The 528108-nt window shown below is 40.8% G+C and overlaps 10 protein-coding genes and 11 non-coding genes across 35 annotated transcripts; 7 read left to right on the forward strand and 14 right to left on the reverse strand.

Annotated features, from left to right (window-relative positions):
• Window positions 1-389: 389 nt before the first annotated feature.
• Window positions 390-3488, forward strand: LOC127368621 (syntaxin-11). Its single transcript, XM_051409613.1, has 2 exons — window positions 390-543; window positions 2279-3488. The coding sequence occupies exon 2, from the start codon at window positions 2284-2286 to the stop codon at window positions 3184-3186; it is 903 nt and encodes a 300-aa protein (XP_051265573.1). The 5' UTR covers window positions 390-543; window positions 2279-2283; the 3' UTR covers window positions 3187-3488.
• Window positions 3489-5202: 1714 nt separating this feature from the next.
• On the forward strand, window positions 5203-5285 carry trnal-uaa (transfer RNA leucine (anticodon UAA)). Its single transcript has one exon. It is a non-coding gene; the product is annotated as a tRNA-Leu (tRNA).
• Window positions 5286-8263: 2978 nt separating this feature from the next.
• Window positions 8264-180988, forward strand: utrn (utrophin). 11 transcript variants are annotated; one of them, XM_051407937.1, is made up of 79 exons: window positions 8264-8411; window positions 10795-10972; window positions 25897-25958; window positions 26375-26467; window positions 27730-27807; window positions 30073-30165; window positions 30714-30886; window positions 32162-32277; window positions 32932-33098; window positions 36831-37061; window positions 38610-38791; window positions 39693-39843; window positions 40133-40252; window positions 40552-40653; window positions 41120-41227; window positions 41371-41550; window positions 41748-41911; window positions 42023-42146; window positions 42241-42328; window positions 43076-43320; window positions 44068-44236; window positions 45538-45665; window positions 47805-47942; window positions 48037-48150; window positions 48378-48533; window positions 48728-48898; window positions 49062-49253; window positions 50012-50146; window positions 51792-51941; window positions 52534-52695; window positions 52976-53107; window positions 53476-53649; window positions 53879-54034; window positions 54178-54348; window positions 55031-55210; window positions 55931-56059; window positions 56871-57041; window positions 57196-57252; window positions 57518-57679; window positions 59004-59141; window positions 59281-59376; window positions 59576-59746; window positions 60326-60498; window positions 62098-62248; window positions 63224-63399; window positions 63722-63857; window positions 64369-64518; window positions 64673-64825; window positions 64931-65032; window positions 65239-65359; window positions 65869-66086; window positions 66189-66306; window positions 66524-66729; window positions 67676-67830; window positions 67972-68161; window positions 112503-112675; window positions 114421-114577; window positions 123059-123188; window positions 125090-125358; window positions 126468-126614; window positions 129347-129425; window positions 130832-130892; window positions 137118-137179; window positions 138473-138547; window positions 141711-141912; window positions 142677-142762; window positions 144218-144375; window positions 147918-148084; window positions 150258-150369; window positions 154075-154211; window positions 159591-159629; window positions 160120-160185; window positions 162460-162525; window positions 170658-170819; window positions 172649-172886; window positions 176277-176352; window positions 176634-176717; window positions 178410-178435; window positions 179542-180988. In XM_051407937.1, exons 2-79 carry the CDS (start codon window positions 10900-10902, stop codon window positions 179548-179550), a joined length of 10632 nt encoding a protein of 3543 aa, XP_051263897.1. In that variant the 5' UTR covers window positions 8264-8411; window positions 10795-10899; the 3' UTR covers window positions 179551-180988. The 11 variants fall into 11 exon arrangements, with proteins under 11 accessions (XP_051263897.1, XP_051263895.1, XP_051263901.1 ...); XM_051407935.1 differs by having other exon boundaries at window positions 8265-8740; XM_051407934.1 differs by lacking the exons at window positions 8264-8411; window positions 10795-10972 and adding an exon at window positions 17780-17961.
• A 41105-nt stretch (window positions 180989-222093) lies between these two features.
• epm2a (EPM2A glucan phosphatase, laforin) lies at window positions 222094-237138 on the reverse strand. The gene is made up of 4 exons (XM_051409619.1): window positions 236766-237138; window positions 235759-235933; window positions 231938-232182; window positions 222094-231034 (listed from the first exon to the last, which is right to left on the reverse strand). The coding sequence occupies exons 1-4, from the start codon at window positions 237022-237024 to the stop codon at window positions 230751-230753; spliced, it is 963 nt and encodes a 320-aa protein (XP_051265579.1). The 5' UTR covers window positions 237025-237138; the 3' UTR covers window positions 222094-230750.
• Window positions 237139-237903: 765 nt separating this feature from the next.
• On the reverse strand, window positions 237904-244278 carry LOC127368618 (hydroperoxide isomerase ALOXE3). Its single transcript, XM_051409609.1, has 15 exons — window positions 244191-244278; window positions 243941-244105; window positions 243272-243476; window positions 243065-243146; window positions 242841-242963; window positions 242606-242709; window positions 241972-242144; window positions 241389-241532; window positions 240685-240888; window positions 240273-240359; window positions 239949-240115; window positions 239724-239845; window positions 239489-239589; window positions 238844-239014; window positions 237904-238732 (listed from the first exon to the last, which is right to left on the reverse strand). Exons 2-15 carry the CDS (start codon window positions 244091-244093, stop codon window positions 238553-238555), a joined length of 2016 nt encoding a protein of 671 aa, XP_051265569.1. The 5' UTR covers window positions 244094-244105; window positions 244191-244278; the 3' UTR covers window positions 237904-238552.
• A 1233-nt stretch (window positions 244279-245511) lies between these two features.
• Window positions 245512-250174, reverse strand: LOC127368619 (polyunsaturated fatty acid lipoxygenase ALOX8-like). Its single transcript, XM_051409610.1, has 14 exons — window positions 249904-250174; window positions 249497-249701; window positions 249230-249311; window positions 249004-249126; window positions 248778-248881; window positions 248519-248691; window positions 248283-248426; window positions 247988-248191; window positions 247760-247846; window positions 247343-247509; window positions 247104-247225; window positions 246627-246727; window positions 245917-246087; window positions 245512-245797 (listed from the first exon to the last, which is right to left on the reverse strand). The coding sequence occupies exons 1-14, from the start codon at window positions 250048-250050 to the stop codon at window positions 245618-245620; spliced, it is 2010 nt and encodes a 669-aa protein (XP_051265570.1). The 5' UTR covers window positions 250051-250174; the 3' UTR covers window positions 245512-245617.
• A 1322-nt stretch (window positions 250175-251496) lies between these two features.
• On the reverse strand, window positions 251497-251568 carry trnae-uuc (transfer RNA glutamic acid (anticodon UUC)). The gene has a single exon. It is a non-coding gene; the product is annotated as a tRNA-Glu (tRNA).
• A 481-nt stretch (window positions 251569-252049) lies between these two features.
• Window positions 252050-252121, reverse strand: trnae-uuc (transfer RNA glutamic acid (anticodon UUC)). Its single transcript has one exon. It is a non-coding gene; the product is annotated as a tRNA-Glu (tRNA).
• A 523-nt stretch (window positions 252122-252644) lies between these two features.
• Window positions 252645-252716, reverse strand: trnae-uuc (transfer RNA glutamic acid (anticodon UUC)). Its single transcript has one exon. It is a non-coding gene; the product is annotated as a tRNA-Glu (tRNA).
• A 467-nt stretch (window positions 252717-253183) lies between these two features.
• trnae-uuc (transfer RNA glutamic acid (anticodon UUC)) lies at window positions 253184-253255 on the reverse strand. Its single transcript has one exon. It is a non-coding gene; the product is annotated as a tRNA-Glu (tRNA).
• A 1046-nt stretch (window positions 253256-254301) lies between these two features.
• trnae-uuc (transfer RNA glutamic acid (anticodon UUC)) lies at window positions 254302-254373 on the reverse strand. Its single transcript has one exon. It is a non-coding gene; the product is annotated as a tRNA-Glu (tRNA).
• A 661-nt stretch (window positions 254374-255034) lies between these two features.
• On the reverse strand, window positions 255035-255106 carry trnae-uuc (transfer RNA glutamic acid (anticodon UUC)). The gene has a single exon. It is a non-coding gene; the product is annotated as a tRNA-Glu (tRNA).
• Window positions 255107-255577: 471 nt separating this feature from the next.
• trnae-uuc (transfer RNA glutamic acid (anticodon UUC)) lies at window positions 255578-255649 on the reverse strand. Its single transcript has one exon. It is a non-coding gene; the product is annotated as a tRNA-Glu (tRNA).
• Window positions 255650-256943: 1294 nt separating this feature from the next.
• Window positions 256944-257015, reverse strand: trnae-uuc (transfer RNA glutamic acid (anticodon UUC)). Its single transcript has one exon. It is a non-coding gene; the product is annotated as a tRNA-Glu (tRNA).
• A 528-nt stretch (window positions 257016-257543) lies between these two features.
• On the reverse strand, window positions 257544-257615 carry trnae-uuc (transfer RNA glutamic acid (anticodon UUC)). Its single transcript has one exon. It is a non-coding gene; the product is annotated as a tRNA-Glu (tRNA).
• A 548-nt stretch (window positions 257616-258163) lies between these two features.
• On the reverse strand, window positions 258164-258235 carry trnae-uuc (transfer RNA glutamic acid (anticodon UUC)). Its single transcript has one exon. It is a non-coding gene; the product is annotated as a tRNA-Glu (tRNA).
• Window positions 258236-259276: 1041 nt separating this feature from the next.
• On the reverse strand, window positions 259277-265249 carry LOC127368074 (F-box only protein 30). Of its 2 annotated transcripts, XM_051408517.1 has the most exons (5): window positions 265096-265249; window positions 264038-264129; window positions 263296-263432; window positions 260789-262904; window positions 259277-260081 (listed from the first exon to the last, which is right to left on the reverse strand). In XM_051408517.1, exons 4-5 carry the CDS (start codon window positions 262841-262843, stop codon window positions 259887-259889), a joined length of 2250 nt encoding a protein of 749 aa, XP_051264477.1. In that variant the 5' UTR covers window positions 262844-262904; window positions 263296-263432; window positions 264038-264129; window positions 265096-265249; the 3' UTR covers window positions 259277-259886. The 2 variants fall into 2 exon arrangements, with proteins under 2 accessions (XP_051264477.1, XP_051264476.1); XM_051408516.1 differs by lacking the exon at window positions 263296-263432.
• A 4113-nt stretch (window positions 265250-269362) lies between these two features.
• On the forward strand, window positions 269363-302151 carry grm1a (glutamate receptor, metabotropic 1a). 2 transcript variants are annotated; one of them, XM_051408514.1, is made up of 9 exons: window positions 269363-269458; window positions 270338-271181; window positions 274227-274476; window positions 290609-290844; window positions 292240-292486; window positions 293132-293309; window positions 295173-295299; window positions 296993-297926; window positions 299638-302151. In XM_051408514.1, exons 2-9 carry the CDS (start codon window positions 270452-270454, stop codon window positions 300470-300472), a joined length of 3537 nt encoding a protein of 1178 aa, XP_051264474.1. In that variant the 5' UTR covers window positions 269363-269458; window positions 270338-270451; the 3' UTR covers window positions 300473-302151. The 2 variants fall into 2 exon arrangements, with proteins under 2 accessions (XP_051264474.1, XP_051264475.1); XM_051408515.1 differs by having other exon boundaries at window positions 299673-299876.
• Window positions 302152-303249: 1098 nt separating this feature from the next.
• Window positions 303250-318101, forward strand: rab32a (RAB32a, member RAS oncogene family). The gene is made up of 3 exons (XM_051408518.1): window positions 303250-303630; window positions 313585-313862; window positions 316812-318101. The coding sequence occupies exons 1-3, from the start codon at window positions 303417-303419 to the stop codon at window positions 316959-316961; spliced, it is 642 nt and encodes a 213-aa protein (XP_051264478.1). The 5' UTR covers window positions 303250-303416; the 3' UTR covers window positions 316962-318101.
• Window positions 318102-319500: 1399 nt separating this feature from the next.
• Window positions 319501-360480, forward strand: adgb (androglobin). The gene is made up of 35 exons (XM_051409343.1): window positions 319501-319686; window positions 320226-320382; window positions 320546-320638; window positions 321978-322049; window positions 322333-322509; window positions 325279-325418; window positions 327250-327336; window positions 329115-329287; window positions 331032-331108; window positions 331879-332053; window positions 332465-332558; window positions 333094-333247; window positions 335840-335885; window positions 336945-337056; window positions 337202-337265; window positions 337429-337533; window positions 339117-339225; window positions 339505-339643; window positions 341505-341619; window positions 342635-342796; window positions 343665-343803; window positions 344111-344245; window positions 346324-346417; window positions 347110-347241; window positions 347551-347704; window positions 347935-348122; window positions 348425-348591; window positions 350266-350429; window positions 351976-352087; window positions 354370-354527; window positions 355633-355788; window positions 356015-356105; window positions 356268-356364; window positions 358718-358901; window positions 359088-360480. Exons 1-35 carry the CDS (start codon window positions 319616-319618, stop codon window positions 359289-359291), a joined length of 4497 nt encoding a protein of 1498 aa, XP_051265303.1. The 5' UTR covers window positions 319501-319615; the 3' UTR covers window positions 359292-360480.
• A 10104-nt stretch (window positions 360481-370584) lies between these two features.
• Window positions 370585-460192, forward strand: stxbp5a (syntaxin binding protein 5a (tomosyn)). Of its 3 annotated transcripts, XM_051408692.1 has the most exons (28): window positions 370585-370896; window positions 371078-371213; window positions 373440-373537; window positions 406433-406514; window positions 407974-408074; window positions 417193-417327; window positions 424788-424851; window positions 425721-425804; window positions 433573-433696; window positions 435735-435813; window positions 437042-437196; window positions 439052-439124; window positions 439290-439437; window positions 441279-441346; window positions 442617-442657; window positions 442878-443098; window positions 444666-444847; window positions 445201-445326; window positions 445709-445860; window positions 447504-447566; window positions 449519-449572; window positions 451688-451737; window positions 452858-453140; window positions 453340-453709; window positions 455094-455259; window positions 455473-455584; window positions 455694-455914; window positions 457164-460192. In XM_051408692.1, exons 2-28 carry the CDS (start codon window positions 371085-371087, stop codon window positions 457203-457205), a joined length of 3423 nt encoding a protein of 1140 aa, XP_051264652.1. In that variant the 5' UTR covers window positions 370585-370896; window positions 371078-371084; the 3' UTR covers window positions 457206-460192. The 3 variants fall into 3 exon arrangements, with proteins under 3 accessions (XP_051264652.1, XP_051264653.1, XP_051264654.1); XM_051408693.1 differs by lacking the exon at window positions 449519-449572; XM_051408694.1 differs by lacking the exons at window positions 449519-449572; window positions 451688-451737 and having other exon boundaries at window positions 370586-370896; window positions 452901-453140.
• Window positions 460193-528108: the final 67916 nt, after the last annotated feature.

Raw genomic sequence — 528108 nt, forward strand, 5'->3', positions numbered from 1 at the left:
AATTACTATATATATGTAAATTATTAAATGATGATGGTGGTTTGATAGTAACTAACTCTAAGATTAAAAAAACTAAAACAATCTCACATACCCCCTGCAGTACTCCAAAGTACCCCTAGTACAGATACCCACATTGGAGAAACACTGCACTAACACACAGGTGTCATCACTATACAAACAAATGGCAGCTTGCGTTACAGCAGTTCACTGTCAAACACTTATTTCCTCAATACAGGTCTCATGAACATTGGTCCATTGGAAAACTGTCTTACTTAATCAATAAGTCTCCTGCTTCCCGAAGTGAAAAGAAAGCTGCTAAAATACCCATCTCCCTTCAAGGAAGTGTTTTTGTGTTGCAGTGGGAAGGCCCATGTCTGTCACCGAGGAAGGGGCGGCATTCACACACACAATGAACACACGGCAGACAACTTCCTTCAGAATAAAAAGATGTGTTTCTCAAGCGCCTTGGACCAAATGTATCAGAGTGAGACATATTGAAGGGATTTACTTGCTTTCTGCTTTAGTGGGAGCCATTTACAAGAGGTAAGACACTAAGCATTGATAGCTGAATGATATGTCATGAATTTTCTGCAGCTGGGGACAAGTGGATAATTGGTGGGAGTTAATTAGTGCGATACTGCCCGAGCTGCTTGGAAAGACTGAAACTAGGCTGATTCAGTGGTCATCAAGAAACAAGACATTTAATTGTTGTATTATACGCAGTGACAGCTTTTTAACAATTTTCTATGGTATGAGGAAATGGATTTTCTATGTGCAGACTGAGACTGTGTGAAACAATCAGTGGCAGAGATTTAGGCAAGCACCACAGTCTTAAAAGTTTAGAGCAGGATGAGTTTGACCAAATGAATGTACTTCTTAACGTACTTCTTACAAACATACTGTGCAACAATGCCATACCAAAAGCACATTCAAAGCAAATGTTTGTTTTTTCAGTAAGATGGTGTCTTCCTTGTTCCTGGTTTAAATGAACACATTCCAACAAGCCTTTGAGCTGTGACTGCTGTCATTGCCACAGACTGAAACTACAGATAAACTGACCAGTCATTGTATCACTAGTTAAACAATACTGATATATTAGCTTTTGGATATCAGCATATCCCTCCAATTGGCATTACTGTCACCATATGCTAATTCCCAGCTCTATATTTTTATTCTCAGACTCCATTAAAATACTGTTTAATCCTATTTTATACTGGCCCTTCATGCAGCCTGTCAGTTCATCCTTTATCTGAAGCCATTTTGTCTTCTGTCTCTTTAAGGCTGCCCTGTGTTTCTGGGGGAGAGGTCTCACTAATTAGTGTACAAAAACACAATGGTTTCGGTAAAACTGCATCTCATTTTATGGAGATAATATATTCTGTTTTTTCCCATTGATGGAAAGATAACTTCACTTGTTGTTTGTGGCTTAAGTAGCTGCTAAAAAATAACAGTTGGCTTCACTTGTTGCTTCAACGATTGCTAACTGTTCATCAGGAAAAGTCTGTAATGTTAAATCACCAAGAGTTGTGGCAGAGCAGCTGAGGACATTAGAGGGAAAACCAGAAACCTGGGAAGCTGTACAATGGTATGATGATGCCTATATTGACTTCCTGACATCCAACAATTGTGCAGATTTTCCTTGACAATTTTGTCTTGTAGCTTGCTGGCTCAGCAATGGAATGACTGCTTAGTGTTGTTTTGTTAATAAAGTTAAAACACAAGAGGAACAGAGTGTATGCAAAAAGTATTCAGGTGGAATACAAACAAATATCACTCCGGGGCACTCCTTTGTGCCCTAATGAAGTTAAAACAACAACCAAAAAACAGGTTGAGGGTGACAATAATCACAACTTTGCTGTTGTTGTCTGTTGGCTGGTTTAAACTACTTTTACAGTATTTATATAGCACCTAGACCTGTTTCATAATTATAAAATACATCAAATTTCACTTTCTACAATATAGGACCTTTTTAATATCATTAATATTATAGTATTTAATATTTATGGGGAGCCCTATGAGGGCTTACCATAATGAGGTTGGACTTAAGATCCAATGGACATATGTCCGCGTGGGTTCGAACCCCACTCCTGGTATAGCATTTTAGTTACGTCTCTATCTGCGTCTTTGAATTACCTCGATATAAATAATAAACTCATGTATAAACTCGTGTATAATGCACGTGATAATAACTTTGTATTATGAATTTAATGTATTTGATCATCATGAAAATCTACCTGAAACTGATTGACCAACATCTTGCTCAACTCTGGTCTCTCAGGCAGGATGCGGGACATGCTGGAGAGGCTACAGACCATTAGCGAGGAGGAGGAGGACTATGAGCCAGAGTTTTATGGACCTGAATATGATGTAGACAAAGTGACTCTGTCTCAACAGGCAGTGTTGTTTGAGAACACCTCAGCTATTGACAACATCCTGAAGGAAGCCCACTCCATACGTAAGGAGATCTCCTTGCTCCACCTAGAGGTGGAGCGCTTGAGCATCCATAATGAACGCTTTGGCACCTCTGTGCGGCGCCTCACCCTTCTCAAAAAGGACTCTGACTCCATTGCCAGAGGGATCCAGCAACGTGGGGAGGCCCTGTACGCCCGCCTTAAGACCCTGGGTGAAGAGAGCCGCGAGCTGGAGGTGAAAGAAGGTCCCAACTCTGCTGCTAGTCGCATTGCCCGAGTTCAGTATGACACACTGACCCGCACCTTCCACGCTGCCATGAGTGACTACAATAAGGCAGAGGAGATGCAGAGGAAAACGTGTCGGGGGAGGATCCAGAGGCAGGCCTCCATACTGGGGACTGAAATCACTGATGACCAGCTGGATGGGATGGTGGACAAAGGTGGTGAGGGATGGACTGAGCTTTCCCAGAGCCTGCAGACCCAAGGCGGACGCTCGTCCCGTTGGGCGATGTGTGAGATTAAAGGCAGACACAAGGAGCTGGTGGAGCTGGAGGCCAGACTGAAGGAGGTCCATGACCTGTTCATGCAGATGGCCATGCTGGTGGAAGAGCAGGGATCCATGGTCAATAACATTGAGGCCAATGTGTGTAAGACTGTGGAGTACGTCGACAAAATCAATGTTGACATCAAGAGGGCCCTACAGTACAAGAGGAAAAACCCTTTTCAACAATGTTGCCCCTGTCTACCCTGTTGGAGACACAACCAAACTTTTTAAGGGCTTATTTTTGACTTTATGCAATGTTATGGATGATTAAAAATAAATATTTACTTGTGTAAAAAGTTATGGACAGCTGAAAAGAAATGTTATGTAATGTATTGTAATTCATGGTAAGTCAGCAGATGTAAGACCAGCAGTCTAAATTTGATTTACACAGAAATATCTGTTCCTGTTATTTGGATCAGATAATTAATTTAAAAGCGAGTGTGCGTGAGAGAAATATATACGTTTTAATTTAAGTTGAATCAGCTAAGCAGATCCCTGACGTGCAAAATAAATGCTGTTGTAGTAAATTAAAATTGGTTTGTTGTGCTTGGCAGAACATCAACATAGTAAGTTGAATCATGGGGATAAGGTCTTTTAGAAAAGTGGAAGAATTGGAGTCATGAGAGTGATGGTGGTGCAGTTAGTGGTGACAGATGAGATCCATTTAGAAGAGGGAACAGGATTACGGTAAATTATCGAAGTCACCATCACTACGTGGTTGTACTTCAGGAGAAATACCTTGGTCTTATGTAAGTGGGAGGAGATTCAGATACACAGAAATTAAATAAACACTAAAAGAAAGTGAAACTCTAAAGTGACAAAGACGATGAGATGACGAGAGACGTTTCATTCTGATGACCAAAAGGTACGTTTGGTTTAAAATGCTATGTTGATGTGGGTTTTGAAGCAGGTATAAAAGTCAGAAATGGCTCTACAGTCAGCCAAAGAATGGGGAAGAGAGAGAGAGAGAGAGCTGCTCTTCCAGATTCTTCTTCACTCAGACTGGACAAGAGACATGTCACATGATCCCATGACACAATCTATTTTTTGAGTGTAAAATGAGAGAGCTGTAGCCTTTAGCTGTCAGCCTGTGTGGTCCTATATGAAGACAAATTATGTTAACAAGATGGTTAGTCCAGTAGTTTATGTTAGGCTACAGCTTATGTCTTGTTATTGAAAAATAAGTAACCTTAACATGAGCAAGCAGCATAGCTAAATTTAACCAGCTTGGGGGGTTCGGGACAAACATGAGCTGTGTGTGTGTGTGTGTGTGTGTGTGTGTGTGTGTTATCCATGGTATGTTACAAGGCTCCAGGCCTGTTGTGTGGTAATTTGATTAAAAATAAATTAACTTAGCAGGCCCAGTGTCATCTGAAATATTATGTCAGGAACTAATCCCAGATTTTGACACAGGGACTGTCAGGTACTAATGTAATGTAATCAGTTCATATAGTGCTTTAGTGGTTTATATTATTTCCATATCCCAGAACAAAGTTACATTTGATCATATTAAAACCAACCAGTTGCCACACAGAAGCCTTTAACTGTACAATTAAACAGATTTCATTAAACAAAATGAAACCCTTGGTTGTTCGTACACTGTACCAATGTCAGAAATAACCACTGAAAGTCATTTTGCAATTTATAAATAAAGTAAAAATAAAACTATATTGTCTCATACAGAAGAGAGAAGTGTAAATATGTGTTGTAAAATGGGAAATACAAAGCCAACACATGATAGGCGACTCGTCCGTGCGTGTCCGGTTTCAGTGCCGCGGTCAGCCCGTAGTAGCCGTCACTGTCACTTCAAGTCTCCTACCGACTCCGGTAACTTCTCCTGCACGGATCCGTGAATGCCTCCAGAGGTCTTTTCTGTTTGGGGTTTTGCTTTTCCTTCGCACCCTCATTTTTGTGGCGTGGCACCATTTCTGTTGGTAACGATAACAGGGATTCAAGCAATACAATAAGCTGACATTATTATGTCTGGTAGTGCTTTTGAACACTTAAATCTAACCACATTTTGTCTTAAAAGCTGTGTTGCGTCAGTCTGCCTCTACAAGTTAGCTGCTAGAGGCTAACACAGCGCTAGCATCGTGGTTAATCCCTACATGAGGCGTTTGGTAATGCGGGGAGCCGTTGTAACAATCGTGTGCGTTTCAAACTCCATGGTTATTTGGAAATTATTATTATTATATTATTATTATATATAGTTTTTCTAGTGGAAATGTGGCGGGATGCGGTGTATACACCAGGATGGCCGAGTGGTTAAGGCGTTGGACTTAAGATCCAATGGACATATGTCCGCGTGGGTTCGAACCCCACTCCTGGTATAGCCTTTTAGTTACGTCTCCATCTGCGTCTTTGAATTACCTCGATATAAATAATAAACTTGTCCGCTAAAACAAAAGCCCTGGATGATGGGATAGAAACAGCACGTCTCTATGCGAGGTAGTCAGACGCAGTCATTACACTCTTGCTGTGAATGGTAGGCTTCTTTTCATCTAATGCACCAAAGAAAAATACAACATTGGCCTCCGTAAGTAGTGGTAACGTGACAAAAGCGAAGACATTCACAAGAAAGACGTGGTATTAAGTGTTAATTCTTTACGTGTATCAACTAACGGCACCTAAAGACAGTGTAAAGTGTTTAAATACATTTTTGTACAATTAATCTGTAGCTCATTTGGTCATGATTGACAACAATGTGGTATTGTAAAACAAAATAAACTCTTTTAGATTGATGAAGATTTTTACAGTACAAGCCCACCTCCTGCTGGCACATACAGTATTTATGCATTTGCTATATTTGATGAATGTGCCCATGAGATGATACCCATAATTACTTTCAACTAGGTTGATTGTGGAGAACATATTTATAAGTGCATAAATATATGTCTTTAACGCTGTATTTATTTAGTGTATTTAGTGAAGTCCTCCAGGTTTCCGTGGTCTATTTTCAGAGAGTAGTTGCACCATTGAGGCAGAAGAGGGCACTGTAAGCCCTCGCTGTAGTCTCTGGTCTGTGGTGTAACACAGGCCCTAGTGGAGGCCTACACACTCTCACCCCTATAATTTAACTGCAAGGGCGATGCCTTAGATTCATGGATACCCAGTCATCTGCATCTGCCGCAGGAAAACAGCTGTAACTCTTCTTAAGTTGTATTCAGAAGTTTGCTGCACTGTTACATGGGTCCAAGAAACATGAATGTGAAATGAGTATTGTGAAACTTTCTCAACCCACTGAGATTTTTATATAGGTCTTTTGCACTGTAGTGTTGAATGAATGTAAACAATCAGCAGTACCTGCGTGTAACTGTGCCTGTGTGGAGCCTTGATATTTAAGATGTCCCCATTTTACATAAGAGTCTACGTAAATATGTCAGTGAAGCATTTCTTCCTGTCCCTTTACTCCATCTATACCCGCCACCAAATAAATATGCTGTCACTTGATAGGTGTCCGGGGCCTAAGAGAGCACTAATTTGTGAAATTGAGCTTCTTCTTTCAGCTGTGCGAGGAAGCATCCACAAAAGAGCCCTGACAACTGAGAAGAGGGAGGGAGAAGCATGAGGGCTTACAATGGAAGATCAACATCTCTGCATCCCCAAAGCCTCGGAGACTCTTTCGAATGGGCCTTAATCTATTATTCAGTCCCCTCAGGTACTGGAAAAGTTGTTTCTTTTCAGGCCAACACATCACGCAGTATAATAAAATGATACCTGATCCAAGAGGTAGTGGAAGGGTTTATGGTAATGATAATGGCTTTTGTTGTTATTATTATGGTTATTTATATTGTTAATGTTATTTTTAAATGTTCACATTTTAACTGTCTGATCTGCTTGTTTCTTTGTTAGCATTTAATGTATGAAAGGTGCTCTATAAATAAAGTTTATTATTATTGAATTAAATGTTTTATGTTCCCTGAATTTGTCCAATAATTTGCAGGTGTTTGTTATGAGCGGGGGGGCTCCAATGAAAAGTTAAGCAATCAGTGGTGGAATGTAGCTATGTACATTTACTAGAACTGAAACCATAAACACATATTGTACTAATTGTACATTTTATTTGATGAAACTAGTTGATTTTCATAATAGCTTCAATAAAAACACATGTACAGTCAGTAAAATGATTCTGTGTTATAGATTAAACTGAATAAAGTAGTTTGTATGTAGTAACTTGTTCTGGCTCAGCATTTAAATGTTATAATAATACAGTATAATATATAATAAAATACTGACGGTACATTATTGATGCTTTTATTACATTTTACTGACAATACCTCTGGTTTTAGATACAGGAGTTTAACTCATAATAGAGTTTGTTTATCAGATCAGATCAGAAATACTTTAATAATCCCAGGGGGAAACTATTTTCGTTACAACACTCCAGATATACAAACGACATATTATACAAACAACATATATATATATACAACATTCAGCACAAAAAATATAAATATATATATAACTATATATAACTATATATAACTATATATATATATATATATATATACAAGATCAATGTACAGTATTAATGTGCAAAAAGTGCAAAAGAATGATTGTCTATGTTTTGAGTCAGAATTACAGAGGGTTTACAGTTTATAATGTAATATAGCCACTTTTACTAAAACACAAGATCTGTAAACTGTAATAGTTTTCATAATCCAAGTAAATACAGTTATATTTCTCACATTACACACATATTACAATAAAACACTGAAAATGGATCAAATGGCTTCGTCCTCGGTGCCTTTGCTAAGGGAAAGTTTCAAAGACCCTTGGCCTACTAAACCTTCCAGTTTTTTTTTTTATTTTTTTTTATTCCATCCCATTAAAGTTCCTGGTGCAGCTTTGTGTTTTCCACTGGGAATCACTGGTTTCGTTGGTGCTACGTCACGTGACGCCCACCCCGCGCCATGTTTCCATCTCCGCGTCAGGAAAACTTTTACAGCCAGAGGGAACGGCTCGAGACCCAGCGTGAAGCTGTCCTCAGTGAACACGGTGCTTCCGCTCTGGACCTTCAAAATAAATCTCACTTCTGCGCTGGGGAAGGAGTAAGCTCCCTTAAAATGGTCATAGCCGTGGAGTAAAACTAGAAACAGAAGCAAATGTCATTCTTTAAATCATACATAATGTCTCAAAAGCTATTTCACATAGTATAAATGTAATATATGGAGTGGCATTATGTTGTAAGCCCTGACATAAAAAACCTATGCACCCGTCTTTTACGCCCTTTTACTTTGAAGGCCCCCCCTGTTGTAGTAGCATTTCCGTTATGTTTCTCTATCTCCGTGTAGCTTAACATCGGCGTAAGCGGCAGGGAGAAAGAGTCAAGTAAGCAACAGGAACAAAGTTGTGGGACCTGAGTCCAGAGTACTGCGGCGTTCACCCGTGAAATGTAACAACCATCTCTCCGTTTCCCAAGAGACAGCCCCGCCGTGTGGCTCTCCGAGACTACGGTACTTTGTGTTTTCCGTTGCAGCAAAAAGGCGTCTCTTTTTTTTTTTTTCTTCTTTTTTGTTGTTGTTGTTAAGGAGGCACATTGTGGAGACTGGATGCGCGTTTGAGGACGGTTCCCTTTAAGTTAGCTTGTTAGTTAAGAAGAGTGCCTCGTGGGGGGAAAGAAATGCCTTAAATCAATTGGATTTATGCACTTTTTTTTATTTTTTTATTTTATTTTAAAACTTTTAAATAGATTTTTCTACTTGTGTTTGTCTGCCCATACTGTACACGCTTTTTGGACTTGTTTTGAGGGAGCACGTCTCCTGACTCCTTGGTGACAGCAGAGGTGAGTGTGTGTGTGTGTGTGTGTGTGTGTGTGTGTGTAAGAGAGAGAGTGTGTGTGTGTATAAGTGTGTGTGTGTGTGTGTGTGTGTGTGTGTGTGTGATTTTGTGGGACCTGCAACGTTAACCGTCATTGTATCAACGGTTTTAAAAAAACAATTCATTTTAAAATGTTTTAAAATAAGTCCTCAAACAACACGTTTTTTTAAATTTTTTAGAATTTTTTATGTTTTACTTCTTTAACTTGAGGTCTTGCACGTAGCTTAGCAGCTGGGGGTTGTACACATGGCAGATATGGCTTGATTTAAAAAAAACAAAAAGCCCCAAATACCGCAGTCATACCTAAGAGATAAAACATTAACTACCACAAGGCCACCACAGATTTTAGAGTTAAAGTCCCCTTTTCATGTGTTTTGTCGCCGTATCATTGTGTGTTTTTTTTTTTATCAGGAAGACAGCAAAATCTCCTTCAGTTTTCATGAAGTTTGCTTTTCATTCAAATGAACCAAAAAAACTACAAAGTACCGAACTACAACCAGGCTTGTTTTTAAAATGTACACTTATAGTTTAAATAGTTTGTATTATTAACCTGGCTGATTGTATCTCTTCTGTTGTTTTGCCTCGGTTGTCCAAGCTACTCCCCTCAGCAGTGGAGAGGAACCGAAATTGTAAAGACACCAGCAAGATAGATGGGGGCTGTCTTTTCCTTGAGTTTACATTTGTTATTTTTGGGTCTTGCATCATCCCTGAAGAACTGTAACTCACCAAGCACTGCTAGATAAAAAAAAACAAAACAAAACTGCACATTAACTCCTTTCATGGTCAACACAAGCTATTTTGAGAGTGGACATGGTTGAGTGTTTTAATGAACGGACACCCTGAATTAAAACAGACCTCATGCACAAGCGTTAACCTTACACAGACACACACACACACACACAAATAAAAGGTCTCAAAAAGCTGCATCAAGACTGAGAGAAATAACAAGAGAAGCAGATTCACGAGTCCAAGTCGAAACAGTTTGGAGATTTTGTGATAAATGGTGTTTCATTTTTGGAGGTACTGAAAGTTGAGCACACATGACAGCGTCCTTTGTGAAACCGATGACTCACAGATAGAAAACAGTGCTATTTGCATGGAAAATTAGCACATTAAATGAGACGTAACTGCAATGTAGTATTTCACAAACCCCGTAGAGGAAATTCTCATCACTTCTAAGAAATCATAGTCCAGGTTTAGCTGCTCTTCTGGTTTTGTTAACCTTTGAGCCTGAAAAACTTAATTGATCCAATGAAAGAATCATTTGGTTGCACAATGACAGACCTTATCCACTGCGTGCAGTCATGCTCTGCCATACCATCCAGTGAAATTATTGTCAGGGACCGAACTTGAACTAGTGACTAAATGAAAATCAATTAAATATAATTAGAATGTGCATTTATGGAAGTCTTACAACTTATACAGTGGAAAAACTGCTTCAGCGTGAAGTTCAGGACTGAATACTAGGAGGAAACATTACATTTGACTGCATATGATGGTTAGTAGGCGCCACCCAATGCAAAATAAGCCCACTAAAACACGTCAAAGATCAATTTGACCTCTGCTTGATGCTTTGTGGCTGCTTCAAACACTTTGATTATTGGCTAGTTTGTTCTTGAGCTGAGTCTACAACATGATTGTCCATTATTACAGGATCAATTACTAGCTGTTTTACACATACATCAGCGCTCAGATAGTCAGCCTAAGGACATTGTGTGACACCAGTTTGTTTCTTCCTCAGCCCCGTCGAACAGACACTGAGGTGAGGTCTCAAACAGGTGTTAGTGCTTAACGACCTACGGTGTTCCTCGTGAAGTGCCAGGGCTTCCTGTGTGCTATGTGACCATGTTTGAATGTTTTTGTGTGTGTAACTCCCATGCATGTGACACCTCCACTCTCCAGGCCTCCCTGTGAGATTATTTCCACTGCTTAAAGTCACATTAAAGCCAAAAGGAGCTAAAGAACTGGAAGCAACTGAGCCACAGTGAATGTGAGTTTTAAGCTTTCTTTCATTTACAGGTGCAGAAAGAGGGCTGTTACACTGTGTGTCAAGAGGCCTGGTACCAGAATTATCACAGTACTGCACAATTTCGACCTATAAAGGCATTGAATTCATTGGCTACCATGGCATCGCACAGTGACATCGCAGAGGGAGGAGCCAATGAAGAGTTCAACGACATCATCAAGTGGAGATCTGGTATGTTTTTTTTAATAGCTTTTGCCGTTATTGAGATTGTTATCATGAGGTTGTGGTTAATGTTTGCTGCTCTATATCGCCTGGAGAGCGCGTAAGCATGTTTGTAGAACCAAATGCTGTCAGATCAGTGAGGGGTCTTCAGTAAAATGACTGGGTTCTCTCACAGATGCACAGAAAGAACATTTTGTTGTACGTGCCATAAGAGCGGTCGCTGAGAGGAAACTCTGACAGAGCCAGAAATCCTGTTGTTCATGGTTAACCTCAGTTCCCATGGAGGCAGAAGGGACAGAGGCAAAGCAATCAACAGAAGGCACGAAGAGAACAGGAGATGGTTGATTGTAACACGTTTGCTGGGAGAAAGAGAAAGTCACAGGAACAGTGACCAATGGCAGCAGAGAAATGGAGAAGACAAGAATGCAGGGATGGGTTTGGAGGGCCGCACCCTGTGATCCCTTTCACCGTGGATCATTCCATAGGTTAATCTTTTGTAGACGCCACCCCCGGAGAGAGACAGACACACAAACAAGTTGTTACTCTAGCAGAAGGAGTGCTTTAGTTGAGGAAGAGCAGTGCAATATCTAGAATATTACTGTGTCCATCTCTGCTGAAAGGTGGAATTTTTTAATTTAACATTAAGTGATGTTGAGGGAGACAGAAGAAGAAAGAGAAACTGTGACCTCCAGAAGCCTAGTGTGTATTTCACATTAAATTAATATATTAATACTTGTATATAAGGCTGAAAAGGTTGGCAAACTATTCCACATTTAAAATTCTGTGTAAAGTGACATTGGTAGATAATGTAAGTTTGTAATATTGATAATAATTGTGAATTATGGAATAAACACTTCACTTCAAAAGTGGTACCCGGCCCACATCCTGAGTTTGAGCAAGACTCAGGATATCTCCATCTATGCTGTCTCTGTCTCTTTCTCTCTCTCTCTCTCTCTCTTTCTCTCTCTGTACTGTAAACTGTGAAATACAAAAAGTAATCATCAAAAGAGAAGTGGTCAGATTTATCCATCCTGTCTAGTCCAAGTGCCAGCTTTCTCCACCCGCCCAGCCTCAGTATGCTGGCGGATTCTGTGCCAGGAATTCCACCGTGCCGATGGAGTTTGTAATTTACAGCACTTGTGTTCAGACCGCAGTGCTTTTTCTTACAAAGATTCAGGTTTCCCTAGCAACACCAAAAGTAATGTTTTCTTTTATGGCAAGGAGGGGGGGAATTTAGCACGTAGCTTAGCTGCACACAACCCACAAAATATATCAGGGCACATGTGTGTCGAGGTCACCTGCAAGCAGTATCCTGACTGTTTTATCTTCACCTTGTGGACTTTTTTTTTTGTGGTGTGTGTGTGTATGTGTGTGTCGGCGGTGGGTTTACAGAACTATAGCTGAAATCAGGTGTTCTGTTTTATTATTAAGAGTGTGTAAACTCTCTGAAACCAGGTTAAACCAAGAGGAAACAGCTGCAAGCTTCACAATGAGAAATTCTTATTTTTCACCAGAACACATGTAATATGTATATAGCTCCTTTCCTCACATGCTCTGTCGTCACACACATTTTTTTAAGGCGCTAAGCCTGTTCAAAACTATACAGACTGATTATTAACATTGATCTTGTGACAGCCTTACAAACCTGGGGTTGTCTACTGCGGTGTCTAGTGTCGGTGTCAATTGAGACTGGATAATAGATGGTGAGAAAGAGAGAAATTTGTAGCCTACATGGGGCTGAAACATGGGCTTCGAGAGGTGATTGACAAGCAGGTGAGTGTGTGTGTGTGTGTGTGTGTGTGGGCAGGTGAAAGGATGTTTTCACAGCTGAGACGAGACTCGTGAGAAACGCATTACTGTACTTTGTTCACGTGATCTCCAGCCGGCCACCATGGGGGTGTGTTTGAATGGTTGAGGAATTTCCTCAAACAACATGCACACACACACATTCCTCTTTTTCTTTTTGTCATCATTACTGATTGACCGACAGTTCTGATCTTGTGGAGCGTCTGAGCAGATTCTGTGATTCTGAAGCTTTGGTTTAGTTATTTCAGCTGGTGTCTGTTCCATTTCTAAACTAGTACTACAGTGGGATCACCACTACAGTGTGTGTGTGTGTGTGTGTCGCTCTGCCTCCTATGACGGAGTTCAGGAAGCTAGACAGTCCCTTTGACAGACATATGCACACTCATGCCTCTTGAGGGGCGTGGGGGGTTGCTCATGTTTTCCTGCGTGTCAGCTTGTTATGCAAGCTCGCAGTGGACCAGAACGAGAGACAAAAAAAATGTTCAGTATAGAACAAATGAAAAGAGGATGCAGGGTAGAACTGTGTGATGCTGGAGAAAGTATCAGACCTAAACTTTAGATATTTTGGAACTTGTGATGGGCATTTTTGTCTCCCATTTAATAGACTAAAAGATTAAACAATAAGTCTAAAGAAATCCTCTACAGACAACCTATAATGAAAGAAATCCTCACCTGTAGGGCCTAAAATTGACCTAATGGGCTGAACTCTGTTGAGAACCAGATGTGTGTGTGGTTGACCACATGGCACAGCAGTTCTAAATGAGTTGAAAACAGATGTTAAGAAGTGCTTCCAGACATTTTTTTGACAAAGTTCTGGTTGGATTACCCTATAACCTCCTGAAGCCCTATCTACCTATCCTACCAGTGCACTTCCCCTCCCCCCCTGCTCATTCCAGAGTGCAGACAAATGTGAAAGGTCAAATATCATCCACAGGATGGAGGGGTTGTTGTTTAACAGCCGTTACACAATAATGGACACTCAACGGACCCTTTTTTCCTCTCTGTTTATTTGTCACTTGCTGTGGAAGAGCCTCCTCATACAGCTCTGCTTACCCCACCTGTTCTTCTTCTTCCATCTTTTCTCTTCTGTTTTATGCCTTAAATTCCCCTATCTTATTACTTTCTCCTATAGTTCAGTGTCTGTGCAAATGTAAATGTGAGAATAACAGCATTTGAATTTATAGATTTGGTAGGTGCCCTGCAGCTCCTTGAGTGTATACAGCTTTGAAATTGGTTGCCTTTGTATAATTGTAACTCCTAACCCTCTTAGCGTTACCTTTTGAGATACACAGAAAACCATCTGCTTACACTTTACATCTGGGCGTGACGTGCAGCCTAATGAAAGAATTATGGTTGTATCTGAGAACAGGATTGCGATTGTCACCAAACGGAGGGTGTGTGGAGGGTGTGTGGAGGGTGTGTGGAGGGTGTGGAAAGCAGATTTGTCACCATACTAGCTCAACTACATGTCATGGATCCTTAATTCTAGCCTTGGCCTCTTGTAGCAGGGTGGAAATGTTTCAGCTAGTGTCTGTGTGTGTTTGTGTGGAAAGAGATTGTATTGCTTATTCAGAAATAATTGGTTGTAACATTAAAGTTATCTGGAGTGTCGCCACCTAGCTATGACAGCAAGAGCCGGTACCTAACTGTCAGGGAGTGCAGTGGTATGCAGTGTTATGCAAATACATAATAATGGGTGTGCATCTGCATGTGTGGGTAGCATGGAACACAAATCAAAACAAAGGAGCTTTCACTGTGGCCGCCCCTTCGTTCTGAGATGTCATGACCTGAATTTTTTATTTTTCTTCCTCTTTGCCTCTGGTGTTTTTTGTGCTTCGTTTTCTTGTATGGGTCTACGGTCAGTGAGAGTTCTCATAGTGTGTTTTGACTTTGAGGAAGCAGAGCGTCCACAGGGAATGTAGCTGGATGGGTCTTCAGCAGCAATATTTAGACACACGTGTGTGTTTGTGTTAGTCTCTTTGCTTGTTGCTGAATCTGGCTGCCTGGGAAGTGGGAGGAAACCAGCTCTGCAAAATCCTGGCTGGAAATTTGGGAATGGAAGCACTGGCCAAAACATCTCCCCTGGGTGCGGTTGTCTATGGGGACTCTGCCTCTTTGGTCCATGTGCATGTGAATGTGTGTGCGTCCAGCAGTGTACAAACACCCCGCCCAGCCCAGATGACATTTCAGCTCTGCAAGAGAAGGCTGGAAATGGCAGAAAATGATCAGTCTTGAATGTTCCTGTGGTTGTTACACACATACAAACGGGTCTCCTCTTTCTGTGAATCTCCCTTTCCCAAAGAAAGCCCTTCCAGTGTAAATCCCCCTCTCTGCCCCCTTTCCCTTGCTCATTAGGGCTACAAAGCCACGTTGCCCAATCTACCTTCTGACCCCTCGCATGACAGGATTTACTAAAACAAAAAACAGGCTGAGGCCCAGAGAGAGTTTAGATTAACCATTTAAAGCTACAGTGGTATTTCCCTACTAAGTAAATAACTTGAAGGGATTGAATCCCATTATTGAAATTCCCACTTTCTCATAGTGCTGAAGGTGTTTTACTTGTCCCTTTGGTTGTTCACAAGTTTGTGTTACTTGTTCTAGTACTAATGGCGCTAAAATTAGCTGCATAGTGCAAACAGTTTAAAGCTTTTTGACACTGTGTAAAAAGTGGTGTTGATAAAACTCTATAGTTGGGGCTTTTCACTACCTATCCTGGAGATAGTTTCGAATATTACGGATCCATCACAACCCATTGTGTTTGTGTTCTTCAGCGTTGCACAGAGTGGTCAGTAGAGACAGACAGGATAGACAGGCTAGAGACAGGAATTGACACGCCAAATGGTCTCAGGTCAGACTTAAACCAAGGAAGCTGTGGTTATATGTAACCTCTACAAAGAGACTGAGGATTCAGACATGGGAATCTACTTTTTCCAAGGGAGGAGCCCTGTGGCATTGTGGGAGATTTTGAATTTTCCATCTCTTGAATGTTGGTTGGACCACTGACTCATCTACTCTGTATGTGTGTGAGAAGCACAGCAATTACCACAGCCACTCCTGAAAGGTATTTTATTAAAGAAAAACCCTAAAATGTATGTAAAAGCAGCCATTTTCAACATACCCTGCATTTCTTGGTCTTGTTAACTGCTATATGTTTGAAAATTAAAACTAATCTTAATAATCATTAAGGGGAAATGCTTTGTAAAAGAAGTGGAAGTGGCAGAATTTCCTCTAACAGTAGCCTCTAATGGCTGTAATGGGTGGAGATCACAAATTGATATCAAAGATGACAATCAGGGCGGGAGGCTGAGAGAAAGATGGTGCAGTTAATTACATTATTTAATCACAAGGACATTGAACATCAAAAAGTGGAACGAATATTTTCTGTCAGTAGAGGATGGGTGTTAATAGTGAAGCCTACTGTACTAGTACAACTAGAAGGCGTGTGCATGTGATTATCATTGATTGTACATTATTTATTTATTATGTAGATAAGGTCTTGTGTGGTTTCCTGGGCTTCTGAGAGAGGTGGCTTTGATGGACCCTCGTAGCTTGACCTAACCTATGATTAATTTTATTTTAATAACGTTGTATGATAAGGATGAGTTATTTCATTGATCCATCAACAGTAATTGAATTATACCTTCTACTTTCTTAAGGAATTATCTTACTAATTATTCATGTTAAGGTAGCAAACATCCAGTAAGCAAACAGCTCTGAACTCACAGCATTTCTTCCAGCCAATAGTCAGACATGGGAGTTGGATTTGAAGAACTACCATAAGTAAATTAATTGTGAGAGAGAGAGACAGACAGACAGACAGAAAGACAGAGGGAGATGTTTATGCCAGTGCATATGCACTCGCACGGCTTCATTCAAGCAGCTCGATGATGGATGCTCTCGGGGTGGTGTGCGAAGACGGAATGACAGAGGGGGACGCCTGTCTCTGGGTTCATGACTGATGCAGTGCAGTGGAAAGTCCCTTTCGGTCTCTTATTCCTTTAGTCACTGCCAAGGCCAGCCTCACCCAGCCCAACTCATTCCTCTGAGTTGCGACCAGACCAGCTGCTGCAACTCTCTATGGAAGGAAGTAGATTTAATTTAATCACTCTGGAAGTTGGTCACGGGTGGACCGGGGCCGGTATTCCTCCTCTACTTCCTTTTTGTGAAGGAAAGGAAAAGAGAAAACAAAGTACAGGAAAATTAACTTTCTCTCTCTGTTTTCACCCCCTCCTCCCCTCTGGTCTCACTCCAATCTCTCTGTACTTCACCATCTCTGTGGGAATCGAGCTGTTTGCTCAGTTGCCCCTCATTCACTAAATATGTCAATGGGCAAATGGACTCAGGCCTTTGCCCTGTTCCCTGTTCCACTGCGCTGGCTCACAGACCTGCATTCAATGTCAGGAGCTGTGTCACTGTTTTGACCCTATGTCCTGCGTTTATTTATTCAGTTAGTCATCTTTCCTTTAATCGTCAAAGGTTTCACTTTCATATAAACAGTAGTAAAGGAAGTGGCTGTCGTAGCCCAGAGTGTCAGCATGTTTTAGGGTTAAGTCACTCTGGATGATATTTATCTGCTGTTACTCACTGCGGCGTGGGAGAATGACGTTTGTCGTCCCCGTCAGTACTTTGTGTTTTATAGGGGAGAATCAGCAGTCAGTAAAAGCAATGCATGTGGCACAAACACACACACACACACACACACACACACACACACACACACACACACACACACACACACACACACACACACACACACACCTATATGTTACCTGTCACTTACCTTTTAATTGACAAGCTGAAGCCGTCCCTGCGCTTGTCACTCACTTTTCTCACCCTCCTGTTGAGTGTGTGTGTGTGTGTGTGTGTGTGTGTGTGTGTGTGTGTTTGAGCATTTGTGTGACGTCACATGCAACCCGGCCCAGCACCCCAAATAAATAGACCCAGCGAACTTGATAAATGCACTCGCACCGCTACTTCCTCTTTCTCTTTTCTCACATTCTCCACCCTCCACCACCACCGCCACCACCTTGTCTTCCTGTTCCGGATTTATTTTTGTTTCTTTCTCCTTCTTTTTCTCTTTTTTTTGTTGTAAAAAGTCTTGTATTCCGTCATGAATTTAAGTAAGTGGATGTCTTGGAGGAAGCGCAACTTTTTCAGGAGGAAAAGGAAGCCTGAGAATAGTCTTTATCTAGGTAAGTAAATATGTAGTTCAGTGGATTCAAACAAGCATTACAGGAAACTGAGCTGTTTATCCACTTAACTCACAAAGTGATTAGCCACTTTATCTGTTTCACTCGCTGAAAGGGCTGTTAAACCAAACCGAATGCCCCAGTTTTTCATACCCACAGCAGCACAATGTCCTTGGTTAAATTCAGATTTAACATTATCTGTGACATCTTTTCTTCCAGTGACTTTTATCTTTAGCTCTTCTTTGTTTTTGCAAGAACTAATTATGCATCTGTGTGTGGCTTAACCATCAACATCTGCTTACTTTTGTGATGGACTGCATTTCATGTGTTTGAAATGAAATGTAGAGATTGCTCACTGTCATCATGTAGAAAGAGGGTTTGTATGTTGGATTATAATAATAATACAATAAAGCCAGAACATGAAGATGAAATATGTGAAAGTAAAATAAGGGTGAATGTTCCGGTTATAAGACTATGGTTCTATGGTCCTGTTTCACATTTTTCACGTTGCATCAGATTTAAATTTGACATAAATGATGCCCAGTTATTTGTTAAGGTGCAGGCCTTTTTCTATACCACTGGTCTATTCACCTTGGCAACACCCACTACTTCTTAGGAAGCCTTGAGCCAAGAGCGCAAACCTTTCCACATTCACTGCAGTTATTTTATGACTCAGTATATTAAATTGCTCACATTCATGCTCCTGCGTGTTGTGTGACAGCTACATTGGTTATGATGTTAAAAGTCTCCGCTTAAGGATATGTGTAATATAATCTATATATATTGAGGGCGGGGGGGTGGTTGGATCAGATTGTGGTGGGTGTGTGTTGAGATTTCCGGCAAATGCAGATCAAAAAAGTTGATGCCTTGCTTTGCCCCACCACATTGCCTCTCTACCATTGTGTTGTGTCTGTGTTTGTGCGCTGATCTCTGGCTGATATGCGCTTCTTTGTCTCTTTCTCCCATCTTGTCACGTCACTTGCATTCTGTCCGGTTGCACGCAGAGATGGTGCAGAACAGTGTTTCTGTGTTTATCTGCGTTCATCCCCTATCCCACGATGCATTATGGCTCCCACCCTTGGCTTGCCCCGTCCTGTTCTGCTCTGCCCCCAATCTGTTTCCCTTTCATTGACAATGTCCCTCTTTCCCTCCCTTCTTTCTTTGCTGTGGCATTCTTCAGATTTTTTTCCCCTCCCTTGCTGGTCAAGGAGTGACAGAGCCAGAGGAGAGAGGAGGAGAGTGAGGCAGGAATGTCAGATACTGTCTTGCGCTGATTCTCTTGGACTATTCCTTCATACACTTTTTAAAACTTTTTTTTTTTTTCTTTTGCTGCTTTTCGGCTCAGCGTAAAAGATGGCAGAGTATGGACTCAAACTCAGAGGTATGAACTTTTGACAGGTGTGTGACACATGGCTTGTTGGCAGATAGGTGTGCCACAGGTGGAGCAGCTAGGTGGGGTAGACCAAGGTGACAGTTGCTGTATATTTTTAGTAGTTTCCTGCAATCTGATCAAGGTGTATGCAAGCTTGCTATGAAAGCAAGATAATCGTTTTTCAAGTAAAACAGAGTTGTAACAACATTTCTAGTGTACTTTCTCCTCCTCTTCGGCAAACACACTTAAGATCCTGCAGGTTTTACGATTATATCAGTTTTAAGGAGACGTATACAAATATATATATTTGTATACATATATATTTATATTGTATACATATGCAAGAAATGTCTGTCTTAATATCAGAATCTGAAAAAGTAGTGGCATAAATGTTGTATACTATATTAGGTTTCCAACACGTGACGCTTAAAATGTATTTGATTGGATTGTGATAAATGTAGTTGGTAGCTGAAGCCAGTCAGACTCAGCTTAACGGTTTAATTTTCCCTGACTTTGCTTATTTCACTCTCATTTTAGCAGTTGCAGCAGTGATTTACAGTTTATATCACTGACTTGGCTTCCTGCTTACAGATCATCAGCCTGCTCTGACTTCACTAAATTGCAGTTCCCCTCACCTCACCATTCTTGTTCACCCCTAATTACACCAAATCGTGCACCTATGCACACCGCAGAGGTGTTTTTAAAGCTGCTAAGTGGGGATATGGGGTAATCTTTCTGGACGTTCGAAGTGTTTTGCTTACAAATTCCCAGATCTTGGCGAGGGAAGAGTGTCAACAAGGCTGTGCCGGCTGGGACAAGCTTAGACAAGTGACCACTGGAGGGAGGAGGGAGGAATGCAGGGGAAATTATAGGAATTCTATGCATTCCTTTCAACCTATAGAGTCAAAATAAAATGCATCTCTGCAATCAAACGAATAGGAGTGAGTTTTTACATCCACTTTTGTGTCTGCATATGTGGGGAAAGGAGAACATTTGTAAGAGTAAGTTAAGTGATGAACAATGGTTGACTTGAAAGCCTAACAGTGTGATTGTTGTAGGACTATGTGTGTGTCCTGTGTAAGGATTAGTGCCCCCCAATAGGCTGTGGGTGGTGCTGTGCTGAAAGACAGTAGAGCCAACAGCTGAGCCCCCTTCCTGGCTCACTTCAAGGTGAAGTTCACCCTGGGGAAACTTTTTTTTGCTTCTTTTTACGAGTGCAGCCTCTGCTTGACAGTTGTTTCACAGCCAAGACACAAGCTTTCCTTCATTTTTCATCACCAGTGACCCAAGTAAAGTGTGCACTTTGCATCCAATTTCACACACAAAAAAATAACTTTTGGTACAGTGACTTTGAACAAGGTGACAGCTTTCAAACACACATCCCAGTTGGTTTTCTGCCAATTAAACTTTCAGTCACTTCAGCTGACACTGGAGCTAAATGTATGGTTACTCAGTTAACTGTGGTTCATTCAGTGGCCACACATGTATTTTAAAGTTTTGCCAACATAGCGACTAGGGAAATCTAAGTTCTACCTCTGAAGAATAACTTGGCTGAAGGTAATTGCTGCTCAGTGGTGCGGTTAAACTTTGTAAATATCTCGATTTGTCTAAGCTCCGCTCTCTCATGTTTACTATGTGATGCTGCCGTGGAAACCCTGATGGTTTGTTTGATTTTCACCTCAGTGCCTCCCACCATTTGCCCCTTGTCCCTGCTGTGTGGTCACAGGCTCTCTCCACCTGTGAGAGGGAGGGAGCGTTAATAGACTGGGGTTGTATATTTTATGTGTCTGCTCTGTGTTTCCAGCTGGCTGCCTTGAGGAACGTGTGTTTCTGTGAATTTCTTTTTCTTGCCCAGTTATGTCATGTTTTGAGGTTCATTTTTCTCAATCTTCTCAGTGCTGTCAAGTCTTGCTTATGTAATGTTGGTCAACACTGGGTGAAGGAGATTGGAGCAGCCTGGAAATTAGATTTGGAATAAACTTTTTTTGGTTATGCAGAATGTATTAACTTGTTTTTTTTTTTTTTTTGCATTCATACATCTTTTTAACTGAAGCCCTTGTCTTAAAAAGAGCTCCACAAACAGGCTGTGAACATTAGAGAATTGGTCTGTAGTCTTCATGCTGTGGTGTGAGCGTGTGCAAGCGTGTACATAACAATATATTGGGAGCATGTGTGTACTCAGTGAGCTGTGAGAAGACAGCAGTGGGATTACTCTTCCTGATGTAATCACTACTTCCTGTTCAGCTGTTGAGGAATAGAAACAATTGTTTCTCAGCAAATCTACTGTACATGACAATGCACTATGTGCAGAGTGTGTATCTGTGGCTGCATCCCTCTGCTTACAGTAGTGTGTGTGTGTGTGTGTGTGTGTGTGTGTGTGTGTGTGTGTGTGTGTGTGTGTGTGTGTGTGTGTGTGTGTGTGTGTGTGTGTGTGTGTGTGTGTGTGTGTGTGTGTGTGTGTGTGTGTGTGTGTGTGTGTGTGGCTTATGTGAAATATGATGACTGTGACTATTATTTGAAAAGAGTTGACTATTTGTTCTGCAAACAAATGTGCATGTGACTCTGTTGCTTCACTGTGTTGGTACAGTTGGCTGATATCTTTATCGTATGACCGAGTGACCCACAAAGACTGCTCTGCAGTAAAAGCTTTTTTAGACTGTTGCCAGTTGTTGGGAATATGATCAGGCAAACATTTTGCTTTTTAATATTAGCAGGACTCAAATTCAGTGATTGTTCTGAACAGCCATCTTTTCTGTTTGAGGATTAACAGACAACATTTATATATTTATAGCTTCTCTGTACACAATAAGACCATGCTTAACTGATTTCCTTGGTAATAATTAACCTAACTAGATAAACACTTATTTATCTTCAAAGAAACACACCATTCGATATGTCCAATGCTTATATGGATTCCTTTTTTGGTTTAAATGTAAATCAGGCAGAGATGACATGTTGACAGGCTTCAATTAACAGCAGCAGTGGATTAGATTATAGGTTTAACTCTCTTCATAGCAAAGGATCACAAAGGGACAAGAGAGTCGAGTTGTAGGAAACAGTTTGTGTATTTCTCTTTTTTGTGCAAACTTGACACAAGAAGTTGTTGCGTGTGTTCTTTTTCTAATTAGACTAATTAGGCCTTTTACTTATAGATATTGGACTTGGACACTAAATTAATTGTGTTTGTTTCAAGCTGGAACCTTTTTAACTTCATCAGCTTTAAAGCTTTAAGACTCGGTTGAAGATGAACATGCCTCAGGTTAGGTCTCGCTGAACTGAAAGCATGCCACTTGCCATTCACATGGGGAAAAAAAATTGAAGACCACAGCTGATTTGACAGTTTGTTTACAACTCACTGTAAGTGTGCCTATGTCTTTTTCCTATCATAAATGTCAGAATGTAAGTGGTATGTACTACATCCACGGCTGAAGTACTTGTGTGGGCAGATGTAAACACTCATAAGTAAATTGACTGAAGTGGACGTGTGTAATTAATGTTGTATATACAGACGCCCCTTGGTACGGGTATTTTTTCTCTCGTGCTCACACACATGCACTTGAACACACTTGCTGCTTTGATCCGTCCAGCAGTAAGACATTCCTGTGCTGTGGTGAGTAGGAGCAGCAGACAGATTGAGGGGGGGAGCAGTGTTTATGAATCGAGCGTATTGTCCTGTCAAGGTGGTAAGGTGGAGAGCCCAGGAGACCTGAGCCCACAGAGACCCTCTCCCCAGGGGCCTCGGAGGCCCTACACAGGGTGCCGATAAGGCTGTAAGGACAGGAGCCCTACGTAGGGCTTTTTATAAAAGGAAAATTGATACTGTGTTGAAAGCATACCTGTACTATACCTGTGCCGCTGCTCATGCTCCTCATGAGTTGTTTTTTTTTTAAATGTTCTTGCCAGCATTTTTCTCTCCCTCTGGCTGCCTCTCTAGGTCTTTCTGGCCCTCTTTAACCTGTAAGTTATCCACTGTGATTGATTCCCGTCAGTTACTGGTCACCTAACCCATGCTGTTGTTTTACTTTTCATCAAGACCCCTTCTTTGTCCCCTGTACCCCTTTTCTCCATCATCCCCATTCATCACCTCCTTCAGACATCACCTCTTTGTCTTCTTCACCTCTTAAGAAAGAATCTTTTAGGTGCTATTGTTGCTGCCAGAGATTTATAGAAAAATGGGTCAACGTACTCTCAGGAGGGCCTTTTTTACAGTGTTACTGTTCAAAGCACTTTAAAGACAATGGCGCAGAGAAGAGGACACAGTGCAAGTGTTTACCAATCTAGGCAACTAGCCGGTTTTGCTTCTGTCCCCACCTCAAAATCTTACCTTTCCAGTTGTCTTAGCTCCAGTTAGCTTCTACTCCAGTCTTCGTGACATTTCAGAAACATTTAGGTGACAAAGAAATCATGTTTGCCTTGTTCCTACTGTGAATGGCATACAGAAACCAGAAACATTTAAGATTATTCTGTCCTCACACACACATTTATACATATTTCTGCCTACTGTTACTCTGGATAATAATACTTGGAATCAGTGAAAGCAACTTTTGCTGCGTCCAAAATGTTTGACAACTAAAACGTTTTCAAATTCAGTCAGTAAATTATTGTCTACCAAGACTATGAAATTTCAAGATAAAATGGAAAATGTAGAAACCATGTCTTGTCGTCTTTCCAATTCTTTTAAGTCAAGTCATTTTCTTGTATAGCTCAAATCACAAATTTCCCTCAAAGGGCTTTACAGTGTGTATAGCACAAGGTCCCCTCAATACTTAGACCCTCCATTTGGTTATAAAAGAAGTCCCAAAAAACTCCTCTCTTCTACCACCATTTATCTCATCCTCTCACCTTTTCACCTCTCTCGCTCCCAGCTCTGGCCTCCCCTTGCAGTAAAATCTTGTTTTTATGCCCCTTCTCACCCTGCCAGCCACTGCGCACATACACACAACATACACTCCACACACCCCAAACAAAGAAGCTGACTAGTGCTGGGGCTGGTGATCATAACCTTTGACCCTTTGTTCAGTTCATGGTGCTTTACACAGCGGCTAGTTGAATGACAGTGGCAGTTTAACGCACGTACGCTTTTACCTCTCCTATACCCCTAGATTACAGTCTTAGACCTCATTCACGGTGCTTAGAAGCAGACGTGAATGTATTTCTTTTTTGACCCATACCCTCAGGTGTACAATTCTAACACAGACTGATAACTGGTTATTTAGGAGGGTGCAGTCAGAGGAGGGCAATAAACTAACTTTGCAGAACAGGGCAGGCTCCTTGCATCACTTAACGGAAGCATTGATGTGTCTGAGATGTAGATTATCGGATACTATAACAGATAACAGCCATTCCCTCAGGTGTACAATCCTGTTATTGATGCTGTTTCTGTATTTGGCTGTGGGAGTTCACTGCTACTGAACCTGCGATGATTTGATGTACTGGTCTGGAGTTTAATACTCCACCACTCTGCATCCTGTCATTGTTGATCTTAAGTGCAAGATAAAGTCTCTCAAAGGCTTCTATTGGCATGTCCTGTTTTATTTTGTTTGACTGGAAATAATCAGCACAACAACATTAGCTCACCAGAGCAAATTAAAGGAGTTTAGAAGAAAATAGAAAAGTATTTAATGTTTATCAGTCACATCTGGCCAATATAATTTACGCCCTGGCCTGCAAATCTTGTTCTTCAGATGTTAGAAAAGATGTTTGTTTGTACAGAGCAGACCAGATGTCACATCATTATGATTTTACTAGTTTGTTTTCAGTGAAAATGAAGATTTTGATGCAAAAATGATCATTCCCACTAATCGTGAATCATATCGTAATCGTAATAGCTGTCGAAATAATCACAATATGACTTTTTAACCATATCGTGCAGCCGTTATTCCTTCATTATTAAGTGATGACTTGAAATTATAAAGATATATTCCTAATTATTGAAATGGATTATTTTCCTCCATATCCTTTTAAGTGTGAGCCAAAGTACAAAAATAACTTTCTAAGTCAAGTCCAAGGCTTTGTATGAGCTACTCTGATCCATTACAGGAACCAGGCACATCAAAGGATCTGACCCTCTGCCTGACACACAATGAGGCCTTATTAGAGAGCCATGTTGGAGAGAATAACGAAGGAGCAGGGAGGGAGGGAGTCAAGCGGGAAGAGAATGTGAAATATTTGATTGTATTCGGAGACCAGAGGAACACTATAAATGGGCATGGGCGTGTGCACACATTTGGGACAACGTGGTGTGTTACCTTTACCTCTGACATGGCACACCTTTTGACATTTTGCACACATTTATCTGAATAGCCCTCTCTTACCTACATTTTGTTCAGCCACATTGATCACAATGCTTTTAAGCTGTGACGCCTGCAGCTACAATCACCATTTACCATCATGTTGTTGTTGTGTGAGAGTAAATTTGGCCAGTTCCTGAAATAAACTAATGGAAATGGACTTTGAGTGTTAACTATGTTCTTTGCTGTCTTCATAAGGCTAACTGTACCTACTGCCAATGTTTGATTTCTGATACACCCGTTCACCTTTCTAATCCCTTTCGTTCTGTTCCACAGATGAGCATGACGCCGTACAGCAGAAAACATTCACCAAATGGATTAATGCACAGTTCTCCAAGGTAATGGAAAGATTGTACACCAGTTCAAACAAATGCCAAACCTTTACTACACTACTGAATAAGGTGACAGGCCTGTTGCTTGCAGGGGAGTAGACTAAATGGTGGAAATGTTTAGACCAATGAAGTTTGTGTGTGTGGTCCTGTTTTTATATATCATAAACACACCATTCACAGAGTTGTGGTAAATGTTTAGTTGATTTTTCTAACTGGATTTTGTTTAAACATTCGCACTCCTCAGACAACAAACTCTGAAGCTCTTAATTGCTCTTAGTTTCACTCTCGATCTTGAATTTCTGTTGCTACATAGGCCTGCGTTGGCTTGTTTGTGGATTGCTTACTGCAATGACATCTGGATGATTGTTTCTGGGCTGCCGCTGTGTAGACTAGTAGTCAGTTGTGCTGTTTTGTCTAATCAGACGGGGAAGACGCCCATCAAGGATATGTTCTCTGACCTGAAGGATGGGAGGAAGCTGCTGGACCTGCTGGAGGGTCTCACCGGCACTGTCCTGGTAAGTTTGCATGTGTGCATTAAGGTTTGCACAACAAATTATGAAGAACTAAGTCATCTGACCCTAAAATCTCTGAGATTTTGTTTTATCTTCACTACTATTGGTTTATCTTATCAGTACTCAGTCTTTATCAGTACACTCTTGCCAAAGTTTGACTTCATTTGGAACTTCGGCTACGGCACGAAAAACACGTTTACCGCATACGTGCGTTTTATCAAGCTTGGCAACACTGATGTCAAGCAAAGGTGATAGCAGCACAGAAATGCTTTGTTTTTTTGGCAAAGCATGCAATGAAATGACAGGAGTGTTCTGTTTTTATAAAGATGTGACTACTCCACTCAAGCTGGGACTAGCACATGTATCACTTCATGTAAACTCAAATGTTAAACCTAATGTAAACACTGGCGCCACACGGGGGGCCTAAGCAGATGTATTTAGGATCCTGGAATAGAACGAGCTAAATTATGAACAGATGTTTTGCAAACACACTATAGCCCCCATTTTATCATTTGTAGATGAATAGATGTTATTTATTTATATTATTTGAATTTCAGCATTTTCTGCACTTATGTTATTTTCAGCAAGACATTTCAGTTTTTCATCCACACAGACTTCGCTCACCAAACACTCTCAAAAAGGAGTTGGTGAAGAACCAGATAAAATGTGTATTTTTGAGAATAATTCTTCTAAATGAATTATTCCTCGTTTTTTAATCAGTGTCACCTTGCTGTCACCCCTTCAGCAGCATATCTACTTTCTAGCACCTGCAGCTGTACTAAGTGCCAACTGTCTCTATGCCACACACACACACACACACACACACACACACACACACACACACACACACACACACACACACACACACACACACACACTTCTCTCTATGTGATACCAGGATACTAATTCTATAATTGGGTGCTAATGAGTGGTTGAGGTATGTGAAGACTTTAAAAGGATTTGCAGTTGGCAGCTATTCACCCTGCCATTCTTTCCATAAGTTGGACTGTTGACACTGCTGATAGGCTAATGGGTGTGATGAATGTATGGTGAAAAACACTCTGCTGAATGATGGCACAGATTTTCTTAGTGTAATGCCTGCCATTGTACATTTTAGTACTCAGTATTATTTTTACTATCATGCATGTCCATTCACCATCCATTGGACAAGAGCTCAAATGGTTGATTTATGTAGATCCCTGCAGACTTACGATTGGCTAGTGAACTGTAAACATGCTGATTTTACTGTGTTTCCTGTTCCTCAGACCAAAGAGAGAGGTTCCACCAGAGTGCACGCTCTCAACAACGTCAACAAAGTACTTCAAGTTCTGCATCAAAATAATGTGAGTATCTGGTGTTTTCTGGTGTTGTTGGTGCTATTGTTGCATCATCTGCTATTTGGGAGATGCTTTTAGCCAGATCACGTGTAGCATAGTGGTTCTTATGCAGCTTCCATTAAGAATCTGCATGATTTCATTTTAGCCACATAGTACAACACAGTACAGCCAGAAAGAGGGAACCATAATGAATTGTAAAATTAGCTACTGTTGTGTTTTGTTGAAGTAAAACCACATAAACTCTTTGGCTATAATACATTTGATATATCCTACACTACACTGTAAGAGATGTGTAGAGTTACAGTCGAGGTAATGCTTGATTCAAACCAGTTACTTCCTGTAACTATACCAGACTACATGTTCTCCTTTGGCCTTTTATCTGAATGTGTAATTTTGTCTACATTGTCTTCTGTATTTTTCTTTGTCTGTCTGCCTCCCTCCCTCCTTCGCTCCCTCATCTCTCCTCCTCCTCTCTGCGTAATAGTTGGTCTTAAATGCCTTGAATTTATCAGTGAGAGATAATGGGCAGGGCACGCTCATGGGAAGTAGCAGAGGCTGGAGTTTGCATGCAACCCCTGCTGGTGTCCCTGCTGCCAGAGACTGTCAGCTGGCAGTGAAGGCCAGAGTTCCCACGGGCCCTTTTAAGTCTGCTGAGTGAAGAAAATGAAATTAGGCCTTAGAAGTTTTTGAAAATAAATAGATATCATAAATACTTGATGTTTGTAATAGAAGTTTAGAAACCACATTTATCATTTAAATGCGCTTGACTTTGATGTCCTCTACTAGCCATGGAAAAACTTGACTTGAACATTTATCATGAGTCCAAAGCTATACCCAAAAACCAGCAGTGGCTACAGCATTGAAAAATGTATTAGTAGTCACAGTGTTGAAGTGCAAAAAGCAAGTTTTTCTAAATGTTTTTGGTTCCAACTCGGCTTAAAACTTGTAAAGAAAGCATCCTGACTGGAAACATTACAAATTGGCATGGGATGCACACGGCCCAGGACAGGAGGGCTCTGTAGTGGGTGCACCAGTGATATTCGTGAGGTGCTTGTGCAGAGCCCAAAGAATACTAAAAGACAAAACCCACCCCAGCAACAGCGTGTTTACCCTGCTACCATCTGACAAGCGATATAGAAGTATCTGCTGCCATACCACCAGACTACAGAACAGCTTCTTTCCTCAGGCTGTGAGACTGCTTAATTTATCCTATGCAGACCATAAATTATATAAATTATAGTGTTTTGTTTTTTGTAGTATAAAGGGAGTACAGCTTGCATTTTGTTGGACAACCCTCTGTTGTGGTATGATAGATAAATTAACCTCGAACCTTAGGCAATCAAAACACACATGAATAAGATGTGTGAAGCCTTTCCACTGTCAACTGCAATATGCACAACACTCATCATAATTGTCCTCTGCAATAATGCGGACCTAGACCGCTGTCTAATGACCAGAGGTTAGAGGGAGCGCTGCTGGATGATTCTTGTTGCTTCAAAAGTTTCACAGAGCAGAATATCGTAGTTTACTATAGGTTGGGGATGGAAACATACACACAGATGCAGAGGTATGATTTGCTGTATATCTGAGCTCCTGTGTGTGTGTGTGTGTGTGTGTGTGTGTGTGTGTATGTGTGTGTGTATGTGTGTGTGTGAGAGAGAGAGAGAGAGACAGAAAGAAAGAGCGGGAGAGAAGTGATGGTTTGGCAGGATGGAGCTAATTGGGACTAGACATGGGTCAGAGGTCACTTTTTAGTTTGACCAGACACTTGATCTCATGTTCCACTTGGTGCCTTGATCCTCTGAAAAATATTTATATGTAATCAGTCTGCACTTGGCCTCACCTCGTATGGTAAGTGCTGGACAAGGCTGCAGACATACTTTATAGGTAGCATTGGAAGGCTGTAATGAGGGCGGTATAATCCACAGTGTGGTGCAGAAGTGGTTTAGAAGTATTCAACTGTAACACTGTGGACACTCATTAAGATTTGAAGCAATATTATTTGCTCCACTGCGTAAAGACCTTCAGATCAGAGTTGTTACTTTATGGGTGCTAAGTGTTGTAACGGTTATTAACAGCTTAATTTTGAAAGGATATTATGATTACAGCAAACAAAAGAGATTTTACATTGTGTGCAACTGTGTCGCCTTTCCAATCACTCTGATCAAAACAGGAAGCATTCCTACTTTAATAGACAGCTGTGCACCATTGCTTGTGTTATTAATTATTTAATTTTAACTTTTAAGTCTCATTATCTTTTATATCTTTTAGGTTGATTTGGTAAACATAGGAGGCACCGATATCGTGGATGGGAACCACAAGCTGACCTTGGGCCTCATCTGGAGTATTATTCTTCACTGGCAGGTGAGCACACACATATTCACATACATGTGCTGTTCCTTTCTTTCCACCCACCTCCAGCACATAAAGACTGATTAATGTTTGCTCTGACAGTGAACTCACAATTCACAGATGTTACAAGAGGGATCAAAAATACAACTGATGGAAAATCTGTATTGTTGTGCACAAATGCGTTCATCCATGTAAACATGCTCATCCATTGCTTTGTGTGAGTCTGAGTTGCTGACATTTAAAACGGCCATGTGAAGAAAAACAGTTAATTAAGAGATTTAATTAAAGTGGTTTGAACACTGCCAGTCTTCTACTATAGTTTTTCATTACTCCATTATTATTAGGTTACGTTAATGTCACTATTGTCACCATGTGTGCATGATATGTTGTTGTTATCATAGCAAACCTGTTAATGTGATGGGAAAAATAAATAATGTTATCTTTATAATGTATTATAATGTGAATCCTTGTAAAGAAAGGAAATAAAATGTGCAAAATTGAATGTTTTTACTGTTGTTTATTCTCCAATATTAATGTGTGTTTTTTCCATGTTAATGCAGGTGAAAGACATAATGAAGGATATTATGTCCAACCTGCAGCAGACCAACAGTGAAAAGATCTTACTGAGTTGGGTACGCCAGTGCACCCGCTCATACCCAGAAGTCAATGTGCTGAACTTCACCACTAGCTGGGCTGACGGCCTGGCACTCAACAGCATCCTACACCACTTCAGGTGAGGAGGGATCATAGACTCTGTGGTTGCGGGAGCACAAAATGTGGACATGGTAACAAACATTTTTACTGCAGTGGTCTCAGGAAAAAACATGTTTTCAAGTTGTTGCATGCCATTTTGTGAGACAGCATTTTCGGTACTTTTCCCTCCCTGCCACCCTCTTGTTGTGCTGCGTTGTGAAATGTGTTGCTGTGAGATGAATGTTCTGCTTTAAGTTGACATTGCATATTTGACATATGCCCTTTGACTCTGAATGTAAATCACACTGAGCACGAACCAAGACCTTCAAATGCCGACAAGGAACCAAGGCCTGGAATTTAGAGATGGCAATGTGTAGGACCCTTTCTTTGTGTGTTTGTATGTGTGTAAGTGGCGGGAGGGCAGGTTGACAGGTCAGCGCCTGCTGGGTGTGTGTACACGGCTTGACTTACTCTGTTTACGCCTACCATGTCACTGTTTGCACACGCTTGGTGTGTGTGTGTGTGTGTGTGTGTGTGTGTGTGTGTGTGTGTGTGTGTGTGTGTGTGTGTGTGTGTGTGTGTGTGTGTGTGTGTGTGTGTGTGTTGTGTGTGTGTGTGTGTGTGTGTGTGTGTGTGTGTGTGTGTGTGTGTGTGTGTGTGTGTGTGTGTGTGCGTCACTAGTAAGGGGTAAACAAGGGGTAACAGAGAGGGGGGACAACACCCATACCGCTTCTGTAGCTCTCTTTCTTTCACACACAGCAGCGCACACACACGCACACACGCACTCACGCACACGCACACACAGGCCTGTGAGCTGTGAGAAAGGGCAGTGTTGGTTTAGACCTGGGCCAGGGTTTAGGTGGATCACTGAACACACACATTCCACACCCAACTGGCCTCAACACAAGTCTCCCCTGCACCACAAAAGAAAGAGTCATTAATTTTTTTTCTACACAAGGAATATGCTCAGGTAAATATATTTTATTGCCCCAAAAGTATCTAAAAAACCTCCTCCCCTTGAGTCATCACATTGTAGTACAGAACACATTTTTTACAAATGTGCAAAACAGAAGCGGTGATGTTAAAAATCAAAGAGAGAGAAAATATTCTCAATTCAGGTAACAAGTTTACTCTTTTAGCAGTGTTTAAGATTTACCTATCACTCCAACAGCACCAGCACTTTGAGAAATTCACACATTTAAGCAGATATATGTGGATTCTGAATGATCTGAGACTGTAACCTTAATACTGGGAATCCTGAATACTATTGCCTCCATGTTGCCACTCTGATTGCCTACATTCTGTGTGTTTTTAGGCCGAATGCATTCAGCTGGGATCAGGTTGTCAGACTGAGCCCAGTGGAGAGACTGGACCATGCCTTCACTGTAGCCAAAGACCAGCTGTCTATTGAGAGGCTACTGGATCCCGAAGGTACTGGCATTCTTTCACCACTTTCCCACATTGGGTCACCTGTATTTTCTTGAACAAGAATAACTGTTTTTATTTAAATTGAAAGAAAGGAGAGGAGAAGAAAAGGCACCTATCAAATACCTTTTTATAGCAGTAAAAGTTGGATATGGAATGACATACCTTAAACTGTCCAAAATTCCCACATATTAAAACAGTCTGTGTTCACAAAGTTCTACTTTCATGTTCTGCCAGCAGTTGGATAAACTCATGGTGGAGTAAATACCTCGATGTTGTCTTTGGCTGAAGATTTGTAAGAAAGCTGTGTTTGCTCAGAATGTTTTTCCAGTTCATGTAGCACCTGTAGATGCTCGGTGTACGTACTGGCTGTCTGTATTCACACAGACATTTGTTATGTCAGAACCGAGGGCCAGTCACACCTGACCTGTGTCAAAGCCAGCTTTAGTCAATATAACTCGTCTCAACCTGCCCCTTTTCTCTCCCCTCTCACCTTCCTTCCAATCTCCTTCTGTCACCCTTAACTGCTATGTCACTCCCATCTTCCATGCTGCTTTTCTCCTCATGCAATTTTCACCTCTCCCTCCTGCTTCACATACTTAATTTATCTTTCTGCCCCATGTCTCACCTCCTTCCCACCATCTTGCCCCCCCACCCCAGACGTGGCGGTACAGTTACCAGATAAGAAGTCCATCATCATGTACGTGACGTCACTGTTCGCTGTGCTGCCCAAAGACGTGAGCATGGAGGCTATCAGAGAAGTTGAGACCCTGCCTCGCAAATACAAAGTGGAGTCTGAGGACTCTGGTCCAGGCGTCAGTGCTCAGGTAAAGTGCACAATACAGTAGGTTGCAGTTTGTACTCCATGTGATATCATACGGGAGGAAACAATGTGGCAGAGAAACTGTTCAGACTTCTCTGAATTGTGGTTTTGGGGCTAAGTGGGAAGGACACATGGGTCTAGACTAAGAGGAGGCTTTTGCTCACACAAAAGGTGCTTACTGGAGTCCATAGCTACATCTGTTTTTCAAGGAATCCAAGGTGTTCTTTTATGTGCAAAAATCCACAGCTGGTAACCAGCAAAGGTCCACAAAAGCACAGTCCAAACTTCAGGAATTTATATCTGGAATCAAAAAGTGTGTTTCTTAACAAATATCTGGTTCTAAGAATTTGGAATCTGATACAGTTCATAACTCATTCTTGAGAGAAAGAAACATAATTTTGCATGCAAAAATTAAGGCACAAAAAAATGTTTCATTGGTCAGTAAGCAATCTAAAAGAAAAAAAGGGAATATGAAAGCACTGCTCGAACTTAATTACAAAACATTGAACACGTGCGTATGAAGAACTTAACAGCATATATATAACTGCATTTTGTATGTATATTTATGTGCTATATCCACAGAGACAAAGACTATTACATTGTTTGTTATTCCTTGGGACTGTTCTGAATCTGCAGAAAAGGACTTCACCTCACACTGTTTTAGTTCTTTTGCAATAGTTCAACAGGACACTTAAATGATTTAGGAAGGTTTTTCTAACTGTGCTTTGTCATCTGTGTTTGCCAAAAGCTAACTACATTTTATATAAGCTGGATTAACGTTGCTAGCATACGTCAGCAAAAAGCCAACAGCTGACACCCTCCCCAAACTTTGCATTTGGATTTGAAGTTCTGAATTTATGTTCTGCCTATGTCAATATATTTAGGCTGCAAACAGATTGTACTATACTAGACTGTGACCATTCGGTTCATAGGGCATACAGAAAGAAGTTTCGGACAAATATGTGTTCCAACAGACCCCTAAATACAAACCGTGTAATACAACCTCCTTAATCCCAGTGGTGCTTCAGACCAGCAGATATATCTCCCTCAGTGGCTCCCTGTCTGAACCCCCTCTGTCTCTGTCGGTGTAAACAAACCATTATCTCTTCCCATGAACGGAGAGATGACAGTTCAGCTCCTGGACTTCAACAACTGAAAGTCCAAGAAAAAAAAAAAAAGAATATTAAACCCATAACTGCTTCAACTTTTGCTTCTGCGTTGTGTTTCTGATAACATTCAGTCTGAAGGCCACAGACTCCGTTATGTACAGGCATAAGGAATATTGTGAAGTGTCTCATTGTGTGTTGCCAGATAGAATGAGTCACTCCCACTCTGAAAAAGCCATCTCCTTCATTCTCTCCAGCACTGCTCATGAAAAGCACAGCAGGCACAGGCAAATAGGGAGGAGAGCCATGACTCACCCCTCTGACATTAGCCAACAGACTGAGCTGCGTGCTGCTGGAAACACAGAGCTTTAAAGGAATGGAAGGATATTAGGGAATAATTTTGTGGGAATGGGGGTGTGTGCAGAGAGTCGACAGGGAAAGTTATCCGAGCATTAAAGATGTCTGTGTGCTGGTGGGCAGGTGGCTGACATGCATATACCGACACGGCTCAATGTTTAACATCTGTGAGCATTTCAGGGTGTCTTATTTGACTAACTCGATTCAGTTGGACTCCCCTGCCTATTCACTGCCTTGAGATCTCCTTCTTACTCTGAACATATATTTTATAGTAACTACCACAGGCCAAGCTGCAGCGCCCTCCCAAAATGAAATTTGTTCTGTCCCTTTCAGCCCACTGTGCTCTTTGCTTTCAATCACATACATCACTGGGGCAGCTCGTTTCAGTCAGAAGTCAGAAAATCCCAAAACCACCTCTTAAGGTTTTATTGCCCATGGGCACATACTTCACACGTCCTGGAACGACTGCTGGAAAAGTCTTTTTAAATAGTGCTCTGATTGGTCCAACAAGGGGTTTACTTTCCTGGCACATTTCTCCTCCTCATAGGAAGTGATGCGTAATGCTGCTGGTAGTGAGACTGAGTGGAGGAAAAATAAAGGCTCTTTGTTTTTGATGACTCCCCTCTTAGTTATAGATTCATAATATTGGTTCATGATATTGTTGTGGCGTTCTCAACCTTGATTTCAGATAATGATTGTTTTAGATATTGACTAGTACTTCATCTTGAGATGAAATTTAATTTTATCGCATCTTTAAAGTTGGAATATCACTGATGGTAAGGGCACTGATGTATGCATGATGATGCATTACATGCTCCAGATTCACATCTCAAAAGTGATGAATGCAGGGATTGAGTTGAGCAAATCATCTGGTGATAATAAAGTGTTCTGTTGAGCCAGACCACAGCTATTTTACAGCCATTCAAGTCAATAAATAGACCAAGGCTGCAGTTTTCTCTCTCACTCTCTCCCTTTCTCTCTCCCATCTCCTTCTTTCTCTGTTACTTTGTCTCTGCCAGCCTACACTGGTCCAACATAAGGGCTTACAGTATTTTTATTACTTATTTGCAAAATATCCAAAAGGTCACTGAATATTTTCAGCAGGTGACCTTTTCCTGAGTTTGCTACACAGACATTACTGCTGTGTAATTTCAGCCTGGAAAACAAAGGTCCATTTGACTTGTTACTGTACCAGACCCAACACACCCATTAGCATTTCTGTCATCTTTGACTTGGCACGGTTGCTGCTGCAAAGATTTTATCTCCTGTTCATTTCAGCTACAGACACATTTGTTGAGCTCCGTTGAGCTTTTTCCTACATTTCTTTCAGAAAAATAAAAACCTGGAACAGTTAATATAATAAGTTAATGTTGTTGTCTACAAAGGGCATCACATGTTTATGTAGTGTTTAAGAACTCAGTATTTAAGGGAATTTATAATTGAGATTGTGTTTGAAAAATAATTCAGCCTCCTCTTTTATGGTGTTGATTTAGGAATTATTCCGAGAAATAGTTGAAGGATACCACACTGCCAAGGCTACTGTCATTACACAGCAAAGTTATCTTTCCGCTTACATCTAAAGCGTTAATTTTAAATTTCAATAAGTGTGTGTCCAATTTTCAAGCTGTTTCTTCTTTTAAGGCTGCACTCAACCATCTCTGACTGCACACCCAACTTTACCCAGGATTACCACTGTGTCTCAAACTTACTGCTATTCCTAGAATGAGGATTGACCTGCCCAGCATGCCAGGGGCACCTCCCAGCATCCCATAATAGGCCTGCAGTTGTTTTGTTTTTTTCTTAACTGAGCAGGGCAGGTCGCTCTGCATGCTCCAGAGCAGCACAGGCCTCTCCTAGATGTCTGGTTCTATTTTAAAACTCACCAACTGATGTGCACACATGAAAATCAGAGGAAAGGACAAATGGAGGCTTTTGGGCACGGCTGTGTTTTATAGACATCGTCGGTCTGAAAGCTTTCAATTTTTTGTTTTATGTTTGAGTTTTAATGTGGCCATGTGAATGTGACATGTGGGAAGTAAAAATCTTTCTTGATTTCTTTCCAGTTTTAAGACTGTAAACTTGACCTTGTATAATGGCATTAAAATAAATCACTACATTACTCTTGTTCCATGCTATCTGTCAGTGCTAGTCCTAGTATATTACTTACTTTAAATCATATTTCACTTTAAATACAGTAATGAAAACCCCTATGTAAACATATTGTCTGTAATTTGGTCAACCTGTACCATTATCCCTTGCCTCATGTTTCTCAGAATGTGCAGGTGGAGAAGGCAGGCAGCAGCCCCCAGCCGGAGACCCCCAGCACCCTGACAGAGACAGAGGGGGAGATGGAAGGCAGCCTGCTGGAAGTAGACCTGGATAGCTACCAGACGACGCTGGAGGAGGTACTGACCTGGCTACTGTCAGCCGAGGATGCCCTACAGATTCAGGACGAGGTGTCGAACGATGTGGAGGAAGTCAAAGAACAGTTTCACACACACGAGGTAGGAGGAGACCTGCAGGTTGGCCTGAAGCTTGCAGAGATGGAAACATGCATACACATGTAGACAAGGGTGCAAACAACTGTTATTTATTTCTTTATGTTAATGTATTGTCATAAAGTCCATAAGTGTCTAAACCCCCTTAAAACTAGATGCTTAATTAACCTTTTTCTAAATGGATATATATATATATGTATAGGAATGTGACATCATATTGAGAGACCAGATCACATAACACAAGCATGACCTGTCAGCCAGAGCATCTCTGTAGCACCGCAGTATTTTTATAATACTGTTTAGTCACCTTTTTATCAAAAAATTGCAGCTACTGTGATTTGGATATGTTATGATTTCGATTAATTGTGAAGCCCTTACACAATACGGTATGTTATCTGTCTGACTGCCACACCAGTTTTTTGTCTACGAACTGTCACACCATTGTTGAGACTGAAGATAGTGTCCCAGAGATAGAGGCCTCCCACAACCAATAGTACATGCTCCGTACATGTTGGGAATGCCAGGAATTCTGCTGAGAACAGAGGTGCACAGCACCCCATGGTGCCCTGGCCCAGAGCTTACTTGCTTGCTTGAGAAGGCGTAGTTGCAGGGTTTGTGTCTGTGCATGTGTGTAAAGGGGTTTTGGCAGGATTCCCTTGGCTGTAATGTGAATATTTGTAAAGTCTAATGTCTGGAATCCAGGTCAAAGCAGAAAGCTGGTAGTGAGACTGAGAGCAACAAGACCCAAAGCCTCTTTAACAGCCAGGCTTTTCAGGAGCTCTAAAAAAATCAATCCAGTTTGTTTCAGCCTTGTTGTTCACATACTTACTCCAGCTTCTCCAGCAAAGCCTAATCAAAAACAATGTGCTCAGAGGTGCAGACAAAAATGCTTACTCATCCAGAGAGCTCACGGAAAATAGACAATAACTCAATTCATTGGTCTTCATATTGCTCCCTACAAGAACCAGCAAAAAGCAGCCCCTTTGAGGAGCAACCAAACTCCCTCAAAGCTGCTCTTGTATTTCTCCTTGAAGCATTTTCTCCTTCCTCTTTTGTTTTGCGATTGGCCTCAGTTGGCTACTTGACAGAGTCTGCCCTGCAGTTTGTGCTCACAAGCTTGTCTGACTGTTGCTACAGCAACACTTGCAAATACAAGGTTGCATAGGTGATGCCCAGTGCTTCTGCAGGGCGTTATTAAGTGTTATACCAAGTGAAGTTTGAAGGTGGGGAGAGAAACATATCCAGATGTCAGTATGTGGGTGCCAAGTGCCAGTATGGAGCCTGTTGATTATATAAGCAATGTTGGCCTCCACGTTAAACTGAATCTGGATAATTTTAAGGTTATGAAGTTATATACCGACTCCCTTAATTTAACATAGTATATGTAGAGATAGAGGGTATTTTTCTTGAAGTTTGTCATTCCATAATTTATCCCAGGGCTGTTTTGTCTCTAGTACATAGATTGTCTGGAAGACCAACATTTCAAACTGTTTCAGATTCAGAGATTTTCAGTAAAGTTTTTATAATAACTGTTTACCCCTCCTCCCCCAACAGGCCTTTATGATGGAGCTGACAGCGCACCAGAGCAGTGTGGGTAATGTGCTCCAAGCAGGTAACCAACTGATTGCCCAGGGCAACCTGACAGAGGAGGAAGAAGATGAAATCCGCGAGCAGATGAGCCTCCTCAACTCGCGCTGGGAGAGCCTCCGAGTAGCCAGCATGGACCGTCAAGCCAGGTAGACGTGCATACATATTTTTGTTTATTTTTGCAGGGACAACACAGTTAAAAGTAATTGCATGAGAGCTAGCTAACAGCTAATTTGCATCTATGGCCCCTGGGCAGGTAGGAGAAATAAAACAGCACAATACATAAAAATCCATCATAGCCATCCATAGCCATACACCTGCTCTTGTAGAGGTATTGAAATACATTATGCAGTTGTTTATTTGCAAATGACAAATATCAGATGATTTATTTATTTTAAACTTGTTAAATGCAGGTTTGATAAAAAGAGAAAATAAGGCTTTAAACTCAAACATATAATATATTTTATCCGGTGTAGTGTGCATTGCCATCACATCATGAGCCACAAATTGCACAGTGGAGGTCATTTCTCTCTGTGTCACTGTTGACCTCACATCTTTATGAGTTGTTCCTGTGAAGAATGTACAAGGCTGCAAGCTGTGTGAAGGTGACACCTGATAAGCCTTGAGCCCTCCAAGGTCTAACAAGTCTGAGGCTCAATCTGTGTTACCAAGGTTTATGATACTTTAGATACAGGCGCACACACACACACACACACACACACACACACACACACACACACACACACACACACACACACACACACACACACACACACACACACACAGAGTTGTTCATAAATCGTATTCATGATGTCCACTAGAGCATTTATTGACCATGATTTTAAAGTATATAATAGTATATATGTCCCATGACACATTATCCATCCGTCTGTACACAACATTGTCACTCATTCTAGTGTTTGTGCTACTGTGAGGCAGCTAAATGACCAGCTGAACAAACCTTAAAGTTTATTAAACTAATAGCTTTCATTTCCTGTCTACCTCTACATGCTGTTTTCCTGTCCTTACTTTCTCCCTCTTCCTCTGCAGGCTCCATGAAGTCCTGATGGATCTACAGCAGCAGCAGTTACAGCAGCTTTCTGATTGGCTGACACAGACAGAGGAACGAATCAGAAAGATAGAGACAGATCCAACAGCTAAAGACCTGGAGCTCTACAAAGAACAGATAGAGCAACACAAAGTAAATACAGTTTCTGAATCTAGTCAATGAAGAGCAGGTCAATTATGATAATAAAAACTGCATGTTTCTCAAGTTTATCCAAATTGATGTGATAGAACGTATTTGTATGAATTTAAGTGTCACACTCTCACTGCACTTGACCTAAAAAAGACAAGTCTTGTGACTGTGTTGTCACATGTTTGATCCTGCACTGTCTATTCTGGCCCCCCTGGTGTTACCATAAAGCTGCCAGCTCTGTTAATGGGTAATGTGTGAGCGTGCTGAATTCACTGTTTGCGTTTCAACCCAGGAGCTTCAGAACGACCTGGAGGCGGAGCAGGTGAAGGTCAACTCTTTAACACACATGGTGGTCGTGGTAGATGAGAACAGCGGTGAGAGTGCCACTGCTGCCCTGGAGGAGCAACTACAAGTAAGCTGTCAGCTTGATAGTCTGTGTGATTTTGTTTCACTAATATCCTTTGACAGCACAAGGAGGAGAGTCTCCCTCCAGTAGATGCAATGCAGTATGTCTGCCTTTTAAAGCTATTTAGGAATAATACCTACTGCTACCTTATGTATATGTAGGTGTTAATACATAACTTCTGTAAGTATTGTACTCAGCTTATTGATTTTAGAACTTAATCCACAAAAACTGGCAGTCTGCCTTAGATTGTGTTTCTGAAGAACATTAATGTTTGTATTAATGTTTGGCTTTATCCTGCATTCAAGTCTTTGGGTGAGCGCTGGGCGGCTGTGTGTCGCTGGACAGAGGAGAGGTGGCACAAGCTGCAGGAGGTCTTCATGGTGTGGCAACAGCTTCAGTCAGACCAGGTAGGACATTTAGCATGTTCTCCCTCTCCACATAAAGGTGCACAGGCACATACATGCACACTGTCTTCCACCCCTCATTCTAATTAAATAATTAATTATAATAGACACACCCATTAAGCTATATTGAGATGCACAGGAAAGCCTCACAATTATTCCTCATTCATTTAAATCTTCAAAACTGCTTAGTTTTTGCAAGGGAATGCCACTGTCATGAAGCTAACTCAAGTCCTTTCAGTGCACAAAGAAATCTTTTAGTTTTACATAGAAACTTAATATTCTTCATCCTGCAATTGTTAAATAACCCTGAACACACTGTTGTTTGAGTTGGAAATGTGGTTTGAAATTCTAGTTTTGAGTTGCTGAATTTAAAACTTAAAATGTTAACTATGCTCCCGGACACCAAGACTCTGTTTGTAATGTTTGCTAAGTAATTTAAGTTAATGTTATTTTCCCACCTCTTCTGCAGAGTTTGTTTAGAGCGTGGTTGGCAGAGAAAGAGGAGGCCTTGAGTGAAGTACAGACAAGCAACTTCAAGGACCCAAGTGAAATGAATACTAATGTGCGCCGATTAGCAGTAAGTAGTCTGCTAAGTGTTTGTAGTTGACATGCTGCCACACAAGATACTTACAACTAAATACCTTTAATTTGTGAACTTTTTTCAATAAGGTTTGAATGTTGAGTGAAGCCTTTGATTTGTTTTTGTTGTTCAACCTGCAGATTTTAAAGGAAGACATGGAAAAGAAGAGGAGGACTCTCGACCAGCTGTCTGATGCAGGACAGGATGTGATATCGCTACTGCGGAGCCCTGAGGCCGGAGCCAAGATTGAGGCAGACACAGAGGAGCTGGCACATAGGTGGGACAACCTGGTGCAGAAGCTGGAGGACTACTCCTTTCAGGTGTGTGTTTTCACCTAGTCTTTTTGTAATGTAACTTCACTCAGAAAGGCTTTTGTCTTCCTTCTTACTGTGCTTGACAAATGCCACAGTGGGTAGCACAACTAAGCTGACAGAGATACAAGGATACTATGACTTTATTTGGTTTTGTGTGGTTGATTTCTGTCCCATCCTCACTTATGCTCTAACTCGCTGCCAAGGTAATGGAAGCTGTGACGGATGCTGGGATGACTCAGATGGAAGAGCAAGTTGTTGTGGATACAGTCACTGTAGCTGCGGCTTCATCGATCACTGACCAGGAGTTGGCCCCACCTGCTCCCCCTAAGAAACGACTTGTGGAGACAGATGCAGAAGTCAGACGAATGTAAGAACTGGGACACATGGACAGACAACGTACCGTTCATGCCAGTTAAGTGTAAGAATAAAAAGGCAATGCAAACACACCAATGCACACACTGTGTTCTGTGTTCTGCAGGTTTGAAAATAAGCTTTCTGACCTCCTGAGCTGGATTAAAACATGGAAGATGTCCACTCAGAGACTGGCGTCCACACACCCTGAGAGCACAACTGACACACCAGACTTGCAGGACAAACTAAAGGTAAACTGGCAGAGGACACGGCATAGAATTTCAAATAGATAGAGCGTATGTTTTGAAAAGCACACCTTGAATATGTGTTGACCAATCACTGTAGGATTTGGAGTTGGACCTCAAGGCAAAGGAAGCCACAGTTGGTCAAGTGATCCAGGAGGGACGGGGCTTGATGGACCAGTTGGAGAGAGGTATGAAGGAGAGAGGCGATTGTCCTTTCTCATTAACACTGAAATGGTACAATATTAAACACAAAAAAGTCATTATTTTAAACAAATCCATCCAAGTTTGGTCAAAAAGTGTGCTAAGATACTGCTTCATATTTACCGTTTCTCAGAGGCTCACGACTACTGGCTCTAAGAGAAATCTTCCATTTCCCTGTTAAATTTTGTTCATCTCGTAAGATTTTACTACTTTTCCACAGCTGCTTGGTATTTTCTGGGTATTTACAAGCCTAAATTTTTTATTGTCATTCGGTTTTAGATGCCAGTAATCGGAATGTGTGTGTGTGTGTTTGTGGACAGAGTGGTAAAAATCTGTCAGCCTGCAGGGTCGCTGACTTCATATAACTGCTCAATGAAATGAAGAGGCACTCAGGATTTTTATGTGTTTACACTTTTGTGTAGGCACTGAGGGGTAGTGGAGCAGCACTGCTAAGTTGGAGTAGATTTGTTAAACACCAAACTTTCCATTGAACTCAACTTGTTTTATTCCCTCATATCCGCTGTTCTCTCATCTATAAGGCCTCTTTTACAATTTTATATCCACCTAGTGCTCTGACTCTCGCTAGAGTCTTTCTCCAGCCAAAAACTCCCACATAGGCTGTTACACATTCAGACTAAATTATGTAAAAATCTATTTAAAGTCTACTTATTCATTCGTTTAGTGCTTTTGATCTGAGCCTGTATATCGGTTGGCTTCTGTGTTTCTCTCTGTAGAGGGAGTGTGTGTGGACTCAGTGAGGGCAGACATAGACCTGATCCAAACCGAGTGGGATGTTTGTGCGAGGGAGCTGCAGGCAGCCAGTGAGCGAGTTCACACTCGGAGCCGGGTCAGAGCGGTGTCTGCAGACCTCGCAGACCTGGACCAAGCCTTGGAGGAACAGGACCGGTGGCTGGACTCGACCTCGGCTGTAGAAAAGTCCGAAGAGGCCAAGCTTGGAAGCCTGAGTGGAGAATGTCAGGTAAGAATCATTGTCTCCGTCCACATTAACCCTGATCTGAATTTCACCCACTAAAATTCAGCTTATTTTATATATAAAATATAATATATAAATATTTCAGTTTTCACAGCAGAGCTGAACCGCTCTAAAGGACAGTCATAGATCAAAACAACCACGGGGGCAAAATAGGAAAAGGATGAGAAAGTAAATAGAAAAGAAGTTATGAGGTGCCTCAGATTCTTGTAAACTCAGTGAAAGGTGTACAGAGTAAAACCCTCCCTGGTGTTTCCTGAAGTGTGGACTTAAGAATTTGAGACTAATTCACTTTGAGCAGGGAGGGTAAACCTGTCAGTGTAAAGCACGTCTCCATCCAGGAACCTGTGAATTTCTCTCCAGACTAACTTAATGTTGCAGTGTGTTGTTGCAGGTTTCCCTAATTTCTATACAGAAAAAAATGATAAAAGCTTTTAGAGGACAGTGAATGAATAAAATACAAGCAAAATGAACTGCTGAAACACACACTTACCATCTTGTTTCATCATTCTGCATCCTGATAAAACAGGTGTTGTCAGTGTGATTTTCAAGAAAACCACTAATTATAGAAGCTGTAACTTTCTGTTGCGTCAAGGGTTGTTTTTGTGTGGATGTACACAAACTGCAACAATTTTCTTTGTTAAACTATCCTTGAACAATTCTCCATGTGGATTAAAAGTAACTCCTTTTTTCATACAAATAAGTGAACCTTTGTCTTCCTCTTGCGTTCTTCAGGCCCGACTTGTCCAGGTCACTGCCTTGAGTCCACGTTTGGAGCAGCTTTCTGCAGAGGTGGGGTCACTGGGAGCCGTACCCTCTCTGAAAGACAACATAGTGGTGGTGTCGGCACATCACGCCTCCACACTGCAGCAGCTACAGAGCCGACAGCAGGAGGTCAACCAAGGTACGTTTGCTGAACTATATCAGAATAATTTTGTTAAATTAGTGCAGAGGGAACCTGTTTCAAAACTTCGAGCAGACTCATTGGTATTAACAGTACCATATGCTTTTCAAGGGACCTGACAGCCTTAAGGCATCCTCCTATTTCAGAGAGCTGCAGGACAAGAGATTTAAGCCTTCCTTAAAACAAAGACCCATTTCTCCCTCGCTGCTCTTGGCTCAAAGCTTTCAGGTTTATAGACTGAAAGAGTGATAGCTAAGATCAGCGGAGCTCAGTCCCACAGGGGTTGTGTAAATTGACATCAGTTTTTATTTGAATCTTTGGCCAGCCGCAAGTAATAGATGATGCCCTTATATGGCCTCCAAAAATTCACAGATGTGTGTGTGTGTGTGTGTGTGTGTGTATACGTGAGCGATTGAGAGTAAGATCATACCTCTGTGCAAGCTCCATCCCTACCTGAGGACGTGACTTGGACCTGGAGCAGTCCTGAAAATCAGTCACCGTTTTACCTCTGGAATTTACGTGCGCTCCTCTTGGCCAAAAAACGAGTCTGTAAAGGGAGACTTCTTCTCCGCTCCTGACCATAGGTGTGTGTGTGTATATGTGTGCGTCTGTCTGTCTTGGGCTTTTATGACTGTGAGGATTTGGATGAGAGCCAAGGAAAACCATTTTGTTTCTGCTTGAGGGCAGTTTGCCTCTCGCTGGGGCCTCTCTCTATTTCTCTCCCCCCTTCTCCCAGTTACGCTCTATCTCTGCTCTTTGTTTATATAAACATAGCCAGGTTTATGTATGCATTAAATCACCTGGTAATTAAAACGCTGACAGAGAAGGAGAGAAGAAGAGAGACGGTCGAGGAGAAGAAGAAGAAGAAGAACAGAAAGAAACTGAAGCTTTCATTTCAAATGAGTTTGAAGCAGTCACAAATGGGCACTAGGAAACTTTAATTATTCATCTAATCACCTTTGCAATAGGGGGAGTTTGCAGGTTAGTTATTTAATAGTGGGTTTTTAACATTATTGTGGCATGTTGACATGTATGATACATGTATGTGTCAGTTAGAAGAGCACAACTAAACATACTTCAAGAAACACGCTGTCAAACATCTGGGATTTTCTTGCAGCATGGAGAACACACACATACACAGATGGGGAAATCCCAAACCAGCTCACTGCCCCCTTGTGGTTGAAAACATGATCCTTAAGACCTGATGCAAAAGTTTTGATTCCTTAACTAAATGTGCTGTTTTTTTCTTTTATTATTGTTTATTATTCACACATCTCCTCCTAATCCTTGTCTTACTCCAGCTTTGACCAGCCTTGTGGCTAACCAGATGCTCCCGAGCCCCGTGGAGGGTCTGGAGGCCAGGCTGGCCACTCTGAGAGAAGGAATATCCGACATCCCTTCTGCTGAGGGGGCAGTAGAGCGGGCACAGGTGAGTGGTCTTGATAAATGAAGACATGGCTCTCTCTGAAAACCAAGGTCAACTTTCTACCAAACATCATTTAAATCTGTGAAGTACACATATCATGATAACTACCAGACCAACCAAACACATAACACATAAACTAGGTTGAGGGTACCAAAGTATAATAACAAAGTCTCATTATTTAAAGTTTAATACTATCAGAATAATCATATTTATTTTATGGTTTTGAATTATTATCACTCAGCCAGTTTTATTTGACTTTCAGAATACGAATTGCCGTCCAACAAAGAGTAACTTGTATTTCTTATTGGAAAATGTATTACATATTTAGTGTTATGTTGTTAGTCTTATTGTAACTTATTGTTAGTTCATGTAAAATAAATGACACCCTGAAAGCTCACCTGGTAGAGCTGGTGCCCAAGGAACCAAGGCTGAATGTGTTCAACCTGTGGCCCTTTGCTGCATGCCATCCCCTTTCTCTCTCCCATTTTCCTGTCCATCCCGAGCCCTCCTATCAAATAAGGGCTACCCCTCCCATTTTACATACTCAGATCTTGGATAGAAAAAATTAAATATTAGTTATTTTGAATTGTTGTTGGTTTATCTGGAGCCTTTAGCTGATAACACAGAGGCCCTCTGACCTCTAAGCTAAATGGATTTCATTCTCAACAGTTGCTTTGTTTGTGTCTGTGCTTGTATGTATATCAGTGTTAATCTCTGTCTGCTGTCAGTTTTTCTTTTTTCAGCACACAATAGGCCCCTTTATCAGCCAGTCACTTCCCTCTGCACTGTATCAAACCTCTGTGTGAAGTGTGTGTGTGTTTTGGTCTGTAGTTTTGTGATATATATGCGTTGTTGTGTTTTGTGTGTGTTACTGTGTGTGTGTGTGTGTGTGTGTGTGTGTGTGTGTGTGTGTTGCTCTCCTCCTCCATCCTTCGGTGGAATGTCCGAGCCCTTGTTATCGTGTCAGATAGGGCATGGTGCCGGGGAGGGGGGCGGGCACATGGCACATTCTGGGCAGCGTGCCCATGCGTGCAACATGGAGCTCCAAACAGCTCCGTGTGGAGCCGCTCAACCAGTCAGTCAGCCTGACAACCACCATATACAATCCCATGACAGCATATCTGAGTCGGACTAGCAATTAGCCTAATGATAGAATGTGATAGTCATTTGATTGGCTCAGTATTGTCTCTTCATGTTTAAATGGATTCATTAGTGACAAATGTGAATTGTTTATGCATGATTAATAATGAATAAATTAATTAATCCTAGAAACGTAGGTAGCACTTTAATCACCAGTGCGTAACTTGTGTTCAATGAAGTTTGCAGTTTTAATTGCAAATTGCAGGTTTATTTGTTCTACATTGTTGTCAGACCCCTGCACACCATGTACATTATGCATGGGGATTTTTTAAATTACATAATTAATGGTATCTCGTGGAGATTTGGGCCACTACAAGTGCCGGGCTTCACTCTATTTCACTGATTGACAGTGGCAAAACAGACTCATTTTTTATGCTGCATTCATTTTAGTCGTTGTAATACGTTTTAAAAAGTTTTTCACGTGTCACAAGTTGTAATTACAATTGGGGAAACAGTTTTTTTGTGGAAAGCTTCAGTATTTATTTCACTTGGCTCATAATAACATGGAACTTCCTGAACAAACATGGATGCCTCATGTCTGCCAAAATCCATCGTTCAAGATCATGAATCTGAATATGAATATAATGGTGTAAACTGTCTCTGTTTACAAAAAAGTCTACAGTGTATTTGTATTCAGATATTAAATTAAATGTTGCTGTTATCATGAAAATACTTTAGATTACATAACATTAGATCAAATTAACTGTCAGAATTAACATTTTAATGGACCTGACAGCCACAAATGTTTACCTAACTTTTTTATTTAATAGTGAAGCCTCAGTTCAAGGTTGGGGACCTCCTTATCTTCTTCTCACCAAGGGGACGACTCACTGTTAAACATTGTTATTGTTAATGTTACGGCGTAATTTTCTCATGGAAAAAATTCCTTCAGGCTTAAAATGACATGTACACATAATAGGCAGCCATGGGAAGAGTTTCCATGGTTGCCCCTTACGTGTACACACAACTGTCATTTTAAGCCTGAACTCTTGTTCACCTCAGGGCCTGTGTCTAGAGATTGAGCAAACACAGCAAGCCTCCGATCCAGCAGAACTACAAAGATGGAGTCAACTCTCCTCCAGGGCCCGTGAGGAGCTGGCCACACTGCAGTGCATCCTGGGTAGCATGAAGGACAATCAGGTAGGTAGAATAGCTGCCATTAGTGATATAGAAGGCCTATAAGTGTAAAGCTGAATGACTGTTTTTGATACATTGGTTATAATGCTGTTGTTAGGTGCGTTTGGTGGAAGTGGAACGTTGGTTGGACGCGGTTCAGGAGCTGTTGTCTCGTGATGCCACGGGGTTGGGCGACAAGGAGAATCTACAGGAAGAGCTTAACCAGTGCAAGGTTGGAGGACAATTCAAAAAATTCAAGAATTGGTTGATATAATTATTTAAAACAGATTTCTAAATTGTAAACACATCATGACTTAAAAGTTACTTTTACTGAAGATTGCAGTCATTTTACTATTACTCTACTTACTTACTTTGCATTTTTCACTTGACCTGAATTGTATTTTAATATCTACAAAGTATTGTTCTTTATCTTTATTTCTTTCTGTGTCTCCTATCAAGGAGTATGTGAATGAGATGGAGTCAGTGGAAGGTTCATTGAAACAGATGGGAGAGAATGTGAGCGCTATACAGGGGACTACCGTACCAGGACTGACCAAGTGGGGGCAGGATAAATTGGACGAGTGCCAGGGCAGATGGGACACGCTCAGCAAACAGGTGAGGCCAGACGTTCCTCTGTTGGAATTGTGTGCTGTTATTTTCTGCAATTCATGTATGAGAAAAAATATGGCTCCTTATTTTGTGTATATACAGTATGCCTGTATTCATTCTTATACATATTTACAGCAAAATTTTAGGCAAAAAAACAGTTTGTTTCACTTCCAACCCTGATGTCAAATGTCTCCCTCCAGCTGCTGAGCCATCAGGAGCGCGTGGCAGAGAGTCGGGAGAGGCAGGTGAATCTGAGGAAGGACTTGGCGGAGATGCAGGAGTGGATGACCCAAGTCGATGAGGAGTTTCTAATGAGGGACTTTGAATACAAGAGTCCTGAGGAGCTGGAATCGTCGCTGGAGGAGATGAAGGTGGGAGTGGAGGCGTAGGAAGACTTAATATCAAACATTTGAGAACTTTGTGGAGATATGGTGGTTCTCTGATAAACAAAGGGAGTTTGACTGCTGTGTGCTTTATTTGTGTGTGTGGGTCTAACTCTCTTTCTCTGTTGCTGTCGCCCTCATATCGTACCAGAGGGCTAAAGAGGATGTGCTACAGAAGGAGGTGAAGGTAAAGATCCTGAAAGACAACATCAACTTGCTGGTGTCCAGAACATCGCCACCTGGTGGAGGCAGTGGACATGAGTTGACCTCAGAGCTGGAGGGGGTACTAGCCAACTACCACAAGCTCTGTGACCGCTTCAAGAGCAAGTGTCACACTCTAGAGGTAATGTGTGTGGTTGTGAGTCCTTCTGTGTTAAAAGATGAAGTTTTTTGTTTGTTTGTGAATGAAAATATTGGTTGACAAATGAATTGCACTGGGTTTGGGTAAAAATAACCTGGTTATAGTGGATTTAAGTTGGCTTTTAGTCTAAGGTTGAAGTCTTTTTTCTGATGTGTAACGCATTCATATTAATATAATTCATAATTTAATGCATGAATGCCTCAATTTGTCCGTGAACTTGCAGCTCCCATGGTTCAGTAATGGGAATGACATGATGGTTTATGAGATGTGTCATTTCGTGGGCTCCCTTTTTGTTAATTTTCATGCGAAGAACAGGAGAAGCTGGAAGGGCACTGGTGATCCTGGTTTTTAAAGCTAATCTGTGAGTGTAAAGTCATAGTTTGGGGCACTGTTTTTGATTATCATCCCCCAGACTTTGCATGGTAAAGGTCAGACACATCACTGAGTTGTGCTTATGCTCATGTATACTCTTTGCCTGTAGTGCATTAGTCACCACCCCCTCTTTGTCCTTAGAGTTTTGAAGTTTAATTTGAGCATACTGAAGGTTTTTTATTCGTAAAAATGCCTCGCGGTGAAATGTTTTTTCACATTGTCCTTTTAAGATTGTAAGCGAGGGCATACTTAATAGAGCTGTCACTTCATAGTAACGTAATTTATGTTTCTCTGGCTGTGCGCAACTGTAAATGTTTTTAAATGTTTTTGACTGGGTGTTTTTGTGTGTGCTGGGGCGTGCTCTGCAGGAGGTTTGGTCCTGTTGGATGGAGTTGCTTCAGTACCTGGACATGGAGCAGACTTGGCTCAACACTCTGGGGGAGAAAGTCCAAGCCACTGACAACCTACCAGAAAGCACTGAGGCCGTAAATGAAGCTCTGGAGGTATAAATGCAAACACACACATACTAACCCTAATACTAACCCTAACCCTTGTGAATTTCCCCTTGGGGATGAGTAAAGTATCTAGCTAATCTAATCGAATCTAATACACACACACACCTACTGTAACACATTTGATTAACCCGTCATCATACTTGACTGTTTTTCTTCCCCTCTTTCTCTCCTGAGTATTTTTCCGACTCACTTATTTTTTTCTTTACATTGTCCAGTAGTTTTTATTTACATATAAGGCCAAATAATTTACCCATGCCATATGTGATTACAAGGCACTGCTATGTACCAAATATAGCAAGGTACTGTACATACATAGAAAATGCTACTACATTTAAATGACTGGGATACCTTTGTAACATCTGTTTGGAAAATGCACATATTCATTCTCCATGGCTGCAGGCGCATGTCAACAGGAGTACTGTCTAGACCTGCTCTGTATGAAAAGTGTCCTGAGATAACTTATGATTTGGCACTATACAAATATCATTGAATTGAATTGAATATATTGTTTGTTCTTACTTATTATGGAAATGAGTCACTTCATGGAAAACATCTTTGAATATGTTCAGAATTGTATTTATTCTGTACTTGTTTCTGTACCTATATTGTATTTGAGATAAACTGCTACTTGAAGAATTTAAAAATCAATTTAAATCAACACGCTTTCAAACAGCATGTAGACACATATAAAAGGTGTCCATTAATGTCTGAGACCAGATAAGTAGGAAAAATAGTAAATTTCATATACCAGACCATCCATTTAATATTCTAACTCTTTTAATAACCTCACTGTCTTTGACTTTGTCTTCCAAATTTCTTCTGCTTTGTCTTGTTCTGTTGCTATATCTGTAGACCGCCTGCAGCATGACTGTCAAACTCACTTTAATCACAGTGCTCCTTCTGTAACATTGCATAGTGATGAAGGAAATTGAAGACCCTTGAAGACAACCCTTCTCCTCTTTGTCCTTATGTGTTTTTGGCTGTTTTTTTTTCTCTCCTCCACCCACTCTCTCTCTCTCTCTCTCTCTCTCTCTCTCTCTCTCCCCCCCTTCCATTCTTCTAAACCTCCCTCTGTCACCACTCACCCTTCCCATTCTCCCAGTTTCCTAATCAGACTCACCCCTCTGGGGGGGGGGGGTGCCATCGCTCTGTCTCTCTCTGTCCATTACCTCGGGGAAGGAAAAGCAACATTTAATGACCCCCACATAAACAGTGACTGTTGGATCTAAACAAGTGCCGTCACTCGACAAGCTTCTCTCTCACTTGTCTCTCATTTCTCGTTCAGTTATCATCTTTTTACGGGTTGCCTCCATCTGACACACCCAGCGTAGCATCTGCACTCTATCTGTTTGCTCAGCTACTTGGTTCTTTCTCAATCTTTCACACATACACACACTTGCACTTTGCGTTTCTCACTAATTCACTGGATTGTTTTTGCTGTTTTTCTAGTTTCTGTGGCAACTTTTTTCAACTGTGAAGCAGTTTATCTTTTATTTTTATTGTGGCTTTGTCAAAGGACTGTTTTATTGTTGCCACCCTCATGCTCACTTCCTTTCCTTCCATTATTTGCTTGATTTTTTTGATTCATTGTTCATAAATTTACCTTTTTCTCCATCTCTCCATTCATCACCAGTCTTTGGAGAATGCGCTTCGCCACCCGGGGGACAACCGCACACAAATCAGAGAGCTGGGTCAGACGCTGATAGATGGGGGCATATTGGATGAACTCATTAGCGAAAAACTAGAGGCCTTCAATTCCCTTTACGAGCAGCTCAACCACCAGGTCAGGACCTTGTCTTTGTGTGTAAACAAATGTGGGATGTGTGTGTGTGCATGTTGGTTTCTGTTGGAAAAAGGCATCAATTATGTATTATATTTGGATTTCCTATGCGTTGTATTTTATTTTAGGAATTTGCATCTGATTATATCCCTTACAAATATAAATAATATTTAATATCATTTTCCCCAAACATATCGATGGGCTGTCATCAGTTAATGTATTTACAATTATATTGATAATGATACCACATATATGTTTTATCATATTAATATTAAAATGTTTACTATGTGTTACACTATATAAGCACAAAATGTGTATTATTTTGCACTTATTTTTTATTATGACCATCTTTAAGCATTTGGTGTTCTTTTTGCATTATCACATCAAGTAAAATACAACGGAGAAGATTGGTGTTTCTATACATTACATGTTTCTATAGTATAATTGTTAACTGAACATACCAGCTGTTACATTTAGTCTTTTCCATCAACAGTTTTAGGACATGAACTTCCCCTTAGTTACTTTTATCTGGAATATCCAAACATTGACATCCTTGACTGTGAAATATTTAAACCCATGGCTTGATGTCCTCCAGGCGGTGAACAGGCAGATCAGCCTTGAGCAACAGCTGCAGACCCTGAAGGAGAACGAACAGGCGCTCCAAACACTGCAGGAGTCTCTGAGCCAGCTGGACCACACACTCACCTCCTACCTCACTGACCGCATCGACGCCTTCCAGCTCCCGCAGGAAGCACAGGTACATTACACATGTGCACAACGCACCATCACGCCCAGAGGAGTTAACAGACAAGACGTGACACCAAAATTTGATGGATGTTACTACACGCAGTATCCTCTTACTTGTCTGAAGATCGTCCCTTCACCTAGAGGCTCATGGAACTGTAGTGAAATATAACTCTTACATATAAAATTCCAAAAAGACCCAAATAAATGCATAAGCATAGTAGGTGTAATCTGATTTGTCTGTACATACAGTATATTCATGATGCTTGTATTAATTCCCCCTTTTCCTACAGACCATTGGGACAGAGATTGCAGCCCACGAGTTGACAGTGGAGGAGATGAGGAGGAGGAATGTGGCCAACTTGCCTCCCCCCACCTCTGATGGCAAAACAGCTCGAGGTGGGACCATGCTGGACCAGCTACAGGTAACACTGACTCCTACTGGAGAACATCAGGAACTGCAGTAAACTAATGTTAGACCAGCACACTGATCTTTCTTCTGTAAAGCATTACTAAGAGGTGTCAGACTCATTTTACTGATGGATAATGGATCATTTATCATACTTAATGAAGGTTTCTTATCTAGTTGTTTAGCAATTTCTGAAATCCAAGATTCTCATGAGACGCATCTTATTCTTAAATTACCGTTATGTTGTTTAGACATTGTATTTTGCGTTTAAAACAGTGGGAAAAAATACCAAATCACTGCAGCATGGTAAGAGAACTGTGTGTGTGTATTTGTGTTGTGATACAGATTTATAACTTTACAAATCTCTCCCTTCACTCCCTGCAGAGGAAGCTGAGGGAGATTTCCACAAAGTACCAGCTGTTCCAGAAGCCAGCAAACTTTGAGCAGCGCATGTTGGACTGTAAGAGGGTCTTGGACGGTGCCAAGGCTGAGCTGCACATTCTGGATGTTGGGGATGTGGACCCGGAAAAAATCCAATCTCATCTCAGTGGTTGCATGGTGGGTGGTCACTTTTTCAGTTTCTCTTTTAGACAAGCACAAATGGTTTATTTGTTGCTGGTTGCATGAACTGTTCTGTGTGCACATTACAGATGTTCAACCAGGTATACAATTATTTAAGCATATATAAATAAAATAGCCGAATTACATTTTTATGCAGACTCAAACAAAAAAAGTATATCTCACACCCAACCATAGGCTCATTTTCTTTTACTTTTTTGTTTTTTAGAAACTATACAAGTTGCTAAGTGAGGTGAAGCTGGAGGTGGAGACAGTGATAAAGACTGGTCGACAGATTGTGCAGAAACAGCAGACGGAGAACCCCAAGGCCATGGATGAACAGCTCACTGCTCTCAAACTACTCTACAATGACCTGGGGGCACAGGTAACTTATTTTTTGGGAGCTTTTAAAGGAAATTAATTCTCCTTGGTCTATATAACGCAGCTTGTGTTGTGTCTGTGTTAATAGGTTCTATTGAATAGCTCCTAGGCCATTTTAAAATGCCTTAATGTTCCTTCTTTTTACAGGTTACGGAGGGCAAGCAGGACCTGGAAAAGGCTTTGTCTCTGTCTCAAAAGTTCCAGAAGGAGAGCGCCGCCCTGCAGGAGTGGCTGACAATCAATGAGGCTCAGCTCCAGCAGAAGAACAGCTGTGGAGACATGCCTGCTGACATTGATGCTGAGATTGCATGGGCTAATGTGAGTAACTGTTACTGTCACTGTAACTGTTTTCAGCAAGTGCAAAGAAGTGCTTCTGCTTCTGACCAGCAGGTGGAGCAGAGAGACAGTAAGATGTTCCTGAAAACACTTCAGCTGTATCAGTCTTATGAAAAGAGGACAGCTGCAGGACAACTGGGAATGCTTCAGTGTTAAAAAGTGTTGATTAAATCCATATCCACCCTTTTAATGGGTGTCATTGGCACTACCCTCTTTCTGAGATCCCAATTCAGTGAAAAGGACTGAAACTTTTATAGGTTCTCGCCCAATGAACCAACCCCCGCTTTGACCCCTTCACACTAAAGACTCAGCAACAGTATTAAATTTGTAACAGTATGAATTTTAAATAAGTCTCAGGCTCACACTAAGTCTTCAACAGCACTACAGTATATAAAGGTGTGTAGAAGGTAAATGTGTACTTACTTTTTAAGTTTTAAGATGTATATGCAGTTGAATATATATTGACTTCATTTTGGAATATAAATTAATATTATTTTTGGTTTATATTGTCTGAAATTAATGCGTTATTTTGGTGTGCATGCACTGTACAATCCTAACAACATCTAGGTGATAGGGTAATACATTACTGACACATGGAGGACATCACATGTTTAATATACTGTATATTACACTGCATATGTGTGTGTGTGTGTGTCTCCACCAGGGCCTGCTTAAAGAATCAGAGCGTCGTAAGGTGGAGCTGTCCAGCCTCATGGAGACCAGCGCTGGTCTGCAGACTCTGGTGGAGGGCAGCGAGGCTCAGCTGGAAGACAAACTCTGTGGCCTGAATGAAGCCTGGGGCCGTGTCCGCACCTGGACAGAGGACTGGCTCAGTGCTGTGCTGGTGAGTGCAAATATTTTATACAGTAAGGCTTAATAAATAAAGGGTTGCTGTGTTGTTTATTTTATGTTCTCTGAGTAAGTAGATTCTCCCACCTGCTTTAAATTTTAAAAAAGAGTTATTTGCTTAAACAAGACTTTTACTTGTCATCATTTGCAAGGGAACAAAGGTGAATAAATTGATTTTATGTCTTAGCTGTGCCTTTTAGCATGCAGTTTTTCTGGGTAATGAGAATTATTTCAATTATTGCTATATGCTTTTATAAGACATATCAAATACGATGGAATAATTTAAATTTAAAAAGGTCATTGAATTTGCAAGTTGTTTTTCCCAACCTTGGAACGATAAAAAAGGCATTACAAGGTTATGTCTTTGAACGTTTTACAACCCAAATAAAACTGGCTGTGTAAGTCAAGTGATTGCAGTAGCTAGACAAATGGATAAACTTCAAATCAAGAACAAAACAAGGACATGCAAATCACCTCCTTAATAAAAATATATTTACCTTTTGATCAAAAGACTAAGAAGTGTTCCTACTTGTATTTGTGCACTGCAGCAAGTCATGTAAAGGTTATGGAAAACTCAGAGAATCATTAAAAGTCTTTGTTTTAGATGTATAAGTATAAAAAATAGGGAAAAACACAGGGGGGCCTTTTTAACAGTAATTCATGTTTTTCCTAATGGGGAAACACTGAGCCTTTGTTTTCTGTTGTATGCGTGCAGAGTCACCAGAATGAAGTGGAAATCTTTGATGAGAACTTGGCTCACATCAGCACCTGGCTCTACCAGACCCAAATCCACCTGGACGAGGCTGAGCGGCTCGCCCCGACAGAGAGGGAAAAGGTGGTCAAGGTAAGGCAGGGGGAGTTGTTACATTGTGAGAGAATGAGAATGGCCCTAAGGTGCAGATACCCCTGGAATATAAGGGGTAGTAACTTTTTTCATATTATCATTATAAAGTTATTAGTGTATACTGATTTACAGTTACCCTGAAAATATGTAAGAACTGGCAGAGCTTATACCATGACATGCCTAGACGTATCTAATAGTAGTTTAAAATCTCTTTATGGAAATCAGTGCTTCTGGCATGGAAATGCATTCTGCTAGAATCCATCAGGGAAATTCCCTCCTGTTACCTTGCAGTATAGAGCAATTTGAATGCTAAATGTCCACTGTTGCAGCAGAAACCTTTTATGCTTGGTTAAGTTAAGAACTTTAAAGAAGCACACATTTTTGGACACTAGTTGGACTTTTTTTTTGTCTAGTTCTTAATAATAATTACCCAACCTCCCCATACATCAGAAATGGAGTAAAAAAAGAGTGAGAGTTAGTTGTCGTTGGGACAAGAGAGAGGTTTGTTGAAGTATTGGAAATAAGGAGGCTAAATGAGGAAAGAGAAGAAGCTGAGTCTTTTTATTGTGTCAAATAATTTATCTTGAAGTTATATTAAATTCTTAACCCTTCCCTTCCTCTTGCCATGATAACTGAAGGTCTCCACTACATATCAACTGGTGCCTGGGCCTGCTAACCTTGATCAGTACATGCTGTGCTAAGCTTTGTGGTCTGAACCAAGGCTGCACTGCCATCCAGTCTGAGAGAGCACGACTGATAGCATAAACCGATATATTAATAGCTTATCGGCTACTCTGTGGTCTGTCCTCAGCGCATGCTGGAGGAGTTGGAGGACATCAGTCTGCGTGTGGACAACGTGAAGGACCAGGCCATCATCCTGATGACCAGCAGGGGGCCTGCATGCAGAGATGTGGTGGAGCCCAAACTGGCTGAGCTCAACTGCAACTTCGACAAAGTCTCCCAACACATCAAAACTGCCCAGGTACAAAAGCACAAACTGTATGTAAACAACTGCATCAAACACGTCAACATTCATTATCATCTTCATTAATGAAGATAATGTGTTGACACAAATGTATATCATGTGGTGGAGTCTGTACAGTCACTACATCTGTTTGTTGTCTTTTGGCCTTTAGATGATGACCAGTCTGGAGTCAGGTGGTGTTGACTTAAACCAGCACACAACTCAGCAGGTACAAGAAACAGTAGTACAAGCTGTGAGGACAATTAAATCACATCTTGATGCAAAATCAGTTCACCAGCAACTACTTTACCTGTGACAAAGCACATCATTTTATCCAAACTACATTATAATAGATATCAGGAGTTTTTAGAGAAAATACTACAAGGCTCTATTTGGATCCTGTGTATTATCACAGCTGAACACTCTCTTTGAGGGTGCAGTCAGATAATACAATTTATTTTGACCTGAGGTGTGTTTTTGTTCTTTCTCATCAGGTCGTTCACAGCCAGGAGATCCGAGCGGAGAGTCAGAGTCGTCCTACTGAGGCTCTGGTCAGTGAGGTGAAGGACCTTCAGGCAGAGCTCCAGGAGACACTGAGGTCTCTGCAGCAGCAGCAGCAACACCAGGATCCAGCACATGTCCTGGATGATGACAAGGTCACCTTTCAATTTCTTTCTTTTGTTGTATTTTCGGTTAATTCTTTCAAAAAACTTTCAAAGAAACCGTATGATGATTAGGGCTGACCTTGAAAACTCGACCATTCAAATCATCAGTCAAGAAGAGCCCGAGTCGACTTGGATTTTGTCAGTCAAATCTCTGCCCTTTTGTTTTTTTAGCTGTGTCATTGTACACAGAGCAGTGCTGGAGCAACAATATGATTGGTTTACAAAACGAGTCTCAAAATGACCACAAAAATAACTGTGATGGACGCTGAGAAGAGTGATAGTTAACAGAGGATATCATGCAGCAGGGCAGCTGCTGCTCTGACTGTCAGTGAAGTTGGATAAGCCTCTTTTAACCAGACGGTGGTACAACCTCCTCTACTGCCGTCCACTGTGAATAACTCTTTGGCTGACTATGCTGTGAGTAGCCTGGGAGGAGAGGTGTGAGGAGATTTTACAACTGAACTACTCTCACTTTTTGTGTCTGTGTGTAAATCGGATGCTTTCACATCACAGATGACGAAGAAAGGCATAAAAACACGAGGTAGGCTAAAACATGAGACTCATGTAGCTGCGTTTTCACTGCAGGAGCTGCTGATATCGGAGTTTAGTGTGGCACTGAACTGGAAAAAAAGAGGAACAAATCGTCGAGTGTTCGTATTAAACAGCCGAATCTGATTCGACTGACAAAATTCTGAGTCCGGTACAGCCCAATGATGATTGATAATTATAGCAATATTATGAGATATGTACACACAGAGAAGGTATGAGCAGCAAAGTAGGAATTGCTTAGTAGAGTCCCAAATGTTGTATTCCAGATTGCAGAGGGGAAATAGACACACCACTGTCCTTTGTTTGGTTTCCATTAAGGTTAGCCATCTCTAGCAATTTTCCAGAAAATATTAAAAACCCACACAGAAAATTGCCCCGGGTTGCCCATTATTCTCTTTCTGAAGTTTCATGAGATTTGTATGCCAGGTCACAGGCTATATAAAGCTGCCACCTGATAAGACAAGCTTTGATTTGGCATTTCAAGGCCTAACAAGTGTGGAATTCAAGCTGCGTTATCAAGGTTTATGACGCTAAAAACACTGCCTGAACAAACCTGACCAGTCCAAAGCCAAGGTCAGGCTGCCTGTCAGGAAGTTTTAAACAGTTTTTTCCCTGAGAAGTGTCTACAGCTTTTCCACTCTCAGCAACTTGTTGCTTGTTTAGCAAAAGAGCAACTTCCAGCTTATGTCGGTTCCTGGTGTAAGCTGTTATTTTTCTTTGCCAACTGAAGTGGTCTCTTCGTTTAACCCATCTGTCTCTGCTCCAGATGGATGAGGAGAAAGCCAGCGTGGAAGACTTGCTTAGAAGAGGAGAGGAACTGCTGCAGCAAACTTCAGACGAGGGCCAGAGGGAGGAGTTGAGACTTCTGCTGCTCCGGCTGCAGAGCCAATATTCTGCTCACAGGGTGAGATGCAATAAAAAAATATGTTGTGTCTTTGTTTTAGGCTTATGTGAGATTTTTTTTTTATCTTAAGAAAACGTATCTACCTGTCATGTGGTGTTTGCCTGTGCACTGCTTACGCGTGTGTGTTTGCGTGCTGTAGGAGTTAAGGGTGCTAAGAATCAGGCAGGTTGAAGTCTCTGTGGAGTCGACGTCTTCTCACACCTTCCTAGAGCAGACGAGAGAGTTTTCTGTTGAGGTGAGGGATTCACACATGCATAAGCACGTTCTGTACACATAAACTAGGATGTCACTTTAAGTTCTTCATGTATTGCCTGTAGTGTTAGTTCAGCACAGTGTGACATGCTGTATTATCATGTGGCACAATAGGTGTTAGTACAGTTTTACTCTCTCACTTTTTCTGCCCTGTATTCTTCTCCTGCTCCCGTGTGGTGTAGGAAATGTCTTCAGTGGAGCGCAGCAGTGCTCCTTCACTGAGTCCCTCCGACTATCTGCTGGACATCAACAAAGTACTCCTCGCCATGGCTGACAACGAGTTGCTTCTAAACTCCTCTGAGCTCAGCGGGGGGCTCTACGAAGACTTTTCTAGCCAGGAGGACACACTGAGGGTGGGTCATCACTGATATACCCAACCTGTTAAGTTAAAAATTGTCATTGTAAACCAGCATGTCACAAAAATGATAGGTGATATTGCTCTGTATTTGCTTTTGTATAGCAGTTTTTTTTTTTACAAAGTTAAACAAAAAAAACACAGAAAATTTAAAGTTAATGAACATTTGTTTGTAGTCAAAATAGAAGAAATTATTTGAACCACTATGTCTGCACCTTAAGGAAGCCTTTCCAAAGCAAAGTGTTCCACATCCAAGGCCTTAAATCTGGAGTTAAAATTGATTAGAAGCGTTTTTTCTTTAGGAATTTAAGGTCTTATTCAGCACCATAAAGGATTAAGCTCAAGAAGACCGAGGGTCAAATCTGACCTTTATTTTTGAAGTGATCAGCAAAATATTAAAGTCAGTCTGTCTCAGATAAATCACCTGCCACAACTGAAGTGATGTGATTTTATTCTCTTTGCGCCAATTAATTACTTGCTGTGTGAACCTTTGAGCCGCTATTTAATTTCATCATCTCCCCCTCCCTCTCTCACCTCACCGTCCCTTTTACTTCATCTTGCATTTGTCTTTTTATAGAATATCAAAGAGAATCTAGAGCGTCTCAGTGAGCACGTCACAGGGATCCATGAGCGGCAGCCCGATGCCATTCGGGATGCTTCGCCTGCTGAGGTAGCCCAGATCGGAGACGCCCTCACGCAGCTCAACGCCGAGTGGGACCGCCTCAACCGCATGTACAACCACCGCAAGGGGTGTGTGCACCAACTTCACACGCACAGATTACACTGTAGTACTATAAGGAGTTGAATAAGTGATTCACAGAAAATGTTGTAACAGTGGAGAGAAGGGAACACTGCTATTTTCAGATGTGTATGTGTCAGGATGTGTGGTCAAAGTTGCAGGGACATTAAATGCCAGCTGTCTGCTAGTCAGGAGACAGCAGGAGCAGATAAAGAGAGGGCTCACAATCCAGCACCCTACACACACACAGTGACCTTGATTACTATCAAAACAATTCCTTGGGCATAAACAATCTCATGCCTATTCACATATTCACTCACTCACTCATTCACTGACTGACACACACACACACACACACACACACACACACACACACACACACACACACACACACACACACACACACACACACACAGTAGGTGACCTTGACTACCATCAGCACAATTCCTTGGGCATAAACAGTCTGCATTTGCTGAGCACAGTGTGTGCACATGCTAGAATAAACTAGTAAGCTAATTTTGAAGATTGCACACAAATGCGGTAGTTGCTGTCTGTAATCACAATAACCTCTGGGCATCATTAAAAATCAAAAGAATGGAGTATATTTTGTAAAATTGCTCATCCAAAGATAATTTCCTCACCTTGTCTCTCTGATCAGATTTGCTGTGCTCCAAGCGATGCTCTAGGAGGGAATAGCCCTCATGCAGACCATCAATGCGATAAAAGATCTGTTTTTTTTTTTTGTATTAGGCATTTCAAGTAATCAGCCTCTCAGTCTATGTGGATTTATTCAATAGCATCTCTGTGAACTTTCCAGTGTTGTCAGAGGTTCCTGATTGTTATGACATTTTCTTGTGTTTAACAGAGGTCAGCTGTGCCATTTTTTTTCTTATCATAAACTGTTGAATTTCCCAGTCGGTGTACTCGGTTGTACCTTAAGAGGCCAGAATTCATCCGGCTCTATACCAAGCCCACTCCACCTTAAACAAGAGCAAAGAAGTAAAGAAAATATTTGTAATAAGTCATTAAGGAGCAATCAAAGCCAGAATGCATTGTTAAATTCAAATCAAGAACTCTACAAAATGAACTGAGCTTTAGGTTTAAGAAGAAAAAAGATTCTTATATTCTGCTGGGTAATTGTCTGCTTTAGTATCTGTTTCACTTTATAAAGGAAATTGATCTCCACTTGATATTAACTTCCACAGTGTGGAGATTTGCATTTGTGTGTTTGATGTTTAGTCAGACTAAGGAAAATATGTCCTATGCACAATAAGAAAGAAAGAAAACTTAAATAAAAAAAAGCACATACAACATCACAATCATTAATCAGAGTGTACTGTGACACACACACACACACAGACCGGCATACACTACTTCTCTTCTGCAGGTGTTGTTTATACCCTGGCAGAAAGGTTTGAATGACAAATACTAAAGTAACTAAATACATGTTTGTGGTATATGTAGTTAAATTATAGGTTTATTTTTTAGTCTGTCTTAAAACGACAGTCAGGCGCCCATATGAACATCGAAACTGGTTTGCTTGCTGTAATCATTCCTTCTGTCAATACTGGCCAGTGAAGGAACCCTTCCTGATTAACCTTCTGCTGCAGGAGTTTTGACCGTGCCGTAGAGGAGTGGCGGCAGTTCCACTGTGACACCAATGACCTCAGCCAGTGGCTGACTGATACGGAGACGCTGCTGTCCGAGAGCATTGGCCCTGATGGACAGCTGGACCTGGACTCTGCACGACAAAACCAAGAGGTCAGTGGAAGGTGAACGAGCACGTGGAGGTCTGAATATGTGTTCTGTATAAGTGTGTGTGACTGCCATGTATACTGGAGTATTTCACATGATTTTTATATGCATGTTTGGTCACACCACCACAGAGACGTTTGTAGGACTCATTAAGTACAGAATGTATTGATTTGCATTTTAAAATATTTTATGACTAATAAAACACTAATTAGTCAATATCTCATATGTTTACAAGCTCAAAGCAATATTATTACCTTCCCAGAATGCAGTTGTAATATGTTTGAAATAGAAGCAGCTAGATGGTTGGAGATGTTAGACAGGAGATAATTGCATTTTGGTCCCCAAGGAAAACAATTGGTGCTATACTGTCCCTAATAAACAAACACATTTGCACATCTAGTTGTTCATTATGCAGAGTGCGAAATGGAGAGAAAAAAACTGAGTAGTAAGATGAGAAGGGGCCCCGGATTTTGCTTTGCTTGATTACGAAAGCGGTAATTTCATTTCGAAGGGGAATTTAATTTTCTGAAGCTGCTGCATTATTGCTGACAATGCCATTGCCATTAACACCTTCATAAGTGTGATGTGCAAGGTTTGAGCTGCACTCCATCTGTCTAGCTCTTTTACATGTTTTCACAGTTGCTGAGAATGAGATGAGGGATCAAGTGGAAGGGAATTGAGAGATCAATTAGCTGACTCACCCTTTAGCGGACTTTACAATCACTCACCCTACTTTACGGATCTGTCTTGGCAAGTTAAATCTCTCTTAGTCGAAGTAGAGATTTGGCTGCTTAAATCTTCATGTGCCACATGCCAATGTGTCAATCAGAGATTTGCTTTGAGAGATGGACTTTAGCAGGAGATTTTGCCCTGAGTGATTTGGCTTATGTTGTTTGATTGATCCCAGATTTCACCTTTTTTGGTGTGTTTTTCCTCCTTTTCTGTCCCCTGTGCTCTCATTCTTTCCTTTACGTATTTTAGGAGCTGGAAGAAGGTCTTGCCAGCCACAAGTCCGTCCTGGCCGTACTGACCCGCACTGGGAAGCAGATAATTGGGCAGCTGTCATCCCCTGACGGGTCCCTGCTTGAGGGAAAGCTTGACACCCTCAGTCAGCGTTGGAGAGCTGTCAAACGCCAGGTCCTTGAGAGACAGCGCAGGTAATATATCCTCGGAAACACACGGGATGTTATGTCATATATGGTTTTAAAAGATTAAAGGGAATGTGGTTAATACGACACATATTGCTGTGTCTTAAGCATATAATATTTGGGTTTACAGTATAATGTAGCACCGAGGATAGTGCTCCCGCTCCATCACTGACAGTCTTTGTTTCTTTATCAGTGTTTGGCAGGTTAACATTATCAGTGTGGTCAATCAGTCTATAACAGTAATTTAAATGTAAATTTAGGCCTGCAACCCCCAGGAAATGGAGATCCTAATCTCAGGACATTATGTATGTGTTTGTGTGGATGTGTGCAGGCTGGCTGGAGGAGACTCGGCCCTGTCAGACCTGGTGAGGAGACGCGAGGAGCTGGCTGTATGGCTGGAGCAGGCAGAAAATGCTGTCAGCTCCTTACCCGTCACTGCTACTGACAAAAACCTCAAAGAACTCAAGGTACAGCAAGGCTCAAAACATGCTCAAGTTAGTGCGATCCATGGGAGTGCAGAGATTTCTATTTCTGCTCCAGAACTTGGTAGTGATTTTTATGGTCAGCTCCAACTGTGTTGTATTTTCCTTTGTTGTTTTTTTCCCTGTTTGCTTCCAAGTTGCTCCCTGTATCTCAATCACAAGGAAAAACCTGTCAAATCCAGCAAACCTACAAAGAGAGAACCTAACTCTCACTTCTTTTATTTTGAACAATGGAGAGGAAACACAATCACTCAATGTTTTCTGTTTTCATTCCTTCCTCATTCCTTCCTGACCACCACCTCAGACTTTTCCTTTGCGGAGACAAATTGTGAAAGAAGTACGAAGAATGATGTTCATTACATATGGCTGTATGGAATAACTCTGTGTTCTGCTGCTGACCTTCACAGTATTACTTCTTGATTTCCCTTTACAGATTGTACTTTCATTTGTTATTACACCATCAAATAGATCCATCTTTGTGAAAATTTGCTTGCAGGCCATTGCAGAGGAAATGGATGCACAAAATGAACATCTCGGATGGATTAACAAACATGCCCCTCAAATCCTGGCCAGTCAGAGTGTGAGCCCTCAGAGCAGAGACCAGCACGTTGGCAAACTCAGAGCAATCAACCTCAACTGGAGCAAGGTGAGAGTCCACATCCAAGCACATATTTACCGTGTTTTACAACATCTCGTGCCCTCCATGTTTTTCTCATCTGCTCTTTGACTCCTTCTCTGCTATCCCTCCTCCTTCCCCCCTCTTTGTTCTACTAATTTTATACACCTACGTTCCTCTGCAGGTGACCCATGAGTTGTTGGACAAAGTGGGGGAGGTGGAGGCCAACCTGCAAAGTCACGCCCAGTTCCAGGACAGGATGAACAGACTCACTGACTGGGTCGTCGTCACGCACCAGACGATCATGACTAGAGGCTTGAGCCCGGGCCAAGCACAGGTAGATTATCTTAATACATCACAAAAACCAACATGCCACCCCACTGAAAATGTTTTCATCACAGACACAAATGAGGTGCTTAAAATGGGTTCTTACCTGTTGCAGGCTCTGGAGGCCTCCATGAAGGACAGGAAAAAGGACTTGGAGGACCTGTTGGCTCATTCTATAGAGCTACAGAGACGTCAGCAGCTATTGCCTCAGGAAAAGGTCCCAGTTTCCATAGTAATATGATTTAATAAAGAAATACTACTAATAGTAGCATATAATTATACTTTTGCACCGTTAAAGCGCTGGTTAATTTTATTTCCTACAATTTATTTAAGTTTAATTGGCCATTTTATTAAAAGCTGAATAAATTTTTTCCTGTTGCTAATATTTTGTACTCAAAAAATATGTATGTTCCATGTGTATAGAGTAAGGTAGAGCAGCTGGCAGCTGATTGGAAAGCTCTGGATGGTCGATTGAGGGAATCTCTCCAGCCACCCGTCTCTCCATGGACACAGCACCAACATGTCGTCCAGCACCAGCAGCTTGGTAAGTATATCTAGGAATGCACTTATTTAAATTCCTTATTATTATTCTCTCTTTTCTGTATCAATAGCTCTATATTTATAATACATCAATGGTGTGGGGATGAAAAGTCTCGGCCCCAATGAAGCATTAAGCCTTTAATGAGATGGAGAAAATTAGATATTGGATCATTAACAGAAAACGACAAACATAGAAATATGGACTTGTTTTAGAGGTAATAAGTACTCAGGTGGCAGATTTGAAATTCCTTATTGGCTTGGCTTAATCTAGAGCATGAAAATGCGTGATAAAATAACAAATAAGAGGTGAGCTACCAAGTCCTGGTTGTGTAACACTAAAACAAGCCCCTCAACATGCCTCATTCATCATAATTTAATATGAGAGCTATTTGACAGCACCTCCTCCCTAACTTTAACATATTTAATGTTCATAGCATAATTTCCTCTTAAAAAAGCCCTATTTGTCAACATTACTTGCCTTGAGTTCCCTGCCTTTTTTCGCCCCGGCTCCAGTGTCTGCGGTCCCCTCAGCCGTGCAGATGGCCAGCCTGGTGAGCGAGGACCCCCACCACCAAACCCCACACACACCAGACACCGTGGCGCCCACTGACCTCAATGAGACAGCCACCGAACTGGCGGACTGGCTTCTCCTCATCACACAGATGCTAAAGTCAAATATTGTCACTGTGGGGGACACAGAGGAGATCAGGACCACTATGGGACGTCTTCAGGTGAGAAATGGGGAGCAGATGGGATAGATGGGAGAGAAGATGTGGATTTTTTTAACACACTATCTGAATGTCTCTGTGTGTATTTGTGCTTCGTCCTGGCAGGTGACCAAGAGTGACCTAGAACAGCGTCACCCCCAGCTAGAGGACATTTTCACCCTTGCACAGAACATCAAAAACAAGACCTCTAATCTGGATGTTCGCACATCCATCACTGAGAAACGTATGTAGAAAGCAGGATGATTATACTAGAAAAATAATTTTTTGTAGATTTATTCTAAGGATTTTTTAAATTTGACAGTTTTTATTTGTAATTGGTTGGATTTTATCTACCAGCATTTGTATTTATGGCTATCATCACTTAACAGTGTCTTGTTTTTAAAAGTATCATCATTACTTTCTATTTGTTCTCTTCCTGTTGAATGTGCATCTGTCTGTAGTGGAGAGGGTACGCAGCCAGTGGGACAGCACTCAGCATGGTGTCGAGGCAAGACTCCAGCAACTGGACAACATGATTGGCCACAGCAACCAGTGGGAGGAGCAGAGGAAGGAGGTGAAAGCTCTTATTGGGCACAACGAAGGACGTTTCCACAACCTTCTTCAGCAGTCCAGAGATCCCCTGACTAATCAGCTTGCTGACAACAAGGTTAGGGAAAAGTTTCACTGCTAAACTTTCTCTCTGTCTCCTCTGGGTGTCTTATTCTCGTCCTTACTCAGGTCATATACTGTGATTCTGGATCCTTGTCATTACAGTAGACTAGAAATGTACTCCAGGGAATTTGTCGGCTCACTTTCCTAATAGAGAGAAAAATCTTAGACCAAACCAAACTTTACTTTATAAAGTATTAGAGGTCCTTTATACAGCTGTATAAGCCCGTACAAGGTGGGAATGAATAAATCACCTCTCTGCAGTATCACTTTGAACCTTAATAACATTCGTAAACCCACATCATCCATCATTTTAATTTGAGATGATGACTTGGCCGAGAGTTTTCTGGGAACAAATTCTGCCTCCTGAGTTCGTCTAACGCATTACAAGAACCAAACACTAGAGGGCAACTGAGTTTAAGAATGAGAGCACACAGTTATCTGCTCCTGGTTTGTGTGGTCTTGTAATGATGAGTAATTGTCCATTTAAAATAGTGAAGTGGACCTTTTTGTTATAAGAACAGGAACCTGGGGGTCATATATGGATGACTTATTTGCTAATGCTGAATTTAAAATAATAATCTGGCCTCATGAAACAGTGGGGTCTTATGTAACCTGCTTGATTAAGTAGAGGTTAAAATAACAATGTCAGATGGCTGAGCTGTAGAATGACAGATTTCTTTTGTGTTTTTAGTGCTGAAGTTTAATTCAATTTTCATTAAGTTTGCATAATAGGTCATTAATATTCTTGCCTAGAAGTTTGTCTAACAAAAGTAGACGCCAAGCCATAACAATACATCGACAATACATAGTGCATGCAAATAAATACTATTAAAAAAGTAGTGCCAACAGGGCCCCTCTACAGTGACACATAAGGGCTGTCACATCTGTTACATTTTCAGTGTCACACTGATCCTAATGCCTCTGTGTTGATTGTTTTACAGGCGTTCCTCCAAGACCTGGGCCGAGGCCAAGCTACAGTCACGGCCTTCAATGAGCTGTCCAATCATCTTTTGCAGGAGTATTCGACTGATGACACCAGGAGGATCAAAGAGGTCACAGATAAACACAACGCTGCCTGGAACAGCATCAACAATAGGTGTTTACCTGTGCATACAGTTTGCGTCACATGAGGGGCTGATATTGCAGCCAGTATTGAATCATGCTGCCACAGTTGTTAAACTCACAAATGTTTTGCATGTATAGTCACGTATTTGACTCATTGTCAATTGATTGGCAGGGCGGGTGACCGACACGCCCAGCTGGACAGTGAACTGAAGGGCCTGCAGATGTCTCTCAGGGAGCTGGAGTCCTTCCTCAAATGGCTCCAGGAGGCAGAGACTACGGTCAACGTTCTGGCTGACGCCTCCCAGAGGGAAGACCTGTCGCAGGACTCCGCCCATGTGAAGGAGCTGAGGCAACAACTGGAGGTAGGGCTAAAGAGGATACACTCTGTGTGTGTGTGTGTGTGTGTGTGTGTGTGTGTGTGTGAATCTATGCACAGGTGCTAGCCTATTATCTCGGTGTCATCCTTCATTAACGCATCCTTCACCAATGGAACTGAGGCAGGGGTGTATGTGGGTGCATCCATGTGTAAGATGCTGGTTTTATAGTGTGTAAATGAGAGGGCGCACAAAGGGCGCGTGAGTGCTTGTATGCATTGAGTGAGACTCATTGATCCTCTTGTCCTATGCTGCTTAGGAATTCTGTGTGAGAGAGAGAGTGTGTGTGTGTATGTGTGTGTGTTTCTGCTTCTTCTCACTAGCTTGTCATTTACCCAGACCTTCCCTCAGGGATCTGTTGACACACATCATCTTATGCTTTATGTAACATTTGAATCCCAAAATCACTTCACCTCACCCTTTCAGCATATGAAATGGGAACTAATTTCTTTTTTTACATCCTAGTAAAGTTTAAAGATCTTTTTCTCTTTTTTTTTAAAATGCTGAGCCTGTCGGTCTTGTCCTCATCTCGTTTGGATTATACATTAAGTGGCCTTCATTCGCACAACCTCCTGTTTTTCAGCCACGGTCGGTGATTTGATGTATATATGTGTATCCGAGTTTCCTATTGCTCTTGTGATGACCTTGTCCCTGTGAAAATGCTGCAATGTTGTGTATCTTTCAGAACAAAAAGCTTAAGTCCAATAATAACATTCTGGTTTTGTCGTCTTGAATGCTACAGTATCACTCTCATTTCCAGTGTTCAGTTATTTTTAAAACAGGCCAAGCTTATAGAGAAAAATGACACTGAGTCACTGCATGAATGGCCGCAGAGATTTCTTAGGATTAATTTACTTGGTTTTGAAGCTCTTTGTGGAGGCCTGGCTGGATTTGGTCTTGGTCATTCAATTCAGATTTTTGGGCATAAACGGATATTATTTTCAATGATCTGTATTTGTTGTATTGAACGTAATCCATCATTATAAACTCTTTCAAACCTCCAAAGGACACTTACTGTATACTATTGGATTTTACTCCTAAAATGTCTGTCAGAGTCATCTCAAAGGTTAAGTGTGTGATAAATGTTGTAAAACAGTAACTGAGTAACAGAAATTTAATTGGAGTATCAGTCAGAGGCTAATATATCGAGAAATACTGGCGCAAAGACATATGAGTGCATCTTTCTGAAATGGTCATCGCCCACTGTCTTTAATTTCTTTTTTCCCCTCTAATTTCCATCTCTCTGTCTCAGTTGGAGTCAAGATTGATGAATAGCACTCATGTCTAGAAAGTAGGGTAATGAAATTTCAAGCCTTAGAGGATGTGTGTTGACATAAAGAGTTGTCTTCCTAACTCTTTTATTAACTCACAGTGACTGTGCTGCCACTGTTGTGTGTGGGGTCACTTCAATCATAGTTTTTGGCCACCAGCCATTGTCATTCTGACTGCTGTTTTCATATTAAGACCACAGTTGGTGAGTGGTTAGGAGCAGTGACAAATAAAAATGTCACACATTAACCAACATTTCCTGCAACCGTAGAGGCTGAATTGATTATGAACAAAACTCAGCTGAGGTTCTGGCACATGTTGCGCTAATCATAGATTTACCAACTCTACTTAACGTTAAAAAGAAATTGTGGTGGCGTCAAATGAATAGTTTGACATATTGGGAAATACAGTTATTTACTTTCTTGCAGAGGGTGAGATGAGTATTGATACCGCTCTGATCTCTGTCTGTTAAATCTGAAGCTATAGCCAGGAGGCAATTGGCTTAACTAGCTTAAGCATAAAGACTGGAAAAAGGGGGGGGAAAGCTAGTTCTGTCCAGAATTACGCCTCATTAATTAGCACCTGCATCTCTATAGATGAGAAGATGGATACCACTCTTTTTTTAATGGAAGCCAGAGGCAGGAGGTGATTGCCTGTTTAGCATAATGTAAAGAACAGCGGTTGGGAGCAGCAAACTCCTGTTCATCAAGAAACAGCACAGAGCTCTCTGTAAAACCACAAATTCTTGTAGAGAATTGTATGTCCTTCTTGCCTACTGGAATGTGTGCCACACACGTGCACACATGTTTGAAGGTATAGCAATAATGGCATCAAGTAGAAAAGCTGGAGCACACAGCTGGATGAGCTGCTTTTATCCAGCTCAGAGTGTTTAGCTGTGGGCATTATTATTTGTGCCTGTGTGTGTGTGTGTGTGTGTTGACCATACCAATGTGAGCTGCAGAGCCATACATGCCTCCTACAACCTCTTAGTTGAGACCCGGTACTGTCAGTGCCATTAAGAGTGAGCCAACAAAACACTCAGTCTCCCTCGTAATTCCCTGTGAAGCAGAGTCGATACTCAGTGGAATGACTGAAATGGACACTGTAGCCAGTTAAACCTTGTCTAAACAGAGCTCTTTCACTAAGCTCATCATGATCCCTTCTCCTACTGACTGCGTGTGTATCGGTGCACGAGCCTGTTGGTAAATGATGATCTGGCTGCGTTAGGTAAGCTGGGTGTTGGTTTAAAGGAATTTACCTCTGTCCATGTGTTTAGATTCATTTCTCCTCTCTGCCTTCATCTTTAAAAAGAGACGGGACAAGCGGGGACCTAGTGCTGTAATGCATCCCGTAGTGCTACACTGAACCATTTGTGTACAGTTTGTGTGTCAGTTTGTGCTCATTTTAAATGTATGAGTCACAGTTACGGGGGAACCGTCGGTGTGAAGCGTGCTGCTCTCGGGCGATGCAGAGGTTTTCATCCTCACTTCAAATAAATGCCTCTTGTAGTGTTTGGGAGAAGAGTGTTTTTCAGCAGCACTTCAAATAAAAGTCAACAGAGTCCTAGACAACACGAATAGGTTTAAAATACCCACCTGTGCGTAATACTATTGCTTTATAATGACCTTTGCTGTTTGTGCAGTGCACCCATCTCTGCTTTTACTTGACTCTTTTTCTTCTCCCACCTTTTTGTCTCTTGATGTCACCTTTTCGGTACTCTTGCGCTCCCAACAGATTCATTCTCTAAAGATTTAGCTGTTTTCTGCATCGATAAAAGATGCTTAAAAGCCTTTTATCTCCTCCTGACCTTTCCCTCCTACCTTCTTCCCCTGCTCTACATTCCTCCTACTTTTTCTCTTTCGTCATCTTTTATCTGCATTTTTCCAGTAAGGCCTGCGTCTTCTCAGTTAATCTTTTTAAAGCTACATTTGGGCCACACCAACACAACACATAATAAACATGTCCTATCTCTTTCACACACACTCACTCACTCACACACACACACACACACACACACACACACACACACACACACACACACACACACACACACACACACACACTATGCAGTAGGAGGAGCTGCTGGTGTCTGAAATATTTTTCTCCACTCTAAATTTCCATTTTTAATGATATCCTCAGTATTTCTGAAGATATAGAGACACATGAACACCGGGATCAAATGGAGAGGAGGTCAGTCACAGGCTCGTATCTGAGCTGTAGAGAATTAAAAATACTTTGTCCAATCCAAAATTGACCCTTAAACCAAACTGATGCACGCTGTAGTGATGGATTTCTACAAAGCATAATATTTAGTTTGGCTCTGCATAAGTGACACAGGCATCAGAAAAGGCTCCTTATTATTCATTCATCTACCTAAGTACCCACTGACGTTTATCAAATAAACAGATATTTTCTAATGCAATTAGTGGACTTTTGTACTCTTGATTCAACCAGGCGAGTCTCATGTCCATCCAAGCCGTGGAAGTCCAGCTGTCAGTCACTAACATTGCCAAGGCAGAAAATGAATGGGGCATTTAATTCCAGGAGCTCTGGACCCCTGAAATAACTCCTCCCACTTCGTAACTCTATTGTGTGTGTGCATCTCATTTGTGCAGTTCTCGCACAGTCCCTCTCTCTCTCACTGCTGCTCTCTCTCTCTCTCTCTCTCTCTCTCTCTCTCTCTCTCTCTCTCTCTCTCTCTCTCTCCTCTCTCTCTCATGCTCTTTCTCTCACTCGCTCTCTCTTTTGCTGTCTCTTTTTGTCTGTCTCTCACTCATTGATCTGTTGGTTGCCTTGCGTAATGTCATTCTCCCTTCACGGCAGAGGCAGTGTTCTTCGTCCCTTACTCTGCTGCTTTTGATCCGTCTTTCTCCTTCTATTCTCCTCCGCTCTCTCTCTCTCTCTCTCTCTCTCTCTCTCACTCTCTGGTCCAGAAGGAGTACTCAGTCTCCCTCTCCCTCTCTTTCTCTCACTCATTCCCTCTCTTTCTCTCTCTGGATCGGATCAGTGGCAGTAAAAAGTGAACGCCGTATGTACGACCAGCTTCTCCTCTCGTCCAGTGCAACTCGTGCCTTCCTCTCTCCTTTCCTCCCTGCTTGCCGGCACTTTCCATTCTTCTCTCCTCGTTGATTTTTCTTCTTCTTCTTCTTCTTCTTCTTCTCCTTCTTCTTCTTCTTCATTTCCTTTTTCTTCATCACCCTCTTCTGACTCTGCAGGGTGCCGTCACAAGTGATTTGTTTGATTCTCTTCTGGCTCTGCAGTCGGGGTGCGCGTGTGAATGTCCGCGTGGAGGAGAAAGTGAGTGTCTCGTCTTGTCCTGCTCGCCTGCATCATCGTGTGTGTGTGTGTGGGAGAGTGTGTGTGTGCATGCTGAGAGCTGTGTGAGAGTGACTGTTTCTAAAGAGAGAGAGAGAGAGAGAGAGAGAGAGAGAGAGAGATAACTGAGGCTGCACTCACTGTTTGTAGCGTGTGTGTATATGTGACGAAACATGGGGGCATGCTGAGCTGAGTACGCTTGCCAGTGTGTGTGTGTTTTTTTTCTTCTCTCTCTCTTTCTGTGTGCATGTGTGTGTGTGTGTGTGTGTGTGCGCATCACGTCAGCTTGGCTGGGGTCTGGTCGGCTGGCTAGGGAGAGGGAGAGGGAGAACAATATGAGCGGGGTAGGGCAGTGCTAGCATGCGGACCAGGAGCAGGCTGCTACAGACTTGTAGCAGTCTTAAGATGATGGCCATGGTCCGGACCTCCCTCCAGAAAGTGGTGGTCTTCCTACACAGGCTCCAGAGGATGGCCATCTCCTCGCCGCGCTACCAGAAACTCTGCAAGGTACGTGGACTCTAGAAGAGAGAGAGCTGGGCTAGAGGACTGAGAGTTTCTGTTTTTTTTTGTTTTTTTTTTACTAAATTGATTTGTTGTAAACTTGTATATGTGTGAGTCTGCTTGAGGCTTTTTGATTTGTTTTTGAGACTATTGTTACTCATGTTAAGGCTGTTGTGTTTGTGTGTGATGCCAATCAGCTTATAGCCACAAAGTTTTGCGAGGTATGTGTATTTTTTCTCCAGTGTAATTAGTGGCTCCCCAAGTAGTCTATCTTTGCCTCATCCATGTTTTTCTTCTATTTTTGGGTCTTTTTATTCATGAGTCATTTGGTTGTCAAGACATTCTGTTCCAGCCGATGGTGTTTTGAGGACTCTGTCACCTCCACAGTATGTCGTTTATATATATATATATATATATATATATATTGTGTGCGTGTACCACACTGACTTTAGGACTTTTGGCACTTTTTCTGCATAACAAATAATGATTCCAACTGTGCATTCCTGTTGTGGTGTGTGTGTGTGTGTGTGTGTGTGTGTGTGTGCCCGAATGTGTGTATTTTTGTCTGCATACTGCCAGTTTTGAAGTGAGTTTTGACTCTATAGTGGTGCAGGCATAAACAAACTAACAAGGCAGAGAAGAGTATGTGTTGTATTGTTTTTGAGTGAATACATATAGGTTTTTTTTTGTGGTTTATGTTTGTGAGAGGCATGCTGATGGGATATATTGTGTTAGTGGAAGAAGAGTTGAGTTCCTCTGTGGTTCAAGGATTGATGGGAGTGAGCAATGGACAATTAAGTCTCTTAGTTACAAGTTATAAGGTCATTAACTGAGTTTGTTATGAAGTCATTTAAATCCTGAAATTACACACAGCTGATTTTACTGCCACACATATTAATTTGAAAAGAGTTTAAGAGACCGTGTTCTTGATGTTTAATAGAAGAACAAAGTCAGTTGTGACGTTCTGTAAGCTGTTACAGCCGCTTGTCATCTCTTATCGATTTCACCTTTGAGGAAACAACGACTGGTGTGTGGGGGGACTTGGTGTCATTTTGTACCACTGTTGATCATTATTGATCGCTGATCTTCATTGCTGTCTCTCTTGCGTTGCACAACATTGACCCACTCTCAGTCAGAGGGCAGAGGGAGACCAGCTGTTGAGATTTGACAGTGCGAGAGACTAGTACATCGGACTAGTTTCTGATTGCTTGCCAGCTCCAATCATGCCTCAACAAACATGTGGTGGTTAAACTTAATCCATCTTTAATCCACAAATCCATTACTCTGTAGTGCTCCGCCCTTTTTTCTACTGCGTATGTTTGGTAGTTTGTCAGTGTTTCTTTGTATGTTCGGTAAAGTGTGATTATGGGTAAAGTCTGTTTGCTGTATTTTACAGGTTTTGTTTACCTCTCTAGTCTAGAAAATAGAAGAAAAAACATAGAGAATAATAGTTGGCACAAGGATGAGCCTAAATGAAAAATGAGAGTGTGAAAGACAGCGATAAACCGAGCATTAGGCATTGATAATTTTCCTGCTCTTTCTCAGTTATTTATCTTGTGGGTGGTGTACTAGCTTCTGCTTGTTCAACCAGTTCTGGGGAAAATAAGTGAAATCAGATCCTTCCTGCATGTACTGTATGTGAACAGTATCTTCAAAATCAACACTTGCTCTTTCTTTCAGTCTTTCAACTTATCCAACTCCAGAGTTGAATTGCTCATTTGGCTCCGTTCAGCATCCTTAGAGGCCAGAACTTCCTGGATTGTGTCCCTACCGGCGGGAGGCATCAGTCATTCCACACTCGATTACCCTCCCCTGGGTTGAATCAGTCATTCTAGCTTCGTTTGGCCTTCCCTTCGGGGAATCAGTGATGCCGGGCTTGTCCTGCATCCCTGGGGTGCGTTCACTGACTGCCAGACTGGAACAGTGACTTCTCGATGATGGATTTGCTCGGGGCTCAACCTCTGGGGTCCGGCCATTCTTTTTGCTTCAGGACAGCACTGGTCCTAAAACAGTCCACATGGCTATTGTCTGATTCAGGATAATAAGTATATTTGTATTGATTAATACTAAATGTAACCACTGCAATTACTGGAAGTGAGGGAAATACTCTGGAAAGTTATGAAAAAAACAACAACATATAAATAATATTCAGCTGATCTGACTGACCTGGTCAACATTATTCTTTTCATCAGGCTTGGGTTCACATGAAGGCTGTATATTACATGCAGGCTGTATTTTACTCTTGGCAGTCCAATTAAGCTGCAAAGCCAAGCTTATCTTCAAAACCATATTGACCTCCATCACATTGGTCCTCACTATGTCTGAACAGTGGCAGGATAGAGCATGGTGACCGCCGTGCCAGCTCACCAAGCTATGAATGATGGGAAGTTTATAAAATCTACTGAGTCATAACCTTCTAGTCATCTTTTTCTGTTAATCGTGCTTTGCTGGTAGCTTTTTGTTGTATGTGTGTGTGAGTGCCCCTTGAACGGCTCTCATTATGTTGATGTATAATACTGAGCTTTGCAGTGTTTGCAAGCAGAATTCATTTAACTTGCACAGTTTTTAGAACTGCATCTATTATTTGGTGTGTAAATTGTTTTCTTCTCCCACTTTCCCAATTCAAAGCAATAATGTTTAATGAGGTTGTACACTATTAGGGAAATTTTACATCTATACAGTATTCCCTAAGGCTTTGATTATGTGTATGGTCTTACAGTGTATTCATCCCACTCACAGAATCACACTCACTCCCATTAAAGATGTCAGCTTAACGCCTTAGATATAAATATGAGGTTCTCTGAATCATTGTAACTCCCTAAACGCATATTTTCAGCTTCTATCCTTGTGTCCTTGCTCTCTAGTGTCCTCGCAGCTTCTTTGCTCGCATGCTTGCGACATGAGTAATCTACTAGTAAAGAGTGTTTCTGAGTAGCATGCCTGGTTAGTTTGTACTGAGGCATACAGAGTTCATTTTATCTCCGCACTTTTGCACTGTTCTGTCTCTCTGTGTGTAATCACTAGCTGAGAATTGGCTGAAGGGGCCCCCCTCTCTCCTGAGGAGTGTCCTCCTACTCTCATTACTGTGGCATTGGCTCCTACTGTGTATGTGTGTGTGTGTGTCGAGCCAAAACCCACTTTAGAAGCAGCCCTAAAGCACTGACAATGTGGAGTCATGGCTCGTCTTTCCTATTGTTTATCTCGCAAATACTTTGGCCTTTGGGCTCCACACTCTATCTACCTTTGCTTGCGGCTCACTGCAACCCCAGGCCATGTGACTCAGGGATGGGCATGGAGCCCAGCTGTCTGACCTCTGCGTCCTTGCGCTCCATCGGGGTCCTCTGGGTTATTAGCAAGTGTTAGCATTAGCAGTTGGAGCCTCAGGTGCAGGCAGATAACCCCCCCCACCTCCCCACCCGGTAACCTGGCTCACACTCAAATCACAGATATTTTCTTTCACGCATGCTTAGACACATTTAGTTTACAGACACACATGGTCCACAATGCATTCTGTTCTCTGTTCTCTGTTCTCGCATTTAAAAACACACACAAGCATGCACACACTTACTACACATACACACTCACTTGCTCCGCAGCTAGCCTGAGTGATGAGTCACAGAAGGGAGAATTATGTGGAAACAGATTCATAAATGCAGATCATTTAAATTAATCAAGATGTTATTGGGAGAGAACAGAAACAATAAAAGAAAATGTAGACGGGATTCTGCTCCCAATCAACATTACATGTAAATCACTGCAGATGGACTTCCTATTGGCAGTAGTGGTTATTTGAAATAGCACTTAAATCACTGATACAGCTCGGAGTTAAGCAGCTCTCCTGTTCTCAATTGCTGTTACTGCAGCAAGTGACCGTTCAGTTAGGTGGAGATGAGGTGAAACCGGCTGTGTGATTGACAAATGCCATCCTGGCACCAGATGAAATATGTAATAAACTACATTTTATATTATTAGATGTAAATATAAATGGAGCCGCCTCTCATCTCTCCCTTCTCTCTCTCTCTACTCTTTGTTTCTCCCACATCCACATCCAGTAAACCCATTTATTAGGCCATTAATATGTGTGTGTTGGTGTTTCTGTGCACTACACCGATGGATTTTGTGCGCACACTTCCATTAGTGGCTTTCAGGCAGTTCCCGACAGCAAGCTAAACCCGCTAATGTCTGTGTGGTTTATCATCAGACAGACTTTATGGTGCTGGAAAGCTCTGTAACCACCCAGCCTCTCAACATGTGATGGTCAGGGTAAACAGTTTGTAGCCAGGAAGCAAACGCACGCAAAGCTACCAGTGGAGAATTACATGTGTATTTATATTATGGTTGCATTAATACTGGTTAAAAGACAATCACAGTTGTCTGTATTAATGTAAGTATTTAAATATTCTTTTGGGTTTTGGTTTCTTTGCCCACCAAGCAAACACTTTTTTTTAATATATTGGTTAGTAACCATTGACTATTTTAGTATGATGAGTCATTTTTGAAAAAGTGTGGGCTACTGCATTCAGTTGTTTGGCAAGTAGAGCTGGACTTTTACTGGAAATGTTTCAATACTGGGGTCAGTGAGTGATCTGGGTTTAGCTTAACTGGAAGCAGGGTGAAACAGATAGCCTAGCTCCTTCCCAAATTTAAAAAAATCCCTTATCAGCACTTCCAAAGTTCACAAATTAACTGGTTATATCTTGTTTGTTTAATCCGTATATAGACAGAAATGTAAAAACACATACAACGCATAAAGTTGTTAAAGATATAACTTAAATAAGGACGTCTCTGATCAAATAATATATAAACAAGACAAGACAAAGCAATTAATGCTAACTTTCAGACCAGTACTTAAAGCACTTTATACTTGATGCCACAGACTCACTACTGAGGTTCAATACCCAGCTGTACTGGGAGACTTGTTTGTTTTCAGACAGCAGACTCAACCAGAACTCTCTGACTCACCTGACATCATGATCTATGGCCAGTCCAGACTTCCCCCACCAGATTACACTGAGTAGAGATTGCGATGTCCTGCAGGCTCAGTGGACAAAAGGCACATACCCCGTAGTCATGCATTTAACTCCATCTCAAGATTTTTGACCTCCTTCCTTCTCTCGTCCCCATGTCATGATCATGTCTCCGTTTAGAGCAGAATTGCTAAAACAAATGAATGTTCAAAGTTTCTAGAGAACATAGAAAGAGAGAGAAAAGGTGGCCACATTGGCCTGTAGGCAATAAGAGGCGGGAGGCAGTGATTTTTTTGTTGTCAGCTTGAAGTCGCCCTGACCTTCCAGCTCTCTCTCACCCTCCCTTCACTGTCATCACACTGAGTCAGGGGCGATCAAGGGTCGACCTAAGTGGGGGGAAATAAAATGAGGGGTGCAATCATTTTTCTTTTGCTGCTCCTTCTATTCTTGGCCTGACAATCAATCTGTGGGGGCACAAGGCCTGAGCTCTGCATCCTTCCAGTGTCCCACCCTGCCAATATCTATGATAAGCACACAAACACAGTGCTGACTCACAGTCCATATTGTGTTTTCTCTGTGTGTCTATACATCTGTGGCACTGACAAATATGACAAATTCACATTGCAGGAGAGATTACTGTGTGTAATTCACGCTCCAACACTTATTGGCCCTCATTCAATCAGCGTTTCAGACAAAATCGATAGCATTAGCCCAGAATAATGATCAAAAGAGAGTTGACCCAATTATTATTTGAGATTTGAACTAGAAATCATATTGGTTTGTCCTCTTCTCACTGCTACTTCTTGTGACTTCTCTCCTCTTTTCTCCTTGAGTTGTCTTGCCTGTCTGTGTACCCACCTTGACTTTAATGCTCATCCATTTCTCCTTTGTGATCTTCTACCTCTGGCCATTTTTTTCTTCTCCTGTCAAGGGTAATTAATTCTTTTAAAAGAAGTGGCACATTTGTTGGAAGATAATATCTGCTCCTGCTACGTCTCAGTGTTTTGGTGTTTTATATCCATGGTGCACTGAGCCCAAACAATTTTGTATTTCTTCTCTTTTGTGGAAGACGCAGTGCACATCTTCACTGATTTATCACTCCTCAAATCTCTTATTCACATTTGAGTGAATGTCTTTGTTTGTCATTTTGTTTCTGAATGTTGCCCTTTCTGTAGAGACAAGCATGTATTTGTTCAATTAACGAACCTTGAAGACAATCACACCAAAGAAGAAAAAAACTTTTTTTTAGCTGCGAAGTATGAAGCCACGTTCTTCTTCTCTTACAGTACCTGTCTTCCTCTTCTGTTATCGCTCCTCTTAGTGCCAATTTCCCTAATACCACCCCTCAGTAAGCCAGTAAGTTAGCATATGCTCTGGCTCATATCCTCCTCTTTCTATTTATGCCTTCATCTGCTCTTCGCATGCCACTCTTAAATCATTCATGCTCTCCCTCTTTTCCTCCCGTCCTGCTAAAACCTTCTGCCCATCTTTTCCTCAAGTCTCAGACAGATGGCTTACATGCTACTTGAGCCCGCCTTGAAGCCACACTTACGAAGCAGATCGTTACATGCTGCTAAAACATTGATCAAATACTTTCTCTGACACGGCAACATCTAATTATGCAGGGTCCGATCCTTCCATCACCCAAACTACACACTACTCACATACCATATGTGGTTGGCCTTCACAGCTTTTGTGTGTGTGTGTGTGTGTGTGTGTGTGTGTGTGTGTGTGTGTGTGTGTGTGTGTGTGTGTGTGTGTGTGTGTGTGTGTGTGTGTGTGTGTGTGTGTGTGTGTTTTGATTCTACAGAGCTTTTTTTGTGAGTCTATGTATTTTACAGTAAGTAAAATATGCATGTTGCCTGGCAGCCTATAATGAAATGAAGGAATCATCTGAATACCTTGATAAAAACTTAGTTACACTTTCAATTTACATGTTTTGTGTGATCAAACAATCACAAAAGAAGAGAAAGGAAGAGAAAAAAATGATATCATGGTGATGGTGGTTGGGGGGATGAAGGAAATAGCAGTATGTCTTGGTTAAAGGAAGATGATAGTGCACTGAGCATGCCCTCAGAGGTAAACACTGTGGTGCGGCAAAAACAAAGAGCAACTGAAAATGGTTTCCGCTGTTATATCACAGGGAGATTAAAGATAAATCGTGCTATATATAGTCTGTAATCTGCAGGAGAGTACAGCCGGAATCAAATGCCTCAGTAACTACAACTAAGTAAAATCGTGTGGAAAAAGCGTTTGATCAGTATGGATGGGTGGTCAGAATCACTTCATGGAAATATTGAGCAGAATTTGTTTAAAATCATAACTTTGACAAAAGGAGCCCTTGCTGTTGACTTGTTTCTACGCTGAGCAGCTTTTGGTAAAACAAAAAAAACAAATCTGAAATGTCCTTTTCACACAACGTGGTTAAAAGATTAGCCACGAGACAGCTCCTTCAAATGTATGATATTCAAGAGAGAGATCAGAGATGACAGGAGAGGATCAGCGTGAGCTATGAAAATGTTTGTGAAAGATGGTCCAACATAAGCTTTAACTCCACTTGAGTGGTACCTTCACACGTCCGACCATAGACATCAAAGGAAATTCAGAGCTGTTAGACGCGACAAGGAATCAAATTAGATTTACTACAGTGCTGCAAGTGTGGGTGTTCATTGGTTCAGCATATTTCATAGTTATCACCCAAATGTCTGAAAAGAGGGACATTTTCACTCATCATCCCCGAGGAGATGAGTCTGGCTTCCCAGAAAGGGAAGCAAAGAGAATGACGCAAAAGATAGAAGAGAAAGAAAAACACTTCATGACAGATAGGAAAATGGCTGCCCCTGTATGCATGTGTGTGTTCTTTTAATGTAAACATGACAGTGTGGATAGATAGAAAATAAAAAAAGAGGCATATTGAGGTGAGAATAAGTGGGAATTAGACATGGAGAGGTGGTGGAAAAGATGGGGAGAAAGAGGTTGAAGCGTTGGAGACACGGGAACCCTGACTCAGGAACAAAAGAGAAGAAATGGTCGATAGAAATTTCCAATTGCTTTTTCCACCTTTGAGGTTTGCACGGCTTATTTGAGGGTCACTGAAGAGACAACCCCACACACACACACACACACACACACACACACGGTACAGAATTGATCCAAGTGCTCATTTTCAGTCTAAAGGATATTCTCAGATTGGGCATGGGGTGAAAATTCATTTATTGCTTCAGTACATGAACGACTTCATTTTCACCGCCTGCTTTGCTTTCCCACTGTGGACAAAAGAGAAATACCAACAAAGCCTATTACACATTTGTCCAGTTTACAGCCCGGTAGGTCTTGTTGAATGTCTCCCTCTTTTAGTCTGTCACCTCTTCAGTGAATGTGTGTGTATGTGCCAATTCATGGCTGCTAAATATCGTTGGGATTAGCGCCGGGGGCTTAATTAAAAAGCAATTACCTTTGGTCGCTGTGGGCGATGCTTGGCGAAGAGTAGCTCAACTAATCTGGTGAACAGTGCGAGGGACCCTCTGTGTGCAACACACACACAAACACGCACACAAATTGTGCAATTGTCTGCAGAATTAAAGGAGGATTAAAACAATTGTTAATTAGTGAAGAGGGGTGGAGGCTCAAAAGGTAGAGAAGGGGCTCTAGGGCCAGACCATGCATTCCCCTCTGCCTCTCATAGTCTCTGTGTGTTTATTTATGAGGTTAAAGGGGCAAATGATATACCCAGAACCAAATTCATTTTTTTGTGATGGGCTAGTGAGCATGCTCTCTCTGTCCAGCTCTCTCTCTCTCCTCTCTCTCTCTCTCTCTCTCTCTCTCTCTCTAATATTTCATCTTGCCTTCTTTCTTTCTTGCTCTGTCAAACCTTAAAATAGGTTAGCACAGTTAGCGCCACAGCTAATCTTTTAATTTTAAAGTTCCAATTAGATGTTGCTAATGACAGTAATTAGATCATCTCTCTGAGACTCACAGCGAAGTGTCCTTGAAAAACCCTGTATGTGTGAGACACAAGAGAGGAATCTGCTAAAAGTGTGTGTGTGTGTGTGTGTGTGTGTGTGTGTATGTGGGTCATTTCCTTTACTGTAACGCTGACAAGCCTTTCTGAATACAAAGGAAGCTCCGTGTTCTCTTGTAAAACTTAAGATTTATGTGTGAGGGTGTTGAGAATTTGGCCTACGGTGAAGTTTGGGTAAAGAGTTACATTACGTTGGTTGAAGCTAAAGGATAGGAATTATAAATCACTCCAGGGCCCGAACCCGGCCCTGCGCCTTTTCAGACCCGACCTGACTGAACCCACCTGGTACGGTAAATCTAATACGTGAACCTGACCGGAGACAGAGCCTGTATTTTTGTTACTTCTCAAAGTTATATCATGCTTTGCAAAGGTTTTTTCATGTATAAGAAATAACTCCACCGTAGGTTTTTATTGGCGGCCTCTTCTGGTCATTGGCAATTCTCTGTCTCTCTCTCCCCACTTCCCAGTGTGCCTTGCGTATCTACTTGCAACACGTTACGCTATCGTTATCATCTCAAAAGAATCCAACCCGAGTCCAAAGCTTCACGCAGCAGAACAGCCCGAAACCATGACCCGTCACACAACCTTTTGTCGGGATCGGCCAGGTTGCTGAACTCTGCTCTGAGATGAGGGGGTCTGTGGTCAGTCTGTGTATGTGTATGTATGTCCTGTGTTTGGGAGGACTGTTCTCACAGCAATCGTCACATCAACATCCTCCAAACTGAGATCATTCGAGTTGAAGTGTGTACTATTTCCTGGTTTGGGGTCACATTTAACAAGTGAGTCAAGGTTAGGGTTAATTCTAGGATTTGTGGTTGGAACAATAAGGTTTAAGGCATGACTATGTTTTCGGTCCTCACCGAGACAGAGCTGCAAATCGTGTGTGTGTTTGTGTGTGTATTCTGTTTGCCCTCAGGTTCGTCGATTTGTGGTAGTTCATCAAGATTTAATTCTGGATTGATGTTTTCCATCCCGGAGAGAGACCATTAATTACCACTAACCACTCTGGGAGAAAATAAACAGGCCCACACTCAGGAGCACACACACACACACACACACACGCTCACACACACTCAGGAACACACCTCTACCCCTGGCTGATATATCATAATTGTCCTCTGTCCTTTTTCCATCCCACTTTGCTCTATTTATAGCACCATTTTAGGCCCCTCCCTGCCAGACGGTGCCATGGCAACTAAATGATTGACAGGCCAATCGACAAACCCTCTCGATCCATCTGGCGCTCTCCTTCCTCTTGTTGACCTTCCCTCTGACATCACCAGTGTCTGACTGTCTAGTTTCAGTCCGTACTGTCTGTGTGTGTGATCATAACTCAGTGTGGATGGCCTTACACCCCACTGCTAAATGTCCCCTCTCACACTGAGATAGAGTACCCAGCTCACAGAGGGGATGTGGGTCATAAAACACACACTCAGTCAAACACACACACTACCTACCTTTACTGTACTTTTGTATCAATTACTTACCCTTTAACTCCAGCTTGGGGCCTTCCTAAAAAGCACTATCCGCGAGACCCCTTGCATGCATCGTTGCTCTCAGTATCGAGTTGTGCTTATTGGCTAATCGTGACACCGGAAATCTGAGAAGCAATGTGAGGAAGCATTTTGGATTCAGATGTAGAAATTATGGATAAGGATGTTTGCTGACATTGTAAAATGTCTTTTGTGATGGTTCCACTCGGATGAAGCAACAACGGGACAACGAATGAAAGAAACAATGTCAATTATACGACATAGTTTAGGATGAGGCAACATGGGTTGCATCCAAATGAATTCAAATTGATTTTGTGTTTGTTCCAATTAGTTTGAACCTGTTTTTTTTGTGACAGCATATATCAATGCTGCAGATATATTTTTAAGAGGAAATATGCTCTGACATTTTCCCTTTGTCAAGAACAAGACAACAAGAAGCAGTCAAGTTATGTCAAACTCGTAAAAGTTTAGCGGTTCTGTCCACACACAGGAGACCATTTGCAACCGTGTTTTGTTCATAATAAAGGGAATTTAGGAGTAACGGTAAAATAAGCAGAAATAGCCAGACTTTCCAAGAAAAGAGCACCACTTACAGAAACATAAACTTTATCAGATCTCTAAGAACATTTTTTTTTCTTTTCTCACAAGCCCAAACTCCACTCCAAAGTTTAATTCTCACCTGTACAGCAAAAACAGACCAGATACTAAAAACAGCTCAAAGTCTAATGCTTGTTATTTTTTTGTCACTGTGGCTTCACGTCTTTTGTGTCTGTCTTCCTCTCTGTTTGTCAGGAAGATGCATCAGTATCCTGGAGTAGCTGTACTCACTACTAACTCTCCAGCAATGGTACCACTCAGTCTCCTGTTAGCAAGATATCGATTCTTAACTTTATAAAGGCTGTTGACAGCATGGGGAGCTTACTGTCTCAAGATCAGCATAAGTATCATTCTGACAGTGTGACAAATTTTGATTTGGCGTCACGACTATCTGAAAGTACGTGCTTTGGGATTTTTTTTGTCTGTGCTCAGCTGCATCTCTTTGTGCCTATCAACTGAATAATTATCATTCTTACCCCCCTATCTTATTCACCAGCTCAATTTCAGAGCTTTACTGACTTCCCTACTGGTTTCTTAAGTATTAGTTCTGCTCTTCTACGTGCTTGAGTGGTTTTAGTAAAGGCTTTTTTAAAAATTTGTTTTGCACATAAGTGTTTAGAATACTTTTTATAATGGAAAGGCATCTATCTGTCCATTCACCCATGGCAGCAAACTGTGTGTGTGGAGTGGCTCTAGTGTGTCCCCAGCTATGTCCTTCAGCTCCTCCTGAGGGATCCTTAGCTGTTCCCAGGCCAGATGGGATACTTTTATGTAATCCTTCCAACATGTTCTGGGTCTGCCTTAGGTCTCCTCCCAGTTGGAAGTGCCCGCTGAAATAGTAGTAGACGTCCGGGAGGAATCAAAATCAGTTGCTCAGACTGACTCAGCACAAAGAAATACTTTTTCCTGTTTAACTGAGGTCCTTACCCTAGTGACCAAGAAAACCCTGTGAAGGGTGGCTGCTTGTAGCTGTGATATTTTTGCTTCAGCCCAAACTTGTGACTGTAGTTGAACAGTTTGAATGTATGTTTGAATGTATGTTTTATATCCGTTAAGCTTTCTTGGCAGATTCTGAGCATTTGGGGTTGCAAGAGGTCGTTTACCAACAGGGCACACCAACATCTGGACATCCTCTTCAAGGTGTGATTGGCGACCATATGACAATTTAGGACAACGTATAATTTACATATTTGTACCTATATGCCTTATCGTTTAGCCTACATTTTCTATTATTGTTGGTATGTGGCTTACCATCGCCTTGGCAGTCTCAAAGGCTGACTGAGCCCTCAAACTTGTCTTGTGCTCTCTTAAATCATTTATCATCAATATGCTTCTGTACTCTAAAGACCTGTGCCATTAAGCTCAGGTACCTCTTCCCCAGAATAGTCTGGTTCAGCATCCATGTGACTGTGGACGCTGTAAAAGTATTTGTGTCGACCTCATGCTCAAGTCATCTTATTCGACCTAAGAGCAAAATCCAAACTCATTCACTGGAGACGGCAACTCAATCCAAAGAGGGGTCAGTACCTTTCCATGGCAATACCTGTCATGTTTGTATAAAAAGAGTGAGAGCATTAACAAGGTGTGGGCTTCATTGTGTATGGGTTACAGTACTTTACAGCTAGCATTTACTGATGCCGGTTGCCATGACAGTGTCAGTGGCTCCCTGTTGGAAGAGAAAAAGGACCAGCAGAGCAGGCAGGCGAGAGGAAATGAAACGGAAAAATAATGAAGGAATAAGAAATGTCATCTTACCCTACACATGAAGCAAAGATACTTTGCTCACAGCTAAGGAAGTGGAAGTGCCAGAGCCAGTTTGCTTAAAGGTTGCAGTTACATAACAGCAAACAGGGACTAAGACTGACTACACAAAAGAGTCCTGACACAACTGGTCAACTGGTCCTGAGGAGGAGAGACAGAGGCTAATCAGAAGTACCTATAAGTCAGGAGACAGGGTGCAGAAACTCAGGAAACAAGTGACCTGAGTGTATGAAACCAATCCAAGTTAAGTCTAGCTATTATAGGAAAGTTTCAATTTTATGACAATTGTCAGTCAAGCTAAAAAAAAAAAAAAAAGCCAAATTGCCAGTAAAGTGTTTTAAAAGGAAGAACATTCATGCTCATTCATACTTCAAGAGGCTGTTCATTGGTAATTCCCAGCCATTCAAATCTCTGGTACAGATATTTTAATGGCTTCAATTATGATAAAACTGTCTTGCAGTAAATGGCATGCATTAGAGTAATTGTATCTGGCTTCACTAGTTGTTTAGTATTTGCCTGCTAACCTTTTCTGAGTGTATGATCTTTGGTTTCTTATTACAAACGAGACAGTGTGGAACTATCAGAAGTTTCCAAACACAAGAACACTTACCGCTGGTTATCATTGTTTGTACACACACTAAGCAGATGATGTTTGACCAGGCCAACTTGTGATTTGCAAGATGAATACTCAAACACTGCCCAGGGTTCGTCTTTGATGGAAATGAATGAGGCAGCTCTGCGCTGCTGTTATAAAAATGCAATAATACAAAAAGTTATAAAACAAAAAACCCATAGCTGTGCGAGATGTAATGCACTTAGTACTTGGATGTGAATTCACACTGAATCGTAATGTCCTGCCAAAGCTCTCTTGGGCATTGCAGGTTATATCGCTGCCACAATGCCATTTCATCATATGAAACAGTTGTAAGTGTGATTGGATGGCTCCCAAACCCCAGAATTGTATATTCCCAGTAGTATGAAGGATATTGGGTTGATGTGCTGTGTTGCTGAATTGCTTCTGGAGACTGCATGTATAAAGGGACTGAATTGGAGGGGACAAATAGTCACTGTAATGGAAGATGGCCGTAGGCACTGTCTGTGATATGACTCAGTTTCCCAGGCTATTGTGGGTTTTATTCACTTCTATTCTCCAATTTTAGTGCCAAGTTATCATACACATTACTGCAGTTTTGCTTTATTTCATCTCTGCCTACTTTTTTCATTTTTTTTCCGAGGTTTTTCGGTGAATGGCCTGATGTGCCCCAGTGACTTAAACATTAGTATGAGATTAAACTTTAAAGTTTCTTTTCTTTTTTTTTTTACACTTGCACTGACAGGCCTGGGCCATAAGCAGGTGGTAAACCAATTTAGGCCTCCAACTTTTTCCATAGACATGTCACTCATCACCTAATAGCTCAGTTCACTAGTACTTAAATTAACTAGCGCGCATACTCAGGCGCCTGCACGCGGCTGCTGTGTCGCTCTTTCTAGTTTGTCTAGCTTGATAAATGGCTTTAACCCTGGAGGTGCTGACTGGTGTTAGTTAATCTAACACTGATTGGCTGCACAGTTAGGACGTCACACACACTCTGTCTCTAACTACCTATTTCCATCGCTTTTCTCTTTCCTGCCTGTACCTCACCCTCTGTACAGAGTGTACTGGGTGCCTTGTTAATGCTCGACTGACATTTATAAGTGGCTGCTTCCCTTATAATGATTAAGTAGTCTGAGGCCATGAATTGTATTCTAAGCATCAGACGCATTAATGGATTCCTACAATGGGTTGTCTTTTTTTCCTTTTTTAGTAAGATATGTATTAAGAAGTTTAAAAAAAAAAAAGTCAATCTTGTTATACTTGATTATTAACTTTAAGTATATTTTAAGAAAATAAACATGCTGTAGTTTGTCAGAGAAGTCAGCACATGCATACTAATGGAACTTTATGCTTACTTTCTATCCATGAGGGCTCTGTTTCAGTGATAAAAAATTGTGTTCTTTGGAAACTCTTGTGATTAAATTTGACTTACAAGTGTGATTTAAATGTTGTCAGCAGCATCTCAGATGTTTCCCTCTTCATGGGTGCATGTGTCGGGAAAAAAATTTCAGATTGCTTTATATTTCACAGAAAATCCATTTGGAAAGAAAGAAAACACCCACAGCTACACTGCCAGCACTAACAAGAAAGTTAGCTGGAGGAAAGCTGTTTTTGTATATTTAGCCAAATCTTCATGGTCCAAAATTGCTTTGATCTCCCAAAATAGACCCATTTGTAGCAATATGTTTGTGAAAGAAAGTCACTGTTTAGAAAAAACTTTTAGATTTTAGAGTTTAGCTAATTTTAGTGTATTAGAGATAGTATGTGTCGTTTCTTCATTTTGGCAATAAAATAGGGCTCACTGATGAGGCAATGACTCACTGATGGCTCATTGTCCACTCCTATGACAGAATGTGTACATGGCACATTTACAGACTGTATAAAGACTATAGCACACGGACTAAAAACCCATTTTCCTGCTACAGATTATAGTTTTATTCCTTCTCTGCAGTTGGCTGTGCTCACATTTTGTGCTCTCTAACTCAAGGACTCACCTTCCACCCCCTCATCCCCTCTCTAAGTAGAGATTTTGTGTTGTAATTATTGTATCAATGAGAAGGAATCTGAATTGATTTGATATTATTTTTCATTTCTGCCTGCAGTATCCCATATTTTTCATTGATGCTGAAGGTTGAGTCAGATGAGATTGTTTGTCATGCTGCCTTTCTGTGGCATTTTGTTTTATTGATGCAGTCTAGTTTTATGGGATGACCTTTATGATAATATTATGTGCTGCATATTTCTGTTGGCAGGTGACTTGCTAACTTGCTGATTTTCATATTTTCAGATCAGTTGAACGATCACCGGCTTGCTCGTCTGTACAATGAGAAAATTCTCTAATCTTTGATTTGTGGAATCCTTTCTATTGTGATTGAATAAGATTAGAAACCTGACCATCAAGCTACAAACAAGGCAACTGATTCTTGAAAAGCTGACATTTTCACCATAGAATTTTATCTGACTGAAAGACTACGGAAAACATTCATCAATGTAAGAATAGATGTAGAAAGCATTTTATATGAGATAAAGAAAACATGATTATGACTTCTGACTCAAACCCAATGGACTCTACATTCTCTAACCTGTCTATGAACTTACTGTTTCTTGATATATGCCAAAGCTGCAACTTAGGGAAACTATAACCGTTTTAAAGTACATTACAAAAATCAACAAGAAATCTACTCCCTCCCCCTAACAAGTTAACATTTCCTGAAATTGTTTAAGTGTATATATGTGGCAGACTTAATAAATCAAGTCCCTTTTTATGCAAAATAAAACTCAAGCTCAGTGAATTAAAACATTAACACATCAAAGAAAGAAGAGTTTATGGTTTCAGAAGGTAAAAGTCGATCAAACAATATACGGCCTCTCACAGTAGTTTATAAGATCAGAACCAATCTGGGGTTTCTATCTATTCTGGGGTTTTTACACAAGCCGTAGCTGGCACAGATGTTATGCCTTCGGTCATGAGACTGGCATATGCCTTGTGTCTGTACCACAGTGCTGTGAAAACTAGCCCTACTTTGATCCCAGGGATGTACTCATTTCTCCAGTCACAGCTTGGCCAATTACAGTAGATACACATTTCTACACCATGAAGGGGTCACCTGAGTAAGACTCATGCACACGTGGAGGAGAAATTTCCCACTAAGCTCTATCTTTTAAATTGTGTCATTGTGCTGCTACCAAAGATACAGATGACTCGCTGTTCTTTTCCCACTTATCTTCCTCACTGAATCCATCAAAAGAGTCACCTTAATTTGCTTTTTCAGCCAGTGTTGTCATTAGGCCATAGTCTCTTTGTCTCCCTTCACCTCCCTGTCACAAACAGCGTTCAAAAAATATATACATTTGCACAAATAAACCGACACGTCTGAATGTGCTTTAAGCCCATGTAAGTAGAAGAAAATCACTCATGGAAACTAGTGGGTCACATCAGATCATCTCTGTTTGTCTTTTCCATGTGCAGGTCTTTCATCCATTTTTACATTTGCTTTTCATATTTTACTTTTCTCTGTGCCATGCCCTTGTCTCTTGTGCCAGGCAGTTTGGAGGTCGTTGCAAAGTAGCACGCATTGCTAATAGTCTATTTTTCCTTTCTGCCTGTCAACGTTACAGAGTCATCAATTCTTGCTTAATTTTCATAGATTGATGGTAGAGACTCCAACAAATGTAAAAGTCAACTCAGCCAGCATCAGTCAGACTAATGATTACATTACACATAGTAGACATTTCCAGAGAACAGTACATACCCTGTCGGTGTATTTTTGCTGTAATTTGGCAACATTGTGCTGCAATGCTGAATCTTGGCCTCTGCAGGACCACGATGTTTAAAAACTGTAAAAACAACTAGTAAGTGGAGAGAAAGATGAGCCTCACAGCACTTGTCCTAAAGCTTTTAAAGCACCTCTTTTGAGTTTGAATCAATACTGGCTGCCCTGGAAGAGAAGCTCTGTAATGCTGACCATTACTCTGGACCATTGCGTTTAGTACATTTACTCCGTTTGAAATGTGCTTGTATGTTTGTTATTTGTGTGTGATGGACAAAGAGCCCCTCAGCATGGGCTGCTATTAGTGTTGTGTCAGGTTTGAAACCTTGGAACATCCTAATGTGTCTAAAGAGTGCTGTATCAGGGAAAGTGGTCAAAGCGAGTAACATAAACGTTAGAAGATATACGTGAAGACTGTGAGTCAGTGTGTGCGTGCGTATGGCTGTGAGTTTACTTGCAACGTGATTTAGAGATTGGGCTTTAAGTCAAGCCAATTACTGCATCACAGCTCTCCCAGTCAGGGTTAAGTGGACTAACAGAGAAGCATGAGGCGTAAATCACATCCTGCCGTCAGACTCCAAGTGGGTCTGATGACAGTCATGGTGGGGGGGGGAGAATAATGGAAAAAATAAGTGCAGAGTTGGAACCTTAAATTTGGTTATAAAAATATAATCCAGTAATGTTCTTTCTTTGAAGTTTCACTCAGTCAGATTGTTGAGTGTAGATAGCTCCGACGTCAGCGGTAACTCAGTCGTTCTTTTCACTTACTCTGTTTTTTGTGTCCACTGCTCTTTCTGCTTTAAACTGACGTGGTTTAAGGCCATCACCCAGTTAATACAAGCGTGTTTGTTGGAAGATTCGTGGTGGTAAACATCTATCACCAGGATGTCCTGGATTCTTCAAAGCATGTTATTATTTTATTATTTTTTTTAGCCTGGAAAAATAGGATCTCAGCCACATACTAGGTTCAATTACAGAGGCTGCTATCATCAGGCAGGATGGCTCAGCAGTTCAGGCTTCATTAAAAAAAGGGGAACTGTATTATTATTTTTTTAAGCACTGCCAGTCAGAAACATGCATATGCTAATATACAGTACACTGTGTACTGCTGCTGTGACCCTTTTTTTTGCTCAGCAATAGTAGATTGTGGCAGGACAGACCTCACACAGATGACTAATCACCTCATATTACTCAGTATTTCTGGACTTGAGGCATTTCTGACTTTTTAATTCTCTCTACCTTACACCTCACTGATTATGTGTGTGATAAAATTAGTTTTAAAGGTCTCATGGTGCAGCCACTGCAGCCTCAGTGCTTTATACTTTTACTTTGTTGTCGGTTTCATTCTGTTTTACAGTATGTGTGTTGGCACTATAAAGTTATTTGTTCCCACCGTGCCTACGGCTGGCTTCTGTTGTCTCCAGTCTTCTGTTGCAGACTGCTGAATCTGTCAAGTCAACAAACAAAAATCTAAATGTTTTTTTCAGTTTGAATCAGTCGTGGTCTTCTGATTTCTTTTTCTCAATACAGCGTTTAAGGGTACAGCGAGGTCAGAGGAGGGTTAATTGGGTATCAAAAGGTGAGCAGCTGCTGACACCGCTCAAACCCGCAACCACTAAATAGATGCAAATCAGAGGCATGAAAATGGATCTTGGCGGTCATCTTGCACTTACTCCAGATGGATATTACTGCCACTTAAAAGGATCTGCATTAAACATTCAGATGCTTTTCTTAGTGTGTTCTACATTAAAGAGCTCATCATTGCTGTTAAAAATGATGATATGACATAAACGGTTATTTCATCTATGGTGTTTTACCCATTGGAAGGAGCACTCAGTAGATGAGCTTAAGCCTCGAGTGTAACCAATAGTTGGGCAGTTTAATTTTTATTGTGGGTTTTTAGCTACGCTAGCAATATGGCACCAGGGATATCAATATCCCTCCCGAGGACTTCAGTCTGAAATATCTCAACAGCTAATGCATGGATTGCCATGAAACTCTGAACAGACATTTGTGCTCCCAAGAGCATGAATCCTACGGACTTTGGTAATCCCCTAACTTATCCTCTGCTACCACCATTGAGTAGAAAGTTTAATATGTCCCCTACTTTGCTTTATAACCACAGTACCTGCAAAAATAAGGATTCCCATCAGCCTCAGCTGTAATTTGTGTATGGTACTAGCTACCAAATGTTTTCATGCCAACACACTACTAAACTAAGATGATAAACATTATTATGCCTGCCAAATATCAGCATGTTAACATTGTTATTGTTAGCATGTTAGCATGTTAACATTAGCATTTAGTTCACCATATCCTTAGCCTTGCTTGAGACTTTTGTTGCACGACAGATGCTTTTTTATGTGCGATTTACAGTAAAAATAACAAGTAGAATTACTTCTGTTAAAATGATTTGTTATCCTTTGAAAACAGGGCTGTTTCAGTTGTCATTGGCAAGTCAGCTTTTTGCTCTATTTAAAGCATCTCCATGTTACAGCTGTAATAGCAGAAGCCTCAGTGATTAGACAAGCCTTTGAAACAAACCATGAAATTGATGACAAGCCAACAAGTAATCCACAGAATCCATTTAAACGAAGAACAATCCATTGAAATTGAGCATAAAAGTGATGCCATGCTGACAGTAGAAAGTTAACTATTTACAGTACACTAAAAAGAAGTTGATTGTATTTCTTTTTTCCCCTCAGTATTTGTAAGAAGCTCTGTGGGTGTATGTTCATATTGCTTAGAGTGTGCTGGTAAGGTATTGTATAGTGGGATGGGATATGGTTGAGTGTAACCAGTGAGATTAGAGAGTAAGAATAGGATTATGGTTTCTGTGACGATGAGCGACATATATTTGCGTTTATATTATATTAGGATATATATATGATATATTATAGTATGTCCAAAGTGCTGTCAGTAAGCTATAATCTTTTTGGCCTTTTTGATAGTGACAGCTGTAGAGAGACAGGAAAGGTGGGTGGAGAGAGAGGGGATGACACGCAGCAAAGGGCCGCAGGTCGCATTCGAACCTGGGCCGCTACAGACGCTCCGTATATGGGTCGCCAGCTCTACCAACTGGACTAACCGGGCGCCGTGTTTTTCTTCACACTCAAAATGTTCCGTATTAATGATGTGTCAGTCTATGCCGTCTGTAGGCATTTGAATGATTAACACGATTAATTTATGTATTCGTAACGATTTTAACTTCTGCGTTGCTGTAAATGTGTTGCCGTACGGACGCAGCGTATCAAACTAATGTGTACAAGTGTTTATGAACAACTGCATATTTTAGGGATCGCTTTAGTTCACCATAATTGGACAGGCCTTTCATCTCTCGCTCTTGCTGCTTTTGAATCTGTGTTTCCTCATCGAGGCAGATCAAAGGCACCACTTACAGATTAAAAAGAAGACAGTATAAATATGTGTGTGAGCGTGATACATTCATGCGTGTGTGTCTGTGAATACTCATCATAAAAAGAACATCTGAGGGAACACTGATATCAGCCCCCTCTTTTCTGTGTTTATCACTTTTTATCTGTTTGTCCTAATCCTTATCTAACTTAACTGCACAGCATCCATCTCGAATTGTGACGAATCTGAAACACTAATTGTAAAGTAGAAAATCCTACTTTGGCTTTTGGGTCTTTAAAACTGCATGAAGTGATATTGACCACTAGGGTGCAGAAAGTAGCAACGGTCCCTGATATACTGCTTTAACTTCATGTTCATAACATGTTAGCAAACCCAACATTACTTACACTACAGCAGCACAACAGCAACACAGATTTCCCATTGGAGTCTTAATTGAATTGAATTTTATTTTCGTTGCTTATGGTGCCCGAAAAAAAATAATTGTCTCTTTGGCTTTGGCTCATATTTTCTTTTAGGGGCTGCATGATATCTTAAAAATTGTTGTTTTTTTTTTACACATTTTACCTTTTTATTAACCTCTTACCATTTATGTAAAATTACCTAAAAACAACATACCCAAAGTAAATTAAAAGCTGTGCTTCAACCATTTGCAGTATATGCATAGTTTTGGTCTCATTTAAAAGATATATAGATATATAGACAGCTGTTCATGGGCATTTATCTATGTGCTCATATAGATGGACAGTAAATCTTACTGGAGTGGATATATTGGAGCTTTGGCAATAAAACAGGACTGTTTTTGTTGGATTATTACTGATTCCAGGATTACAATGAGGCTTCTTGGGTGAGTTGGCTCAATTTTATGATCGCTTGCTTGCTAGTTTGAGGCGCCGATTGTGCCTGCTGTTGTGATTGTATCCCCAAAGTGTTTTGATCAATAAATAGATGAGATTCTAAGCTTTCCAATGATGTATGGCATGGGTACTAAATCCAACATGGCGGAATGTAAACAACACAGGGGCGAGATTATAAGAAAAGGTTAAAGAATTGCAGATTTGCATATGCACTTGGCCATATTGCAAATTTCACTTAAGACTTTTCTTTCAATCAGCACATGTAGACATGCTTCATTGACTGAAAGCTGCATTCACAGCTTTCTTTACATTTTCATTGAAAAAAACCCATTGCAGTGTATTTCTAATGTTGTGAAAAAGTATTGGGTCTTTCACAGTAACAGATTTGATTAATGACAGGGTGAGTGGAAAGAAAGAAAGTGAGTGGAAACTCTCAATGGCAGTGATTCGGGTTGCTCGGTAACAGAGCTGGACAGTTTGTTCCCGCTTGTTAATGAATAGACGTGACCGCACTAATGTGAAGCCAGTTAGCAGAAGCAGGTAAAGTCAATGGGTACAAAAATGATTTAAAAAACTGGTTCTAAGGTAAGAAGTGCATTGAAACATTTACCACATTTAAATACAGGGATCATTTCAAGGGTTTTGGGATATTTAATAATAAACTTGCTCCTAATCCCAAATGTCTAGTCCTTTTGTATTTACTTGTTTGCAGTAGTTGCCGGTCAATCTGCTTTCTTGTCAACTCTCACAAGATGTTTGACAAGCCAGCAATAACAGAAAATCAATATTTAATTCGGTTGCAATAACGATCTAAACGTTCCTGCTGGTGCATCTACTAATGGAATATTCCCTTCTTCTGGGGAACTGACCAAGAACATTGGCCCAAAGTGGTGAGTAATGGTCAGAAGTGTGCCTGTGAAACATGTTAATGTTATATTTTTCATTAAAAAGAACTTGGCTGGGCAGTGAGTCAGATGTTATTGTAGACTCATTAGATGCAATATCCGTCTCTCCTTTTTCTAGCTTCATTTTTTTCTATACTTGGTCATGTATTGAATTTACCGAGACTGGTTTGTAATTTTGTACATTTATTCTCTTATCAATTCAAATGTCATATGGCCTGATTGTATGACTCACACAAGTATGCAGAAAAGTGTTTAGCATGTATTTTCGCATTCATCTGTGGCTTTGAAGTCACAAGGCATACTTACGTAACATTTGTGTCTCCTTCAGTGCTGTCTGAGAAGTGTGTGGCATAGTCTCCACGGGGCTGGCCCAGTCTGTGTGTGTTTGCCACTGTTCTCACCCTACCTACCCCCGGCTCATCTTCATTTGAGGTACTGAGCCGTGGCAGACAGCCGAGGCCCAGATGAGCACAAGCAGTGCTCCTTTCCTTTTCTCCTCATCTTTCTCATTTTCCTCCCACTCCTCGTGCTCCTGCTCCTCGGCGTTGGAAGCAGCTGTTGTTTGTTCATTAACTTCTTTTAGGTAGCACACATATCCCACAGTGTTTAAGTGGTGCGCTTACACAATCACACACTCCCAGAGATTGAAGCTCACACAGACAACTGCCACATTCGCATACACACAAACACCTTGTTTTCCTTTTAGAACACTTCTCCTCTCAATCTTGCTTTTACACACTCATTGTTTGTGTCTATCCGTCTAATTAGTCTAATTGAGTTTTCTTTGCTCTGAAGAGTCTAACTCGTCTTACGACACAACTCCTGAGACCGTGGCTTTTGTTTGATTAGTCAGAAAGTCTAAGGAAGAGAAAAGGCTCATACAGATCAAACTGGGGGATGTGTGTATTTTTGTACGGGCTCAAAACGATTTCCCTCTGTGTGAATCAAGGCGAAAAGGAAATGTCATTCTTTTCAGACCACACGCACATTGTCTCTCTGATCTTTACGTCTCTCTCACCACCTTGTCCCTCTTGCAGATTCATTTGAATAACCCTCTGGTGTACTTGTAAGTACAAGTTCAAAGCTGTGTCACCATGTCCTCGCCTCATGCATTGGATTGAAGGCGGATTGCATTTGCCCTGATTTCCACAGTGAGGTCATTTTAGTTTAATGCATACAGAAACACTTGGATGGGGTTACTTTTTCATCCGTTTCCGTCTGTGTGTTCTTATAATGTCTTATAATCTGCACAAACTTTGTCAGGACGGGGAAGGAGTGAACTTTTCTCAATGATCAAAGGGCTGTGTGACTTCTGAGTAAAAGACATGTAACTTTAAAACAGATTTGTGTTACACCATCAATCTTTCTGTGCTTATACACAACAGAGGCAAATCCTCTGTAATTGGCCCTGTCAAACAACGTGTGGCCCCTAGAGATCTCATTTACAGCCTGTCAGTGTTTCTAAAATTTGATACTGTACTCTGGTTCAAAACTGCCCTATCAGTAATGCATATTTGTCAAATATGTACTGATTGGGCATGTGCTGTTGTAAAAAAAAAAAAAAAAAAAAAAGCACCCATAATTTGTGGGTAGATTTAAATGAAATTAGATGTGTGCAACATTTGACAATAGACATTATAATAATGCTCATGCAACTTCACTTTTTTCAAGGGACCATTAAGAGCAATATTGTCTGGCACTTTTGGGTTTCAACTAACACAAATCCTGTTTTCCTAACACTCCATGGTCATATCCAGGTGTCTGTAATTTATTTTAAAAAAATCTATTTTTAAAGTAGTATTTTTGAACCTTGAGCTCCTGAAAGGTCACCCCTCTCTGTTTTGTTCTACCACAAACATTTAGTGGAAATGCACTGAATTTTGGAAACCTTCAAAATGTAATTTCCTCAGGATTTCAACTATGAAAAATGGCTGTGAAGACACCCATATAACAGATGACAGATGACATTGTTCCAGAATAGATGCATTTTGCATCCCAGCTATTCATTTGAATGAGTTGGGTTGTTGAAAGTATACATGCTCCCATATTGATCTGACTTCTGTTATTTGTGTATCTGCACCCTCGCTTGTCCTAGACTGACCCGGTCCCCACAGGAAAGAATGAACGAATAAAAGAAGAGGAAAGAAAATGATTGAGTTTTATCTTGAAAACTGATAACACCTACTGTGCCGTCACTACGTGATAAACTGTCTGGTGCATGTGCGTCATTGAAAGTAATGATGGCAGTGCACACAATAGTGTGTGACGCCTATATATTCTGTAAGTTGAGTTCAAAGAGCAGCAGAGATAAACGATTTTCAATTATATTACCCCCCCAAAACAACCTCACATAAACATACCACACCAAGAGACAACCATTTTACCCATTAAAAGTTAACAATAAACGTAAATCTATAGCGAGGCAGACTGTCTGACATGATACCTAGTGCCTGTCTACAGTATGTCACTATTCAACTTTCACATTGAGATTTAGTTTCCCAACTGTTGTGTCCCACTGAGTTAATGGGATCCAAAATAATTGGTTGTCAGATTAATGATACCCTGTCTCACCCTCCCATTTTTTGGGACCGAGCCCTTGAATTATCTCAGTGCCCCTTGATGACCTGCAATAGACCAAATCAGTGAGTTTTATTCTCATCCTTTTGATTAGAGTACGTAGGCGGTCACATTTTTTCTGGGGACATCAAGCAGGACAACAAACTAATGTTGGGAGTTATTCCAGCCCAATGAATCTTCAGACCTCAGTTTTCGCCTCAGTTAACGTCTGACAGAATATGTCTCATTAGTAGCAGGAACAAGTTGTGTGTAATGAATAATTGCTCGAATTTAATGTTAAGGGTTGTGTGAAGTGAGCATATCAACGGCAGGCAGATAATCTCTGCATGAAATCTACATTTCATAACATCTGCATCACCCTACCTCTCAGTCAGACCGAAGAATGTTGTGCAGCCGAGTTTACTTTGATCTCTTCAGGAGAGCTGCAGTATTATTACGTTTAATAAATAGAACACACCTCAGTAATTGGCCAACCAGTGTAACCATCAGCTTTGGAGAGCTTTACTCATAGTTTTGAACATTTTCTGAAAAATGTTTTTGCTTGTTGGTAGCTGTCAGTGTTGAGAGCTCAGGAAAACTGCTGAATGCTGCTAGTGACAGCAGAGCCGGAGGCAGCGTGTGTTGGAGGTTGACTCCTCTCAAACTCCAGTGGAGGTGTGCAAGCTGAAAAGTGAAAAAAGTGCTTTCAAGTTGTCCTGATTCCTCCTCTGGAGGGAGTAGTAGCACAGGCAAGTTTGGAGGAGTTTGCTGTCCTAACTTCAGAGTTTACAATTATAGAGCGGGATCTGATCTCTGGAGAGAAACCTGATAAGGCCATGAAGACACAGAATATTACCTTGGCTGACGTTATTCTCCTGTATTCTATCCGGAAGTCAACAGGGAACGACCAAGATCTGTGTTAGTGAGAATGGAGAAAAATGTGCAAAGGTGATTCATTTAAGAATAGGATTTTTTTTTTGGTGATGACTGGAGAACATTGGTTTTACCAGTGATGAAAGGAAGACATGTGTCTCTAGAGATGAAGAGCTTTGAAAGAGAAACCATAGGGTCCACAGGACACACTCTCTCCTTTCAATTTTCTTATTTTCACCTTATGCCCAGTGGAGTGAAAAAAACCTGTCTCAGTGCTCGTCCATAGGAAGAAAATTGAGCTGCGCTGGAGTCCATATCATGTGCTAAGTTGTTGCACTGTGCAAACCATCTTCGGGGAGTAGAGTGGTGCTGCACGCTGATGACATTCATCAAAACTTGTAATGGAGTCACAGTGGGAGACTGAATATGAAAATCCAGGCATGTACATAAGAAGAATTGAGGCAGTTTTTGACCAGGGTAAAAATCCTCTCCTGCTGAGACGACGCCGAGTCAAATCTATTCTAAATCTGATGGGTACACTGGTTATCAGGGTGCTGGAGATTACACACCATAAAATTAGTAATTTCACTCAAGAATAACAAATAGTTTCTAGCTTGTGGTCTGAAACAACAGCATGCAGTGAATGTAGAAGAGGGATGTTAAGGGAAGCCGTGGATAAAAAAGGGAGGAGGACAAGTAAAGACATAAACTCCAACTAGAGTCGTGCGTGAGTGATAGGTGATGTAATTTAGCACAGCACGACAGAAAATACCATGATGGTATAGACCAGCTCTCCTACATTCCAGGAAGTAATAAGCCAACCGTCAGCCAGTTGTTGCGGTGATGGGAGAGGGGGGGGTGAACTCAGAGGGAGGGAGCGACCTGTGGAGGTTAGATATCTCACTCACCTTCCCTGAGCAATAAACTAACTGGGAGGAGACGAGAGAGAGAAAAAAAAAGATGAGTAGGATGAAATAGAGGTGCTGAAAGCGAGAGATAGAGGAGGAGGAGGAAGAGGAGGAGGAAGAGGGAGAAGGGAGAGGGGAAGAAAGAGGAGTTGGAGTTAACAGGAGCAGTGGAGGAAGACGAATATGACTAAGAGAAGGGATGAAACGTTTATATGAGGGGGTAGGATGGAGGAGCAGGGGTGTGGAGGGAGCGCATATAACCAGAAAACTTGCACTGCAATAAAAAGAACTCATCATACACTTATGCGCCCACTATGTCAGTGTCATCCTCAACAGAGGTATTCCAAACTCTGTCTTATTGTGTATTCACTGAACACCGCAGGCTTTGTTTTTGTTTGGCACCTTGGCATGGGTCTAATAGTGTTTTGCAAAGAATTCTTAGTGTTTGTTTGAATCTCCCTGGGGTTTGACTCCAATACACCTAGGAGGTAGTCACAGCGAGGCATTGGAAGAGAAAGGAAGGTTTGCCATGTTTTCCATGATATTCAGCAGGTATTACGACATACTCATGTGACTCAGTTGCCCAACAGGGGATGTGTTAAATGTTTTTATTCTCATTTTCATCTTGAGCTTCTGTAGCCTCCTCTCTGGAGTTTGGGTTAAATTGTTTTTACAAAAATATCATCAATATCAACCTTTTCTAAAGCCATACTTAAAAATGTACATCAAAATACGCTGATTGAAACACAGCTACTGTCACAGCGTTGGGGTTGACGGTTGGAAACTCCAGGGTCTAATCTTTCCAGTGAACCGCTGCGCTTTTGTGAGTCCCACCCAGTGGTTCATCCTCGTGGGGCCAGGCAGGAACTCTGTTTGTAGCACATTGGCAGTCACACACACACACACACACACACACACACACACACACACACACACACACACACACACACACACACACACACACACCCTTACGCTGTGTGATTGTGGCTCATGGAAATATGCATCTATCTTCAGATCAGTTCTGCTTGTTCCCTGTATGCCGTTTGAGTGGTTCATTACAGTGACGTAGTATTTTTCATTAAACCGAGGCAGACACAGCACGGGGTTGGGATGTGGGTTGTGGACATCGATCCAAACAAGGTTCAATCAACGGGAACAGTGTTATTTATAGATTTTTAACTGTAATGAAGCTCTAATTCTCATTCAGATGTCATCTTAAAATCCCAGCTGAGCTATCTGTAAGATCGATGGAACAGTTATTTGAGGGTGCACGGAAACTGTCAGATTATTTCATCGCTGCACGCTCAAAGCTGAACCCAAACCAGCAGGGCCTCTCCGACTGTGAAACTCTTCCCCTCCATTGAACTCTCAATAAATTGTCTCAGAGACAGAGGGAAAGTAAATGTCACACCAGAGCTGAACAGCATGTCTCAAACTTCAATAAAAGGCAGTTGTAAACAATATGTGAAGAGCAGGTCAGTCTTTTACAAGTTCACAGTGCGCAGAGTTTTTAAGGTCATCCTTTTGTACGTCTGAATTATGTTTTTGTTTTTGTTTGCAAGGATAATGTTGGATGTTGAGGGCGAAATGCAGGGCAGAGTTAATATTTATGAAGCAAATGTATCCACAAATAGTAATCTTATTTTTAAACCCATGTTGAATTGATATAAGAGGGGAATATTAAAGGCAACGTGTGGGTGGAAGTGGCGATGTTGTTAACTGGAAACTATATGATTACCGGGTGGATTTTGGGGTTGTTATCAAGACTTGAGTGGAATGTTTTTTTGGGGGGAGATGGGAGGCAGAGGAGGATTTTAATACACCCTTTCCCACGCTACCTGTTTTTCATCTGTTTTCACTGGTCCTGAAAAAAACTATTAAAACGATTGAAAAATAACCCATGGTTATCCTGTTATGCCTTCGTAACTAAACGCTTCACTTTCTCCACATTTGTCTTTACTGTTGCTCTTTTGAGGGTACTCCAATGATACCATCTGTTCTTTTGCTTTTATTGCTGTCTCTCTCACTTTTTCAGATTTTTTTTCTGCTTCATTCACTTAGGCGTGTACTAATTCATCATCATTTCCTTCCACCCATCAATTTTTCTCGTCTTGTCTCTTGCTCCAGGCCATCTCACATACCATGGTCATCTGCTGGTTTTATGGTGTGATGACAGTCATTTTCTTAGTTTTCTTCGAAGCTGTGTGTTTGAGTGTGACTTTCTTTTTTGAGCGACATATTGACATATTGTTATTGTTTTAGCTTTTCTATCGTCACTCATCTTTCACCTCCAACTGGGAACTCTTAGTTACGATGTGCGATGGCACATTATTTTGACATCAGCGCCTTAACTCCACAGGACAATCCTCAGAGTTTTTGCTCACACAGTAGTCTTCTACAGCGGGAAACAACACTTCATTAGCACAACAGTCTAATTGGTGCAGCCACCTAACCTTTTGAGGCCCCCGTTCCTCCCCACTAAACACAGCAGGTGTCGGGCTCCCGCGGTAATTGTAGCTCTAACTCGGCCTGTGGTGGAGGCGACAGCGGCTTCAGAAGCGATCACGTCACAGTGAGGTTGTTCTGTTTTTTTCCCCTGATTGTACAGTACTGCGGCTACGTGCTGACAGACCACCCACCACGGTCAACTATCCTCAGTTCCCGGGAGGCAAAGCACTTCAAATAGTTGTGAGGAGTTGAGAGAAAGTGGAAGAGATTCCCCCTGAAGGAAAGCAGTGATAAAAGGAAAGAGGGAGGGGCAGAAGTCTTTGAATTCCAGAGAAGAGCAGGTTGAATTTAGAGGCCCTCAGCAGGCCTCTGGTTTTAAAATCCAGTCAATTCAGCAAGTAGATTTTCCTCAAAATTCAATGACTGGAAATCTTTTTGCTTTAAAAAGTCTGCTATCCAGGAACTAATTATTTCCTGTAGAATTAGAGACCTCAGTTTCAGTATTGAATAATGTTTGAATCCTTAACATAACTATATACCGTAGTAGTTTTCATTATTAGTGGCATGGTTCGCCATTCCCTGGTGGGATTTAAATTGACTATGTATGCAGCATGCAGTATGCAGTCAGAAATTATTCATTTATGTAATCCTGTATTACTGGTTTTAATCTTATCTCAGGGATATCAGCCTCACTGGTTCTTTTTCACTTTCACTACAGATGTATTTGAGCTGTATTAAGTTTCTGCTATTGCAAAACTAAAATTTTTTACTGCTGCTAATTCACATTAAAATCATTAAACTGGCGAAACAATGGGTGGTTTTTAGTGTTTAACAGTAACAGTCTAATGTATTTCTTATCACTGACCGCTGATAACCCCAAAGCCACTGTGTTCATCTCAAGCACAAGGATGAGCATCTAAGGGCGTCTGTAAATCTTAAGGTCATCTCCAAAGTGTCTTGTAGACACTCAAAAACACAAAAAGCCCACCAGAATCAATAACTGATTATCAGACAACAGCACACAGCGCTCCAATCAATTTCAATTTCCCTGTTGAGGAGCTTACATATGAATTTTGGATATGGATGTTCATTTTCTTGCTTATGATTGCAAGGATGTGACTCGTGGTCCATTATTGGATCCCTGGAATAAGTTATTGGTGATTCGCGTGACCTTTGACTCCAGTTGTCTTCTCTAATAGCAGCTTTGTCACATCAGTAGAGGTCGTATGTCAGTTGAGTAGCGGACTGGCTTTCTAATGTGCACATTAGGAGTTCACAGATTCAGGGACATGTTTTATTGCTTTGACTTTGCTGTTCGTGTTCTGCTTATTTCCATCACGCTCAACTCGCTCTACGTCTTTTTTTTTATAGAGTTATCTTGGTTTTGATCTAGAGTTGTGTGGTAAGATTTAAAGAGAAACTAGATTAGTTGGACAGTCACTAGAAGTAGGTGGACAGTCTTTGTCAAGTAGATCCTCCAGGCAGTGTGAGACCTGAGCTCAGAGACGTGAAGGAAACAATTTGCTTGCTTCGTGCAATACTTCTGTCCTGTCAGCAAACATATATATTGTACATATAACTTACGTGCACGTGGTCCAGAACAGGTATGTCAGATAATTGTTATATTTTTTGAGACGGAAACATGCTATCGACCACCACGTCAGTGCTTTTCTATTAATTTACCAACTATTTCTCTCCATTCATCCATCTACCCAAAAATCAAACTGGGAGCTGCACTAACCTTGTGTAGACAAAAGTAAAGCATGCACAGGATGTGACGGCTAAAGCCACTCTTTACTTTGTACCGGTATTTTCAAAGATAATAAAGGCTTACATTATTGAGCCTTTGAGTGACGCTCCACTGAACGACCTTCAATTGTAAAGCAGTACTACCTCAGCACAGCAACACATTTTATTAAATGTAGGTGTACATACATTTAATGCAGAACTCTGTAACATACAGGGAGAGCCCTCTTATCTCTACACCCACTACAACCTCAGTTTAGCATGTTTGTTGTACTGCCAAATGATCAGTAAAGAAGAACTATTCGGTTTGCCAGTTACACACACAACACACACACACACAACATACACACACACGCACACAGAATCAGCGCCCTAATCTCCCCAGAAGGGTGCTGCCCTCCTAACAGGAAGAGGAGTGTCAGTGATAACCTGTGGCACAGGAAGGGACCTCATTGGATGTGGTCTATTTGTGAGGCTGAGAATTATAGTGGAATGCAGCAGCTACATTGATTTTTGTCTGACATTGTACATTGTAGAAGCAGAAAGTCTGGATTAGATGGGATTGGATGAATTTTGAGTGATCCGACTGGGGAGTATCTGCTGAGCTTATACCGTGGCAGATGGGTCTGCTTGTGAGATTTGGCTCTGGGTGTATTTGTGTATCTGTGTTTGCGTGGCCATGTTTGTGTTAGTTCACTCTGGTGATCATTTGCTCTGTTTGGTATCCTGCTATATGGTTGCCCAACTTTATTTAGACTGTATGGCCTCTGCTCCCTCTTGACATCATCCGAGACAGCAAAACTGTTCGGCTTTTGCCTCCTCCTCTCTTACAGCTGGTGCTCTTTGACTCTTTCACATTTTCCCTTTTGGCAGCCTTCTCTCTATTTAAAAGCCAAACTGTTTTATAGTGGACAAGGTTAGCTGCATTTGTTAGAAGATTTTAACAGATGCATTTAAGATTTTGTATTCCTGCTGCTCCCTTGGTTCTCTCTTTTGTCCAAATTGTTCTCTTTGAGTAGTGTCACTCCTGTTTCTGTTTCTGTTAGGCAAAGAATAAAATACTCGTTCTCATGCAATTGGCCAGGATGAGTAAGAAAAGAGAAATAATTACTAACAGAATTGCCTGTGCTTGTTTGCTTGTTTATGAATGGATTGTGTGAATTCATCATTTTATTCTTTGTACACTGAAGTGATCTAAAGCTGCTCAACATAGTTGCCTCAACCTTCCTGGCTTCCCCTTTTCATAATTTTCTTTAGCACAAAGACACCATGCTGAATTTTTTGTCAAAGATATCTCTACTTAAATCAGCCATAAATCATTTTCAGCCACTTAGGGGCAGCAAATCAAGCTTTACCCAGAACACTGACATATTAACATATTAACATTGGCATTCATTTGGAGTCCTGTTTCTAGCCACATAGCAAATGTAAGCCCCATATTCACTTTCCTTTTAGCTCTGTTTTTGTTTCCACCAGCTCCTGAGGGAAATATCTGGCTCTTTAGCTGATAAATGCTCCACTATGTTCACCAGCTCTTTAACTTACTGACTGTTGTTTGATGGTGGACAGGTAGCTTACAGTGCGTTTATGAAGAGCTTTTTTTCACTGAAAACTAAAAATGGCTGCCTGCTGTGACTGGAAATGAGGTTGATGAGAGCAATGAGAGTAAAAAACGGGAAAGTTTAAGGCCATAAAATCAAAACAGTGAACTAAAAGATGCTAAAAATTCTCTGTGGCTTTGTCAGTATGAGTGACACCCTTTCACATTGCACAGACGTTATTTGATCCACTGCTAGTGTAAGGATATTGATTGGTGGAGCTGTAAAGGTTTGGGTAAAAAAAACAAAACAACCTCTTTGTTCGATTTTAAGGCCAGGAAGGCTGAGTCAGTTACAGTAATACTGCCGCAAACAATTAGCCTCTGCAGCCAGAAAAGTAGACCAGCAAAAGCCATGATGGAGAGGACTGAGAGAAAAGGTGTTTCACTCAGTTGACCTGTACATGATGTCATGCCCTGATGTTTCCCTTCACGTTGTGTTATCCTGATTTTACACTGTATAAATCTTTCCAATTATAAATAACTCGACCTTTTCTTTCCTCTCCTTCTCACTCTCCTGCCAGAGCCTCTCTTCTTCCTCACACTGTTTCTCATGTTTTCTTCTCTCCTCTGATGACTTTTGTTATTTATTTTTCATGTTTTTCCCTCCTGTCCTCCTCTTCGGAGTGATACTCCTCAGTTCTTGTCGTCGCCGCCTCTCTCTTCTCAATCCATCAATTTTACCTTTCTCTCCTCCTCTTTTTGCCCGAGGGATCAGAAGCGTTACATTCTTACCCCTGTAATGGTCCTAATCCGCTTAGCTTAGTAATGTAGCCCAACATTAACCCCTACATCTCCTGCCTTAAGCTCCATATGTGTGTGTGTGTGTTTGCATTCTTAATAAATGTCTGTTTTTTTGTGAATGACAGTTGCTTGCTCAAAGTTATCAAACCCATTGGGGGGTCAAAGTTGTTAAAACACATGTGGCAAAAAGGTTGTTTCATCTCTTTTTTCCCCCTTTAATCTCAGCTTCCTCTCATTGTTGAATTAGTTATGCTTGTCAAATGTGCCAATTTTACATCCTACACTGGAACGCCCTCATATAGTGGATATTTGTCGGCATACATCAAAATTGCTGTTTAAGGGCCTCAAGTATGCAAATATTTTTAATTAGCTAAGCTCACTTCAAAGTCTTTCTCTTATGAATATGCAGCGTTGCATTGTATTTTTTGTTTTTTTCTCACTTGACGACCATCTGTCAGCGTGTCTTTGATGCACACCACATGTCTACCCTGCTGTTCAAAATGCCAATACACCCTCACACACACACACACACACACACCAACAGTCACACAAACACTTCCACATGCAAGTTTAATATATGGAATGCATTTAAATGTAATACTTGGACCTTTTTAACATATCCCTACAGACCACAGCCTCTACCCAAAGCTCTCCAAACATTTTATATCCCATATTTATAAACCCTTTTTGCCATAGCGCTATAGTAGGAATGACAAGGCTCACATAATGCAGTCCTCTGGTACAGTATTCGAACTGAGTGTCCTGAACTGTTAAAGGCTTCAGTCGTTCAGTCGTTGTAGGAGATTTAAATAGAGTTTATCAAGGAAGGGTGTTGTTCATTGATTAAAGTGCATGAAGAATGTTCTCTGTATAGAAGATTATATCTGCCCTGTCCTGACACCAAAACCCCTGTGTTCTGTTTAAGAAAAAAATACTTTTAACAAAACAGCCGTGTTTTCATCAATCTGAGCCAGGCAGGTAGAAAGTTCCACCAGTGAAGCTCTGTTCACTTGGCCCTCTGCCCTCACTTTCTTTCTTTTAACCCTCCCAGACATCATTTTTATTCCTCTGTTTCATCTTCATCTGTCATCTTGCCTTTGCACTGTGCCCACTTTCTCTTTTCCATCTTTTAGTCATTCTTGCTTTTGAATACAAATTTCGCTGCTGAATTTAACATAAAATTCTTACTTTCCTTTGAAACTCTCCTCTCTCTCTCTCTCTCTATCATGCTCTCTGCCCATACAGGCCTCAGGAAGTGGGTGTGTGGTGTGTTGAGTTAGTTTAGGGGGGAGAGAGAGAGAGAGAGAGAGGAGAGAGAGGTAGAGAGAGGAGGGGAAAGGGAGGATACTGATCAAAATAATAAACAGCTGTGTGAAAGAGTGGGGGCTAGTGGCCAGAGAGAACGAGCGCAACAGAGGGAGAAGAGAGCGGGACGTGGACACCAGCCTGGGAGTTCGTGAGACCCCCGAGGGAACAGAAAGCCAGAGAAGAAACGTAACTTTTTCTGAAGTTTCCTTGTCCCAGGGGGAAGAACTGGATGACAAACAGATCGACCTTTTCTCCTTCTCAAGAGACAAAGAGATAATCTGCAGAGCTTCAACTCAAACAGGCCGACGAGTCAGACTCCCTGCCCAGGACCTTGGAGTCTTGAGGCAGCTCCTTGCGAACACGTGGCTCCAGAAAAAGAAGAAGGCATTCTTTGACTAAGTGGCCCGGTCATGGCAGTGATTAGGAGGGTGTGATAGAGCGAGACCAGAGCGGGGCTGGAGACCCAGGGGCGGGTAGTAAGGCAGACACTGAGGTGACTCTGTCTCCTTGAGCCTGTTACCTTTACTCAGGGGAACGAGAGGGCAAACCATGTGCCTCTTTGTGCAGCCGTCTATCCTCTTGAAGTGTATAGGCTTGTGTGACTGGCAGGGATAGAGTGCTTTTTATCAGAGTAATTGAGAACAAATGCCCCAGCCCTGCCCTGGGTTGGACTGCCGGACATCGTGTAAACAGCTCCCCTCATGCCCAGAGGGGAAGTGGAGGAAGGGAAGCATAGCAAAGTTAAAGGGGGAAAAAAACAGATCCGTCCTCAGCCACTCTGAGGTGTACATCAGCCTGCCCGTCTCAAAAAGACACAAACCGTTATCTCCACATTGCAGACCTCCACCCACGATTTGTTGGATTTTATTCCCAGTTTCACTGCCCAATTCCTGGTCAGAGGAACTCCGTTGTCAGCCTCCAGCTTCTACTTTGTCAAACCTCCAGTGGCACCAGTCGTCCTATTAATCCCAGTCCTAGCACAGAAGCATGACTGCAGGGTAGCTGTCACCCCCCGTGTTCAACTTGGCTGCCTTTCGCAAGAGGATGCTACGAACATGTGGTGGGATTGGGCGAGCACACACAGTGGCACGCACGCACAAGTGCTGCCAAGGGGTGTGTGAAGTGTGTAAATTGCTTGTTTTGGGACTGCGACCCGGATTTGACCCACTCAGGCTTCTCTGTGGTTGGACTCAAGATTGTTCATACTTTGGATTTGCTATTGATCGAAGCCCTGACCGTGACAGTTTCTGTTTTGACTTTAACCACGGGAGAACTTTCCTACTTGTGCTGACTCCTTACCAACCCTTCACCTGTATGACAGTAGAGAAGATGTAGGCACTGAAGGGAGTGGGAGGAGTCTGTTCACACACTCCAACATGATTGGCTTGAATTTCAGCTTGCAGGAGCTGCTCAGAAAGCTTGAACAGGTATATATCTCCTGATATTAGGATGCATTTTTTTTTATGACAGCTCGGTCTTGGTCTCACAGTGGCTTTTGAATGCAGTCTTCAGCGGCATGAATACAAACACAGTCACCATTCATTCTCCATCTCCCCCTGTGTTTGTAGTTGTGGACCTAATTTGGGCCGCTTTATGAGGTCTGAGCAGTCATTATTGGACTCATTAAAATGGAATAATCGGTTCTGGTCTGCTTTGCTGGTTATTAGAAAGTGCTACCATGCAGAGAGAGAATTAGTATAGAATGAGACCCAGAGCATTGAATTAAGCCTAATTTGTCAAAGCAAACCTTTACAATAATTGTGTTAAGGGCTAAAGACAAACATGGCTTAGCCCAGTAAAGGTCATTGTTGTTTGTCAAATACTTATTTTGGGCAAACTCATCATCAAAAGGACAGCGTGTTTGTGTGTTTTTTACTTCAGCCACAGCTTAACTGTGTGTTTTATGCTTTTATCCTTCATAAAACTCTAAGTAGCAGTTGTAAGTTCAGTTTCCATGGGAGACTCTGTCACATCCTATCTGCGCTCCAACCAGCCCACGGCCAAGAACTCTCTATCACTCATTAAAGTGTGCATGAGATCCAGAACCCATTAACATTTCTGCTGCTTTTCTACCCACACTGTGTGTGTGTGTGTGTGTGTGTGTGTGTGTGTGTGTGTGTGTGTGTGTGTGTGTGTGTGTGTGTGTGTGTGTGTGTGTGTGTGTGTGTGTGTGTGTGTGTGTGTGTGTGTGTGTGTGTGTGTGTGTGTGTGTGTGTGTGTGTGTGTGTGGTAGCAGGTCAGAGAAGTAGTGGTTCAGTTGAGTCATTAGCTGTCTGTTTGTGTTATGTATTTGTGTGTGCTTCCTTATATGTTTGCATATCTGTTGTGCTCACAAATGTGTGCCACTTGCTTCCATGCATTTTCACTGTCTTCATTATGTTCACAATTAGCCCAAAGCTAAAGGCTTACTTGTTTGTTTGTGTGAGTGTGTGCATGTAGGTGTAAATTAAAGAGATACATTTAATATCCTTCGCCAGGACTGAAAAGCCCAAATTGAGTTTGTTTCAATCAATAATCCATAAATAAAACATTGAATAGTGGCAGAAAGGGATTTTGCAGCTGACAGGATGACCTTTGTTTGTTTTTGTTGTTGTTGTTTTTGAAGTGTTTGTCCGTGTGTTAAAGAGCAAGAGAAAGAAAGTGATCCGTCACCACAGTAAACACCTCAGGATACATGTTGACATACATAAACCACTCAAAGTAGTCTTTCAGTGGAAGAAATGGAATTTAAAGGGGGTTTTGCAAATGAATTTATGTGTCTCATATACCGACAGAGTCGGTGCCTTCTGTGCTGTGTGTGTGCCGTAAGTGTTACCTTCAGTGGAAGTAGAAGTGCTAAAGAAAAAGAAAAGGGAAGCACTCGGGTAATGACTTGAAACACAGCCAGCTGGCTTAGTGACAGACTGACTTGCTGTCTTTCACTCTTTGTCTCTCCTTATGTCTTTCTTTTTCTATCTGTCTTTGTCTTTCCCTCTTTTTCTCTTTCTATCTTTTTGTCTTTCTGCCTGTCTGTCTGTCTGTCTGTCTGTCTGTCTCTCTCTCTCTCTCACTTTCTCTCTTATGACCTTTAAGAGCCATTTGATTTATGTCAAAAAGCCAGCGGGTGATTATCCTTTCAGATCACAGTGGAGGGATTTGCTTCAGCCTTTGTGAAATGTCTATTGGCATTCAGTAAATTACAGCCCTGTGCTACGGATGACTGTGGTAATTGATAGTAGTTTTCTGTGTAGTCTGGCTCTACAGTAGCTCGACTGAATTTTGTCCACACAGTTTCCAGACTTCCATAAATTGTCATGTTTATCTGACACATATCCACTGTGTGTTGTCCCACATCTTCTATCCCTGTGAACATGTGTGATAATGGGGTTTCCTTTATAGTATTTTCCCTCTATTGTTATATTGTTTCCCTCTATTATTGTCTATTTAAGTGATTTGGCTGGTGATAAACACTTTTTCTAGGCACATTGGATATACTGTCCAATATAAAAAATTTAATTTTAGAATAATTTAATTTAATTTGCAGATTTGTGAAAGCTATCTTTTGCTAACTGTTAATAACCTTTTTTATAACTGTTAATTTACTTTAATAATGCAGGGACTACAATAAAACAGTGCAGCAGCATTAATTGCATTTTCCTAGATAAGGCAGTTTCGAAGTAATTGTAAAATGAAACTTTGTTGACTGCATAATTTTCAATCTGTTACGCCACAGTGGGAAAGATACACAAGCAACCACTTAAGGCTCTGAAGCTCAGTCATTTCACACACAATGACCAAAATACTTTTTTTTTTTATTACTTTACTGAACTAAAGGTCTCATTACACTTCTCTTATCTACATTAATTTTGTCCCATTTGTGAATCTGCCTCATTGCTGCAGGCAGTGTTACACTCATCCATATGGTATTGGAGTCTTTTCTTTATCTGCAGTTCAAATGGGTTGAACTGAGGGGAGTCCCAGTAGAGACAGAGAGAGAAGAAAATGGAGCAGTTTTACACATCTAAAAATAAAACATTTGACAGGATCCTCTGCTTGCGTCAGCCCCCCTTGTGGTTCAACCCTCACACACAAACACTCACACATACCCTTTGAGATGTGGTTGTGTAATAGAGCTGCCTTGTTAAGGACACTCACACACAGACGTGAAAAAACGTGCTTTGTCACAGTATTGAATGTAGTAGCCTCTTCCAGCCACATACACACACACACGCACACGCACACGCACACACACACAAATACACAGCATTTTAGAATAGCACTATAATATATTGAGTGTATCATACTGTATCCCAGCCTAACATTAGCAAAGCTTGCTTTGGTGTTGCCATTTTACAACCTAAAGCAGCATCAGTACAGAGGCAGACGTTGCTTAGGGACCTACTTCTGGATGGGGTGGGCTTTCGAAGTCAGTGAAAGGGTAGAAGTTAAAATCGTTTTAGTCAAACGGTGAAAAAGTACCTTCAGGACATTCCATGAAAAAATAAACTTCTCTGCCCTGTGGAAACATTATGTGCAGCACGCTGTGAACTCCCTCAAGACTAGTCCTCATGACAAAATCCATCGTTATTTTCGGTTCATGAATAATCAACCGTGACAGCCTAGAAGACTGTGACGTCCAATTTTGGGTGATTTTGACGTGAACTTGCTTTAAGCTTCCTTTAGAATCTCTAGTTTCCCAGAAGAGATGGTCACTTGTGACAATTTTTCTTTGTCTGTGTATTTGTAGGACATCCAGGCCGAGATCGATGCCCACAATGACATCTACAAGAGTGTGGACGGGAACAAGTCGAAGATGGTCAAGGCTCTGGGCAGCTCAGAGGAAGCTGTGTTCCTCCAACACAGACTGGATGACATGAACCAACGCTGGAGCGACCTGAAGGCCAAATCAGCCAACATCCGGTTAGTCAACCTTCATCCAATGTGTTTATGGTCATGCAGCTCAGATTGCAGTTTTGTGCTCTTTTGCTGCTCTCAACTCTGGAAAGAAAAAAAAAAAACATCTTGGCAGAAGGTCTCAATTGTGGCAGTGTTTCAAGTAGGTCTCTGCCCCAGTTTAGTGTTTTAATCATCCACTGAATCAGACATTGCAGAAGAGAGTTTAATTCTCGAATGTCAAATAAGAAAGCAAAACAACAAAACAGAAACCTCAAGAACTCAAGGTTGTAAACACTGAATCCCAAGAAGCAAAAACTATTTCTAGAAAGGACATATTCTTCAGTTTTCTCACCACTGTGCAAAAGTACATAAAGCACAAATCAGCCCTTCCTCAGAATATGTCTTTCCTACTGTTGACTGGACCATTCATTCATCTCAGCTCATGAAAAGAAAACATAGTCCTATTCATGATTGAACATGACTCACATCTCTTGGATTCTTGGGAAACCACATGTGACGTACAGCACGTTGTGGAATACTTATGTGGGTTGTTGTGTTTCCTAGCAGCTGCACGTGTATACAGAACCCTGTCTGTTCCCTGTGTCCGCCATGAAGCACATGGATGAAATACAGCTCCAGACGGGCCTGAAAGCCCACCACAGTGGCACATAAAGTTCTGAGGACACAGACAGTGCTGCGTCAGCCACAACCTTGGCATAAATAAATAAGATTGGCGATGGGTGGAAATGTACAGGGTGAAGAAAGTGAAGGTGGAAGTGAAGTTGACAGGGACAGATGGAGATGTTCAAAGACAAAGAGGAAGAGGAAGGATGGAGAGAAGCAGCACAGGAGCACAATAAAGCCACAGGGGCAGGGGGAAAGGTTAAAGAGTCTGAAGAGAAACTGGGGGCAATTTAAAAAAAAAAAAAAAAAAAAAGTGCAAGGAAAGATTCTGTGTCGTAAAGAGTTCGGTTTGAGCGGAAGAGAATAAATGGGAGTGAGTCGAGGTCAAGCAGAGCAGACATAATAGGCTGGACTTGTTCCACAGAGAAGAGAGGAGAAGCAAGTGAAAAATAGACAGGAAGAGATCAGTGTGTGTGTGTGTGTTTGTGGTTCGGGGGGGTACCGTGTGTGTGTTGATTTTATACAGCCCATTATGCCTTAATTGCACTACATGTGTAATTATGGCTAACTCGGTGAGCGGCAATAGGAGGTCTCTGTACACAGTGTTCAGATACATTATGCCTAGAGGAGAGGAGAAAAACAAAAGTGCTTATCAACACATATTGTGTGCATGCTACCACCCACACAATTAGCAGCCAACTGTGTTCCCTTTTAACGAATGACATCTACTTCAGAAGGGCAGCAACCTCTCTAGTGTGGTCAGTGATCGGGGTTTTACTGGGGTTTTGTAGCAATGAAGGCTTTTTAGTAGTAATTTCATATGTTTTTATAAGCTTAAAACCTTTCATATACTCAGTTTTGTAAAAAAAAAAAAGCATATGTGGCTTTACTTCTGTGTAAATCCACCTTTGATATATGCCTAATAAGTCTACTATACACTCATGTTACTGCAACCTTGCATATATATATATATATATATATATATATATATATATATATATATATAATATATATATATATATAAAAAAGAAAGAAGCAATGCTACAGTAGAGGTTTGATTTTTCTGTACAAGACTATATATACTTTAACAGTGAGTGCTGAACATGCCTAGAATCTAATTAAAAGTGAATGGTGTATGTTGGCAGAGCTCATCTGGAGGCGAGTGCTGAGCGCTGGTCTCGTCTTCTGGGCCTCCTGGAGGAGCTGTGGAGGTGGATCTGCATGAAAGATGAGGAGCTGGCCAAGCAGATGCCCATCGGAGGAGATGTCCCCACCCTGCTGCAACAGCAGAACCACTGCACGGTGTGTACTGTCGCCACAGGCAATGTTCTTGCCACGCTTTACAAAATTTATCATACACCCTTATTGTTTTCTTAAAGTTAGAGTTTTTGAGTATCGTGCAGAAGAGTATGTGTTTCTGTTATTTCTTAACTCTACTTTAAGCTCTACACATTAAACATTAAGCATGCTATAATTAGAAGTATTATAGGCCCTACATTAATGCACTAATATGTGGATTTTCACTTATTTTGCCTCATGACTGGGTGTAAGTATAGACTGTGTTTGACTCCTGGCCACTTTTATTATCTTATATCATTCCAACCTAAACAGAGGTCTCATTAGCCAGAGTAAACGAAAACACCCGAGTGGCTGCGGAGGCCCTTTAAGTCACCCCATGAAGATACTGTTCTAGTAAAGTAGAAACTGTAATCACTCTGATGATTAAACATCAAGCTGGTCAGCACAGTGGCTACAGTACAGCCGAACTACAGATTGCAGCAGTGAGGAATAATCACAGCGGATGTTTTATGTCTCTATGGTTAATAATCAGCATTGTTATTATGGTCACTCAGAAGTCACTATGCACAAAACGTGTATCAGTGCAAGGCCAATATCAAACTACTACACAATCAGTGCTGTTATTTCTTCTATTTCATTGTGAGAATTGTTGTTATTTGTCACACTTATACCACACTGTATCATTTATTCTAACAAGCGATCAATACCTATATTGCGCCAACCCATTCACACCTTTGTCATCACTGCTATTTGTCACCTCCCCACTGTATTATTTATTGTAACCACTGGTTATTGTGATAGTGCATTGGCGTGTAATTGCTTTGAGATAGATCACTCACCCTGTGGCTACTGTTTACTCCCAGTCCGCTGGCCGCCACTACTGTTGATGTTGCTCTTGACATCATAATGCGTTTCTCCGTAGCCCGTTCCCCACACTGTTATTTTCTTCTCTAAAACGCCTTGGGAGTAAACACATGTGCCGTCATGCATGGGCGCAGGATCACAGACACATTGAGAGAGATCAACAGACTCTGGGACACACACAGTAACACATGTGTTAGGATGTATATGACGCTTTTTTTAAACAGAAGCACATTTCTATATGTGTGTGCACACAGTATGCATCTACTTTAAGAATTGGGTAAAGTTTTGTTACAGTTCTTACATTTGGGTTGATACGATACTATCAAGTGTAATCAAGCAATCATGCACATGGAGACATAATCAGTTTCCAAAAATGCTGAAATGAGATATGTCTTCACTTATAAGGAGGTGAATCCAACACACCTCAGTACTGTTACATAGAAGGAGAAGAAACAGTTTTGAGATGGAAAGATAAATGAAAAAAAAGTATTTATACATTTAATAAAACAACAGGAAACTAAGGCTTCAACAAAAAAAAATTACTATAGAGCTAGAGTGGGGCTCTTTGCATTAGCAGACAATCAATTTAATGGCTGCTGTAGTGGCTGCTAAGTATAGTCTTTTTTAAGGATTTAATGAAGAATCATCATTCAAAAGCAGAACAGATTATGAATAGTTTCCCCAAATCAGTAAAAAATGTAACATACAATGTGCAACCCCATGGGAGCATTTCAGAAACAGAGCCCGATACTGTTGACTTGCTCCCATTTTGTTGATTCGGTTTACCCTTGATTTTTGTGCTTCTGCCATGTGTTTTTTTTTGTCTATTTTCACTATCAGGAGTCTGCACAGGGTGTTTTATTTTGAAAATTGACCGGATTCTCTATGCCATTGCTAAAAAATAGACCAGCTGTATATTCTCCACAGAGCAGAATGGTTAGCTGCTTCTGTGACGCTTCTGGCACCATAGTACTGTGGCACATCTGGTGGAACCACAAGCATTGTCTGGAAAGGCAGTGATCAGCTCCGGCAGCCGCGTTTCAGCCAAAAACGCGATGCAGCCGTGCCCGGAGGAATCAAGCAGTTAGTTTCAGTCAGGTCTGCATTTTGAGCCGTGAGACAATGAACAACTGTCCAGGTTAATCAGAATTTTTCCTCTGAGGTTTGAGATGATGTTCTCTGTGTCTGACAGAGAACAGATACATGCTTCAACCCAGCGTATCAGACAAGGTCCATTAGATAAGGAATGGGGACTGAGTGAACACAATAACGGCAGGAGAATGCAATCTTCCTGCATCTCCACTCTCACCTTCCTTTTCCCATTACCCTCTCTCAGTTCTTCCATCTCGTTTTCTTCTCTGTGGAGCCTGTTCTGCTGCTGGTCACCCTCACCTTTGCATCTCCTTTCTTTACACTCTGTCCTTCTTCCTTGTCATCACACAATATTTCCCGCTGTATCCTCTCTCCTTTCCCTTTCTCATCTCTAGGTCTTCAGCTTTAAGATGCTGAAATAGGAAATAAAGGAACAAGGGAGTGGAAGGCTGACTTTTCATTTTGACTAGGTTATATTTTTCCCTTCACTTCCCTCTCCTCTGTATTCTTAATACTTTGGCCTGGAGGTCTTGCCGACCCTGAGAGGGATGAAGGGGCTGAGCAGCACAAAAAGCTGGGTCTTTGAAGACGTCATGCCCTATTACTATACACAAGTCCCTTGTGCTCATGCATACATATACTTTAGTCACTCAGTGATAACGCACACACCAGCTGCTCTGTCAGTGTGATGGGGGGGGGTGTATATAGATATATGGAAATTGTTATCTATGAGGTAGGGAGGACTTACAAGGGCTCTGTTGAAAAAAATGTCTCTTTTCTCCCTCCTTTTTGTCTGGGAGACTTGAAGAGATAAAGAGGAAGGCTAAGCCACTTAGCCCAACAGAGAGCAACTGATATTGCTGTTATTAAAGAATCAGAGGGAGGAAAAATATGAGAGAGCAGTGGCTGGAACGGAGAATAAAGTGATGGACAGGAGGCGCCAAACAGAAGCAAAATTAGCTCAAGAGGAAATAGGAACAAAGAGATTTAATTGTGGAAGAATGGAGCTTAGTAGAAATAGAAAAAGACAAGTGTGGTTCACTTTCTCTTGTTTGTTTTTAGGATATTAAGTTTCTAACACAACTGTTGCATTAGATTCTGCCTGAAAGCAGCTTTTCATTTGGCAGCTCCCACGATGAATTTAGAGAGAGGGAGAGAGAGAGAGAGAGAGAGAGAGAGAGAGAGAGAGAGAGAGAGAGAAATTGTCCTGTCTTACTTGAGTGACTTCTTGCTCCCTCCACTGTGTATTGATCTCTGTCTGTGTTCTTCCTTGCTAAAATGGCCCTAATAGCATTTATTAATCGCACATTCAATTATCCAATGAAAGGCCTTTGTCAGCATCCAGGTGATTAAACTCATCAATCTGCTATATTAAATTAACAGCTCTTAGATCAAGGAGTGGGAAGGAGTGCTTGTGGGCATTTTTAACAACTCTTATCTTTCAGCAACAGTTGGCTTTTTGTCTACATTGTTAGTCCAGTCTGATCTTTTCAAACACTCCTCCAAGTGTTTCAGAATGAATAAATATGAAGACAAACAAAGTGTGATTTAAATTTATTTAACTTGGCAGTTAAATAAGTCTCAATATACTTAAGCAGCACACAATTACCCTGTCTAAAGTGAGGGGGGGGGTTTAATAATCTGTTACAGAACCCATCTTAATCATGGTGCCTGCATGATTGATTAGCACCATTTGCTCCTGAATGGACAGGTAGTAAAGGAGAATGAAATGGATTAAACTGCTGTGCTGGACTTTACCTTATCGCTTAGGAAAGGAAGGACTCGCAATTTCCTCGCTTTGAGTCATTTTTAATTGTTTTTGTCTGCTTCCTTTGTTGGAAGCCAGTTTGTGATGTTTTTGTTGGACTGTCTTGAAAGTTTGTATAAAACATTGAAACATTAAAGCAGCTATAATCAATAGTTTTTTATTGGCTCCAATTACATGTATGTGAAAGGTGTCAATTGCAATGATGAACCCCACAGATAAATATCTTGAAGTTCACTTTAGCTGTAAGTGTTTTAGGGTCTTTCAGCTTATTGTTTTTGTTCACTGTCGCTGCTCTTATCAATGTCATTTTCAGTTGTCAAAACCAGCTGTACACTACCTGCCCATCCCCCAATGGCAGACAGACCACATAGTGGAGCATACAGCAGATAGAGAGACAGCCATTTCCCTCAAATATTTATGTAGACCAAGAAACAGAGCTAAAAAGAAAGTGAATATTAAACTTGTAGTACATTCATCAGGTGGACAGAAACATGACGCTAAATGAATTCTAATATTGATCTGTGTTTGCTGGATGTGTAAATACCATAAGCAGCTGTTTGCTAACAAGTTCTCCATATCAACTTAAAAGGTAATAATATGTCAGCGTTGTGTTTGCAGCTTGTTTGCACTTAAGTAACCAAAACATCAGTAAATGTGCATAATGATACACAACTTTAGACACAACATACAAATACATCAACAAAGACTTGAATGAATAAGTGGTCGTAGTAGTAGTGATTAGTTATAATGAAGGGAACATAAATACAATTTTCTCCATGATTTCATGTTGTACATTTGCACTGACAATGAAAGAATTAGCTTTTTTTTGCTAAAACCTTCAGAAAATGTTGATGTTTAAATCCATGTAAGTCACTGCAGTGACAGCAACACAGCATTATAAAATAAACATATCTAATACATATTTAATAGAAAATAATAAAATAACTATGTCACTGAAGAAACCTATGTGTGCATTATTATTTAATGCCTGACTATTTTAGTAGCTGTGAAGCAGTCACAGGGTGATAAATGACACATAAGGGTACGTGGGTATTTTACTTATAAATGGCCTAAGCTGGAAGCAGTAGATTAGTAAAGCATAGCAGAGAGTCTGATTTCAAACAACTACCACCCATCTGTAGCTTTTAGCTATTTCAAGAGAACAGTGGATGTTAAGGGCAAAGGAGCAATTAAGATTTCAGGCTGAGTCACTCTGAGGCTTCTTTGTGAGCTGTGTAACTGAATGCAGTAGCAAGATATAATTTGGCTCAGACAACAGAAGTTCAAACATTTGACTTCAATACAAATACCTAAAAATACTCACTTTCTTCTATTATTATTTTCTTTAATTGTTAGAGAAAAATAAGAAGTCATCAGTTTCTTGACAATTTGTAATTTCTTTTGGGCGTGCGTGAGCTCTTATTGTGAAGGCTCCCTGAGTCTCTGTCAGGTGCTTTTCTGATGTTGAGAGCTGGTTTATTGTAGTGGTCCTTTCAGGAGCCTTATTTTTTTTCCTGGAAGAAGATGAGGGGGTGTGCTAGAATTGCGGAGAGGCTGAGATAGCAGGGTTTTGAGAGCGGGAAGAGGGATGTTTGGCAGGGCTCTAAAAGTAGCTGTGTTGTGATGCTATCTTATCGCCACCGCAGCACAGGGCATACAGTGATAAGAGTATGCTGTGCTACTGCGGCCACACACCCATAAAGACACAACAAGGTCACTCATAGCTACAAGATAGATGTCAAAAGTATTGTCACTTTTTTTTCAAATCCCAGGAGACCAGACCGTATTCTGAATTGCCAGTGCTGAAAACTATTTAAAAAAAAAAAAAAAAAGAGTGTAGACCCACTCCTTTTTATCTTTGACATAGACAGCCATGTCTTATCACTCATACGCCAGCTGGGATTTATGGGAAGAAAAAAAAAAAAAGCCTTTTTTCTTAACCTGAAAGCTGTACATGTGTTTGATATTTACCTCTCATGCTCCCTTTGAAAAGTGTGTCCCTGTGTGACACTATGATAATGTGAGCGTGTTGAGGTTTCACTAAAAAGAGTTGTTTGAGTGTTGGGGAAAGGTCTTTGGTCGTCTGTCTGAACTGAAGGCTGTTTCTAACAGCGGGAATTACCTGGCACTACTTGTGTTGCCATTGTTACAACCTTCTACTATTTTGTCAGTGTCTCCTTGGAACCGAGATTGCACTAGATATTTTGGGGAAAACTACCGTCATATATGTAAAACGTTTATTGTGTTGGACGAGTAATACAGTTACATTAAGCAAGATATGTGATATTAATATTTAGTTCTTCTTCGCTCTGTTTTTATATCATTATAAATTGAATCTTGTTAGATTCAATCTTTTAAGTTTTCTTTTGGTGCGACAAAACAAATGATATATTTATGTCATTTTGGGTTCAGGTCATTTGTGATTGTTCAAATTTCTTTAACATTTTATAGCCTAACAAATAATCGATTAATTAGTAAACTTAGCTGATAATGAAAATGACAGATGATACTTAATTAGCAACCAGGTCAGAAAATGTGCTGTATACTGTATGTAATCCATAAATCAGCAGTATTAAATACAAAGTCTTCATCAGTCTCATGAAGTTTAATCCATTGTGATGGATAATTTGCACATCTTCAGGCAACTAAAACAATGCAAACAACTTGCTGGTTTGAAATATATGTAAATATTTATTCCTTTTGCCTTTTGCTATCAGACTTTACTCGACCAGGGATGTTTCCACCAGGATGCTATTTGTGCTCACGCTGAGCTGCTATCTGTGATTTGCAGGAATGAATTCTTTGGGATGTTACAAAACTCATATCAGAATATTTGACTTGCTTAACTAAAACAACCTCTTCACACTCAATTCAATCCCTTCTAAAGCCTGTTTTTAAGCCACCAACAAATCCAAGTAAGTGCAAAACAAAAAAAAACAAGGATGAAAAGGAAAGAAGTTGTTTTTTACTGGTAGTTGTCCTCACCGCTTAGCTCCTCTCTCTCCTTTTCTTATCTCTGCTCTCCATACACACCTCTCCTCCTCTTCCTCAATCACCTCTCATTTAGTTTCTATCTCTCAAGGTCCCCTCTCTGAGCTACCTGCCTATTATGTTTCCTCCATCTGAGCTGGGAGGAAATCATTGGAACGGAGCAAACCATTTATTAGCAGGGGTGATTTAATTTGTGTTCAGCAGGATGCTCCATTTCAGCATGAGGGTACATTTGTCCACAGGAGGCTGTGTGAAATTGTCATTGCAGCGGGCTAAACTTAACTTTTACAGAAACTCGCTCTCTGTAATGGACTTTTTTTTATTTTGAAACTAGAACAAGACAGGAGTGTGTACGTCTTAAGGCCTGTGAGCAGACTGTTACTTCCCATCCTCCTACCCTGCTTTTCTTTCCCTTCTCTTCTGTTCATCTTCTCTTCTCATCTCTTCAGATGCTGCTGTATGTACGATCCCACTGAACCCAGCATGCTGTCATCTGCCACTCAGCCAGTGTTGTTGGCACGAATAAAAAAACATTTGGCACCTCGTTTCTGCTGCGCTCGTCTGTTTGATGAGTCTGATAAGTGTGAGAAAAGCGAGTCGTCCCATCTAATCAACTTGCCTCACGGCATCTTAAACTACATCGCCTCCTCACAAAGCAATCACACACTCCGATAGGCAACAGAGTCCCTAGGGGTCACACTTTTATTAAACAAGAATAATTATACTGCTACATGCCATGCTCACTCCCTCTGTTTAGTTTTATCAGCCTGCTGTGAGCTGTGACGAGGCTGACCTCGTTGACACAAAGGTTAAGAAAAGTGTCCATCAAATCGGTTTGTGGTCTTATACAGTAGTATCTGTTTTTCTGCTCTGGAGTGTGTGTGTGTGGATGAGCATATTCTTGTGTGTGTGTCTATCGCAGTGTAAGCTGCTGTGTAGGAAGATGAGCAGGATACGTGACATTGCTAGCCTGCACTGTAATGATAATTCCTGCAGGGTTTTTGCCCCAGCAACTCACTTCATTCCGCGGATCACTCGGCTAATTTCACACCGACCTCAAGGAAATGCCCAGTTTGACCCCGTGCTCTTGCCTTCAATCGCTGCCCGGTTCTCAAAGCTCTCACACCCGCTGACACTCCTAACAAAGCTGCTCTCTCACTCTTACCTCTCGCTTTTCCCCTTAATAAGGAAAGACTGGGCAGAGAAAGTGTTTTGTTATGCAGCACTCACCTAATTAGCCGTTGAGAGTGCTGTTTATCTCATCCATAAGCTGAACATCAACATCTGCTCCTGTTCTTGGGTCGTATATGTGCATGCGTGAATTAATCATAAGTGCCTCTTTTGTAACGTAATGAAAGTCAGAGCTGATTTAAACAGTACTTGTTGATTAGTAGACATTTCTGTGGGGGGAGCAGCAATCTGGATACATCACCTAGTTCACAATACACCTGGTTCATTTGGAGTTCATTGGTGCAGACTAGATCAGAAGACAGGAGTTGGGAACATGCACATACCTGCAGAGGAAATGAATTAATTACCCCTTTTTTGCTTACATTTAAACCTGCTTACATATGCACCCTTTCTTATTGAGGTAGCTTTCTCTGTTTTAAAGTCAGTGGAAAATCTTTACTGTCTTTTTCCACATGCATCTATTAGGCTCATCAGAGTTAAATTGAATTCTAATGACTGCTTTCTAAGAGAGCAATTTGTCCCATCGTGTATTACAGACTGAATCCCCTTTAACCCACATTTTTGCGTTTCTCCTGCAGGCGCTACGGTCAGAACTGAAGGAACGTGAGCACTTGGTGGTCAGTACCTTGGATCAAGCCAGGATGTTTCTCGCTGACCAGCCCATCGAGGGTCCTGGAGAGCCACGCAAGAACCTGCAGCCAAAGACTGGTACATTTGCACTCTCCATAAAAACCTTCCGTATATTTATATTTAAGTCTGGAAAAAGAAATAGAAGAGTATTATCATTTTGCATTAGAGAGCAAGCACAGCTTCACACTAAGCTCTAACATAATGTGAAAATGTTACCAAAGCTGCCATTGCAGTGCCACTTATCGTCCATATTAACCACTTTTCCTGATTTTCTGCTTCCTAATACAGCAATTTTTAGTAGACTATGAGCTCATATTAACTATCAGGTGGTCTGATGTTGCAGTAGTACAGTAAGTCTTTTGGTGTTTAGTCAAAGGCAAGTGGAGTTTTTTAAGAATACAGCAAGACTAATTTATTGGATAGGATACAGTAGAGAGCTTACAGCTGTAGTCTTATACCCCTAGGTCACCAGAATGCCTTCGTACACTCCTTTTTAATGAATTTGGACTATCAGATCATTAAGGTGTCTCATTCAGTACATTCTGCACCAAAAAGCACTCAGACATCCACATCAAGCCTGTCTGGTTGTCTTTTAACTAAATATAAGGACTTCTTTAGCCCAATTTTGAGGTTAAGTGCCCTTGAAACTCCATTCACTAAAATCTGAGCTGGTGGTAATACAATTATCTAACAGACCACCCCAAAATTAAATATGCACCGACTCATTCAGCATTCCTTCTCTCTGTCTCTGTTGGATGCGGCAGGGAAGTCTTGGTTAAGTCAGCATATTTCCCTTCAAACTAAAGCCCTACTGTGTAAATAATTAAACCAACCCAAGGGGCTGTGTAGGGGTGTGGCACGACTTCAGAGTGCATTCCGATAGGCTTGTTGTCTGTGATCTTTGATACCGATATCAAAGCGTCGACTCATTGTATAAATAGATAAGAAGCTGGTTTAAGATCAGAGGCTGTACTTGTTGTTTAATCAGTGAAAGATGGGATTTCTCAAAGTGACTGCAGTAAAGTCTTAACAACTACAACGTTCTGTCTCTCAGGTTTTTTTTGTATTTTTTGCTGCTAAATTGTTTATTTTTTTATTGTTTTGTTTGCACCTTGCATTCCTCATTATAAAAGACAGACGGCATCACATTGTGATGATTTGCATGATGTGTGCTACCTGCAGTTTGCCTCACAGATGTCTGTATGCACGTAATAGAGGGAGGGAGAGAGGAGAGAGGGAAAAAGAGAGAGACTACAGAAGGGCAACAGGTGAAGATGGTGATCCAGTTAATACCCTGGAGATGAGACCTTAGGACTCATAAAAGCTGCTCATCTTTTTTTGTAGTTAAAATGGGTATTTGGGGAGCAGTTTTCACTCCTGCCCTCTTTCTTCTTTCCTCTCTGTCTGCATCCTCTGATATGTCACAATTATCCTGTTCTCTCACCTTTCCTGCCTTCTTCATTCCCTAGATCCTCTGTGTCTCTCACCCTTTTTTCTTCTTTTGGTCACTTTCATCTTTTCTTGACTGCCTTCAGATCTACCCTCCTGATTTTCTTAATGACCCGTTGTCCTCCTCTTCTCCCTCCCCATCTTCAGTTTTACTTATTTTTCAAAGTTGAAATCAAACAAAGGAGGGAAAAAAACCTAAGAAAGGTTACATCAGTACCTTTCTTAGCTGTAAAAATATATGCAGATTATGTCTGAAGACATGAAACACAACACACAGCTCCATAAATTAGGACCCCTATAACATGACAAATATAAATAAACTTGAATCTGAGATGAGATTATCTGGACATTTATTCTCTGTCTTCTCTGAATTGTAAGTTGTATATAAAAGTACATAATTGGAAAACATTTATATCACTCTATTGAAGAAGTTCCCGCTTCTGGGATATAAAAAGAGCCACTTGGGTGCAATAATTTGAATGGGTTGGATTTCCAATGTTTCTCTTTCAACCTTCCTTCTCTTCCTCCAGACCTCACTCCAGAGGAGAAGGCCCGAGGCTTAGCCCGGGCCATCCGCAAGCAGACAGGCGAGGTGAGGGAGCGATGGGAGCGTCTGAAAGGACACATGGGCGGCTGGCAGAGTCAGGTGGAGCAGGCCTTGGAGCGACTCCAGGAGCTGCAGAGCTCCATGGATCAGCTCGACCTGCGGCTGACTCAGGCAGAGGAGGCCAAAGCTACCTGGCAGCCTGTGGGGGATCTGCTGATCGACTCTCTGCAGGACCACATCGACAAGACCATGGTGAGTCAGAGAGAAAGTCATCAAGACATCCAGTCAGGAGTTAGTCACCCCACCCCTCTGTACACCATTGCAGCATGCAGCACTATATCACCTTGAACAAATCTTATCTTCTCTTTAACTCGCCGGTTCTTAAAAGTTTAACCATGAAGTGTCTGTTTAACTTGCAATTCACTGATTTAACAGTAGAGTCGGTGCTGCCAATTGTGATTTGATTCAGTAAGTATTATACAAAACACATCCATGAAATAAGTGCGTGCTAAAATGGGAGTGAGACTTGGCTGTGAATTCTCACTATTCCCTTCTCCTTTCTGTTTTTATATTCAGAACAAAATGCTACTTGATTTGATCATGTTCTCGGTGTGATGATTGTGTCTTGTTTGTTTTGCAAATGCTACTCATCAAATTTGAGTATGTCTTTTTCCTCAAGGAGATCTGGCCAAGAAACGAGCAACACATTTAGTTAACAAGCTGAAAAATGACAGCACTTCCTAATAAACAAAAAACAATACATGAAAAAGTCACAAAGGAGAAATAGAGGACAGAGGAGAGAAAAAACTGGCACCAAAAATAGTCACGTAACGGTTCACACAGGTTGCATGAGCAAAGGCAACTCCTCTACTGTTTGCATTCATTTGGCTGTCTGTTACACCACCTCACATCTTAATGCTTGCCTCCCCATGGTAGGGACAGTCTGGCCAATTAATCCTCTCAATAGCCACGTCATGTAGGCATCCACTTTGAATCCTTATTAATAGATTTTGCTACAACAGTGGAAACACTCCTCGCCAGTATGTGACACATGCAAAGTATGCAGCCATTAGGATTCTATTGAGAGCCGCAAGTAGATACTTCAAATACAAATTATAGCTCAACAAAATTCAATTTAAAACTTGATTTATCTCAATCAATTAGAGATTATGAGGTCAACAGAGTAAACAAGAAAAAGATAAATAACAATTAAGTTGAAATGGAGGATAACTGACAGGAAGTTATTGTTTGTGAAAGCTGTAACTTCACGATTATGTAATTAGTAAGCCTAAGTTAATAATTATAATAAAGTTACAATATCCATTTTTTGACACTGCAACAATATAAAACTTTCTGTTCAGGCCTTCAGAGAGGAGATCGCACCGCTACGTCAGGATGTGAGAATTGTCAATGAGCTTTCTGCGGAGCTGACGCCGCTGGACATCCAGCTGTCCTCCACCGCCTCCAGACAACTGGACCAACTCAACATGAGATGGAAACTGCTACAGGTAGTTTAAATCCTCCTGAATCATCTGCGGATCTTAGAGCAGAGAAACATGCTCTGTCTTGCTTTGTCTTCAGTTCTCTGCCACATTTCTTCTCACAGCATTTTGTCCACACTTGCCTAAATTAATGCTGTCTTCAATGTATCTTGAACCTCTTTCTTCCTGTTCCCTCATTCTCCTCCTGCCTGTCTGTTGTAATCTCTTCTGTCTGTGTTTCTCCCCCTCAGCTTTTCCCCTCACCGCGAGCATGCTGATTTCACTTTGTGTCAGTCGAACACACATGGGACCGAGAGTTGTCCCTCTACCTGTGTACCTGTTTTATTTGAACACGGCTCTGTTCTCACTGCAACACTTTGTCACTAAACATCAATGGACACTTCTCACAGAGCAGCAGTCACATTCTTGGCTCTCTATGCGCTTGAATGTCTTGGTCTGATCCGCCAAGGGACTCGCTGAGTGTTTCTCAGAGAGGAGCGTGTCTCAGCCCTAGAGGGAAAGTCGTGGAGGAGTCTCTTTGCAAGTCATCACAAGGAAAGAGAAGAGGAGTGATGTTGGTTGTGAATTAGGGAGTGAAATCTGCTGTGTTCAGTTTGTATGAACACAAGAGCACACAGTGTACAATTCAAATCAGTTAATGTGTCTGTTCTTTCAGATGTCTTCTCTTTATCAAGCAAGGTCAATTATCCTATTTCTTTTTTTTTTTTTTCTACACTGCGTCCTCATGAGGTCTTGAGACTACTAAACATTCACTCTCTTTTTCTTTCACTGATTCTTTTCACTGATTGCCAGTTGCTCATCCTTTCTCCATCTATATCGACTGTACATGTTTTGATCATGACGGAGTATAGCCAGAGATAGGTGCAGAGAAATGTGATGTCAAAGTATTTTTGTTCTTAATGACCGACTCTTTGAGCCTCTGAGATCCTTGACCAAGATGCCGGTGATGCCTGTGGTGCCCAGTGGTAGGAGGAAGGAACACAGGTTAGGCTGCCCAGCTCTGATGGGATCAAAGACACTGTCCTTTCTGCTGACTTCATTTGAAGTTTTCTTGTATACAGTCACATTGTTGTTGTAGAAGAAGGCGTGTGGGCAGAAAAAGGCAGGAAAGGGAGTTATGTGTTGAGAAAGAAGTCTTGGAACCTAAAGTCATTCCTTTTTAAGTGTGACACTGCCGCAGAGGGAAACTGGGAAGCTGGGCTAATTTGTAGCCTTGTGATATTTCCCATGTACTGTACAGACACCCGCTTAATAGTCTGTCTGCCTGGAGAATGATCATAACTCAAATACTGAGTCAGAGGAGGGCAGCGTTTCAGTGGACTGCACACTTTGTCTCTCTGTTGTCCGCTCGTTTTATTTCTTTCAGCCTGCAGGATGGCGACAGCTTCACTAATAAGCCAGATCTGACTGTGTAGTTTGATGATGTGGTTTTCATATGCAGACAGCTCCCATCTTCCTCTCAGTGGGACAATGACCATAATAGCCATTAGTGGCCAGAAAGAAACTGAGCTATTGGCCTTTCTGTGCCCATTTCCAGGATCCCTGTGTGGACAGCTGTTATCTGGCTGCCATAACGCCTGAGGTGTGTGTGTGTGTGTGTGTGTGTGTGTGTGTGAGTGTGTGTGTGTGTGTGTGTGTGTGTGTGTGTGTGTGTGTGTGTGTGTCTCTCAATATTACAGACTGCCAATACTGACCTGCTAGTCAGTCCAATAGAGCAAAGCAACCCCACAGCTACGTCCAGCACAGGTGCACTGCCTGAGAGGTCAATGCACAGCTTTAGCTGGGATGCAGGAGTGCGTGCGTGCGTGCGTGCGTGCGTGCGTGCGTGCGTGCGTGCGTGCGTGCGTGCGTGCGTGCGTGCGTGCGTGCGTGATTGATTGATAACTCCAAGCTGTATGAAGCTTCGCCTTTCACTGAGTACACTCCATGAAAGGTTGGAACAGTTCAGATCTAGCATTATTTATAAGGAAGCTGTTTTTATATACAGTTTTGTAATAATATAGGCAATATGGAGTACAAGAGCAAAATGAAATCAATACAATTTGATTTAATTTACGATGAGACAATATATATTTGTCTACTGTGTGGGATTTTTGCTATTCCATTTATACATTGAGCTATATTTTGTTGTTGTCTATACTGTAAATCACTGAGACTGTTTAATAGCAATACTTGCTTTTTATGTACATCAATGCATCAATGTGATGAAGTACCTTGATTCGTCAGTTTTATTTCATTTAAAAAAGTTTCTATTTCACAGAAAAATGACAGTATGTTGCAATATATACAGTAAGAGTGATAAAGGGCAGGGGTCAGGAATCTAGATATGGTGTTTACATGCCACAGTATCCCAGTTTCTATAAGAGTGCTCAAACTGGGATTGGGTCAAATTCTCCTTGGATCAATCAGTTCAATTACATTTGATTTTACCTGTGCTATATCAAAATTTAAAGTATCAGTGAACTACCATACAGTGGTAAATGACATAGCATATATTAACTCTATACTCATTCAAGATAAGACACTATATGTATTTATAACTCTAAAAGAAAAAAAAGTTTCTTGAGCTTGGGGTTTTACAGCAAATCCACCTCCAACTTAATTGCACTGAAATTGAATTCATTCCAACCATGACGCCATGTCCAGCCACTGTAAAGTTCGGTTTCGCTGAGTGCAACTTTGAGGCCTACAGCTGACTGTCTTCTCCCGTCTGTGTGTCTGTGTGTGTCATCGTGCAGGTGGCGGTGGAGGACAGACTGAAGCTTCTTCAGGAAGCCCACCGAGACTTCGGCCCCTCCTCCCAACATTTCCTCTCCAGTGAGTACAGAGCCAATTACCTCTCATAGGAAATTAGAAAATTTTTGGGGGTGACTTGGTTTGATTCCACTCCGCACTGTTTTACATCCCCCTAATTTTTTTTCAGCTGTACGCTTCATTCATGCATGCTCAGTGAATATGTTGGTACACGCGCATACACACGCACACGCACACACACACACAGTTTGCAGACGAGGCACTTTACTCTTGAATAATTCAAGGCTTAATTACAGCTCTCCACCGACTCCCTCCTCTTCCACCCTCTTTAGAATGGTCATTAGCAGAGAGAGAGAGAGAGGAACAGAAAGACAAAGCTGGAGAGAAAAGACAAATGCACGAGTGTGAACATTGAACAAAGCAGCCGGTCTCTCGCTCCCTGTCTCTCTCTCTCTCTCTCTCTCTCTCTCTCTCTCTCTCTCTCTCCCTCTCTCTCTCTCGTCATTTTCTATAATCATACAGCCATTAGTGTTCTTTCTGCTCCACCTGATTTGCTTTGCTGGCTGTCAGACACAGAGACAAAATGGACGGTGTGTGTGATTCAGAGCAGGTGGTGAGCCCTGCCGCTGTGCCGTGTCACCAATAGACATGAGTTTACCTTGTGAGTCCTACTGAGAGCTCAGCAACCGCACCAGACAAAACAGCACTCTGTCTCTCCTTTCATCTTCCTGGCACTATGACACTATCTACTCCATCACACATTCACTCTCATTACACTAGTAGCTTAATATTCCCTCAGGGATCAATAAAGTACTGCGTCCTTATCTTGCCCTATCTATCTCGTATATCTCCCAATCTCGCTTAATCTCTTTCTCTTACTGTCTTTTCATCTCTCTATCAGAGCGTAGAGTTGTGTCAAGGAGGAGGGAAAGTGGGAGGGCGATAAATCAGGCAACATTTCGGCTCCATATTGCTCTTGAGAGCTTCTCAAGTCTTATATTTGGTTGGTTTTAACACCGCTTGTCATTTTTTAAATTTCCTTGGTCTGTCAGTATTTAATGTCTTCTTTTGTATTCCATAAAGATTATCATAAACCCGGGCACGTGGCACCTTTTCTCAAAAGTAATTTTCTCTCAATTTATACATTTCTTTTTCTCTTTCATGCCGTATTATCTCCCTCCTCCCTCCAAGAAAACAATACCCATTTACTGTTTTTTCCCCCTCACAATTTCATGCACTGTAAGAGACTTCCCTCCATGGCTAGACTATGTTATTATGGAAGTGTTAGATGTGAAAATTATTTCAAGTCAAGCCCCAAACACTAAATGGATTACTGTACTGCATGGTAAAATTGTGCAATGTTTATTAAGATTGTGTCGATTTTGACTGCTCAACTTTCTCTCCATCTCTCCTTTTTCTTTATCTCTCTCGCTCTCTCTCGCTCTCTCTCTCTCTCTCCCTGTTTGTAGCTTCTGTACAGCTTCCCTGGCAACGTGCAGTTTCTCCGAATAAGGTTCCATATTACATCAAGTAAGTGGCGAGAAATTAATTTGATAGCCGTGTGTCTGTATAAATTGTATCCATTTGTGTTTGTGTGTGTTGATGATTATTGTACACTGGCAGGCATTCATCACATAGCAGTCAGGATATCGTCTGTAAAAATGCTCTTTTTTAAATTTTTTATTACCATCTCCTTTATTAACGCCTTCTAGTTAGTTTTGTGTGTGACCCCTTCATACAATGCTACAAGTTTGTGAGTTGAATAACGATTTTCGCATCTCAGGCTGTTTTATTTGACTTATTTTTAGAGGCCTTAAGAGGTCAAACTATGCAGTATTTAACCAAAAGGTTAAAGGAAAGTCTAAAAAATGAACAAAACATGAATAGAACTCATTAGATTCATTTTGGGACCACTGTGGGGGTCTTGATACCCAGTTTGGGAGCCACTGTCCTAGAATTGAGATGCAGTCTGCTGTAGATTGTGCAGGTTTGTAAAAATATCCTTCTTGAATATGCCTCATCTAGGTCAGGTTAATGTAATCAGACCAAATATGCCGTCTAGTCAGATTGTCGTATGATCTTCGAAGACTTAAATTGGCATCTTTGGAAGGAAAATGGACGGCTACTCTATGTAGGTTTCCAGCTGTAATATCCTTCTTAAGGTTGACCCAAATGTGGGCAGCGTGGTGCAGATGGAGCTGAATTTATGTTTGTGATTCTGCAGTTGAACAACGTTCATCGTGGACTGTGAAATAGCTAATTATCTAATTCTTAAGACTTTTCAACCTTTTCACATTAAATCACTGACCTCTAGCAACCTCTCACATACATCATCCGCAAATGGTCAGGTAGCTATTGTACCATGTTTATTCTGTGCACGCACATCATTTATTTTACTCCCAATTAGGAGCTTCTTCCTGCCGATTTGTTCCTGTGTGTGTATTAAAATTCAAGCTGTTTCACCTGCACATTTCTCATTCAGACCAGCATTAGCACCTCCTTTTGAATAGATAACACCTGGCTGAATCCCAGGACAGCTTCCCACACTGTTCTTATAGTGACTATAACAACTTTAGCTTGACGTCTTGCTTCCCATTCTAATTATTGTCTAATCTGGCCAAACAGCAGGTTTTTATTTAAACAGGTAGAGAGGTTGTCTGTGTCGGTAGCGAACAAGATAGCTTCTCTACTGTTCAGGAAATGTCTGTTCTTAAACTTTGACGGACCTCATTACCCAGAAATCATGTAACCATATGTCAGTGAACTGCTGACTAACCAAACTCCTATTTTTGGCTGGTAGTTAGAAAAATCGTTGTGTAGCAGTTTCAGCTATCATTTGTCAGTCCTGCTTTCTTTGTTTCACTCTCTCTCTCTTCTGTTGGCACACTGTTACAGCCTGACTTTGTGATTTAGGATGATAAAATGGGTGTAATTTTTAGGGCTGGCCCCTTAAATCGCCTTGTGCTCTGAGCCGAAATGTCACTGTGTCAGTTTGTCAAATAGCCATTTTTCAAAAATTCCCCATGCACCATTGTCCACAAAACAACTGATAATAAAAGCCTCAGCTACGGAGATTTACACTTGTAGTGTTGTCTCAGTGATAGGTTAAACTACAAAAAGTTTGGTGCAACGTTAAACCAGAAAGTCAAAACCGTTGATTCCGTTTATTGAATCATATTGATCATTTAATTTGGCAGGGGGGCAAGATGAAACGTTTTCAGAGGGACAATAAAGACACAGACAGAGATGGAGAAAAATAGGATTCAGGCAAGGAGAGAGAGGGGGAGGGACACCTGCGCGGAGTTTGGGCCTTGCAGCTTGGCACCTGAGGGGGATCAGAGATGAAAGCCAGAGACAGGCAATGACTCGGAGGACAGGCTTATAACTTTAGAGTCAACAACAGCCTGTGATCACAGATGTGCCCAGCCAATGAACCTGCGTCCGCCCACTCACACAAACAAAACACATGTGCACAAGGGCATTTGGGAAAAAAACACATGCATTCAGACAAATAGAGATGCGCATCCTCATGCTGGCAAGGGAATGCTTACACGCGCCCAAAGATGCATATGAACTCCAACTGGAACCGAGCTCAAACTAACCAAACGCACACAGACCCATTGTGAGCACACACACCATATGTTCTGTCCATGCCTCTAGGTTGGTTGGACCACGTTTATGCTTCTCCACGGCCGCTTCCATGTTATCCCTGAATTGCCTTTCAGAAATGGGAAGAAAAGAATCAATCCTCCTTCAACTTTAACCTCAGTGTGTGGCTTTTTTTTCCTCCTTCATTTTAAAAGGATGATTGTCTGCTGGTACACACAAATATACATGCAGGCTGATGCACACTCATACATTTCGACTTAATTTGCAGCTTGGAAACCGAACTCCAAATCCGTCTACAGGACTAATCACAGGTCGCTTTCAGTGCCATGACATCCTTGGGACACCCGCATCAGTCTTTGACACATTCATTTCCCCAAACCCCTCCTCGTCTCCTCTTCCATCTCCTCTCATACTCTGCCTCTTTTCTTTGTGCTGACAAAGGGCCCCTGATTAAAACTGCGCCTTGTCCACCCCCTGTAGTGAGGAGTTCAAACGACATATTGGAGGATAATCAAATGGCTTCACACAAGTTCTGTGCCTGTCGCCTCATGCTGGCAACCTCACATGCTGTCCCATTTCACCCATTCTTGCCTTGAGAGGAAATATAGCAAGACTGCATCTCTGACAAAGATTAGAGAAAGTCTCCTCTATTTTCTGGATGTACTGTCTGTGTTTTTGTCAGGAAACATGTTGGGTATCCCTAACAGAACAGACAGGCTTTGTATACATGAGTGGACTTAATGCATCCCCTTCTCAGGGTGCCTTTGTTATGTTGGAAAAATTTGGTTGAATGTAGTTTTAAGAAGAATCCAAAGTTATCTAAACTGCATTTCCAAATCAGAATACTGATAACTTTTGGGAGGGAGGGGGTTAATATTTTAAGAGCAGAAAAGAGGCAGAGGAGGAGAGGTGAAAGCTAGAGAAAGAAGATGTCAGATGGTGAATGCAGGCACTTATCACCTGTCAGAGACACTTCTTGATAAGTCTGGCAGGTTGCTGTCACCAAAAATAAAAAAAAATCCTGAAATCTTCTTCTTGCCTACTCAGATTTTTGACTAATTCTGTCTCTTCGGATACCCAGATACGCAAGTAATCATTCATCTGCACACTCATGATTATTCAGGACGCGCTCTCAGTGTGTGACAGTGACAAACTCCCAGCAGCAGACTGTTGTGCAGAAGTGTTGGCTGGTCTGCAGCCAACAGTTTGATGGAATACGTCCGCACCTTGCCCTATTGTCCATCCTTGACCATGGGGCAGGTGGGTGAATCCCAGAGGAATTGTGTTATTGACATTTTCTGATCTTTTACTGTCCCTTCGTAGGAAAGACACGCATAGTCACTGGGAGTGGGAAATTGTGGTTATGATCAGTTATGAAACAGCAGAGAAGAAGTGAGTAATTAGCAAAACAACTTTAACCTTCTGCTGGACTCTAGCAACTGGAAATGCCAATGCTACACAGAAAACGGCAAAGGAAATAGCAATTATTTTTGATAAGCTTAATTGTTATCATGGTGATCTGTTAGTCTGAGCGGGTCAGAACGTGCACGTCTGTCAGAGGGCTTTAGTGGCCTACTTCCCCCGTTCGCTGAGACAGAAATCTCATCTTGTAGAAGGTTATTTTTTCTTTCAACCCCACAGTGCCCTAGTGACTACATAAATGTCATCCTTCCTCCGCCTGCTACAGTATCCCCGTCCGTGACCCCATTTGATTTGTTGTGGCTTACACTGACATGTCATTTAATGATGTTTATGAAGGAATTGTCACATGCATTGCACAAGAGCCAAGCGGCTTCATCCCCGGCTCTCACGCTCTCGCTCACCGTTTACCCAAGAAGAGTAAAAAACGAGCGCTCGTTGTCGGTTATCTTGTCAAATACAGTACGGACACAGAAGTGGTTTCACGGCAATCAATAATTATTGTCCTTATCGATTCTTCTTTGTGTTTGTTTAATCCATAAAGTCAGAAAAGCAGCAAACCATTACTTTTAAAAAGCTGCAAACATAGAATGTAAATATGACTTTAACCAAAAGTAATCATCTTACTTCTTGTTGATTATTTTCTAGTGACTGATCAGTGAGTTAATAATTTTTTGAAAACGTGTCCCTCGATTTGTTTACGGTGGGAAAGCAGGAAGGCTCATACGTGATCTGTATAAGCAATGTATATATTAAGTTATTATAATATATGATATATGACTTCAATCTTCCAGCTATTGATTTATTTGTAAAACAGCCAATATGAAACCAAATTAGAGGTGCGAAGACCTCATACTGGGTTAAGGTTCACCAAGAATGTACTTCTGTATGTATCTCCAACAAGCTTTCAAATATCTGCCAAGAAATCCCTGTTTTTGTCCCCTGCTCTTTAATATTCTCTGATGCCTCTCCTCTCGCCTATGAATGTTTCCTGCTGTGTTATCTAAACTCTAGCACCTTTGTTGTAAATGTGTCACCAGTTTGCTTTTTTTTGGCTCACATAGGACAACAAAAACATTGCTTAGGCATTACAAAGGGAATGTGTTGAAGGGAAAGCTTTGTGGACAGTTGAACCTGACAACTCAGTCGCCCTCATTCTGGCATTCATGAGCTCTGGCACAAGCTTCTTAATTTTTTTTTGTTAATGGAAATGCTGCCTGCAAGATTCTTTAGTGTAGTGAGTTGATTGTGTGTCCCATCATTGCATCAGCTCTATCTTGTCTCTGATGTACTCTTCTACATTTTAATGACAAAAATGTTTTCTGACAGTTACTGTCGGGAGATGTTTGGCCTTGAGAGCCAGTGTTCTTCCTCGTAGTTGTTTGTTTGTGAGGAGCAAATATCAGCAATTCCCCTGACTTGTGTTCATGGAAACCCTTTTGTCAATTCAGTCAAGCTCTTTGTATCCCCTCTAAATAAAACAGAAGCTTGTGCTTAGCGCAGGGAGGTCCAGGCATAAGCGCTGCCTGTGCAGGTGTGAATGGGGTCATCAAGCTACACGGCGATTGAATAGTGAGGCACACCTGTGTACGAGGAGGGCTCCCGTCGTCCACTCCGCCACCTCCGTTCACCGTCGGCACTCGACTTCACTTCCTGCTGCCTCTCAGCGGAGAGCAAGTCGTCGCAGTAACCACAGGGGAGTCTGTTCTTTCAAAAACAGACTTTTACTTCAAAAACCGTCCTCTGGAAATCTTCTCAAACATTCCACGCAGATCTGAGTAAGGCTTCTGACAGTCAGGTGCCATCTTGATGCACTCACTCACGCACGCGCACACACACACACACACACACACAGAGACACACACACACACACACATCACAGCAGAGCTCATAGATGCGCTGATTGGCAGCTGCAACTTGTGAAAATCAGGTTCTTTGCTGTCGCCAGTGTGTGTGAAGGCAACCATGTTTGATCAGTTTTTGCATGGGTCTTATTTTATTTATTTTTGTAGTGTTGGTTTCTTAGTAGATTGGTGGTTGGTTTGTTCGTGTTGTTCTGTGTGTGTGTGTGTGTGTGTGTGTGTGTGTGTGTGTGTGTGTGTGTGTGTGTGTGTGTGTGTGTGTGTGTGTGTGTGTGTGTGTGTGTGTGTGTGTGTGAGGGCTCCTGTCTGAAGCAGAGATGTAAACAGGGAGTTGAGACTTGGTCCCCTTATATTTATGTCCCCATGGTGCTATGAAAGGAATATACTGTTGTGATGAGAGACAGTATTCGTCTGTGTGTCTGTGTGTGTGCGCGTGTGTGCGCGTGTGTGTGTGTGTTATGTATGATTTGTGGAGGGATCTGTAGCCTCTGTCCCCAATTTGCTGTGATAACAAAAGAGTTTTCCAATAAAGCCATCAATGTTTGCACACGTCAAATGATGATGAAAATAGTGATGTTAGCTTGTGTACAATTCCAAGTGTGTATTCATTTTTGCCAGAGTCTTCTGTGTACTTGTGCTATTTTGTGTGTATATTTGTGTGTATATTTGGTGTACTGTAGCTTTCAAAGTAGTTTTGTCTGTCATTATGTTTTTTTTTTCCTTTTCTGATAGGCCTTGAAAGTGTTTGTCACTATCTGTATGTGTGTGTTTAGACGTCAGTGGCTCCCGTTCTGTTTGTGTGTCAGCTTATGTGTTTTTTGTGTTTCTCAGTTTAATGGTTCTCCTCTATTGTCTTCGTATTCAGTCACCAGACACAGACAACATGCTGGGACCATCCAAAGATGACAGAGCTCTACCAGTCACTGGGTAAGAAACACAAACAATCTTACAGAGACTTTGTTTAAGGGTCAGTTTAGCTTTTACAAAAAACACACTGTCTTAGTTACCTCTATTGATTATCGAGTTTTCTTGGCCGATGTTGAAAGAGTTGTCTGAGATGTTTGCCTTCACCCCCAAAACAATGGAGGTGAATTTTATTTGTGGTCCTCCAAGTATTAAAAAATGTTATTAAAAATATTCAACAGAAATATTTCTGTCCAGAAACCATGTCGCTCATCCAAAGAATTCACTCAAGTTGTTTTATAGCTTTGTTGGTAAAACATTGCAATAAAATGTTTCACAGTGCGTTTTCCTGAGTTATGGGGCTGCTGATTCTGAGAAATGATGCCACAAACAAAATTCCTTTCACTGCCCTTGTATTGGGATGAAGGCAAACATTTCAGAGAAAGATATTTCGGAACATGGGCAAATAAAGTCAAAACTATCTACATGGCCAGATACCACTACAGGTACATCCATAAATTTTTTTTTTCTGTAATTTGGTTGACCAGACCCTTTAATAAAATCAATAAAGGCCATTTTATAGCAGTGTGCTGGTCTTTTAACGGACTAGCGGTGACTCACACACAGATCATAAATGGTTGCAGCTTCGTGTTTCCAATTGCAGAAACGTTTGTGACTACTACCGCGTTCTAGCATGATCATGCATTGGTCAGACTTTTAATGTGATTCATGACAAGTAACCACGAGAGGAAAACTCTCGTGTTGCAAATTGCAGCTTGGACGTTGTACATTTTATGAAACAGGCCAGTAGTCTTTTGAAGGTTGTTTCCTGATGAGGGATCAACACAATCTTGCATACCTATTTCTCTCTTGTCTAGTTAGTTTTCCCTTTACATTTAACTTGGAAATTGCACCCTGATCTTTTTACTCTCTCTCCTGCTCCCTGTTAATATCCATATGCATGTCTCCGTCCCTGTGAGGCGGCCAGTATGACTGTTTTTTAATGAGCAGCGAGAAAAGTAATAAGCTGTGAAACTTTGGGAGCGTTTGCTGTAGGCCAGCAGCTCAACAAATAGAACCAGCCCCCACTGAGACAGAACTCACTAACCTAATTACACTGTCCACATTAACCACCCCTCCCCTCAGTCATCTCCATAGACAATAACTAACAAAAATCTGTCTTTCATTGAAGACAAGAGGTCCTGCTTGTGTTGCCCAGTGGGCAGATTTCTGTTGCACTTTGTTTTCTGATTTTCTGCCTCTGTTTTCTTTTTGTCCATCTACCTTTCATCTCTCTGTCTCTATCCCCGCCTGTAGCGGACCTGAACAATGTGAGATTCTCAGCGTACCGAACAGCCATGAAGATCCGCAGACTACAGAAAGCACTGTGCTGTAAGTAAGACGCGCACACACTCATACACACCTTAATACCTACAGTCGTGGTCTGCGTCTTTTGAAGTCTGGGTGCAACGAGGGGATGCAGTAATGATTTGAAGCATTGCCAGACGCTGTGCCAGACCAACGCAGGAGCCAAGGATATTTTGGCTTTAAAATGATACGCACTTGATCAGTGTGTGTGTGTATGTGCATGGTTCTGTCCGTGCACGGTCACAGCTGGTGCTTGTGTTAAGCCTGTTGAGCATAGCCTCATTTGGTGTGCACAGGTGGGAATCTTTATGGGCTTTGATTTCTTTTTTTTTTTTTTTTTTTTTTTTTAGACATGAGGGCTGCCGTTTTTTGTTTTTTTATTTGTTTTTTTTGTTTATAATGGAAGCTTTGAGAACGATGGCTATTATCTGCAGTCTCAGGTGGCTATCAACTCAATCTACACACATACTCACACACACTGCAGGTGCATGCAGATTCCCTCTTTGTGAGGTTTCAACGAGCATGGCAGCAGCTACTTGGGCTCAGCACAGTGCAATGGTAATGGTGACAAATGTTAAATGTTATACAGCTGTTCACATTATTATAGCAACACACACTGCGAGCCCACACTGCTCGTTTACGTCCTGCTGTTTGCCAGAAGTTTGTGTGCATGTGTGAAACAAATGCCTCACGTACGCAGGTATATGTGCAGCTTGGGCCCGTGTACCTGACTAATCGTGGGTATCAAAGTGTGTTATTGTGTTTGTTGGTTGTTAATGAGTTTGAATGATTTGAGCGTTTTAGTTTGCTATCTCGTATTGCATCTCTGATCGCATGCGTGTGTTTGTGACGGGAATGCATTAGTCTGAGTGATTTCGACTTGGGGCACTGCAATTCAATTTCATCCATTAGATTAGAACAGCCACAGCACAGAACCCGCACACACACACACACACACACACACACACACACACACACAGCAGAAGGATCAGTAGTTATTAGTTATTAGCCTGAATTCATGTGGAATCTGTGCTTGGAGACCTGTGTGTGCCAATACGAATGTTTGCAAGTGTGTGTTTGTGTGTGTTTGTGTGTCCCAACACACATGACAAGGATACTATAAAATGGCTAATTGGGTTAAGTCTGTGCCAGGGGGCTGAAGAAGCACAAATGAGCTTGCATGGCATCCCGCTAATGTGCCACAGCCTCTCAGCTTCATCTCTGCGTGTGGAGTGAGAAAGCTCAAGAGAAGTAAAGTTTTGCTTTCTGACAGCATGGCCGCCCTGCTGTGCCCACTACACGCTGATACACCCCAGTAATTAGTGCTGTCTTGGGAACGGGGGGTAACATAAGGCAAGGAAAGCCATGGAGGGGTTGACGAGGAGCGTGCATCGGGGCAAATGAGGAGACTTAAGTGAGGAGGTGAGAGGGATGAGGTTTGTAGAAGAAGGGGGCAGAGTTTAAATGGTTTCTGGAGAAGTGCTAGAGGGTCGGAGGAGGAGATGCATACAGAACTATGGAGGGTTCAGAACCTTTTATCCATTGTTGCACTAACTTGTTCTCAAAAGTTTTTAAGCCTCCTGTGTTTTAGTATTTTTTTTAGATAAATCTGAAGCAATATGCTGTAATCAATACCCTGAAAATAGAAATGCACATAAGTGGACGGATCTAAATAAGTTGAGAAATGTTTGTGAGGTTTATTTTGTGCCAATGATCGATCTCTACACTCCCCGTGATGGCCTTCATTTTTGTTATGCTAATTAACCACCTGTAGCAGAGACACACTGTGAATGTGTTTTACCACCTAGCAGTGTTAACACAGAGATGGCATTAAACTGGTTGACCTTTTCAGTGGACCTTGAATAAAAGCACCAATTAGGAGTCCCAATTGAGATGAAATAGCTCAACATTTTGGGAAATACTCTTATTTGCTTTCTCGCCCACAAAAACAAACGAGATGTAATGTGTTAATTAGTGAGGTTTAGAGATGTGGGTAGGCGGATTTGTTGAGCTTTGAACAGTCAGGCTAACTGTTTCCAGTGTTTGTGTTAAGCTAAGCTAAGCTAAATGGCTGCTAGGTCCATTATTACTCGTCAGTACATCAATACAAGACAGAATTAGGCAGAACAATGCTACTCTTTTAGCAGTTTGTATACAAAACTTTAGCAAGTACCATTTTATACTTAGATGCAACTTAAGAAAGCTATCACAGATTAACTTCAAATGGACTTTTAAATGTTTTTCCTTTTTAATTTAATTAATTTAATTCTAATTTTTTGTGTTTCAAGATTTTTTTTTGCCTTACACTGTGATCAAATATCGACCATATTTATTATACATGCTGTATTTCACACTTTTCTATACACGGTACACACTCAAATGTAGAATTAAATTAATTAACAAAATAATACTCAGTAATAGAAAAACTGATTGTTATTGGTCATCAATATCTGTTTTGTGTGTGTGTGTGCGTGTGTGTGTGTGAGTGTGAGTGTGACTGGCTACTTTGTTTAATGTTGTCAAATCACTCAATTAACTGGTTTTGTTCAGTTTCATCCCTCTGTTTTCCCACTCTCTTACATTAGAGATACATAAGTGATAGCTACAGTAGAATGAAGCTATAATTGAGACATTGATATAAATACAGTATGTAGCCAACAAATTGAATTAGAAGAAACTAGACGGCTCTCAGTCTGACTCTTTTACATTTGTCTTCTTCCGTTCAGATTTCTCTCTGATATTAATATTTCACCACAATGATCTGTCTGTTCTCTGTCTGTACTCCCGGCAGACTCTCGAACTTGGTTGTTTTGAACTATTTTGGACAAAACATCAGTCAAGTCTGCAGTTTTGAAGTGCCTCTATGAATAGTCTGCCATTTTCAGCTCCTCATCCTGCTCAGATATGTTGGCATTTGTAGAAAAGTCTGAGTCACTTCTGAAAGCCCAATGAAGGAGTCTGAAAGGTTACTAATGGTTCTGACTTGCTTTTTTTTCTTTTCATCCCGTCACCCTTTGTGTGAATACGTTAAAAAAAAAAAAAAAAGTTCTTGTTCTTTGTTCCTTCTCTCTGTTCTTGTTAACCTTCCTCTGATCTTCTCCCCTTTTCACTTTCACTTATTTCTCCCAATCGTCCTCGTTTTTGTCTCCTTAATGTTTCTCTCCTACTCTGTCTTCTATTTTTGCAGTGGACCTGTTGGACCTCAGCGTGGCCCAGAACACCTTTGAGCAGCACAAGCTCACCAACAACAACCAGCTGCTGTCCGTTCCCGACGTCATTAACTGCCTGACGTCCATCTATGACGGCCTGGAGCAGGAGCACAAAGACCTGGTCAACGTGCCACTCTGTGTTGACATGTGTCTCAACTGGCTGCTCAACGTTTACGACACGTGGGTTTTGTGCCATCTGTTTTGCATTTAGGAAGATTAGGAATTAGCCTCCGTTTGTTTTCTGAATTTGTCACTGGTTTCGACAAAACCCTGGAATCCTGCATGTTGCCACCTGCATCCTATAAAATTTGTTTCTTTGAGTTCCACCAAATACAGCGTGTAAAATGTCTTATATCAGACTGGATGAACGTGGCAGAACTGATGCATCTCATCCCTCTGCTCATGCATTTTTTATACTCTTCATTTCTGTCGTCTGTGCATAATGATTGTTATACATATTTACAGACTCATGTGCTCTCTCCATATGCACCAGAAAGGGTCTCAATTTGTATGCTCGTGGCTGTTACACACAGGCTGTTTGTTTGAGACCAGACATGCATGTACACATGTTCAAATACACGCTGTGCGGGCCTAAAGGGCATGGATATGCTGAATAATCACGGGTTGACATGCTGTGAACCCACATGGTTACCGGTCAAAACATTGTTTGCGGGTACACAGAAAATGCATTAACATTTTCACCAGCTCTCTCCCACAATTAAAGAAGCACAAGAGCACACACACACACACACACACTTGAAGATTCTTCTCTTTCCAGGCACATAATGATTTTCTGTCACTGCTGTTGCATATAATTCAGATCTGAACTGAAGTGAACACACAAACATACTGTTTATACACAAACATACACCCACAATAAATATAACTGAGTCATTGCCACTGAATCTGATGTGTGGGGGTGTGTGTGTGTGTGGTCCCTGCAGTGGTCGCAGTGGGAAGATCCGTGTCCTGTCCATGAAGATCGGTTTGCTCTCTCTCTGCAAGGGACACCTGGAGGAGAAATACAAATGTAAGTGCCAAAGAGTAGGTAAGATATCTGCTGATGCACACATGGACTTAAACACAATGCTGTCCCGCCCCCTTTGTACAGGCCAGTCTGCGGCGAGTCCATCCCATACTGCTCTAGCATGGCTGCAATCCCAGCAGTATTAATCAAACTCACAGACAGTGTGAGAGAGAGAGAGAGAGAGAGAGAGAGAGAGGAGACAGAGGAGACAGAGAACGGGTCTCTAATTGGATGAGAGACCTCCTACGCGTTCCCCCTGTTCTTTTATTTAATTTTCTTTTCTGATTTATTTTTGAGGATTAGGGAGCGTGAATATAGGCTTTCTGCACTGGGAGGAGACTGTCATTTTGGCTTCCTGCTCTTTGTTTCTGCCGCTTTATCTCTGTCTATCTTCCTCTGCTGTCACTGCTCACACACCATTGTTCATCCATCCAACAGTGCCACTTTGTCTTCTGTCCTATCTTACTTACTCTTGCTTCCCTTCTTTTCTCCATCCTTCCCCTCTTCCTTTTTCTCTCCCCCATTCTCTTGCCATGGCATGCCTGAGCCTATTCGTTCCACTGGCAGTTTCTATTAGCCTGAGAAGGGTATCAAGCACGCCTGATTGCATCCTTCCTCCTTTACTCTTTTAGAGTCTCATTGGCTGTCAATCCCATGCATATAGCTACACTGCAACACACACACCTAACCAGGCATGCTGCCATTTGACACTCTTTTTGTGACACTTGCGTGTGTCAAATGTAATCTTGTAGCGGAAAGTCGTGAGTCAGAGACGTGGGTAGTTGATCAGTCAGATGACACAAGAGGTGTGTGTGTTGGAATGGGGTCACGAACACACATCATTTGCTCGTGTATCACACGCGCGCACATGCATAACATGAGTTGGCATCGGGGGCCAAGCCTCACACAGAGATCAAAGTCAACGGCAAGCGGAGCAGAAAGACATGTCATGCCCTTCGTTTCTCCCTCTCCTTCCCCCTCATTCTCCGTGTTACCCTCTCTGCTATCTTTGCTCAGTTTTATGCATGAACTCTGGAAATGTTTCATAGCTTCATCTAAAAATATAACGCTGTCAATGTGTTAACTGGCCGAGCCTTCGTGCCACTGGGCAGGCGTCCATATCCAGTACAGCTTTTGTCAGTCTCCGGGAGAATGTGTTGCAGAGTTGGAGGCACAGAGAGAGATTAGAGGAGAAAGAGCAAGGCATGTTAGAAGTAAGACAGAAAGATGAAAAATGCATCTTTTCCCTGATTTCTTCTGTGTCCTCCCACCCACATATACACCTGCTTTCCCTCCCACTCCGGGCTATACCGTCACACTTTCTCCTTCTACATCTATTTATACTTATATCTTTTTCTTTTTTTTTCAAACATCACCCACATGCTTTGACTTGTTTTTTATTTTTCCTCATTTCCTATCTCTACCTCATCCACCTCCACCCCACTCTCCCCCGCTCAGACCTCTTCAGCCAGGTAGCGTCAGCAGGTGACACATGTGACCAGAGGCAGCTTGGTCTGCTGCTTCACGAAGCCATCCAGATCCCGAAGCAGCTCGGGGAGGTGGCCGCCTTCGGAGGCTCCAACATCGAACCCAGCGTCCGCAGCTGCTTCCAGCACGTATGTTCACATGCAAACACACACCAGCATGCATTTCACCGTACTGATACACACATCGTATACTTTATAAGCTTCTAAGCTAAGGATTGAGTAAACCCGTAATGCTCTTAAAACCAGATGGATTATAGGCATGGGGAAGAAATCTTTTTTTGTAATGCCATTTTGGCCGTGTGTTAACACTAGTTGTATTAAAAAAAAACAATAGACATCAAAATCCATGTTTTTCGTTTCGATTGCAACCTACGGCTGTTTGTTGCATGTCACCTTGGGCTCTGGGAAATTGCAGTGGACATTTTGTCACTTTTTCATGATATTGTATAGCCCTAAGGCAGTCAGCAGTCGGAACAACTGCATAAACCAAAACGACTCAACTCAAAATGGACTAAAGATTGCTGTTTTCCGTAATATCCAGTCATTCTTGTTTTAAAGACTAACATATTCACATATTCTGGGGGAGTCAGGTGTTAAATCTGTTGGTGATACACCCTCTCTAGGCAGTTGGCATCAAATTTCTTTCTTTCTTCCACTGCATGAAGTCACAATATGTTATTATATTAGCTAATAAAAAAATAAAATTAATTAGGCATGACGTTCCCAGGGAGTAATCGATTCCATTCCTTATGTCTATCTCCACAACCCAACCAAACATGTCATGCTTATTTCTGTCAGGGTCTATTATATTATTGTATTTTGTATCTGCTCCAAACAAAGAGAAGATTCTTGTAAAAACTCCACTTTCATCCGAAGGAGATTTCTTACGTGGACGCTATATGCGCCAGTTTGTGACACGAATCAGCACCTATCTGATAAAGTGTTCAAAAAGCTGAACATCATGAGCTTCAAATAGATGGGTTTTTTTTGTTGGTCTGTTCCCCTGCTTTGTAACAGAGCTGAGACTGTCTCTGCCAACATTTGTGCAATGGCCTCTAAATTTACCCATGGGTTTGTCTAGCTCTGTTTACATGTGAAGGTTTCAGAGTCAGAGTAACCAAAGGTTGGTCAAAAATGGTTGTTGGCAAGTGATCAGTACTGTAGGAGATTAAGCTTTGATGCATCCTCCCAAAGCTAATTGTCATTAAGCACCTCAGTTTCCTCCATGTTTTGCAGCTATCTAACACCTGCCTCTCTCAATCCTGTAAAATTGCTTCAATATTTAAGCTCTGCTGACCAACCATGAAGCTTCAAATAGGCTCCAGTCTTCTGCTGGCTGTCCTTTAGTGTTTTACTGTGGCCAGCTAACCACTTTCCCCGGGTTTATCTCTGGACGTTACTAGCATTTAATGATGTCTTCATCCCCCGGGATCACTGTTTCATTTTTCTCACTCCTTTTCCCCTGGCTCGTGCTTCGGCAGTCATAAATGGGAGCCAAACATTAAAATTAGGAAGCTATAAATTTCACTGATTTCCTGCCCTGCGCCTCTCAAAATAGCCCAGTGAGGCAGTTTTGAACCTTACCTCTCTCCATATTTTCTTCTCAAAATAATGCAAACACCTTGCCTACAATTCACTCTCTTGATGACATATTAATACACACATGCACACGAGAGAGGTGAGCATGCACAAATTGCCCACAGACGTGATCATGAATTGCTGTGCCAGCTGTAGTCCAGTTGCTCATTAATCATTCAATCATCAAACCAAGTTGGCAGGTAGAAACTGACACACACACACACACACACACACACACACACACACACACACACACAAAAGCAAAGCCATGTGCCACCTGTGTGTCTGTCTGCCCCGCCAGTGACAGTGCAGTCACCCAGTCCATTTGGTTTAATGGACCAGTGATGAACGAGTTGCGCCGCCATAAATATGGCCTCTTGCACTGTTCCTTTCAGTCTCCTTCATTTACCCATCCATCCGTCTATCTAGCCATCCTCTCAGCCATCTCCTCTCTGCAGTAATTAATCTGTAAGTGCTATAAATCTGCCATTAGGTGGCACAGAGGAGGGAAGGCTAAAATGAGATGAGTGTATGGGAAAGGAGAGGCTGAGAGGTTCTCCAATTGTTGAGGGGAAGGTCAAATGGAAGGGTGAAGGATTTAAAGATGGTTTGAGATGTCATCCGCCGGAAAGTTTCATTGGCAGTCTTCTCACTTGTTAACCAGTAACTACAAGAAGCCTTCTTATGCACTTAATGAACCACACTTAATTACCATTTTAGAGTGTTTAAGTATTTGTAATGGACATAAAAATATTGTAATTTACATTGCATGAAATGTGTTTACCCAGGTGATCATTTTAGGAATATATGAACTGATCTTAAAAACGTTCACTGTTGTCTAAACGTAGGCCGCTGTACAAGAACTTGCCTCATGAAATAGTCTGTAGTTGGCACATTTTTTATTAGAAACCTTTCATGACTACAAATCTGAGTAAATCCTGGATGCCAGTTTTTGGTACTTAACCTTTTTTGATATTTGGCGCTATGAATAGATGTACCATTTAACCTTATCACACACCAAAGCTCATCTGTTAAAGTTGTTTCTGAGAACTGACTGCAAATATTGATTAAAAGGCCAATCCGTGATTCCAATTTTAAGGGTAGAATGTGTTTCTTTTAAGTACGTTTTTTGCATTCATTTATTTTCAGAAGGATATGCTAATAAAATTGAGACATTCTACAGTCGTGCACACCATAAGCCTTTGGAAGGGATCAGGGGAACACACACCTACGCACACACACTTACTCTATTCCTTTTGATTATTCGCTCCTCTTATTTTCAAATGTATTCAGCCCTTTGCTGCATTTGCTGCCCTTTTTGTGTGTCAGGGTTGATGGAAAGGTCGTCTTTGATTTGTTTAGCGGTAACAAAAGCCATGTCAAAGCTTCTCACTCTGTGTAGGCTTTTCCAATGGGCTCATTATAATCTGCAGTCGGACAAAGATTCTCCTGAAATATATTTTGTGAATGTTTTACGTGTCCTTTTAATATCGTCATGTTGGTTTTTAAAAGGGACTCACTGTTGTAAGCCTAGACATCGTTTCACTTTCAGAGTATTTAAACAATAGACCCAGCACTGTGCCAGTAAAGCTTACATAAACAATTACACCTCCAAAAGTTTAGAGTAGCAGTTAAGAGTAGGAGCTTGTGGGTGTTTTTCATAGCTACTTGCACGGAGCAATATGGCTGTTAGCTAACCGCAAAGCTATGGGCGTGTAGGACAAGGGCATTGAGGGTGTTAAAATCAATCAATGTTTATTGTTAGATATTTCAACCAGTAAACATGAATAAGGAGCTCGTAAAAGTTATTTAGTCTCGGTACGCAATTCAAGGCCATAATGCGCCTGAGGGAATCATCTCTTTAATATGTATGGTCATCTTAAATTTGTCTGCATCTTTATTTGGCTTTTGGTAAAGAGACAGAGAGTTACAGCCTGTAATTCAATTCTGCGAATGATATTGTGCATGTTTCTCTATCATGTACAGTTTATCAGCAGTTTGTTGAACTTTTATAGAAACTGTAAACTTCACATGGTTCCTAAACTTTTGATTTAAAGGCTCCTAACTCTTGGCACTGCCTCCTTTGTGCCCAGGTGACCAATAAGGTGGAGCTGGAGCCCAGGCAGTTTGTTGATTGGATGCGTCTGGAGCCCCAGTCTATGGTTTGGCTTCCTGTCCTGCACAGAGTGGCTGCTGCAGAGACGGCGAAACATCAGGCCAAGTGCAACATCTGCAAGGAGTGTCCTATTGTTGGCTTCAGGTAAAACACACACACACACATGCTTAAATTCAGCATTAAATTCACAATTTCTGAAGCACACATACAAAATATAGAGACTGCAACATGTAACAGGACACACAAATACCAAATGTGGCGGCGTTCTAGGTTGTTTTCTCCTGGTTGAGAATAAAGGGCAGATCTGCTCTGGAGGGCAGGCATTTATCTAAATGTCAACAGCTGATACACCACTGACTAAATACCATCCGGAGGTTTGCAATGAAACATACACACAAACGCAACCACCAGCTTCTACACACATACATACAGAGCACGGCCACGTTCGCAAAGTTCACAGAGAGCCGATTGGCTGGCAAACAATCCATAACAGACCACCCTCTGATACTGTGCAGGACTGACAATCACACACAAACACATACACATAGCTGCCTTTGTTTCACTTTGTTCCTGATCTTATCTTATCTTACACTTTACAGTAACAACAGGTAATGAAAGATGCATGTTGCTGTTCAACAGCTGTAGTCAATTTATCATATAATTCAGTTTATCACCGACAGTTTTTAGTTTAGCAGGGTAACGCTTTTTCTGTGGCTTGAGATATGTGTAACACCACACCAAGCGAAGTGGGTTGGTAGGATTGTCCCCTTCAGATCCCTTGCTTTGCCAGCAGAAAGAGAAATGGACTCAGACATTTGATGAAGCACATATCTCCCAAGTTCTGTCATTGATCGATGAGAGGGAGCGATGGAGGGAGGGAAAGGCACAGAGCGAGTGAGAAAGAGGAAGGAAAATGCATAGCAGGCATTTTCTTGTAAGTAGCAGTAGTTTTTTTTTTTTTCAAACAGGCATGGTAACATGGGATCGTTCAAACACTCAAACAGAAGTAGAACTCAAACATGTATTAGCAGACGTGTTTACATTTGATAAATGTCAATTTAACTGCAACAGTGGGAGACTTAACACGCCACCAAACATGCACCATTTCCTGTGCATTCAAGCAAACTTGTCCTGACCATCCGTTACATTTACATATTACCTGCAATGCTGGACCTGCCAGCAATGATTTAAGCTTTCTGCTACAAAATACTAGATATATATATATGTGTATATGTGTGTATCGTCACAATAACAGGCTACTGTACCAGCTACAATGGGACTGCAAAGTACATACATAGTCCACCAGCCTGAGTCAGTGTAACACCTCAGCACCATGTGTTACCACTAAAAACAAAAATGAATGGACAGTTGAAATGAATGGATAACAGGTTAAATAGTTTGGAAGAAGTAATAAACAGTTGAAGTAGATAGCTAAAAGTAATGCAAACAGCACAAATATACAAAGTATAATGTTATATTTTACCTATTTACTTCATGTCATCTCGACTGTTATTTTTACTGTTTGCATTGATGCTTCTATTGTCAACCATATTTTCCAATTTTAGTCACAGCTTGAACTGAACTAAAGTTGATACTTTCTCCATAAAGAAAATGATCTCGGATCTTGCACAAAAGGTGCTTCATAAAAAGTGTTTTTGAACAGATTAGAGGATGTCACCTGAGGGGACCAGACAGTACAGGTTCCATAATTAGTGGATAAACTCAGGGCCCTCTCAGCCCCTCCCGCTCTGAAGGTGAATTAACGCCCCCTCCTCATAGTAATATGGTGTGTGTCAGTACGTAATGGCGCATTTGACTTGGTGGTGTCGTGTGCACTGTTGCATCCTTTGATATATGGCACTCTCTTGTAGCTCATCAGTCAGCTAACCTTGGGAGAGCTGGAGAGGAGAGAAAGATAAAAGACTTAAGCTATTATGTCTGAATGGCTCCTGTCTCAATTTAGCTGTTAAATGGCCTTCTGGCTACAGCTGCTGCTGAGGACAACATCCTTGACAGTTGTTGTCACGTTGTTGTGTTTTGGTGGAAATCCAACTGTCTGTCACACTGTCAGCATATTGAGAAGGGTTTGAGTGTGTGAGTGTGAAAGTGCATGTGGAGGATGTGTGACAGTGGAAATCGACAGCTCTCCAGGAGGCCCCAGTGTAGCCTTGATCTCTCTCTCGCATGCGCACATACACACACACGCACACACGCACACACCCTGAGGACTTAAAAGTGACATCTACACACTCTACTTCCCAACTCAACTTATCTCACTTTTCACCTCCCTTTCTCTCCCCCCTCTCTCTCTTTCTAGGTATCGCAGTCTGAAGCATTTCAACTACGATGTGTGTCAGAGCTGCTTCTTTTCTGGGCGCACCGCCAAGGGCCACAAGCTCAACTACCCCATGGTGGAGTACTGCACACCGGTGAGAGACTAACACACACACACATACACACACACACATATAGACACACACGTTGTTCAGCAGCTCGTCTCATATCTCTTTTCCACGCTCTCGCACACTCTGCTCATCCATTTAATGGAAGCACACACATTCACACTCACAGACTTCGGTTATTACGGCAACGCATTTATACTGATTTTCAATTGGAATTTATTACCTTGCACGGAGCCCATACTGATGTTTTAATTTCTGAATATTTAGTAGTACTATGGTTTAAGTCTTGATAATTTCACAGCCTCCAACAACATAGCCCCCCTATTTTCGGACTGAACGCACACCAAGGCCTTGCTCACAGTCTGCATTCCAATTTATTCTAAAGGTCAGGGCTCTGAAATCAAATGTGGTTGTTCCTCCACACCAAATATAGAAAAAAAACACCTCTTTATGGATGTTTTTTTGTGCATGTTGAAACAGGAATGGGTCTTTCCCAAATAGTATTGTATGTAGCATTAAGATTCCCCAAACCATGAAAAACAGACTAAAAGTACACAAAAGTATGTGGAAATGGTTGTCAAAAGATAAAATCCAAATCAAAAGTTACACTTACAAACTTACCCCACCTTTAAGCATAACCAGTGCATTTTGCTTCCAACCCCTGCACCAGTTCCTATCTTAGCTTAACCATAAAACAAGCCCTAATATGTAATGGTTTACCTTGTGGGGGCTCCACAGCTGGGAAATGAGTTCCAATTATGTGACCGTGTAAACAGATTTTTTTATCCCCTCACTGTGATTAATACAAGTTGACATTACTCCTGCCCCTTGCCTCTACGTACCACTTCCCATTCAGTTGATTTCTCCAACTTATTCCACAATCAACCCTCCCGACAGACTTCTGGCTTGATTTGAATTTACATGAACAAATGGTAAAATACTCATGGCTCTCTGAGGTCTGTTTTATCATTTCTGCCAGAAAGCAATATTTCACTTTACTACTACGCAGAGAGAAGAATATTAGAAAAGGGAGAGCTTGGCGAAATTGAACATTGCTCTCTTTCTCAATTAGAATCGCACACTTGTGAGCCAACTCGTTTCGATATTGCTTAACGTCAAACTTTGAGTGACTCGAGCGGAGACGTTTCTCATTTCTGTCTTTTAATTTGCTTTTTCAATTTTGCAAATGGGATAGATATTGACTTTGCAGGAGCAGCTGTAGGGAGAAGTGATCATTCTTCCCTGAGTTAAGATGCCCAGCAGCTGCCTGCCACGACTTTGAAAAAACATTATCTTATTTTCAGCTTTGCTGCAGTGACAAACACTTAAAACGTTGGTTAAAGATTATTACGCAGCTATAGGGAACGTTAATCACTCAAGAGTTTGCTGATCATCAACTTTAGTGACAGTGACTTCAGAGAGGATTCAAAATTCCCCTTTTACTTTTTCTCCCTGAGATGTCTGCACAACTTGACCCACTCTGCGGCCAGTTTAATTGATTAAATGTGTTTTTTAAATCATTTGTGTACATTTACATTGTATCTACACTATTAGGGACACCATAAGGACATTATTAGACTCTCTCAGAGGTTGTAGCCCAACGACTTGAGTAGACTGCGGTTAGATGAGATCATAAACGTAAGGACCTCGCTGATGAAACGGCTACAATGGCAGATCTCGCTAGAAGGGACAATAATCAGTGCGACAGAAATCCGGTGTGTTTGGCAAAAAAGAGAGGCTCTTGACAGCTGCCTGGAAGCTGCAAAATGGCCCATGAAAGACTGAAAGCAGAAGACAAAAGATTGTATGCACTGATTAAATGAATATTTGAACTTATCAGCTGTAATGTTAAGCTCTGCATCTGCCAGAAAAGCAGTCACGACTTATCACCATCAGTACTTTGAAGAATGGCTGAGACAGCAGCAGACTGTCCGCAGGCTTTTCAGCACAAACAATCGGAAAATGTGTGAGGATACAGAAAACAGTAAATGGAGCCAAATACAAGCAAATTATTGAGGGCCGCCTGCTTTGCAGTGCCAAACACCTTTGACTGGTGCAACGACTCGAACAATGACCTTAACCATACAGTACAGCGAGATCAATACTGGAATGGCTATAGAAAAAACAAAAGTAAGAAAAACCCTGAAAAGCTTTGACTTAAATCTGGCTGAAAAGCTTTGATATTTTGTGAAATTTGATGTTGATAAACACTGCATATCCAGCTGAACAGAGCTTTATGGAACTGCGAGATACTGTAGACTGGTAGGAGATCACTCAAATCTTGCAGATCCAGGCTGTTAGATGTATCCAAGACCCAAATATGTAATTCCTGCCAGAGGGAAATCAAATGAAAACCCATGAATCAACTTATTGTGTCATTTTAAATCCTGTAGTCCATCTCAACTTTATAAGACACCTTTGAAGTTTTTCCCTCTTAAAACATCAGTATCATACATAATTATATTTACCCTTCTCCCTATGCTCAAACCAAATTGTGTTTCAGTTTTATACCTTAGAAAATATCAAGTCTATACTGAATAATGATGCCCCCAAAAAACGGATTTTGCAGAGAGTTAAAGATTGGTAGTGGCTTTTGTGAGACTCAGTGCGGCCATTAAATAAGATTTGTTCTTTCATCTTTGTCGTGTTGTTTATTTTATGGCCACAATATTGCTTCTTTTTTTTCCCATTAGGTTTCATTTTTATGGGAGTGGCATTTTCATAGTTCCCGTGGGCTTTTTTGACAGTGATTTTTAAGAAGCCAAATTTGGTGCTCTGCTGTATTGATTGCTGTTATTTCAATGTTTTTACTTTTCCTAAGTGAAGATGTTTTTTGGGTTAGACTATGACTTGGGCCTCTAGTGTCATTTTGTTGTCACGGTTATAAGGGGTTGTCCTTTTGGCCTATTGGTTATGAAGCACTCGCTATGACTTCACCAATTTGATTCCAGCTAGGGACCTTTATTGCATGTCATAACCCCCATTTTCTCTCTCTCCAGTTGTTATCGGTCTCTATCCACATTGTTACCATCTAATTAAGGCAAAATAACTGAAAAAAAAACTGTCTGTTAAGCCACAGAGGAAAGAGCTTACACACACGCACAAACTTGCACAAATTCTCCTGCAGCTTTAGTATAATTGTTCTGTAATTGCTGTTGGTTTGCTCAAGCTACCATCTTAAATTGCGTGGATTAGTCAATAAGCCAAGTGAACTCAATAGAGTCTGTTCATTTATGCATATCTGTCAACTGTGGGAGTGGTATATTTGTGTGTGTGTGTGTGTGTGTGTGTGTGTGTGTGTGTGTGTGTGTGTGTGTGTGTGTGTGTGTGTGTGTGTGTGTGTGTGTGTGTGTGTGTGTGTGTGTGTGTGTGTGTGTGTGTGTGTGTGTGTGTGTGTGTGTGTGTGTGTGTGTGTGTGTGTGTGTGTGTGTGTTCAGCAGTGGTTGTCTGAATCCCCTGCAAAGGGATTTTCTCCCCCTCTGGTCAGACTGTTGTGGTAATTTGTTGTTTGCTTACAAGGCATAAACCACTTCTGCAGGAGGAACACCTTTGCTAAGTATCTAATTAACAGAACACATTCTCTTCCACGCAAATGCTTTTGCTGCTTATGTGTGCACAAGAGACTGTGGAAATGCATAAACTCTCTCACACACACACACACACACACACACACACACTGCAATAAATAGCACACAAACGTTGTCTGTCTCTTTGTCTTTCTCTTTCTCGTAGACGACATCAGGTGAGGACATGCGTGATTTCACCAAAGTGCTGAAGAACAAGTTCCGATCGAAGAAGTACTTCGCCAAACATCCTCGGCTAGGTTACCTACCAGTCCAGACGGTTCTAGAGGGCGACAACATGGAAACGTAAGTAACACTTGAATGTTAGCTTAGATACATTAAAAACTCTTCACAAAAAACAGAATGAACATTTTATGTCAGTCATGCATCACGGTGTCTTTAAGTTCTCTTAAAGTCACTTAAAGTCACAGTAAAAGGGAAAGTCTTTAGCTTTCATTACTTGTAACTGACATGTTTGTGAGGGCCTCCACCCACTCTTATCTGACTTGCAATGTTAGATCAGGAGGAATAGGGAGAGGGAGAAATTAGTAAATTAGAGAATAATCACCCTCTATTGGAAATGTAAACAAAGTTTTTAAAAGCTGACATCCTCCTACTGCTCTACTAGCTGCTACAAACCTCAGGCTAATGGTGAAGTGTTGTTTCATATTATGGGCAGGGTTAGCTAATCGCCCCAAATCACATTTGATTGGATGAATTTATGTTCACAACCCCTAGTTCAAGATGAATCATCAAATAAATGTTTTACAGTAAGAGAGAAGAGCGGGAGTTTGCTATATAAATACTCCAAAATAGTTTTTCACAAGTTTTTTTGGCATATTAGAGATAACTGAATATTTAACACAGGGAGACAGAATTGGAAATCTATTTTTTATTTGACTGTCTTTAAAAGCAAGGCTGCTTGTGGCAAAATGCTTAAAATCAGTTTTGAAGTGGCACTTCAGTGATTTAGAATTGTGGGAGACGGATTCAAATAAGAATGGTCAAAATCAATGTGGCAGAGGCTGAGATATCCTGACTCAAGCTCCAAAAGCCTTGGATCTACACTTGCCAAATCAAACTTCTTTCATTAGAACCCCCTGCTCGGTAAAGCCAGGTCTCATCATACAACAGTTTTCATGAGTAGTACTCCCTATGACTGACTTTGACATGTAAAATTGATGGAGTGCCCCCTTTTAAATGTACCTTATTGTCAAATCTTTCACTCTCATAAATATCCTTAGGTCACAGGTTATAAAAAAGCCTCATGCCTGAGACTCACGCACACAGTCCCCTGCGCTACAGTGTGTGGGTGGTGTTAATTTCCCACTCAGTTTATGTGTTTATTTACCCGTCGGTCCAGTCTTTACCAGGAGTTGCACTGCAGATCTTCTGTCTGCAGCACCTGGACCGGTGACTACGTCTGATTTATGTCTCTGCTCCTGCCAGCCGTAAATCCCCCTGGAGAGTCATTTAACTTGGCCCACATTATGCAGACGCCCCAGGCAGGCTCCTCATCCTCCCCGCTGGAGTGTGCGTCTCAGTTGTGGCCTTTTTCAAATACCAGCCCACTTGCACCGTGTGCTTCTAGACTGTTGCTTTTTGTGACTCATTTCTTTGTGTTTTCCTCTACATTTTTTCAATCTATCTATTGTCTTCTTTTCTCTGCCTGTCAGTATTTTTGTATTTAGTGGAATATGCCGTCACTCGATATATTACATTTTGACATATCCCCGCTCATGCCTCTCCTACTTTTGAACAGTGTAGTTTTGCATCCTGTAAGAACCAGAAATTCTCAAAGACGTCCATGCGTGCACTCACAGGGACTCACCTGGACGCTTGCGATAGATTTTCTCCGACATCCAGTTGCACGCAGTCACCTCTCAGATGGATTGTGCTCCCTCTTTCATCCCTCCCATCCTTTCCCGTCCTCCTCCTCACCCCCCGCCACGCTCCACTCTCACTTCCTTCCTCTCTGAAAAATTGCTCCTGCAGAAATGCCTGCCTGATAAATGCCCCTAAAAGGCAGAGGGATTGTGGCGAAACGCAGAAGTCTTTTCAAAATATGGCAGACGGGAATGGAGACTTTAGGATTATTTCATGGTCATCATTTTCCCGTCTCTTTTACTGCATTAGGTCTCTCCTGTGTGCTGCGGACTATCCACATGTTGCCACAGGCTTGAGGACACTATAAACAGCTTTATGTGCAGAAATAAGCCTAAATGGGCATTTTTTTTGCTTTTAGACTGTCTATAAGATGTGGCTCAAACATATGCTCAGTGTTATAAAATGCTCAGCATTCCACATTCATTTTAGACCTATATTTTCACAGTTCAGTGGCTTTTGCCATCTCCATGTCACTGAAATGAACACTGTGACCTAAATTGAAATGGATTTTTTTCTGTAATTGGAATGAGGTCTAGATCCCTGCTTTAAAAGAGGAATTATACAGATTAGGTGCACATCATAACATTTGCTACCGTTTGGTGTAATAAAAATATGATTGCTCCCAATTTTTCAACTTCGAAATATAGAATATGTAACATGTTTTATTTGCATTTAATACAAATGTTATAAGTTCACTCCTGAATATCATGCTTGAGGCTTGTATAACTTTCCACAATATTAGGAGATTTCTTTTTTAAATATCCCCCCCCAGACCTTTTTAATGCCTTGTCAGTTTGCACTGGTTGTCTTAACAAAGCAAACTTCTAAGAAGTAGTAATTTTTAAAGTACTGTAGCAGCAGAAGAGAAAATTAGATCGTCTGCTGTATAATTGCCCTCCCTAATGCACTCACTCGCTGTCTCTCTCCTTTTTACTTTTGTATCATCATTCCTCTTTTTTAATTCCACCCACTGTTTCTTTCCACCTTGAGAGAGCAAAACACCACCTACTCTCTCACCTCCTACTTGTATCTTTGCTTCATTTCACGGCAGATAGGATTTTTGATTCGTCATAGCTATATTCGATAATGTGAAAGAACGCTTGTAATGGTTTCTCACTTAGTGTTGTTTTTGTTTTGCTTTTTACCCTACGTAGCCAGATAGAGTAGACTCTGCTGCATTAGGCTTTGCAGAGGGGCTTATGGTTTTGAATGTGGATTTATAAGTAAGCAGCTAAATTTTTTAATATTTTTTTTCTCCTCAAAATCCAGTCTTGATCCAGTCTTGACCATGGCAAAAAATAGTTTTGGGAAATCAAAATGTTCAACAAAAGGGTCCCCTGAAGCCTTCTGTGCATTCTGTGAGTAGCCCAAATAAATTAGTCTAAGGTGAATAAAACTGAAAAGTGTAAGTTAACATGACATTTTGTAATAAATACCATTCCTCCTAGGTGTCAGGTACATTACATGATGCGTGATTCTTTTCCTCCAAATTGTCCTCTTTAACATCCAGTCACACATAACATCTACAGAATTTTTACATATATGCACATATGCACACACAAAAGCTCTTATGCATTTACTTTAATACCCATGCCAAAGATAAAATTTCTTAAAACTGTACCTTTGTTTCCCTTCCCAGCCCTGTAGCTGTCTTCCAACAGACAGGCAGCGGTGTCAGCATGCGCAGATGGTCTTTTACCCCTGACAGAGTAAACAGAGGACAGGGAGAGCAGAGAGAAGCGGTGCTAAATGTGACAGAGTGACTACCACAGCATGATGGACTAAATAGATTTTTAGAAACCTTTTAGGCCATTGACCAAAAAAAACCTCTGAAAACAGTGAAACATGCTGTATGTTTTTTAACAAATGCATCAAGAAACGATAAAAGACAGTAGCTCTTTTCGCAGTTCCTCCAGTTTTTTCTCAGAGCCGTTCCAAGTTTTGGGAAGCACAGCACTCCTAGTCCTAAGTTTTAGCTTCTTCCAAAAACTTGCCCTTCTGTGTGGGTTTTACAGCTTGTGAGTGGGTGTTTATTGCTTAACCAAGGTCCATTAACATTTGCCTACTCCAGGCTTGACACACACCCTACTGGCTTTTTAAACTTTTTGTTATGTCACCACCTTTATGCTGATGGTATGTTTGGATTTCTTTGTCTAATCAAGTTTGACTTACCCTGTGTGGGCTCATTCAGATAAGTGCAGAAGGACAACCTTGCTTTCTAGTATGATTAACATGCTCTCAGATTTAATGAAATAATCCACATTCTCACTGAAAAATTATTTTTTTTTACATTGAGGCAATATTTTGATTGACTGACGGGGATCTTTTATGAATACTGGTACTCATGCATTTTGACCGCAGCTCAGCCTGTTATCGTGCTTCAATAGGCACAAGCCTTCCATTCAAACACAGTCTTTATAGCAGCCACATTTGTCAGACCCCAAATACTCCCAAGGTCTCTGCTGTCATGTTTCTTCTCTCCCTCTCTTTACTCTAGTCACCTTTCCTTCACTCATTTTTTTTCTCATGCTCGATTTCCAATATACTCTCTCCCCTTACCTATTGCAATAACGTGTGTTTCAGTCTTCACTACAAACTACTTCTTTTCATGTGCACCCATCTGAAGGTCAGAAAGTTTTGTCAATGTATGCAGATCAGAAATATTTGGTTAAGAAGGAAAACCATCTACACTCCATGAAGCTATCAAATTTTTTGGCAAAGATGAAAACAGACATCTCTCTCCTCGAAAACAAAATGATCACACTTCCTTCTCTCTCTCTTCCGTATGAATCCCCCGCTACATTTCTGATTCTCCTCGCAGCTACAAAAGTGTGACTACACCGGCTGCCCCGCTGTGAGAAGTATAACCAGCATGCGGCACGTCTCCTTCTGAATTTCCCTCCTTTAATGTGCGAACAAAAGCGCGAGGTGAAAGAATGTCAACCTCACCAATTTCTAGCCAGACTCCTCCGTGAAAGCAACACTTTTCTTTGTGTTTTTGAGATAAGAAGGTATCCTATTAGTTTACAAATAACAATTTAAGCTCTGCATTTCTAAGAATAGCTGAATTTATCACAAACTAGAAACCAGAAGACTTAAAGACATACGCCTTCAACATCCTGGTTTGTCACGTTTTATTTCCAAAAACTCTAATGATGCTTCATTTGCTGGACTCTGGACACCTTTAGCCCCCTAGTATATTTTTATAACATAATGTGCTCAATAGCAGATTAACTAGAGAATAAGTTCTGTATATGTTTGCATGCCATCTCAGTAAATCCTGCTGGAAATAAATGAGAATAAGGAACAAATTTGGGCCATATCATTCTGTATGCAGAAGGATTTGTGAAAAACCAATTAAATGAAATGTGTGTGACAACGGTGAAGTGAACTGACATAACAAACCCTTTCATACAAGCTTTCATACATACAACCTGGGTATATTACAATGTGCTGACCGGTCCATTTGCCCATCCCGTCCCTTTCAAAACTGACTGTCAACACCACTATTTTTTGTGTCGTGAGTCTATTTAGAGGCAGGTTTTAGATCATGTCGGGGGGATAATCATGACCACATGTGGCGTATATATTGGTGTATATATTGGTGTATATACCGGTGACTGTATTATGTGCCTTCCTTCTGTGTTGATCGAGCCACTCAGCTGTTGGACAGACTTTCCTTCCACTCCTCCACCTGCTGTGTTTTTGTTTCTGACCCACTGAGTGGTTTTGACCCTGTAATGTTTTGTGGTACCTTAACTTCCCCTCCCTTCCTCCCTCCCTCCGATTCTTTTACAGTCCCGTCACCCTCATCAGCATGTGTCCGGAGCAGTACGAGTGAGTATCAACGCCACCAGAAACACCTCGCCTGCAGACTGGAATGCCTTTTAACGACACCTCCTTTACTCCCTTCTCTCCTCACTCACCTCACCCTCTAAAGTTCTCACTCCAACTAAGCCATGATCGCACTGCATGTTGCCTGCCTGCCTGCCTGACCCACTGGCTAAACATGCAACCCCAAAAAAAATCTCACCCACTGTCTCTTTACCATCACCTTCTTCTCCTCTCTAAAGCATCCAACTAGCATTCAGTTGCTCATCCCAGCAGCGGCTGTCAAAAACCATCCAAACGCTCCGTAGATCATCCTGCTCTCCTATTTCTCTTTCTAGGATCATCAGATTTGTTTTCTAGGTGATGTTGTGAAGGGCCATTAGGTTGTGTGTGTGTGTGATTGAGCGTGTGCATGTGCCTGTGAATCTCAGTGTGTTAATGAGGTTGTGTGAGCATGCTGAATCTCATTCATCTCCATTACCCCATTCATTTCCAGGCTGTCCCAGTCACCTCAGCTCTCTCATGATGACACCCACTCCAGGATAGAGCAGTATGCCAGCAGGTATGCATTGCATTCTCCAATCATCATCATCTCATCATCTCAGATGCCACAAAGCACACACATAAAAGATGTTGCACATTTAAAAAGCTTCACTGTAGAATAAGAAATCTTTTTAAAGAACCTGAACAGAGGCATTTTTACACGTTCTGCTCGCCTGCAGTCTTGGTACTTACAATGTGTTACAATAAAAAAACGAGAATCTTTCTTTGGATGGATTCAATAAATTCAGACATGATGTTGATGCTCAAACAACTAAAATCTTTATACAATGATTTTGAAGTTGTGAGATAAAAGGAAGCCTGGAAGTGAAGGAAGTCATGTAGAAACCAAAAAAAACTGTATGTACTGCAATGTTTTCAGAAAGCATTTAAATATTGTTGAACTGTTAATAACACCTCAGGCTGTACAGACTGCTCACAGGCAGTCACATAAATCTGAACGTTGTTGCTTCTGTGCTTTTTGAAGAGGAGACATTTTTTGTAGAAAACTGCCTTTTTTACTTCTGCGATTTGTTCTCATTACATTATGACATTTTTAGGTCAGAATCAAACAAAGCACGTTCTGCCAATATCAGTGAGAGAGTCCTGTTTCTTATTTCGGGAATATGAACTTGCTCTATTGAGCTGGGAAATTACAAAGACAGAAAGAAGAAGATGTTTACCACTAAATGTGAGAAAGAACTAAGCATTTTGCTGTCATTTATGTTCTAAAACAAACAATTATGAAACCTGTTTCACATGCAATTGTAGTCAAATTCTGCAGTTTTCCCCCCAGACAGCACCAGAGCTGACAGAACCGATAAACACAGTCAACAATGTCTGGAGTTTGTACAAATGAACACTCCAAAAAAAGTTTTAATTTTTTAATCATGGAATCATTAATGTCAACCAGAACTTTTTAATAACTTTTAATATACACAGTGGAAAACACTTTATCTCCAGAAATATCTCTCTATATAATACATATTAAACCTTCAGTGCTGTGGAAATATTCTTTAATGGCATTAGAAGTCTAATTATGTTTGGTAGCCTATTGCATTTTTTTATTGTTTGTTGTCTGGGAAGTTACAAACAACAACAGTCATAAAATCCACTTTGAAGATTGTGCATCTGCTTTTCATTTTGTGGCATTCGCATACATTTAAATTCAGACGACTGTCAAAATGTGCTCTGTGAGTGAACCCAGAAAACATGTAGCCACCCACCTCTTTGGCTGGTGACATTATGGATTTGCTGCTGAGATCAGAGTAGCAGCAGACCGGCCCGATGGCTGTTTTCAGCCGCCCACTTCAAATGATCCTGCTGCGTGGATCGACACACACACACACACACACACACATATACACAGCGAGTGATCAACACGCACAAACTAATGTTCTCCTGCACTGAGATTGAAAACCTGTCATGTTTGATTTTAAGATAAGTCTGAATATTACTACCCCACACTTGCACAAATCCCATCCTGCGCCTTGGATGAATCTCTAATCAGCCCGAAGCTTATCTTCTCTAAAGCGGACAAAGGTTGCTCGTGTCAAAACAGCACCCAGCGTGTCCTTCCACACATAGTTTTAATCACGAATGGTCTTCTGATTCAGCGCTGCTCAGTCTGGCCTATAGCCTTCTATTGGTCACACACCATTAACCTTCGCTCAGCGTTTCCGGCAGCATTGTTTTATCAGCAATGACACAGACACAAGCCCTGCGAATTACAATTTTAACTGTAATATAGACGCTGACATTGTAGATTATAGTGGAGCTTATAGATTTGCATGGAAAAATGCACACAATGATGAGATTTCATCAGGGGATTTCTAACTTTAAATATCTCCCTCCCTGCATATTCTGTCACAGTTCAATTTCATCGTAAAGTTGAGTGTGTGTGGATCATGTTCATAATTTGCTGGACAGCCATGCTGCTTCTCTGCTGCAGAGTTCAGTAAATACAGACTTTGATCTGGGGAACTGGCCTCATTAGCATCGCTGCTTTGTCAATATTTGACCAGAAAAAATTCAGATGTTTTCCCCACAGCTACACGCACAATCACGCATCTCTACTGTATTTGGTGATAATTCAGGTCATTTGTCCCCCTTGGGTTAAATGACATTACATTCTTTGAATTTTAATTGGCGTGCTACTGTGGTGTTGAGATCCTCATTTGTTGTTGTTGTTGTTTGATCTGAGTTCTGCATGTTGATGAGACGTTGACAGCGTTTAAATGCTTCAGTTTTAACTGGTAATTAAAGTTTCAGTCACTGATGAGGGTTTCTTTCTCAGGTTGGCCCAGATGGAGCGCTCCAACGGCTCTCTGCCCACAGACAGCAGCTCCGCCACAGGAAGCATGTAAGTCATGTTTCTACTTTTTCTTCAACGTGACTACACGTTTCCATCAAACATTGTTTCACAGATTGTCTTTTTCCAGTTGCTCTACATATTCACACAAACATCTCTTTTGCATCCCAACAACAGCAACGTTTGGTCCAAAAGTCAAGTAAAATGGTGTTCATGATTTGTTGATACTTCATTTATTTCATTTTAACACTTCACCAGCATCTTCCCATGCTCTGTTTACCTGTCAGGGTAGCCCAAAAACGTACCTCTCCTGTTTTCAGTGCAAAGAAATAACAAGGTGGCTTCCCACATTCCTCCAGAGAGACCAAGAGAGAGTGTGTGAGAGAATTGAGAATGGTTTTTAGGGAGCAAAAGAAGTGTGGAGTGAGGGGAAAGAGACAATGGGATGTGGCTGAATACAGCGGGAAGGACAGGACTGTAATGGGTTAGAGTGCCAACAATGAGAAGTGAGAGCGATTGGTTTCAGGATCTCTGATAATGACCAGTTATCTTTGATCAGAGGAGACGAGAACATGGCAAACTTGAAAAAGAAGAAATCACAAAAAAGAAAGGTGGGGGCGGAAGCTGGTGGGGGCGGAAGCTGATGAGGAGCACAAGTGCTGGATTTTCTGATAGTGTGTGTGTGTGTGTGTTGTGTGTGTGTGTGTGTGTGTGTGTGTGTATGTGAGTGAAGGCATGTGTATGTCTTTGGCAGGCCATTCGAGTTGAAGGGCGCATTTGTCCCTTTCCCCAAATGAGATCCTAATCGGTGGAATGAGCTCTTGTGGTTTAAACGCCCTTTGAGCTCATGGACACTCCAACCAGTCCTTCCAGAAAAATGCCGAGTTTTTTTGTCATTGTTGGAGGCAAAAATCCTTGATTATGCGGCACATTTTCTTAAAAAATGCGATGGAATATGCAGGATATTTATGCAATTTTATGCAATGAAATTGGGAACAAAAATTTTTCAAAAGGTTTGAAAAACACCCTCACTAGGCTGGAACTTCTGAGTGCTCCGTAATACAAACAATATAATAAACGGGTGCTCGCATAATTACGTCCAAACGTTATGGCACAAGGCAATGGCTGCTCTGGTACGCAACATTTTAACTTCAAGATATAGTACTTTTTGCAACAAAAATGCATGGATTATGAAATCATGCAAGCTCCGCATATTTTGCCAGCAAATCTTTGCGGCGAAATTGCAGCATATTTGAAGAAATGCGTCCCCGCATAAATATACGCGGACTTTGGCTGATTATGCATCGAATCATGCGATCGCATAATCCCGTTTTTCTGGAGGGACTGTCCAACATGTGTGCTCAAACACACACACACACACACACACACACACAGGCACACACTGTGTTCTTGTCTCTGAGGGAATTACTTTTCGTTATGATCACCTGATTTGATAAGACACTTGTAGATCTCAAGATTTCTCAGATCATATCATCATCATAGATATGGGAATTAGCAATGTGTGTGTATGCATGTGTGAAATTAAATTTGTGCAGAAGATGTTTTTATCTCAACAACAATTTCAAGTAGCACAAAGCCAAAAACTGTTTTCAGAAGTGTTGAAAAGTGTGCACCTGGAGAGCTAACAGATTTCCTGTATGGCACAGAAAGGAAAGGAGAAAGAAGTTTTGGGATTTTTAAGCAGAAAATTCTTAGAAAATGAGTATTACAATACAACAGCAAAAAGGCAGACTCTTGGGAAGACGGTTAAACCTTTGAGAATCTCGAGTGAAGATCATCAAGAGCATCAAGCTTCGTTCTGTTGCAGGTTGCATCCCCCTGTTGATGTGCATGCATCACATGGACCGCTGTTCCTACACTTCACCTTCATCCGAACTCGCCGCATAGAGCACTGGTTTTAGAAACAGGAGGTTCGATTGAAAAATTCCCAAAAGCCCTCTCTGCTATTCAGCTGATCAATAGGAAGACAGAACAATAGAAAGACAAAAAAGTGTTGGTGAGCTGGAGAAGGTGGAAACAACAGAGGTGGATTTATTTTCCTCTCAGAGCTTTCGTAATGTGGGACAAACACATTATCCCCCACTCCTCCTTACTCTTTTGTGCTTTGTACTCGGGCTTATTTAAGAGAAGAAGCCATTATCTTTGCCAGCTCTGAAACAACACTGATGCTCGTACACAGTACTATGTGGAGCGCTAATGAGGTGAGGAAGATGATGGCTAGATGAAGGCTAATGGGTTTAACAGCAGAGGGAAAAACACCCACTAAGGCACATTTAGAACATAATCATAGTTTGTGTGCTTTCACTCACTTTAATATCAGTGTCATTACTGTGAGATTTGCATTCAGATTTGCTGCAAGACGACGACAGCCACAGTATACCTGAGGAAGAATAATGCACAATCCTCTAAGAAAATTTAAATGCCAATCACATACGATACCAGAATTTGTGCTTTTTGCCAGTACACATTTTTCACCAGAATGACTTTGTAATTATCAGCATGGAGCACAATATAGCATCTGTGTGCACAGTGCATACTTTACATTTCGAGGAGAAAAAAAAAATCATTTTTTGATGTACATTTGTTGCAATGCAAAGCCAGATTTTGTTATTCAACGTAAAATGAATAACCAAGCTCTCAATGGGGGAACATAAACTTTTATTTACTGCAGTCTGAACAATACCACTAATTAGGAAGAATAATGAACTACATCCAATTTCTCTGCCGTTGAAAATTATTATTGGTAGTTTTGTGGAGGATAATTAACTTATTTGAATGGATTTCCCACATATTGGCTCTTAATTTTGACTAAGAGCTAAATAATGTTGAGATCTTTGTGATGAAAATTGGTGCTTGGGAAAACAGTCATCATTACAGCCGGCTTAATTTCCTAAAAAAGCTGTCTTATTTTTTTTATGCAAGTCTACTGTGTCAATGTGATAACGTTCATTTAAATGTTACTGTGCTGCAATAAAATGTCATTCACATTATTTTTGTATGAGCTGTTTTTAAAAGGCCAGAAACAGCCAGTAGCCCTGTTTCGATACAGCAATGTGTCCCTCAAGCCCTACTTTTAAGGAGAAAGTAACTTTGAAATCCTTTGGTTAAAAATAGGGGTATTGTGCTTTATAGATACCACTTAAGTTAAACAGCGTAGTCAGCCATATTTGTTCTCAAAAGAGTAAGCTGTACATTGTGTTGTCAGACTTCACAGCTACGAATTAACTCTCCTTCCCCATTCCTTTTTTAATGTCTTTTGTTCAGAGTGGTTGCTTGTCTTTTCTCTCTTTTTGCAAGATTTATTCTTTTTCACCTACAGCTGATTTCACCCAAGCCTCTGTGTCGATCACAACACACCCATCTGGTTGTTTGTGAAGACACACAGACCCAGAAATGATCCCTGTGCTTGATATGACAGTAGAAGGTGCCTCCTTGGCAGCGTTTGAGCTTATGAAAACATGCATAGTGTAACATGGATGACTGCGTTTGCCAATTACATGCATGTTTGGCTTTTGGCTTGTATTTTCTGATCGTTCAAAGCTAGCAAACACTGATTTGGACTCGCTGCCAGCTGTGCAGTGATATCAGTAATTAGTATGTGTGTGTGTGTGTGAGAGAGGGCTCTAGAGATAAAGTGTGTGTATGTGCATGTGGCTTCAGTTAATTTTTTGTCCTGCATTGCTTTTATCTAAAAGGGAGTCCTTAATTAGGAAGTCGGTGTTGCCTGTTTTCTCTGACCTCCAGCCAAAGCACAATATTGTCATCGATACCTCGGTACGTCACAGAGGAGCGAGAATCCCCGCTTTCCTTTTTTCTCCTGGCTTTTTTGTTTGGTTTATCGCTCGCTTTCCAGTCTTTCCCCCAGTGCTGCCCTTTATTCCTGTCCCTCTCCCTTTAATTTCTCTGGCCCCTTTTCTTTTTAAACCTCCTTTCATCATACCCCGTCCTCCCCTCTTTCTCTTCTCTTCCTTTCATCATTTTTAGTTGTAGTCTAATCATGTTTTACCTTTGGGCCCTGGCAACCTTCAGATTCAACACTGAGCACAGAGGTAAACATTGAAATACTTTTTTTGAATCCATGCATCACAAACAATACACTTACTCCAGTAAATAAAATCGCTTGACTTTACTTCAATCGGTCCCAAAATGTAGAAGTCCCACAGAAAGCAAGGTTTCTGACATCTCACCACGGGTCAGGAATAAAAGTAACTTGTAACCTCTTTCCCTTTTTATCTAAATTTTTGTGTAAATATTTCTCCTGTTTCCCTCCGTCTTTATCACTGACAGTTTCTCTCTGAGCTCAGTCTAGGCAGCTGATAGCGTCATTCAGCTCTCGAGGAGCTGCTTGCTTTGTGATATGTTAGCTAGGCATCCGGCCCAGAGACTATTGTTGTTGGGTAAAGACCATAAAAGTCCCCTCAGCCGTGTCCTTGCTCGCCCTCACCAAGCACAAAACTCATATTCACAATGCATCGCAGCTAATAACCTCGGCATTCATCGCCGTTATTCACATTTCGTTCTCCTCCCACACTGATGCTCTCGTCCTCTCTCATCTCTTCTCTGTGTTCCTTCCTCTTCATCCAGGGCCACATTGCTACTGCCTGAGCATTCCTTTCATTGCACTTCCTCATTCTCCCAATATTCCAGAGCAGGTGGTCTGTGAGACAGCTCTACCCCCTGTAGTCCCCATATCCACATGTAATGATCCCCTCCCTGCTGTCCTCTGGGCTCCCCCTGCCAGCCATAATGTCCTGCTGCAGCTTACTGTCGCCAGGGACTTGCCTAATTGGTCACTCAGTTTGTGCTGGACCCCCGTCCCCTAACCCCAGCAGACAACACTGCCACCAATTTCCAAGTTTCTCTACAGGAACTAAGATATTCTTTATCATCCCTGCCCCCCTTGTGACAGCATACCTATATTTCAAAGAGAAACTTGTGTGTGTGTTCGTATTTTGCTGCATGAAATTTGACTTCTTGTCTGTGCCAGCTTTCTCTACGTCATTTATCAGTAACTCAGCATGGCTTCAGTCTCCATGTTAGAGGGAAATTGATGAATAACTATATACGTGTGCATGCATATGATAAAAGCTCTAAGATTTTCAGAAAGATTAGAAACGTAATTCATGTAAAAAAGTAAAGACTGCATGAAGATTGTTGTTGTAAAAGTAAGGCAAGGAAGTGCTACTGCTTACAGGAGAAGCTTCAGAACATGTTGAGTTCCCTTTCTTGAAAGTTATTTGATGCCTCTTTTATAATTGGTATCTTTCTTTTTAGCAAAATATGACACGGTTGAACTTGATTTAAGTGTCATTCTTAAAAATCACTCTAAACTTGTGCTTCAATTCTCTTTGGCATGCAGTGAAGGCTACTGCCTCAGCATATTGTTCCTTTTATGTGAAAAGAGGTGAAAGTCTGTATACCTTTCATTAGCTATCCGCTCAGCCGGTCCTTGATCTTAAAATAGTATAATTCATTGTCTTAACTGAGAAAGAAAAAGCTTCCTATTCATAACTTCTCTTATTGTGCATGTGGTGATAATGGCATTCAGAGCATTTCCTGAATTGCCATGTTTGTCACCTATGGTGAAATTCAAGGGTATCTTATGTAAAACCTGAGACGTTTCAGTTAGCCAGCTTGCTCCCTAGAGTGTATTTGATTAACTTACTCATTATAGCCAAGGATTATGCACTCAGTTATGGTCTGGCCCTGATAAGAGTGTGTGAACCAAGTTAATAGCAAGTAACCGCATATTTCAAAAAGGTGCCAAGAGTACCTGCCAGGATACCACTGATGGGTTGTGGGTTAACGCACAGCACATTCAGCTCACAGAGGTCAATTCAGTATTCTGTCCCTTGGTTGTTGCTATATGCTGATATAAAGGAAGTTGCACCTACCTAAACTAACCTGCCTTTTGTTTTATTAAATGGTTAACAGGCGGATTTAAATACAGTATCTATTAATTAAAGGCTATAACACTGTATTACAACCTGGATGTTATTTTTGTTGTTCTGGCCACTCACTAAGTTAATTGCTATGATCCGAGTAGCAACGTTGCTAAAAAAAAACAACACAAGCAGTCATGCCATCAGACCAGTTTGAACAAGACTCAAGGTTGAAGGCGAACAGTAACATTATTACCAAAACTGTTAATATCCTCAACAGTTTACAGATCGGCTTTGTGGTTCAGCCCAACTCATCATGATTGGTTTGTTTACCACCCCCCGTTTTCTTTCCACTTTTTTACCAATGTCCCAGATCTCAGCAGTTAATATGGTGATTAAAATGTTGACATAATCAATAGAAACAATGGCCAATTCTGCAAAAATAAATGTTAAAAGGAAGATTAATTTAAAATCTATAGTATATTTTGTATTGTAAGACCATTTGTTTATAGTAATATTCTTGTTCTTATAGTCCAGGTATATTCTTTTTAAGGTTATATAACTGAAGGATAATAACGTCACAGAATGACAGCACTGCTTGAAATTCGGACAAGCTGAAACCATGAAAAAAATACCAAAATAGTCAGTAGTGGATAAAAAGCCACACATGGAGCCACCACACCACTAAACTTTCTCAGCCAAACTCTATTTCAAGCTGTCAAACTAGCTCTGGAATTGACAGTCAGTTTAGCAATGGAAAGGACTTTTAAATAACAGTGCCATATTTTTTTATATTTTTTTTTGTATGTGTGTGGTTGTCAGGTTTTAGTCTTCAAGGCTCAGGTTGTGTTTCAGAAGGAAGGTGACAGCTGGGCTTTGGCAAGACCTGCCACCCCCTTTCAGATCACTCAGATAGCACATAAAGAGATGGACACCTACACACGCATACAGATGCACAACACCAGACACCAGCAGCCATCTCTCCTTCCCTTCCGCCATATCTTTCCATCTGTCTGTCAGGCTCCTTCTCCTCTCTGCTCCCTCCATCTCCTCACAGCCCTCCCTTACTCCAGTTATCACATCGTAGAGACTGACACATCGGTGTTCCACCAGGGATTGTGGAGCTTACAGCGCAGCAGACCGACAATAGCTGGAGATCTTATATATATCATGGCAGCTACCACAATCTTTGTTAAGATTAGGTGCTTGGATGCTGTAGTTTTTGCTTGTATCTACAGAAAGTTGGCTTTGGCAGTTCCTGGTGTGTGCAAAGTGCATCTGTTACCACCTTATGCTATTCGATGTCCCCTGATATAGAATCATGAAAGAAGACAATGGAACGCTGCAGTGGTTTCAGTTCAGCAACTTTACTGGCCCCATGACATTGTGCTAACCTTCATTTAATTCATCTGCAGCTCTGTTCAAATATATCATTATATATAGATCCTGCCATATAAAGCCAAAAGGAATCAGCCACATATTGGGTCAGAACGGACTTAAGACCAGAATCTTTTTTGTCATAGTCAGACCGACTAGTAGACAGCTAATGCTAAAGCAGTAGAGATATATCAAGTGAAAGCTAGCAGGGGAGATAGCCACTAACTAAACTAAATTTACTAGTTAAAAAAACCCAAATTTGATGAAACATAATTTTGATAATTCACTTTGTTAATGAACATAACTACACGAGGCAGTAGCTAAACACCTTAGCAGAGTAGCAGTAATGGGAATTTATTAAATTTGGTTGTATTCAGTATATTCAAATAAAGATGAATTCATTATTGATTTTAGTATAATGTTATTAGTAGTAGACGGACGAACACTAGCCAAACAGATATTTAATCCTTATAATTAGGGACTGTAAATAATGTCTATTCAATAACTGTTTTGAATAGACAAGATTTTTTGCAGATACTGTTTCCAGTATCTTCATTTTTTACTGTTTGTCCTATGTAGTTTCTGTGGCAGTTATGTAGTTTCTTAATTAGCCTAAACAGGTATGAAATTACAAATCTTTCTGTTCTCAGTATCACAGCTTCTGTAGCTACTGCTCTTTGCCTTTGTAGAGCACTACTATGTTATATTGTAATTTCTTTGCATCCATTCATTCCATTTTCAAAATGATTTGCTGTATGTAGTTACCATAATACTCCAAAACGTCTTTCATCTGCTGAAAAAGCTCAGGCTCAAATGAGCAGAAGGTGAATTAAAGTGGCTGACGGGGACAAGATGTCTGGGCTCTTCACTCTTCATATGACGCTGTACTCTCAACCCCCACAGGGACGACGAGCATGCCCTGATCCTGCAGTACTGTCAGACGCTGGGAGGGGAGGGCTCCCCCTGCAGTCAGCCCCAGAGTCCTGCCCAGATCCTACAGGCCGTGGAGAGGGAGGAACGGGGTGAGCTGGAGCGGATCATAGCCCGTCTGGAGGAGGAGCAGAGGTGAGGCATTAGAAATGTCCACTAAATGAACTTGAGAGGATTCAGTGTGGAAAGATTCTGGATAAAATATAGACAAATATGTTTTGACTTCTTAAGACAGACATCACGTCTCAGTTTACTTTTTATCTAGTTTGAAATCAAATACAATCTCTCTTTATCTTTTTCTCACGTTAACTCACTCACGCATCTTGGTGTCATTTGAGTACACATGCTCATTGTCACACTCCAGAGCACAATACATAAACATACACACACACTTCCCGTACTCCCCCAGTTTGTTTCGCACGCCAAGTCCTTATTCAGTTTGATTAGTAAATGGAGACGGCTTAGAGACAGAGTCACCGTACGATCTATTGTGTATAGGTGCTTTTTGCACAGCCAGAGGCTCAACTGGAGTGATTTAACACTGATTACACAAACACACACACACACACACACACACACACACACACACACACACACACACACACAGGCGCTACAGGAGAGCGAGGAGGAAAGAGAGAGAGCTTTACTAGCAGGCTCATAAATGCCAACTTAAGTAAAGCACGGCAGCTTATGGTTCTGCACTGAGCAAGATGGAGAGAGAAGGAGAGAGAGAGAGGAGGGAGCCTTTATGTTTGTCTATCCACTTCAAATAGGATTTCACTGAGAAAGCAGAAAGCAGAGGTAAACATAACTGTGGTATTTTTGTGTGGCACCCCACTGTGGGGGTTTATGAAGGAGCTTTTGAATGCTCTCTTTGAGTCTTTCAGTCATAATAATGATAATATTTAACCATATTTGTTTGTTTTTTTTAATAATTATTTAATAGAAAGTATCACACAAGAGAGAAGCCCCCTCAAGGGTTAGCAGTTGAAGCATGACAAACAAAAGCACATCACTGATATGTGATACTGTATATTAAACATGGCAAAGATATGTAATAGTAACAATACAGCCGAGCTCTCCGGATCACAAGTTCTCCAATCTATGTATACAAGGCTCCCAGGAGTACAACACTCTCAAACTAATGGTTACACATGACCACAAGTCCTACTACTAAATAAATATGTGAAATATTCAAAATATTAAAAGAGTACCCTTTAATATAGTATCATAAAAAATAAAACAATAAAAGATACATAAGCATGTATGTATTTGTGCATACACAGTATGCCTGTGTGTATACATTATATAGTGTACATAGATAAGAATACATGCACAGATGTACAGATTGTACATACAGTACAGTTACAGAAGCATTAGCATATACATACTTTATAGTTCATACATGGATAACATATTAAAGCAAAAACCAACAGAAATTGTTTCAGGTTTTGGGCCACTACGAGTCTGAAGAACAGCTTCAGTGATCCTCAGCAGAGTCTCAAAGTCTCTACTGGAGGGATTGTACATCATACATTGATTGTACAAACTAAATTATTAAATATGTGGTGTATAGATAGATGTGACCAGTGGTGGAAAGTACCAAGTACATTTACTGTACTTAACTTTTTACTCCATCATATTTATCTGACAGCCCGAGTTAATAGTCACTTAAGATTTGACGCACAAAACATCTTATTAAATATTTATGGTAACTACCCAGCAGTACTTAACATTTGCTCCACACCGAACAGCTAAAACAGTGAAATACTATGTACACATTAATGCATCATCAGTAATAATCCAATGATATAATATATAATAGTATGTCAGGGCAGAATAAGTACTTTTACTTTTGATATTTTAAGTACATTTAGCTTATAATACTAATGGAGTATTTTGGAGTATTGCTACTGTTACCGAGCTAAATGACTGGATGTTGTGTTTTAACTCTTCTTCCCCAGGACCCTGCAGAGGGAGTATGAGCAGCTAAAGGAGCAGCATGGCCAGCGAGTAGCCCCTGCTGGAAGCCCCTGGGAGTCGGATGGTTCTTTCCCCCATCCTGATGAGGCCGATCTTCTAGCCGAGGCCAAGCTGCTACGACAACACAAGGGCCGGCTGGAGGCCCGCATGCACATCCTGGAGGAACACAACAAACAACTGGAGTCTCAGCTCCATCGCCTCCGACAGCTACTGCACCAGGTGACATAACACTTACACCAATTTGTTGGGCTTATTTCATCCCAAGACGGCGCAGGTTAAGGCTGAGTGGAGACTGAGATATATATTCATAGGCTCCAACATTACAAGAACTGTCAGAAAAAATAATTTGGATTGTCTCTTTGTTGTTGTGGGCTTTTCCCTGACAACTGCTAAGTGGACTTGTTTGAAATAGATTCAGATTGTTGCTGTGAAGAGGCCATTTTCAGAAAGAATGGCCGTTGTTTTGGTGCTTAGCAAACAGAAAACGACATAGCTGTTATAAATTGTCTACTAAGAACTTAAAACCTGAAGTAGCTTAATCACAATTACGTGATATGAAGGAAATAAAGAAGCATTTGTGAGCTTTATGTGAGCTTTTAAAGTACCACGAGACAACTAACATTGTTTTTCCAATATACAGTAACACAGCAAATATATACAGCAAATGGGTGGCTGACAGTCACTTAATGGCAACCTAATATGAGCACTCTCTTCAAAAGATACATTAAATTAAATACATTATGATTTCCACAGCCTTAAAGTCTGAAGCATAGCACCCACACCGCTGTGATTAGAAGTTTATTCCTTCCATAAGTTGTCTTCTCTTTTAGTTCATTAGGCTTGTTGTTGGGAAGCAGCAGGGCAGTAATCACAGTTCACAGACTCACTCACACACACCAGCTGGCAGGGCTGTTTCAGTGCAACTCGTAAAATAAAATAAAAACTGCAATGCTCATATAGAATACTTTCAATAAATTAAAGGATTCTTTCAAAGTCATTCAAATAAATCAGCAACATAAATATGTACCTGTGCACTTACTAACCACCGCATAGACATCCATACATGTCTCTATGTAAACTAACCTGTTCTGTTCTGTATCCATACTCTTTTTGTGCCTTTGAATAACAAAACCTGCTCATCAATGCTCAGATTAGATCCTAATCACATCATTACCATTCCATCCAGGAGTCCTGCATTCATCTCCAGTCCCTCTATCAATAACTTCCAGATTTGTTTATGCCCGGCCTAATTGCTCACTGAGGTTGGATTGTTTGTGCCAAGTGAGAAATGCACAACCCTCAAGCCAAACAAACAGCAATCCCGACAAATCAGACTGAGCAAACACAGGGGCAGGTATTGGCTCTCTGGAAGCTCTGGAGCTGGAAGCACTGTAATAACTCACAACAAATACGGCCTGGGGAAGGCAACCGACGTGACTCGGCAGATTTTTAACGGATGAAGATTAACATTTTGACAGTAAAAAAAATTTTTTTTTTGTGTACCCATCCTTCACCATATTAGAGATTTTCCTCCATTTTTAGACAGTAGATGTATTGTTGTTGACATACTGATTTATATATGCAGTATGCAACTTAAGGCTATGATATGTAACATTTCCGCTTTAGAAGGACTATAATAATGTCCAAACCCAGATATATCTGTCTTATTTTATTCAGGTAACGGTGCAATTCACCGGTCGCCTGTCAGTGGCATCATATCATCCTTTGCACATACGTCAGCGTTGTGGTTGTCTGCCAGAATAAATCCAAGTCATAAATTGACTTTTTATTCAGTTTTAAGCCACATTTTTATTATACACTTTTTGGGTCTTGGTTGTTTTTTGCTACTTCCTGAGGCCACTCCATTATAGTTTTGATGTGAGAGACCCCCTAGTGACAGAAATTACATATCGTACATTTAAAAGTCTTCAATCTTGAATCTTGAAATATAAAAGTACCTATTATGCAGCAGAATGGTCAGGTTTATATTACTGGATTATTATTATTACTGATATATCAACATTTAAGCAGCATTCTGTTGTTGTAGCTGCATCAATGTTAAACTAATTAAACTACTTCATACAGTATACTGTTATCATTTATTAAACAATTATTTGTTTTTTTATATAAATTCTTAATCTGATTAGTAACTAGTGGCTTTAACTGTCAAATACATTAAGTGGAAATATTTCAGTATTATTCTTAGTTACAGTACTGTGTGTTCTACCACTTATTAATGGAGGTTTTTTTAACAGTAAAGGAAGTCAAAAGTAAATTTCTTGTGCTGTACCTTAGTTTCCCTGCATGCATTGATTTTAGCATGAGATTGCACCGATGTCATCACCTCCTGGGGGTTTATTGTTTTCATGAAGCAACCTGATTCTGATGCTGATTCTGAAAAATGGAAAAAATAAAATGCAAACGTAATGGCATGCACGACTACCTGTATGCAAACAAACACCCCCACGCTAAATAAGAACTTCTGCTTCCTGACATTTAAGTCCCCAGCGTCCTGACAATATGTCAACATGTCTTTCCATCAAACATCAGCGTTACTGCCAAGCTGCAGAATAATAAACCCAGCCAGCTTGATGGCACGCATTAAATTCAAACTCCTGAAGGCTGACCGGAGCCCCGACCCCAGCTATTCTAAGACAAGCCTCGAGACACTGGCTGTGCTCCAGAGACGATTCCAACATGTTAGCCTTTACCGGCACCAGGGGCAGCAGCAGATGAAGGAGACGAAGAGGGGTGACAAGGGAGGCGACATTGATTTGATTTCTTGCAGTTGAAAAGCTAAAGGGAGTGTGGGACTGTGGGTAATTGTCACCAGACATCAAGCGTTCGCTCCTGTGCATCGTAGCATGTTTTCACCAATTGATCGACTGTCCACAGTGATAAAGTTACACAATCCTAATCTCTTCTTGATCGATTACGATACTGTTACTGCTGTGTTTTGGTGTACCTGGGCTTTTTTTACTGTCATTATCTTCTCTTTTGGTTAAGTTGGACACATTACTGTCATTATCTTCTCTTTTGGTTAAGTTGGACACATTTCTTGTTTCTTGACCTCTTTTATTATCCACTGACTCTAAATCTGAGGTATTTAATTTTGTTCATTTTGTGGATAGCAAGGCAAGACATACACACCTTTTCTACGTCAGTGAAGGAACTTTCATGTTGTCGCTTAAAACGTGGACACAGCATGTATTATTGTGATCAATTTAGTTTCAGTTGTTCATGTTGGCAGTTCAGGACTTTCTTCTGTTGCACTCAATAAAATAACTCTGTGTGCAACAATTGGCTAGAACACTAGAAATCTAACTATGCGCATCCTTTGGGGTCTTTGAATGTGATTGATACTGTAGAAACTCAAGTCGGGACGTAGGCAGAGTTGTTTATGAGAAATGTTTCTGCACACATAACAACAGCCTCATTGTGCCGCCCTCTGGTATTCCCTTGTCTCCGCCTGTCACTGTGAAGCACGGCTAATTTTGAAGTTGTCAAGCGGATGCCAAGCAGAATAATTATGTTATAATAATGGAGTTTTCTTTTTTTTGCTTTCCTCTCTGTGTGCGTGTCTCTCTCTCTCTCTCTCTCTCCTCTCAGCCGGAAGTTGAATCAAGGGTAAATGGAGTGTCCTCTCCCACTGTGCAAGACCAAGGGCCACTTACAGAAAACTCAGGTGAGACACTCAAGACTTGCACACTCAGACTCAGACACTGCCATTGATCTTTGTGTATGAAGATTGGTCCTCGGAATCCAGTCACTGTGGTCGGAGCTACATTTAGCAGCATTTAGCAGGAACACTGAACATTTGCTCACAACATAGAAAATGTTTGTACTGTTTCTCTCCGCAAATGGAAACTTGTTGCTCACTGTGGTGTGGTGTCATATCAAAGCGTGTCTGTGGGAACTGAAATTCAACCTCTGTCTGTGCTTGTGTGTGTGTGTTTGTGTGTTCAGATGAGCTGCTGGACTCCCACAACAGCAGCTCTGACCTGGCAGATGTAATGGAGCAGATTAACAACTCCTTCCCTGCATGCAGTCGTAAGTTTCCCACTCTTCCTCCTCCTCCTCCTCCTCCTCCTCCTCCTCCTCCTCCTCTTCTCTCCCACCGTGTCCTCCCAGTCTCTGAAGGCAGATTTGCCACAAGGACTCTGGTCAGCAGAAAAATAGTGCACGTCACTCCGTTTAAGTGTTCATACTTCATCCCTCACAGAGAAGATTCCTGTGTAGCGTACCAGATGTGTGAATTAGGAAAGTTTGTACCCTCCTCTGCAGATTTTTTTTCTCAGTTAATAGTTTTTCCCATAATCCAACATGACAGCTTCAAAGTACTTGTTTTTTTCCTATCAACAGTCCAAAACCAACCAAAATATTCAGTCAACTGTCACATATGACAAAGAAAAGCAGCAAATCCTCACAAGACTGAGTCAATTATTTAATTATCAAAGCAATTAATTTTGTTTCAGCTTAAAGTGCTTGCCGTTTTAGGCTTAAATCTTCACCACTGTTATCTTACATGTTGTTGTTATTATTACAACAGTATTAAACAGTATTAAATATGTAGCTGTGTTAGTTTGTGCAGAGCCCAACATATACTATATGAAACAGTTTCAAAAGTACTTTTTACCCATTAAAACACAACAGTTCATTTTGTTTGTCCATATTCGTACTTTTTATGTCTATGACCTCTCCTACAAGATTCACCATGCCGAGGCCGTTGCAAGGGGAGAAACTGCGGTGCTTCCTTGATTCAATCAATATAACAGTCATCGTCCACCTTCTAATTGTCTCTTTTACTCCCTCTCACTGCTTTTGTTGATCCTTCTGTCTTCCTCTCTCACCACCTCACACACTCCTGCTCTGCATCTGTCTTTTGTTGTTTTTTTTGCCTCATACTGCCATTCGGCTTTCTGTGTGTGTGTGTGTGTGTGTGTGTGTGTGTGTGTGTGTGTGTGTGTGTGTGTGTGTGTGTGTGTGTGTGTGTGTGTGTGTGTGTGTGTGTGTGTGTGTGTGTGTGTGTGTGTGTGTGTGTGTGTGTGTGTGTGTGTGTGCACACTCTGTGAAGTGTCATGTATAAATGATAGCAGCCGCAGCAGCTGTGCACTGGTCTGTATTCATAAATTCAAAAGGTCTTGTCCTGTATTTCAAGGAAGAGTTGTGTATACATTGTGCTTATTCAGAAAGTGTAAACATGGTTTCTGTTCTGCATGCAGACTCCTCCGAATAGTGACTTTGAGGTTTTGAGTGATGAAATGATTTCTCAAACACGTGGATTTGAAACACAGCCTTTGGATTTTTAATATTATCATTTAAATTTGACGTTTGATATGATCAGGAAAAAACCTTACACCTTCATTACTCTTTATAGCAGAATTTGAAGGAATAGCCACCTTTGAGGATATTAATCAAATAGGAAAATAAATAAAAATGTTCGAATAGCGAGTGAGAGCTCACTGACTTTAAATTGCATTTGAAATTTTAGAGTCTAAACTCCTATGGGGGTTTTAGATAAAAATCCATTCTAATCTGGCAGACGCTCAAGCGTTATTAGCATTTGGATACTGCAGGGCTCCGAGGCACCGGGACTAAACAACGCAGAGCGGAGTGTGTGCATGAATACGTGGGAGGAAACCAGAGGCTGATAATTTAGTGTAGACGTACAAAAAGAGAGATGAACTGGGGGAGTTCAAGTGTTAAACTGCTCTATTGTCTCTTTGTTTTTGTCTCCCGCAGCCTCGAGCCTCTCCTCAAGGCCACAGGTAAGGCGAAGTTCTTCCACACTTTTACAGTTCTAGCAATCAGTCCTGTGTATTTCGTAGTTTGTTCGTAAGCTCCTGTTTTTCTTCCTTTTCTGCTTTATCGTGTGTGTGTGTTTTTTTTGGGTCACTATTTTAGTAACTGGCAAAAGGTGAGAGAAGTTTGAACAGAGCAACACAGGTAATTACAGCTGCTGCCGCAAAAAGTGGCCTTCACCTGCCTCAGACCTCCACATTTGGTGGCCTGTGAGAAAGAGACGGCTAATGGATGTCTGGGGAGTGCCATTAGCTGCTCATTTCATTCCACCGGTCTGAGGCCAAAGTGCATTCTGGGACAGAGGTGTTGTAAAAGCTGTTGCCACTGACCTTGCTGTCATTTTTTACCCCCGCTCCGGTGCCCTTCCGGTCACTCCATTCTCCCCTTTCTGTCCGCTGTCCTTTTTTAAACTGCTCGGCTCATCTCTTCACACGCAGTTAATACCTTCTACACTCCAGTTAAACTGCTTATTTGCTGTGAATCCATTTGTGGCTGACCGGTGCATTTCTGCGTACCGCTTTCAGCCTTTTACACCTTTTTACATTTAACTGAAGTCACATGAAGTTTATCAGGACGCTCTGTAATGGCTTTTTACATCTCCTCAGTCTCCTTTTAGTCCATTTCTTTCCATTGTCCTTGGCAAACACCGTTCCATAGACTTTCTGTTGGTTTTCACGCAACGACACGGGTGAATAGGTTTGAGTGCCTAATTCCATTTCTAAGTGGACAGCTATGTTTTGTGAAATCTCCCCTGCATCATCCACGCCCACCTCCTCCCTTTTCCTCCACACCGAGCTCCTAATGGACTGTAACTGCCTTGAGGGACTGCAGTCCATTTACCAGCTTTCAAACCCGATTACTTTGCTCGAACCGCTGATATTTCCACACTGATGTCTTGATGAAGAGAAATGAGCCGGGGTTCACCTGCCGCACTTGAACTAAGACAAGAGTGCTAACTTTCGGTGCCTCTAATCAAACCCAGACACGCACCACTGTTTTTTTTAAAGGGTGTCATTCCTGCTCTCCGATCCCAACGTGATGATTTCAAGTTTGTTTTCTCTGTTTTTTGCAGGTGATGTGATGACAGTCGCCACAGAGGATGGCGTGTGTTTGAGTGCGCACACATGTGAGTGTACCTACGCAGCAAGTGTTGGAAGAGACAGAACCATTCCCAAACAAACAATCTCCCCGACCCAACATCCCAAAGACGCACAGGACCAGACAACTTAACTACTTTTACCACCTTGTCTTGTACTATGCAAACTGTACATTTTATGAACTGTAGATTGTACCTGAACTTGGTTCAACATTTGTCAGTGATTTGTTTAGATATGCAGATGAGTATACGGACACGGGGCTTTGTATAGTAAAATGTGCTTTTTTTTTTGTTGTTGTTGTTGTTTTTCAGAGGGAGGTTTGAGATTTGTGTTTTGTTCTTGTTAAGTTTTGCCTTCACTGGGAATCCAACTGTTACAGTTTTTTTTTGTTGTCATTCCACTGCTTTGTTCCCTCCAGCCCCCAGTTTCAATTACTTGTCAATGGAAGTAGCCACAGGTTTTGTTCCATGTTTGGGAGCACGCACAGTTCCTGAGTAAATAACATCCAGTGGCTGAAAGGATTATTTTAAAGATGCAGAGACCGTCACTTCTCGAAAGCATCTCTTTTGTTTTGAAGATCTATCTTGTAGCATGCTTGATGTCAAGTTCCCCTTTAAAGCGTTGATATGCCGGCAGACTTTGTGTCGACTGCGATTTGTTAATGTAAACTTTACCCCTTTTGTGCCTATACAGTTTGTCATTCCACGTGTGGAAGACAGAGATTAGAGTTGATGAATTAAAGTGGGATTGTGTATAAAGAGAGAGGTTTTGGAAAATAAAGATTTAAATCTAAAGTCGATCCGAATTTGGGTTTGTAAGAGGCCCGCCGTCATTATGTAGAATAGTTGTTTTTTTTTTAAAAAGATATATGTTGAGAAATCAGAGGAAAGCCATGATTGCCTTGCTACCTCAGACTCATAGACACAGTTTTGTTTTCGTGGTTTGTAAACTTGTTTAAAACACTTGTGATCATTTACAGGACAAGAACAACCTGGTTTAGCATTCTAAGCTTTAGCTTACTGTATTGGTGTACACTGCAACAAGGAGATACCAAGTAAAAAAAAAAATTACTATTACTGTACCACAATGGGTCTGTGGCCTGCTGAAGCTAGCCGCCCGTTATGATGAGTATTACTTTTATCTGTTGTTGGTTTTTCCACTGGCCTTCTAGCACTGGTCCCTCACTGCGTTGTGTTGTTGTGCTATATGCTATCCTGTAAAACTTGTGAGACTGAACAACACTACTATAACCTCCTCTGACTGTAGACTAATGATGTTGGTGATGATTTTAATGATTCCAATCATGATGAACCGTACCATGGCAGAACTGTGTCGCTTCTCCTGAGGTATGTAAAATAGATTGACCACACTACGTGTAATATGGCTACGTTGTTTTATTCTAAATAAAATTTTTATAACAAGTGTGCATCTCCCTCTGCTGTTTTATTCGTACTGCTGACTGTCACACCCGTACAGTGATGACTGTAAATATTTAAAGGTGACATAGATGAATCACTAGACAAGAATTTCATAAACCCTCATCAAAAATTCATCCCACAGCTTGAAGTGTTTTCATATGCCGCACTTGACCCGCATTTTAAAGCACCATCTTACTGCTTACACCCACACCTGGTTTGAAGAATATAAGGCCTCATTACTGCCAACTCATCATCAGTGTCATCCCTGTAGCATTATTATCAAAGGAATTGATCACGCAGTCAGGGGTTGTATCATTATTGCGTGTTTTGTGGTGAGAGCATGCTGAGCTGTAACGGAGAACTCCAAATGAATGATGAAAGGTAATTAGCCTCTTCGACTTGTACTCCAGCCCCTTCAAACACTTTTTTCTCTCCCACTCACTTGTGGCCACACCGCGCTGATCATTCTTAAAGATTGGGTGATGTGTTCGATTAAAGATATTTACCTTGGTCTTGCTTGGCAGTGCTGCTGCCTGTTGCTGGTTATAAATCAAATCTGACCGCACAGGTCATTTCACAGTGTAAAATCGGCTCATTTTAGCAACCTGTCAGATTAAATTATGTCCCAACAACAGATTGTCTGTACTCTTAACGCTGCAGTTAATAGACCACCCTAAACTCAAAACAGCTTGTTTAATCCTTCCTCTAACTTCTTCCTGACCTTACAGTATTTGTTTTATTCTTTCTTTCTTGTTAAGAGGCAAGTCTTCGGTCTATAACCATGTCCTCTCCAGTACAAAATACAAATTATGACTGACGTATCAATCCCAATGTTGTGTGATATGTGCAAATTCGGCATAAATTTCAAGTTTTATTTTACCAATGCTGGACAAGTTTTGTCTCTTAATAGCACTTCCTATCATCTACGGTTCAAGCCGCTCCATAACACGCTTCAATAATGCAACAGTAGCCAAGCGGTAGTGCACCCTAATTGGATCTGGGTATACTGTACGTATTCTGACTCCTTATAGACAGCATGCTCACATCCTCTGGGCTCCCACGAGGGGCTTTAATTAGTCCACCAGTCCCGTTTCTGTAATGTACTGCAGGATTCAGCTTGTTTGTAAAGGCAAAGAAGTTTGTAAGTAACAAACAAGCATACACGAGGGAGAATGTAGTATTCATTCCTTTACTGGATCCCATTACAATAAGACGTGTACTGGTATTGTGTTATTAATATTAATGTGACAATTAAACTAGATGTGAAGGTGGATTTGGTTTAATTACTGTAACAATCTAATATGCTCATATGAAACTTAGTTAGAATAAGATTGCATGAGTGATCAGCAGTCTTTCCAAAGTGTTTTAATCCTGCTCAGACGCAGCTCTCTGTGACTTGGTGCATTAGGCTGTCGAGCTCCAGTGAGGTGGAGTCTGCTTGCTAGACTGAGCAAAGATAAGCATTCTTCAGTGCAACACAAACAACTCATTTAGTGGATGTTCTGTATGATAACAATGTGAGTGAAAGTCTCCAGTCCTCCAAATGGAGGTCAAAGGTCGGGCTCAGCTACAGGCACAGCGCAGCCCCCGACAGATGCTCGCTTACACAGAAGATTTCAACCTTGGGAACTCTAATCAACGGCATCCTGCGAGCCATGTCCTCAATCTTAATCATCACAGCAAGACTAAAGGTCTTGTGGCTGTAATGCTCATTACACACCAACAAGCAAAAAAGTGTTGAATGGATGAAAACGATGAGATGACTTTACTGAGGGGAAATAAATGCACTGGAGTTTTAATCCTTCACTTTCACTCAGCGACTGAAATGATTTGATTTTTACAGCAAAATGAATTAAATGAACTAGAAGTGAAAGCAGAGGGAGTCTTTGTGAGGTCAAGGAGAAATAGGTGGAGGAAATTAAGCAAAACACTGCCTGTTTCTTCCAATTAGAAAGATCTCATAGGAAACCCATTTCTATTCAGGAACTCATTATCAGTGGTGTTATTTCTGATGATCCCCATATGATTCTACCAAAATCACATATTACTAAATCTAAATTATCCAATCATAAACAGTTTATTGATTTTTTTTAAGCTTAAATTAAATCAACAAAAAAAAAAATCACATTACTTAAATAAATAAATAAATAAATAATAAATAAATAAATAAATAAATAAATAAATAAACGTATAAATAAAAAAAACTATCCGAAGCTAATGTACAACTATTGTCTGTGTACGCTAATCGGTAACCACGGTAACCAGCGCCATCTTGGATTTTGTAGCTAGCATACGACTTTCAAGTAGCATTAAATATGTTTTTGTTGTTGTTATTGTACACCTACCAGACTTTTTTGTTTGGTAACTTGTACCATTTTGTTATAACAAGGTGTGCAACCCGGCTGTTTACTTATTTATTTTAAGAGTTTTTCTTTTTAAGTATTTGAACTCCCCCTTTACTCTTTAATGTGATGGTTGTTGTGTGTCAGCTGGTGGGTCTAACTTTACCTTTTGGTCCAGACTGAAATATCCCAGCAACTTTTATGATGGATTGAAGTAAAATGTTGTAAATAGATGTATTGACAGCTCAGTATTACATTAAATACAATAAGGGCACAGCTCAGACCTTTGCTGAGAAGAGTTATGCATGCTGAAGCCCAGTGTCTGAAAAGTTAATGTATTTTAATTTAGATTGAAGACGACCAGCTGGCAAGACAAACAACTTCAAACAACACAGGTTTTGCTGCAAGGAGTTTAAGACCAACTGCACGTGCACGCAAAAGTAAGTAACTGAGCAAGAAACCTCGTGGGTGTCTGTAAAGGACACAGCCAGAAAATATGGGGCACCTCCGAAGACTTTAACAAAACATCTGACACAGTGAATATGTTAAAATCCCTCTTTTCTCTGTTGTTTGAACACCCTGAATCGTCTTTGGTTGTCCTACAGTTGCCCCTGGCGCCTCCTTTTCAGTATAAGTGACCTCATTGGCAATCACACCTTTACCCTGGCCTTGTCAGTACTGCTCTGCTCTACATGCAGAGTAAAACTACACAATTTCTTTCTTGTCTTGTGTATATGAGCCTCTCACAGGATAACAGACAATATCTTATCTATTTAATTTCCTCGTCCTCTTGTCTGGATACTCTTCTGAGCATCACCATCTGTGATCTGCTAATTCTCTTTGCTCTGGGTAAAAACAGTCTGCGATGATTCCTCCAGGCTTTGGCTGTATGGCCTCAGCTGTCCACCAACTAACCAACTCATTTTTCTGGATGGGACCGTGGTGCTGATGGTGCTGGATGTTTGTTTTTTTCCCTTTCCTCAGCCCATTTCTCATTCATGCAGCAGCGCTGGCTGGCATGCAGATCCGTTCGACAGCTGTCCCCTTTGATCAGGTGCTTGGCAGGCAGGGGCAGAGCTGGTGGTATGGGTGTCTTGGCGGGTAGCTGCCCCTGGCACAAGGCGAGGACGGGGAACAGATGTTTAGGAGGGGGGAGGCAGGACACTGCAGGACCTGTGTGGGAATACGGGATATACAGTCTGGACCCCAGAGAGATGGAGTCAGGGAAAGAGAGGGAGGGATAAGTACAAGCAACCTAGAGGGGAGAAGCAAAACCAGATTCTGTTTTCATTACCGTTATTATGTCAGCAGTTGAATCTCTGTTGTGCTTACACAGGGCTCCTCTATGTAAATGTTCCAGCTCACACAAATTTGAGTTAAACTTGTCTCCTAATGAACCTCCCAGCTTTAACAGTTCCCTTGCAGTACTTATCTACTAAAGTTTATTGTCCTCAGTGCACTTCAGATCTCCAGAATATGCTGAGTGCACATGGTGAGTTAGCATTAGCACCATATTAGCTCTCTCTTTGACAATTAATTTTAAGAAGCTAACTGCACTGGACCTTTTTCTGGCAGGGTATTGACCTAGGGTTTTCATTTGGGATGCTTTGGGGAATATTCTGGGCATCTGTCCCGTATCAGCATTTTCTTCTGTGGGCTTTAAAAAAAAAAAAGAAATAGAGAGTGTAACCTGATATATCAAGTATACTTTCTTATATCACTTTTATGTACTTCATTAAGAGCCAGCCTTAGTGTGGTGTAGTGCATCCAGAACGTTTATGTTAACTTTTTATAATTCTTTCAAATTTATATCCTAAGATTAATTTTCACTCTTTCCTACCCTCTTGTCTTAAGGGTAATTTCATCCTTATGCCATCAGTTGCCTGCTGCTTTTATACTCATATTTAAATAAATCTTAGCACCAACTTATTCACTAACATTCATCATCCTTCTCTACACTTTTAGGGCTATAACAGATACACAAACAGACTCTATACACAAGCACTTGTATTGTTGCAGTGCACCTTTTTTTTTACCTGCTTTTCTCTCCAAAACCAAGACTACTGTAACAAGCTGTCTAAGACTATATGTCCCACACCTCTTTGTAACAGGGTTTTTCATGATGCCTGGTCAGGGCCAAGGACTAATGAAGGGAGACAAACTGAAATCGGTTTGTCTGAAATTAGAGCAGTGGGAGGCGTGCAGGGAATCAGTCAGTATCTTCCCAGTTTCATTACAGCATGGACCATTAGCTGCAGGCAGGTCATTGACATTCCTGCTCACGATGTTTAGAGCCCCGCTGCCACAACGCCAGTATGAACCAATCAGGCCACTTGTAAACACAGAACACAGGCTCTAATGAAATTTGATGGGCATTTTGTATTGACTGTAGAGAGGTCGCTGAGAGATCTCTGGAAAATAAGAACTGGACATTTTTCTGTATAGGTAAAGGAAATAATAACCACTATACCCACCTCTATTATTAAAGAGAGCAATTACCATTTGATTTGCGAGTCGGAAAGTTGGGAGTTGGCAAAATATCTTGGGTGCTTTTCCTCACACCCTTTTATTTTCATAACAAACCATTTCCAAGAGGCAAATGTATTGCTCATCACACCTCTGTGGCTGTCAGGCTGTGGTTGATGCACCATAACACTTTGCCACAATCCTGCAGATTGTGAAAAGCACTCTGAATTATTAAAAGATTGCTCTTGGCCGCGGTGCTCAGAGCCCAGTTGCCACAACACCAGCATGTTGATGAGAAGACTATACCGAATGAAGTATCCACCAAGTTGTAGTAGAAATGGTTTAGTTTGAGATTAGTCACTGAAGATATGACTCATATTTTGAAATTAGAGAAGAGCGGAAAAGTTTCTGATACTGCAGGTGCAGTGATTTTTAATCAGTTTTGCATAATGATAGTTTGCTATGCACACGATGTTCTGATGTTGAAATGAGGCTGAACTTTTGGCATGCCAACTGTGCTTGCAGGTGTTTTGCTCATTGTCACTTTCATATAATATCCCAAACAAGAGTGACTGAAACCCTGGCTGTACACAGTGTATTTCATGCTTATAAAAGGAAATGCGCCTGCTTGTTGCAAATCCAATGATGATAACACTTCTGTGTTAGACAGGTTCAGTTTACAAGCTCCAAATTAGCCCGAGGATGTGTAATGTATATGAATGACATCTTGTTTGTCTCCTTAATGGTTCTCTGTGAACCCACGTTGTCAAGTGTATTCATAAACCCACCACACGTACTGCATATATATAGTACAGCTTTTGCCTCACAGGAAACAAATGGGAAAAGTGGATATGAAACGCAAAGAAAAGCCTGAGGAAAGACATAGAGGTTAGGCTGGGGCCATCGTCTGTATTTTCAGATCATCCTACCATCAGTGTGTTTGATTGCTGTTACCTGAGTTGATTGGGCTGTGGGGGTTCACCTGTGGTCTCAGTGCACCACCACCTGAGTCATTTTTTAGAGGGGACATCTTGGCAAATCGTGGTAGAATAAGCACAGGTGTATAAATAATAAAATGACTGATGGCTGAATTCCATTCAGCTGCTTTTGTCTCAGGGTCCTGGTAATGCACCTGCTGACTCACTGTCACACTCACTGTCTTGCTGGGAAACTTGAATAAATGTTATTAGTAACACCTGTGCTTTTCCTACTCTGATAAGTCAAAATGTCGGCCGTGAAAAATTGTATTTTGTGCATGCAGTAATATTTAATTATCTGAATGTAAACATTTCCATAACATTGACTTTCCTCGCAGCGCACAGTGTGAAGCTTTTGTCAGAAAAACAGGATAGTCTGTTTCTATCATATTGCACATAGTTCACGTGGCGGCACTAATTAAGTCAACAAACGCAGTGGTTCGAGCTCATTTACATCATGAGTTTATTCATGCCTAGTTAACAGTCCCCTTCCTGAAACATGACTTTTCAGCAGTTTGTAAGAGTAGTGAGCAGATAGCAACCGCTGGAGGAGCCATCTGTCCCACAGAAAATACACTGGAAGGAGCCGAGCGCTTTTTATTCTGTCACAGGTGATTATATTCTAGTTTTAAATGTAATAAGGAGAGCGGATTATACATAAATGTAATTTGCCTCATTGCTCAAAAAATAAATGAATCAACAGGGATACCTGCAATTGACAATTGTCTTCAAACATTCATAGGCGATGTGATCATAAATCTGCAAAAGCTTAATGATGACATAGTCCAATAAGCAAGAATGGGCCTACATGTCTTTGCATTCACATTTGCAGTATGTCTGAAAGTTAATGGGCAACACCGCCCTACTTCGAGTGTACTTATAGTGCTTTATCTGGTTCCCCATCAAGAGCAGAAACTTTGGATACAGCTGTTCCCCCAGTTCCTTTTAGAATATGCATATTCTTTTTGACAAATGGGTTTCTAATGATCAAAACACAACTCACAGAGGTCTTTAAAGAAGCTGTCAAATTCAGCAGGCAGGTTGATGGGAGGAAGGGGGGTTGTCATGTGTCAAAAGAACAGGTAACTCTGCTACCAGAAAGGGAGAAGATGTCAGTGAATAATGTAGGTGGGAGTTTTGTATGAGTGGTTTGATATGCTCATTTAACTTGTTACTGAAGAGTGTGTATGGCAGTGTGCATGCCTGTTTGAAAACCTGAAAGCTGCAATTTTTTTTTTTTTTCTTGTTTTAACGTCATCTTTAATACTCAATGATTCTCAGTGAGCTAAACTTAGAAATGCATCGGGGCCTTCTAAAAACAAGGCTGAGTGACTTTTTCACTGGAAAGCTACAGCAAAGAAAGAATAGGAACTAAACTGAAGCCAAAACTGTGCAAAACTGAAGAAAACACAAAATTCAAGAAGCAATGACTCTACATTATAAGCAGAAATAGTAAAGTAGCCACAGAGACAGAGACAGGAAAGGTAAGTAGAGAATCAAGTTGACAGCTGGTGGCAGCCACTTCAGATTCAGCCCGTCTTAATCACTTCTATTGTGAATAACTGAATACTGAATCACTTGTGATTCATATTCCTAACTCATACTCTTGGCTTTGTAATACAGTATGTGAGCTGAGACAGACAGTCTTCTGCTTGAATTTTTGATAATAATTGAAGGAGTACTGCTTTCAATTATCCACCAGTGAGTACAGGAGCTATCCATCATTGGCCTTCGTTGTTTTCATTTTCTCTAATTGGCATTTCCAGTGTCTGCCAGTTAGAAGCAAACTGAAGTGTTAAACCTCTTGCTTTTCTGTGATTCTTCATGTTGTTCCATTCTTCTCTCTCCTTCTTCCTATCGATGTTTCCAAGCTTTCTGTTTTGCTCTCAGTTAAAATGAAGCCTCACGCTCTACTCCAAGTCAACTTGCGTCTTCCATATAGCACCTAGATCAGGGGTCAGCAACGTTTTTCCACTGATAGGTAGTCACACTATTATTGGAATAATAATAATAATAATAATAATAATAATAATAATAATAATAATAATAATAATAATTACCAACTGCAGTCTAGAGGAGAAGTGAGATGTTGAGAGATGTGAAAACCCCAATATTTTGTCGGGTTTTCTTCACAATTCTCTAACACAACTACAATTAACAGGTTTCAACCCTTAATCTGTACTAATTACCAAACAGCCCAGACACCTGCCGCCTAGGTGGACGAGTACTGTGTGTTGTGTCTTATTTAACTTAAAGGGTTACGGGGCATTCCTGTGATACTTTCAGCAGCACACATTCCTCTGAACGGTCTGTTGTCAGTGGCGTCCACCTTCATCCACTGCCACACTGAACACAGGTGCATTTGTCAGTGCAACAGTTTTCTGTAATGCCCCTCATTGGTCACAGAGACAAGTCTTTATGTCTGTCTTTATTCAGCAGTTCATCAAACAAAACCTCAATTGGGAAAAGCCTCATATATATTTTCTGTGTTATGATTGATTTCCCATGTTTAGTGATCCACTTTTCATATTATGTATTTATTTTATAGCTGCCCTCTGTAGCCTGTCTTAAACATGCTACTTTGCTGTCAATATTCTGACTGAGCCCTTTGGATTCACTCAGCTTAATCAGATCATCTTTTAAGTGTTTTCCGTGCTTAGTTTTCAAAATGACCCTGTACACTTCAGCACACACATCACATTTTCACAGCAAAATGCACTATTGCTCGGCCTCCTGTTGCAGCGAAACTCTGTTGCTCAATGTGCAAATTGGTGTGGTGTGGTCTCCTCTTTGCCAGGTAGTTAAATTGTGGGCTATGTTTTTGTAAATGCAGAATTGTCATATTATCATGTCAGTTATAATTCATCATGCTGGTTTCATATCTTTGATAACAAACCTAATTTAGCAACTTGTAATTATGGGACCATACTACTGTAATCTTTAACAGAGTAGTGATGTAGGTGTATGTCAATATTGTAGTCTGGTTTTTGCTTTTTCACGTTCCACTGAATCTCTCTTACTCTCTATTTCCCAGTATCACTTCTTGATGAGGTGGCTGACCTACATCACATCATATAAATCCACTATACTGAAGTTCCCCTTGTAGCAAACCAGCAGAATTCAGCTGTCAGATATTTGTTGTCCATCAGGTGTGACATTGTACTCTAAACCACAACAGTGTGCCTTTTAGCAATAGTATGATACAAAATTGGCTGACCAGGGATCAGGGTACATTTACCAGTTCGAAGTAGCATTTACATGAATTGATTTTGTTCAAATAAACTGAACTAAAATTACTCTACAGTATGTTTTTTTGTTTTTCATCTAATGAAGAGAAGCAAAGGAGATGCAGCAGGATGACAGCCTTAAAACTAAAATGAAAATCTCATGGCTGGAATCTCAGTCTTGCTCCTTCTACATGTCTGTATTTCATTATTCATGGATGACAAGAGTTGCCGGGGAAAGTGTTGCCCCACTTTTCCCCCCTCTCAAAATGCGTTGAAGTAAAGCTGAAACCAATCCGGCTTAAGGCCCTCTATGTGTTTCCTCATAGCCCCCTTCCCAGTGCTGTAGTCTTAGTGAGAATTAGTTGGGAATCAGTCTTCTGTGTGTGATACAGATGGCAGTTGGAAAGCAGGTTATCCTTTCACTGGAAAAGGCCTGGGATGACACGGCACAACACCTTGTTTTTGTTCCCAAATCCGCAGGTGAACAAAAGGAGCACTGTGCACTGGCATCAGCTGAACCAGAGCTGCCAGGGCTTGTCTTCTCTGCATACTCTCTTCTCTGCTGACGAGGGACAAACCCAAGTGCAAAAGTGGAGCAGACATCTAAAAATAACAAAAACCTGTTTACTGCCCCATGATCAGCAGTGTGCCCCCGTGTGCATGCATTTACATTATGCCCTGCTGTGAGTGAGTGCGTGTTTGTATTTTTACTTGGATTAATACGAACGTGAATGCAGTTGCATTAGCTTATATGGTGTGAGCTGTGATTTGACGCAGAGCTTTGTTTAGGTGTATTGCAAATCTATCGCTTTGGGGTTTGGTGAGTTTCTTCTCTGGGAAATATGTGTTCAGTCTTTCCATTAACTATTGAAAACAACATCTGCTTTGGAGAATTCCTTGTCAAGCTATGCATCTTTAAATAACCATTTAATATGGGCTTCTGGTGCGACTGAACAGTCACAATGCACAACTTTTGGCATTGGGAATTTTAGAAATGACAAATACTGACGGCCAAGAGGTTTGCTTGACATGTTTTGGGGCGCCAGGAGATTTTTCAGACAAAAGTTTGAACTGACAAATTCTTAAACCCCATTTTAACTCCAGCTAAACTTTCTTTGTTGCTAGTAGCAAACTAAGACAAAACGTGTGGATGGATTCAATTTGCACATTAGCTGATAGTATTCAAGGGAGAGCTTAGATATGGATTTCTAGGGAGGGCTCTCGGAACATGATTTCAGCTTTGTAATTAAAATTTCATCAAGTAATGAAGCGAACCAGAGGCTAAATGAGCATAAAGGTTAATCATCTGTTCAATAGCTAGAAGGTCAGACTTTGTGTACTTTGGATTATGTGAATTATTAAGTGTGTGCTGGCCGCTAATATCAACTGTGCGCTGACATGAAACTAATGGACATGTTAAGTGTGAGCTCTGACAAGCATTGTCAATTAAAGGTTAATTGTTAATTATCCCAACACGTGGAAGAAACACCAATAGTACAGCAGGAAGGAAACAAAAATTGTTAATGACCTTGAGACAGCGTGAGAGTGAGTTTGTGCGAGAGACAGAAAAAGAGAAAGTGTCTGCACTATGTTATCTCTGTGTGCACGCATGTGTTTCTGCATGTATTCAGCAGAGAGACCGTCTTATTTCCGCTGCATGCTGATTACCATGCGGCCTTTGTGCCTGTGTACTGTAGGGTAAATGATTGCAGGTGAATTAGCCAGCCCTGAGAGTCTTATTGGGAAACATTGCTGCAATCACCTAATGGTCCATATCCATCCCCTGCATTAATGAATCTCTCTCCTTTTCTCTTCCCTATTCGTTTTCCTCCACTACCTTCCATGCTCACATATCTTCAGCTGAAATTGTGTTAATCCCTCTCCCACATTTTCTCTAACTCTCTTGCAGAGTCCTTTGCTTTCCCCCTTTCCTGTCTTTTCTCCTGCTGCCTCTCTTTCCTGCTCTCACTTGCTCCTCTTGGCTTCAGCTTTCTTTTCCATGCATGATCAAAATGCTGAAGAGAGGATCTCAGTGTGTTTGTTTAAGGACATCCTTACATACAAAGTATGTGCTGCTTTCTGTGATTCAGTTGGAAAATTAACAACCGGTAGATGCATCCAGTGCTCCAAGCCTCCACACTGTGAGCCAAAGAAATCATAATGTTTCTATGATAGTCTGTAGCTATTAAATGTGTGCCCTGTAAATGTCTTTACAACCGCTCGCAGTACTCATTTCCTGAAATTATGCTCAATTTCCGTACAACCCCAACAAAAAACCAAACCAATCAAGTCCAAAGTGCTCTGGCCGAAAGCTAGAACAGAACGTGCATCACATAATCACACAATAAAAAACAACCGACTAAAACTAGGCCTATAAATTTAGCTTTGTCCTCTGATAATAGAAACAATCTAATATGTGCACTGCTGAGTATCATAACAAGTGAGAGCATTAAATTCTTGCAGTTATCTACGTAGGTGTTATTTGTGTTGGTGTCCTTGTATCAGCTCCAAGAAACTTTTCTTTGCTTCCCTAGTCTTCCTTTATGTTATCTTTGTTCATCTTTCTAGTGCCAAAGGGTGATTGAGCAGTGCGTTGTTGCTGCGTCACATGTAAGAAAAAAAGCCACCATATATGGACTTCTACTCTTGCCATGCACAAGAAGCAATCTTGATTGACATGTTCATCGATTAGTTAGCTTGACGTGTGAGAATGTCGACTTGCCGACAGGACTTTAGTGTTGAGTAAATGAGGGGAGTATTTTGTCACTAGATGCCTGACAAAAAGCTAGACTGCATGCATTAGCTGGACATTTTTTACTGGCACATTAAAAGCCTAATTATAGCTTTCATTTTTGAGATACTCGTGAATAAAGACAAGTGAAACTACACGTTGTGTTTAATGCTGGAATATGTGAGACAGAGTGTGGTCTTCTGTTAGGTAACCTCAATTTTTCCACAGTAATCCACAGATTTACCTCTGCATCCTGAAAGCTCTTCCCCTTGATTTCAAAACAAAACCTGGGTGAACGCACTGGAACAGCTCTCCGAGGTAGATGCCAGTTGCCATAGCATGCTCACAGTGTGGGGTCATTATTGATTTAGACTAATCCCCCCCTATGTACAGGATTATCTCAGTCTGAGACTGCACAAACCACTGTTTACAAAAGACAGCACAATGTATCAGAAAGCCGGTTGAATTCACTCTGACCAGCAGCTAACACTGATCTGAGCTAATCCGGCCAATGACAGGGTCTGTCAGAGCAGGTTGTCATGGTGACACCTGATGTTCTGGGATGTAAAGGATAGCTTTTGTTGAATAAATGTTCCTGTGTAAAGATAACGGTTTTAGGTCTTCTTTGTAATCTATCCTGTATTTTACTGAAAAATGAATATGTTCTGTAATGCTTCGGATATAAACTGGGGAATAAAATGTACGCATATATATATATATGTTCACTGTCAGAAAAATAACACAAATACAGAAATACAACACACAATTTTATCTTATATAGTACCTCTCCAGTTTCCCTCTTTCCAGCCACCATTAAATCACAATTTTTCCCCCCGATTCACTCCCGAGTGAAGTACACTTCAGGTGCTGTCTTTGCCCGTGTGTTTACATGGAGCATTGTGCAGAGCGTTGGTGTATACCTGCACAACCCTGTCTTAGTGTGCTCTTTTTGATATCCGGCCAAGTTGTGGAGTAGCGCGGGACGAAGCCCAGTGTGTGGTGTGTGCTGGGAAGCTGGGAACCCGCTGCTTTGTCTTGTTGTTTTTGTCCACAACTGTTTCATGCTAATGTGATGGGCTCAGACCTCCTCACTGCCCATTTCAGTGGGAAAAGATAAATTGATGTTACACACACCCCCCACAAGCCTCATTCCTCTCCAGCAGAAGGATGTAAACTAATTAGTCATTGTTGAGTTTTTTCTCTTTCTCTGTGAGTGTGGGTGTAGGTCTTTACCACACAAGTGGGTGGATGTATGCTATGAATGTACTCTTACGTGCTTTGTGGTTATGTGTATATGGAGTGCTGAAGGCCAAGGAAAATGATGAAAATAATAGCGATGTTTTTCCTCTTGCATCATTTGCTAACCAGGTAAATTAGTGTTCTTGTTTGTGTGGGAGCAAATATGCTGCACACTGAGGTCTATTCTTCATAATAATATCATATTGTGACTATTTAATCATGTGGAAGATGGGTCTAAGCTAACTCCAGCTTCATCTGCCTGCTCAAGAAAAGAATTAATAGTGAATTGATTTTGATTCGGAAGAGAAAATCAATCAAATGTTGGCATTAAGGTTGTGTTGTGAGACATGGAGACTATATAAAGTATAATTAAGTCCCCCCTCATTGGGGGCACTATGTTATAAGCTGATGCCAATATTTCGATTGTCTCTGTGCAAACCCGTGTTTTGTGTACAGTAGTTTTTTACGGTCTTTTTTAACTGTTGCAGCATTTCTTGTTTAATATTTGCCAGATGAGATTTTCCCCAAGAGAGTTTAACTTTGCTGTAGGTGGAATTACAAAGGTGTTCAATCTGGGATTGAAATTAGCTAAATAAACATTTTGAAATGAAATGTAAAGTATATAGAAGGCTTTTATGAACAGTATTATAGTATAAGACTATTAGGGTTGTGAGTATTGAGTTTATTTTTAGAGTATAACATTTGCAGCACAAGATTCTTTGTTATGTGCAAATCCTCTTCCCTGCCTGGGGTTTTTCATTGCAGGTTGATGTCGATGTGTTTGAGGTTCTCCAGACTGAGCAAGGCCTTTGGGTCCTCCACACACCAACATGACCAAATCACACACCAACGTGACCAAATCCATTTCTCATCTTCATATTTACACACACCAAGACTCAAGGTAGAGACATATTGAATGCCCTTTTCTTTGCTCTCCCAAGATTACCTGTCAGACTTGTCATGGTTGGCTGATGTGAACATTGTTTCAATTCTTTCTTTCTATGTGGTGTGTGTGTGTGTGTGTGTGTGTGTGTGTGTGTGTGTGTGTGTGTGTGTGTGTGTGTGTGTGTGTGTGTGTGTGTGTTTGCAGTCGCTTCAGTAATCATGGCTATGTGACATTCTTTATCTACATCTTTAGACAAGTAGCTTGGAGCTCCCTTGGTTACAGACCACAAATAGATCCCACCACAGTAAGTCCTAGCTTTGTAGCATTGCACAGCAACAGAGATCTCTTGAGGCTGGTGGGCTGTATAAATGATGGTATTCTGATGCTGTTTATTCCTGAAACAAGACTCTATCCATCTCACGCCTGAATGCACTAGGAACACGCAAAACCACTTAAACAGAGGAAGGTTAAATATTCTGCATGAAGAAAAGATGTGATGGCTTTAGTCACATACCAGTTTCAGTTTCCTGAGGCACTTCATCACTCAAGCCAAAGAAATCTGGAAAAAAAAACGTCTTTTCTTTTTCCTATCTGAGGAGGAATTCTGTTTCACACCACTTCCATAGGAAAACAAGATATCAAGATGTTTAGTTGATATTGTTTCCAAACTATTATCTGGATAGCCACAATATAACAAATCATCCATTTTTGAGAGCCTCAATACAAGCGTGGATGGCAGAGGCAGCTTTGTAGATTGGAGAGAGAGCCCAAGGCACTGGCTTTCCTTAACAATCCAATTTACTTCCATGGGAGAGGGCCAAAATACATCATTGCCACTCATTGCCTTTTCTGTATGTATCTTTTTTGGATTCCCCCAGCTCTCTCCTTTAATGAACAATTTATCTGCAAGGTAGTAGTTTCAGGCTTTGTTGATCCTGGGCTACTATTTCATATAAAAAAAATCAATCCAAATTACATTCTTCTTTGCAATGGTCCTTTATTTAATAATTAGGTATTTTACTTGTAGTTGGCATGCAGTGTCAATGAAAGAGAAGTGGCCTTAATCACAGTATCATTCAAAATGATGTTCTTGCCTGAAAACTGTTTTGCTATTTCAAACATTGTAATAACTTCAGGTACAAAATGTAATGATTTCACTGGCCTTAATATATCTGGCAGCTGGATAGCGAACCAATAATTTAAAGAGTAACCACACCCAAAAATCATTTATTGAGTCGTAAACTTCTACTTATTGCTAAACACAGACAAAACTAGAAGATTGAACTCAGAGTGCAGATTTTGGCCAAGTGTGTCCCAGCTGCGTTTGATTTAGTGAATAATAACATATCAGGTATGGAATTACTCTGCAGATGCTCTGGTTCAAGCTGAGACAAAACTGTTGTCAGGTTTTGAGGCCAAAATGTAGTCTGCAACAGAAAACCTTGTTTTTACCCTCGGCAAAATGGTGAAGACTGTGCACCTACCAGCCGGTTAAGATGAGTAGTCAGCAGTCAATGGCGGTATAAAACAGAAAAATCAATAAAATAGGGTTTTTTTTAAAATTGTGAATCACAGCAACCACAAGAGCATAAAGTAATACATGTAAACAAATGATATTAGACTGATGGGTCCAGTAGTATGTGAGATTAGATGTGGACAGATACAGTACACACACAACCAAATGCATGATCCCCTCTGAGCTCACGCCTTGCAAAATAATAAAACAGTAGTAGCCATGGCAAGAGGTGAGTGCAGGTGCATGCATGTGTGTGTACTCACCCCAAAAACTCTGTTTCAATGAGCTACCTAATAAATGAAACCAGCAGAGAGATGCTTCAGGTGTGCAAGAATAATTGGACTAAGCAGGAGAGTTGTTCTATGAGTTATAGCCTATAGTTTTAGTAATTTGTGGTATTTTCTAATAATCATTTTTGAGTGGCTTTTATCCTATTGCCTTTATAGAAATGTGGCTCTGAAAAGTAGTCATTAGAACTCGGATTTTAAGCTAATTTAGCCTTGCTCTTTGCTGGAATTATTAACAAGCCTTCACTCACTCCAGCAGAGAAAGGCTGTATATGAACAAGAGATTTATTTCTTTTCTGTGGCAGTAAACAGAACACATGAGCCCATCGACAACTGTGCTACAGTTTCCTGAGATTTTCTAGACATTTAAGGCTGACTGACAGGAACTCACCATCTCTAATAAGCATGTGTTTTAAATTGGCACAGAGAGATACTCGAAACTTCACACTTGTATTGTACTGTGCAAACTCTTTACTATTAATGGGACGAAAGCACTACATTTTATTGCAGGTAAATAATGCACTAGGCAATTTGCACATTCAGTCTTTGTGACATTTTCATCCTCTAAAACAAGAAAAACGTATTTCTGTTATTTTATGCAATCATTCAGCGTAAAGGCTGTTTTGCAACTAAAATAGCTGCAATTGTTGTTTTCCTGTCATTTCTGTTGATAATGCCACTGCCTGTTATAAAAAGGCTTGCTAAAACAGGTTGTAAGTAATTGTGAACAAAAAGCCACCATGAATTGTATACACTCTAAGAAACTACTCAAAGCTTTCTTACCTACTTAAAAGTTTGAAACATTGAAAAATAAACAACACAACATAAAAACTAGCGGATCTATAAGTAAGCATAACAAGATGGGTCTAATACAGTAGTGACTTTGTAAAAAGCTTGGAAGCTTTATGCATTCCTGTAACAATCCTCAACAGCCATTTTTTACCCACTTAAGAGTTAGATAGATTGCTTCCATTAAATGTCATGAATAAGTAATTGGAATCTCTGCTGTCGTGATGGGGAAATTATGAGGAAATTGAATTTATACGAGCACACACACACACACACACACACACAGTGGCACACATGCAAACGCACACACTTTTTAAATAGCGTCTGTTATATGTCTTAGTCGTCCAACTCCTCCTATGCCACGACAGGCCAGACAGTAATATAATGTGATAGGTCTCTTGTCTCTGTCCAACACGTCCAGCCCTGTGAAGACAGGAAGGAAGTGATAATTACAATGACTTTTGTGTACTCACTTCAGACATTAGTGTGACCAGTAATGGCATTCCTCAAACCCCTAACAGCCGTTCTGAGAGCTGGATGCAAACACCAGCCAGCATTCACCCCGTCAACAGCCAGAAATAGGTTCCTGATGCCACTTTTGGACAATTTAATGACATTTTCTAAGAATGGCCCAAACATGGCCAACCACGACCACTCCACCCCACTTCATTTGGTGTCTGTGCCGAGATAAAGCAGGTGGGAGAAATAATGGCTGGTAAAGGTTTTACAAATAGCACGAAACATTTTCACGTCAACTGGAGCCAGCCATTTGCAAGAGCGAGAATAAATTACAATGCCAAAGTCTGTTCTAATAAAGTACTCTCATCCTCACAGATGTCCTTTTCTCCCTCCATCTCTAAATAAAGTCAGCTCAACCTACCGTGTGAATCATTTTAGGGACACTTTCACACTCACTGATCCATATCGTGCTGAAACAGTCTTCAGAGAAATGATGCGAGAGGAACACAAAATGCCAGCAAGTGGTCGGTACAGCTCCCCAAAGTGGCTGAGTCAATGATGAACTAAGCTGCTACATGTGAACAAAACAACTGTGAAACTATGCTCTCTTTTTTTGTGATGAAGTTGTTCTGAGGAAGTTTTGGAAAAGTAGATCTAGCATGAACTTAAAAACTAAAGCAAGTGATAGAAATTATGTGAGAGTGACAATTATTTGGCAGTCCAACATTGCTCCAATCCTTGGGGTGGAACCTAAGGGTTTTGAACAATAGGCTGCTGTGCCTCTGGCATGAGACTGTACTGAGGCAATTTATCACGAGTTTACTGTACAGGGTTGATTTCTTCGACTTAATTAGTTTAGTACCAGTGCTCAGTTGTCTCAGTTACTGACAAAACTAATAAAAACTCAAAACCCATTTATATTTTACATGAACAAAAAATAAATTATTTTGGCCAATGCTAGTGGCTAGTTCTGTCACCACCTATTTTGTCATAATATCATGTAAATTCTCCAAACCTCTACAGTATGTGTGACTCTTCTAAAAATCTGTATACATATTTTGGCACATTGGTTAACCTGTGCCTAACCAGCTGGCATCTTAGATATTGCTTCCAACCAAACATTATGTAAACATTTATGTAAATTTATGTGAATGTGTGGGTGTGTGTGGTGTACATACATACATACATGAATGTTTGATTTTGACTCACTTTTACTAAATTTTTAAAGTAACTCTTTTTGCATTGGTTATTCGTTAAAAACAATAGCAGCAGCATTTTTTTTCCACAATATGATTAAAAACAGCCCATTTAAAGGTTTTGATTTCATTACCGAATGGGATAATTGTCTATTATGTACACAATTCTTACCTACTGTCAATCCTAATCTGAAATTTAACTGAGCCCACTAGAGTATTTCTATGGGCTGATTTCTGTGTCTGTAGAAACTGAATTTGAATCGTTTAGAACTGAATCTTGTGGGTTGAAATTGAATTTAGAGGACTGAATTTGAATTGAGAGAACTGAAAGTGAAAGTACATAAAAAGTTGAATTTCTAGTGAGGCTCAAATACAGTTTCAGTTGCAAGTGAATTCAGATTCATAATATTATATTCAGTTTCAAGTTTATTGGAATTCAGTTTCAAACTAATAAATTCAAATTCAAATTATGCTATTCAGATTCAGTTTTTCAATACAGTTATTCAAGTTAAACAATACAAATTCAAATTATGCACTTCAAATTCAGTTTTTTAATGCAATTATTCAACTTGAGCAATTCAGATTCAGTTCTAAATTATTCAAATTCAGTTTCTAGTGACACAAAATCAGCCCATATATTTCCTCCATCTTTGCAATCTATCAGCTCTAAGAAATTCAAACAAGAATCTTGAAACCAAATTTATCATGCTTAGATCGAGGGTTATGGAAGTGCACTTCTCCTGTCCCTGGAGTCCAACCAGGACAAAGCATGTGCCAATTTTGAGTGGCAACTCGTATTAGAGACCAGGACCTATAGCTTACCAGCCCAAGAAATGGAAGGTTTTACATTATTTTGGTCCACAGAGTAGCATCGTGTATGTGTATGTGTGCGCGCGTGCACATTGTGTTCAGGCCCGGCTGCACAGAAATTGTTTCCGGTGCCCTGAGTTCATGTTTACCTGCAGGGTAGAAGTAAACTTAAAGTTAAACTTTAACTTAAAGTTTAAGTTTGCATCATTGCGACTGACTGGATGAATTGCTTATCCTTCTCTGGCCTGAAAAAAGGAATGTATTTATTGTAAAGGTCATTTACTAGCAGCATATCTATTGAATTTCGCTGAACCTTGCCCTTTTTATTTTCCTCTCAGCACTCAACGCAACAAAATACACACATACATATTGCTCAGACACATGTTGTCCACTGTGGTCATATCTGTGTCCACACAGATGTCTGCGAGGGAAATGTCATGTTGTTAGAAGGTACTAGAACAACAACATTAGCCTGGCCCTTCTGCTGATGAATATAGAAACGGATTGCATGAGATGGGAAGAGGGCAGATACAATTGAAGGCGTAAACTCTGGCGAGCACAAAATTAGAAATTGGGGAAAACATTTCAGACAGAAAGTGGCCAGAGGGGCTGATTATACAGGAGAGAGGAGCTCTTATGTCTCTGTCACTGCATCAGGTTTGGACAGTAAAGGACTAAAGGGACTGCAAAGAATGTTTCTTCATGACTGCACTTCCTGTCTGTCCCTGCCTGTTCTTGCTCTCTGTACTACATTGGATGTCTGACTCACGGCTTGTCTTGTCACAGTAAATCCCAGTGTATCTCTCAGCAAACGCTCATAAACATGTTACAAATGTTAACAACGAGTGAAAGAGAAGAGAAACTACTCATACACTCACAGAAAGTTGTCTCAGATTTGCCACCCACTCAACACCTAAGACGGATATGTGAAAGGGATAACCTCTGCACTATCGGTTAACCTTTTTTCTGGAGCTTATCTGCTCTTAATGAACACAGCTACCCGTTAAATCCTGACGAATGGACACTAGGTCGCCTAACGAGCACAGAGCCACATCTATTACCAGCTACACATATTCACCTAGCTAATGATAATGGCAAGAAGGCTTTAATGAGGGTCGTCTTGACGTCTTACAGAATGTTCTACTGAATCTGCTGCCTGCTGTAGAATTCATAATTAGGCTCATGTTTCACCTGCACACTTTCTATGTTCCCATCGATGGTATTTATGATAAAAATAGTGCACCACCTTTTTCAACGTTCTCTCCTCTGCCTACTATGAGTTGCATGTCTGCTTGAGTAATGTTAAATGGCCCATGCTAATGTAACAGGTTCAATTACTGCATGAGGTGCCCAAACTGAATACTGAAAAGACAGCTTATTCACGAGCTGAGTGAGAAATACTTTGCAAAAAAGGAAAAATCAATGTATGTAATTTATATCCAGACCAAGACCCTATCTGCCATATACAGCATTTCTAAATGAACCAATTTACTCAAATGCTTGAAACTGAAGTCAAACCAGCATGTCGAGCCATTTTCAAACTGTGCGTCTCCACACAGGGCTTTGACCTGCACAATTATTCAAGGTGGAATGGATTCAAATAGCCCTCTAAGCAAAGTGGCACAGGCTTTAAGCAGAGGGGGCAATCATAGGCACAGAATGAGAAACTCAAGTAGGGCAGCAGCTGGCTGCAAAGAGAAGAGGATCCAAGCGGAATAAAGAGATCCTTGCTCAGGGCGAGAGCAGAGCTACTATCCTGTAACAGAGGGGCGCTATCAGGACACTGGCACACTGACTTCTGCTTTCATTACTCCATGGGTAGAAAGAGGGTCAGTGCACATGGACATGCAGACACCTATGGGATAATTAACAGCATCCTTCAGTCTTTTAATATTACTGTCTCCACCGGTCTGCCCTTACTGCACCCCAGGTGGCTTTTTTTCCCTTCTCCTGCTCCGGGCCCAAACTGCAGAATAATTGCTGCAACTTCCAAACTCTAAAGTGATGCTAAAGAGAAGGCACCTGTTAGGCAGCAGTCTCTCATTTCAGATCTTTTTTTTGAGCCATACATTTACATTACATCAAACTAATGTGTTATGCCTGAAATATTGAGCAGAGCATTGGTTGTGTGTAAGTGTTGTGTGTTGGTGAAAACTGCTACTTTAAAACTACTTATTCTGACCTTCCCACAGCCTCTGACTGCCTTCTCTTTCACTATTCATTTAATTTATTGTGAGCAGTTAAGTCACTGTGTTTCACTCCCATCCCATCTTCAAATAAGCAACAGTTTTCCAAGGAGAGCCGGGCATTTAAAAATATCTCATGTTTTTGGGCGCCTGGTTAGCTCTGTCAGTAGAGGTGGCGACCCATGTGCCGAGTCCTTCCTGCAGCGGCCCAAGGTTCGAATCCGACCTGCAGCCCTTTGCTGTGTGTCATCCCCCCTCTCTGCCCCCCTTTCCTGTCTGTCTTCAGCTGTATCTATCAAATAAAGGCAAAAAGCCCCCAAAAAATAACTTTAAATAAAAATAAAATATCTGATGTTTGTGGAGAGAGTTTTGAAAGACTTTTGAGCTTTCCTAATCTTCAGTTCAGCCAATTGACACAAGATAAGGACGACATGCTGAACCTTAGTACAAAATGGACCAGTGCCAGAGTTACGTCAAAGTTTTGAGACATAGCCTCAGACTAAAAGGGGGTAAATCAATATTCTCTCTGTTTGTTTGACATGTTTGAAATAATTTATAAACCCAACTCAGAGTCGCTGCCTGATTTTGCAGGCATCATGGCTACTGTACATGTGCAAATAAACAAAACTATCACTGTTAAGGACAATTGAGGCCTTCAAACTTGACTTGACTTTAAAGTTAGAATGGCTAGTTCCCCCTTGGTCAGACAGTGAGATTCAGAACAGGTTGGTCTTGGATGAGGTTGTAAATTTAACATGGACAAATACACCGTTTAACAGCGGTTTTACTCTCAGTATTTACATTAAAAAAGGAGAAATGAGGGTAGATGGCAAAAGGCAGCGATTGATTCCTGGGAGTAATCCCATTTTGTCTTTCTGTAGTCAAAGGCCATACATTGTCTTTACACTGGAGGATAGATAGTTAATGGAGTCAATGAAAATGAGTTGTAAAATATTGGATCAGATTGTTCTGAAAAAATTCCCCATGGCAGTGAATTGAGTGCACTGAGTTTCCCGGGCTTGCTGATTTAGGTTTTAATTAAAGTTTAGAATCGAGAGTGGTACAGCACAGATATCATGGGCTCATATTGTACATCTCTGATAGTGATAAACTCCTTATTGACTCAGTGATTTTATGAGATAAATATGGCTCTCATAAATTACCCTCAGTGGACAGTAATGATGATCGGCCATTACTTAAGCTTCACAATTGCCAGATCAATGGTGACTTGGCATCAAATTCCTGGTGTTATAATTGTTTGCATTCACTATAGTGCACGAGTTGCTGTCCTCTTATTAAAAAGAGAGATGTGGTGGGTCTACTGCCAATAGGGCCGTCTATTATTCAGCAGCATCCAACATCAATTCCTGGGGCATTTTTCAGAATTGGGACTGATTTCCTCCCTGGAAACCATAAAATATGATTTCCCATATCTATTTTTTTTTACCTCCCACCCTGGTCGCTGCAGAACATGATTGAGTATTTAAGGAGCCTGGGGATAAACAACAGGCTTCACAAAGACATCAGGAATATGCATTGCTGCAGAACGATAGGATGCACCAGGGGGGTGATTTGTCGTGGATCCCAAGATTAGGACTGTGTGCCAAAACAAATGCCTTTGTCATAACCTTCAGTGGCATGTAAAAAGTACTGAAACAATAATGTTGGCTGCATATTTTCACATTCCGTACAGCTTCTTAGCAACAAGGATTTTTAGCAGTTAATTTGGTATTTTATGAAGTTTGAATTTACAGAGATTAAAAGCTTTCTTTTGAAATATTCTTTCCTAAAGACGTTGTTGAATCCTTTTCTTCCTCTCCAAGGTTTGGCTGTTTTATAGACTCAATTATTGTTCACCCACCGTGGCCCGACCTCATCCTCCCTGCACAGCCATTCATGACATCCACATTGTGGCTGGGACTTCATCGAGGGTGTATTCAGCTGTTGGCACCAGCTCGGATAAAGAAACAAAGTGTCATTTTTGTATGTTTTTTTTTCCACTGTCATACCAGGATGGCTTTGTTTTTCCTAATCTTTCTCTCTTTTTTCTATTTCTACAATATTTAATTGAATATTCCTTTTGGACTTGATTTAGCAGCTTAGGAGAGTATGGGCTAAGGTGATCTTTGGCATTTTACTTTTGGCCTGTAGAACACTTACACTAGCCAACTATAAGAAGTAACAGCCAAGAGAAAATAAAAAATTAGAAGGATGCTTAACAAAATAGTTTATGGTGACACTTCACAGTCCTGTTTATGTGCTTCTTAGTGTAAATCACGAACTCTGATGCTTGTTTGTGTGCACCTGTATGAGCTTGCCTGTCTGTGTGTGTGTTTAAGGTCACTCCAGTAATAAGCAAACTGTCTCCCTGCTCACCCTGCTTGTTCTTGGGTCTTTCTCCACAGCCTGTTTAGTTGCACCCAGCTCTGAGCACCTAAATGGAAGAACTTACCAAAGCCAAGTGTGTTCATCTCGTGTCTTTGCCCCTGTGTACTATATATGAAAATATGTGTTCTTGTGTGAGAGAGAAACAGAGATAGAGAGAGAGAGAGAGGAAGATAAGTTGAGTAATTGACTTTACTCTTGCTGAAACGAAAACACACTTCACACACTCACATGCTGTATTTTACTCTGAACCTGTGCCAAAGGTGTGCAGTATTATGGTGACCTTCCTTAAAGCAACAGATAAGGTGAAAGGATTATAGAATGGATTTCTACTTTTCCTCTGCTTTTTTTTTTTTCCTGGCATGAAGACACGTAGAGAAATTATTATAACAAGCATTGCCCAAAGCAAACCCCATTTTTAGATCCCAGTCAAAATAATGAGCTTCAAGCTTTATATGTTGTTTCCCAGCATGTGCACATGCAGAACCGAACAACAACAACAACAACAACAACAACAACAACAACAACAACAACAACAACAACAACAACAATTCCCTGTTCTCTCCTGCCTCTAATTTTGTGTGAAATTAAGTCTTTGAATTGTGTTACAATGTATACTTTTATTTGATTTCTGTATTATTATGCAAAACAGCAGATGGAATTAAGTTTCAGGAGCTTCAACCAACCAAATCTTTTTTCCTATACTTACTTTTCGAAGTCATCTGCCCGGCCAGAGAAATTAAGTGGGTTATGCATGTTTTACAATCTTGTCTATAAGTGTTATTTAGTGGAGACAAATTGTGCTATACACAAATCTGTGTTTTAATATACTAATGATTCATTTACATTAATTTACGGTTGTATTTCTCTCTCATTGTGTGAAGCAATCTATTGTGCCTCAATTAGAATAATTACTGATGCAACAATTGTTCAAAATTGAGATCATAGTTTACATACACAGCTTATAAAGCAAGACATAATAGTGATATGGCTCTATTTGATAGTACATTTACAGCTGTGGCACACACATACACATACACACATACACACACACACACACACACACACACACACACACACACACACACACACACACACACACACACACACTGCTACAGGCTCTGGAGATTACCCAGACACCCAAAATATCACTGCTGTAGCAGGAACAAGCTACAATAGAATTGGTAGACCATGGAGGGAGTATTGAAAATTGGCACTGCACTGAGGGAATGAACAACCTCAGCCTGTACTGTAGCTATTTCCTTATATATCAGTAGTGTGGACCTGCAAGCTGTTCATTTTGAAGACACTGTAATATAGCAATAATATACATAATTTAGTTTTAGTCCACAGTGTTTCTTCCAGGTATTTTTTATGTTATTTTACGATTTGTAATTTAGAAATATTGAGAGTGAAGATGGAACCAGCACCAATCACGTATATTATAACACCAGTTGCATGCTGAAAAGAAAGCCATCTATCACTTCAAAGATTTCATTAAGCACAATTTCCCTTCCTCCACACTAAAATGCTTTATTTGGTTCTTGTCAGGGCCACAAGCTGCTGAAGTCTAACTGCTAAATCCCAGGCCATTCATCACTTAATGAACACATTATCTAGCAGAAGATGTCACTATTGCTGCTCATGTTTGCTCTACATGAGTTTGTTCTGATATATCCACTCTAAAAAGTGCAATCCTAAAGCAGATATCATGAAGTTTCAGATAATTATTCAATTAAGTCTGAGTAAGACACTGAAGTTTAATCTTCATATTATATATTTTTAACTACTCAAACGTTTCAGTGTTACTGAAGACTAGATATATCCATGGGACAGACACCTTGGCCATCATAGGGCTCACAGCAATAGACATTATTACACATAATATCCAATATTTCTGGCTTTAATGTCTGTGGATGGTGGGAGGAAACAACTAGAGTTGCACATGCAACTCATAAAAACAGTTCAGGTCCTGAACAACCACAATTCTTACCTATAGAGCATATTGTTAGCAGCATTATCTAGACATCGTAATACATTGGCATGCGGCATTGTGGGTATTTGTGTATGAAGTCAGTGACATTATAACACTGGGTCACCAGCTGCTCTGCTACACAGACTGACTGTGATGTATCACCAGTATTACTGTGCCATTGTGTTTTTTGATACACATAGCCTCAGCTCTGGTGCCTGTCGGCTCATTTCTCTCATAAAACCCTAAAAAATGTCCCTTCTGCTCACAGGCACACACACACACACACACACACACACACACACACACACACACACACACACACACACACACACACACACACACACACACACACACACACACACACACACTTACACTCAATAGGGGAATTTGGGGAATTGTTTTGAGCGTGTGTCCAATGTGCTGCACTGGTTACTGGGCCTGGGTGTTGACACGTGGGTGGTAAATGTCGACAGATGCTTCCCTTCTCTGCACATTCAATATCCTCTTTCTTTCACCCATTGTGTTGTGTCCATGAAAACAACCACCAGACAGATATTAAAACCTGATGCAATCACAGAGAGCCTTGGCCATCACACCCTCAGAGAGCTGAAAACAGAATGACACAGATGGAAAGGATAATAAAGAACTGGAAAAATAGAGCAACATCAAAGTTGTGCAGTTGTTACTGATGAAGCTTACTGTGACTGGCTTATTTGTTAATGAAAGAGACTCATTAAAATATGCCCCGACTGTTGCATGCATGTGGGCAGTATGGGACCAACATCTTCACCACATTGAGTCAGTTTGTTCATTATTTAATTTCAAAATCTTTACTTAAAACAACAACAAAAGTTAAAAAAGAGAGATTTCACCTGTTTCTAATAAATCAGTATGTAATCTCATTTCAAGATAATTGGACACTGGGAACAAGTAATATTTTCACTCATCATTTTCTTTTCTAAAGAAAAACAAGACTTAGGGCTAAATTTGTGACTAAATAGTGTGATTAAAAATCAACAATTTACTCATTGGTATCATATGTTGTAGAGATTGTAAAGCCCCCCTGAGTAATATATGAATATAAGTAACTTGACATCAGTACAGTGGCACACGAAGGCCGGGTCAAGCATACCAAAAATGACCATTGTTACGGCAGCAGCTGAAAAAGTCTTTTTCATAGCTCATATTAAACAGCTCCTTTACCAGATTCCTGCTTAAATCTGTAGAGAGAAGAGTTTCATCGTGTTCTCACTCTTAGCCTTTATAACCACATTTATTTCACTTTTTTTATTTTAAAACTTCTGCTCATCAGTCAGTCATCAGTATCTTCACTTAGATAAAATTGGCTGACAGCACCGGGACCAAGCCCAATCACTTGTTCAAAATCAGCCCTCTTTTCTCGTTCTTCCATATCTTCATTTCCTCCCCTCGCTCTTTTGTCTCCATTCCTCCTGGCAATCACAGCCTAACATCGTCCCTGCCCCAAAATTACAGAACTCAATCAGAGGCACTTTTCTGGTGAACTCCTGGGTGGATCTCTCTTTTCAAACACCACGCAAATGGATAAAAACCAATCTCACACTCACCACCATGATACAAGTTGTTTGATTCTCCATTTCATCTGCGTGGTGACTATCATTTTCTAATCACTCTGAAGTACATTGTAGTTGATAAATTGTGTCTGATAGCTGTCTCTGTCTTCTAAGATCAGCTCTAGCTGCATCTTATCGTTCATCCAGATTTTCTTGCAGCTTTTTGTCCTCTAATGTCCTCTCTCTTGCTCCAGCATGGGAAACGTTTGAAGCACATGATCAACCTCATGTCCAAAGTTGTGGTTAATGGTTCTTGATTTACGAATCAAGTTTACATCATCCAATCTCTTCATTTTATGTAGCCATGATTTTTCTTGAATCACTTTAAGTTCTCATTAATTTTCTGTCAGTAAGGAATGTGTTTGCAGATTTCCTGTGGCAATTATTTTCTCCACCCCTCACACAATTAGCAATAGTCAACCATTAATCACCTCTTTCAAATTAAACTCCTGTAGTTACTCTGAAAACAGTGTCCTAAAACGGCCAGTGCAGACACAACTGAAATCCACACAGAAACCCACAATCACTTATGGTGAAACAAGAAAACATTCAAATTTTTAAAAAAATCATGTTTTACAGAAGTAGCAAAAGAGGCAAAACTAGTGGACCGACAACATCCTCCATCCTGTACAATGGGAGAGGGCTCCAGAATAACTATCTGATGACTGAGGTTAACAATTACAGTAGCAGCTGGCGAGTTGGATTATATACATTAGTGATGTGCAGATCACAGCTGTAACCGCAGTGCCTGTGGTTAATCTGGGCTGGGCCATAAAAATGAACGTTCTAATTAATAGCAGATGGGTGAAATGAGGTGAAGCCTCTCCCCATTTAAGGTCCGGTGTGTATCATTTAGGAGGATCTATTGGCAGAAATGGTATATAATATTCATAATCATGTTTTCATTAGTGTATAATCACCTGAATATAAGAATCATTATGTTTTTATTACCTAAGAATGAGGGTTTTATATCTACAGTCGCAGCAGGTCGCCGTCCATAGAGTCCACCATGTTGGACTGCCATGTTTCTACGGAGCTCATAGGGGAGGAACTGCACTGAGGAATTGATTATCTAAATCTCCAGACGTGCCAACAGGATTGGTCAGGATCTAATATTAATTAATGTTGTGTGTTCTTCTACACATCCCAAAGGTGTGTAGAAGAACACCCAGACAGTATAGGTTTTTTATAGGGGAGTTTCTTCTGTCCTGTCAAGTTAATAACAACAGTTTTTTTGTTAGTTTTCCTGCTTAACTGTCCCACAATATTTGCTGGAGTGACATTGCTGCGCGTATGGAAACGTTTAAGATTACTTAAAGCAGCCTCTCTAATCAGTCAAGTAAATCGTTAAAGAAAACACTCATACAACACAGAATAAAGTCATCACATGGAAAGCCCACGTTGCTCGACATAATTTAAAAGGTATTATTGCCTACTGGGACCAGTAGAGGTGGAGTGAAACGTCCATGCAGGTCTGTAAATCGGAGAAAATAATTCCTTTAGGTGCGTGGTGGATTAATGTGTACATACGAATTTGTGTGAACTCCATAATATACATATATATAAAGTATGAAACCCTCATCCCTCTGCTACTACAGAAATGGTTAGAGACTGATGTAAATTAATTTAGATTCATATAGCGTCTTAATTCATTCCAAAATGCGTCATTCTCAATCTGGTTTTTATTTTGCTTGAAGCGCAAAAGGATGTTCAGTTCTGATTAATGACCACCCTCACTTCCCAAAACAGCTCCCTGTTGTTCTTTGAGAATACGAGAAGTACAGCTACTTAGGGAAATTCGTTCAATGTACTATGCTGCCTGCAGGATATTTTCAGTGCTGCCACACCAGTCTGTTTATTAAATGAAGCACAGGGCTGTTGAGAATCGTTACGTAAGAGCCTTTTGCTATTGAGCTGCTGTTTACATGCCCAAAGTGATAAAAACTTCTGCATCTCACAGTGGTGGGATTGTGACATTGTCCTGCAAATAGATCTCGCTTGTGCTGCCTCCTGGTTCCTACAACTGACAGCAGGGAATTGAACGGGACTGCTCTTGCATGGACTCGGACACAAACAGCTAAAGGACAGACACACACGCACACACACACACACACACACACACACACACACACACACACACACACACACACACACACACACGGTCGTAACTCAGGACAAGTTATAGCATCATGACATAGGTGTAAAGACCATATATAAACACTTCAGCCCCCTGCACACCCTCATCTATCTCTCATTCTATTGAGCCAAAGATCTTCCTTCCTGAAGGTAGAAGAGAAGCTGTTGAAGTGGGGGGGAATATTTGGCAGTGGGCGACAAGCAAGTGCAGAGGCGGACATGACAGATCAGCATGAGTGCTGAAGTAGCAAAGCCACCCTTCACAGTGGGCCAAGGAAATGGCTGTTAGTGAGAGTGAGTGCTCGGGCCAAGAGTCCTGACAGCTCAGCTCGTGTGCTGGAGTTTATGGTGGGATTTTAAAGTCTACCCACCCAACATGATGCCCTGGAGTCCCCACAGTGATAGATGCTCTGTAGCCAGTTGGATTTCATCAGCACTGGTAGTTGTCTAGAATACACACCTGCTTCTTTTTTCAGAGCGGGATACATCATCAAAATCAGGCTGAGGATGTTTTATTCTGTTGTGTGCAAATGAAAGCGTACGGTGAGCAGTTTTGAAACGCAAGTGCTTTGGGAGGAGGTTTTGTTTTATGCCTTGAGAGTTTGAAATACAGTATAAAACCTTGGTGTGTGACAAGTGTTCTGAGAAATGACAACCATGCCTAAAACAAATACTGTCTATTGTTTTTACGTGTCAAGGAGTATCAAAATGATGGTTGGTTTCTCAAACATAGGCCAGGCTTTTGTTGAGAGAAGTAAAATATACCCATAAATCTGCTGTTCACTCAGTTTCATTTGTTGTGTAATAATGTTTTTCTCACTCCACTGCATATTGATACCCCATTTCACACACAAATTCACTGGAAGGTTTATTTTTAGACCCCAGAACACACACTCTAGAGTTCTGCATCTGCCTTTGTCCTTCTTTTTTTCCTGCATGGGTATTGCAATGTAGGTTGCAGCCATTGTTTTGAAGGCATTAAATCCAGTCCTTATTCTCCATTAATTGTGCCTCAATTTAATAATTGTCTAGTCCTTCACACTAGTGAGCAAATTCAAAACATATCTGTTTTTCTTGGGGAAATTAGATTGCGAATGCCATGGCCACCTTTAGATGGCCAAGAGTAAAATGCTTGAATGTTGTCTATAATAAGTAAATAAATAAGTGTGTGTGTGTGTGTGTGTGTGTGTGTGTATGTGTGTGTGTGTGTATGTAAAAAGTTCTGCTCGTGTGTAAGGATGCACTTATTTACACCCAAACATTTTCCAATTTTGTACCCGTGAAGATACCAAACTAAATTAGCAGCAGACACAAAACAATGAGACAGTGTCATCAACCCTGGCAGTAAGTGAGGCACCCACCGGTTTTGTGTTCCCCATTGAGTCTTAGAAGATATAACTTTTTAAATGATGTTACCAGCTAAGAAATACAGTGGTATAATGTCTACTAAGGATAGAGAATCATCTTACTGATTGTTGTTGTTGTATTACTGTGTTCTGTTTTATGTACAGGAAACATTGTTGTGTTTTTGAAAAAAATGTTCTGGTCTGTACTTTTGTTATTTTTTATCTTGTGCCCCCGGACTGCAAGTCAAGTTTCCCATCTGGGATAATAAAATGACTGATACTGATACTGAACAGAACTGGCTGACTCGAAAGCATAAGATGTGTGAGGGAAAAAAAGTGAAAGTATAGCAGATGAGGAAAAAAGAATGATGAGACGCACTGAGAGTAGTGCAAGAATAAGGGATGGAGAAAGGCACAGGAGGAGAGAGAGAATGTGAGCGTGGTAGAATAGAGGATGAGGTTCATTGTCAGGCAGGCGGTAGAGGGACGAGATTAGATCACAAACTACGCTGCTTTACCTGGGCAATTTGCAAAAAGACCAGAGAAAGAGACTGAGAATAGGAATTGGGAGCAGGGTGTCTAGGGTGTTAGTGGAAACTAAAAATAATGGAGTTTTATGCAGAGACCAAAGGGCAAAACAAGAGTTGAGAAAGTGGATAAAGCTGATGCAACCCTGTTTCATATAAGTGACATATACAGCAGTTCTCTTTCAGCGATTGACAGCTTACAGTGCAAATACAGGTAGCAGAACAGCATTGATATAGCTCAGCAAAAACAAAGCGTCAGCCTGTAAAGAGTCCATGTTCCATCTGACACTAATGGGACACTAGAAAAGTATTTTTCAGTACATGTTGATTGGTTGTCGGTTTTCCCTTATAGCTTTCTTTTCCTATCCAGCGCTGAATAATAACACATCTGCTGCTTCCTTCTTCACACAGTAACATCGGTATCATTATCCAGGATGACTGGTAGAGGGACAATCTACAGAGATCATTATTTGTAATCAGCCTCAATTTTCCTGTGTTGTTACAGACAGCTTTGAAACTACTACTTGCTTTGATTGTCCCCTGTAAGTAGTTTCCCAATGAGCTGGCTTTGTTTTACAGTATGTGCAGGTTTTGGACGCAAACTAATAGAGGCTTTGGTGTTGCACTGTTTTTAGGCATTTTTTGGGTATGTGAAAGAAGTTGCAAAAATAGTTGAGTTTTTTTTTTTTTTGTATAATTCATTAAAAATTGAAGGCAACTTATTCCAGTGAGAATTAAGGAAGAGAGTGTAGTGAGAGTAAAGGATCTAAATACTTTTTCCACCATTGACACACATACACACACACCATCCGGCAAGCATGCCTCTGTGATTACTACTCGAACATTTCCACCAACCATGCATATTTAATCAAACTCACCTTCATTCTTTACTAACTAGAAAATAAATCTATAATATTTGTGGGTGTTCCAAAACAACATTGCATGCTGTGCAAAAACAGTTTACCTCCACATCAAGGAATTGCCTTACACGTTCTTTAGCGGTTACTTTTGTTGGTAAAGACGTATGCATCGCACATGCATCTTCACAACTAGAAACGAGTGAGTTTGGGCTCAGAGTTTTGTACCGGGGACTGCTACGGCTAAGGAAACTTACGGTAAATTACAGTTGGTCAGATTTATGGAAGAGTTGCAGTGATTTTATCAAAATTGCTTGAATTGGTTAAAACTTGTGTTAATTGTTACAATCGCAACCTCCTGGAAGGACTGTGTCATCTGAGTGTCACAAAGAGTTACCAGAGGTTGACAGAGGTAAAATTCATTCTGTCCTATTAGAGGAAACAAGTGCAAGAATGTGTGCTTTGTTATTGATGCTACTAATAGTGTATTAGAAGTCAATAATGAGACTAGGGAGCCAGTGAGACCAATATTCAGAGAAACAAGCAATTTCCATTTACGTATGCAAATGTATGAATGTGGAAAAATCGCAAATACCTCTCAGAAATAACACACTGAACCATTTCTGGGAAATGTGGGGGGAAGTAGAGTATTTGAAGACGGTGCGCTATGACTTTGCCTTTTCTGTCGCTGTGGGCTGTAGGCTATTATCTGTCCAAAGAGACATCAGTCTGCTGGAAATGTGACATGAAATTACCCACAATCCCCTTCTGCCCTCCCATCAACTTGGCAGTTTCACAGGCCCCCAGAGTTGCAGGATAATTTAGGTAGGGATTTCAAGTGAAATTGTGTGCGCTTGTGTGTGCATCTGCATGTGAGTGTGTATATGTGAGAAGGAATGAGAAAGAGATAGCTCGTAGACTCAGGTTGAAAGATTGACATTGAATGGAATGAAACTTTCTCTCTGAAGATAAAGACAGATAGGTGAAGTCCAACAGCATAAACTTCTTCCCGTTACTGCTTCATTTGCAAAGTCATTACAGACCGGTCTTACTGCAAGTGATTTGACAGTGAAGGTAAACTCTTCAAGTGCCTCATTAACTACTTCTTCCCTTAATATGTCAGCTTTCTTAACAGTATATGACAACTTGTGGTATAATATTAGCCTGCTTTGCAAGACTAATTTGCCTTTGAATATTGCCTCAAGGCTTTGCAATCATATTCAGGCTCACCAATCAGATACTGAAGCCTCTAAGGCACTGCCTAAGGCTCTTACTAATGTCTTTCGGGACTTGATCATACCAATATATTCCTGAAGTAAGTTTCGAACACCTGGCATAGTCCCCAGACTAAAGACAGGCCTCATCTCCTTTCCATCTGTCTGGCTTTGGGGCCCAGATGTGCTGACAAGGAACAGTAATGAAGGCAAGCTAGAGAGAGCAGAAAGAGTGAGCAAAATGCACCGAGTGGCGTACAAGCTAAACCTCTCATAGCTACATTTATATGAAAATAAAGATGTTTCAGTCAGGACCACTTTCGTCAAAATATCTTATATTCCAAGCATAATTACATTTGGCGGATGGCTCTGTTCTGGGACCTCCTTGTCCTTCCGCGTGCCTACGTGGAAAACCTTAAGGCAGGAGAGCACACCTCCCTGCCCTTCCATGTGCATACATGGAAAAGTTTAAGACAAGGAGAGCGGCAGCAGAGACCCCCGGGTACAGAACAGAGCAGCATCAATGGCAATCAGAAAATGACATTGATTAATTAGAAACAACATAAAAGGAGGAGCTGGGGTGGAGGTGGGTGCAAAGGCTTGTAGAGGGAGCAGCAGAGATAGGCAGGCAGGCTAAAGCAGCTTAAATAAGGCGCCATGCATGATGTTTGCCAATTGATGCTTGAGGAAATCAGGTGAGCTGTCAGCTGACTGTGTATGGTATCCAATGGGAAGCTTAGAGGAATCAGCTGATGTATGTTTATGACTAGCTGTGCTCGTATGATATAGCTGTAACTGAAAGCTAAGCCTGACTCGTGCCCTGCCTGAACTAACGCTATGCTCAATTTCAGTCAGGACCACTTTCGTCAAAATATCTTATATTCCAAGCATAATTACATTTGGCGGTATGGCTCTGTTCTGGGACCTCCTTGTCCTTCCGCGTGCCTACGTGGAAAACCTTAAGGCAGGGAGAGCACACCTCCCTGCCCTTCCATGTGCATACATGGAAAAGTTTAAGACAAGGAGAGCGGCAGCAGAGACCCCCAAAGAACCATACCAGGCAACCTCCCTTCCATGAGCTACATGGAAGTGCCATTAAGAGGAGCCAGCAGCACAAATTTTTTTGTAAGAAATAAATAACAGTAATAAAGCCAATAACTTATGCAGATACTAGTTTAAGTAACTTGGCTGAGAATTAATAAAGAGATCCCAAAAAAGTTATGCTAGAAGAATATTTAAATTAAGCCAGCAAAACATATTTCCCAAACAGTGTGTTATATTTAGTGGTGTGGCTCTGTATGGGACCTCCTTGTCCTTCCACATGCCTACGTGGAAAACCTTAAGGCAGGGAGCACACTCCCTGCCCTTCCATGTGCATTCACGGAAAAGTTTAAGACAAGGAGAGCGGCAGCAGAGACCCCCAAAGAACCACACCAGGCAACCTCCCTTCCATGAGCTACATGGAAGTGCCAGTAAGAGGAGCCAGCAGGACTATAAACCAATACGTCTAAGCAGACACTAGTTGAAGTACATGGCTAAGTATGCTAGAGATATCCCCAGAAATTGCTATACATTAATGAATTTAAGCCGGAATTACAGGGCACTCATTGCTTTCTGAGCATCAAGAATTGCTTGCCCTCAGGCCGGAGATATCGTTCGTAAGCAGATAATGAACATTACCCATAGCCTTAGCATCGAGACAGGAGCTACGGATGCTGCATTGTTGCTGCTCCTATGCGAATTGAATGGAGGAGTTATTTAATGTAGATTAGCTAAGCCAGATCGCATATACTGAGCAGTAGATAGCCTGTAGGATTGCATGGTTGTGTTTAGTCTAACACGGTTTGAGAAAATGGGGGCAAGTCAGGCTGGATGGCACTGCCTCCGGGCACAGCTGGTGAAATTCTGCAATTCAAACCAGGCCAAAATCAGCAATTGTTATCCAAGCATGGAATATGAGCTGCTCTAATAATGAATTTACCCAACATAGATAACCAAGTGAGGCGCCTTACAAATCTATTAATGAATGGAACTGAAGAACGCCCTTGTAAATGATGTTGGCAGTTGCCTCATGTGTCACAAAAACATGATTGTTACCTTGACCAGTGTTTTCCCCACAGAAACATGAAACAACAATTGGGTACATTCATTAAAAAGGTAGTAGAGGCATAGCTGGCAAGGATGACAGTATTTTAGCCATATGTCTGTGAACCACTGATTATTAAAATACCCCCCCAAACCTACAGAAGGGTGGTTATCATACAGGTCAATCATGCCACTCTACTGTATGTTTGAATTAATTATATCTCCATTATGTCTGTACACAACACCGAAAACTGTGGATCCATTGCTCTTCCCTAAATGCCCCTCATGTCTGCTCCCTATCTTCTAAGCTCAGCAAAGCTGTTCATTAGTGATCTAGTAGATCATAGCAGTCACACTATTAGACCTTGCTGTTGACATAAAGCTCCCAGGGTGAACTGGCACACAGTGTTCGATTTATTTATATGTACTCAATATGCTGCGTCTTTATAATTAATGGCAAATGATGATTCTAGCTGCTCATTGTAAAATAAGGAGATGCCATACCATTATCACACAGAAGAGATCAGGACTGGGGCTCGGATCTGCAGCCCTTCTCCAAGCTCACCATATCATGGAGTGCTCTATAAATCGGAGAGGTCCAGAAGCCTGGATACAAGGGAACTTCCCTGGGGAATAACACACATGCCAATTTAAGATGTCTAAGCAAGGAAAGCAGTTCTCTTTTGGAAATACTACTGCCTGCTGCTTTCATTACCTCTCTGATGCGATTTGCATCAGTACACTATCTAGAGTGAAGCCTAGAACTCTAGCTTTACAGGGTCTGATGTTTCTCCTTGGAAAGCGGAAGACCTAATGTTTAAAAGGTATATTTAAGAGCAAAAATGCATGGTCTGATTTTGAATTGATAGTCAACTAACAGAAAACCGTCTACGAGATGGAGCACGAAAGCAGTTGCAGTTATTAAAAGAATCCAGCAGAGAGCCTCTGACAAGTGTCAAATATGTGGGGCTGCTGTAACAACTAAAGGTGAGCCTAACTGAGAAGTAAATTTCTCTTCATTTAAACCGAACAGATACCAATGTGAAGGTGTAATACATGACTTAAATGCATCTGTGACATCTGCCTTGGCTAGCCATGTGCCTCTACATGCTTCTTTAATCAACTGATGGCATTGTAGATTATAGCATAAAATAAGGAAAAAGTGCCAGAGGATTTAAACTATTTATACCTTAGTTTCACTTGCAAGAGCAGATAAATTAATAATTATGTTTATTTATTTTCCCTGAATATCCTGGTAGCTATACCTTAATGCTTGTTGAGAAGGCGATTTATGAATGGACCAATATGAACCTTGTTAACCTTTCTTCAGTAAAGCATCGACTATGTCAGCTCTTCAAAGCAGATTGTAGGTTTGCAACCAAGTCAGCCCAGCAAGGAACCATGAACCAGCCCTATAACAGAATGCTTTCTTAGCGCCTTCCCCAGCTCAGGGACGTTTACTGGGGTTGAAGGTTTATCTCTCATGCCCCCTTTTTGAGAGGCAGCACGTTCTTCCCTATGGTGATTGGGACTCCACTTCCCAGCATTCTCGGCGGAAATGTGACGCCGTCAAAACAAGCTGCTGTGACGTCATCGTCAAGCGCTGCACCTGTGGGACCACGCGCTCTACCTGCAGACAGCGAGGAGGGAAACAGGCCAACTGCGGACGAAGACTGGCCGGCCTGACGTGCCGAACCGAACCCTGGACCCTTGAACCAATGACGGCAAGCGACAACCGGATGTTGGACAGAGCTGACAAGCAAGACAGGTGGAGCCGGCCGCTGCGCCTGGGACCCGCGCCCCCTGGAAGGCAGCGCAGCGCAGCGCAGCGCCGGAGCCGGGACCGGGACCGCAGCGGAGCCGCAGGAGCAATTCCTCCCCCCTTCTGCGGACCCTCCAGACCAGAGCAGCCGGACACAACTGCGGATGTTGTTCAAAGCGACACTCTCCCCAACAGCCGAGATCGCTGCTGAGACTTCACAATGCAATCGACCCGCCATCATACTCACCGCAGACAGGACAAGTAGAAACAACCGACAAACCACAAGTAACGCACACAACATCCTGGCAAAAGGCTTGTAGAGGGAGCAGCAGAGATAGGCAGGCAGGCTAAAGCAGCTTAAATAAGGCGCCATGCATGATGTTTGCCAATTGGATGCTTGAGGAAATCAGGTGAGCTGTCAGCTGACTGTGTATGGTATCCAATGGGAAGCTTAGAGGAATCAGCTGATGTATGTTTATGACTAGCTGTGCTCGTATGATATAGCTGTAACTGAAAGCTAAGCCTGACTTCGTGCCCTGCCTGAACTAACGCTATGCTCAATTTTTGAGGCCGTTTTGTACAAAGTTTTAATTCGTGGTTGTTTCGGGGCCGCTGTAGCTAAATACATTTTTTGTCTTGGTCTTCACTTATTCATGCTTAGACACTGGCCCATGAAATTCATGTTGAACTCAAATTTTCTTGTAAATACAAGTCCTACCATCACTTCACAGAGTTGATATAGAGATGGGCAAACCAATCTTTTTCTGATAGGCCTGCATTCATTATCAGTTGTCACTGCTGATTTATGAGTCTGGCGGCCTGGGGTACTGGCAGCCATATGTCTGCTCATCCCTACACACACAGGACCGTCTTATTAATGATGTTCAGATTCATCATCCAAAGACACAATAAACACACTGAATTAACTTTTAATGGTATCGACAGCACTGGAGCTTTTCCTCTTTTCAACTCCCGGCTCTGCTAAACAAGCATAACACAAAGACTTCGATTTGGGAAAGAAAAAGCTCCATAAAGCAGTTTTGGGTGGTGTTGTTGCCAAACACGGACAGAGAAATTACCCTGTTCCAATTGTCCATCAGCCAGCGTGGTATTAGGTTGAAAGAGAGAAAATCACATTAAGTTCAAAGATGTCCATTAGCTACTGGGTAATCTATGCAATTGTGTTGAGTGACTCATTATCTGGTTTGCGCTAATACCATGTAAATGATAAGATGTACATCATCAGCTTTCAGCGCCGTGAATACCCCAGTTGTATGTAATACATTTGCCTTGTAAATGTTTATCTTGGAGGTTTGGTCAGTTGAGAGCGCTTCCTTAAATAATTAGAGAGGACTAATTAGGTAGAGAATTTTTTTTAATAATGAATTGAATATCCACAGTGGTGAAAAGAGGTCAGGGGCAGTGTGTGTGTGTGTGTGTGTGTGTGTGTGTGTGTGTGTTGGACTGTGGTCCATCTGTGCTGGGTTGTTCCCTGCTCTGTAGTTAATCTTATCTGTTCTGGCAGGGAGTCCATGTCAAATAGTGTGAGGGTGACGAGGGTGACGAAGTGGGTTGGAGTCACGCTCTGTCCCTTGTCAACCCACTTCAGGTCTCCCCCTGTCCGCCAGTGGCCTGCTGGGTCTCTGTGATCATGGACAACTCAGGCATGGTACATCAGATGGGATCAGGGCAGCCATCTTGGTTTTTGTAAGTGAAATAGCAGCCCCCTCTGGGATTAATTATTGGACAAGGATATTCAGAGACGTGGTTTATGTTTTAAAGTGTACAGTGTCCTTGCACATAAGGTGTCAGAAGAAGTGTTCACAGAGATTAAGTAGATTGTATTCCAAAGATAAAATGGGAGTAGATCTTGTTGTCCTTGTACCTTTTTGGTATTTGCTGTTATATTATCAATTTGTTGCTACATCTTTAACTAACAAAGACCACGCCAATGGAATTCCACGTATGGAATTAGAAAGGTTTATTGCACATAATGGATAAATGTGAACCAATATGATGAACTGTTTGAGGGATGAATGGATCAGGAAAGGGTTGAGGGACATATGCATGAGGGTAGAGGGATTAGGGGTAAGGGTCGAGGGTTGAGGGAAGAACGGATGGAGGAGACTGAGTGGGGGAGCCGTCTCTTCTTATCTCTTCTTTAGAGCCCCGGTGGTTCCTGTATTTGAATAAGAAAGGGATGGGGAGGGATGTGAAAACTGAGTTTGAGGAGAGAGTGAACGGATAAGGTCTGCTTAAGTACGTTTTGAGCGGAAATGAGATGAGTGCGAGGCGTGGTCTTTGCTCCCGAACCTAGTTATAAAACTTAATTTATGCAGGAGCGGTTCCATTGTGAGCCAGAGGACTGCATTTATAAACAAACAAAAGTTAATGTTAAAAAATTCAGAGTAAACCACTGATACGTATCACAACCTTTTCCCTGCAGAGACATGCTAAAATGATGGACACGTCTTTCATTGGCTCATTTAGCGCTCATTGATCTCATGATTACCATGTTAACTGAGCTGTCAGCTTTGGCATCTGGCATCACTGATTCAGGCAGGGGGAAAGAAACTAGGGAGGCAGGCCCACTTATCATGCATGGCCACACAATCTCTGTCGTCTTTCTCTGAAGGCTAGCTGGCTTAATTACGTGCTAAAAACGCCTTCAAACGAGCTCCCTTCACAAGGTAATGTATACCTGTCCAGTCCTGTTTAGTTCAAGCAGGATGACAAATATGAACACTAACAGTTTGTACAGACACCCACAAACAGCACACATATATTTCAGATAGAGAGATCTCATTTATTTCTTTACGTGTCACCGCTGTTGTTTACTGCAAAACAATATGATGGATTAGTGGATCAGGAGAGGATTTACAAAAATGAACTGAAAGAAAAAAGCATTAGACATGATTTGGAGAGCGTAGACAACTGAGTGATTGTTTTGTCAAACTGTCAAACATGCCTATCCACCTTCAGAACCAGACAGAGTGACTGCCGTGAATGTGACCACCAACAACGGTTTAATGATACTATTTTGGGCAATCTGAGGCTCAGATTTATTATGCTGTAAATCTGCAGCGCAGCAAAGAAAAAAGCTCTGCATCTTCCTTCCTCGCACACAAAAAGCTTGCATCGTAAATCATTTAGGCAAAAATATTTTCAGGGGTCCCAATTTTGATTAATATTCTAATCAAAAGCCTTTTAGTTTGATTAGAACACAGAAAAACAACGCAGGTATGGTATTGGTTTAACAAATCAAAACTTGAACACACTCAATTTGAGGAGCTGCCACATGGCTTATTTTTGGAGTTCATTGGAGTGTGCTTTAGTGTACTTGAAAAGTAGTTTTAAAAATTGTTCTTGTCCACAACAATAACACAACTTTAACAACAGTATGAGGCCATTAAAAAGTTTGCTGTCATGGACATTAAGTAGAAGTTTGTGGTTAATGAGCCATAACATACAGAACTGCTGTTATGGTCCTTTAATACTGTCCCATTTGTCCTTGTTAAATTAACATTTTAAACAGAATTCAGTAGACTCAGGTAATTTCTTTATAGCTTTTTGTGGAGAGGTAATAATTGAACAAATATAGATTTAATCAAATAGAGTAAAGTCGGTTTATTAGTGACTATAGTTTCCAGCTAACAATCAGTATAACAGCTTAACTAATCAAAAATAATTAATACGGCAGCTCTTCAAATGTTCTTCATCCTCTATGTGACACAAGATCTTGGCTTAATTTCTTACTTGATAAATGAGCTGTAGTAGGAGAGTGAGATACAGCGAGGGACTGTGTGCACAGACCCAGAGCAGAGCCCCAGGTAACAGATGGAATTTATTGATTTGGGATATATCTCTATTAGCCAAGTCCAAAGTCACTGAACCTAGCATCTACCTGTGAAGTGTTGTCAGTCTGTGCAGAGCATGATAAATGACATCCTATCCATACAGACCTGCAGAATTTAATACACTGTAGTAACATGTCACAACAGAGTATACATAAAGACATCAGTATTTGATCAGGGATTGTGCACAACACACAATCCTTACACTCCCCCCCCATGACACACAAACACTTGTTATACGCTATGGCACAACAGCTTTGTATCCCCCACCCTTGTTCATATCAGAATCTTTCTTGCTGACACCGATCAATGTCAGTGGCAACGTGGAAGATGGAGAGAACAACAGCGGTATTGACAGCAAGAATGGGTTTTACAGGAGGCCAGTCTGTACATGGGCACAGTGACTGACTGTGGTGGGGGCTTGTCAAAGGAAATGACTTACTTCATCCATTTCTTGTTTTCCCTCACCCACCACTCTTCCTTTCTCTGTGATGAACAGTAATGTGCTTAAATTGAGTGCAGTGCTTGAGTATCATAAATGGAGGCAATCATTACAACCACCAACAATCATCTATATTGCATGGAGTTGTGTGGTGAAATTAAAAGATCTTTTTGCAGTCCAGCAACAGTAAACAACAGTCTGGTGCCATTACTTTAAATAACTTCAGACATGCATGTAATGAGAGCGTAAGCAATCAAGATTAGTCTTGTCACAACTCGTGCACAGGATTCACAGACTTTTGGCTACATTTATCAGCCCAAAAAATCCAGCTAAGCAAACCCTTTCATCCACAGAGAATATGTTTTAGATCAAATACAGGTATTATGAGAAATCTGGAAGAGGCAGACAACCTCAGGTGATTGAAAACTGAACCATTAAGGAAATAAACTGTCAAGTTGATTGTTATTAGATTATTTGGGTCCACTGTTCACAGTCTGACAGGATATTCATATACAATAGAATCAATAGGTAAGTCCTTTTTAATATTAATTCAAATAAAAACAAACATGCCAGTCATTTCCCTTTCTTTCATGTTGCTGTTTGCTTTGTAGCATGACACCTGGTATATGCCTACACTCACTAGATTACTAATGAGCAAAAGTTTAGATGAATATGAATAGGTAATGTGTGACAAATTCCACCTATTGCAGTTATTTAAAGAAGTTTGTGGTATAATATATCTGTAAAAAAGGGAAATTCCTCCCCAGGTAAAGGCAAAAGCCCACCAAGGGTTTATTAATTGAGTGCATAGTATTTGTGTTATAGCAGTAAACAATATTCTGATTGTATTCACACAGTCTGCATGAGAAATATCAAGTCCGCATATATCAGCCCAGTTATTGTTATGGTGCCCCAGGGACAAAGGCTGAATATTATTGAATATCAGTAGGGCACTGCCTGAGAATGACTCAGGCTGCAAATAATGCATTAAAGTTCACTTGGCCAATAGACCAGCTTAGTAGATGTTGGCTGCTTAAATTATCCCCCAAACTAGTGGATACTATATTTTGACGGCTCCCTCTCATCTTGTCTGTACTTTGACTTACTGATTTCAAATCCTTACATATCAATATTAGTGAAACTACCCAGCTAACAGAATGCTTGCAAATATATGACTGAAAACTGCAAGAAACCTGATTGAGGTCTCTTAATGCTTAAGAGGACTTTTCTCGTAACTTATAACATTTCCACCAGACTGTTTGAAGTTTGCTATCACCTCAGCTTGGATCACATTTATAAAATTAAGTTGCTTGACACTGTCTGGCGTCTGCAAAAGCATTCTGCTGAACTACTACAGTGTGGTGAGGTATGTAGATTATTTTCCAACAAGCAAAACCTGTTGGAAAATGCTGCAGTTAAGTGTCTACACAGAATAGAGTGCTGCAGGGATTATGTATATTTGGAATCATTTTAATAAGCAAACATTCAGTCAAGTTAAGCTTTCCACAACTGAAAACTTCAGTTGTCCGAACTTCTGGATGAAGTCTGCCTGAGCCTGGACTAAAGCCTCCTCATCTATGTACACTGCCGGCCTCCTGGCTGTAACAAAGTACTGCACCTTCCTCAGGCTCCAGCCGAGGACATACATGAGCAGGCCACACACAGCTGCTGTCCACCTCCCTACTCTAGCGTTACAGTGAACATTGACTGCTCTCCAAGAGACCATGAAGCAAGAATACAGCCCAAAAAGCATCCTGATCTGACCTGCAGAAAAAGACAATAACACACAGTACACTTAAAGGAGAAGGCTGCAGATATTCTATATTGTTATACCAAAACCAACAATGTTTTAGTTGTTTTTGTTAGTTGTTTAAGCCTAGTGTATTAAAATCTTAGAATAATGTTAATGCTATAAACAAACTACACCATGGTGGGATCACTTCAAGGTAACAACCATGAAACGTCCAACTTGTACTTAAAGGGTCAGTGTGTAGGATTTAGTGGCATCTTCCAAGCGTGTAGGAGAAACTACAGTGGCAAAAAATGCAAAAGGTTCTATCTAGAGCCAGTGTTTGATTTGTCTTTTCTAGGCTACTGTAGAAACATGGTGGTTCCACATAATGGACTATGTAGATAAAAACAGCCAACAACATTTCCATGTGATTATACAAAAAAATACCTATGAATATTATATTCTATTTCTGGCAAAAGATCTCCCTAAATGTTACACACTGGACCTTTTAAATCTTTAATCACTTTCAGCCAGTTGTTAGCAACCACCTTTTTTAAGACGCGTAAAACCTTCAGAATTCATGGGTGGGGTACTTACTGGCATATTGGAGGCAGGGAGCATCTTGAAATCTCTGATTTATTTATTTTATTTTTTAATATCTTATATTTTTCATTCCCTTTAATCGATAGTGACAGCTGTAGAGAGACAGGAAAGGGGGAGAAAGATAGAGAGGACGACCTGGATATACTCTTTGAAAACTCTCCTGCAACGTCTTATGTTGGACAGCGGGTGATGATCTTCTTGATTTTGTTCAACAATTTGTCAAGTATCTGAAGAGGTTACTCCTGTTACTGCTGTGTGACACTTTCAGGTGAAAAGTAGCACCACACCACTCTATATTTCCTTTCTGTCATTCTCCTTTCTCCCTTTTGTTTGTGGCTACGCACTCGGTTCTCACGTCTCATAGGTTTCCACAGCCACGTGACACATACTGTCAGGGCTGTTTTGGCACAATCATTAAAATAATGAATGATTTATATGCCGGTAATTGTACCATCAATGATTTATAAAAGGAATCGATACCAAATGAGTAGCTTGTGACTATTGAAGCATCGACCCCCTAGGATCGATCCGCCCATCCCTAACCCATGGGCCCTGCAGCGAGGACTCAGCCGTGGTACATGGGGCGCCAGCTCTACCAGGTGAGCTACCTGGGCGCCCCGCTCTCTCAGATTTATTTAACAATGTAACACTGCGCCTCCCAGATTTATTGACATTTTTTACTGTATTTCCAACTGTCTGGCATTACTCATATCTGGTCTTATTGCACAGAATGCCTCACTGTCAGATGTTTTTTAACTGCATAGATAAACCTCCCTCATGTCCTCTGGCTGCTGGTGCAAGCTACTGAAACACACATGGTGGAATAAGCCTGTAAATCTGGAGCTATTTGGTCAAACTGCATCTCTTCACTTTTCCTTTCACAGTCAGAACCTGCCAGGGTGGCTGGAGTTCTGCCCGGGAGCAAAGTCACAAGCAATGTCTTCATTGCTGGATTTTTCTTAAGCACACAGTGAGCCTAGACCATGCAAATGGTATGGCTGGAATCTATTAAGTAAATTGACCAGGGGTGCCTAGACTTGCGTGATGAATATAAATCATTTGTGGCTCTTTGAATGTGTGACTTGTGGGATTGTATGTGCAGGTGAGAAGGCTTTACTCCTCTCTATGATGAATGAATGCCCAGTGCAGACTGGTCAAGCTAATAGAACTGCATGGAAGATGAATAGTAAACGATTCAAAGGGCAGAGTTCATGTTTAAAATATCATGCATCTTAGAGGACCAAAAGCTTATTGGACAAAAACACAATTCACTCTCTGGAATAGACTGTCTGGCTGTGTTTAGATGATAATATATCTAATACAGAAAGTAAACAAATAATGTCTTGTTGTGAGTGTGCCTTGCTGACTTTAAATAGCTGTGCTCATCCATCTTACAGATATGCAAAATAAAGCAGAGGGACGTTAATGAGCCTTTGCGAGATGTGGACTGAGAGTCTAGCTTGTTACTGAAAGCAGCTTTGTTACTGAACTATCGGATGAAATGAAGCAACGGGTGAGATATAGCCATAAAATATGAAATATTAAAAACCAATTTTTAGATGCAATTTGTAGACGCATTCTCGCTTGAATGATTATGTATCGATGCAGAAAACTCAATAAAAGGAAATTTGGACTTCCCCCCCACACTTTTGCTTTTAAGAGTAACAAGGAGTCACACAGTGAGAAATTAATCATGTATCAAAAACCTTTATGCATCAAGATGCATCAATAATTCCAGCACCATAGGTGGGATTATAAAACAATTATGAGGTATCTAGAGATTCCCATCCCTACTTTTAATGTAGAGTGATATACACAGTTTGACTTGTGTTTTCCTACTTGCACTATAAATGTCTGTTCAGGAGCAGCTTTCTAATGTTGATGGTTTTGATTATTTTATAGTTCATAAGCAAATGTCCTGTGAAGAATGTATTGCAATATATGGTGCACCAGTCAGCTTGCTCTATTCTCTTTAATAGGTATGTGTTCACCTTGCGGGGCAGCCTGACTCGCAAGATCGTGAAATCAGATCAAGCGTGAATCCATCTTGTCAGGCTTCGAGCTGTGCGCTCTTGTCAAAACCAACTGGACCAAACAGCGTCCTATGGGGAACTACTTTATAATTAAAAATGGATGTGGTCTCTGAGCTGCTGTAAAGCTCAAAGTGTGGTCAGCCCTGGCCGTCGCCATCTTGGCACTCCTGACTCCATTGCCTTCTGGCTAATCCAAAAATGAGCAAATACGTGGACACACGTGATGGCGCCCACTAGTTACTCAGAGCGGCCATGCCCTTAATTATAGATAACATTAGGCCTGAATTGAAAGGGGTAAGTCATATAACAATTCAGCCCCCTTACAGTTGTCATCAACAGGGAATTTAGCTATAGATACCAAAATTAAAGAGGTTAGCATAGATGCTGCTAGCATCAGTTATATCAAAACTGGAGAGTATTTCTTCATTGAAAGGAGCAAAGAATGGCACTGAAGGCTTTACTTAATAGAAAATATGTTTTTGTTCTTCTTCCGACTGGCTTCAGTAAGAGGTTGACTACATTATATGGTTTGTTGATCTGATTGATTGAAGTTTGCCCATGATAGATGGTGATTGACAAATGGTACATCCCATCACCAGTATTTTTTACGTGTCTGCCCTTTTCAATGATGACTTCCCAGATGTTTCAGTCAGGTTAGAATGGTTTTACTGTCTCAGTGTAACTATACTACATGAATATGCGGATATCATGGTGGATATTTGACCAGAATAAAATGTTTCTGCACTGCACACATTCATCTTTATCGTCACAATGATACGCAAGCAACACCAGCATTATCTTTTAGCAGGCTATGACTTGAATATATATATATGTGTAGTTATCACATATCAAATATAACACAGACAATGGAGAGTACATATTTTTATGTTATGGACTGTCTCTTTTCCCTTGTGACTTTATTTTCCAGCAGTGGCATGAGTCTGCTCAGGTGGATCTTTTATAACATTCTGCACCTGCGTGTCACAGCTGCAGTCACAAATGCTGATCCTGAGGCATCCAGGGATGCATGGGGCTGTCTGGGGTACTTGCCCTCTTTGATACAGCGACAGAAATGATCCCCACTGCTAACAATGAAGGGATACAATCTTCACAGCAAGCGAGATTTGCCATTTCAGACATTCTGTAGATGTTATTGAGCAAGTTTGGCAGTAAATCCCGGGAACAGCTCTGGTATTTTGCTTTCATCTTGGTTGGCATCTCTGTACGGATATCAGGCTCTGGCAAAGTCATGAACTTGTACTGATTTGAATTCACTACCTGTAACTGACACTGGTGCACAGAATTTGAAACAACATAGCATGTGTGGAAAATCAGTATTGTCTGTTAAAATCAATGAAATACCATGTGTTCCTGTTAGTTTTAATATAAGTCCCTCTGCCCACCTGCCTGCTGTGCTCTGGCTGTGGGAGTATCCTTCACAGCCCAGCAAGGATTTAAGATTCTTCTCTAACCTGACCCATCCTTATGATTATTATTCACACTATAACTGAAGCAGTTTTAATGGCCGAAGTCATGAAATCACTAAGTTATTATATCTTTAATCTTAGTCTATTTTGCAAGTTCCTAATGTTTTATACCCTAAAAATAAAAATAAAAGGTGACGTAAATCTTTAACATCGCTGTAGTAATTTCATTGTAATCTGCACATAATTCACCATCTTATGTTGTTTATTTGGGTGCTTACTGGACATGCATACTGAGGACTATACAAAGCATTTCTTTGTTAAATGATAATCCTCACCTTTGGGCATTAATGAATATTCAGATACTGTGAGAATGATTGATTTTTTCTGTCCACCTATCATACAAAGGCATTATTATCATCAAGCCTTTCTGCTTAGATGGTGTGATTTACACCATAAAAGGTTGGTCATCTTAAAGGTCCATTATGTGACATTGTGTATCAAGGCTCTATTGGCAGAAATTGAATAAAATATGCATAACTATGTTTTCATTTGTATATAATTACCTGGATATATAGGAATTGTTGTTACCTGAGAATGAGCAGTTTTTATCTACAGACACCATAGTTCGCTGTCCATGGAGTCCACCATTTTGAACCACCGTATCTCTACTGCAGCCCAGAAGGGACAAACAAACACTGGCTCTAGGTTTCATGCATTTTGCAGCCACCATAGTTTCTCCTTTGCACATAGAAGGGGAGGGTGAAGCGAAGGAGCTGTGATCTGAAACTACACAGCTAGAAAACCCTACACTCTGTTTATTTCATTTCATTATTGTTTTCAGTTTTTTTTATTTTACAGGAGAAAAAAAGGTCTGTCCCAGTTGATGGATCCATTTAAGGATAAAAGAGACGGTGTGCTGTAGAAGCAAATTTAAGAAATGGGTCTGTGACGCTTTAAATCAGCAGAATGAACATGTCTGTAAAAGAAGGAGCAGAGGGAATAAATACAAGCCGATGGCTTGCAGGGAGATTGCAAACCAAAACAACAGGTACAACACAGGTAGACTGTGTGTCCTCTCTGCACATTAAATGGGAATACATATTATTTATGGATTCCTTGTGGAATAAATGTTCTACACCATAAAAAGTCATCTCTTTAACAGTTGCAAGAGCTCTGTAATTCTTACTCTAATTTGAATGTGACAATCTGGGGGAACTGGTGTAGGTGATTGGCAGATCCTGGAAACCATGCGGACTACAAACACTATAACATCAATCAGTGACAATAACTCAGTGGAATAAATGCAACATGTTTACCAATTATATTGCCATCCATTTAGTGACAAACCCAAGAGCCCATGCACATACAGCACTGTATACACAGACATAATTCTCCTCAAACCAGTACACACTCTGCTTCTTCAAAAAAAAAAAAGAAGAAAAGCTTTTCACTCATTTCATGTTCAGTTTTTGTGCGTATTTTTAGAACGTTTGGAAATCCACGATGATTCTGCTAGCACACGGTTTCAATCCACCCACCCATCCCCGCTGACACCCTCATAAGGTGCTGTTTTCTGCAGGGACTCAGTGAAAAGTAATGAGAAGGTATATGACTGGTGCTTGAGGAGAAACCCAGTAACTTTTTGAAATCAGGGACAGGTGATAAAAACCCTGTATCTTAATATAGCAATATATTCTCAATAGAAGTCTAGGCAGAAACTCAAAATTGACAACAAACAGTATTCCAATAATGTCTTATTATGTATGCATTAAAATGGGCTGGCAGGGATGTTGTTTTTGTTATGGATTGGAATAGCATCTGTCAGATAAATAAATAAAGATGAAATGCTATCGAGCTGAGAAAGACTGGGCGGAGCTGTAGTCTTCAATGTCTGGGAGCTGAATCCCTCTCTGTCATTATTTTGGTTTTAGGAATTGATATGTTGCTTTGGAAAGGAGTGCAGCATTAAAACCTCTCTCCAAAAAAATAATCGGAAACCTTCTGAAATCAAAAAAGGGATTCTCTAAATTGATACACAATCATACAAGAGCAACTGTGGAATAACCCTTTGCTTCCTTCTCATCTTGAAGTGAGAAATCTCACCCTTTATAAAAAATCTGATTTCACTTTTTAGTATGTTAGTTTTTCTGCGTGTTCCTGTTAATAATTGCTGTGCAATACATCAACTAAAACTTCCCTTCTTGAAATGTCAACAGCATTCATTGATCATTACAAAAAAGGCTTTATAAAAAGGGTCTTTCCAAACAGCCCTGCAGACATTTACTGAAAACTACTCGTAGCATCCTCAGCTGACTCCCAGTGCACAATTTGCATCTGTATGTGCTAAACGGAAGAGTAATTCCTGAAGTTAAAAGCTAACACATCGCAGTAGGATTAACTGCTTGCAACATCTATGCTGGCAGCCAGCAGAACCTGCTCCAGATACTTGGGGATCAACCAGATTTCAAAAGCCACTCAGCTGAAGTGGGTCATTACGTGCATTAGATTTAAGTGGAAAGAAGTTAATTTCCTCGCTATAGGTTATTTCACCTTCTGGCACCCTTCATGCCGACTGTATAATATGTTTTTTTCCACACGACAGGAATAGTTTTAGTTCAGTGAAGCTTTGCACAACTGTAAATTCTGATTCAGATTTGAAGAGTTCGGTTTAAGGACACCCGACTCTTACGTCTCTGGGTAAGAGATGGATGAATGCAGTTGTCCGAACTTCTGGATGAAGTCTGCCTGAGCCTGGACTAAAGCCTCCTCATCTATGTACACTGCCGGCCTCCTGGCTGTAACAAAGTACTGCACCTTCCTCAGGCTCCAGCCGAGGACATACATGAGCAGGCCACACACAGCTGCCGTCGACCTGCCTACTCCAGCGTTACAGTGGACATAGACAGTGTGACCGTTCTCCAGGAGACCATGAAGCAAGAATACAGCCTGGGGAAGCATCCTGATCCGACCTGCAGAAGAAAGACAATAACACATAGTACACTTAAAGGAGAAGTTGGCACTATTCTGTATTTTTCTCTCAATAAATCCCACGAAAAGACCAAAGTCAACAATGTGTTAAACACACATTCCAGCCTATTTATGGAACTCGGAGGGTGTATGTGGGATTGACTCAGGATGAAGAAATGTGCCATCTCATGTGGTAGTGTGACTCACTGATGTGTTTTTCATAATTTTTGGTCAACATTGGAGTTGTATGGGACTGGAGAATAATATGGTTTTGGTATTTTCATGGGATTGGTTCACAAGAAGAAATAAAGACTATGACCAGACTTATCCTTTTACATACTGGGACTTGCTTAGAGTGTTAAATTACCCAACACTATTTTGGGATTGCACTTCTTTTCTTTATTTCACAGTGGAAGTATAAACAGCACTTTGTTTGAGACTGACACAACACATAAGATATTGTACTGTATGATTAATTCTTCACATTCCGGTTAAAAGAAACTTGATTTATGATGATTTATGGTAATGACTGGCTTCAATCACAGATCCTTCTGATTTGCTTATTTCTTACATTCATGTAATTCTAGGAACTGTTACTAAAAGCATTCATCCTGGCTGATTTTCTGATCTTTGAAATATTTAAATGGAGCCTTCAATTAGCTTTATGGTGAAAAGGTAAAAAATCACAGTGCGGTGAATGTAGGCAGAGTGAGTGAGTTTAGAGCCTTTCAGCCAGATTACCCAGACTCATGACTGTACTGTACTTTATATGTACTGCCAAAGTGTCTTGAGTATGATGTTGAGTCCCTAATAGCTCAAAGCAGTGTCCGTCCTCTCACTCTGACTTAACTAAATACTATTATTAGGAACTTATTTATTCTTTTATGTCCAAAAATCCTCCTTACCCTCAGTGCTCATGTCAGGTGTGGGTATCCACACATACACCAGGCCACAGTCCTTGTACAAATGCATCATGGTCTCCGGGGTCATGGATTCCCCAGCGTTGCGCCTGCAGCCATAGGAGTTGTTCACCACATCCCACTCCGTCTGGAAGTTCATTACTGCAGTAATTCCCAGTTCATACTTCATCTTTACAGTCACATGTTCCACTTGCCGAGGGCAGCTGCCCAGCCAAACACGAGGCAGCACCCTGGGGGCAGTAAACCAGAATGCATTAATTATTTATTTGTGTGTTTAAGTTCTTATTATATGTAGCACATGCCAAATTTGTGAGGTTCAGGCAATGACTGACTAACTAAGAAATGTGCAAGCTATTGTACAGGTGAATATTGTCAGGGTTTCATGAGTGGAGTTTACATTGAGATAGAAAGGATGCAAAGTGCAGATACAGAATAAAGAAATGTGATGATGTATTGTAGGATAATATAAAGTGCATGAAGAGAGACCAAAAGACATTGGTAGGGGGAGAGAGAGAGAGAGAGAGAGAGAGAGAGAGAGAGAGAGAGAGAGAGAGAGAGAGACTGCTGGACAGGGGTAATAATAGGTAGGAGCACAGCATTTAGTTACTCCTGAAGAAAATTACAAATCTATAATGAAAGTTGTTTTTTGAAAACTGTCTTACAGAGAGATTTGGGAAAAGTTGAGCTTAGTAGGTAAGCAAAAGATTTCAACCCTCTCCCTTCCTCCCTCGCTCCCTCATACCAATGATGTTTTATTGACCTATAGATGCTCTGATTTTCTTCCTGACCACTATAATGGCCTGAGGCAGACTCCATTTAGTGCTCATTAGCATGCATGAAGTCAACAACCAGAAGAGGGGACACACGTAAAAGAAAGGACATTGTTGATCTGTGATGTCCCAGTGAAAGTCTCGACTGTTATCAGATGACCTCTGTTTTCTCCCTGCAAAACGACTTTGTTGTCAGTGACTTTTTTTGCCACTGAAGAATACACACCTGTTTTTTCTTACTCTCAGAGAATCAATATGTAACAAGTTGACTATAAAAATGAAAAAATTAACTTGTGCAAGCTGTGTAAAAACAATTTTCTCATTTTCCTGTATGACAAGCAGTTTCGATGGTTTTATTATTTTCCATTTTCATTTTCTTTTGGTAAACTGTCACATACTGTAATAATGAAGGATTATATGTTTGAAGATTATGTCTTTTTTTGTTTCTAGTGTTTAGTTTTTCAAAGTTGATTTTATAAATTAATTCCTAACTGAAAAACAAACATTTCATCATGTTGAAATACCACACTTGTTCAGTTCAACAGTAATAAAAACACATTACAAAAAAGGGCTTTATAGCCCTCAGGCCTCCTCCTCGAAATATGAGCATGAGAGACGAGGCACCTGGCAGACAGTGAGTTAAAGTCCCTTTGAATCATATAATGAGTTACTGCAGAGGTGAGTGTGTATGATACTTGGGGCTACACGGATGCAAGGTCTGAGGGACTAATTTAAAAAGCTATTAATAGGCGAGATACAAGGGCAAAGTGCTTCCTACTGAACACAGGTCCTTGACATAAGCCTTGTAAGGTCTTTGGGCACAAATTAAAACCTGATGGCACCAGCCAAGCCCGCTCATTCTTATGCAAGTTATGTGCTCACTGCCTTAGGGTTCCTGGGCAAATTTTGGCTGTGCTTGGTATAGCACTGAGTATGTGCCTTACAGAAGGAGGGCACACTTTGGTAGGTTGGTTGGAGTGTATGCTGGATGTTGTGTGTGCAACTGCTCATCAATGTAAACATGCATCCTCAAATGTTTTTGGTGCAGTTAACCCCAGATATTAAGAATATGACATCTAGTCATCTAAAGCTGTCTATTAATCCTAAAGATTACGTCACAGGCGAGTGTTGTGAGTCAGGGTAGTGTAACAATGCATAAAACAGTCAAACATGGTGGTGGACTGTTGTTTATTTCACGCAGTGGATGACTGACTGTCATCCTCTGGGCACCTTGGATATCTGTACTAATAGTAAACTAGTAAATGTAATAGTTAAATTGGAAAAAAGTCAAGAGATCACCAAAGTCAGTTGGATTTGTCCTCTGGGACTTTGTACAGAATTTGAAGGCTATCCATGTAATAGTTGTTGAAATATTTCAGTCTAGACCAAAGTGGTGGACTGACCCTAGATCCCATCCCTAGAGCCACAACGCTGGCTAAAACGTGTAGCAAAGGATTCAGTTTTAGCAGGACAAGAATCCTAAACATGTACCCAAGGAAGAGAAAAGAGTCGTGGCTTTCCCAAGTGTACATTTCTCTGAACATTTAAAAAGAGAAAAGGGCAAAGCACACACACTTTTGGGTTCTCTAAGAGGGGGCTGAAATGGTGCTGGATTTAAAAAAAAACCTACAGAAAACGTGTATCAGTGACAGGCAGATTGCAACACGTATAAAGTGCAACAGAGTACATGCAAACTAGTGACTTTCAGCAACTTCTTTGACAAATTCATTTGCATTTATTTATGATAAATAATGAAACAACCTGTATCTTTTAAGGATCCGTCTGTAAATTCTGTGATAAAAATGTAGCTCTCTTTTGACTAGAGCATAGAGTGACTGGTTTTAATGCATCTGTTTAATCTGGGAGCTGTAAATGACTAAATTTAGCCTGTCATTGAAATGTGATGAGCAAACACAAATAAATCACTGTGTCTTCCTAATAGACTTGCGAATATATTATAAAACTAAAACAAACGCCAAGGAGCACAATGCAGGGTGCCTCCATTGACACAGTAACTACCCATCACTCACCATATAAGTTGCCTTCAAAATAAAAGTGAATTCTGACTGATGCCCTCTCCTTTCCACTGTGATCACCAACAAGGTTGAGGAGGTGATAATACAACTGCTAGTGGTGTACTTTTTGAAAGGGGAGTCATTTTCAAGACAGACAGCATTAATAACTAAACGGGAGAGAGCAAGGTTGAAAAAGAAAAGAGTGAGCAGACATGAAAGGGTGACTGAGGCTTTGTCTGCCCTGTAAGAGAGGAGAGTTTCATCAAGACAAGACAATGTGACACGGCTGCCCTGCCTCTCTTTGCAGGGCAATGAATACTGATGAAGACTTTTTTTTTTTTTTAAATCAGGATGAAGCAGAATTGAAACTTGCATTGAGAATATAAGATTAACACACAAGCCTTTCTAAAGAAGATTGGCTGTATTTGAAAAGGAAGAGAAGAACAGAGGCGCTGATGAGATCCTCAGTGTTATTCAAGAAACTTCAGCAGAAAACCCTCAAAAGGAAAGTTTCAGCATTGTGGAAATCTGCTTTATTTGCTTACTTGCAGAGAGCTGAGAAAATCTACACAATTCTCATGTCTGTACAGTAATCGTGACCCAGTAAGCTTAGCTTGAAGACAAAGAGCCTGACTCCGTCCAAGGGTGACAAAATCCACCTACAAGCACCTCTAAATCTCACCAATTAACAAGTTGTATCTTGTTTGTTGCTCCAGTACAAAAGCCAGAGAGTGAAAATGACAAGTTGGGAGTACTCCTTGGCCGGGAACAGTCACCTAATGGCACTTCATTGTTCATAAATGCACTTGATTTCAAGTGTTTGAACTATAACTATTCACCTTCCTACTGTGAGAAGCACACCTCAGCAGAGTTCACATCCAGATTGCAAGACTTTCCATATAATGCCACCCACGCTGTCCACCTCTGAATTCAGCCTGCCTTTAAGCTGAAACTGACATGTTTTACTTGCTTCATGAAATTTACAACATCATGCAGACGGCTTTTTATTGCACTGTGTTACCTGGAGAAATGTATTGCCTTCTGACCGGCCACACTGAAGTAAAAGTTAGTGGTGTGTTTCATCTCATCTGTGTGTCCCGTTTCCTCTATCCAGTGACCAATCGGGTGGCAGTACACTCCGTCCACCATGTTCCTGACATCATACGAACAGCATCTGTCATGGCTCGGGCTGCTGCCTGGTGACAAAGAGGACAACCTTTCTGCAGGTTAGTGATCAAATACCCGTTATAGGACGTGGTGGGACACAGAAGGATGTTACTTTCCTTAACAAATACAGACAGATGTTGCCTATATATTTTTTTTTTCTTTGAGAAAGGAAACCTCAAGCATCAAATACAGAAGTGACAGTGGAGAAACAAAATTACATTTACTTCTGATATACTTGTCAGTATTTCCACTTTCTGCTACTTAAACTACACAAAACTTCTGAGGGAAATATTTTCTTCCACTACATTGATGTGACAGGTGAAGTAACATTGCAGATTTTTTATTAAATACAAATAATATAATCTATATTAAATATGATGCATTACAAACCAGCCAACAGTATATAAAGTAGTTAAAATAAGCTCCACCTCGACCAGCTACAACATTACAGGTTAATGCAGCATTAATTATAATTATTTACTCTTTTTACTGCTGATATTTTACCTACATTTTGAACAAAGGTATAATTTTGAATGCAAGACTTGCTGCTCTTGCCAAAAAGTCTCAGTACCTCTTCTACCACTGATAAAACACATTCCTAATTAAGTATACAGGTGCACTGAAATCCATGAGCCAGTGAGCGTTTAGTAAAATGACAGGTGTCACTTTACCGCCATCACGTGGCGGTAAGGGTACATTACACTACATGAACCAAACATGGCGGAGGTATTTTTCTTTCTCCACCTGAAACCGTTAACTTCGATGGGAATTACATTAAATATGTGTGTCGTTTCCAATGCCCCCCCCTTATGTATTAAAGCTGATGCACAGTCAGATGTGTTGCACAGTGCTGATGGGTACCTTCCCAGATGTAAGTGCCTCTGACTCTTTTGACGAACTTGAACCACAGTGTGTCTTTGACCGGCTCTGCCAGCTGCACGTCGCCGATCCACAGACACGGTTCGTGCGGGGACAGGAGCTTCTGTGAGGGTCTCATCTGGACCGCTCTGCCCGGGTCCCAGTGGCCCATTTCCGCACGCGAACCCGAGACGAACACCTCCAGGTCCGAAGAGTCCGGAGTGAGAATGACACCGAATCTGAATAATACTGTCGCACCCATGATTCAGTGATAGATCCTCGTGTTAGTGTGGCGGGCTTTGGTTATCATACAGCTCTTTGTGTGAAGACCGTGTTGGCCTGTGGACTGTGTGAAGTCTATAAATAATCGGCTCGTGTTGTGGATCGTGCAGCAAAGAGAGGTAGAAACAATGATGTCCCACTCTGTCAGAGTTACTGGACACCATATATCAGCCAAATAGTGAAGCTGCAAGAAATTTGCGTAAAATTGCGTAAAACAAGTGATTTGGATGAATTTTCAGCAGATTATTTCCTGTTTAGGGAACTTTTTATACAATTCTCTGTCTGTATTGTGTATTTTTTTCAAAATTTTCAACAATCATACAGACTTAAAAGGCTTTTCTTACTTGACAATTTACTTTAACATTACTTTTCTTTACATAAGTTAACCAGATGCTGAGATGTAGGTCTATTGTGTATATTTTTAAGTTTTCTTACACCCCTTAAAATCAACCCCCAGTAAAGCTTTGGCAACCCCTAGTGGGGGTCCTGACCCCCAGGTTGGGAATCACTGTTCTACACCATGGACGGTGCAAGGGAGCCCCAAATGTTTCCTCAGAAGCCCTGAATGTTTTAGATTAAATGAACTAAAACCTTGTAGGTCTATCATTTCCCTTTAGTCTCTCTGATTGGATTGGAAAAGTTCTATTACTGGAGAAATATAATAATCTTGATACAATAAACAGTTGATTGACACTAAAAGTGTATGAAGTTTATTTCTCTGCACTCCAAACTTAGGCAGGAAAGGGAGGTGGATTAATTTATTGAACTTTAGCTTCCAGAAACAACTGACTTGCTTGTGATTAGAATTACTAATGAAGTAACCACATGAAACTATAATAAGTATGCAGCACAAGCTGAATGTCGTTTCACATGCCAATTTTATTTGAACTGCAAACAAAGGAAATTAATAGATAGTGTATTAAAAGTTCTTACTAGTGACCCTGAATAAGTATATAAGCAGTCATATATCACCATATTCACCCTATGTTCTGTACTCACATCATTAAAAAGTAAAAAGAAATTGAATACACAGCACACATATAAAGAACTTCAGTAACTGTAAAATCCTCTAACAGAAAATAAGCTCCCATATTCTTCGTCTTACTTGCAGATAAATGCTGAGGTACCTTGTCTCATGTGAGATAATTTCCTGTAAAGAGTACCAAACAGTTAATTTTATGTCATCACTCAAACATACATATCATCAAAGTCCAAAGTGGTGCTTCAGCATTTGCTTCCCAAAACTGCTCATTTAAGTTATTACTCAACATGTAATACATAATTCACACAACGATACAGGTGCCCTGCCGTACCCCCGCTTGATACGACAGTCTTCTTCCCCCAGCATGCAACACCTCACTAACTGTCTCTATCATCTCACTTAATGTATGGACCAAAGTTAAAGTTGGTAAAGTTGGTAAAACACACAGCCCAAGCAAGAAGGTTGTTAAGAAAGGGATTGATATTGTTAATAATGCAGAAAGAGTAAATGACTTTATGGGATTCAGTTAAATAGTTATACTGTTCTCCATCTGAGCAGGGTTCAGATACGTGTAGGGAACTTCAAGCTGGGAGTTTCTTTCTGTAATTGCTTCACTGAGGCAGGACAGCTCTGCTTGAAATTCCTTAATTATCTGCTTAGGGGCAGACTCATCAAATCGTTCTTCGGGGTATGTACCCAGGGGAACCTGACAAAATGAAACAGTAAATCAGACTGATGCAGGTTTTTTGTTCTGCCATTTTTGCACTTTCCAAATGTGGTTGGGTTTTTAATGAGCGTTCATTATCACCAAACTTACCACATCAGTGTACACGTCTGAAAGTATCCACGACATTGCTGCAAAACTGACCGTCTGTCCAACATTTGGGAGGGTCTCCAGAATTGTCTTCATGCTCGACTGCCCCTTAGTGGTTGGAGGAGGTTTGCGCAGCAGGAGCGAGCCATTGGGCGCCCAGGAGTGATAGTCGAACTACATCATGAAAGAAGTTTCAATTAGTAATTATTTTTTGTAAAAGTTTCCATTCACTCAAAGATGTATTTTGCTGATTGTTACTTCACGGTCCAATAAACACAAGTGCGATGTGGGAACTTCAAACCTCCTGCCCAAATAAACTGAGAATAGACTTGTTTGTGAAGCAGGAGACAACTTTTGAAATAGAAATATTTGCACATTCATAGATTTTGGATTTGATGTAGAAAGAATGTATGTAATTTCCAAAAAGTATTTTTTGTGGAAAAAACACAGCAAACATTTTAGTCTTTATTTTTTTTTGGTCAATTTTAGTATTTTTTCCACCAATTATTTTGGGGTCATGTGCCCATTTTTCATGGAAAACTATTATAAAGAAATGCATATATTAACCATCACATAAAACGATTATTCCAGATTTGCCATTTGTTCCATACAGGTGTTTGATCAATTATCAAGTTTATTTTGGCTCACCTGTCCATTATTGACTGCGGCATGTTGACCTGTCACCGTGAAAATCACCATGGTGATGAACTTGATCACTTCCTCAACAGTATTAAAGCATGCTGGAAACCCTGTTGGCAGCACAATCATTATCACTTAATCTTTGGCATTTACTATTTGCATGGGACAAAACGCTTACTACCATAATACTACACAAATGGTATAGGTTGTGTTTACAAATAACTTTCGAACATGAGTTTAATACCTGAGGCTTTGTGTCCTAAGAAGCCATGTGTGAATATCTCACTGATCCATTCCTGCAGCTCTGTGTCTTTACAGACTTCACTGTCTGAGGGATAGTAGTACTCCACTACTGCCTTCACAAAGCTGGTGAACACAAAACAGTTTTATCATTTTTAAGATTTAATGCAGCCATTTAATTACATCTGTGCTTGACACACTCAATACGGTCACTCTGCAACTGTCTAACCTGTTGATGATGTTCCACAGCTTCAGGCCATCATCTCTGTAGTAGAAGTTGGGGATCGACTCCAGCCCTCGTGCAGTGATGTTATCCGGCAGGCAGAGGGAGCTGTAGGTCAGTTCCGAGAAAGCCCTTCTCATGAGCTCTGTCATCCCATCGTATCCAAGTGAACTCTAATAATCATAATCACAAATAATAAGGATCAGACTAGTTCATGGGTCTTAAACAACAAAATAAATAAAAAAGTACTGAAGGTAGATGTAGTTTACACAATACTGTGAAAGTTTCACTATCTAACTATATAGAAATCTACATTTTAAAGATCCTTACTCTACTTAAAATCCCGGCAGGTGCAAAAATAGATTTGCGGGCCATAGTATTTATTTGGAGAGTGTAACGGACGTGAGGGACCAACAGCTGTAAAGAAAGAGAAGGTAGAATATTAAATTAAAATGTCAACACCAAAATCAATAAACATAATCATATCTATTAATCAATCAGCAAATAACAGGAAGCACATCCTGAGTGTGTTCCCATTGTCAAAGCAGGCTACAACCAGACAAACCCGCAACAAGTTAAATTTTTTTCTCTGGAAGAAAAACATGTCTGACATTATAACTCCTGATGGTTACAAAGCCAAACGTGTCTCTCTGATTTCAGACAACGTACACGTTTTTCAATGTTATTTTTACAAAAACATCGAACAAGCACCAGCTCTGTGACTGCGACTCTGTAATTATACCTTGTAGAGGGGATGTATCACAGGGAAGCTGCGGAGGGTGGCGACAGTAAAGACTTCTGCCAAATAGTGAGTGTTCATGAAGTGATAGACTGACTGATGCAGCATGAAATCTGCATTTTTAATAAACATCTTGGCTAGCAGCCAGTCCGTCTCCGAGTCACTGGGCAGAAAGATGGGATTCTCCTCAGAAGGTGTTTGATGCAACTGGAATGTGAGAAAAACACAACACTTTTTTATGTTTAAAACACACTGATGCACTTTAAATGCAAATACAAATGTATTACTATTTCACACTAGAAAACTTTCTGTAGAGCCACTGCGTATGAAGCACCATTCTCGCTTTACCGTCTCCTCATGCAGTACCTGATGCAAAAGCATGTAAACTAGCTGCCACTGTGTTAGGTGCTTTTTGGCCATTCAGTGTTAATTTCAAACAAAAATGTGTAGTGAAGTGTTCTTTATCCATTAACCTCTGAACAATCTGAATGCAGTGTGATGTGACCTCAAATCCCAAGCTCTTTCAGCTACAATAACCTACACATAGCCGTGTGTAGGCTGAATGCCCACTACTAATAACACATTATGGGGACTCCACAAGTATAATACTGTATCATCTAAAATGGTCTCTGAACATACCAATGATTCTACAACTTCCCATATGCAATATAAATATTGTCACTAATTTACTCTTGTTAGTATAATACCTGTATTGCAATTGGCAGTAACTTGTTCTCTGGGTTTATGTAGAACAAACAAAGACCAGCAGTCACACGTGGAGATTCACCATCGTACGCCTTAGCAGGCAGTCCATCCATCCTCTTGAAGTCACAGAGAAATATATTGCCTTTCTGTATGGGAGGGAAAGATAGAGAAAAGAATTGTGGCAGGGAGAGGTTGCACAGATTTGGACATTAAACAAAACAAAAACTTTTTTATATGAATAAATCAAGATAATATGATGAGGTCAAATTGTTGTCCAGTGTTTTAGACCTAGACATGTTGAATAACTTTTCACTGCTTTACAAGTAAACTTTCCTTTTGCACTACTGCCATTTGCACAGCTCTATTACATAACCCAAACATACACTACCTCATTCAATTCAAGTTTCAGTTGTACAAATGTTATGTTTGTGTCTTTATCCATATTTAATTTATGCCATGTATGTCCCTATGTGCCCCGCACCCACCCATGTTTGCACCTTCTCTGTTTATGTAGGTTCCTGCACATTGTGTTAATGACAATAAAGTTGAATTGAATTGAATTAGCCAGTCATCTTTTTTCTATACCTCCATTTCTTTCTGCAGAGAGCTTCCCTTTTTCAGGAACGGCTTCACCATCTCCCCTGTGACTGGAAAGTTTGGGGGAAGCTCAGAGCACCTCTTGATCACATTGGGGTTGATTGAGTTCAGAAACTGGAATCCATAAAAGTCGTCTTCCTTCCAGTGTTCTGTAACAAACTCTGGAAGAATAGCAATTGGCAAATATAATCTGTCTCGCATAGTATCCAGGAGCCACTATGTGAAGCATTGAGTGTTAAATACTGAAGTTAATTTGCATATTTAATAGAGCCCCTACTTTTTAAACTACTGAAAAGATATCCATCTTTTAGTTAAGAGTGAGCCAACCATCATGTATTCAATTCAGTTCATTGTTATTTGTATAGCGCCAAATCATCACAGAAGTTATCTCAGGACACTTTTCATATAGAGCCGGTCTTGACCGTACTGACAGAGACCCAATAGTTACCTTTACAACGTAGCATATAAATCTTTATTTCATGTTTCTTCTTTCTACTGAAGGCCTATGCTGCTGAGTTTACGTATAGCATTTATACATGTATGCATAGTCGCCTGTTGTTATATATGATACCATAAGAATGACATTGTTGAGGTGAGTTGAGAAGCAGAATTAGAGCTCTACCTGACACTGGTGTCCTTTTGGACCAGAAGATTTTTTTGATGTCCTCAGTGTTCTCCCATTGTTCAGTAGATCCAACCAGCCCCTTAAACATGAGTTCAGCACCACTGAAAAAAGCATGGGTAAATATAAAGCCAAGCAAAATACAGACAATTAAACGATATACTAACATTAATGCTTCACAATAACTCTCTGCCTTACAAATAACCCATGAAAAATAATGGAATCGCTGACTCACGTTATTCTTTTTGTATAAATCATTTCCATTGATTTGGACATGGAGAAGCAGACTTCAGCTGGGAGGTCAGACATTTGTTTGAAATGACTCATGTGTGGTAGCATTTCATCAATAATCTCCCATCTAAAAAAGGAAAAGCAAAAAGCACATCACAAACATTTGTCCAGAGAAGCTTCTGAGATCAGCTGCAGCTGCAGGGGCATATTGTGCACATGAAAACTTACTTGTACAAACTCTTTTTAAGTATCAGCTCTTTTTCCCGATGCTCAATCAACAGTGGATGTTCGTCCTCAAAAACCTTTATGGCTGAGACATAAAAAGAACATAACATCAGTAACATTTTAAGTGACATAACTAACAAAGAATATTTGTTCAAAAAACAGAAGTAGTATCCTATAATTTTCTAATTATTTGGGTAATTTGGAGCAGACCTCTTCCTCCTCTCAGCTCCACCAGTTCTCCCCTGGAGAGCCATCTGTAACAGGGGAAAAGAATAACATCTCCTTCTGGAGTCGTCACTACTATTTTGGAGCAGTACCACTCATCCTCTGGGAGAAAAAATAAAGCATCTTTCTCCACCTTGATTAGCAGAAGTTTCCCCAGAGACAGTCTGGTTTTCACAGTGTAAATCGCTGTCTGGGGAAAAAAAGGATTCAGATACATTATACCTAATGTCTGTGACAAAGTAGGATCATAAGAATGACATCAGAACAAAGCAAACGCAACACCACTTGTTCAAAGAACTTGTTTTTGCTGATACTGAGCGCTGTAAACACTGGATGTCACAGCCTTTTATCAGTATATGTTAAAACTAAGACTATGCAGACTCCAACAATACCCCTATACTGTTTTTTCTCTCAGTTAAATGCATTAACACTTCCTATTGCCATCATCTCAAATATGTCTCTGCATGGTAACATCAAACAGCATAAGAAGGAAAAACTATGTAAAACAGGCCGACTTTGATTTAATCCTATATCATATAACCATAATTGCAGTGGAGTAAAATAAGTGCAGTAAGATAAGCACTCATGAAGCCACAAAAACAGACGTTATTTGAGACATATATGAGCAACGGTTAACAATTGGATTCAACTTACCGTACCACTTTTAAAATCTACACCAAAGTTGTCCAACTCGGTTCGCTCACTCTTCCCTTCAGTTCCAATTAAGGTAACATGTATGTAGTCCAATGTTCCTGCATTTGTCATGTTACCTGTTGTCACTTCCAGCTTGTACTCAGCCATGATCATTCAGTAGCAATTCTGTGTGGATTGGAATAAATTCAATGTCTAAACTCGGTGACAAATGTCAGTAATATTGTTTAAGCAAAATCCCTGCATCACCTACCTTTTGGCTTTATTTGGTTGCTGCTATTCTCAGTTTTGCTCCTTTTTTATATCTCCTCGTCTTGTGCTCCTCCCACTTTTGATTTAACAATAACAGATCATTTAGTTATGATTTGTAAAGATTCAAACTGTTAGAGAAGGTTCATTCGAGTCATTTCAATAATACATTTGCAAATCTACATGCAAATAATACCTTCCACCAAAGTGCTGTGATCCAGCAGGCAGTTACTGATTCCTGGGAACCTGATAGCACAGACAAATCGTTACGAAATCACTATACACAATTCACTATATATAAATATATGAACAATTTCATTCTTTACAATAAGATCAAGTCTTGTATTTATGACTAAGAGGCCCAGATCCATGAGCAAAGCATTGAGCAGATTATAATTCAGATATGTAAATTATAACCTCTCCAAGTGTCTGTTGGAAGAGGGGTTTGCCAATGTGCTAACATTAGGGGAGGAATACTGAACTGTTTGAGGTTTTTTATGTAGACACCGATAACTGTGGACTACAGATAATCTGCATACTAAAGATTATACATCGAGAAAGCAATATACTGAATAAGAACGTCCTTATTATGCAGCTTCCTAAATATACTACTGGTATATACACATGAAATCTAGTAATTTACATATTTCTTTCTAATGCAGGCATGGAAAAAAAAAAAGGTAGTTAATGAGAATGCCATTAATTTTGTAGGTATTTAGTAAAGAACCAAAGTATTGGACAAATTTTGATCTGACTTGTGCTAAATGACACATCGGGGATTACAGTTTGTCCTTTGTGGACAATGAATGTTTGTACCAAAATTCTCTGCAATTCATTCTGCAAGTAGTTGAAATATGTCAATAATAATTTAAAAAAAAAAAAAAACAGATGTCAACCTCACTGTGGCACTAGAAAAAGCTATTAGAGGAAAAGTATCACCTAAATCATTAAAATGTATCCAGGGACATTGACCTAGAGAAAGGTTGGGGAGTCAACAAAAGTCATTAGAAGTCATTGTCTGGCGACCATGGATGTCTGTACAAAAGCTCATTGGAATCCATCCAATAGTTGTTGAAATATCTGAGTCTGGATCAAAGTGACAGATCACCTAACTAATCCCTAGTGCAAGGTCGCTAGCATGGATCAATACTTAGTTACTGAACACAATCCCTGGTACAGATGGTTATCACTTCAACTAAAAATATTAATGTTAATGCACAGTGTGACTTGGTATATACACAGAACATAACACACCTAAAGGAACAAAGTACATCACTCATAAAAAAGGTATTTTTACTTTTACTTTATTTCAGGATATGATACCAGCGTCAGTTACAGTATATGAATTACTCTCAGATACACAATATTTGCACTACACTGGACAAAAAAGCTACGATAGCTTGTTTACCACTGTTGAAAATACGATCTTGGTCAAATAGCGACACTGTTTTCGATTTCTTTAGGGTTCAAGTAACTATAAGGCAGCTCAAGCTCCGAGTTTCTTTTGGTAATAGCCACACTGAGGGAAGACAGCTCTGCTTGAAAATCCTTGATCATCTGTAAGGCTGCAGGCTCGTCAAAGCGTTGGTCGGGATAAGTACCCAGAGGTACCTGAAAGACAAAACCAAAATGTCATGTTACGGAATGGGCAAGCTACAAAAGCGGAGATTGACAGTCCTTCACATGTGGCAGTTTTGATTGGAAAAACTAGGCCTATAAATCAAACTTACAAAGTCATCATGCTTCCAGCTGAGCTGCCACCAAATCGACATAATAAATCCTGCACTTGATTTATCTGGCATAGTTTCCAAGATGGTCTCTTTCCTCGACTGTCCTTTTGTGGTTGGTGGAGCTTGGAGCAGCAACACTGGACCATTAGGAATCCAACCTAGAAAATCAAACTTTGGAAGACAAACAGCAGCCATTAACACAAGCATTACTGGAGTTGTACAATTACATGAAGAGTTTAACATTTTGAGAAATTATTATATTTAGCCCCCCGACACTGGGCTCAGAACTGTGGAAGTCCAGTCCTCACAGTTCACACACCATCCAACTCTAAGCAAACTTGGCTTATTTATGAATATGCTGTGCTAAGCTAGCCAGCAGCTTTATATTTACTGTACAAACAACTGTATCAATCTTCTATTCAGACTCTCAGCAAGAAAGCAAACAGGCATATTTTGGTGCATTTTTAAAAATGTATCTTCGGTTTAAAGTAAATATATCATTTAAAATGTACAACTCACCGGAACTTTAAAAAAAAAAGGTAGAAACATTGATACATTTATGAAATATTAATTTATTATAAATGTAAACGTTTAATAAAAGGCAAAAGAGATGGAAGGAATCATTTAAATTAAAATTTTTTGCATTAGTGGCCATGTGTTCTCAGAAATCATACAACGGGAGTCAATTCTCAGTATTACAAAATGTTTACCTGTGAACTGGCAACTGCCGCATGCTTAACTGATGACGTAAAGATCACCATCGTGACAAACTTGATGAGTTCTTCCACAGTTTGAAAGCTTGAAGGGATTCCTGTCAGGAATGTTCTTGTTAGTAAAAATATACTTCAAAAAAGAGAATATTCTTAAAGCATCTCATGCCCTTTTTGTGTACAGTTATGCTATTAAGTATGCTTGTGCTTTTTAGCAGTCATATAAAGCATAGCCTACATAATTTGTGGTAAATTGGCTACCAGTGAAAACTTGAATCCTTTAATATCTCTTCAGTCTATCCCCTCCCTTCAGGACAAAAGATTATGTAATTACCAAGAACAAATAAAGAGGATGATATACAGATCAGGTTAGACATAAGATAAAAGGGACTTGTGCAACCGTTTTACATACTAAATATTTATGCAGCCAGTTTTGAGGATGAGAATGTAATGGACTACTAGCTACAAGTGAGATACCTGAGTCACCATTTCCCAGAAATCCATAGTAGAAGATCTCATTGACCCATCCCTGGAGCTCAGAATCTTCAGACACGTCACTGTCAGATGGATAATAATACGCCACCATTGCCTTGACAAAGCTAAGGACAATAATAAAAAAGGACCTCAGAATGCTGAATGCATTTCTAAGTTGAATTGTGATTTACAATATGAAAGCTTTACAAAATGTTGAGACTGGTTGACACAATGTGCCACACCTGTTGATGATGTTCCACAGCCTCAGTGCATCATCTCTGAAATAAAAGTTGGGGATGGACTCTAGTCCTCTTGCTACAATGTCTTCAGGCAGGCAGAGGGAGGTGTAGGTCATCTGGGACAGCCCCCTTCTCAATAGTTCTGTTTGTCCATCTGCTCCAAGTGACGACTATTCAGTATAAATAACACTAATGTAAAATGTCAGTTTCTTTCTTCATAAATTGCACATAGTGGTATATCATGTTACTGGTGATTATCATCATATTTAAATAATTTATCATGCCAAGGACATTTAATTGTTAAAATGCATAATGTCTATCTTTTTCCTGAAAGTAACTACAAGCTTTGAAACATACAAATATGGTTAATCTCAGGTTTTCAACTGAAAGTATGCTAGAGAAAGAGTGTATAAGTCATACATTTCCAAAAGTTCTACCGGGGCCATAAAGAAGAGCACGAGCGAGGATGTTGATATTGAGGGTATATCGATGATGGGGGATAAGCAGCTACGGAGAAGGAAAGAGAGGAGACACTAGTGACCATCATGAATTAAACATCTGCTGAGTTACAGACATTTACACAATTCTCATTTTGCCTGCAGCACTGCACTTTAAATTAGGGAAAACATTTAAATGAAAAGAACCTACCTTGTGCAGGGGATGAATCCCCGGGAGGTTGCGAAGTGTTGCGATTGTAAAAACTTCTGCCAAAAGATGATTGTCCAGTAAATGAACGACCAATGTGGCATAAAGGGAATCTGCATGCCTCACAAATATCTTGGCCAGAAGCCAGTCAGACTCTGAGTCACTTGGCAGAAAAATGGGGTTCTCCTCTGAAGGCTGCTGACCGAGCTGCGGGGAGAAGGCATGTTTAACTTTGGAAGAAGCTGGTCAAAAACAAATGCAAGAGGTCAGAAATGATTCACTAGAATATAAGCGAAACCTGAATTGCGATGGGCAGTAGTTTCTTCTCTGGATTCACATACAGTAGGCAGAGGGGAGCAGTCAGAGGCACCGGTTTACCATCAATAACTCTTGTAGGCAGACCTTCCATGATCTTGTAATCACTAAGGAATATATTGCCCTTCTGTAGAACATAAATTACTATCATGAGGTACGAGGGACAATAATGTTTAAAACAAATAAAAAAAATATGAGTAAATGCACTTTTTTCCATACCGCCATCTCCACAGTCAAAGAGCTTCCATTGGCCAGAAAAGGTTTCACCATTTCCTCTGTTACAGGGAAGTTCGAGGGAAGCTTTGAGCAACGGTGGATCATGTAGGGGTTTAATCCATTTAGAAACTGGTGTCCAAAAAAGTAGTCTTCTTTCCAGTGCTGCGACACATACTCTGGGACATAAATTATATATTTTTTTATTATATTATGTTTTACAGAGAGTAAACCACAAAACACACTATACTAAGCTCCTACCTACCTAAGAGCGGGGAGCTTTTGAACCAGGAGAACCCCTTAAGGGCCTCTAAGGATTCCCAGAGCTCAGTAGAATTTATCAGACCTTTCTGTTTGAGCTCAGCTAATCTGGATAAATAGATATTAAAAAAAAAATGTTTTTAAATGTTTAACTTTCTTTAATCCACTAGTTATTTGTGTTAAATTGTCCAGAATTGCTTTTTAGAATAATAGTAGGTTATAGCCCTTACGCTGCTTTTTTTATGTATGCAAATTGAAAGGCTTTTGAGAATGAGAAGCCAATTTCTGCAGGAACAGCTTTTGGATCGTTGATGTTTAAGATGTATGCCATTCCATCTGCATACTCCTCCCATCTGCGATGGAGAACAGGGAATAAAAGAAATCAAAAGAAGTTTTAAATAAGAAACTCATGTTTATAGAGGTGCAGCTTGTTAAACTTATAGATGGAACACTTACTTGTACATTAATTGTTTTCTGACCAATTCTTTTTTCCGTTGCTCTACTAGTCGAGGATGGAGATCTTCAGAAGGTTTTGTAGCTGTGGATCACAGCCCAGGGATAGATTAAAAAAATAACATTATAACAGATTGAATGAAATATTTCATATAAACATGATCTAAAAGCAATATTGCATCAGCTTTAGCCTTCACATAGCCCCTTTGACACGACAAATGCTTAAAAACGTACACGATGCAAGCTCTTTAAAGTTAGGAAAATATTAACCTTTCCCCCCTCTCAACAATGCAAATTCTCCCCTGGATAGCCATCTGTGACAGGGGAAGAGAATTTCATCCTCTTCTGGCGTCTTCACCACTATCTTTGAGCAAAACCAATCCTTTTCTGGGGACTCATGGAAAGGATCTCTCTCCAACTTGAGTAGGAGAAGACATCCTAAAGAAAAAAGCGTAGTCACAGAATACGTTCCCACCTACGGTTGAAGAAGATGACACAATCAGGAGTATTACCATAGACCAAATGGCTCAAAATAGTGACAATGCATAGATTTCCAAAACCAAACACCTTCTTTTATACGCAATTTTCATCAAGCAACCAAAAAAAAAACACCCAGCAAAAATCTAAATTTTCTAAAGTTCTAAAAGGTTGCATGTATTGTAGTTTTCATAACGTACCTTTCTGGTTTTATCATCCTGTTCAAAACTGGTCAGCAGAGTGTGCTCAGATTGCCTCTCAGTACCGATCAAGGTAACATACAAGTTATCAGGTGTGCCTGCACGCAGCATGCTTCCTGTAGTCACTTCCAGAGTGTACTCTGCCATAACGTCTGGCTAGCTACAACAACTGAGACATACAAAAGTAAAAAAACCCAACACTCATTATATAAAGTAAATAGCTTTGTTCAACCCCAAAACTATCAAATATGATGGCATCATAAAATTTTTACTCTTGGTATACAGATGAAGCCCTTTGGACAGACAACACACCTTTTAATTTGAACCTCTAAACAAGATCAGCAGGGATCCCAAAACCACTGGAGCAATTTAACAGCAATCACAGGTGTTGGACGTTTCCTGATTACAGGAATGAGATCTCAGAGTGACTTGTCCATCAAAAGGGCTCTGAGCAAAACTTTGGTCTTAAATCTGTCTAAAAATTAAATTTGTAAAAATAATTATTTTTTGTCCATATTCTCACAATTAATAAGTCATTCGTTAATTTTCCTGGGTGTTAAGATTCAGTCTAAGCCCCCAAATTATTTCAGTGAGCTCCAGGGGTTTCCTTAGTCAGTTAGGAGTGACCAGCAGAGGCAGCATCTACACACTTTCCATATTTTGGAAACGTAAGGTGATAGATTTTAAATGAAACCCCTCTGTCATCAAAGAACTGGGGTTTTGTTTCAGTAACCTAAAGTTAATTTAAGTCCTTCCTCTTGAAAAAAATAACAAGAATACATTTGCTCATGGAAATTATACCTTCAGGTCCTTTGAGATGCTAATATGCTGTACCTGGTAGCTACAGCTTTCTGGAAACCTGACAGCACAGACAAATGTTTACTCAACATGAGTAAAGCTCAAGATCAATTGTTTTTTTTAATCTTTTTTTGGCCATCTTTGCTTTTAGTAGAAAGTGGTAGTAGAGATGTGAAAGAAAATGAGGGAGAGAAGGAAAGGTCCCCAGTTAGATTCAAACCAGGGATGTTGCAGTTCATGGTAAGAATCTTGACCCCTAGCCACATGGGCACCCTGAGAGTTATTAAATTTAAGTGGTAGGAAGGGATGTTGCACCTTCTCTTATATAAATCCTGAATCCTGATCACTCGGATTCCTACTCTTACTGTTTTTATACAGTTTTTTTCTCTATCCACTTTGATGCTGTAACATTGGAATTTCCCCATTGTAGGACAAATAAAGGAATATCTTATCTTATCTTATCTTATCTTAGACCAAGTGGGAGCTGTAAAAAAAAAAAAAAATTGTTGGAATTTTAGACTAATTATTTTATGGTAACCATCTATTGCTGTTTGGTCCCATATGATCTAGCGGTCAGGATTCCAGGTTTTCACCCAGGCAGCCCGGGTTCAACTCCCGGTATGCAAAATTAATTATTCCAGAGGTATTAATGCTCTGTATACTAAACTGATGCACTCAAAAACTCAACTCATGCTTAATGTCATAATATTAGATCTAATTTCCTTCACCAGTAGTTGAACAGAGAGATACCAAATAACAACTATGCATTATTATTAACAGCTCTGCTCTATTAATTTCCCATACCGGGAGTTGAACCCGGGCCACCTGGGTGAAAACCAGGAATCCTGACCGCTAGACCATATGGGACCATATGGATGAGCAATATTGGTAATAATAACTTGAAATAACAGGACTGACAATTAGAGTTACTATCAGCTACTTTTGTAGTTCTTTGAGTGGACACTCTTAACCTGGGTCATGGATTTTGGAGACAGAATAGGACAGAGCTTTGATGAGATGTCTTCAGACACCGGAGAGCAGTGTTAAGGTTGCAGGAACCTTTTAAGAGCTATTATATCTAAACAACAGGATCTTAGTATTATGTAGCACTGATCCTTAACTGGAGTGAAAAAGTAATCTAATCTAATGGTCAGGATTCCTGATGTTCCCCTGGTGAACTGGGTTTAAGTCCTGGTGTGGGAAATTAAATGTCTGTGATCAATTATGACATATGTTTTTTTGATTCAATACATACACCCATGATTGCATTCACTATATGATATATGGAGCAACACTCATTCAGTTAACAACTGTCATTATTTACAAGCTTGGAATTATAACGATTACTTTCCCATACCGGGAGTTGAACCCGGGCCACCTGGGTGAAAACCAGGAATCCTGACCGCTAGACCATATGGGACCATATGAATGTGCAAAAAATGGTAATCACTGCTGACAAAGTATAGTTAAACCATTGTCAGTCCTGTTATTTCAAGTTATATAATATCTTGAAATGATAGGACTGACAATTAAAGATACTATCAGCTACTTTTGTAGTCCTTTGAATGGACGACCTGGCTCATGGATTTTGGAGACAGAATAGGACAGAGCTTTGTATGAGATGTCTCACACCAGTAGAGCAGTGGTGTTAAGGTTGCAGATACTTTTTAAGAGCTATTATCTCTAAACAACATGATCTTAGTATTATGTAGCAATGATCCCCCCTTAACTTGAGTGAAAACCGATTTGGTCTAGTGATCTGGGGGGTCTGGGTTTAAGTCCTGGTGCGGGAAATTAAATGTCTCTGATCAATTATGACCTTACAGATGTTTCTTTTTATTCAATACACACACCCATGACTGCATTCAGTATATGATATATGGAGCAATAGTCAATCAGTTCACAACTCTCATTCTTTACAGCTCTGTATTATAATTATTAATTTCCCATACCGGGAGTTGAACCCGGGCCGCCTGGGTGAAAACCAGGAATCCTGACCGCTAGACCATATGGGACCATATGAAGGTACAATAATGGTAGTTAGTGCTCACAAAGTGTAGTTAAATTGTTCAGAAGTTATTATTCAAGAGTTATTAATGATGGCACAGAGCTATTATTTGGTGTTGCTCTGTATACTCAACTCATGCTTAATTGACGAGATATTAGATTTAATTTCCCTCACCGGTAGTTGAACCTGGTTGAGTTGAACAGAGAAACACCAAATAATAGACAAGAAGTGGCATGCATCATATAATATATTTCTTGTCAAAGCGTAGAGACTGTTTTCTTTGATAATTGGCAAAGCCTCAAGACACTATATGGGGATGTACTTGGTTCTTCATGTGGACGGAGCATCATGGCATAGGTTGGCATTTTTGTTATGTAACCACACCCCCAAGCTGAAACATGATGTTCTTTCACTTCCTTGACAGAACCACTGTGAATGCCTGGCACCTCCACAGAATGTCTTGAATGAATAACTTTCCCATACCGGGAGTTGAACCCGGGCCACCTGGGTGAAAACCAGGAATCCTGACCGCTAGACCATATGGGACCATATGGATGAGCAATATTGGTAATAATAACTTGAAATAACAGGACTGACAATTAGAGCTACTATCAGCTACTTTTGTAGTTCTTTGAGTGGACACTCTTAACCTGGGTCATGGATTTTGGAGACAGAATAGGACAGAGCTTTGATGAGATGTCTTCAGACACCGGGAGAGCAGTGTTAAGGTTGCAGAAACCTTTTAAGAGCTATTATATCTAAACAACAGGATCTTAGTATTATGTAGCACTGATCCTTAACTGGAGTGAAAATGTAATCTAATCTAATGGTCAGGATTCCTGATGTTCCCCTGGTGAACTGGGTTTAAGTCCTGGTGTGGGAAATTAAATGTCTGTGATCAATTATGACATATGTTTTTTTTTATTCAATACATACACCCATGATTGCATTCAGTATATGATATATGGAGCAACACTCATTCAGTTAACAACTGTCATTATTTACAAGCTTGGTATTATAACTATTAACTTCCCATACCGGGAGTTGAACCCCAGCCACCTGGGTGAAAACCAGGAATCCTGACCGCTAGACCATATGGGACCATATGAATGTGCAAAAAATGGTAATCACTGCTGACAAAGTATAGTTAAACCATTGTCAGTCCTGTTATTTCAAGTTATATAATATCTTGAAATGATAGGACTGACAATTAAAGATACTATCAGCTACTTTTGTAGTCCTTTGAATGGACGACCTGGCTCATGGATTTTGGAGACAGAATAGGACAGAGCTTTGTATGAGATGTCTCACACCAGTAGAGCAGTGGTGTTAAGGTTGCAGAAAATTTTTCAAGAGCTATTATCTCTAAACAACATGATCTTAGTATTATGTAGCAATGATCCCCCCTTAACTTGAGTGAAAACCGATTTGGTCTGGGTTTAAGTCCTGGTGCGGGAAATTAAATGTCTCTGATCAATTATGACCTTATTCAATACACACACCCATGACTGCATTCAGTATATGATATATGGAGCAATATTCATTCAGTTCATAACTCTCATTCTTTAGAGCTCTGGATTATAAGTACTGATTTCCCATACCGGGAGTTGAACCCGGGCCGCCTGGGTGAAAACCAGGAATCCTGACCGCTAGACCATATGGGACAATATGAAGATATGATAATGGTAGTTACTGCTCACAAAGTGTAGTTAAATTGTTCAGAAGTTATTATTCCGGAGTTATTAATGATGGCACAGAGTTATTATTTGGTGTTGCTCTGTATACTCAACTCATGCTTAATTGACCAGATATTAGATTTAATTTCCCTCACCGGTAGTTGAACCTGGTTGAGTTGAACAGAGAAACACCAAATAATAGACAAGAAGTGGCATGCATCATATAATATATCAGCTACTTTTGTAGTCCTTTGAATGGACGACCTGGCTCATGGATTTTGGAGACAGAATAGGACAGAGCTTTGTCTCCACACACCAGTAGAGCAGTGGTGTTAAGGTTGCAGATACTTTTTAAGAGCTATTATCTGTAAACAACATGATCTTAGTATTATGTAGCAATGATGCCCCCTTAACTGGAGTGCAAACCCATATGGTCTAATGGTTAGGATTCCTGATATTACCCCAGTGGTCTGGGTTTAAGTCCTTGTGTGGGAAATTAAATGTCTCTGATCAATTATGATATGAGAGATATTTTTTATTTTTATTCAATACATAGACCGATGAGTGCATTCAGTATATGATATACTGAGCAATACCTCATTCAATTGACAAGTGTAATTATTTACAGCTCTCTATTATAACTATTAATTTCCCATACCGGGAGTTGAACCCGGGCCACCTGGGTGAAAACCAGGAATCCTGACCGCTAGACCATATGGGACAACATGAAGATGCGATAATGGTAGTTACTGGTCACAAAGTGTAGTTAAATTGTTCAGAAGTTATTATTCAAGAGTTATTAATGATGGCACAGAGTTATTATTTGGTGTTGCTCTGTATACTCAACTCATGCTTAATTGACCAGATATTAGATTTAATTTCCCTCACCGGTAGTTGAACCTGGTTGAGTTGAACAGAGAAACACCAAATAATAGACAAGAAGTGGCATGCATCATATAATATATTTCTTGTCAAAGCGCAGAGACTTTTTTTGATAATTGGCAAAGCCTCAAGACACTATATGGGGATGTACTTGGTTCTTCATGTGGACGGAGCATCATGGCATAGGTTGGCATTTTTGTTATGTGACCACACCCCCCAGCTGAAACATGATAGATGATGTTCTTTCACTTCCTTGACAGGACCACTGTGAATGCCTGGCACCTCCACAGAATGTCTTGAATGAATAAGTTTCCCATACCGGGAGTTGAACCCGGGCCACCTGGGTGAAAACCAGGAATCCTGACCGCTAGACCATATGGGAACATGTAGTCTAAAACCATGGTAGTCACTGCTGAGAAAGTATAGTTAAATTATGTTCAGAAGGACCAGACTCTGTTTCTCCATCCACCCTGAAGCACTGTGCTGACCAGCTGTCTCCGGTGTTCACTCACATCTTCAACACCTCACTGGAGACATGTCATGTGCCAACCTGCTTCAAAGCCTCCACCATCATCCCTGTCCCCAAAAACCAAGGACTCAATTACTACAGACCTGTCGCCCTCACCTCTGTGGTCATGGAGTCTTTTGAGTGTCTTGTGCTTTCCCACCCCAGAGCCATAACGGACCCACTCCTGGACCCCCTGCAGTTCGCCTACAGAGCCAACAGGTCTGTAGACGATGCAGTAAACATTGCCCTGCACTTCGGACCTCCAGCATCTGGAATCCCCAGGAACCTATGCCAGGATCCTGTTTGTGGCTTTCAATACCATCATCCCAGCTCTGTTACAGAACAAGCTCTACTAGCTCACTGTGCCTGACTCCACCTGCAGGTGGATCACAGACTTCCTGTCTGACCGGAAACAGCATGTGAAGCTGGGGAAAATGTCTCTGACTCTCAGACCATCAACACCGGATCCCCCCATCAAGGCTGCGTTGTTTCTCGTTTGCTTTTCTCCCTGTACACCAACAGCTGCACCTCCAGTCACCAGTTTGTCAGGCTTCTGAAGTTCGCGGATGACACCACCCTCATTGTCCGCCTACAGATGGGAGATTGACCATCTGGTGACTTAGTGCAGCCAGAACAACTTGGAGCTAAACGCTCTAAAAACAGTGTAGATTGGTTGTGGATTCAGGAAGAACCCAGCCCCACCCGCCCCGTCATCCTGTGTGACTCCACAGTCTACTCTGTGGGGTCCTTCCGCTTCCTGAGTACCATCATTACCCAGGACCACAAGTGGGAGCTGAACATCAGATCCCTCACCAAGAAAGCTCAGCAGAGGATGTACTTCCTACGGCAGCTCTTTATTTATTTATATTTTAAAAAGTATTTTATTTTTTTGTGATTTTTATGCACCAACGCACCAAGGCAAATTCTTGTACGTGTAAAAACTTACTTGGCAATAAACCCAATTCCAAATCTGATTCTGATACTCCCCCGGTGGGCTGGGTTTAATTCGTGGTGTAGGAAATTAAATGTCTGTGATCAATTATGACAGATTTTTTTATTTTTATTCAATACATACACCCATGAGTGCATTGAGTATATGATATACTGAGCAACACCTCATTCAATTAACAAGTGTAATTATTTACAGCTCTCTATAATAACTATTAATTTCCCATACCGGGAGTTGAACCCGGGCCACCTGGGTGAAAACCAGGAATCCTGACCGCTAGACCATATGGGACCATATGAATGTGCAAAAATGGTAATCACTGCTGACAAAGTATAGTTAAACCATTGTCAGTACTGTTATTTCAAGTTATATATTATCCTGAAATAATAGGACTGACAATTAAAGATACTATCAACTACTTTTGTAGGCCTTTGAATGGACGACCTGGCTCGTGGATTTCGGAGACAGAATAGGACAGAGCTTTGTCTCCACACACCGGTAGAGCAGTGGTGTTAAGGTTGCAGATACTTTTTAAGAGCTATTATCTCTAAACAACATGATCTTAGTATTATGTAGCAATGATCCCCCCTTAACTGTGCAAACCCATATGGTCTAATGGTCAGGATTCCTGATATTCCCCCAGTGGTCTGGGTTTAAGTCCTTGTGAGGGAAATTAAATGTCTCTGATTAATTATGACATGACAGATATTTTTATTCAATACATACACCCATGAGTGCATTCAGTATATGATATACTGAGCAACATCTCATTCAATTAACAAGTGTAATTATGTACAGCTCTCTATAATAACTATTAATTTCCCATACCGGGAGTTGAACCCGGGCCGCCTGGGTGAAAACCAGGAATCCTGACCGCTAGACCATATGGGACCATATGAATGTGCAAAAATGGTAATCACTGCTCACAAAGTATAGTTAAACCATTGTCAGTACTGTTATTTCAAGTTATATATTATCTTGAAATAATAGGACTGACAATTAAAGATACTATCAGCTACTTTTGTAGTCCTTTGAATGGACGACCTGGCTCATGGATTTTGGAGACAGAATAGGAAAGAGCTTTGTATGAGATGTCTCACACCGGTAGAGCAGTGGTGTTAAGGTTGCAGATACTTTTTAAGAGCTATTATTATCTGTAAACAACATGATCTTAGTATTATGTAGCAATGATCCCCCCTTAACTGTGCAAACCCATATGGTCTAATGGTCAGGATTCCTGATATTCCCCCAGTGGTCTGGGTTTAAGTCCTTGTGTGGGAAATTAAATGTCTCTGATCAATTATGACATGACAGATATTTTTTATTTTTATTCAATTTTTACATACACAACCAAGTGCATTCAGTATATGATATACTGAGCAATACCTCATTCGATTAACAAGTGTAATTATTTACAGCTCTCTATTATAACTATTCATTTCCCATACCGGGAGTTGAACCCGGGCCGCCTGGGTGAAAACCAGGAATCCTGACCGCTAGACCATATGGGACTATATGAATGTGCAAAAATGGTAATCACTGCTCACAAAGTATAGTTAAACCATTGTCAGTACTGTTATTTCAAGTTATATATTATCTTGAAATAACAGGACTGGCAATGAAAGCTACTATCAGCTACTTTTGTAGTTCTTTGAGTGGACACTACAGACGTATTTTTTTATTCAATACATGAGATAATGTGAAACACACATTTAGTTAACAACTGTCATTATTAATACCTCTGTATGCCAATTATTAATTTCCCATACCGGGAGTTGAAACCGGGCCACCTCGGTGAAAACCAGGAATCCTGAGCACTAGACCATATGGGACACATGAAGACCTGTTAAGGGTAGTGACTGCTGCCGAAGTATAGTCAAATTATGTTCCTAAGACATATGATTCCCTACTTAAAGCCTGGGAAGGACAGCTACCACAAAATAATTAGGTCATAATCTCAACATAATGTTCACAATCTCAATCTAAAAGTATGTATACTATAAGATATCAAAGGCAGACACTGAACATAACATTTAAAAAAGAAAACCTCGCAGGTTGAACTTACTGTATGTAAAAGACTTACAATTCTGAGCAAGTTATAGATGAATAGTTATTGAACTGATCTCATGAGCTGTGTCCCACATCCAGCTATGAAGAACATTTTGCAGATCAGAATTCAAATATGTAAATTATAACTGCTCCAGGAGAAACTAACTCCATCAGCGATTAGCCATACAAATTGCCATCCCCCAGACAGTGAACAAGTTTCTGTTGAAAGGCGGGTTTGCTCTGAGAACTGGTGCCCATAGCTCTTAATGGAGCTACACTGCTTAAATAAAGGCTTAAAAACCAGGGAGGTGTTTCTAATATTTTGTCCAGCACATTTATATTAGTAAGAGTTCGATGGTAGTAATAAAATGAAGGAGTTAATCCTTCTACCTTATCATCAAATGTGCATTACTTTTTCAGTTTTAGGTAATGCATGTTGAGCCCTGCTGGCATTAACAGGCACTTTGAAGAGACAGGGAGAGCTTTAAAGACAAACAAATATATAAAAGGCTGTAAAGACTTTATTGAATGGTAGCAAATCACATGCATTATCGGGCTATATGAATCTGACGTCCTACAAACCAAGACAACAGACACCCTCTATAGGGATGAGAAAGATTAGATCATTTAGAGTCACGTATTAACATAAGAAGGTATAGCAAATCTTGTGTAAAGTGCTGGCATGAGTTCTGTCACACAGACATAGTGCAATATAACCAACAATCGGCTTTTCGCATGGCTACTACTCAAAGGCAAGATAGTGAAAACATTTAAATTCCATTTTCTCATATACATTTCTCATATCATATAGAATAATATAAATCTACTGTGCATATTTGCATTCAAGAAAATATACTTTATCTTACCAGTATAAGGGTGTATTTTCAGCACAAATCCATGCAAAGCTGTTTTTTTTTTTCTCCACAGAGACCAACCACAATGACAGAACTTCACTGTGTTAAGTAAGGTGTTATTTCATTAAGGCTTCTTCATAATGTAGTGTAATACAGGAAGAGTTAATGGTTTTCAAGACAGTAAATCTTTTTAATTGCAGCATCCACATAATACCGCTGTGACACTCTCGTGTGGCTACAAGAGGTCAGCCTTGTTTGGTCAGGTGTTGATGTGACGCAGGACACGACGCAGCGACTGTCCATCTCGTGCGGTACACATGGCAGGAAGGGGTACAGGCTCTGTCTTGTGCTCCACCACGTTGAAGTGGCACTTCTTCAGATGGTCTGACATGCTGGGGAGGTCAGTGAAACCCCAGGACAACACAGGGCTGAAGGCAGTGCTGAACCTCCACACCTGCAACAGTAAAGATAAAAGTTGGAATGAAGAGCGGATTGCATGTCAAAAATACTTTTAAATGCAATTTCCATACAATCCTCATGTAAATCTACACTCCCTGGTTTTGTTACAGCACAGCACAATCCCTCTAGCTCACAGTTAACACTTAACACACTTTGGGAAATGCACTTATTTGCCTCCTTTAATTTCTGGCTGTTTTACGTGGCATTATGTGCTGGAGTATTTATTGGCCGGGACCAGTTGCCAGACAACGACTCCAGGAAGTTACTGCTCCCAGCCAAGAAATAGTCAAATTGTGTTAGTTTTTTGTATGGATTATACAACCAAAATAGAAACTGTTAATTAGTGGCTTTAAAGGTTGGACAGAATCAGACTAGCTGTGTCTCCCCTCCAGTGTAGAGTGGTATTAATCTTCTCATCTTAACTCTTGGCAAGAAATCAAATAATGGCGTTTCCAAAGTGTCAAACTATTCCTATAAAACTTTCAATCTATACTGAAAACATACATTTTAATATTTGGGGCCACTACTCCGCAAAATCAATCCTCATTAAAACAGCTTTGTTATTTTTATTCCATGTAAGTCATGTGTATTTCATGTATTCCATTTAATGTAGAGCTGCAGTGGGACATGAGCTACTTGGAATGGTGCCTCTTACAAAAACACTGACATACAGTAAGTTTACAATACAGATTTTCTACTCACCCTATTTTTGATCTGCCATGACACAGTGCCAGGAGCACCAGGGAAAGGTCGTCGCTCCCACTGCAGGTCTACAATGCCCCTGGACTGGAGGAGACTGGCACACACCTCTCTCATAGTCCGTGACACCAACGACAGCTGGCACAGGCTGAAACTGTCCAGGAACCCAGCTATGTGCCACAGTATCTCAATGGGAAGACCACTAAATTGGTCAGACTGAGAGTCACTTGGAAGTTTTCCCCTTGGGCAAGGCTGAACCCCGAAGGACCTGAGGTGCCTGTCATGAACCACCTTGGACCCTTGGGTGGATGGGTAAAACCTCCTCTGGGAAAACGTGCAGCCGTAATATGCCAGGGGGCAGCGATGCTCCATCCAACCATTGAGACCAGCATGGATGTCACCATGGACATTTGTGAAATGGGAAGAAAACTGGTCCCGGCGGAATGACTGACCACAGACAAAGGGGAACATGTGCTGGTAGCGTGGGTTGGGAGGGAGGTAGCGGTTATGTGGGACTGCCTCAACCTCCAGAGCTTCCAGGACAAGGCCAAGGCGGAGAGTGCGGAAAGGGCTGGGGTAGGAGAGCTGGGGGGCAGCATGGTCACAGGCAGATGCGGAGGCCATGTCACCCACTCTTGTGTTGGTTACTAAGATTGCTGCAGGGAAAGTGAAAGTCTGTGTGCCGAAGTCAACATGGTAGCCATCAACATAGACTGTATCAGAGATCCTTCGACACTCTCTGGACTCCTCTAAACAGAAAAGCAGGGCTGCTGTGATCAGATCGATCTCTCCCAAACCCATGGGGTCCTCATCCTGCTCCAGGTCCGAGGTATCCACTGCCTTGTCCTCCATTTTGGGTCGCACTCTATACAGTGACCTGTCTGGGATGAAACCTATCCGTCCGTTAAGTAATGAACATTGGCCCTGGCTCCTAAAAAACTGGTAGTTGTGGTATTTGCGCTCCGTCCCATGGTTTTCTAAAAGAACTAGCCCCCTGTCCTCCAAGACCACATGACCAGCCCTTTGTGTCACACCCTGGCTGACATGCACTGGAGATGCCATTGGAGGGGTGACTGGCTCCTGAGAAACCCCAGCTTTCATGTCATCTTGCTCCACAACAGAACGGGCCGTCTCCAGACTGGCCTCCATTGCCCCAGAGAGTGGCCCATTTGTAGTGTTTAAGATCTTTTTATCTGTTCCTTTCAGAGCCCCGTTTCCTTTCAAACAGCTAGAACAAACACTTTGCTCCTCCATCTCGCTTTTATTCAAACTTTCAGCAGCTACAGGTGTTTTGTCTTCCAGTCCATTCTGAAGGTCTCCATTGCGGCTCACACGCTCTGTGCTGCTGTCAACAGAACTGGCACTGCTAGCAAATTCTAAAGCAGCGACTAAGCTTCTTGCAGTCTCAACTGTGGCCTCGTACAGTTTACTGAAGTGCTCCTCGTTCAAGCCATTAATTCCACTGATGATTTTCTCTTTTGCCGAGCCTGGTGGGGGAGGTTGTGGCTGACGTGAGGGTGATGACTGTGAAGGTGGCTCAATAAAGGTGGAAGCCTCAGTGGCCGATGTAAGCAAACCTGAGTCTGTTGCCCTGTTGTCCTTACTAACAGGGACAAGTGGCTCTCCCTCTGTGGTAGGTGCCATGGCGATCACCTTGAGGGACTCCAGTAGTGTACGCTGGTCCTGAAGGGCAAGTGCCATGTCCAGCTGCTCCACCTCCTCCACACCACGGCTCAGGCTCTCATAGGAAGTATAGTCCAGGCAGCTAATAGGCCATCTGTTCCACTCCATAGTGCAACACACCACTCCAGCTGGACACACTTCGAGGTGTGCATACATTTGGTTGCGCACCAGAGTGGCAGGGCAGCCATAGCCACTGTTTAGGCAGGGAACCCTCACCAGTGGGCACATGAGGTGGTGCTCATCAACTTTGCAGGTGTGAAATACAGCCCCACACACTAGAGGACAGGTGATAAGGTCACAAGAAATGCCTAGTTGAGGTTTGACCATGCATCGCTGGTTAACACAGGACATACAGTGAACATGGTCCCCCTCCATCTTCAGTGCGGAAGGGGTGGAAAGCTTCTGAGGGTGACTGTGTAAGAAGATCCACTGTGTCCTGCCAAATAAGAGGAAAGAGCAAATGCCGTGTCAGAGCTTGTGTCACATGACGACTATCACATGACTGGTGAGCAAACGTTTTAAAAGTTTTGCTACTAAACTATATACTCAGCTGATATATACTGTAACATTGGTAAAATAAGAAAAGAGGAGAATACTAGAAAAATTAACTAGAAAGACATGATCATAACTACAAAACATTTCGACCTAGAGTAATAACATTTAGTAACAGTATCATTGTCTAGTCACACCACATTACATAGCCAGCCCGATGAATAAATGTTACTTATTTTTATTTATTTTTTTTTTACATAAAAAAAGGGAAAAAAAGAAGCATTCTTAGACTTGCGCACATTTAAGATTGAAACTATGAAATCAGCATGATGTACCAGAGCTTTGGCCCAGTCTTGAATAGCTGCTATAATTAGTGACAACCACCAGATGTCACTGTGCTTGCTGAGATCCAAAGCTTCAAATCTTTTTAGATACAGACAGGAAGATACTCCCAAACATTAAAAGGCTGCATCTAACAAAAAAAAACAAAAGAGACAAATGTAAAAATACAATAAGTGTAAATAAAGTCCAATAAACTTTAAATGTATGGCTAATGGCCAAACATGTATTGTCATATTGCACCTGATGCTGGGATAAATAATGGAATAGATAGCGGAGATTTCTATGCTGCATAAAATCATCTGGATTTATAAAAACAAACAAACAAAAAAAAAAACAGATTAATTTTAACAGATAAGAGAAATAGATTAACCCTTTTTCAAATATTATAAAAGAGCAATGTCATCAAACATCATCCACATACATAAATTACATTACAGTGATTTATATTTAACACTCAACTTGGTATAACTATAATATTTTGTCAATCTTAGTTAATATAGTGAGATATTAACACAACAGGCTTCTTATGAAAATACTTAACAAAGTCAATGAAACAGGACTCCCAAACAAACTGAATGACTAAGCAAACCTAAATTGTCTGAGGTGCTGCTATTTTGGCTCTTTCCATGTCTACAGCCTGCACACAGAGACTGTGAAACAGCGCCCCCACTCCACCGCATGTGGAAGTCCACTGGAGTCACGTAATGCAAGTAAAAAACTGTCTCATACAAGTACCTTATTAGGAAGATTCCCAGCTCAAGAACAAGAAGGTCAAAACCTTTCCTTCCTTAAATATGGAACATATCCAGGACAGCTCCAGAAAGACCCTATTAAATCAAATAATTCATTATTAAACCTTTGGAAAGTACATTTTGCTTTATCTTAGTGAAGTAACACTGGCTGTGTGATTAGTTAAAGTTTGATTAATGTCTGTATAATTGCCTGTTTGTACAAAAGTATGATGATTTATTGTACGAGTATACCAGCTGCAAAAACAATATTCTATAAATAAATAAAAGATTAGTGTACATAGAGGATGCATACTATATATGCTATTAATATACAGTATAAAATGTGGACAATGTGGTGATAGAGAGGAGTATTTCTTTTAATACATCCAACACGGTTGCCATACAATTATATATAATTTAATGTGTAGACTGAGCACTGAGAAAGTCACTATGCCCTGCAGCTGAGGTTTCATAACAACCACCAGTGTTTAAACAATGTATGAATACATGTGAATGTTAACTAAATAAACAGGATTAAAGTCCCCTGTAAGTCTTCAGCTAGGATTATAAATGCAGCTTGCATTGACATCAGTAGCTTCACCGTGTATCACATAACAACACTGAGCCATACAGTCATATATTTAATCAGAACTACAACTGGGGGGGTGAATATCTACCACAGCAGCCTTGCTTACATTTGTTTTTTTAGCCGGCAGTCAGTCAGGTTGGCTCACTTCACTTAAAACAAATGCCCCAAATGAGGCTATAACTAAAGCTAACACAGTGCTGCAGCTAGTTAACGATGCTGAACACTTTAAGTTTACTCACAACAACAACAACAACAGCCTGCAGCTGAGACAGATAACAATAAAAGCTTCTGCTACAGTGTGCAAATAGCTCGTATTAAAACCACCCCAGCTCATGTTTTGCTATTAAACCAACTTGTTTTTACAACAATGGCCAAGCCAGCCGGCTAACAACAGCTAAGGCAAGCTCGGAAGTTCACATCAAGCAAACTTAAGCAAACATAACGTCGGGTTGGCATTGCGAGTAGCTCCTCACCTTATCGTTGTGTTGGCAGAAAGACGTGTGGTAAGGTGTGTTTGGTTTGTTATAAATATATAACGTCGTGTATAAATACAACTGGCTGTTAGTTTAGTTGCCTCTGTGGAGAAACTGCTAATGATAGCTAGCTTCAATTCTTCTCACTCAACCTCCCTGGTTTTTTTTTTTTTTTTTTTTTCTGTTCAAAACTTTATTGAACAGATTATAGCTCACTTTTACATTAATTATTAGTAAAGTGTTTATATGGCCTCCTGGATATTAAAAAAACAACAACAAAACGACCAGGACAATAAAGAAAAAATAGAAGAATAAAAAAAAATAATATTAATATAGATACTCATTTGTAAATTTAGCAAAAATGTTAAGTCTGAAAGGAAAGTTATAAATAAATAAAAGGAACTCTACACTGTTAACAGGTATTTACCCATAAAATGAAATAATTTATTTTTATTTTAAAATGTTGAAATTGTACTTTTATGTTATGAAAATGAGAAACAAATCTGACCAGTTAAATTGGGCTTTGGCAAAAAAAAAAAATTGTGCGTTTTCTACAATTAATTTCTAATATGTTTATTATCTGTGATATCTATTACCCCTATTAATTATAATCAAGCCACCAGAAATAGCTTTGCAAACAGGCTCTCTTCAGTTTATATAGATGACAGGGAAGTTATGACACATTCATGGCATGATAGTTTTAAGAGAATATATACTCACATATATTGTACAGCATATATTATCAATAAATAAATCAAACATAAAGCTCCCAATTAGCCCTACGTTTCCAGACAAATCTTTTTTTGTTTGTTTGTTTGTTTTTTTTTGGTTTATTTTAGTAACATGCAGTAACCATTAACAAACAGGAGAGGTCCCTGTTGCACCATTTTTGCGGCCTCCTTACTGGTAGTGGTCAGACCAAGCCTCATGGTTCATGGTTTAAACTGAAGGAGAAGCCACGTTTCGAGGTCGGGGTCTCCTACACAACAGCACCCCTGCAGCTGGAGGAGCTGCCTCATGGATACAACAGCAGGACAGTGCTTAGTGGTTCTGAATACACTTTTCATGAGATGCTGAAACACACTAATTCAGTCGGTCACCGTCATTACATCATATAACATCTATATACAGTATATAGTATTGTTATTATTTTATTCTATCTTGATACTTACAGACACACACAGCTGTTATATTTAGGCTATATCTCAGTCCTTGTAGACAATCCAAACTCAACTAAAATTTCTAAATGATTAATACTGTACACACATAAGCCTGTAATGGTTACATATTCTCAAATTGGGGACCACCAGGTCCTTAAGGAGGTTCCATCAAATAGTTATTTTATGGGCTAAAAGTTAGCCCATAACATTATGACCACCTGGGTACACTGGTGGTCATAATGTTATGCAGCCCCATACGCAACAAATTGTGTGTTCTGACACCTTTTTATCAGAACCAGCATTAACTGTTTCAGCAGTTTGAGCTACAGCAGCTCGTCTGTTGGTTCGGACCACACGGGCCAGCCTTCACTTCCCCACGTACATCAATAAGCCTTGGCCGCCCATGATGACCCTGTTGCCAGTTCACTTCTTTTCCTTCCTTGGAGCACTTTTGATAGGTACTGACCGCTACAGACCCAGGAACACACCACAAGAGCTGCAGTGTTGGAGATGCTCTGACCCAGTCGTCTAGCCATCACAATGTGGCCCTTGTCAAAGTCGCTCAGATCCTCATGCTGCCCATTTTTCCTGCTTCTAACACATCAACTTTGAGGACAAAATGTTCACTTGTTGCCTAATGATAACAAGATAATCAGTGTTGTTCACTTCAACCTGTCAGTGGTCATGATGTTATGGCAGATCGGTGTATTCTGTTCATAGGTTTCACTTTCTTCACTTTTAATCTGCAGTATAGACCGTTATAGACTAACTGGATCCCTGAGACTACATCTTATCAAGTACGGGTCTGCGTAGGTCCTTGACACTAAAAAGGTTGATAACTACTGACATAAACAGACAGCGTTGGGGTAACTTGTAGCTAACTAGTAAAGCTTTTGCAAGTTACCAATTACTTCATACTGGAAGAAATTGAACTATAGCAGATCTACCTATAGGGAGAAATCTAGTTTGGTAAACTAAAGCTACTTAAAAAAATGTTCAAACTACTTTGTCAAAAATTGCAAGCATAGCTCACAGGTATAAATGTAGGTTTTGTCAGTTGAGGTGGTCAGTGTCATGTATTTACTTAAGTATGACCATGGTGAATCTTCCTCTGTGTTAAATGTTAAGGCCTGCACTAAAAATTAGAGAGAAAACCAAAAGGTCTGCCATAACAAGACCATGATCCGGACTCACACATGTCACACACACACACACACACACACACAGGCTGTAGATGTCTTGTCAACCAACCCATGTGATAGATATATTAATAAAGACAATGAAGGGTGAATGGGTGGATCTTTAACTTCACCATGAATGGTGCTGGGTGCTGAAAACTCTTGCTTTCCTCTGCACGTCTTTGGGTGGTTTATAGACAACAAACCAATTATTTAGGTAGGCTAATATCCTTGTGCTGTTGTCTGTAAGCTGTCGCTTTTGTAATATATGCTATCAATCCCACCTTGATGGAAAAGGACAAATGTTGCTGAGTAAGTGCCAACTTTGTGCCAAGCAAGGCCTAACATGAGAAATAGTCCTGCCAACAGACTGACTGATGGGGTTTAGAAATGTTTGTTTATTGTTTAGATCATCCAATTTTTCACAACCATAAGCAACGACAGCCACATCAATTTTACTTAAAGAACACACCAAATTACAATATAGGCTACCTAGTCTTTAAGAGATAATTGATTGATCTCTCTGGACCAATACTGCATGATCTAAATAATAATCCTGCTTAAGGCATCACTGGAAAGCCTTGCGGTCAACCCACGCAGACCGCAGTCCTCGAATAAACCGCCGTCGCCCTTTGCCCTCAAGTGTGGCTGCAGCATCCAAGTAGTCTCTCCTTCCAAACATGTCACTTTTATTCAGGTTCAATATCAGATGCTCGCTCCCGAAGCCCGGGGCACCAGCAGTGGCAGTGTCAAAGCGACTCCTTTATAAGTTTATTTGTGATTTATACCGCCTGGCGTGAGTCACGACACGACCCTACCGCGTAAAACTGCGAGCCCCTCCGGGAGTGGGCATGTGTCTGTGCGCGGGGTGAAGTGAAGCCGTTCACTCAACGTCTTCATCACTGAGGGGCGGAGATGTTTCAGAAGTTGTGTTCGGTGACAGTAGCCTGCTGGAGTTGGTGATCCTCAACAACAATCACTGATATAAACTAAATATATACTTTATAGTCTAATGAAAACTTTGGATTCTGTAATGCAGACAAAATGTTTACCTCAAGCTGAAGAAGTGAGTAAAGCTTTATTATAGGTTGAAGAGATCATCTGAACTGAGATCTCTGATTGGCCTCCGTAGACCTAATGACTGAAATGTTATTGATGACCTTCAACCAGACGCTAGGTGGCGCGATGCAAACAGTAGACTGCTGTCCGTGGTGCTGATATCATCCACCGTATCCTTTTTCATGTTTTAGAAGCCAGAGGCCTTAAAGTAAACTCAAGGAGTAAACACATGAGATATATACCCTGAAGGACAACTTCTTATCTGCTTGTTTGTGAGCATCCTATAAACTCCCTACAGTTGTTGTTGAGTTGTCATATGATTCAAATGGTGGTTAATCAACACTCCATCTCATTTCCTCTCTCCCTCTCAAAATAACTGTCAAAACGAAAGAATTACTGTATTAAGAATCCGGATGAAGTAGCTGCACATATTTATGGGATAGTAATAATGGGACGCCTTTCATACACAATAACACAAATAAACACAGTTTTGCGAAAACATTTTTTTCCCTGCAAAAACTGACAAATTCCTATATTCATGCATGAGATAATATTAATGGGAATGCAATAATTCAGCGTAGGTAACCAACTACTTTTGCACAGAAGCTCAAATGATCCACTGTTTTTTTTTTTTAAATAATGCATTAAACGTGACAGCAGATTTAAATTTCTTTGCTGTCATCTTAGCTGTGATTAAAAAAAAAAAAAAACATTGCAGGTGCTCCCTCTAATAATGCATGTTTCTAAAGACCTGCAGACACAAGTGGTAAATACTGTAGAGAGGCGACGGTTGTTGGGGGGAGGCGGGGGTCTTCGTGTTCGAGTTGAGGGAGAGAGAGAGCGAGAGAGAGAGAGAGAGGGAGGGAGGGAGGGAGGGAGAGGGAGAGAGCGAGACTCAAGTGATACAGCCGAGGACCACGCGCTACAGAAGAGGACGAAGGCACGCGACATGTCTCAAGGATTCAGGTAAGTTTTGATGCGATAGAAACAGAAACAAACTGTGTATGACATGTATGCTGTAAGGAGGACAGTGAGAGAGATGGATGGATGAAAGGTAATATAGGCTGTTCAGGACAGATCAATTATGTTAAGCTTAGTCCTGCTGGAATATATGTGTGTTTTATATATTTTATTATTATCAACTGATGCTTCCTTCTGCTGCACAAAAGACAAGAAGAAGGGTGTAAGGGTGCGTTTAAAACATAAGCAGCCAAGGGTATCTTCTATTCATCCTCATGCAGAATTCAAATAGGAGTCTGCTGAGGGCGGGGGGGGGGTTGTAGTTTCTCTGCTTTATTGGAAACTAGCTGAGTGAAATGGAGAAGAATGTGTGTGTGTGTGAGAGGAGGACGAGCCCAGGCAACAGTCCCGAAGACGTCCTTGTAACGTGTTTGGAAAAGCGCGCTGTCCACGGTGCTGAAATCTGGTTTCCGCCTGATTTTCTCAATGGGCAGCGAGCTCAGTACTTTCAGCTCCCCCCCAACCCGGTGCACAGTGCTTACTGATTGTAATGAAACACCAGTATTTTAGAGAGAGACATGTTAAAAGTACCTGGCTGCTCCCTTCAGAGAGCCAGCCACCTGCACGGTTGGGCAAAATCCCAGTGGAGTGCAATCCTGTGCAGCTACCACTGCCCACTGATCAGTCAGGTGTGCCTTGCTCAGAGGCACCTCGATAATATAAGAGAGGTACGGGGGACTGTTGCAGCGACAGGGATGTAAATCAGGGCGTTGATGAGAAGGAGCATGCGTGTTTAGTCGACTCTCTCTACAAAACCCTAAGCACATCTGGCCTGGTTTCTCCCAGCTTACATGTCACAGCAGCGTGTCTTTATTTCTTCTGCAGGTGTGCGCGGATATGCCCCGGGTGTCGTGCTCACAGATCGTGGTCGCTGGGATAAACGTGGATGTATTGACAGACAGCGGATAGTATGCCTGCACAGTTGGCACGGCTCACGCGATGTGGCACACCATGGCACGCGTAAAGATGGGTCTCTTCGCTCTCCTGTGTCTCCACGCGTTTTTCTTCGGCGTCCTCGTGCTCTCCCACAGCAGCAGCATCTATGAGCGGTCGGCGGTCCCTCGCGCCGTGTCCCGCTCCGTGGCTCGCATGGACGGAGACGTGATCATCGGCGCGCTTTTCTCCGTCCACCACCAGCCGTCCGCGGAGAAAGTGGCAGAGCGGAAGTGCGGGGACGTCCGCGAGCAGTACGGCATCCAAAGGGTGGAGGCCATGTTCCACACGTTGGACCGGATCAACGCCGACCCTAACCTGCTCCCAAACATCAGCCTGGGCTGTGAGATCCGGGACTCATGCTGGCACTCCTCTGTCGCCCTGGAGCAGAGCATAGAGTTCATCCGGGACTCTCTCATCTCCATCCGGGATGATAAGGACGGGTCCAAATGGTGCATTGACGGCACCCCGTCCCACCAGCCTCCACCTTCCAAGAAGCCCATCGCCGGAGTGATCGGACCGGGATCCAGCTCTGTGGCCATTCAGGTGCAGAACCTCCTGCAGCTCTTCAACATCCCGCAGATCGCCTACTCTGCTACCAGCATCGACCTGAGTGACAAGACTCTGTTCAAGTACTTCCTGAGGGTCGTGCCCTCAGACACCCTCCAGGCCCGGGCCATACTGGACATTGTCAAGCGGTACAACTGGACTTATGTGTCTGCAGTGCACACTGAGGGTGAGATCCCGTCATTCACCTCTCTTACCCTCTCTGGTAGTTGGTGTATAGTGACCTCATCGTTCATTATGGTGTTTGTAATTACCCACTGTCACTGCAATGTTCCCATTCATACACTTTCTGGGAGAAAAACACAAATTTGCTGTGATAATTCATTCTGAAAATATTTAAAAGAGTCTATTTTTCAAGAGATAATAGAGATTCCGGGCATTGGATGGAGAGATTTCAAGCTGAAATATATTGAGGAGCCTGAAGAAATAATAACACATTTATGTGAAACCGCTGGCTTATTAAATAATTTCCTCAAATGCAGAGACCAACTAAATATGAGATTTGGGCCTCCATCCATAAACAGCTGCACTTTTACAATTTTATGTTAATAGTCTTTGAGTGCAACTTTCCAGGTTCTATCTTTGCCTGTTAAGAGCAACTTAGACTTCACTTCACTCTGAGGCTCTCTAGAGCAGGTAGTTACATCCGCACATATGCATTTGTAGGTGTATCTTCATTACGATTTATATGCCGTTGTCTGGAGTTTAGGGTTGTGTCGACATTACTTCAAACATCTTCCCACACATCCTGTGCATCATTGTACGGCTGTGTGAGTGCAGTTACTGACTAACCTGCACTGGGTTATGGACTGTAGAGTGTATGTAAACATTGGGTCGTCTCTCCTTTTGTTTCTCTGAGAAATATATGTACTGCTGCTCTTTCCTCCTGGCACTTTGTTATAGTTATGTTTTAGTGTGTGGAAACAAAGCTGGAGGTTTTTGTCTGTGCTATCAGAGTCACCACAGCAAGTTTTTAAAAAGTCAGTATCTAGGCAAACGCATGAGGGACCCTTTTAGCATTAACAATTTAGGTGTTAATTTGGAAATGTTAAATGAATTCCATGGTTAGGTCAGGAGGATGATGAAAAATGGCATCACTGTTTCATCAGATACATAACAATTAAACGTCTTATCTCCTCAGAAACCCTGGCGATAATAGTTTTCAGGAATTCATACCATGATGGGCTTTCTTTTTGAGAACTATTTTGGTAATTTGGTCATCTGAACAGCACAACTGTGTATTATGGTGGAGACAGGAGGTAAAAGGGAGATAGGGGTTGGGTAGACAGAGTAATTACCGAGAAGTGAATTATGGCCGTAGCTTTTCATTAAAGTCTTAGTGAAACACAGTCAGTGATGTGCACCCAAATTATGACTGACAGGCTACATTACCCAGGATCCCCCCTGAGGAGCTGTGGACTCACAGGGAGTGTAAAACTTATTTGGAAAGTCCTATTATAGTCGTGTGTTGGGGAGGGGCTTTGTCACAGGTTGCTATTAGATAGATGAAGAGAGGGAGTTAGGGAGCTGTAGTACCTGGAGGAATAACTAGGTGGCGTCAGCTGTCTGACCTTCAACATACCTACAAGAGGATCCTCTTGGGACTGAAGTCATAATTTAAGAGTAATGAAAGACCAGTCAGGGGAAGGATGGATTTGATTGCAGGCAACATCATTTACCCAACAGGCTACAGTGAGCGTTAAAAATAGGATACTTTCCAAAAAAATAAATTCAAGTCAAAACTAGTTTATTTTTTTTTATTTTTTTACATATTTCGTGAATATAAACCCTGACACTGACTATAAGTTCAGTTTTGTCAGAGACAACAGCTGAGAAGTTTGGAGCCATAGTAAATATATAGAGAGCTTTCTTATCATAATTTGTCTGATGCAGCCTTTACCCTGACCTTTGAAGAGTCATATGTAAATCAACTTGTTTGTTTTGCTCTATCTTTAGTTATCTCTGAAATGATGGTCACGACTGGCTTAAGCCTATGAGTTTTCCCTCTCCACCACCTTATACAAGTTATAAATGCAGCTTGTTCCCGTAGCAACAGCAAGGGCTGTGAAATTGCATAAATTACCTGTCCCGATTATCATCAGTCTGGTAGGAATACTCAAAGCATTTTTTTTTGGCGGTCATTGTCAAATGGGCTGTCAACTAATGCACCACCACCCACCTGTCTCACAGCCTAGATGGAAAGAGTAAAATAATTGGATATCATTATTTCCATTTAGCAGTGGGAGAATGAAATGAGGCAACTGAAAATATCATCAAAGGACTATTGGAAAACCAACACATGGGCCCATTGTGTGCCAGTGTAAATGCATTACTGTGATGCCTATTTCAGCTGCTGTCCTCCTTGCTCTATGGAGCCAAGCCATGCACAGACAGAGTGTCCATTCTTCATCACCAATATAAGGGGAAGGTTGCTCGGAGGCCCTCAGGAACCTGGCCTTCCATCAAGGCAATTGCACAACAAATGTTTCCAGATTTTTACGGATTGGCGCTGTTAATTTCCTTTTGACAACATGCACACAGACACATGTTCAAGCATGCACAAGTGATTGGATGTCTGTGTAATCCAGCCTCTCGTGCTAAAGAGCCGTGGGGCTTTCACAATCCAGATCATGACACATTAGTCAATCACTGCGGTCCGAATGGAAATAGAAGATTTAGACTCAAACAGATTTGCAGGGCTCTTGATTGGGATGGTGTGCAGTTAGACAAGAATAGCCATCTTCACCCCCTTCTGGCTTTGATTGCAATCAGTTGCCAGTAAACTCTCTGACACTCATCAGCGGCTCAGCGCTTCAGATCAGTCTGGACTTCACACACTGAACAACGGCTGAGGGGTGCGCTTTAAGCATAACATTGAATATCCATCAGTGATGTTATTAGGAATGTATGGCTGAAAGCAATTTCTCGCGCTGTTTAATAATGTCAATGTGTTTTTTCAAGTAACGAGGCATGTAATGCTTTTCCATCACTGAAACATTTATCATGTCACTAACAATGAGAGAACAATGCTCCATGTCTTCAGCTCACAGCCAATGCATTATCCATATCCACAAAGGCTAATTGAAGAAATGGGATTACCAGACAGTGAAAATACATTGCAGAAGGAAATTGTTTTATTGTTTAATTTCACTAAGGACAGAATCTTGTCTGAGTTCTCAGTATTTAATAACAGTCTATTTTCTATCACCTTTAGGAAACTATGGGGAGAGTGGCATGGAGGCTTTCAAGGAGCTGGCCTCTCAGGAAGGCTTATGCATTGCCCACTCGGACAAGATCTACAGTAATGCGGGGGAGAAGCACTACGATCGCCTTTTGAGGAAACTACGGGAACGTCTTCCCAAAGCTCGCGTAGTGGTGTGTTTCTGCGAGGGCATGACTGTCCGAGGTCTCCTGATGGCCATGAGGAGACTGGGCGTGTTTGGGGAGTTTCTACTCATTGGCAGGTATGGATGTATTTTTTTATTTTTATTATTACCTTTTGATTCACAGTTGAGAGCCTCTCTCTGGATGGCAGGAAATCAGTTAACAGGCTGGAACACCGTGAGATGCTGCGTTGTCTTCCTGATGTGCATGTCACCAAGGCAACCAAGAAGAATTAGACCACATACCAACAGCACTGAATAGAAATGTTCTCCAGCAATGAATAATTGGTATTTCTGTCACAGACACAGAACTAGAGAGGGAAACAATGCCTCCAGCCCATTCTCTTCTTTTTTCGGATGTCTCTTATTTGGTTTTTCAAGGCAATGGTAGTTATTTTGCATTTAGCAATCAATAAGAAACACACACATATATTTGACCACACAAAGACCATATCAAATCCATATGAATCTCTCTTTTTGGGATTACACCTTCTTTCTAGATATTCACTTCATTTTTTCTCTCCATTTTCTCCTCTTCCTCTCTTTCTCTGTCTGTTAGTCAGTGTTGAGTGACAGTGACTGACTGTAGCTGTAATCTTAGTCATTAGAAAAGGGCAAGTAGAGTCGTCTCACACACTTTTACAACAGCACATTACACCATGAAATAGCCCTCGGGGAACATTCACACTTGTCAGTAAAAGCCACAGCAACCTTGATGCTACTTTTCAGTTCATTCATGCAATATCTTTGCCCCATCATTTCAGAGAGGGAGGAGGTTTCTGGCATAGGTCTGTTGTAGGGTGGTTGTCAGCCGTAGGTTACAGGAAGAGGACATTAATAAGACAGCTACGGATGGCAGAAGCTTGTAGCCTAGCTTAGCAGTATTCGTTGGAGATTTGCTGAACACTGCATGAGTGCAGCTCAAATTCAGAGCCATCATCTTCTAACAGGAAGAGCCTGAGGGACACAATACAGGACAGTCACTTCCATCTTTATTGTGTTTGTGCATATTGAATTGTTCACATTTTAGCTTGCATTACTCTGAATGTCCAAAGGTTAGGATGTGTACCTTTTTACATAAAAAATGGTAAAATCAGGTTCCAATGTCAATTGCATGCAAGAAGTAATTTGTTTTTGTTGGGCCCTTGGTAGATGCTACCATATTGAAGAATTGACAATGCACAATCTGGAGACATATTTACAATACACAGAAGATGCTCTGTATATTAAAGATGTTCATAATTCATTAAGTTTAATGAAATTTCTCTGATTGTGAATAACAAATTTCTGGTGTCGGTCTCTTTAGTAGTTGGATTACAAATATTTTGAAGAGGTGTAATGTTATCACCACTTTTTTTTTGTTGTTGTTGTTTTTTTTCTTATTGCCAATAAATCCCATAAAAAGACCAAAACCTACTAAGAAGTCTTGCATGTGTAGCCAAAGCCTTGTTTAGTTTCCAAATGTATATTAATCCTCAGATGAAAAAAAAGTCCCCAAGAAATGTGCTATCTACACTAGTTCCCAGGAAATTACCAGCCTAGAAAAAGAGACTATATATTTTTGGCAACTTCAGTATGAAACAAGCTGAGAACCACAAAAGCGAGGAGAAGTGGGAGAGCATTGTGATACGGATTAACACAGTGTCGGTTTTGGTCTTTTTAAGAAATTTGTTGACAGTAAGAAAAAGAAAAAACACAGAAAAACATCAAATTGACTACACAGCTACAGTATCTACTTCATGTGGAGTACAGCACCTTTTTGCCAGGTACACACGTACCTAAAATTCTCCTGTGTAATAGACACCCTTCTATTGGCAGGCACTGAGGGATTTGTTTCTTGTCATTGCCATTATCCTTGAAGAAGCATTTCCTATTTCCTGTAATATCTCCCAGTGGTAGAAATGAAGAGAAGGCAAGTGCTGCTCTTAACAGCCCGTGTTTATGTTGTATGTGTTATATTCAATGCATACGTGCATATTTAACTTCTTGGCAAGGGAAGGCTTTTCAGATGCAGAACATGCCTTTTAAATTATCCATCATAATGACACTCTCGGGTTGCATTCATTCCCATATCTCTACCTTTCTCTTGCCTCCATAGGAGATGGGAAAGTGGGTCTTTTTTTAGCTTTTGTGGAAGTCTCCATGGGCAGAAGAAATGCTTCTGGGTCAGAGAGAGAGATAGGGAGAAGGATATAGAGAGACAGACTGTGTAAAAATGATAGAGTAAGTCTGGGCCAACACAGATGCCAAGCCATGTGTGTGTTTCCTGGCATGTAGTGGACAAGTGAATGAAGCTGGCAAACAGGTATTAGCTCAACAAAGGGGAGCTTGTATTCTTAATTTGTGTTTTCACTTCTAAAGAATCCTCTTGTATGAAGTGTGTTTGTGTGAGAGTTGGAAGAATGTAAGAGACACAAAGACAAAGAGATCAATCTGTCATTCTTACATTGAACATCTAACACACTTGCAGTCTCTCTTTTATTACTGACAAAAAGGCACAGTGGACAGAAGTTCAAAAATATGCAACTGAAGTCTTTTTGACATTTAAGGTGCTATAATCAATATTTTTTATATTAATAATGCATGAAATGACTGCATGTTTGTGAAAAGGTTCACTTTTAGTGATGAACCCAACTCTGCAGTTCCTCTCTGCTCTACCAAGCTTTTTAATGTCTTCCAGCTAACTGTTTTGGGTTATGGCCTGCAACTTTTACTGTTCTGGTTCACCCTCACTGCTCTCATCAGCATTGTTTGCAGATGCAGGAGGCAGCTGTTTTTAGTGAAAAGGCTCTAAAAACCCACTGCATACTATCTGCACAGCATCAAACAGCAGATATAGTTAGTAACTATAGTGGAGCATTGTTCATTGGGTGGCCAGAAACAAATTAATGCTATGAATGTTCTCTGCGTCTGTCAAATGTATAATGTCAGTGTTGTGTTTACAGCTAGTTTCCACTGCACCGGAGTTAAAAACCAGTAAACAGATTTAAACAATTAACTGGTGCTGCCTCTTGCTTGCATATTAAAATTTGATTTTGAAACACATTCATATTTAATGGCAAAAACATAATTCTTGTTGCTTTTAAACAAAAAATACATCACTTACTGTGTAGCTTTACAATGTCACTATTTCAGTGTACTGTCTTATATCACAACAAATCACAAAAGCCAACTGAGTAAGTCTTAATTCAAGCTAAATGTTTCATAACACTACAAACTGATAAAAATGAAAAGTTGATGATTTACCCTGAAAAATGTAAGCACATGCATCTTTAAAATCACCAACTAATGACTGAAATGGTGACAGAACAAACAAATGTATGAAGAACATTATCATTATCAGTCCAAATTTCTTCTTCAGCAAATCCCATCATTCCACTTAGTGTAATAATTTAAATGTCAAAGCACCGCACCAAAATGCATCACACCTCATCACAGTCTGCTAGCTCACAATACTGTGCCCTATTACAATGCTCCATTTGAGGATATTAGTGTGTTAATTATAGCACTAAGTCATCATAGTCAGTATAATTCAGTCCCTTGGCACTTGTTGTTTGGTGACATATGGTTGAACGCCAGGGACTGCTATCATTGGCGTAACTCGTGGGAAACTACAGTGATTGGTCAAATCCGTGGTGATTGGACAAAATTGCACGGTTACACAGAATTCCCAAGGATTGATTGAATTGTTGCGATCGCGACATCCTGGAGGGACTTTGTAAAGATAACAAGGTTTTTGCAGAAGGTTCCATCAAAATCACTAAAGCAGTGAGACGGTTATTGCCTTATATGTCTCCTTGACCTTTTGTATCTCCCCCATTTTAATGCACTTGGCTCACACAAACAGAACTGCATAAGATTTGGCAGTATTGTGGTTTTTCCACCACATCTCATGTGGAGATGATCATAGAACACCACAGAGGCAGGCAAAAGCTCTACACAGCAGTGGCTACATAAACTACAAGTAGACATGCAGAGAGTTTTGAATCGGAGAGCTTTGTTTTTGCCGCTCGACTAACCTGCTCTTCAGACAAGAGCCAGGTGTGGCAGCGTGCTCGACCCACTTTATCCCTGACCTGCAGACTCTACTCTGCATCACTTCAACACCCACTCTGCTGTGCTATTGTCAGTCAGAGGGGCTCGTGCCTTTCTCGCTCTGTGTGATGTCAATCATGGTTTTGCCAATCAGCTGCCTCCATTACTCTACGACTGCACACGCACACACATAAAGAGACAACATTTATTCCATGCGTACACCCTGGCGCAAAATACAGACACACGTTCCCGACATAGATTATCCACTTCATTCCAATCAAGACATCGATGTCCGCCTTCTTGTTTTGTTCAAGCACATTTCGAAATGATTCTTTGAGATGAGAAACGCACTCTGCTTAGACAGAAGCAGGAAGCACAGGAAATGTATTCATATAACCTTACTTCACTTTTAAAAACAGAAATTATTGTATGAGCAGGAAGCTGGATGGTGAAAGATGAGGCGAGTCAGTCAGTTCTGCAGTAGGTTGGTTGAAGATAGGTGGGTGTAGACTTTGGCTGTGGAGTCCACAGATTAAGGTGGAGAACCCACCACGAGAGTGTAAACGAAAGAGTGAGACAGCGGGAGAAAGGGAGGAGATACGAGAGTATGGTTTGAAATAGAGTGTTTGTTTATCATCACTGATCTGGTGAATGTTTGTAGATAAGTTGAAGGATGTGATGCTCATAAAACAAGACAATGCTCACAGGAAAAATGACCCTCAAATGTCTAATTTAATATGTGTTTATGTTAACTGGACAAGATTCTGAGGTACAGTAGAAATAGTGCAATGTAGTTCACAAGGAGAAGTGTGGGGTGGATATATGGGTCAATAAAGCATGTGACTTTGAAGCACACTTTGTTGATCTTAAAGCTGCACTGTTGAATATTTTTCTATTAACATTGGATAAAATGACTATGTGTAATGTGAAGGGTGTAGCTTGTAGTTATGAAGCAACCTAATTTCCAGCAACAGTTGTTTTCAGCGAAAAAAGCTAGAGTCTAAAGAGCCAAGTATTTCCCTCTGGAGTTGGTAGAGACCAAAAAGGAAACAGAGAGAGAATATTGGACCAGAAACACAACCTCAAATGCATGCTAATGTTGCTCTGTATCCGCTGGATGCGTAAATAATGTAAAGTATGTCAATAAATATGTCAGTGGTGTGTTTAAAGCTTGTTGTGCTGTCAAGTGGGCAATAAAAAACTGTTACAAAGTAGGCAAATCTTAACCATAGTGGTAGCAGATCAGAAAAAAAGGTTATCTGAGTCATTTTTGTAATCATCATATGTAATTGGAGCCCGTTGTTCTCCGGCGTCAACGTCGCTGATTATCATATCTTCATTCAAACTTGATGAGCATTTCACCCTTACCTTGTTTAATGATAATTGATAATGTCACTGCTTGTATTGCATGCGATGGATGAAACCTGCTCAAATTCAACATCGCTTTCGTAAGCCTTGCAAATAACTTCAGCCTTAAAATGAATTTTCAAAGTTTTGCTTTACCTTTCATAAACTATCCAAGACCAAATTCAGCATGTGATAGTTGGCATGACAAAATGAATTAGCACATCAAGCCTCAAAATTTTTTCTCAAAGCCTCTTTGAAGTTGGTATAGCTTTTCAGTGGAAGAATTTAGGACATAACTCAGAAATCAGTCTCACCATAGGGAGGAATAATTTTGTCCATCCAAGAGCAAGCGACAGCTACAGATGAACATAATAGACATTATGAGTGCAGCCACAAAACTGGTAGAGGGGAGTTATTAAGCTACACTGGGGAGACCAGGAAGTTGTTTGACTTTATCTTAGTGTTCAAACCACTCTTAAATTTATTTATCACTGTGAGGGAACATGAGGGAACACTGTGTGCTACACACAGTAGAGTGCACTTGATGCTGTGAAATGGCCAGATTCCTTGCCTGTTATTTGACAACAGAGAGCTGTACACACAATGGTTCCCAGGAGATGGCTGCCCATATTATTACAGATCCACCACCACCACCATGTTACTGTCAGTGTGCTTCGGCCCATGCTTGCAACCAAGTCTTTTTGTCGATGTTGCTCCATTTAGAGATTATGTTTGTCAAAATCCTTTACTTTATCACCAGAATAATTTTAATATATATATATATAGTCTTTCAGGTACTTCAGTTTACTTACAAAGAAACATGCTTATAAAACCAATATATTTGCGTTTTATAACTGTATAACCAATTACTTAACAGGGACACTTGACAGGAATGAAATGTACCAGCTATCTGATCTGTTGGCACAAAGAAGTTTTCTCTCTCCTAATTTGACAACAATTCAATGCATAGCATACCCATTCTGAACAGGAAGAATTTAGAATTTGGGCACACACCCAAAAGTAACTCAGCTGTCTGCCTCACCTTGCACATTCATGGTTTAACAATGAGGAATCACTGAGTCAGTGCTGGTTCTGAAATAAAAAGAGGGGATACATGCAGATACCTGTATTCTTTCTTGAGTCATAAGAGGATCAACAGCTGCACAGAAAACAATCATCAGTACATCTAAAAAATGTGGTTTCTCTGACATTTGTGAGGTACACCAAACGCGACTGCTTGCAAAACTAAAATTTGCAAATCTTTGTGAATTGCAGCTGTGACCTTTTGGAGGAAATACTCAAGACAATTTTTTGCAAAAATGCCACAGAAAAGTGTCCACCAATTCTTGAAGGCCCCAAGGTCATGCTAACTCGGAAAAGTGAGGGTGACACACACCATTACTGCTGCAGCAGAGAGAGCCATGTTAGATATTTTTCAAAGAGCAGTGAAATAAGAAGTTTCAATGATTCATAAACTGGATTTTCACATTCTTCATAGCGTGATAGAACATGTCTTTGAGCTGACACAAATGAACATATCTGGCAGCGAGCGTGTGTTTTTAACTAAGGTTTTCTCTGAGGCGAATGCCATTAAACTCTCTCTCAGTTAAAGTATTACAGTAAATCTCTGAATCCTGACTGAATTTCCACCTACTCAGTTATATAAAGAAATTGCCATGAAATCATTTTTGCAGCTTTGAACACTAGATATACATCTACTGTACAGTGTCGTCGTGTTGTCATTGCCTCTCTGCCTGTTTCCCAGCACCGCGCCTAGTTTCTGAATGGCAGCATGGAGTGAACCCACCTACCCATTTGCCCGCCTGCTTGCTCACTTGCAATTAGCAGCGTTCATTTTCTCTCTCCCTCTAATGCTGCTTGAATGCTGTTATTACTAAACATCATTTGCATAAGCTGCTTTTCCACATGTAACACTCATTTCTGCCTCAGCCTTACACACACCAATTTTGGTCTGGGTCTCATTTTGAATGCTTGATTGTTTGGTTTTTGTTTTAATTTTGATTCCTGACAAAATGGACACTGAGACAGGAATGCGGATGTTCTGCCTCTGTAATGTCTTGGCACAAGTCATTAACAGGGTATGACTGTGTCTTTTGAGACTGCGCTGAGGTGCAAAGCTGTGAACCCGTATTGTGTGTGTCACATGCATTTCTGCATTTGGCTGTCCTGTTTGATTTTCTGCAACAAGGGGACTCAGGTTTTGCTCTGAGCTTGAATAAATGAAACGTTTAGGGAGCCAGAGAGAGAGAGAGAAAGAGGAGTTGTGGCGCGACACATTTAGCTGCCTTTTTCCTGTCATCTCTAAGGCTTTCATCTCCTACCCATCGCAGGAAGGAGAAGCGCGGAGGATGTGGAATACTGCCTATTGACTTCTTCTTGCAAGTAATTTGGCAAATAGCGGGGCATGAGCAAAAAGAGACCTCATCTCTGGCAACAGCACCGGCAACAGCGCCAAAATAAATTAGTATCTTTCTCATCCAGAATTGTGGATGTACAAGGGGTTAAAACAAAATGTTTGTTGCTATGCTTTGGAGTAATCCATCCTTCAAAAATTCTTCTGAATCAAATGTTTTAAAATATATTCAGATTTCTGAAAATTGTTTGGATAACAAGATCAAGGAAATTTAAGACTGCAGAAAATGATGATGAAGATAAACACTGTTTCCGCTTAAATAAAAAGAAGGGATGATTGCTTTACTTGCTTTTATTTCAGGACTGCTTAGCCTAAAATGACAAGCAGGTTTTTCTGCTTATCTATAATTCCCCTTGAGATGTGTGTGGCATGATAGCCACGCCCGACAACGTGCTGCACCCTTACGCTAAGCTCACTTTGCAGAAGCATCATTAGGCTTCCAGTTGGAGCACAATAGCAACTGTTACATTAGCAATGAATGTATAGATTCAGAGAGCGGGTGGTGGAGGGGCTGCCCTTTTGACCCTGTGCGAAGAACTCTACATGTAAGTTTAGCAAAGGTTTACTGGGGCACATCATGCAGAAATCAGACTCAATATCATTTTTGTTAGCAGGACAGGATTTACTGTACCACTGGAATAAAAGGCTCTGTGTGCTGCTTGTGCTACAGTCGCCATGGAGATTTTGTTTGGGCTCATGACAGAGTTGGTGTGATCGTCTCACTGCAGATCTGTCATTCAGTCTGTCAGCAGGGCTCCAAACACAATAGTCCCTTCTTGGAAAATATGGCTGACATCTGAAAAATTCCTCCCAGAAACAACAGCAACAAAGATTGTAATTATAAGATAAAGACACACTGTCTATGTTCATTCAGTAATGGAGCCCCGCTTGCGTTACTCGCGCACATGCAGTGGAGAGTATATTCAAGTTGAGTCAGGATTCGTGATTGCATCTGTTTGTGTTCTACTGAGCAATGGAGCACAATGAGCTGCATCTGAATATTTATAACACGCCTCTGATGTTAATTGAAAGCAGCCACACATTGTCAAGGACATCTCTCTCTTTCCAATTGATGCCTTGTGTTCCCTTGTGCGAGGGGATGGGTGAATGACATTGGAGGGATCAAAAATAGCACACTGGCTTTGCATGTGGACATAGTTGTCACATCCTGATTCGCAGAAGCTGAAATGCTTTCTTGTACAGACAGCTAACATTTGACCAAAGAGTAGGAATGTATCCACAAAAGACAATAGTGAATGAAGGCGCACAAAATTTGAACCACAAACAGTCTGTAAGGATCTGCAACAATAGCATGGTGCTAAAAAATTGATCAGCAATCATTTTGATAATTGATACATTATTTTTCATGCAAATATCTCAAACATTCTCAGCCTCTGAAATCTTTCTTGCATTCTGTTTTTCATCTTGTGGTCTTAGTAATGTTATATAATGTGATAAAGGATAGTGTGCCCAGATGGATACAGCAGCATACAAAGGCAAAGGACTCACACTGAAATTACACTCAGACCGAAACCTCAGATAGTTTGCAATACGTCATTACGTCTCATTAAAAAGCATGTTATTGCAATAATATAAAAAAGCAATAAAGTGGCTACAACACTATATTGTGCAGTCCTGCTACCGTGTTTTTTTTATGTGCATAGTAAATCATTTTGGAATATCAGCCGTTATTTTGTATCATTTGATCTTGCAATTGTCAACAGAGCTGTCATGTCTGTCTGTGGGCTGTATATCCAGTTTTTTTTCACATGGACATCTGCCTGATAAAGATCTTCTAGTACAAAATGTTCCATCGTTTCATTTTTGAGAGCTCGCAAAATTCACTGTGTGAAATACCACTTTTCATTCTTCATTATTTTCTATTTTATAACATTTTAGGAACAAATTTTTACTAACTGATTACTCTGAAGGCATATTTATAAATAATTAGAAATTGGATATAAGCGGATATTATTTCTTCTTATGAGTGAAACTTTAAAATGAAAGGCATTCAAAAAAATATGAGTCCTCGAGCAGCAGTGTTGTAACCTTATGTAATGATTTTACATTAAATTGACCAACTGATAATAAGATCTTGTCATCCATCAGTCAGTGCCACTGCTGATATTGGATTCAGAGAATCTTTCATGGGGTTTAGTAGCGAATTGACGACCCTAGGCAGTAAAACGCAAAAAGGATTTTCTCCCAGCAGTGTTCCCTGTCAATGTAGAGGAGACTGATCTCCCAACTCAAACTGGGGCATGATGAATAAGTAAAAGCTGCTTGGATGGGCTTTTAAAGGCTCCCCAGCTCACCCGGGGTCCTCTGTGTCACCTCAAGAGAGTCCAGCTGGCTAACAAGCCACCACCACTCCTGTTTTAGCTCCAAAGAGTCACAGAAATGTGAGAAATAGAGGAGAATGGGAGAGGGAGAGAGAAATGTAAAGGCAGAGAGGGGGAGGGAGAGTTTTGGAGCATTAATGTTTAGCAGCAAGAGCGGTTTGGAATTAATTAAGAATGATAGGGGCATAGAGATAAATGTAATGCAAACAAAGATGACCCCTACGAGCTCCTGTTGTTTGAGGTTAAAGAAAGAAGTTGTGGAAAATGGCTTAATGCATTTAAGTACTGTTATTTAGGATGTATTGTTATAGATCAAACAGAATATAAAATGGTAGAAATAGTATATATTAAAGTGATATTATAGTCAGTCATAGTCAGTCATAGTCAGTCAACATATCAAAATGAGCTTCATACTTGTTTGTAACTCCTTCTGGTTCAAGCAATGTATGTAAAGTTTGGTTGTCACCAATTCTCTTTATGCAAGAGTTCATGATGCTTTTGTAAAGTAAAAGCTACTTGAGTAAAGGTTTGTTGTTGCACTTGTTGTTGTCGCCTGTTTCCTGGTTTTGAGGCTGTTGTAAGCCAATAGTTGCTGCCAGATTGGACTACTGTTCTGTGATTCGCTGCCATATTTACACCTTCACAATTCTCACAGAATCCATTTAGTAACAGAAATGTTCTCTTGAAACACTAAGTTTTAAACATTTTTCACATCAAATATTTCTTCAGTTCCAAATAGCCTGGGTTAGCTTGAAAAATAGATTATATTCAAAATTATATTTATTTGAAACTAATAAGAATTAGATAAATGTAAGTAGCACAAAACACACTTTTAGCCTGGAACTGTAAGAGTTAAAATACTGTTTACACTTTAATGCATTAATAATAATAATAATATAACTTTGAAAGAGGCCAATTAAACACATATTGCTGCTAACAATTACTGGAAAATAATCAGAAATTGAAAGAGAGAATGTAAGTAAGAAACTGTGTGTGTGTGTGTGTGTGTGTGTGTGTGTGTGTGTGTGTGTGTGTGTGTGTGTGTGTGTGTGTGTTACATTAAGATCAAAGACTTAAAGCATGAGTTTACTTTTAGGAATAATGTAGTTCTCTTAATTAGATCAATTGACATTCTCGTGGCCTGTGAGTGACACACAGATTAAAAGTTTTTACATTAACAACCTGAACTTTTATTTCAACACTTGCATAGAGCAATTAGGAAACTCTTGACTCCCCTATCCCCCCCTTCCTCTTTTTAAAGTAACTCTTCCCATTCATCCTCCAGGGGAAACAGCGCATGTGATTAAATCTCTGCCCTGCCAATTAATTCATGGCTTCATAAATATACAAATGTGCTATCAAACTGGAACTAGATCATCCAGGAGAGTCGCGGGAGCTTTCAGTCTTCGCTGTTGTGTACTACTCTATAAATTATCCAGCTGTTGGCCTGCTGTGCTCCTCTAAACAATGGCACACATCATCACTTCCCAGTAAATCATCCATATGCACACGTCCTGTTATTAAGCATGTGGTATTAAAGGAATAGCATGCTGCTGATTTTACTTGCCGAGCTAAATACTAACTTAAATGATTCATTAAACATTGGGCACCCGGATAGCTCAGTGGGTAGAGCTGGTGGCTCATGTACCGAGGCTGAGTCCTTGCTGCAGCGGCCCAGGGTTCGAATCTGACCTGCAGCCGTTTGCTGCGTGTCATCCCCTCTCCCTGCCCCCCTTTCCTGTCTATCCTCAGCTGTCACTATAATAAAGCCAAAAAAAATACTTTAAAATGATTCATTAAATATATTTTGAATTAAATAAAGTTTATACTGTCAAGCTCAGCTTCTGTCCAAATAAATGTGTGTGTGTGATTGTGGCCCTGTCTGTGGATGTGCATATGATGCATTCACAGGTCTGACTCACGGTATGTCGATTGGCCGTCATGTTATATACCAGTAAATAAATAACATATGCTTCTTTTGACTTGTTGAATGATACATGAGTGTTTGAGAGTCTACAGAGAAAGTCCTCAGCATACGAAGAGCAGAATCAGCGGCTTGTTCAAATGCTTAAAATTATCCACGTTTTCTTTTTTGGGACATGCAACCACAGCCAAAGTTGTTTCTCTTAACATGAAAACAAATTTTCGGCAGCAAAAAATGTTTTTGGCTGCCTTAACTTTGACCACAGAGGTGGCAGAGCAGAATAAGCTCATATGAATATCTTTTGTAATGGTCGAATGTGTCATTTTGTAAGGCACTGGCAAATAAAAAATGACCTACTTGTCATTATTCATTACCTGAAATTTCCTTATTTTGGAATTGTTGGCAAAAGTAACTGGTATTCAGTGTGTATCTCAGGTTAAAAGTTCAAACTAATTTTAATGGTAAAATAAAACACTGTAATCCTATCAGGTATGCTCTGTTTATATCTCAGACCTACTGCCTGTCTTACTGCAAAACTAATAACATACTTGAATAGCGTTGACTCCTTAATCTGCTTAAACAGGTGTTCCTTCGGTAGATCTGACTGAGGTTATGTAATAATGGGCCTTCCAGTATGCAGCGTGAAGCCGCGGAACATTGAGGTGACATTAAATCAGATTTCGTCCCATTAAGCGTCCCTCTGATGGCCCGAGAGTTTTGATGAGCTGGAGTTCTGCCAGAGACAGCATGATCCTGAGAGAGGAGAGCGAGAAGAGAGAATGTCATTTTACTTCATCACAAACTCCACTGTGAGAAACAGTCAAGCATGGCTTCAATGGCTCGTGCATTATTCATGTAGAGTGTTGAACAGCGCTTCTCCCCTCTCTCTCTCTTTATCTAAAAACCAATCTGTTTTCCACTCTTCTGTTAGAACAAATATGTTTAACACTGAATTGTATTGAATTGACCATATTAAATGCAGTTACCGTGTCAGGTAAGGTGTGTTTATGGTAAACACACAAATCTATGAAGTGGTGTGTGTGTGTGTGTGTGTGTGTGTGTGTGTGTGTGTGTGTGTGTATCGTGTCTGTACTGCATGCACTGAAAGACAGAGGGAGGGACAGAGACAGTATTCACTTGGAGTGAATGAAGGAAATGTGACTAGAACTAATTAACTTCACGTGTTTCTGACTCTTAACTCAGTTATGATGATGACAGTTAAATAGGTTTTTTTTCATCTACAGCAAAAATACAGCAAACTGGGATATCCTTATCCAAAGAATAGGTTGTTGTTAGGCCATTCTGCTGTAATTTTGTCCTCTCACCATTACCCAACACTGTTCCTTTCTTTAACAGTATATGTTCCAGACAGGCCGCGTATTCATGGATAGTTTAATGGGTCTTAGCCTACACATTTTCAGCATCAATTAGACTAAGCACATTTTTGCCAACTTTCTGCATTTACTGTATTTTGTATACTGTAATCTGCACATTGGTATGAAATCCTATACATTAGTGCAAAGATGCAAGGATGTATTCTCTTAGCTGCTTCCTACTGGCCAAAACATATCCAGCTGGCTCTGATGGTGTTGGGAACAATAGAGGAAGAAGTCAAAATTTGCAAGGATAGGAATAATTTAAAGCCAAATCTATCAAAGAAGAATAGGTTTGCTTACCATTTTTGAATTTGCACAGGTGGCAGTAGAGGAATGCCAGTTGTGGGGTTTCCCTCCAAAAAATGAACATCCTCCACCCACTGACTACATATGTAAATATATACATGAGTGTGAAAACACTGAATTGGGCTCATTTTTATTGACATTTTTAAATAGAATTTAAAGTGTAAGGCTGACAATATTACATACATTTCTTATTGCCTTCAAATCTCATGAAAAGACCAAATCTAATGATGACTTGCTACTATCTACCTACTATCAAGTATTGCCGATAGCTGAAGCCTGATATAGGTTATTCCTCAGTGACATTGTTGTCCAAAAGGTATTAATAACACAGCAGTGATGCAACCATTGCACTGTAGTTTATTTTGTGTCAGTCCCTCATGCATCATTCTGGTGCTGTAAATAATATGTATGTTTATCCACGGCTGAAAATAGTTCCCCCAACAAATGCACTATTTGCTCTTGTTTTAGGAACATTAGCTTAGAACTACAGGGCCCAGCTGTTTTAGGTTATTACAAATACCTGCTTTTAAAGATTTACATCTTTATTATCACAGATACAACAGGTTAGTCAGAAAGTATGCAGGGATGGAGTAATACATTTTTGGTTATGGTGCTGGTACCCATTCAATTTCCTACTCCAAATCTGTATATGGCCTGTCATACTGTCCAGTGAGTACAATATATTTTTGAGGCAGAGTGGGCAGTTTTCTTACCTTTAGACATTATTGCTGGTAGGGAGAACATGATCAAATAGACAGATGATGGGGTCAGTTGGAGACACTTTAACAGCTTCTTGGCTCTGTTTTCAGGATACTTTTTATACTGGCAGTCACCTGCTGCCCAAAATATGTAGGAATCCATATGTCTTTTAGCCTGAGAAAGCATTAAACACATTGGTTTTATAGTTTCCTCCTTACATTCTCACAAATTTGTTGAAGGTCTTCTTTTTCTTGACTGACAGTAATTGTAGACATAAAGGTCAGAAAATTTGACCTGCACACATACGCACACTCACACACACATGTCCTTATCCATCACCCAGAACATCCCATGTGTGTGAGGTAATTGGTTCCATGGGGAGTTATACCTAATTGGTGCGTAGCTGTCAATAGTGCAGGTATTTCAAGGCAGTAGCCCGGAGCCAAGATGAAAGATACAGAGACATAGAGTAAAATACAGCCATGAACCCACACTCGGTGGGATTTAGAGATAGAGCAGAGCTCAGAGCGCTGCTGTTTATCAGTTAATTTGTTTTTCAGTGTCCCCTTCACTGGTGGTTTCTATTTCTCTTAGAGCCCACTGGCCAGCTGCGTGTCAAAATTAGCTTGGTAGGGTAGAAATTCTCACACAGACGGTTACACAGGCAAACAAACAAGCAAGCTGAAGGGACTAAAGCCTACAATTACGGTTGAGGCACTATTGTTGAGATTTCCATCCTCTCAAATTGAGGATTGCTGCAGTGGTCTTGAGATAAGCCTCCTCACCAGTGCTGCCCCACTAATTTAAGAGCGTACAAGAGTAGAGGCAGTAGACTACCTATACTCGTAGTGGAAGCTCATTATTGAAATGAAAACAACACATGACCGAGGGTTTGGGCTTGTGCACTGATGTTGTTCTGTCATTACATTTGCTATTAGTCTCCAACTGAACAGAGACAATGGGATTCAGCCCACATCTGTTCCACTTCAGTATTGCCTTTTACTGCATGTTACTGCTGTTTATATGTTTGCTGCTCTGTACGTCCAAATGGATGAATTGTTTCAGTTTAGTTCAGTTCAAAGATTCATAGTCACTGGCAGTGGAGTTTCCATTCAAATGCACTTCAGTACATCGATCAGCAAACACATCACCATTCAAACAGCGGTAACGCTGATTGCTGGTACAAGCTGTTACCTGCAGTTCAGTACAAAATTAGGCCCATGCGAGCACTGTACTTAACGTTAATAGCTCATCAGGTGACTATTTGCAATACAGTCATGACATCATGATTGTTTCTGTGGGTTTGTGGTCTTTTAATAAAGCTGACAGTGGGTCCCTTAGTCACCAGTGAGGTGTGAGCTCCACTGCTAAAAGCTACGCACACGATCCGTGACTATGGTGATTCAGTATACTCAGTTTAGTTTGAAGATTTGTTTATACATACATACACTGCATACTGCCCTGTCCCCCTAAGAAAGTCATGAACGAAATAGAAAATCTATCCTTGCAGTAAAGCTGCATTAGTGGAACCTGTTTTGTTTATGTTGTGCGAAATTAAATGACTGTAGTGTCAATGATGCTGCCCTTGAGAACAGTTTTTATTTATACAGTATCATCGTATCATTTAGCACTACATCTCACTCTAAGTAATGATAATTTTTTATTCTTATTCAAATCTTTTTCATAATGTTTTACTGTTCCCCATGCAATCGTTATATTATAGCAACTTCTTTCTCTCTCACTCTGGCAGTGATGGATGGGCAGACCGTTATGAGGTTGTGGAGGGTTATGAGCAGGAAGCAGAGGGAGGGATCACCATGAAGCTGCAATCAGAGGTGGTCAAGACTTTCGATGACTACTACCTGAAGCTGCGTCTGGACTCCAACACCAGGAACCCCTGGTTCTCTGAGTTCTGGCAATACCGTTTCCAGTGCCGCCTGCCAGGCCACCCACAGGAGAACAAGAACTACAAGAAAATCTGCTCCGGTGGGTGACTACAGAGAAATGTATATTTTTGTTGTTTATTTCTGAAGGATTGCTCTCATGCATCATCCTCTATTCTTTCATCTGCCTGATTTGAGGGTTAAATCTGTATGAAAAACTCATAAATAATAACAAACCATGTATTTCTTTCTGTGTTTCCCTTCCTTTGCTCTCAAAAGGTGATCATGGTAAATTGTGTTCTTGACTTGTTAATAGCATTTAAATCACAATTCAGAACGACTCACAATAAATCCAATCAAAACCAAAGAAAGTAATCAAATGAACAATGCAATCAAAATTAAAGGGAATTGCTCAGCATGCTTTTAATCAAATGATAAATAAAATCAATTAAAGGTTTTTATGACTGTTAACTGTCTCAGTGCAGCACAGTCATAGTCTGCTTTATTACTTTCTCTGTATCACACTTTTATATACCTCTTTTATTCCAAAGACCTTCAAGGTGGTAAGTGCATTTTTCTAGCCTCTACTATGGTGATAACTTTTTATCAGAACTGCACCTGCACTCTGTAAGCATTTGACCCATCCAAGACAGGAAGAGTTTGACTGATGTTTTCTTTAACACAACACTTTCTGTAACATCTTAAAACTGCAATTTCGTCAAATGGTAAGATGTCTTGATTCCAGCGGTAACAGGCTCTTGGCCAGAGTCAGGATTGCATCAGTCAAACTCTGGAGCACTGGGCTTGTTTATGTTGTATGAGGAATAAAAAGAAAATGGCCTCACACTTTGAGAAACTGCACAAAGGAATGGCTCACCCAGCACACACTGTTCCCCCAAAACGCTGAACACCCGAAAAAAATGTTGCTGTATTGAAATCGCACCTTTTCTTTTCTGTGTGCATGTTGATGTCAAAGACAATGAATATCAATATTTTAAATGCACTGTCTAAGGAGGCAAAGAGAAATGGAAATTCAGGTTTAAACATCGGAAGAAATATCACACAAGTCTGTAAAAAAAAAACCTCTATGCTTTTTTTTCCTCTTTTCTTAAACATTTCCCACCATCCAAAACATTGAGATTTGACCGTGGGACAGTGCCTTTAGAAGGCTGACAGTGAAGTACAACATGGCGTTTGCAGTCTTGGGATTTTCCCAGACATTGGTTGTTCTCCACATTTGTTTCCTATTGAGCCTCTGGACATCAGGTTGTGAATTCCTTGTATGCTCATATATTCTGTTTTGCAATAAATTCTTCACGTCTGGTTTAAATTTCATCATGCATTGTGGAAAACAACTGTTTTCTTTAATATATATATTTTATTCTTACAGTCTAACTGCACTTTAACAGCACAAACAGCACAAATCAAGAATGTTTTCTTCAAATGTAACTCAAAATTCTTTCATCCTTTTAATGCCCTCTTTTTTCCTCTCTAACAGGAAATGAGAGTCTGCATGAAAACTATGTTCAGGATAGTAAAATGGGCTTTGTCATCAATGCCATCTATGCCATGGCTCACGGCCTCCATGATATGCACAAAGAGGTGTGCCCAGGGCAGACGGGGCTCTGTGAGGCCATGGACCCTATCGATGGCAGCAAGCTGCTGGACTACCTACTAAAGACGTCCTTCAAAGGAGTCTCAGGAGAAGATATTTATTTTGATCAAAACGGAGACACCCCAGGAAGGTAAGAGGATGAGGAGGGTGGTAAGAATGTAGAAAAAGGCAGGAAAATGGTTCACAAAAGATTTCACATCATCAACGTGGTTATAATCAGTAAATTTCTCCTGTCTAACACTTTCCTGCTCATTAGCACACATGCACATGCACACACGTGTGCACCAGTCTCGATCGCAAAAGGATGTAATTAGTTTGGACTGGAACAGATTTAGTGGATTGTCCACTCTGGCAGCTACTTTCATCTATCTTCAGTCCAACAGACAGCATTTGACAGTCAGAAAACACAGCCGTGTCATTCCACTGTCAACTAGAGGTCAGGTGGAGCACATCCTGGTTCAGTATTAAAATGAGGCCAGAGTGTGCACTGCCATGAGCTCTTGATGTCACATTACCAGGGTTGTAAGCTGTTTAAGTGACTATGGATAAGAAAAAAGGTTTGCTAAGCTGTTGAGTTGTTATCATTAAATTACCTGTCACTCTCTTCTCCCCTAGCTCTATATCTCCCTCTTCCTCACTCTCTCTCTGTCTCTGATCCTTTACCTCTTCTCCGTCCCCCCACCCTCCCCCCAACCTAGTATTATGTTTTCCTTTCTTACTTTATGAACTTGTTCATGCTTATTATAGTCCTCCATCCCTCCCTCTGTCCATCCAGGTATGACATCATGAATCTACAAAGTGTGGCTGACATGGCTGATGGTCGCTATGACTACATAAACGTGGGCTCCTGGCATGAGGGCATCTTAAACATTGATGACTACAAGCTGTGGCTGAACAGCAGTGACATGGTCCGCTCCGTCTGCAGTGAGCCCTGCTCCAAAGGACAGATCAAGGTGGGGACACAGATCCTCCTTAGAGCAAATTCTTCAGCATTAAATGATCTCTGCCAGTGTTAATTTAGTCTGGAAATCTGAAGTCTGAAAAATCAATAGTCATTAACAGTGGTGAATTTGCTGTGTGGCTGGAGGAATGGTGCAGAGGTATCTAGTGTTAATTCTACACTGTGCCAGTGTGTATTTAAGTAAATACCAACAGAGCTAATTTAACACTGGTTCTGCTCTAAGTAGCTCATTTGTTATTGCAACAAGTAGACGAGTTTGGCCAGGAAGACACAATGGATTCCACAAAGTACTACTTGGTTTTTATCAGTTCCATGAATGTCACCACAAGCAATACTTTTTTCCCTGTTAAAGAAGGCTCTTTCCAGTAGTCCAGAAGTCTCCAATAAATAGTAAAAGAGACCAACAATCTGCAGCCACTCTCTGAGGCTTTACTTAGGCAATTCTTACCCAATGCTGGTGCCTGAAGTTAGCTAAAAGAATAACTTTAATTCAACATTTTGGGATAAAAGTAGCTTTCTTGATAACACTGTCATGCCTGCTCTGTACGCTATATGTAAAGCTACTGCCAGCGGTCGGGGTTCTGTCGATATGCGCTACCTGTAGAGATGGGCTATAGTGGTTCTGCACATACACATTGATTAGGGTTAGAGGTAGGGAGCCAACATGTACAAAAGCAACAACCTGACCCTACTATTTCATGTCAAAATGGCTGCTGTGAAAAAGATCTATTCTGCTTTTTAGGGAGCATAATGTGCCAGACTATTTCTTGGCTGAGTCTCCACTGGTTGCACTTATATGCAACATACGAGATAAAATGTTTGAATTTAGCTTTAGAGATGCTGGTAGAAGGATTTTGTGACCTACGGACAGAACTAGGCTAACTGTTTTCCCCTGTTTCCAGTCTGTATGCTAAGCTTAGTCAGCCAGCTGCTGGCGATAGCTTCAATCAGTCTTCTTATCAAACCCTCGGCAAGACAGAGAATAGGGTCAATGTCATTTTCGGAATAATTTCCCAAAATGTCAAACTTTTCCTATTCAAAGATTGTTCATGTTCAGATAGTTCTGTTGTGGTAGACCGACTGACCAACCGACATTGCCATCCCTAGATACACACCACTAGCATGGCTAAAAATAAGCAAGCACAGAGAGTGCAATCAGTGAAGACAGAGATGGTATTTCCCCTGTGCTCTACTGGTAACTATGTCACCGCTTGGACATGAGGCCCCATCCTTGCTATGAATTTTGACGCTTTGCATTTCTTCTCTTAAAGAACGTCAAACACACCCATAGCTGGCAAATGAACTTTTCAGGATGTTACCCTGTCCAACATTTTGGATTCCTCCTTCATTAATTAAATATTATGTGAAAGGCTTCATGAAGGAGAAAAGAATTTACAAGCACGTGTTTTCTCTAATTTACTTCTGAGATTTCAAGTCTAATCGGTCTAAATTATGTCACGCACAAAGTTTAAGGAGAAGTCTGAGGAGAAGGGCAGTTCAGGACAGTAAATAATAAAAACTGGTATTGAGCCCAGTTTGAATAAATCTGCAGCCGATTGTTTTCAGTCTAGCTATACACTAGGTCGCCCTGAGGGAGGGTGGATCCTCTCTCCTGGCTGCTCCCGCTTCTCCCTCTATCTGCTTTGTTTCTTGCCCCACTTATCACCCTGCTTTACATATCACAGTGCTGGTAACAGCTTCCCTGGGAGCAGAATGTAAAAGCAGCTGGCCTTGTTTCATAAACAGTATGTCTGGGGCTCTTGAAGAAAAAAAAAAAAAGTACACCAACATATCCTCTTCCTTCATATCCCCTTGATACTGATTGCTTATTTATGTCTGGGCTCTCTGCATGCAGGTGATTAGGAAGGGCGAGGTGAGCTGCTGTTGGATCTGCACCACATGCAAGGACAACGAGTACGTCCAGGATGAGTTCACCTGCAAGGCATGTGAACTGGGATGGTGGCCTGATGATGATCTGGCAGGTAGGGGAGACAAAACCACACACTCTGAAGTGATCTACTTTTGTTTTTATGAACAATGTTCAGCCTTACTTCCTTTCTTCCTACCCCTTAACCAACCCACACTCATTATTTCTCCCATTTCATGTATGTGCTGCTACAGTAGCCGACCTACCTTTTTCCTGCTCCCTTGTCAGGACATTTATATCTTATAACACCAATTTCACTGAAACAGCACAAACCCTTTCTCTCAGACTATTTTGTGCTGTCAAAAATCACCCTCCCCCACATAAGCCTGTTCCTACTTCACACCCTGACACCTCCTTTTGCTGATGCTCTTCATCATCCAGATCCTATGACCCTGCTCTCTTAGCTTTCTCAACCTCCGTACAACTCCCCCAAAAAACGTCACTGCTCACTTCCCTCCTCCCTGCTCTTTGCCTTGTTTTGACCCAGTGGTTGTTTTGACAGCGATTTATAGAGTTGAGAAGAGCTCTCAGTTCCCAGGTGTAAAATCCTATTACTGCCATGAGAGGCTTGGGGATACATCTCAGCAGTCTGTCGAGGAAGAAATTCTCCCTACACTCTCATTACATGTCCCTATCTGGAGAATACTAATAGAGAAGAGTTGGTATCCTATTCATAGAGTGAGGTTGTGCAGTCCATATGTTCACCCATTTGCTCATTTAGGGCACATTTTTATTTTTTCAACGTAATTTCACTATGGTGCTTGTTTCTTTTTAAAGCCAAATGTGCCAAATTGCCCAGAGAAAATGTACAGCAGAAGAGTGAGCTTTGTTTTTTAATTATTCAAAGGTCTTCCAAGAGCTTAAATATGACAGTATAGGTTTTAAAGAAATAAGGGATTTGAGGATTGTGTAAGAACAGACACAGATGCGTGCATTTCATCTTTGCCACCCTTGTCTGGTTGCACGCAGCGTTGGCTGATGCCTCGCTAAGCTGAGCTGGGTGGGTGGTCGAAAGAAAATAAGCAACAGTTTACTGCAGTGCGCTTCAGGCACTTTCCCCTCAAGTGTGCTTTTGCAGAAGTGCTTTTAAATAATACCTCAGTGTAACAACTGATTTACACCTTCATATTCACATTAGTGCCTTTCACATTTTGTGTGGAAAATATCCAAGCTTCCCGAGGCAACAAGTTATTTTAGAATTATTTCTCATGATTTGACATATTGGGAGTTAGCGATGCCGTCCAGAAGTGGGTTTCTGCATGTACAGCCTTGATGGTGCTGACTGTAATGCTATTAGCAGCAGCATGTAATTTTAGGAGTGTTAAGCTGGGGAAGTCTAGGAATGTCAGTTTTCTCCCATTAAGCTCAACAAACTTCCTCTGCGCTTTTGATGACAAGTATGCAACTGGTGTATCATGGCGAGGTTGACACACATACCCACGTGTCTGCGCATACACATTTGGCATAAAATGAGAAAGAAATCTGACAGAACTGGAGCTTTGGGATGTGTATGATGACACATGCAAATTAGTTCCTGAGCAATTTTAGGCCATCTTGGAAGACTCTGATCTCTGCTGCACACCTGACTTCCCTTGTGTCTCCAAATCTGTGTTGCTCTCCTCTCTCCCACATTTCTACTCAGTCTGCTCAGTGGTTCGCCTCACCTGTTTCAATGTGCCTTTCATTCACAGAATTGTACTACAGTACTAACGAAATATTAAATCGACATCTCCTCTGCCCTTTTCCAGTTTGCCAACCCTTGCCTCTGAAGTATCTTGACTGGGCGGATGTGGAATCCATAGTGGCAGTGGTTTTCTCCTGCGTGGGCATCCTGATCACCTCCTTTGTCACCTTTGTGTTCATCCAGTACCGTGATACACCTGTGGTTAAGTCCTCAAGCAGAGAACTTTGTTATATCATCTTGGCAGGCATCTTCCTGGGCTACATCTGTCCATTCACCTTAATCGCTCGTCCTACAGTGGTCTCCTGTTACTTGCAGCGGCTCCTGGTAGGCCTGTCATCTGCCATGTGCTACTCCGCCCTAGTGACCAAAACTAACCGCATTGCCCGCATTCTGGCAGGCAGCAAGAAGAAGATCTGCACCAGGAAGCCCCGTTTTATGAGCGCCTGGGCCCAGGTGTTCATTTCCTTTGTGCTGATCAGTGTGCAGCTAACTCTGGAGATCACACTCATCATTCTGGAGCCTCCTGAGCCCATCAAGTCATACCCGAGCATAAGTGAGGTCTACCTCATCTGTAACACCAGCAACGTAGGCATGGTGGCGCCCCTGGGCTACAACGGCCTGCTAATTATGAGCTGCACCTACTATGCCTTCAAGACGCGGAACGTCCCAGCCAATTTTAATGAGGCTAAATATATTGCCTTTACAATGTACACAACCTGCATCATCTGGTTGGCCTTTGTGCCCATCTATTTTGGCTCAAACTACAAGATCATAACCACATCCTTCTCTGTCAGCCTGAGTGTAACAGTGGCACTGGGGTGCATGTTCACGCCTAAGATGTACATTATCATTGCCAAACCAGAGAGGAACGTCCGAAGCGCCTTCACCACGTCCGATGTGGTGCGAATGCACGTTGGAGATGGGAAAAATGCCCAGTGTGGGAGCAGCAGCTTCCTCAATATGTTCCGCCGGAAGAAGCCTGGATCTGGCACTGCCAAGTGAGTGACCTTTTATGTTGTTCATTGTGCTAGATTCTATGTTGTTTCCTGCGGTGACTGATTAGAAATTGATGAGATGCCTAAACACTCAAATGGTGTGGTGTGTTGTCCAAAGATGATCTTTTGCCATTCATTTATTTTCAAGTAACATGCAGTTGCCTATTTTTAAGAATATCATAGGAGTATTTGAGTGTTTATGCATGATGATAATGGTCCAGTGTTAACTTCCCAGTACCCCAAGCTATGTTAACTGGTAGAAACAGTAAGAAGGGAACGCTGATTTATATGGCACATCCCCCTCCCCCTGAGAATACAATATTATCAATGAAATAAAGCTAAATTGAATAGAAGAAACTCAAGGCGGGACATTTTGCTGTGATTGATTTAAAGCTAACGGGCCATGCTAATATGTCAGTGGTTATTAAAGTATTAAAGATTTCTCACATTCAAACTAGAAATAAGACTTGCATATAACTTTTCTGAGATCCACAGCAGTGACACATGGACAGGTGTCTAAAGTAAGGAGTGGGGCAGAGTATGCGAGTGATCCCAATATGTTTACGTGTTGTCTCTCACCCTTGTTATGCAGCCTTTCTGATCTTCTAACCCTTTAACACTCTAAACTGAGCAGCGTACTGTCCGCAAAGTGTCGAGGCTGGCAAATGTTCTGGCATATGGGTCTTTCAACTCCTTTTCTGGAGAGCTGCACTGTCAACTGAGACACCGACAATTTTATTATTATATACAACCAGGAGAGAAATGTGGACATTCACCAGCCGGAAAGGAAAATTAGTAAGCTTGCCCAAAAGTCTGAAATCAAGGATTTTCCACACACTTTTGCACTTTGTAGCACAAGTCCACAACAAAGAGGTGGAGTTGTTGTGGGAGGCTGTGTGGAAATCCCCTGTTTATTTTATTCAGCTACTGCACTGAACTGTGCTTGATTTTGATAAGCGAAGTAAAGGAAAAAGGGAAGCAAGTAACCTTTCTTAATTTGGTCCGCTCTCAGTCAGCTCTCACTTTGTTAAATCGTCTTGTACTCAACAACAAACCCTGTCTGGCAGGTTAAAGTATCCGATGGATCAAAGGAATCACCTGCCTCTGTGATCCTGTCACTCCCGAGCTGGCAATGGCAAAAAATGTTTTTGACCCTGCAGCCCTCCAAGAAGGAGATCAGCCACCCTGCTGCTTTTGGTTTATCCTGAATTAACCTCACATTTAACTTTTCTCAGCATGAACGCGCCTCCCCTCCCCACCTCCCTAACTAATCACATTAGAGCCAGTCCTAGCTCATTCTGCACTAAACCCTGTGTCGTCTTCAGGCCAGTTCAGGCACCAACTGAAAGACTTATTCCAAATGCATGCGTCCCATAACTATATAAGCAAATAGTTAAGACAGGAGGATATGAGCTGGATGGCTCCTAATTCCGTAAGCACAGTGTCTGAGGCAATTTTAAGATCATAATGCTGTCTCCAGCACATTATGAATCACTATGTTTGTGAAATGCCACAGTTGATAAATGTAACACTCTTTAGAGCTCATGAGTGAACCCCTTTTTAGTTATGTGGTTAAGAAGTATTTTAACATGCATCAGGAATGTTGAAATGCTGCTGCTCTGTTGTGTTATGTTGCTGCTATGTTGATGTTGTTTTTCTGCAACCTCCTCCCGGTTTCCTCTGATAGTAACTTGGGTCTTTATCTCGTTCATAGTTCTAATGGCAAGTCTGTGTCATGGTCTGAATCAGGTGCAAGACACCCTCCGAGGGGGGGGAATGTGTGGCACAGACTGTCTGTGCATGTGAGGAAACAGGAAGCCGGCTTGAATCAGACGGCGGTCATCAGGCCCCTAACTAACACCCCCGACCCCCACAGTTGTGAGCCCTCCACCTGCGACCTTGGCACAGACCCCCATCTCCCCCAAGAACCACGTGGCGCTAAGCCTCTGTACAACCTGGTGGAGGAGGACGATGAGGGCGATTCACAGCGACCCCTCTGGACTCCAACTTGCTCTGGACAGATGCAAGGGCTGGAGTCTGATTTAGATAAGCCGGCTTCTTATTTGCCCTCTCACTTGAAGGGCTGCACCACAGAGCGTTTGCAGGGGGCTGTGGTGGACACACACAGCTCACATGTCCCTGCAATGAGTGACTACACCACCAGGGAGGCAATCCCTGCCAACGAGCCTTTGAGCTTGACACCCTCTCAGCTTCCTTTGGCCCCACAAGCGGGGTCGTTTGAAGAGGAGGGGTCCGAGGACGAGGACCTGGATCTCTTACACAGCTACATTTACGATGCCAAGGAGGAGGAGGAGGAGGAGGAGGAGGAGGAGGGGGAGGGCGGGGAAGTTGAGGATTTAACTCAGAACAAGCCAACTCTGGAGGATTCCCTTGCTCTGTCACCCCCCTCCCCCTTCAGAGACTCTGTGTGTTCGGGAGAGTCTGTCAGCGGCTCCCCCGTCATGGAGTCGATGCTCGGTAGCCCTCCGAGCTCAGTCTACACCTCAAACATCCTCGGAGACTTCGCACACAGCTCCTCAACACTGTGAGAGCAAAACAGGTGCTGACACAGTTGCAGTCAGCCCACTTGTGCATCACACAGATGCAGACATGCATTTCCACATACAGGTTCACGCACACACACGCACACAAACATATACAGATACATACTGTACAACAACGTTATTTTACTATCATTTTAGGTTTTTAACATTTATTTATTTTTGCTCTTACATTTGCTTGCTTGTATTTATTACTCTGCTTATATCAGTAAGGGGTTAATCAAAACTATAAATAGAAAGACAGCAAGAATCCTCCATGAGTGCTTACTTTCCTGAAGGGCTGTCAGTGCAAAAAAAGCCTTTCTGTAAAATGTAAAACTGGAGAACAGTGCCAAAACTAGTCAGCTCTCATGCCAAATTTTGACAACGTAAGAAACACTGAGAATCACAATAAAGGATGTAGCTGTGGTTCTCATAGTGACGGTGCAATTAAGTGGTCTACAAGAAACAAATGGACAGAGACACAATTCTGTGTGTATATACAGTATGTGCAGACTGTAAGATACAACCAGAGACCAAACGGGCTCTGAGGACTGCGTTAGCTCAAGTGCATTTCACGCCAGTTTTGATTAGCTCTGCCTCCTCTCACGCACAGGTCTGTTGATGTGCGTAGCAGTCGCATTGGCAAAACGATTTGCTTTTTTGCCTTTTTTTCATTAATTAGTTTCACCTCAGCTTTCTCCCACCCAAAACCTCGTTGCAATTTAAGAGATAACTTAACAAGAAAAGTGCAGTAAGTTGGTCGAGTATTACTTTTATGTGTTGCAAGGTGTGCTCAGCACCACAAAGATATTATCACTAAGCTGAGATTCTGCTGAAGACTTGCGCTGTATGATATGGATATAATGTGCCAATCAAAGTTGTTATCAACCTACATCCCTGCTTTCAATTTTTAACGATGTAGCTGATACAGGTTAGCGTGATTGTAGATGATGGCGATGTTGTTTATTCAGTTTACACTCAATCATAAACCTGAGAACAAGTTTTATGAGCATGGGATGTGATACTTTTGCTTTCCATGCCGTGTTGATATTTCTCATGTTTTCTGAGTTTGCTGTGTCATTGTAATGGAAAACACAGTACTTGTACAAGTTCTCAAAGTTTGTAATACTGTTCAGCCATCTCTTGTTTTTTCACACAGGTGGTATGTTTGTAATACTGATAAATGTTTCTATATTTAGAATGTCAACAGAAAAAAAAAGTTTATACATTTTGAAGCTGTCCTCAGATACTTGTCAAGGAGCAGTGTGTTTGGTTTTTGGGTAACTTTTAAGCTAACTTGAGTCGACTGTATCCTCTTGAAAATATTCAGTTGTAAAAGTAACCAATGATTAGTTGCTTCTTGTAATGAGATTATACATGTTTCAATTTTGCTTAAATCTTGCATTATAAACTTAAGTAGTTTACTTGAGGTTAAGTTTCTTAGTTCTTTATCTATAAGAATGCAAATTATTTCAAAGTACAAGCCTATACAGTACATAGTGCAATTGTATTGTATTTCCAAATGTTTTTAGTCTATTATAGTGTAAGTTGTTAAATGATTTTAACCAATGTAAAATATACAAGGGTGCCACCTGTTTAACACTGTCAAATCTAGAATGAAATAGGCCTTTATGTTTTGGGCAAGCTGAACAATGCTGTAAAATAAAAACTATTTATATTAAGAAGACTGATTACTGCCTGAAAAAAACGGGGGTTGTCATCATGTTCGACTGCAAAACTTCAACTTGATCAATATTAACGGCAATGTTTCCAGAACAGAGTTTGGGGGCAATCGGGGATCCTAACGAGGCTTTCAAGGCATCTCAAGCAAAAATTATAAAGTTTAAAGTCCCCCTCTACTCAACTATGTGTTTTGCTTGTTTTGCTGAGCTCATCTTAAAAGTCAGATCAAGACGTGTGCAGGATTTCTTGACAGCACAACTAGTCTGGAGCTAATCCCGGTCCCGGTATTTAACTTACACATGTCTGATGTGGAAGCTTTAAACCTCCAGCGCACATATGTGAAGAACAGACTTTTTTTGGTGAAGTAGTAGACATCTTTTGTTCATCACTTAAATGTATGAAATTAAAAATATTTGAATTTTCAGATTTTGGATTGAAAATGAGACATTTTAACTGGTTCATTTGAATTTTCTTTCAAGAAAAAAAACACACCAGACACAAATAATTATATAAAAGTGGGGTTCTCAAGCTTTTTAATGCCAAGGGCCCCTCACATGACCGATGCTCATTAGACCACAAACCCCCACTTTGAGCAGATCTTTTATTTTTAGGTTTGAGGTCTTTATAGTCGATCGGTGTTCAAACTATAATCACTATAAATTACAATCAGTCAAAATCAAACCAATCAAATAAAAAAATAGGATAGAAGTTAAACTATTATATTCCTCCTTTTGCTGGGGACCCCCTACAACCCACTCAGGGAACCCCCCCTGTTGGTTCCTTGATCCCAGTTTGAAAACCACTGTCTTAAAAACATGAAGGGATCTTTAAAACTAATCTACAAAAGAAGAAATGTGTATGGGGGGGGGAAACATAGTATCTCTGGGTTATGGTTACTGAATGACAATGGCACTTCACATGAAAAAGTCCAGGAGCCTGAGTGTAAATGGGGAACAACTAATGACTCTGTAAACAAAGCTTACTGTAACCACGGCTGCACGAGGAACCTGAACCATAAATTTCCCTTACATTTCCGGGTCCTGTGACTTATCAGGTGGTTGCTGAACGGCATCAGGAGGAGGAGGAGGAGGAGAAGGAGAAAAAAAGAAGGGGGGGGAATGTAATTTCTGTTGCATCTGGCCCTCAGCCCTGTGACCAGCCCACTCTACAGCAGCTCCTCACGGGAAAAGCATACATGAGCGAGAAAGCAGAAGCAGTCTGAGTTCAGAGGAAAAACTTCAAAACTTAGTGAGTTGTCAGTGTCAGCATGGCCGGGGGCTCCGTGTCTGAGTGTAAGGAGTACTTGTTCAAAGTGCTGGTTATCGGGGAATTAGGCGTCGGGAAAACCAGCATCATCAAACGCTACGTGCACCAGCTTTTCTCTCAGCACTACAGGGCGACGATCGGGGTCGACTTTGCACTTAAAGTTATCAACTGGGACAGCAAAACGCTGGTCAGGTTACAGCTGTGGGACATCGCAGGTAAGGAAACGCTCGTTCGCTTTGTAATGAGAGCTCAGTGTGAATCACATGGGGTTGTGGAGCCGAAACCTTGTTTCACTTTTCACAGATATAGCTCACAATGTGTTGACATTTCATGGTGAAATTACGCTTCTTTTTTTTTTTTTTGGCCATGGGCGCACACAGTTTTTAATATTCACCCAGAAATACCCCTTAAACATGATGTGAACTTTTAAAATTCCCAGTTCCCACGAACTCAAAGAAGCATCACAGGAATTTGCCACAGAAAAAACAACAAAAAAAGACCAGTTGATCATGTCATGCTCGCTGTCTTTTCCACTTTATGATCACAGCAGCTCATAATTGTCAGTGGAATGTAGGTCACGTTGTTATTACCGACTGAGCGCCCCCCCCACCAAACTCACCATAATACTCTGTAATGTTTTCTCTTGGGAGTAAAACTGTGGCCCTTATTATTTCATGCCATTGCTGCATGTTGCACTGTCACTGTGATCTTCTTCAGACGTCCCTGCCCCATGTGATCCTTGTGTTTTCTGCAAGGACTTCAGTAAAAAACTTAAGTAACTTGGCACACACACCAGCCTGAGCATTCCAGCAGCTTGTGTAAGCAAGTGGAGAGAAAAATCAGAGCAGTAAATAAAAGTTTTCTGCAGGCAGGCAGGCAGGCAGGCAGGCAGCCCCAGCTCAAACTCTCACTGTTTGTCATCTCCAGGCACCAAAATACCTCACTGTAAACAGAGTGTGTCTGAGTATGACTCGCTTGAAAGGACAGGTGAGAAATAGGAAGTGAGCGCAGATGAGGGAGAGCAGGCAAACAACATGACTAACTTATTAAATCACAAAGGTGTCGGCTGAGCTGAAAGACTGAGTTGAATCAGGGGGGGCGAGGGTTTTAATGTGGGCTATAAGGTGGGTGAGGGGTTGTCTGTGATGTCCCATTAGCCCCTCTTTTCATGCTGGACCTTGAGTGTCTTCATAGCCAAGAATACATTTGTGTTTGTGAAACTGCTTGGTCACACACTGTAACTCATAAGGCCAATTTATGGTGGATATTTTTACGTTGGGTGTAATGAGATCACATGGCTTCAAGGCCTGTGTGTGTGTGTGTGTGTGTGTGTGTGTGTGTATACCTTTTGTGTATGTCATTTTGTATTATACAAGCCTACAGCGTTATTTAAATTGTAGTAGTTTTAGAAATGCAAATTGTATTGTCAGTGCAGTCAACACCAACAGTCATGATCTCACATGTGCAGAGGGACAGTAGGAGTAGTTAATCATTCTCTGAGAAGTTGGCATTTGAAGAAAGAAGAAGAAGAAGAAAGAAGTGTGGCTTAAGCATTGTCCGTGTGGAAAGAGTATGTTTACAATGTTCAAGAGGATGAAAATAATATAAGGCTGCAGCTTGTTTTCCCCCAAGGTTTTTTCCAAAATATTTGTGACGGTCGAAAATCACCATGTGCAAGTGATTTAGCATTACACCAAAAAGAGAACAGAGATAGTTTCTAGTACATGCTGTTCTGATAGTCTTGGCCCAAAGTGGTAGTTGTTGTTTTATTGCCTAGTTTTAGATTCGACACCGAAAGCGAGTCATGGGTCATATCCATTGTGTTTATACAGTATATAAGCTCTGATTTAAAGGATATACTCAAATTTTTTCATGTCTGTCGTAAAAACAAAACTCCAATCCCCATACTGCCCTGCCTCTAGATATGTTCTATTCATAAATTGGAACGTCACTATGGTTGTGCAGGTCCACCCTCTCGCTCAATCAAACAAACCTCATATGCTGAGACAGATCAGGACAGATGGTTAGAAGACTGCTGTTTTTATATTTTTTCCATCGCTTACAGCAGTGACAGAAAGAGAGCGGACAGTTGTGTGTGTGTGTGTGTGTGTGTGGGGGGGGGGTCGTCACAACAACTTGCATGTCTGTCTCAGACTGATTGGCAGTGTGGTACACGTTCCCCGCTGTCACTTGGGCCCTGGCAGCACGAGCTCAGTGTGAGGGGGGCATCTGTGACTTGAGTGCCAGGGAAGGCCGTCTGCCTGTCAGAGCCAGACAGCACTCGATCAGAGGATCTGCGAGGGTAAATAAAACACTGACACACACAGGCTGATATCATTCATACAGACAGGGGAACACGCTTGCACATATTGGGTAAAACAGAACCGTTTCCATGCGCACACACGCACACACGTGTACACACACACACACTCTGACCAGAAAGAAAGTTGGGGTTAGATGACACAGATACTAAACCTCATTATTCACACCTACACCAAGGCCTGGCCTGAGGACACTCTGAGGATAAAATAAGACCAAACGTGGGTGTGAAAGAGTGAAAGCTGGAGGTATATTTGCCAAGTCATTAAGACCAGCCATTAAGCCATTTAATCGTGCAGAAAAGGAGGAGGAATTATCTTCTTGGCAACACTGAGAGCAACTTCGGAGTTGCGTTGTCTTCTTCGAACCTTAATAATAATTACAGTCTGGGAGGAATGATAGTAATCAGAGGCTTGAACAAGATGGGGGTACCATGGAAGTCAGTGTGAAGCTTGAGGTTTTCCCACCCCTTGTCACCCAGAATTGCTACTGTCTCCTGGATTTGTCTAAGCCACTGGACAGGATGATTACCACCATGGCATATAGTGTAAAAAAGCCTGCACCTTGTAGGGTCAAACATTCCTGTAGGAGCAGGGGGCTCACACATTAAGAGGAGTGGTTTCCATCACGTAGCTAACCCACAGTCCTGTCAGGAAAAGCCAGTTTTAAGCTGACCCCTGACTCTTGATAAACTCTTCTTTCTTTCTCTCTCTCTCTCTCCCCCAAGTGGTGCCAAGATAAATTTGAGGGGTCACAGGATGTTTAAAGTGATTATAAAAGAAAACATTTGTTTGTCTTATACAAAATTATATTTATTTTTTCTCACATTGGCTTTTGTGTGATATATTTGGTACTTTTACCCTTTTTAGGCTTCTGAAAATCCTTCAAATGAAGGAAAATCAGAACTGTTCACACCTCATGCCGACACTATACACTTTGACATCTTAAGTAGACACGGTTTGTTTTAAGGCGTCACAAACTGAAAAGATTAAGATTAAAATATTTACTATTATTATAGATATAATTATCAATTATCAATCTGCATATTATTTTCTTGACTAATCGCTTGGTCTATAAATAAAAGTGGTAAACACACCCTCTCAGTGCCCAAAGTGACGTCTTCAAATAGCTGGTTAGTCTGACTGACACTCTAAACCAAATATTCAGTTTACTGTCACATAAGACAAAGAAAAACACCATATCCTCACAAATGAGACAGTGAAACTAGGTAATACTTGCATAAACAATTAATTTAACAATAAATTGATCATCAAAGTAGTTGCTGATTAATTTCAGATCATCTAATATATGAATCAGCTAATTGTTTCAGCTCTATTTGGGAACCACTGTGAAGAGCCTAATCACTGGCAAGCAATTTAGCTCCATTTGGCAATTAGACCTGTGCATACTGAAGGCGATGCTGGCGCTTTTTTCTTTTTCAAGCACTCAGTGAGACGAATGAACAGCGGCAACATTGGAGGAGCAAAGGTTAATGCCTGCAGAGATCACAGATTGAACTTCAAACAGCAGAAATACACAATGTACAGAAGGGTGACAAATTAAAGGAAAGGTGTGTTAGTTAGTTAATAAGTTAGGAAAGTAAGTACTGCAAGAACACACCCTCATTTGAGGATGGTGGGGATGAGTGTTATTTAACACTTCACTCCCAAATCTCCCATAGGGGTTTAACTGGGCTACAGTGTATGATTTACATAATTTTCATACCTTTGAAACCAGTGAGCGCCCTATATAGAAGGATTTTGTGGTTTATTCACTCATTCATTTAGGTTTTCCTTCAATTTTACACCCACAAAGATGTCTTTACCTCTTTTGCAATAGACTTTCTTGGTCACTTCACTTTACTTTTACAATAGCTCTTGTGTAAGTTCATAATTTCATCTGCTTCTTCATATGATGTCCCATTTGTGCATTGTTGGTGAGTAGTAGCAGTAGAAGTAGTGTGTGTTATTGTGGCTATAATTATATTTTATGGTAATATTTATCACCAGTAGTAATTAAGACCTAGAAAACTGTCTTCGCCTGTTGTGGATTGTTTTACAGATTCCCCAAAAAGACTATTGGTAGATGAATAGTTTAAATGGCTCACGTGTAATAATTCTACTTACAACTCTACAACAAATATGATTGTTTTGAGCTGAATTCTTACAACCTTGTGCCAAGGCTTTATGGTAATCAGCCCTCACCAACCCTTCAGCCTGAAGGTGAGGTGAAACAAGGGTAATGCCACTTAAAAGCCTGGGATTTTCCCTCAGTTCAGATTCTGTTCAGTGCTAAAGGCCGTAGTAAGCTGTAGTAAGTCACTTCTCACGTGCTGCTCAGTGGAATTTGAACGTGCCAGTCATGTGTTGTTCACATTCTCACTCTTAAAGCTCCTGCCGAAAACCACCTTTAATGACCGGACCCTGCGTTGTCTTTGTTATTTTAGTTGTTGGGAGGGCGTGTGGGGAAGTTTCACAGCCAGTTGCCTCCTAACAACAGACGGAGACTGCTGCTGTTGCTACTGCCGTGTCTGGCTTGGACAGTTTCTATGGTAACCCACCCACAGGATTGCAATATGTACGACCGTAGAGGAAACTGGGGTTGCTAGGGCTATGGATAATGATGAGACTTTTTTTTTTCCCTCTTTCGGTTTCTTCCACACAACAAACAGAGATGATACAGTGGCTGTAACTAAACCCTTTCTTTTTCATCAAGTAGTTATCTAACTGCAGATTTCTGAAAATTTCACGTGTTCATACCCAGAATGCCTAATCGTACTTTAGGTCATGCACCAGTACTCTACAGCGTGGTAGACTGAACTGAAATGTCCTTGTTTAAAGCTTTTGGAATTCCACAATAGTTCACTGTCTCTCTTTACGGAAAGACTCAGACGTAGTTCTCTTTAGTTTGTAGGCATGTTGAGCGTTTGAGGCAGCAGCACACGTCTTTGTTCTCTCCTGCGGTCTCATGCTCCTCTGTGGTATTCAGTGTGTAAATACTCCATTGTTCATACAGCTCGTTCCATTCCTGTGTTTTATGCTGACTGGGTTAGCAGCATATGACACTCATTAATGCGAATAAGTCTAATTTAATATGTCTTCTATTTAGAAAGACATACATTTCTTTTGCAGTGAATGAACAAGAAGAAGAAAAGAAAAGTATGAATACCATTAAAGTGATATTTACTAATCTATCACATTTATTGTCCTGGAAAAGTCCTCCCATAGACTATATAAATTAAAATGGACTCTCCATTACGTCACCTATAGGTACGCCATCTTGGGAAATCCTAACTCCGCTGGTTCCCGGCTAATCCAAAAGTGGGCAGATACGTGGACTGTGAGTGGAGCACAGGGGGGGTCTGAATAAAGCCTGGTTGCTGAAACCAGCCACTTGTGAAGGCACCAACCTGTCACACAAAGCGGCCATTCTCTTAATTATGCATAACTTTATTGTCCTGATATAATTTAAACGGGCGAGCTAGCTATTTCCACTTCTTAAATATAAGTATTTAATGCTTTTTTTTGTTATTTGTGATAGTAAACTGAATATTGGGACATTTGACATTTCAGACACACAAGTGATTATTTGAGTGGTGTAGAAAATAATTGGCAGATTAATCAATACTGAAAATAATCATTACTAGCAGCCCTAATACTATATTTTTCTTATTGTCAACAAACCAGGCCAAAGCTGACAATTAACTGATGCTGCTAACATTGCCTTTGTATCAAAAGCTTGATTCAGCTTATTTATATTACTTATAGACCTCCATTGTTAGTTTCCCAAACATATTTTACTAAATGATTGACTTTTGTTTGAGTAACTAATGATAAAACCTGTGACCAGCTGTTTTAGGAAATTATTTAGCCTCTTAACGTATATAGTTATAACCTGCTTCAGTATGAACTTATAGGCTTAGGGCCGGGGAGTACCACAGACTGGCTGGAGAAAAAGTGAAGTATAAAGAAATGTTGCTTTTCATGGGATTTTATTTACAATTACAACAATTTGGAAAATCACCAGCCTCATCATTTAACCACCAACAACACAATGCATACTGAGGTCATTTTAGAAAGAGTGAAGTAGCTTTTATCAATCAGAACAAACATCAGTATTGTTCGTTCAGCAACAGGACTGGGTTCAGTAAATGCAGCAGAATGATTATCAGGACTTACTTATGACGCTTGAAAGGTCAAGCATCATGGGATTGCTGTCATTTAACGTTAGTGACTATCACAGCACCTCATCAATACCCCAAATAACTCATTACAGCCTAAAATAGTCAGATGTGTATGTGTGCAACAGCAATCGATAATAATGATTTATATAATCCTCCCCTTACGAGTCCTTTCCTTCTAGCCAGTTCTCTCCAGGGACGAGTGAGGTTAACACCCTGAAACTGGCTGAGCGTACATGCCGACCTTTCAGGACTGGACGTGTCAGGAAATCAAGTGAAGTGCTTAATGTAGACAATGACAACAATGTCATGGCCTTGTCTGGGTTTATGGAACAGTTTGTCTTCATTTCCTTGAATAAATGAACGGTCATACTCATTCTCAGCATTGATTAGCTTCTTAGTAAATTTAAAACAAGACTTGGAAGATGAGAAGGAATTATACTGACTACGCAAACAGGCTTTTTTTGGCAAGTCAGTCCAAAAAAAAAGTCCAATCTTAGTCCAAGGTGAGCGGGCAAAAAAGAAATGATCTGCCATTGTACCATCGCTCGTCCATGTTTTGGCTCACTTTTCCTTATTGCTCTGTTCATTGGCGGTTAAGTTTCTTTCATTAAGCTTAATAAAACATGGTTTACTGCGTTCTTCAGCAGCCTTTTGAGAAATTTGGTCAGTACTGTTTAGCCGCTCCACTCTGGCTGAACGTTTTGGGCTCCCTCAGACCTTGCAATAGAATAAAAAGTGTTTTCTTTCTATATTCTGCCTTTACAGCCACTCCGCTGGATGTATGAGCTCTACCAGGCCTGGAAATGAAAGCCTTATTTCAGTCTATTGGCTCTTTATCCCACTGTGTCGTGTCTCTGGTGAATTCACCTGGGGTTATATCAGCTAAAATTAGACTCTCAATTATGAGCAATTACCGTCAGGCCTGTGGGCCCCACAGTGTATTCACTCTCTCGCTCACACCCGCACTGCGCCACGCCACTCCAGTTCCTTGCGTAGTTGGGTAAGTACCTACAGTAAAGTGAAAGTATGCTGGGAGAAGCTGTGCTCACAGTTCCTCATTCCTTTTCTTGGTTCATTTTCTATTTTGTAACTCGGCTCTAGTGTTGGCGGTTAACTGTCTAATACACTGTACAATTACACTTGCCCTGTAGGCTTTCTTAAATTGGAGCAGTGTAGCAAAAATATGTGCTAAATCCGTCAAATGCTACCTCAAGTCATTGGAAGCCTGATATAATTGCAGAGAGTGAATCCAAAAAAGAATTTGAATGAGCAGGTGTTTTAAAGGCACAGTCTGTGATCCAGTCCTACTAGCAAAAATCTAAATTATAAATGTTTTTGGATGCTGTTATAGGTGTGTTCACATCAGTGTTTCCATCAAAAAAACTAGAGACCTATATTTTAGTTATACTTGGAAGATCAGCATTTTGTGTGTTTTCATGTATCATGTGAGTACATGAATATACCTAAGTAGTTTAACAGACCTTTTAACAACCCTTTTTAAGCTTGTGTTTAGCAAAGTGTGACAAAGTATAACTGGTGTTGGCAGACAAAAGCTCAAAAACAGGAACCTTATGTGGAAGTTTATGCAATGTGTGGGTATTGTTTGTGGGTAACTATTTTCTATGTAATGGGAAAACACTGTCATCATCAAGAGTAAAACCCAACCATAATCCTTTATCTAATTTTTAATGTAAAACTGCTTTTGTCGTATCTGGACCTACAGTTTTGTCTCTATTCATAAAGTAGATGCTATTTTACCAAATGTTCCTGCTTAAGTCACCGATTACGATCACAGCCTGTTCATGCTTGTACTCAGTTCCTATAGCTGCAGGCAGCATCAACAGGCAGTCTAAGCATCCAGTGAGCAGTAAGAGTGAGCCCCAGAGCTTAGTCACAGGGCCTATTTTTTTTTTTTTAGACCACACATTAAAAAAACTATTAAAAACACATCACTGGGACATTTATATTCATTACAATGAACTTGGGCACTGTACGCAGTAGATCCCGCACGCACCACCCTGCTGTTGTAAATACTCATTAGTGCTAGTCCTATTTGAGTGATGTTTGCTAAAAGGAACAGTGGCCTGGGTATTTAGGAAGCTATTAAGTCGTCTTTGAAATTAAAAGTATGTATTTGTGATCTGTTTGTAAGACAGTCCGGAGAAGTTTGAAAGGATTGAGAGATTAGTTTTGTTTTAAATTTAGGATGTGTTTTTCCTCTGAGGAAAACTACAACAAGATAAGAACTAGTAAGTCCAAGTGGCACACGTTGGATGAAAAGATAAAATGTAGAAAGGCCCGGCTGCTTCCTATAATTAAATTGTAAATGAGGCGATGTGAGGCAGAATTCAAGGGATCTTTTGATCAGAAGGGTGTACTTGAAAATGTGACGTCAGCCAAGTGTTACCAGAGATACCTTTCGGCAGTTGAACTGCTGATTGTAGATTCACTCCCCCCCCACTTCATGCCTCAGTGCAGCTTTTAAAGGTGAAGTGATGTGGGCAGACTTTAAGGTATGTTAGAGCACTGTGCCTGGAATTATTTCTCACCTCAAGAGTATATTTCCTCTTTAAGGTTTCATTTTAAATGTGCTAATTTAAGTCTGGAAATTTCCATGGATATTTTATGGTTATTTAACCTTAGATCTACCTTAGAGCTGTGGTCATTTTTCATGATGTGGTGGCATCTAAAAATAACTACAAAATTATCTCTTCAATGGCTGATTAACCTTTAAGGCGTTGGTGTGATGTGAATACAATCAGTAGATGTAAGGGAATATAAAAAAAAACTAAAAGTGGCCAGGTGTGTTTAAGAAGAGGCATTCTCAGCTTTACAGTGACACCCCATGTCATGATGGTAATTCCCCTTGCGTCGCCTTTGTGAAATATCACCTCAGATTTTCTCAGAGAATGGGCTTATTTATTATCGCAGATTACTCCTGCCGTTCTCTGTGGAGGAAAAGTAGGTCAAATAAGACCCATCTCTGTCTTCATAATTTTTTGGCAACGTTTAGAGGAGGAACATTGTTGAGCTCTCTCTGAGTTGTGACCAAATGGAGAAAGAAATGGCAGTCCCTCCAGGATTTCACAGGCTTTATTTCTTGAGTATTGCTGCAGCCTTTCTAATATATTCCCATTGCATGTTGTGATGTTTTATCAATGAAATTGTGGGAGAAAGTGAAAATTGCAAACGTAGTTGATTTATTTTGTTGTATATTTGTATAATTCATAAAAAATGAAAGCCAACTTGTTCCAGTGAGAATAAAAATCGCTAGTAGTTTGGTGATGTATGGCTCAGTGTTTTGTGTGGGGGGACTACTATTATTGTTGAAACTTGCAGGAAACTACAAAAATTGGTCAAATGTGCGAAAAAGTTAACGAGGATTGGTTGAATTTGCGTTAATTGTTGCCATCGCAACATCCAACTCCTTGGAGGGACTGAAATAAGAATGAAATACTCAATGTCTCGCCCTTTACTGCAACCAAGATTGGGGATACACATTTGGTGTCACCCTTAAGATACTGTTTTGGTTTAGATATTTATATATATATCACCTATCACATCCACATTTATTTCCCCTACAAACCCATAACCCTCTTACTAATCTAGCTTTTAGCTGCTTTGTAAAAATGCAAATATTCCACTAAATTCTCTTCCTATTCCGCAGGTCAGGAACGATTTGGGAACATGACGCGAGTGTACTACAAAGAGGCCGTGGGGGCATTTGTTGTGTTTGACGTGACGAGGGGCTCCACGTTTGAGGCAGTGTCTAAGTGGAAGCATGACCTAGACAGCAAGGTGAAGCTGGCTAATGGCAGCCCCATCCCCTCAGTGCTACTTGCCAATAAATGCGACCAGAAGAAAGAGAGCTCCAACAACACAGCCCTAATGGACAATTTCTGCAAAGAGACTGGCTTTCTGGGCTGGTTTGAAACCTCAGCTAAGGTGAGAGATCAATACATTAGACAGAGAAGCTCTTGGTTGCACATACAGTATGGATAAAATACATCCATGTTCTTTTACATACATTCCCATGTGCATCTGGTTAACATCCTTCTTTTTAAAATATTCTCCTCTCTCTGATGTTTCTTAATGTTTTATTTCTGGCTACACTTCAAACCAGGGTTCAGCAGCATGAAATTACCGAAGTTAGGGCTCATATTAGTGCTGGCTGAAATATCTTGCATGATGGGGATACATATTTCCTTTAAAGCTTCTCGAGTCATGGTCCAAACATGACTAGTAATGGCTTTAAATCTTATTTTCCGCATGAACGTGACTTGTGTTTGCAGCAAATCAGATGTGAGAAGAGCTTTGAAATGCCCACATAGCCGAGCAAGAATAAAAGGAGCCACTGAACTTTTATTGTGAAGATATTCAAATATATTACTGAATGGCTTCTTCACTTCTGCTGGCTGACAGGAAGTCCTGCAGAGGAAGCAAGGCCCAGGCCCCTTCTGAATGATGCAATCACACTGGTTAGACGATTGTGAAATAGTTACAAATAGAAATGTGTTTTGTTAAATACACTCAGCAGTTGTTCCTATTAACGTTTGATCCACAATTCAGTGTTAAGTATGGCAGTTTGCAGATAAGTAGTGTAAGAATAAAGTTGAGACTAGAATGTAAACTCCAATATTTCTTAAATCTTTGAAACTGACAAATGATTCGGCTGGAGTTTTATTTTTGAAAACAATTTTTTTTTTCTATCCTGCCGTTCATGCACAACATCTATGGGCATTTATCTTTCCAACCAGTGAAAAGATTTGCTGGACAGCTGGTGTGATAAGGTATCGTATGACGTTGATTGATGTTGCAGCCCACAGCTGTGAGGGTAAGAAGGTCAGGGCTTTTAAAGATAATGTTTGGTAGTGTTTCTCCTCAACTTTGGTCTTTGTGTCACAGGTTTAGTGTTACTGTGTTCCTTTGTTCACACTGTGCTTCTGTATTTTTGCCCATACGAGTAGAATTTGGTGAAGTGAGATCATTTTGGCTGCCTCTCACTTCAACAAAGGTTCAGTTAAGAAAGAACTCTTAGATCTAAGGGCTAAAAAAAGGTCCTTGGTTTTGTAAGCTGTGATGTAAGAAGTATGTAGATAATTTACTACAGTAAAAATAGCAATACTACACTAATTCAATTTACTACAAGTAAAAATCCTGCATGCAAAATTTACTAAAGAACAGTTACAGAAGTATTAGCAACAAAGTGTAAGTTTTAAAAGTATTATCTAGCATGGCCCCCCTTATATTATTGGTTCATGATGATTGATGTAAAGTAGTACTTTAATGCATTATATACTGTTTGGTAGTTTATTCTCTAAAAATACATCACATTTTCTAAACTGATGATGTGTTTTTGTATACAAAATTACCCCTGAAGAGTAAGTAGTTTCTAGTTGTGAAACCTATGCAGTGGAGAAAAAGTACAGTATTTCCCTCTGAAATGTGGCAGCGTGGAAGTAATAAAACATCATTATTTTATAGAAAGTGCCTCAAAGCTGTAGACTACTTGAGTTAATCTACTTATTTTACACAGTCTGTGTTATAAAGCTTGTTGTCAGATGGAGTGTCACCTCCCTATGCTATAATATCAGCGTGATCAGCAGGTAAGTGTGTGACACAAACCAAAGGCTGCCACTTGTCTGCATGTGCCAGCTCATGTTCAGTGATAAATTACTTCCTTTGAAAGATGCCGTTTGTGTCTGACGTGCACAGCAAGTCAAATGTTCACCTTCTTAACTATGAGACTCCAGGGAAAGGTGCCTCTCGTGTTTCCCTTGCCTCCTTTTTCCGTCGCATTTGTCTTTCATGCTTATACATTTGAAACCAAACCATGTTTTATACTTCAATGTTGAGGAATGCTTTGATAACGTTTGGCAGCCCAACATTATTAACTCATTCCTAACAACCTTAGGGCCTGCAGCTGTTTCACGTGCTGTGTCATGTGAAGTGTGTGGGTGGGTTCAAAAGCCTTTCTGGCCATTTCCTTTCTGTGAATGCCATGAATCATTGTTGTTGTTTTGTGTGCCTGTGACGCTCGTATTTACCTGGAGTTCTGTCAGTGACTTTCTTTCTGTTTCTGTTTCTTAAAGGTGGAACAAGAGAATAAGACATAATCATGATGAGATGTGTATTGTTTTTGTCACAGTTTTGTGATGATATTTGGGGCTGAGACAGGTCATTTCATTAATTTGCTCTGGTCCTAATCAGCCTTTTGCTATGACGTGGTCAATAATTTCTCTCTAATTAGGAGGTTCATCTGGTTCTGATTGGTACACGCCCTCTACACATTGAAAAATCAAAACAGTTTAAAATGGATCTAGAGAGGGCTCATAATCATGTGATTGTATCCACATCCACTTCCAATTAGTCCTGAAATGGACACATTTGGGTAGATAATCTACTGTGCTGCTTCTTGCCAGTTTTGAAATTATTTTCTAAAATAATAAGCGATTAGATTTTTATTGCTAATGTAATTCTTGACTTTTGCAGCCCAATAATATACCTCAGATAAAAAAAAAGAATACACTTTGATGCCCAGGCTTCTTTGTAAACATCTTTGTTATTGTAGAGCATTGGGAAGGACCATTAATATTCATTACCTGTTCAGCCCACAGGATGACAGCTTTTGGCCACAGTGTGAAGGGCAAAAGCAAACGGCCGTTTTTACCTTGTCTCTGGCGGTTTCAGATTGGCTCTCTGGAAACTGGTTCTGTCTCCCAGCTGTTGCTTTAGCATGCTGGTTCATATAAAAGGGTTTAGTGGACTTCCAAAGCAATTCTGAAAAGAAGCATAAAGACTGGAAAGCCAGAGCAAGGAGAAGGACTAGTGTCTGTATTATCACAAGGGTGTAGATGTATCACCACTTTGACATACTGTTTGTTTTTTTCCCAGGACAACATCAACGTGGACGAGGCAGCACGTTTCCTGGTAGAGAATATCTTGGCTAATGACAAAGGTTTGCCGTATGAGGAGAGCAATGGAGACCGGATCAAACTGGACCAGGAGACTGTGGCTGCTGAGAGCAAGTCAGGCTGCTGCTAACACTCAGTCCACTCACATTAGCCATCCACCTCCCTTTGGCAGGGTCCAACCCGTTCATACAGCCTGTGGCTCTTAGCCCTCTTCTACAGCCTCTCAGAGGAATATGAATTTTTTGGGGGGTCTTCAAAGCTCCAAGATCTTCTCCTCCCTGCACCGATGCCCATTTGACCTGCACATCTAAGTTTGTCATTGTACCTTTCCCTAGGCCCAAATAGAAGCCTGATTTTTATCTTGATGTTGTCACAAATGTTGTCACTGCCTCTGCCATATATTTTCCTGATTGTGTATTTCACCACCAAATCTGAACCCCACCCAGCCCTCCACGTCTGAACCCTGCTGCTCCCCTGGTTGCCCTGACAGCCTCTGAAGCCCTGGACTAAACCACGCCTGAGAAGGGGTGCGAAGTAGGCAGAAAGTTGAGAAACACAAACTAGAAAACAACCCGTGGCCTCTCAGTTTCTGCCTCTTTGGTCTATTGTCTCTCAGTATCCTTGTCATTCAGTATTTATCTGTGAAACAAGACACTTTATGGCTCTGTGTTACTGAAGTACTTCTTCAGTTAACATAGATAATTCCCCCTTAATCTTTGCAGCACACTCATGTTTTGTGTTTCCAGCTGTTCTTTAGACTACTGTGTAAAAAGTAAGCAAGTTAAGCATTATCAAAGTATTAATGTATCTCATATTTTGAATTGTTGTCTTTATGCCATATTTTCTCTGAAATAATATGCCATATTACAGTTTGTGTTATGTTAATTGGAGGCGGACACCTTGTTGTTCACTCAAACATTTACAAGGACACGGACGGACAATACAGTATTTCAGAAAGAAACTCTAATAACGGTACTGAATGAGACACTGAGATATCTTTGTTTGATTGTCTTTCCACTGGTATGAAAATGTAGATCTGATTTACAGTATGTATTTTTTATAATGTGTTGGGTCATGCATTGTACAACTGGTGAGATGTCATAAAAACAGAATCTGACAGAGGACTACACTCTCTCGTACATAGGGATGATAATCTGGTAAAGTGTTCAAATGAAATATGAAGGATTTTTTAACATGGAGTTGAGATTAAGTTTACATGTGAAAATACTTTAAATCTACAAGACCAAAATAGAATAAACATTTTAACAGATTCGTGTTGTCTACTAGTGATTAGACTCAAATGCATTCATCTGTCTAAATGATTAAATGTGTTTATATAAGGTATTTATATATGTGTTAAAAAGTGCACTGGGGCAATGTTGGTGTTGCCCAACATGCTCCAACTCATTCATAATTCATTCAGTTATATAACCTACTGATAGACAACTTATGTGAATGAATAAGTGAGGTCTCCGCCATACTTAAAGCACAGTATAAACATTTTGCTTCCCTGTTTGGAAAAATCCAAGCAAATTAGCAAAATCAGATTATAAAATACGTTGGTTTTTACTGGCACGTAGACCCCGTAGAGATCAAGTCTACTGAGCTGGGATTATTCTCATATGAACACATTTCTGATTAGTGTACTGCACAAGCAATAGTGTCTGGTTCAGGTGATCACAGGTTCTTGATATTGCGATACTACAGCAGAACTAAAGTCTACAGTGACAGTAAACACTTACTGTACTCGAAGAATGAAGAACTTATCTTTAAAAGCGTGTTTTAGTAGACCCAATGAGAAGCACAGATTACTGATAAAGTAAAAAACACTTCCATAACCTGTCTGCTGATTTATTGGTACGGTTGTTTATTTTTAAATGGAAAACAAGGCCCACAGAATGTGTATACGTGTACAAAACCTCTGAGAAAACACTACCTATAGTGTTAAGTTTCCCTCGTAACACAAAGGACTATGGATGAAGCTGTATGTGTGAAAAGTACAACTCAGACCGTGTGTGAGAGAGGGAGAGGGATCATGTGATTCCACTCAAGAAAGAGTGTGTGATAGTCATCAGACTCTCTGCTCTCAACACTAGGCTACAGCTGCTCTTCCACACACCTACTGTTACCAGAGCAGGAATGTACTGTAATGGAGGTGTGCCAATTGTGTTGTGGCACAAGCATTACAGCAACTCTCATTCAATGCCAATACTGCAGTCCACATCACATGATTAAAGCACTACAACATGCATTTCAGAGAGAAGTTGGAGACTTGACAGCATACTGATGTACCGGTTTATCATCTGGGAGTGTTTTTCTATTTGTGTGTGAGCGGTGCTGTTAGCCATATGTGCATCACATGGTGACAGACTTGAGGCAATCCAATGCAATCCAATACCGTGGCCTTTCAGGAAAAGGCAATCTTTGTGATGCTATTACTGTATCAAGATGGTCCCAGAAAGGTATTGATTCAACTCTGCAGGACAATATGAGGTCATATTTGGTTTATTTAAAGGTGTTTATATAAAGGACAATAAGGCCAGATGTTTAGCTCTGATGTAACTTTCTGTACATACATGTATTGTGAAAGAAAATCTGTTCCCCCCTCACCATAGTAACAAGTGATGCAACAGCTCCAGTCCCCGCCCACGTTGAAGCTCCGTTGCTTAGCAACGCATAAACTTTGAAGCGCATAGGAATACCCAAACAAACGCACCTCCGGAAGGCTCTTTGACTTGTTGGGTCCTTGGTCACTTAGCTTGAAAATTTATCGCAGCAAATGCAATGTCCAAGGGACAACCAAAGAAAAAGGAGTCTTCTTCCAGTAAAGTCTCTTTAACCGACCGACAGACAGAGTGAGTTTGGTTAATGTCGGCAATTAGCGTTAATTGAGGTCAGCTGCAGTTAGCATTAACGTTAGCGTTAGCTGCTTATCGTCAAAATAAACTAACGTCTGCTAATCCTAACAGAGATGGAATATCATACATAAAGCCTGGCTGGTTTCATTGTGTTATGTAATACAAATATGTAACGTTACACTCTATCTATCTATCTATCTATCTAACTATCTAACTATCTGTCTATCTATCTATCTATCTATCTATCTATCTATCTATCTATCTGTCTATCTATCTATCTAAGTGAAAAGCCCTGTATCCTCTTGAGAAGAGAAATACATCACATATGGCATGTGTGTAAATCCTCAGTCTGTGTAATCATAATGACAGACAGCCAGCAGTATGAGCTAATATCACTTTCACTATGAGAGGGTAAACAGGGATTTCGTGGATTTACTCCAGACTGGAGCTCTGGTACTGAGCTGGCTAATTTTGCTGCTAAATATTGACAAAAGGGAAGAGCAAATGAAATGAATAGCTGTGTGTCATCATTTCAGAGCAGCGTCCCTGGTAGCCACTTCCTCTGAGAGCCTAGGAAGTGCATGGAGATGCAAATTCCCCATTTGGCCCGAGTGGAATGATGCAGAAGTCAACAAGGAGAAATGGGACTCAAGTAAAGGAGCTGAAGATGGAAAGACGAAGAGTCCCAATGCTGTAAATCTGGAGTATAAAATAATCAACACTATTAATTCATTTGCCCTCAGCAATCCCACTGTACAGCGTATTGCAAAATGTGGTATTTTGCTTAAAATCAACCTTACAACCGATATTCATTTTGTCATGATGTTCATTGTTTGTTCATTGCTTTTGTCTGCAGCCATTTTTTGAAGATCCTGAGGGGAAAATTTCCCTGCCTCCATCTTTGAAAGTGCACTCCTGGAAGCGTCCTACAGAGTTTATTGTCAACAAGGTAACCGTCATGCTTCTTTATTAATGATATAGTTTCTAATGGAATAGTACATGCCAAATGTCTGCATGTTTCACTTTAACAATGATCACGGGGTTTACGCTGTTACAGCGTATGTCAGTTCAAATACATACAGGATAACAATAACAGGTATATGTGTCGTTTAGGTATACACATATAAATAATAAAAGTGAATTAATGTCAACTGTTTACTGATTATTTGATTGTACTTTTTATACTAATTAGTGGTTTAAGCAATTTCTAATGTAAGAATATACATTTGCTGGTTTCTGTTCCTCAGGAGCTGCTATTCTTCTACCTCTTATGTCACTGTAAATTGAATACATTTGGGTTTTTAGATTGTTCCTCTGAAAAAATAATACATTTCAAGATAATATTTGCTTCCTGTAGCCGTTCATGGTCATTTCTTTCTTCACCATTTTGTAGACTAAGGGACTAAGAGACTATGTGGACTTTCATAGACTAAACAATTCATCTCCTAATCAAAAAAAGGAAATTCAACAGGTTAATTAACTAACTGTTGGTTGCAACCATTACATGTATTAACAGAGTGTTTTTCTTTGCCGCACAGTGTGAAATGTAGTTAGGGAAATCTGCTCTCTAGTCACCTCCAATGAAGTTTTAATTGCATCACTCCACTTTTCTGCTACCCTCTCGCAGTGGAGTATTGAGCAATTACTGGAAGCTTCCTGTTTTTTGAATTAGTCTTTGCCAGGTCACAAGCTGCCTTTTCACTCAAGATGTCAAAAGCATTTCATTAATTTCATACAAGAGGAACGCGGGCTAATCACAAACGCTAATCAGCCGCACAGATGCAGGCAACAGCTCACTTTGTGAAACTCTCTCTTCACCAGTCTATACCAGTCTGTGTTTCAAAAGCCGACGTTATTGGCGGAAATAATTTAAAGTTTGGTTCTCATTTAAAGTTGCTATGACGATGGGAGAAAACACAGCTGATCTCGCTCACCATCACCTGACCCATTAGTTCATATTTAATTAGTAACATGGTAGAGTCTATTATAACTTGCTAGTGAAATATTCACAGCCGAAATGGTCTTGGGTGTATCATGGCGGGGTTACGGACCGGTTTAGGCACTGGGACGACTAGATAAGCATTAAATAAGTTGCATATTCATGTCCATTTTAAACAGGTGACGTGCGACAGCAATATTCTAAAGCTGGTCGACCACTCTGTTATTATAATGAATGATTCCGATATGTGCAGATGCCACAACACACACAGAGAGTGCAGAGAGTTTTCACTTTCAGGCAAATGTATCAATCTGTGCTCACATGAAAACAATGATGTGCTTTATTTTAGGGTCTCACCGTTGTTGAAAATCAAATGACCTTTGACCTAATCTCCCCCAATGATCATCTGATTTGCAGTGAGGTTAGTTTTCAACTGTTGTTTTCTACTTTTCTATTGAATACCGTGCCGACTTCCTGCTAACCGATATCGATCATTACTTGGATAGTGTAATTCAGATGTCAGACAGGGTGACGTTTGACTGACAGAAATGAATTAGTCTGGGATAATGCAATGCTCTATTGACTGAGTGAATGATATATGAGAAAGTCGTTCGTTGATTCAGCCAATTGATTTAAAGATTAGTGAGTAGCTGTTAGGCTCATGATTGCTTTTCCCTCCCTTCTCTCTTCCGTCTTCTGTCAAGCTGATGAGGTGGATCATCAGTGAGATCTATATTGTTTGGGCGCTGCATAACTGCACAGCTACAGAACAAGATGTCTGGAGACCATGGGAGCATGTCTACTCTCTGTGTAAAGTCGTGAAAGGCCATGTGCCTCTCTACAACAACTATGGGAAATACATGGTCAGACTCTACTGGATGGTGAGTCTAATGCAAACACCCATTCGTCTGTGTTTTAAGGAAACCCAAGTATTCTGATATTGCTGCAGATGAACTCACAGTTTTAAAATGCTTCTTTGTTAATCACACATTTTGTAGCGGCACACTTGAGGCAATGGATGGCGTAAGATTGCATTGTATTGTGCAGAAAAAACCCCCATAGGATGCAGAAGATGAGAGGGGAATGGGGATGGACTGAGAGTTGGAGGGGGGAAGGGATGAGAAAGCCTTATCCACTCAGAGCTCAAATCAATCAGTCTCACTGCTGTGCCAAAAGTGGCTGGGCTTCATACATTGCCCGATGAATAGATAAGGCTTAACAGGAGTCAGCTGCTTCTCAGAGAGCACGGCTCAAGTTGGATATCTTTGCCTAGATCAAGATAGTGGGCACAAGTTAGTTAGGGCTTTTTGCTCTGCAGTGTCATGTATATTAATTATCTGCAAGTGTAAGGATTTTACAGATTTTTGGCTTTAAATAAAGATCGCCATTGCACAGGGATAAAACTTTAAGTTGCTGGCCTGTGAATTTCAGTATGTGTGTCGCTTGCCACAGATCTCTAAGTAGTGGACACTACATCATTGTGTCATTTCGGAAAGGGAACTTCTTCCAGCACAACAATTTGGGTCAGCGAGAGAGTGAAAAAGACAGAGCTAAAAGTGATGGTGTTCTGTAACACTGTGACTCTTGCCTTGACAAACAGGCATGACACGGTTGTAGGCAGCAGTCCCCGTGCCAACCATAGCACGCTAACAGATGGTTGTTGAGATGGCATTAAGCACCCAGCCCCCAACCCCCCTTTCCGTTTCCTCGCCTGTTTTTGCTCATAGGCTACTCCTTTTCTCCCCTGCTCGTCTGATTCTTTATTGTTCCACACCAATCCTTTTTTCAACTGTTTCCTCCTTCACGCTGCTGTGAATATCCATCCCACTTTCATTTTCTTGCCCTGTTTTTTAACCGCCCTACAACTCTGTCTCTCCTTTCCTCCCTTTCTTCCTCTCTCCTCTAACGTGCCCCATCGCACTGTATTTTACCCCATCTGCGAACACATCAAGCTCCTCCTCGGGGCAATGGTTTGACAAGAAAGTGGAAGAACAGGCAAGAAAGGGAGTGTGTTCGTCCGCTCCCAATATAGGTTTGCATTGCTTGTGCACATTGCTCTGATGGATAAGAAGAGGCACAGCTGTGAACAGTCATTCAGATTATCACCTGCTTGTGCCGCTTTTTCTTACAAGCACTGTGAAACTCCCCTAGACGGCCAGTAGACAGACCGCACCACAGACAGCATGTAACAAACTCTGACACCAAACAGGATGCAAGCATAAGGTAGCTAATGGCAGGAGAGGTGTTGGAATATGAAGCATAGAACTAACCATCCTCTCAAAGAGGATTTGAGGGGAAAATTCCACTTTTACTGCCTATTGTTATCACACACCTGAGGAGAAATCTAATATTTTACTTAGTAGATGTGTTAGGGGCTGGTGTCAGCGACGGCCAATCATATTAGCTCCTCTTATTGCCTTAAAATTAAGTTATCTCCCCACCACAATGTACTGGCTCCTAGGAATTCACTGTTTATTGGTTATATGGTTAAAATTGCAAGAAGGGGCTCTGTTCCTTAAGGGAAGTCTCAAGGAATCTAAGCACTAAGAAATAACACCATAGTACAGATTTAAAGAAGCCTATTAACATACATGTACATTAAAGATGTGAGTAGAGACAACAATAACAAAAGCTATCAGGTATTAAAAGTTGTAGTATACCTATTTCAAAGCCATTTTGACATGAAATAGTAGGGTAAATAGTAGGGTAACATAGGTGTTACTAATACTAGTTTAGGTTCTGTTCCATTCAGGTCAAACAGAGTCAGGGTGCTGCTATTGTGTATGTTGGCTCACTGGAAAGGCTCTGCTACACTAAATGCAACAGAAACTTGTGATTACCCTGCTATTTTATGTCAAAATAGCTGCTGTGAAAAAGGTCTATTGTAAGTTTCTGAAGGCTGCCTAGTACACTTGTATGGTTGTGACTGGATGACTGAGCTGGTAGCTGAACAGACGATGCATCAGTGAGACGATGAGCATGGATGAAACAGCTGATAGCTGATGAGTCGATGCCAGCTCCACTTCAGTTCTCTGCCTGAAGGCAATGCTCCATTGTGGTCTGAGGAGCTCAGAGTTGTGAATACTGTGAATATACAACAGCTCAAATATCAGTCTATGAATGCATCCAACAAAAACCAGTATTCCATCAGTTTCAGGTTATTACAAATATGCTGTCAGACAATAAGCTGAATTCACTTTTTGTGGAGACCTTCGTCAACATTTATTTTGTTTTACTTAAGTGGTTAAAATGGTGGAAATTAGTAATAAAATATTATTAAATTATGAAACATAGTGTTTTACATAAGAAAGTGACGCAAATTCAAATTAACTTACAAAAATTAGGTTACTTCGCATTAAAAGAAATGTTTGACATTTTGGAAAAATGCTAATTCACTTTCTTGCCATGAGTTAAAAGATTTCTTGCAGGACAACCAGTGAAGCCTCCAGGAAGTTACTGGTCCCGTCCAAGAAATAGTCCAACAGATAACCCCTGTGAAACAATGATTTGTCGTTTTTGCACCTCGTTTGTTTAAGAATGAGATAAATGTGTTAATTAGTAAGCTATAGAGGTGCTGGTACGTGGATTTTGTTACCTTCAGATTGTTACAGCATATCTTCACTCTCTGTGTCTTACTTCTGTTCTTTTAGGGTTGTTGGAGGAAGATAACAGTCGATGATTCCATGCCATTTGATGAAGAAAACAACCTGCTTCTCCCTGCCTCAACCTGTCAATCAGAGCTGTGGCCAATGTTGTTGGCTAAGGCTCTCATTAAAGTGGCCAACAAAAAGTGAGTTGCTGTACATTCCAACACAAACTCTATAAGCATCTCATTACTGCCCCAAGGAGTTGGGAAACAGTTGTTATAATCTAAAAGTAAAACGGCTTAAGAACAAACTCAACCTTATTCCAAGTACTGTATATAGCAACTATGCTGCCTGACTCTAATTAGACCACTGTAACACCACACGTTATGCTACTTACCCAGCACTAACAGTGTACAGTAACCCTAAGTAAAGCAGTATACAGTGTGGTGCTAATACCCACTTGAATTAATACATTTTAATAAATACATTCAGTGATTCATCAGTAATATGCAACGTTATTGCATCTGCATGAACAAAATAGAAGTGGGTCATTCACTGTTTCAAGTTTTGTCCCTGCCTTATCAAGGACATTAATGAAACACACAGAGCCTTATTAAGATCACAGTGTTTCTGTAGATTCCAAAACATTTAATGCTGAACTATGAGGAAATGTTTCCAAAATGATGCACAGCACACCTAGAAGCTTTCCATTTCATGTACTCGTGCATCCTTAAAAAAAGTGGACAAGGGATTTTATTATGTGTCTCCCTGTTAACATGCTGTATGGTGTATGCTTTACTTAAAAAAATTACTGAAGGTTTTGAAGGACGTCAGGGTTAAAGAAGTTTCCTAGCTGACACATATGTACATAAACAATTTAAATCTTGCACACAAGCAGAATCCCCACAGAGTTCCTTTTGCTGACTTAGCCAAACCTTCTCCTGACCTAATCTCTGCCTTGGGCTGTGCTGAATTTGGTGACAGACAGGCAGCGTGCGTGTCTGTGATGGGGCAACATGGCGTGTGTAAAGGTGGCTGTTCCAGTGTCCACAGAAGGTCGAGACATAAATGTTTCATCCAAGACAGGAAACAAAGGAGCTTCTCTCTTGGTGAATCATTTATGAGCCATAGTGAAAGTTCTTGGTACTGAACTAGTACCAAACTTTGTCCAGGTGTCTGCTGGATCTCCTCAGGAAAGTAGTCTTTTAAATAAAGAGCTGTATTTGAGGGCTTATTTACTTTGGTACTGAGTAGCTTTTTTGTCGTGGTCATGGACTGTGGCATTACCGATCAAGTTGTATTGATTCCCCTTCTTCGAGTATCATGACTGTGGATCCCACAGGGTGGCCGCAGGATCCCAAGAGGACCAATTAGAGCTGCTGCAGCCATCTGTTTCAACTGAACATTATGTGTGAAGGATACATACACACTCTCGCACACACTCCTCAAAATCAGTACTTAAGACTTAGATAATAGTTGCAATACACATAACACAAATTTAACATAAGCTGAGCCTGAATCCTTGACATTCAGTCACACAGACAGTAAAAAACAGTCCAGGCTGGTTAAGATAACACTGAACAGTTCTGTTTACTTGTTGACCTATATAAGCTTGTGATGGTGCCTTAAATGCTCCTCGTATTTACCAGTTTACAAGAATCAATTTGAACATCACGTTGCTTCAGTATTTGTGATGTTTCTATATGAATTCTCATTACAATTACTCATATTTTATAGTTCATGGAGGGCAGTTAACTCTGTTGCCTTTACCAGTGTCATTCCTGAAGATGATGTTATAATAAAGACAGAAAACAAGAGAAAGTGATATTTATTTTTGTTGTCAGTTGCCTAGTAACTGCACTCTCTTTGAGTTAAACCACTTGAACGGCAAGCATATTGTATACGATTTCATATATTGAACCCCATGTCCTAAAACGTTCCATTTGTGAACAGTGCCGGTGCCAGTATGGGTGGTTTGAATGGAGCCTGTGGTGTGTTGCATATTTGTTTTCTAAAACAGTTTTTATTTCTCAGTGTAGTGTCAGAGGTCTGCAGGGAGATGGGTGAGTTAACCTTCATCCACACCCTCACCGGCTGGATCCCAGAAATCAGTCCTATAAAGTAAGGTCCTCATTGGTCTATTCTTATGCATCTGTTGTTCTACATATTATACATAGGTGTCCCCCTTCATTGTGTCTTTGTTAGGCTGACATTTTCTCCCTTTGCTTTTATTTTTTCTCTCTAAAAACTCACATTGTCTGATAAGCTGTGTCTTTTTCCTCTCATGTATGCCAAGTATACTACAGCAAAATCATGCAGAGAAGTGTATATGTCCACAACAGTATGGAAAGTGACACTTTGGGGGAAAATGATTGACCTCTAAAATGGAAACAACAAGATAATAAATAGGGAGGAGAGTGGAGTGGAGAATCTCAGCTTGTCAGTGATGGAACTTTAATGGGGCAACAGTGTTTTGGAGTGGAGGTAGGGAGTGTTATTCTCTATAGCTCAGCAGGTTAGCTACCATTACTGGCTCGCCTGGGGAATCTATCAACATGTACAGGCACTGAGCATGACAGTGTTTGTTTGTGTTTCAGATGTATCCACATACACACACATACACAGAATTTCGTTTACATTATCTACTACTGTTAAATAGAAAAGCAGAATTCTGCTGATATTTTGGCTGGAAAGAAATCTGCTTACAGTCTAGTTTGTAGGTGTGATTTTTTTTTTTTTTGTGGTTGTACTATTCTAGTTAGCTGGTTAGAAAGCTATTGTAACTCTGAAAACTATATCTAAAGTTATATTTTTAAATTATGCTGGTGCAGCTACTGTCACAACTAGTGAGCTAACAAGTTGGAGGAACTTTTTTTTTTAGGTTTTCAGATTTTTGAGAGTCCTCATCCCTCTTTGGGAGGTATACTTACTAAAAAAGAAGTACATGGCGTAGTTTAAGGCATATTTTAACCAATGGACATCAGAGAGAGCTGGCAGTTGTCAGCTCTGGAGACACAAGCTGCAGTGGCAATTTTTCATGTCAGATTTTCATGTGTCCTTACATTGGAATGACAGGAACAGTGGTCCTTTAAATGAACAACACATTTTCTCCTTCAAATAAAATAACATTACCCAATACCACTTCACTTGCTAAATACACACAAAAAGGATTTTCACTGATGCTGGAATACTAAACTGCTTCACACCATGCTGTCAGCTTAAGTGTACTGAGATGACCCATAAATCTGGCATGGTAAGGAGGTTAGGAACCTGCTTCATCCCTCACTGGTTTCTTCATTATGTTCAGTCATATCTGGGAAGTTCAGTTTCCTTTTTAAAAGGTCTTTGTTATTTTAATTAGCATTTGAATATGTTTAGGATTCTTTAAACGTTTTAATTGCAGAATGTAAAGCCCTTTGAATTTCCTTTGAGTATTAAGTGTAATATACAAATAAACTTGCCTTGCTTTGCCTTCAGTAAAGAAAATAATAAATATATAAATATATATAAAGGATGTGTTGAAGAGAGAAGCTTGTATTATGTACTTTCAAGGCAGAGAGAAATGCTGATGTAAGAACTGCAGCCCATTGTATTCCAAATAGAGGGACAGTACAGTAACAGGAACAGAAACTGCAGTGGAGTCAGGGCTAAGACAGAGTGCAGAAACAGAGTTCATAAACGTTAGTGCTTGTCCGCTGGCTCAAAAGTTGTAATTTTGTACTGAACAAAAAAACATTCACAAGCAAATAAAAATTACAGTCAAAACCTTGCTTATTAAAAGCAATTGGTTCTAACAAGAAAAAAGGTTGTTTAAATAATATTATTTTGGAACTCAAGAAAAATAATGTCATCCCCTGTAGCCCCTGTAACCAATCCTAATTTCTTTAACCTCCTCTCAGGTCTTTATACCTTGGAAAAACCTGGGATTTCTTACAAGACACCGTTCCCGTATTTACCCACCCAGATGAGACTTTGCCTGAGACGAAGCCTCAGACTGCCGATCCAGCTGCAGGGAGAGATTCCAGCTGTAATAACAGCAAGAGTCCGCTGCCAGAGCAGGAGAAAAGTAAAGGTCTGAATTATGCCACAGTCAAACACACACTCCAATTATGTACACATTAATACCCACAAACATACATCTCAATTACACATTCTGCTTGCACGTGTAATTGAGCGAGTCAATTGAATCAATCATCCATTAGATTGTGATCATTTGTAAGCACGGAATACTTTACTACAGCTTATTCATTTATCAGCGGGTTGTTTGAAAAATGATATGTATGTGTTGTGTGTACGGGTGTATGTGCAGTACTACAGAATATATTTATGTATGTGAATACACAGTGTGTGTAAATCTCTCTATTTTCCTGCCTCTGCATCCATAATTCAACCAGTATGGAGCATGACAATGAATATTTCATTGTCCTGCAGGAACTCGCACTTTTAAATGATTCCATTCTCTTATAGAAGTACATACCTTTACAATATTCATAGTATTGTCTGTGATTTACTTTAGGACTGGGAAAAACTCCAGGCCTAAGGTCACTATTGTACCATACTGCGAAATACCTCAGTTTCAGTCAGCCAGTGCCTCTTTCCTGTTGTTTCAAACATCACTTCCTGTTTTCCCAATCTCATGTCTTATGGAGTGCAGAGAGGGTTAATGCGTGTATGGTGGACTATAAATAAACCAGCAGAGGGAGCAGTGGCAGGGTGAATTATTTGGTGTTGCCCCAGGGCAGAAGAGCCTCCCAAGTCAAGTGTGGTTATGTGATGAAGGCAAGATTGAAACATGTCCTCAGAAAAGGGTTCACTGAGGTAAAGATATACAATGAAGGCTTTATCAGTGTTGTACAATTCATTTAAAGGAGAATTTGTAATTGAAACACAATTTTAAAAATGGCAAAAAACTTATGTATATGCTACTTATACTCAGCAGTGTGCAGAATTTATGTTCTACCATCCCAGTTTACCATTAGAAAAACAAGCTGGACATAAAGTGTTGGGGAAAAAGCATAAAGTGACTAAATGTTCTACTTTTATTAAAATGTATATTGTATTCGAAATATTAACAGATCATGACATTTTGTTCTGATTAGGCTGCGGTATTAATTGAATTTCTTCTCTCATGCTCTCATATTTACCCACCTGCTCTTTCCGACAGTAATCTGTCCCTTGGTCTCTCCTACAATTAATTTCAGTCTCACAAAGTGGTTCATAAATTAACAGAACAACAACCACATGCTTTAGGAAAACGCATCACATTGTGCTCAGATACACACATGCAAGCACAAGCATACATATTCTGTCTCTCACTGTTTTGGTGCTCAGTGTCATATTCCACTGAAATGCATAAATTGAAATGCATAAATCACCATGCAGTGAGAGAACCACTCCTCTGTTCAATTCTTAATGTGTAGGCTTTATATTAGTCTAGTGGTGCTCGCATCTCTCTTCACCATTGTCCTTCAAATTGATTTTCCATGTCTCCTGGCCCATGTGCTCCTTTTACAATACACTCTAAGATGCACCATAGGGGGCAGGGCCCTCCATAGATAGCCTAGATACTCTCTTGTTGCCTTATTTACTGTATATACCTGTGGAGGCCACAGTTTCACTTTACATTGATGTGATCTTTTATCAGCTTTACTTTTCTTTGGTAGATGGCAATAAGTTTGACTATATCTATATGTTTAAGTAGAGTCAGTAATTCATTTCAGGCTCTCATTAGAGTTTTGTGTGTCTGTGTGTTTGTGTTTGCACGTCTACTGGGTTTAGCTTTTTTTATCTTAGTCCTCTTTGTGTGTGTTTCCCAGGTAACTCCATGGTAGTGGTGTGTGCCAGCTACTACCCTTTACAGCCACATAACAATTCCGTTGGGTTTGGACAAATGGTATGTCTCTTCTCTACTACTCCTTTCTTGCTTGCTATGCACAAACTTGCACATTCAAAGCAAGTTTTGTACAACAGTCACAGCGTCATGAGACACATTTGCATCAAAATTAGATTTCATCGTCTGTAGATTACAGACATTTCAAAGATGTGCAGAGGAAGCGTAAACTAAGCTCTGATGTTAGGGATTGTATCAGTGACCTATGCAGTACAAATAGTACATTTAAGGTTCAGCCTTCATGAAGACTTTCTCATTTTTGTATTGACCCATATAAATCCTAATAAATGTAAAGACAGAACGATTTTATAACTCACACATTGTATTGGTCTTACTCTAAATGTGAAAACATATTTTGTTTTAATATTTCTTAAAATGTGTACTGCCTTAGTGCCTTACTGCTGTAGATAACTACTATCTTAATCACCAGTCAGTGGTAGAGATGAAACATAATAGTGTTTGTAACCTGGGGGCATTGTGTGTTCTATTTGGATGCTTCGCCTCAACAGGCTTCACTTGTTTTATTATTTACACCCACGCTAAGCCTAATTGGTTGACAGTTTCCAGGATTTTCCTCTATTGGTGATATTAAATCACCTCCACTCTCTGGTCTTGGGTCAGAATCCCCTTTTGGTATTTTGACTTGATTCACCTGTAGAGTTGGTTACAGGTGACAGTAATTCTTAGTATTGTGGGATATGTTTTAAACTGCATTTTTACATTTTTATGAGTGAGTGATGCATGTGTGTTTATTTCTGTGCATTTGTCTACAGGCTAATTCCTCAGAGTTTCTTCGTCGGTGCGGTCTCTCCTTGCTGTACAGCCACATTGTCCTGTTGACCAGAACCCGGGCATGCCAGCTGGAGGCACCACCCAAACCCCATCCTGTGCCCCGATGGAAACTCATCCGCCCACGCAAGGAGATCATGGTCAACGATGAACCACGGAGTACGTGAGAGACAAAGAGGGAGGCAGGAAATGCAAAATGTTCAAATGAAGTCAGGAAAAAAAGGTGGTGAAGGGGAAACCAGGAGGAGGATGCAGGGGAGGATATCAAACAAATAGAAAAGCACAAATTTATGTGATAGAGTGTAGGTGAATGTCATAAATAAATATGACTAGAAAGGAAAGCGAGTGCTAATGCAGGAGATTTAGAACCCAGAGTACAGAGGGCATACAGTACCGCATACTGAAAAAAAAAGCTACAATATTTCTGTAATGAAAATAGCTGCTGGCTCGGGCAAATCTGACATCAGCTGATCTCTGAGTGAAACAGAAAATGCAGTAAAAAAGAGTCAAAGTGTGAAAAAGCAGTGGTGGTATGATGTTAGAGATTTTTTTCCTTTTCTCTTTTCGCAGAGCTACCTTTGTCAAAACCAGAGCAGTTCATTGAGGTTGCCAGCCCTTTTCTGTACTACCGTGTCAAGAGCAGCGTTGGCCCGGTCCTGGATCTGTGTGTACACTGAAATGATCTAAAACTGACATGAGATGAGATTTCTGTCCTCCTGCTCTTCTGCTGATTTAACTTCATTGTAACAGTTAAGGAGTGTGCTATAGAATCTGTGCTCTGACCTTTCTGCGTTGGAAGGAAGGCAACACCCACTTCATTTTGGGCTCAAATAAGTCCACTATCATGATCACATAACTCTTACTCACATCTTCTTATTGTACTTGCGCCTTTTCTCCTATTTCTCCATGCAACTGCGCAATGAGACAAAAAAGAAAGATTTAAACTATATATACACTAATGTGCTTCAAGGACAACAAAGTTCTAAAGATTTTTTCCACTTAACTATAACTACACTCCCTGTTATGGTAGAAATGTAGCTGCTCTGGTGTCATTTAATGTCAATAATGTCACTCATTTGTAGATGATGTGATGTATTGCTTCTCAATGTGCTACCATGAAATGAGATGCATGGTCATGGTTATGATATGATGCATGTGCTGTTTGTGCATATAACATGTTACATGTCTTTGTGTGTCAGAGAGGCCAAGCAGAGCGCTCAGAGGAAGCGTTCCTATGGATCCCCTCTGGTGTCCATTGCAGAGAGAGAGGAGACTGAATGCCGAAAAGGCCTTGAGCCTGATGCAGCTGAACGCACCACTAGCTCAGCAAACAACACGACAGACCAAACAGAGGTACATAGAATTACTATCCGCTGGGGCACAAAGTTGATGTATACATTCACTGTGTATGTATTTAACATTTTACAGAGCATCATGATGTTGAATATAGAACCTTAATTAATGAAGGTTGCCCAGAGCCATGTATTTAAACAGCTAGTATGAGGATCTATGAATGCCAGCGTAATGCAACATGTTCAAAAACTAAGATAGTAGCAGCTGTCCACAAAATTTGGTTGCCTCTTCTTGTTATTCCCCTCGCTTCATTTTTTCCTCACTCACCCCTCTGTCTACCCTCTAAGTATGCAGCTGAAGGCTCATCAGAGCAGCTCTGTGTGTCAGTGACAACAAGGCTGCCATCCCCCAGTCTCAAAGTCACTTCTGTTGTCTCCCAGCCAGGCCACTACTGACCAGGGGCACATCTGCACTAAAGAGAGAACCAGCAAGGGAAGGGAGATGAGGGGTTGGGGGGGGTGCAGAGAGACGCAGACAGACAGACACTGAATCGAGGATAGAAACAAAGATAGAGAGGAATAAAGGGGGCTAACTACCGAATAAGAAAGGAGGGGGACTGCAGAATGGAAAGAAAGCGACAGTTGAACTGGGAGAGATGAAAGCGGCGCAGGAAACAGAGAGATGGGAAAAGAAGAATCTCTGGTGTGCGGTGGTGGTGAACGGGGCGCGTGGGTTTCATACAGGGAGAGGTCGTGTGCTGTGCTGATGAAAAAAGCAGTGCAATTAGATGGTGAGCCATCAGTGTCTGCGTCTCCTGGGGGGTTCATTATTACACTTCACTCCTAGCATACAGAGAAAAAATAGAGTTCATATTAATCGCCCTCTTGTGTAACTGTGACCAGTTATAGAGCGGTTAGGCTAGGGCAGTATGGACACGCTAATTTGATGTGTCGTTTGATGTGTGTGCACACATACACTCATGTGGATTGGTTTGTGTATTTGTCATATGTGTGCCACATTTTTGCTCAGTGTGTGTTCCTGCTCTTCGCAAGCACATGGTGGATCACGTGCTGAGGGGACTGTACATCAAGTGAGAAGGGGTTTTCTTGCTGTTTTGACCCTTCACTCTGTTTCCGTCATCCCCGGCCAACAGTATCAACCTCTGTGCCTAGCTCCTAGAATAGAAGAAGGTGGTGTCACATGGTGTCCCTAATACCCTCAATGGCCAACTCACTCAACATTAGTGTGGGTTAAAGAGTTAGATACTGGTGTAAATGTACTGTTTTAACCTCTAATATGTTTGGAATGTGTTTAATCACTAAATCACCAAAGCCCTTGCGTGGTTTCACTTTACTTGTGCCAGAGAACGACACTTCCCAAAGTCCACCCTGGGTTATGAGATCAATGGATTTCCTTGTGCATGTGAACTGTGAATAGTCACAAAGACATTTTCACCTTTTCATGTTACTTTTCATGTATGAATTAGAGGACACCTCAGGGGAAACTGTGAAATATGGACAGAGTCTCTTGGAGAGCAAAGAGTTGACACTGGCTGTGTAAAATAAAGCTCTATGAAGTGTGGGATTAAAGAAATGCACCCTCTTCCATCCATCAACCCATGACTGTGATTTGATCAGAAAAAAAATATATATCTTTCTCCTCTGAAAGCAGCCTCTTAAAATCCCACGAGCCATGTGTGTAAGATCTATCAGTCTCAATGTCCTCCTACTATACACAGGTAAGCAATCTCATAAAACGGCACGCTGTGGGTGGACAGGGCATACTATACCTTAGAGCATTTTTACGCGCTTATGAAAGCACATTTTTTTTGTTGCAACAGCGGTGAAGAGATCAAGTGTGCCTTCCAATCACAATGCCTTTTTCCGTTTGTCTGGGTCTCTGGGTACTTATTCAAATAAGTGGTGACTCACACACACACACACACACACACACTGTGTGACTCTGACTCTGACTCATTAGAAAGTCTTGGCTTGGGTTGCTTTGAAGTTACACGACACAAAGTCTTAATTCTTATTCAGAGCTGAGTAAACTATTGGACATTCACCAGGAATTTTACTCAAGAAAGCATTTTTTGAAAAACTTAAAATGAAGGGGCCGGTAGGAAAGTCCAGCTAGTTGATACAGGTGTACCACTCCTTGCGCTTCAATCTAGCTGTCTGTCAAATCAGTAGTGATGCCCTTTTCCAGATCACATCATCTGCTGTCTTGCTCAGACAGAAGAATATGGTATTTGAAGGTGTTGATAATGACTCATTAGCTATATTTCTTTATTGTGACGGCCAGACGAGCATGAAATCAGAGCTGTTGAGTCATTTCCCTCTAAGAGAAATAACATGCTAAACAACATAATAACTCCTCATCTGTCACTGACAGTCGAAGTAGATTAAAGCTGGTATTCCCTGGTGGTGTTTTTAGCAGGAGAGGAGCAGCCCTTGTCACATTAAACCGTGTCTTGTGTCCTGTGGTGTTCGGCAAGAGTGGCGCAACACCACAGCTGGCATGGAATCACTAGAGGGTGGAGGCGGATCTCTAGCAGTGTTACTCTATCAGCAACTCACTGTTCATGTCTCTCTCTCTCTCTCTCTCTCTCTCTCTCTCTCTCTCTCTCTCTCTCTCTCTCTGTCCCTTTAGGTTACTGCAGAGGACAGGAAGAAGGACAATGATGACATCTCCAATGGTAAAATCTGTTCCTTTGCAATGCTGGGTCGCTCATTCATTTTGAAAATGATCTGCACTGTATCTGTACACAAAATCGCCTTAACCTGAGCTCAAATATTTTGCTACCAGAATGGGCAGAAGCTCATAAATTCCACTTTATTGTAAATGATGTATGTAAAGGTCTTCATTACTGACTGGCTCGAACAGCATCTGTGCAGCGAAGTCCAATTAATGTGATTACAAGTATCTGCGTCTCTCGCCTCCACTCCCTCCAACTTTGTACCCATGCTTCCATCGGGTGGCCAAGACACTTTGAAGAAGATGGGACTGAAATTATGCGTTATGACCACCAGCCAATTCCCTGCCTTCTCTCTGCCCCCGTTTAGTTGCTTAGTAACACCTGCAGTTTGAGTTAGCAGACCACCATTGCTCAGCAGCAGAGATGCTGGCCCTCGCCGCCTCAGCTTTCTGATCAGACTTCTTGCTTTGAGAAGAGCTTGGGGGCAGAGCAACTGTGTGTATGTGTGTGCTCGTGTGTGTTTTTTGGGTGGAGAGTGTGTCTGCATGCATATGTCTATGACTTTGCTCTGCATGCATTGAGATAGTGGGAGTCAGTGAGTGGGAGTATGGATGTGCATGTGTGCTTACACTATGCCATTATGTGGGAGTTTGGCCAATTTGGCTCACTGTGTTTCAGATAATGATTTGAGTCTAGGATAACTTGCTATGAGTCACAAGAGGAAAGGCATTTTGTTACTCGCAGCATTCTGAAATGGGAGATTTAACAGGCAGTTCTATATCTATTTAGTATTAAGTGTGGCGTGACAAGCACTAGTCAACTCGGATGCTACTCTGCTTGATAAACACATGTTTTTCGGATATTCAGATGCTGCTGATTTGTATTAGCAATAATAAATAAAGTACTTTGCTTTAGGATCCATTTTCTCAGCTAGGCTTCTGTATACTGCAAACCTGCTACCCTATAACAACTGTCAAACTCAACAAAAATGTTTATAAATACATTTAAAATTACAAATTGTTTTCACTCTAAAGAATGGAATTTAAATTTTCCGTCCAGATCGGCCCAAAACTGCAATGAAGGTGCATGTAACTGAGGAGCCCTCACCCCCTGTCAAACGCATTCTACAGGAGACCTGGGTGGAGCTGGATGACTTTGCTAAATGCTTTCAGTGAGACACTTGTGCACACACAGACACATATATATACTGTACTACTACAGACATACTGTTAAGGGGCCTAAAAATGGTTTGATCAAGACTAATTACTTTTATAAATTAAGCTTACAATTAAAATTTGTTTGTGTTTTTCTTCCAGGACTCTCTTGGTGTTCCATAAACCACAGATCTACCCACATCATATCCAGAAATCTCATTTTAAGGTACAGTGTGTATCACAAAATAACCCAGTGACTAATTTCTGCATGTTCAGTCTCCAGTGCTAGTACTTTTATTTTCCCCCATGATTCCATGTCTTTGTGCTTTGACATATTAATGCTGCTAGTATTGGATATATTGTTATTAATTTAACTGTGCTTTCTGCAGAGCACCGTCTTGTCCAAAACTGCAACAGGCACCAACTGTACTGGATCATCTACACACTCTCTTACCGGATCCCTCCCTATGACATATGCTGTAGCAAGCCCTGAAGTACACACATACGAACACACACATGCATGCACACCAAGAATTTCACATGAACACATACAGTGATTTGCCATGTGTGATTCAACCTAACCCTGTACATAGTACTTACTAATAATAACTTCTAGTGGAGTTTTCTTTTAAACTAGTCATATATAGTCAGTGACACTCATCATATCGAATAATTAAAGGATTATATATTGCATTACTATAAAGCAAATTTGAGTTTCCTATTTCCTATTCCTATATTACATTGACATCATCCTGTTTGACTGTACAGTTTGAATTATAATATAGTTCTAAATGTATCATACAGCCTAACAATATCATCATTCATTTAAATTGGCTATTGATAGGGTTAGGGTTCTCTTCACATTAAGGCAGGTCGCTGTGCAGGGCAACATCCTCTGTTGTTCCTCTGCCTGACAATGCAACATCACCTATTATGGCACGTATTATTTTGTCTATCACTGTGATGGAAACTTCCCCTTGAACCCCTCCTATTGCAGTTATCAATCGCCTAGCTTTTCATATGAAACCACTTCTTGATATCAGCAACAGTGCGACCCTTAGGTGACACTTTAGCAGGTCAGTAGGTCCTTTAATTCCACTGCTGATGCTGTTAAAAATTATAGACTTTCCTTTGTTGATCTCAGAGAGCAGGATTTATATCATTTTCATGAATTAACTTACTCGTTACGTGTAGCCTTTTATGGTATAATCGGTGTGTTAGTCATGCAAATTTTCAGTTGTCATGAACTTGCGCTCCATTACACACAGGTGGCATTGTAAAGTAATGAGGATGATCTTAAAATGAATTGCAACCATGATCTGTTTCAGTGAGGCCAAGACAACAGAATTTAAGTATGGTGTCTTTGTTAAAAGTAGTCCTTGGCTTGTGCCTGGTGTTCGTTTCCTTTTGCATTTCTTGATCATGTAATGAATTTGTATTGTTCTCAAAGTACACTGTATGTTTGTGTCATATGCATCACATATACAGTACACACCTATGAAGATGCGAGTGACAGTGGGTGTGTGATTGTGTTTGTGTGTGTGTGTGTGTATGTGTGTGTGTAGCTCAGGCTTTTCTCTGACTTTTTTGTGCGTTTGCATGTCTGTGTGTACAGACTGCTGAGTCTGCTTGTCATTCCAGACATGTATGCATTCTCTCCCTCTGCCCCTCTCTTTGTCCCTTGCTTTGTCTTCCTCTCTGTCTTTCTCACCGACTGATTGATCTTACATTACTAAATTCAACGTCTTGGCCTCTCCTATTCAGGTGTCACCTCAAATGCTTCTTTAACTCACTTAGCTCTTTTCTATATCTTCTTATTTTCTCCACTTACCTCCCCCTTGCCCCTTATTTCTCCCTTCCTCTGTATTTTCCACCAGCTTCTCTTCTACTAAGCCATCCTTCTATCAGTTTATCCATCATCCCTCCCTATGGCTTTCTGCTCTTCCTCTCTTCCACTTGTTCTTTTCCTTGTCTGCCTCCCTACTGATAACTAAGGCCTGTGTGTGTGTGTGTGTGTGTGTGTGTGTGTGTGTGTGTGTGTGTGTGTGTGTGTGTGTGTGTGTGTGTTCCCCCCCAGTGTCCAGAGGTGAGAGGCACACACTACCTGTGTGTGGACACCGTACAACCTTCTCAGATCCTCATCAGCTTCTCTGTTCTGCTTCTCTGGGGAGATACAGCTGAGGAGAGTAAGGATTTATCTACACACACACTCTCAAACACACACATAGAGACTCAGAAACAAATGGATTTCCTGATAGTGCAAGTAATGTAAGAGCAGCAATTATATTTCTCTATCTCAGCATGCACTAAACATACACTATAACCTTATTTGTGATATACAGTATATGTAAACATTCATAAATGTGTGTATGGACATTTTATGAATGTGACCTAATCTGTTTGTGATATTTCATTGTGGTGGGTGAACAATACACCTTTTCTCTCCCCTCTACAACAACTCATAGAAAAGGAAATGTCAGCAGCATGTGGATCTGCAGTGCTCATCGCCCATTCGTACTCCTGGATAAGCCTACAGTCTCAGCTGCCAGTTCTCACCATCAAGACCACCTCCTCAAAGGCAGCCATGCTTAACTTACCCCCAGGGTAGGATAGCATTGATGAATACTGATTACTGAGTACTGTATGGATCAAAATTAAAAGCAGAAATCAAGTTCATAAGCGGGTTACAGACTAGGGCATGACAAATCTATGTTCCTAGACTCTGTGATGTACGTTACGCTTATGTTAATAAGAATAACCATTTGCTGCTTCCACAGCAGTATATCCTTTAGTATGCCATTTCATACTAACTAATGTTTCTTATGGTTATATGATTAGTCTTTTATTGAAAATACTGAAATGTTGATATTACCATGGAATGCTTATTAAATATTGTTCACCAAGGCCAAGGCTTTAAACTTGTGACCAGTCTGATCATCTTTTGAAATTCATGTGGTAGTTTTTTTTCATAATTCATATATGTATCTAAACAAACTGTCATCCCACCTCACGTTTCATCACATCATTTTTAAATTTTTACGCTTACTCATAACCCTAGATTACCCTTAGCGCTCGTCAGCTTGGCACGAATGCTGCCAAGGTTAAAGCTTTAATTCCTATCATGGAAACCTGTTTTAAAAATGTATGCGTTTCCTGCACAGAACCTTTGGGAGTTTTTGATGAAAGGAAGCGTTTTCACTCTTGTTGTGATTTTTTCAGCTATGCAGAGATCTACTTAAAGCTATCATAAAGTGAGCAGGGGATATCTGCCTACCTCAGATGCTCTGAAAAGCAGTAAAAAGCATCTGTCCTAGTCGCTATTAATGGGTGCTACTTGGCCTAGAAGCAGAGGGCCTAGTTTCTGGGGTCAGGTGCAGGTATGCAGCAGTGCAATTACCACGGAGCCATAATCACACACATAGCACTCAACTTATCATGCCCATATGCCCCATAGTACACTCTCCAAGAGAAAATAGCTGGTATGTCCATGCTTTTGGCATTTTTATACTAATTTTTTTGTCTTTGTATGTCCCTGTCAGCCTATGTGGTACACTATTTTGCCAGTGTGCTATTGTCTTTAGTCTCTCCACTGACCTGTACTTTCTTATTTGAACATACTGTCCAATCCAAGTTTTTGTCTTTCCTCCTTTGTACATCTCCCTTTCTTTCACTCTCTCTTTCCTATTGTCTCTTTGTCTTTTCTTCTCACTCAGACTCTTCACCTTCTTTTCTCTCTTTCTCATCCATTTTCCCTTTTGTACACTGTCTTCTTCTTCTACTGCACTAGCCCAGCTCCGCCTCAGTGCTCATCCATCTAGTTAGGCTGTGATGGCTGAATTATGTAAAGCTAATGGGGCCAAGGAAGTGGGGTTCCACTCTCTCATGCCTGACCAGGCCCTGTGAACTCAGTTTGGCACTTGGCAGACAGGACATTAGGCTACAGCACTTCTGACTGGTTGACCCGCTCAGTATTACTTGACAGAAACATTGTTTCACTATTAAGACTAGACAGGGATTTCATTCAGTGGAATGCACTTGTTTCATCCGTTTTCCCTCTGTGGTTGGGGGAGGGATACCTGTCCATGCTTACATTTAGTCTCATAAATTTAGTAGCCTAATATTTGTGTGTTGTACTGATGCTGTGGTTCCTAGCCCTGGTCAGGAATCCCAAGGGGTCGTAAGATAAATCTGAGAGGTTCGAGAGATGACTTTCAAGATAGAAACATTGAAAAAAATATTGCTGCTACACAGATAGTGTTTTCTTTCTGATGTTTCTCTACTTGTTACCTTTATGTGACTGTCGAAGAAGGCAACATCACTCTTTGATTGACTGGGTAGAAATATTTGCAGCCTGTGAAAAGTAGTCTCAAATAGACTGCATCTTTATAATGGGTCAAAAGTCAAAAAGATTGAGAACTCCTGTTTTAGGGTCATTAACAGTCAAAATGCTTTTTCTCCCCTCCAGACGCCATGTGTTGTCCTTCCACGCAAAGGCGGCACTGGGCTACCACATTCACCTGTGCAGCACGACACCTTTCATCTTCGGGGATGAAGAAACTGTCATGCCGCATCTGACCAAGGTGACCAAAGGCTTTAGTTATAACAAATCAGTTGACATTGATTATAATTTCACAACATATGAAGTCTTTGTGAATTTGAGAGGTGATTTAAGTTTTGTTTCTTTATCCGTGGGTGAAATTTTACAACTGGGGGGGGGGTCCACTACACTAAAGTAATCTACAGTAAAGGAAATATTATATGACATTTTCCTTTGTCTTTATGTATAAATACACACAGACCAATCAAGATATGGATCCCTTCAACATACCATCCCGTCGACCCTTTTTTTTGTCATTTGTAAGGTAGTTGCACATTAACATGTGAATTTCTAGCATAAGGGCTTATATGCATATTGCTTTAATTAGCTTTTAAGTCTCCAAGTCACTTCCTCGCTCATACAAAAAGGCTCTGAGAGGGGCAATTCGTGAGTGAGAAATACAGTGGTGACTTAACAAATAAACCAGAAAGCACTCAGAGCACGAATACCTCTGCCAAGGCTGCACACTCCTCTGATCTTTTTTGTCTTCAAGGAAATATTTTTGATATATTTAGTCTGCATATGTGTTGTAACAAAGCAATCCTGGAACAACAAATATCTGTTGGAGCAGAAACAAAAGAAATACACAAAAACAGGAAAGAATATATACAACCTGTTCAACCTTAATCATGAAAAACTACAGAACAGGGCTTGGTTGAACACAGAGAAAGACAGCATAAAATTGCCCCTGTTGCAATGTCCTTGCTGTAACATTTTTGAATAGGACTTCAGAATCACATGTTAGTACGGCAATGCTGCTGCTTTCTTAAAGTTTAGCCTGGAGTTTGTGGTGCTGAGTGAATCACTTTGGGCTGCATTGTTACACGTATTCAGAAGAGCAAAGAAATATGCCTTTATCTTGTCTGTAATCCACAGTCCAGCACAGTCTATTTACTGAAATATATTGGTACTGTTCTGTCTGTTCTATTTAACTTGCATTCTGTTTGATTTGCAACAGTAAACAAAATGCTTCCCCACTGCTTTCCTCTTTTGAACAGGAAAGTGCTCGTTTCACTGAGCAGGCCTCGTCTATCTTTAGGGCCCTGTCCAGAGTGGTGTTTTCCTTTAGTGATGAGCAGGACCAGCCAGCAGCCAGGAGAATGCTAGAAAAGGCGTACTGCCCCCAAAACACCAACACCTCCCTGGGAAAACATCACAAGGTAGCTTGTTTAACTATGGTCTTATAGCAGTACACGTTTGTGATGTACATACAGTGCATTCACTTGAACTCACTTTACTTTGCCTTCATAATTAATTGACAGTTGCTACATGTAGATGTAGTCTTTAGTTCACATTTAGTAGTACACCTGTAACCATATAGCATGTAATTGGTTGAATAATAAGTAAAAGAAACTTACAATCCATACTTGTACTGCTCATGTATTCCTCAACAGTGGCCAACAAATGGCATTTCATATTTTTCAACATTTTAGTTCTTTTATAAGGATGCAAAAGTATTTTATCACCAATGCCACTTGGGCCGGTGCTTTGTAGTGAATTTAGAATTTAAATATTTCACAGTTGTTTTCAGTAGCCATAGACAATAATCAGTTCTGCCTGGCCCAACGGTCTGCCTTATTTTTAGATAATTGCACAATTTTGATGTAGACTGATGCAAACTAACAATACACTACTATAGCTGCTTCCTGTTTAAGCTTTTACAAGACTGATTCTACATTTTGGAATATCAAAATAACTAAATGAATTGCCACATTGTCCCAATTATTTTAATTCACTCAATATGTCTGTAGAGCTTTAAAGTTCATTATTATCAATATCTGTATCTTTTGATTGCCGGAAAATGGCCATGGTGAAAGAAGGATAAATGAAATGAAAGTAAATGGAAAAAAAGAATGATGATGAAGTTTTAACTATGCACCTACTTGAAGAACAGGAGGGTTTGTCTTGAAGGGTCATGAATTATCTCTCATAAATTGTGACCTAAGCACCCTTACACACTCAACTCTCACATGCAGACACACAACTGCTAACATCTCTCCATTGTGCGTGTTTAATGTATGTGTTTAGGTGTTTAACAGTGCAGTTTACTACATGCTGCGTGAGGCGCTGGGCAGGAAGCTGACAGCAGAGGAGCGGTTTGCTCTACTGGCCCTCACGGGTGACCCTTCGCTCCTGGCCACTGACCACAAAGAATACTCCCCTACATGTAAGTGCCATTTGTGAGTATATGCCTAAAACATGTAATATTGAGTATCACAGCTTTAGCATAGTTTTTGTCTTCTTCATTCTCCCTTTACAGTGTGATATCAGTGGATTACAACACCGTATCATCCCTACTATACTCTACCAAAATGATTTTTAATGGAAGTTTTGAATAAACACAATAGTTAACTAACTTAAATGAGTTGAATTTAAAATAATTTCCTATTTTTAAAAACAATAATAGGAAATTATATTTAACAGTTTTCACTGTTCTATATTAACCTGTAATGTTCTGCTGTTACTCTTTTAAGTGAATGCAGAGTCCAAGCACCCAGAAAGCTGGAGAGACAGGGAGCCAACAGACAGGGAGGTCAAGGCAGTCACCGCTCTGCAAGCTGGATTCAAAGGGCACTTGGTGCGAGAGGTCTTTAATGCCTCAAAACCAGGTAAACACATCCATACACATATAGAAAATTGTTAGTGTTAATTAACAGTGTTAATTTAAATATCGGTTTTATCTTTCATTTGAATAGTTGCAAGTACTAACTTCTGATTAGACTGTCTTGAATTCTGCTCTCTCTTCTGTGCTCTTGAAAGACACCTGCACCAACTGGGAAAGCAAAAGGGGCAAAATCAGGAGGAAGAACACTAAAACAACAAAATACCTGTGTTTCATTTGTGGATTATTATTTGGTGTCTGAAAACATACACACATGCAAAACACCTTCTGCTTCTTACATTCTCTATTTGATTTAGCCCAATGGCATGTATTGAGCCTCTGAGCAGACACAAATATGTATTGATGAGACTGCCACTCTTACTAATACACCCTGACAGATGAGGGGTGGCCACAGAGGGGATACACACACGTATGAAACGCACACACATGTGCACACGACATTCCTGCATCAGCAGCTAAACCTTCCAATATTGACAGCAAGTGAAAGATGGGGAGGAGAAGACATGGAAACACTGGACATTTTGTAGGAAAGTGACAGATTGAATAGAGAGACATAGCGGAGCAGCTTTTCCTTTTGTACATTTATTCATGAGTGCTGTTCTGAAATAATGTTATGTTTTGTTTCGGTGCCAGTTATGCTCTTGTGTAGGTTGCAGGCAATTTTCCTCAGTTACAGTTAAATTATTTTTAATATCAACATTTCTCCAGAGGTGGTGGTAATTATCTTACTGTGAAGGTGCACCACTGTTTGAAGGAAACACTGGAGGTGACACATTGCCCAGACATCCTCTACTTATTGCCACGACCTGAAGCTAACTGTGTCTTCTCCAGGCACAACACATGACCCTCTCCCCCTCTGAATAACTTGCACATATGGGACCATGCACAGCCTCATTAATGTAGTATTTGCATAAAACTGTGCTGTGCAGTTGCATCGATGGGATTTTGCCTATTTTGTGTGGCTTAAAATTGTGGTATGAGCATGCCAAACATCCAAAGTATCCACCTCATTATAGAACCCATCTGCCAGCAACGCTAAAAAATATTGCTTCTGCTTGTGTGCCATTAGCATGAGCACACACAGACATGCACAGGCTGAACAGCTTGACTTGTATCAAATAGGCCTGTTATAGTAACGTTCTCTCAAATTCTGTTCATTTACTATTGAAAGCACGAAGTGCAGCTTTCAGAGTGACATTTACAGTGATGGCAAAACGCTGCCTATCTAACTACACTTAACCATTCATTTAAAGGAAAGTAAGAAATGTCTTATTTTAGACGGTCAAATTCCCCAGAACATCTGTTTATTACACACAGACTAACTGCTCACCCCCCATTTCTGTGCAATTCTTTTTCTCCTTGCTCTTTTTTACTTTTTTTCTCCCTTCAACTCTTTCCTGTCTGCCTCTTTTTCTGTCTGTCTTTTGCCTGTCTTTGGTTGTAAAGATAATAGAAGGTCTTCATCTCTCAATAGCCAGCCATGGCCCACTAAAATGGCTACATCAATTTGGAAAATTGGCCATTTGAAAAGGGAGGGCTGAGCACTATGGAGGAAGGGGTAAAGGGAGGATGTGAGGACACCTATGCCACATGTCAGATGTGAAAACATCTATCATGCTGCTGTCTCTTCGGAGCATTTCTCTCACTTGCATGCACAAACACACACTTACTGACACACACATACTCATGAAGACATAGTGCTACATCTTTTATCAAAGGTTCTGTTCTGTCAGTGTGGTTACCTGTCCGGTGAGATGAGTGTGAAAGTTAATGTCAAGGTGTGAATAATCTCCTCCTATCACCTCTCACCAAATCAGGCAAAAATGCATTTTGCAATTCAGTTTCCTACCCTGAACTAGGTCAGCTACAATAATTTTTTTTATGTGTTTGACAGCAACATGGATTGTCTTTCATCTTTAATGGTGGCTACTGTGTGTGTGTGTGTGTGTGTGTGTGTGTGTGTGTGTGTGTGTGTGTGTGTGTGTGTGTGTGTGTGTGTGTGTGTGTGTGTGTGTGTGTGTGTGTGTGTGTGTGTGTGTGTGTGTGTGTGCTCATGTCATTCAGGTACAAAGGAGAACCTCACTGCATCTAAGACCCTTTCAGATATGTGGCCAGAGGTTGAATCAGATACAGAAAAAAATGCTGCCTTCTTGCTACGGTAAATAAGGGATAAAAATGTATAATCATAATGACTCTGAATGCTATTAAATAATGTGTACACAATGTATAAATTGTATACACTAAACACCTCACACCTTATAAACCTAACACGTATTTGTTCAGTGTCATAATCTGAGAGAATATCAGGGTTCCTACTACAGTCCTGTGCCAGAGCTATGTATATTGTATGGCATGCGTTTAGCCTCCCTGTTGCACCGCATGCCCAGAATCTGCTCCCTCTCCTGGTTGTGGTGGCCTGTGGTGGCCAGGCAGGGAGCATTTTCCACATTGTGTTCCATCTTTTCCCAGTGGTACCATCTGCTGTTTATCCTCTCCTCGTTCCAATCGGCTAGCAGCGTCTGCCGAATGACCCGCTGCCTGGGGAAGTATGTGTGTGCACGAGCATTGAGAGCTTGGTCAATGTGTGTACGGAGGGTGGAAGGGGGGCGGTCAGCCTTTGAGCATGTGTTTTTCTGAACTGATGGAAATCCAATTCAGTCAGTAAGTCAGTAAGTTCACCCTGAGACGTGAAGTACATCTATTTTTTTTTTTGTTTTCTTTTTCTCCAAGAAGTTTAAATTATTTTCCATAATAGATTTTGTCGTGGTCTTTCACAGTATATGCGGTTTTAATACTTCATTTAATTTAAATTTTGTAAATGTCCTCTGCCCTTTCGTGTTTTCTGCACAGGTATATCATTGACCACTCGGAGAGGAAAGCAGAGCTCTACCCCTGTCAGCAGGATGAATGGACTAGAATCACCTTTGCTGATTACTCTGTCCCTCTTCAAGACACAGCCAACTCCTGGGTCTTGGTGTTTAGGTTAGAGACTATTATAACTTAAAGGTTAGGCTTGTCAGTGAAAGAGAATTCCTAAGCTGGCTTGGAAAGTCTGAGTGAATCCAGGCGTTAATGACAAATGCCCCCCTTCTCACCAAATGTCACTAATGTTGACTTCGATCAGTGTTGTCAGCTCACATTCCTCTCTGTAAAGCTAATATCGGGAAATGTAAATAACATGTAAACATTACATTTCAGCATTTTAACAAAAACAGTGGAAGACAGCTACAATTTGGTCTGACTGTGGAATTTGATATCTTGTTGTTTACTTAATTTTTGTTGGTTGTAAAGAGAGGTGTTCCTGGTTCCTAAAGAGATGCTGCTGGTACCAAAGGTCTACTCCCCAATCCCTAATTGTCTGCTGCACATCGTAAATAATGACACAGGAGAGGAGCTGGACATGGTCCTCAACAAAGTAGCGACCCATGTCTATAAACCCAACAAGGTCTGTGGATGCAATGTACTTGCAATGTTCTTCTCTCAGTTTCCTATTACTATGATAAATCGCTTCACTTTAGGAATGCTCCCTTCCTGATGTTTATATTATTATATATGAAACAAATCCTAAAAGAGAGAACAGAATGCTAAACTGTTCTTTTCCCAATTTACATCTGTCTTACACCTTTTGAAAATATTTTAATTTGATGATTAAATTAAATGTATCGGTTGTTCCAGCTTGGGTATACCTTTGTAGCAGAGGCTGTCACACCTGAGTCCCCCCCTCTTGGTGCCAAGTGGAGGATGCGCTTGATTGGCTCAAGGGAACTCCTTCCAAAACTGTCCTGTGAGACTCCACTCAACACATTCTCAGTGAGGGAATTCCGGGATTATTATATTCCCAATGACAAAAACATTGTATGTCGGTAAGAAAATCAACATAGAATTTATATTGGTCACTTGATAGTCATTGAGGAATGTATCATAAAAATAAATGCTGTCCAACAACAGCAGACCAACTTACTTACACTCCATTTTATGAATCTAAGATGCATCATATCATTGGAAAGACAGTGTGAGTCAAAGAGTACATAAACATAAACAATACATAACATAACATAACATAGGTAGCCTCTCCAGGAAGCCCTATTTTCTAATATAAGACAACATTAAGGAGACTATGTGCGCCTCTTTGTGTTACCCACACTCATTTGAAACTTTTCTACAGTTACCATGTGCAGGTGACAACAGACGTCCTAGGAACAATTCATTTTCAGACTTCCAAGCCAGATGTTTTGATCCATCTGTCCATTCTGGATCAGGAGAAGGAGGTGGCCAGCAACAGGGGAAAGGGCCAGGTGGTAATTCCTGTGTTCAGCTTCCTGGCAAACAAAGGTAAGCAGTCATTAGGTTTAGTAATAGAAGTAATTGATAAATGAAAATCTTTTGGATCATGGCAGAAGATTTGTCAGACTGACTCTTAATCTGTGTGTTAGAACATCTGCAGTATGTTTTCATCCGTGATAATCATAGCACTCTAGTGAAATGACTAGAAACCCCCCCCCCCCATAAAAGACTGCGGAGCAGAGCTTGACAATCTGGCCGTTGACCATGAGGTTCATTTAATTTTTGCAACCCTAATATGAAACACACAAACACATCTAGCAGACATCAAAACAGCAGGGCTCCCATGTGCAGCCATTTCCCTTACAGCAGTAATTGAGGGATAAAATTATGCGGGTTTAGAATTTTAACCATTACTATTGAATAGGTAGGTGATAGCAGTTATTATTATTATTATTATTGTGAAAATATCAACCTTTAGGTTGTTATCCCATTAATATCACCATTACCATTTTTAATCCAAATATTGCACTTATATAACCATTTCATTGTTACCCAAATATCACTCTACTATTATATACTAGTGTATTATATAGTTTTGCTTCATTCCTATCTTCAAATGTGTTTTCCCTTTATTATCCTTTGTTTTTGCCCCCTTATCACCCCATTACATTTCAGTATAATATTGCCCATATATGAGCATTGTTAATACCAAGATAATAACCAGTTAATAGCTTGGTATTACATAGTAGCACTTAATTATTACCTCTTTTCCAAAATGATTACCTGCCTATTACCATGTTATCATTGAGCTGTAATGTAAAACGCTACCAGTCGTTAGTAGTTAGTAGGTTAAGATATATCAAATGAACTCTTAAACAGGTGCTGTAATTCAGTTTGCAGACAGAAAATCCAATTTGTCATGCAAACGTGTTATCTCTGCTACTTAAAAGTACATTAATGCATTTGGTGATGATAACCTTCCCTGGACACCGAATAGCTTGTATTTGGGTTTAGCATTAGGAGTTGTGTAACTTATCACTAGTGAGCTGGGATTAGTGTTTGGGCAAAGGGACTTTACGGATAGTATTTGTGATGTGAGGGGCTGTATGTAAGCTGTGGATTAGTTGATTTTACCACCTCTTGAATAGAGGGTTTAACCTGTTCATTTACTCTTTTTTGTGCAGTTGTCCTTTCATAAAACCACTGTACCTATCCTGGTGGTTGAATTGAAGGTTGAATATATAGTGTCGCCTAATTAACATTGCGATGCAATCACAAAATGTGTTCAGGCTCATTTCGTCAAAGAAATGGTACCTGTAAAAACAGCTGGTAGTGTGTTCTGTGGATTGTCCAGAGTAACAGGCGCCCTGATTCTGGAAAGAGAAATTGCTGTAGATAAACAGACAGCAGGGAAAAAGAGAGGGTTATGACATGCAACCAGAATTGAACTAGGGACGAAATAGGTATCTGAAAACTATCTGCATGGGTAAATCCCACTAATGGTTAGTCAGTATTTTTTGTTTTACATTAGCTTTTTGCTATTCTAGCCTAAAATACAGGCAGACAGTAGAGGCACTACACACAAGAGCTCTTCAAAAACTCTCAAACTCTTTAGTCTGCTTTTCAGTTGATGCTTCCATCAGTTACCAACAGACAGATTGCTGACCACGCTTGTCTTTTCTCAGATATGGGCTCAGATTAATATCTGTCTTTCTGTTACAGCCTCCAGTCACACTGATGAGAAAAAGCAGAAACAGGAGGGATCCCCCACCCAGAACAAGGGAGTCAAGGTGGTAGACACTTCACAGCAAAGAGATGGGGAGAACGGCACAGCTGGGAAATCAGACTCCTTGTCGGACCAGTCACAGCCTCCCACAAAGACTATGGTATCACTGACAACTGCCTGCGTGGTATCTGCTGTTGCTCAAACACTTAACTGATCTCACTTGCACACGCACACAAGCGTGCATCTCACTTTCTCTCTCTGTCTTTCTCACCCACTTGCTTGCTGCCTGTGTTGATATCAATTTTTCACTGCCAGATACACATAACGCCTTACTTGCAGGCATGTGCGCGCACACACACACACACACACACACACACACACACACACACACACACACGAACTTACACACACCCACACACGCATTCTTGCACAGACAAAAATTTGCGAGAGGAGAGCAGCAGAAACAGGAGGGGTGCTTTTGTTGTTACTGACTGACTTATCAGTTCTTGTCAGGGAGCAGGGATTTGTGCATGATTTATGAGTCACTCGATTGTCTGAAGACCCCCTGTCTAACAGACCTATTGTCATAGTTCGATGATTGCCAAAGTATATAGTACCCACCATATGTATGTGGCATAACACTCATATACACACAAACACACACTGATTGTATGGTATGCATTTTATGGTCTATAAAACAACAGGTTTATTTGTGTTTCTGTAGTGACTGTCAGTGACACCAGTGATACATCTGGAGACCAATCAATCATTTAAATGTTCCCTTTGTAACTGCTTACACCTTAGGAATAACTAGAATTAATTTGACATTTTCAACAGTGGATTGAGCCTTTACCCAAAAGTGCAGTGACATCAATAGTAATGAGACAGATCATGTCAGATCCCACAGATCAGATCAGCAGCAGGCCAGAATAAACAGCTCTTGATCAGGACTAAGACCATTGATCAAGCCTAACAGCTAAGGGTCAGTGATTAAAGCATGGTTTTGTGCCGCAGGGACACACAGCATGATGCTATATATATATATATATATATATATATATATATATATATATATATATATTGATGCTCAGTAATGGTGCATTAATGCTGAAGGCTCCTGCAGTGTAATCTGTTAGGGCCTTAAACACCCTAAACAAACTAATGTCAGTGTGGCTTTTGTTTATATAGAGATGTACATGTGGTGTTTTTATGGATTCATAACAACTGTCACTTTCTGCTAAGGCTCTATTATAGCTATAAACATTAACATTTGATTTCTTTTTGTAGAATAAGTCTTGCTCTATTAGTTTGAGTCTCACCTTGGGATTTTGTTGAAATTCTGTCTTTTCTGTTCAGTGTGATGGATGTGGGAGTTACCACCCCTGATATAATCTTGGCCAAACACCCTCTGCCTTGTCTCTCCCTTTGTGCCAGGCATGTGCTTCTGTCAAAGAGGGCAGAGCAGCAAAAACAAAATATGCAGTTCTTTAAGATCTCTGTGTCTCTTTCCTAGTCATTATTACTAGTGCAGTTTACAGCTGTATGTTCACAAAATACAAAATAGCATACATGTCATGTTGGCTTTGTTTTTATGGTGTTGTATGTATATGTCTTTTTTTGTAATGTGTGTATCTGTCTATCACATTGTGTTTTAAACTGCTATGTGGGTGTTGTACACACTGACTTTGCTTGTCTGTGTTTCACAGGGTCATAAGTATGTGGTGCAGGCAGAGGTGCTTTATAAGAGCTGGGATTTGGATGAATCTCAGCTGGCTTTTGTCCATATGCTCAGAGACTTGGAGAAGAATGAAATGAGAGGTACACACTTAAGACAATCACAAACGCCACATCAAACATTCAGTCGCCCAAGGGAGAAACAGGAAAGAAAGTTACTGTTTAAAGATACAAATATGTTTAGTTAATTTAGTTAAGTAACATGAATCTTGATCTGAACATCCAAATAAATGTCAAAATAAGCATTAGGCATGGTCCAGATGTCCCCAAATATCCCTTAAAGGGTCATAAGGCATTTTTTATTATTGCATTCAAAAGTTTCCAGCATTGTAGCTCTGGGTTCTGAATGGATTTCTAATATGGCCTTCATGTTTGTTTTTGCACTACTTGTTTTTGTTTTCGGTGTGAAATGTGGCAGATACTCAGTAGGCAGTGTCAGGGGCCAAGGCAGACACTGTTTGTTCTTTGCTTCCGCTAGCCAGGGGCCTGTTAATCACAAGCCTAATGAAAGCCAAATGAATACAGCTGCTTTCGCAGATCACAGAGTGTGATTTCTTGTGCCCACTGGTCGTTGGCTGAGGCAGTAATCCTGTCCTCTGCCACCAACTCTGCTTCTCTGCCTTTAATCATGCTGCACAAATTGGATCGATTGAAAAATCAGGGCTTTGAAATTTGCAGGAGCTTCTTAAAAATTCTGAGGGGGTGAATTAATTGTGGCACGGGTGGATGTTGATGTGAGAGAGGTGCTGCATGGGTGACAATTTGCATGATTGCCTGAAGAGAGGGGCCAGCCTGCTGTCATTGAATTTTCATTCTCTTTCCTCTGTTGCTCCTGACAATAGGCCCCGTATTTACCCATTCAGTTTGCATGGCATGAAATATGAGGATGATGTGTGTGTTTGTGTGTTGTGTGTGTGTGTGTGTGTGTGTGTGTGTGTGTGTGAAGAAGGGAGAGAGAGAGGGAGAGAAGGGAGAGAGTGTACATGTGTGTCTTTGTGTGGGCGGCATTCCTAAATAACAAGCCAGATATTAGACGTATTTTGACTACAAAGGAAGACATACTTTTTACAGTGATGGTCATGAACAGTAACGATTTAATACTCCCTAGATATGCTTTGTATTTTCTATGCCTAGATATATGTGAGAATGTTAAAGATTTTTTTACCAATGTATTCTTGGGTTTGTCCATGTGTGTATGTATAGGCCAATGTCCACACAAACCCCCTGGGGTTTTCCAATAAGCTTGTGAAAGTGGGTCAATGGGAAGTCAAATGAAGTTGGCTCTTGCCCCCTGGTGCCCTGGGAAATATCTCAGCAGGAAAGTGAATTAATTTCACCCAGTTAAACTCTGTCTCAGTGGTGAGGCTGTGCCCTTGATCATGCTCCCTACATGCTACATGGATACGCACGCACTACATGCCACGCCACGCTTTGAAACCTCCTTAACAAGCTGATTAACAAGCTGCAGTCAAAATACTGTGCTGCGCATGTTTAATGCATGCACATTTACGCATCTCTGCTTTAAACCTCAGTATATACTGTTAAAGCAGTCCACTGTCAGCAGTAGCTGTACATGCAATTGTGGCAGCAGTTTTAATTCCCTTGCCAACTGAATTTTAGTGTCTAAACAATGGTGCTTTTAAGCTTTCAGTTCGCAAAAGCTTTTCTGAAGAGTCTCTTTAAATTTGGTCAGCTGAAAATCAGTTTTCAATACATGTATGAGCCTGACATTACACCAACACAGATTGATATTTAGATCCAGTTTGAACATTGAATGAATTTTTGTATGTGAGTAACTCAATGAGAATGCACCGAAGCTGTTCAGGCAGAATGGCAGGGTGTCAGCTAAATGATGGATTGTTATGCCTCTCTATATCAGAGAAGCCAGACTCATAGTTAATGCTTGATCTAAGCTGGGGGATTGTGTTCATTTGAGCTATAAAGTGCAACAGTGCCATCTAGCACACATGCAGCCACACGACACATTCAGCGTTTGTCACACTCCCACGTCAAATGAGCTGTAATTGTGTTGAGGAGAGTGTGAACAGCTGTGGTTCACTGTGACGATGAATGTACATCAGTGGACATGGTATGTGTTGACTCTCACACTTTAATTAAATTGACCAAAACATGTCAAAGGTTTGTTAAAGAAATGTTAATTTTGCACAAATCGTAAGGTATGTTTGCACACTCCTAAATGCCACTCTCAGGTATCTATATTTTCAGTATTCTATAGGTGCTCACTTAGAAGTTAATAACATGCATTGTGTGCTTGTCTTTTCTGTGTGCTTGACATTTTGTCAACTTCAAACAGCTGACGGTGATAGAAAAAGTGAATCTACCTAATCTCTGTTTGCAAAATGTAGTACACAAGCTTGAGGACTTGAAGTGCTCCTCCACCGCTGACACACCGAGCCGTGATGGACACAAATCTGACACACCCAAAGCCAACCGCAAAGGCGAAGGTGACAAGGAGAAAGGGAAGCCAGCTGCCATCTCCAAGTCTGGCTCCAGGCAGGAGACGGTAATACTTCACCACAGCACTGTGACAGACAACAACAAAACACCACAACACTGTCAACTGCAAATATAACTTATTTATAATAATATATTTCATATTCATGAACTGAAAGAAGGTTTCATTAGCTTTTATAGCATTGGATATTCTTATTCGATTACAAGAGGCATTGATGTTTTAGTGCTATATGTGTAAACACCTTAAAACTCACACTTAAGGTTATGCACAGGTTTTGGAATCTTTACAGTACATCTTTTTAAGTGTATTTTCCAAAGTGTCCTATTTTAAGACACGGTGCAGTGGTACTTATCACATAAAACTTAACAGAAATTAGCAAAAGCAGTAATATTAACCTTTTTGAGAGGAGGGTGTGGAGGTACTGGAGTGGAGTACACACTTAACTCCTCTCTACAGATTCCCATCCACATCACACATAATGAGATTATTGTTGAACTCTGTCCTGGCGTCCCTTTTATCATATTTTTAGTTTGCTGTATCAGTCAGGTCAGCATTTACATATTTGGTTGACTCTGCCATCTGACGACTCTGAAATGCTAACAAAAGAGAGACTGGCATCAACCAAATCCCACAGGATGACCTACGTGTATTTACACTGAATAACAGACACTTGTGTTATCACACACTATAATCTTGTGGTCTATAATTCTCAGTATAATGGTGTTGGTGTAGTAGTCAGAAACACAGCTGCTTGATAAATCTCTGATCCATGTAATAAGTACCTTTTATTGTCTTTATTCTCTACTGCGCTACACGTCAAACTCTAGGGACAATGACATTTGAAAGGCAGATTTTCAGAATACTGGTCCCCTTCAATAAATTTCCATTTTAAATATTTTGCATTTGGCATTGTGGGTAGAGGACGTAATGATCTCTGAATAAATGATTTATTTTTTGCAATGAAGACAAGACAGCTGAACAGGACATATAATCCAGCCGGCTGGCTTTGTACCAGACTGTCTGAGTTGCTCATTGAAAGAAACATACTTGTAATGCACTGAAGTAGGGTGACCTTCAGCTGTCTGTCTGAGAGAACATGTGCGTTACTTTTTTTGTCTGTGTGTGGCTTGTGCGTGTGTATATGTTTGTGCAGAGCCTTGACTTGACTAAGCCGAACTGGACGCTGCGTGTGGTCAGCGACAAGAGCAAAACAGAGAGCATCAAGGTGACGAAGGACACGGAGAGAATGGACCGGATTAAAGCTGTTAAAAAAGCCTGGGAAATGGCTGAATCAGGCCGCTGGGCCAAGGTAACCCAGAAGTTGTTTCTAATGGTGATTTAGTGTAATTATTTATCAGCTGAAGTCTTTTGAATGAAGTGTTTCCAATATTTTGTCTGTCTCCTGCAGAAATATGAAAGGTATGATTCAGACAATGTGTGTTAATATTATTTTCAGCCTTACTAAGTTAATTTTGACATGGAGCTTGCCTATACCCAAATGAGTATAGGAAGAATGTTTTTCTGTCTTTTTTTAGGCTTTACAGTCTCGTCTCAAGTTTCTTAAACAACTCCAACATCAAGAAAGTGATGAAACTACTACAGATGATGCAGAAAGCAGAGAACATGGTAGTATACTTTTGACACGCACACGCACACACACACACACACACACACACACACACACACACACACACACACACACACACACACACACACACGTCTTTGGGCACTTTCTGTTTCAATTACTTGTCCCATACAGTGTAGTAATTCTGACTGGTTCTTTTACAGCTGCTTCCAGATCTGCCACCTCTCTCAGTCCATCTGATCAGAAGCTGACCGATACCTCATGCTCCTGTCCTCCCATGGACTACACTCCCTTCATCAGGTGCTCCGCCACTCTTACACTCATTCTGTTCTCTCATTATCATTTTTCGATCTATTTCTCTTGTCATTTTTTTGTTGGGAGGTAAAGTTAGGATGACTATTAGAGGAAATCAAACCATGATGATCTCACACGTAACTATACATTGCAGAATTTCTAGTCGGTAGCAGCACTGTGGCTGCTTGTGTGTCTCTCTGTAACAGACGTCGGCTCAGCCTGTTCCAACAGACAAATTCACATCTGTGCTTAGAGGGCTGAAATGGAGAATATTACATGAACAAGCAAGGCAGACCCATCATCTCATTGTATTTTTTTAACAGGCTTCTTTTCCTCATGAAGTCTTGTTTGTATGCGGTCCAGTTGCTTAATGTAGTTGTTAGATCACTCTGGTCTTCTAGCTTTGTGAGCCTTAGCTGCAAGGCCCCATTGCATTAGGGTGTTGTTTGTGTGTGTGTCTGTGTATTTTAAGTATGCATGTTGCTATGTTGGACATACCAGCATCCTTAGCCACAGACTGGATCATGCAGTATCTGCAGGACATTGCTAGTGAGTCCTTGTGTTTATGACCTTTGCTCCCATTGGTGCTGTGAACAGCAGTGTACACTTTGGCTGGCCTGAAAGGGCAATGCATGGACACCAGAGGACATTGATGTGTACTGTATAATGTAGAGACAGCAAGGGGAAAGCTAAGTGGAAAAAAGCACACACAAAATTCTAGCACAAATCTAACAAGTGTACAACAGCGTTCATTAGGCTTTGTGTTATGAACCACACAAATTTGCATTTTATACATAAAAAACATTTATCTAATGGTACAGACTTGAATTGTTTTATGTTTTTACCTCAAAATAACTATAACATTTTAATACACTGTAACTTGGGATGTAACTTAACTGGGATACAACTGTAATATCTTAAGATACATTTTTTTTAAACAAATAAGATTCAAGATAAATTATAAAAAGATTGGGGGGTAAGGCGTGGGGGTTGTAATCTGCAACTACACTGGTAGATACCACTAAATTCTACACACTGGTCCTTCAAAGAATTTGTTTCTGAGGTGTAAACTATACAAAACAATGCATATTTCTTTTACATAGTATGTTGCAACCACAGGATGGAAATCTGTGAAAAAATGACAAATATGTGCACTTTTTCTAAATAGTTGTTCCTGCTTATCTATGTATAAACTGTCAACTTTTGACTTTTGTCAGTGTCAGTGGTCTGAAGGGAAGTCTCCCATTACTCTCCCTCACACCATCTCTCCCTGTGTCCGTGCCTCTTCATGATAAATGAGATGATATTTGGGTCTGTTAATTAGAGAGCTATTTCAGGACCCCAATGAGCTCGTCGCTCCAATGAGATGTGCCCCCTCTCCCATCAACTCTCCATCCTCTCCTGCTGTGGGTGTGTGCATGTGTGCGTGTGTGCCCGCACGCGTGTCCGTGTCCAGCTGCTAATGGCTGCTGACACTGTGGCCTGCGATCCGAGCCGAGAGAGAGATCCTGAGGTGTAGTCTATTAGGGGAGTCTGATTAGTCTGCAATACACCTCTTTTCTCACAAAGGTGCACCACAGGACACATCATCGATTCACACTCCTGCATACACACACACACACTCATGCATGCCATCTTTACAGCATGTGCACACACGTTACACACAGTGAAAGAGGTTGAACAGGCCAATGTTCATTAACCAAATGAACTCCATCATCACCTCATCTGGCCTCCCCTCTTCATTAAGGTCAGCTTATAGGAAACAGGCAGCCATATTTAGCATCTTTAATTCCCTCTGCGTATGTGCCTCAGAAGGCTATTCGCAGTCATTTCTCTTTCCTCACATACACACGCACACACACGCACACACACACACACACGCACGCACGCACACACACACACACACACACACACACGCACACAAATGTTATTTAAGTTATACAATAGACTCTTAACAGAGAAATACCCAAATACAACCAAAACCAAATGGACTATTCTGGATGTACGACTTGGGATATGAGATAAGGCATGGGACTGTGTGTCTATCATTTCCTCTGCCTATCTCTGCATTCATCAGCCAAATTTCCATTTTTATTTGCCCTGCCTGTGTCAACATTGTCAGTTGTTCCATCTCGCAAAATAGCCTGTAAAACTTGGAGGGATTTGATGGAACATATGCAGCTACACTGTATTTTTTTCCCCCGAAAAAGTCTTTAGCATTCACTCTAAATAAATCAACTATTCAGCCTCAACTTTCTGTTTAGAGACAATATTGTAAAAGTTTAAAAGGTGTCAGCTCATGTGACAGTGAATTAAGGTACATATACGCATTGTATCAAGTCCTTCTGTATGTATGTAGACGCCAAAAGGATTTTCCAGTGCTGATGGACTCACAGATAGAGGAGATCCAGCAGAGGGAGCGCTTAGAGAAGATCCAGACTTACCGATTGGGCCGAGACAATGTGCTGGAGCACCAGAAACAGCAGGAGCACAACAGGAAGGAGCTAATGAGACGCCAGTTGGAGATGTATGAGAACATGCAGGTCAGTCAGGACAGAGAAAAAAAACGTGTGTTGTCTAAAAGTGAAGATGTAGACAGTAATAATGATCAGTTCTGACTCGCAAAGAGAGAGAGAAAGATCAGTCAGCCGCCTTTCTCTCTCGTTAGACATCATTGTGTAACTTCTTTCTCTTTGCCTCTCTGCCTTGCCTCTCTGTCTTGTCTCCAGGCAGCCTTGTGGCAGCGCTGTAAGAAATTTCTCGATGCTTGTGAGGCATTTAGTAGCCGTCAGATGGCGTCCGTTAAAAAGGAACAAGAAGAGAAGCAAGCTCTGGAGGAGGCCCAGCAGGCAGTTCTAGAAAAAACAACCCCCACCTCTTCTGCCACCCAGCAGCCCAAGAAACTTGCCAAGAGTGCTGGCAAGAAGAAATGATGGTCATTGGCACTAACTTCCAGTCTCAATTTCCTCAGCAGACACCTCTCGACAAGTCTGTTTGAGAACTGTAGAATCACAACATCCTAGCCTGTCCTTGATGATGTAATACCCGACCTTAAGATTGTTGCTGCACTTGATTCAGTGCTATTGTCTTCTGCTTTATGACTCTATAAAGATTTAAAGAAAGTTAGTTTGTTAATGTTTTTTAGGTTTTTTACCAAAGATGTTCATACTGTAGTCTGTGCCATATTATATCAAATTCATATAGCACACGTTGTATCTTTCATGTATAACCTGTATAACCTGTATTTATAACCTGTATGTATCAAATATAATACATTTTTAAATGACTGAATGTTTTTTATTGCCTGTGTGCAGACATGTGAAATCACTTCCTTTTTCATTGCACTGAGAATGTCAAGCCATCTCCCTTACAATGTATGGCTTTGACTTTTCAGTGCCCGGTATGCCTGATTATATTCTGCAAATCTTTTGTTTTCTTGAAGGTCACTGTATTGACTGTATGCCCCAAGGCATGCTGGGTACAGCCAACCTCCCACAAGCTGAGTGGTACTGATTGATCGGTTAATTGATGTATTCTTTCTGATAGAAGCCCACAACAGTCCTTTCCTACAAGACCAAGACAAAATGTAATATATGGAAAATGCAAGATATAATCCCCAAGGACAAAGTGAATATATTCTAAAACAGATTGTTAGGTTTTTAATATGCATAAAACTGTTAATCAATCAAATCAAATGGATACTATATAGCAAATTCAGTGCCATTTATCTTAGCTTGGTATTTGGAGTGCATCTGGTAGGTCTCCATCCCACAGAGAGTCAGCTGATCAGCTGAGGAATGAGAAGCTAAATTGGACATGAAAGGGAAGAGGGTGCCATCTAGTGGCTGTGGACATTAATAAATTTTCATTACCATGCCCGCACTATGCTGTTTTCGTGGTTGACAGTAATGAATAGTTCAATTTGGGGTTGCTGCATGAAGGAAATGATCATTATGCTGTGTGTGGATGTGCGTGTGTGTACAAAGGCGGCAGGATGTGAATTATTTGTGCCTGCTTTTATGTGTGTGCATGTGCAAAGTCATCCTGCAGTAATCCGCTCCTGCTCTAAAGCTTTTGTACCCTGCTGCCGACGATTCGTTTATTAAAATTCTTTGTAGGAAATGATTCCCTTTCATGAATATACAACATCGGAATAAGATCTTAAGAGAATGCTGTGTTCACAAGCAAACTTTAACAGGAATGTGTTTCTGTGTGTGAATGTCTAAATGTATCCACCTATAGTAGTGCTTCTGCTGCTCTACACACATAGTTATTGCTTGAGTGTTTTTTCTGTTCCTAAAAGTGTCTGTCAGGCCTCATCTAGCCAACCACTATTCCAACCCTTGTAACTGCATGACAGAACTAATCCTGAAAGCCTTGTTCCTGGCACAGCACATCCCCCCCTTTTCTCTGCACTTTTCTTTCTTACCCATTTCATCCCTCCCTTTATAAAACATTAGCTGTTATTTGCTGTCGTCCATACACCTAAACCCATCCTCCTCCTCCTCCTCCTCCTCCTCCTCCTCCTGTGCGTGACGTTGTAGTGGTAGGGGTGTGCATCGCACCATTCTGTTGTTAGAGAGAGAGAGATCACCCGACGCTGTAATTGTCAGTGACGTGTGTGTATTAACGGAGAGGCTGTTTGTTAATTGGCAGCTGTTGGCTGGTGGTTTGATGCAAATGTGTTGTGAGCGACTGAAGAACTCTGGTGTAACCTTGAAAACAAGGGGACAGCCTTCTATCGTGTGTGTGTGTGTGTGTGTGTGTGTGCGTGCGCGCGCGCGTGCGTGTGCGTGTGCGTGTGTATTTGACTTCCCACAAGTAATAAGAGAATATTTGATTCTTAAATGGACCCACATAGAGGGATGATGAAATTAAGTGAAAGTAGATACACATTCCCCGAGTGGTGTGGAGACTGTGGTGGGTCTTTAATTCACTTTCCATTTTGGAGGTAATAATTCAAGAATGCCTTAATCAATTTCTTCAATTTGTTACTTTTGTGAATGACAAAAGGGCATTCTAACTTGCAGGAATTGCCTGTCTATTCATGGTTCCTCTCTCCTTTTCTATGGCAGTATGTCACATGTATGATATATACCTAATACTGTCTTTCAGTGAGCTAGCCTCAGATGTCACGTGGCTCAGTATCAGGGGTCAGAGCCTTCATCAAGTTCATGATGTTGTTAAACGTTAAATGTCTGATCTATTGTAGTGCAGCACTTTAGGCCAAATTATCTTGCGGTATGCAATCAAGAGTAGGAGACCACACACAAGCAGACTTAATTACTTATTTCATCCAAGTGTGAGACTAGTTGCATCCATGGCGAGACCAATTGCAAAACTTGATGAAGCTTTATGGAAAAAGGATGATTTGCTTATAATTAAACTAAAATTGAAGCTAAAAGCAGTAACTGAGCCTATTGAGTTGTTTGACTTCTGGCTTGTGTGTGATTTGTCTTCACCAGCACGCAGCACCTAATAACATCTAACAATAATGTGTAAAAATGATGGATTGACTGAGACTAATCTTATCTAGTCACTCACTTGGATAGCTGTTTGTGGCATGAGCTTCGGATAAAACACCTTTTTAAGAAATATGCTTATTCGCTTTCCTTTCAAGAGTTAGATGAGGAGGTCAATACTGCTCTCAAATCTGTATATTAAATATAAAGAGAGAACCAGCAGACTGGTAGCTTAGCTTAGCATAATGACTAGAAGTAAGGGATGACAGCTAGCCTGACTCCAGAAGCTCATCAGAAATACAACAGAAGGAATAGTTAAAGCCCCCTGCTTCCAGTCTTTATGCTAAGCGAATTGTCCCTTGGCTGTAGCTTCATATTTAACCGTCAATTTTAACAGTGGTATTCCCTTCAAGTCTTCAGTCTTTCGCCTTTTCATTCACCTCTCTCTGGCTTGCATGGTAACATGTATTCCTCCACACATCAATAAGCACACGCACATGCACACACCCAGACACAAACATACACTTCCAGCTGGCTCGGGGTGGATACAGGGTCCTTTGGCTTATTGGCTCAACATGCTGCGGCATTGTCCAATTGTTGTTGCCCTGTCCTTCTGGGACTGAACGTCTCTAGAGGTCCCTCCTCAGAGCCTGCTATGCTGATAAAAGACAGAAGAGAGCATGACTTTGAGAGAAAGAAGCCTGTGCTGTCGTGGCTAAGACTCAGCTCAGACGACAAGGAGCAAAAAGGCCAAGCTTTTACTGTATGTTGACAGAGCGATAGGACTGAAGGGGAAAAGGTGAGGGCTCACAGATTGACGCCCAGGCTTTACTGCAGTAATCCAAAACCCCTGTAACTCAGCCTCTCATACACACACACACACACACACACACACACACACACACACACACACACACACACACACACGGAACCCCAGACTGGCAGACACAGAAATGCTGACCTGGTTGCAGCCTCATTCTTGTAACCCAACTATTTTTCTCCCCTGCCTCACCTTGCTTTGGCTTCACTCTCCCTTCACTCTCCTTTGCCCCACTCCCCAGCAACGCCACCTCTCTCTTCAGCCAACACAGCACAGCTCGATCTGCAGACACCGGGAGGGGGGGACAGGATGCGAAAATCAAATAATGAGTCGGGAGGAGTTCACAAAAAAAAAACTGCAACACTTCAGATTTGTCGGTGCAGAGCGAATAAAGCACTGAACACACAAGGTCATCGTGGCCCTACAAAAACAGCACCTGTCATCAGATTTAGGTGACAAGAGACCTATAGTGTGAGAAATCCTATGTAAGAACATGATCTCTTGTAACTTATACAGATTAGTTTTCTAATTGTATGTTCCTTATTTCCCTCCGGGCCCTCATTTATCAGTGTCTACAAGATCCTCCATGGACTACCAGTTAATACATTGTAAAGATAAGTCTATTCCTATTTGAAGGTCAAACTGAGTCAATATTTAAGCAGGGCTGAGGAACCACATGTCAGGGAGGAGGGGTGTCTGGATAAACTGTCTGTGGTCCAGCTCCGTGTAAAGATTTGACAGTGACAGCAGAGATAGGAAAGTTGCTATTCAAAGCACAGGCCTGGCTGACAGCTGTCCCTCACTCAGCACATCGCTACACAATTTTTTTTACAGTGGCAGGATCAAGGGAATGTGTGTATGTGTGTCTATACATACTGATCTGATACATCTGAGCTGACTTCTGGGATATTTTTGACCCAACTACAGCCCCTGACAGTTATACTAACTACCACTGATATGAGGGAACTTCTCTATGTGTGTTGCGAAGTTGCACATGTCCATAGTTATTATAGAGAAGGCATCGTGGTTGTCAGGATGCAGCTGATGTAACTTCCTGTTGTGCCATAGCCTGTCCAAAGTGCTTATTTCAAAAGATCTTTGAATAGTGCTTTAGATTGCCCCAGATGTAGTGCTTTGTTTGTTTGTACCGGTGTGCAAAGATAAAAAGATTTATTCCACGTATGCATGGTGTTGAAGAACACTTTGTTTAGTACAGCACAAATCGTGCCTCATTTGATGTCACCACTTCAAAGCTCTGCCTCAGCTGATATGCGGATGAAGGGTAATCTAATAGATAGATGCCTGGATGGGAGGATACACACAATTTCCTTAAATAGCATCACAGCGACTGCTTGAATCACAACCTAATTGCCTTGTGTTGGAGAAGATTGCATTAATTCAGCGATGCAGACTCAGTTTACACAGCAGAGCCGGGAGGTGTCAAGTTGCCAATAAAACAGGAGTCTAAGTTTCATCCCACTTTATTGGATTGTGCAGTAGCCTTTGCCAATCACAGGGGATAATTGTGCAGCATAATTTACCATCAGAGGCTATAGAACGAGAGGAGTCCTCCGTGAGACGGCTCACCATCACACCACTGTAGTCATGTGGGAAAAGGAATTTAACTTTAGTCAGAATTGGCTTTTTGGTGCTCATTTCCCAGCATCTTTGTGTTTGGTTTCAGGTTTTCCTTTTTATTTTTAACACATCAGGTCATGATGCTTTCCTGACAGGCTTTCACCTCTAATGTGCGGGCATAAAGGACTCTCAGTGTGTTGCCAGACAGTCATGGTCATGGAGAAGTGCTGATTTGATAAAGTGTGAATTGATTAGAGCTGAAACCACACAGGATATAGCTGAACAAGGGAGTCATCGATAATCTGCCCTGTGCTTAGCATTGATTATTGCTATCTTAGATAACAGGACAGGGGACTCTCACTCTCTCTCTCTCTCACACATACACACACACACACACGCCTCTTTGTGCCTAATTTTTCTTGTATAAACAAAGAAAATGGCAGATTTTGACCTCTAATGAAACTACACAGATAGTTATGAATTCATAACAATCTGTGTGTGTATCAGGGAAGAGGCTAGTGCTACTTTCAGGTCCCTGTCCAGTCTAAAACCTGTAAAATCATGGTAGTCTTTCATTGACTATATTGGATTTCCCCTCTGCTCCTTCATAGGTCTGGTACAGACAGTAGTAGTGGTCTCGAGTCATTAAGTCCATGACATTGAACTGAGGACAAAGTGCTATTCACCTCTCATGTCTCTTTCTTCAATCTCTGGATGACCGGTTTAAGTAAACTTAATTTTGGCTGCACGCCGACTGCAGCTTCCTTCTAAGAAATCTGTCCTCCCAGAGGTCCTGTGTCACTGCAATGGTAACATTGGCAATGCCCTTTCCTTTAATAGTCGCATCCATCTGCTCGACTGTGTCTGTATTTGTGTGTGTGTGTGTGTGTGTGTGTGTGTGTGTGTGTGTGTGTTGATGGTCAGCTTATCGCCATGGCTGATTATTGGAATTGATACCAGCTGTGCTGCCCCGAGTTGAGACAAGCTGACGCGGTGTCACGTCCATCCCCTGAGCGGTCTGCACTGACAGGCCTGCACACTCACACAAGCCACAAACTGCAATTTCAGTCATTTTTGGCTTGTTACTGACATACGACCTTATGACCTTGAAAGCTTGATCAAATATCACGTCTAAGTGTTTTCCAGGTGGACACGGAGATTTACACCCTCCTCTTCTCTTCTCTCTATCCCCCATTTGTCAGAAATGAGGTGTGATGCCAGGATCATAAACTCATGCTTGTATTAGTCTCCGGCTTTTTGATTAGGAGCGCTATGGACGTAATGAAGGCTTTATGGTATTGTCAATTTCTCCACCCCCCATCTCCTCATCTCTTTTATCCTCCCATCAATATTTATAAGCCCCACTGTAACCGTAAGGGCTGGTTGGTTTGTAAGGGGGTGGGGGTGGGGGGGATATATACAGATGTACCTTGAAGCTTTGTTACCTTCCGCATGCAACACATCTACATGTGTGTTTGCATTGGCAATGTTTGACTTTGAAAACATCCTCTTATTGAACCAGTCAGAAACAATCAAGTGTTCCCTCAAGGGCATTGGCTCATTAACTTGCAATTCCTCTAGGACATCTCGTGTGTGTGTGTGTGTGTGTGTGTGTGTGTTGTGTGTGTGTGTGTGTGTGCTTGTGTGTGTGTGTGTGTGTGTGTGTGTGTGTGTGTGTGTGTGTGTGTGTGTGTGTGTGTGTGTGTGTGCTTGTGTGTGTGCACGCGTGCTATCTGTATGTATGTCTGTCATGCATATTTTTGTTAGCTTAATATTTCCTCTTTGCTCTTCGGCTGTGTTATGAGTGTGTGTTCTTGTGACCAACAACTTGTGTGAGTGTTTCCTGCTTGTTCCTTTTAATCACAAGCCTCCAGCATATGCGTGAGTTATATGCACGATGATACTGTATGTTAGCTACTGCTGTTGCATATACTTGCTGTTTGAGGACAAAGTGGTTGAATGCCCCAGGAAGGCTTGGGGTCATAAGCCCTAAACTCAGGTGTGCTATGATTCGCTTGATTAACTACAGCTGTCAGTGAAGGCGGAAGGTCCTTGTCCCTCCGGTCCTTCTGCATGACAGGTAGAAGCCCCGACTCTCTGCGACCTGCTATTGTCCCCTGTGTCCGACTGGGTTTTTCTTTTTCTCCAGACAGCACAGGGCCTTGCTGTATATAGGGGTCAAAGAGGGCTGACTCTGATGCTGAGCTCTGGGGTTACTCAGTGTGGTGCTGCGGATTGGATCAGTCTTGAGTGTTTGAAGCTTTTTTACGTGGCTAAAATCTACTAGAGGTGAATAGTTGTGTGTAAGGACACTTATTCTTAGTGCATATGGGCATTAACATTACCTTTGTCTAGTTTAGTTTAGTAATTTAAGTAAATTACTTATGTAATTCTGTACTAAGGTACATAAAAAAGTGAATATTATGCAGTTCTACGCAACTACAATCTTATATAATCAGAGAACATATTATCCTAGATCAGAGTAATGAGATGCATGTAGTATGTATATGACACGTATATGCATATTCATAATCAGGTTACAAACATCTGTGTAATATATGCAAATTTGCATGTGTAGGTAGGCGTTTTCATGTCACTCTGCAGTCTGCGGTCCAACAATACACTTTACATTCTGCTGCACCAGATTAAAATATACAAAAATTGCATAAAGTACATGTTGGACTTCATTTTGATTATATGCCTAAAACAAACTGGTGCCGCTACCTATGTATACTCTAATGATCGGGTATAACGCTAATACAGTAGCTGCTTGAAACAGTCAGTCACAGTTGTCAAACTGGAGCCACTCCTGGCTCATCTACCCTTACCTCTGACCTGGGATTAGCACTGGATTAGCGCTTGGATCATGTGCATAACTGCTAATAGATCTGTATGTGCTCAATTTGCCAGGGTTGTTGTGTTGAATGATAATACGTAGATAATGGGCGAGCTGCAGAGACAGGGGGCTCTGCACTGATGTAATTGGTCCACATACAGTTGTCCCTGAGAAAAAAGTTTACCATGCTCTAGGATATAGTTCAAGCTTAAACTGACTTTGTAAAACTAAAAGACCTACAGCGAATACAGAAATACAGCACTGGACACACTAAATTGCCAACTGGAAACGGCTGTGCAAACAATTCACATTCATCATGCCACTGATAATAATCTTGGTATGGGCTACATCAACCCACAGAGAGACAATAACACCACAATGATCAGAAGGTTGCCATTTCAAAACTTCACAGGTATGTCAGTAAGTAGAACCAGATTATACTGTATGTTGTATGGTAAATTTGGGCTACTTCAGTGTGTCTTTATTCCATTTTTTAATTCTTAACTTCTGCTTTAAAGAAAAAAAAAAGTGTAACATGGCTTATGGAATAACATCATCATGGCTCTATAACAAATATTGCTCAAATTTAACAATATCACCTCGACTGTACATGGGATTTACACCTCTCTGTTTGTCCATCCCCCTCTCTCTTGTCTGTCTGTCCTGGTCTTTTCTTTTCTTTTTACACTTTGGCCCTTTACACAAAAAAGAAGGGAAAAAAACCACTAATACAGCGCTGCCTCAGTGAAAAGCCTTATCAAAGAGCACAAACACAGCAGTCAGACTCAAAATACAACACACACACATACACACAATGCAGCTAGATGAATGGCCCCCGCCACAACACAATGGTGCTAAATTAAATCACTGATGTCAGAGTCGCCAAAAGCCCTCCCACCCCACATCACTCACTCACTCACACACATGCAAAGATTGACTAATAAGGACCTCTTTGTTTGCCTGCGTAATGTATTCTGGATCAGGCGATATCAGTTGGGGTTGGAAGGTGCGTATGGTCAATTTCAGTTCATTATGCAAATCAGCATCGCAACAATTGTTCTCAAGCCACCTTGTTACGATTACTGAATTAATAATTTGCTCCCTGGTCCTCTTATATCTTTTTGTGCCCTTTAATTCAATAGCATCTTCATTTCCGTGATGCATCCTTTGCATCAGCTGCGTCTCAACAAAGGACTTACGTTGAAACCCACACGGACAAGCTAATAAAATAAGCATTGATTATTACAATGTGCAGCTATGGTGGACATAGAAATGCCCTTTTTTGGACTTTCTCCAGTTTAGGACAGAGGTGGTATCAGGTGTTCACAAGGGAGCGCAAACACAGATATTACTTCCGCTGCTGCACCCCTGTCCCTGCTGCTGGCGGCGAACCTGCCGAAGATGAGGGTGTTAGCAAACAGCCCAAACAGGTGGCAACGTCAGTGTCACTCAAGCATGAGCAGCCTCAGCTGAGCTTGTCAAAGCTGGTACTTTTCATCTGTGACCTTACAAACTGACACAGATGCACTGAGGTTCTGAACTCAACTAATTTAAGCTCTGAGCGGAAACACGACCAGTGACAAAGTTGTCTTTGGGGTAGACTTTTGTAGCAGGTAGTCCAGGTAGACAACAGCCTGTCAAAAGTAATGAATGAGTATCATGAGGCGGACGGCTGAGTTGATGGTGTTTATTTTGAGACAAACATTGTGGATTTTTTACAGTTTGGGGGCCTAATTATAAGATCATGGCCTGTGCCCAGTGCTGTGACTAGTGTTCACAAATTAAAGAGTCTGCAGTGAGACAAAAAGTACAGAAGTTCAAGTAAAGTGTATGTATTAATAAGACAGAGTGAAGTTAGCATAATTATTATCTTGTTTAGGTGAGCATCACAGCTAAGTATTGAGTTGTGATGGCTCCAATAAGCCTTCCATCTGTCATTTGTACCCACCCATCATTTGGAGAGCTGTAGTGGTCTGGAGCCCAGCTCAGACTGAGCAAGAGGGGGTGTACACCTGGACAAATCTCCAGTCTATCACAGGGCTGACATACATAGACAGACAACTGCTCACATTTACAGTCACACCCATAGCAATTTAGTGTTGCCAACGCTGCTCATCTTTTGGAACGTGGGAGGAAATGCGCCCCCCCAGAGGGAACCCACACAGGTATAAGAAGAACCAGGACTTTTTTTCTTGCTGTGAGGCAACAGTACTAACTAACTGCACCACCACCACCATTCAACACATCCACCAGCTGGGAAATAATATGAAAGTGCTTGTGGAGAAGAGACATGGCTGCCTTAAGTGAGCTGAAGCACATATGCAAGATAAATAATCCTAATTCAATTCTGTTTTGATGGGAACATTATGTATATACCGGTACCAGTTGCAAGCAGAATTATCATCTTCACGTGATGACAGCCACATGCTAAACATAGCCATGGTGTTGTTCTTATCATTCCACGTCACATTATTGCAGCATAGCCAGGAGCCTCATGGGGCCTATAAATTCACCTTCCTGTACTCACTGTACAGTAAGACCCTGTTAAAAGAACACCAAGTCTGTAACTGTCGACCATTTCTTCTGCAGAAGTTTTGAATGTTGGAGGAACAAAATCTACAGAAACGCTGTAATATTTTGATTTGTGAAGGTCCTGCCAGGGGGAACATGCAGTGTCACCTGGTTGGCAGACACAGGGGCCTTTCCCAAACCACAACCCCACCCCTCAGTTGCTCTTCACTGTGAAGTGTGGCTTGCAGTCACACTTGCAGCTGTGGAGGGTTCTCCATATTAAAAGGGAGGATGGGACTGCACCATAAGTGGGAAACAGCCATCACCATGGATACCTATATACACATTGCTTGTTCAGCTGTTGGGTTATTTTATGCACCGTTTACCTGCAAATGCACAGCATCCTGATTCCCTAACCAATAAAACTAAATCAGTATATTAGTACTAGGCTACATGATTTGTTCTTTTTGTTAAACTGATAGATATATGAGTCAAATATCAAATGAATGTAGGGACAAAGGGCTGCTTTTATTTGCTTTTTTTAAATTCTAATGTCACTGCAGTTTGTCAAAATCCGCCATGAACAACATAGTGCAGTGGAAATGTGGCACAATTATGCAATAATTCTGCAATTCTCAGCCAGGCTTTATAGTCTACTTCCTCTGTGGTTCAGGATGGCCTTTAATATGGCGAACCTTTCCACGCGTGCACACAAACAAGAGGCGCAGTGGATAGGGCGAGTGTGCGCTGAAAATAATGGGACCGAGCCTCCGTCTGTCTGTCTGTCTGTCTGCCTGTCTGTCTCCACAGACACTCACCACGCTGCAGCATCCCAACATCACAAGCATCACCAGGTGCAGTGGAGCAAAACCTACTATATGTGTGCGTGAGAGGGAGGGAGGAGGGTGGTGGGGAGGCGTTGTCGTTGGGGGGTGGCAGATGAAAGGAGGAGAGAGAGAGAGAGAGAGAGAGAGGAGAGAGAGAGAGGGGGGCTGGCAAGGTGGCGGGATTTGTGTCGAAGCCTCTGCTCTGTTCAGACATGCGCAAGAGCGTCAGCAGCAGCAGCAGCAGCAGCACCGCCACTGCGCTGCGTTTCCGCCTTGGCTGAGCGGCGCACACAGCCGAGAGGGGAGGGGAAGGGAAGCCGAGAAGAAGAGCGGAGCCACCGAGACGCAGTGGGGCACAGCACGGACTCCGAGCTAATAACACCGACGCACCAACATCCCAGCGGCTCCCGTCGTCCAAAATTTTCACGTCAAGAAAAGCGACCTGTCCGGTGCGCGCCAGAGCCTTCCAGCATGGAGACTGCGCTAAAAAACGAGCACTAAAATGTGAGATTTACTGAGGAAATCAGAAGAGAGAGAGAGAGAGAGAGAGAGAGAGAGAGAGAGAGAGGTGTGTGTGTGAGTGTGTGTATGTGAGCGAGAGAGAGAGAGAGAGAGAGAGAGAGAGAGAGAGAAAGTGGTTATCCCCTTTATCTTTTGCGGGTGATCTCAATTGTGTGCTCTGCAGTCTGAAAATGAAGAAGTTCAACATCAGGAAGGTGCTGAAAGAGGTGTCCTCCTCCACCCCGTCTGTCCAAGTGGGGCCACAGGAGAACCATCTGATCCGGGAGACCATCCAGTCCGACCATTTCCAGCTCTGCAAGGTGGGCGAGCCTGATGGTTCTATTACACAGCTGTATTCATCACGCTTAGCCCCTTTTCCGAATGTAATGTAGTCCCTTGTTGTTGTTGTTGTTGTTGTTGTTTTTATTTTATTTATTATTATTCACAGTTTGTACTGCGCGTATCCCATGTCAGGATACAGCAGGTGCGAGTGAGCGCCACACAATAAACGAATCAATGGGCGAAGCATTCTTCCTCTAAACTATAAAGAGCACCAGCTTGCTGAAGGTTAATTAAAAAAATTGGCAAGATTGGGAATCATTAAAAGCCTCTGTGCTTGTCCGAGGCATGGGGAGGGACAGGCTGTAACACGTCTAACTACAATGCGCATACTGTATGGCGAGTGCGCGTTGGCGACAGAACCACAAGTTCCTATATGGCTGCGTGTTTTTGTGCTGTAATGGTGCGAGATGCCTCAAACCAACTAGTTATTTCAGATGTGGTAATAGGATGTAGGTTGTTATCCCTCTGCGGAAATACCATCGTTTGCTGCTGTGTGGATGCTCAGCGTGAACTGTCATATCGAGGGGCTGGGCCAAACTGATCCCCTCTTGCATAATCTGCTGGGTTTGGATTAGCAAAACGGTGGTTCCTGGTTAATGTGTGTGTGTGTGTGTGTGTGTGTCTTCCCCTTTTTCTTTTCCTTGCAGCGTCTCTATCTGCTTCTTCCCTCCCACAGACACACCTCTCACACACTCCTCCCTCTCTCTTGCCCTGTCTCCCTCACACGCACACTACTTTACCCCCCCCATCATTGATCCATTGGGGACTGATGGCGCCTGAAGTGAGTGAGTTTGGGAAAAAAAAAAAAAAGGCCCTCCTCTGTCTGAATTGGCCACAACAATGGATGGGGTTAATAAACAATCATGCTATTTACATGCTACATCTTTGCCCACGATAATGTTCAATCAGGATTTAGCCAAGTGTGCCCTAATGGTTTGGTGGTGTGGCCTTTTTATAGACACCACTGTGTGCTTGCTATTGATTTCCCCACATACTTAACCCACATATTTTAACCTGCATGTTCATAACAGGCTTGTTTGTGGATTCTTAACCGTAAAATTACCAATATGTCTATCAGGTACTTTAATAACTGTCTGACATGGAGGCTTGTGCAGACTCTCCGTGTGCCTGTGCAAGTCAGCGTCATGGCAGAGTCATGTGATTGTTGTCCTTGTCCGTTTTAGAGACACCAACAACCAACCAAACACCAACATCAGGTGTTGAGGTCCAAGGCTAGGTCAGATTAACTTTTAAAAACTGTAATCACCTTAATAGTTGTCAGAAGTAATAATTTAGAGTGCCCAAAGTCATAACTGGAAAACTAAATAACATAAACTAGAATCAGGTCCACACACCCGAGGGCTTAGGGGATATTGTGGTTTAGTGGCTAGAAAGAGCAGCTTAGAGATTGCAGGTTTGATTGACACGACAGCCTAAATATGTCTATCAACAGCCAGGCGTCTGATTGAAGTCTCTTTGAACAAGGCTCCATCCTCCCTACTGCACCCTCACTGTCTGCCTGGACAGAAACTCTGTGTAATGTTTCTCTGCGAGGAAGGCAGGTGTCTTTGCTGCACTGAGTGCTTCTTATGTAACGTGCTTTAGCCTTCTGCCGCTAAGCAAACAAATCCAACAGCCCACCACCGGCTGACTGATGCCGTAAAGCTACAGTTGCACACACACACACACGAACACACACAAATATAAAGAGGGTGGACAAAAAAACAGAAATGCCTAACAATGTAATGCACTTCAATAGAAGGCCCAGCAACAAATCAGGACCAAATGCTCCTTATGGGTGTGTTTTCCGTGTTTTATTTTTTATTTCCAGACTTAAGTGTAATCACGACCTCATGTGGGAGGCAGTGAGAGAAGGAAGATGAGATAAAGAGAGAGAAATGAGAGAGAAATCTCAAAATAGGCCCGTGATTATAAAGGGATCCTAATAAGCGAAGCCAAATATCATCGAAGAACAGGGTAACCATGCATAGAAAGAGCATACTTCCTCTCTTCCATTTTCTCGTCTGTGCAATTTCAGGCTTTACATTTCTGTTTCATAACACTTTCCACATCCATCTGGGACCATTTGTTTACCAAACTCCTGTGTGTGACATCCTTTGACAAAACAACACTCCTGCTGTGAAATGCAAATTCATATCCCTCTCTAACGCATTCTGTTTTGTTTTTTTCTGCACATCTATCAGACTGTCCGTCATGGCTTTCCCTATCAGCCATCGTCCATGGCTTTCGACCCAGTGCAGAAGATACTGGCCATCGGCACCCAGAGTGGGGCTCTGAGATTGTATCCTTTCATTTGCCATTGAGCTGTTATAGTTTACTGTGGCCTGTATCCCTGCATCCCTGGGAGGCAGCAGCAGGTAAGTGAACAGATGTCTGAGCTGCTATAGTCAGATGCTGATGTACAGTGGTGGGGTTTCAGGGTATTGGTATGCGTATGCGGAAAAGGTTTCAGTAGCCTTTGTAGGAAGCAAATCACCTTGACTCCTGTTAGAATAAACTCTTTGATTTGTCTTTGCCTTATAGTTAAAGTTCCAGATGATGTCAGATGGTAAGATGATGGTATGCTATGGTTTAACCACAGACCAAGAACAAGCTTAACTCAGCATCCCTTGAGTGGCACATTTTAGCTGTCTTTACTGAATTTTTGCCTCACTGTTGCACACTGTCTCGCACATTTTAAACCACAAGAAATGTCACAGAAAAGTCCACCCGTAGCCACATATTGAAGTAGGTGCTGCATTTCAGCTGGAGAAGTAAGTGGTTCAGGTAGCTTGTGTCGGCTTTCTTGCGATATGAGGACGTTTACACAAACAGGGACAACAGCTTGTGATGAAATGGCACCGCGGGGAGTCGTATAGCTTCAGAGAACGCCTGCAAGCTTGCCTGTGTCAGGCTGCTTTTACAGGTCCTCCATGTGTTCTCCTGCCTGTCCGACATCCTTTGCCAGCTCATTACGGTGTGATGAAGAGCTGTCCGCCTGGCCGTCCCTCGTTCCCACCTGCTGGCAGCTATGGCTGTGACTCAGTCTTGTTCACCTGTGCTGGAAAGGTGAGGATAAAAACAGAGACGTTCTCAGGCAGAGGAGGATGAGCATTGAGCCTACGGAGCCATGTTCTCCAGACTTATGAGAAGAGTCCGTGTACCTTTTTAGTATGTTTTCTGTTCTTCTTAAAAGCGGAGGAAGACAGAACAGATCATCACGTACCACTTTTCCTGGAGATTTACAGATTCAACAGAAACCATGAATTTCTTCATCCAAAGCAGAGCAGATTCTGTCACTGGTACACATGTATTAGAAGATAGGGAATAAAATCCCTCATCTGGTGGAAATACTATGTAAGGGCTGATGCAGGAACTGGTGAATAAGCTTAATGGGGCTTATGTCTTGCTGGCTGGTACATTACTCCTGTGAGCTCCAGACTGGGTAAACTCAGTATGAAAAAAAAGCTGCACTCGTGGTTTAAAAAGCAGCCTCTCAGACTATCCCGAGTGTGGGTGAAATGATTATCAGATGATTCCCACTGTCTGAAACCGGTCACTTTTGAAATGGAATGAACAGAGGAATTTCTCTTTTGTTTGAGTGATGTGGATCAGATAGAGTCTTATCTGAGTCAGGGGAAGGTGAACTGGGAGTCACTTTGGATCTCGTTCTCTTCCTGTGTCATTGGCTGTTTAGTCAGCCCTGTCTCTTTTATCTGATGACAATGATACCAGCGTGGCACAGATGAAGGGGGCATAATGGAAATGTCATGATTCACATTTTTTGCGTGTTGCAGGTGGCATGTATTGTGACATCATGGGACTCCAGCGCTGATACACGTCTATGTCCTGGAGGTCATTATTATTTCACTTAGTGGTAACTATTGGTGTATATGCCCGTTTGTGTGTATGTGCGTTTGTTTGCCTGGCTGCCCTGCCAGGACATTTGGCTGCCCCTCTCTCCCATGGAGGATTACAGGAAGTGGCAGATCAAGGGCCTCTGCCTGGCAGCTAGGCAGAGGACTGAGAATTACAGCAGGAGCAGGAGGTGTGTGTGGATGTGTGCGAGCGAATATGTCGCGTACATGTCTGTGTGCATGCCTGAATCCTCCGAGGAGACGGCTGATCCCTCCAGCCATAAAGGCAATCGCTTCTGTGATCCCTCCCAAAACTGTCCCGTGTTTGATGCTCGCCACTGACTCTGCTGCTGTTTCCTCTGTCCAGCTGGGAGGATGACAATGTCCCTTTGGTGTTGTCTGGAGGAGGGAAAGAGGGGAAACAGAGAAAGAGGTTGGCGGGAGAGCCAGCGGAGAGGACAGGCCAATAGATGAGGGAGGGCAGAGAGAGAGAGGGAGTAGATAGGAAAGAGTGAGAGAGGCAGGCTATCCCCTGCTTCAAGATCTAATGGCCAAGAATAGAATCCTTATTGATCTGTGTGTGGTAATGCACTGAGACAGATATGCCCAAGTGCACACACACACACATACACACACTGCTGTCAATTGTTTTCTGCAAAATATCTCGGCAGCAAAAAGAAGTTGTGAGCGTTTGGGAAACGGGTTTTGCTGTGCGAGCAGTTTACACATATTAGCTTACCATCGGATTAGCAGTTTAATTTCAAAAATAAGCAGAAATGCTGTGTTCTAAAATGCTGAATGAAAAAAATGTGTGTTGCGACAGAGTGTTTGTAATAAGAGATAGGCCTGCAAAAAAGTAGAAGGAACCTTCCTTATTTCCTTGTTCTGTATTGCCTTCATTTCCTAACCAGACAGAACTAAATATGTTGCACTGACGCCTCTTCCCACTTTATCTAATATGGATCAAACCCAACACAAGAGTTTTTGGCCATTAGTTTAATGGTGGTAGTATGAAACAACATCAGCAGCAGGTTGTTGACAGAGCGTTGGTATCATAAAGCCAGCAACAACAGACAAAAAAGGTGGGGCTAATTCAACATAATGAGCTTTCATCCATGTATCAACCACATAATGTAATGATATTATGAACCTTCATCAGAGCTGAACATGACGTTAATTGAGATCCATCAGCCTCTAGACAAAAAAGATGAAATTAACCGAAGCATACAGCCTATTTTGAGGAGAAACACTTACAGTATAATCATAGAAATAAAGAAAAATCTGTTCCACACCTTCAACATTACTTTTAAATGTTCTGCATGTTGCCTAATAATTGAGAGTGAATTACATTATAGATTATGATATTTCTGTATGTACCAGTATACAGACAGGAGATGCATTGTTATACTACAACTATCACTAACGTGTAGTGCGGGGAATAAAACCTTGAAACCTAGATTTTGAATACCAACCAAAATGTGTCAGTGGAATGGAGTTCCAAAAACCGTGAAACTCTCTTGTGTACTTCGTTGTAAATCAGGAAATGAGGAAACTTGGCTAATATTAGCCTGTGTTTTATTCAAGCAGAGGTCTTATATGATTTAAATTTGAATTGGCGCTATACAAATAAAATTTAATTGAATTGAATATGACTGCTTGTGTGAAAACAACACTAATGCGTTGAAAAGTCTGGCATAGCTGTAAATAAAAGCATATTTATCCTTCAACCTACAGTAAGGTATCTCATTGCAATGGTATGGAAAGATTTCATAACAATGCCCAGAAGTTGCCTCCCTTACTTTTCATAACCAGCTCTCCAGTATTTGGACAGAATCTGTCTAGGGTGGAAACAAGTGTTCTTTCCTTAATAGAAATAAAATCACCACACTTGATAATTGAAATTCATACTCTGCTGGTTCAGTTTGTGTGGTAAAGGCAAGCATAATGTGGGTGGAAATTAGCATTGTTTCCAGAGCACTATGTAATGGGAGATTCTGTCACTCCCTGACAGAAAACATGGTGCTGGGACCTTACTGGATGACTTTGACAGCTTACCGCCATCAAACTAGACTCATTTGTATATGTTTGTGTTTTTGTGTGTGTATCTATTTGCTGGGTGGTCTGCAGCTGAGCGTGTAACAATGTGGCGGCTCACCTCTGTGGAGAGACGGCTCTTTACTGGTGGCGGCCAGGAGAGATGGCAGCGCTATAACTCAGAGACTCCCTGTGAGCCAGCAATAGATCAAATTGTCACTCCATGCTCTGCCAGATTATCTCATCGGCAGGCGCAGGACATCATAGGACTCACACATACAAATGGAGGCACAGGCAGACACACAGTTATTATTTCAGGATAGACATTCGGAGGTGGCAGAGCTAGCACACACACACTTGTGCTTTCACACATATGCGCGCACACAAGCATACGATGGTAGATGACTTATACAAATGTTAGGGGATGTGCACACGCAAATACTGTATGTGTACTGACTTACACAGAAGGGCAAACGTTTGCACATGCAGGCAGACAGTGGTGCACACATGTTTGCAGAGACAACTTTGTATACACACAGGCTTTGCAGTAACTGCTGTGACTGGCAGTGGCCCTGTGCAGCTTTCGGTTGTAGCACAGATTGACTGTGACATATCTTCGTCATCAATCTTCCTTCGGATTCACTCGGTAGCCTCTGAGCTTCGTCTACAGTCACAGAGGAACCTTACTGAGCCATGAGTCCTCTGACTGGACTACAAATTGGGAGTAATTGTAAGAGTTGAAATAAAAACTGGAGCTCAGCAGTAGATGTTGGAATTCCATTGGTATAATACATACAAATGGAAGTGTTCAATTGTAGCTTACAATCACTAGAGAGCTTCACACTGTGTATGCGGGCATATTTCTTTTTGTAAACTACAGTAACCTTGATGGGATTTTCATTGTATTTCAGTGTATGAGAAATTCCCAAAGGATTCTAATAGTAGTTCACAGATGTCTCTAACGGCACACTGACTGTATATAATTTATATGTCAGTGATGATTGTATTGGATTTTAATAGTAAAGAGTCTCTGGCTTTGCATGTCTTCAGCATCTTCAGAGACTGAGGGATAGTAAATGGTAAAAAAGTGTTTGCATCAAGCTCTCTTTCCAGTTTATTGCTTTAAGAGTGTGTGAGCTTCTTTTCAGGTCACAGATCATTTGTTTATTCATTTATTCTTCTATCTGTTTTGTTGCATCTCCATTCTCTTCCCCCCTTTTGCTCTCTCCTCACTGGGGTTGCCAGTTGCAAGCTAACTCTTCTAGATGGCTCTCCATAGTGCAGACCAGGCCTGGGGTTGTGTGTTTGTGTCTGTGCTCAGTTATGCAATGTGCTGGAGTTTGGTGCAGCAAAGACGAGGCCGACTGAGACAGCAACAGTCTCATCAAAGGAGTTAAGCCTCTGCTGCCGCCACTGTGTTATGTACAGTATATTGTGAGTAATTTAAGCATGCACCTGCGTTATCAATACATGCATCTGTCTTTTTTTTATTTGACCAACTAGCCATGTTGCACCTGTGGTGGTATCTAGGAATATTCATTCTCGTGTCATTGGTTAGTATGGTATCACACAAAATCAGGAAGGATTAGATTACTTTTAACAGAGGTGGGACAAGGATTGGGGAAGAGAGAAGAGAAGAGAATAGCTTGAAATTAAGAAATCATATTGCATCTGATGACAGAATTTAATATTGTGTGTGCGTGTGTGTGTGTGTGTGTGTGTGTGTGTTTATAGAGCTGCTGGTAGGGTTGGAGGAGTCAGCTTGTGTCTGCCAGGTGGTATTTAAAAAAAGAAAATGGTTAAAAGTCTGTGGTGTGGTCACCAGAGAGCTGCAGAGATGTGGCTTTCATGTCAGTTCAGTGCACACCAACTTTACACCATTACTGGAACAAAGGATGTGTGCGTGTGTGCCTGTGAATGTTTGTGTACCTGTTCACTGTAGTGAAGTACTCTTAATCAAAGACCCCTTGTGTACCGGGTTTCATCTTTCATGTTATCCAAAAGCACTCCGCTTCTTCTGTTCTATTGGTTCTTAGGAAACGAAATTTGCTGCATCAGTAGAAACACAATGTAGTTGCTGCTTCTCTCTGTCCAATATCCTGACAGTGTGTCCTGCTTAAGTCCTTTAGCCTTGACAAGACCCAAATGGGATCTGGGTTTAGGATGATTAAAGTTGTGCTGCCATGTTGCTTTTCAATAATTTAGTGTACATTTAACTCCAGCTTTTACTCCTCATGCTCCCTGTCCCATATATCTGCCAGCTCCTGTCTTGCCAGAAATGATGGTACTGCATGTGTGTGTGTGTGTGTGTGTGTGTGTGTGTGTGTGTGTGTGTGTGTGTGTGTGTGTGTGTGTGTGTGTGTGTGTTTAAGAGAGACACATGACCTTGAAGGTTAGTTATGTTTTACCAGTTCGCTAATGGAAATGGAACAAAATAAAACATCAGTGCACACATCCAACCTTTCTTCCTCTTGTGAGTTATCACAATTCAGGATGCACTGTTATAGTATTGTTCACTAGAAAGCAATCTTATTGGAGGACAAGAAATCTTGATGACCTGGAGAAAGGTTAACAGCTAGGGCTGCCATTGGGAATGAATACTAATCCGGAGTGTGTTTTTAGCCCCGTCATCATCAATGTTTTTTGGTAAACTAGGCTCATCATTTAACCAAAGATATATTTAACATTTATTTAATGCAGGGGGAAGGAATGAATGCTCAAAAGGCACTGTTTGCATGCAAAAGTAATAGAAAGCGAACTGTAGAGTGGTGCATGTGTGTGGACATGCGTGTTTGTGAGATATGGAGCAGCAAGTCTGGAGAGGTCACCAGCCTGTGCTTTAATTATTCCCAAAAGACGACAGGCAGCGCTTGAGTGGCTCATCGTAAATACACAGTGTCATGTGGGCTGGAGACAATAAATTGGTTCAGGTTTGTACACATTCACTCAGAGGGTGTACCGACTGCGCTGGTTAATGCGTGGCTCTATTCTGACTGCTTGTGGATGAGTGAAGCTCCAATGTTTTGACCAGGCAAATTATATAGTGGTTTGCTGCTCTGGGATTGCTTGTCATAATGTTTTGAAGCGCTAATTAGATAGCATTAATTGAAAGTAAACACGAATATAACTAAAATTGCTTTCAAACTTGACACCCAAACCGATGATGGATGCTGTAGTTCTGTAAATGTGGGTTTGCATTTATGTAACTTCAGATAAAAGTTTTTGACAACTGTTAGACTTGACTAGACTAGCAGTATTTATCTTGGCGGTGGAAATTAGGAAGCTTGCCATCTTGGACCTGCTTGTGACAACTGATGGTGGGCACAAATACCTTCAGCTGGGAGTGACAGACTGACAGACTTAGCCGAGTTTCCATGGTCGCACAGTACCATGGGAAATGGCTCAAGAGTGATGGATTTGATCAATTCTTCTCTCCTGTATTGAGAAAGCTTTCCAGATTATTACAACACGGATCTTGTTTTCATACCTTTTACCATTATTGTACCATTATTCCTTATTTATTTGTTTTTGTTGTTAGTTGATGCGATCTAAGAACACGGTGACATTGCTAAAAAAGACCAAAGACCATACAGGTTTTGAACAAACCCCTAGGCTAGCCAATTTATATATCATCCTATACTTACTCATTACTATTTTTCATGGATATAGCTAGGTAACTAGCTATGTAGGAAGATGACATCGACAGTTATAATCCTTCCTACAAAGCTGTGTACAACACTGAACCTATATGAGTCGCTGAACAAATTGGAGATGTTGGTAGTGATTTAGAGGTCTGGAACCAAGCTAGTATTCAGCAAATACAATCATAACCAATGCAGAAGAAAAAAAATGGCATACATCTGATGATGTTGGTGATATAATAATTTGAGATTTAAGCCCCATCTAACCATTTTCTGTGTAGTATTATTGAAAACAGTTGCCACACCCCCTGGCCATTGAAACGGTGACAACCAGGGACACAAATTGCTGTCAGCCTGTTGTGATTTATGACAGAATTTACTTCACACAGCTGCCTGTCCAGCATTGCTGGAGCCACTTGTGTGGACCATGTTCCTACTGTATTGATTTGCACTATTAGTTCTGCTCAATGCACTTCTGTACTGTAGCCTCACTCTTGTGACCAAAGGGTTTGACCACTGTCCAGTCCCCATACCACAGAGGTCCCTTATCATCGAGAGTCAAGTTTCCAAAGTAAATGAGCCCGTGCACTCTATCGAATTTGATTCAGGAGTTATGGTATGTGTACATTAGCACGTGGTAACACTATGCCTCCTATTGATTTCAAATTGTGGTTCATTTGTAAGTCTGAGGCTTTCATCCTCATGACACTTTGGTGAACTCCCCGCGGAATAAATGCTAGTAAAACGGCATTTTCTTTATAACTGTCAAAACTTGATCCACGTTGCCCTTTGTCTATAAATAAGGCAGCGTTGGGCAAATTGCCAAATACTGGTTGTTGTTTTTGACTTGCCCTGAGCAGATTGCGGCTTGTACGGATAGCTCTCGCCTGTCCAGTGATATAAATATCACTTAATCATGCATGCTGTAAATCTGGCGTCAAGTGTCACTGTCATGTATCATATCATACATGACAGCGACAGAGAACTAGTCGTATGAGATCAATTTAAATGCATTTTTGAGGTTTAATGAGAATCTGAACCAAGATACAGGGTCTGCTCAGGGATTGCTGAGCATGTGTTAGTCCACAGGTGCAGGACTGTGGAGGTTTATGTGATTCTCGCTGTCCAGAGAGAGAATTGAAATGCTAAGTGAGACGTAGTTTTGTGGAGGAAAGCGTCACAACTGAGCGAATGTTTCGGGTTTGTTCTCAAGGTGACCTGACTTCTCTTTGACTGAATGACAACGCTGCGTTTGATGAGCTAAAAAGAAGCTGAACATAAAGGAATTTCTTCTCAGGTGCTTGTTTGAATATAAAATGAGTGTATAAGGCTGACCCTGGGTCGTTTTGCTCGGTATTGTTGTTAAAGTGTGGAAGTGTAGCGGGGTTGAGTCTAACGCTTGCTGTCAGGTTGGCATTGTCCCTGTGGTGCTTGTAAGGGGACTGGCTTACAGAATGATGCGAAGCGCAAAGATTTTGTCGTCTCACTTTTCTCCCTGCCCTTCATGTGACCTCTTGGTCTCTAAAGGACCTATTCCTCCTCCTTTTATTCTATCTCTTACTTCATCTCCTTTTGTACCTGCGTGCTGTTTTTTAAAATCTCCTTTCTATAAATCACATTCCTAGGGATATAATTGTTTAGATGTTTTAGGATTGCAGGATTTTTCTAATGGGATTTACTGATGTTTTTTGCACTCCCGGTCCCCCTGCTGATTCCCTGTAGCTCATTATTTTTGTGTAGCTACTGTAGGTAATCTTCCACTCTGTCTCAAGGGACTCTGCTCCCTCCCCATTTTAATGCTTCTGTGTTTTCTTATCATTTGTTTTAGTAACCTTCACCTCTCCCAAGTGCCTTATCCAAACATACAGAGGCTTACGCTGCAAGAGGTTATGTGTATTTTAATGTTCACCACATGCACTCCATGCCCTACCACAAGTATAATTAATTCCTAAACATTTCTCTCTTATCTTTTACGTAACACATAGTTAGTATTCATATGATCCTTATTTTCAAATAATAAATCATTACAGAGATTTTCCTTGTTATTAATGCACACATTTATGCAGTGATGTGTGCCAGTACGTAATGAGCATCTATGCTTTACATGTAGGGGTACATCTTGTGTTATGTTCTGGTGTGCTATCATGATGATGCGAAAGCTAGCATTCTGTGTGCCAAACATGGCCGAGCATAACAAACGTTTGTAGGTTTATAGGTGCTTGCTCTTCGTAGCTGCGTTAAGCATAGAAAAATGAGCAATGTTCTGCATGTCCACATATGTACTATTTGAGGAGTTAAGAGCAAAAAAAACCCTAAATCTTTATGAAACCTGATTACAGATGAATTATGGGTAACTGGCCTTCTCCTATTGGCTGGTCTTTGTTGCCATGTCATTTAAGCATATTTAGTATTCCAGAGTGAAAGCCAGTTGTTTAAGTCCACCTCCGTAAATCTGTTGGCCTCTGAATACTGCCTCCTCTACATTGTTATATATTCTTATTCTCATGAGGAATATGGATTGTTATCTGTATTATGAGTTTTATATTGACATGTATACAGTGTTTGAAGGTCATACTGGAGACATATAAAAATGTATTTCAATATGCAAGCTTAAACTGGAGATTATAATTAGGGTTAAGTAAATGTATTCATAATTGAATAATGTATTGATTGCTTCTCGATTAATTCATTGTTTAGTCCATTAAATGTCAGAAAGTAGTGGAAAATGTGCCTAACAATTTTTCATAGCCCACGTTTCCAAAACCTAAAGGTATTACATTTACATATATTATAAATTAGAGAAAATCAACCAGTCTATACATTTGGGAACCTGGAAGTATATCTGGTATTTGTTTTGATACATTTTTAATTGATTATCTAAATAGTTGTTGCTTCATTTTCAGGTCAACAACTAATCGATTTATTCAGCATTAATTGTAATGACGTGACAAATTAGTGAAAGCACTCTTTAGTCAGCCAGTCTGCACCATTGCTTCACTGAGCCATCGAGCACTCCAAGTCTTTTTTGCTCATCGGGATCTTCAGTATTGTGTTTAATGTTTATTTATTATGTACCAACTAGTCAGGTAAAGTGTACTAGTTCAGGATAAGATTATGCCATTGCAGCAACCCTTTCCTGAGCTGCTGAGGCAGCAACAGTTCTGGTTTGAAGGCGTACAGGCGACAAACCCTGAGCACCTAATGGCCATGGGCCGTGTAAATGGTTGGTTATGACCTTACTAAAATCTAGATGCTCTGTCTCTGTCTGCAAGATCCTCTACACACGCACACACACACACACACACTCACAGGGCTCTGAACACACAGTCACACACACAGAGGAGGAAAGACAGAGAGGTTCCCAAGGTACCAGACCTTGAGGAATTGCCTGTCACCGTATTTGTGTGTGCTGAGATGTGGGTGTATGTGCGCACCAAGGCTTTTGCAGACAGAGACAGAGCTGTATGTGATTGCAGCTGCATACATACAGAAGGTGTGTGTCCTTGCCCGTGGTTCTATATTTATGTGTCGTTAGCCTCAGAAAGACCTTAATATACAGCAAAACGTGCATCTAGGTGAACCATCTGTTATGGCAGACACGCACACATTTTTCTATAGTTTTTATTCCTTCAAACTACTGGTCCCAGATGTAGTATTACACAATTTGAGTCTGACGGTTCTATTTAATGCATTTTTACCTTCTTTGCTAAAGGCTAATTTCTACATACTCAACTAAACCAACTCCAGCTGGAGAATATTAGTGTGTCTGTCAGCTGCAGCTAACAAGCCTAGACTGCCAGTGTGGCCATGTGGGTAATGTTGCTTATAGGCATATTATGGAATACATACTATAACTAGATATTTCACTTGCTACTGTTTTAACTGCACTAAATCCCCTCAAGCTGAGATAGAGACTTCCCCTCTTGCAGCGCATAATTCTGGTTGCACAACAAATGTTAGTGAGTGTTTACATTAGTGCAGCAGCCTAACAAAGTGCTTATGATGTTTACCTTAAGATAATAATTCGCACAACCATTTGTTCCGCTCATGGCTATGTTCTCCCAACCAAAATATTTCTCACCCATCGTGGAAAAACCTCTGAAAGACCATTTTAAGAATAATTAAACAATGCCCTTCAGCCTGTCCCCGCCTTCTACACCAATGTGAAAATTAACCAAATACGGGTAGGGATTTGCGGGGATATCAGGGGTTGTGGCTTTCTGCTAGGCTAGCTCACTCGGACCACCAGATGGCTTGCTAACTAGGCATTTACCTTACTTCTTGTTAAGAAACAAATATTTGTATTGCATCACAGATAGGCATCTCATCTCCCTGTTGTTCTTTAGTTTTGAATGCATAGTATGTCCATACAAAATTCTTCAAATTCACTCAACTGCACTTGTAAAGGAGATGGTGATTCGTCATGAGGTAGTTATATAAGTCGATTTTTGAGAAATCTTTGATGTGTCAGAAAACAAACGGGTACACAACGACGCATGAAGCATCTTCAACCACAGCGCTTGTTGAAAAAGTGTGCGTGCTTAGCAGAACCCACAAGTGATCACCTTTAATGTAAACACGGATGAATGCAGTTCGATCACAGCCTTAGTCTGGGATCGGCCATTTACTTTGTCTACCTCAGCTGACAACCCATCATGAGCCTGCGGTGCAGTGGCATCACAAACAAATGTTAGAAATGTTAGATCTTCCTCAGCTCAAGTGAGAGAACTCTAAATATCCACTCAGTGACTTAAACCTCATTGCTGATTGCTGATTGCCTAAATAGATGATGTTTTAATGAGCTATGCTTGAATAAAGCCAGTGTCTTAGACTAACTTTAGCCGGGCTGAGGCTGTGATTCTGCCTAGGACTTGGCACCATATTGGCTTGTGAAGAGCTACGCAAATCTTGACGTTTCCCTTCCTCCGTCCTGCTGGTAGCTGCAATGATATTTTTCCTCCTGTTGCTCCTCTGTAGGCTGGCCTTTAACATGCCATCATGCTGAGCGCCTGCAGGGAAGACACACACGTGTCGCATGACGTGATGACTCAGGCTTTAATGCCCTACCACATGGCTGTCATGCGCACAGCCCTTCCCCCCTCTTCAGCTCTCAGCCTGTTGGTGTGTGTAATACAGGCCTATATTTAAGTGTGTATGAGTATGTTTATGTCCAGCATGTGTGTTTGTGTGTGGAACGTCCCTGGCTGAAGGGCTGTTTGTGCTTTTCAACCTAATTGAAGCAGAATGTGGATTATGTTGTGATGTGAAATGTGGGAACGGCGGGGGAGGGGCAAAAGGGTTGAGACAGACATCTCAGGACTTGAGGGGACGTATGGTGAAGAGGGAGAATGGGAGAGAATAAGAAGGGAGCTACACTTATGTATGTCCAGAGACAAAGCTATATGGTACATTGTGTCTGTTTGCTTTAGCATCATCCAGAGTGGGAGTTGGCAGACTCAGCAGGAGGGATGCATGCTGTGTAAATCCTGGAGACTTCTAGAATAGCATCAGCATGGTGTAAATCTGTAAAGATACAGACACCTAAAAGTGCTGCAGATCTGCCCTTGGTTTGTCATTCAGTGCGGCACAACTAAGCCCGAATCCCTGCAGCTATAGGAGAAAAAGCAACAGGCAGAGTGGAGGGATGAAATCACTGCAGACTGACGAAGTTGCATCTAAGTTTAGAAAAGTGAAGAGGAGGAAGAGAAATTAGAAGTAGATAAAGCGCACTGTAGGAGTGTCTGCATATGGAGTGGAGCCAGAGTGGTCGCAGCCATTTAAGCTCTGTGACTCAGGGCCCTGGTGTTTTGTGGGTAGGGGTTTGCAGAGATTGGAATTGCAACAATTGGCTCCTGACCCACCTGTAATAAGATCGCTGTCCAAGCAGCCACATGTTGGCTGTTTGCCAACTGTATGAGCAGGATGAAATGTCAGACCCCTAGGAGGTGGGAGACGCCCACTATTTCTCACCCAGCACACGGAGCACTGCAGATCCCTCCCCCCTGTCTCCACCATACTATATACAAAGCATCCTTTTGTTTTTGCATCTTACTCCTTTGATTCATAACAAGGACAGTCTGTGAAGGAAAGGACAACCTTGCAGCTTGTGCATCACCACTTTCATTTCAGTGATGAAGCAGCTAATTTGTTTGATAAGCCAGAAGCCCTTGCCATCTCCCAGACACCAGCGGGAGTGAATGATGAACAGGCAGTGCGAGAGGTCTCAGCTAGCCGTGCCACTAGGCCCCCATTAAGCCTCGATTGGGGTCTATCGCCATGATTTCTCTTCCTGTCTGGTGCCTGGCAACGCCTTTGCTTTCGCATTAGACGTGAGTGTCGATGATTGCTGATAACACGATGAGGGAGGACAACGGTGAGCGCATTAACCCTCACTGGCACTGTTGCAGACCTGACAATATTAGCATCCAGAGAGATAACACATGCTGTTAACCCTTTCACTGACAGCCACATCACAGACAGTAAAACAAGGACTGCCTTTAATGTAATTGGCTGTATGGTATACTATACTATAATGTACTATACTATATTGTACTATACTAAAATGGAATTGTGGGAGAGATTTCATTTTCCACCTTGCTGTCTGTATGCAGTTCTCAGTGTACCGATCAGCAGCTGGCCATGGTGCCCATTTTTAGAAACTGTTGCTGCATTGCCATACATTTTTAATGGCTATGGCCGTCGTAGCAGGCTTTGTTCTGTGTGTGTGTGTGTGTGTGTGTGCTTGTGCATTTACTGTATGTGTTTTTGTGTGTGTCCTTCATGGGAGCCTGTACATAACGTGTGTTCTGTATGTATGAGGTAGCTAGGGTAAGGGAGCCAGGTAAAAAGCAGTTGTGTGCAGTACTACTGTATGTGTGTGTGTGTGTGGAATCCTCTGTCAGCATATGCGTACATTTGTACGTGAGCGTCTGTTTCCATTTGTGTTTGTACATCGTTTTGTTTGCTAACAGTGATTTGGACACTAATGTGATGCGACAGCTTTGGACCTCAGACACACTCCCTGAATCATTTTGAATAAGACCTGTGGGGCTCAGATTCCCAGAGGTCTCCCTATTAATGCTTTCATGGCTCTTGTGCATCTCTGCAAAATTAATTTGATGCTTTGCCAAAGCTTAAAATAACTGGGAGTTGTCCAAAATAGAAAAGAAAACAAAGCCCATGAAACCAAACATTTTACATGGATTATTTTGTGTTTTTTTGTTGTGAAAAATATCATCCACTTTGGTCCTGTTGTGCATATATTTATTAAATTCCTTGTCATAAATGTATCATTAATAACATTAGCATTAATTTTACCTGGTCAGTTGATTACATTTCCGCTGCATGCCAACCACAATAGTTTGAAAGAAGAAAGAAACATCACACTAGATCCTCAATTATCTTTACTGTAAAGAACATGCAGAAAAATATGTATTGCAGCTTTAATTAATCCAGGATAATACAGTGTTAGCCAGTTCATAGTATGATCTTTTAATCCTCGTCTGTCTTAGTTCTTTGAATGCAGAGGGCAAATAGATTAGTTAAACTTGAAAGTAGTAATCTTGGATAACTGCGTGCTCTCATTTTGGAATACAGTATGACTAGAGAGCTGAAATCAGGATCAACTGTCATGTGATTGGCTTTTTTTCCCTCCACATACGATTAGCTGGCACGGGACCACGGCTTAAGGACATTGCATGTTTTGCTGCAGCTGCTTAAGGGTTAATAATTTAAGACCAAGAGCAGAATGTCTTATTTAAAAGCATATTAACTATGAGATGCGAATCTGCAAAGAGTGAGAGATGATGAAACACAGCAGAAAATTGTACATAAATTACATGCATCGGTTTGTTGCCTCAACTCACTTTGTACTTCCCTTTTAACACCGAACCAAACTAAATCATGAAATAAATTTAAAATATATGCATTTTATGAATGATGCTATTACTTTTTAAATGTACAGACATCATAAGCAAATCATTTCAGTAGGGGTATTGTTCAAAGTGATGTCTGCTGCAATTCAAGAGCCCTGCAATAGATACCTCTTGACTCAAAAGAACTGGGCTTGTTATTTAATAACTTTAATATCAACAAATTTGATGATTTTGCAGTTCACCCTTATAAAGACCTTTGCTTTGAGTTGTCCTTCTGGCTCACTCTTAGACTGAGATATACAGCACTTAGGGATGCTGGGATTCATAATGTCTGGAAAGACAGATACTGTAGATGCTGCAAATAAATCTGTATACACACAGACACACACTTATGTGTACACATACTTACACAGCGATTGTCCTGGTTCCAAAGAACGGTACCAGTGAGGTGCCAACACACAGGAGTCACTTTATTGCCAGTCATGCATACACGCAGCTCTCAAACTGCGGTGTAGTTACACTATATATGTTTGTGGATACGTGTGTTTGTGTGTGCTGAATATCAGCCGTCATGGTTGGTTCAGGTAAAGCGATGGAAGAAGAAGCAGAAAGAGGAAATAAGAAGAGAGAGAGAGATCAGACGGAGAGGCGATGGAGATAAAAATGACAGAGATGGTACGAGCGAGGGAGGCGGAGGGGCGACAGAGGGGATTAGTAGCAGAGCGAGGAAGATGCTCTTTCTTTTTCATGCTCTCACTCCTTCCTCTTTTCCCTGTGTTCCACACACAATATAGGCACTTTGCCTTACAAACAGGGATCAAACAGCATACATCCTGGCCCATGTGCCCTCCACGCTGCACAACACATGTCTATAAAAACACACACATTCACAAGCAGGGGCAATCCTCTTGACTTATGTAACTGCCTTTGTTGCACTCTGCACTCACTTTAGACTCCTCCCTCTGATGGCCTGTATATGGTGTGTGAAGTGATTATGTGTGTGTCTGTCTCTTCCCCATCCTCTCTCTTCTCTCTTAACCTATCTGTTATAATCCCTAGTGCTGCAGAAATAAAGTAACACACAAACGTACTGTGTGTGTGTGTGTGTGTGTGTGTGTGTGTGTGTGTGTGTGTGTGTGTCGTTGGGACACATTTTTATATTGCACAGATGGATGGATGACTCATCAAAGTGCTGTTGTTTAATTAAGTGCATAGTGTGTTTGCCTGTGTGAATGTGTGCTCTTTTTATTAATCCTGTCATTCAGACGGAATGTATTTTCCTTTCTGGAGTCTTGAATTACTTAATCCAATCTAATTCGTCACCTGCATTAATCCATAGCCTCTCTGGTTCTCTGCTATCTAGGCCTGGTCTGTTCCCCTGTCATCTTCATTTGTGAGTGTATGCAGCCATCAGTGATCAGTTGAAATCATTTCAATCAATCACGTCAGTTGTTATGACGTGGTAGTCCGATATAAAGATTTTCATGTGCTATATTTAAGGCAGATGTACTTTGTCTAATACTACTGCATTTGATAAAAGGATATGTTTGTAGAGCCTGTGGAAAGTGTGAAAAGTTCTTTTCATATTTTAGAAGCATTACACTTGCACTTACATTCATCCATCCACCCATCCATTTTAAGCCACTTGTCCTGGTCAGGATAGGTATTTTTATACATTTACTCGAGGACTGGGATCAGATTGCTTGTTTTGACTGATATAATATATTTAGTCAGCCATATCACAGGATAAGGATTCCTCAATTCCTCTCAACTGAGAAGCTAAGATTTTGGTCTTTGAATGATCAATTACCAAAATATTTGCTGATGGATTTTCTGTACTGTTGATTTATCATCTCACCATCTTAGCTCTACTCAACAAGCTTGCCGAATATTAGATTGCTATCAATTATGTATGGGCATCAGGCAATGATTTATAATGATTTTGTTGACTCTTTGACCTTTAGTCTGAAAAGATTCTTCAAAAACAAATGGCCATGATTTCCACGACATTTGGTTGTTCAGAGTAGAAAGAGGGTGAATCTCTATATTATTTATGATCCCCTGACTTTTCCTCCTCCTAGTGTCTGTATCAGGCCAGAATGTCTACTAGAAAAGTGACATGTATTTACAGAGTAGAATAAAGGCCCTGATATACTCCAATACTGACATAGACACAAACAGAAGGCTGGTGCTCACGGCTCTGTTTATTGTACACTCGGTGTCTGCATAGGTAGACATGTTTCCATGTGTGCAGTGGATGTGCACTGTCATAAATGTTGTGCTGCATATGGGCGTCTTTGCAAACGTTATTCCCATGTCTGCGCGGGGCTTGATGAGATACACGTCATGCTGACAGCTATGTAGATGATGATAATTTGATCTTCTTTTGATTTGAATGACCCCTTAACCCTTCGTTTAGTGCCATGCTCAGAAGAAAATTTGACATATTTGCAATAAAATTAGTAGAATGATGTTCGTTCCATCAAACACTTTTTGTATTTTGTGCTCTTTACAAATATATTTCAGATGGCCGACGTTTGTAGAATGAATCAAGTAGGAATTCGGCATTTTGCTTGAGGACACTTCAGCAGGGCAGATGGTCACCATCGTAGGTGCTTGAACCTCTGTCTTACAGTTGAAGGACATCTTCCTTTACTGACTATGCCACCCTGCTGCCCTCAGTGTGCATGAGTGTGTCAGAGATCAGGGTAGAGAGAAAATGCAGATGCTTCACAAACTGCAACACAGCAGTGCTTCTGTGTGTGTGTGTGTGTGTGTGTGTGTGTGTGTGTGTGTGTGTGTGCGTGTGCTACTTCACTGGCAGCCTCCAGTTCAGTGCTGGGGATACTTGGCCTTCTGTCTCGCATTAATCAAAGAGCAGAGGACAGCACTCTGATTAATATTTTATATGCTGCATGACACTTTTGGCGAGATGCCCTTCTCCAGTGTGCTATTGGCAAAGTGACAACCATACAATGTACCAACGGTGTGTCTAATTAGTCCTAAAGCAGACACAACAGAATTCCTGCCAGTGGGGAGTGCTGTATAGATAACTCAATCAGTCTGGATAAATCTATAGATGCTGGTGTTGAAGGTCTGATGGTGTCATTTCTGCTTTTATTCATTGAGATTATTGTTATCTGCAATCTGGTATCACTGTAGTGTCTCTTTTCCTCTTCTAGTCTGTCTCAGGTTACCCTTCATTTGACCTCCCTAACTGTACAGTACTAACCCTTTCATCTAACTTTGTGTGTATTTGAGTAACATAGATGGCACAACATTATGCTAAATCTGCTCTGAACCGGTTCTAGAAAGACAGGGTTTGTCCTATTCTCTCCTCCTTATGGCATTTCTCTGTAACAATTTTATGTATAACAGTCAATTTCGATTAACCAACACACCAACACACCAACACACACACACACACACACACACACACACACACACACACACACACACACACACACACACACACACACACACACACACCAGTTTCTGAGGTGTGAGTGTACAGTCAGTCAAGTGTTACTGCACGGCTGGCAATATACTGACTCTTGCTGTGCTGGCAGCTTACAGGCACCTGTCCTTGAAAGTAGGACCTGGCTCTGCATTGGTTGTTGGCACATTGAAACATATTAGAGGCCAACAGTGGCTAATCTCCCGTGGTCCTACCTTTGAAAAGATTTGTTTGATATCAGTGCCAGAGGGGGCATGTGTGTGTGCGTTTGTGTCAGGAGAGAGAAGGGATGAGGGAACAGACAGACAGAGACACACACACACACACACACACACACACACACACACACACACACACACACACACACACACACACACACACACACACACACACACACACGCAGTGCAGTTCACTTTGATTGCTTTGAGTGTTGGGAATATGGTGCTGATAGCTCCAGGAACAGGCTTAATGACTGTGTTGGTTTGTAAAATGTTTTTAGCTTTGTAAATGATGCAATGTTCATTTTAATGCGCCTGTTTCTCACTATCTGACCAACTACACTTCCAATGTATAGTACAGTAGAGTACTGGCACTTGCCTAATTAGGATTAGATTAACGGACGTGTTTGATGAGAAAGCTCTTCAGTCCGGATGCATTTCATTGCCTTTGGAGCTTGTATTAAAACAAAGACTCATGATCTCGCAGTGTGAATGTGTTAAAGGTTAATTTGGCTTTAAGTTACATTCTAATCAAACATTTTCCTCCCTTCCACTTTGAGAGGGTAATACATAAAGCCATCTAAATGCATATGCTGGATCCCATTTGCCACATCCATTATTCATAGACAGGAGGAAACCCAGTCACAGACTTTTAAGTCTGCAGTTGCTTGTGTCTTCCTCCCAATCTCTTTCCCTCTTTTTCTCCCTCTTTTTCTCCCTCTTTTTTCTGTATATAGCCAAACCATGTTCCTCCTTAAATTATTCTCAACCATGTCACTTTTTTTTGTCCATTTGGGTTTTGTCTTTCAAACTGTTATAATTGTTTTCTCTCCCTCTTTTTCTACCCCTCAGCCTTATGGTATCTTTTGTCTCAGTCCTTGAATCTCTCACCGTGTAAGGCAGACATTGATCGTAATTGGGTGGAGCATAAAAGCCTTGCAAGTCAGAGACAAATTATTACATTTATATTTTATATATGTAGTACAAGCATTTCATCTGGACTCGTCCTTTAAATGCCTCCTCACTCTCCCCGTCCACCATATCCGATAACAGGCATGTATCGCTGTAAAACATTATGTTTACATGTCAGAATTGATCAGATGTCCGGGAGAGTTTTGTACCTAGCCCTGCTGGTGTTACATACCCCATTGTTTGGTCTATCTCATAGTCTGTTTATAGATCTGTTTTCATAGTGAGCATGTTCAATATGTGCAATCCAATGACAACAGTGGGCTGAATGTGTGAGGTGAGAAAGAGGAATAAGAAATGTGTGCAAAGTAATTACAAGTATCCCTCTGGGGACCTGGCAGGGCCGTGGTTCATGTTTCATTTATACAATAGATTTAGCTTGTTACATAAGACATTAGATGAAAAGCTCTGACAATCTAAAAATAAACGTATGAGCCTTTAGTTTTAATTTAAGTGTTAAGATCCTCATAGTTAAAGTAAATTGTTTTCTTAATGAGATACATGGAGTTATTGTTGGGAGGTATTTGAAACCATAGTGCAGTTCTGTGAATAGTTGGATAAAGAGTGCCAATATTATTAAAAGGTTAGGAATTAATTGTCCAAATTATAGACAGTAAACTTTTCTAGTCTTAGAACACCAAAAAAGTCTCATGACCCACAGCTTTACTCAGTTTTCAGTGGCAGCGGTAGTAAACTGACTTTATCCTACCCAGCACCAAACGGCAGACAGGCAAAGTTAGCGACTAGTTGGTGAACATAGTGGGAAGAGTTGATGGAGACCTAAACAGAGCTAAAAGGAGAGTGAATTTTACAGTTGTCAAATGGCCAGAAACATGACTCAAAATGAATGCTAAAGTTGCTGTCCACCAAACAATCTGTTAATGCTGGATTAACATCAAAAGGCTCAACACAGGAGGTACCAATAGTTCAACAATAGTGAAGACTCTTTTAACACAACATATATTTAGTCTTGACTCATTTTTTTTTGTGACTTCTCTGTTCCTATTCATGACAGATGATAGATGATAAGCACTGGAAAGTAAAGAAAGGCAGTAAGCAGGGAAAGTAGTTCAGGTGGGATTTAATCTGAGGCCAGCAGGTGAACATGTGGCTCCAGAGGAGACCGAACCAACTCACTCTCCTTTTGCTACATGATAGATGATATCTGTTATGGTCTCCAGCACAGTACTGATGTGTTTGGTTGTGTTGCTAACTTGTGAAGTTCTTTCCCCTCCGGTCTGAATGTTACTCACACACACAGAAACATACCGTTTTTCCATTAGCCTGGGTCCGTCCCCTTCAGCCATGCTGTGCTGAGCCAAGCCGTGATGACATGTGTTTCCACTTCGGGTTGCAGCGGCATACTGCTGCCATGGTAGACTGTCATCTTAAAATTTATGCTTATCATACTGTTTACGTTTGCTTTTTTTAACGGGGGGGAGGGGGGGAGAACCATAGTAATAAAAAGACTTGTTCTTTTAAGTAACCTGCTATATGGGCTATATAGTTTAGAGAACATTATAGATAACTGACAAAAGAGCTGTCTGCTATTCAACACCACGGGCAGTGCCGTGGATTTATCAACACTCAGCACAGTTAGGCTTCTGAAATTTCAGAACCACAGTTGGGGCCATCTAATTTGCCCAAACCTCAGTCAGATAAAGGATTAATGAGTCAGCAAGACAAGACATATTCAATAAAACAGAATTAAAATTCAAAGAGGTCCAGTTAGAGAAAATCTCCTAAAGCAAAGGTCCAGAACATTATAATGTCTCACTTGCATTATGATTCAGTTCCACATATATTAAAGTAGCCTATAGTGATATCAACGTCTGTATGTACAGTAGTCCTCTCATAATAGATAAATGTTCTTTTCTCATTCCAAGTTTAAATGGCTGCATTTAGAAATGAAATACATGACAGAGAGCTTTTGAAAAATGCGCATTGTGAAATTATGTGCTTAATCTCCATCTTTCCTTCTTATATCCCACTCCCCCACTTTCTCTTGTTCAGTGAGAGAAGTGAGCTCTAGCTCAGTTTTCATATTGAACTGAAGGGATAATGAATGATAAATAAAACTGGAAAATAGAGTTGGTTGACACTGTTACGACGTACGATGCATGCAATCGGTCTGTGAGGTTCCGGGTCTGCAAAACCAGTACTGTAAAGGCTACAAAAGCTGCACCAGTTGAAATAGAAACGCACTCAAAATTGAATAATTCTCAATAATTTATTGGTTACAGGTCCAGGTCAGGATAGGACAGCATCTGACGGTCCGTGATCTGCCCATCAGTGACATGGGTGGAGATTGGAGATAAATTAGGACCATATCTGACTCACCAAACATCTATTTTTCAGTGTGTATTTTTTGGTTAAATAACGGGCTCATCTGGCTGTCCTGATTTTGCCCCAAAAATGTCTGTGGACACTGTAAGTTCGTATGAGTTACTGGGTGTAAAAGCTGAAGCTTAAAACTACAGTAAAGTTGGAAATCAGAGGGCAGATTTGATGTAGACTGCAGAGCGCGTTGAGAGTTCCTGCCTCTGTTACAGTTCATGCTGTAATTGGCCAAGTGGGGTTCAGAGCGCTATCGTGTTAGCAGCAGATGGAGCCGGTGTTCTTGCACTCGTCCATGGGCCAGGGCTCATGTTTAATACATAGTCACCTTGTACCCGGCTGATGTGCGCTATGGGAGATATTCACGTAACAATGAACACAAACTGGGTGTGTGAATTGTACATTGGTATTCGATTTTCTCTACTAGACTTAATTCCTGCGAAAAACACATACATTGCTACTTCTAAATGCATAAAATCAAAATGATGTCTTAGAGAATCAGTTCGGAACAGGCCACAGCAACACTAAAGTCACCTTTTAAGCTGAAATTAGAGCCACTTGTCCCTTGCAGACCTTGTTGTTTAGCTCCATCGCCTGTTGAAACATAATCCTTTAACTGGCTTTGCATTGCTATCACAACAGCAGAACTTATGATTTCTGCTGCTGTCTGTCATACTCATGTAAATGAGACTATTAAACGGTTTGACAGTTGCAGTAGCCGAGCTAAAAATCACACGTTTGTCCTATCCAAGATGATCAGGGTAGAGAAATGTCCAGCATTGTCGTACAATGAATATTCTTCTATTCTTTCTATGTTCTATTCATCCACTATCTCACTCTCTTTGGTGAGTTCAACCACTTCCTCTTTCTTATCTCACTCTCTCTTTCTCTTCCATCCCCCTGTCTCCTCGTTTTATTTTCACCTCTTCTCTCCTCCCTTTTTGTCTCTATATCTCTCATTTTCTCTCCTATGCTATGCATGTTTTTGCAGGAGGGTTTGGCCACAAGCTGTTCTGCTGACTCAACATTTGTTCCTTCATAGTTTTCCCCTTCACTCCCTCCCGCTTCCCTTCTGTCTCATCCTCGCTCCATCTCTGCTCCCACCCTCCCTTCTTCTTTCCCGCCTTCGATCCCTGCAGCCTGTGAATTTCCGAACCTTGTTCCCTGCTTTTATTCAGTCTCTTCTCCCTCCCACCCTCCTTCTCATCTCTTTTTTCAGACATTTGCCGCACAGTGGCCGTACAGTAGCTCAGTGCTGAGTTGTCCTGCTAAAATTAGATGATGTCCTGGCTTATTAACACCCTACTACTGGGCAGAAATGGCCATGCTCCAGAAACCAACAATCCACATTATCCCTACAGCAATGGGGTAGGGATGGGGGGATACTGTGTATCACCACTGTGCCCGCCTCGCCTGTGCTGGCTCAGGCCCAGACTAATTCGTAGACAATGTTTCTTAATAAAGCCTTGCTTCTAGTACAACTGGCTACTGTAGCCTTTTGTTTTTTAGCATTGTGCCTCATAGTAAACTTCACAGGTCAGTGAGGGAGACTATAAGACAGAATGGTGGCTAGTATCATACTGTGTATTATTTTGACAGCAATAAACTACCCACAGTAACTAAATCAAGTGAAAAATGGTCTGTACAGTGTCATTAAGGTCACACATGCATGTCGGTTACGTCAGATTTTGTTGACACGTGGAACCCGCCAGTGCAATCCTCATTTTGTAGCATCTTTCAGCCACTTCTCAGCTGCCCACCTGCAAACTATAAGAGCAGGCCCTAATTTTTCATTTGAATTTGGATTACTGCAATGTTGAACTGTGCACCTCAGCAAATGGTTATTGTCAAGAATGTCATCTAGATGAATCTTGGGGACAGGGGTTCTAAAAGATGTGTATGTGTGTGTGTATGGCAATGTTTTCCAAGGTGAGTGTGTGGAAGCTGAGGCAGCGACAAATACTCAGCAGCTCCATCGCAGTTTAATTGTTTGCCTGCATAATAAATCAAATGTGTCAGGGGATATTATTTATACAAGGGCTGTGTTAAACAAATGAATCACCAGTTTGCTCAACTCTAGGTTTTTCTTGGTGTGTGCAGCTGTGTGTCAGCGCCTGCGGGTTGCGTTTGTGTGTTATTTGCCTGCATTTCTGTGTGATTGCATGACAATACTCATGCTGTCTTTTTTTCCATGTGTGATTCTAATATTCATGAGGGAGCATGAATCTCATCGCTTCCTCACGCTCTCGGTCATTGATGTATTTGTTGCTATCTGAATGCTCTGGCAGTGGGAGGGGAAAGGAAAACACATTTACACAAATAACTCTTAGGGTCCCTATAGAGCTACAGTGTGTAAACCTCTAAAAGTCAGAGGGTGAAGACCTGCATCCAGAGAGCTTTTTGAGCTTGCACTGTGCACCAGTGACTTGGTAGGATGCTGCTCATTGTTCCTGCTGTTGTTAAGCGACAGCTGAAAACCTGTTTAAAGCAGATTTTTGCTCAAGTTGAGACGTTTTCAAATTTCACTGACCTTTGTGCTGCTCAGCAAAAATAAATGCCCTGCACTGACCCTCTCTGTCCGGAGCATGTGTTTTTTTTTTTCATCTGAACCAAGAAAACCATGTCAGCATTGTAAAGAGAGCTCCCTGGTGTGCACACAGGCTATTTCTACAGAAGAGACAGAAAAAATATAGAGCATTGTTGATCTGAGGCAGTACATTTCCAAACGTATGTTTTGTGCCTGGAAGAAAGCATGGGGGCTATTAATTAACTGATGCATTAAAAAGCATTTAGAATATAGTTGTCCCTTTTAAATTATGCACCTCAAAAAGTTATTATTAAAGAATACAAAAAAGAAAACATCATCAGATGTGCCAAGTCAAGATAGAGCGACAAAAAAAAGGCTGACTTAAGGAAGGCAGAGCTAAGTGCCTGGGAATAGCTGAGTGCCGGCCACAGCGCAGGGCTGGATCATGGCCTGAAGGAACGGAGATGCAGCTCCCTCAGCAGCCTTAAAATTTGATGCAAACAGCCGCAGGCAGCCGGAGGGAGGGCAGGATATAGGTGACATGGGAGCGTTCAGGCAGGTTGAGGTCGAAGTGGGCTGCAGCATTATGGATGATTTGTAGGGTATCACCTCCAAATGGGAGCTGAGTAATGTTTGGACGAGCAGCTGAGCCGAGTCCTTTGCGGCTGTGGTGGGGGTCTCTGCAAGATCGTTGTTTCTCCAGGCTTATTGCTGTATTGTTTCCTTGCTTTCTTGTTGTGGAGGCATTTTCTCGTCCCTTTTCCTTTCTTGCCCCTATCCTCCTCATTTTTTTCTTCTATATTTCATTACTTCGACTACTATTTTTGTATTGCCTCCCTTCCATTCCTTCCGTTTTCTGCCTCACAACTTCCATCGCCTCATTGCTGTCTCTGGGTCCAGTGTGGTGCAGCCTGTTCCCCGTGGTCCCGCCTCCCCCCTGGCAGAGTTGATGTATGAGTGGCTAGCTTTGACGTCACTTCAGGCCCAACGTCATAGCAACTCAGCGCTCACAGGCTTGGTCTTTCTGGTGCTTTCTCTCAGTGCCTCTCCCTTATTCCTTCTCCTCTTTATCGTCCATCAATCACTTCTCTCCTCTTCTGTTTTCTCTTCCTCTGTGATATCTCCTCTCTTTTACTGTTTCTCCTTCTTCACATCCATTTCTTTATCTTGTGTATCATTTTTCATTGCTCTGACTCATGCCAAAACGTAGTCTTGCCTCTCTTCTTTGTCCACCCTCCGTCTTGTTCTCACCCTTCTGGTGCTTTCTATTCTCGTCTAAAGCTCCATCCTCTTCTCCACTTTTCTATTTATTCCTCTCGCAGACACACAAATATAGAGAGGCATGCCATGTTTGAGGTAAGCAGGCGAGCAGCAAGCCAGCCCCTCTCTCATGTGAAATACAGGCTCATCCCTATTCAATTACACTTATCAAGATCAACTCTATTCCTGGATAACATGGTTTTATAAAACCTGCAGTCTGTTTCCCACTGTGCTCAGCCAGTTCTCTCTATGACAACTTTGCTGTGCCAGATGCCCAGTGACTCACCTTTTATTTTTGAGGAAAGTTGCCCATGGCTTTGACAAAAATAAATACAAGACGAACGGTATAAAAGTGAATTATCAGTCAACTTTGACTTGCAGAATAGCTCGGGAAAATTTCATCGGACCTGACAGGACGTGAAGCTGACCCACTTTCTGCTTTCGCTCTCCGTCTTCCTCTCTTTTCCTGTTTTCTTGTCTCGCTCCTGAAGCTGCCTGCGGTCAGTCCGTCCACTTTTTTTTGCCTCGGTGCAGTGCGGTGAGAGGGCCGCAGACCGAGAGGGAGAGACCTTGCTTGGTTAAAATGGTATGAGGAGTGCTCTTGTCAGCAACTGTGACACATCTCCTACTGAGCCTGTCCCATGTGGACGGAGCTGAGGCACTGCGGAGTAACTTTGGGTCATGTTTGTTAAAATACTGGAAGAAATGCGACTATGGCAACTGAGATGTCGAGGAACTTTTCTTGTAAAGTGAAACATGTCATTTTATGATTCGGGAAAGGTCATGTACAGATTCTTTTTACGGGTTATTTTTGCATTCTGGCATTTGTAGTGCTCTGAAGACTTGGATGGAAGATTTTTATTCAGCAGTTCGATAAAACTTGTCAGTCACAGTGTGACCAGTAATACATCTTTCTATTCCCATTCCCATACTGCTATTTTTATTCCAAACAGTGTTGCCTCTGCATAACAGGATAACAAAATAGAATTGATCACTTTGTCTGCACATGAGGATTTTTCCAGGTCTATGAACATGTTTTCCTCTACTGTGGGAAAAATGCATTAATGCGTTCCATTTGGTTCAAGGTTCATAAAAAAAGTATAATCATGTTCATTTATGGCACTCTGAGTCTTCTACTGTCTTTCTGTCTCGAATGCTGTGAAATATTTTGTAAATGTTGTTATACCATGTTAAAAGCCAATGATGTGAAAACAACCCACTGAAATTGAAGTTATGTTATTTCCCTCCCTGGCGTGAAATCGAGGCAAAGACACACTGCCAGAGGAAACGTATTTTATAGGAAACACATTTTGACACAACGGTGGTAAATAGCTGCCCAGTGCCGGAGGTTTAAAAAAAACAAATGTAAAAGCTTTCATGCACTGGGTAAAGATTGAATTACCATCAGATATTGAGAGCAGCAGAAAGGAAATTCAAATAAATAACACAGACAGAGTTTACTTTTAAGATGGAGTGTTCCTTTTTCTGGTCACACGGTTTGATAATGTTTTATTATTTTTAAACCATTTGTTATCATCTTGTTTGTCATCAAATTAATGCAAATAAGAAAGTATTGATTAACAATCCATTTGTAAACAATGTATAAATAATTTGTTATGCGAATAAAACAAATGATTTACATTTTTGTAAATCTTTTCTATACCTTAACTTGGACATTCAGTCCGACTCAATAGATATTAAATGCTCAGATAAGCGTTCCTACTGGCTACTACTGTACTGTAACATTTTGGTGAAAGAGCACAAAAAAAACTTTCTAGAGAGAGTAGTATATAGATTAATATACAGCAGTGGCTCCAAAATTGAATGTTTGATCAATTATTTGTTCAACGTAAAAGAATCATGATCAATAGTCAAGTATCCATTCAAATGTGAGGTCAAAGTATGTCCACTAAAAGTTTTTGCCACTGACAGGTTCAAAATGTTATTCTGTGTCTGAAAACATTACAGATCTTTACAGAGATAGACCTTTTGTTTATCCAGAAACTGCTGTAATATTGCTATCCCTTGCCACCAAGTCCATAGACAAAAAAGTTTTTTTTACCTAGCATATCATTGAAACATCATAACTTAATTCAAAGTGGACAGAAACAAAATAAAACTACACCAGCAGCTGTAATACCAGTAAATCTTGCCACCAAGTCCATAAGCAGAAAATGTAATTTTACCTAGTATATCATTTTAACATCATAACTTCATTTAAAATGGGCAGAAACAAAATAAAACTCACCAAATCAGTTTTTGTTCTGACAATCACCCACTCTGGTGTGGTTGAAATAAATCCTTAATTCACAGAAGTAGATGAGAATAGCAGCAGTTTTAGTCACCCTGCTCAGCTGCACACGGAGCAGACCGGCTATGTAGACAAACCAGAGAGCGGCTGGGATAACAACACAGGCAAAGAGAGTGTGACATCATTCTCTGTTGAGGACGCCATGACATGATTTTTACATACAAAATAGTTGTTTTCTGCTATGTTAATGTTTAAAACGTCATATATATATATATATAGAACCTTTAAGGAAGAAGAGGTCACAATGAGATGACATAATTCAATTTGTCTAAGTGCGTATTTCTCAATATTATCATCTACTTTTTCATACATTTTCAGCATTTTCACTGAGGTTGTTTTATGCACAAATTGAAAATGGGCATGTTATATATAAAGTATAAACTATTCTGCAAGTAAGTCAGTATGTGAATGTAAAGAGAGGGATGCAGAGCACGGCTTTACTACAACTAAGTTACTTGTGAAATTCAGTCCGTGGCCAAAGTCTGTGTACACCAGAGTTTTTTTCCCCATTGGATTCATTATGGCCTGTCTTGTTGTGGCCTTCTGCATTTTTATGATAATTATTATGGAAGCATTCACTTGAAACATGAACAAAAGCCAGTTTTCCGTCTTTGATGGTTTGAATTTATTTTGCAGGATGTTTTTATGATCTCGTCTGTGTCAGTGTGTATGTGCGCTTCATGATAATGTGCTTGTGGGATGGCTGCCTCTCTTCAGAGAGAAGGCAATGTGAGCAGTTTAAAAAGCACAACCTTAAATCCATCCCTCTCTGAGGCCCTGGAAGATTTGGTTGCCAGGCAACATTAGGAAAGAGTTTTCAATTAATTCATTTTGAGTTAGATGGACTGTACCGTCGCCGGGCCCAAACCACGCTGACTAACACCAAACAGGTAGTGTCGCATGTACAAAGGTTGCACAGAAAAAGGCTGTTCAATAGCTTTCTGTGCAGAGATGAAACACAAACTGAACCAACATTCAGTTGCATTTGTGTTGTTTAAGTTTAGTTCACTCTTTCCCCAATTTAGGGAGCAATCATTACCTTACTGTTAGTTTCCCCACGGTTTCTGAAGACAAACAGCCTGCTTCAGTGATTACCTTCATGTACAAGCAGTAATTCAATTGACACTTCAAGGTGGTAGACAATTTTCTTATATTTTGGCAAACAGCAACGGCACAGGCGCCACTTTCTCTCATCACTTTCCCCTTCTGAGCTCGGAAACAATTAGAAAAAACATAATTAAGGCTTTCAGGCATACCGTACATTATGATCCTCATTAAATGAGCTGATCTAAGCTCGCTCTCCCTTACTTGCACATTTTGACCTACATGGGCGTCAGTGTCCATCTCAAAGTCTGTGACAGTTAAGCCAGCAGCAGTGTCCTGGAGGATCACAGCCATACTAGTTCAAGTGGAGAGAGCATTTGGGTCCTCTGTTCTCATCCACTGGCTGTGACAGTGATTTGGTATGCACTGATGAGCTTTTTTTGCCTCTCTCTTATAGTCAGAATACTTTGGTTTGTTTTAATTTCTTGCAGTGTGCGAAGCTCTAAACTTTAAATGTTCATTGCAGCAGCGACCTTCTGTCACTTTCCATATTTAACTTTGTTTGAAACTTCTATTTTGAACCTCCTCTATACGGTTTTTGACAGATGGTGAAGTTGCACAGTTGCACTCTAATCTCGGTCTAGATAAACCTGTTTGATTTCTTGATGACTGACTATTCACATTGTCATTTTCAAGTGATCAGCTTGGGTTTATGTGTTCAGGCATCACTGACCCATCTGCTTTGCTCACTGTGGTAACACTCGAGACATACATAATGATGGAACCAAAACAGCAAGAATGCACATCCTCTCAGTGATCACACAATAGAGATTTATAGTTACAATTTACTTCGTTAATCAAAAGGAAAATGGAAGAATCTAAATTCTCCTCTATTAGTGTCCAGGATACAGCTTAATTGAAATTAAAAAACACATAAAGTGGCCTTAAAATAAAAGCCCAGTAGTAGAATTTGGGATTTGGCTGCTTAACTGAAAATCTGGTACAGGCTTGCTTCCCTTTCCATATAGATTCTGAGACAAATTAGTGAACTTTTAGGCCATCTCTGCTTCCTACATATAGATCCCATGCAGTGTGTTTGTTTAGGAGGTAACATTACTTTCAGGGGTCTTAAGTGGAGTGAGAACCTAAGATCTTGAGGGGTTTACTGAGGGTCAGAGTGGTAGCTGGTGGACATAAAGAGTTTCAAGCTTTTGAGGCTAAGCTATCCACATGACGGTGGGTACTGACTCCTATGTCATATAGGGGAAGATAGTGATAATCATTGACTGGTGCCCTTCTATTGTCATAGTTTCGGTCTGTTCAATCTTCCTGGGGGGCTTACTGACTGAAATCCAGAGGAGCTGGTAGATTTCTTTCGGTCAAAGCATCTCTGGCTCAGAGCTGTAGTCCTTTAATTGCCTGTCCAGGAGGGGGTGTGCAAAGCGTAATCCACCTGGGGAGTTGAGGGGCAGCTTCTTTAGGCAGCACAGAGGCTACTGTATCGCACTGATTTAAGACTGGCCATCAGCTCTCTCTGATAAATTTGTTTAGACTGAAGAACCATGAGTCATACTTTTATATTGTTCTCCCAAGATCCAAGGCTTGCAAATATCATTTAAAACGTCCTTACTGATTTACTGCACTGACACAATTGCTGTGCTTGTTAGTACAGTCCACATTCAGCTCTGTTTTAGAATCTAGCTGCTAGATGCTCCAGTATGGTCATTACCTAGTCACTAACTTTATCTGCCATTTGGTGCTAATCAGGTAGTGCTCAGTGGGTTTTCTTGCTGTTAACAGCTGCCTACTGCGTTTGAAAACAATTCTGGCAAGAGTTAACTAAAACAGTAAAGTTATGTAGCATAAAACCTGCAGAGTTGGGTGATATTATTAGTGGGTGCATTTCTATGAGCTCCATTTCATTTACACATAATCATTTTGATCCATTGTTAATATAAAAAAATATTGATTATAGCAGCTTTAAGCACAGCCATGCTTTCACGCAGCACCTTGAATTCAAATGTAACTATATATGAAAGAGTAGCCACTGAATGGAGATTAATGTATTGGACCAAAGAATGCAAACTCTGAAGAGATTTCTGTACAGGATGAGCTGGAAGCTTTCGGCTGGGGAAAAACAAGGTGTGTGTTCCTGGCTCCGTTGATGTGGTGGCTTTATTCATTGGGATGGTCACAACAACACACCTCAGGAATGATTACATGCATTACACCCTAATAAATTACACTGGGGCCTGTCTCTGGGCTGAAGGCGCAGTGTGCACTGTGGCAGAGGAGGACTTGATTATTGGTGTTTGAATTAGATTTTTAGGTGGGCTCTGCTCGCTCTGTTGCTGTTGCTGCCATTGTCATTACCAACCTGAGATGTCTTTTCCGCGTAATGGTTACTTAAAGGAATATGCCTTCCCATCAGTATTTCTCTGTCTGCTTCCTCTGTGTTTCTATGTAGATGCATTTTATAATGTGACTAATCTATATTCAGAAGTCACAGCATAGTTCAAACTGTGTTTTAGTTGGATACCTCTGCAGGCAATTTACAGTAGCCGGTCACTACCCCCCACCCTCATAGCACGCACACACACACTACACACACACTAATGATGAGCAATAGTGATGTCCCCAGGGTGTTACACCTCTATGTGCCCCCTGCATGAAAAATGACCACCCCCCCACCTCAGTCCTGACAGTCATGGGAAGAATGAATAGATATAATCAGTGAGCTCACGCATTCCCTCTCCCCAGGAAGAGAAGCTTGTTATTTTCTGGCAGCCCCTTCTCCTTCCACTCTTTCCAACCTCCATCCTTCCGCCCCTCTCTGCCTGTTTTCTCTCTCCTCTGCATCTTTTATCAGAGTTGTCGATCTCTGTTTAACTGTATCCTCGCTCTCTCCCTCCCTCCCTGCTATTATTTTCTCATCTGCTCACATAATATCCACCTTTTCTCTGCATTATCTATATATTTAAATATCTGAATCCCTCCCCCCCCTTCCATTTTATCCCCCTCAATCCTGTTTTTGCTGCAGCACTGCCAATGTTCCCCCGTTTTGTTTTCACTGTATATATATCTATAATCCTCACATTCTTCAAAGTACTATTTCTGTATGACTGCAATCATCCAAGTGGTTCAGTATTTCCAAACCATTATTAACACCTGAATTACATGTAGTGTTTGGTATTTGGATCCTAAGTGCCTTTATTCTAAGAACATTACCGTATCAATAAAATGGCCCCTGCTAAAACTAGGCCGTATGATTGTAGGGCACATAATAACGTGTTGAATAATTACAATATTTTCAAAAAAGAAAATGTGATTCACAGGCATGTGGGGAGTCACAGAGGCTGAAGTCCTGCAACGTGGAGATCTTTCCTCGTTGTAGGTGATAAATAGGTTCAAGCTGTGTTGGAAACCATAAAAATGTCACTGTAGATATTCCATTTTCCTTCGCAGCAGGTAACCAGGAAACAGATGTCATGACCTTTGAATCAGGTGTAGCGAGGAGCAAATGACCTTCAAACGCTGAGGTACTGCAGTACATTTGAAAAAAGGACACCTCATACGTGTACAGTGCATAATAGGCTGCCCACACAAACAAAAACTAGAGAACATCCCTTCTGGTGGTACTGTATGTTCCTTGACAGAGAACCTTTCAGGTTTGGTCGTCCAGGTGTGGAGTGTTATTGTCAGCATGAGAGTGGAGCAGCCGTCATCCAACTACAGTTTCTCATCAATGAGGTAAGTAAAAAAAAAAAAACACGAGTCAGTACACTGCTTTATTACTCCAGTAAGGGATCTGCACTCACCAGTAAGACCAGTGCTGTCTTAAAAGCTGAAGACAGGTAACTCCGTGGGTAATAGTGTTATTGGAAAAAAAATAATTATTATCCTGCCCCAGTATTCCACTTTAGTCTATAAAAAAAGTCCACTGTGTTGTATGTCATTTAATAAGACTTATGGGCTGATTCATGAATGCTCATCCCTGGTAATCGCATTTCACACCTTAAAAATGTTCAAAAAGTAGTTGCTTCTGCGTGCTGTTGTAGGGAAGGGTGTATGAATGATCGTATTGGTAGTGTGAAGGTAACTAACCACCCATATCTGCTTATCTCCCTCCACTCTTTCCTCATTTAATCACAGTGAGATGTTCTCTCTCTTATATGCTACTATACCAAGAGTAGAATCAGTCATTTAACCAAAATTCTCCAGGTACGAGTAGGGCTGGGCAACAATCCGCAATACTTTTTGAGTGCCCAGTACTACTATGTTTATCGCATTGAGTATTTTATTACTTATTACTTTCTAGTATGAAAAATTGGGACCTAATGCCTTTTCGCATTCAGTCATCTTTTCCTTTGACCTAACTGAGAAATCAGCAAGGTTTGCTAATTTTAGACAATATGTCATAGCCACTTAAAACAACATTAAATAGTGATGCCTTGACAACTTTGCAATATTAAAATCGAAAAAGAAACCCTTTCACCATGTAAAATTCAGTTAACTCAATTTCATATATGCATTATATATGCATTTTATTATATATGCAATTTTATATATGTATGGGATTTCTGGGTTGCATGTGAAATACATTGTATAACTTGTTTGCATTTTTAAAACCACAGATGTGAATCAACCCACAGCTCACTCAACCCTTATTAGGCAATTGCCTACCAAACCTACAGGCCACAGTGAACATTCTTTTACCTTTTGTCAACTGTTGATTGACAAGCTGGAAACATGCTATGAAGTATTGAATATCTACAGCACTCTGTGATTTAGATGGAAAAAAGCCATGACTTTGATTTACGTCACATTTATGAGAAATGCAGTATTTCATGCTTAGTCGTGTGTGTCAGTGCCTGTGTGACTGTGACTCAGCAGCTCAAACGAACCCTCGGGGAGATGGAGACGATTTTTAGTGCCTCCTACACGAGCGCATACACTCATATATACATCTTATGAATCATCATCGCTACCTGGGAGGAAGCTGCCTGATTTAAAGTGTCCAGGGAATGGAGTCTGACTCATGCATGTCATGCTCCCAGAGAGAATGTGCAGACTGTAGATATGTTTATGGACCTCTCTGTAGTTATAACCTACATGTATTTCAATGATGACACCTGTGTTTTCTTTGAAGTTTTTTTTCTGTATGTTAAATCTTTGAACATGAAATGATATGCCCCTTCTGTTATGACAGGGAGCGCTGGTTAGTGCTCTGGCTGACGACAGTGTTCACCTGTGGAACCTGAGGCAGAAGAGACCAGCCATCCTCCACTCCCTTAAGTTCAACAAAGAGAGGTAAGAGGCGCACAAGACTGCAAATGACGAGAAAGGCCACCTCTCATTGCCACTCTCCTCCTCTTCTTATTCTCTCTGTTTCTCCTCTCCCTCCTCAATTAGGCCCTCACACTCGCTCTGGTGCGACATTAACTGTGTCCTTCCGAGCAGGGGCAGTGTCACAGTTTGCTGCCTGTGTGAACTGTTAGTTTTCGCTGACTGTCATACTGTATGCAAACAGACGGCATTTCGTTTGGCAAATGTGTCGGCGCGCCTGCAGAACTGTGCACAGGGCAAAGGAGGTGACAGAGAGGCTGATGCTCTCTCTTCCTCTCTCTGTCTCTCTCTCTCTCTCTCTCTCTCTCTGTTGGTCTCTAACTAAACACTCATTATTTGGGTCACTTACTCTGCCTTTGAGGCTTTCCCAACACTGGGGCACAGGTGTGAACCTACCCAAACACCTGAAGGTTTACACCAGCAGGTTGTTACACACACACACAAACACACAAACAGAAGATGAACATGAACACACGCAGGGAATTAATACACACAGCGTCACACAAATCACCCACTTCGAGATGGTGGATGGTGTGTGAAATTAAAACATCTGAGATTCAGATTAATTTGATGATCATGATGAGAACTACAGTTTTCCTTCATCAGACAAAGCATACTGTACTGTACTGATAAGCCTGAAATCCTTAAGGAACAAGAGTAGTGAATTAGCATTTTTAGTATATTATCTATAAATTGTGTGCACTTAATGTTGGTGCCAACTGGTTTTAAAGCATACCATAACTTTTTAGTTAACTTTCAAGGCAATAAGGTGTTTCCATTAATTTTAGAGGGCTATGGAAATCAACTAGCAGATACATGAAATGTACTTGTGATAAATAACACATAATGAGCACACCACTTACAATAGGGAACTTTTGTGTGTCTTTCTCTACCCCTTCATTTCCTGTCATCCCTCTATTATCCGCTATCAAAAAAGCATTATTATGTGTGATTATGCAGTTGGCACCAAAGGCCATTTTCAAAACTCTCCTTGGTGCTACATCATGACAATCCAATATCCAAGAACTGACGAGCTTGGCAAAGCAAAAAAAAACATTACATTATTTAAAGTACCGGAAAATCTGATTCAGAAGACAAACTAACAGTCATCTATGATGTGAAAAGGATATTGAGATGAATATTTTCTTTCATTAAAAACTTGAGCAGACATTTTTTCAAATTACAGACCCGACCAACCCCTGAGAGTTCAAAACTGCTCCTGCTTGTAACCTCAGTGTTACATCATTTTGCAATTAAGAAATAAGTATATTATCAAAAGCTGCAAAATGTCAATTGTGACACAAAAAAAAATACAAAAGAAAATAGGAAAAACATAGTAGACTGAAAGAAATTGAATCCAGCTAATCCCAAACAGCGTGCTGGTATGATGTAATAGACAAAAACATGCAAATCTTGAATCTTTCAAAATCTTGTTTTCAAAGTTCTGAGCTGCAAGACAAGTGCAGAATCACCTCACCTCAAGGAAGCTGGTGTCCACTGTCTCCTCCAATCACACATGCAATGATTACCCATCAGAGCCAATCATATCATTGGACAGTGATTTGTCACCGTGAAAAGTGGTGAACGGGTTAAACGTCAGAGCAAATGAGCTGAGACAGCGTTGATGTGATAGACAGGTGGCCGGCAGCGGCTTTTAGGGCGCGTTGTGTTCTTGCGGAGGCGCTTGACCGCCTCTGACATTTAGTAAGCTCCGCCGTACAACGCAACGACCTCGAGACACAGCAACAGAGAGGAGCGGAGAGTGACTGCATCTCAAGAGACATCAAGATGGGAAGGAGGAGCTGCAAAGTCACTTGAGACATTTGGAACAGGGAAGTTAAACTCGCAGTTGGAAGAAGCAGAAGAGGCTTGTGAGGAAGAGTAGTTAAAGAATTGTCTAAAGGGAGAATAATGGAATTGAATGAAAAGAAAAGGGAGGAGGAGGAACAGGTAACAGGAGCAGGGCGTTGGAGGGACCGTCCTCGTTTCCCTCTTATCATCTGAATAAAACTTCAAATGGACGAATGTTGGCTTTTTAGTCCTCATCCATACATAATGTGTAAGATATGGACGGAGAAAATGCAAATATAGTATTCGCACAATGCAGCAGTTCCACGTGACTTCACTCAACTTAATAACAACAAGTTTGCATATTTTCTATCAGGTTTCTGTTTTCCTCCCCCATCCCAAAGAGAAAAAGCTGGAAAGTTAATTGACCATAAGTGTGAATGTGTTTGTCTACTATATATATGTTAAGTGCAACGAGCACCAGCTGCGTCGCAAAACATGGCATCATCCGACACACATCAGTTGACGCCCACAGCTCACACACACACACACACACACACACACACACACACACACACACACACACACACACACACACACACACACACACACACACTCATATAGACAGAAGAAGCAGTCGGAGGACAGTAGCAGGGATGTGCTGATCCAGGAAGTGAATGGGATAAAATTGCTGCTTGGACGTAAATGTGCATTGATGCTGGGAAATCATTATCCTGACATGTTGACAGGCATCAACCCGTACGCACTAAGACTCTATGGGCTTACATACAGAATAATGGGCACGGGGGGAATTGATGAATGTCATACATTGTGGCATGTGTTGCCCTTTAGCCCTGCGACATACTGGCAGCCTGTCAAGGGTATTCCTGTGTGTTTTTGAACTTGGCTGCTGGGCTTCTCGGGACCCTGAACAGGAGTTCACAGGTATCCTAAATCCTACTTGGTGTTTTTTTTTAGTCTTTACCTCTTTATTCAAGCAATACAAAGCAATAATGGGTAATTGTCTTACATTGGTATCAAATTATGTTCAAGTGTTTGCAGATCAGCACTCCATTTCCCTTTCTGTGAACTGATATACAACTCTGCTGTCCTCCATAGCTATTGTTATAATAGCTGCTTTAAAGGAGCAGCCTCCAAAGTTAATGGGACCATCAGGGTTTTGTTGGGCTTGCCTCATTTGAAAATTGCCTATCACACAGCTTAGCCATGTGTCTTGCACTTTGATAAGCAGTTAAGATCTGCCCTGCCTCTGAAGGCTGCAAATATCTCCCTGCTTTTCTATTCTTATCAAGGATGTGCACACCTTTGTAGCTTGGATCAAGGCTTTTTTAATACAGTTGTCAAAAGAAATATACATTTCCAAATGGCTATTAGGAGATCACAGTTTTAAGTGTCATCTTACGGCAAGAATGGCTTTCGAAGTGAAGCCAAGGAACAGTCTAGATGGTTTTTAAGACAGCCGTGCTGCAGGATTGGATCGGACAGATCTGTAAAACCTAAAAAAGTCCTAGTCACCAACTGCCACTCTATTACATCTCTCACTTTTTACCTTTGCGCTTTTGTTTTTCTCCTCTCTGTGTTTGTTCAAACCTTGACTTTAGCTTGTCAGGGTGTAGAGGACAAGGCAGCCATTTCCTCCGTCAACAAAAAGACAGTCGCCCAACCAGAACTGCCACGACAGCCTCCTAACAGGGTGCAACAGACTAAAAAGAAACAACAGCCTGTCACAAGCCAAATGAAACACTTTACTTTAAACTAACCCCAACGTCTCTAGTCACATCATTAACCACAGAGATTTATAACAAAAGGGTTTATTATATTGGTTTTCACTTAGTATTTTAAGGATTGGTTATAATTTTTAGATATTTACTGAATTGCTTTCTTTAATATAAAGGGCTGTTTATTGACACAAACATGATACAAAAGTATTGAACGCAGTTGGAAGTGATGCAGCCACCTATGTTTTTGTATTATAGAATTTTATTATCAACATTTTTTAAAAGACAACTATACCCAATATCTCTCGAGTATTGATGTATCGATCCCACAGGATTGATCCGCCAATCCCTTCTCCTGGCTCCAAGCTCCCTATTTAGCACACAGACATTAGAGTAGTATTGGTTTTCTCATCTAACTCTCAGAAAGAAAGTGCATTTATTTTAAATAGTTGAACTATACAGTAAAAGGATTCGCATTCACTGGGCATAGCTCTCTTGCTAACAACGTCTTTATTTATTTCTGCTGGCATAAAATAAGTTAGTTATTTCACTTTTACAGTTAACAGGGTTAAAATAGAAAGATTATAGTAGGTTCTCTGCGAATCTTAATTAGATGTGTCTTTTCTGACATTCTTTTTTACACATTTATATTCTACATAACCCTAATTCACCTTTTAAAATCGGTTTCTGAGGGCCCATTCCAATACTCTGAGCAGATCCTTTCCTCTCCCACCTTCCTTCTTCTCTCCTTCCTTCCCCTGATCAGAGTTGATGGGTGAAAGCAGTGTTGCAGAAAGCCCTCCAGCGTCAGCATCCATTCACATCGGATCACAGGCACTAGGAGAGAGGAGAGAAGGGAGGAGAGGAGGAGTTGAGACAGACTGGGCCTCAGCCAGAGAGCAGTGAGTCAGTCTGTGGGTAGGAGTGTGGGGATGGAGGGAGCGCAAAAGAAATCCTGCCGAGTCATTCTGGCGTAGGATGCTCTCGTCACCTCCTCGCCTCACAGGAATGCACTGCAGATGTGGATGCTATTGTCAATGCAGGGTGATATGATGGGAGATAATAAGAGGGGGGAGCCAACACAAATTAGACCTCCTGGTCTCTCCACTTTTACTTGCTTGTTGGTAAGGTTTTTAGATGATTTGATCCCAGGAGGAGTCACAGCCCGTCTTGAAGTGTTTTTGAAAAAGAGACTAAAACCTTAAAATATCTTCTTAGTAGTTTGTCGACATGAGTATCACATTAATTAAACGACTTAAAATACTGGAAAAAATTAAATTATTCTGCGGATTAGAGTTTACTCAGAGATATTGAACTGATTAAGGTTGTTGATCTAGGATTATTCCCTCCAGTTTTTTTCTCTCTACTTTAGCCTTCAAACTGTGCAAATGCGTATATTAAAAAACTGTGAAGGTGAATTAACTTCTGCGTTGTTTTAATTATGATAAAGGCAAAGGCTTGGATTGATTTTCACAGGTGTTCTGTGTGTGTATAGTGGAGACAGAGTGTGTCAAAGTGTTCTGGAGATGTGTTGTAGAGACTGTGTGTGTGTGTGTGTGTGTGTGTGTGTGTGTGTGTGTGTGTGTGTGTTTTTATCAGATTAGATTCTTCTTAATTGAGACCCTGTGGGAAGATTGGGGTCTCTGGCCTCTCAGATTAGAACAGACTCCTGGAGCTTTGCCAAATGGATACTGTATTCCACCAACTACTATGTGATTTGTGTTTTCTTATTTCAGCTGTGACAGGCAATTTTTTTTATTCAACTTTTTTCAAGTTATCTGCCTTTGTCTTTGTCCGAATCACCCATTCCAAACAATGCTGAAAGGAAAATCTGTACTCTTAGTTACTCTAAAACTCTATTGTGTTCTGATCCTTTTAGACAAGAATATTGGCCAGATAATATAACAGAGGATTAATAGATACAGCTTGGATTACTATACAGTATATGACACATAGCCTATTTGTATATTTTGAAACACGATCGGCCCTCATACTGTACTCTATTATTGTGCACACCCACATAATTCATTCATTAATATGGTTGGACGTAATATTAAAACTCAGATACAATATTTGTTATGTCATGTGCCCTGTTACTGTTTTGCTGCAGTAATGACAAACTCATTAGAGTAACCAAATTATATTTTTGTACCACATTATTGTCTAGTCAGCCATGCAGCAGTTAGTGGTCAGTGCTTCGCTGAAGGGTATTTTAATAGAAGTTGTTCAGAAAATGGATAGTATCGCTAGATTAAGGCGGTTTACATCAAAGTATTCAATCTGAAGTCTTTCGAACAGCAGGCAGGTACAGAATACTCCATTTGTAGCAATGATTCTTTTTGATAGGAAAATCACATAAAACCATCATTACAAATTAGGACTTTCTAAGGTACCCCCTCACCCATTTATTTGCAGTAAACCATGCACTCACACGTCTAGCCCACAGTGCAGTTAGCCTCAGAGTTGTGTGTGTGTGTGTGTGTGTGTGTGTGTGTGTGTGTGTGTGTGTGTGTGTGTGTGTGTGTGTGTGTGGCAGGCGTCTGTCATTTCTAAGGCAATGTGTTTGGCCCTGAGCCTGCAAGCTGGCAGCTGCCTTTGTGTGTCGTGACCACTAGAAGCTGGAGGTTTCACCAGGAGACACGTGCGAGCACAACAAGTGTGAACACAGCTACACACACATAAGTACACTTGCACAAACAATTGGGTGCATGTCTGCATGCGCACAGACACACACACAGAGAAACTGACACACACAGTTCTAAACTGCGAGCAAATTTGTATAATTATGCTCCTGACACTGCCTCTTAGTTGGCCCTCTCATGCTGGCTCTCAGAACACTTTATCAGTTAGCTCGTGCATGCGCACATACACAGATCCAACCTATTTATATACAACATACATTTACATTCAGAACATATGTAATTACATTCATTCATATCAGTTGCTGAGAAGCCTTTACACATGCACAAGTGCGTAAATAGTGGCACACAAATACAGAGACAAATAGGCATTCACGCACAAAGTGTAGTTTAACAAACCAATGCATCCAGCCCTCATATGCATAGATGACGCACATCTGTTTGTGCAGATGGAAAAGGACATTAAATCCAGTAGACAGGCTGCCTACTGGATATGAAGACGCCACAAGTTGTCATGAAAAGTCATGTGGCTTAGTCATTGTGCCTGGTTAGTCTGTACCAGTGTGTACATCTCAATGATCAACTGTTCATGTTAGTAAGTCAGTTAGCATTAGATGAATTTTCATTTAATGTTGTTTGGATTACATTTTTAATTGACCAACATTTATATTAAACATATCTGTCAACATATTTAATTCCTTTTTTCTGACGCATGATTAATTTTTTATGGTGATATTAAAGCAACTAAGCTGTTGGTTACGTTTTGAGACAGACAGGTCACTGCTTTTAATGTTTAACTAAAAGGATAGGATAGGACAGGATATTTTGCTAACCTTAAGCAAGAGTTTAATAGCCTAACATTTACAGCAGTGGGTGGGTGACAGAACATCCCAGTCTCTGGTGTCGAAGGCCTGTGCTTTGTCCATCCACCCACCCACCCACCCACCAAACTTGTCCCTATGACTTTGCAGTGTAACATGTCACAGTTCCTGGTTTGTAGAAACATCTGCAGTGAACGGAAGAGAAAGGATTGCAAGTCAAAAGTAATGCTCTTAGTCAACTTGCCAGATCAGATGAGACTTGAATGAATTGAGTGAATGAGCATGTGCAACTCCATATTTGATTATGCTAGGTCATATTCTTGCTGTATGTAAATGTAGGTTAGGGTGTGTTAGTGTCGTTTTGTGTGTTGCCGTGCACATTTTGGACTGTGTGTGGATGAGATTTATGTCAAGTAGGCCGATGCCTCTCCTCCAAAAAAAAATGAATATATTCATGTTTTAGAGCAGAGCACTGGGGCAGAGAGGAAAGGTGTGTGTGTGTGTGTGTGTGTGTGTGTGTGTGTGTGTGTGTGTGTGTGTGTGTGTGTGTGTGTGTGTGTGTGTGTGTGTGTGTGTGTGTGTGTGTTACAGTAGGAGCTGCTCCTCTCAATACAACCCTGGAGCAACAGTGTGAGATAGACTCAGTGAGAGAGAGTGTGGAGGGGTTACAAGAGAGACACTCAAAGTCACAGCAAGGACATGTTTACACAGATTTGGGTATCACTGTATGTTACTTGTATGTATGTCTGCAAAGTATAATGCAATTTGTCTGTTTAATCCTTTCTCTGACAAAATAAATTGATAAGCCACTAATGTATTTTGCTAAACCCAATTGCTGGCAGTATTACATTTTATAAGTTGAAGTCAGCGTTGATTTTTTCGATATTTAACCAAGACCAAAATCTTTCTCTAAGCTTTACAAGGTGCTTTGACTTAACTTAAAAATGTTGATGCAGATATTGTAGGGAAAGCAAATGAAATATGTTGATGTTGAATGTTTTGCAGTTTAAAATGTATCCATATTATGTTGATTTTTACAATGTTTATGTTGATTAAAGATCATATTCTTTTCTTGAAAAACATATTTGCTAATTCAGCGTATTTTTTAGGAGAGAGGGTTGTAATGTTATGTAGTTTGTAAAAAGTAATTGAAGCATGGTGGAAAAGGGTTCTCATTATCTTTCCTGCAATATTACACGCTGTAGGGCCTGGTTTTACATATAATGCCAGTTTTATTAATTCATCTCTGACAAGATGACATTTGATCTGATCACAAGAAGAAAACTCACTGTAAGAATTTCTCGTCATACTACTGTATATCTACTTAATCTGTCCTTGACAGCAGATTACATTCAAATATTAAACTTGTTGTGCAGAGTGACTCCATCGCCAAACATGAGCTAATCTGTCACGAAAACGGGGGAAATACTCCAGTTTGTCCTTCCCGCTGGAAATAATGGAGAAAACTACACCTGTGGCCACTGAAGTCCACAGGTGTAGCTCAAACCAAAATCAAAAGAATCACTGGAGGTGCTGGACGACCTTGAAATATTAGCAAGCTGGATTACCAAGGTTGTACATTATTATTTCTCAGATAGATTGGAGGTTGAATCGGCGGATGGATGAAAGAACAAAATGATGAAAAAGGGATGAGAAGATGAATGGATAGTCACAGTTAAGGAGGGAAGGGTTTATAACCTCTCATTAAACTTAAGTCTGATGGATGGATGAAAAGAGGAGATGGGGGAGTGATGATGATGAAAACAGGAGAATTATGGGTGTCTCTTTGCCCTCATGTATCCTGTAGGTTGGAGAGAAGGGGCTGATTGAATGACTTAAAAATCTCTTTGGTTTGCCACTCTCATCTCGACTGCTCCGACCTGATGGAGTGGTAAATAATCCTCTCAAAGTTTTGCATAATTTCTCTCGTTATAATAGGATGTCGAGTGATATTTTTCGAGTCGCTTCCGTCTCTCGGCTGTCTGTATCTTTCTCCCTGCTTGGTCTACCCTTTCTCTTCCGCTTCCTCCGTCGTCATCCTCTGCTCTTTCTCGGCCGCTCTTTTGACTCATGTCTCCTGTCCTTCTCTTCACAGAATAACTTTCTGCCACCTGCCCTTCCAGAGTAAATGGTTGTACATCGGCACAGAACGAGGGAACATCCACATCGTCAACGTGGAGTCCTTTACGCTCTCAGGCTACGTCATCATGTGGAACAAAGCCATCGAACTGTGAGTGTTACCCTCTGATGCTGCCGCCCTCTCCTGATGCCCTTAAGTTTCATGCATTTGCTCTCTTCTTCTTCTTCTGCTGCAAGATTTAGCATGCTGTATAGGTTTTGTGCCATATGGTTGGGGTTCTTATCCAAAGGGAATCACTGATACATGGATCAATATTTGAACTCTGCAGAAATCAAGCTCATATTGCCAGCGCTGCAACACTGGTCTCAGGGTCTATTGACTCACATTGCAGCACTTAAGTGAGGTGAGAAATGCTGTGTAATCAGCAATTTACCGTTCAAAAGGTTATTGTAGTTTCAATTTAATGAGATAAGAAGGAATCATGAGGCAGTCTATCATTGCCAGGCGCAGTGCTGGACTCCAGGTAGTGAGCGACCTGTCTCTTTGCTGTTTCAATGGATCTGTCTGCTTGACAGGCTCCATTTTGGTTCCCTGCTGTAGAGACTTAAATTATTCACTGGAGCGTTTTGCTTCACGCTTTCCCCTCATCCCCTTCTGTGCATGCGTGTTTGTGTGTGTGTGTGTGTGTGTGTGTGTGTGTGTGTGTGTGTGTGTGTGTGTGTGTGTGTGCGAAAAGAGAGGCAAGAGAGGTGGAGGGAGGGTGGAACAGGTGTCTGCCGAGATCAGTGTACGGTACACACAGACGTCTCGTCTCGTCGACAGGGCTGCAGGGAAGAAAAGGCGAGAGTGAGTGGTGGGAGAGAGAGAGAGAGGAGGGAGGAAGAGTGTATGACAGAGAGGAGACGGGAGTGGAATGGATGAGACAGGGCTTTTGCCTGGGGAAAAGGACATGCAGAGAGGAAGAGTGATGGAGGAGAGGAATGAAGTGGTGACAGAGGGATAAATGCAGGTAACGAAGGGCAGTCCACAAGATAAGTGAGGATAGAGGGGTGGATGGAGGAGGTTTTCAATTAAAGAAAAAAGGAAGGTAAGGAGTGAAAATGATGAGATTGAGGGTAGATGCGGATGGTAAGATAGAGAGGTAGATAATGAGGTTCTTCTTGACTAAAGGACAAGCAATAACTTCCACTTTTCTTTGCTTAACTCTATTCTCCTCGCTTTGTCCTTCACCTTTACAGTAGCTTTCACTCCTCCTCACCTTGTTTCATCTAGATGTCAGTCATTTCTTCCCCCAGGCCATCCACACATTAATTCAACATTTCACCTCTATTCCAAAGTAGTTGGAACATGAAATGTGTACATGAAAAGGAAGTTAATACATCACTGGACTGTTAGAAATAGTTCAATTCACCCATTCTCACACACACTTACTGTGCAAAACACTGGTCACAACTGTTTTTGGGTTAAGCATCTTGGTCATGTGGATCAAATCCTATTAGGGAAACATCCCCTAAAGGAAAATTCAGAAAAGATTTATAAAAGCTACCATTTCATCTGTAAGGATCTGTGCCCCCGTGGTGCTTTGAATGAAAAATGAGACACAAAAACAAAATTCCTGTTGCTTAAATTTAGGGCATTATTTTAATAACCGGGTGTTACACAGAACCGTCTGGGAAGTCCTCCTTGGAAACTGTTTGGAAAGCTTTCAAAATATTCTCCAACACAGGGGATGAACCATCTGTCTATCACTGTGTAGCACGAGCAAACTTCAACCAATCAGCTCTACGGACCATATAACTCTTAGCGAAGCCAGTAGGGAGAAGAGCAAAAACATCTTCTCCATCAAGAATAGCCTTCAGTGCCAGTCTTTGTTCTTCTTTCAATGAAGAAATTCTCTCCAGTTCTGATACAACCGATGCTAGCAGCATCTACACTCTACCTCAACCTCTATATCAGCTGCCAGTGTTGTTTAATGAACAGTGTATTCTCGCTGCATCACACCTTGCTTCCCTTCCCCGTTGCTGCCTGTATTTCCTCAAAGAATGTTGATTGGTCCAGTCGAGTGGCCTGTACCAGCCACAAATGCATAGATTGAAGCGTGGCAAGATCTCGTGTGATCTTGCGAGTCCATCTGCCTCACAAAGTATAATTATTTCGACCCTGCAAATATCCACATTTGGAACCAAGTGAAATATTCATTATAATTCAGAAAATATAACTTGACTACATCAACTATAACCTCTGGCTGGACGTTGCTAAAAGGTAGATTAGTCCTTTCCAAAACACTGGAGTTAGAATTAGAAATAGAACCTTCCGCCACTTTTCGCATCAAACAAAAGGTCACACAGCCTGTAAGTGGAATTTTAAACGGCTCAATATCCCCTTGTCCACATCACAAATTGCCGAAGCAGTAAACATCACAGCAAATTTACCATATTGCTAGTCCAAGATAATAGAATCAAAATTTGCATTTATATCTGCAATGATACAATGACATGTACTTACAAATTACAAGTGACATACAGTTCATTATAGCTTGTAAGATTTTTGAATCATATTGACTTGCATATGTGCTCTTCCCCTTTCTCACGTTCCTACTCTTCCCTGATATCTTACAGGTATTTGCACCTCCACATCAACTCCCAACTTGGCTCTCATTTTCATTTCCCTTAACCCAACCAAAGATAAATTGTACTCATCACCATACCAACTTAACATTCTGCTCTGCAACACCTTTGCTTAGCCACAAAACTTTCATTGGCATGTTGTTTCTCCATCCAAACTGCACAATTAGTTTGAGGAATTGAGGTTTCCATATGTTTTGGCTCAGGCCTTAATCACTCACACACAGCTATTCTGTGGGACACTATGTCTTGAAGATGGCAGCAGTGCCAGGAATCGATTCTCCAATGTGTTACATATGCTTTCTGTTTGAGCATACGAGTGTGTGTCTGTGGTTTGCTTTGATGCAGATCAGAGAGTTTTGAGGTGATTCTGTTCTCTCTCCTTGTGTCTCTCTGCCAGCTGTGGGGTTATTAGGGGTGGAGTCCAGATACAAAAGCCTCAGTACCTCTCCCATTGTTCTCTTCTGATGCTGTCATCAGATAGATAGCACTTGATCTGGATAAAGGGGAATTAGTGCTGTACCCGTCAAAAAAATGGCAATATGATTTTTCTTTTTTGCCATTTTGTACAGTCCGAGGTGTGTTAGTTAGTGACATCAGTAGTGGAAATGGAGATGTGTGTGTATAATGAAGTGAAACGGAAGCTGGGGCTTTTATATCCTATGGACCTGTTTAAGGGTTTTCCAGAGCTGGCTGGCACCTTAAGGACAACATACTGTAGGTAAATACAATAATTGATACACACACTAGCCTAGCCTACCTATCACCTACATACATATACTACTGTTGTAGGCATTATTAAAGATTTTACTTCAAGCCCTGCCCATTACACCTCTGTTCTATTGTGATTGCTGTAATGAGGCTGGGATATGGTGTGTACTAGGGTCATCATCCCTTGGGCCCTGCTATTTGGAGACAAGCTGCAGTAGCTGTGCCAGTGGCCAGAGGCCTGGCCTGGCCTGGCCCGGTGCTCTGTGTGTTTGTATGACTCACACTGCTGTTCCCAAGCTACTGTACTGGAAAGACTATTAGACAAACACATATTCTACAGTACATAACCAACTGCATGGCACTATAGTTCAGTCAGTGCTATAGGCATTAAGGACATTGCAATAAGGCCACATTTGAATCTGTTTTTTTTTTCACATGCATAATTTGTCATGTGCATGTATGCACTGTATATGCAAGAATGTTTATGTAGTTGTACCTGGCACTGTGTGTGATTTAATTCAGCTAGATGGCCACTGGGTACATAGAGCTAGGGAGAAGCGAGATAGGAGTGGTAAAATGTTAACAGCTTACTATGACACATAGTGCACGTGAACATGTTGGCCTGAGGCCTCTTCTGTTCCGTCCTATTTCATTTTCTCAGACTCTCAGAAGCAGGACCTCGAAGCTACAGTATTGTAAATACTTGTTTGAATTTTTCATGCCTCTACGTATGTTTCTGAGTACTGTGTTTTTATGCATGTGTGAGGTCCTTAGCTGCTCCTGCAGTGCACTACTAGGGAGGCATCACTGTAGTTCAGGACCCCAGCCTCCAGGTGTAGACCCAGTACAGAGGCCTTTCCAGCGGGACACAGCCTTTCAATATCCCATGCACTTAGAGATGGAAATTACAAAATCACTTTGCTGATTGAAATCATTTTAGGGATTTGTAGTCACTTACTGTGTAGTGTGCAAGTCAGTAAGTGATCAAGTCATTGTTCATAAGATGCCGCCTCTGACAGTCTTTAATTGAGTCTTAGATTGTAAATAAGTTCAGTCTGTTGCTTGTTTAAACTGCTTTGTTTAGTTCAATACAAAACTAAACCTATTTAAGCACTGTTTATATAGGTAGAAAACTCGGCAAACACTTAAAGGACTAGTTCAACATCTTGGGAAATGCGCTTATTTGCTTTCTTGCCGAGAGTTAGATGAGAAGATCAATACCACTGTCATATGAGGAGACAGTTAGCTTAGCATAAAGACAGAAAGACAGGTAGCCTGGCTCTGTCCAAAGCTGCACCAGCCTACCAGCACCTCTAAATCTCACTAATTAACATGTCATTTCCTGTTTGTTTAATCTGTAGAAAACAACATTTTGCCTTTATACAGGGGGTCATGCGATCAAATTTGGTATTATGGGTGAGTTATAAGGATGAAAATGAATAAGCATATTTTCTAAAATGTTGAACTATTCCTTTAACTGCAACTGCAATTAGTTAATGGTTATTTTCTGCTGCTTTTGCTTTTAACCAGGAAGCAACATGCTGTGTATTAGAGCTCAGCTAACAATGGCGCTGTCAGTCAACAGCAAGCAGAGATTTAATGTAAAAAGGAACTGTTTTGGTCACTTTCACGATTTTGAAGTTCTCTTTATCCATGTACTGCACACCTCTGCATGTACTTACTGATGTTGGGAGGATCAGTACAGTTGGACCAGCACTTTCATCTGGAACATCAGTTTTTTTTATGCTGGAACAACCATACATAGCAATCATGTAACAATGACGAATCAGCCCCATATTTGAGCTTTACATAAGCTCCTATGCATTAACACACTCAGTCTGCTGAGGTGATATGAGGGCACATACGGTATGAGAGTGCTGCAAAGGGGCTGCTCGAGCCATGTTGCTGCGGAGACACTGTCATGGTGACTGCGCCTGTGCTGCCTCAGAGTGTCACCCGTGGTGACACCAGATGTTCAGGACTTCACTGTGCATGTGTGAGTCACTGTACATGTGTGTCTGTGTATGTAGGTAAGCCTTCAAATAGGTATGCTTTTATTCATATATGCATAATGTCAGAAATCATACGTTTTGGGGGGGTTTTTTTGTGTGTAGGAGGACATGAGGGTGTGTCTGCACCGAAGAGATGTTTTTAAATTCAATAACGCATTACCCTTCCTGTTGCTTAAACAGCATCCTTGCAGCATCTACACAAACCGTTGCTTTATGGTGCGTGTGTGTACACTCAGGTCTTTGTTTGTGTGCTTGCAACACATACGTACAGCAATGGCCCATTTTCCTTAATGTACTGAAGGCATCACTGGGTGGGAGGAATATTTGATTTACAAAGAAGGATTTGGTGCAATAAAGCTTTATTACAGATGACTGGTTGAACTGAAGGTGCCACGGGGTGAAGATATTCAAGATTTTATGTGTGTGTGTGTGACATGAAAGACCTTGAATCAGTAGCTGAAAGACAAGAAGGTGCCCATAACTGTGAATGATGCCATGAGGATAATGACATGTTCACAGCCAAACGAGCATGCATAAAAACAGATGTGGCTGCATGCACACTAAAGCATCTATCTGTTTGAACATGCAAAGCTATCAGAGACACACATACCCTGAATTTTCTTGTCCCTGAAGATCTTTTTTACTCTGCATGCAAAACGCAGAGTCATTAGCAGAACACAGTACACACAGGAATGTGTGGTTACAGGAGCGTGTTGAAGTAGTTAAGCAGGCGTTGTTTGTGTGTTTTTGTGTATGTTTGTGTGGGTGGGTTTGTGTGTTTGTGGCAGAGTATGGATGATTTTTGGGAGCCTGTCTGCGCTCTGCCCATCCTGCCTCTGTTGCCATGGTGATTCCTTTATCTCCAAACCTGAACATGTATTTGTGGACTTTGTGAATGTGTTCATGTCAGATTTATTTACTGTATAACAACAGGTTTTTAACAAAACAGATTTGTTACAGAGTCTCGCAGGGGAACATGGAGGACGTTGCACATTGAAATCCTGAAACAAGAGGAAATGTGGGATGGGAGGGCGAAGCTTTTATGCGTACAAGTTGCATTTTGTAATTCAGCAAGAGGGTAATTGTTTGTTATGGATGTAGGGTTTTACAAACGGGGTGAGTGTTAAGATGCGTCTTAATTGTGCCGACATGCAAATGTGTGTGTGTACAAGTGCGTGCTGCTGTGGACGGCTGTTAGCTTGGAGACAGGCAGTGAAGGGGGATTAGATAAATCAACAGCTCCAGCTGCAGCAGAGCTTAGGTAATAAGGCTCCAGCACAAACATGCTAAATATAGAGACAACTGACTGACTGCCTGCCTGCCCACTAACTGCTACCTTCTAACACACACACACACATAGACACACGCACACACACACACATGCACATACATTGCTGTAGATGCTTCCCTTCTTTGGCCCTGGCTTATATTCATACATAAATGCAGACATGCCGGGCTAAACTCAACAAACAATCCAAAATGTGTATTTTGATTGGAATATACAATACAATTATACATATTTAATTATACTGTATATTATCATCAGCATGTTTTCTCATTCATTTTCAGGCCTTTAGGATAGATCAAAAACTCTGCACTGCTAAGGCATAGGCCAGACAAGGTCTTTTCCCTGCCTCCTTTTGCATTACTTACATTTGGTTGAGCTCCTTCCTCTTCCTCTCCTTGTCAGCCATCCCTGCCCTTGCTCCCTGGTGTCGGGGGGTTATGTTTCAGGCTCTAACAGTCACTCTTTTTCAGCTGTGACCTTCCCTGACGCCCCTCAGGCCACATCATCTCTTTAAGGCAGGGCAGGTTAGGTAAATTCTGTAGCCACGTGGCCCACTGAGAGAGGAGATTTGACATAAGGCTGTCTGGAGGGTAAAGCACAGACAGAAGGGGGGAGAAGAGGGGGCAGCCAGGCATTTTGTGCTGTCTTCTCCGCTGACATGCAAATGGGCACGCACACACGCACGCACATACACATAGCCATTGGGGACTGCCTGCCCTGACAGAGCCATCCATCACAACCTTAAGTGAGCTTATGTCTTTGAACAGCCATTTAGAGCCTTGGAGTGATTGGCAGCTCTGTCCTCTCGAGCGGACCTCTTCAACAGGTTCAAAGACACTTGCTTCCCACCATAACCCTCTCCATACATCACTATGAACTATACATCTATGGCCTGGATTTGATGACTGAGTTCTGAATCCCAGCTCAAAGATAAAAACATTCCCTTTATGTCTCTGTCTTTGTCTCTCTCATAAGGTCCTCCAAGGCTCACCCTGGACCAGTTGTCCACATAAGTGACAACCCCATGGATGAGGGAAAGGTAAAGGACAACATCTTTTTCTCCAAACACACGAGTGCAAGCAAACTCAGAATAAGATTTGGTTACTTGTGTAAAATGCATGATGGAAATTATGCAACCAGTAGACAATTTTTTACATTTCCACTTAAAACATAAACATTTTATTCAACAAAAATGGTAGTAAAATAGTTTGAGCAGTTACAGCAAAGAATAGCAGATCCTTCTCACCGGTATCTATCACTCCCAACTGCTTGTAGACTGTATGAAAGCCTTGACTTGGAGAAGCTGGTTCGCTTTGTCTCTACACTTGTAAGCCATTTTTGGCATGCACCACAATGATGTAGCTTTTTAAACAATATGAGATAAGTAAGGTGAGTGGCAGAGAAGACAATGCTTATTCACTACTCCTGCTCATATATTCCACTTTACCTAACTTTATTACTCAGAACATTCTGCATGTAGATGATCACAAATACAACTGTGCTTGAATACAGCCCCACTGTCTCAGCACACAAGGAATAGAGTTATGTGGCATCGTTCCCATTGTACTTTATATCCAGTTGATCTGCTGTAGTGACACATGTTTTAAATTAGTTTTAAGTATTGAGTCTTGAGTTGTTGTTTCTATAAATAAGTCTTCAGAATGAGAAAAAAAACCTTTTATGTTCTTAAAAAATCTTTTTGCATGTTCTGTTCTCATCTGTTGTAAACCAGGGTGGGCAGGCTTCTTCCTCAGCCCCTGTAGTCTGCTTATACCTGACTTCCTTTCATGCTGCGTGTGAATGTCAAATGTATTACTTCTTTTTCCACCCATCATGGGGTCTATTCTATCTGTTCTCTGTCATCTCTCCTACCTATCTCACTGACTGCCTGTCGCTCTTCCTCTCCAGCTTATAATTGGATTTGAGTCTGGGATCGTGGTCCTGTGGGATCTGAAATCAAAGAAGGCCGACTATCGCTACACTTACGATGAGGTAGGCAAATCTCCCCTATTTCCTTTCTTCTCTAACAGCTTTCAGTCATTCCTCCCACTTCTGATCTACAGAGTATATTTTAATACAGAAACTGGGAATTAAATTACATATTCATGAACTGAACTATGTATAGTTGTGCACGTGTGTGTGCGTGTGTTAGAGGGTTTATTCCCAGAACAAACGGAGAATTTGACTACAGCTGAAAAGGCTTGTGAGTTGAGAACGTGTATGAACGTCACGCATACTGTACACAAACACACACCTCAGAGTGTTGATGTGCTGATGATGATACAATAAGGGAGTGCTGACTGGGAAGGAATAGGGCTCTCTACTTCCTGTTTCATCTCAGTGGGATAGAGGGAGACAGGTCTGTCTTCATAGGACATAGCAGCTTTAATGTGCAGTGTAATGAAGATGAAGCTGAAGTTTGGTTTGCCAGAGGAGAAGTATACAGCCAACTATAACTGGACTCACTAACTGAATTTGTACCATCCAGCTACAAGAAGAATGAAGACTCTCGTCAAAGTAATTTCTCAAAAGAAAATACATTTTGGCAAATACGCTTGGTTGCTCTCTTGCTGAGAACTAAATGATAAGATTGACAAAGACTGGAAACAAGTAGAAATGGCTAACACAATCCGCCTACCAGTGGATGTCTCTTTTGCTCATGCTGCTAAACTAAAGAAAATATGTTTTTTTACACGAGTAGTGCTGATTACAAAGAAGAAACAGTTTGTGAAATGCATGTTGTAACAATGTCATGATTTATGCAGTAGAGTGCTGTGTCTCCAGAGGGAGGTTGCAGGGTTGCACAGTGGTTGTGCTTGCGTATTACGGCTTCAAAAAAGGGCAACATTTTGTGAAAGGTTTCACCTTTTTAAAGCACTGAGTCATGGGACTTTATTGGCGTTCCCAGAGGCTATAAAAAAAACAAACAACAATAAATATAATCTGTATACCTGATTGGTTTGTATGCAAAATATTACTTCCACTTATGTAGTTCCTATTTGGATTTTATTTATGATATATTATAGAGCAAATGTGTGACAGCCTGTGTTACATGTACAATCTCATTCATAAACTTGTCATTGAGGTTTAAGCCAACTGTATGGTTGTGGGCACACATGCACACAGTCAACATGTACATGGACATACGTTGGCGTCTGCAATACTTAGACACAGAGCCAAGCCGGCTGTTTAAGATAATGAGATTATTGCAACGCTCATGCGGGTGCTCACCTCATTGGCAGCGCTGTGGTGCTGTACGCACGCTGAGATAACAAGAGTCACTGAGGACTACATAGACACAAAAATGAGAGTGGATTTTGTATGTTCACTATGTACGGATCTCTCTCTTTCTCTCGCTCTCTCTCTCTCTCTCTGTCTTTGCCTTTGCTCTGTCTCCCTCTCTCAGATAAGCTAATATCCTCCCGCTGCTCCTAGGGCATTACAGTCTCTAGTATTGAATCTCCCAAGGGAGCTCATCTCTTCTCTCCAAACCCCTACAGTTACACCTCTCCAGAGACTCGGGGTTTAGTGGGCGGGGGGTTCTGCTCCTCATTTCGCTCACTATGATTTCCACTGACGAAGCGAAAGAGCCTGAAACTCTCAACACTTTCTTCTCTTCTGGAATGTCTTGGGGTTATTCCCCTGCCTAATACATCCAAGTGGTTTAAAGTTTAATTTGGCCCCAGACCAGCCTTCAAGGGCATCCATGTGCTGCATCACTAGAGAAATGTGGTTGTGATTGCACCATGACTTTTTTAATAGTACCATTGTGGGCAGGGCTGTTGCCAACACTAATTAAATGGACTAAAGAGTAAGTGCTGTAGGAAATGAACATACCAGGACTTTAGGGATGGTAGGGTGGGTGGTATGGACAAAATGAATATGATCAGTGTGTTATGATATTCACTTAACAAATTAAATAAAATACATAGTTTTTTCCCGCTTTAAATAAAATATATACAGCATATATACTATTTTTATAGTATATATACACATATATATACTATATGTGTGTGTGTGTATGTATATATACAAATATGTTTTGCTGCCTAACTTGGGAATGATGACAGGGACGGTGAAGTCTGAACTAAATGTGTAACATCAGTGGTGGTTGCTATGGAAACGTGTGTCTAATTTGATGTGAAGATTAAGATATTTTGCATTACTTAGCTCAGCCATTAAACATATATTTAACATTCATTATAAGCCATTGATGCTGTGTGGATTAGCTGTCATTCCGTTACATCATGAATGTGTGCGAACGCCATCTCTTATTACATATTATATTCATCCTGCTGTGCACTCCTTTTCCTGCTGTGTGCTTTCATTTAACCACTATTTGCCTTGAAGCTCGCGGCAAAGTATCAAAGTTGTCGACTTAAATGAACAAGGAAGCTTTTCCTTTTCTTCTTTTAAACAGCAGAGCATGCCAGTGGACTGTGCAGTAATGGATTCAGACCTTCGTTTCTTAAAGCCTTTAAATTTTGATACATTTGTGGAGGTTTAAACAAGTAAAAGGCAGTAAATGGTCTAGTATTTCAAAGAATAGGTATAGATGGCTTATGTTGGCTGCTGTGTTCTTGGCACATTTTTAACTATTCTTACAAACATTCTCACACAAACGTCAGCAAGTCGAGCGCAAGTAAGGGAAATAACGAAAATTGTTTCAAATGAAGGTAGCTTTTGTTAGTTATAGATACTGTCAAACTGCAGAGATGTCAGCAAATCAGGGAACTTAACCTGGCTCCCAGACAACAAGAAAAGTTTCCGACACAGTTCCGACAAACAGCAGAGGCGATAAAACTTTTGTTTTTACAAGCTCTCAAAGAGCTGAGAGAGCACGCCTTCCACTCTGTGTCTTTCAGTGGATTGTGTATTATTAGCTGTGGATCAGCAGTATGGGTTTCCAGTGAGTGCTAGCCAGAGAGCATCCGTCACCCTGACCCTGCTCCACTCTGCTCTGTCTGACTCAACACCTTGGTCTGTCCGGTCCCGCTGAATTGTCTGATATCACAGCCAGATTAGAGTTTCTACTCCAGCTCCTTCCGCTGGTGTTTGTCACCTTGTGGCTATTACTCACTCAATGAATGCACAAATGATTCTTTTGTGTGTGTCACAACTTCAAAAGGCCCATTATTCAAACTCACTAATTTATTCTACAGTCTGCTTATAAACCCAACTTCCACCCTTTTTCTTCTATCACAACTTAATCTTGTCTAGTTTTCTTATTTCTTCCTGTATTTGTCTTTTATTTTTACATCATTTTGACTGTTTCTCTTCCTCATTGTTCCATCTCTTTCTCTCTCTGTCAAATCATGGAAATAGATGAGCAGTTTGTGCCCAAACTCTACTGCAGACATTGTTGGTTACCTCTGGTGTGAATGCGATAACCAAAAAAAGTGTTAGTACAAGCGTGCACAAATGCAACACACAACACAAAACACAAAAATGTTTGCTTGTATTTGCCCAGGAGCAAGCCGCAATTCTCAGAGCTATTATTTAAGGCCAACAATAACACAGTAAAAAGTGTGAACTTATTCCCACAAACACTAAGCATTAATTACTTCATTTCCAAGCAATCCAAAAAAGATTTAACTGCTTTGGCTGTGGAGGAAGTTGTGTTATTAATATATTTTAACACCAGAATTCCTTTAGTAAACAACTGTTTTTGATTGCTCGATGCAGGCAGGGAACGAAGTTAGTTGTCCATATAGGATGATACATTGCCAGAAAGAAGTTCTGAGGTAGTGTTTGTGATGGACAGCTCAGTTGACTCTATATGATATGTCCTCCTGCAGTAAATCCCTCCCATCTGGTTGTCGAAGAAGATTAAAAGCAAATGCTACAAATTATCGACAAACTCTATCGGACACAAGTCTGGCTTCATTAGGAAGTATTTTCTTTCCCCCTAAGACCTGTTGAGAATACAGACAGATTACTTTACTATTCAAAGCTGATGGCTCATTTGGCAAGTCTGACGCAATATCCATTAGCGGATAGAATATAATTCCTTATATGATGGTTAGAGTCTGTGGGGGATGAACCGGATGTTACTCTTCTCAATACTAATGTTTGTGTCCTTGTTAAAAAGCACAAGGTGATTCTGACACACTGTTTTTGTAAGACATTTGATGGTGAATTGGGGAAAATGTGATCCCTTATGAAGTAAATATGTTGACGGTAATGTTTTTAGCCATGCCAGTCATTCTATCAGTCCAATGCTTTGGTCCAGAGTGAAATATCGCTACAATCATTGGAATTGATGGTGTCTAGATTATGAATCTTAACCATTTATTATTTTGCCAATGATACAACTAAAAGTATAAAAGTATTCAACTAAAACCTTAAAAATGATGTTTTGCAACCATTATTGGAAAAATCTAAGTTTTGACCTGATAGTGTTAGATGAAAAGTCATATGAGCACCAAAGACTTGCATTGCCATCCTGAGAACCATGGCTAAAAAAATCCTTGAAAACTTAATCGCAAGAGTTCAGCAATCTCAAACTGTTTACTTGTAATTTAGGCGGATTAAGGAGTTGATGACTTTTGTAATCCCCCTGACTTTTCATCCAGCACCCTCCGAAACTAAAGACCAAAGTCTCTGTTGTACTTTTTCTCGCTCCAATCATAACCAATGATGGTGCATCATCTTTTTTAATATAGAAAAAGTCTTAATTGGTAAATAGAAGCTCACAAGGGTTTGTTTCTTTCAGGGCTTATATAATAGCCGCAACACAAAAACAAAAACAGAATGGATTTCACGTTCCAATACAAAAAGGGATTGCTCTATGGAAATCACTGTTGACATACTTGCCCCCAAATGCTTGTTTTTTAGATTAAGCCCTTTTTGGTTGAATGTTTTTCTACTTGAGCTGAATTACCATCGCTGTGAGAGCCCCTGTATGTATGCGTGTGTGTGTGTGTGGCACTTGAGGGCTAAGCTGTCTTCATGTCCCGGTGTGACACAACGCTGGCAGAAGCTATTATAATTATGGCTGTGATATGCATGTTTATGGGTATGTCTATTTTCCTTCACCAATCTCAATTTGTGTGTTTTGTGTTTGTTTTGGTCTTTGCCGTGAGTTTGGGTTGTGTGTCTGTGTGTAGGGGACAACACTTGCTGATGTGTGTGACTCTAATAAGTGTTGGCTGAATCCTCTCATCCCCCAAAGACCAATCTGTGAAAACTGACCTAATGTAATAAATCATGAAATTAGTCTTTTTAATTGGTATTGTTTGATACGATGAGTACCATGTGTTTCAATTACCCTTCTCATTTTCCAATTAAGCACATTGCATTGTTCCCTATTGAGACTGTCACAGCCAACAATGGCCTGATAGATTTCTAGAATTCAGTCTGTCGCTGTCAGAGCATCTCTGAATGGGTGAATGAGAGCTTCATCTCATAAAAAGTGTAATAAGTTTTAGCATTTAGCAATTTCTAGAATATCGGCAGATCACATCCTTTATCTGGGCTGCAGCCAACATAAAACATCTTACACCCTCCTCCACTGGTACCTAAACTCATTAATATCTCATCTTCGTCATAAAAATGTCTGCCATCTATCCATAAATTACATGGGAACAAGAACATCAGTCACTCCCAATGCCGGTCTCAGGGCTCAAATGCCAAAGAATATGCTCTATATGTCTAATTATACTAAGAACTAGCTCACTATAGGATAATTCCTTTCAGTTCTAGAGCGTGGGATTTTACAGAATCGGAAATTGCATTCAGCACACCTTCCTGTAACTACATCCACGTCACCTGGCACCGCACATCGCTGAATCACTTCTGGCAACAAATCATTGACAAACTGCATCCCACAGTCTCTGTCACTTCAGGACTCACATCCTGCATCAGCTTAGATAAGGAACCTAAACCATTAGTCATCATGGCTCGAATTATTTCCAAGACAACGGTCTTCATGAACAGGAAATCAGGAAACTTCATAACCGAAGAACACTTTAGAAAAAAAAGGATTTTAGGTTTTTTAGAACTTTAATCATCATTCTATTCGTTTGTGTGTCTCTGTGGGAGTGCGAGGGAGTGAGTCATCAACTGTGTAACAAGATAATGCGAGTCTGTGTCTGTGCAGCATGATGTCACATAACCACAGCTCTGTCTCATCAAGCTCTCAGTGACCTGGAGGAAATCCCATTGAAAAAAACAGGATAATGAGACCTTTTGAAAATTCTCAAGGCTGTGCATCCAAAAAAAAAAAAAAAAACGCCCACCTCAGGAGCCATGCAAGACTCTCTAAAGGATTACATACTTTATCAGCAAGCAATAGATGGGGTTCATTGCCCCTCAAAACATATGAATATGACGGACTTAACCTGACCGCGTGCTCACATCGGCATTGACAGCGAGGTGATCGTTCATTTCCGATGAGTGATGTGAGACAAGGAGCAGCGTTTGGGAGACGAGGCAACAAGGAAAAGCTGTGGCAAGTTCACACTTAAACAGTAATTGGAGCTTTAGCAAGAATCACAAAATATGAAATCGTGCAAGGCGGAAAGAATACTGCAGCACATTTTTCAGAAAAGGCTAAACCTAATACTAACTGCTATCCTATCTTATATATACTGTATCTCATATCTTAGAATATGTCCAATCATTGTCTCTGAAAGAATATTTTCTGTGACAAAGCCACCAGCATGTGTTCTGGTGAGAACATACCTCTGGGTGAAAATCCATGTGACAAGCCTTGTAAAACTGCTCTGGAAGCTTCACACAGATTTGGTGCACATCATCATATTTACTTAATGTCAAAACGTTCGCTGGGTTTAATTATGAGCTATGAAAAGGGCATCAATAAGCAAGGTTGCCCTTTACTGGCATACTTTGGTCATGATGTGTTTGTGTGTTCAATGATTGCTTGTCAGTAGATAAATCATTGTGAGCCAGGCTTACAATAGCGCCGGGACTATTTAGATGACGGGGAAGATGAGAGGACAGAGGGGCACCATCTCTCAAACTCTTGCCTGTCTGTCCTTCTTTTTCTCTGTATCTATTAACTTGTCTCTGTGCCAATTTCTCCGTTTGGTTCTTTGTTTTTGTTTTTTTCACCTGCGCCTTTGTCTTGGTTTTGAAGGCCTAACTTAAAGGTCGCCTCCTAAACTCCCCTCCTTTAAGCATCAGTGCCTTTTTGCCAGTAAATACAATAGCTATTACAATTGTGATTACTTTTATTTCCGCTTCTAAACTTTAAACTTTTTGAACTTCCTTGCTTACTTCTTACATACACATATGCAAGAAACTATTTACTGTGATATTTTTTCTCTTACCCGCTTTCTTTTTTGTTCTTCTTGGCTCCAAATGACACCAGATGAACCTGAATTTTTTTTCCCCAAGTGAATTTGTGTCTTTGTGAAATAGAATTCTTAAATTTATAACCCTGGTAATAAAACCTTCCTCCTGGCACTCTTGAACAAAATGACCAATCCATTCCAGCTTTTCTCCACATTCAGCAAATGCGTCTTGTAAAAGCCTTTTCTAATATATGCATTTATGCCACAGAAAAAGTCAGGGGCCAGACTCTTTTATCTCGCTTTCACCATCTGTTCAAGAGTGTATAATCCAGAGTCACAGGGGTTTCACCCACATATGAACATTGTACCGTGTACCGTATGGCTGTGGCAATGCAACAAACTTGTGGCGTAAGGGAGATGGTGGCACATGATGTTTCATCCTGCTGAACAAACCCCCCCCCCCACCCCCCACCCCCATCTCCCCTCCTCCTGCTGTTTCCTAGGCGATCCACTCAGTTGCCTGGCATCACGAGGGCAAGCAGTTCATTTGCAGTCACTCAGATGGGACTCTGACCATATGGAACGTCAGAGGCCAGGGCAAGCCCATACAGACAATCACCCCACACGGTAAGGAGGTGGAAACACACACACAAAAACAAAAACAAAAACACACAGTGGCTGTGTTTGAAATCCCTCCCTAATTCGATTATTTACTACTTCTTATATAATAGATACCTGTAGGGTGGGAATTCTGGGAGGGGACAACTATACTCTATAAATAGGATCAGTTTAACACATAGCCGCTCTGTAATAAACGGAGTGATTTCAGACACGGCCACATGCATGTTGTCTCACTGTACAATTACATTCCAACATGCACAAAGCAAATTGTTATTCAACAATTTTGGTTGTGAATAGATTGCATATTATTAAGATTTAATCTTAATTTATGTTCTAATTTTAACTTTACACAGTTATATAAGGTTAATTAATTATTAAGGTAAATAATCGTTAAGAACATATTTGAACTAAAGTATTTTAATTGCTCAGCAATAGTAGTACATTTTTCATTTGTAGCACCATTTCTATGCATAAAAAAAGAAAGGAAACATAATTACATTCTAACAGCTACTGACCAATTTGGAACAAAATGTCCTATTCAAAAATAAAAAATACAGATAAAACATATGGTTTAAATATATCCCAAGACAAAAAATATGCGTGGTATGTCATCTTTTCAAACTTACTTTGACCTTCGTTAGAAAAAGAAATCATATGAAATGTTGTATGTTCTAAAGTTTTATTATATAGTTATTTATCATTATTATGTTATTATAATCACATTAGAGATAATCCGGTTGTCTAAGGAAAGTAAAGAGACTTATCTAAATCAGTGGTTTCCAGTCTGGGGGTCAGGACTCCCATGAGGGGTTTCAAGATAAATCTAAAGGGTTGTGAGACAATCACCTGGGTAGGAAATACGAAAAAAACAAAACAAGGTGAGTCATGTATAGTATATAGATGCATCCATTTCCTTAGGTTATTGCATCAAAAAAGTAATTGATTCTGCCTGGTCTGATTTCTTTGGGGACTTACAGTACAACACAGGTTTTACAATACATAGTACCAGTGCCTTAAGCCACCCGTCAGTCACATGACCCACTCTATACTCATTGAAACATCCCTAAAGAGCCTCCCTACTCGTGGCTTCCTCATCGTTTCCTCATTTCAGGATTATTGTCTGTTCAATTATGTCCTGCCTCTGTTTGCTTTACTTTTGTGTCTGCACGTGCATACATTAGTGCTGGTGCTCTGTTTATTTCCTGCAGAAAAGCAAGTCTGCTCTTCTGAAGATGTATTTTAATCCGCACACCTCTTTCTCCCCACACACCTACTCACCCCACGGAGCACTTTGACAGTTCACCCCCAGATGAAGGGCCCAGAAAAAAATAGAAAAAATGGACGGAGAGAGCATGAGAGTCAGAAAGAGGAACAAAGGAAGGAATTAAGTGAAAAGAAAAACTTCTAAACAGTTTTTCAAGCTGGTTTTGTGTGTAGGGGATTGTAGAAAGGATTTCACCACACAGGGTTTTTAATTAGTTGTTTCTCCCACTGCTGCATACATAATTAGTTTGGTATTTAATGGGCAATTATGCAAATTCCTTTGACAGGTTTAAGTAAGGCTTATAAGTCCTTCTTTAATTGTCTTTTTAGATATCTGTTATTTAGATGTAGTTATTAAAAGTAGTCCTTTATTATACAGACCTGCCTTGTTTAACCTGCCTTAGGGCTCGCTTTGGCTCGTCAGCAATAACAGATACATTCAGCTACTTACTGTGCATTCTGATACATAAATATGCCCAGGTAGGCACATGTATGATGGATGCGCAACTTTCCTTCCTGTGGATCTCCCTTGGGGTTTGAATAGATGTATGCTGTAAATCATCCTTGATCATCACACCTTCTTTGCATGTCCCTGCCCCTGCATTTGTCTTTCTCCTCTCTGATGAATGGCCTTTTGTTATTGTCTGGCTACTGTTCAAAGTCAAATTTTAAGTGCAGCTTCTGGGGGGGAAAAAAGCAAGATGACAGGAGAAATAAGACGAGAGGAGGGGAAGAGAGATGAACTGGCAAACTAAAGTATCTTCTGTTTGTTCTATTTTAGGAAAACAGCCCAAGGACGGGAAGAAGCCAGAGCCTTGTAAACCCATTCTCAAAGTGGAGTACAAAACCACTAGAATTGGGTAAGGTCTCTCTCTCTTTCTCTCTCTCACACACACACACACACACACACACACACACACACACGAATGTGCATGAATATGCTTAATTATACACAATTGTACATTGTACAAATTACCTTGACGTGTCTTTTGTCACAAAAGAGACATCAATAATTTACATGTATTAAAAGCTGCTGCCAAGGCAATGTGAGTAACAAATGTGTATACGCAGTTAGTCTGATGTCAGTCCAGCAAAATAAACTATTTACTGGTTACAGGCTTTTCTTTCTAACCATTAGGTGGTTGCCATGTAAGTCATTACACACTCTACAGTGTTCTGATATTAAATAATGTGTTTTTGTATCGTGGCATCATGTGTCAGGACACACAGGAGTATTTTCCTAATGCTTTTTTGAGTTACTACAGTGAAAGGTCAATGTTTGTTAATTTGTAGTCAGTTAAACCCGTGGTTTAGTTAGTTTAGTTAGTGGTCAAAGTTAACTGGTAACATAACATGAAGCAAAACAATAAATCTCACGTTTAAATTTGTCTCGTGAATTCAGTTACAGTACGATGGTGGCACTGACTGAAACAATCAGAAAAGAACATTTATTTCTCTGATTCACTGGCTTTCTTGCTTCCCTCTCCTGCTTTTCTCTTTAGATCACTCGACCAATGCTGAAAATATAGTAGCAAGAACACGTACACATACTCATATCAACACACACACATTCACCTACACACACACACACACACACACACACACACACACACACACACACACACACACACACACACAATGAGCTTATGTTGGGAGAGCAGGCAGGAACGGTCATTACACACTGTCAGTCCCAAAACCTCATACAAATAAGTTTGAGGAGAGCCAGAGCATATGACAGCTCGCAGCACATGTATCGGCTCTTTTACAAATGATGACTGTGTGTGTGTGTAACGTGCCCACACATGACAGTGTGTCACTGGTTCGCCAAGCACATTCAATACTGAATGAGTTAGGGAAAACTCAAATGTATCACACAGAGAAAACCGTATTAAAGGGACACTGTGAATCCCATGATGCCACTGTAGTTCTTACATTTATTTTTTATTATTATTTTTAAATTAATGAGTAATTGAGTAAAATAATCAGCATCCTCAATATTGACCAAAATAATTGGGATTAAAATGTTTGCCATAATCAAGCAGCCCTAATGTTTATGCTTTTATATATATGTGTGTGTGTGTGTTCCAGGGAACCCTTCATAATCCTGTCTGGTGGTCTGTCCTACGACACGGTGGGCCGGCGACCTTGTTTGACAGTAATGCATGGGAAGAGTACTGCTGTGCTGGAGATGGACTATCCTATAGTAGACTTCCTCACACTCTGTGAGACACCGTACCCTAACGGCAAGTTTTTTTTTTTTTTGTTGGTGTGTGCATGTCTGAGCATTATTTGTTTGGGAATTGCCATATTATTCTCCTTTTGTGAATGCATTAGAGTTGCACACACACACACATACACACACACACACACACCTTTCTGTTTTTTAATTATGTTGGAATGCTTGCCCCTGTGTTAGTGTGTTTCTGTAATAAATATCAAATTTCCCAAGGGGATGGATCCTATTCCAGTTTTATTATCCGACACACAGACTATTACATTTTCATTTTATCTCTTTGTACACAATAGCCTTTCATCAAAATTAAATTATGATCTTATTTCCGGTATTGAGGAGTCAACAACTAAAACAAGTGAGAATGGGGCTGATGGTATGGGATCCTGGATGTATGTAAACCAGTATGCAAACTCTGGTGCAGCATTATCTGGTACACATACAGCTACAGGAAGGATTAGTAAGTTATGTAACAATGGCGACTTAATTTTCTCACTGGAATGTCACCACCCTCTGATTGCATCTGGTAATGGACGTTACTGGGTCTTTGGATTACACAGTACATGTCTGGCTGATAATGTGTATGTGTGCGTGCTTAAACCAGCGTTATTGTGCAGAGGAGGTTCATAATCCATGATGATGTGGCTCCAGATGATGCAATGTGCCTAAATGCTATGTGCACACCAATGTGTTTGAATGGGAAAACGAAAGTATTGTATCACACACTGGCACAGTCACACAATCTAGCAGAGGAGGTACGGTATGCAGACAAAAACAAAGATTAAGAGGTGAAGTGCGTATCTCATTAAAAAATATATACAGTCACAGTAAATTAGACTTGATTTAAGTGTGGAGATTCAGTCCTAAACTTGGAAATAGTAGTTTGACAAAATAAAAAATCTTCTAACAAGGCCCACTTGCTTTTTTCGAGGCCTTTTTTTGTCTTGTTTTTTGTTTTGCTGATTGCCTTGTTTGCAATTAGTTTGTATCTTTAGGTAAATCAGCAGTGAAAGTGGCCATAATTACAGTTATTATATTCAGCTCCTGACAGACAGAGAGATGCTGCACAGTGTTCTAAAAGTTGCATAATGATTCACAAGAGAATGTGAATCACTTGCAGACCAGCGGCAGGGAAGTAAAATGAGAAGGACGGTGAAAGATGTAGTGACAGCGATTGTCAAAGTCTTTCAACCTTGGTGTACACTGACACCAGTTTACACACACACACACACACACACACACGATATAGTGTGATATAGTACATATCTGAATGGTCTCTGTATGGTATGTGATGCTGTTTCATCACTACACTACTACTCTAGTTGAGGCATTTAGTGGCTAAACATAGAATACAAAACTTAAAAATTGCTGAATGTGCATATCCCCCTTATTAGCATTTATCACTTTTATAATTCTGTAAGACTGACTAGAATATGTGCTAACAGCCTATTTAGCAGCCAGGTGATCTGTACTGGTTACAATGTTGTGCTGTTATAAGTCATGAATATATATTGATGGGACCAGTGCAATGATTTTATCAATTCATTTAATACAAAGGTTTAAAATCTATTATAAGGGAGAATCATCTTAATGTTGAATATGAAATTCCACTCCCAAATCAGCCAGATAAAAATATTTAACTGGAGCAATATCCTCCATGGTTATATATCACATAGATTAATAAATATAAAGTGTTCCTGCCCTCACATCTTCAGGGCATGGATACGATAATAACGTTTGCCATATAAAGTCTGAGGAATTCTTCCCCTGTGGTTTGTAGATTTCAGGGGAGTTCTCTCTCGAGGAATTACAAAGACTGCTTAAAGTGTGGCTTGATGAATGACTTGTCTGGCTGTTTCATTGTGCAGATTTTCAGGAACCTTATGCTGTGGTGGTCCTTCTAGAAAAGGATTTAGTGGTGATCGACCTTGCACAAAATGGGTGAGTTTGACTCTACTTTATATCATGGTATAACTTCCTTTCATAAATATTATTCTTTAGTTTGCATGCATACTGAATACATACTGAATGAGAGTAAGGCACTGATACTGGTCTGACAGACTCATTCAATTTAGAGTGACTTTGTCTGTGCTCTCTTGTTCGCAGTTACCCCATATTCGAGAACCCCTATCCTCTGACTATCCACGAGTCTCCTGTGACCTGCTGCGAGTACTTTGCCGACTGCCCTGTGGACCTCATACCTGCACTTTACTCTGTTGGCTCGCGGCAGAAACGACAGGGCTACAGCAAAAAGGTACTATATAGGAACGCTTTATGTTGTAATATTACAACAACATATTGTTGTTAATCAGGCTTTGGATAGAAACCTTCAGAATTAGAGAGCAGGTTTACAATTTAGCATGGAAAGGGCAAAAAGGGAGTCAGTGTGTACAAATTAGTGGCATCTAGTGGTGCAGTTGCAGATTGCAATTCACTCGCATCACCCTCCCCTTCAAAGTGCAAAGGAGAAACTATGGTGGCTGCGAAATGAGTGAAAAACCCAAACAGCTCTATCTAGGCTCAGGTTTGTCCAGTCTGGGATACTGTAGAAACACAACGGTTCAACATGGCGGCCTGTGTAGAAGAGGCGCCGCTCTCTCTGTAGATAAAAAAGGCTCATTCTAAAATTCAAAAACACAATTAGTATTTTTATTATACACTAATGAAAATATACATGAATATTATATTCCAGTTCTGCCAATAGCTAGTCCTACATTTTACTCACTGATCCTTAAAAGTTTCTTGGATCCAAAAAAGTTTCATGCAGGACCTACGTAATGTGGTACTTTAATTTTATAATAATAGAAAAAATATTAGAAATATTTTTAAAATGTCTTTAAAGAATACCAAATTATTCATTTATTATTGGATTATTGTGCAGAGACAAAAAAAAAAAAACAGGCATAAACGGGTGCTAATTAGCAACAAGCGCTAATTAAATGAGTGCTAATGAGGGAAACGTTAGCGTGCTATCAGGCCAAATGAAGATGGTGAACCTGGCGAAAAGTACCTGCTAAACATTAGCATGTTAGCATTGTCACTGTCAGCCTGTTAGCATTAGGAAATGACAGAAACAACAGAAATAGCTAACTGCTTCTTCTTCTTCTTCATCATTGATTGTACCCATTTAAGGTTTTAGTTTTAGTATTTGAAATAAACTGAATTACCACTCCAACACAGAATAACTCTTTGAACACACCTCTCATCACAGATTAATGATGTATAACGGCGTAATAGTGTCCCGAGGGTAGACTGCATTCATGGCGTTCTGGATAGCAGTGTCATAAACGAGCTAAATGCCTAAATTAGAAATGTAAATGTTCCACATTACACCCTCTAACCATCATGCCATACTCCAAGAACCACAAGGTTACTGGATAAAGGACACATTAATACATACCAATGCATGCTTTTGCCCAAAACTGCATGGAGCATGAGTTAATTTGCATTAGTGGTTCTAAAGTCTATTTCTCAATGTTTCCGTAAAGCTAAATGGACTTTATAATAGCGTCATATTACCTAACGATCCTCCACTCTCTTTGCACACCTCCTCTCTTCTCTCATTCTCTTTTCTTATCCCTGTATCATCTAAGACAGACCCCCTGCTCTTTCAGCCATTATGTATGCCTATGTTTTTTTTCCTTGTCGCCTTGTTCTAGCTTTCTGTCGGAAATGTCAGCATGTACTGACCCAAACTGGCTGCCTAGCTGCTCCTTTTATTTTTTATTTTTTTGCTAAGCAAAGGCCTGACTGAGCTGCGGGAGGGCATTCTCACATAAAGATCACCATGAGTCATCATGGTGACCTTTGTATGTGTCAACGTGTTCAAAGCCAAACCCCCCACCAACACACAGACACACTCTCTCAGATGGATGCACACACATTGAGGTGCATAATGTATAATTGCAAGACATGCTGAGAGATGTACACGACGGATTCCTGCCTGTTTTCTCATTCACACTCACACGGTTTAATCATGTCATCTATTGCTAAAATCAATGTTTCTACTGACATGCTGTTTATTGACATAGTTGTTCTTCTACCAGTACTCTTTCATTGGCTCTAATGTACTCTGTGTGTCTGCTGTCTATCTAGGAATGGCCTATTAGTGGTGGAAACTGGGGTCAAGGCACACAAAGCTACCCAGAGATCATCATCACTGGGTAAGACAATACTGATTTCATTAGCATTATCATTATCGTCCTGCTGCAACTCAATTACTTTCACCTCTCCTGCACCGTTAGGTCACCACAGCAGAGGAGGAACTTTTCTTAAGACATTTACTGTAGGTCTTTATACATTACATTCATGTGCACTTTGCTCAATTTTGATGTTTATTATCCTGCACGAAGCTGTCAACATGGGGAGAAGGGGCGTTTTTAACAGAACACACGCACTGAAGAAGTGACATTGAGGTATTGGTTTGGCAGCAAGAGGCTCTCGCTCCTCTCCTTCTTCCCTCTCTCCACACCCCTACATGCCGTATTATTATTCTGCCCAGGTCTCTTTCTTTCTTCTAAGAGTGCCACAGCCTGCAAAAAATATTTATCTCCCAGTACACTCAGCTGAACGGGCAACAAGACAATGAGGAGTGGGGAAAAATGGCAACCAAAATACACGTCAAAATACTAGACAATGTCTTTTTCTGTCACTAAATGGGGAAGCTGCCGTGCTTATCACCTGCTAATGAATGTACACCCATTACACTGGTGTTCAATTCATTTTTAGGCAATTATCAGTATCTGGGAATTATTTAGCTGTTATAACTGCCTCCACTCATCAGGGAAGGCTTTCCACAAGATTTTCAGAAACACTTTCTGCAGGGATTTGCTCCCTCTCAGCCACAAGAGATTTAGTGAGTTCAGCCACTGATGTTGTTTGATAAAGCCTGGCTTGCAGTCACAGTTCCAACTCAGGAGTCTGATGGGGTTTAGGTGGGGGCTTTGCGCAGGCAAGTCAAGTTCTTCCACGCCATCCCAGGGACACCATTTCTTCATGGACCCCACAGGAAAAGATGTCCTCCAAACATTTGCCACAAACTTGGAAGCACTATTGTGTTAAATATCACTGTATGCTGTAGCATTAGGATTTCCTAACTAACTAAGGAGCCCAGCCTAAACCATGAAAAACCCCAGAACAAAAGTACAAAAAGGCGCTTACCTCCTGATTAAACAACCATGATTTAAGTTCTGAAAAGTGGAATCTATCTAAAGAAGAGATCTATGGAGATTAATTGGGGAGAAAATAAAACATTTGATTAATATTTGTTTTATTTTACTTAGACATCAGATTTTTCTGCAGAAGTAATCCAAAAAGTATTTAATTGATATTCTAGAGATGTTTTAATGCTGCAAATCTTAACAGTTCAAACTAGAATTCAAAGAATACACTGAAATTATAAAACAACAAATTTTTTCTGCCTTGAATTCCCAGGCATGCTGATGGAACTGTGAAGTTCTGGGATGCCTCTGCAAGTGAGTTCTCTCAACGGCAAAGCTTTGCTTATTCTTCACAAAATTTTCGAACAAACTATAGACAACATCAGGACATACGCTTCAATTAAAATTTGAGACAGAAATTAAAGCTAAAGAAAATGGAAATCCTATAGAAATAGTTCATTATTTCAGTTTCAAAGGATTCATTGCCTCTGTGTGTGCTGTCCCTGGAGCTGATACTTTTCTTCTTTTTTCCTAGTAATGCTCCAGGTTCTCTATAAACTCAAAACAGCCAAGGTGTTTGACAGAAACCGGTCCAAAGAGGACAAAGGCAGCACCGAGGTGTCAGATGAAGACCCCTTTGCTATTCAGATCATGGCCTGGTGCCCTGAGAGCCGGATGCTGTGTGTGGCCGGCGTGTCAGCCAATGTTATCATCTACCGCTTCAGCAAGCTGGAAGTAACTACTGAGGTGGTGCAGGTGGGTAATGGTTTATAATCTGGTTTAAATGCTTGTTTTTTTGATACAATAAAAAAGAGAAGGGAAAATAGATGTTTTCATGGACACAAATAAAGGAAATAATGTAACCGTAGTTTTCTATCAAGAAAACATTTAAATTTTGTTTGTTATTATTTGCCCTCAGCGCAAATTTTCCCAGTTTTAAGATGCTGATATGCACAAACACACATACACACTCAAAGATCTGCCTAGTCAAGGGCCGTATGGTTGCCATGCCAATAGACGGAGCAGTGAACAAGCAAAGCTAGACTGTCATTATAATCTGCCTTGATAGCGACTTAAGTGCTTATGGGGGTGTGATGGGAGCTAGTGTTTACTGGCATAAAGAGAAATGCTGTTTAATCTGTGTGTGCATGCACACAGCTCCTATATTGCAAGTGCATATATCCTCAGTTTCTGCTGTTGGTCACTGAAGCAGTGGGGTGTTAAATTTGTTACAAGCAAGATACTTTATTGATCATTTTGGCAACATTTGTCCTGCTAAGCAGTCATTGCTGTGGTGTTGTGTGCTCTAGACTTACTCTAAACAGAGATCACTTGTCAATCACAGTACGTGGGAGGTACTGTAATGAGTTTTTTCTTGCAGTTCTGTAAATTAATTTTAATGTTTTAGCTGGTGCCCTCTAGGTGTTTGGCACTGTCTGTCTTAACGATGCAATTCTTCCAAACAAACTGGGCAAACAGGAAAGACTTTTTCATGAATCTGTAGAGCTGAAGTGCCTTGCTTAAGGCACCTTGCAGCAGGAGACTGATTTGAATCAGCCAGCTTCCTGCCACCTTTTTTCTGTGGGTGACTGGCAGTGTGCGCTGATGCATGTGTCAGAGAAATTTCAGGCACTTTTTCCTACGCTCCAAGCCTGTGATTGGGACGTGGATGAGGACTAGATATGCAGTTGCAGTGAGGTGTAATTAGGAGAGCAGCCTCCCCTCTCACAAGGTCAAACACCTCTCTGTAACCTTGCAGAGATGAAGGTAGAGGAGGACAGAGACAGGATGAAGAAGGGAACTGATCACTCTTCACTCCCACATGTCAGTGGGCTAATGAGACTGACAGAATGCAAAAGAGAAGAGCTTATGTACAATGTGTGTGTGTGTGTGTTCCTGTGTGCGTGCGTGCGTGCGTGCGTGCGTGCGTGCGTGTGTGACTGTGCGAAGGTGGAGGTTGCAGAGAAGTAGCCTGAAGGAGGGCTTAGGAATATTTCAGTATTGGAGGACCTCTTTGACTCTCACTCTGCCTACACACAGACATACACACACCGGTCAAACAAATCTCTATTATCAAAGTGACTCTGTAAGTGTGTGTGTGTGTGTGTGTGTGTGTGTGTGTGTGTGTGTGTGTGGGTTGTCATTCATGCTCATATGACCCATACATCCCAATCCTCACAGGAATTCATGAAGAATTGTTGTTGAGTATGGTGCCTTTATGATGATTTTGATAATCTCCTGTTTTATAAATCTGATAACATCTTCTCTTCTGTGAATGTGTCTGCATGCACTTGTGTGTGTGTGTATGTGTTGTTTTAAACAGCTACTAGAGGTGCGAATGCAGTACGAGCTGAACGACATGGAGTCTCCAGAAGGCGGAGGTGGAGGGGGAGAACAGACATCAGCTCTCCCCACCCCCGGTGCCTCCCCTCAGACGAGCGGCCCACCATCACACCCCTCCACCAGCAGCAACAATTCTGACGGAGGCAACATGCCCTGCCTGAAGTATGAAGCGCACACAAACACACACACTTACATAAACTCTCAATAGCACCAGGAGCGCTTGCACACATTCTCATACACACAAGAGTCTTGCCTTTTGCCTCAAGCACTCTTGCACAGACTTAGTCAGCGCCTGAAGCATTCTCAGCCACAGCCTCCCCATCATCCCCTCGCAGGCACTCATGCCAGACCCTCAACACACAACTGTTTCAGAACTGCAGCTGCACCACTTGTCATTCTCTTTCTGAAACCCTTTTTTTTCTCATGTATTTCTCTCCCTTTCATTTATTTTGCTCCTCTCTCTTTCTCTTGCTGTCTCTACTCCTCTCCGTTCAACTCTGTCTTCTTCTCTCCAGAGTGCGCAGTACTCCTCTGAAGCAGTCTCCTGGTTACCAGGTAGATCTGGTGGTCCAGTTAGTGTGGGTGAGTGGAGAGCCTCCCCAGCAGATCACAAGTCTGGCACTCAATTCCTCCTACGGCCTGTAAGTATATAGGCAGCAACGTCTTAGTCATGACTAGAACCAAGTAGATGTTTTTTTCTACTAAACATATCAAGTATGTTATCCCGATCCTTAAAATAAACATAATCTATTAAAAAAAAAAGATGGATGCACTTACAATTTTTTCGGTTTAAGCAGCAACTTCTCAAGGCTACAGTGACAACAAAGCCTGTCAACACAATTTATCACTACCTGAACATTTTGGACATTCTAGCTGCTTTTGTGCTTTGACTACAGTGATTTTAAGCTTGAAAAACCAAATCAAATCATAACAATATTTCTCTAACCCATTTATCCTTCTTCTCTAACTTTCTTGCTTCTTCTGCTTCCTCCCTGACTCACTGTCTCCGCTCCCTCTCCCCAGTGTGGTGTTTGGCAACAGTAACGGTCTGGCAGTGGTGGACTATGTCCAGAAGACAGTGGTGCTCAACTTGGGGACGGTCGAGCTTTATGGCTCCAATGACCCCTACCAGAGACAGCCCCGCTCGCCAAGAAAGGCACGACAGCCCTCTGGAGGTAATGAGGAAAAGGGATAAGAAGTATTATTTATTAGTAGTATAAGAAAAGTAAGAAAGAAAATGTCCAAACTTCTCCGACCACACACCCAAGTACAGTACAGCATCATTGCCAGCGAACATAGGGGTGGCTGTTGTTAATGTTCAGCTACTAAAGCCATTAATTTCATGTGGCACTGCTTATCTGTTGTTTCAGCTCCACTAGCTCAGATTATTTAAGTTTCAAATATAAATCCTGTACATGATTATTTATTTTATTTCGCTCAGCATCCGACTAAGTTGAACCATGATCTGCAAATCCTGCTCCTGTCTTAAAAGCAAACTAAACAATCAAAAGAAAATTGCACAGCAATGCACAGAATATAAAATACCACTATTAAGCTCTCCAGTGTGAATGGAGCCTTAATGTAGGTAGACAAACAACACGGCAGCTCTAGGGATTTTGGGTGCACCAAAAAAAAACTAATCTAAAAAAATAACTCCTGGAATGCACTGAGAAGCAAAATCTGATTTTGTATTCCAAGGTTTATTTTCAGCAAAGGTCTGGGCTAGAATTAAAATCAGTCTTTTACTGCACATTATGATGGGTTTGTGCCAGTGGAGCCTACTTACAAAGATTACTAAGACTCCAGTTACCCCATAGGTCCCACGGCCCTGAACTCATCTGTACACTGATCCGAATGTGAGAATGAAGTCATAGCACAACACACTCTAGTTCATAAGGCTGACACACAACACAACACTTAGACTAACTCTTTCTTTGTCCATCTGCCTCTCCCTGTCTCTCTTTCTTTCTCATTCACACACACACACACACACACACACACACACACACACACACACACACACACAAACACTCTCACAGCCCATCCCTTTCACACACATTGCCACTGCAGCCTCATGGTGCCACTGATAGACAGTAAGATGCTTTCAGTATGGACACACTGCCACCCTGTGTTAGATGATGGCAGTGCAGCTATATAGAGGATGCCGCAGTGTCATGACGATGTACTGCCCATACTTGAGCAAAACTTTGATGGATGAATTACTAAGCTGTGCGTATGTGGATGCTGAGGGATTTAGTTTTGATGTTTGCGATGCACACACGCATGCAAACACTCACATACACACCAGCAAGCGCACATGTAAATACACACAGAGCATCTGGTGTCACTGACTGGTGAGCAGTGGGCTGGCACCTGTCAGAGCTTGGCGAGCGCGAGCAGTAATCAGGCGTCCAGCTGTGTTTCTCTGCCAACGGGGGACTGCTGTCTGCTTGGCTTTCTGCCTCACAGGACAATGTCACACACACGCACACACATTTGTACACAAACATGCACGTGGCAAAGGGAGGAATTAGACTTAAAACTGGATGAAGGAAGACTCAAGATGCACAAAATCTTCCTTCTTTTTAAAATATGAGCAGAACAGACAGAGGAGTTAAGGCTGTTGGTCTGCTTACCTGACAAGTGAAAAAAATCATTAGAAATGGAAATTATCTATTTGTACAACAACACACTGATATGCAAGGTTCTCTCTGAAGTAGCAGTATATGATAAGGTAAAAAAGGGTACATGCTCACAGAATGAATGTTCTTTTGGCTTGCTTTATTTCATGAGATGAACCGTATGATCTTTGCTGCAGGTCTGTGCGACATCAACGAGGGCTCAGCCACATCAGAGGACCGCTGCAAGTCCCCTACTTCAGGTAACATGTCCTTCAGCGTCTTATTAAAAACGAAAATTCTAAGAAATATAGCAGAGGCTTTGTGTTATTTACACGTATAACCCAAACAGTGAACCAGTCAGAAAAAGATCTATAATACCATGTATTTAAATGCAAGAGCATTGGTTGGGGAAGAAGATTAATGTTTCAGAAGAGGCTCTACTTTGAATACTGTTTTATTGAAATTGTTGCTCATCAAACTGGAACTACACAAAAGGGTTTTTTTGTTGAACCATAAAATTGTCTGGCTGTCAATTTCATTCTGCTTCAGTCTTTAGAAATGCTCTGTTTGAGTTTATTACTGTACGCTTATGGGTCTTTGAGACTATTTTCCCATTTGTGCATGCCTTCATTTACTACTTTGCAGAGTTCAATACACAGGAATACATTTGTTTTAATCTCGCACAGTATCGTGGAAAACTGTAGGCTGTGAACGTGTCCAATCTCTATGATGCCAATTCAGTGTGACAGCTCAGAATTATTAATTGAATTAAACTGTTCAGCAAAACGGCATTGTGGTCGAGAAACCCATTCATTTACATTTATCAGAGTACAAGTTAAAAAGTAAAAGTTCAACATGAAGGGCCTCAGGGTTTTTCACATATTCGGTAACTGCTTTATTAAAAAAAGAAAAGAAAAGAAATAGCATACAGTTAAATGCAGAATTTCATTTGCAAGATGTTGTAAATGGACTTTTGATTTGGAATTTTAGCTGGGATCTTCGTTCAGTTAAACATTAAAATGCGTCTGGGTGCACTGTATTGAAGAAGTTCTGTACAGAAGATTATCATATTAAGCAGTTTTGATGTCAGTGAATGCAAACAAACAAATGCATTATCACTGCTACAATGCAGTATTCGACCCACTGACGATTGTGTAGAACAACTACATTGTGTAGTAAGTAAGACGCTCTGTTGCTCTTTTACTTGCTTCCTACTTAATCTACGTCATTAGTATTTCAGCTGAAGGTGCTTGAAGAGAGAACAGCCCAGATCCATCTCATTAGGGGTAACTTGGCATTAGCACACTGAAAATAAGGAGCTTTTTAAAAAGGTCAGACAGAAAACAAATCTCAAAGTCTGGAGTTTGGCTGTGGTTTCCAGGTATGATGACTGTCCCAGCCCCCCCTGTCTGGTGCCACCAGACTGTGGTCTGATACATCTGTCTGCTCTGCATTATTCATAGGATAGAGAGATAAGGTGCCTTCCTGCAAAGAAATGTCTGCCTTTACAGTCGTTTAGTCTAGGGATAAGGGTTCTTTTTTTCTTCTGTTTTTGGTAAGTGATAAAGTCTGCCAGTGGGAGAAAATAATTTACATTTCTTTTCATACAGTTTCACCTTTTTAACCTTGATATATGATGAGTTGAGACTTCATTAGTGCCAGGGTAGTGTCGTTTCATTCAAGAAAATGATTTCAATAGTTTCAATAATTGAAAACTTAAACCTAAAATGGCCACTTCCACTTCTTAATGCTAACCCAATTGCAGTAATAAAACGAACTGACTTTATTATCCATTTAACATTGTAAGGATATACACGCAGTGAAACAAATTAAAAGAAAAAAACACATCAGTAGCAAGTCAGTACTCTACACAGACCGCTTTTTTCATGTCTTTTACTGTTTTACATATAATGTACTTTAAATCTTTGCTCATTATGGTATCTAAATGAAACAGGGACATTTTTGATTTTAATAGTTTTCTTTTTAGGCAACATCTGTTTTTTGGGTACAGGGTGTTACATCAGAAAACAAGGTATTTGAGTTGAAACACGTGTCCTGAATTTCAAGATAGCTTTATTAAAATTAAAAGGCCAGTTTCCTTCTCAGGACGAAAAAAAAAAAAAAAAATCAGGGCAAACTTGTATGTAGTAAAAAGCCAAAGGGTGTTTCTAACTGCACATTTACTCTACTTTCCCCCTTACACCCTCAAAAGTGTTGACGTCTAACAGCAATCTACAGCAATTCTACAATGGAGGTGGTAGAGGAGGTAAGATTGGCCAAAGATTTTCATGAGGGGCTGTGTAGGCAGGACAAAAAGTCCAGATTCGTCCCCCCTGTCTGTCCTCCGTGTCATGGTCACCACAGCGGGAAGAAATTCAGAGAATAGAAAGCCAGAATTCTGGGTTAGCTTCTGTTCCACTATCTTCTGGTTCCCACTATTAAATTATAATATAAAAACAGTAGTTTTTCTTGGAGAAAATGACAAGGTGCTCATATTACATGCCAGAAATTAGGTACAAAAGTATATGGTTAGAAAACTATACACAGAGAACTGAAAGCTCGCGGAGCAGAGGCTAACTTGGAATCAGGGAAGGAATTCAGCTGTCTATATACACACAATACAGCTTAATTAGCCTTAGACACACATTTGCATGCTACATGTATGTAGCACGAGTGTCATATTGTAAATGTGCCTGCGTGTGATATCTGTCCTGACTTCCTACAACAGATTCCTTGTGTACATTATGAGTTGTATACAGTGATTGGCATTCTGTCCATAGTACAGTATGCTGACACCACAGAGCGGAGAGCAACTCATCTGTCCAACTGTGTCTTTGTGTGCCTTCAGTGTGTGTTGACGAAATAGATAATTACTCATTTCCTTGACCAGTCGAAAGTAACGCTGTTTGTGAGTCAAAGGTTAGGGGTTCTGGATCTACCTACCCTCTTTCAGATTCAGGTGACAGTGAGTGCCGGATCTAAAATGACTGCTACATCAGAGAGTGGAGTTTTGACCAAGACCAGTCCTTCTCAAACCAATGTCATGGATTCTTTTTAACTAACCTGACCACCTCATTTAATTAGTCTGAACCCCGTTAAGACCTTAGGTTTCACAAGGCACATTTAAAAAAAAAATTCATTTTCCCAGTCCTCCCCGTTGTTGCACCTGCGAGGGCAGAGACGTTACCGCTTTATTATTCTTATTGGTTTGTGGAGTGCGGTGACCTTGCGTAGCTCCAGACGGGTCTAATTAGCCGGAATAAGCGAAAGCACCTGTGTGGATATGCAGGACCCCTAAATGAAAGTAAATAGAAGGTAAGAGTAAGCCATGTGTTTACTGTAGATTATAGATTTGTGTACAAGTGTCAGACATTCAAATCACCCAAGTGCCTCTGCCACTTTATGTTTTAAAATGGAAAATGTAATTCTAGGAAAACAGAACAGAATTTCAAGAATCGAGTTAAACCTAATTTTTTTTTAGGGTTTTTGTATACATTTCTTTATTTGTTAAAACAGGTTTTTGAATCAAAAATAAAAAAAAGTATAGCTAGCCATAATTACCTTATGTCATGAGTACCATTAGTGAACGTCACATTTCATTGTGCGCATGATAAATGTCCTCTTTTATCATATTGAGGTTCTCATTTCTTTCTCCTACAGACAGAGAAATAACATCTTTGTTCATTGTCATTTCTATTTAATTTCACTCTTTTAAAAGATGGAATGATTTTTGAACCAGAGCTCAAAGCCCAACGCATTTCTTTTGCGCTATATGAAATATGTGAATTCAGACAGGATGAAGAAGTGGACGGAGGTGATTATGGTTATTTGCACACGTATGTTAATCAGGTGTGTTTTGCAGTAGTTGAGACAGTTTTGGTTTGGTTTTCAGTTAATGAAAGAGGATAAGCAATAACAGTAGACTACCTCAGAAACTTTTGGCCATCTTTTCCACTGTCTTCTTCCATCTCCTGTTCAGTATTTTCTGTTTCCTGTTACCTTCTTGTTCTTGGTGCATGCTCCTGTGGCATGAGGATCCTGAATGGCTGTGCCTTTTGATGTGTCTCACTGTACTAGTCCTCTCTTTCAGGGCAATGTGCAATAAGAGGTCACCTCCTTTGTTTTGTCTTTCACAGCATGCCTCTGTGATATACAGGGTTGTCTCTGAGTCCTTACGCAGTGTCTTCTCCTGTGTAAAGCATTTTGGCTCCTTTAGTCAATTAAACAATACCCTCTGGCACCTGTTCCACAGCCTTTTGTCGTTTTCGTGTATCTTAACTTTGTGCACAATCCTAGCCCAATGCTAGTTATCTAGCTTTGCATGGCATCGTGTATTAGCTTAGACTTGTGTTTGTAAAGAGGGATGTTCTCTTTTTTCCAGCAAAGATGTCACGGAAATTAAGCTTGCCTACTGAGCTAAAGCCAGACTTGGGTAAGCCTTGACTTCGTGTCTCCAAACAATTTGTATGGAAATGCAGTATATCTTTCTCACTTCAACTGGACTCCACCACATTCCATTAGTCCAGTTTTACTGTATCTGGTTATTAGCTTCAAAATTGGCAAGCTGTGCAAATGTTCTCCTAAGTTTGCATGAGACGAAAGTAGCACTGATCTGACCAGAATTTTAATTTGTGGAGCTAAAAAAACAAAGAGTTGCAATTAAATTCTGTGTGAAATTTTCTGCTGTGCTCTGACTCCCACTTTTTGACCTTGGTGGGGGTTTCTTCTAGAGGTCAGTGGTGCTAAAGCTAAACTATGCACACTCCATCTCACCGTAAAGCTTTCTTTAACTTTTGCAGCTTTCTCTTTCTCTTCTGTGCTCTTCATGTCTTTCCTTTCTCTGTCTGATTGGTCCGTTTAAAATTTCCCAAATCGAAATATTGTCACTTTTAAAAAGTAAAGAGACATTTTCTTCTTCAGGGGTGTACAACATTCTTCCAGCACAGAGAACATTGGATTTTTAAAGGGTCAAATTAAAATGTGGTATCACACTTACCTGCATGTTTGTTTAAGAGTTCCAGTGTTCTACACACATAACCAAAGTGCCTGATAGCCGGTTATTTTATACTAATAAAACTGCTGATTGGGGATGAAACATTTTTTAAATGTTGATCGGTCTGTGAAAATGTGCAAATGCATAATTGCACTGTATTTGTTTCTATTGTATAATATATAATATAAAGTATGTATAATGTAAAGTCATCATCAATTAGCTTTCAGTTGATGCTGCTCCCAGAAAAACAAGAGATCCATCTCATGGAGATAAATTAGACCACTCATTTACCCACTGTTTTATGTATCAACATTGCCTATATTTTACTGAGACCAGTCATAAAGAAATACAACTGTTACACATCTGGTGTGTCTTGAGTTTGCTCTAAAATTTTAACCCAAATGTATTTAAGTGTTTCATTTACTAAGACACTATGAAAAACAGAAAAAGGTTGCTCTTTATGTATCATTATGTATGTACAGTACAGACATCTGTGCTGTCTGTCTTGTGATTGTACTGCTTTTCGGGTGCTTTACCTCCCTCTGTTTTCTCCTCACTGTCCTCCTGTCTGTATGCCCGCCGCGGGGTGCCAACCCATTAGACCACCGGGACAATTCTTTCAGCCGCTCGCGCTCCTCCAGCGTCACCAGCATCGACAAGGAAGCACGAGAGGCCATCAGCTCCTTCCACTTTAGCGAGACCTTCGCCCGGAAGGGGGACAGCAGTTTGACACCCTGCCTGTATGTGGGCACTACCCTGGGCACTGTGCTGGCTCTGGGTCTCACATTGCCACCTGCTGGGGAGCAACGGCAACTGCAGCCAGTTATTATTTCACCTACGGGTGGGTATTGGAAGGAAGGGAGGGAGGGAGGGAGGGATGGAAAGAGTGGCGTAGCTGATAATGCTATCATGTCCACAATTATATCTATCATAAAATCAAAGTTAAAGGGTTTTTAAACAACAGCAGCACAATTAAAAAGATAAAGCCACTTAATTTAAATTCAAATTTTAGTAACAAGCCTTTTTCTTCCATTCATCAGGCATGCTGGTACGGCTGAAGGGCAGTATCATGAGGATGGCTTTCCTGGACTCAACAGGTTCCCTGCTGCCCCCTGCGTATGAGCCTTGGTATGAACCCAACGTTACAGCGGATGGCGAAGAAAGAGAGAAGGTCCGTAAGCGCAGGCCCGTCTCGGTGTCCCCTTCCACCTCCCAGGACCTCAGCGAGAGCCAGTACGCTGTGGTGTGTTCAGAGAAACAGGCCAAAGTCATGGCCCTCCCCTCCCAGACCTGCATCTATAAACACAGTATCACAGAGACCTCCTTCATCCTGCGGGCAGATGTGGTGCAGATGAGTCAAGGCATGTGTGTGGCATGTTTCTGTGCCAACGGCCACATCATGACCCTCAGGTGAGAAGCATGTCAGCCGTAAATAGATGGTTATTATTAAAATGTATCAATCAAAGTCAGCTTGAATAAATCATGTTCATATCATTAGATTGAAGTAGATTCGATCCGCCCTTCTGTTGTGCTCTGTATGTTTTATTACTTCCACAAAGAACAGTATTCAAGTGTAACTTAGTGTTTTTAAAACAAAGGATGCTGGAGGGTCACTATTTTTGCCAGTATTGCCATGACAACCACACAAAATATGGTTTTTGATTATGAAACTGCAAAAAAACAAAGGTTAAAAAATTTATTAGTTACATGTAAAGTGTGGCATCAAAGTGTAAGCTAGCCAATGAGAGGGCTAGGCTAGATTAGTTCTGACCAATAGAAGAGCGGGAGCCGGGCACAGGTGCCCGCTTATGAGCTCATCAGTGCTCAAGGATTGAGAGTTCAGTATTAACCCATATTTTGGCAAAACATTTAGTATTTGGGGCATTTTGAGCACACAGATGGACTGTGAAGAAATGGATTTGGCTGTAGAAATAGTTTGAGAAGTTTATTTGGTAGTTTATTTTATTTCACTATGAAAATTGTCACTATTTGAATCCATTTTAATCAGGGTTTAATCTCAAAAGACACACTACATAATTCCCTACATTCTACAAGTGTAAAACAACTGTTGTTTGTTGTTCCAGTTGGGTTTAACAGTATTATCAGGGCAGCAGATTGCCTTTTAAATGGCAGAAATAAATGCTGGCGCCATTGAGGCTGACAGGATCATCAAATCATGTCCTCAATTAAACCTCAGTTTTTGCTCAAGTTGTCGTTGAAAGTCAGACAGACAAACTTTTGTCCTCATGCACACTCACAACAAACACACACACACACATTTTCAGACCCTGTCTTTATGTGGACCTGCCGTTGACTTTCATCCTCACGCTAACCTAAACCTCCAACAACACACCACTAAACCTTTTTTAAATTCAAACCAACGTGACATGGTTAGGAACTATTTTCATGCTGTGTATGGAAGGGTGAGGAAGGGGTTATTAGTCTGTTGCTCATCCTTATTAATCTTCCCTACTTACCTAGAGGAGAGAGACAGAACAGGCATCCATATGGGTGTCTGACAAAGCAAGGATGCCCAGCTGTCTGTGCGAGTGTGTGTGCCTGTTCAAAATGGTCAGAGTGCATGGACATTGTCCCCAATGTGGAGATGTAAAAAGTCACTAATTTGCTTTCTAATACAATCTTTATTTCTATATAATATACATATATATATATATATATATATATATATATATATTATATATATATATATATATATATATATATATATATATAAGAGCATTTATTGGCAATGTTATTCTTCAGCTCTAAAATCACTTCTGTGTCCCCTGTCTAGCGTGCCGGGACTGAGACCGCTCATGGATGTAAACTACCTGCCTTTGACAGACATGCGGATAGCCAGGACGTTCTGCTTCACTAACCTGGGTCAGGCCATGTACCTCTGCTCCCCCACTGAGATCCAGAGGATCACTTACAGCCAGGACATCTGCGAAAACCTGCAGGTCAGTTCTATATGCAGCACACTTTTTATTAAAGACAATTGACATGATCATGTTAAATAACTGGAACAAATAAAGTTGGAAACATGCATATAAAGTATATTTTGATGTGTTTTGAGTATTTTATACTAGACTTTTGTTTGCATGTAAAATGTAGTGGATAATAAAACACTATATGAATAGACACAGGCAGTAATGTGTGGGTTGATGTTTCAGGAGATGCTGGGTGAACTTTTCACACCAGTGGAGACACCAGAGGCACCTAACAGAGGGTTCTTCAAAGGTCTCTTTGGGGGCGGAGCACAGTCACTGGACAGAGAGGAGCTATGTATGCCGAGCATGCCACAGATATACAGTGGTTCAGTCCTTTGTTGATGCAACCTCTTACTTAGACACATCTCCTTGTTTTCTCCCTTCTTTTCCATCTCTTAACTCAGTTGGTGAGACAGCATCTGGAAAGGCATCCCGAAGTTTGGCCCAGCACATCCCAGGCCCGGGTGGCCTTGAGGGCATGAAGGGGGCAGCCTCTGGTGTGGTCGGAGATCTGGCACGTGCCCGGATAGCACTGGATGAAAGAGGCCAGAAACTGGGAGAGCTGGACGAGAGGACAGCTGCTATGATGGCCAGCGCAGATTCCTTTTCCAAACATGCCCATGAGGTAACAGAAAACATTTACTATAAGTATAAGTATGATTATTATTATAAGTCTAAAATCTGAAGTGAACCGTAAACCCCATGTGACCTCACAGCAAGGACACCATAGCTGCTCATTGCTTGTACATACATACTTGTGCACAGTGCCCAACAGAATGAAGTGTTTGAAATAAATAGTTTACTGAGGTATAATCTTCTGAAGGCAGGAGACATTGGTAATAATATGAATTACAGTTCTGATTACTACCATCAGAGCTGGTTACAGGCAGCTGGACTCGCAAAATCCCAAGATCATGCGAGAATCCATTGTGCCAGGCTTCAGGCTATGTGCTTGACTGTGACCACAGTGGTTACGAACCAGTCAGCATCCTATGACGAACTACTGGCTGCTACAGCAGGAGGCGTGGTTTAAGATATGTGAGACAACGTGTGTGACTGTTTGCTCAAAAACAACAATGGCAGCTGCTAAAGATGTTAGCATAGATGCCGCTTGCATCAGTTTTATCAGAACTAGAGTATTTCTTCATTGAAAAAAGGATTTCCTGTTCCATGTTATATGGTTCGTTGATCTGACTGGTTGACGTTTGATAGACGGTGACAGACAGATGGTGCGTCCAATCACCTGCCAAGTATTTGCTGAAAGTGCCTGCCTTTGCACAAACAGTTTTAATGAGGACTTACCAGATGGTTCTGTGTAACAAACCATCTGGCGCAGTCAGGTTATGTTTTAATATCAGTGCAATCTTTTGCAAACAGAGTTGTAGACTTATTAAGAAACGAAGAGGGGAAGCTGCATCACAGCAAATGTTAATTTTACTAAATGAACGATGAATAAAAAGGCATTAGATGATGATGCATACTGTGAGAAACGTCAACCCTCCATAAACACACTGCACTCCTCAAATTATTTCAGAAAGATTACTCACTTACACTATTTGCCCACTAGAGGGCAGTATATGCCTGTAGAAAGTTCACAGCATTGTGGATAGGGATGTTACTTTGATGTCAGTAATAGGCAGTCTCACTTTAAGATTCTCTTTACAGAACAATACAATACAATAGACAGATTGTAAAATATCCTAAAATTATTCCTGCAATATTTATAATTTGTAAAACCAAAATAAAAGCAAAAATTGTATCATTTTACGTCATAAAAGTAACGTCAGTGACAGCAGAAGGAGTAGTAATGGGTGTTTTTAGCCTTCCTCATATTTTGAACCATGTCCTCACTCCAACCTTTCCTCTATTTTCAGATGATGCTGAAGTGCAAAGACAAAAAGTGGTACCAGTTCTGATCAGTGACGGGGGAGGAGCAGAGCTCCGTGGACATGACTGTCACCTTCCATTGGCTCATTTGGACTCACCGTGACCCCCCACCCATCCATGTGTCCATTCATCCGTCCCTCTAAGCCTTCTTCACTGGGACACTTGGGATTTTCTTCCCTAGCACAATGTTGAATACTGTTCTTACCTCAGTCTTAGGGTGGAACTGAGAGGTAGACAGGGGAGAAGGACAACCTCAGAGGGAGCAAATAAATGGTGTCTTTTTTTATGTTTTTGTCTCTTTGTTTATCTCTGTTCAGCCTTTCCTCCGAGGTAGCCGATTGGCCCACGCACCTGGAGTTTCTTCATTCTCATTTGCCAAAACGTCTTTTACTGTTGTCTCCACTCCCGAGCCCATCGGGGCCAGTATTCAAACCGATGAACACAGCTGAAAAAAGACAAATACCTAATGAAGAAACAGACAACAAAAAATTCTTAAAGTGTAAAAAGAAGGAAAAAGAATCTAAATACATCATTATATATACATAAATCTAATAAATGTGCAATGCTGTATCCACTTCCGAGTGACAAGTACTAAAGAAAGGGATAACTCATCGAGGAGACAGGAGCAGGGTGTGAAGGCCAAAGGAGGCAGCGTTGGAGAGCCACAGGAGGTGCTGCGACAGTGACGCCTCCTCTATGCAGAGAGTCACAGGGATATAAGCAACTTCTTCAGATGTACAATGGATATTTCACTCTAGACTCTCCTCTGTATCCTACAGACTTTCATATCGTTACCAACAGTGTGTGTGCGTGTGTGTGTTTATTTCTATTTTCTTGCCATTCCTCTATTTGTTATTCGTTGGGTTTTTTGCTCTGTCTGTATTATTGGAAAATCTCTTATTTTTCTATTGTTGTGAAAGTGGATGATATTTGATTTGTTGAAAAATACGTTTTGTGGCTTTTGTCTAACAACTCAAATTAATTTCTCCTTATGAAAAGGGCTGGAATCTAAAAAGGAGGGCAAAGGATATAAAAGGCATATATCATTTAGTACTCACTGACATGGCAACATCAGATTTCTTGACTCTGAAATCTCAAAGCAAGTGCATATGAACCACACGTTTATTGTTTACCCAAGGATTTCATTTATTGACCTATCTGATGTATGTTAACTGCCTCCCTCACCCACTAATGTCATACGCTTCCACAGCTTGACTTGACTGTGAGTGTGACAACAAAGGCTGACAAGATCAGTGTTAAATACACTAAGAGTCTAGCCAGATTTGTTTGGGGTTTTCAGGAGTTTCCAAATTTTAGAGTACACATCAGAATGGAGATTACATACACACAAGTACAAATCCTATTTGTGTGTATTCATATATGCAGGATAATAGAAATATGGATGTATAATCCTTTGAAGGCATACATTTGAAACTAATTTGTTTTTGCTGACAGTTGTCTGTATGAGAAAGTTGTCTGTGTGATTTCTTTGTTAATATTTATTTATTAAGGTGCAAGAGACAGTTGTGTTTGGTGTCAGAAACTTTCACCTGCATTATTATCTCATTTCTATTTCCATATTTGCTGTAAAGCTCAAATGTGGTGTATCTCTCTGTCTACCAGGCTTTTAACCTTTATTTGTATATAAGTAAATAGTTTGACAATCTAAGACCAACTGGAAAGTAAATGTCGAGGTTGCTCAAGCAACATAAGAGGAGAGAGGCCATATTTTTTCTGACGCCAAAGAGTTGCTTTAGCTTTTCCATTGCATTATCATTTGGCTCGTCGCTCCATGAGTCTCGACACCAGACGGTATACAGTAATATGTCTAATACAGTATAGCTTCACCCATGGAGTGCAGACCCAGGATCAGGTTCATTTAGGAATATTATCATCTTCATCACTGTTCAGGGTTCAAGAAATGGAACAAGTTGCAATGGAACTCAGCCATTTATAGTACTATTGTATCACAATATGTCATAAAATGTAACATTCGGACTAATGTTTAATGTTTAAAGTGGCCTAACTGTTGGTGATTCTAAGGCTGTTTCTTTAAAACAAAAACCTGAACCATTCCACTATAGCTCAGACACAAACAATATTTATGGTATTCATCTGTGTGTATGTGTGTGAATGTGTGTGTTTGTATGTCTCTCTCTCTGTGTGTGTGTGTGTGTGTCAGGATGTATTCAAGTGATATCATTTAAAATATTAGATTTTGGTTGTTTAATAATTGATGTTGGTGTCCTAGTCCCACCAGTCAGCAGTCTGTGTCCAGTTGAGTGTCTGTTACACTAACTAAAGCCACCGATGACAATAAAAAGATAACAATAGGATAATGAGCATTAGAGGATGATCTCTAAATTCTGGTTTAATTTAACTTGCGCATGTCCAGTCTTTGCACACATGCTTTAACCCTCCTTCACTGTTCAGTCTTTGTCCTCTGAATTCTCCCTTCCTCCAGTGAGTCTCCCACTGACTCTATTGGTCCCACAGCTACAGATATGGCCTTCTCTGTGTTTAGTAAGCATTATAGTGTGGATGTTGGTAGGTAGCTCTGTCTTTACCCCCCCACCACAAAGTGAAGAAGAGGAAAAAAAACAACTTCAGGAACTAGTTTTAGCTAGAGGTCATCCCTGAAAACCCGTTCAATGTTTTTCCCTCTGTTATTTGTGTGTTTCTGTTCTTTTTTTTTCTCCCAAAGTTATACTTTTTCCATTCATCTCTGAGTGATTTGTTTCTTGTCCATACACTACAGTATGCAGTATTCTAACCCGATACAATCCACACACTCAAATAACAAGAGGGAGTCCTGTCTATCTGCCATATTCCATCTTCTGTCCTGGATTCAACAGTTATCAGTGGGTTGCAGTATTTTTCTCATTGTAGCCAATTTTCTTGTACAGTTTTATGCAACTTTCACATGGATGTTTATGACTTTATCTGCTGCCACAAAAGTTTAGAAATTCTGTAGATAGAGATTACTGTGCAATGGAAAATAAAAGTGGAAAATGTATTTTTGTCTTAAAGCATCTTTTAAAAAAAGTTATATATATATAAATATATTTTACTTTGTTCCAGTTGAAGGAAATGCACATATCCCTGCATTGTAACATTGGTACGTGTAGTGGTGTATTTAGTATAGGTAGGTGTGTTGAGTTCAAAGTATTGCTATGGTTGTTTTACTACAGAGTACACTAGATGGTAGCAAACACACGCAGTTGTTTCTGTATGCATTTAGACTAAACAGGGAAAGGATGAAGGAAGGGTGGTCAACAAAAAACAGTGCAATATGAGTTGTCATTAGGTGATCTAATCAGGTTGTTTATATTACATTAGCTTAATAAAATCATTAATTTATAGGTAAAGTATAAATTGGTCATAGAATTTGACTCCAAAGCAAGAAGCAAATCTGATCAGTCACTGTAATAGCTTGCTTTGTTAGCAGATGCTCTGTTGTGTGCTTATACTGTATTGTATTGCCCCCTTTCTTAAAGAAACACAATCCTATATTGATCACACTAAGTGACTTCCGCATTGGGCTCTCTGGTTACTTTGAAGTCATGACACAGGTGACAAAGTGGTCAGTGGAGCTCTTGAAGGTCACCTTTTTTTGGAAATAAGAGGGTTTTTTTGTTTTTTTTTTTTTTTTTTACTCGTGGCTAGTTTTCTAAGCTTTTTCTACTTGAATTACAGGCAGTGGCAAAGTACCTTTAAGTGACCCTGATTGTGATTTTTGGTAAATGTTGTGTCTGCTACTAGAAACATAGTAATTATCTTACCCTGAGAGGCTTTTAGTATTTTTCCACTTAACTGCCTTTGGTACACCACTTTTTATTAAGAATGGCCCTTCTGAATCAGAGATACAATTGTCCTCATACCACTCCTGCTGCCCGTTGGGGGTCAGTGCTATTTGCATTGACTTATGGTGTGGATCAATTACTGCGATAACCAGAGCTTGGCTGACGAGTTCCTGTAGGAAGAAAGATTTACACACTGTAACTGTACGTTGTCACTTAATGCTTTCCGGGCTTCTTGTGTGACTCATGCTAGCTGGGATTCAGTGTGCAAGAATTAGTTGAGACAAAGCAACATATTAGAAGAATAAAATACAGTATACATTTTTATTTTACATTACATTATACATTTTATTTTTAACTCTGCGCAGTAACTATTATTCTTGCTTTCTGAGAGCATAAGTTATAAACCAACACACAAACTCTACTGCAAATATAATTATTGATTGCTGGCTGGAGGGATAAAGCAGACCATGATTGAATTTCTTCTTTGAAGCTGTTTTATGATCAATCAACAAAAAGCACATATACAAGTTTGGCCGTACAGTTCCTTAACCAAGTCTATAAAAATGTGATCTGGTCTGCTGACCGCATCTACAAATTGGGCAAATCAGAGTTGTGCCTTCCTGTAATACCAACAAATTAAAAAGCAGTAATGTATTCTAAACACACTTAAAGTATATTTATATGTAAAATCCAGAATACATAAAAAAAACAAACAATGGATCTAAGGAAAATCACATATACAAAAAGTATTCTAGTACTAATTTGCAGGAAATGGTTATGACTCCTCTCCTCCTTCCGTTGCACTCTCACTTCCTATGTGTAATGAATAGGGGTTAGGGCCTTGTGGCACATCATCAGCTCTTCTTTCCGTAAACAAAACTATCAAACAAAGTGGTGTCATAATTTTATTATGAGGAGTGCGTGTGTTTTTCATCAAAGATAAGCTTCTGCGGCTGTGAGAGGTTGAAGGCTAAGTTAAGGAAGACTGAGAGATAGAGACCGGGGGAGATAGATTGGGAAGGTGATGAAAAAACATCATGCTGATTTGTTCAATTCGACTCGAGCCATGAAGAGGAGGTCACTGGGGAGAAATGTTTGTTGATGCATACTGTTTGAACTACTGACCTTGTTAGCACATGCACACACACACACACACACACACACACACACACACACACACACAACAGATATAGGGTTAGACCGTGCAGACAGAGCTGAACACACTGCTCAGAAAATGACACGTCAGTGTGACTGTTGCCGTGGTGACTGGGAACATAAATGACCTGAGCCATGTCTGCCCAGCAGGAATCACCTGAGGGAAACAGGAGGAGGATGAGCTGGCCAAACTGTTTCAGCTTGATTTAAGCGATCCGTGTGGGATGTTATGCGGACATAAACACAAGATGCTTTGTGTGTTTTTACTGTATAATATTTAAGTATTATTTATATAAGATAAATCATAAACTTTTAAAAAATATGTCTATTCATTTTTTACAGTTACCTGACATTTATTGTCCAAGACAGCTGAATAAGCCTTATAAAATGCTAGCTTCCTGTGCCAAAGACCAAAGTGACCCACTTATTTTGTTAAGGAAGGTGTCACATTTTCCAGTTGATAGATATCTCATCTCAGGGGCATAAGCTGCTTAATTTCAAACCTGAACATCCTGCATTATTTGTTACTGGATGCTCTTATTTCTGTTCACATCAATTTTGAGTGAAGCCTGAAGATAAATAGAAAAAGTAGCCTTCTAGATCAGATTTGCTGTTATTAAGTAGATCAAATGTATGGGTGAACCATGTGCTGTTCAGTTAAGATGCCACTTTGAAATCTATTCCGATCAGATGCTTCTGAATTTACCCCAGGCACTTATTTTTGTATCCAACTACAATACAAGACTTTTAATAGGGGCTTATCTAATTCACTGCACACTTGACCATTTTGCTTTAGGAGGAAGAATAAACCCATTTTCCAGGCAGCAGGAAAAACACAGGTTTAAGTGTTAACAGTAAGATTAGCCAGTCTCAGTGCTAACTAGCTAACTGGAGCGGCTACCAGGGATGCATTATTAAATGAGTTTCACCTGTGCTTATCCTGCAGTGAAAATGTTAACTGCTACTCTTCAGCCATCTTTTGCTTTTATTTTGTTACGTTGGTTTTAAGTAAGACAGAAGTTTCCCATTAGCCTGGGACCTCGACCAGAGACAACACCAAGGTAAGCATTAGCTGCTTGGCTAACATGTATTTGTAGCTATATCTTGACTTTCCATGTCTCTGTTGGCTTTTCATTCGATGTGTTTGTGTTTGTTGCCTGTTCATTTCTGCTTTTTAAGCTGCTGCTGTTGTTGTTGTCTGCCTGTGTGAAATATTTAAATTGTTGAACTGACTTTTTATTTTGGAATGTTTCTCTGGTGTTGACTAAATATAAATACTAGCATGAGTAATGAGTGTTATGAGCTGAATTGGTGTTGCAGCATATTCCCCCCCCCCCAGTTGTTCTGTAGACTCCTGTTGGAAGAGTGTTATCTTATCACAGCGACTTCACATAACAGTATCCCTGTAAAATTGGCTGTATGGGAAAACTAAACAAGGCTGTTGTCACATATTCACATTTTCTACATGCATTTGTTGTTGTTGAGTTAAGCTTCAGTCAAAAACAAAGGCTTTATGAGTCACTATGCTTTGGCTGTTAGACGCAATTATGAAATAAATGGCCATCTCCTCCTTTGTAGAGCTGCTACACCCAGCTGCATGCAATGCCAAACCTTCAGCTTATCCTAAAAGAGAAAAATATTGTGTGCTCAAGTTAATTTCTGGGTTTCAGATAAATCCATTCTCATTTCAATAGATAGGCCTTGTAGTTTCCTTACTCTGGTTGCTGGCACATTGTTGGGAAATGTACGCACAGCAGTAGGTGTGTATACAATTTTTTCACCCATTTTTTATTTGCCGTTCTTTGCGTGGTTTGAATGGTTTTGAGTCCTTCAGTTTGTATGTGAGCTATGGTGAGAAATCGTCCACTTCTCGCACTTCGGCGTTGGTTAAATTTGTGGATTTGCTGACGTATGATAGTGTCTTTGTAACACTCCTCCAGTCATAAAATACTGCAGGGAGGATCGAGTTTGAAAACATAATGAGTATCTTGACTTACTGTGACTATACTTCTGTAGACTGAGGCCAAAAGGATGACTTCATGTTGACTGTTTTTACAAGCAAATGAAATTTAAATGGTGCCTCTGGATATTGCTTCATCCCTAGGTCTGTTATAAAAATATGCTGCTTATTTGTTTATGTGTTTGATTTGAACCAATTTCCCAGTTGTTGCTGAAAAAGCATCTCTTGCTCTCATGATAAAAGAAAAAAGAGCTTGAGCTTTTAGTCAAGGCTCATTTAAGTACATATGTTTCTGTTTGGTTTAACTGTACCCAGTTAACATCCAACCCGCAGATGACAGAGAAATGTGTTAAATGGATAATTTGCTCCAATCTGTCAAACTGCGAAACATCTGTGTTTTGGAAATGAATGGAAGATCATCTGTATGCTGGTTTCCTCTGTGTGCGTGGAAAGGGAGAGAAGGGGTGTCTAAAACAGACATGGGTGTGGTTGAAACTCTGACCTTGTAATTTTAAAATGGCTTGAAGTCAGGACTTGAAGGCTCGGTGATGGAGCCGTGACCCGCTGCCCTCTGAATGGTCAGTCACATGCTCTTTTTCTCTTTCCTTGAGACTATTAGGCTATGACACCTCTCTCTCTCTCTCTCTCTCTCTCTCTCTCTCTCTTTACACCCATGTGTTACTCACTTCCCCTCTCTATATAAAAATGAAAAAAAAAACATAAAACACAAATACATGTACATGCGTTTATACCTTTTTGCAGACAAGGACTGGGCACGAATGCAAAAAACAACGTCATGGAATGCCGACCAAAACAAAATGGCGGCCATCCAAACCCTCAGCTCTGTGCGACCAATTTCAATTTGCTGTAATATGTGGTTTTGAAATACCACAGCACTAATAAACACAAATTGAGGTCTTGTGTGTATAATTACAACAGGCACTGAAGTGGAGTTTAATCAGTATGGGTCTGTGAGCCATGACTAAGGGATGGAAGACTTGTTCCTAGAGAGAGGAGATGGTGGAAAACCGGTCATGTCTTGCCCTCTCTAAATACTGCTGTCATATTAGCTGGTCTATCTTAACACTGTACAACAGAAATGACAACCTCCTTGTGATAATTCTCACATTTGTTTGAGTCTTCACTCTCCACATGCATTGAGAGCTTATTACAATGGGCCATTCGCTGTTAGCTACTACTCTAAATATCAAAATGATTTCATTGTGGGTATATTTTGCAATAATATGAAGATGAGTGGTTTTAATGCATTTGTCTATTTGGACCCAAGTGTTCTGATGGCAAAATGAACTGTACTCTTCACTGTAGGAACGAGTAGGGGCACTTAAAAAACTGCTATTTGTGCCCTTTTGTGCACGGATTTGATTTGTTGTTTCTGTAAAATCCTTGAACATTTCACTTGCCGCAATACTTAATGATGTTTAGGAAAGAGCGGCTTGGCTTCTCCTGGAGAGGGACCATTTCAATATGCAAGGCATGCCGTGTTTTAGCATAAAAGGAATGAAACTTTAATGGCTGGTTTGAAAGCAGCCGCAGAGCTGCAGCAGCTAGCGGCAGATAATTTGACTGCATGAGATAGTGCCACCGTTGGTTCCGTCATTAACCCGTAACTGCATTCAGGGGAGTTTGAAAACTTTCTTTTTAATCATGTATCCAATTAATTTTTACTGCTTCCTTTTAATTATTGCTTTAATGTTGTGTTATGATTTTAATGTGAAGAGGAACACTCTCCACATCTCCAAAGCACATGCAATATTTTTTCAAAATCTTTCCTTTCCTTTCAAAAACTGATAGGCACTCAGGTGAAACACACTCAGAGGTGCGATTCCCAGCCACACCGTAACATCTGGCAACCACTTTCATGTGTCCTGGTTACCATAACAAATTAATCAAAGATGTATTCTGTCTGCCATAATGCATATTTGATCATACCAGAAGATCTAATCTAGTGGTAGTGCCCCATCAATAATTAACAGTCCCAGCAAGGTATCTGTTTATATTTCCTGTATAGCAACAAGAGACTGTGTATATTACTGCGGTTAGTATGTGGAGGGACATTCTTTGTTGCTGCACAGCAGCTGCTACTGTATTGTGCACCATTATGTATAAAGAATGACTAGTCCTATCTACTGAGGTGTGTAGAGTAACAAATACCCAAGCCCCTTCTCAAATATTTGTTCAATATTCCTAGGAGACCCATAATCTAAAGGTGCAGTCCAAGGGCTCTTGTGGGAGTAATAAATACCCATGATCCTTATCTAGGCCGCACTGATCCCTCGTCTGAGGAGGAGAGAGAGGTTATCATTTCTCTTTTAAACACAGCACTCATCTGTCCAGACTGGAAATGCTTGTAATTTCCCAACAGGGAACAATGGGCTGTGTGTGGGCTACTGCAGCACGCACCATTAATGATGATCAAATCCTGGAACAGGCAAATAGCCATTTATCCTCAATTTTATGTCACAAATGTCCCTGGATAATTATGGCATAATAGTAAAAAGTTAAAAATAAATACCGACCTGTTCTGTTGGAGGTGCCCTTTTATCAAAATGCCATAAAGCCAATCACCAACTGGGAGGGAACCCATTCATTGTCCTAATTTGTCTGCCCAAGGACAAGCTGTTCCAAATCTGGATGCTAACTTGCTGTTTGGGCAACCCGTGGTATTTGAGGTCAGGAAGAGCTGCAATTAGTGCAGCCTTTGCTTTTCTTCGGCAGTATAGTGTAAGCAATAATTTGGAGCAGTATGACTCGTTCCCTCAGTGTGTCGTGGTGACGTGCTTGACTTTAAAAGGTATGGTCTGGAGGTGAAAGAAAACCAGGGAGCTGTCTGTGTAATTTACTAGACAAATTGTTTCACATCAATTTGTAGAAGTAAAGTTAGTTTAAAAACAGTTAAACCCCCCCCCTCGGCTATGTGACGGAGATAACAGAGGCTGGCTGTATGGCAAATCAGCCAGGCCACTTTAAACAGACAGCAGATTGTAAAGCAACAGCGGTGACCTTTTTCTCCACAAATCCTACGTTCCACAAATTATTTTATACCAATGTAAAATATTTTTAACATTGTTTTCTCTAGATGTTTTTTTACCGTGAGGTTTTCCCTTTTGGTTCCTTGGTAACAATCTTTCTCAACGGTAATAAAAGTTGTCCAGGGACACAAAGCAGCCCTGCCGTACCCCTCTGCGGTGGACTGGCGGGGGCATTCATTAAAGTTTCAAACTCTGCAGGATAAAAAATTTGAGAGAGAGGCAGACTGTGTTTCAGGAGTGACCTTCTTCTTTTATTACATTCAGTACAGGGGAGTTAGCCGAAGCCATTTGCTGGCCTTCAGGACATGTAGCAATCTGAGTAATACAAGGCTACAAGAAGGGCAAAACTGTAGGTGTGAATAGCGTAAACTGGTCACTGACGCCAGCCTTCATAATGGACCTGGCGAGATGAAATGTGGGCTTGGAAAGGATGAAGGTATTGAAGGAAAAGGTGGCACATTAATGAAAGTTTGCTCTAGCTTCACTCTACCTAATGTTCTGATACATACTGTCAATCCTTTCCATCAGGAATCCTTAAATTTGAGCTGAACTAGGCCTGTGCTTTGGTTATATGTACCTGATATTTGTGAGGTGATCAAAAGGTTCAGGCGAGCTGCTAAATGGACCTTGTGGTGAGATTGTTTTCTCAACAATGCATTAATTTCTTCTTTAACAGACACAGACTGTTGCCTTAGTGTTTGTACACAGTGGGACTTTATACTTCTCCTATCTGCTTGAATAGCACGCAGGGTCTAATTAACATGTCTGGCCAGTAAATTGCCCTGTGCTCCCGCAACAGCAGTTTGGGCGCTGTGATAAAAAACCTAGAATGAACAAACCCAGCTGCTCAGCGTATTGCCTGCACAAACAGGGAAGATGGTCTGGAGCATAAAAGCACTCCATAAAACACAAACCACTAAGTACACAGCTTAGCCTCGCTTCCTCATTCAATTTTCCTTTGTGTCATTTCAGATCACGCAAGATAATTGTTTAATGCGCCGTTTCACAAAACAAGGTGCAACAGAAAACAAAGTAACAGTATGTGGTGATGTGTGTTATCCTCCTACTTTGGACTTGTGTCTTTGGGTGAGGATATTCTCCCCACTGGAATTTCCAGAGATCCAGGCGCTTCATTTTGGAATTTTTAAACGGCTGCCTGGCAGCTGCTGGTGTTTCCAAGGCAACTGTGTGATTGGGAAAGGGGATTTGAATGGTGGCTGTCAGCGAGGAAAATTGAACGCTGCCACAGGGATACATTTTACCCTGTGAGAGTTTACATTAAATGTGGGTCAATCGTAAGCTTCTATTAAGTCTTCACCCTGGTGAGGCATATTAATTTGCATTTTGCTTGACTTGTCTGTATTCCATTAAGAGTGGTAGGCTGCTCGCTGGGTTCTGGAGCTGCAGTATGATGTGTGATGAATGTGTGGCAGTGTGAAGCGGGTGGGGGTAAATAAAGACAACTTTCAGTGCTTGCAGGCTAATGGAGGCAGATGTCATCCTGCACTTTGCTTGCCTTTTGATCACTGTTTCATGATCAGGCAGCTCATTTAATGAACAATTTGATGACATGTGCAGGGAGTGAACAGCAATAAGTAATAAAGTACAGTAATGGTTTGCATTAACTGGCACTTTCTTAACATACAAATGAGGTTTTTATACCAAGTTCTTCATTAATGCTGTCGTCATAGCTTTATTATGTTCAGTCTTCCCTGACAATCCAGTCACAATCAGTGTGATCGTGTTCATCTGGACTGCCAGTAGATATTATGGTATTTAAATTTAAGCTATAGAAAGTTATCCAATCTAATTCTTATAATTTTAATAGCCAAATATAATTTAGATTACAGACTTGTAAACAATAAGTAACATTTTTGTGACTAGTAGCTCAATTATTTATACATTATTTACTTGTGCTTGGTAATTTAATTATCGGGTTTACATCAAATGAATCGAGCTACAGATTAATTTATACATTCAGCAAAGACCAGACATTACACCTTGAAAGACAGGAATAAAATTTCACCTACTTTAAATTGAGACAAGCACAGACGGGTTCTATCAGCATTAATGACACTGATATGTTAAAAATGTCACTTATCATACATTCACAGTGTGCTTGTGATGTTATGAATATTTGATATATGTGCCGTATCTAACGGCATGTATCAAACCAGCACCTAATGGATGCTTTTCAAGGACATTACCAAATAGGCAGCGAGGGACATCAGGATATAAATCACATGTTTACAGATGTTTTATAGCTGTGCCATTATCAGCCAGTTTGTGTTCAGACAGAAGAAGCCACACACAGTTATTACGAATGGATCATGGTATAAGATTGTACTGTATTTGAACTTTTATTAGTGTGGGCACTGTGGTTTACTCGACCTATCAGATTGGACATCAACAACTGTTATGGTCAGGTTTGAATACGACAGCTACTGTATAACCTATCCTAATAGTTTGAAAGCAATCTAAACATCAAATTTTTATTTGTTTCTGATTTAGGTTGATTTTATTCAAAATGATCTTGAACTAACCTCAAGAATCCCCTATTTTTGGCATCAGCAAAGTTTAATATTTTCAGTTTTCACTTGATCCACAGATTTTTGACTGAAGAGCTTTAAAAAAAAAAATCTTACAGGAGGATTTTAAAAAGTATGTTCACTCATAGAGGTGACTCTCATAAGAGGGATTGGTGGATAGATGATACTTGTTTATTTCCAGTTGGAAAGTAATTGAGGTTGTCCTATCACTTGGCTGTCAATACAGTCTGTTAGATGTCATACCAGGACAGCGTTGTCACTGAAATGTTATGTTTGGCTGATCTACTGAGATTGTGATCACACTTAAGTGCCACAGGGGAATTATTATTATTATTTTTTTCACTGATCAGGACAAAGCAATTGTACACCGGAAGAGTGACTGGGAGGGCAGGGAATGCAGTCACACTACCGACAGTAGCCTGTAGAGACGTACACATACAGACTGTAGACACACTCACACACACAAATCCCAAAAGCATCAACGCTTTTGGTAATGAATAGCTATCTGTTACTCTGAAGGGTCTCTAGAGAAATGGTTGTTATGAATGAGGGGTTTGTGTGTGTGTACATGTGTGTGTCCCAGCGTGAGCTCTTCACACAGACTAAAACTTCCTCCCCAGTGGGTATGGAGCAGCGAAGAGCCCGTCTGCTTACCTCAGCACTAATCCAGAAAGAAAGCAGACGGGACATTCTGAGCTATGGATCCACTGCTGCTATTCATGGAAAGGGCAGGATCAGATTCCCAGTACTAAAGAGCCTGTCTAGTTTTTTTTCTACAGTAGGGTTTCATCTCCTTTTTTACCATCAGAGGGCCCATGAATTGACCCAGCTAACAAAGATGTAGCTTCACGTGAAAGTCTTCTGTGCACAAGTTATTTCTCTGCTTTGTAAAAAGCAAAATAGGTGCTAATGCAGAGGCCATTGCAATAATATAAAATGGAACATACGATACGAGCCAGTGACTCCAGAGCTGTTTTTTCAACCAGAAGATGCAGTCCCACATGTCGACACAGCTGCTTTTTAAGGTTGACTCAACAAGGCAAATGAACCGAAAAAGATACTTGTACTGTAGCTTGCAGACTTGGAGTGCACAAAGAATTCCTTTCACATGTTTGCCAAACCATTATCGCACCGCTAAATTACTGTCACAGATTTTTAAATACTACAAACACATCTTTCACCCCAGGCAAACCAACACTCGGCAAGTTGAGGCCATTAGCGAAGCAGGAGAAAGGAGGCCTGAACACAAGTGTAAACATGTGTAAACATCGTCAATGGTTAAAGGCTTCAATGAGGCTTGAGTGTTTACTATACAAAAAAACTTCAACTGGTTTGTATTTTAAATGGCTTCTGCTGGTCCATACTCTGTCCCCTTCACATCGACATAGCACTTTCAGCAGGTGTACATTTAACTTGTGTCACATTAAGAATACATTTTTGGCTGCACGATATGGTAAAAATATATTGCAATTATTTCAACAGATATTGCAATTTAATTTGTGATTAGTGGGAATGATCATTTTTGCATCACAAATTTAATTTTCACTGGAAAAAAAAAAACTATTATAAACATGATTCGAAATGTTTGGGGGTCTGTAGCAAACAAGCATGTTTTCATAAAGCTTACATTTTTCTCAAATTATAAAAATTGCAGCTTCTGTGATTTGGATACAGCAGCCATTTATCGCCAAGTAAAACTTGTAAAGCTTGTTTTAATGAATGGTTTTCAGTTTACTGTTGATCCCATCTGCACGTTGTTTGATGGGTCATTGTGTGTGCAAGAATGAGGTAATTATGGTAGCTCAACTGGAAGAGTGTTGTAAGATCTGTTAATGGGAGGCGAGAGTGACAGGTGACGGGGGAGAGGCATGCAGCATGCACTGTAGCTATTTGGCTACCAGTGCACTCTGTGTGGATGTTTTAACATTGAAATAAGTTTTGAATCAATGCTGAAATCATTTCAGAACAAATAGCCTACTTTCTATTTATTCTCATCCTCTTAGTTTGGCCTCTCAGTCTTGGCACGCTTTTGACCCAATGTGTGTTTTGCAACCAAGTAATTTTAAGTCTGTGTGCTTGCTGCTGTTCTCCTACATCTCTAATTTGATCCATTAAATTACACATTTGTGTGTGCTACTGCAGTGCGCAAACACTGTGCCCAATAGCCGCGTGCAGCTCATAAAATATGACCTTACAGCATATTTCAAGGATGGCTTCTGTTTAAGAATGAATCGAGACACAACAATACAAAGTGTGTAATAGTAATGATGAGGACTGCAGTTGTTGTGTGGTAATTGTTGAGAATGCGGAAAGGGATGTAATGAACGAGAAACTCTACTACTCAAAGTCACCATCAAGGCTTTCATTTGTGTCCTCATGTACTTAGTAAGAACAAATCATTGTCATCATTTAGAATCCACCCTAACAAGTATTATGATAGTCTTTCTGCTTTACTGATGCTGAAAGCATTTTATTTCAACGGAGATTGCTATTCACTATGTCGTTTGGTAAAATGAAAGCAATTAAAATGTCACAGATTTTCTAAGACTTGAATTAAAAACAGTAACGGGAATCAAAAGATTGACATGGTCGCATTGTTTTACATTCGCAACTCATGATTAAAATTAGTTTAGCTGCGTTTGTGACCATGGGAATGCTTTTCTTGGATGAAGAGCTTTTTGAATGCTACTGGCAATTGAAAAATGAAGTAGTACACTAGTAAACAGTTTTTCTTATCTGTAAGTGAAATGTCTATAGTTTCAAATGAAGCATGGATCCTCCAGAGGATTTACATTGAGTTGGTGTGACCAGGGTCACAAGCAGCAACAATGGCTTTGGAACCTTTGGGGACTACTTCAGGAAATTTGATGTCTGTGCATCGAGGCACGCATTTGTGCATGCAGTGGCCAGGGATATTTATTTAGATTGCACATGTGCAGTACAGACACATGCACAGGCACATGCGTGCCGGCCCCTGCGCAACATGAGCAGTAACATCAAATCCTTGTTCAACACACACTAACATGACACGGTCTCTGCAGGGAGTGAGACTCGAACATGGAAGAGCATGCCTCACTTTGTGATTGCAGCTGTGTTCAATTTGGGCCTGAAATGGGATATTGTCTCCTCCACATTTTTTTCCATTTTAATTAAATGGCTATGAAGTCCAGAGGACAGGGTAGATATAAGAACAGACTATTAAAAGACAGAAGTACAAATTAATAAAAAATTTTAAAACGTTTGAAGTTCTATTTAGAGATGAAAACATTTCCACGCTGTTCAAAATGCCATTGTGTTCTGGCACACGAGCCACACACTGTTAATCTATTTGAACACAGACACACTGTGGGATGCTGGGAATCCAGTGGGCTAGTTGATGTGGCAACAATTATTTGTTAAAAGCTTCTCATCTGGTCTTTTAATGGCGAGAAATGGTCGCACAAATAGGAGTTGACAGACATTGATCATGCTAATACCTCAAAATGTAATCCTTCAGCCTCAGGGGTATTGAACTCATGATGAAGTCAAATATGGTTTTATTTAGAAAGTGCCTCATGATAAAAACCTGTACCCTTGTTTGAGTTGAGGAACTGTCTGCGTTTGACTTGCAGTGATATCATATCTTTATCCATCCATCCCTTAACTATATCCACGTCTCCTTTGGAGGCCTGCAGCTAGAGCCCACCCGGTAATGTCTTTATACTTGTTTTAATATTTTTTTTTTTTTTTTTTTTACAATTCGCTAATTGTTCAGTGAAAAACATAGATGCAAGGACAAATTTAGACCACCAAGCAAAGGCTATTTTTCTACAGGAAGTTCCTTTCAGCATTATTTAAATTACACTATTACACTTGTTTACTTGTTGTTAGAATGTTTTCAGTTATCTCCTGCATGAATAGAGACAGCCAATAACCCGAACCCAATACTGGTAATCTGGTTTATTTCATTAATTATATCAACCATTATTATCATTATTTTTAATTGTCATTACAAAAAGGGCAATAAGGCAATAATTGAGTACTCGGCTTGGTGCGTCCAAACTTTTCACAAAAAAAAAGCTAAATAAATTTAAATCCATGATCTACTACAAGGGCAACATCGTACTACCCATAATGCAGGATAGGCAATGAATAAATCCTCTGCTGTGCCAAATAAAATCCAGCAGGGACTCCACGCTGATGTTTAAATGTCATGAAAACCTTTTGAGAACTCCTGCCGTGATCAGTGACACTGTATCATACCATTTTACTGTAGGCCTATTTCACAGAATATATGCTCTAGTGACACACATCATTCAAATCACCTTCTCAAATGAAAACCACTGTAAAGTTCTTTGGCGGAGCTGGCAGTTTCTGGCTGCCTTTGCTGCAAACAGAACTGAATCTCTGGTGAAAATCTCTGGTAAAGAAAAGGAAAATGTTCTCTTTAAAAATACTAATACAGTACACACCCTAAACATGTACTGACAATCACGCGCACACGCACAGGCATGCACACAGGCACACATGCCAGCTCTAAGGTACAGTGTTGGTTGTCATTTATGTATTGAACATTTGACAGGCTTCTCGGGGGGGGGGGGCAGATCAGGCAGCTACAGAAAGTCCTTTAAAAGAAAATCACTCTCACTTGGAAAAAAACTCACTTTTTGTCTGAAACGAGCACCGTGGCACACGTCACATCTGTAAACCTTTGTAGAAAAAGGCACTTGGATATTTTGGTCCACAAAGCAGATTAGAAGTAATATTTGTCTTCAGAAACCTGGCCGTGCTAAATGTGACTGGAACTGTAAAATATGATTAAAGGATTAATATTTTTTTTCTAAATGGATACTTCTGTGCTTTACATAAATCATAGAAATGCTTTTATGTTATTAAATACTCAGTTTCTTTACATATTATCTGCCTTTCATTATTCAGTGTTTATTTATTGTTTTGACTTTTTATTTTTTATATTACGATTTGGGGCCGTCTTCTAATTCTTGCTGATCTTTTCAACCCCTTTTGGAAACACAGGGGTACTTTGCCAGACCAGATGCTTATCACAAGACCTCCTCCCAGAGTCACCCTGCTTCTCTATAAAGACACGATCAACAACATGACACACTTAGTGCAAAACAAATTCTCTATTTGTGAAGTGTTTTTAAGATAGAACTGCCATCTGCCATTTCTGCCCCCATCTTTCAGTTGTCTTATCACTTTGGATCTTAGTGTGTGTCTTGTGTATACAAACAGAACGGTGGCCCTTTGTCGGCTCTTCCCTGCTGTCAGCAGAATGTGCTGTTTGGCCGCACTGCTGATGTTTGCAGCCTCTGGATTCTGCCTGTTCTGTCACGGCTCTTGGCGAATTTAATCGAGAGTGAATAACACACGCTCACGCGCACACGCACGCACGCACACACACACACACACACACATCTTCGGACTGGCATCACACAATGGGTTAGGGTGTTGATCGGTGCCTGTCTTCAACTAAGCACAAAAGCCGGTTTTGTGTCTTGCTGTGATACAGGAAGCTGGAGCATGTTCCTCATTGATAACACTGTATGGTGTAATGGAATCATTCATGGTGGATTTGATGCACAAATGTTTCACCAGCTGTTATTGTCACATTGCAATGTATCGTAATGATCCCATTATGCGCAAATCAGATACATTTTATCCAAAATACTGATATTGTCCCTGACATATGTTTGCTGTTATCCAAAGGACAGGCTAAATCCTTATTTAGCTGGCAGTCACACTATTGATACTTGGCAGTGGCTGGTTACCACGGTAACAAACAGACCAGGACATTTACAGATTTGGTCATGTTGGTATTACATGTACAGCAATCTGATTGCTCCATTACCTGCCTGTTGATAGATCGCGTGATTCTCCAGTCAGCATATAGCAAGTTCTGATTGGTGATGCATTTTGTCCTTTCTCGAATGGAGCATTAATCAGTCATGTAATTATACATAAGAGTGGTTTTAGGCAGTATAGTTATGGGCAATCCCTTGGTTTAGTTATTGCCACTTGATTTTGGCATAAAACACATTTTCACTGCATATCATGGGGTAATCTGTTAAAACCAAACCAAAAAATAAGGTATAGGATTAGTCTGCATTAAACTCTGCATTAAATTTAGATTTCCTGCTGTGTTGCATTGACCTGCCACTTGTGGCAAATGCAACAACGATTGTTCATGTTGCTGGGTTTAGTTTTAATGCTGATTTCTTGCTGATGTTTTCTCCTAATGCCTCCACTTGATTGAACACCTGACTTAACTGGCTTTACACCTGCATGAGTGCTTTAATGCCTGGCCTGCCACTGTGGTTTTTGACTTGCCTGGCAGTGAGGTTCTGTCTTTCCTCCAGGCTCCCATGTGGCCACCATCAGCACTTTCACATTCCCCCGTCATTTAATCTCCTTTCTGCACTTCATTAGCTTGCCATGCTAGCTGGATTGCTCCAACTACCGAGTTCGCCTAAGTGGTTAAACTGGCAATATGTCAATCTGAGGCTTTAAGTATGGAGAACCCTTTCCTTTCCCTCGCATGCCACTCTCACCCCGGTTCACATGGCTGCCCGTTGTAGTGTCTTATCAGCACTTGCTGATGTCTGTATTCTGCACCAAAGGAGAGACATTGAATCAATTACCGGAGGCACGCATGAATTCCCACCATCCATAAGAGAGTCATGTATTAACAATGGTTCAGACAGACACATGTAGGCCACTCATGATATTGCTGTGTCTGCTTTTCCCATGACCAATGATTCACGGTTAGCTTCCAGACTGCAGCGGCTGCAGGTTTATGCTGTATATCTTTTGTTACAGATGCTAACCTCATGCAAATGGGAAGCAATTTATCAATCTAGTCAGGTCACTTTATATCACTTTGGAGAACCAAGTTACTGTATTTTATCATCAAGTCAAAGCACTGAAACAACCCGTGCTTTGATATTTTGAGGTATGTCAGCCAGTCACATTCGAGCAGTTCAGGGTTTGGTTAGAAAAACACACATAAAATATAATGTGAAGTAACTTCTCTAAGCCAAGTCATCAGTGTCAATATATCATCAGGGTTTCCTCTAATCACCAGCCCTGCTTTGCGTCTGTAATTAATCGCCCTTTCTGCTGTGCAGGTTCTTTTTTTCAAAATGTAATCAAAACCAGATTAACTGCTTCAAACTATAGGTGGTAACAGAATCCATTACATTACTCAAGATTGGAAAAATAATGTTATTACGTCAATAAATCTCCTTCCAAAACTAATTTATGATTTCATTTTAGCTCTGTCATTTTCTATACGACACAATTAAGTGATTAATCGAGGATGAAAATAATTGTTAGTTGAAGACTGCCTTTATTGCAATTTAGTCATCACATATCGGCCCACAAATAACATTTAGATTTGCCTCTTTTTTTATATATATGTTTACTGCCCTTACACTATTCTTGGAGTCTTCTGTTGGCTTTTTCTCCCTGTTTAACTATATTCCTCAGGAGTTAAAGCGCAGCTCCTTCAAGATTAATAATTGCCACCCTGTGCTTTCTGCTTTAACTTGTACTGATAAAGCACATCACTCATCTGTCTCAACGTCTGCGATGGGTATCAGCATGAGCAGCTTTGAGACATATGATAACAGACAACCACCATGCAGCAGCTTGACTTCATGCTAATCATGGTTTGTCTCTCAGGATGATGGGTGTGACAGTATTGTCAATGGATTTATCAGTAATTGTGGTGGTTTAAAGTCTGTGCACATACCTTACCATCAGCATAATGTCAGCTGCTTAGTCTGTCCAGCTAGCGTTTTTTTCTCCCCCCCTCCCACCCTGGCTCGAGACCCCATGGGGCATGGGCCAACTCTGTGGGTGACGAGTATTAGAGGGTAGAAGGAGGGTTTGGAAATGATTGGGAAAATTATTTTAAATTATTATTTTTATCGCCACACAAGATTTTCTTTGTCCAATGTCAGCGCTTTTTAAATTCTTCCTTTTTACAGTATATCAGTATGGCAGTATTAATGTTAGGTAAAGATCCTAGTTAACAAATAAACTATGGTTAAGGTACAGTTAGGGTTAGGCAACTAAAACACTTGGTCATGGTTTTAGAATAAAAAGAAAAACTTTGCCACTCTATATAAATCGTGAATTGTCCAATAACGATGTAGTTTTGAGGGATACTGGACTGATTTATTCATAATTCAACACATATCACATCATTTTGGCAAAACATCTGTTCATTTCCCACTATGTCTGTCTATTTAACCATTGACGCTTATCTGGGTGAGTCCAGTCAGTACAGATTTGCTAGTCTGATTAGCATCACTGCTTTTGCCACAGAGCTCATGCTAATCAGAGCAATTAGGTAACAGCATGCGTCTTAATTTATGTGGCTGGGGCCAACACTGAACCTCATTTTGAAATGCAGTACAATGACAGTGATCGTCAATTAGAGACGTGGTATCACGGACGTGCAATGCCACAGATGGATAACACATCATGATCCCTCCCGCTAATTCACAGCCCGATTTGCATGATCCATTTAGGAAGCATTTATGAGAATGGGAAATGGCTGTTGTCAGTGATGAGGAGGCAAGTGGGATAGATAGTTCGAGGTGGAGTTTTCTTCTTGCAGCTTGTTCATACCTGCTATAATTTGTGCAGATGGATTCTCAGTGTGAACCAGCAAGGATTTAAATAATTAAGAGAAATAAGGGAAAATGCTATTTAAATTATGCTGTTTTGTAACAGACGGCCTGCGGTTTCCCAAGTGTTATGCTCAGCTTTCCCCTCAATGTAACAGTTAATTATAAGTCATATAATTAGTTTGTATAGTAGCATTTTTTAGCTAATGAGGAGCTGCTCAACCACGAACCAAAAGTAGGGCAGTTTGGGTGCAACGTGTTCTTACGTTTGAAAACAACAGATCCCGTCAGCTATGGTGTCAGGTCATCCAGAGGTTAACTTGAGGTAACTTCTAGTATCTGTGGTGTTTGGTGCATATAGATAAGATTTATTAAAAAATACTGTCAACAAAAGAGGGTTTGGCAGTTGAAAATACTGTCAGCACCCAATAATAATTGATGGTGATGACTGATTTATCACAATGACAGCCAAAATGGTAATTATGGATAAAACAATTGTATGTACAGCTTAAATAGACGTTCACTGTATAGCCCAATTGTTAAAATATGTGCATGTGGAACTATCAGAGTCCAAATAAATCACTTTAATTGGATTAGTGGACCGGGGGAAAAAAACCTGCTTAAGATTTGAGTAAAGGTTTCTCCATGCTTTGTTTAAAGTAGACAGCTGCCAGGTAGCCGGAGGGCTGCTGTTACACACTAATGTATATTTAACTCTCTTCCTACTCAGGAGGAGCACATATTGGCAGCCTCAACAGTTGTTTTCCCCTCTCTATCGACACTGAACTCATTCCTTTGTTTGAATAAAGTTGTACATGGGTAACTGTGTCAAATACAGCATCTCCCTTTTTTAAAGCATTTTTTTTTTTTTAAAGAGGTCAAAGCTGATACCATGTGCAAGAAAAACAGGCTGTAATTACGGGGGAGAAGATGTGAGAACCCCAGCCCTTCCCTCATGTCAATCCATGCCTTTCATTTTTTCCCCAAACCGCTCAGTTGATCTAATTTGCTCTTTTTATAACTTATCTCTCTTCTTTTTCCAACATCATTGCTCTATGTTCTGGTTATACCCCACTGCCATTATGTGTTCAGACTCTTCTTCTTTGTGGCTCCATTCAGTTACAATGACAGTTGAACCGAGCCAGCTTTCAGTGATTTGTCACATATCCTCAGGCTATTTCAGGTCTCTCCATGTTAACAGCGGCGATTGAGATGTGGACTCTTGAGTCGCAGTACAACTTTATTGCCAAGGATGCAACCACAAAAGCAGCATTTCTGTTGTCAGCAGATCGAGCTTGTGCCACGCTGCCAAACCCACTGTTTGTTTTCAATAGTATTTGAATAGTCCAAGACGCCAGGCTTGTGTCTGGTACCTAAACACTCAAAATTGCAAAAATTGCACCCCTCAAATATGAATGAGGATTGGTGGGAATGCTGATGTTGCTGGTTTGGCATCTCTCCGTTGACTGTCTGACCTGAAGGGAGTCTGCTCTTTAGGACCTTTTTATGAAGACCAGGAAGTTCAACTTGACATTGATCCGTTCTAAAATAAACTCCCAGCCGAAAGCTCTGGTCAAAATCTGGTTGTGATTGAGTTTTGGCTGCAGGTAAAGAGTGTTTACTCTTACAGACCAGAGCTGTGTAAAGTTTAAAGGCTATGGTTGACAGTAAAAAAGATTCTCGGGCGCCCAGTTAGCTCAGTGGGTGGAGCTGGCGACCCATGTACCAGGGCTGAGTCCTTGCTGCAGCGGCCCAGGGTTCGAGTCCGACCTGCGGCCCTTTGCTGCGTGTCCTCCCCTCTCTTTGTCCCCCTTTCCTGTCTATCTTCAGCTGTCTCTGTAATAAAATTAATATATATATAAAAAAAAGCCCCAAAAATATACTTAAAAAAAAAATTCTCTGTAACTATTTCACCTTGTACTAAAGGTGCTGTTAGAGTATTGCTCAGAGTGGAAGAAAATAATAGCACACCGCCAAACAATTCTTAATCCAACTGGTAGTTCCACTGGAAGCATGCACTGCAGTCAAACACCACTAGGCCTCAATTATATTGCTGTGTCTGCTTTTGTTTTAAGTATTGCCAGGAAACATAATCCTTCTTGGACAATGGACAATAGGGATAAGGAAAAAGATCCCAACAAGATATGCCTACAGTAAAATCTCCCCAGTATTGTGATTCATTTTAGCCCTTGTCTGTGGCTTAAGATATGTACAATATACAATTATGCTTCTTTGGATGGATGGACAAAATATTTCATGGGGAAAATTATGCATTGTATTAAGAATGTCTACATGCCAGCATAAAGCATGCACCAAAACTGATTGTCGACATAGATTTGCATCTAAATGCATTAAGTATTCTGTCCAAGAGCTCCCAATTTACTATAGATGGTATAAGCTCATATTCAGTGAGAAATCTCAGTGTGATGGCTTATAGCAATATCCCTTTTCCCCTGCTAATTTTAGTAGACTGTGCAAGCTTGCCTGTGGGACTTATGTGGGAAAATATTTCTAAATCAAGAAATACTAAAAGATAGTATGAGGATGTATACAATATGTACAATATCACCAATACCAGCTGGCCCTGGAATAGTGTTGATATGTTAAGTTGGATTTCAAAGCCAAAAATAAAAAGATCAGACTGTTTTGTAGTCAGCATCCGAGAACCATCATCACATTGACCATCTAATTATTGGAAAAGTTTGGAGCACTGGGATAAAATAGAAAGTTAAAAAGCTTCAAAATGTCACAACTTTTGACATTGCACACACATTTACTTTGCCCTGAAAGATTGATAACATCTAGATGAAAAAACTGTTTGATAAAATCTCAATTTAGATTTCTCTCTGTATCACATTTAGACTTAGGTGAGCATGCACACACACACACCCCCCACGTATCAAGTTACATCAGAGCTGATGTGTGAAGAGGAGCACCTCCTAATGTGATGATTTTTGCACATTCGATGCTATAATAGAGCTAAAACAGCAAACTGTACAGTTACATAACTGGTGTTAATGCAGGGTTTTCTCATGCTTTTTTCACTGTGTAGGTGTTTATAATTTTCCTCCATAGTGCCTGTAATATTAAAGACTCCTTTGATTTAGGTTGAGGAACAAGTACATGATTCAGTGTAAAAAAGAAAAAAAAATGGAGAGAGAGGGATAAAGAGAGAACCTGTATTGATTTTATTTTTTTGTGTAAACCTTTACCCTCCTCTTTTGGAAATCTCATTTGACAGGAATTCATTATACCCTTAGAATGTCTGACTTTCCTTGTCCATGTCAGGTTTTATAATAGATATGATTTTTCAGGATTGTCGGATGAATGTGCTGAAGGTAAAGCACCTTGCCTGCAGGCATTATTGTTTTTCCATTTCTGAAATCTCACCTCAGCTACTCGCAGCCTTTTTTGTGTTTAGAGGGCTGAACCTTTACTCCACCAGATCAAGAGTTCATCCAAACACTGCAGCTGCTAGAAACCTCTGGATAAGGTCGAGACATGCAAATTGGGGAAAGTTCCAACCCCAGGATAGAAGTGTAGCAAAAAGCTAACTGGCAGAAAAACACACTCCATCATGTAACAAATTAAAGACAAATACTGTATCGGCTGTGCTCAGAGAGCCACTGCTGATTCAAAATAACCTTGGTACGACATACAATGTCCAAACCTGATGTCATTATATGTTTCTCTAAAGTGCTGAGCCCAGACACACCTCTATATCTCTGTCATCCTTGCACCTTTACAAACTAGTTGGCACCAGTTCAATCAAGATCCCATCCCGTCAGCACTTTTACCTTCAAGATGAATATTTCCCTGACTTGGGGATTTTAAGAACACAAGAAAGAATGACAGGTAGTATACTCTATAAATGTTTTTGTTTTTTATGCACTTGATGCACTTTATTGTTAAAGTTTTTTTTGTAATATTCCCATGTAACATTTCAATAAAGAAAAAAGGGATAAAGAGCTCAGGCTCCAGAATAGGAGATGTTAAAGAGAGAGAAGAACAGGAGAACAGAAAAGGGACTGACGGACAAATGAGATAACGGAGGGATAGCAGGAGAAAGGGCATTTTCGTGTCTAAGCTGAGAGAGAGTGAGAGCAAATAGTGTGGGTGTGACTCAGAGGGCACATAAAGCTTTTTGCGAGCATTTTGTCATGTGTGGTGTCCAGGGAAAGGTGATCCAGAAAGCTCTTAGGGAGCAGGGTGACAAGATGAGCTCTAATACGACAGCTGTCACATGTCACCTTGAAAGGCCAGACGGTGTCAGAAAAAATGGTGACACCTTACTGATGTACCTGTGAAGTGGCCCGAAAAGACCACCCTGGACTTGTGAAAATACTGCAGTAATTCCAACTCTTCAGCAAAACTCAATGACACTGAATACAAAGATGAAAATCAACAAGAAGATCTGGATGTGGGTGTTAGAGTCAAAAAGAATATGACAGAATCACCTGTACATGTCAATGGAGTGCTGTTAAAAAGAATATTCAGGCTAAAAAGATGGTTCTGAATCACGTCTCTCTACAGTGTAATCTCTCCATGCCAGGCAGCTACAGTGGGTTAGGATTTGAACATTGTCTGTGCCCACACACACCTTGGCAGAGTTTCAGAAACACAGAAAAAAAACAGCAAAAAGCAAAGTTTAAATGAATACATACCTGCGGAAACACATTCGCATTGGTTTGCACACACCCACATAAAAAAAAATAATAATCGTGTGAAGAGCGAACCAAGACCGATGAGCACAACCTGAAATAAAATGTCATACAGATTCAGTGACCCTCTCTCCTTCTGTTACATAGCCATTCCTCAGCTGCATTACATGGTGCAAAGAACACATGTCTCCAGACAGCTACATAAATACATTCTGACCTGTAACTATAGTACATGTCACTTGCACACATGCTGTTTAATGGTATTGTTTTAGTCTATAAATGTGGTGCCAGATGTCATAACAATTACACTAGATCCACATGCATGCATCATTTGCTGTTGCATTTGCATTTCAATCCACACACAGCTAAAACCAGCCACATATCCTCCGCCAGTCTCTGCTTTACACTTGCGTATGTAGGCAGCTCTGTCCACTTGGGGGACGGTATCAGTTGGCGCTTAGAGACTCCTGAGCCAAAATGCTCAGCCATCCATACAATGCATCCGTAACAAAGAGACAGCTGAACACACCGGATATCTTTTCCTCTCTGTTCCCTGTCTCAGAATATCAAATGCTCATGTGCCTCACTGATTCCATACTGATTCCATACTGTAGCAACTAGTCATCCATCTGAAAGAAGGATTGAAGATACTTCACATAAAAAAAGCTACATGTGTCTACAATGTCATAACTTATACCACATTTTACTTTTCAAAAAAATGGTCTGTGTTTCTGATTTCAGCTCTTCTAAAAAAATTCTTTCAAAATCGAAGGCAACTTTTTGTGCTGGGGAATTCTGTGACTGGTTTTTTGTGGAAAAGTTGCAGGGATTAGACAACAGTGCAAGCTCAGAATTTACTGGGATTGGTTGAATTTGTTGTTCAATTAATTGTTTCCATTGCAATTTCCTGGAGGGACTGCTGAATCTGCCAGTGGATTTTTTAAATTTAACATATTAGAGAGACCTTTCTTACTACAATAGCCAGGTGAAAAAGGAACCGCATTTTAAGTGATGTACTGTGTAATACTACTGTGCAAGTGTTTGATTATGGTAAGACTCTATATGACACAACACACTGGTGTTGACACTTTAAATAGCCATTAGTGTCCATGCCAGTGTCCAGGTGGCAGCTACTGTTCCTGGGGTCCATGCATGATAATGGGACACCTAGCAACATATCTGTAATTAGCGTATGCTGTACATACAGTATGTTATCTGCACCTGTAAAGCAAACACACTGATAACATTAATGGACTTTTACAGGCCAAGACACTTTCTGCTTAATGCCTGGCCTCCAATAGACCAAAATAAATGTGCTTTTTTTTATGTATAGAGGCTATACATTGACTTCATATAGTTTATACAGTTATCTCATTTTTTTTTTTACATTTCTGTTTGACTGGCATCCTTTCAATGTAGTGATACTTCTGTAGTTTCTCTACCATTAAAACCAGTTGAATTGTTTTAGTTTTTCAAGTCTTTACAATACATTTGCGCTGTCCGGTATACATTTACAGCGTTGGTGCGCAATAACTGTTCTGCACATTGAAATAAATCTGGTAAATGTGTACATTTAGGTAATAGGTAATGAGTGTAAAATGCTTGTCAAAGCAGCCTGAAATATCTGTATATACTTAACATGTACAATATATTTGCTTTGCATCTAGTTATTATTACTGCTACAACCACCCAGTGTCACCCTGGGCATCTTTATGTTTAATCTTATGACGCAACGAGCAGGCAGCACATCATCAACATGACAAAAATGTGCAATTGCTGCTTCTCCATGATTCATTTTGAGTTTTGTCTGTTCACTAACCTATCATTAGTCACACACCAGCAGTAAAGGCCTGTGTATTTAAATTATACACTCATGGCCTAGATATTTTATATGGCTTTAGCCCTAATCATATCAAGCACACACAGACCCATATGCATACACACACACACACACACACACACACACACACACACACACACACACACACACACACAGAGCCGCCTGAGGACACTGCAGTTGCCAGCGACTGTTAAGGTCAAATAAGCAGAAGCCACTCTCATGCAACGGCTTCATCTGCTCTCATCTGGTAACGTAGCATGAGCGAGTAACAGCAATTACTCCCACCACTCCAGTTCTTTCCAACAATTACCAACTAGCCATGCTTGCATTGACCCACTGTACTGTAATCGCATTGACTTCCACTACTTCCTCGCTCTGAATACAAGGCGTCCAATTCAGGATGTGCTTTCATCTGAGAAGGCTGTTTATGTTGGTGATGTCACTTTCAATTGAGCTGCCTTTTCCTCCGCAATTATCTACGGCTGTGGCCTTTGTTTCTGTGTTTAATTCCTCCATTCATTTGAATCAGGCCTCCGTCTGTTGTTTTCCGTAGAGTCCTTATGGGAGCAAATGAATGGATTGCAGGTTTTAATTAGAGTAGAACAGACCTTGGATTAGGTCAGCTACCATTAGTTTGGTCTCCTCCTCCTCTCTCTTGTACTCTTTTTATAGCTGCTGTAAAGCACAGGGACTGACAGGCATGCCCTTTTTTCTTATCGGTTTGTATAACTGGATCATCTGGAGGAGAGGAGCAATTTGCCATATTAATACTTCCTGAGGCCTGGAGTTTATTAAGCAGATAATTCCTGATCACTCTGCGTTCACTTTTGCTGATGTCTGAAGATTTTCTCGGATGAAATACTTCAAGAACTCATTGTGAACTGAACTGAACCATTTGTAAATTCAGATTTATAACCATGCATTTTTCCTGTTTTAGCATATGTTTTGAATGGGTCTCATGGGCCCAGAGGGTCATGAAACTCACCCTTTTTACTTGGTGCCATAAATAAAAAACATATAAACATAAATCTTCAAGACCGCACATAATGGGAGTTAGGGGTTTTCCAGAGGCAGCAGTGATTTCATTTTGTTTTTTGAATGCATGAACTCTGATTGCCAAAACGAGCTCTGTTTGGTTAATAAAAGTTTCTTGCCGCTGGTGTTTTGATTCATTATGACAACTGATTCATAGAACTTCTGTTGACAGTATGAGCACGGTTCTGGTTCTTTAAATGCTTTTCCTCATCTGAGGTCAGTGGATATGTGATATTGCATTTCTGATATCAGTAATACTGCAGCCATATTGGACTATAATTAGTATATAACATGTTGTGAGCATTAATAAGTTAATATTTTTTGCAGTTTTAAAATATTTTTTTTTAAAGATTTTTTAAATAACTAAATGGGAGATAAAAATATTTTTTTCCATTTCTGTGTGCTGTCACTTTAATTACTGAATCGCTTTCTTTTTATTAGGTACTGGATTTTTTGTTTTTTCCCATTTTGCTTGAAGCTCACCTGTCATCAAGTGTTTGTGCTCGTGTGGATCGTGTGCTCGTGTGTTGCTCCTCTGATTTCTTTTTTGTAGTGGAGTTTTTGTATATTTCTAAGGAAAAATCTGTTCAAAAAGATTTGTATTTCATCCCAGAAACGGAAAGTTGCTGCAGAACTCTAAGCAACTCTGCAGAGACTCAGAATGACACGTTTGATGTTGTTTGCTTGTTTTGCGCGGCGGTGGAGATGTTTTAGGGTCAGGGCTGTGGGCCAGCCCCTACACTCACATCCTAAAAACATTACCCAGATAACCCCTTCCCCTGACCTCCTCTTGTCCAAAGCTTTTAGTGTCACTTCCCCTACAAACACATATCTGTTGGAGATTGCAGTGCGCACAAACCACCAGGATCATAGGCTTTTTTGAGCACAAGACAGATGTTTAAAGTTGGAAAGTTCAGCTGAAATAAATCTAAGGAGAGAGTTGTCAAGAACACTGTTATTTAAAGGATCTACAGCAGAGCATAACTTTATGTTGGTGTCTGGGAATAACCAGTGAAAATACCTATAGATCCACTACATGTAACGTTGGAGTATAACCTCACCAAAAAGGGACTGGTGATGCTGCTCCGATGGCTAACATACTACATGGATTCTGTGTTTATAAAGCTTCTTGTGTGTGTTGTTGTGGACGGAATAAATAAAACTTGACCACAAGCCAAGAAGTGTTCAACAAGTTTCTTTCCCTACTCTGTGTTTAGAGGGGAGCCAGACAGCTGATTTACATTCCAACTTGATTCACTGTAGAGTATGAAGGCCGTTAAGGTCAAAATATGATCTCTGGAGTTCAGAATTTGTAAAGCCATGTCAGAATTAAAGAAATATTTGACACATTCATTCTTAAATGAATATTGGATGTCTTAGTTTTCTTTAAAAAGTCAGCTATTAAGGTGCCATCCTCATTCAATAAAAAGTAAGCCCAACAAATGGCTGTTCCAGTGTGTTTATAGGGACTTAAGTGCACAGGGATTTTAAGAGTGAGTAAGCATCTCTGCCCCCAATTAACCCCCAGTTTATGTGAGTGAGCTGTTGTTTTGTTGTGTTTCATGTTTCAGATTGCAGCCCTTTTAAGCCATGAATGGCTCTGTTGTCCATTCGAAATTAAAACAGCGTGTGGCCCTGTAAAGCGCTCCCTCCATTCTTATCTGGCAGCCAAGTAAACACAGCGAGATCATTTAGAAAGTTTGTGCGGGTGCAGGGGAACAAAAAACAAAAACCTTGTTTTCACTGGCTACAGTTCAGACTGAAAACTTTAGGACACTGTTGGTAGGTGCCCAGTCTATTAGTCCTCCAGGCCACTAGCAGAAGCCTTGGAAGATCATCAGCTGCCAACTCATTACGCAGCCCATAGAGCTCCCTGCAGGGTTTGTTCCCTGTGTTTGCCCTTTTATGTGTGCTTTTTTGGTCTGTGTTTGTTTACTTGTTTGTGTGTTGGGACGTTCCCAGACATGCACACAAAGCTCCAGTGCATGTGTCATCATTTGATTTTTCACCACCAATCAGCCGCTTTGACCATGTTCTCTCTGAGCTTGTGCTCCCCCTGGTACATGTCCATTACACACATGCATATACAGGACATGCAAGGATATACTGGGCAGTTTGAATGCACACCTGCACATCAATGAACACACGCGTTTTCTTTTTAACATTGTTGTACGTTTTGGAAAGCAGAATTCTTGTTCATTAAAGTTGATCAACATACCCTGTCAATCCCAAAACATGTATAGCTGTTTTCTTGTACAGGATAGAAAAATTGCACTACTTATACACCTCTGCCTTTTGAAAGGGACTAAGCTATTTCATACTGACTAATAAAAGTGGATAATTATTTCCTGTAGGCCCAAAGTTCTGAAGGATGAAGGACTCTGGGGGGTGATTGAGGACTGTTTGAGGAGTGTCTGAACAATGGAACCAGTCAAGAAAGAAAAGTTAATTATGGGTAAAATAAATGCGCAGACTTGCTGAATTACCTCTTTTAGGAAATGAGCTGGGACAGGAAACTGGATGGGTTATGTCATATCAGTAATGTTATCAGTTAAATGTTCAGCAGAGCTGTCTGATTGATGGCTTTTAAGAGCAGGAAATATTGCCTCAAGGTTCAGCTGGGGTCTGGGTCATTGAGGTAATTGGCATTCTGCCGTAACAGCCAGGACCTTGCTGGAGGGAAGAAAAGATAAAAAAAACGTTTTATACTGATCAGTTAAAGGCTCAAAAACATTTAGGGGGCATCCTGCAGCAGCCAGCAGTGATTTCTTTTTTTCCCTTTCATATATCAGCAGTTGTTTTGTTTGTTTTATACTTCGTTAGATCCCTTAGTCACTGTCAAGTTGTTATACTTGTTGATTGTTCAAAAGGAAGATACACCAAGTATGTGGCCTGTTATTATGAGTCACAGATATTAAACACAGGACAGGACAGGACAGGACAGGGGTTGGAGCCAAATGTACAGTCACACTCATTGTGTTTTTTTTGTTCTTTCCTCGGCAAGAATGCACGGTGGTAGGATGTTGCAACAGTTACATAATATGCATCCGTGCATGAATGGTCGAATTTGATGCAATAAATCATGCATACTGTGTGATCATGTATGTGCATTAATTCAGCCAATCTCCTCTAGCCTTTGTTATGTGTGTGTTTTAGATGTCTCCAGCCATTTGTCTTCCCCTGGGTCCCGGTTTGTTTACCCTAAGTCCCAAATGTAACATGGCTACCATAACAGGCATTCTATTAAGTGTGCCCGGATGGGTCTTCCACACACCACTGAGCAGTCATCAGCTTGTTGCTGCTCCTGACTCAAAGTATTACATCAAGCTTATATAGGTTGTGGCCTACTGGAGCAACATCTCATATACAGCCCACACCCTTTATGGCTTATTTTATTTTTATGTTTTTATTCTCATGGCGAACAAGTATATTCGTTTTATACACTGCCATGTTGCATGAAGATATTTTTTGATGACCTTTTGAATAACTGAAAGGGGAAGTGGCAGATAATATTGTTCATAAATAGATGCATGTAGTCAACCTGCTGTATGTTTAATTGCTTTAGCACAGGTTGGACATGAAATGCACTACCATGGCGTCTGTCCACAGGCATGCAGGCTCATGTAGTTGAGCATTGTCCATTGTCACTTGGCTTTCATGGATCACTCAACACTCTCCTATCCCCACTGTTTACAGCCAGTGTCCCACACGCACAGCAGTGTTTATGCTTAGATCCAAGAATAGAGGGAGGGGGCTTAGGGCAGGGGACACAGAAGTCAGACAGGCATCTGTGAGACTGACTGCATGTTGTCTTCTGCCACCTGGGTGCTCTGGGGCGGTTTTATGAAATGTACACATATGCTTCAGAAAGTCAAGCACAAACCTGAATAAATGAGTGGAGAAACATAGTGAATGTGTATGCTTGCATACAGAACAAGAGGGCGAAAAAGGGTTTGAGTATGAGAATAGTTTTCCATCCCTCTATGATTTACAGAGTTATAGAATATATGCCAAGGAGCAAAGCTGGTGTTTATCCTCTACAATGAAAATGATGCTTGTTTACTTGTTTCAATAGGCATAATTTCTGTTTTTGTAATGACAACCATACAGATAATTTCAGAACACACATATGCTTGTAAATAAAACATTTGACAAGCAAAGAGCAGTGTTACATGATAGCCACCGAGTTTTAAAATCATTCTTTGTCTTTTCCATCCCTCTCCTTCTATTTCTCTCACCTAATTCTCCTTTTCTGTCTTGCTTGGTGAAACGCTTTACCCGACCATGCAGACAGATACACACACACACACACACACACACACACACACACACACACACACACAAGAGGAAGGCAGCTGAGCCTCTTTGAGCACCAACAGCTGTAATGATGTGATAAGGTAGCAAAAACCCAAGACCAAGGTTTATTTTTTAGGCATGGTCAGAATCCCAGAGCGGCAGAGGTTTTTTGCACCACAATGGTACATGGCTTCTGAGATCCCTGGTTTATCATTCCTCAAACCATTTCATGGTCCCAAATGAAGACCAATGACACAAGCCGAAATCTCCTGTACAGCTGCTTTATCATAGGACATCTGGATAAGATATAGGTAGACAGACAGACAACAGGAGAGATGGAGAGAGAGAGAGAGAGAGAGAGAGAGAGAGAGGGAGAGGGGGAATAGGTTCTGGCAAAAGTCCTCGCTGCAAGGCTACTTTCCATTTCCACCATGGCGACTGTGATCTATGTCTCCTGGTGGGCAATAATACTTGTTATTCTCTTTCTGTCCTTTAATCTCAGATAGACTATATAGATAGAGAACGTATCAGTTCAAGGAATGAAGAGAAGACCCCCAGTAGTGCTTTATCAAGGACATTCTGCTGGGAATTCGGTAGATCATCTCTCACAGTCAGAGTCTGTTATACTGGATTCACAAGCAGAAACGTAGACTGGAGGTTTCCAGACAACAACATATGTTGTATGTATGAAACGGATAACATACTGTACCGATTTCATGCAGGTTTGTCATCTAGTTTATCACAACTCATGCATCAAATCCCAGATTTGCATGTGACCACAGTCCACTACAAGCATGTTCAGTGTTTAACAGGATTTCTGGATGTGTGTTATGATGGCTTTGATAAGGAATACTGTAGAGATGTGCTGTATAACTTTGTAGACTTGTGTTTATCAGTGCTATGTCTATGCTGTACACTGTAAACCTTAAAATAGCCAAGTGAACTTAAAATGTCAAAGGTTCTAGATTCTGAAGCATTTTACCAATTTTTACATCACTGACTTTCTTGGTTGACTGTGAATTAATTTATACACATTTTTCCGTAGGGATGCGGGTCAGATTTTCCCTAAAAATCCAAAGGATGCTAAGCTAACGTTACCTCATAAATGGAGTCCGCTAATGGCTGTAAGCACCCACCACAACACACAGTCCAACGCAAATCTTGCTTACCAATGTGGATGAATTGCAACCTAGCCAACATAGGAAAATCCTGTCAATTAGCTACATCCCAAGGGGGTCATCTGGTTGACCTGCCATTTGCGGGTCGCTGTGTCGGCTGGTGGCGAGGGTCGACCGGCGCCTCATAATGTTACTCATCATGGCTGGGTTGCAGTTGACTGGCTAATGTTAGTGGATTATCCACTCATAGTATATATCCACTGTGGATACGTTAGTTGGTGTAACGTTAACTTGCAAACGTAATTCGTGATTATTATGACGGTGTTGATTTTAGCTATAAAAGATGTAGGTATGGTAAAGTTACAAAGCAAAGAATTGTATTATCCAAGAGCGATGGAAGGCAGGGGCATCCAATTAACTGTAAGTTAGCCTGAGCTAAGCTCGGGTTGGCTGGCGTTAGTTGCTTTGTGGTGTTGGTTGATGGCTGGTTAGTTGCATGGAGTCAATGATCCAAATGAAATATAGGATAGACACATAGTAACATTATTCTAAATATGAATGTAATTCATTTTGCAGCCACTGGTGTCACTGTTCAAGTTAAGGTTTTCTGTAAGTTACATGTAGAACCTTTTTAACTGAATTGAATGTGAATGGGGACGTTTCCTCAAGATGTAGCAGAGCTCTGTCTATGTTCACTCTCCAGCACAATAAAACCAACTGACTGGAGATGAAACGGATTGAATCATTGAGGATCACTGAGATTTTTGTTTATTTCTGCAACCTTTCAGGGTTGTTACTATCTATTATAAAATTGTGACTTTGATGTCCTTTTGAAGATATCATTCAGATGCAGATGAAACACCTGCAAGGGATGATCAAAAGTTTTTGTTTTTTATAAAACATAAAAATGGGCTGTATTACTTTGTAGTGATGCTCTGAGTGGTGTTTGCAACACGTGCAAACGGCTGACATTCTGCAACCTCGTATGCCGATTAGCTCCCTGTCATGTTAAAATGAATTACAATCTCCTCTTTACTGCAAATATTTTATATTATATTTTAAATGTATCACTTAATGTTACTGAATGTACTAAAATAATTTCTTATTTTATTGTTTTGTCTTTGAAATAACCACTTTTCACCATATATAATTTGCCAATTCACCAGATCCCACAGGTGTCCCCTTATCACCCACACATTGAAAGATTGTGCCATATATTAATGAATAAGCGTCAATGCCCTGTAGCATCAACCCACACAATCTCTATTCTTTCATATTTTCAGGACCTTGTTATGTGTCTGTGAGAATATGTAGAATTACAAAGATATTTCACCGGACACATACACGCATACCCACCTACTGACTCCCACGCACGACAGACGTGAACCACTGTGCACCCTGACATATTTCAACCCTTCCTGTCTCTATCTCAGTCCTTAATGTTCCTCCAATTACCGCCAATTACCGCTCTCACCACTGGTGGATAGCAAAAAGATTAACACCGAAATACCAAAGTCATTGGGCCGCTTATTGAACGTAACACTCTTCTGTCCCAGCATGCTGTTCCTGTATTGATTTTCAAAAGCCGACGCTGCTGATCCATGAAGGCAACATGGTGGCATATATTAGAGCTATTTGAGCCAATTAGAGTGATGTATGTCTCGGCAGCCGGTGGTGGCGTACTCGGCGACACACTCGGATGGAGACGCGCTCTGTCATTTTTCAGAGTAATTAGAAAAACATCAAATGCCATGACAGGCGCGGGTGGGGTGAGTGTGTAACCCCTGGCACTCTGCGATACTGCCGCGGAAGTACAAACAGACACACAAACACCAAGAGAGAGAGGCGACAAACAGTAAACACCATTTAATGTTGATTTATGGTACAGATTTCGCCTTAATACCTCACATCATTTATCTCCGTTTAAAAGGGAAAGACGTCTTATTTACAAGTCAAATTACAGATGATTTACCTGGCAATATTTAGGGATGGGAACACCTCCGCCACCTACTGAGGTAGAGCGCCAACCTTTACATCACATCTGTAGGCAGCGCTCTGGGGAAACTGGGTCACTTGTAGGTGTGTTGGAGTTACAGCCCAGACTAAAAGGAGCTTAACTCAGGCAGCCAAGCTCGGTGGGCCTATTTCAGAGAGGATGGGGATGGGTGAGAGTTGTGACAGTGTGTGTGTGTGTGTGTGTGTGTGTGTGTGTGTGTGTGTGGTATGTGTGTGTGTGTTTGTGTGCACACATCCTATTTTTCTCTCCACTGCTCCCATGGACATGATCATTCGTGCCCACTTAAATCCTCTCCTACAGAGTCACACACAGATAAACAGCAAGCTGGAGCTACATCTCTGTGTTTGTGTGTGTGTGTGTGTGTGTGTGTGTGTGTGTGTGTGTGTGTGTGTGTGTGTGTGTGTATAATATATACGAAACCAAGGACCATATGTGCCAACTGTCTACCTGTCATCTCTCCAAACTTCAGAGCTTGACAGAGGGACACTGGAGGAAAATTCAACATGGCAAACCACCTTCCATCCAGTAGACAGCACCTACAGTATACGTTTTCATGAGGCAGACCAAAGCAAACACACATTTCCTACATGGCTGACATGAAAGGTACAGTAAGGGTAATGCAAATGCATGCAGGGTTGAGCGCCTGTGCACAACACTGTCACTGCTGGACAAAGTGACAACAGGGAGATCAAGAGAAGCCAAAGAGGGCTGATTATCTCCGGTTCGGGGGGGTCTCCAACTGTTGCACCATTTCTTTTTTGATAATCTCCATCATACATGAGCTGGTGGAGGGAGTAGAGGAAGAGGTGGTGAGGGACAGACGCTGTCTACAATGTCTGCTACACACACTGTCTGCCTGCTGCTGCACGACACACAGCAGAGCAAGAAAGATGAGAGAGGAGGGGCTGGCAAGAGAGAGATGACATGAATTATAAATGGCTTCATTCCAAAATCCAATGAATCCATTTTGGGCTGAAGAAGTAAAAACTGATTGGGAGGAGCACCTCTATCACTGCTCCGTTCCTGTGTGTTTGTTTGTTTAGTTGTCTGTAATACAGTGTGTGCTTGTGCAGTTTCCTCCCAGTGTTGAGTGACGTTGTAGTCTTTTTTTTGCTTGGGGAGGGCTATAGACAGACATGTACCTCTGTGTATCTTGTAGCCCCACTGTGCAGGTGCCCTGACCAAACGAGTAGAAGTTGGTAGTGCAACAAGAACAACCCTTGCTAGCTTCCCACCCACAAATACAGCCAAATATGTTTTTTGGGACCCGTGACAAAGCCAGAAGAATAATAAAAAATATACAGGAATAATTCTAAAAGGTTTTCAGCTGCGTAATGCTGTGCTTCATGAATAGTGTAACCAGAATGACCTCACAGCATTAGACTTGCTGTGTGTGCCTGTGTATCTTTAAGTAATGGAGATGGGTACAGAGTGAGATAGAGAGACTGACACACATACAAACACGGTGGAACAGAAGCAGGCTTGTGGGATGATGGGTGGCTCTGTGTTTTCTCTGGATGACAAATTAAATCAGAACGGTGTCCTCTGCTCTAATAGAGTAGCTCTGTCCTGTTTTATCTATTTACCGCTGCACTATCTGCTTCTGTATGGTTGTCTGCAGAGATTAGGGCTACTAGCACAACTGTGAGCTGTTTCAGATCATACTGCTTGATATTAAAAGTCTCATTACGGGACAAAGCTGACGTTATGTTCATGACATTATTATTATTATGAACTCATCCCAAGACCAAAATGGACCATGTGTTTATTAAGCAAACAAGTGTATGTATAACTACAGCCTGATACAGGCATTGAGCTCAGTTGTGATACAAAAGCTATTAAAACCACAATAAACATGCAATAATATTACATTTGTGTGACATATGCCAGTTTATTCTGGTCAACTTGTAAAACTAGCAAAACAGTTCAACCACTGAACTGTGTCCATGAGCATGCTCAATGTGACGCCCCTTCCATTATCGTGGAGGCTCTCCTGGTCAACCTTACGAGGCAATGTGTTGACATGGTAGGGTCATCAGCTGATCAAGCTTACCTGGGCTCACGTGTGCACTCTATCCCGCTTCCTGCAGCTGGCAACCAACCTGCATCATTGTCTTTTGGTTTGCCTTGTGATTTGCGTTACCTATGTTTAATGAATTACTCTTGTTTTAAGTGAATCTATTGCATTGACTCCTTACTTGTCACATTCCCTGAGCCACTTTGTGACAACGGTTTCCTTTTGTGTTGTATGTAGTCGGTCAGCTAGTGAGCCTTTGTTTAGAGGAACATTTGGGTATGCCGCTTTGGTTTAGCACTTCCCTAGTTAATTCCAGTTTTTTGGTAGCTGGAATCTTGAACTGTGTTTGTGTAGCTGCAGGCCACATTGTTTAGCCACTTGTGATGCGCTTCGGTTGCCCTTTTGAGCTCAACATTTGGATGTGTACTTTTGGTCAGGCATCAAACCTCAATTTCCGCTGACCTACCCCTCACTTTCCTGTGTTCCTGCAAAAAACCAGATCACCATTTTGAGGTGGGGACTGTGAAACTGCCATGTAATGCTCCTGCCACTGTCTTGGAGGCTCTCCTGGCCAACCTCACCGGGAAATTGGTCTGCTGATTAACCTCACTGGGCCCCTTAGGCTATAAAAGCTGGTCCTTGTGTTCAAATCTTATGGTTTGTGTTGACTTCAGTTTTGATAAATTACTCTTGTTTTAAGTAAAATCTCTGGTGTGGATTTCCACCTTCTCACCTCTGAGCCAGTTAAATCAACCTGGCATTTAGTATTTTCCAGAGATTCACAAAGTTGTTTTAAATGACTATACTGAGTGGATTAATCCAGGGTAATGGTTTTATTCAAAGTCTGATTAAATGTGTGGTAAGTAATGGCATATTGTCACCCCACCGTCCCTCCACCGACATCCAACATGCTCAGTTTTACTGGAACAGTAGTTTTTAATGTAATGTTTTATTTATGATGGACATTTATTAACTTTATGGTCAGTTATGAGGCTGTTTGTGGCACTGTTTAATTACATTCCTTTATAATGAGTTGTTGTTAATGTGCCCACCTCATTTATATCAATGCAGTGTTTTTGTTTTAACGTGTGCTTGCAGTGTTTTTGTGCTTTCTTCCACAATAATGGGCTTTACCTAATGGAAGGTGTAGTTAAATGTTCAGTCAATTATTGCAAAGTCTGAAAAGGTCCCGAAGGTCCTATGACAGTATTCATTTTTCTGACACTGGTGCTTGAAGCAATTAGGGAAATTAATTGTGAATAACATGTAGGTTTGGAGATGAATGTGTTTGTACACAGACCCACTACATCTCTTCCTTGAAAGTAAGTAAACTGAAACATCCACCTGCGTCCTCACTGTCTTGCTTCATCTTGCTCTGGGCTCTTCTTAATCTAGATCCTGTTTCTCTTAAAACAGAACACCAAAGGGGGTTTTAATCATTGGTAATTGAAGACCCTGCTGGGAGTAAATGAGCCTTAATCTGACAGCTGAGTGCGTACCATTAGCACCGGGGGCTTAGGCATTTGGATGGCACATTCAGCGCAATGCAGATAGAAGCAGGATTTATAGAACTGTCGGTAGCTTTGCCGCTGTGTCGGAGAGAATCGTCCCACATCTAAGTTGGGTATATCCCCTGTGGGATCTTTAGCTCATGCTAAACCTATTTTAAATAAGCTTGTGGGTTAGTGCTTTGGAGTTGTTTTTATGCAACTCTGTCTTCAAATACGGTACTGAAACATTTAGCTATTCAGATTGTGGAATCTTTCTGCTGTTCTCCTTGGAAGTATTTTCATCAATTCATATCAAGTTTAAATTAGATCCCTTGGTTGCTTCCTGCTTTCACTCTCACCTGACAATTTTCACTTTTATTCAGATAATACATTTTCAATTCAGAGTTTGGGCCTTATCTTCCTTTTTTTGTATGCACCGTCTGAGGTGAAACCCTTCTGACTAACATCCTATTTCACTGATAAGTCCAGCATTTATATTTCTCTCCTCAGACAAGTCTCTGCCTCAGTCAGCTGGCGAGGGAATAGAACGGAAAAAAGACAAATCTAAAGATAGCAGGCAAGCATGAATTGAAAGATAAGAAACAAAGTTTTCAAACAATGTTTATTTCATTTTCATTACATTTTGAAAAGGTCATTATAAAAGCCCGTCATGTCTTGAAATATGGCTTTATGAACAGATAAAAAAAATTACAAATTCAAAGCCAATGCCTTAGAAAAGGCTTGGACTAATGGAAAAACCTCTGGAAATATGAACAGCCTTGCATGTAACCAATGATAATAGTAACCAACCAATATTCAATACTCACACATCATAATTCATTCATATAAACACCTTCAGCCATTAGGTTGGCTTTTCCTGCAGGGCTGAAGTTGGAGTAAGAGTAGCAACATCAGGTATGTGTGCGTGTGTGTGTGTGTGTGTGTGTGTGTGTGTGTGTGTGTGTGTGTGTGTGTGTGTGTGTGTGTGTGTGTGTGTGTGTGTGCATGCAAGAAGATTTGTGTGTGTGTTCTCCAATAGTAGGAAGTGTTTGAGTGTCTCTGCACCTTCCACATGGCTGCCTGTGTTGGGCTAAAAGCTTTACAACCAAAAATGGTCATCTTCACTGTTTCCTAACAACACTTCCACTTGAAAAGCTAAAAACAGCATTTGGAACTATAAGGTTAACCAGAGCTGCTGGGAAATATTGACTGAAAACAGAGGGCAAGTTGCAGAAGAAGAGTAAAGCTACATACATGAGTGGTATTTACTAGCAGGCCTACATTATAAAGAGTGTTTTAATTAGAACTGAAATGTTTGTGAGGCCACAGCTCGACTAAGATGCTTTTCACTGTTAGATCTGCTGCAGTGAAAGTAAAGCGGCATAAACACACTAATCTTCCTCATCTTTCCAATCACATTATATCAGCACATAAGTACAAATGGATGTGCATTTCTAAGATACTGTAGTGCAGATGTCCACTATCTCCAGTGGAGGGGAATCAACTAGTGATCAGATAAAGGTGGATTTCCTGAACCTGGAGGTGACATTGTCAGGATCTCCATGGAGATTTAGCCTTTTCCCAATAAGTAAGGGGGGGGAACGTCAACCTGTTGATATTTGCAGACAACCATAACCAAAATGATCTTTTCTGCAGATAAGCCAAGCTTAAATAGATAGAGGAAGCTTATATACTGTAGATACAATGAGCTCAAGCAGCCATCACATTAATTTTGCATCCCGCTGTTAAAATCTTATCTGACTGCGTGTGATTTCCTCAAAATTAAACCGAAATCAGGTTCTGACACACTGCAGTTGTTTTGCTAATACAGAGAAAAACAATCTGTGTGTTTCCTTATCAAAGCCATTCTGTGGCAGTGGCAGTAAGTCATAATGAGACACAGCACACTAAAAATTACCAGACATTGTAACTGTGCAGGCACCATTATTTGTAAAGGAAAATCAAACAGAATGGGCGATGTAAGGCAACGGTGACAAGGCTTTCACTAATCCTTGTGATTAACAACACCAGTGTCTTTGTCTAGTTTCATGGCATTTGTTGTGCGTGGGGGGGTGTATGTGTTTTCATCTATGCACCTCTTCACTGTACCATGTGGTGATTCACGTGCATGAGCCCTGTGGTCATAAAGGCTTTGCTTTTGAAGTGTGATAACGACTCTGTTGCCGGTGCAGAGAATGTGAAGAACAAAACAAATGTTGATAGCCTTCTTGTTTTTAGCATTCGTCCGTCTCTTTCTTTTGTTCTGTGCATAAAGTCCTTTTCAGATGAAAAATGAAATGAAAACCCTGTTGCCTAATCAGTCTTTGACTTGAATTCTTTGCATTCCATCGGGAAATTCAATTCTATGAAATATGGCTTCAAACATTCATATCATTCATTAGTTTGCTCTCTTTTTCTCCCTCATTTTTCAGCTTCCTCTTTGTCTATTGTGGTAAATAGACTTAACTTGCAGTCCCACCCCTCCATATTGGTAGCATTAACTTTTGTAAATGTGATATTTAAATAGTACATTTTAATTACAGTAAAAAATTTTACAGTAAAAAAATTTACAGTAAAAAATATACCAAAACATTGCTTTTGAGTCTCCCCTCCGCCTTTAATCCCTCTCCGTGACCTCTGTGGCCACTAGTGTTAGAGGTTACGACCAGGCACCGGATTAGCAGCTTCTCAGCCACTTTGGCTGCAGATTGGGATTGACTCAGTACTCTGACCCATCCTCTTACTGCTAATTGGTTAACCCTCTAATCCAGCTGGCGGTCAGCAATAACACACTCCAAAGGCTGTTTGGCGGGAGCTCAGCCTGCTGCGCCAGGAAACTGCTGCCAGACCGAGTGTCAGTTCATTAACAACAAGTGGTGAGAATACACAGATACTTGGTTGACACATTTGTGTGGGAGTACTGTTGTAAACAGTAAACTTATACCATAGCACTCCTCAGATTCGGTGACAGGTGGAAGCATGGAGCCGGTCTAATGGCTTTGATCTTTTGCAATCAAGTCACTTTCTCAGATTTAATATCGCAACCCTGTGATCAATGTTCAACTATAATCAACTATAATATCGACTATATTTTAATATACAGTGTCAGTTTTGCTGTCTGTCACCAATACATACAACAAAGTAATCCCTGTTCATAAAATCTTGAACATATGCTCTACTAAGCACAATAAGCAAATAAATCCCTCTGGAAAAGTGGAGAAGAAATGGTAGAATGAGCAGTAACAGCCACCGCGGCTCAACAACCAAACAGCATCCCTTGAGAAAATTCAACTTACAAAAAAACACAACCTCAAAGGAAAGATATCATCGGCTATATTGTTTAATTAACAAGTCGTCTCTAGGAAGTGTCATGCAGATTACAGATCTAAAAAACTTGGCTTAGACAGTCGAATCGCAATCACACATCAATCCTTTGTCTCTTTTGTCTAATTCATGTGAAGAGGGGAAGAGAGATCTGAGGCTGGTGGATGTTTCTCCCAGTGATTGTGTTTGTGTGGCTGTTTTTATACTCGTCTATATACATTATGTGTAATGTACAACTTGAATAACGTTTAGAAAATGTTGTCGATCAATCAGCTCACTTGACGTGCAGGTCTGACGTGTTTTCGAAATTAAAGAGGTGTGAGCTCCTTCTCCATGATCCTTTGCAACCTATGATAACCCATAATACCCCTCTATGTAGTTCTGCAGAGACATTTACGTTTAAACCTACTTTTAACACATGATGTCATGTGCCTTCTTGCCTGGATGAATAAATAGCCATGAGACATTAAAGGCTTTTTAAATCACTACCCTCTTGAGTGCCTTAGACATTTTCAACAGTCATAAATTATTTAAGTCTAATTTTAAAAGTGTAACAAGTATGTAACAAGTCGGTGACATGTGTAATAAAATACCCATAACCAATGGGCACGGAGAGTAATGGCAGCTCAACGAAAGTTGGTGCCCTCCAAGCTTTGATCTGGTTCTTGATATCGTATGGCACTGACAGTTTCATTAGAACTGAAATGGATAAAGTCAAAATTGGTTTACACACAGCCACACAGAGATCCCTGATGCTGAATTGATTAGCTTGATTAGATAATGGAGGTGAAGCGGTGGCCATCTTTGAGCCAAACCACCCACTGTGAGGACCCACACAGGACAGGTAATCTGAATGAAGATAAACCAGTGTCTCTGGGATCTTAATTACTTCATACATAATCTCATTGCCATGCACGGTCTGCCAGTCGTTCAGTTTAAACTAACAGCATTAAGCTCAAAGAGAACAAGATGCCATATGTTCAGGTTGGAGCTGTCAACTCAGATAGAGGAGATTTCAGCCGCCTTGAGTCCTCTTTTCTCTCCATTTGTGTCAGGTATTTCCTCCCAGTGGCAAACTGGAACAAATGTTAAGGTTAATTGATCCAGCTAATGAAATGGCTGTACCCAGGACTGAGGGTCATACACACATCACAGGAATTACAGATGTGCTTATACTACAAGGCAGGAATTGATGGCTGAATAAGACGGGGATAAATGACTGTTCAAGGACTAATGAATTGATCTGATGAATTGTGTCGCATGGCTGTGTGCGTATGTGTGTGTTTTCATGCACATTTGGATGTCAGCCACTGGCCTAAATGTAGATATGATGGCTGATGGGATGGATTAGTCAGAGGAGAAGTTTATAGTAAGTGGCTCCTTAATGGGCAGCTGTGGCCTCATCTGTCAACTCTGTGCAGACCCTTTAGCCGAAGCATCAGGCAGTGTAGACACAGACTCGATCACGCATGCAGGATAGCATCATGCTGTATGTAAAACATTATCTTGTTGAAAGTACTGACACAATTGGACATTGAATGCCATTGAGCGACAATTCTTAAGTCATTTATTAAGCGATTGCTGGCTTTTCAAATGTGAAGATTTACTGCTGTTAATACTACTTTTCTCTGGTTTATATTATCGTTAATTGAATCTTTGGGGTTGGGACTGTTCAGGCAATTTGAAAATATCACCTTGGGCTATGGGAAAATTGTGATGGTAATTTAATAATTAGGTAATTTTCATTCCTACCTTTTTCTTTTATGTCCGTTTGTTTATAAATGTTCTTTATTCGTCAAAACCAGTAAATCATCCGACCTTAAGTGATAGTAAGTGCCATCTGTCAGAGCAAAGAGAAATCCAATGGGAAATGGATGGCAAATTTATTTTCTGACCCAACTGTATGAACTCTCGTCCCATGTTGCGCTCAGGCGGCTGTTTCCCCGGTTGAAAGACAACCAAGCCAATCCAAGCTTTGTAGGTGGGCTCAAGAATGGGGATGTCGTGTTTCTTTGCCAGAGCCAAATAATGTGAAGAGAAGATGTGTCCCAAAAAATGGCTGTGGATGAGATTGGTGCAGTTGTTGTTAGTCAACTTACAGTAATAATCACTTTTAAATCCACAATTTTGTTTGATTGACTTGGAAATGCTAACTGCTTACTACTGATCTTCTATGTAGACTTGGCTAAGGAAAACAACAGTCCCTCCCAAGCAGAAAAGGGCTAACATTAGCATAATCAATCGATAATGAAACTAAATGCCAATTCAAAACCGGCTGTACTGACAAACTGAGAAGAACGGAGAAGACCTCAGCATTGTAGATACTGTAGCCTACCCCTTATGTGAACTGGGTGAGAATCAATAAAACGGGTTCTGTATTCCTCTGGGATTTCTCTCTTAAGTCCAGCAAGCTGGGATCTGGCATTCCAGAGCTTGTTCCATTTAAAAGTATTGATCAGGAAATAATTATCCATTCATTGTTTGCTCTCTCTTTTTTTCTGATGCACTGGATCCATCACTCTCTCTCATCTCACAAGCAATGCACCACAGTTGTAGCCATCAAATCCTTGCCCCTTTCAGAACCATACTAGTCTCAGTCTTTAGACATTTCTGCACACAGCACACGCAACTTCCTTGCTGTCATTCTCCATTTAGTATCACTTGTGCTAGATGTGGTGAATTTAGTTCTTTGTGTACCTTTTTGGGCACCCTGCTTGAAAACTGTGCAGTCTGCCTTTCCCCATAATGAAATATTCCATTAGGAAGTGTTTTTATGCCCTTCTGTCTCTTTGTGTGTGCATGTGTGCACATTGGGAGGTGGCGGTGAATTGAACTAAAACTGTGCTGATAAATGTGCTTCCTGCAGACCCCCCAAGGCTTATTAAAGTGCTACAGTGCCAGGAGACCATTTGTCTCTGAGTGGTAAATACGCAGCGGAGGCAGAGGAGTGATGGCACAGCGAGCTGTGTGGTCTCTGTCTCTGTTGGGGATGCAGTGCAGGAGGTGGGAGGTGTTTTTACATGGTGTGTGTGTGTGTGTGTGTGTGTGTGTGTGTGTGTGTGTGTGTGTGTGTGTGTGTGTGTGTGTGTGTGCCTGTGTGTGTGTGTGTGTGTGTTGCCTGTGTGTTCACGCTCTTGCACACACTTTCTTACTTTATGATTTTCCCCACGGAATTATGTGCTTCATTTGAATCCAAGGTCACACTGCTTCTATTAAAATAGATTCAAATACCTGGAGCCCAGTCAATATTAGCTAGAATTAGAGGAATGCAGATTCCAGGGGGGGTGAAATTGATTTCTGACTGTAGCCCATTCTGCATAGACATGGTTTAATGTGGTAAACATGGGTCCTGGCTCAGTGAAGCACATGCTCTCAGTCGTACTCGTTCTCGAAGAAGATAGGAGGCTTTACTGCAGCAGTCACAAAAAGAAATTCTAACTCCAATTTTAATGCTTTTTATTTGTTTCCATTCAAATTTCCCTACCCTAACCCTATGCCATACTTTCTATACTTTATTAGTATAAAATATATTAAACTAACAAGACATAATGTGCTAATTACTGAGCTTTAGTGGTGCTGTTAGGCTGACTTATACCTTTTGGACAGAGTAAGGCCAGCTCCACCGGCTTCTAGTCTCTATGCTAAGCTATGCTGACAGTCTCTTGGCTGCAGCTTCATATTGACAGATGTAAGAGTGCTATTGATCTTTTGATCTTTCATTTTTTTCAGTTTTCTAAAGTTTTTATACTGGATGTAATATGAGATTCTGTGTTTTCTAATATGACATTAATAATAATAATAATAATAATAATAATAATAATAATAGTGCAGCTAGCATAAAATAGAATAACAAAATATAACAGATCAAATCAGATTAATAAATCAATAAATCACAAAAGATTTTGTTCTGCTTAAATTCAGTAATATTTTACTTGCATTAAATAATTTATTCTTACCAATCATTTAAGATGGGTCCCCCTTTATCCCCCAAGACCCTTTTTTTTTAATAAATGATACTTATGTGCAGAATCAACTCTTTGATCCCGAGCACTGATGGCTGCAAAACCCTACAAGTAACCTTCAATAATTTGTCCATAATCTGAGAGGTTTCGTTCTGCAGTTCATCTCTGTTCCTCTGGAAAACTGTTCTCCGGGCAAGAGTTTGGACAGCCAAGTTCTGATCATTTTACACTTTTGTGGAATTACTGCTCCTCTCAAAATCATCACCACATGTGTAATGATGCATTTTCTAATATACGAAGTCAAGGATGACAGCTGAAGGACACAACTTAAGTACAGTGGGTTATCAAGTTGAAAAAAAAACGCTGTTCCTCAAAATAGTCAGCATGCTTTGTACACCACACACACACACACACACACACACACACACACACACACACACACACACACACACACACTTAGTCGCACGAACACAGACTCTCACACATACACACGCTTCTAATAATAATAGGGTGGGACGCCTGAGGAATGTGTCCAGGCAAGCAAAAACATTCTACCACCAGTTTGGCAGAAACTGACTGCCAAGTCTTTTAATTTGCCCTCCTACTATTTTCTCCCTCTTGTGCAATCAGGGGTTTGTGTATTTCCATGTTTAGCAGGGGGAGACAAGACACCGCGCAGCGCCTATTTATTTACCCGTCGTTTCAGTCAGGGGTTGTTGGTGCGTGACTGGGAGACGTGCTCTGGAGGCAGTGCTGACTAAAGCAGACATGGTGCGAGGATTCAGCTCAGCTGCAGCCAGGATTCTGTCAATGGCCAAACCACAATACAAAATGAGTCCTTGTTTTCTAATAGCAGTAGAAAACAGCAGGGAAAAGATCAGTTACCCTCCATGTAGCTGCAATATCAGCACAAATCTCAAATACTGTAGTCATGCATGATGTTATGCCGTGACTATTAAAAGTATGTTTACACAATTACTAAAATTTAATTCATAAGAAAATATTTATAGGACCCAAAATCAACCCTGAATCTTTATTTAGGGAGTGTTCATGACATGACATTGTTCTGAGGTCATCTGTTCACCCCTTCCCTAGCCTCTACACAATTGTTAACCCTACCACACCTTTCCACAATGCACACATGGAAATGGGTGGAAATATGCATGTAATGGAAGGATTCAGATTTGTGTATAATTCACCTAATCATACCACGATTTTCCTTTCCTGTGTGACTGGAAGGGGAAATGGTTGCGTTTCAGTTGTTACACTCCCAGATGAAAACATTTCATACTGCCTTCTTGCCTTTCATTTTCCAGCTTGGTCAAGCAAAATTCATTCTTGTCAGTTCAATTCAGTACTTTTTGTATTGAGAGTAGTGCAATTCATAGGGATGGATCATGCTGTCAGAAGGTGACAAATTGCTGAAAATATGCTCCAAAATATGCTATTACATTGTCAATTTCCTTTCCAGTCATTGTGTTTTTGAACCAGGGTGAAAATGGGCCAGGACAGTTTAATTTTTATGATCTATTCCTCATCAGACCACAGGCAGCTTTTATGTTTTTTGGTTTATATTTCATAGATGTTTTCAGCACACATCCTTTCTTTGAGTTACGCTCTGCGGCACACATTGACACCTTTTGAGCTTCCCTGTGTAAAAACAGTTTGGATTGAGCTAGAAGGGCATTGTAAGTGTACCTTGATGATAGTTGTTGAGAGAGGAGAGACCATTACCTCTCCACTCTTACCACCATGTTTTCTTCAGAATGGTTTTAGGATTGAGACCTCTCAACCTTGGAAAGTTTCACATTGTGACATGAATCCTTAAATTCGTAGTAGGCCAGTGTCTACCAGAGACCCCTCATCACATGCATGTCTATGATTTGTGAGCGGTTTAAAGAGTGATTTTTTCCCCCTTCTCAGGCTATTTCCTTTAGTGACCTGAAGAGGTAAAACCATACAGTATTTACCACGGAAAAAAAAAAACTAAGATTAAATTCAGGAAAATTCTATATTATGTTTTATCTTGCAACCACTTTCTGACCCGTGGCCTATATCACGACCCAACACCAAAATCTGTATTGTGCCAGTTTGGTAAATTGATGGTGATGGGTTTACCATATTGTCCTGTACATACAGTCTGTGTTCACAATATATCGAATGTTATGCTATGCTATAACTTAAAAGAGGCCCACTGAACAGCAACATTTAGCCTCGGTGGGCTACCATTATTTCTGTGCCAATCCTACTTAGCACACTTTACGGGTTAAAAGCACAACAACATGGCTCTTTTGGCCTGCTGTATCTTGGACGTATGATGTTTAATCTGCCCTTATCTCTTCCTAGCAGTAACTTCTGAACTCTTCCTCGAGGGTCAGCAGACCTGAAAATACATCTTACCTGGTAATCACCACCACAATGCTAATTCTTCTTAGCGGGGCTTCGCCACTTGGGCCTATCTGCTTAACCATACATGGCTCACTTTAATCACAGCCCAGGTAGAATGGTGGCCTTTGCTCATACTCACTGCTCTCAACCCAACCACAGAGGTCCCCAGTCCTTTTTGCTGTGCCAGCCATTCATCATTCAGACACAAACTAATGCTCTGGGCCTTCCCTGCACAGAGGAATTAAGGGGACTTTTTCCAACCAACCTTCTTGCTCAGCAGGACCGGTGCTGGCGGTGGCGTTAAACTAGTTGATTCATTATGATCAATAATCCATTATTAGCGTTAATGTACTTATTATAGGCCCCAGGGTAGGTCAGGTAACAGAAGAGCAGGGGTGCATAATGGAGATAGAAAGCATGAGGGACAAATGGTGCTGTGTAGTGCAAGATATGAGTCCCCAAGTCCAGTACACTGATGACAGTGCAGATGAAAGTCCACTTAACATTAAAGGAACACTTCACTGAAAATCTATGACAACCGGTAGGCTTGAAAGGTTTTGAGAAATTCATAAAACCTTCTCAGTAGACCTTCAGTATTTTGAATACTACTTTGCAGTAGTGTGGTGAATTTAGCAATTTATTGTTAAAGCAGTTAGATCATGCTGAATATACAGATAAATGGTGGAGACATTGGTTTTACTGTCAGAGTTTCTATGGATGTTCTCTTAAAACACTCCCCCCCCCAATGACTTGGTAAGAGTTGGAATCCATTGTAACTGCTGAATTAAGCTGCCGGCCTTCAGTACAGAGCAATATACATTTTTGGTGCTAGCTTTCAGCACTACATGAGTGAGATGAGTAATAGATAATTACAAGTGACACTGGAGTTCCCGTTTTAAAATAGATTTTCTGTGGCATATCCCTTTTAAGAAGCAGTACCCTCATAAAAGCTTGCACATCTTGGCATTTTTTGCAGTTCCATACATATTAATACGCTTTACTTTTTCAGTTTTGACACTTGATCACTTTGGAAGTCTGTGAACCTCTGGTTGCTGATGGTGCCACAGAGGATTATAATTGTTGATGTTGGGGTCTGCCAAACTGGTTCCCTGAAACCAAGGACAGTCATTACTGATTGTGTGACGAGCTACTGGACTGCTGTTCGGTGCCCTTGAGAATCACGGTAGGGGCATAAAGCTGAAGATGTCCTCTGACTTTGGCCATACCCTGTGGTAAACTTCAACTAGGAGGTCTCTTTGTTCTTGGCGTTTTGGAGGCCCTCCTTGTGTCTTCCTGATGTCATGCCCAGGCAGAGGAGAATGCCATCTGTTGTCGTCGTGTAGACAGGAAAATCCCCCGGGGTCCAGAACATGTTCCTCGCCTCCACTATTCAGGCAGGACAGGTAAAGCACCAGTGAACAGGTCAGGTATCAACAGGTATTTTTTCGTGCAATCCTGCTGACAAAATGGTTAATAATGATAAATTAAACCCCTTTAGGTAGTTGTAGGATGGGAATTAATGAATCACAAACAATAAACATAAACAAATTTAAGCAGAAATATGGGGAGTGGTATAAAAACACAAAGTGAAATCAGTCCTTTCCCCTTTACATGAGCCATCTGTCTCAGTCAGTGAATAAAAAAAGGAAACAAAGGGGAGAGAAACAACTTGTTAGGCATGAGACATTGTTTCTGTCCTCTGTCCCTCATTTCTACTCAAGCCTATGTGTAGCTGCTCTCTGTTTCTCCTCCTTCCCCCCTCCTTCCTCCGTGCTCTGGAGGAATATCTAATGCTGTTGCCCTTGCTGTCTGTATAGATTGTGAATTCCAGTTATGGCGCGTCTGAATCATTGGTATGCAGAGTGCAGGGCACGAGTAGCGGATGTGCCGGGCGGAATCGACATGTACAGGTTTATTGAAATACTCTCCTCATTCTCCCGGTAATTGCTCTCGCTCTTGCCTCTGCTCTTCTGCTTCCTTCTTTCTCCCTGTCTCCTGGCAGTACGTCTCTCAATTTCTCTCTTTTTTTTTTTTGGGCTCGCTCCTCTTCTTGGTTCGTCTCCCACTATTTAGTACATACCTTGTTACTCCCTCCACTACCCCTATTCCCCCGTATTTCCTTCTCCACTGTGTCTTTGTTACCTTCCTGTGCTGTTTCCTTTCTCCTTTTTCATCTTCATTATCATTCTCGCCAACCTCACCTCAGCGTTCCTCTTTTGTCACCTGTAAGATTGGAGTGGAGGATAACTGAGATTCCATCATGGCTCTCATGAATAGGTTATGCAGATGTCACTGACACCACTGCACCTCATAAATACACGGCTTATTACCTATCTCTTCTGGAGCGCACATATAAGTCCTCACGTTCGTCTTGCCTAACTAGCTGTCTCATAAAGTATATGGAATTTATGTGGCATGTTCGGCATTCGGTGTAACACCACAGCAAATATATGCAAATACATCTTCGATTCACTTGTGCTGAATGTCATCCTCGCTTGTCCGTCTTCGGAGTGTCTGTATGTAACTAATGCTTTCAACTCTGCTCATGTTTGTTTTAGCTGAGGCAGTGTGCTCCATTCGCAGCTCGCATTTTGTGAATCACAGCTGTTTTTCCTTTCCTCTTTTTCCTGTGTTCCACTCTGCCTTTTCTATAGTGTTTGAACAGCATTGGATTCTGGCTGACACTCATTATGTCTATGTCTACTGTACGTCTCTTTCCCTTTCTGGCCTCTATCGGGCTACCTTAAAGAGACCTGTAGCTGTGGGTGTGCACGTCTCAACATCAAAATGTTCTTACGGAGGTATGCATATGCATTAGATACCAGGTGTAGCGAACCTTTCTCGTCTCATATCCTTCAAGCAGTGGTGTAGGTGATGTAGAGTTCATTTTAGGCTTACATCTCCGCCTGGGGAGAGTGTGGGTCTGGGGGCGGACCTGGGTTGTTAGCAAAGACAGAATCATGAACAGGATTTCCTTGTACAGACAGGCAAGAGGCTGAATAGCATCCTGACCAGTTTAACCTCAAAATCAGCTGAGGACTGTGGAGAACTCTCCTCTTTATGTCACTATCTTATGTGCCATCCAGGAGCCAGAGATAAAGGGGAAAGGGAGAGGAGGGGGCCGAGAATTCATTTGCTGGCGGGCGTCAGTGACTTGTCAACATTAACAGGGTGTACAGCTTTCAACATGACAGAAATAATCTCAATAGACATTGCATTCAATTTGTTGTGCCGCTGCATTGCTGTAGGATAACAAACGTCACATTTTATGCAGTCGAGGTCCGCCGCTATATGCTAGTGGTCACCTCCAGATGGCTGAACGCCGAAACGCTGTTTGACTTGGCTTTGCTCAATGATGCATGTAAGCCACATTGACCACCAGTGTGATCATCTGACCTTGCATCCCACTGGCTTGTCTGTGTCATTGCCCACATTCAAGGCCTTTCCAGGCAGCACTATATGCTTTGTCACTATTTATTTACTTTTATTAATATTCAATATCTTGTTCTTGATCCTGTGCATGAGCGTTGATGCACATTTGGCCGCTAATAAAAGGGAATGGCCACAACATTAAGATGAACTTGCTGATCTAATACTGAGTTCTGTTTCCCCTTTAACAAGTTTTTCAATGTTCCCAAGGTTGCAGTATACTCTTTATAACCTGTCTTTTCCCACTTCATCTTTTCAACTTCTTCTCCCCTTTTCACTACCAAAGTAGTTTAGTAGGGAAATCAAAAGCTTCCTTTGGGTTTACCAGATCAGTCCATGTCTTCAAAAGCAAAAGGCAAACTAATATTTTGTGCACATACATAGAACCAGAGCTTGTCTGTGGCTTATAGACATTACACCCTCTATGGCGTTAATAAAAGTGGATAAAAAGACGTTCTTGTTGGAATGTATTCACATTGTAAATGAGAAGTAATGAGGTGGGGAAACAACGGCTGTGGATGGATGAACGAGGTGGTGAAGAGGGGTGGGTATCGGTACCAGGGAACAGGATGAGGCTAAAGGAAGGATACCAGTGAGTATGTTTGATGGATAGATGAAGAAAGTGTGTAGAGAGGCGTGGAGGGAGAGCGGAGGGGCTCTATCTGCCTGCTGCCTCTCCCCATAGGAACAGCTGTCTCTCAGACTGCAACAGATGTAGATTCACAGAGGGGGGAGAGATGGCCTGACAACTCCCTTGGTCTTTCCTCTTATCCCCTTTTCCTGCTGAATAAACTATATATTTTTGTCACTCACATTTAATTTCCTGTTGTAAAGCTATACTTATTGACACCCTTTTTATACCACCTTAAGTCCCTACCAGCTGTAATTTCTGATATTGAGGCTGTTTTTCTCTTTCATTCTAGTCCATATTGTAGCATACATTCTCTACAGTCCACTTTAACTTAGCCAATCGCTACTGCTTGCTGTCTAAACTGGAAGCTCCTATAATGAACAGTTTAAATTTGATCAGTCCAAGCCCTGTCTACTGGTAAGAGATGTTTTCAATTATTGTGTTTCTATTTGTTTACCGCCCTAAGGCTTCTAATGGATAATAGATTGTAGTTGGCTGGTAAGAGATGGTCTGCCTGCCTGATTTGTTTTGATTAAATAGTGGATATTGAGGAAACCGAATGTAATCAATTGTCTGCCTCATAGAGAATGCTCCTCTTATAAGTTGTATTGTGGCTAATGTAGTAATGCTATATAACGTAATAACCTGGTCAAATGTTATAAAATTGCCCCCCTTTAACTGGAATGAAAATGCAACAGAGCTTGGTGCTTTAAAGGTGTGACAGTGTGTTTATAATAAGATCACATCCTTTTAACCTTTCTCCTCAAGTTAGTTAATTAGTCATTACAATTATTACATCATCCAAAATGGGTCATCAGCAGTGGTAATCAGTGGTTTGTATTATGGCGAATGTTACATTATAGAACATGAATGATATTTCCTTATTCAGTATTTAGATTAAATGGAAATTCCACCTTACATGTCAAAATCAATTTACTATTCATCGGGAATGCTACACGGCCTGCAGAAAAATGCAGAATTTCTTTTGTGACTTTGTTGGAGCTTTATCAAGTGTGAGAAAATGACTCAAGTGACATCATTCTGGTATCTCAGCTTGGGATCGGAGACTAAGTGTTTTAGCAAACCTAAATTACCAATTGGATGCATGGAGTTTGAAAGATATGAGCATTTACCAGGCAAGGAGGGTCTGACTAAAGAGTTAAATACTGTGGATGCTTCACTTCCCATAATGCAATGTTCCTCTTTAGAGTCTGACCTAAATTAAGGACTAAATATCAGGTTGTTTTACCATTCTGCCCCCCATCTCTATGGAAGTGGAGCAACTAAATCACTGGAGAACTGTTTTAACAGTTACATGTTGCCATTAACATTAGTAATAATTAACGTAATGTGGATTCTAATTAAACAATCAAGCAGGGTAAGTGATGAATTAATTTACAATGAAATATAAACATCCATCCTGAATTATGACTTTTTCTCTTTTTTGGTCGTATGGTAACCTTCAACCAAACAGATCCTTTCCCGCATCCATCATCTCGTCAAGTTCTAATCCACTGAATTGAATTTCAGATTCAAGAGACAATCCCAACATTTTCAGAACAACTGTACCAAATATGTCAGGCTGGACTATTGGGAAATATGTTTAAAAAAGTTTTATTTTCTATCCCATTTCCCTCAGCAGAAGTGTAACATAGCTTCAATGAAACATTATGTAATGTTGTAGAACAATGTGTATCACCTTACTTTGAAACTACTTAAAGGGAAGTGTAACAGAAATATCAGGAACATTAGGTTTAAAGTGGTAAAATGAAATGCTATGCTATCCTTTGCTGAAATTCTCATGATCTGATTATCGTCTCTTTCTGCATGCTGAGATCCAAGACCTTTTGTACAAAAGTGTCAAATCCCACATGTTTCACTGCTGATGTACTAACCTAGTTTTGGTTTCCACTGCAGTAAGCTCTCTTCACTTTCTGGCCCCATTTGGGGTTCATTTAAAGGATAGTGTGAGTATTTTTGTGTGTGTGTGTGTGTGTGTGTGTGTGTGTGTGTGTGTGTGTGTGTGTGTGTGTGTGTGTGTGTGTCTGTGTGTGTCATGCAAGTGTAGGCGCTTGTGTGACTGCGTGTGTGTTTTCCTCCATTGTAGCAAATTATCTTCTTCATTAATTTCGACACACGAGGAAATTAGCCCTGTTCTCTGCTCGAGGCTACGTCTAAATTAGAACAACTGGGGTAATCCAGAGATTTCAAGGGCTTGAGAGAATAAGCCTATTCTAGGCTCAAATCATCAAACAAAAAAAAGGGCAAGTTTCATGGTTGTTCAACCCACCGGGCAGTCACAGTGTGATGTTTCAGTTGTTGCTTTTATTTTCAGTATCTCTGTATGTCTGTGTTTTATTGATCAGTGTAAGAGCTAGGTAGAATAGGAGAGATGACTGCAGCACAGGTCATGTTTACAAAGCATTTCTTTTTGGCAGCTCTGCACCATCACTCCTCTCCCCACCTCCTACCAAGGATCAGTGTCTCTTCTGCATTTTCTCCTCTGTCATCGACTCTGTTGTTCAGCTCGGCTGTGTTTGTCTGAGGTTGTTGTGGGATGTGGGGAAGGCAGGCTCACTCTCCAGAGAGCTGGCGGCAGATTCCAAACACAAGACATTTGACTTCGGTGTCAGAGGAAGTGCGCTCAGATACTTGACTGCTGCACTGCCCACCCAGAGGCCTGTCTGAGCAGCAGTCAGCCCAGACACAATGGAGCATGGGAAAGAAGGAGGAGAGAGAGGAAGGAGGGGAGGAGGTTAACAGCTGAGACAACCATGTACTGTGCAGTATACTGCCCTATGGGAGGTCTATTGAGTGAAAGCTCACTGTGCTTCTGTGGTTTGCAGTACAGCTCGGTATTGTGCTGAACACAAGCACTATGTTGCATGTGGATTAAATTCCCTTTTATTGTATTTAGTTACTTCTTCTTGTTCTTACCACTTGTTTTCTGGCTTCAGAAATACCTCCATGGTGTTTTTCAAATCGTGAGAATTTAGACATTCAAATCCCATCTCGGTTCAATCTTAAGGTCATCTACAGAGGGGATTTTTCTGTGTCCCAGTTACAAAAACAGGTCTGTTTCCTGGGGTGTCAAATTATGTTTGTTTTGACATACCAGCTCACACATTTCATGTGGGTTTAGCGTCAGAGCTATTGGGTAAAAACATTTTCATCGCTCCAACACAGTCATAAGAGACTTGTAGTGTTGTACTGGGCTGTTGCATCACCTCACCTGATTATATGGTACTGAGGAATAGCCTGTTTTCAGTTGTACCCCTTGCACCTTGCTGGTTTTAGTCAAATGTTACCTCATCATATATATCACTAATGCAGATAGAATCTTCCAAATTCAGTCCATCGCCCTTATCAGATGTAATTTTCAGCTTTAAAATAAGCCAACGTGGTTAAAAACTAGATCCTTCAGTGGTCCAGTAGATGACATTTAAATAGACCAGAGCTCTTTCTACGTGAGACATGGTTGATTTGCTTTAATGGTCAAATTACATGGACATCAACCTGCAGAGGCTCATTGAGATGGCGTGTGGCCAGCCAGCCCAGCATGGAGCCAATCTTCCCACCCTGACTGACTTATCTCTGCAAAGTTAATCAATAATTAACTATAAGACATGCTGTGATGAGGACGATAAAGCTCCTTTTGTCAGATAACACCTCGCACTGTCACTCTATTTACCTTCTCTAATGGTGGAGTGGGCATGCACAACTGGTCCCAACTGACTTCCTTAAAAATGTGTGTTTTTCTTTTTGTGGCTTCTATTTCTATTTCAGCCATGACAACCCTGAAAAATCATTGTTGTACAAAACGCTCACTCTTCGAGATCAGGCTTGTTTTGCAATTCGTTGCTATGTACCAGTGATCTTATCTTAGCGGGGTTCTTATAAGCCCATGCACTGAAGACATTTTCCCAACCTGTGGAGGAGCATGTAATTCCTCCAGTGAAACCAAAGCATGAAAATCACCAGAACTGCAGGTTTATACAAACAAGTCATGTGTATCTGTGTTTGCTATCAACACAGCGAGTGTGTGCTTTTAATGTGTTGGGAAATCTTTCAGAACCTTTCCCAACTATTCAGCTTAGCTTTGTTAGCAACTAACACAAATAACTAGCTCTGTAGCACACACATCACCATACCAAGTCAAACCTAGGAGTACAAATATTAAATTATACAGGATATGTGACTGGTTGGTCCCTTCAACGTTTCCCATTGTGCACTACAGTATGTAAAATAAATCAATTTCTTACCAAATAATACATCCGGCTTTTGATTAGTTTTTCCTGATTTGAAATGATTATTTAGCAAACTTTACAGACGCTGTAATAATCTGTGCTTGTGAAGAAGTGAAATCAGATCACATGATACTGTAGGTCTGAAGGAGATCACATGAACATAAGTAGTGCAGAGCTGATATAGCTTCTTCCAGATGCCTCTGAAGTTAATCAGTCATAACTAACAGATTTTAGTTCTGTTGCCAAGACAGTGTCAGTTTTCAGTGTGTTCTGAGCAGGCACTAATATTCCAACTTGACAGCTATTGAAAAGATTGTATCTAGCAGTCATCATCTATCAATAACAAATAGACGTCTCTGAGTCATCGTTCTCTGAAGTGCTGAGGCAAACTGGTGTGCACAGAAGATGTGGAACAACAGTTGATGAAACAAATCAGCTTATCGTTGCAGAGCAGTGATGTATTTCCCACTGGAGATTTTTTACTTTTCTTTGTGTCATTATCTGCTTCTCTCCTGTTTCATCCCATATCTGTGTTTCTAGGTTACATCACTTCTCCAGATTGTACCAAGAATATTTTTGCTCTGTGCCTTATTATACTTTTCCCTTCCAATTCTATCATATATATATATATATATATATATATATATAAACACTACACTCCTCTCAGTCTGTCTGTTATCCAACATCGTTACATATTTTCTGGTACTTCCTCTGATGTCCTGCGGTTTTTCTGCCTCAACTCTCAGGGATTAACAGAATTTACTGATGGACTCCCTGTGGTCCAAAGCTCCTGTACCATAAGATGTCATGTTAAACACCAACACTGCCCCAGTGCTCTGACCTCCCATAAATAAATTTAAACTTAAATTTGGCTATTAGCTAATATCACAAGAACAACAATTCACTCTTCCAAGCTTTTTCTGAATAAAATCAGGAACAGAGTTGACATTTGGCAGCCGCCCTTTGTTGCCTCTGAAACCGTTCAAATTAAAAACTATGCATTTGTCACTTGACAAGTACTTACAGAGCAAAAAGCCAAAATAAGCAAACAAAGGCTTAAACAGATGCATTATTCATAGAGCTCATAAGACATTCTGCCTTTGCCGAACTGCTTCTTTCCAAAAGAAGCCGCCGTGGGACCTGAGTGGGAATCCAAAGATGTAAAGAAACATGGAGCAACTCCTTCAAGCTGTCAGTTGTTCAGCTATGCTTTTGGTCTCTAAACTTTGTTATGGTAATAAAGGGAAGAGCTACTGTATGTTATAGCACGCCTTCAGAGCAGAGGTATTATTTTACATTACCTAGACTGTGTCGTGTAGCAGGTTTCTTGTAAATGAAATTTGTTACACCATAAATATTAAATTCAAAGGAGAGAGGATTGGGATAAAAACTACCAAAGAAGCCTTGAGTCCAGTTTCTGCAGTCATGGTGAGCATTTTTGTCCCTTTTCTTTTGCTGAGGTTCGTCTTTACCACAAGAGAATCCCTGAGTTGCTCATTAGAAATGGCCTTTCTTCCCCACTGGTGTCCCAGCACTCTTAGCTCCACAGCTGCCATGTTGTTCAAGCAGAGCTACCCTCAGCTACCCATCCCACTGGGGACGGGGAGCGAGGAAGTTAGGGCCACTCCCAGCAGAGTACCAGTCACACCAGAAGCAGCAGGCACATAAAATAATTAGAAAGTTGAACAATGTGTCGGCTACATCTATCGAGGAATCAATATCATACCACTGTGTTGTGTGGCCTTTGTGGCAGCACAGGTGAGCTTATCACAGAGCAAATATAAATTGATGGTTTGCTCACATATGTTTACTTTCTCTTGAAAAGACCATTTTAAGAACTTCTGCATGCCTTTTGCAATATCATATCTTCAATGTATTAATATGACTTGGTATATCTTCGATCACGCACAATTTAATCTTTAATTAATTCATTAATTTTGCTCTGAGACAGAGCAGAGAGGGTGGATTTTTGACACAATAAATGTTTGAAAATTTGCTCAGTATAAATTTGTGCAAATAACGTTCACTTACCTATAGGTATGTGCTTTGTAAGTAAATATTGAAACGGCCAATATGGAACATTATAATCTCCAAACTACCAACTCATACAAACCCTGGTTTAGCTTGTATCTCCTTCTCTCCCACTACTTGAGCTAAATGCTAAATATTTCATTTTTATTTTACAGAAAAGCTACTTGGTGCTAACTATAGGCTACATTTATTTTCATAAATGATTGGCCATATGGGAGTTAATTCATGATCTCCTCTTGTTTTTGCATCTATGAGTCCGCTTGTACTGTGTATATATATATATGTGTGTGTGTGTATGTGTGTGTGTGTTTATTGTATCTCTGCTTTTACATCTCAAAGATGAAAGAAAACAGACTCTCTTGCTGCTTCCCAAAACCACATCAAAACCTTTCATCCCGCTGGAATTTATAATGCATCCATTGAGTATAAGTGTGTTATTTTTAACATGTTTTTGGGGCTAGCCTGTGATCAGAATCATTTGGATTCAAATGAGTTTGGCTATGCTAACACAAGTCTTTCGCAGTCTTTTCAATCAGTGCAGCTGCAAGTTGAAGTGTGCACTCAAAATAGTTCAAATAATGGGACACTATTCATGCCGCGTGTCTAACTGACTCTTGAACACATCTTAAAGATAAACAAGTTTAATGTAGTCATTTAGAAACCGCTAAACTGTCTGGCTGAGTAACAAGATTTGACAAGGGAATGTATTGAATACTGTAGTCAAGATCTTCAAATTTTAGCCCATTGTCAATAGTTTTTCTCTCCCTGTTCCTCCCTGCAGTTTAAAGGTGCTGCCATTGTATCGTTTCAGATGAGCAGCACAAATGGCAATTACAGCAAATGCCAGCAGTATTATTTGCATGCAAATTGCCTTTTTTATTTATCCAATGTCAGTTTTTAACCTAACCCCAACCCTGAATTTTGTGTTTGGTTTGTCTTAGTATAAGCCTGTGTCTCTGTGGGACCAACTGATATGCTGCTTACTTATATTTTTTTAAACACTGTATGGTTTGCATTAGTAAAGTGGTATTGTATTTCAACAGGATATTACGAGTTTAAAGGGCATATCATCAATAAAAAAGCTGTTTTGGAACTTTTTTGTTATCGGTTACTCCATTTATCTCCATTTATCTATAGAGGTGAGGAAATGTTGACCTAATGTATTCTGTATAACCACATGGGCTCCGACTGAGTATGCCTGCTCCAGGAAAATGGACAAAAACTCAATAGACTTGCAACCTCATCTTAGCTGACATATACAGTATGTCAGTTACAGGTGTGTTTTGACAAATGGTTGTCTTGAACAAGACCAGACATACTAGCCTTTAGAGGCGATGCAATTTACTGCATGAGGAAACTATGTAATTCATCACCTAAGAAAATCACAGGAGATCATAGGGGGACATTAAAGAGAGAAAACATTAGACTGAAACATGTTTAATACCAAAGGAAGTTAAATACAAAAACAAATAAACTCATGTAGATGTTCATCTATTGCTCATTCACAGAGAGTACCTTCTGTTTTATTGACCTTTCTTCTTAGTAAATACTATATTTCTGTCAGATTGAAGGCAAACTGTGTCAGTAAACTTGGTGGTATAGCAGAGTCTGGGTGGGTGTGTGGAGCTTGCACTTAATGCAATAACAGCAGACACACTGACACAGTGAACAACAAGAGTTGTTTGATATTTCAGTAGTTTAATTAACCTGTAATGTGAGAGTCACCATTGCCGTTTCTGTTTCTACATTTTGTTTTTGTCTGATAATTTCATTAGACATAGAACCTTCTAAATCTTCTGTTAGGAATGTTAAGTAATTCATTATTTGTGCCAAAGCACCACATCATCTAAAGGCAGTTGATATGAATTAAACCTGGAATAAACCTTTTAATAAAAATACAGACAGTGTAAATCGTAAATGTTAACCTTTTCCTGGACAAGTTTGGTATTCCAGGAATACCTCTAAATGTATTTGCAGATGGCATTAAACACATTCCTCTAAATCTAAATCTGTTTCTAAATAATTTTCTTTCTTTAATCTGCCCTCAAGAGAAAAGGATTTTCTCCCGTGTGACTCTGCATATCTTAGCCATCTCCACATAAAGCCAGCTATTTGCAGTAAATAGCTGGCCTTCTCCAGGGAATGGTTTATGGCATGTGACAGTGGGGATGACTGCTGTGCTTTACAGTCTTGTAGTAGTAGTGTGCTCTTCAGTATATCAGTGTTCCTACAAAATGTTTTCCTGTCCTTGATTTGCTTTTTGAAATATTAGATAAAAGAATATTATTACTGAAAATCCGAAAGCTTGTGTGATTCTGTATCACATTTATTTATCCACATTGAAGTTAATGTTTTTCATCACATTTACTCAACTTCATTGTGTGGAAATCCTCTTAAGCAAATAACTGCCAGATGTTAAATGCTTAATTAAAATTAATCAAAATATTAAATGAAACCTGTTTAATGTCATTTATTGGCGAATACTTCATTTTCTGTAACTACTGCAGTTAGTCATTACCTTAATAATAATAATAATAATAACAATAATAATAATTAAAAGAAAACCAATATCATTATGACATTATTAGTATTTGATATCAGTTACAAATCCACAACATCCGTATAAATCAGCACAAGGTTTTATTTACCCGAGAGGAAGATCTGACTTTATAATGTAATCATTTTATCAGTTGCTGCAATGACTTTAAATGCAGTATATATATTAAAATAGCAGAGGTGGTACATGCGCTCTGGTTTCCTATGTATGTTTGGAAATACAATCTTTGCTCTCAACATCCCTGAATCGGTCCTTACAAATAACATCAACGCTGCAGTATTAAAGACTCCATTAAAGTTCCCCTTTATTCAAAAATATGTTTTTCTTCTTGTTCCTACAGTTGCAATTTGAGCTTCACTGCAGGATGTGCCCAATCACTGAGAATGGACAAAACTACAGTGAAGGAGGAGGCATCTTTAGAAAACTTGGTTGGTGGGGAAAATATACTTGTTTTGCAGAAACAACACATCAGACACACATTCCAAGCACGCTATTTGTATATGTTGTAATACGTGTCTCCGTCTTTGTTTGTGTTGGACAATGTGAAGACGATTCATGGCTTATTTGTTAAGGCTAACAAATAAACCATGACAGAGAAATGAGGCATTGTGCAGGATCTCTGCTGAGCTTGAAGTGACATGTAGTCCCCACCTTGAGTCTATGATTCACCTGTTTTTTTGCTCTGAAAAGTATTTGAAAGTACTGACTCCTCATGACTCACATTTTGTTCTGCTCTGCCCACGTCCACAGTGGATTGACCGTTAAAATACTGTATGCACTTAGCTGTAAGTAATTGTACCAAAGATCACAGCTTCCCATCATTGCATAACAAGCCACCAACGCTTATGCTCAATGCTGCACTCACAAACCCTGAAGTTTTAACAGCCCCTTACAAAACACAGCCAGCCATTTCACACAAACACAGCTGCTGGAGCAAAATAAGCAATCCCAGCAGGTAGACAGCTTAGACATGAAACAGGCTCGGGGATGTGCAGTGCTCGAGGCGATGTTACAGCATCTGCAACGGGACCAATACTCTTGACTTTTTTTTTTAATGCAAAGGGAGAAACACAGTAATGCAGCGAGGCAGAGGAGTATGAAATTGTTTGTATGAAAACACTCCTGAATACTCCTGACAAGAAAATTAGTTTTCTTATCTAGCATGTGGGATGTGTTGCCCTCAGCAAGTGACCTTGTTTATGCTCAAGATGTTCAGTGTACTGTATGGACTTAAAGCAAATTAATATGGAGCTCTTCAACTTTGTGTCCTTCTCTGAGAGGAGAAATTATGCTTACAGTTGAATATTTTTGACTTGAATTATTAACAACCTTGCCTCTCTGCAAAGGCCCACACAGTAGTTAGTGTTTGACTGTAACCACCAAGAATATCTTCACGGCAATCAGAACACAAACTCGAGACCCTTATATAAATGCATGTGACACGCCTGCTGAAAAGCATTTGTTCATGCATTTAAATAGGAGTATTATTATAAAGATGGATACGTTCTACTTATAGATTCTACTATTCTGCCAGTCTGTTAACTCTACCACATGCCATTAAACATTAGTCTGTAATTGGTTTGAGGGTGTTGAGGGCCCAGGAGAGAAAATGAGCTCAAACATTTGACCCCCTCCCTGCTCACTCTTTGTTGTAGTTCCGGATGATTCCCATATCAATCTCCTACTCATGCAGGCACTTCCACAGATAAACCATTACAGATGTCAAGATGTGGAAATTTCACATTAGGGCCTGTTGCAAGACGTCAGTGTGAATACAGACCTTTAAATTAGATGGCTCTGAAGGAGAAGAAGGAGCTACACCTTGGAAGACCTCTGTGCTGTTTCTCAAGGAGCAGGATGAGGAATCAGATTCACGACCTTATGTTCTGGTTTCGTAGAGTAGGAACCTTCTATGGTCAAAGGCCTGCTTAATCTTTCTATACACAAACAATGTTTTCTCTTGCTCTAGGGATCGCACTGTTGGTTGTCCCACCAGTCCAGGCTGAAATATCTCAGCAACTATTGGATGAAGGTTTGTACAGACATTCATGTTCTCAAGGAAACTAATCCTAATAACTGTGGTACAACTTTGTGTTTATTGCTAATTAGAAAATGTTAACACAAAACTGAAATGTTTAACGTGGTATGAATTATACCTAAACATCAGCATGTTAGCATGGACACTGTGAGCATGTAACCATGCTGACATTAGCTTTAAACTCCCTAAGTGCAGGCTCACAGAACTGCTAGCACGGCTGTAGGCCAAACCTTTCAAATAATTAACTAAACTGTTTAGGAGGCTGTCACGTTAGACCAAATAAGCCACTAAACCATACGTTTCCGTGCTACAGGCTAACACAGCATATGAAGAATTCAATTATTCAGGGGAAAATGTTGTCTTTCCCTGCTTCGCTGTAGAAGTAGACCCCTAAAACTGTGACCATATTTGACCTCACTAGCAACGACACTCACATTGGTTGAGGCAGGATAAAGGCTTATATGCCAACACAGCTGATTGTCCGCTGATAAAAACAGACACTGATTGCATTCAGGCAAGGCAGTCTGTTTATTCTGTCAGCTCGTCAGCCATACATTGATGTTCACTGTCTGTGCTGCTTTTTCACCCACAAGCTTTATTAATGCTTTTACTGGGTATGCTATCTTACTGTAGGCTTGTCCCCTAAAATTCTGTATTTCATATGTAAGTGATATGCCAGTGGTCTGTCAGTGTCTGTTTAGTCTTGCTCTGATGCCTCTGGGGGATTTAATGTTGTTCCCCACCGAGTTTTCAGTATCCTGCGTGGATTCCTGTGGGGCCCAGAAGCTGTTCCTCCCAAAGCCCAACTGTAAAGCCATTGCTACAACAGTGTGGAGTGCGGCGTGGCAAATGACATTGGTGTTTACAGAATGTTCTCATCGTTTAACGGTGCCCCCCAACAAGGCAATTAGAAGCCCAAAGTGTGTTCCATTAAATAGAATAAAAGTACCTCAGATGCTGAATCTGATCTGTCCAAACAAGCTTCTGAAACCCAACAGAGGACAATATCTTACTGAGATCAAACAGCGTCTGCCAGACTTTACACCAAAGCCAGACCCCGATGGACCAGTATAAGAATCTGCGGTCGGAGGCTAAGACTGTGTGTCTGTGTACATGCATGGCTGAGAGTGCATGAGCCAGTTTGTGCGTACTGTGAGGTGAGACCCGGGGGTTCTGTGCAGCACATCAAATGTAGTAGAGGCTTTTCTTTCCTTAATTGTGTAGCATGTTTGAAGGAGCTTACTTGAGCAGAAAATGTAATATTATCTTTTGAGAGCAGGGGGGAGTCAGCGGGGGGGGGGCATCTGCAGAGATGAAAAGTTATTTGAAGGTTGTTGTCGATATGGTACCTTCAACCGTTTTCTTCTGTGTCTCAAATAAAATATGCTCACCAGAATACATACTGTTTAAAGGAGTTTCCTTACATCTAACCAAAATCCCTCATGCCCAATCATAACATCACACATTACCTCCGCACTGTGAGCTTTATATATGTGGTAATAGCTTTATCTCAAATGCAGCCGTCCTTTTCTTGGATGCAGTTTCCTGCAAATTCAATATTTTCTTCTTCCTCTGGAGCTTAAAGCAAACTTTCCTCAGCAGTGCCAGAACTTTCTAACCCAGTTATGTATTCCAGAAGAGCTCATCTACAATTTCAATGAAGTCCTGCGCTGAATTATTTGAGAAGGGAAATTCTTCAGGTCAGCCAATGTACAGATGAATGGATCTCATCATTTTACAAAAGCAGTGGGGGAGATTTAAGTGAAGGATTGTATTTCACAATATTGAGAACTCACCTGCATAGAAGTTGTTTGCAGATAAAAATCTCTTGTATTGGTCACTACAGGATTTCAATAATTGGGTGGACCTGGGAAATGGCTCAGTGGCAATGTATCTGAGACTGTCAGACAGATTTGGTAGTCAGTGTGGGCAGTCAATATCATGTATCATGTCAGGGTTATGTGATGCAGTCCAATGAAACAACACCAAATACTAGTGATAAATCATCACCTTTCTGACATCTCAAGAAAAACTTAAGATTATAAGATTCACAAAGATTATATTGAAAGGTGTTGATGGTGTCTCCAGCATTGTCATATATTAGGAAATGTCTGTGCTATGATTGTATGGGAAAATAGACTATTGACCTAACATTGGAAGCGGGACTCTTCAGGTCTGGTAATCTCATACAAGTGATTGTTTTCCTTTGAAATAACCTCATATTTCTTTCTTGAGCGTTTGTTTTTTCCCTTTTTAATATGAAGTGAATTGTTAGCACTGTACCGTAACAGATGAAGTGATCATGTCGAGGCCAAGCTCATAGTCAGACATCGACTCTGATTGATGTGTCATGGCCTTGTTGGGAAATTATTTGGGTTATGATGGAATTCTCATCCGCAGCCGTCTTTGTCACCCATAATGAGCCGTAATGAAATATTGACCTTAATTCTTTCCATTCCTCTTCTTTGAGGCAACACAGAGATTAATACAGCCATCGAACCTCGTGTTCGATAACCCATTTACTTCACCTCGTCCTTCACTTTGCTTTTCATATGTCATGGACCTGTGCAGTAACGTAAGGTTCATATATTCTTAGATGGTAGTGATTATCATTCAGTTATATTAATCATGCACATTAATTTATTTTTACATTTATTTTCTCCCAACGATCACACAACTGAGAATATCCCCATGTTTTTTTCCCACTAATACATCATACCATTAAATAGACCCCAAGGACTGGTGGATAGGTCAAATGCTCAGAGCCCTATTCATTAATATAACATGTTAACAAACCTGGGCTCGCAGCCATCATCTTCCCATCCATTTGAGACTAGATTTATTGCAGTGAGACTCTGTGGCCGCTGTGTCTAATTGCTCTTTTGTCTTCAGTCCTCCTGAGGTACAGACACTGGGTATGACTGGACCCGCAGCTCAGTTAAAACCCCTCCACTTTATGCATAATGTCTTCTCTCAACTCCAAAATCCAAGTGGCAATGCAGTATTACCTTTACATTTCTTCATTTTATTTGAATCATTAAAAAAAGGTTTCAAATGTATAAAATAGAAATAAATCAACATTCATTATCTCTAATATAGTGACTGGAGTGACTCTGCTCTATGTCTGCCAAGAAATGAAGTTACCTATAATTCTTAGAAAAAAAAGACGCATTAGTTGTTTTAATTTTGTGCCATCAATCATTATCAGGAAGTTTCTGTCTGCTCATTTTTAGTAACAAAAAAAACCCCACAGCTTCTCATATCTGCACAATGATTCACTCATTTTCAATCACCTTGTTTTAATTAAGAAGGAGAATTAGGTCTGTGAAAAAAGAGCTAATCTTTATTAATTGGGCTTTCTGCACCACTGCTTTGCTGAGGGGATTGTTGTAAAACATTCTCTCAAGTCACATGACGCTTCATTTGTCATCAGCTGGAAACCTTCCCTTTAGCACTCACACACACACACACACACACACACACACCGCTACACCCACACAGACACACAAACGCTCGCAAGGGACTGTCACACTGAAATCAGTTCACAACAGTTTTTTTTTTAGCTGTGATACGTTCTCCCACCTCTCTCTATCGCCTTGTCTTTTATTGTCTCTCAGGATTTGATCACATGTCTGGTGCAATTCATCTGTCCTCGGGAACGAAACAATCTTTTAAGAGATCTCCTGAATGTTCAGTTCAGCAGTCATCTTTCAGCCGGCTGCCCGGTTTTGGCAGGCAAATCTTATACTTCTGGGTGCCATTGTGCTCTGAGGTTAGTCGTAGATCACAAGGTGATGTGGCTGTCTGGGATTGCCTTTAGTCAATATCTGCTGTCAGAGATCCTCAGGCCTGTCTCCAGCCCAGCTACTCTACATTATCCTTATATCTGTAATTAAAGGGAGGAGAGGAGAGGAGAGGAAGCATTCATATTTCATCAGCAGGCAGACTCACAAACTAACTAATTTACACTTTTTTTCTTTTTTTATCATCCCCAACCTTGGATAAACAGGTGGGAAAGGGGTGTTGTTCTGCGTATTTGTATTTGTGTGTGTGTGTGTGTGTGTGTGTGTGTGTGTGTGAGAGAGAGAGAGAGAGAGAGAGAGAGAGAGAGAGAGAGAGAGAGAGAAGGGAGAGAGGAGGAAGAGAAAAGGGGAAGAGAGTGTGAAAAGTGTAAATGCAAATATTTATTTGCATATGACTCTGTGTTTTGAATTAGCCGTTACCATAAACAATTTAATTTGTCTGTTTCGGCACAAAAACTCAATTGCAAATGAAAATTCCACACATTTATGCATTATATCACTACTCACAGTTGCATGTCTCAAATTGCCAATGGCCATGTGTCAAAAAATTTGCATATATACATAATCCACTTATGCTGCTGTACTTGGTCGGGGCATGGCCGTCCATACTAATTACATGGGCTCCGGTTCACCGTGATGGCATATCAGTGCAGCTGACTGGGAATTAAGTGGCGGTTCCTGTGGGCATGTCGATGCCCTTTGAGCCACCAAATCTCTCCTACAACTACCTCTGCTGCTGCAAACTCAGGTCACAGGTTAGCTGGGTCTTATTAAAGTACTGCCAAAGGCAATAACAGGAGTCATATTGCCTGATAATTCTCTCTTTGGTGAAGCCTGGGTTTCCATGATAACAGCTTAAGACTACAAAGCAGCAGCTCAGTTTCTTAGGTTACTTGGTCTGTGGGAATTGTGGGAATTGTGGGATTTTTTTTTTTGTGTGTGGCATTTTTTCTGTTTTACTGTGACTTCTTTAACACAGTGCAACACAAAGAAGCTCAGCGCAAGCACATAATGTTTGAAGTCAGTCTGACCCATTTAAAGACATTTAATTTATTACCTGTTATGAAAGCAGTTTCTCTGTGTTTGCCTAAATGTTTTCAGCTCATTATCCTGAGTTTTTAATTCTCGGCACAATAAATACAATTAATTTTAACTGCTGGTTTGTACCACGAGTGATTTTAATTAGCAATGTCGGTATTGTAGCGGGTCTTTGCATTTGTAGTGCACAAACTTCATCTCTTTTATGTGCCTCCTGTTTTGTTACGTGGGAAAGGCTTTCAGCTATAATGTATACTGCCAGTTTATAATCAGGTTGTGAGGGTATAAAACAGGATGCCAAAGACTTTCTGTTCTGTGCAGAGTCAATAACAAAAGACAAAGATCTGTATCACTGTTCTGCAGATTTTTGTTTTTTTCAAATATTCATGGCTGCAAGACTCCTTCCAGTCCTGCTCTGGAGCTGAAAATGCAGCCAAGTTTTGGAGTAGGAGTTGATTTGAAAAGAAGTCTGCACTCCATCAGCCTGTGACTTCCACTGAAGGTAATCGCCACTGCTGTCTGATCGGAGATCCGTCCATCACCACCTGCAGCTCTTATTGAACCAGACCCCAGGAGAAGTTGAGAAGTTGGCCTCAACTGCATCTCAAAGTAGTCGTTTGATTGACGACGTCGCTTTTACTGCTCCTGTGGGAATGCTAACGCAGACAACTGACCTGTTTCCTTCACTGACTGATTCTGTGCGGTGATTGGCAGGTGTCTGTGGCTGATATGCTTAGACATGTGATCCTTGCATTAACCCCCGAACTGCCACCCTCCTCCTCCTCCTCCTCCCGGTGGGTTTGGGGATGTTTAGGTTGATATTGAGCTGCCAGTGGAGTGGCAGCTGTTCCCGAAGTGCTCGCTTCACCTCTGGTCTCTGGAGGTTGCAGCCTAGCCAGACGCTTGTAATTAAAAGCGCATAGAGACAGATCAAGCTCTTGTCTTCACTCTCCGTCTAAGATGCCACAAGGCGGAAAAAGAATCCACTAGACAGGTACACCAAACAACTACTGATCACAGTACTGCAATTCGTTTTCCGGGTAAATTCTTTCCATCATGAGAAACTTGTGTTTTCCAGGAACATTGGAATACTACCTACTGTTCTTGATGAAGCCAAATGTGATATGCAGTAATCACAGGCAATCATCAGCTCACTGTTCCCCCGGATTGTTTCCTCTAGTCTTGGCTCTTCCTGAAGAATCCTCTCCAGCCAATTCTTGAATCTGTAACGGAAAGAGAGGGAGAAAAAAAAGATTGACAAGGCAAAACCAATAATACATCTCACTTCGTATTTAAAACAAAAAAGTTTATTGTTGCGATTTACAGTTTTATGGACACTCATTTTTAAATTCTAAATTTGGATTTATTAGTCCTTTGGCAACATAAAAAACTGGCAATACATCTTTGCAGGAATGGTGGTCAGAAATAGCTGACATGCTTAACCATATCTACCACAGGACCACATTCAATTCAAAGCATGAATTGTGATTTGTTTTTTTCTATATCCACCTTGGCTGTGTTGCTGGGAGAAGAGTCTACATATCTATCAGGGGCTGACAGATAGCCACCCGCGAAAGCCTCGACCTCGAAACCAACATCCATGACCTTCATGGTGCTTCTGCATCTAGGTGGACAGAAGCCATTCTCTGCTTCAAAGGATTTCAAAATTGAGGTCTTGAAAGGTTCAACCTAGACGTCTGAAGCAAAAGAGACCCTAAAATTTCACCCAACAAAAATCCCCACCTTCTAATACCCAAACCATCCCTTTCAGAGAGAAGCAGAAACACAGAGCGTGGAGTATTAGCATAGAGAAAGCTTGGCTGTCAGCAGAGCTGCTATTGTCTGTCTGTCTGGCTGTGT

The sequence above is a fragment of the Dicentrarchus labrax genome, unplaced genomic scaffold, assembly GCF_905237075.1.
Source record: "Dicentrarchus labrax unplaced genomic scaffold, dlabrax2021, whole genome shotgun sequence".
Taxonomy (NCBI): domain Eukaryota; kingdom Metazoa; phylum Chordata; class Actinopteri; family Moronidae; genus Dicentrarchus; species Dicentrarchus labrax.

What these genes read in the sequence shown, in the direction of transcription:
- LOC127368621 (XM_051409613.1), top strand. Translation starts at nt 2,284, where the DNA reads ATGCGGGACATGCTGGAGAGGCTACAGACCATTAGCGAGGAGGAGGAG.
- LOC127368619 (XM_051409610.1), bottom strand. Translation starts at nt 250,050, where the DNA reads ATGGCAGAGTACACTCTGGAAGTGACTACAGGAAGCATGCTGCGTGCA. An exon ending in ATTGTTGAGAGGGGGGAAAG is followed by an intron (nt 249,312 to 249,496) that starts GTTAATATTTTC and finishes TGTGATCCACAG; the next exon opens with CTACAAAACCTTCTGAAGAT. An exon ending in GCATACATAAAAAAAGCAGC is followed by an intron (nt 248,882 to 249,003) that starts GTAAGGGCTATA and finishes CTATTTATCCAG; the next exon opens with ATTAGCTGAGCTCAAACAGA.
- stxbp5a (XM_051408692.1), top strand. Translation starts at nt 371,085, where the DNA reads ATGAAGAAGTTCAACATCAGGAAGGTGCTGAAAGAGGTGTCCTCCTCC. An exon ending in ACAGACAATCACCCCACACG is followed by an intron (nt 433,697 to 435,734) that starts GTAAGGAGGTGG and finishes GTTCTATTTTAG; the next exon opens with GAAAACAGCCCAAGGACGGG. An exon ending in TTTCCAAACATGCCCATGAG is followed by an intron (nt 455,915 to 457,163) that starts GTAACAGAAAAC and finishes CTCTATTTTCAG; the next exon opens with ATGATGCTGAAGTGCAAAGA.
- LOC127368074 (XM_051408516.1), bottom strand. Translation starts at nt 262,843, where the DNA reads ATGGAGGGGGACCATGTTCACTGTATGTCCTGTGTTAACCAGCGATGC. An exon ending in CATGGCAGATCAAAAATAGG is followed by an intron (nt 260,082 to 260,788) that starts GTGAGTAGAAAA and finishes TTACTGTTGCAG; the next exon opens with GTGTGGAGGTTCAGCACTGC.
- utrn (XM_051407934.1), top strand. Translation starts at nt 17,880, where the DNA reads ATGAATTTAAGTAAGTGGATGTCTTGGAGGAAGCGCAACTTTTTCAGG. An exon ending in AACAGTTTCACACACACGAG is followed by an intron (nt 37,062 to 38,609) that starts GTAGGAGGAGAC and finishes CTCCCCCAACAG; the next exon opens with GCCTTTATGATGGAGCTGAC. An exon ending in GTAGCATGAAGGACAATCAG is followed by an intron (nt 47,943 to 48,036) that starts GTAGGTAGAATA and finishes TGCTGTTGTTAG; the next exon opens with GTGCGTTTGGTGGAAGTGGA.
- rab32a (XM_051408518.1), top strand. Translation starts at nt 303,417, where the DNA reads ATGGCCGGGGGCTCCGTGTCTGAGTGTAAGGAGTACTTGTTCAAAGTG. An exon ending in ACAGCTGTGGGACATCGCAG is followed by an intron (nt 303,631 to 313,584) that starts GTAAGGAAACGC and finishes CCTATTCCGCAG; the next exon opens with GTCAGGAACGATTTGGGAAC. An exon ending in GGTTTGAAACCTCAGCTAAG is followed by an intron (nt 313,863 to 316,811) that starts GTGAGAGATCAA and finishes TTTTTTTCCCAG; the next exon opens with GACAACATCAACGTGGACGA.
- epm2a (XM_051409619.1), bottom strand. Translation starts at nt 237,024, where the DNA reads ATGGGTGCGACAGTATTATTCAGATTCGGTGTCATTCTCACTCCGGAC. An exon ending in AAGGCAATACATTTCTCCAG is followed by an intron (nt 232,183 to 235,758) that starts GTAACACAGTGC and finishes TACTGCCCCCAG; the next exon opens with GGTGCTGCCTCGTGTTTGGC. An exon ending in ACCTGACATGAGCACTGAGG is followed by an intron (nt 231,035 to 231,937) that starts GTAAGGAGGATT and finishes TTTCTTCTGCAG; the next exon opens with GTCGGATCAGGATGCTTCCC.
- adgb (XM_051409343.1), top strand. Translation starts at nt 319,616, where the DNA reads ATGTCCAAGGGACAACCAAAGAAAAAGGAGTCTTCTTCCAGTAAAGTC. An exon ending in CCGTTGGGTTTGGACAAATG is followed by an intron (nt 331,109 to 331,878) that starts GTATGTCTCTTC and finishes ATTTGTCTACAG; the next exon opens with GCTAATTCCTCAGAGTTTCT. An exon ending in ATGTCTATAAACCCAACAAG is followed by an intron (nt 347,705 to 347,934) that starts GTCTGTGGATGC and finishes CGGTTGTTCCAG; the next exon opens with CTTGGGTATACCTTTGTAGC.
- LOC127368618 (XM_051409609.1), bottom strand. Translation starts at nt 244,093, where the DNA reads ATGATCATGGCTGAGTACAAGCTGGAAGTGACAACAGGTAACATGACA. An exon ending in GGAGCTGAGAGGAGGAAGAG is followed by an intron (nt 243,147 to 243,271) that starts GTCTGCTCCAAA and finishes TTTATGTCTCAG; the next exon opens with CCATAAAGGTTTTTGAGGAC. An exon ending in CAAAAGGACACCAGTGTCAG is followed by an intron (nt 242,145 to 242,605) that starts GTAGAGCTCTAA and finishes CTATTCTTCCAG; the next exon opens with AGTTTGTTACAGAACACTGG.
- grm1a (XM_051408514.1), top strand. Translation starts at nt 270,452, where the DNA reads ATGTGGCACACCATGGCACGCGTAAAGATGGGTCTCTTCGCTCTCCTG. An exon ending in GAGTTTCTACTCATTGGCAG is followed by an intron (nt 274,477 to 290,608) that starts GTATGGATGTAT and finishes TCACTCTGGCAG; the next exon opens with TGATGGATGGGCAGACCGTT. An exon ending in AACGGAGACACCCCAGGAAG is followed by an intron (nt 292,487 to 293,131) that starts GTAAGAGGATGA and finishes CTGTCCATCCAG; the next exon opens with GTATGACATCATGAATCTAC.